Source organism: Colius striatus, chromosome 5, assembly GCF_028858725.1.
Source record: "Colius striatus isolate bColStr4 chromosome 5, bColStr4.1.hap1, whole genome shotgun sequence".
NCBI lineage: Eukaryota > Metazoa > Chordata > Aves > Coliiformes > Coliidae > Colius > Colius striatus.
Window position 1 is genome coordinate 11,563,542 of NC_084763.1, and position 547,278 is coordinate 12,110,819.

The 547,278-nt window shown below is 39.6% G+C and overlaps 6 protein-coding genes across 20 annotated transcripts; 4 read left to right on the forward strand and 2 right to left on the reverse strand.

Annotated features, from left to right (window-relative positions):
* The first annotated feature begins 18,093 nt into the window (after positions 1 to 18,093).
* POU6F2 (POU class 6 homeobox 2) lies at positions 18,094 to 340,390 on the forward strand. Of its 3 annotated transcripts, none has more exons than XM_061997033.1 (10): positions 18,094 to 18,198; positions 77,522 to 77,693; positions 150,231 to 150,322; positions 151,254 to 151,482; positions 235,945 to 236,276; positions 281,680 to 281,826; positions 313,062 to 313,268; positions 327,244 to 327,412; positions 336,438 to 336,606; positions 339,886 to 340,390. In XM_061997033.1, exons 1-10 carry the CDS (start codon positions 18,094 to 18,096, stop codon positions 340,388 to 340,390), a joined length of 2,127 nt encoding a protein of 708 aa, XP_061853017.1. The 3 variants fall into 3 exon arrangements, with proteins under 3 accessions (XP_061853017.1, XP_061853019.1, XP_061853020.1); XM_061997035.1 differs by lacking the exon at positions 18,094 to 18,198 and adding an exon at positions 74,384 to 74,401; XM_061997036.1 differs by lacking the exon at positions 18,094 to 18,198 and adding an exon at positions 74,384 to 74,401 and having other exon boundaries at positions 339,994 to 340,390.
* Positions 340,391 to 400,523: 60,133 nt separating this feature from the next.
* YAE1 (YAE1 maturation factor of ABCE1) lies at positions 400,524 to 407,160 on the forward strand. Of its 4 annotated transcripts, none has more exons than XM_061997195.1 (5): positions 400,524 to 400,702; positions 401,543 to 401,589; positions 401,776 to 401,870; positions 403,430 to 403,551; positions 403,778 to 407,160. In XM_061997195.1, exons 2-5 carry the CDS (start codon positions 401,553 to 401,555, stop codon positions 404,202 to 404,204), a joined length of 681 nt encoding a protein of 226 aa, XP_061853179.1. In that variant the 5' UTR covers positions 400,524 to 400,702; positions 401,543 to 401,552; the 3' UTR covers positions 404,205 to 407,160. The 4 variants fall into 4 exon arrangements, with proteins under 4 accessions (XP_061853179.1, XP_061853180.1, XP_061853178.1 ...); XM_061997196.1 differs by lacking the exon at positions 400,524 to 400,702 and adding an exon at positions 400,719 to 401,005; XM_061997194.1 differs by lacking the exon at positions 400,524 to 400,702 and adding an exon at positions 401,029 to 401,106.
* Positions 407,161 to 407,445: 285 nt separating this feature from the next.
* LOC133625506 (mediator of RNA polymerase II transcription subunit 1-like) lies at positions 407,446 to 430,614 on the reverse strand. Its single transcript, XM_061996905.1, is given in 16 exon segments — positions 407,446 to 407,492; positions 407,966 to 408,061; positions 408,360 to 408,555; positions 410,221 to 410,333; positions 410,701 to 410,825; positions 411,529 to 411,637; positions 412,114 to 412,179; positions 413,011 to 413,081; positions 414,227 to 414,301; positions 414,396 to 414,467; positions 416,675 to 416,703; positions 417,694 to 417,826; positions 418,288 to 418,342; positions 418,711 to 418,789; positions 419,845 to 419,948; positions 430,230 to 430,614. Coding segments are annotated over 16 exon segments (1,755 nt in total).
* On the forward strand, positions 430,422 to 459,296 carry RALA (RAS like proto-oncogene A). Of its 3 annotated transcripts, XM_061996604.1 has the most exons (6): positions 430,422 to 430,596; positions 439,371 to 439,457; positions 450,023 to 450,177; positions 451,432 to 451,640; positions 455,153 to 455,327; positions 457,376 to 459,296. In XM_061996604.1, the coding sequence occupies exons 3-6, from the start codon at positions 450,064 to 450,066 to the stop codon at positions 457,496 to 457,498; spliced, it is 621 nt and encodes a 206-aa protein (XP_061852588.1). In that variant the 5' UTR covers positions 430,422 to 430,596; positions 439,371 to 439,457; positions 450,023 to 450,063; the 3' UTR covers positions 457,499 to 459,296. The 3 variants fall into 3 exon arrangements, with proteins under 3 accessions (XP_061852588.1, XP_061852586.1, XP_061852587.1); XM_061996602.1 differs by lacking the exon at positions 439,371 to 439,457 and having other exon boundaries at positions 430,424 to 430,596; XM_061996603.1 differs by lacking the exons at positions 430,422 to 430,596; positions 439,371 to 439,457 and adding an exon at positions 430,606 to 430,739.
* Positions 459,297 to 475,728: 16,432 nt separating this feature from the next.
* Positions 475,729 to 524,582, forward strand: CDK13 (cyclin dependent kinase 13). Of its 8 annotated transcripts, none has more exons than XR_009818835.1 (15): positions 475,729 to 477,123; positions 487,268 to 487,873; positions 491,476 to 491,643; positions 491,918 to 492,057; positions 493,574 to 493,744; positions 504,695 to 504,884; positions 507,331 to 507,387; positions 510,031 to 510,132; positions 510,251 to 510,328; positions 512,392 to 512,508; positions 513,423 to 513,554; positions 515,187 to 515,392; positions 518,162 to 518,728; positions 519,720 to 521,983; positions 522,216 to 524,582. XR_009818835.1 is itself a non-coding variant. In XM_061997437.1 (14 exons), the coding sequence occupies exons 1-14, from the start codon at positions 475,925 to 475,927 to the stop codon at positions 520,559 to 520,561; spliced, it is 4,575 nt and encodes a 1,524-aa protein (XP_061853421.1). In that variant the 5' UTR covers positions 475,729 to 475,924; the 3' UTR covers positions 520,562 to 524,582. The 8 variants fall into 8 exon arrangements, 6 of the variants coding, with proteins under 6 accessions (XP_061853421.1, XP_061853424.1, XP_061853425.1 ...); XR_009818836.1 differs by having other exon boundaries at positions 519,720 to 521,259; positions 521,832 to 524,582; XM_061997437.1 differs by having other exon boundaries at positions 519,720 to 524,582.
* Positions 524,583 to 539,463: 14,881 nt separating this feature from the next.
* On the reverse strand, positions 539,464 to 545,656 carry MPLKIP (M-phase specific PLK1 interacting protein). The gene is made up of 2 exons (XM_061997122.1): positions 545,068 to 545,656; positions 539,464 to 541,974 (listed from the first exon to the last, which is right to left on the reverse strand). Exons 1-2 carry the CDS (start codon positions 545,425 to 545,427, stop codon positions 541,771 to 541,773), a joined length of 564 nt encoding a protein of 187 aa, XP_061853106.1. The 5' UTR covers positions 545,428 to 545,656; the 3' UTR covers positions 539,464 to 541,770.
* Positions 545,657 to 547,278: the final 1,622 nt, after the last annotated feature.

Below are 547,278 nucleotides of genomic sequence, written 5' to 3' on the forward strand. Positions count from 1 at the left end.
TGTGCAGTCTCTTTCTTTATTTGCTACAATATCAAATGTTGGGCTTTTTTTTTGTTTTAATGATCTGTACAATAGTTAGAAGACAGGCCACAGCTTGTTGTTGCTTAAGTGATGCCAATGCTGTCTTCTGCTTTGTCTTCCAAAACATTAAATTACCCAAACAAAGAATGCCCACAGCTTACCTCCTTCAGCATTTTTTCTGAACCAAGCAGAGTTCGTTTCTACTCCAGGAGACTTACAAAGCTGCAGTGTTTGAAAATCAGTCATTAGCAGCCTGTCTTTCAGATGACTAATATTAGCAGTGCTGTCAACACATGTTACAGATCCTGTTAAGGAAACAAGGGCTGAGTTCCTCTCCCCGCCCCTCGGCCTGGCCATAAGTCCACCAGACCATTGCAGGTTCTAAATGAACAGTTCTGTGCTTCTGCCCAAACCCTGAATATCTATGTGTTTTTTGGCTTGTTAGAAGATTGTTGGTATTCAAGGTACACAGTAAAACTGAGGATGATTACACACAAGGCTCTTCATGAACGTATTCTAGAATAGACTTTCATAGAAGCTATGAGTGCTCAGTAAATTCAACAGTGCTTACTTGAAGTTCTGAAAGAAAAATATGCAGTTATTTTATATAACCAAATGTTGGAAATAAGTTTATTTTGTTGTTTTTTTGGTTTTTTTTCTGATAGTGTTCTGCCTGATAGAATATATTGACTGTACTGGTAAGCCTGAAGCATGAACAAAACTACAAGTCCCCAAAGTGTTCTGAAATCTCTAGTAAGTTACTTCAGACTGGGTAAGACTGTCTTGAATTTCAGAAATGAAATGTGTGTATGGTGGTTTTCTCTCGTTTTTTTTCCAGGCCATATAGCACAGTGAGGGAATATTTTCAAGCTTCGGCTACACACGCCAGTACTAGAAGTTTAAGATTTTAAATGTAATCTGAGATTCCCATGTAATGAAGACTCCTGGAACTGGAATCTTAAGGAAAACCAATGATTGCAAGACTTAACAATTACATTTTTCTGTGTTCTTTCTGCCATCCTGGAGAACATAAGAAGTGCTATATTAGTTTATACCACAGTTTTGAACAGTGATTGCTCCTCGGTGTTTAGCAAAATACTATAACAATAGGACACATATAAAGTGATCTACCTGACTTCCTACAATGAAGGCCTTGGTTAGGCTTTGCAACCAGACCACCTATTATCTTGTACCTTTGGCTTTCAAAAGGGTCCAGTGGTCGTGAGATCCATAATTTCGTTGCATGTTCTTTTTTAAAGCAGCTCTGTGTGTTTGAACTATGTTGTTTCACCATGACACTTGCTTTTCTTTTACTTTTGTATTGTAAGCAACAGTGACTAATTATTTTGTTTCCCAGTTGTCCCCCTTATGCATGGTTTTGATCTTCCTTTTTATTCTATTGCTTCTTAGTCTTGTCTGGCTTGTCACCTGCTTCAACTCATACCTCTGGAGTCTGGTCCTTAAGGGACCTTACTCCATGCAAACATTCATGTTTATTGGTACTCAGTTGTATCCACCATAATTCCTCAAAAATAATTAATCCCAAAGGCACAGGCATTGCCACTTCAGTCCCTTGTAAAGAATGGAATGCGTTGTGAAAGTATGATAGCCAGGAAACTACATTTGTGGACCACAGTATTTTTGGGCGGGGCTGGAAAGTGGCTGCAATTGACTGCAGATAGATTCTGAAGTGACCCTATTCTGTTATTTTTACACTGTCTCTTTTCCTCCTCCTCCAAAAATAGTTGGGAATACTGTCAGCTACCAAGGCAGTAGAAAACATCAATAACTACTTTACCTATCTCGTTGTTTCAGTGACTTGTGACAGAGGACTTGGAAGCCGCTTAGTCAATACTCTAATGGAAATGCCTGTTAAAAATACACTGTTATCTGGTTGGTAGATAAAGAAGATAAAAGAGGAATGTACAATGGAAAATGTTACAACAAATCAAAATGATGGCATTATACAATGTCTTAGAGTAAATGAATATGTATGAACTGAGGCGGTAGAGAGCGAACCTCAAAATTTTCAGTTAGACCTGAACAGCCAGAGACTTGGATGTTAGGTGGCAGTGCTGCTGCCTCAGTACTTGCATTTTTCTCATTCAGTGTACAAGTGAACTTATGATGGGGTTCTTCCTCTCATTTACCTTCTTTGTTAGACTGAGAAAAGCATATCAAGATAGAGGAAAGAAGAAGTTAATTCTGCTAGATTTTAACATGCATTTTTTATGGTGATCTGCATTATGGAGGCAGGGATAGGAGGGAGGTGATGTTTCTTTTGTACTAATAAGGGTCACCAAAGTTTAAACAACTCTATTTTCTCCTCATCAGTCCCCAAAAACTTGGAGTATTATTTGGAGGAACAAATATAAGGGAAATTAACTGCATTCCTGTCCCAAATATCTACTATTCAGCTTTCAAGAGTCAGGCCCTTTTGTCCTTTGTTGATCTTCTCGTCCAAGCTGGACCTACACAGTCATAAGACTTAGTGGACTTGTTACCCTCTACATAGCAGCTCTGGAAAAAATGAGAAAATCTTCTTGAGATGATCATCATAATATTAGTTCTTAATATTAGCTCTTAATATTAGCTCATCATAATATTAGCTCTGAAACTTGGACTTTCCCTTTCATCCTCCAGTCTTTCACCTTCTGTTGTCAGTGACTGTGTTGCCTCTTCCTGTCCAACTCTGATTCCCTCAATCGTTCAGTAGCTCAGGTTCCACTTCTTTGCATTCTTGCTTCTTACTCTCCATTCTGTTTCTATTGAGCTTTACTTCTCCTCAGCTTCCTATTCTTCACTTGCCTTTCTTTCCAAACTCCTTCATTGGAACATCCTTTAAAGAAAGTTTAAATGAGATATGATATAAACTAAATGAAATTTCAGAAGATAGGTCCACCTAATAGGATATTCTCACAGCTGCCTCAGTCAGTTTAATTTGGGTGAATGTCTTTCCTTTGTTCCACTGTTTCTTTAAATAGGGAGCAATTTAGACCAGAAGTTGTGTCTCAGAAGTTGTGTCTCATAATGAAGTGAGTGATATAATGAGGCCAAAGTTCAAAACATTGTGCAGTCCTGATATAAAATGACCATAAAATTCGAAATTCGTATTTGAATGAGTGATGGCAGATGTGGGTACTGTATAGTTTTATTGTGTCAAAAGTACTGTCCTTCTGCAGCTCTGCATAGGGCTTCTTGCACAAGTAGGGGTTTGGCTGGATCCAGTGTAATGTCTGCTATGTAGCAATGCAATTACACGTCTGTGGCTACTGCCTTTACATTTGGGTACCTCATTTTTAGTAGATGTGGTTGAAAAATGAAACCTTTTCTCAAGGTTTTTATTTTATTATTGTATTCTTTATTTTTTAGATGTGAAACTTCTAGAAGTAAAAAATTGAGAGGAAAAAAAAAAGAGAAAGTTGAGCCAGTGTTTGAGAATTTGAGGGAAGGATTAATGGTATGGCTTTTCAGAACTTGTCACATCAGAAAAAATCGAGATTCTTGCCTATTTTTAGAGTAGCTGCAAGAGTGGTCAGCGACAACAAGTGCACAAGAAATTAAGGATCTGACCTTGGCTTAGTAGGAAAAATCCATTCAAGTGCATTGCAGTATAACAATGCAACTTGGTTCAGACATGGTACAATAATATTAGCATAACATTTAAAAATCATTTTTATTTGTATTTCACTTTTTTCTAAATGTGGGCAGTCCTTTCACTAATGAGCAAATGAAGCTGCACAGTGATAATCTGCAAAATTCCCCCATTCTAGTTTTACTGTTGTTATACACTTTTTACAGCTGTATTTCTTGACTCCAGCAAAACTGATAAATGTATTGTAGGAGTCTCTATTTGATTATCAAATCCCAGTCAGGTAGAGTCAGGTCACAAACCTCCAATGGACAGATATGTGTGAGTTTTTCAATCAAATCTGACAGAAATTAATTTGAAGCTAACATTTCCCTTTGAGATGCCTTCTGCATGTGCTTGTGCACACAATACAAGCCTTTTCCTGCTGGAAGCTCTTAAAGAGGACCTTGATTTTAAGGGAATAGCTTTTCCCTTGCTGGATAGTAATAGTATTTGATATTATATAGGACAAGATCTCTGAAACTTTGATTATCCCACCAGAGAAAATATTTTCATGTAAACAGGTTAAGCCCATGACATTCTTTTTTTCTGACTCTGTAGACATTTATCTTGTGGCTTTATTCTGCTTCAGATATTTTATTTCTATAACATCAAATGCTAACATTATTCAGCTGCTATTGTTTTCTTTGATGTCTCAATAGCAGGTACTTATTGAACTGAGACAAAACAGAAATAAAGGTGCATGTAGGTGGGTGGGTGGGACTTTAGGAATAAACAAAAGATTTGACAAGGGTGATATCCCAATACCAAAGAAGTATCTAGATTCAAATATATGCTAGATCAAAGGGACATGATCTACACTTACTTTGGGGTTCAGGTCTTTTTCTGTGCTTCCCATGAGAGATGTGGCCTTTGTCTTGGTCCAGGCTACCTCCTTCTGCTCTCTAAAACGGAGATGACACTAACAGAAGGAGTTTTCCAATTTAGTGAGAGGAAAGGAGAGGACCTAGAGGGAGACCACGATCAACTTCCTACCACCTGCTTCTTTTCCATTATGCTAAAAACCCTAACAACTTGGAGCATAGGAGAGTTGCTGTGTATGTGAGAGCAAAGAAGATCCCTGAGTCCCAGAAGAAGCTTTGAGGAATAGAGGAGTCCTTTAGCTTCCGTGAGTAAAGGTAGGGAGAGACAGTTTCCTTCACGAAGTGGAATACCTTGGGAGAGCAGTTGAAAGATAATGACTATACTGGGCCAAAGAAGCTGTACCGTTAAACAGATGGAGTGGACAGAATAAAGGCCTTTAATGCCACCCTATCATAGGCTCCTTCATGCAGTGCTATCCCAAAAGGAAAAGTTATTATCCTCTGACAAGGGGAGATTGGCTGGAGGCAGGAGACTGTGAGGGAAAACAGAGAAGTCCCATCACAGTCTCCCAGCTCCCATCAGCCTGTTGCTCATCACAACACCTGATGGCTCTGTGCTTACTGATTATTGTGAAACAGGGTAGTGATACTGATGATTGCTAGCTGGATATGGGTAGATGCAGAATAATAGCCCAAAGGCTAGCACAATGATGGCACTGAGGCAAGTAGTGATGAATCCTAATAGATCCTATAGTTCTAAATTCTTTCCATCTGCTTTTTACTTCTTGTACAATGCATAAAACAGAATAACAACAGCCCAGCAGATCAATAAATGAGCAATGTATTTTACTTTTAATGATAGGACTTGATTTTTCCAGATCTTATTCTAAACAAGCAGACTGTCCTTTGTAGTGGCTCACTGCAGGAGCTGGAAAAGTATCAATATAAATATCTCTTTTTTTTTTTTTTTTTCTCCTCTAGCAGGCTTTATGGTGCTTGGGCCATATGAGCTGAACAGAAAAGAGCTGAGGGAATTCAGACACTGTCAGAGAGCAAGGCTCTGGGTCCTTAGCATGAGGTCCTGCTAAGGGATCAGTCCTGTAAGTGAGGGAAATGACAGCCTCATTATGCAAAAGTGTGGCACAGGAGATAGCTCTGTGAAACCTGAGAGCAGAGCACTTTATCTCCTCTACAGAGATTACTGCAGGTTGCAGTTTGTGGCTTCTCTTTCCAGCTCTTCAGAGTCCTCCAGCAGAAACTAGGGAAGCTAAAATGCTATGTTGGATATTTCTAATGTGAAGAGGAAAAGGAGAATGGGGAAAAGATGTCCAAGAAACAATCTACAAGGAATTAAAATAAATCCTTTGTTCAGTTTTACCTGTGAGGGTGTAAAAACTAGTCTTAGACTCAAGTTGTTGTATATGCAATAAATACTTACTTAATATGTATTCAGTCAGTGTCTGCAACTGTCCCAAATGGCCTTCTCTCTGAAGGCTTATAATGTTTTTACCATGGCCCAGAGAAGCATGTCTAACAATCAGGAAGGTCTTCCTGAAATAAACACAGAGGGCTATTAACCTTAGCTCAGAGAATCTATGCTCTTAAACTGATCTGCTGCCCTTGAGGGAACTTGTACTGATATTATGGGCCATTAGGAAAATTGCAATTTTTAAAGGGACTGCTGAGAGGTAGTTTAGGTCCTAAACTTTTGGAGAGGGAATGGGCGTATTTTTTACAGTGATTATAAAACCTAATGATTTTATGTAATGGTAATTACATGTTGTGAATTCTTATCATTTCCCTTTCATTATTTTCAGTCCAAATGCTGAAGTATTGTACATTAAAATTGGCACCAAAAACTGATTGAAAATACAAGTGAGTAGTCTATTTTTTTGTGCAATATGAAAAATCGTAGTCTATAAACTGAAAACAAAAAGAATAAGAACTACTCTGAATTTTAGGATTCACTCCATTTTATTATTGATGTGGCTGGCAGCATCAAGTGCTTATACATTTTTATCTCCACCCAAATATATCCATGGAGATCTTAGTACTCCATTTCTTAGAAATAGTTCTATTTTGTGTATAAAACTGCTTGAGGGAATAAGTTTACAGAGGAAGGCCATAAAGGTCTTCCAGGAGTAAGAACATTTGAAGATAGAACTCATTAAAATCACAGCATGATATGACTTCTGTGAGTCACACAAAGAAATAATCTAGAAGTGTATGGACCTATGCATGTTTTACTTTACCTTGAAAACCAATATAGTTTAAATACCCAAGGAGATACCATAAGTATTTGCTCCACTAAAGATACTGAAAGAAGAAGAAAGGACTGGCCTGAACAAAATCATGTACATTTGATTACATGTTGATAGAGCCCATGACATGCAATATTAATAATAGTTCTAATTTTTACACTCCAACTTAATCCAGATAATTTTAAACTAAAAAAGTTGAGCCACAACACTTTGCACATGAACATGGAACTCAGTCTGTTCTTTGTGTTTTAAGGACATCTAAGTCAAGAGCGCTTCATATACTGTATAGAATCATTACAGCTGGAAAAGACCCCTAAGATCATTGAGTCCAACCACTAACTTAACACTGCCAACTGTAAGAATGCTTCTCTGATTTACCCTTGCTCAGGTTTCAATTGGAAATTACTTCCATTTACTCAATACTCAGTTTTAAATGATTTTTATAACTTCACAGAGCATATGTTGATACAATGCACCCAATTTTCTTCAGATGTGGCTGTTTTTGTCATCACTTCTCTCTTCTTAAATGATTTTACCCATTCACTGACTAAATTCATTCATCCTTGAAAAATAACGGAGTGTTCTGCCCTAGCCAGGAGCCTAGAGTCTTCACCTCTTCATTACTGGACTGCATTGTGCCATTATTTCAGCTTGATCTCTTCATGGCTGCTGGCACCTATTTATTTGATGCAGCAAATCTCTCATTGTATGCTTATTAGCATCCATGTCAAGACAGTGTGTAAAGTTCTCCTCTTTCAAGACTGATGAATGCAAACAAGTAGAGAACAGAACCCATGAGCAATCTGTGTCATTTCACTGCCACATTAATACCTCTAACTCTAATTGACAGAGTAATTAAAACCCAAAGATATCCCAGAAAGCAGCCTGGGTAGCTATAGTCATGCCGTGTAAGTGACACAGAACACGTTCTGTGAAATTGGATCAAAATGGTTTATCTGCATTTTGTGTCACCAAAGCAGCTGTCCTGATTATTAACATCCTATTAAATGTGCTTTGAGCATGTCATAATCAATTAAAAATAGTTGTCATTTCAGATAATTATTTGGAATTTCAAAAGTAGCAAGAGCTTCCTTGGGACAAAGACTCCCAAAGAGTCTCCTCTGCAGCAGCCCTATCATATCGTTTTTCCTCAGTTGCTAGCAACACTGTTCCCAGTCTTTACTCTCTTCCTAGCTCCTGTTTTTTTTTTTTATTTGCCATCTCTTAAATCACTTGGACTGCCCATTCCTCCGAGTTGAAAGTCCACAACTGTGGGAACAGTAGTTTTCCATTCTTGGACCCTGAACTTGTAAGGGGGCAGTTATATCAGCTGAATGTTTGGAACAGAATAGTATTGCATAGAGGAGAATAGTTCATCAGGAAGGGACTGTCCCTGCCAGCATCCTGCTGGAGAACCTGTACAGCTGTATCATAAGCAGGTACACGGTGTGCTGGGCAAGGAACCAGCTGAAGGGCAGGACCCAAAGGATTACAATGACTGGGGCTACACCTGACTGACAATCAGTCACCGGCACTGCTCCTGAGGGCTCTATTCCAGGACTGTTCCGTTCACTCTTTTTATCAATGACCTAGAGGCAGGACTTGAATGCATGGTTTGCTGGTGACACCAAACTGGGAGATGTTGTTGACTCTTGAGGGACAAGAAGCCTTGCAGAGGGAACTGAGAAGATTGGAGCAGTGGGCAATCACCAATGACATGAAGTTTAATAGGAATAAATGCCATATTTTCACCTGAGATGGAGCGACACCAGACACCAGCCTAAACTGGGAGAGGAGTGGCTGGAGAGCAGCCCTGCAAAAAGATCTGGAGGTGCTGGTTGCCAGGAGCCTCAGAAGCAGTCAGCAGTGTGTACCCTGACAGAATGTTGATGCCCATTTTCTGACACAGAAAGCAACAAGGAAGGGTGTTCTGCTGGACATTGTACTAATAGATAAAGAAGGTCTGGTTGGGGATGTGAAGGTTAGGGGCAACCATGGCTTCAGTGACCATGGGATAGTGGAGTTTAGGTCTTTGCCTTCATTCCGGATAGAATTTCTTGAACCCAAGGAATGACAAATGTCATTCATGTCAATACAGGTGTGTTCTCACCAGGGCTTTATACAATACTCACCTTCCTTTCTTGACACACAAGAATGTATTTGCCTGTATCACATTCGTGTCTCATAGTCAACCTGTAGTCTACTTGTACCTCCAGGAATGTTTTCCTACTCTGATATTTCCAAACTGGAGCATAAACTCACAGTGCTTCACCTGATGCTGTGTTACCTATTTCTACCCTACAGTTCTTCATACAGGGTTTGTTGATGTAGAGGATGTCTCTTCTGTAACAACTTCAGCTAGTAGGGAGGATAGGGCTGTAGTACTTCCTTATCAGAGATTTTTCTGCTTCATGGATGCCGTGAAAGCCAGAATCAGATGTGGCCACAGCAATCTACTTTCTTAAATAATGTTTTTCTACAATCTAAATTCAAAAGATCTGACCATGAACTTCACTGTTTCATACATTTAATGACAGCAAAGCATGAAGAATGAGGTCTGAGAAATGCATTAAGGGGGCTTTCACCCATCAGTAGCCTGCTGGAGTCCATCTCCATGCAGTCACAACCAGCAGATCCAGCCCTTCACCAGCTGGGTGGATATGGGACAAGCTGTGTGGGTGGACTGTGGACATGAAGCTCATGATGTCCATCCAGTCACTTTCAAAACATATATCTGCCTCCTGGAGAAGAAAATATCCACAGCTGGCAGTAACTGAGCTTCCATATTGGAAGTTTCATAGGAAGAAATGCCAAATCAGACCACACACTGAAAAAGCCACAGGAGACAAAACACTGGTGGATCAGAACAATGCCATTTGTTGCACTGCTGTCTGTGGGCCAGAAGTGTGAGTAAAGGTTGCTGATGTTTTTTTAAATTAATTCTGCAGGCATGTAGTGAAGAGGAAGGTTGTTGCTGGTACAGCTGATATGGGTTAAGGAGATAGCTGGCCAGGTGGCCATCCAACACTGAAGGGCAACTGCCCCTTTTCAAGTGGCCCTACATCTCTTTAAGACAGTTGCCAAAAATGACTGAAGATTTTGCTTTTTGTATGCCCACCTGTTGTGGTTTGGCCCAGCTAGCACAGCAGCACCACGACAGTCTCTGGCTCGGTGCCCTCATTCACCCCCACCCTCGTTAGGATGGCAGAGGCCCCAGCGAAATGGGAGTAAAAAGATAAGCAAGGTGGTTGTGGATGGAGACAAGGGCAGGGAGGGCTCACTGCCAGTTACGGTTCTGGGCAAAACAGACTCTAGTACTCGACTTAGAGAGAAAAGTAGGAAAGTTTATTCTACAAGAAACAGAATGGAATAAAAGCAAAAAGGGAGTAGGATGATGAGAAAATTACAACCAGCACTTTAAGATCTCCCTCCCTCATCCCTCCTTTCTTCCTGGGCCCAGCTCACTGCTCCCGATATCTCTACCTCCTCCCCCCAAAACGGCTCAAGGGGGCAGGGAATGGGGAATGTGGTCAGTCTCTCACAGATGGGCTCTGCCCCTTCTGGCTTCTCAGATGAGGACGACTCCTGGCATTCTTCCCCTGCTCCAACACGGGGTTCCTCCCCTGGGACACAGTCCTTAACAAACTTCTCTGGTGTGGGCTGTTTCTAACAGCTGCGGCTTCTGCCGATACAGGTTCCCTCACACGGGACACAGTCCTTGGTGAATATCTCCGGTGTGGGTTCTTCACCACGGTTGCAGCTTCTGCAGTTACACGGTCCCTCTCTCGGGACAAGGCCTCTTCTGGGCATAAGTTTAATGAGATGCTTTGTTGCAGCTTCCTCCCCACAGTTACAGCTGTGGATTTTGGGTACCTTCCACGGGACACGGCCTCTTCCAGCCATAGTCACTGTCCGTGGCTCGGGGCCTTTAATGAAGTGAATCACTGCCCCTGGTCCGGGGTCAGCTTTAGCAAAATGAGTCTCTGCCCCTGATGTGGGCTCATTATCAAAATGAGTCTGTACCGCTGATGCGGGGTCTTTAAAGAAATGAAAATAAATCTCAGCTTCACCAGCTCTCCATAGAATGCAGGGGAGCCTCTGCTCCAGCACACCTCCTCCTCTCCTTCCTCACGGACCTTGGAGTCCGCATGGTTGTTTCTCTCACTGTTCCTACTTCTTGCACCACCACCAGCCAGAAGAAGAAGAAGGGGCAGAAGAAGGAAAGAAGATGGAGGAAGAAACCTCCCCTTCCGGCTTCTTCTTAAAAAGTGATCATGGAGACGTCTAATTGGCTCAGCCCCAGCAGTGGGTCTGGCTCAGAGCTGGGGAGAGTTGCTTCATACAGGAGCCATCTTTACAGCCCCTTCCCCCTCACCAGAAAAGGCTATCACGTCAAACCATGACACCACCTGAAACCACCTGAGAATGTTGGTGTGATGACATTACTGATCATGTCATTCAGATACAAAGGAACTTCTTTTTTCCTTTTTTTTTTCTTTTAATAACAAAAGAAGCTGTGAAAAACAATCTTCTATGACACATATGGTAATCAGTGCAAAACGGATGCAATGGGTGCAGAAAGCTGTCAGACTATGTTAGTCCATTTAACAAAACTCAAAATCTTGATAGATTGCTGCAGAGAGCTGCTCTCCTGGATGGACCCCTCAGACCTACGTCATAGCTTATCTCCAGCCCTGCCTTCTGGATGGATCTAGGACCCATGATGCACTCCTGTCTCCAAGCCTGTTTCCAACTGCAGCTCTTGCTACTCAGAGCCTGTCCCCATAGCTGGATCCTGGACCTGGCTCATCACCTCGTTATGTCAGGGGCTGTTGATGGAATGGGTTACCACACACTGGCTAGAGCCTGGGGGACTAGTGCCCCATGGATGAGGGCATGGCCTGTGCCAGGGTCACCAGCAGCTCCTGGCTTGCCTGCCTTCAGTAAGCAGCCAGCCCTTGCTGCTCCCAGGCAACCTCCTTGCATAGCCTCACCCTCCAACATTTTGCAGCTCAGGCCTAAGCCAGAGCATGTCAAAGTATTCAGTAACCCATCAATGGGTTTTCTTCCATGAACTCCTCCTGCCTCACCTTAGTTTACATATGACCAAACTCTAGACAGAAATTGATCCTCAGCAGATGTCTGAGCATTAAAGGCTGGTTAAGAATCATAGATATCTTGAAGCAAGAAAATATTAGGCAAACTTAAAGATAGCTTTTCTATTAACTGCATTTATCATATTTGTCATTACTTAATGACTTTCCCATACACATAGGCAATTAACACAGTTTACTAATAGATGAAACGAACCCAGGAACAATTAGATCACAGCAGCTCTTTCAGTAACTCAAACCTATCATGCTTTCACTCCTGATCCTGTGCAATACACAGCGGGATATAAAGTGTGTAACCAAACGATGTGAACTGACTATCAGAAGATCAAACATTTCTCACTGCAAGATGTCCTAATGTAATGCCAGGAAGTACTTCTCTGTATATAGCATACCTTTGTTTGACACATGAAATATTCAAACATCATCTAAAGAGCTTGGAGCAAGAGAACCACAGGTGTATGGGTATATCATTTTATTTGGGGTTTTTTTTGGTGTTTTTCTTCATGGGAGGGACGCATCTCCCTACGAGCTGGAGATCTAAGGGATATGTAGTGTGCAGGAAATGTGTACTTTCACTGGCACTACCCACCCCTCCTGCCACATCCACATTCACTCTTGCTTTTTTGTCTCTGATGACGCTGTCACTCCGTTGCATTGCATTGAAGTGGGAGTAGCAGCTATGCAAGATGAGCCATTTACAACTGAAAGAAATGAAAGCAAATACATCAGTGAATAAGAAGGTAATCATCATCACACACACAGTGAAACTACCTGCTTTTTCCTGTTGGTGTGTAAAGAGCATTACCGCTCTGAAGGGTTATACAGTTAATGCTGCAAGCCACTGATTAATTCCTGTTATTCAATGAACAGAAAAATGCCCCTCGTATTTTGATGTTTCTGCTGCCCTTGTCAATGCCATATTCCAAATCCTGCCAAAGATTTTGCAAAAATTCTGGAAAAAGACAATTCCCCTCACTGTAAGAATCACCTTTTTGTTCATTCATATTTCTTGTCTGCCTTGCATGAATGATGTTAATTCACCCAAATATAGTCTGTAAATGGTGTAAATCTCCATTATTGTCTATGTTCTATCCAATAAGAAGATGGCTTAAAAAGCCTATTGTGTCAGATACTGCAGAAGAATCCATGAGACATAAGGAATTAGACTGCTGTAGTTAGTAACTCACCTGGGAAGTATATTCTGAAACCTTATCCAGTTGATACCACCTTTTCTTGCTAATCCACCTTGCCTTGTGGCATGTGTTTTGTCCACAGGTATGTTTTTGCTGTGACATTAGCTTGTCCGAGTAGCTAGGTTTCAGCATCATTGATGTAATCACCTCCCATCAACTGACATTAGAGGAGGAAAAGTGCTGTCTCTTCACTATGTCAATAGGAGGAACCTCTGTCCCATTTCCTAGATATTTATTTTAGAGAGTGCTTCTCCATTTTTCATAAATCCTAGTTTAATCAGGAACCTGGAAGACCTATCAAGGAATTGTCCTCCCTGAGACACAAAATTAAGTTTTCAGCCAAACAAGCTTTGTTAAATCTATCAGGAAAGAGGGACAATTTATTCCCACCTTCTCAAAGATACAAAGCATAACAGCAAGCATCTTTTCTCTAAAACAATGAAGAGAATGAAAGTTCTTTTGCAGAAATTTTCTTTAGGCAGTGCTGGAGAGTGCTGTGGGAAAGGCAGCCATGCACAGGAATGAGTAAACTATAGATCATGCCTAGGCCTTTTTCCAGCAACTTAGGCACAGAATCATCTTTTCCTGATTTTCCATGATGTAGCCAAGTCCTTCTGAAGTTCCCTTAAGGGAAGTGCAGTTCTGAAAGTGAGTGAGAATGTCCTAGTAGTTCAGTGCTCCTCAGAGCTCCAGGGACCCAGAAATTATGCATTAATAAAGTCTGGAGGAGCACAAATTAGAAGCAGCTTTTTTTTTTTTTTTTTTTTTTTGTGGGTTGTTTTGGGTTTTTTTTTAAGCGCAAAATTCCATTTGAAAAGCAAAAATGATTGACTGGAATGGACTTGCACTGAGAGAGACTGTAATCCATTAGTGCCTCTTAATACAAAATGATTCTTTTGGAATTAGCATAAATGAGAGCAGATTTTGCTCATTCGGGAAAACCCACTCACATATCCATGAAAATCAAGATGCAAAATGCAATATAGTGTCTGGCTGGCAGAGATGGATAGAGAGAGGGAGAGAGGGAGGAAGATCCATTGACAGCTTAGAATTAGGCTTGTTTATCTTCGAAGAGTGCAAGACCGAGCCTTGCGTGTTTAACCTGTTCAGCACCAGTGAGTAAAGGGCCTGTAGTGGGAGGTACCACAGCTCCCTCTGACAGTGCCGTGCATCCATCACTCCAGAAAAGAGGAAAAATAGTCCCCCTAGTGTAGAATGCTGTGAGAAGCAGGAGGATCTCTCACTCGATTCACTGCATCTGCTGCAAGTTCTGCTATGGCATGTGAGCAACTGCATAAAGGTGTAGCAAAAGCCTGCACTCTGTTGATCACAAGCTTTGTTGTTTTTGAAGCAAAGAACCATAAATGATCACAAATAATGAGTATTAAAAAAACATCAACGTGTATTTTGACATGTTTTAACCAAGAATTAATTGGGGTTTGCATTGCTGTATAATTCTAAATCTTGCTTTTCTCACTCAGGAAATATATATTCTCCTGGAAGAAAGAAGTGAAAGTGTTATATTTAATAATATTATTTTCACAAGTTCTTAGCTTTGTAGCTGAGGGGTAAATTAAAGCACATTATTCAAAAATACCATTTACATTTTTTATCATTTCAATTAAAAGGGGAAAGTATACTGCAAATAACTAGTCAGAGAAAAAAAGTAGAGTTTGAAAGGGAGAAAGTATTCAGTGTCACTAGTATCTACCCCCTTTCCTGGCTGCCAGAGAAACAGTGTGCTGCTCAAAAACACAGGCTTTATAAACCGCTTTGAATTTGTGCTCTCACAGATTGAATGATGACAGAGCCCCATCTTTGTATCAACCTTGATCACAGACCCCCTCTCAATAATTTTAGGTATAACAATGCAAACTTGGCTTATTCTGTCAGGTGCTGTAGTGACATAGACAAAGGCATAGCTGCTGTATATTGCTGTGGCTCCATAACCATTTTCGTTCAGGTGTGCTGAGGAAGAGCCATGGATGAAGTTTCAAAGGAGACTGGAAGGTCTCTGCTAGGGATATAGCACAGCTGGTTGGGAAACAATATTTGTCCTTCTGTCCTTCAACAATTTTCCTCAAGTCGGCAGTGTTAGAGAGAACCTGGCCTGCCGCGTTGCTCTTTGCACCTTGCTCTCCACCTGTGTCTGCCCTGTTGCAGATTAGGAGTTACCTTGCTCCCTCACCTTTTTGACTGCTGACGGGAGAGCTAAATCACCTTTCAAGCAGCAAAGCAAGGAGGTGTTTGGGAGGGGCAGAGAGACAATTCCTCATCGTAAGTAAAAAGACAATATTGGACTGACAGCTCTTGGGGGAATACTGGTAGAAGGCCCAGAGGATGAGCAGTGAAGCTGGGACAGTGCCCAGGAACCAGTTGGTTTTTAACTGAGGGAAAAGGTCTCCAGCTCCACAGAGGTAAACGCAGCTCCAGGGGTAGCAGGAGAGGCTCTTTCAGGTTAACAGAAATGCCATAATTTATGCACAGGCATTAGCTTCAGGGATGTTGTTTTACATTTTTCATAGTAGATTGTAATTTCCTGGAAGTGTAGGCTAATTGAGGTAAAAAGAGAGGCAGCATACGTCTCACTTTGGGAGGAAAGAGCCCTTGCAGCTCTGCCTGAGTGAGCCCTAACATCTGGTTGGTTTGTTGGTGTGTAAGGGTGCAGCAGATTTGTGTGTGTAGAGCACTGGATTTATTTGTGTGCTGCAATGTATGTTTAGGCCAGTGTCTTTGCTAACAAAAGTGGTAATTGTCAGGTTTAGTTGCTTAGAGAAGTTAAGGGAATTTGAAAGGTATTTGGGCATATCCACTGGAAAAAGACTCCTCCTAAAGAGAAAGTATTGAAAGAAACTATAAAATAAACATCCTCAACTTTCCTTTCAAATCCATACAGAGTATTTGCCTTCAGCATGTCTGCTTTCCTGGAGACAGTTGAGGCAAACTCCTCACTCACTCCCTCATTTGCCAGTTATATTTTGGATTGCATGTGATGATACAGATGTTGATTGTGGCCTTCCCAACACCACCTGGCTTTCCCATAGAATCATCCTGAGAGATGAGATGACCAAAAGGCAGTCCAGACTATTAGTTCAGTGTATTTTCTTTCATGAGTAAGAAACAGATAAGATTCCAGGACAAATGGTGCATTTTAATTATGTTTATATGTGAAATGTAGAGCAGATGTTGGAAGGACCATTTCCAGTACTCCTTCCTCATCCCAGAGGCAATGTTTCAGTGTTAATATTGTATATCTCTCTAAAACCACTTGATTTGTAAAACTTTTTTAAGCTAAAATATCTTGTTGGCCTAGGAGCACCTCTGGGTCCCTGTACATCTGCGTGTGAAGCATTTTCTTTCTAATTTTTGAGATGTGTACCAAAAATCCCCTTCTTAGGTTTTTCCTTAGCACTTAAAAAAAAAATTATTGTATTATATCAACTTGAAAAACACAAAGTAAACTTTATATTCCCTGTCTACCTCACTCCCCTCAACATAAATTCTCTATCTTCTATATATGCAGGCATATACACATGGACATATACCTACATATACAGATGTGCTCCATCACGTTCCAAACACACCTGGATGTTGGATCTTAAAATTATATCATAGGAAATATTATACTGGAAAGTGTTGTGCCTACAATTGGAATATAGTTGATATTCTCACATTTCTTTGGCTATCACATGCTAAGATCAATATTGTCAATATCTTTAAAAATGAGATAATAACTTCAAAATATTGCCAGAAACTCACTTAAAATGGGAAGGGTGCATTATACTAAGCCTAGAGACTACACTGTTTTTTTTTTTCCCCTGCATCTTTGCTTCTGACAGCCTTTGAAAAGCAAGTTGTTTGTTCTAGTAACAGCAATGCAATTTTAAGAGGGCATAAAGATGCACTAATATTTATATGAAGCTGCAATACAGCAAAAATGCTATGGGCTGTTATACCACTGTATTGCCAGAGAACTGTATTGATCTTCGAAGGGTTAAAGTGCTACCGGGTTAAATTAATGTCACCCTTCAGCAATCACTGGCCAATAACGTATCAGCAATCAATGCTGCAGCGTGTTGTTCACGACACTCAGTTTTTGGAGACAAGTGGCTGATCTATTTTGACAAGAAGAAAAAATAGTCTTGGAAATTCTTGCAAATCTTAACTCAGAGGGGAAGATGTATGAAACAAACTGCTTCCATTAGGAAAAAATGGTAATGTTTGCCTTCATAAGTAACAACATTTTATGTCAGTTCAGTGGAGCAGTGAATGAACCAAAACTCTGCTAACCTTCAAAATGGAAAGGATTCTGTAAGTAGGATTTACATAGTCTGAATATTTTATATTTCGAGTGCTCATCACAGCTGGCATAAACTAATACTTAAATATATATTTCCAATAAAGAAAACATTTGTCTTCTGGTGGAGTAAAGCAGCGAGACACGTTTTGGCTTGTGAGTACAGACACAGGTTTCTCAGCGCTTGCTCTTTCCCCCCCCCCCCCCCCCCCCCATTAGCAATTTTCTTCTATCAAGTTCTCATAATTTGTGCACGTCCAAAGAAGGCAATGCAAGCCTCTTTACTTTGACACAAAAGAAACTTAAAGAAAAAAAAAAATCAGGAACTCAAACAGCCCTGAAGTGGAAGTACAAAGGGGGGAATAAAAAAAGAGGCTGTGAGAGCAGGCAAGGGGTTAAAGTTCTGACCACTGTCCGCATATATAAAATTATATCACCTTATCTGAAAAGTTTAGGCTCAAAAGAAAAGCCTCAGTTTAAAACACCTTTTAGGTTTATTAAATCTTTAGGCTGAAGATTACAGCAAGTGTTTTGTCTTTGGTGAGTAGCTGTTTGTCTCACTTTATTTACTTGGTATTGGGTATTTGTCAATGTCATTTCATATCTGCAGAAAATTCATACGTTCCATGGAAGTATGTATGTGTGTGAGTGTGCTGAAGGTCACATGACTGCTTCATCCTATTTGGTGGAGCAGCTTGACTTTTTTTCCCTTGCTTTTGGTGATGGTTGTGAGTGCAGAAGTTGATTGACAGATGCATGCCAGAAACCCCCATTCTCCTTTTCAAAGACTACATATGATGGATTGCGATCTTTCAGCTCAGCAGGACACAGGGACCATGCAAGCTGTAATTGGTCAGGTATGGAGTCAGCCATTTCTCAACTCCCCTTTTATTTTTTTTTTTTCCACAAGGGTCTAACCATATGATTCACATAATTCATATTTACAGTACCATCTTTCTATCTGTATCTTCAGCTACCAGCGAGTGCAGTACTGAAAGTGAGAAAGGCAAAAGAACCACAGTAATCTGGCCAGGGAATCACTAGTTAAACCTAAAATACCATGCTTTTCTTCTAATAAACCCGGTTTATAATTTAGTCTGAGCTTTGTCAAATCAATGTATTTATTAATTTGCTGTTGTATTTTGTTTAAATGTGCTGAAGTAGGAGAACTGAGGAGTGAAAGTGTTACGTTTGCTGGGGAGTTGCTTTCTATTTCTAATGCTGTTCATTATTTCTATATTGACTGTATTCCTCTACTACAGACTGGGGATTTTTTTTTTCTTTTTCTTTTTCTTTTTTCTTCTTTTACTCCTAACCCAGATAATGTGTGATTGAGCTTGGTAAATGTAGTAGTCTTTGCTGCTGCAGAGGGGCAGCCTGCAAATTAAACACTGCCACAATCTGAAAGGTCCAGGTGGTCTGCTCGTGCTTCCTAATGCAATCCAGCACAACAGCTTTAATAAACAGCTCTATTTAGTTCTCCCTCCCTGTATCCAGGGAAGTGAACTGGTCTGGGGCTGCTGTGATGAAATGCCAGAAGAATATCTCTCAAAGGCCTCACAAGCTGATTTTTAGAGCTTTTCCGTTTTGTCGTCTTTGTCTTCCAAATGGGTCAGTGAGTCCTTCTCTTTCTGTTTTGTGATTTCTGATAAGTCTGTAGTTTTTATGTGTGTGTTTTAACCGTGCTGTTTTGAGCTTTAGCCAGAAGAGAGAAGAATTATTGTCTTTTCATTTGTTTCAAATAATAACCTGAAGTGGGGAAAGAAATTAAATTATTTTGTCCTGATGTACAGGGAGGGCTGTTTTCCTATGAATGCAGCCAGAGTCAGATGAGGGTGTCTGTTTTTCTTTTCCTAACAAAATTTTAAGTGCTCAACACTTTCTCATTAAGCACTGACTTGTAAATCAGTTTCTGGCAAAGGGTATTTTTTGAACTCTCAAAAGTTTGTGGGGTTTTTTGCATATGTTTCCAGTGTAGTGAACGAATGCTGCTGAGGTGATGGCATAGTGTTTGTGTTTCCTATATGTTGATACAATGGTGGAAAAATACGCATCCTACACACTGTTTTCAACTAAATTATGGCAAAGCACAGAAGTCCCTCAAAGCACATGGTTTATTAATACCATCGTACACAGTAATGCATTTCTGGGCGGAAAATGTCAAATATGTAATACCATGTTTACCACAGACTTTTATTGCTTTAAATATTTCAAAAATAGAAGATACATTTTTTATTAAAAATCCCCCAAACATTAACAGCTTTCTATTAGGCTGGCTTGTACCTAGAAAGTGGGGCATGTTTGCTAGTATTACATTATGTGTAAATGTGTGTTTTAGAGCGGGTTAATTACCTTTTTGTATAAACTTGTTCAGTCTTAAAGAAATATATTTAATGATTCTAAGGCAGATAAAATAGCAAGGTTTTGAGCAAGCATACTTGACAGAAAATGTACACTGAAACCTTGATAAATCTCAATGTTTGTGCTATCTCTTTAATGCAACTTTTGCTTTAGCATGTGAAAAAGTGTAAGTTAGCTATTTTATGTTTAAAGCTTGCTGGCTCTCGGAAAGTGCTTTTGAGGCTGGAAATGGTAGGAGCATTTTTGTTTCCAGTGTCTTAACATTCCATATTTCATCAATTAAAAAAAAGTTCAGTGAATGTCTGGAAAGATGTTTATATGGTGTGTTAGTGTATTTCATTTCTTAAAAATCAATAACAAGGGCATGGACTTCAAAGAAAAATACATTTAGCTATTTGAGGTGACTAACTTCCTTGTTTTTTTTATGTCAGAATTTATGGATGTTATTATTGTGCAACTAAATGTGTTAGGTATTGAAAACATTTTATTTTTTTTAGATCTGTATGTCTGCATGTTTACATGTCTTATGTGTAAATTTGCACATTCAAATGTGTTCATAAATCCACAAAATTTTTAGGTATGTTTTTGTTTTGATTAATTGTCTGGTGTTTAATTGTTATTAGCTACATGTGAAGATGGAACAAAAAGGTTTTTTTTGCCTGATAAAAATGATGTATTTTATAGTTGTATAATAAAACAGTTGGTTAAAACTTGGGAAGCACAGAGCAATCAGTATAATTACCACACACTGCTGAAAACAGAAATAGACTTTCCTTATGAACTCTATTGCTCAGGTGACAAGAGAGAATAACTATCAAAAGGCAAATCTTATGCCATAAAATTTTTCCACCCTCTATTTGTATGCTTACTATTGATAAATATTAAAGATTTGCATATTTGCTATGTATATATTTTTAGAAGAGACATTCACTTCCTGACACTATTGTTTTAGAAAAAGTTCTTAAGAGTCTTTATTAACTTTCAAACCTTCAAAAGCAAAAACTTAAATAAATATTTATCGTTTGGCCTTTTTATTTCAGAATTGTATTTTTCTCCAGCTGTGAGAACTAAATTTTGTTTTGACTAATCCTGCAGATGCAGCTTTAAATTCAGTCTTGTCTGCTGCTAATGGAGTGTGAACTTGCCTAATTAAAAACTCAAACTCTACATGTAGATCCCTGCTTCAATGGAGATCAGAAACACTCGCTGTTATTTGTAGTTCAAACACTAGCCTGTGTATGACACGAAAGTAATAGCAAGAGCATGCTGATTTAAAGACATTTCCAACACCAAGTACTTGTTCATCATTAAATGCATTTTTTCACTTTTTCTTTAATATATTCTTCGTCTATCTCCAACCACCAGTGTCCACAGTGGCTCCCATTGGTGATGGCAATGGTAGGCAGAGTGCTACCATCTGCCCATTACCTAGCGCCTGGCTGTGCTGGCTCCAAGGTGCAGAATTGCTTGTATACCTTCCCCCTGGATTTTTCCTCCCCCAAGCAAGCAATAAAACAGCCAAGTACTCTGAAGAACAACCTCCTTGCCTAGCGTGTCAAGATCTAGAAGCTCATTGCTCATTGTGATTTTGATTCATAACTGGAGTGTTTGGAATGAAACCCCGATCCCTGTCAGCAATAGTCTGTAGCATCCTTCCTTCCACGCTGAACCATAATACCTGTTATTTCTTCAAATGTGTTTTGCTCTTGTAGAAATTATTAGCTGGTTTTTTATGCTATGTTCCTTATATATCCTGAGCCCATCTAAATAACAGGTAATTAAATGCATCATCTGATTATTCCAATTATGCTGTATGTTCTCTACCTTGTATGATTTCTAAAATATGTATTGTACCTTTCTCTTTTTTTTTTCCTTTTTTCCCCATCCTTTTTTTTTTCCTTCTCTTTTTTTTTGCCCCCCCTTTCCTTTCTCCCCAGACCTGAGCTTGTGAGTGACAGGTTAGTTCATCAGCATTACAGCCCTCCTGTTTTTGTCTCATCTCATGCAGACAGGTCACTGTGTCCAATCACCCTTCTGGCTCTGCTATCCCCAGGGGAGCCCAGGCCAGCCTACCATCTTGATCCACCGGCCTGAGGGCCCAGGCTGGCTGCACATTTCTGTGTTCACTGGTTCTTGCAAATATAGTAAAATGGGAAGAGGAGGGGGGCAGCTTAAATTAGATCTCCATAAACTGAGAGGAAGTAAATTAGGTAACATTCTTCAAATAAGGAGGCTTTTGCAGTTATTATTGGTATATTTGAGTTCTCTTTCTACATCATAACCATGTTTATATTCTGTGTTTAAATGGTACCCTCCATGTGATCCCCTCATCTAGTAAAAGCTATTTATGTGAGGGCAAACGTACATTTTTCCCATAGAGGTTCTGCTCTGAAGCCAAATTTATGAGGTTGATACATTGCTGCAGCCAAGATGGGTCTTCTCGTCCTGTGCTTCAGTTTGTTGCTTTTAAAATGTTGTTCTGTTTTGCCCTGTGATTATCAGGGGGATAAATGCTTTGGAGAACCACTCATTTCCATAACTCATGGACCACTTCTCAGAAGTTTGATCTGTTTTCAGTGTTGTTTTGTAACACAGATCAACACATATCCAGCAGTTTAATTATTACCAAATGAAGATCAGATCTATACTGTTAGTTTGTCTTGAGCAATCCTTAAGTGATGCTTCTTGTAGTAGCAGGGAAGGTATTTTTCTATTGGAATACCCATTTCCATCTCTAATCTAATATACAGAAGTGCCTATAACATATACAAACAGAAAGGAACCATCTTACACATAAATTTAAGACCCACTTTCATAATACAGCAAGGAATTGTGCTCTTTTGTCTACAGTTTGGGACAAATCCTGTTCTCTCTAGCAAGAATTAGTCCCATCAGTATAAGCATGACTACTTGCAGAAGTGAGGTCAGACTACTTGTCCCCTTGTCTGCTTAGTGTATATCCAGCATAGACATTGTTATCCTTTACAGTCACCAGCAGTTGTTTTCTGCAGTTCAAGACTGTGAGAGAGAGACTTATGGACAGGTACACACTGACTGTAGTTTTCAATAATAGAGAGACATTGTAAACAATAAGAATCATGTTTGAAAAACTTCAAAAACATATTTTTTAATATTTATGAACAAGTTGGTACTATGATAATGAAGCATTCCATCTCCACAGAAACCCACTGCTTTATACGCTCTCTACTATACTGTGTCCCTGAGAATTATTATTGTAAGGAGATGCAGGAATGTGGCTGTAATATTTTACAATATAAATATTTGTTGTAGAGGAGCTTGGATCTTGTTAAATTAATATATGTAAATTCTTTGGTCCTAGGCCTGAATTCCAGCAAAAGAATGCATTTCTCTGTTGACTTTTGTTTTTATAGCAGTAAAGATGGATTCTTATAATTTTCATTCATGTGTAAAAAAAATTTCTTGTTTTTACACTGAAATCATATTTTAATTGAAATCAGCCCTCTAAAACCATCTTTAGCATTTTTTTCTTTTTGAATTTCTTTATTCTTTTCTGTGCTGTGCCACTCTGCTGTCTCACGTGGAAGTTTGCGGGTCAGGCCAATTAAGAGGTCAAATATTTCAAAAGCTGAGATTTACACTCTGTGTATATTCACAATTATTCTAATTGTAAGGGAAAAATAAAGTATGTCAGATGACCTTTAAATTGCTGGGCAAGTGACACTTGTCCAGTGATGTAGATTTTTATCTTCTGGCAATACATTTACATTCAAGGACCTCCACTCTGTTTCCTAGATTCTAGACTGATAAACTAAACACCAATCTGGGCAGCTTTTGTATGTACAGTACATGGAAGCGACTGTGCTGAGCCTCTTATCTTACAGTGACCTGTAGCTGTAACAAGACTTTTATTTTTCTTCTCTGATCTGAACTGCAACTCAAATGGAAGAAAATAAAAGGACAATTGAAGACAAATTGTATATAACATTAACAACACTAGATGAGGACTGCAATTTACATCTTGGTGGCATTTGCTTGTAATGCTGCTTCTCACTCTGAATTTGTAAAAATGGCAGGAAGAACCACAGATCAGTCAGTTCTGAATATACGCGTGGTTATGGCTCATTAAAGTTAATAGGACTTAAATGTGTACTTAAAAGTTGGTCAGCAAATTGCTTAAGCCCACATAAGAAGTCTGCTAAATCTTCAGGTGCACAATACAAATCTGAACTTAACAGGATTCTCCATGTAAATAACGCTTTGCAGAATCTCATCCAACTTACCTATTGAGTAACTGTCATTGCCAATAAATATAACAAAGTCTGGTTTAAATACTAGCTAAATAATTGCTATGCGAACTCTTTTATAATTAAAACTGACTATTAAGATTAAAGATAGCTACTTAAGGCTCTTGAACACTTTTATTTTTTCAAGGATGTTGGGGCTACAGGTAAATGGACTATAGCTTCAGGGTTTTTGTTTTATCGTTGTCTTTGAAACCTCTGTGATATGTAGGACTGTTCCTTCAAAGAAGAGAGATTAGTTGTTGATATTTGCTGCTGATTCTGTTGACTGGTAGTGCTGTTCCATAGGAGAGCTTTATCTAACTGTTAGATCAAAAGAATATTTTGAAGATCAAGAGACTGCTCTAAATTTCTAACCATTTTAAAAAGTGATAGTGGGAGAAAGTTAAGAAAAAAAGAGGGCAAGGGACATAACGACACACATGACAAGGGACTCAAAAAATCTTTTTTCCAAGCCATCCTTACATGGTGAATGATATAAATGATTTTTTAAATTTTTTGTAAGCTCATTAGAATGGATTTTGTAGTTACTAGTAAGCCTAGGGTTTTTTTTCCCAAGTAGTACAAATTGTATGTGCCATACTATATTATGGCAAAACTAGGTCCAATGCATAGTCTTCCTTTTACTCACATCACTAGTAGTAACTGATGTCATTAATACCGGTTGCATACACTTCAAGTTGAGGAAATGTGTTTCAGAGATGAAAGCTTTGGGAACAGATCTTGCTCTCCAGTGTAGCTGCACAGCTGCTCTGTACTCTCAGCTCATGTGAATGAGGATTTACAGGGTAGGACACTGATAGCTGTTCTTGTCAAAACAGATGGGTCTTGTCTTGATGGGCTTTCTTGTACCACCTTACTGTAACAGAAAGACAGTAATTTGGTAAGCAGTGCTGCAAAATCTTACTTGTGAGAGTAATTTTTTGGTCATGTGATATTTCCAGTGAGTGTTACCTCAGCTACTTGCTAAATACGATCTGTTCCTATATGGAACTCTTTCCAGGCTCTGAACCCACAGATGGAGATGGGTATTAAAAAACAGATCCTTAAGCCCAAGGGAAAAAAAATGTTAGAAAGGAACTTCATGCTACTTCAATCACTGACTCCATCAAGTAAATTTTATTTTACAAGTTTCTAGCATTTTCAAGGATCTCAGACTTGCTTGTGTTTAAAAGACACAATCCAGCTGTGTAATGGCACTTCCAAAAAGGAAATATTATAAGGGCAACAGTAAAAGACAAAAGTGTTTTTTTAGTCACCTCCTGCTATGGAAACAAGAGTTTCCAGCAATAGAAAATAACAGAGCATGAGGTTTTTACAAGCAGATTAGTGATAGTCATGTTCATAGTATTACACAACAGCTGCTGCTAGACAAATTATAAGAGATAATTCTGTATCAGAATGTTGCCCTTTTCACTAAACTGTTTACATGTCTAACTGCTTTTCCAATTACTGAGCCAACTTGTGAAGCTCTAATGCAGGTTTTACTTGAGCTTTGCTCATGTTTCATGTGCAATGAAGTATGGAGGAGTTTTACTGGGATAGGAAGTCTGATTTTTTTTCAGGCTGTTTTTTTAAAGCTGGAAGTTTTAGCCCATTTCTGGAAGTCATCTTTTGGGGAAAAAAAAAGAAAAAAGAGAAATAAATTTAAAAGTATAAATTTGCAGCATAGACTAAGACTGAAGTGAACTAAGACTAAATAACAATGTTAATTACTATAATATTTCATATATCACTCGAAAACCTATTGTATCCTGTCAATGGCAAGCTAGCATCAGCTTCTGTTTATTCGTAGTATAAAAAAACTAAAGACTGGGATTATTATTGGTTTTTTTAATGTATAACAACAGAGGACGGTGCCTAATTGTCACTTAAGCAGCTTTAAAAAGAAAAAAGGAGCTAAAACTACAAATAGCTCTTATAATGTTTAAGTCTGACAGTTCTGAGATGCTGTCATGATGGCTACAGCTGTTGGTACTGGGACCAAATGCTGCCAAGCACTGAATGCTTCCAGAGTCCTGAACTTCCCACTGGCTTTGTGAGGCAGGAGTCTGTTCCAGCAAAGCCTGAGTTTTTACTAGTTTTCTTTGAAGGCAGGATTAGGCCCTGAAGAACACAAGGGGAAACTTTCAATTTACTTTGTTTTTTTATGCTCAGACGTTCTTAATGAAGGAAAAATTTAATGGTTTCCCGTGAAAATTGTTCAGCTTAAAGTGAAATAAAATACTCTGGAATAAAGGAGAATTGTGCTGCTCTAGGAAACAAACAGCTATCACAGGATTCCTGGCCGTTAGTCTTCCCTTCCCTGCACTGTGCCTATCCCTTTCTGTGTACAAAACGTGCTTCACATTCTTCAAGTGGATTATACAAAGCAGAAATAGTATCTGCAAACAAGAAGCTCCCAGTCTTTTGGAGGAAAGGTTGAAAGTTGTGGCCAATGTAAAAGTGGCTTCTAATGTGGAAGAATAAAGCAGAGAACGTCAAACTCATTTCACTTAGTGTCATTCATGATGATTTATCATTATAGTCAGGGCAAACTGTGATTTCGGAGCTGAAACAATTTTGTCTGTTAAGAGGAAAAAAACAACCCCAAAAAACAGAATGTTCCAGCTTGGTTCTTATATCCTTAGGGTTGCAATATTGAATTCAGAATTGGGGAAGCTTAATCTTGCAGCCAGATTTGACAAGATGCTGGTTGAACAGTAGGGAGAAGTGATGGTTTGTGCGTTGTAATGCCCATGGTGGGAAATAAAGATAAGAATTTTCCAGAATTCACCACCTGCTCCAGCTTCTCACCAAAGTAGGTAAGAAAATCTGTGTGTGCAGGTTGGTGAGCAACGGTCACAATTTCAAAGCCTGATGGAAAGCAAACTGGAGTTCTCCAAAACATCATGTGAGGGTTTGCAATGGCACAGTTTTCTTTTTGTTCATTTGTTTTAGTGCTGCTGCTTATTTGAAGGGTGATGATGAAGCCATTTAGGCACATCCACAAGTGTCCATACAGAATTACCAGGAAACCTCATATGAGCTATTATGCATCAGACTATGTGATGCTAAAGGCCTGGGCTTCACTTTGCCTCAACATGATATGACACATGCAGCTGAAAAAAGCTTAAGTCAGTTTCCAACTCTAAACAGTTAATCCTGGAGAGCAGGAGTCTGGGAGGTTGTGGGGCCAAGGTTGTGGGCAAAAACCTAAAGGTTGCATTTGAAGTCTTGGAGGGGTGAGCAATGGACTAATTGACAAGTTTTTGGAAAGTAAGACCTAGATTTTGAATAGTCAAACAAGAGCAAAAAAGGGCTGATGACTGGAATTCCTTCCCCTGAATATATTGGTTTATTTTTTTATGTTCATGCTGTATTCTTAGCAAGAGGAGAAATTGAGGATTGCCCCTTAACTAGGGATTTAGACTGACTCTATAATGAATTTTAACCCAATAGGAATGTGGACATTCAGGAAACCTTTGTTCTATTCTGCTTGTGTCCTTATGCTAGACCCGTCACTGTAGTTATTAGATCTCAAAGATTACATTCTTTGATCTAGTGCTTTCTAAATCCTTAAACCACAGTTTATTTATTTAAAAGGTTATATCCTGCATTGGATTGGATTGTAAAGTACCCTTTGACTCTTTCATGAAGGACACAGTAGAAACACGCGCTGCTGAAGGAGTGTTTGCTTCTGACCATGAAGTACCAGAGCATTTTATTCAATTAAGAGCTGAACAAGAATCTGTGCTTTCAATCTGGCCAGTATGTTGAAAAATTTGGTTTTGATTCATTGGTATCGTGATGTCATTCATTTCTGATACAACAGATATTTATTAGGATATGTAGGTGAATTTTGATTACTTTCTAAATAAAATACTTCAAAGTAGCCTCATATTTCTCTAAGGAAACCTCAAACAGATGTTAGAAATGAATATGTTCAGGGTGTGTTCTTGGGGTCACTTTTTGATCTGATGTTTACCAGGGTTCATCACAAGTAACTATGGAGCTAAACAGAGTTATGTTTGGATAAACATCATCACTAGCAGCTTTTAAACATGTTCCACTAGATTTTGAAGCCCTTACATGAGCAAACTTTCCAGTGTAGTCTACAATGCTTGATTAATTATGAAGTGTGTGATAGGACTCCCAGGCTACCCAGCAGGAAGGCACAGAGAGCAAAAGAGAAGGACACTAAAATTTAGCCCAATATGCACTATCCAGACTGATATTAATTATACAGTACCCAAATTGGTCTCCTCCCCAGTCAGTCCTGGAAGCCAAACTGTAAAACTTTTCATTTAATTTCTCTTAATTCTGGAGTAACCAAGACTGAAATTGGCATCTAGAAAGAGAAATCTTATCTAAAAGAGCTGTTATTGTTTCATTTTTTAATGCTTATGTTTGGTTATTTTTCTTTTTTGAAAAGCTCAGCCCCTGGAGAAGGTAGCCTGATTCTGCTTTATACCATCCAGTAGTAAAAACCAGCTGTAAAGTGAGTGTGAGTGTAATTTATTTATGTGTACGTCAAAGGTCTTCTATATTTCCAGAATGGTAGAAAACCACCGTAGCATAAATGAGAATTCAACCCAAAGAGATGAACTGGAATTGCCTTTTTTTTTTAGAAGAAAAAGGGATAGGCAGATACCAGACTGGGGAAAGAGAGGAGGGACTAAGCCTTATTTAGTTACAAATAAGTATTCATTAACATCCCTTCATCCCTAACATCCCTAACATCCCTTCATCCCTTGTAAAACAGACAAGGTGATAGAGTCAAAATATCATCAGCCACCACCATATGCCTTTGCTGGCAGTAATGAAAATACGAAAGGGAGTGAAGGGAGCACCAGTCAAACCATAGTAGTCAGGATTTGACAACACAACCGAAACCAAACAAAGGCTGATTTCTCAATCAATCAAGTACATTATGGTTTTACAATGAATTTACTTAAAACAAAAGCTTTGATCTATTTTTATTTCTTTTTTTCCTTTTTTTTTTAACCCCATGGGCTACAGTGTTGCTTGCTACCACGTTTGACAAAGATCTGTGTTTCCAGAACGTTATTCAGTTAGTACACCTGGATTAGTGAAAAAGAAAACAAATGAAATTCATAGGATTTAATGTCAGTTAAATTCCCTCTTTCTATAATTTAGGTTGTCTGATTAATTCCTTAACTCCAAGTCCAAGGGTGAATAAAAACAGCAAAGAGATAAGCAGCAAACCAAAGAATGACAATTATGTTAATGGGAAACATCTTAAAATGCAGTCAGATATGGGAAAAAATATAAAAATTGCTATTTTAGGATTGGCTGAAGAATTTTCTAGAACTTTGAGAAACTTCCTACTCCTTTTTATTTCATAATCACTTTTAAATAGGCATATTGGAGGTTTAAAGGATTCTGGGGATGTTGTGAAATATTCCTCTCTTTGCCTACCCATTTTGTGAGAACCCAAGGGAAAAATATTTGCAGGGCTTGTAGAACCTTCTATAATTGAAGGAGCCCAGTATTTTCTATCTTAAAGCCTTTGCTGCTGCTGCTGTTAGCATTTCCACCTGGTTGGCTACCTCTTTCTGAATATTTTTAAAGACAATTTTAGCTAAAACACTTCAGCAGATCCCAAGGAGGATAGGGAAATATGGAATAGTTCTACCCATTTTAAAGACACAACTGTGAATTTAGTGAGGAATGGAAGCATTGTGTCTGAGATGCCTCTTCTGGTATCTTGTGACAATCCACCCATGTTTGATTATGTTCCAAGCCTTTGAGAAATGCAGTTGACACATGTTTACTTGACAACTCTAAACAGCTACATCCCCTAAAGATTCACAGAAGATAAAGGTGTGAAAGGAACCTCAGAAAGTCATCTGCACATAGAAAGGATCAGCTTATCTGAGTCACATCTGACAGGTATTTGTCTAAATGTTTCCTGAAAAACTCCAGCAGTGCCAATTCCACAGTATCCTCCTGCTATTCATTCAGTTTAACTACCCCTTCCTTAGCATGACCTGTTAGAAAGTTTTCCTTGCAGCAAAAAGAATCTTTCTTGCTCCAAGTTAAGCCCTTATCTTCTTTCCCCTTTTAGGGATATCACATTATTTCCATCTCCCATTGCAAATCTAGCTTCTAACTTGACCTGTCTTGGGAAAATGTCAGAGGTACTCAGTGACTACCTTCTGACAGAGATGGAAGAGGAGTCATTCGAATGAAGGCAGGACAAGAGCCAGGGAAAATATACGTATAGACTGAAAAAAAGAGTGCAGAAGTAGTTAGCATGGACTAGAGAGTGGCAGGGTTAGAGAGGAAAAGCAAGAGCTTGAGGGAAGACTGGGTCCAAGAGAGTATGGGAACGGTGAGGGACAGTAAGGAAGAATACTTGTCCCATCTGTGGGCAGGCTGAGGTGAGAGGAGCAATGGAGAACGGATTGGACCTGGGTAGGGATAAAGAGACACAGAAAACCTGTGGGGCAGGTTCCCTTGCTGCTTAGAAATTTTTGCTAGGAAATCCCACAGACAAAGTATCCCTCTTTTCCTTTAAAAAATATGGAGCTACACATGCAAAATGTGAAAAAAAAATTGTGTTAAGACACATAATTCGAGTGAAATATTTGCAGAGTCTTAATTTGTTTTCCTTGTAAATATGTATAATAATAGACCCTTTAATTATATAAACAACTACAGATATCACACAGATTAGGTTCCTTTTAAGTGTGACCTCTCTAATTCCACACCCCTACTGACTTACATTTCCATATTAGTATTTGACAGTATAGATACTGTTATTATACTTGTTTCTGAATATTATACTTGACAGATAATATTTTTTTGCTTCCCAGAAATATGTACATATATGTGTATACACACATGTGTAAGATAATTGTAAAAGAAAAAGTAACTTGGAATTAAGCACTCAAACTGTTCTACTTTACAGAACATATAAACCGAAACATGCAGACTTTTTTTCTCTTTCTTTCTTATGAATGGTAAGATTAAGAGTTCTAACATAGCTGAATTTTCATTTTGAATGAAAAATTGCCCAGAGATCTTGCTGCTACTATTTCCAACAGACAAAACCTACCAGCTTAACCAGTAGTTTTGCTATAACAGGAACTGACATCCATTTTTTATATATATATATATATATATATATGCACACAGTGTTCCTTGTACAAAGTAGACACATTAAATGTCTATAATGAGTGATATTTGGTTCTTAATTCTTCACAAACTCAATTAGTTATTTTTAATGTTAAAAATGGAAGTATTACAAAGCCAAGTGCTTTTTCACTTCAAATGTCTAACATAGTTCCTTTACTGCAAAGTAAAAGTTCCAGGTTACTAAGGAGAAACAACATTGGATTATCATTTGAACAGATATAATTGCTACTTTCAGCAGTTTGAAGTCACTTTAATTCCTATCCTACGCCAATTTTATCTCTGATAGGAGAGGATAATTTTCTTGAAACTTATTTAGCTTTTCTTCAGCATTATTTACAATTGCGACTATAATCTAATGTATGATTTAGTAAGAGCATGCCATCATCCTGAAGGAGAACAGGGAACAAGTAGCTAGTACAAACCACTTATGTGGGGCAGAATGACAGTGCAAAGGGAAAGGAGTAATTACCAACATGGGAGTGTGAAAAAGGCAGGATTAGAAGGGGGGAGGTGCAGGATGGAAGGAGAGCATGGCAGCTAGAAAAAAGGTGTTTCAGTAAGGCTGAAAATTTCAGTTATTTTTTAATACACTTGTTACAGTTTTATATATTGAGCTAGTGATAATAAGGACTCACAAAGGTTGAAAGATTAGGACCAGTAACCAGGATTAAACTGTGGCAGAGAGCTGGGTGAAATGGTAATGTGCAGGAAGACTAACAAAAATACATCTACATTACATCCCTTCCCTCTACTTTTATCCATTCAGTGTCTGTTCAGATGCAAATTCAGAGACCCATTTTACCAAGCATCAGCAAAACATGTGTGTGGTAGTGCTACCTAACAACTAATACAAGTGTAAATCCAGGGCTCAATCCCATCATGTTTCTCTTCTCTATTGATGCTTTGCAAAGCTTTTAGCTGTTATCATCATTAATGTTAATCTCTTAAATTCCATTTTTATGCCTTAACTGAAGGTAGATTGGCACAGAGGTTGTCTGTTGGCAAATTACAGTCTGCAGTGTTTCAGATAAAGGTTACAAAACCAAGAACAAGTTTACGAACCTGTCCTTCAATGTGACTTACATCCAGAGCTGTTCTGTTAGCAGAGGTGTTGCTGGCTGTGGTATCAATGCCCCCCACAATGTGATTTAATGGTTCTTTGAAAATTGGTTTTCTAAAAGACACTTTGTTTTTTGGTCAGTATCCTTCTGCTTTGGATCAGCTCCCGTTTAGTAAATACCACTTTGGATGCTCACTGCATCTGCAGCTTAGTTGAGCTTTTGATCAAGGCTAGGATCACAGAATCACTGAATCTTAAGGATGGGAAGAGATTCCGAAAGATCATCCAGTGAGTTCTCATCCTGGTGAGATCAAAACTCACCAGGAACTTGTCCTGGTGAGTTTTGAATGTCTCCAGAGAAAAAGACTCCACAACCCATCCCTTTCATACTTTCATCTGGTAAATTTCTCCTTTTCAGGCTATAGAAAGAGAAGAACCATTATTTGATTAAGTTTTACTAAAATAATACTTTCTTTTTATTCTCTGCATGAAAGACAACAAAAAAATAGGTTTTATATGCAAGCCCACATTGGTGTCAGGTGCATATATTTGTATCACTGAATCACTTCATGCCATAGTGCTCCATCAGTGCCCCTGGGCTCCAGGACAACTGCTATTGGCATCAGATGCAGTAAAACTCTGAAAAACTTTTGAATATCATCAGGGGCTGTAAAACTTTGCAAAAGTAAAACTTTTGTCTGAGGATGCAGAGAAGGCCGAAGTTCTGAATGTCTTCTTTGCTTCAGTCTTTAAGGCCAAGGCTGATCCTAGGGAAGTCCAGTCTGGCAAGGATAATAGGATGGCCAGGACAGCAGAGGACTTGCCCTGGGTGGAAGAGGAAGAGGTTAAAGACTTGTTGGCCAAGCTTAAGGCTCATAAGTCAATGGGTCCTGATGGGATGCATCCTAGAGTGCTGAGGGAGCTGCCTGATGTGATTACTAAGCCTCTCTCCATAATTTTTGAACAATCATGGAGGACAGTTGAGGTGCCTGAGGACTGGAGAAAGGCCAATGTCACGCCAGTCTTCAAAAAGGGCAGGAAGGACGACCCAGGAAACTACAGGCTGGTCAGCCTCACCTCCATCCCTGGAAAAGTGATGGAACAACTCATCCTGAATGTTATCACTGAACGTATGAAGGATAAGATGGTTATCAAGGGGAGTCAACATGGCTTCACCAAGGGGAAATCCTGTTTGACCAACCTGATATCCTTCTATGAGTGCATAATCGACTGGCTAAATGAGGGGAGAGCAGCGGATGTCATCTACATCGACTTCAAGGCTTCTGACACTGTCTCCCATAACATCCCTCATCAGAAAGCTCAGGCAGTGTGGCTTGGGTGAGTGGACAATGAGTTGGATCAAGAGCTGTCTGAATGACAGAGCCCAGAGGGTGGTGATCAAGGGCACAGAATCGAGTTGGAGGCCTGTGGCCAGTGGAGTTCCACAGGGATGGGTTCTGGGACCAGTCTTGTTCAACATCTTCATCAACCACCTGGATGAGGGGACAGTGTACCCTCAGCAAGCTCTCTGATGACACCAAACTGGGAGGACTGGCCGATTCCCCAGAGGCTGTGCTGCCATTCATTGGGATCTCGATCGACTTTAGAGTTGGGCAGAGAGGAACCTCATGAGGTTCAACAAGGACAAGAGCAGAGTCCTGCATCTGGGGAGGAACAATCACATGCACCAGGACAGGCTGGAGGTCGAACTGTTGAAGAGCAACTCTGCATAGACAGACCTGGGAGTCCTGATTGATAATAAGCTAAATGTGAGCCAGCAATGTGCCCTCATGGCCAAGAAGGCCAATGGCATCCTGGGATGCATCAAGACGAGTGTGGCCAGCAGGTCAAGGGAGATTCTTCTCCCCCTTTACTCTGCCCTGGTGAGGCCTCATCTGGAGTCCTGTGTCCAGTTCTGGGATCCTCAGCTCAAGGGGTACAGGGAAGTGCTGGAGACAGTCCAGCACAGGGCCACCAAAATGATCAGAGGACTGGAACATCTTTCCTGTGAGGAAAGGCTGCGGGAACTGGGACTGTTTAGTCTGAAGAAGAGGAGACTGAGGGGAGATCTTATTAACATTTATAAATATCTAAAGGGTGGGTGTCAGGAGGTTGAGACATCCCTTTTTTCTATAGTAGCCAGCAACAGGACAAGGGGTAATGGGATGAAACTGGAACACAAAAAGTTCCACTTAAACATAAGAAAAAACTATTTCATTGTTGAGGTGATGGAGCCCTGGCACAGGCTGCCCAGAGGGGTTGTGGAGGCTCCTTCCTTGGAGGTCTTCAAGACCCGCGTGGACACGTTCCTACTTGACCTTATCTAGGTGAACCTGCTTCTGCAGTGGGGTTGGACTAGATGATCTCTAAAGGTCCCTTCCAAACCCTACCATTCTATGAAATGCCAGGTAGAGAGACTCAAAATTTAGTTATTTACCTCAAGGATGGCACATATAACTCTTGTAATTGCAATAATACTGTTCAACACAACAGGGAAAGAAACATGAAATATACAACAACTTTTCTAGTGAAGATTATTTTTTCCATAACTTTCAGTTTTACCTGTCCGTGCAGTGACATTAGCTCCTTTAATTCATACACTGTAAAGTTTTAGGCCCAGGGTTTTAACTATAGCATTTCCCTTACAGCTTCTTGGTCATGAGTGAGCTGCCATATGTGCAATCCCTTTAAATTTATATAGACCATACAAAAGGTATAGAGGACAGCAGCTTAATCTTAACTATATGAGGCTATTTATTTACATCAGCTGTGGTAGAAATCAGGCAGCACCTTTAGAGAGGGAGGTGAGAGGGCTCTGCTGGCCTTCAGGTTTGCAGTGCAAGGCCAGGCCTCTCCAGCCTCTGAATGGGGCATGTCTAAGATCACAGCTGGAGGTGGGCAAGTCCAAACTACTCTGCAAGGCAGCAATTGAGCAAGAGGTTATGCCAGGACCAGGAGGCCCATGACAGAGTGGTAGGGAGCCAGAGGCCAGGAGAACTGTGGCGTCGCTGCACTTAATAGGGCTCTGGAGAAGCCCCAGGTGTGGCTTCTCAGGGCAGTTAAGGCCCAGCAGTTAGATATTGGGACAGCTTTGGGGCTATGGTCTTGTTCTATGAAGACCAAAATCTTGAAACACATAGAGCATAGATTTCAGACAAGTCTCCGTGGAATGGACATAGATTTCGGACAAGAAAGTCTCCATGGAGTGAAAGAAGACAGGCTAAGGTAATTTTTTTATGTGCTATAGTTTGTTTGGTGTATTTACTAGCTGCAAGGGTAACCAATGTACCCTTTCATTGGTCTCGAAAGTAAAGTGAAATTATTGGAATTCTTTGCAATTTTCTTCAAAGTCAAAAGACAGTAAAAGTGGATTAAGTATGATCACAGCATTACTGAGTTTTAATTTTGCAGGTGAGGTTCCCTGTACTAGATGCATTGGGCATCCTGGTGAAAATGTGGTAGTTGAATTTATCTGTGTTATGCTGGAGGGAAACTAATGACATATGGAGTGTAGGCAATCTAGGAGTAGTTGCAAACTAATGTTGTTCAGAAAATGTTTGTTCAACTATTGTTAAAAGGTTATAAGTTCTTGAGTTGCTTCCTAAATCAGAATTCTGAAATGCAGGTTAGAGATCCATGATAAAGCTGTAGCCTGTTCTGCAGAATGCAGTTCAAGGTTGGAAAAAGAGTTTGGTTGATTTTTCTTTGCTTTGGATGTGTCTCACTTTCCCATGGATTATTGTTGAAAGGGTGAAAAAAATCCCAAGCAAAGTTTCAAGTATGATTTTTTTTTTGGTAGGTGGAAATCTTTTCTTCAAAGAAGAAAGACATACCACAGATGAAAAAGTAGAACATTAATAGAGAGCTTTGAAAACTGGTTTTAAAAGGAGGAACAAAGAAATAATTATTCTGCCAGTGCATATAAGGGTATGGGTTTAATCTTTTTTACATTGGGCTCTTTTTCCCAACAGCCTGATGAAGGTTTTGACATTTAAGCAGCAAAGATGAGAAAGCCAAGGCTTACAAATGTGTTCTCATACCTCATCTCTCACACTACCAACTTGCAAAACTCCTGTTAGGATAAACAGAATCACAGTCGAGTAAAAATTGAATTATTTTGAGAATCTGTCCTTTGCTGTGCTGCATCAAGCATTGCATTACAATATTGTTAACAAGCTTTCTTCTCAACAGAAAGTATGTTGGATTTACTACAATTAGCATTCACTAGGACTGCTTTCTTGCCCTCTACTTGTAGAAGACCTCTACATCAAAGTGTTTTATTCTTGGATAATGTTATGTCAGTGTGTTGGCATCTTTCTTAAGGAATCTCTCTTTGGTGTACTTATATATTCCAAAGTGTTTTACAAAGGCAACGTTCTCCTGCTTCTGAGTCCTTCAGCTACCTGTAACAGAAATAGAAAATGGCACTGTGTAAATGGAAGTAGAGAATGTGTTACCAGGGTGGGGTGGTTTAAGGAGTGTGCCAGTTCCACTGTGGAGCTTGACTAGGATATCAACGGTGCTCTGGGGGAGCTTTCCATTGCTCTCTGATAGACCGAAAAGGAAGAAAAAATGTAGCTCTGCAGCTGCACTTGTGCAGTCTGCTTTTTCACCCTGTTTTTCATTTGGAGAAGAGTTCATAGATATTAACGTGTGCTTAGAAACACAGGCTAGCATTTGGTTTCTGAAACACTTTTTCTACCAGGTGCTCTTTCCAATTCAGGAGATTGTCCTCCCTCAGTTGCTTTCCCAGTATTGCAGCTCTGCTGCACGACAAAATGGATCTCAGGTGTACTGGGCTCCTATGGTTCACAACTTTGTATTTGCAGGTTTCTAGCAAATCCTGGTAAAACAGTGCTCTCAATTCCTGTAGCGAAGGAGAAAGAGCTAGATTATAAAATAGCATACAAATTTGTTTCCACTGACTTTAATACACAACCTTATTTAAAACACAGGCTGTGTACGCTTGGATATGGTTCTGATACTGTTGCTAAACATGCCATTATCAATAGTGCTAAACAGGCCTTTATCATGAGCACAGTCAGACCAAGTGTAAATACTAATTAGAGCCTAATCCAAAAATCTATCGAAGTCTGTGGCAAGCTTCAATGTGCTTTGGACATGTCCCAAGGTAAAGAATTAATCACTATTTTTAGCAGGGTTCTGTCTCTGCAGTTGAGAAAATTGCCTTTCTAAGGAGGGACTACTTTGTTTACCTGAGACCTCACATACTCTAAAGCTTTCCTCCTCTTACCTTGGTGGACATGTTGGGTAAACTCTCAACAAGTACAAACTGACTGCAGAGAAGCAAAAGAAAACACTACCCTGCTGCATAAAGAACACCATAATGGAAACTTCCTGCTATAAATAAAACACAGAGCATTTATCCAACTTTATTTTATTGTTAAGCTACAATCTCTATTAAGTTTGTTTACAAAAGTCTGTGGAAAAAGGGTGAAAATCCCAGCTTTACTGAAGTCAACAGGGATTTGTTCATTAACGGATATCACCTGGAGAATGTGGTAGTTAAGGGTACAGAAAGTCTGTGCTGGGAATAGAAAAATTTCAAATCTATTCTGAAGGATCTTGATGAACTGAGATTATGGAGACATTTCTACCTTCCAAAGGCTGTGTATTGACTAATAGCCATTGTACTTTGAAGGAAGTTAAAAAATAACTGCTCCAAAATGTGAAGGGTATGTTCATTCTCAGTGGTCTTAAGAAACCACTCTTCCAAGGATGAATTTTTGTTTCAGTGTTTTGTTTTATTTGAACCATTTGTGCTTTAGTACCAACAGGAACACTGAAGACAAGGTCACCAATAATTAAATATCCAATTTATGACAATACTCAAACCAGAATTTTTATGGTTTATGTAAAATGTTAGTGTTAATGCATAGATTCTCGTACCATGTGTACATTAGGAGCCTGTGACACTTAAAAGTTACTATGGAAGCAAACTTGCAGTGATGTATGATATTTTTTGAGTCCTGCTCGTATGGGAGAAGCTCTGATGAAGTCATTGAGACTTCTCGAGCCCTTAAAGTTCTGGATGTGCTGTAGTTCTTTTACTGGAGCGCAGCCTAACTGGGCTGCGCTCCAGTAAAGGGCAAATGAGGTCAGTGTGGAAATTGCCACAGCAATAGTCTCCTCTTCCTTCTCCCTGGGCTATAATTATGTAATTATCCTTATTAATTTGATATGAGTTTGGGATCAACGTTGAGTTGTCCAAATGTTATCCAAGTAATTAAAATAGAAACATCGTATGCCCAAGGAGTATGCACAAGAGTTGCATTTGTTTCTACAGAACATCTCAGAGATTTACTTCTGTTTTTCTTTTTATACAACCTATGCAGGATAAAAGACATGTATTCACCTAAAATGCTGGCTGTATACAAGCCTCCAGACATGCACTTATAGATGCTTAAGTCCTTTCCTAAATATAACATAATTGTCCCTTAATATGTTGATTCTGTTCCTCTGAAGAGAAAGATACTACTTTTCAAGATCAGATTTAAACATAATTTGGTATTTTCTTCAGAAGTTTGTCATTTTCATCTGATAAAAAGACTATTGCTGCACAAAGGGAAATTAGCATTTATCCCTTTTTTTTAGGAATTAATGTAGAGTTAATGTTACCTGAAAGGATTTTAAATTGTTACACGTATTTCCTAAATTTAAATCATTTCAAGTATCTCATAAATGAGAGACTTAATTCATTAAAAAATTCTTAGATTTGGAGACCAACATAAAACTGCAGCATGTTTCTGATAACTGGAGGGATGTTATACTTTGTGCAATTACATATTTTAATGGAAGAATTGCTTGGCACAGCTCCATCTATATAATTTAGGGAAACTTTTAAAGAATGTTCAGTTTTCCAGGTGTACTTGCATGGTTTATGAATCTTGTAATTGTCAGACAGTAAGTTTTCTCCTCCAGCCTATAATTATGGTTAGACTTAATGTGTGTCTGTATGTCTTCTGATGCTTAATTTCTTAGATAGTAGTCATCTGCTCTTAGGCATCTTAAAATTTATGCCTTAAAGTCTGAGCCAGGCACTCTAAACCATATTTTCACTGTAAGTACTCTAAAGGAAGGCAATGACTGGGAGCTACTCTGGAAAGTCTTACTAAACTCTGAAAAATAGCTCTTAAGTTAGGAGACATGAACTGTGTCTTTCATTATATAGCGGTTAGAAACAAATAATTGTTTAAAAAGATATCTTTGAAATTCTAGCTGTAATTCTCACAAATTAATTTCTAAACCCCTCAATTCTGGCTTGGTAAAAGGAGCATGTACCAGAGCAATATACCAAAGATGAAGTGCTCCAAATCTACTCCATTGGAGGAAAAATGTTTCATAGTGCAGTTCTTTTACAATAAATAGCCAAAACAGTCTTTTTCTCATATAAAGTAGGTTTTTTTTCTGGCTTATAGGGTATGTGAGGATATATGTTTCCCTTCAAAAATTTTTAAAAAATACCATGAAGTTAGAATATTTTCAGAGAAAATACTGGCACAATTCTTACACAAGTTGAATAGTTGGGAAGAGAAAACCACCTTGCAAAAAAAGTTCTTTATAAAGAGCTTTATACTCCTCAGATATTGCTTCATAATAATACCATAATAATCCACAGTGATTAGTGCTGAACAATGTAAAGAAACTATTAGTGAATGGAGGCCTCTGGTTTGATCCTGTCATCTGAACTGCCTTTTGACCATTATTTTCAGAAGTTGCCAAGTGCCCAATGTCCAAAAATCATGTTCCTTTTTAGACCTTGGAACTGGGCTGTCATGACTTGAGACTCGTCAGCCTTGAACTGGTTGAATTGAACTGGTCTGGCTTAAGTTCTGGGTGTGTAGTTCTTCACAGCAAGAAGTTCTTTAGTTTGTATCTATAGTGATATCTGGAGTAGGCTTGTTGGATATTTTTTTTTATCATCTATCACCAATGGCTGTTGTAACAGGTTTTATTGTTCTCTTATGTAGAGTGTGAAATTAAAGGTTTTGATTTTGATGTTTGGATTGTTAGGATGTGTAACAATGTGGTAATAACTAGTACCAAATGACAAAAAAAATCGTCAAAGGTACAAATGAGCAACTTTAAACAGCTTTCTGTAGGAAACAATTTTTGTTAAATTTCTTCATGGTAAAAGGTTTTAGTTCTCCATTTGTTCTTTACCTTTCCAGATGTTATCCAGGCAATATTTACTTGAGGAAGAACACCTGGAACTGCTAATATGATTGTAGGCAGCCCTGTTGCTTAAAGGTAGCGTCAGTGCTCTTCTCTGGCTGTACAGTGCCACACACAAAATCTCTGGAGAATCTGTGAATTTCAAAGGGAGCTGATGTGATGTTGGTGCTATGTCAGAGTAGATGGAAATGAAAGCTCTTGAGAAAGCTAAGGTGTCTCCAGCTGAGGCTCTGAGCAGTAGTCTCACTGTCACTATGAGATCCATGTCAAAGTTCTGCCTGTATAAGTGACCCCATATGGAAACACACTTGTAACCCCATTCCCACAAGAGCAGATGGTGTTTCTACTGTGTGGAGCAAGACACTTTACCAACTTCCTCCTTCTTTCATTGCCTCCCTTCGGTGCTACTCCTGTAGGGTATCTGCCATCTGTCTCCTCAGGATGTAAAGGGAGTTTTCAGCAAACAACAAAAAATGTGGCTGTTGCAGATCTGCTGTTTTGCCATATTGTTTCTGACTGTGTAGCTGCAAGTAAAAGTTGGTTTCCAGCTTGCAATTGATGGGAATCAGCTGAATTGTAACTGAAAATTGGTTGTTTTCATTTTTTAGGTTAATTTCTGTGCAGAACAGGCTTTTCATTAATTAACTATCTGTACGTGTCACTTTGAGGAGCTAAGTAGAAGACCCCAATCCATGTAGATTTTGTATTTATCTTTCCCATGAGACTGAGTTAAATTCTACACCTTTTAGTGGAGGATGTGTTTCAAGTCTCATACTTAGCTGGATAAAGCTGAAGTAAATATGCTTATGTTTAATTGTTAAATGACAATGATTACAAATTTTGTGTTATTTTTTACTATATTATCTCTGTATATTGATTCTTAAAGACCCTTAGCAAAAATTCACCCAGCCAAGAGATCTCTAAGTCTATCGCCTACATGTTACATTATACATTTAGAGGATGGTTCCTGTAAAGATGAACACAAAAACCAAGAGAGACCCCTCTGCCTCAAGCAATGCAGTGCAAGGTGAGAGAGGGAATACTCTGATGTGTGAGACTTTTTATTTTTTTTTCTTGCTCTGAGGTGGGATTAGTTGAAACCTCAGATGTCAGTGACACAATTACCAAACATATTGCCTGATCGTGAATGGTACTGTCAAGTGACAGACACATCTGTAGGCCTTCTTCAGGGTGGTTGGACTAGATGATCTCTAAAGGTCCCTTCCAACCCTTACCATTCTGTGATTCTATGAACTCTGTCCCCAGGAGAAAAGCCCTCAAGTTCACAAGGCTGAATAAACATGGTTTTTTGTCTCCTGTCTCATGTCAGGAACTTCCTGAAGTGTGGACGGGAGCTTGATAATGAACCTCTTGCAGCCACATGATGCTTTGTGTCTCATCTAGAAAAAAACAAAGCAAACTTGGGGGAAAACATAAGTAATTTTGTGAACTGACAACCTGCATAGCACCATCTAGTGAGGCCCTGGGGTGATGCCCTGATTCAGCCCTATAGGGTAGGGTAGTTGAGGCCCAAGTGTTTGGGAGCAGATTTAAGGATGGTGGTCAATTGTGGAAAAGGAGTCTCTTGGTGCACTTTGTAAAGCAAAGCTATTGGGAGGTGGATCCAAGAGGTACTTCTGCAGGAAGGTGAAATAATGTTTGGGTTATTGCAGAAAAGGTTGGAGTGGGATGGAGATATTACTACAGAAAGATTTTATCTTTCTGTAACAATTCATGCTACTATCCATTCTAATTAATAGTTTATAGCAAAACGAATCTCAAGCATTTTCCTTTAACTATTTCACCTCACCAGCCCATATTATCTGCAGGCATCTCTGCTCCAGACCATCTGAAGGGACGAGCATATTTCAGACATCCTTCCATTTACACTGGTGCACAATGACAGAAACATTATTTCACCTCCCCCAGCAGCACCTCTTGGATCCACCTCCCAATATCTTTGCTTGCAAAAATGCACTAAGTGACCCCCTTCCCACACTTGACTACCGTCTGACTAGGTTGATGCTTCATGCTGATATGTTGAAAATATTTAAAAGAGGATGAGAGGTAGGGAGGTCTGCTGGCCTGTGCTGTAGTTACGTGGGAGGCCCTGCATTTGCTTTTGTAGTGCCAGACTGGCAAGTGGTCACCCTTGATGCCTGGCCCAGCCAGCTCTGGTACTGGCAGGGTGCTTGCTGGACACACCTTGGGGCTGGTGGGCTTCTTGCTGCAGTCCCTTACTGTTCCACCTGTCATCTCACCTGCTGTCACTTTGTTAGAAGGCTTTAAACAAAAAATAAAAACCTTCCTTAGCTTATTCTGCAGTTTGCTTCCACTGTGCTGCTCTATAGGAGACAAAGTGACCAACTTCAGTAGCTCCTTCCAATGTGTTTGAGATGATGGAGCTGGACTAAAGCCCACTGGTGCATATTGGAGGGCTCATCCTTTATTGACTGCTAGATTATGTTTTCCTCTGCATTTGGACTGAGAGAGTTTTCTATCTATCTGGGCATAAAGAATTACACAAAGTCATACTTGTAGGCACAGCACAAATAATGGTGCTGTAACCATTTCCAAACAAAAGGTCTGCAGTGGGGTTAATTCCATTATTATTATGGAGTGGTGTGTACACAAGCCCATATTGTGGTTCTAGGGAGCCTTATCATGATTGCTGTACTGAACTTGAGCCTACATAACCTACAGTAAATAATTTGCTTGTACTATAAGGCACTTAAATAACTATTTAAAATTTATGTCACTAAAGGGGAAAAAAAACCCTGGATTTTTCTGTTCTATATTCCATTTCCTATTTTTTATCATATTAAAATATAAATGTGGATTGACTGAATCCCAACAATATTCTAGTTGCTGCATGCTATTAATGTCCAAATATACTTTTCTCCTGGGATTCTTCTATGCTTAACTGAAAAGAACAAACAGTGGCATAAACTGTATCTTCTCTCTCTAATGCAACTCGAACTATTTCTTTCCTTCCTTTCTCAAACTTGCAGTTCCACTGAAGTCACCTGCCTCCATAAGCTGCTGCTGGGACAGAGCAGCAGGACAGAATGATATCCTCAGAAAAGAGCTTGAAATCCCATTTTCCATCCTAAAGTCTAACAGGAGTTTCACTGTATTAAACTTGTTAGTTATTGAAAAAATTCTTTAATGTAGTACCTGAGCACCTGGAGCCACTGAGAGCTTTGTAACATGCCAGGAAACTCATCCTGTGCAGTGGTGTGTTAAGCAGGACTGGTGTCTGAGGCACTCTCCCAGTATGCACCAGTGCAAAGGGAGGGCGATAGGTTGAAAGACTCCAGTCCCTTTGGATGAGCAAAAGCAGAGATGCCTGTAGACAGGACAGGCTGGATTGAGGTGAAATGGTTAAAGGAGAATGCTTGAGTTTTATCTCACCCTTGAACTTTTTCTCACCATTCCTGCTAATTATACTGATTAACAAGATGAAGGCTTTTTTAAATAACGTCCCTATCCCACCTTGACAAAGAAAAAGACATCTACTGGCAGAATCTTCTTTCTTATATCTGCTGAGCAGAATGGTCCTGAGTGCACTGAGTGCTGTTTGCACTCATCAGCATGCAGTGTCCCCACTGACTCTGCCCCTTTTCAGAGAAAGAATTGGGATGGTTCTCCATCTTTGTTTGCAGCAGAAAAGACTCAAGGTGAGAGAGAGAACAAATCCTGTAAGGCAATTCTGCCTCATCTTCATAATCTTTCCTTAGCTTCTCTGCCTTCTAACCCTGTTATTGATCGTGTCATAGGCTACAGTAGACCAAGGCAGGGGGCTGAAAACCTTTCCGAACAGCAGTTGCCAGTCTGCCTGTTGCAGCTTGAAGAAAAGCATGCTGTGAAAACAATCAGTGCATTTGCTTTAGATCTAAGTGATTCCAACTAGGTCGATGCTTCATGCTGATGTGTTGAAAACATTTAAAAAATTTCTCAGAGTTTGATTTCAACTGAAACATTTCAGCATGTGTCTGAGTCTCTGAAGTTGTTGTTTCTCACTAATAGAGCAGACAACTGGGTTTCTTTTCGCCCTAGCACAAAGCAGTAGGGAAACTGGGCCTTTTGTCTAGATAGGTTTGTTTTCAATGTTTTTATGGGAGGGGGAAGATATTTTTCTAAGCTGAGACTCCTGCAAATTGACTTTAGAGGAGGAGTAGTTTATTTCATGAAGGGAAAAAGAGGTAATCACAGTTCTATGGAGTGTGAATGAGAGTATAGCTTTACTTAAACTGCTTTTGTTCCCTGTATTTGACTTTTCATTCAAAGGCAGGCTAGATCATTCATAAATACATGAAGAATATTTTATTTTCTTTAAAGCACATGATGCATCTTTGTAATGTGTTTGCACTCAATATAATTGGCCTGATTCTCTCTCAGCTTGGGATCACAGAGCAAATGAAGCATTGCAAAAGGAAGCTATCCTCACCCAAATTAGTGTTTATTCAGTTTCCAGGAGTGGCAGAAACCCAGGACAATATTTTTCTATGACAGGTGGTAGCACAATTGGTTTCCAAACTGCTTGGAAAAGACCACAGAGAAAGAGAATTTTCTTTAGTTTCTTTTATTCTTTGATTTGGTTTGCACATGCTCTGCAGTCACTAGAGCCTATAGGAAGCAAAAGCCATGTCTATTGTCCTAGTTTGGAGCTGTCTGTTCAGTGGTCTCTGGGGGAGCCCATTGGTAGGACCTCACTTCTGATTCTGCTCTGCTCCACTTTGGTGCACGTGCCTTTTGTTTCAAGTGCCCTTTTCAATAACAAGTGCTTATCAGTGCCTGTTGTTTTCTTTCCACCTTTCTAATTATACAGCATATAAATATATATTAAATGTATGTTGGAATTTCTCTTTCCCCAAGGAAGTGAAGTCACCCATGTGTTGTTGCCATCTTTGCTGCTTGCTTCAAATAACACAAAAAACATTCCTGCACTGTTCCAAGAGGAAATAAGGAACAAATACTTGCCTTGAGGTGTTTCATAGAGTTTCAGGATACCAGCAGATAGAGATGTTCCAAAAAAATAGATATTTTCTTGGAAGAAAATAATAACAATAAACCCCCCATTTAAAATCTGTGTTTATCTGTGGAGAGGAATTTCCCTCCCCTCTGAACTAAGTCTTTGCAAATGCAGTCTATGATGTATTTGGCACTAATGGATTTCGTACTTCAGCATTTATTTCACCAAATATCATGAGATGAACAATAGTTGTCACTTAAGCAGCTGTAGTTTGCAACTGTGTAAGTACTAGGCATTAAAACTGGATAAGCCAGTGTAGGGGGCGGGTGTGAAATTCTAGTCTTAGTGACATTATTTCATTCATTCCTTTTTAAAATTAACTCCATAGGGACGCTGTGAAAGTACAAGTTATAATTTAAATGTACTGTTAGGAATCATGTTTATAAAGAATATATATATTAATTCTTATACTCAAGATGGTGATACTTAGATACTTTTTTTTTTTCCTCTGGAGCAGTGGATAGAGTCTAGAGTATGAGAAACTTCAACATTGCTTGGGAAGATTGTCTGTCAGGAATTTAGCTAGATCAAACCCTTCTGCCATGATCTAGTATGGCTGTTGATCTCTCCCTATGGGAGTTGTCCCATTGGATTCAACAGGACCATGTATATGGAAACAGGGAGTGGGGTTGTTTTTGTAATGAGTCCTCAGTGGTTCAAATTAGTTATCTTCTACTAGTGTGCATTTATATTTTTAAATTGCAGTGGCTGATGTAGCATTGGAACTGGTTGGGAATCCATGACACTATCTGTTTGCAAATATAAGGCCTGCTTCAACAGTGCTCAGTTCCTCCACTGAATTTGGAGGAAATGAATTAGCATGTGCCTGTGTTAATGTCCTTAGAATGTTTTTATACATTCTGTTGTGCCTCTGCCTCTTGCAAAGACTCTTTCAAACCACTTCCAGAGTAACCTTTCCACCCTCCTCGTATTGTAAATGAAAGCTGGTTTTGGAATCACTACCCCAAAAGAAATTCAAACCAAAATCATGGTGCTTCCCATGTACACGCTGACCTTCACCCTGCTTTTCTTAAAGCGTTTTTTTTAAGCCTGGGGTTTACACCACATTAGCCATAATTGGAATCGACACTGGAAAACCACGGAAGGCAATTCACTTAATCTGAGTTTTTTGTGAAACTGAAAACAGAGTTCTGCCTGAATTCTCTGTAGATTTCCTGGCAGGAAGCATCTTGGCATTTTCAGGTGAAATTTGTTCAGAAAGACCTTAAAGAAAGGGTCTTGCTTTTATCTGGCTCTTACAGAAGTCAATGAAAGAGACTCCATTGATTATAATGAACACTTGGAAGCTGCCCCATTCAGAGCTACATGTAACTTCCACTTTTGGACAATTACTTTTCCTCAGTAGCAGTCCAGGGAGAGATTGATGTAACTACACAGGGAAGAAAGACAGTGGTGAGTAAGAGGGAGCTCATCCCAAAGAGCAGCTGAACAAGGAGGGAGTAGAACATGATGACTGCTAGGCTTTGGTACTGCTCATATGCTAAACTGATGGGTGCAAATAAGCCACCTGTATGCTGAATTAGAAGAAAGAAATAAAGGGAGGAGAGGGTTGTTAGATAGTTACAGCCCTATGCTCATCATTCTGTAATATTCTAAACTTTGTCTTCCAATACTGTTTGTACCCAGGTGCTTTTACTACTACAAATAAAATGTATCAATATATCTAGGGGGGAGAGAAAAAGCTTGCATAGCACTGTCCAACAGCTACCTGTACTTCTACACTGTTGCTTTCTTTAAATTGTCTCCTTTGCGTGGTGGTAATACAATTTAAATTGCCTCAATCTTTTATGTACCAAGATCAGACTACTAATGGTATGTGTCCTCTAAGTCTTACACAATATCAACAGGCTTGTCTTGCTAAATTGTTCAGTCAGACCATGTACCATGTGTCAGTTTCTTCACTACAGAAATCCCATAGTGTAGCCAGTGCAGCCCCTAGTGCTAGCTGAGCTGGACAGATACTACATATGGCAAGGAGAATGGCACCTGTGTTTCTGATTTGGCTCTACCATCTTTCAAGTAGCTAGATGGCTTGCAACTATCCTGAAGGCTAGTACCTCGGAGCCAAGGATGCTTCACCCAAAATGGTAGCCACTAAGGCAGCAAACCTACGCTGACAACTGAATGGGACTTCTGTGATTGCTAAACAAAAAAAATTGCAACAGAGACCCAGTGGCCAAGAAACTGTTGCTGTTGGGAATGTGGATGTAGGACAGCAATGAGGGAAGACATTAGCAGAGCTGTCTTATGCTTGCCCCCTGCCCCTGTCTTGCAGATGCCATTTGATAAAGCTCTGTCTTGGGCATCTGATAGTAAAATACTCTTCTTGGGCACAAATTCACTCTTCCCATGGACTTTAGAGTTGAAAGTCTCAGTATATACACCTTGTTACTCCAGGCTATCAGGGGAACTAGCTAGTGCACGGTCAAAAAGTTTGTATGCCCCACATACGCTAAAGTCGATACAAAACTGCCTTAGCAGGATTAGTAGCTACAGGCTACTTCCCGCTCCCCCAACCCCCAAACTTGTCTCAGCTTTTCTTTTTCCACCCAGACTGCCAAGCTCAGGGTTTCTTTTCCAGAATCATATATTTCTTCTCTGGAAGAAGTTGATATAAAGAGGGAAAAATAATTTTCTTTATCCTTTAATCCTTTATTCTCTTTGCTTTTAAAAGTTTATTTACTTCCTAGAGTTGGCCATCTTGAGCTTCTGCTGCTCTGCTGTGTCAAGACTTGCTTAAGCTTGAAGGTTTTTTAGGCTTGACCAAGCATTGACAGCACTATCACAGGAGCTAATGCTAGAGTCTGCCAGTTTGATGGATTAAGTAAACTTATTGAAATCTTTTTTCTTTAATACTAAAAGATGCCAAGGGCTGTTTTCTATTCTTGGGCTTTATGTGAAACACCCACTGACATTAATGGGAGTCCCACGTGTGGAATTAGAGTAGAACATGGCCCTTAATATTTAAAAGAGTTGTCAACCTTGTGCATGAAGTAATCTGGAGGCATGTTGTGATGATGCTTTGCTCCTCAGAGGCCGTTCTCCTTATACATCCCCTGCCTTTTAAAGGTGCTTCTTGCATAAACTGCATAGCTGCCAGCAACAACATTACTTAACTTTTTTTCCCTTTTTAAAAGTATTTAAAAACACATTGTTCCTTTTTTCATGCCATCTTTCTTCTTTGCTTGGTTAAGAAAATATTTGAGCTGTTTATAAACACACTTGTTCTCTGATTTGTTCAAGCTACTACTCTATGGGGAAAGAGGAGAAGAGAGAAAGATTAACAGAAGCCACTTTCACTGACCTTTGCATTCTTTTTAGCATTTGAACAAAATCTCTAATTTTTCACACTCTACCTACTTTGATTCACCTCTTGTTCTCAAATTGTACCTTGCACTAATGCAATAGTGGTGTGCTAGGTAGCTAAGGGAAGTTAAATTATTTATGTTACCAAAAAAAAAAAAAAGTTAAATATTAGTCCCATTCCTATTTCAAATGCTCATCCTGTTTGTTTTGTTAGAACTAAGGCTGCAGCTCTGTAGGGCTACCAAATTGTCATTAAGCATGATCTTAATAGGGCAGAACTTTCTGCTTCCACAGTCAACTGCAAAGCTGGTTTCTTTATCTATCTAGAAAGGCTTTCTCTGTACTGCTTCGCCTACTTCTCCTCAGTCATGGCTCTTGAAATTCTTCATATTTACATGGATTCGTGCCCACAAAGCAGGATTTATGTGGCATTTTGGAAGTGAGGGTAGAGCTAGTGACAACATGGCAAAGACTTCTTGCAGACTTTGATTGTAATGTTTGTTACTCCCTAAGAGCAGGACTTGACACTTCTTGTTGAACTTCAGAAGGTCCCTGTCAGACCATTTCTCTAGCCTTTCAAAGTCCCTCTGGATAATTGTTCTTCTATGGGGCAGATAAATCAGATTAGGATAGGTTCATTTTCAAAACCCCAATCCTCCTTTTATTATGTTCTTAAACTTCTCAGAAAAAGCTTTACTTTGAGGTGAACTATAGTGTACAACATTTAAAGCAGGGTTTCTTTGAGAAATCAGGGGAAATTTTATGGCATTAAGAAGGGAATTAAGTTTCAGTCTTTACTACAAGGTTGCTGCATGATTTAATTTGAAAATTCACATTGTCTAGTTGTATTACTATGAGTGTAACATGCCTTTGAATACAAATACCACTTTTAGCTTTTGAAATAGAAGAAGCTCTTTCTGAAACTTCCTGGCAGTTTATTACAGAATTGTGTTCTGGATTTTTGCATATGTGTATAAGTGCTATCCTATATAAGTTTCACAAAAGGGTTCGGAGAATATAATTCAGTGAATCTACTTAGCATAAATTGTTTGGGGTAATGAATAAAAAAATATTGATTTGAAATGTAGTTGGAAGATCCTTTTTAATGTTCTGGAAAAGACATCTTAAGGTGCCTAGTGTAAGGATAGTTTTGTTGTGTTTCACCACTGGTGTAGTTTATTGAAGGCATTTGCTGACATATAAAGAGCCTGGCCCTCAGGTGCAACATTTCTATGGACCCCCTCCTTGAGGAACACCCATCTGGATTTTCTGGGCAGAGTCTCCTTTCTTTGAAAGCAATGGGAATTTTATATTTTGTTGAGTGCAGGATTTATTCCTTTGTGCAAGTTACAAACATTGTTCTCTGAGGGTGTGTATGTCCTTTGGTGTTGAGGCGTTTTAGCCAGTATCTCTGATCAGAGATCCATACTGTTTAGTATCTGATTTTCTTAGTGCAGATGAGGAGTAGATAAGTAGTCTCTAAGGGGTGAATAAAGACAGCTGTGATTTGTCTTAGTTGTAATCAAGCAAACTCTTCCTGCTAGGCAGTGTCCTACAGTTGAGGTTGACCTCCATTGCATATTATTCCAGGAGCAGATACGGGGATTCTGAACCCACCTCCATTGTATGATTTGTGAAAGAGCTGAGTATCAAAAGCAGATCTGAGTAAATAAACCTGTGTTACACTATTGCACTATTGTTAATTCAAAATTTACATCACGTTTGAATATGAGAAAGATAAAGGAGATGAAAAAATAAGGAAAACAAAAAGTTTTTCATCTCTTTCCTGACCCAAATAGCTATTTTCCAGTAGCAACAGACCCTTCTCAGGTAGACAGACAGGGAACTGTAAGGGTTGTTCCCTCTGCGAGGAGATTGTTACCAAATTTCAGATATAAGAGAAGGTTTTAGTCTTACATTCACTGTTCTCTTCATCTGTGACATTAGTAAAAATGAAGAAAGAATAAAAACTTGCTTTTTTTCTTTCCTAAGCAAATGATAGTACCTGCATTTCAAGAAAATCATGTCATTGAACAAAACAACAAAACCCCAACCTTTATGTGAACAACAGAGGAAACCAAACACCTAGAGGTTCTGAGTGTGCAGGTTAGAGAAGGGTCTGAATAAATGTTTACAGACTAAACCAGGTGATTCATGTTACTCTGTGTCAGTCGGTCACAGCTGGAACCCTGGACATGGGTCTGACCTATGACTTCAGGAGAAGGATATCCTTAGAAGTGTAGTGCAAGAGACATACTGATATAAGAGAAAACAGGATTTATTCAGCATGACGTAGAGTTTGAAAAATAACTTTTATACCCTGCTGGTGTGGTGGATCGTGAACTACTACCTTAGCAAGGTGCATTTTCTTTACCAGATGAGGTCCTAATGTGCTTTGAAAGTACTGTTAGGCCCTTTCCATGTTTTTGTTTCTGATTTGTGATGCTTTAGGAAGATTGAATGCTTCCATGATTTAGTTTCATTGAAGACATCCTTTTCCAAAACCTATAGTAAAAGAAGACAGTCTCAGCTTTCTTTGAAATATCAGAAAAGATATGTATGAGAGCATGTATATTACTGTATCCATATGGGCCAGAGCTCCCTTTTCATGGGTGCTGGCAATGGGCAGCCACTGACTAACTATGTCTTCCTGATTTTCAAGTATATTTCTATGTGTTCAGGATGGGAGGAAAGGACTAGTCTGGCCTTGGTTTCCTATGTGGTTTTCACCTAGTCACCTAGGTCAAAATTTCAGACTATGTAGATTAAGCATGCAGCTTTAAAATGTTGACTCTGACTCTCTGTGGTATCCCTGGGTGTGCACATGTATGTGTGCAGCTATGGGCCTTATTTCTATTCCCTGCCTTTAGTGAAGCCATATCTGAAATGTGTGAAGTGCTTTGAGAAGCTTCACTGAAAGGGTTCAAAACACACAGATGTGAGGAGAAGCTGCATCAGCATCCTGAGGATCCCTTACCATGATGTCCTTGGGTAAAGAGGAGGTTGGTCAGTACACCAGAACTTTATTTTTTTCCTTTTGCTTCTCAAGACAATGATATGAATTATCAGGAACTGATATGCCGTATTTGTTACTCTATATATCTTTGTCCACTGTAAGTCCACTTACTCCAGTCTCACTTCTTCTGGTGGACATGGGGATGGTAAAGATAATAGCAGTGAAAAAAGAGCTATTTTTAGTGATGTGCTTCCTCAAGTATGAAGCAGTGGCCCAACCTATTTGGGTACATTTTGAATACTCTCTGCTGACCTAGGTTCTAGAGCAACATCTGTTCTTGAACATTCTTAGTATTGCCTTGTGTACAAAAACAAGACAAAATAGCCTCCACGAAATAACAAGACTAGTTGAAAGTATTAAGTTGTCCAAATAGATTCCTTGAAATGTGGAAGTATATATTGGATATTCTGAGTATAAATAAGGATGGCTTCCACTGTAATTCCACCAACTGGAAAATGCCAGAGAAACTTATTCAGGTACGCAATTTGTTTTTCAGGACATCATTGGCTCCATTGAAGTTCTGCATCTTAAAATACTCAGAACATCACTGTAGGAGTCAAACCCCATCTCTTGGGGTTTGAGGGGTGCTCAATCAAACGTGAAGCCATTTCAGAGTGACAAACTCAGGCTTTTTTTTCCTGCCTGTGCCTTCCCATAATATTTGGTTTCTCATGTTATTCTGGGCTTCTTTAGACTTGGCTTTCTGTGTTTGTTCCAAAACTTGGTTGCAGTATAGAGCCTGGTCTCCAGACTGTAGATTTTTCTGGGTAGCAGAAGCAGTCTGCTTTCTGCCTTCTTGGCATTAGGGAGAGGGACAAAACTCTTTATTTTTTTCCTTTCCTCAGCATGCATCCCCTCAAAGATTACCACCCAGAATACTTCTGCGCTGGGAGTGTTAGGAATAGAAATGCAACCCAGCATGTTAAGTTTCATACCGACACTGGCATTTAGAATTGGAATGGACATTTAAGTGCCCACACTGTGCGTATTACCACAGCCACAAAAAACAACACTACAGACATTTCTGGCAGGATTCTCTTACTCTCTGCAGCAGGAGAAAGAGATTGTGTAAAAAGGACAAATGAATTCCTCTGCTCACATGCGTGGCCCGCTTCTGACTTGGCAATACATTTGGACTGCTCACTGTAGACCACGTTATCATGCTGTCTTCAGGCAGATGCTGCTCTTGCCTGTATGTAAAAATCACATGTTTAAGTACAATGTGGCTATTTGATTTGAAAGTGTAAATGATAGATGGTGTATGCAACTTCAGTAAGTGGCTGCACACCTTTCACATCCTGAAGCATCTAGTAGAGTTACAGTTGCTATATATGTTATAATTAACTCTCAGTGCCTGAAAATGGAGCTATATGTGTGTACAGACAAAAAATAATACAGATACACACAACGTAGTAAATATTTGTGTGTGTGTGTACAGAGTGTGTATGGAATATTTGTGTAGGTACAGAGAGAGTAATATACTAACAAACATATATGTGTGCATGGGTGTAATGAAATTTCCTCATATCACATCTATCAGGTTACAAGCAGCTAATAATTTTCTTTTTCTACTCTCAGCCAAGCATTATAATGGCATATACTCATAAATCAACATCAACAGGGAACATTGGTTAGCAAATATAAATGTATGTGCATTGCAGAATGATCTGAGATTACAAAAATATATCAGAAGTCAAAAGTAGCTGGTGGAGAAATGCTATGTCTTTAGTTTATTGAGATTGTTTGGAGGATCCTAATGTACTGTCACTGAAAGAATAATTTTTCCTTTACAATCTACTTAGCAAAGATTTATCGATCCTTTTCCCCTTCATAGAGAATTACTGATCCATTTTAGAAAATCAGATTTTCACACCTTTCATGAGAATGTGCACAGCGCAGTTCCCTCGGGATTGCCAAGGAAGTTGACTTTGACATGAAATCCCTAGGTACCGGCGCACAACAGCCTATAGTCTCATCACTGATTTGTTGCACAGGGTGGTAAAATACTTTTATACATTTATAGAGAAATGATTGCACTGCAAGGACTTATTTTTCCATGCTAGTGGATGTATTCAGGGTCTTGTTATTTGTGTAACACAGCATTTTTCGAGGAGTGGGGGGGGTGTGTTCTTCTCAGCTCTGATGTTATGAACAGTAAGGTAAGGTAAAAGTTGTTGAAATTCATGTTTCAAAGCAGTAGGGTACTGTAGAATTTTCCAGTGTGTGTAAATAACTTTCTTCAAGATGTGTCTACTCTCTGTCCTCATTATTGTAGTATCCTAGGTAGCTAAGCATTAGGCATGTTATATTGAAGTATGCATCATAATGAAGGTGATTTATTATAATTAAAACAGCATGGAGAGCAGCTTTTATTAGACATATTGTTTCACAGGAGAGCTTAATAAAGAGCATTATTATTAGTTATAGATCTGCATGAAGGATGTTGTTTACTGAGAGTTATGTGAGTATTAGTCAAAGTCTGAAGTTGCTCATTTGAGCTGTCCACTGTAGGGGGAAAAAAAAGCATTCAGCACAGCAAAGAGAAGAATTTTAAGATTGGAGGGGAGAGAGAGAGAGAGACAGAGAAAAGGAAATGCCGAGTGCATGAAGTGTTCTCTGCAGGAGCAGTTCTAGAATACTTTATTACATATCTACGGAGACAATGGCATGGACTGTAAGTAGCTCCTGTCTCTCAATATAATAATGCACATAAAGTCGGGGTCAGATTGGGTTCGCTCTGGGCTTTGATGCTGCAGAAGGTCACCGGGGGAATCGATGGACAAAAATGAGACCTGAGTTTCATGCAATCAATGAGATTTTTCTATTTAAAGTGGACACTGCTGGGTGCGAGCCTCGGAGCTTCAAATGTGGTTTTGCTCAGCTTTAGCAGATTGAGAGAAAGATACACTGTAAATGTATTGTTTGTTTTAATAACTCTGCCTGCACAAGGAGTGTATATCTAAACAGGTTAGTCTGGCAAACTCTATTATGAAGTTGCATGAGCTGCAAATAAAGGGACAAATTAGCAGTTACTTTGAATGTTAATTACATTGAGTTTTTATTTTGTATCTGTAGAGTTGTAATTGCCTGGCAATCAAATAACCCTTAAAATATGATTAGAGAACTACTGAACCATTTGGTTAAAAATCATGTGGGATTTAGCTGGTCTGGAAAATACACTTTCTACTATTAATTTCTTAGTTCTCTGTCTTCATTATAGGCAATTTCTTAATTTCTCTTTGAAATTATTCAGGTATACACAGATTAAAAGAAATTCTCACGTGCCTTTGGTTAAGAATCCTCATTCTTTTGAGTACAAGTGGATACTTGGGACGGAATGGCTTTGATAATTTTCTCCTTAAAGTTTTCAGACAGCTGAAAGATCGTCTGTTGTTTTGCCTGTATTGTGTACAGTTATCTCTCTAGGATGAGGGAGGCAATCAGGAAGAATGTGATCAGTGAGTCTGACATAACTGTACCACTGGCAATAGCAAATAATTGACTGATATGGAGGAGATTTATCTCTGTTGTGAAATGGTTAAGAAATTAAAGCATGCTATAGGTCAATTTCTAATCACCGATATATATGATTTTTAACTGCTGTACAGTGGATGGAGTTGTTCCAAATTTGCACTGCCCTAACAGACATAGGTCCTGACACCATTTTCAATTTCAAAGCAATTCAGCTATTGGACTGTACTTTGTCAATGTGAAAACCACTTAAATCTGGGATTTAAATGTTCTGATTGGATCTTTTAAAAAGTAAAAAGAAAACAGCTAACATCCCCCTGCAACAATCTTCTTTCCATAGATTGCATCCTGCATTTTCTGAGCTTCCATTTCACAAATTCAAGTATTCAATCTGAAGAACTGTTTATCCTACATCACTGCATAAGCAAAAGTCCACCAGAGGCTATGAGGGAGCAAAAGGGGAAGCAGTGAACCCAGCCCTTTGTATTTTTCAGTCTATTATTAAAAAAGACCTTTTGATGACAGTACATAAAATCAAATTATTCCCTCAACACAGGTGCAAAACAATTCCAAAACAAACAAGCAAGCCAAGGCCTTGAGAGTCTTTTGGAATTAAACATCTTAAAAATAGAGTAATTGAAGGTTTGTGAAAAGAACATTAAAAATCATAGATTTTCTATATCTCAAGTCTAAATTTGTTTGCTAAAATCTGAAAAATGCCTCAAAGAAGAGGAGGTGTACAGAAGAGAACTTAAGCCACTGCCTCAATCTAATTTCTGTTAGCAGGGTCATTTACAATTCAAGCAGAATTTATGCTCACCTGAAATGATTTATTTGTGTTTTCATGTATGCCCTGAGTAAGAATACTTCAGTTTCTATTATTCTCATTAAAGAGAAAAAAGAAAAACATCCTCCACATTCTTTCTTAATGCTCCTTAGGTTGCATTCTTAGGATGCATTAAACATTTCCCAACTAAGTCTTTTTGATAGAGCATAAAAAGATATGTATTTGTTGAGTTTTGTATATAAAGATATTGGCAATAAAATCCCATTGCAGAAACCACATTCTGTTGTAAAACAGGTCTCTCTCAGATAATGGAAAGAGTAAGCTATTGCAGGTAGATTATATAAAACTCAAACAATAGCACTATGAGCCACTAGATTCTCTGCGTAACCCAAAATAAATCAGAGGATGATACAGAAAAGGGGGGAAAGAAAATACGGCAACATCTGTAACACTTTTCTCCCAACACATCTTGTCTGTACCATTTCTCTTTCCTCTCTCTTTGGCTGCAAACACAGGAAGGGGACAAGCCATAGAATATTCAAACTCAATTTTTGTCGATTTGTAGCCCAACTACAAATTTTTGGGTATAGCTTTCCAGCCATGATTCTCACTGGGAGTTAAATGATATGTTCTGCAGTAGATAAAACGTCTATTGCCCTTTAAGGTACTTTCTTTGCATTAAGCATATGCAGCCTTGTTTGACCTCCCCAGAGACATCTGTCATGGCCAATCCCAACAGAGCCAGGTTCCCAGGTCTCCACTCATGAAAAAGTTTTTTGAGATTTATGGTGAAATATCTGAGAGGCAACTGAGTTTCTGTGCAAGGAGTCCTGCAGAATTAGGTGCTGAATTAGTCCCCACTTCCCTGAGCAGACTTTTGCATATGAGGCTAATAAGGTGTTTTTCTGATTCTCTGTTTTAAAAATACTGCATATTTCATTGTACTTCATCTTTCTGAGTGTTTTAGGAAAGGGTGGAAGATGAACTGCGTATACCACAGCAGGAGCATATGGGCCACAGGGAAAAGAAGTACAAATGATCCAAAACTGAGGAAACAAATGAGTTCAGATGAAAAATTTTGCAGACTGGGAAAAAGTTGAATGTCATTTATGAGGACTTCACTCTAATAGTCACATTTAATATATTTTTCATTTCATATTAATTAATGAACCATCCTGAAAAGCAATTTTTAACATTTTCCTCTCCTACTCATTTTAAACTACTGGGGAAATAGACATGTAAATTAAAGCTTCCCATGGCCATTTTTAACTTCTGTAACCAGCTCTTATTCAACATATCACCCTAGGTCTAGCTGATCTTAGCAGCATTACCAGGATCATATTTTCACACAGATGAGCCATTCATGGCAATTTCTCCAATAGATTTGACACAAACATTCTTTTCTTTGATATTGGAGATATAAGCTTTCTATTTTTAACCTATTTTTCCCCCGACCGACATATTTATAGAGGCTATTGCGAGGAAAATCCCACTTTCCATTAATATTTGGCTTCACTGTTTCTTCCTTGTGCAGAATTTCAGGCTGATAGAGCAATAAGAGGATCTTGGTCAATGTCAGCTTACATATGTGCATGCATTAATAAAAACAAACCTCTAAAGTTCATTTAGAACTTGTATTTAAATAAACACAGAGACATGTGCAGTGGTTAATACATATATATGTATCATTCTGAGTAAATGCTTTTGTGATCCAAGTGTTGTAGATCAACAGGTAGCATTTATTGATCTGTTATAACAGCAGTTCTAGTTCCAGAGAAGATTTTGATTGATTGCCCTCATCCAGAGTGAGTCCTTTCTCCATCTCTCCAGAGTCTTCAGTGGCATTGGCTGCGGATAGCATGGAGACAAAAGATTTCTTTCTGAGGAAAGGATGTAATTGCATATGTGTATAATCGTGTTTAGGTTCCAAGTAATTACTTCAATGCCTTTTGCCATATCTATCTGGGCAATTTGATACACCTCTTATACTAAGAGTCTATGAACTATTGTAGTAGTTTAGATATCTTACGTCATTCTACAGAATAAGAAGATTACAACTTAATGCACTCTATGAAGCAGGAATGTCTTTTGTGACTTTTGGTTTGTTTATCAGACAAATCTTCCCCTTTTACCTTTTAAATGAAACCTAAAATCAATGTTCCAGCTTTAAGAATTCCAAGCATGCAAAATTCTATATTAAGAAGGTAGGAAAATATTTAAGTAACTTTGTATTTTTTTCATCTTTGACATTAAACTGTAAGATACATTACTGCATATTTCAACACAAAGTTTATGACAGATTACTCAGTCTAGGTCGAGGTAAGAATGTGATTGTAGTCATTGAAATAAATAAGCTACTTAGCCACCCCTTTACTTACTGATGCCAGGTGCAACCACAATGTATTTTACAGGTCAGGATTTGGGTCACAGTCAACAGCTGATAAGCAACTCACTTTCTTTATCCTGCCTTATTCCTACCTGCTCCTATGGTTGAAATGATATCTCATGTTTTATATCTTCCTTCTACTTGTTAAATTAAGTAAGAAAGAGAGTCTATCCTCCACCTTTTGCCTTCCCTTTATATACTGAAATGTTCACCACAGAAGCTGGGAAGGGAGATATATGAATGACAGTACTGCTTTTTAGGGAGTTCTCCATCAACCAGATCTCTTGGTTAGACTCAGTGAGACTTCAATTTCTCTTCAGATTACTGTCCAAAAAAAAAAATAACCTTAAAATGTTTTTAAAAAGCTTCCTCTTCTCCCTCCCATGCTGTTGGTTGGGATTTTTTTTAGACTAACAATACTTTGCTCACACAAAGCTTTATGTGTATGCATTTAATTGTCCTGAAAAATGAGACTCCTGGTACAGAGTTAATCACCTCTTCTGACAAGCCAAGCTAGGAAAACCTGCTTAGAGGGAATTCTGCAACAGGTCCTTGCTTGGCAATGGTGAGTACAATAGATAAACCTCATGCCCTTGCCACGCTAAAGTGCCCCATCAATTGCATGGCTCCCTGACAACTGGAGTCTGCCTTCTGGGCTGAAAGGACATCATTGCTTCAGGTCAATTCAAGAAGAGTTTGCTTGCTCCTAAGCTTCAGCCTACCTCTGGATGGCAGTACGGTCTCTGTGAACAGGTTAGAGCTCTTCCAACTTTCTCTTAAGAAGTACCTTTCTGTTAATTTTGTCTTGTCTTTGCTCCCACCCTTGGTACAGTTTACCTTTACTTGAAGCTTTCAAAATTTGACACAAGTAAAGCCTCAAGGCTGGAGGCTCCATGCACAGATGAAGGTCTACAGAGAAAACTTTGTCTTCATCTGCTTTGTTTTCAAGGCTTTGTGTCCCTCCACCAGAGTCATGAGTTACAGCTGTTCAGCCTTTTGAGGAGCTTCTTTTTTTAAAAATTAGTATTTCAGTAGCTGATCTGAATGCTCTCCAAAAGTTGTTGAGGAAGTAGGAACCTCTGAGACTAGCTCTACTCAGTAATAACATGATTTACTCACAGTTTATTTGTTTCAGTAGACTTAAGTTATAACATTTTAAATATTTTCACATTATATGAAGGTATTTAGAGTTGTTTTCTTCATCTACAAGGAGGCACATTAGTCACACATGAAAAACTTCAGAGCGTATGATTTCTCCCCTGCCTGTGTGAGTTGTAAACAGGAAGTCTGAAATATTCCTGAAGTTTAGTGCAAGTTTTTCTCTTTGGTCTTCAGAATGTGTCTGGCATTTTAATTTATTTTTTGCAAATAAATGTTGCAAACCAAAGCAATGGGATTTGAAACAGTACAGGGAGCCAAAAATAAGACTGCTGTGAAATTTAGAATTGTGCTTATAATTAAAGGATTATCTTCTAAATAGTAGCCATGTATGTTCATTCTCTGTTAGAAGTATCACATCAGTGTAAACATGTATGCAGAGCAGACATACTTAGCAGAGTCAGATGTAACTACTGTTGTATCTGTGATGCCAGCTGGGAGACTGAAAGGGTCTCTGTGCTGTGCATTGTCATCAGCAATGTTATGAAGAGTGCTCCCCTTCCTTTGCAATCTTGTTGCCTTAAATGAAGTGCTAAATTACACTTGCAAAACCCTAGTGAGGGCAATAGGATTTAGAATAGGTAACACTGAGGTCGTAACTTACTAATGATGTTAATATGGTACATGAGGCAGGAAGGAATCAACTTTGGACATTGTAGACTGAGTCTGTAGAGATAGTATTTAGTTTGAAACCCTGCAAACTTGAAGGCCTTTTGGGGAGAAAATCACAAAGCCATATTTCTCATTTTTACTTTTGTTGTCAGTGCAGTGCTTTACATTTTTTGTCACTGGATAATATTACAAAAAGTATTTCTTGCAGCATGTTGGAGGAGAAACACCTTTGGTCATAGAGCTTAGAAGGGACCATAATCATGTACAATTGTGCACTTCTGTGTTGTGAATTTCTCTGTCCAGCAGAACTTCAAATATCACAAATAGAAGAGCTTTTTCTACTTGTCTTCTCAGAAGAAGGTTGTAGTCTAAGCACTTGATTTTCTGGGGTTTTTTCCCCACTCTTAATGCCTATTATATGTGTTTCAATGTTGTTTTTTCCCTTTTCCTCCTATTTAGCTCTGTGGTTACCTTTGAGCAATTTTGCCTCCACTGCTGTACTCCAGCCTCACAAACTCTGATCATATAAGTGGTCCCATTGATTCCAGTATGTATACTTACTGCAGGGTTACATGCTTGAAGGACCAGTTTATACCCTTCAGACACAGACAAATGACTATCATTTCTTAAAGCCATAATTTAACCACAGCATAAATATAGCTTTGTTTTCATCAGTGCAGTTGAGTTCTGCTGTCACAATAAATTTAACATCTCTGATTGGGGTTCTTGTACTGCTTCAGTATGTTGTCAACTTTCTGTTAAAGACTCCTGAAGATGGGCACAGACACTAGTTTGTCTAGGAGAAGAAATCTTGTAGATGGAGTGATTGAACAGGTGAGTAACATGCTGAAACCTCTAAAACCCAGGGTTTGAAGCCAAGTGTAAGTGTTCACTTGTGCTGTTGCTTCTCAGTGTTACGCGTTTTCTTTGTTGTCTTCCAAATCACTGAGATATCATAGAAGCTACGAGTCTAAGTACTTTGAAAGTGTTACCTTACCTGTGCTAGTTGTTGTGAGGAAGAGAGGCTGAAATTAAGACTTTTTATTTAACTGCTCATCACAGATATGCATTCATTCACTCTTCTTTCTTTCCTGAGCTATATGAACCAAAATAGAACTAGTGGAAGTCTGCAGGAAGAAGTCTTCTTCAGAAAACAAGCCCAGTAATTTATCAGCTGTTTGTACTATTAGATCATTCATCCCTCTACTCCTATTACTACTTAGTTGCTGTGCTGGAATCAGCTTGGAGAGTGATGTAGACTCTTGTACACGTGGCCATGTAAGATTTCTAAGATCTTAAAGGCTTTAAACCTAAGGCAGGTTTTGATGTGATAAAGTCCAGGGAATTGCTACTTAAGCATGCAATTCATGTTAATGCACCCCAAACCCTGGTGAGTTGCTGATTAATCTAAGTGGGTTATAGCCTAGCCCCTCAGTAGCTTTTCTTTAGCTGATACATGGAACAGAATTCACTTTTTCTTTGCATTTAGTATATGGTCCTAAAAAACTGAAAAGCAGTCCAGCTTTTTCTTTTTTTAATCATTGTGGATTTAGATTTTGTCCTTATTTTATTAACTTCTGTTCCATACAACACTTGGCCTTAGAATATAATGAAAGTGATATTCTCTGCTTAATCCTTATATTCCTTTAAAACTGGCATTACTCTTTCTTCTTTCATTTATTTTTCTGTATATCAAAGTATATTCCTTTCAGACTTCAAGGCTTGTGAGTTTCTAGACTTCTCACCTGGAGAGGTAGGTTTTGAGTCCAACAAATTTGGTTTTGTATGTTAGGATTTGAAGCTGAAAGATGAGGGGAAAAGGGAAGTTTGAGAACTGCTGGTAGAAGAGTCCAAATAGTGTTGTTTATGTAGATGTTATAGGTTTGGGTTATTTTCCACTAGAGTTTTGTGCACTTTATAGAATCGTTACAGTTGGAAAAGACCTTTAAGATTATCAAGTCCAACCACTAACCTCACACTGCTAGGCCCATCACTAAACCATATTACTCAGCACCTCATCTATGTGTCCTTTGAATGCCTCTAGGAATGGTGACTCCACCACCTCCCTGGGCAGCCCACTCCAATGCTTGATAGAAGTAGTGTGAAGATCTGTGGTGCAACACAACTCATCCTTTGACCACGCTAAACATCTAATCTGAGAATATTTTGTGTTTTTGCAATATTGACTGCAAATAATTGTTTGTACAAGTGATTTGATTCTGTGTAGGAGTTATTGGTCATATCTTACTAATAATTCTGTGTATAGGCATGCAGGTGGGTTACTTTATATTCTCTTGGAAACAAGCAAATACTTTGTGATAGTCACTTAAGTAGTGTTATTGTGCCCCATATGAATATGCCCTACTTGTGAGCACAAAAATGGTAGTATGTTCTTATTGAAAAAGAGCTTTTCCCAAAACCATTGTGGCTGCTATTGCAATAATGGGATATCAAACAGGCAAAATTGTATGTGTTGTCAATGGCTACAATATAATTTCATTGACTTGCAATGTTTAAAGTGAAGGCCTGATGGTAAGCTTATATAAGATGTCACATTGAAATAATTGCCCACCAACTTGCTTTCCTGGCAAAATAGAACGTTTTAATATCCACTTGAATCGTGAGGACACTCTGGCCTGTGTGGAAACACAGATCAACAAGCGCAATTAAACATTCAGATACCATAGCATTAAGTACTTAAATAACCCAAAAAATAAATGGATGAAGTCAATGTGAGTAAAAGTAAATGAGAAACTTGATTTAAATCTTTTTAATTCAGAAGACAATTTATTGTCCTGTCCCACTTGTTTGGCTAGGGTGAGGTTAACTTTTAGATTCTCTGTGTGGTACCAAGAAGCAATGGCAATTAGTTAAGAGATTTAAGCAGACCACAGATTTAATCAAAACTCAGCAAAACTACAAAAGGTAGTGACTTGGCAAAACTTGTAACAATATTATTTTCTATATGAACTCAATGGAATTTACAAAAAATAGCAGTTTGGCAAAACTTACCCTCATTTATCAAAAATGAAGCCAGAGACGGAGAGAAAATGAAAAAGAAACGTAGAGAAATAGGTGAGGGAGATCCAGTGATGATCTCTGCTGGTATGTGGCAGGAAATATTTGTTCAAATATGGATGCTATGGGATAATCCATTCATAGGTTTAGAATTTGGTCTAAAATGCAAACAGGCAGAAAAAAGAGTGATTTAAGTCACTGGTTTTACTCATCCGGAATGTAGCCAGTTCTACTTATTTGGTGTTTGCCTAAATCTCTTTGCTTATGCTTTCATTACTTCAAGATCTCTGTTCAACACTCCTCAGGCTACTCTGTTAGGTTGGAGTCAAGTGTTAAAGAAAGAAACCCATGTTTGGCTTCAGAGGAAGCACGTGAGCTGAATCTGTCAGGCGTGTGAGTCGAGCAGACCTGCCTGGCAGTGTGAAAAAGGGAGCTCAAGGAATGTCACAGAACTGTGGATGCTCTACTCAGTTTCCTAAATTGAAGTAGATCTGAGTCATTATACTGGGACTGGCTGCTTGCTTCATAGCAGCCTGTATGGTGTTGTGTTTTGGATTTGTAACTGGAGACTGTGCTGGTAACACACCAGTATTTTGGTTATTGTGGAGGAGTGTTTGCACAGTATCTGTGCTAGAGATGGGAAAGAAGTTAGGAGAGGACACAGCCAGGACAGCTGACCTCATCTGACCAAAGCAATATTCTGTATCACGTGATGTAGTGTTCAGCATTAAAAGCCAGTGGAAAGAAAGAGGAGACAGATGTTTATGGTTATGGTATTGGTCTTTCCATGTAGCTGTTATACATATTGAGGCCCTGCTGCCCTGGAATTGGATGGACATCAGTCACCTAATGGGAAGTAGTGAAAAAAAAAACAACAACCCTTATTTTGCTTCCATGTGCATCTTATGCTTCCCCTATAAAGAGGTCTCTATGTTGATCTACAAGTCTTCTCTCCTTCCTTCTGTTTTATCCTTATCCCATGTGAGAGAAGAGCAAGTGAACAACTGTGTGAGTGCTTGGCTATGGCCAGGATCAACTCACCGGAAAAGTGTGAAACTTCAGGAAGGAGAAACTGCTGTAACCACTTAAAAGAGGAATAAACGTGCTGGAAGGAAATCTGAGTAGGTTAAGGACTAAGAAACATCTACTCAGATTTTAAGATGAGTTGTTTTGAATGTCAAGTTAATAACTGCTTGGAGAAGTAGTATTACTGAGGAAACAGCAGTGGAAGAAAATGAACAAGGATAAGACTTGATAGTAGCACAGATGAGCTCTGAGCTACTTCTGTTTTACAGGGCTGTACTTTCCTGTCTTCCTTCTCTGTAATGAAGAGCTGCTTTTCTAATTCTTCTTGAGATCTTCAGACTGAGAGATGGAGGGCACATGATGTACTAGTGAGTAGCAAGACAGCAATGAAAAAGCATCTTTTGCTCCTAGAAGACCCTTTGAAGTTTCCTCAATGTTGAGTTTCCCAGGTAAAACCAAGATCTGCAGCAGCTCTGTTCTTTTTATGCTGCTTGATCCATTCTACTCCATTTCGTTTTTAAGAGCAGTGAAATGGATCAGAAGTGTCACCAGGTTAAGAAATGGGAAGATATTTTTGTTGTTGTAAGGATTCCATTGGTTAAGTATGCATAGCTTATTTGCTCAATACATATCTGGCAGAAAGGGACCTAAGGATGTTAATCAACAGCCATCTGAATGTGGGCCAGCACTGTGCCCAGGTGGCCAAGAAGGCCAATGGCACTCTGGCTTGTATCAAAAATAGGGTGATGAGCAGTCTTGAGGAGGTGATTGTCCCCCTGTTCTCAGCACTAGTGAGGCCACACCTCAAACAATGTGTTCAGTTCTGGACTCCTCACTACAAGAAGGACATTGAGGAGCTGGAGCATCTCCAGAGATGGGCAAGAAAGCTGGTGAAGGGTCTGGAGAACAAGTCTTATGAGAAGCGGCTGAGGGAGCTGGGGATGTTTACCCTAGAGAAGAGGAGGCTGAGAGGAGACATGATCACTCCCTACAACTCCCTGAAAGAGCGTTGTAGTGAGGTAGGGGTCAACCTCTTCTGTACTGTTTAAGTTGAAAACTGGTTATATATACTATAGAGATGAGGTGAGTTGCCCAACAATGCATAGAGGTTCAGTGGCAAAACTGAGCCTTCAAGGTGCCAATCCTTCTGTTCTAACCACCTGCTGGCAAACTTCCTCTCCCACAAAGGAAAAAAGATTTTTCATTAGAAGAGGACTAAAAGAGAGGGCAAAAGTGGTTTGAATGCTATTATACTCTCACCTGTACTGTTACACTCAAGCTGGATGAAGGAAGCCTAAGTGACTCTTTGCATACACAAAATTAACTTGCCAAATACACAAAATCAACTTGCATTCAGAATGATGCATGAAGGTAACTTATAGTGGGCAAATAATCACAGAATTGAGACTAGGATCAAAAATCCTATATTCTGCATTTCAGTGCTTTGTTTTTGTAATTTCGTACCACTCTGAAGTTGGTAATGGTTATTTTTATATTTATTTTTGGTATGCTAGTGTTTCCAGCCACAGATTTTAGTAACAGTATCCACACTGGTGCATGTGCTGTGGACATTTTGTAATCATACATATCGCAGAAAAAAACCTTTAAATTATGCAGTGTCTGTAAATATTAAACATTTGAAAGAAACTAATGTTGAAAAAAATCATAATTCTTTACCTTCTTCAATGTTTTTTTTTAGAAAAGTAATTTAAGACCAATAATATTATGAAATTGTTTATGTTGGCCTACACTTTTTTGAAATAACTATATTTGCAGTTAACTATTGAAGTTTTGTTATTGTTTTCATTGACAAGATCAGGAAACTTGTGCAAATCTCTGATTTTTTCATGAAGAGAATTGAATATGTGTTTGCCTCTGTAGCAGACATCACTGGGGACAGAATGAGGACTGCTAGAAACCTTTTTATGTATGCAATACATGCACACACATATGTATATGCACATATATATGTATGTGATAAATAGCAAGGCCTTTGGACATATTTTTTTCCATTGTTGGAAGTGGAAAGGAATCACCCACACTTGTTGACTATGACGAAGAGAGTGGTGGCAGTTAATTGAGCAGTGCAATGATCTTGTCTAGTTTGCAAATAACAGACATAAGCAACAAAGTGTTGCTATAGTTGGATGTTTTGTTTTACTCTCTGATCAACTTTTCTGCCTTAAAATATTGTTTGTTTAGAAGGAGTTTCCTTAATGAATAATAGGGAACCAATGGCAGACCATTGTATAGCATCTCTTTTTGTTGAAAAAACCCCATCAACAACAAAATACCCCACCAAGACAAAATATACTCCCAAATCAAGCTGTATCTAATAAAGAATAGAATTGTCTGTGGTGGAAAATACTAGCTGATCTGAGAAATGCTGCGTTCATTGTTTATTTGTAATCCAGTTACTGTAATTGCTGCTAAAATGACCAGAAAGTGCTATGCTGTTTTCCTATTGTAAGGCATTAAACAGAAAAGGTGCTGTTCTGTTGCTCTGAATTAAAGTGTTCCTCCCCTATGTCCAACATATAATACTGTTACTGTGTGTGCTGTGTGACATATCCTACCCAAGCATAACAAATGAAATATTGGGAGATTGTAAGCATACCTGCAACTTCCAGAAAAGTAAGACCATTGACAGAAAGGTGAAGCACCCTTTGGGCATCATGTTCTTAAGGAAAATCAAATCCTTAGGAAAATTTAACTAGAAGTGTGACGCTATGTAATAGTTAAAGGCATGCTGAATTTGGAATACATTTAATTAGAAATTAGGATGTTGTGATCTACAATGTGAAAAGGAAGATGTGGTACCTAGGTGGTGATGAAGACCTGGTATGAAGAAAAGTAACCCTGATGATCCTCTGTAATGATTAAAAAACAATTGCACTCATTTATCAATGGGAAAGGCTTGGATAATATAAAAAGCATAACGTTATTGATCTGTAGTATTTGTGGCATTAAGTATGTTTAGCAGTTACAACAGCAGATTTTGCTGTCAGATGAGCTCAGCGTGGGAGAACCATAGGAAAACTGTTTGGGATACTTACTCTTAACCTGGGACCTGCACATTTTATGGCAATGCATTTGTATCTGGCAAAAGAACATTTTGTCTGTGAGACAGTTTAGATGAATCTTTCTGTTTCTTCAATAAATGGACATTATTGCTATTTTGTTCTATGTATAGAGTAGATACAGGGAAATCTGAGAGTTCACCCCTAGAATGTATAGTAAAAGTAGAAATGACATGAAAGAGGTAATTTCCTTTACTTTCCATGAGAATTGAAGCATGCTATATTAAGGCAAGTACCATGAAGAGCACCCATAAGAGCTGACCACTTTGTTAATCACCTAATACACAAAATCAAGGCTGAGCTATCCTAAGTTTGTATGCAGACTTTGGAAGCCTTCAATCTTGTTTAGGAAAAAGAATTCAAGGCAGACCTTCTCACTTGCTTCAAGCTGACAAAAACCAACCTGATATTGAAATAAATATTGTCCAAGCAATTGTGATATTCTAGTGAAATCCTGACTTGTCTGGTTTGTTATACCCCTATTTATAAAGCATTTTCAAAGGTTCACAAAAGTATATATATACACACCTGGTTTCCAAATGGTGTTGTGTTACAGATCACAACTGCTTTAAAAAATTTCATTCAAACCAAGAGTTGGATGAAACTGGAATTAGAACCACTTCAACAATCTGAAGAAAAATTTTCACTAGAAAAGATTGTTTTGTTGCACTAAAACTGATAAGTCCTCATTTCAACTAATTTTCTTTTGAAGGTGTTACTTTGTGTGTCTTTGGAATTTCTGATGAGAGCCGGAGATCACCCATTCAGAAACAGAAAGTGACTTTCCCCATTTGGTTAAGTTCAAGTCTGGTTACAGACAGACCTTGATTTGTATTTTCCTAGATCAAATGCAAGTGATTGAATTAACTGCTGAGCTAAGTTACTGTTTAACTCATGCTCTGCTTTTCAAAAATTCAAGTTAATGGTTTCTTTGGTTTACAACTTACAAATCCTAACACGTTACATAAAATCAAGTTTTTGTTTAACTATGACAAGAAGAGAACCTTTCAATTGCTTTGATTCTCTTGTATTTTGCCTAGACAAGTTTCTCTCCTACATGATCAATACTGAAACAATATTGTAAAGTTTGGTTTTGGTGGGGTTCTAGATGTGCTATTTTCTAAAAAAAAAAAAAAAAGCAATTTGAACTGAATGCTAGCTTTGACATTTCTTTCTACAGAGTATTTTCCAGTGTATACACAGCAGAAAAACACTGATAAATAAAAATATAGAGAAACTGTATATGATGCCATCCAGTAACAGGACAAGGGGTAATGGAAAGAAAATGTAATACAAAAAAATACATTTAAACATAAGGGAAAACTATTTTACTGTGAGGGTGACAGCACTGGAACTGGCTGCCCAGGGAGAGTGTGAAGTCTCCTTCTCTGGAGATTTTCAAAACTCGCCTGGACGTGTTCCTGTGTGACCTGACCTAGGTGGACCTGCTTTGACATAGTGGTTGGACTAGATGTTGTCTAAAGGTCCCTTCCAACCCCTACCATTCTATGATTTTGAAGTTCCAAAGGCCATTTATGACCTGCTAGTCTTCTTCATGTTGAGCAGAAGGATTACTTTGATAAGAGGATGCTGGAAGTTCTAGAAGGAACTTTTAATGTATGTATGAAGATTGTTTGGAAAGAGAAGCCTGTGCCCCTTCAAAATAGGAATTGAGCAGCTTAAAAAAAAAAAAAAAAGGAAAGTTATGGAACTGGTAGGCTTGTGAAAGAGCACTCAGGAAAATAATACAATAATTTGTTAATTAGGACCATGTTTCCTTTGTCAGTGTGGAGACTGAAACAACTCTGTGAAATCATTTTCAGGGTGAAGGAGTTTTTGTTTTGATAGCAAATATCATTTAGACAGCTACCCTATTTGTTTATAACATTAGGGAAAAATGGTATCTTTTTCCCCCTAAGAATTTTAATACCTTTATGGGAATGTTTCATTTTTATTCTTTTTTAATGGAAGACAATATCTTCCTCTTCATAATGGAAAGTTTTTCAAGTGTTCTGATGAATTTGCCCCACTGTATTACAAGTCTTAGAAAATCCTAGTTATTCTTACAGGCTTATAATTTTCTGGATGATTTCTTATGTTTGACATGGCTCCCTGCAGAATAAAATTGACAGAGCAATGGGAGTCATCCACTGCTGCTATGAAGAAAATGTGTCAAAGTCTTAGTCCTGATAGGGACCATCTTCTTATTTCAGATTTAGTCAACCTCCTAAATAATTTTCTTTTGGTCATCTCATTTTGGGAGACCAGATGTCAGAAGAGTAGGAAATATGTTGGTTTGAGTATCTTAAAGGTCTTTTCCAACCTAAATTATTTTATGAAATTAATGGGAAAGACTCTTGAAGAATTTTTCCACCATGTTGGCTCCAGTCAAAAGTGTTCTTGCCTGTTCCTCTTTTGTCCTGTCATGATCTGTAGGACCTGACCTGGTTTCTAAAAAATGGGATTAGCTTTTTTTTTATGGCTATAAGAATCTTTAACTAGAAGGTGGCTTTGAACGTTCTCTTGCCACTTTCAGGACCTTTTCTTTTTCCCTGATGGCTGTGCACCATTACCTGTCATGTGTTTTGAGATGCATGGTAGCTTCCTAGACTATCAGCTTCTCTGGCTCTTGACTTCTGTATGTATCCAAACTTCTGCTACTTGTTCACAGGTGAACAAGTTCCATTTCAGTTAGAATGTCATTTAAATGGCAAACCATTGCAAATGGGCCAAAATTACAACTCTTGTTATCCTAGTTAATAGAGGAAAACTGTATATAGCTTCACCCTGTACATGACAGAGAGCTCTAAAGATGAAAGGGTTTGCAATAAGAAGAGCAGAGTGATTCTTAAATCAGGTTAATATTTGGATCGGGAGCATTGAGGTTAACTCCAAGAGTTGAATGCAATGTTTAGAGTAGTAAAAGTAGTTTTAGCTTTTATGCTCTATATACTCTGGCATTAGTGATTTGAGTCATATAAGTCAGGAAAAACACAATCTGGAACTGGCTAGGAAAGGAAGACTCACATGTATGAATCCAGAGACGGCTTCTCTGGACCAGAGATGCAGCAATCGCCTACAATGGTTTAGTTGTTCCTCACTTCTTTCTATGGTGAAATCAACATCCTTTGCCTTTCTATCCTGTCTGAAGCATGAATGCAGCATGTCTTCTGGGGTACTTTTAGAGCACAAAACCCGAGTTGATTTTCAAATAAGTATTGACCTAGCCTTTTAATACTGTGCAGCTGCAGTGTGCATATTCTCATCCTGCAGCCTCCAGTCAGCATGTTGCAGAACAACATGACTAGAAAATTGGCTAGGACTTCTCTTGTGAACCTTTCAGCTTGCTCTCAGTAGGAGTAAGAAATATGTGAAACATTTTCAGTAGGGGAAAAAAGTTCAACAGGAGGGAAAAATACATTTAGTGAGGTAGATTTTTGTATGATTTCAAAACACGTTGTAGGATCTTAATCTCAAGACAGCAATTAGAGAGACTTTGCCACATAAAACTTAGTCTAAAAAAAAAGTTTAATTCAAGTTTAAGATTTCTAAAGCTACAATAAAAGCCTCCATGAGTTCTGAAACCCTCTTTTTCAGTCAAAAGCTGTAATACTAACCATATCACAGAATCGCAGAATAGTGGGGTTTGGAAGTGACCTCTAGAGATCATCCACTCCAAGCCTCTGCTAAAGCAGGTTTTCCTTGATCACGTCGCACAGGAACATATCCAGTGAGTTTGGAAACCTCCAGAGAAGGAGACTCCACACCCTCCCTGGGCAGTCTGTGCCAAGGCTCCCTCACCTTAACACCAAAGAAACTTTAATTTGTGTTTCAGTGGAACTTTTTATGTTCCAGCTTATGTCCATTACCCCTTGTCCTGTTGCTGGACACTACAGAAAAAAGTGTTGCCCCAGTCTACTGACATCCACCCTTTAAGTACTTGTAAGTGTTAATGAGTTCCCCCCTCAGTCTTCTCTTTTCCAGGCCAAACAAGAAGACCGTGGGACTCAATTTCCGAAGGACTTAAAATTACGTAAATAAATGGAAACCACCCTAACATTACTGTCTAACCTGAGAAGAATGTTTGAAAGAAAGTACCATGGCGAGTGATAGTGTCTCTAACTTTCCAAATTACAATGTTAATTAAAGATCAGTACTATTAAAAACTTGAGTATAATTAGGCACTGTTAGCTATGTTAGTTTTAAACTAGAAAATACTCCTTTTTAACTGCAACCTAGACACAAGCTGTGAAGATGAATATCACTGTAAAAACACAATGTCCAAAGTCACACTAATGTTGAGAAAATGGAGAACTGTCTTTTCAGCTACAGGGGTTTTCATGAGGCAAATGAATACCATTCCAGCTGAAGAAAAGTGTAGACTATTTTGGGTAATAATATTTAAATTGAGTGAGAAGAGCTTCAGATATATCAGCTTTTTGCTGTAACAGGAAAGAGAGGCAATACTGAAGATTTTAGTAAGTTAAATATAAGTAATATACATAAGTAAATATGTACTGCAGTAAATAGAAGTACAAGATCAAAGTTATGAAGGGAGATCAATGATCATATATCAGCACGCTGGTTTGTTTTGCTTAAAGAAACATCCATCTAAGGTTGGTGGTACAGATGGAGAAAATAATAAGGTTTTTCTCTAACTTTTTTTCCAGACAGGTGACAGCCAGTAGGTAGTAATGGTTGAAGATTAGTGGGGGATAAAAGCTTAAATCAAAGTAGTTTGCATAAACCAGACTATGTAACGATTAGGATGCAAATATCAACATATTAGTAACAGCAGATAAAACAATGTTTAAAGAAAAAAGAAGCAAAGAAGGTTGACTGTGAGAAATCATTATTGACTGGGAAAAAAACCTGAATACCTGTAGAAGCCACAAAATGAAGGAAGAAGGACTAGTTCCTAAAATGGATATAATGCTAAATTTCACTGGTACTGGACACAAAATAAATACAATACTTCCCCCCCCCCCCCCAGTAATGTCATTCTAATGTATTCCTCACTTGAAAACTAAAAGCTAAGTTATGTCTTACAATAGCTTTATCCAAGGTTGTGATGGTGTTCTGTCTTCATTGCAAAATTTTACAAAGCTACAATTTGAGTTCTTTTTTTTGGATAGACATTAGAATAATGAATGGATGGTAAAAATTTTATCTTCTTTGGTAGTATAGATGGAGTATTGGCTCAAACACATACACTGCATATGTCCTAAACAGAGGTCTGTGCAGGGTCAGAATCCTGGGGGGAGGCAGGATTTATTTTGCATTTAAACAAAAAAAAATCAGAAAATTAATTTCAAGCACTTCTAAGCCAGAGAAACAAAGTCTGGGCAAAGGAATTTCAAATGAAAGACAAAATAAAAGACAAAACAAAGGATCTCTTTTTTTCCTCCTAATTAGAGTAATTCAATTCAGAACAACAGTGTTTATGCTGTATTAAGTACAAAATTTAGACCAGTGGCTAAACCAGTGCATGAAGCCCTGTCATCACCCAAGTCCTACATTAAGGATAAAAGTAGTTTGTTCTCTCACATTTAGATTTCTGCCTAGGGCAGGTTTCACACAAAAACCGTATAGTTGCCTTTAAAAGCTGTCTTTGGTTACTAAATAGTTCTGCTTAGAAACTGTACCTTTACCCTCAAAGTGCTTTTTACACAGTGCTAAGTGTTCTCCTGTACTTCGTGTGGTGCTGCAGATAAGATGTTAAAGGTTTTGGCTTTTGAAGGAGGGTATGTAACTAGAACTGTAATTTGCATTTGCAAATCCACCTGATTTTTTACTGTTAGATTTATTTCAAACAGCTTGTTTAAGTTGTCAAGGAGTGGTAGAGCTGAACAAAGGTGTAACAGGTATTGCAGCTGAATTACAGGAGCTATAAGCCACCCTTAAGGGAGACACACAGCAGGGAGGACCACTTGCTGCACTAAACTGTCAACAAAATCTCATAGAAAACAGGCAAGTCTGGAAATACTAGTGCTAGTTGGACAAGAAATAGATGACAAGTATATGAGTATCTGCAAGAGATGCATGTAAAATTTGTCACTGCACGTGTGGTATATACAGGGGTTTTTTGAATAAGGGGATTGTAATTCCTTAGTTCTCACATAACTAGAACTTTACTCTTATGGTTATGCCATCTGAAATTCTGAAGCGTTATATCACTTCTATATACTCTTAGCTCTTTTTTAAAGCATATAAACCCTTTTTACAAACTTTATCTTGCTCATTTTTATGCGTTCTTACACTTTTCAATGCTGTATATGAGAAGCTGAAACTTTAGCGTGGTCATTTAATGGTCAATGGGAGATCCTGTGTTACATTGCAGTGTAACCTAACCTTTAACATCTTCCAAAATGCAAATGGTGAGTGTCAAGTCCACAGACTTGCAGGGTAAGGAGGAGAGAAGATCTTGATTACACTATCTTGTTTCGATGCACCCTCTCTAGTGCTGTGGGATTCTCTCTGGGCTGAGCTTTGTAGGTGGGCATAGGATGACGAGAGAAGGCTGCTAAGGCATAAAATCTACTCCAGGTTTGGTTTTATTTTTAGGAAGACCATTGAGAAATATAGGAATAACCCTTCCAGTCCCCAATGCCTTTTGCAGACTTTGGCCACTTGCTGCACATTGGAATTAGAATTTATTATGATATTTCTAAAAAGAAAAGTTTTCAATCATGCATAATCCACTGCAGAACAGAAACCTTCTTAAGTATGGAAAGTAAATGAAGGCCTGGACACAACCTGGAGTTAAAAAAAGCCTATTTTTCAAAAGTGTCTTTTTGAAGGAAACAAACCTTCCCTCAACCCATCATTTAAGTGATTTATTTAGTCTTCATGTAGACTAGAATTTTAGACAGTGCCTAATCTGTCTGCTTATAGAGAAAGTTGTCATTCATTCACCAGCTGACAGAGAGAGCTACCCTGGGGGTTAACTACAGGTTCTGGTACTGTCTGAGGGAGGGGGCAGCAGTTTGTTATTTCAGTTTTTACAGTCCCTGTCTCTGTTCTTGCAAAGCTGGTTTAAATTCACTGTTAGGAGTCTGCCTGGCCATGTGAGCGACTGTGCTGATGTGTGCTGTGGTGCAGGTCTCAGTGAAATCTTGCAGCAATGAGTTCCACAGGATTTCACTGCATACTCTTTGGAAAAGTATATTTTATTATTAGATTTATGATTTTCTCATTTCAGTGGAGGCCTCTTTTCTCCTCAGATGAGGTAGGGTGAGTAGTTCCTGATCTATGTTTCTCCCTGCCATTTATTATTTTGTATACTTTGATCATGCTCATTCTTATTCACTTTTTTCTGTAAACAATTCCAATCCTTTCAGTCTCTTTCTCATTCTTACTGCACATCTCTTTCTGATGTATCTTTCTCAGAAGGGCTAACAAGAAATGAACAAAGTACTCCAGATGAGGCCGAATTATTGATGTACGTAACAGGTAAAACCCTGGCCTCGTTGAAGTTTCTGGGAATTCACTGACATCTAAGGGTTGAGGTTTCTCCCAGTGCTGTCACATTTCCTACATTATTCTTACTCCCATTTTTCATGTATTCAACTTCAGAATTTGGCAGCTGAGACTTTAATCTAGAATCCTACTGATTCAGCATCCTCCACTGTTAGTCCTCAGATTAGCAGTGTAGCCTTGTGGACAGGATTAGTTCCCTCCCCAAAATACTTTAATGCAAATGGTCAAATTTTGTCCTGATCAGCATTTGTTATGGAACCACTCTTGATGTTAGTTTTGAAGACCTGAAACTGAAGACAGCAGCCCAAACTTTGAAACAACATCATTTGTGTTCACAGTGACCTTTAGCTGCAAAATCTGCTAAAATACATTATTTAGTATACAAAAGCAAACAAATACAATTTTATTCCTCGGTAAATGACTGGCCACAATGCAACATGAATGAGGCAAAACAAGTCCGAGGGGTTTCTTTACAGTGTCTGCAAAAGAAATCTGTGAACTTCTGTTTCCTCTCCAGAAACGTCTAAGAAATGTTCAGATTGTGGCTGGCTAATAAATACAGTAAATGAAATGTTAATAAATCACCAGCAATTTAGCCTGACAATAACATGGATTGACCACATTGATTAAATTGATTATGTTTCATATATTTACAATATGTAGACACAAGCCTAATTTATTTTCTGAAGAGTTCAAGGTAGGTATCACTGGTTTTTTTTAAAAAAAAATAAAAAAGGCAAACCAAAACAATGGAGTAATGTTTGTGGTTGCTATCTGCAATAATCTAATGCTGACAGAGAGCAGTATTTTATTTAGTAATTAACAGTGTAAAGGGGAGAGAAGCTGTCATGTTGGTTCTTAAGCTGGGGAATGTGATGAAAGATGATATCTGCGATCTCATCCTTTCCACTTGTTTAGGATTGTCAGGATGAGAAATGTCAGCATTATGAAAGCTCAGCTCTGCTCTTGATATGATAAAACCCTTCAAAAGCCAGTCTTTCTCTCCCTCTCCCCCCTCCTTTCTCCCTCTCCCTCTCGCACTTGCTTTTTTATTTATCCTGTTTTGTTAGATGGCAGAAATATAATTCTTTTCTTTCTTCCTATTATAAGCCACCATTTTTGTTTTATTATATGTTTCACAACCCCTAATGCCCCACTGAAAATTACCTTGTTAAATGACAGTGTTTCAAAGCCATGAATCCTTTCCACCATTCCCTCAGAGGTTTGAAACAGTCAACAGACTGTAAAGAATAAATAATAAAAAAGTATTGATTATTTTGATGACTGTGAGATTCAATTAAGTATTAATTTTGCCCTCCAGTGGACCTATCAAGGTATTCAAAAGGGAGGATTCGGCTCAGCTAAATGCGTGCTGAGTGCTTCAGCCTTAAATAGGGAGAAAATGTGTTTACCTACAGTATTTGAAGAGGAGTGCATTGATGCACAGAGTCCAATATTTAAGTGCTGTGCAAATTAAGCCCTGGTGACAGTGACATTGTTTTCAGCGATATGAGTATTGACTAAAGAAGTGCATTTGATGACAGCTTAAACTATTTGTATTGATTAACATTTTCATAGATTATCATGTGTCATATCAAATTCACTTTTCAGACATGAATACATTAAAAAACCCATAGGCAAACATCGACCAATGTGAGGATGGGACAGAGGGAACATGCTAACCAACCTACTTGCTCGCTGGTCACCTGTTCTCTGCATAAGAATCATTTAGGCATGAACTTTGCAATAAATAGCTGCCAGAGAGCGCAACAAGGTCACTTGTTCCTCTCCTTTTATTTAGGGCTTTTTTGTTGTTGTTGTTATTCTGGTTTCCATGCTGTCATGATATTAGTTTGCAAACGGAATATTAGAGTGTGCTTGGAAATAATACCTGACCCCCAAATGTCCTCAATGAGCAGAAGATAAAACAGATCCAAAACATCAAGAAAAAATTTTAATGTGCATATATATGTGTAATGGTTCATGGGGGATATAATATCCCAAACACAAGAATCATTGCAAACTCCATGTGTAAGTATCTTCCCTAATTTTATCTTTTTTTTTTCCTAAAAATGGTTTCTGTGTTTTTTTATTTTCAAAAGAAAAATGTGTGTTTGTGTGTGTTTCTGGACTTTTGGAGCATAGTATCCCAAAGACAGGAAGAGTTAGAAGAAATCTGTGTCTCTGAATGTCTGTAATAATGAAATGGCTACTTGCTGCTCTGTATTTTCATAGAAATGCTGGAGTGGTAGAAACTGTGTGTTTGATTTTGTTAATGTGGTACAGCTGAGGATGCCTCTTTAAATCACTGTGGAGTGCTCACAGGGCGCTCCTCTTCCGTGGCGCTGGAGCATACAGGAATTTCTTTTCTTACTACGTTAAGGACAGGGTGAGGTGTAAAAACATACACACACAAAAAAGCACATCCCACAATTAAAGCTATGTTGGTTATGTTGCTTTCATAGAAGTTTTTCTCCAAAGCAACCTGAATCTCTCACATGCTAGTTGAGCTTTAATAGGGTGGGGAGTAATGGAAAACTCATTGGATCTGTAATAGCTCTTCACTTGACTGCAGCCAGCAATAACAGCAGGAGCAGCCAGAGATAAGAGAGAGAGAGAGAGAGAGAGAGAGTGTATGTGTGTGTGAGAGAGAGAGGGAGTGGAAGAGAGAGTACACGCACACCAAAGCCTCCACTTTTTTTTTTTTCCCCTCACTCTTTTTTTTTTCACCCCCCATCCTAGGATCCAATGATAGCTGGACAAGTCAGTAAGCCCTTGCTGTCACTGCGGAGTGAAATGAATGCAGAGTTGAGAGGTGAGGACAAGGCAGCTACTTCAGACAACGAGCTGAATGAGCCCCTGCTTGCGCCTGTGGAATCAAATGACAGCGAGGACACTCCCAGCAAGCTCTTCGGTAAGTCTGTCTAGGTATTTCATTTCACTGCTACCATGTTGTCCGGAAGAGCAATCTCCCCTCGTTCCTTTTTTTTTCCTCTTCTTTTATTTTTTTTTCTTATTTTTTTTTTTCCCCCTCTTTTTTTTCTCTGTTTGCTCAGTTTACTTGTAAGTGTGAAGAAGTAGCTTGGAGCATGCAGGCGTACAGCCCTCTGCTCCCATTGCAACTGGTTACCAGAATGACATCGTCAGTCCTGAAAAAACTTTTGTCAACACTGAAGTTATTTTATGCACGTTGCATACATTTTATGGTTTCTTTTGATCCATGGTCTGTAATGTTAAAAAAAATAATAGGAGGAGGAATCATTTTCCTGGAGTAGTTTGTTAACATTTATTGCATTAGATACTGATGTGTCTCACGCTACCAGTTTCTTCTAAGACTAGATTAAACTGAAAAGTTACCATTTAATATGATAAAGATAAAGCTGGCTGAAGAATGCTGAAACATTCCCATAGAAAACCCTCTGTACTGAGTAAACAAAGGCTACCAAGGGTACTGCACATGGAGCTAATGTTTTTGGAATTTGAATTAGAAATTAAATACTTCTAAAGCCTGTGCAAAGAGAATTTGCCTTTTGCATTTTTATTTATTTGTAAATAATCAAAATTGTGCCAGTTTAGTGTAACCTTTCACAATCTAAACAAAAGCAGCGAGAGTGGCACTCCAACACAGACATCTGTCATTCAAACGGATGACACCCTGTAAGCCAACTCAAGCAACTCTGATCTCTAATCAGAAAAGGGAGCAGAGTTGTTGAGGCGCGTGCTTGAGTGATAGATGTTGATAGATGTCTGAGCTGGAGCAGCACTATATGGCACATAGTGACATTTTGGGTTTAGAGAGACTGCTCTCCTGAAGGAGTTCCTTTTAATTATTTCCACTGTGACTTGGGACAAACCTTAATAGAAACAGAGCATTTCCTTATTTTACATGATCCTATAGGTGGAAGTTGAAGGGAAAAAATTTTGTTTGAAGGGAATGCAGATTTAAGGGAGGGAGGGTGAGAGCCCATTTTCTAAGATTCAAGTTTTGATTTCATAATCCGTAAGGAAATCTCTAGCAGTGTTCAGATTTCAGTATTCAAGCTATTGTAAGAGCTGCAAGATTTCTTTAAACAAAAGAATACATCCAGTTTTCTTTTAAAATGCTCTTTACCCCTTACTAAAAGATACAGCACAAAATGTTTTACTAAACTTCACCGGAGCTATAGGAAAATAATAATAATTTAAAAATCCTAAAATTTAATTTCTGGATTACAGTAATGACCATGACTGACTATCACATCCATTTTTAAGCACCCCCTTTAGTAATCTTTGTTTCCATGGAAAGCATAATTTCCATTAGCAGCTTCAATGTTCAAAAAGCATATAATAATTGTTTTAGTCCATTTCATTCAGGAAAGAACTGTAACATCTAAAATTCAGAGGGCTATTGGTTGTCTAGAGTTATATAAATATCTTCAGCTGTGTTTATGTATGTTATTTGATCAAATTTTAGGATGCATCTATTAAATATTGCCAGGCAGATTCAAACCAAAACCAGAGTTTTAATTTGAAGACACAAAATGTCTGTTTGGTTGTTTGTTTTTAGATCAGACAAGTCTTGTAATAAAAGGCAGGATATTTTTTTGAGCCATTGTCATTTGGATGCTCTACAGTGATAGTGAAATATACACAGACACTTTCATTAGAGTTGCCGTGTGGGGTATAGAAATAATGTGCAACAATATCTTGTCTCCTTCTGAACTGCAAATGTAATTTATGTCCCTAAAAAGACTAACAAAAAAGCTACAAATTAATATGTTGTGCTGTTTCCATTGGTGGGTGTAAGATATTTGCTAGCCTAATTCTTACACTGTTAGAAAGATATTCCCAAGTAAACAAAAGTAGGTGAAATAGTTCAACTGCCTCAGTATGAACTTATGTACCATTGATGGTGTTTCTGTTACAATTACGACAGATACAACAGACCTTTTAGCAGCAGCCCCTGTCAATTAATTTTAGCAACTTTGAGAACATAAAAGAAAGGACAGTGAGGCTATCTTAATACATTCAAGGCTCAAACCGAACAGATTTGAAATAAAGATGGTTAGCCTTTATGTTACAGATGCATCCCTTAAGACAGATTTGAAGTAAACATTTTAAAGAATTAAGTGTATTTTTGTTTAAAGCTTTGATACATAAATATCTATATTCTATAACTGTTTGTTTAATGTTGTGAACAGCATGTTAGGAATGCATAGTTCGGGCCTTTCTTTGCAGTCTCTGAATTTTTTTGTGGACTTGCTGACATATGATGTACAGAGATTGACAATTTTCTCCTCCAACTTTCTTTGATGTGATCAAAGATAATAGTTTTCTTTTTCCAGTATAATGTTTAATCTATGCTGTGGGAAAATTTGCCCAAAATCTGTTTAAGTGGGAGAGGGAGGAGCATTGTAAAAAGTCAAGGGGAGGAGACAGGTCCATAGAAAACAAAGTTTTTCTACGCTGCTGCTTTTGTGGGTTTTTTGAGAAATTTGTGAAAAAACATGCACTGATTTAGTTGGAATGAATGACCAGCATTTGAATGTCTTGATGTTGGCAATATTTCTTGAGACTTGTTTTCATATAGATGAACAGAGTAGAATGATTAGATGTGAAGAGCTTTCTTCTTGCTCACTGGACATTCTGCTTAGCTTCATTTGATGGATGGGTTTGTTTCTGCAAGGACCTGCGTTGCTCACCTGTACCTTTTCCTAAAATCCACCTCCTTTTTCTCAGACTTCCTGGTTTTGGTATTTCATTGTATACCATAGAAACAATGGATATTTATTTTTTTGTTGTGGTAGCGGATAGCACAATTAATCATAAAAATGACACTTCTTCAACAGCAGTTCCTGCTGCAGGTGAGAAAAGGGCAGGAGTGCAATTAATTGTACTTATTTTTGACTTAGGAAGATAAAATTAAAACTTCTGTTTCTCTTATGAGTGCTTAGCTAGTGGTGACAAAGCAGGGGAATGCTACAGCTCCTTGGGTTTGAGAAATACCAGTATGAGCTGGGTTAAGTTTCTGATGATCTGAAATAGCTCCCACCTGAAACTGGTGCAGAGGTGTCTGAGAAGATGCACTTGGTCACTGCGGTGTAGTTCCCTGTGAGTGATGACAGGAGCATCTGTGATTAGAGGGGTTATGCTTGCTGCTTGTTTGCCTGCTTGCTTTCTTGTTGTTGGGGGTTTTTTTTGGGTTGGGTTTTTTTGGGGGGTTGTTTTTTATTTTTGAGTTTGTTTTTTTTTGTGAGAGAAAAGACTGTTCTGTCATCTACTGGTTTGTGTCTGTAGCCCTCTGCTTAACTGTTTATACCAGAAGACTTTCTGGAATCTGTGTACCTGCAGGCAAAAGACTTTTGATACTGAAACAATGTGAAACGAGAAAGGAGTAAAAAACATGGTGAAAAAATACTTTCTGAAGTACAAAATGTTGGTAACAGACTCTATTCTGAAACATACCAGCTCAGAAGTACAGTTTTGAAGTGTGGAGTTAGCACAGCTACCCCACAGCTAACTGTTTCTGCAGTTACAGAAATCCCAGTTTTGCAGAGCAGTATGAGGCAAAGTTGCATTGCAAAATATTTTCTGGCGTATTAGTGACTCTAAAATACTTGTGAGGCAGTATCTCCAATCTTAGTGATGTGATGTAGTTAAGAAACAGAGAAACTGAGTCTGGCTGACATTCCTGATTGTGTCATTTTCAGATCAACTTGTCTTACTCTGCAATATGCTTCAAAATAGAAACCCAGGGCAAATGCAACAGCTCTTACTAGAGAAAGGTTTTGCTGATGCTAGATAGCTTCACTTGAATAAACACATTGGGATTTGATCCTAAGTTAATCAGTCCTGGCTGCCATCTTATACGATGTCTTTGAACAAATTTAGAATAAGTTCTGAAGTATCTAAAAATCTTAGGTAAAAAGAAAACTCTCTTCATGTTTAGCTGTGTAATGTTACAGCTGTTGAGATTTGGAAGTTGGTATTGACACCAAGGATATGTCATGCATAAAATTCTCTGTACAGTAAAATTCCCAGGAAAAAAAGGAGCCTAATCCAAGCCTAAAAAGTCCCTGTAGCCTGAGGCTGGCTTTCCTGGAGTGAGATCCAGTCCTTAATTCATCCTTAATTGGAGACAATTTGTGGCATAATTAGACAACGGTAAAATGAAAGCCAGGAATGCACTTGCACATTAAGGTAATTTTACCGTATAACAAAAAGTTGATCCTTGAGCTTGTAGTTCTATGCATCTAACTTATTGAAATAAAGCTCTACATACGTAGTGAGCGTAAGACCAAGCCATTTGTGCTTCATTTGTGGAGTACAAATGTTTCCTATTTAATTTCAGGACAGAAAAAAAACCCCAAACAACTAACTATTTTTGCTGGCAAGGCTTTGTTCCAGTGAAATTAAGTCTTAGGTTTCCTGTGCTGGGTCTGAAGACTGTGGCTTTATTTGGTTCACTACCAAGGGGGTATTTTTGTTTTTCATAGTGCTGTGTATGCTGGAAATACAGAGTGGTGATATGTGAGTTAAATGAATCTGCACGCATTTCCATAAACAAGGGTTTATTTCCAGACCTCTGTGTTGGCTTTGGGGTTTTGTTTTCCTTTCCCTTGTTCTTACAGATGTTTCAGAACTGTGTGCATCTTTCTATAGAGACATAAACATATATGCTGCAGTGGAACAGGGTAGAAGGTTTTTTTCCTAGCTGATTGTATTTTGATAGTAAATCCCATGTATTTCTCTTTAAAGTAACATACATTATCTAATTTTTATTTACTTTTTTTTTTAAAACAGAAGTTGCCTTAATTAGAATTTATGGCACTGGAGTCATTTCTGTTACAAAGGATCAAGGACTAAATTGTCTTTTACCTCTTGAGACAGTGGTCTCTGCAGGTCAGAGCAGAGGTCATTGCCAGGTTGCTGTGAGGAAGCTCCCATTATCATCATTAACAGTGTATCTAGCCTGTGGGGGGAAAAAAAGACCTTCAGACTAAGAGCTTCCCTTTCATCAGTGTATTTAAGGATGATTCTCAGCATTTTGGTTATACTCTCCCATTTTAAAGGCCTAAAAGATCTCTGCCTGTCAGGAACACTTTGATAAGGTTTGATAATTTCAGTGAAAGCAATCAGCATGTGTTTGTTACTCTTGCTGCATTTTCAAGTTCTAGTAGATATTTCTATTCTGATAGGGAAGTTCATGGCCCAAACGGTCTCAGTATTAAAATCAGAGCTACCTTCTACAAGCAGCAAACCTTTGAGACATTTTTAATCTGCATACAAATATTCTTGTCCCTTCACATAATTTTATTCAGTAATTTCCACTTTGTGGATGCTTTGTTCGGAGACACTGTCAGTTATCCATGCAATCTGTAAGGGCCACAGGACAGATCCTGCTGGTGCTTCAGTGTGTGGTGCTTTTATTAAAGCGAGTAACCTGTGGATTAGGAGCACTGTGTCATTACAGAGCCTGTGTAAATGAGGAATGTGAACGGGTGGCATGTTTACAGAACCAGATCATAATACAGGCTTGTAAACCCATTTTTGAAAATGCAGTGGCATCTTGATGAATTAACAATTCAAAGAACCTGAAGATCTGGCTATGTGATTGATTGATTGTTATTTCTGAGGGATATGTTTGACATGAGCATTTTTAAACAACTGTTTACAAACACTTAGGGACATGAGTAACTACTGTGAATAATGTTATTGTCTGATTCTTTGCCAGAGTTCTTCCTGAAGTCAGTGGGGAATGCACTTACGAATAGGGAGTAAATGCCCATTAAAGCCTAAAAAGATGTTATGACTATTTAAACACAAAGCCTGTTCAGTGATAAGACAGAAAATCCATCCTTAGCTCACTGATCCTGCTGTGCCTAGGTACTGCAGGAAGCTCAGGCACTGGTGGCACTGATGCCAGCATGTATATTCCAACTCTGAGGAAGCTGGAGTCCTACTCCTGTAACATTCAATGAAAGTAATATTGGGCTGATAAAGGGTAAATATTGCAACTCCACTTATAAATTCCCTAGCTTACATGGAAATAAGTGTCTGTTACTGCTGCTCTTGAATTGTACAAAGACAGCCTACTTAAAAAAGCCAACAAACAACAAAAGCTATTCTGAGCAGGGAGAAAGTTAATTGTGGGGTTTTTTAAAAGACAATTCTTTTTGTTCTCATGAATTTCTAATTACTTCTTTGCTAATATTTTTTTTTTAGTGAAGTGTATTATGTGTTTCTTAAATGAGGCTTGAAGTCTGATTTTCTGTATTTACACAGAGACTAACTAACATTAGAGACGGGAGGGAAAAAAAAAGGATGAAATCCAGTTCATTTTTAATTAGTTAATCTTTCTTCTCCCTGCCTTTGAAGTTATAAAAATAACAACAAACTTGTTTAAAAGCAACATAAATGGCTGGCTGTTTCAAAAGGGACTTTCTGGCTACTAGACAGTAAACAGGTAATTTGTGAAAGAACTGTTACTTTCTTTGATTGAGATCCTTGCCGGTTTGTGTTTTGAGATTAATAATAGATCAGACACTTGCACATTAAAAAGGAAGCAAACGTAGAAAAGAGAAGGAAAGAGGATTGGATGCTTCTATAGGACTTCACACGATTAAGCAAGTTGTCCATAGAAATGTGCGGGTGAGGCAGATGGAGGCCAAGTGAGATTGCTCAAATGTGCACATGGCACCTCTTAACACCTCTCTTGATTTCCCTATGCTAAACAAAGAGATAGCAAGTGCTTATACCAAGCTGGCACCCTGTCAGGGGGCAATCTGTATAAAGTTTCCTACTGTCAGGTTAATAAATTTTTTAAAAATATCCAAAGGCAGAGGTAGCTGTAGGAAGCTCATAGTAACAGTTGCCATTCTCCTGTGGATCATTTTTCCCTTTAATATCCTATATAGCACTTGGTTTTCCTTATTGTGTTGTCTTCCTAGGTTTGTTTTTCTGACATCTGTGGGTTCTATTTTGTTTTAATTATTTTTTTCCTTCTAAGCTGTTTCTTCTGTGGCATCTGTCACCTCAGGTCCCTTTTTGGGGGGCTGGGACAGAGGATGTGAGGATGGGAAGATCAGCTTTATGACTTCTATACCTTGATTTGTGTATTCAGTATATTTCTCCCATTAAGGGTTTATTTTCTAACTTTTTATGAGACTACCACAATTACTACCAAGATAATACTATTTTGCTAGTTACAAAATCATTTCTGATGAGCTCGATGGTGGAAGTTGCATTAAAATGACAACTAAATGAGGAAATTAATGCTGAACAAGGGCAAGAGCAGAATACAACAAAATGTGTCAATTTCTGGGTTTCAACAGGAATACTATTTTTATCATGGAAACGGTTTGATATTTGTTAAAGTCTCATTTTTCTCTTTTTCCACCATACAAAAATCAAAATCAATATCAGTATGAAACAAAGGAAGATTTGTATTGTGACGTGTCCTGCCTTATGTTGTGATACTGCTTTGATGCTCTTGGACGAAGGAATAAGCCCTTTTACTTTGAAAGCAGAGGTCATCTAGAGAAGAGTAGTACTTCATCCTGTCTGGCTAAATAAAACCTGCTGTTTTCAGAGAGATTGAAATTGAGTTCATTCTCTAGATATTCCAGGGATATCTACATCTACCAAATCAATGCACAACCCAAGCCCTAGATATTCTGAAACTTGTTTAACACTAAACTACTGCCTGTCTATTCCTAAAAGTAGGTTTAGTTTTTAGTTTTCAGTTTAGTTTTTAAGATTTTTGGGTTTTGTTTTAGAACATACAAGAAGAGTGGGGAAAGTGGGAGTTTTGGTTTTCTTATCAGATGTTGGTGTTTTCAGAAAGGCAAACCATCACTTTAATTCCTGAACAGTTTGAAGTTAAGGAAAATGTCACATTTCAGAAAACAAGGCAATCTTGCTATTGTGTTTAATATATGTATAAAAGTTATCGGCCAGTATGAGTGGAATAGGATGTAAATTATTTTAATGCAATAACAAAAAATCAGAGTCCTAAGACAACGTCATGCTATTGTAAACATCTCAATGCTTCACAACTTAGAAACAGAGACTTTTCTATATTAAGAACAGTACTCACTACAGCAATCTATCATGAGATTATTTCTTTGAAAACCAGTGTGGAGAGTGTAGAAGTGCATTAACACTAGCTTTTAAAAACATCTTTGTACTTTTCCGTTCAGATGGTGGTTCTATGGGGTGATGACGATTAGAGATTCTGTGAAGTCATTTTCTAGTTCAGTCTCCTATCTGACATAGTCCTGCTTTTCAAAATCCTGGTTTTAAGTTGTTGGCCAAAGCATTATTAGCAGTCAGTTGCCTTCCAGCAGAAGATAAAGGAAGCCTTCTCCCAGAATGCACTGGCCACACAGCTTAGCCTGTTACTCTTGCTACTAACAGCAAAGCTTGTGAAGTAGAGGTTCAGTAAAAACCCAGTGCCACCTTTCCTTTCTGCCTCTCTCCTTACAGCAGGGCTGGGAGCTGTTCCCATCCATTCTGCTCCTTGGTGTGTGCACACAGCTGGAAGCATTATACAGTTGTGCACAGGCAGCTGTTGCTCAAGTCTACTCAAATGATTTTTGCCTCTGTCTGTCAAGGTCTGCTTTAGGTTTCCATGCTTTGTTTGAAGCTTAGCATTTGGAGAGGGTCTGTTCCTTGAAGAGGGTGCTCTAAAACCTGTATTTAATCAAGAAGCCAGAATTGCTTTTCAGTAAATATACCTTAAGGCATACTTTAGTATATTGTACTATTAAGTATGTGTAATTATTTCTTCAGACAGCACAGTATTAAGTGGAAAGGAAGAAAGATCATTTGAATTAAGTCTAATCTCTTGAGCAAATACAATACGGGGTAGCTTTTGTATTTTCTTTTGCATACAATTAGGATTTATTCACATGGTGTAGAGATGTCTTGTTTGCTCAGTGATCTGAATAAACATGAGGCCAGATGTTGACAGGTCTCCAGTGACCATCTATCATGTATGCAGGAAGACCATAGATTTCAATGAGATATTTGTCCTATAAGTACTTTCGTGCCAGTCCATGGCCTCCACCTCTCTAACAAATAGTCACTGTTCTACAGTTTCCCATGTTCTGGAGCTAAAATCAGCAAAGGAAATGTGCTGACGGGAAGAAGCAGCCACTCTATTAATGACATTGCCCTCATATTTAGCAAAAGGGACTGAACCAGTCCCAGGGTTACTGTAGGCTTCTGTTTTGCAGTGCAGACACGTGTTCATATTGTATGGACTCTCCAACTCCATCTCCACTCTTTTGCCATGGGGCGATGCGCAGTTCCCGTGGCAGGAACTTGCTGTGAGCAGAGACGACGCGTAGGTGTCAGAACCTATGTAAAGCTTCCTGAAAGGTGGAAGGGTTTTGAGGGAATGCTCATGGGACAAATTAGGCATTAAAAATAATTATGGACCGTAAATGTTAGCTATTACTGAAACAAAAACATCACTAGAAAGATCGGCAGTGATTAAAAAGGGGGAAAGAATTTAGATGTATATAAGCTCAAAAGTGACTGTAAATGTACAGGCTTGATATTTCTCCACCTTTCCTATGCTTCCTTGCCTGAAATCATAAATATTTGAGACTGCAAACCACAAATCTCTCTGAAGGAAAAATGAAATTTAAAACTGGAAGAAAGCAGAAAATGAAAATATTTTAGAAATATTATTTTCTACTAATTGAATATCCTTTCCTCTCATCAGCACAGTAAATTTAATGATAATATCCAGCAAGAAAGGCATCTGCATAAGTCATTTGAGTTGTGCTGTTTTCCCCAGTATGAAAAGTACGAAGGAAACTCTTGTGTGGCTCTGTTGCTGGGATTTGATGCATTGCTTTCAGAGTCTCCTTATTTTAACTGCATGGACACAGCACAGTGAACCTTCTCATAACAGTTGCTGACAAGAAAAAAAAAATCTTTCAATCAGCTGGTCCTGCTCACTTTCCCCCAGCCCCACATCCCTTTGCTTTTATGAGGCAATGAATAAAAGAGGGACCAGATGATGCAAAGGTTTACTCAGATGAGATGTCCTAGTCAATGAGCAACTTTGGATTTGTGGGACTCCGGCTTATGACCCTGGACCTCAAAGGGATTGAGTTTGAGGGCTGAGCCTTTCTCACATTGGCATGCCCTCATTTGTGTAAAATGATGGCTGGTGTATTTGAATGGCACTTTACATATTTCAGGCTTGCATGTGGCACAAACCCCCGGCTGGTGTAAAGGCAAGAGTGCTTTTGGCACGTTACAACGCACAGTGCATCCTGCTAGCAGAGGCACTGAGGCTGTCTGAAGCTGTGCTGGAAGGGAGATGGAGGGCTGAAGGGAGGGGTCTGGTTTATACTGTGAAAAGTCAGGAGTAAAACATCCATTCTTATCAGAAAGAGCAGAATCAGGCCCTTTCATGCAATGATTTATAATAATAAATTAAATCTCTGTAAGCTATGGTCAGGTTTTTGGTTATTTTTAATAAACCAGTCCTCTGGGTTTGTATTCTCTTTGCTGTGGGTTCATGTAACTACTGTATTTCAAAGCAGACTGAAATAGTGCCCCCCTGCCCCCTCCCTCCCCCCAAAAAAGGATTCCCTACAAGACAGCTTACTGCTGACTGGTTTATTTTGTTTATATCTGATATTTCTTATGGTATTCAGATGGTTGTAATAGACTAGCACAAGAGCTGCATGTCTTGTCATCTGTACTGTATCAATACGTTTTTATAATGATACAATAACCTGAACCCTGTAACAGTTTATGATCCATTTGAGAATTCTTATGGATTCTCAGAGTGACGGAGACCTGAAAAAAGAACTTGACTGCTTTCGCAAAACTGGTGCTGTGACAGGAAAAAGTAGTGTGCCTGTGATTTAGTTGCTAAGGAATCATATTGATCTGATTCGTCATTAAACTTTTAAGTTTGGGGAAAAAAAAGAAAAAAGTGGAGCTGGTTGAAGGTGGAAAAAGCAGTGATGTGATTGTGAGGGTCTGCAATACAGGTAAACTGTGCCTTACTACTGCTGATATTGATTTGTTATGATTAATAAATATGATTTTATGCATTAGCCACGTACTGTATCTATAATAGTGCTTTTTTTATAAGAGCAGAAGAAAATTGCTTCTTGTTCTTTATTTTTCATTGACTATTTTTAGTCAATGATAAATAAAGAACTTTAACAGCAGTCTGAATACGGGAAAGACAGGACTTGAAAACAGAAACATAGCAGTAATGAATAACCACACAGTGAACTACACACACAGAGCCATCTTAACATTTGTAATGGTGCTAATTTCCTGCTGCTTTTTAAAATATGCTTCCACATGAGCTCTCAAAAACCATAAAAGCTTGGCATGTAGAGTAAATTGTTTGTCACTTGCTGACGACCTGCCATATTTATTGTCAGGAGAAATGGACATTAGTTGGAAAAGCAGTTGTTAAAGGCCAAACAATTTTTAAAGATGGCAAAGATGTGCAAGGGCTTTCCTTTTTCTAACAATGAGCCACCCCTTCAGACATCAAAAGACAAGATAATAAGACACTTCAAGCACAATTCAAGATTATATTCAACATCTAAAGGCTCATCTCTTGTCAGTTTGCATTTACTCTCCCAGGGATGTGATGCTTCTATCATCATTCTGTCAAGAGGAGTCTGGCAGAAGCGATGAGGGCCCCTCATTTCACACACTTAGTGTTTTTTATCAAATAGCCCACACTCATTCTGATTCAGCCAAAATGGAGGGATAATTTGAAGAAGGTCATGCACAAGTACAAAAATCTTGTGCTGATTTGTGTGATTAGAAGGCATTAAAATGGCACATTTATGTTATTTCTGAGATTTTGTCACTTTATTTAGCAGAGGAATTAAAAAATATTTTTTAAAGAAAAACTGAGCTTTGCTTAAAATAACACACACTCTATTATTTAGCAAACATTTGGAACAGTGAGCTATTCTAAATGGCATTGTTTCAATATAATCTTTAAAAGAATTCACCTCTTCTTTCCCTTTTTAGAGTGAGATGCTCAAAAGCTCCGGGGGTGAAATCTTGTCCCACTCGGACTCATTAGGATTTCACTTACTGGTCATTTAATCCTCAAAAGTTTCATTTGGGTTAGGATTTAGGAGGCTGAATTCGGTTTAATATCAGTGTAAAGGGAGCACCAGCGGGGTTACCTAGAGATGATATTTACATTCTATCACAGGAGACCTTTGATTTGGCACATGGATGTTTTGCGCCCTATTTGTATCCCATTCAATTTTGTGTGGGCAGCTGTTCTTCTGGAAACCAGAGTTGTGATAATGTGTGCTGCCTGGGGACATATTTCCAGTCTCTTCCTTCCCCTTTCCATTCTGCAATCTTGTATTTTGACATTATATGTGCCACTCATGATAACTTTTTCAGTGAATTGAAGGGCAGTTGTTCTCTGTTTCAGAGTCATAAAGGAAAGAAGTGGATATGACTACAGAAGCATTTCTTTTGGTTGTTTTCATAGGGCTTAGGTTAATGATGAAAGTACTAATTACTAGAGAAAGCATTTGAAAAGAAATTTTACTAATCCTACTAAAACAACTTGGTATGACAGTGTTCTCAAGTAAACCATAACAACACCTGTAAAGCGGTGTTCACCAAACTTTTGTAATTGTCTATCAGCAACAAGCTTTTGAATGTGCTCCCCCAATATAGGTAAATTTAATTACAAATTATATACTTGGACTACTGTAGTGATACATATAATGTGTAAAATAGATGTTAAAAAAGGATGAGATGAAGATCAAATAAACAGACTTTAAAAAATTCTTTAAATTTTACGAGAGGCTGCAAAATAAATTCCTTCTTGCACCTCAGTGGATTGTTTTGCACAACTACTGCTGGAGAGGACCAAGAACTGAAATGATAATAAGTAAACTGTCTGTCTGCCTAGGCATCCTGTGCTCAAAACCCTCACTGAATCTGCAGCTTTACTGAATTCAATGTGGGTCTCCCAAAGATGAGGGAGATCAGAATTTAGCTCTTTGCAATTTCAGCTGCCTAAGTAAAGCCAAGTCCTGAGAAAGATATTGTATCTCTTTAAAATGTGTAGTTACCTTGCTGTACAGGCTTCTAGCTTTTCAGGAAAGGAAATAAGACTGGTGTTTAGCAAGCTTTTTTTGACATCTCTACTGGATGTTATGAATGAAACTTTTCTGAGGATTTCTTTTGTGGTATGTATTATTTTCATGTCATCCGGATCTTGCCACCTCTTGTCTTGACATTACACAGGTCTTTTTGCTAACGATATGAGCATCTGACAGGGAGAGGTACATTAAAGAGGGATGGAGTAAAACTGTTTTCCTCATTTTTTACTTCTTTGATTTAAGCAACTAAAAGGTCACATGTGCAATTGTCCTGTGCATGAACAGGCTGCTGTAAATAAGCCATACATGGACCATGTCAGCATCTCCCATCGTAAGCAATGGGATGTGAAGCTGTTTAACCCCTCTTAAAAAAGGAGTCTCTGCTGAGGGACTTGGCTGAACCTGCTCTGAATTTTGAATCATGAATTTATCAGCTCTGATAGAAAGGAACTGTGAAGGAATGTGCATTTGGCCTCATGGAAAAAAAATCCCAACCCTCTGCTTCGTGGCTTGCCTTTGCACAACACTGAAGAAAAGGTAACCTGCAATCATGGTGTGTTCCACGGGGTTTCACTGGACAAGAAACCGCAAGGGAATTGGGGAGCTGTGAACAAATTGTCAAAAAGACAGATGGAATCTTTGACTGACCTACTGGTAAGATACACTAACAACTTCCACCTCAGTGGTACGGTATTTATGCTGCGGTGCAGAGCGGCTTCTCAGAGGAATTTGCTCTCCTACACATGTAAATGCCTTTGTGTATATAATACATCAATGTAGTGTGCAGTATTTCTAGGGAACTTAGAAGGAGAAGTGAGTGTGCATTTAAACAGCTGCAGATGTTTAAACTGTCAGACTTTTATGTCCAGAATAAACACCATTTTCTTTTCTCACCTAAAAGGCTTTTCTGCTTTACTCATAAAGCCTATCCATATTCAGAAATTTGCCTCATTTCTGCTGAATTATTCTGAAAGAGAACTTTTGGCTCTTTCCACATTGGCATGATTCTCTGTGCATCCACTTCTGCTCTGCTCCACACTGTCCACTGGAAAACCATCATCCTCTGAGACTGAGTGGGGAGACAGAGAGGTGTTTCCTTGGCAGGATGCTCATTGCTGAAGCATGAAGGAGCAACAAAGACTGAGGGGCAAAAATGACCAAAAGGCAACATTAATCGAATTGTTCAAGATCCATAGTACCACTGGAGAGTGCAAGTGGTCTCTCTGAAAGTCTTCTATCCTGGACAGAATTTGGTTTCTAACAGGACAGGATTTACTTGTCAAGCTTTTACCAGGTCTGTGGGCCAGCTCAGGCCAATTTCATTATCGTCTCTTTCAAGTAGAAGCATGTGGGCTCATCGACTCTGACTGCTATTTGTATATCACTAACTTGCTGAAGTTGCTTTTTATTCATTAAATATTATATCTAAACATGTTGCCGTGCATGGAGAGGGGAGAGAAGAGTGAATGCAAGGTTTGAGAAACCTCAATATAGATTCAAATAAGCTTGAATCTGCTCTAGCTTGCTTGTAAATGTTCCTTATGCAGTCCCTTCCTTGGTGCTCTAGGAGGCTTCTCCCACTGCGCCCGAGCATGTTGTCCTGGCAGCCCTTTTTTCAAACATGAGTGTACAGAAAACAAACACACATAACAAGTACTGTTAAAAGTCTGTGAATTGTTTTTTCTCTGCTCACAGACCCCAAACTGTGGAGTTCACAGGGATACATGCAGGGAAGCTAATGCAGATGCTCAGTGCCAGCGAACAAACCAAGCATCCTCACATTGAGCAACAACTCTCTGTTTATGTAGCTATTGTGCAGTCCATTGGAAGCATTCACAGTAGGATCCAGGAAATTAAAATGAATTCCCATAAATGAAGATAGAGGATCCACTATGTTTAAGGCATTATGGATGTGTTTTATCTTTCTACCTGTCCTCCTACAAGTAACAGGGATGGGTAGTAGCTTCTGCGAAAGTAATTACATTGATTTGCTCTGTGCTGCGCACCCAGCTGCTTTCTGAACCACTCTCTAAGCTGTTCTGGCAGCAATTACCTGGTGTTTTAGAGATAGCATCATGTGATGGGCAGGAAGTTTATGTGTAAAGTTGTGAGAAGAAGACTGTAGTTGGTGTGCATGAATGTAGTGTTTCTAAAGCACAATAAATATTAAAAAACTAATGTTTTGTTAATTAAAAATCAAACTGAAAAATCTGGAGTAGCGAATTGACATTAATTGTGCATTTTCAATGTACAGGAAGACATCTTTCCCCCAAAGCCTGCACTAATATGCAAAGAGGCTGGGAGGAGCATGCACTTAGGTAAAGTAAGTGCCTATTTAAGCTCTTACACAATAACACTTTCAGTAATTCTGTGTGCTTCTGGGTTAGGGTTTACATGAATTGACTATGCATTGTTTTCATGTGTAAGTGGAAGAGAATAAGCATTCATAAATGTGTTCCTGAGGATACAATTCAAACTCTTTTGTGTTACCATTCAACTATTTTTCTTTTTAAACTGTATCTTTCACTGTGGCATCCCCTCTTAAAAAAAATCCTGTCCAACAAATATCTCATTAAATCATTGATAAGACTCTGCTAAACAAACACTGGATAACACAAGATATCAGTCCCTGACAAAGCACATGCATACACACTAAAAGTTGCACTTACCCAGTTTTGCGAATGCTTTTGTGAGTTTTCTTTTGAAGTGGAGCTGTTGTTCAGGCCTGGGAGAATTATTGAAATTAATGAACTAGCTACTAAATAAATAATGAAACCCACAGCTATGAAATAAAATTTCTGCATTTTTATAATCGGTGCCATATTACTGAAGTATATCTCACTCTGCTCTAAAAGCCTTCCACCAGCTCTTCCTGAGAGACAGGAACACAGTAGCAAACTAAAAAAGCCACGGGAGCTAGTTTTGCAAATCCTTCTGTCATTGCATCCTTTAGTCCCTAAAAGCTAGGTTCTAACACCAGAATTTAAACCATACATCCCTGAAAAACACAGGTACAGAATTATCTTTCACTGGGAAAGCTTAACAGCTCTGAACATAGGAAAAACTGATAGTAGTCTGGTAAAACCGCAGGTGCTGCAGGTTGTACTCTCACTTGTACTTTGCAAATTGTGAATAGTTTGAGTGAAAGTTGGAGTCACTTGGCAATATGGTTTTGCTATACATTGTTTATGTGTAGGAAAACACACCATCATTTCTAGATGATGGGAAGGGTGCTTTTTTGAAGGTGGCTAGCCAATACTGAATGTGTTTGGTGTGATAAGAGTCTGCAGGTTTCACATGTGTAATCCAACTCAGAAGTGACTTTAGAAAGCACCTTCCCTCTTATGTGATTCATGATGTTACAATAAAGTCAGTTAAAATTAAATTAATAATAAGTGATCCTGGGTAGAGCTTTAAAAAGCCTGTCTATAGGAAATAAAGGCTTAAAAAATAGCAACTAGAGTTGGTCAGACAAAATGAAGCCTTCTTAATATAGTTACAACTATTTCTTTGATTGATTTTTTATTAGAGGGTCTTGTTGGTTCTGACATGAGTTAGAAGGGAATAACATGAATGCCTAGAGACTGACTGTCTCTCATTTGCAGTGAAGCTCAGGAGCTGGTATAAAATAATGGGATGATGGAATCTGTGGCATTTTGAATGTAGGTATTTCTCAAGTCAACTGTAGGGAAAAGGGTTTTTTAGTACTGTTCTGTTTTATCCCTTTAGTTGTAAAAGACTGTAAGGGCAGAAGCAGCAAAGACTGGAGATTTGTCAGTTTTCCAGGAAGACAACCTGGTTTAACTTCTCAGCATGTCTTAGAATACATGGAATGTGTAGGGAGATGTGTTGCAGTGCTGGGAGCATGCTTGGTGGCCTTTCCTATTCACATGCTGTGATACTGGTTCTGAAATATCCCTCCAATCTTTCTTGTCCAACCTGACTTTTCTTTGAGAGAATTGTCGTGTAAGTGCAGATAAGAGCCAAATCTGCTTGTTTAATGAGAGGTGACAAATGACAGTGGAACATATATAAACGTGTCTTCCAGCTGGAAAATACAACTTACAAATGCAGTGCTTCTAAAGCAATCAATAGTCATTTAGGAATGATTTTTAGATAGGTCATTTTGCTGGATTACTACTGTCCAAAGAGGGGGCTTCTGTGATGCACGTTAGCTGTTGCCAATATTGCATATTTTAGCCTCAAGTAGCGTACTGATTTACATGAACTGTGCTTGTTTACTATGCTTTGTTTTTCTATAATGTAATTTTAATGGAAACCATATTCATGCATTTTGGACAAAGCAGAGGCCAAGAAACACCATCAAAACACCTCAACTTAATTGTCATAGGAGTATCATGCTTAAATGGGATCTTAAGCAATAAAATCAAACTTGGTAAGATCAGATGCTAAAGCACTAACTTTTTAATTTGTTTAGTTGCAATTCATTGAAGGTGAGGCTGATTGGCCTGTAGTCTCCTGGATCATCCTTTTTGCCCTTTTTGAAGACTGGAGTGACCAGCTTCTCCTCCGGGATTTGATTCTTCTTTCCTTGGGGACGACTGAGACTGGGCAGGATTCCAGTGAAAACCTGTGGGGTAGTACTTCTCACATTTACTTAAAAGGATAGAATTGGCTCCTATTAGTAAACATCATGTGTACCTGGCCTGTATTCCTGTGGCATGAGAGCTAATTTCTACCTAACCTCATTAAGGTCATTTACAGTCAAACTCAGTACATGTGAAATGCTTATCCTGGCAGGATGGGAACGTGTTATACCAACTCGACACAGATCTACCCATGGTGCAATGCAGGAAAGAGTTTTCTACTTTGGGATTATGTTTTTATCTCAAATGCAGCACAGCAATATAAAACCCATAAACCCATTTATTTTTTATAATCATGTATTGCTGTAAGTCACAGTTTTAGCTGACATTCCCTACTCTTTATTGACCTGTTTTGTGAGATTTTGTAAACTAGCTAATAAACCTTTGCTCTTGCTACTGTTAAGTTTAATACAGTACATTACATTCGCAGCTGAAATAAAAACTCTGCTTTAGATAATTAAAAATTGTTCAAAATATCCTAAAAATAAAGACTTTGATATTTGTTCACAAGTATGCTTTTATGTTACATCCTGCTCAACAAAGGACATTTTTTCTTATTGATCTTCAATATCTCCTTTTAAAGCATGTATTTCTGAATTTGGACTAACTTGTATGTCTCAGGCAGCGCCAATTACACTTTCCCATAACTAAGATGTAAAAATGCACATGTTGTGACAGTAGCTTGGGCTTTAAGAGCTGCATTGGACTCTAGGGTGGTGAAGACTGCTTAGGGAAGTACTCACCACAGTAGGTGAAGTTATCTTATTTGTTTGTTGTATTGGGAGAGTAAGATGATAATTTAGACCCTTGGGCATTGTGAGTCATTTTGTTAGCCTGGACAATGGTGTGACTCTGATAGTTAGCCCAGTGCAAGCATCAAAGAAAAGTTCTTTCCAACAGTTGTGTATCTGTTGGATGAGAAGAGTGTCTACTGTGGATTAGTGCTCTACTGCTTGGAACTGTGCTGATGAAGGGAAGAGTTTATAAAGGAGTAATGGCATCTGACTTTGACCTGATCTAGGGGCAGGGCATGTAGGGGAAAGCCTCAAGTCACCAGACTGAGCACATCAAGGCCTGTTGTTGCTCTCATGGCCCTGACACTACCATTTTCTTATTGCCAGCTAGAGATGAATTTTGAAGTGTCTTTGTAACTGTGCAATAAGCAGCTTAACAGGAGCCCTGTAACAAAATGTCTCAGCTACAGGCAGGTGAGACACTAGTGGGGTAGATTTTGTTGCTCTGCTCAGACCAGCAGTGCTCAGCAGCTGTGTAGAGGAAATTTATTCCAGAGAGAGGATGATGCAATTTTCACAACCTGCATAGCCCAGATTTAAGGGAAGATACTCTGTGAACTTCTCCGTACTGATTGGTTCTATGAAGTTTAATATATGGAAAGGTTTTTTTGACCCATATCCTCAACCCAGTGGGGAAAGCCATCTTCTCAGATCCTCCATCCTCAGCCATATGAGCCTGTGAAGACCGATTGCAGTCTGCTTTAGGACCTTGTATAACAAATAGATCTTGCATCTCTAAGTGAAGACTTCCTACCTGCTGTAATAACAGGTTTTGAACCCTGGCAAAACTTTATCTTGTTTATTTTCAGTTAAAATAAAATGAACTGTGGATAGGAGAAACATTTCCACTCCCAAAATTTAATGATGACTTTCATACACTTTGAATTCTCCTGGTCTTTGGAGTTTTTGTGTAAGACCCTTCAAGCTTATCTCAGAAGAAGGTTTTCAATGTACAGCTTTCAAATGCAAGAGCAACTCTTCAAGCATCTCTGCTGGCAGTGGCTGTGCAACTCCATGCTGCTACTTTGGATTACCTCTTCTGTGCCTTACAGCCAGGTCATCTTTTACAGCTATTGTCCTTCTAACTAAGGGAGTTAGGAAAATATGTTCTGTTTGTAGCACGTACAGGTTGATACCACTCTGGTGATAACTGGCTATAGTGAGTTAGTGGTGACTGTCAAAGGAATGAATTTTATGGCCAAGGAATATTAATGTGAGGTGCTCATGCATTAAGAAAAGAAGTTAGTTGAAATTTACATAACACTTCTGCACCTGCTTGAATGAACTGTTAGATTATTGTACCAGGCTGCCTCAGTTCAAGCGCTTCAGCTTCTACCATTCTCAATGGATTAGTAAAAATAATTGTGTGGTTTGACAGAGGAATTTATATTGTGTTTGAGAGTCTTTGAGCAAACACTAGAGAGTGAAAAATACATTATAGACCTGGTGAGCTGTGCTGTGGGAAATGTAAACTAAAGCAGTGCTATATCTTTAGGAGCTGTTTCCATTTTACTACTTGTGAAACACCTCCCATTTTAATGAATTGTGAATAAATGAGATCTGTGGTACAAACTGATGTTGAAATTCATGAAACTGTAACTATCAGAAGAATAAGGGAAATCATTACATATTCCAGGGATGAATGTAATTTGATCTCTGAGGACATGCCTAAAACCCATATTCAAACTCAAAAGCTTATGTTTTAAAGAGTGCACTGTTTTTCTTGTGCACATGTTTATATGGCTGCTCGGACTTTGTGTTGAGAGAGAAAAGTTGCCTTTATTTTTTAATATGGAAACAGTTAAGTATTTTGTTACCTCCTTTGGCTTGTTCCTCCTGATTGAGAATGCAGTAGTTACTGATACTGTCGATGTTAGATGTAGATGTGTTAGATTCCCACAGCTGTAGTAACTGTAATCGCAGTTGAAACAGAGTTATTATAACCTATACACTCAAGGGTCATGCGGAATAGACAACAAAATGAGATGGTAAGGGTAAAGCACTTACTGTACTCTGGGTTTACTATGTTTGGGTTTTTTTTTTTTTTTTAAAAAAAAAAAGATGTTACACGTCTTGGAGGTCAAATCTAGGTACTCAAAAGACAATAAGAGGGAAAACAGACTTGTGATTGAATGTGCAGCTGTAAACTTACTGAGGTTATGATATGAAATACAAGTACTTAAAATTTTAAAACAACTTATCCTTGGATTTTGTTTGCATTTACATGGTACTGTGCTCATTCCAAGTCATTCTGGAATGACATCAGCATTTTAGATTTTACTAATGTGATCCTTTTTCCATTTATAGGATATTCTATTTCTAAACTTGTAAGCTTTCTTTAAAAAATAAGCTTGAGAACATCACTGAATATTGTTTTACATTATATATTTAGACATGTAGGCCTTGAAGACTAAGAGAATTAGTAAAAGGTTTTTAACTGTTGCTTGTGTATGTTAACATCAGATTTAATTACTCTTATTACCTGTATCAAACTTTACAGTTTCCTTTGTATTACACGAAAGTGCTCTCTAATTAAACTAGAGTTAAATCACTTTGGGTGACTTTTTGGGGAGATATTGCAAGCACCCCAGAGAGCAGGCAGGACTTGAAGTGTTGTATCTGGGAGTTGTCTGCTCTGACTCAGTAGATTATGACTATTTACTTCTTTATGCTGTTAATAAACTTGCTACTTTAGGGCTATGTACCAGGAGCAGTCATTGGTTTATCAGACAGCTGTGGTTTTCATTCTCGTTCTAGCACTTGTGACCACATACACTCATCACTTAAAGGCAACTCTTTATCTTTGATGTGGTTGATAGTTTTTGTGTACTGCAGTTGAAACATGATTTGGCTTATATTTCTGCTAAGGTACCCACTTGTTATTCTCAGACTTAAGTCCTCTATTTGTATAGTTTAAAATTGTCTGAACACTTAAAAAAAAAAAAGCAAACGAAATCCAAAACAAAATAAAAACCAAAACACTCCCCACCCCCTTCCAAATCAAGACCAACATTGGTTTATTGTTTTCAGGTTTTTTGTTATACAAGATACCTCAGTAGTCAAATATGGTCAGTGGCATCAGGACAGCCTGTTGAAACAATGGATAACAGGTGTTAGAAATTTGGAGTTGTTGACTTCTGAAAGCCACCTAGCATTCGAGGCAGCAAGAGAGATTGGGTTGTAAGAATAGTGTGCTCCACAGTAACTATCCTACTGAAACACCAGAGATCAGCTTCAGGACTAAGAGTAGGTTTTATTTAGATGTACTTTGTGTGGGATACTTCTCCTGTGTCTGAGGAAGATCTTTTGTACCTACTACTATCATCAGTCTGGAGGGCATCTGTAGTTCTCAGCCTTGAAGGCAGAATTCAGTGATGGGCCAGACCAGCAAAACTCATGAGCTGGAACTCACAAACTTGGTGAAAATCCATCAAGTAGTTCTACATTATTCTGAGCTTCTTATAAGGCAACAGCAGTGGTGGGGAGGTGATGAATTTCTTTACAGTTTTAATTTTTTCAGAGAACACTATGAAGAAACGTGGTTCTTGGTTCCAGCCAAATTCAAAAGTAGCATCTGGCCTCTATCTAGAGCTCAGCTGGCAGAGGGAGCCAGAGGCTAACAATTTTGCCCAAGATTCTTGTGCCTCTTAGGAGGCAGTAGCTTTTGGTTTCAAGCTCCCCACCCAGCATGAATGCAGTAGAACTAGATGTTGTGGTTCCTTGTCCTGGTGAGCTCTGTACCCTATACATTGATGATCCCTATGGCAAAGTTATAGTACACTAATGGTTAGTCTCTGAGCTCCTTCAGGTTCAAGTGAAGCTCCAAATGTTTTGAGGACTCTCAGTTTATGGGATTCAAGTCCCCAGGCTGGATCCTGAGACCAAAATTCTCATCAGTCTTCCAAGATACCTACAGGTATGCAGCCACATGCTGCTGGGCCAAGCCCTGACGCCATATGCTACACAACTGTTGCCACTGGCTCAGCTTAAGGAAGCTCATTGTGTTTAGCCTTCAGGTCTTCAAAAAGCCTTATGTTGCAAAGCATGCACTGTTACTGTTTTAATAAATTCTTTCCTGATTTAAGATTAAAGATCTGTCAGTTCATAAATTAATGATTAGCTTATGTTGTTTTATTAAAAAAACAGGTGTTTTAGTAAAAGTCTGCTTTCTAGATGCCTTTGCAAACACCTGAAACTTAGCTTCTCATGAGAGCAGTGTTATAAATACATACAGTGAAAGAGGGAGTGTGAGATACTATAGCAGTTTTATGGCTATGTAAACAAACCTCCTTTGTCAGAATTCAGTCATCTTTAACAGCTGGGAGGTGATGCTTCTAGTGATGGTGATCACCTTCCAGATGATAGTACCTGCTTATCCATCTCACAGTAATTTAAAGAGGAGACACAGCTCATCCATCTTTTTCAAAGAGTTACAATGAATATTTGACTGTAAGAATTTAGCATTTACCCTTCATGGGTCAGTGGATGGGTTAGTCTTAAAGCATCTTTAGGGAGAGATTATTCTAATAAAGCTTCTGTGCACACAACATGCTGTACTAGTATTTCATGTTTCTTTTAAAAAAGAATAAACCAGGTAGCAGCATTTCCTAATAAAAATGTTTCAGAGAAAACATCCTCACGAGTTGGGAACAATGTGGACTTTTGCAGAAAGCAGATTAATGGAAATATCTTATTTAAACCCTTTTTAGGGAAGTAGATATCCATAACAGGAAAGCAGTTTGATTTGTTTTGAGCCAGTGTTCTGGGTGGATTCATCTTAAAGACAACCAGGTTTGTATTTCTTTTGTTGTTGCCTCCTCATTTAATCCTGATTTTTATTAAATTGTGATTTGTGTACAAATGGTTTACCAGGAAATTTGCAAGCCATGCAGGCATGAAGTGAGATCTTAATTTAGCATTTCTTAGGAAAACATGTCAGTTATATTTTACAGATATTGACATTTTCTTACCACAAAGTACAATTGTTATAAATTTTCTTGTAGGCTGTACACTTGTCTTGCCTGATTTGCATCTGCAACAGTCACTATGCTCAGGAGCTCACAATTTTAGAAAGTAGTTCAGGACGGGGACTGAAGAACATCTTACTTAGTTGAAAGTGGAAGAGGATTTCAGTTGACAGTGTAAAGAGGGAGGCAACATTTGCTTATCACATTTTCTTGCTCTGTCATTGGAAAGAAAATTATCTTTTCTTTCCTTTGTTAAGAAACTAATGGAAATGCTACACAGTAAAGTTTGGTGCTCTTACATTTGAAAATACTGTGGTAAGCACTGAGGGAGAGCTTAGGGCTTTTTGTTGCCTGTTAACACTTACTACAACTGCCATGTCTTTAGGAGGATTTTGCTTCCTATTAGGGCTTTTCTCATAGTGAGTACCAGGTCTGAGCTTCTACAAAAAATACTAAAAAGTGAAAGCTGTTAACCTCTCCTAGCCATGAAGCGAACCTCTAATCTGGAGAGAGTGTAAAGCAATGCACTGACCTGAGGTCTGTGAATCTGCTTAGCCTCAGGTAGGGAGTGTGCAACTGCCTCATCTTGCAATGAATCTTTGAATCTTGATGATTATAATGGAAATGACCTTTATTTGTATTTTTTTTTCTCTTGACAATTATTCTAATTGAAGCAGCTAGCAAGTATATTTTTGGGGTGGTTTGTCACACTCTGAAGGCACCTTCTCATTCACCAAACGTATTCCTGTTGCTCTGTGCCCTGTAGTTAAAACCTCAGCACTGTTCTGTCAAAACCTGATCAATGTCAGAGGAAAAGACATTTGTAGCACGCTGCTAAAAATTCGGAGGAAGTTTAAAATGAATTAAATTAGAAGGAAAAAAAGAATTTAACATTTATATTTTTTTTTTTTTATGTTTTTAAAATTCCATGGAACTGCCTGAAGATTTCTGGCACTTCCTTGGGACTATAGCAGAGTTCAAGTTCCTGCTACAGATATTGGACCAGGCAGGCTCATTCAGGGAGGAAGGTGTGTTATCTGGTATAAAACTGGAAGCAATTTATATACACAAACTATAAGCTAGTGATTAGCACATATCCTCTATTTTTTAACGTGTAAAATCACATTATTCCATTTTAACTCAAAGTGAAGTTTCAGAGATGGTCAGGGACAGTCAACTAGCCAGAAATTGGTTCAGAGAAAGGCTTTGGCAGAGGAATGAGTGAGTGAGCTCCCAGATTTGGGCAGTTGTTTTGGTGAATAGAATTAATTTGTGACAGAAGAGAGAAAAGATGATGCCTCAAAGAAGGTGTTCCTGAAGGATTCAAGAATGCAGGGTTCAAGATGCAATTTCTTCACATTTTTCATACTTGTTATAATAGTGGTGGGCACAGCCAAAGTTTTGCAAGTATTAAAACGTTGCCCTTGTAAGCATGGCAGGATCTCAGCTGTTTTGTTGGGTGAGATTTATGTCCAGATTACTCAAGTATTTAAACATCTCTAAAAATCGGGTCCATGAGATTTTAGTTACCTTCTATTGTTTTTCACTGAGTTTTAGGCACTGTCTGTGGTGGTCACTTTTGAAAATGGCTATGGAACAAGGGAACCTCAAAACAATTGAGGAGAATCAAATAAAAGAAGGAAGTGAAGGGACGTAAATACAGTCAGTTTCATGTGTCTATATGGACTTTCTCCTAGGAGTTTTCAAGCACTTTAGCTTAATGCTAGAATCTAAGCACTTAAAAAAGGTGCCTTATCCTTGCTTTACCTGGATTCTCTCTGTATAAAGTAGAAATAATGGCTTGTCCCTGTCTCACAGTGATAAAAACATTAAAAGATTGTGAGATTTTTTTACCAGTACTACACTAATGGGGGCTATATGAACACCTTAGATAGTGGAAAGGTAAGTTGAACTGGCAAAGCAGAGGTCAGGAGCAACTAGAGATGAGATGTAGAAAGGGGCAAAGTTGTGCAAGGCCTGGAAGGCCTGGTAATAACTTTATATACTGTATTATGTCTGGGAGGGAGAATTTCAGCTTTCACTGACCTTTATTTTGAGCTTTTTTCTTCCCTATTTTATTTACAGTTACACATACTGACATTTGTACAGTTTCATGTTTGTCAAAGACAGAAGTCTGGCAATTTTCTCTTTCAGAGTGTTTTAAATTGTGTGTGTATGTCCATGTATGCGATTAGCCTTCTTTTACCTACTATGTCATGCAATTAGAACTTGCAGCAAGACTCACTCTTTTGATAGTAATGTGTGTAGAGGTACACATATGTGTGATCCAAGCAAATTGATCTAATAATGCTTTGGAAACTTTTTTGTGTCATAAGAACTGAGAGAAACTCATATACCAAGGTTTGCCTAATATTTTCTACTGTAAGAGCATGCTTTCAGAGATTTATTACCTTATTAAGCTTCAGCCTTAACTTTTCAAACTTCAAACTAGAGTTTTCTACGTCATATGCCAGCCAGAGGGTAACTTTTGCCTGCAACAATGAAGATTTAATCACTTGCCCACTGAACATCAGGGAAATACATATTACCCAGTATTGTTAATTTGTTTATGGTTTGTTTCACATTTAATGGAACAAAATTTGGCAGGATGATGTCCTCCTAACACCTCCTTTAGCATCTGCCTAAATTTGGCTCTTCTATCATCAATAAGTCATTTTTTTCACTCTCATCCTAGTTAGTCGCTGGCAGCTAAATTAGTGGAGGACTTTGTCTTGCATTCACTGGTTAGATTCGTCTCAGGTGTACAGAAAGTGAGCAGGATGACTGCCACAGCTCAGAATTAATCTTGTGGTGACTCTGGCACAAAGCACTGTGTCTAGAGAACAGATTAGGTGAAGGATAGATTGGGAGAGCTAAAACTAGAGAAAATGAGTGCTTAAGAGGACAGCCAGTAGAAACTGAAGAAAGCGACTTCTTCCTACAGTTCAGAAACTCCTCTGGGGAATAAATAATTTCAAAATCCCTTAGTAAAATGCATCTTTCCCACATGGTAGTGACTGGGCTGCCCAGAAGATCCTCGCTGCCTCTCACTTGACCTGCATGTGAAACCAAGCTGTGCTGTGTGACCCTTTCTCCACTGCCTCAGTTGGCTTTTTTTTCTTTTTTTTTTGTGTTGGGACATGAAAATCCCATTGTTGATCACTTCTAATAGTAATGGATGTTATGAGATGGCACCTCTAAGGCTCAGACAAACTTTATTAGTAGTAATTCTCCATTTTTTCATGCTGGATTACAGTCTCATTTTTCTTTTGACCTAGCGATCTGAGTGAGACTGTGGATCTTCACTTTGCTTGAGCACACGAAACACTAAGCATATTTTCATGAGATGTATGAATGAGGAAAATTGCCTTAGCCCCAGGGTTGCCTGTAAATTTCATCTCCTCTAGTCAGTGGTCGTCTTCAGCAAAGCTTATACTTTGGGTAAACAGATGGCCTGATCCTGCTGGAACAGTGGGATTTTCCATTACAGCAATAGATACACGGGTCAAGCCTAGAAGCTTCTGAACCAAGAGGCTGGAGAAAATTATCTTTCAGACCCTTTCATAATTTTAAAGGTGTTCACTGAGTGATTCACTTCTTCCTTCCCTCATTTTGACACTGAGTTATCTGGCTAAAAACCAATCTTGCAAAAGACCCTTTTGGAGCTGATCCTGCCAGAGGGCGACTGCTTCTTTAGCAGTGCAGAGCCCTCTCACCACGAGGGAAGAAGGGTTGTGTATTGAAGATATTTGCCTCTCAGCACCTTGCAGCGTTATACCTAATATGCCTTGTCTTGCAGGTATGTCAGGTCTGTAACTGTCATACAGCAGGTTTGCAGGATAAGCCCCACCTATTACTCCTTAAAAATGGTTCTCTAACAATGACCAAAAAATTGTGCATGTATGTGTAGGGATGTGTGTGTAGTATGTGCACATATACATACACACCAGGTGTGTGTAGGCTGTCACCTATTAGTACCTTAGATACTGAGACCAGTTACCATTCTCTGCTTGGCATGGAACTCTTAAAGAATATATATGGAATATATATATGCATACAGGTACATGTACACACAAATATTACTGACATCTACAGTGCATTAAAAAACAAGACATTTTAGTTGCTTCTCCTTACGGAACTTATTAAAAATGTGTGTTAGTGTATCAGTTGCTATATTGCAGAGGAGCAGCACAGATATGTGATCCAAAGTTGCTTGGTGTTTTTAAGCTGAAATTAGATTCATTGCTTTGATTATTCCATTGTGGGCCTCAAGTTATATTTTAGTGTCCTTCACCCTTTTCTCCTTTATTATTTATAACCCACACTCTTTGAGCAATGACCAGGACTAATCTGTAACCTTCTGTCCTTCTGCCTGATTCGTTCTCTTTAGAAACACAAAGATTGAAGCAAATATTCTCAGACTCTCTGTTAAAATATAGATAGATAGATATTTCTCCCATATGTCTTACACCAAAATAAGACTTAATGGAGGTTTTGCTTTTCTAATTCAGTCTCAGTGGACCTACTTCAAAGGAAAATAGCAAAGGACTGGAAAGTATATATTTGGTATTCATTGCATTATAATGTATTTACTGCACACATATCCATGTAGGCATTTTATAGCCATTCACCAAATGACTTGTGTGGCCATCTTGATTGTTAGATTAATGCATCCATGTTTTGTGGGCTTTTTTTTCCCTCCCAGTGTTTTTCTTTTTTTGTTTCCATTGCAATGTTAGCTGCACCTAAATAAATAAATTAAATAGTAATTCATTTGTGCTCACTCTGCATCACAAAGAAGTGGGGCATAAAACAGCATTAGCAGTGAATCCCCTGAGGACCAAAGAACCTCACAGGGGGCTGGTCTTCTGAATGGTCTCTGTCACTCCCTAGCAGCTAATGACTGAAACAGGATCCATTGCCACTGGGAGCTTTTAATTTCCTTACATTGTACAGATTGCTCTGATCCAATGCAAAGTGACAGCTACCATTTCAGTACAGCTCATTAACAGCTTTTGCAAAAGCCAGCATGCTCCGTGTCTTTCGCTTATTCTATATTACCGTGATCTCTGTTCACACAAGCTAGAATTCAGCCTTTGGATAAGTTATAAAATAATATAGTTGCAGGCATAATAATGCAATGTCTTAGATACCTGGGGAAAACAGGCAGTATATTTAAACTTATCTTGGGGCAGAACTATTCATGTCCATACTTCAGAAAAAAATTGAGAAAACTCAGGGATTTATTTGCTTGGTGAAAGACCGGTAACAACGTATCAAAAAGGAAGGAGCATATAACACAGAAAGCTTTCCAGGAAATTTAGGAAATGTCAGGATAGTTGGTAGGGCAAGAGCAAGAATAAGACAATTCAAGAAAGTAATTGGAAAATTAGGGAAAAGTTCTCAAATTCTCTAAGGCACATGGAATAACAAGACATAGTTACAGCTGCCAAGCACAAGCAACAAAACTCAAATAACTTGTGTTATGTTGGTTTTGTGTTTGTGTATTTTTCTAAGCACTAGGAAATTGTAGCCAGCTTTCTCCTCAAAATCAGTTCAAAAGTCTTGGTTTAATTTATACAGGAGTGTTTATTTTTTGAGCATCTGTGTATATGTAGGGAAAATTGTATTGGGCGAGTTAGTAGTCCTGAAAGCAACTGTCTCTTGTTTATTTGTTTAAATATTTTTTGTTATTTAAAAAAATCCACTATAAGCAAGGAAAGAAAAGCCTTAATTTTCCACTTCCAGAAGGACCATTTGTTTTGAACAGGAGAATAGTAGAATAGGTCCAGAGCATCCCGGTGTTCCTCATTCTTCAACTCTTCAAGAGGGGTGAGAACGGCATGGCCATGGTAGATAATCCTGACATAATTGATGAACCCTGGAAGGGTGTCCTGAATCAGAAGCAATGTTGATATTTGCCCTACGATAAGTTTGTCAGAGCATATGTGTGGTGCTCACATATCAGCATCTTGGATCTGGGCATATCGGAGTAGTTTCAAATTCTGGAACAAAAGTATACTGTTGCAGTGGTATCAGAGGACATTGCTGAGTAATTTATAATGGAACAGGTTTTTATCAGTCCTTCTTCAGCTCAGTGATACTGAAGGTATTCAACACCTTCAATAGTTATAAAGAAGAGGCAGTCCTAGAACTGAGAGTATGAAATATTCTGTGGATGTTTGCTGGAGGTGGCATTTACAGTTGCAGAATGAGCAGTTTGGAAACTCCTATGGGAAACAGATCACCCTTCTAAGTTTAAAGTCCTGTTTCTGGAAGATTGAAAACCTGAGAGAGGAAGCATGGAGTGTGCCTTGCTCAGAAAAGACAGCCAAGTTGCAAGTTGTTGTTATTTAAGTTCTTTCCCTAGTTTTGCTTCTGACTGTTTGTGAGACTGATTGGAGTCTAATTGCCATGAGAAGTTTAGATTAGTACATGAAATAAATAGCATCAGATGTGGCTAACATAATGAGAAAAAACTGTAGTGTAGTTACATCTATAGTTTGCAGTCTAAATGTGTGAGTTAATGAAAAGCAGTAAGATGTGACACAATTATTTTAAGGCAAAGGAACCTTTTTTCCTTCTCTTTCCCCCTCCTCCTTTTTAATGTGGAAGATGAGAAAAGTGCAAATCCTGGACTGGTAAAGTAGATCAGTTGAAATAACGTCATTGACAGCTTAGCAGTACAGAGCTAGGTGACTTTTAGTGACAAGAAGTGAGGCTCTAATATCTTAGAAGGCTTGTAGTAGGCAGAGACAAATGCAGAACCTCATGGTTTTCGTGCATGGTTACGGAATGGGATCACTGAGGGAGTACTGAAGTGTGGGGAGGTCACCTACTCAAGATGCCAAATATAAGTTTTAGTGTCAATATCAACCACATGTTTTTACAAGTAAAATTACATTTTAAAAGATGTAAGATTTATGTAAAACACTTTGCTACAGCTCACAACCTGTTGTTTCTCTCTGCAGCGTTTCTTTGGTGCCTCACTCATTTTTCTATCAGTGTGAAACACTTCAACATGTAAAAAGAATACACATGTGCCCATTTAATAAATAATGGAAGCACAGCTCAGCTTATGAACCAAAATTAGATATAGGTCCATGATAATATGCTTAGGGAACCAAATATGATTATATGTAATTACAAATATGTTCACATGATGTACACAAAGATGAATGGCTATATATAACCTAGAGTATCAGTAACAGTGAGATTCCTACAACGTACTGTATCAAAAGTGTGCATCATAGTGCATTAAATGTGTGTGTATCAGAAACAGGTTGTGTTAAGATGGAAAAGTAGTAAGTAAATATTGATGCATGCAATGGACAGAAGGTATGGTAGATCCTCAGTAATCCAAACACTTTTGAGAGGCTGTATCTTAGTAAAGGGTTTGTAAAGGTGGCAAGTGTAAGAATATAGACTTGGATTAAGTTTTGCCACAGACAGTGAATATTTTTGCCTTATAAAAATTATTGCAACAAACATAAAGGTGTCTCTGAGAACAGCACCAGAGTAGGAGAGTGGCTCAGCATTAGCTGAGACAGCTGGTTTGCAGAACTCTGTAGCAGCCAGTGTATTGTCTAGATCACGACTTTTGATGGCTTGGCAAGATTCACTGTTTTGAGAAAGTGTCCTTATTGCAGGTTTTAACCTCTTGCCAGGGAGCTGCTGCCTCCAAATCACGGGGTGCCATGGGGATTGTCTGAGTGTGGGATCCTGGATGTGTCTCTTCCAGAAAAGGTTTAAAAAGTCTCTTTAGCTAAAGCAGTGCAAAGGGCCAAATTAACGCTTTGTGCAGAGACAATTCAGCTTCATTCGGCCACGATCACCTATCAGCAAAGAACAATTTAAAGTAAAATTAAATAAGCCAGTTAAGTGAGTTATGATTAAGGAAGTTAGAATTACATTTATATGCAGGCAGACTTTTAAAATACACTTCATATCACACATACTCCCAAACCATCATATGTTGGTTCAATCAGGCACATCTCTAGGAGATGTGCCTGTTTGATGTAGGAGTCCATCACTGTTCCTGGTAATACACCTACAGTTGTATTTGTTCTCTGTTTGGTTGGAAAAAATCAGTTTTACACAGCTGCATGGTGTTTCTCCAATATGTTGTGCTCAAGAGTAAGGCAAGAAAGCATTCAGACACTTGTCTTACATATGTGACTGATGCAGGCTGAGGACTGAAGCTCTAAATGGCATGTTGTGGTGTTTGTGACAAAGCAGATGTCTCAAAATTAATTAAAAATGGATTAATAGCACTTAACAGTGCTTAGAAAATTTTACTTTCACCTCTAACTACTCTGTAAGTTGGAAAAATTAGCTAACTACTAAAGACTTATTGAAGATCACGTCCTGTGGCCTTTTTTTTGCACATGGTTCCCCCAAAGTGCAATGGTAGTTTGTCAAGTGGAAAGGTTACATGTGTGGGTTAAATTGCAGGGTCAGATGCTGATCTTGGATGTGCATGAAGAATCCAGTTGATGATGACAGATGAGTCGGGCCTTAGGTAGTGAAATTGGGGTATTTTACTCTTCAAGTTGAAGGGGAATGTATGGCTACATTTTCAGAAAAATATAGTGACTGTGTACCCTTAAGAAAATGTTCCTAAAATAAGTAGTCTGCATTGGTTCACATGAGCAGGATGCGTTAAACAGCTGAATCGCTTTGGGAACATCAACTCCCAAAATCATGAATAAAAATCATAGGGGTTTGAGTTTTTTTAAACAACAATTTCTTGCTCCTTGGGTTTTGAGACTCCATGGTCCTTCTATTCATGTTTCTCTTCTCTAAAACCACGAAAAGATGAGATTTTTTTTTCCTTTTCTGTTGCTGGGGGGAGAAAACTCATCTGTATTCAGTTGATTCCCCCAATAGGACCTTTACAAAAGCATTCAATACCATAAGTCTCGATGAAGCAAGGTGACTTCAAGGCTACATGTGGTCACTAGACAGAGAACCCTGTGAAAAATTAGCAGATGTGTCAATTCTTTTTTTTTTGTGTGTGTGTTATTGAGTCTATAGCTTCTAGGCTTAATAAAGTAGCAAGAACACTTTGTGACTCTTCAAAAGGTCTAAGCCTTGTGGTGAAAGATGTACCCTGAGATAGGCATAGTGGTGTATATCCATTTAGAGTTCAGTTCTCTGGTGTCCCATGTCATGAGACAGCCACTACAAATGCAAGGTGAGCTTTGGGGAGCTACTTAGGGTGGCATCAGGAACTTGAGGAGGATGGCTGTGGTGAGCCCCTGTAGTGCCCGTGCCACTGTTGCACTAAGCTCACAGAAAATAGTGGGTGGTGATGATTTTTCCCTCTGCAAAGAAAGAAGGTGGGGTCATCCCATTTGCTTTTCCTTTCAGATAGCACATGGGGAAGGGACAGGGGCAGGAATGGAATATGGGGGCAAGTAACCTTTTTGATAAGGAGGAAATGAAACTGTGAAGCTTTTAACTCTGAAAAAAAGATTTTTTTTTTTTCTTTTACTAGGGTGCAGGACTAATGTTTAATCTCTTTTTATGTGTCTGTTCTTCACAGGGTGAACTTGCTCTTACAGGTTTAAAAGTTTATCTTAGCTGGTTCCTCCTCCTCCTCCTATTTGAAAGGCTTCGGGGTAGGCAAAGAAGTGTGTCTGGGACTGGGTTATTCTAGCTGCAAGAAAGAGGAAATGGTATTTAAAAAAACCATTTAATTAAATGACAACACTTGGGATTTCATTTAGTTCACATTACAGGAGGAATTTAGACTTCCACTGCTACCACCTGCTGCCAGGCTGAGCTGCAAGCGTTGTTCCTGTGTCTCACCGATGCAGGTGAACCTACCGCCGAACCACTTTCACAGTCCAGAAAGCATGACATTCCTTGTTACCAGTGGGAGGAAAGGCTAATTGAGAAGTGTGTATAAAAGCTGTAATGAGTAGCATTTACATGTATTGATTAGAAGTAGGGCCACCGTCTCTCATTTATCACCACCAGCAGCTGTGAAATTTTCCCCACGTCGATTGGCACGGCTCATATTCCCGCTCCTCTGGTTCTTTATTGCTTTTTCTTCCCCCCACCCGCTCTGAACCAGAGTGCTGATCCACCAGCTGGAATGGGCTGGTAATTACTCCAGCTTCTCCACCAGCTGCCACAATTGCCAAACCGCTGGAGTGAAAAATTCCATCCCGCATTTCCGATTTTTTACATTACCACTGCATAATCATATTTGACGAATAATTAACCTGGGTTAATACTTTAGGGAGCCATTTGCAAGTAAATTGATAAGCTGAGTGCTGTAAAGGCACACAAGGGCTAAAGGCTTTAGGAAGCTGCACACAACAGCCCACTGACTGAGCTCTTTTAATACGCGCACACCTCCTGACCATCTTAATTAAGAGTGGACTCTGGGTGCTGTTCTCCAGCCTCCTTAAACAGAGCGTGGCTCAGGAGGAGGCAGGGGATGGGAAATACGCTCAAATTAAACTCTCCCCTGTATCTATCTCACAGCAGTGGCACAACAGACGTGAATAAGTGCACTTTTCCTCCCTTTTAGATTTAAAACCAAACACTGGTAGATCAGAAACTTGTTAGATGAGCTTGGAAATTTCCCCCCTCCAACTCAGTGGAGCTGGATGCAGGTCAGGCTGGAGAGCTGCTTTCTCCATCTTTAAATAATGGCATGCAGGTCAGCGAGAGAGCAGTCAAGTCCTTTGGGGGATGTATATATTTGTATATTTTTTTCAATTAAGGCAGCTGCGCTGTGTTTCAAATGCATGCCTTTGCTTTCGAGTTGATCCTGGACTTCTGAGATAAGTAGAAAGCCTCCCTATGAGACTTCTGTGGTTTATAAATCCACTCTTTCTTCAGCTTTTATAGTATTTGGCATGTATCTTATTTGGAGCAGGATTGCACCAAATACTTATTTGTAGCTTTCAGCAGGGTTTCTTGAGGGAGGAGGGGGAAATATTTTCAGTTTGTGCTTTAAGTCAGCTAGTGGCACACACCTCCTTTCCTCTTTTTTTTTTCTTGAGTAAATATTTTATAGCTAAATGATTTAAAGAATGAGCTTCTCACAAGTGAATCACCTCAAAAATGTTATAATGTGCTTGTAAGGATCCTGTAAAAAGTAACTTCTTTGTCAAAAGACAAGACTGTTCAAATAACAGGTCCCACTGAAGCTATCCCTGCTGCGAAGCCTTATACTTAACTTCATCCAGCGTGGGCTCTTTTGACAGATCCTTGCTTGATAACTCAGCAAGAGAAAATAAACAAGCCTCCTTCCTTTAGGAAGACTGGTAAAATTCATTCTATTTCATCATCTTAGTTGATTTCTATAATGTATTTCTGACTCAGGAAGTCAGGAATTGATTGAGGCCACATAAAGGGTGTGGATGAGGGGCCCAGAGAATTTCTGTAGTGTTTTTCTGTCTCAATGTTAATGTTATCTAGGCAAATTCTTCTTCCTCAAGGTGGCCTGGAAATGCTGTAGAAATCTTCTGAAGCATAGCTTTGGGCAAAGCAAGGGGCAAGAATTAGATTTAAATAAGGGTTGTAATGTAAATCTTACCTGGGTTTTTCTATGTAGTAACACTTCTTAGATTCACAGAAAAATCTTGTAAGGAACATTAAAATATTTTTCTATTTTTGGGGAGAAATGCCACACAACAGTGTCTAAATGATCTGAAAAATAAAATAATGGTGCACTTATTATTTCCATAGAAACTGTACAATTTGTTTACCTCTGCAAGGCTTCCAGCCTAACTCCTGATTTTTGGGAACATCTGGTTTGACAGTCTTGGTGGCAGCCCTAATGTGCCATACAACTGCAAAGCTGTAAGTTGGAAAAACAATGAATTGTTTATCCTGTACTTGCCAGTATCCCCCAAGCTGGTGGCGCCATCAAGACAATATTATCAGTGGAGTTCTGTAGCAGCTGCACATCTCACCAGCATGAAACAGCCTCCAGCCCAGGATACTGCCTGGCTGCCTGGAATCCCCTGTGCAAAGCCCTAAGAGCTCCCCAAGGGACCTCGGCACATCCCAGCACTTGTGCCCTGGGAATTCCTTCAGGAGTTGGTGAACAGACACAGGGAAGCCACAAGAGCTGTTTAAGTTATTTTATCTCTGCATGAAAACAAAAACTATCAGAAGATAGTTAAATAAAACTGTACACTGTAGGGTTTAAGGCTGTTTAAGTAGGATCGAGGCAGTTTTATTATTAAGATGGCTCAGGAGAGAGATGCCGATCAGATTTTTGAAAATTAGGCATTCATAGAATCATTGCCACTACAGTCCTGTGAAGAGAGAGAGTTTCTGTGACACAGCTCCCTCTTATAGGTATGCTGACTGTGGGAGCAGATTTGGGTAGGGTGCCATGAAATTATAAGCCAGGTACCTGGAGGCAACATCATTCTTCTTGAAAGATGCAAGATATCTTTGAGAAGAGTAAACCGTAATCATATAGAATATTATCTTTCTATTGTGCTATTTGTTTTAAATATTGGGAGCTTTTCCTTGTCTTATGTGTAGTGATTTACTCTGTTGCCTGTGAAACCCTAAGGATTTCTGGGTTATTTGGTGTTATTTGGAATCTCTGTAGTTTCAGAGGATTCCAGAAGGAAGAATAATGGTATGGAAGAATAATATGATGTTTACATGATTTTCAGTGATTGCTGTTTTTTGTAAATGAACTCAGTTAAAGTGTTTTAGAAAAAAACCTTTTCCTTATATGGGACAAAGCGTAGCCAAACCTTGAATTTCTTCTTTAAGTCTCAGGCTGAGAGCTGTGTGTATTGTGGCAGATGTACGAGCCCTGCATAAATCCCTACTAGGAATTTGGTGCAGAGGTTTTCCATTGCAACTATGGGCCAGTTCTGGTCTCCTCAGCTCAAGAAGGGAGAGATAACTGCTGGAGAGAGTCCAGCGCAGGGCCACCAAGATGATCAGGGGACTGGAACATCTTTCATACAAGGAAAGGCTGCTGGAACTGAGGCTGTTTAGTCTGGAGGAGACTGAGGGGAGATCTTATTAACATTTACAAATATCTAAATGGTAGATGTCAGGAGGCTGGGGCATCCCTTTTTTCTATTGTAGTGAGCAACAGGACAAGGGGTGATGGGATGAAGCTGGAACACAAAAAGTTCCACTTAAACATAAGAAAAAACTATTTCACTGTGAGTTTGAGGGAGCCCTGGCACAGGCTGCCCAGAGGGGCTGTGGAGTCTCCTTCCTTGGAGGTCTTCAAGGGTGACCCTGCTTCTGCAGGGGGGTTGGACTAGCTGATCTCTAAAGGTCCCTTCCAACCCCTACCATTCTGTGATTCTGTGACACTAAAGACTACTACTGTAAAGTCACTGCTGACGAAAACTCCCGTGCACGAGGTGAGTTTGCCTTAGCAAATGGTGCTAGAAACTGAGGCAGATGCCTCAGGATGTGGTCCACCCACAGTAAATATGAAAGAAATTAGCCTTTTCAGTTTTGTTTTCCTCCGCCGTGCAGCTTCCCAGCTCTGCTTTATCATTTTCATGCGGCCAAATCATTGTCTCTCTTATTGTCTACTCAGCTGTTTCTGTGAATATCCTCTTTCAAACCTAAATAGAATTGCATGGGATGGCCTGGCGATTCAGAAAATGAATAAAGAAGAACACAAATATGACTATCATGCTGTATTCCCCCGGCATGTAAGCAGGCTGGCTTTTTCTTCTTTAAAAAAAAAAAAAAGAGCTTCTGTGCATGCCAGCCGGAAAGTCAGCGCTGGGCATTTGTCACCGTGTGTGGTAATGCAGGGGAAAGCAGTTCCTTTCAGAGCTCAACTGTAGCACTAAGTGAAATCAATGGCCAAACAATCTAACACAATTGGTCACATATTGATAGAATTAAACACCGCTGTTAACGTGACTTGTCATTGATCTGACAAAAACAGAGTCCAGGGTAAAAGTCGCCCGAAGCCTTTAGACTGTGTTTATGTAGCAAAGGTTGGGAAATTATTCGCTCCATCTGCTTCTAACATAATTTTTTTGATTTTTGCTGACAATACTCCTCCCTCTAGAAAACACTTGCAGAACTTTAACCTCTTTGTTGTCAGAAACCTGCAAGTGTACAGCCACTCTGTGCAATCTGTCTTAATTCAGAGTGTTGGGTCTCTCCCCACATGTGCACACGGGAATACTTACAAAAGTTACTCCAAGTACAGGAAAGCTTCCTTGAGCTGGGAGCTGAGGAAGGCCAGTCACCACAGGGCCATGATCATTCAGATCAGCTGTAGGCACTTTTGCCAGCAGGCAAACCTAAACAGGGTATTACTGACTTTGAAACATAGAATATGTCAAGAAAGCAGGATTAAGCCCATACCTCTGGTACATAACATATCTGTCTTGTGCAGGGTATAGCCTGTTGTTGTATAGTGGCTATGGTTCAGAGGGTAAAAATACCAATAAAGACAGCAATTAAGAGGTTCTCTGCTAATATCACTTGAAAATAGTCTGCATTTCAGGAATCGTTTTTTATTGAGCTCCAGCTTTGCATCTGTGGTTTAGCTGTTGGCCTCTTGTTGGTGTGTCAGAATCCAAAAGATTTTACATTATGAAATCTTCAGCTAGCTGGAATAATTGCCATGCATGCTGGAAACAAACACCTAATGAGCGCCTGAAATATCTGAGTAAATTGCTCCAGAGTATTTGCAGGGGAGACTTGTTCTTAATGCTGCCTAGTTCTCCAGTCTGACCTACGAGTCACGCTTTGCTTTTAGGCTGATTGCAAACCTGATAATGTTTTCTAAAGTACCGTAAGAAGAAGGAGCCCGGGTTTGTAAAAGCATTTCTTGCTGGTAACTCGTAGTCACAACATGTCAGCCCTGCGTTTCTGCGCCATTCGCAGTGTCAGGAAAGGCATTCGCACCTGCTCCGTGCTCACAATCACTTCCCTCCTCCGCTCCTACAGCTCTTTGCCTCTTAGACGTCTATTTTGTTTGCTGTAATCTTTATGTTGTGTTAGAGGTTATAGATATTTGACACTTTGATAGTGGGTGTTGCTTCTTTGTTTCTCTACTGGCTGCGGAGCATGGGCATGGCTGGCAATGGTGTTCCTGTTCCTGCCAACATGGCACATGCTGCTCCTGGGCAGCCCTGAGGGGCCAGCAGCAAAAAGCTACCACATGCCTCAGTTTTAGGGGAGAGCAAGGAGGAGCTGTGTTTGCAGGTTTTTCATTTACTTTTTTTTTTTTCCTGATGTTACAGTTGTATAATAAAAGCTTTCCACCCAAGTTTGGTGTAGATATTGCTGGTGGATTGTTGTTGCCTGTGGCGGCTGCAATGGCAAGATTTGCTGTGCTGTATGCAGCCTAGGGACTCTGAGGCAAGTTATCACACCTCCATGGCCCCTTCCTTTAATTCACAAGCCAGGTGAAGATGTGGGGAGGGAGAAAAAACTTTCCACAGTAACCTAGTAGCAGAGGGGAGAGAGTCAGAAAAGTCTTATGCTTCTTACTTGCACTTCTGGCAACATTACAGAAGCAGACAGGTTTGTTCTGAGTGGAATATGAGTTTTTCCAAGATTATTAGTAGAAAGACATTCCCCCAGTAGGAACAGAGCACAGTAATTGCATTCTCACTGTCTGAAGCTCTGTGGGACACAGTGATGTTGCTAATCCAACTTCTCCATATCCTCGTCATGAAACACCAGTTCATCGATGGTATGCACATCTGAACTGGAAATGTGAAATGCTTGGAAGATGTTACTCTGTGCTGAAGTCGAAAGCTAATTGCCCATCATGACAATTCCCAGTAGACTCATGTGTCTAAAGTCTCAGTGTGAACACTAAAAGCTCACTCCAGGGGTTAAAGAACCCTACTGACAGATGGGATGTCAGGAGGGAGATGTAATTGCACAACAGAAGTGGTAACCTGTACAGCTTGGGAAAAGAATAGGACACAACTCTCCCGCATCTTCAAAGAAATAGCTATGGCCAGGCCTTTGAACTCTATCAGGAAAGATCACCCCACCAAGAAGGAAGCAACGGCCTTCCTTCATACAAATGCTGCCTTCACCCCTCCTCTCAGTTGTTCCCCTTCTCTTCTCCTAAAGTGATCTAAAAGTCCTACAGCTTGGTGATGGTTTCACAAACTGCTCTGATGAAGAATGTAAATAGCGTGTTAATACCAAACGTTGCACTGCAGTACGATGGCAACACACAGAGAGTGTGCACACAAAGGCTTTATTTTGCTCATTTTTCCATGCAGTGGTTGGAGTAACTTTCATAAAAGGTCTTCAGCAATTGTGCTTGGGTGGTTTGGATGCTCATAGCACCTGCAGAATCTATTGAAGCAAGAGTAAATGACGTGAAATGAATTTCAGATGTTTTAGACTGGATCCACATCTGAATAGTGGCCATAGTTTTAGAGGGTCTGCTTTCACTTGCAGTACGGAATTTAAGGCCTTTTTATAAGACAGGGTTGCATTTTTTTCAGCAAGAGGCCTTATTTGCAATGACATTTTCTCACCAGAAGAAATTAAAAGACAACTCAATTTGAAGTGAGTACATAGGTATGTCTCAGTATCGTTTTCATGCTGTATTATTAGAAAAAAATCAGAAATGCTAATCTTATTTCATCACTCATTGGAAAGAAAATGGGTTAAAAGAACCCACAGGTTAAGGACTTCAGTTACCTTTTAACTTCTGTGTTCCAAAGCACCTGAGATTTTTGACAAAACCCCTAAATCTAGTCTTTAGTGCTGCAAGCCTGTGTTTGCAGAGTTTCCCTTTGGAATTTATCATCAGTCAGTAGAAGTTTTGTCTGACAATTCAAAATTTGTGTCAATTAACATTTTTCTAGACTTCTTAGGATGCAAGAGCAACAGCAAACTCTGCCCTGAATTTGTTTCTATTCACTAAAATAACGGTACTTAATTTTAAATGAGGAGCTAGTTACATAACTACATGTAACCTTCACATTAATGTCACTTTGAGAATTAAAACTAAATATCCTCAATAGACTTGCAGTGATGGATGTATTGTGGTCACTGGAGACATTTTAAACAGTGCAGCCAGCTGAGTGAGGTTTCTGTGCTATCTTTATCTCCTTGTGTCCATGAAGTGTTTAGTTCTTATTACAGCTTACTTATGCAGCCTAGGATTTGAGGACTTTTTTCCCTTAACTTAGACAATTGGCTGATCAAGGACAGCTCTTTAAGCAGAGTTGAGAGATCTGTAATAAATTATCAAAGATCTGTGAAGCCAGCTTCATAATAAATTATCCCAAGTCCCATGCAGTGCCTAGCATTGCAATTGAAATTCACGGGAGCCTGGCCTGACACGTCTCAGGAGAAAGTCTTAATCCTTCAAGTGAAAGCCTGAGAAACTTGGCATGACAGAGCGTATAAGATAAAGCCATGACGATCTGCCAAGACTATTTTAGAAATTTTGTGCTTAATGGCCTCAGCTATATTTCTCACTCTTATTGTTCCTCTTCCAATGCATCTTTAAGTCTATTGACATTGTGAAATACAGATGGGCCAGTAGGATGGGTGAACTTTTAATTATCTGTACGCCACATTTCTCTGCAGTGAACACCGTGGGTTCTTGGTTTCATAAATATTTCTGTGTGTCCATAAGGTTATTGATATAATTCCACCAAAAGGAGCAGGAACCCCACTCTGGTTCATGGCAGTGCAGGAGCGGAGTGGGCAAGGAAGAGAGGATTTCCTGACACTTGAATCATATGAGCTGGGAACAATGTTTAATGGGGGATGCCACCCCCTTACTGCCCCAGAGTATCTCTAGCCACTGTGTCAGTTCCGGGGTAAAAGAAAGCACATGCAAATGTGCCAGCAGAGTCAAAGTTGCTAGCTACTCTGAGTTGGTTTTACTGCAGTTACTTTTTTGATTCTCATGTGTGTTTGGATTGAGCTGAACTGAACTAGGCTCAGAGGGATCCATAAAATCTTTTGAAATAAAAATTATCTTATAATCTCTTTTTTTCTACATAAAATTGTAATGATAGTGAAATGTTTCAAGTGGAGACTTTCTAGCTTAGAAAATGTGTTGCTTCAGGAAGCTGTGACTCTTCCTTTTAGGGAAACATTCTTAATTTTTTCTGTGAGGGTGCTGCAAAAGACTTCCACCTTAAACCTAACATTAGAGCAGATTCCCTGTTCCTATATGCAGGGCTAATTGAACTTTGGATAGAGGTTTCATGGTTTTTGGAGATTGACAAAGGAGATAATATTTCTGTGGCAGAGAGACTGGTACCAAATAATTACCCATTGAATCAGTCAACTAATCACGAGATTAAACGTTAAAAAAAATCCATGCGAGATGTGTTAATGAAATGTTCATATGTGACACAGCAAGATCTGAGTGTATAGGTGTATGTCATGCCTTGCAATATCACATGGATAAAGAAACCACCTCGTTTTTATAGTTCTATATTATTTGTATTGCAATATTTTCTAAACAGCCAAGAAGGACTGCATGTTGTTTTACAGATTATTTGTAACCTTTGGAAAGCTGATCAGGAAAGTGAACAAAATAGGCATCATGACGAATATAATAAATCCAATGAAAGAACAATGGAGAAAGATGTGTCTGTTCTCAGAGGGTATGTTGTGCATTGTATGATGGGACATATGTGACACGTCATGTAGGAGCGTCAGCAGCTACGTCTGCCCATGTGGCATTAAAGAGAGATTTCACGTCCTGCTTTGATGTATGCCTGGAGCCAGTCTGCCTAGTGATTAATATTAGTGCTATTCTTCCCTTTTGATTGAAACTCCTCTGGAGGGGAAGGCAACCAGTAGCTTCAGCATCAGATTATTAATGTTGCTGACATACGAACTGTTGCTAAAGTTGCAAGATTTAACCAAATGAGTAAACACAGTATGCTATTCTTCCAGAAAGATGTTCCCAGTCCCGCAAAACACAGTGTGCCCTGGCTGTGACCCAGGAAGGCATTTATGTCTGGTTTTAAGGATGATGCACTAGACCAACCGAGGAGAGTCTCCAGCATCCCACAACATCAATCGTCCCTGCAGGTACTCTGCACAGTCATCTCTGCATTGCTTGGGAGGCAGCAGACAAAAAATTTGGTTTCCTGCTGCTGAAGGAGTAGAATATGTCTCTTCATTGGAACAAATATTTCACATGGATGGGTAACTGGTGTTGAAAGAAATTTCATCATGTAAATTTTATATTTCTTAAAAATACATATATACCCATTCAGATTTGTTTATTTTGATGCTTAGTGTGAGACTGCTAGTTTGTTAAATACTAGCATGTGGTCTTTTTGACAGTATTATCAGTGTTGAAAACTCAGACACTTCTCAAATTCTTGCAGTTCTGAGTACAATGAACATCAGTTAACTCTCACAACAAATGCTTATCTCTGGTAGACTTGGGTGAGCTTTTTTAAGTAGAAGCAGTATGGGAAAGTGATCCCGGTCCTCACGTCTCTTCCACATATGAACCTCATGTGACACCAGGACTATTACAAGCAGCTTCTTTCCACTGTTACTGGTAGATGGGCCTGAGTTTCTAGAGCTCTGTGGTGTGTGAGTTGTACACTGACACTGTGTTTTTGATGCTGAAGCACAGGTAGCACAGTTCTGTATCCACCAGTGTGGGGCCGACCTAGACACAGGAGTCCCGCTTTGATAAAACACCAGAGGTTTGTGCCCAGCTTTCTTCCTGTGTGGAAAAAAAATGGAGCTGTTTCAATGAAGGAAGACAGAGAGGAACATGCATCTTGGAGAACACAAGGTTATGGTATTGTGAGGTATAAACTTGGGAAATGAGACTCGAGTTTGTGTCCTGAATCAGATCTTAGTGCTCCCAGACTCAGTCAAGGGCAGGAACCACTGAGGCACTGGCTCTTCTTAGGAAGCCCAGTCCATTTCTTTCACTCTTGGTTCTGCTTTCAGTCTGAAATGTCATTCTGGGTGTTAGAAAGGAGTGTTCTGCTATACATTGAGGGTACCCTTCCTCTTCTGAAAATGGAGTTTTGGTGAAATTCAGTTAGTTGTTTTTTTCTGCTTTGTCATTTTCCAATAAAGATTAAATAGCATAAAATCAGAAATTTTCTCCCTGGCTCTGCAGGTCAAATTAATCCCATGTCTGAGATGTAGGCTTTATAGTAGTCCTTATCACCAAGCAGGACTGAACCCTACGATGCTGAAGTAACCATGAAACTGTTGAGCAGGAGTGTTGTTGAAGCCTTTTCTCTATTTTATTTGTTCTTACAGGATGGAAAAGAGCAGAGTTTACAATAGCTAGAAACACAGCATGTAGTTTGCATACACAGAAAAGCACACAAAATAGAAATAGCAAGACATTGATACACATGAGAAAAATTGCATCAATACTTTAGTCATACATCAGCTTATGAACACTGTATTGATCTGTTTTTCTTCCAGCATCAAGATTACTGTTACATGCATGGAGCTTCCTTAGCTATTGAATGCAAGGATTAGTGATTGGAGCATGGGGACCAGTAGTCAAGAAATCCCAAGTCATAAGCTGGACAAAAACACTCCTGACTTTCTTTTCTCGCTTCCCCTACCTGTTATTGTGACCTGAGAGATACTTCATACCTGCCTGTCTTAGGGGTCTGATGTCAAGTATCTACTGGACAATTTCAGCAATTTTAAAATGTTGTATGTGCAGAAAAGCTGCTGCTTTTCATCCTGATCCATGAGTGTCCCTTTCACACTGTTGCATTTCTTTTTCTGGCTTTGTTAGTATTTGTATCGTGGCAGCCAGAGGCTCAAGCTGAGTGTCGTGTCAGACACTATAGAAGCATGTTGCAAGAGAAAGTGCCTATGTTTTTAGAACCAGTGTCTGCTCTGAAGATCAGAGCTAGATGCCACTGTTTGCAGGTGGCTTCCTCCAGTACCCTCAGAGGCCTTATGCCTTCTCCTGGTAGAGGCAGCATTGCATCCTCTCTTGCTCTGGCAAGTAATGTGCCTTCTTCTCCAGAGCTTACTGTGTGTCTGCGTACCTCAGGGATGTCAGAGTATCCTTTGGTGATTTATCTTATTAAAGACAGTAATGGAAATAATAATTAAAGGAATCAATTCCTTAGGAAAATGGACATTTCCCAAGTATCAAGTCCTGGTCTGAGTTTCCTTCCTCCTCCCCTGGGTTTTTTTGTAGGAGAGAGTAAGAAAAACAAGTCACGTAGTGGCACATCATGACAATAGATAGTAGTAAGCAGCTTTAGTGGCCTTTCCTGTCGAAGTGCTGCCACTCTCCCTGACAATTTGGGCATGTTGACTAAGAAGGATAGAAAGGAGAACTGAGCTGGTATAAAGAAAATACAGAGCGTACCATACCGTTAAAGAAATTTAGATCATTGTGCCCTGCTTTTGACTGGGACAGTTAATTTTTTTCCTAGTAGCTGATACAGGGCTGCATTTTGGATTTAGTGTGAGAATAATGTTGATAACACACTGATATTTTAGTTGGTGCTGAAGTAGTGCTTATCCTAACTCAAGGATTTTTTTAATTTCCTGTCCTTTACTAGTGAGGAGGAGCACAAGAAGCTGTGAGGAAGTATAGCCAGGACAGCAGGCCCAAATTAGCCAAAGGCATGGCTAGAACATGGCACAGAACATCATGACCAGTGTATAAACTGGGGGGTATTGTCAGTGGGGGAGGGCAGATCACTGCTTGAGCCTCGGTCAAGGGGTGGTAATTGCAATGAGCATTAGTTGGTTTTCTTTGTTTCTCTGTCTTTTGTTATTTCAATTATTAAACTCTTCTTATCTCAACCCACAAGATTTACGATTTTTTCCCAATTCTCCTCCCCATTGCACTGGGGCAAGAGAAGCGAGTGAGCAGCTGCATGGTGCTGAGTTGCCAGCTGGAGTTAAACCCCAGAACACTGTCTTCTTGGGGAAAACATTGTCATTAGCCACCTTTGCTTTATAACTTTAAAAGCACATGGTTTTCCATGTCATTTCCTGACCACATTTGTGTCAAGAAAGTGCTTCTGAACTATAGTAGGACTTCAGAGTTGATAAGACACGGGGTTTGGTATATGGAGTTACTCTTGACATCTGTTGGAGCTTCTCTCACTGACCTTACTGGAAACAAGTTCAAGCATGGGAGTAATGGGAAGGACCTGTTTGCTTATATATTCTCACTAACTCGGCTTAGGGTCTTATGAGTACTCTGACAACCCGCTTTCCCTCTTAGATACCATTTTAGGCACAAATCCACCACTAAAGACCCAAGGTCTGTGCTAGCATATGGCTCAGCCAAACACTGCTAGAAAGTTACCATATTGCAGTTGAAAGAAATAGCCATTGAAATCTTGCACGTTTTATGAACTTTTATAGTCTGGAAGTATCAGATTTGCCTTCTACCTTCAAATCTACTTTTTGGGGTAATGAAAGAAATATGAAGAAACCAGACAGGTAAACAGGCTTTGCAAAGGCATTTTTAACACACCATCGCTTTTATTTAAAGCATGCTGTTGTTTCCATTTAGCAGTTCTGCTGCCAAGCTCCAAGCCCAATCTAGTTCAATCTTCCCTTGGGAGTTCTCTTTACTGAATTTGTGGTGAGTCAGGAAGTATTTTCACCTGCCTCAGTGTGCTCCTGAGACAAGAAGAGACGAAGAGGAGAAGCACTTTTGCCTTTCCGTATCAGGTACCGATCTGATTTGATCCCATCAGGGGATCAGATACTCCTTCAAGGGGCAGCTTACCCCTGTGGCTGCCTCCATGAAAAGCTGGTAGTCCTGAGTTATCTCACAGTCTGGGCCAATTGCCTGTTGGTTTCATAGCAAATAGCTCAAAGACCTTCCTTTTCATGCTTATGTTTGTGTACTTCCAGTCTGCAGCTGAATACCCAATCTATCATGCCCCTGGGCTAGCTGTCTCTCTGCTGGCCCCTTCTCCCAGCCCACTGAGTCCATGTTCACTGGCACAGTGTATTGCTTATGTGCAGAAATACAGTGCAGATGTTCTTCCGACAACTATGTGTAATACTAAATGCTAATTTCTCAATGACAAAAGTTCATTTGAGATTGCACTGCTCTTTGATAGGAATTTCATTTCTTTACAGGCTTTCTATACCACGGCAAGATTAACCCATGTGCATTTCACCTCTTTATGCTAGTGATAGACATGATCCTCCTGATCCTATATACTCTTTCTCTGCATCTCATCCATCCAGAACACTTATATTGAAGATGCATTGATTTGTGGTGCAATTTGGAGTCTTTTCTCTTCCTAGTCCAGCCACAGAGCCTTTTTTTTGCATTAGATTTTAAGAGTTTGGGTGGAAAATGCTGGCTATACCAGAAAAGGGGAGAATTAGTTACAGCTCAGGCCTTTTCCTTATTTCTCAGATAGCAGAAAAATATTCAAGTCATAAAACTGCAACTCTCCCTTCAATTAGTTTCTAGAATTTGCTTTGACCCTATAAATGCTTCAGGTTCCTGAGGTCAATGATTTACACAAAGTAATTAGCTGTTTAAAAGGAAACTATTGATGTAGTGTGCGGGTACTTTAGCTCACTTTTCTAGCCAGGTACATGTAACTACTACAATCTGCAGCTGCAAAATTTTACTTAAAGATGAGACACTGGAAGGGACTGACTTTTGGAAGAATATTTCTATCGTAATTCATTGTCTTTCCAAATGATACTGAAGCATAAACTAACACTATGGGAGGAAGGAGGGAAATGGTGTCTCTACTTTGTAGGAGTCAGCCTGGTTGCATTTCTATGTATGAGAGAATCTGAGGATGGTTTTGCTCAAAACAGAGAAAGGGAAGGCGGGAGGGAGATATTTATACACACATGTATTATGACAAACTTGTTATTTCCAAAACTTTTTGAATAAATAAAGCTTTTATTGAATAAAATAAAACTTGTTAAAAGCACCCAGCCTACTTTCAATGATTTGTGCCATGTTCAGAAAAGCCAGCATGAGCAACAAAACAAATTGTATCCCTTTTGCATTAAGCTTGCATTAATGTTGTGATATTTTGATTGCTACATCCATTTGGGTTTGCTTCGTCCTTAGATTGTTTTCAGTGGGCTTTTAGTTGGTACAAATGGACGATGCTTCCCCACTGTTTGATGTTTTAACTGAGGATGGACTCATTGAGGAGGAAGTGTAATTAAATCCAATTGACTGCATTTTTCTTTTCTCTTTCTGTTTCTATTGTATTATTTTTAATAAGTTAAAGTTTTAAGGATGTTTTTCTGTCATAAACAAGTATTTCACATATAGCCAAATGGTCCTTGTCCAACAGTCACCTTTCAAATCAATGGGAGTTTTTTCTGATGGCCTTGCCAAGCCTTTCTGTCATTAGGAGGCTCATGTGTTTCAAGTGCTTTGCCAGACTCAGGTTTAACCAATCGAAGTAGCACACTATGGGCAGGACATTGTGCTGTCTCATGCCCTCTGCAGTCATTTACACTCTTGTCAAGTCTGTGGAAGAATGTTTCTTCCTATTCCTCTTGAAATGACAGTGCTATATGTCATGGTTTGTGTGGGCATCAGCAAGTACTGAGCAATATTGAAGTGGACCCTCTGTGTTTAAACTTATCTTCAATTTATTTTCGCATTGCAGCTCTTAGCACACACACCAGCCATCTCCTTTGCCCATGATGTGATATCCAGCCCCGTTGTAGGAGCAAGTCTGTTGTGAGGCTTCACTCAAGCACAGAGCTGGCTCCAAATGCTCTGTTTGGTGTCTTGAACAACTTTGCAAAACTATTTGTTGTGTTCCTAAAAAGTATAAAATCGTGTTGCAAAATGCTATGCTCAACTCTGGAGTCTCCTGTTCAGAAGCAAAGCTTGTAATTTGCTGCCGACTGTGGTTGTGGTTGCCCACACTGACTGTGACCACCTATTATTATGCATCGTGTTAAACTTAAGAGAAGGCCCCAAGAGAACTGAACAGTCCCAAGATCTAAGAGCCTCATCTTAATCTAATTAAAATCTAATCTTAATTACCTTTTCAGTATCTTATAGAACTTGATGAAGATGAGGTGACTGACAGTTTTAAGAGGACCACAAGCCATTGCTGACACATGAAAAGCTATAGAAAAGAAACAGCTCTCTCTCTTCCATTTATGATGATAAAATTTGTTTTAGGAAATTTTATTTCTAGGTTTTTTTAATCACTAGAATTATTAGTGAAACCAACTAGTCTTCTTTAACCAAAGTATTGAACTCTTGCTTGGTAAAGACTTTTCTAACTGCAGTTTGAAGCACCTGAAAAAAAAGTTATTGAACCTCATTGGATTTCCCCGACCTTCCCCCCCTACCCCAAACCCTTTTCCTGACCTTTAAAAGGACAAAAACCTTTGCAATAGAAATAATAGCATGTTTTTAAAATCTCTGCTTTATTTTTTTAAATTTACTCTTGAAAATGAAAGCAGATAAAGGTACAACAGGCTTTGAGAGTTTGAGTTCATGCTGACTTAACGTTGAGTTGAGAATGCGCAGGTGAATGTTTCTTGGTCTTATCGTGATTTGCTACCGTGTTAAATCCTGCAAACTGAAATATGAACCTTTCTTTAGAGCGTTGTTATGTTGGTGTCTGGGTATCTACTCAAGTAAGAATACTTCTGCTTGCATGAATGGAGCTACCCACAAGAGTAAAGTCCCCTCACTAAGTAGAAGTAATTTGGATCTGAACTGTGTAGTATCAGCCTAGTTATTTGCAGGGTAGCAGAAGCAATCTCTTTCATATTGTACGTCAAAATCCATTCAGATTTCCTAGAAGAATCTGCTTTATTTTCACTTTATTAAATGTAGTCTCACTTATCCTCATACTGATTGTGTGTGTGTGCTTTCTGAGTGTATCTTCCTTTATTTATTGTAATATGGGAATATTGTGTTTTGCAGTCTGTAAATTAGATATTTGATTCAATGCAGTGGCAGAACACAAGAGTGTTAAAAATGTCCAATTCCAGCAGGCAAAGCCAAGGGATGTTTAAATCTTGGTGCATATAGTGTTTATATTACATTAAGTACTGTGTTATTGCACAGGATGCTTATTGTTAATGTCTGTAGGGAGAATCAGTTCCAAAGATTTCAATTTCAATAAACTGATTATGCAGTTCTACCACATACAATTAGGATGGTAGTAATGAAATGGTTATGAAGTCCCATGGCATTCTGTAGTTGTTTTTTTTTAATTTTCAAAATAACATCAGGAGCATTCTGGAGGGATGTGTTTATGTATTTATTTATTATTGATTTTTTAAAACACATTTAACATTACTAGTTATTACAAATCCAGTCTCAGCCACAGGAAGGAGGTAAACTGTTTCCACATTATTAAATGCAGAATGTTTAGGGAATTGAGATTTATCCTTAATATAAATATATTAAATATTAATGGGGACTGGTTACAGAAATTAATTTATAGCTGCATTTAATTTTCTAATAATCTTTCATAGCTTTATTCCTTTGTTGCAAACAGCGCATATTTAAATGCAGCCTCTCGACATGTACCTTGGATGACTACAGAATGATTTTGTCCATTGCTCAGAGTGCTGCATGCAATTCATAGGATAAGAGAGAGAAGGGAATGGAATGAGCTTGGATCCAGTCAATGTTCTATAACTCAAGAAGAGAGGCATCTCACATCTGAGAAAAACAGGGCCAAAAAAAGAAGGATTCAGAAACTCAGCAAAGGTTGCTGTATCCTACTACAGGCTACATTTGGCTCTTTTGGGAGACAACATCCATTACCACCTGTTTGGAAAAACCTAAAAATGTCTGGTTTGCTATTTCTTATCAATTTGTGTGCAATGTTTTCAGTTTCTGTGGCAGTTTTCTTTAGGCTTCTTAGGAAGAATGCTTGCATTTATTTCATGGGCAACTTTTTGCTCCCATGAGTCAGTTTTCTACTTTTCCAGCTGCCAATAACATTTAGCATTGTTTTGTGAGGAGTTTTTTGCATTCATTTGAGCTCAGCTTTAGGCACAAAGCAGCTCCAGAAAAAAGGTCAGTTACAAGTCTGACATGGATTTGATGCATTATCTTGGACAAGTCAATCCTGGGCAAGATCTTAGTCAGTATGCTCCCTGTGCCGAAGTTTGTTATCAATTAAACTAGTGGGGGACATCTTATTTCGTCTCTTTTTTTTCACTACTCTAAACAAATAGATACAGGAGAGTTGAACTTTTCTGGTTTTTCAGGTTGATAGATCTAAGCCCCTAGACAGCAGGCTGGATGTGAACTGATCTTCATTGTGACTTACTGCAGAGCTTCTAGACTTCCAAAATTTTTATAAACTCTTTTTTTTTTTTCTTTTTGTGAGTTTGAGGGTTTTTTCTTTGTCGATTACAGATGGCAGAAACCCAGTAAAGAGAGAAAATAGTGCTGCCATACATGCTGATTTTTTCCTGATCAAGCTTTACTTGGCTTCTCTTGGGAATAAGATAAATAAATGATTCTTAATCTGAGGGCCAGCAGAGATCTATGGGTAATTTCCACAGATCTTGAATAGCCAAAGAGAAAGAAGCTTTTGAGTCTTGTTATTTCCTTAAGCACAGTTAGAGCTAGGCTATTACTATCCAAGAGAAAGGATTTTGATATCCAAGACATGGTTGATTACCTGGATTTCCATGATTAATTTTCCCTGAAAGCTTCACAAACAATAAACTCACCTGCTTCATTAACAGTAAATGAAAGACCATCCCCTGTTAATGCCAAATTTCCTTCTGAATCTAAAAGACCAGGATAAGGCTGAGGTGCTTAATGCCTTCTTTGCCTTAGTCCTTAGTAAATGGAGCATTTCCATGGGGAAAAGTCAGTCCTCCAAGCCAAGATACCGGGGCAAAGAGTAAAATGTCCCCCCTACAATTCAGGACAAGATAGTCAGTGACTTGCTGGTCCACATTGATGTGCATAAATCAATGGGACTGGATGGGGTACATCCTAGAGTAAACTGTCAGGGGTGCTCGCCAAGCCACTGTCTATCATTTATCAGCAATCCTGGCTGACTGGGGAGATCTCATCTGATTGGAAATCAGCCAATGTAACACCCATATGTAAGAAAGAATAGAAGGATGATCCAGAAAATTACAGGCCTGTCAGTTTAACCTCAGGAAGCTTGATGGAGCAGATCATCCTAAATTCTATTATGCAGCATATGCAGGACAACCAGGTCATCAGGCCTAGTCAGCATAGGTTTATGAAGGGCAGGTCCTGTTTAACAAACCTGATCTCCTTCTTATGACAGGATGACCTGCTTGTTGGATGAAAGAAAGGCTGTGGATGTTGTCTACATTGACATTGGTAAGGCCTTTGACAGTTGCCCACAGCATTCTCTTAGAGAAATATGCTACTCTTGGCTTGGATGGGCAGACACTTTCCTGGGTGAAAAACTGGTTGGATGGTCGGGTCCAAAGAGTCATTGTCAATAGCGTGAAATGCAGTTGGTGGCCAGACACGAGTGGTGTTCCCCAGGGCTCAGTACTGGGGCCACTGCTGTTTAACATCTTTATTAATGACCTGGATGAGAAGATAGAGTGCACCCTGAGTAAGTCTGCAGATGACACCAAGCTGGGTGGAAGTGTTGATCTGCTTGAGGGTAGGGAAGCTTTACAGAGAGATCTAGATAGGCTGGATGTCTGGGCTAAGACCAATGCCATGAGTTTCAATAAGGCCAGTGCCGGGTCCTGCCCTTGGGCCACAACAACCCCCAGCAGCACTACAGGCTTGGAGAGGAGTGGCTGGAAAGCTGCGAGGCAGAGAGTGACCTGGGAGTGTTGGTTGACAGCAGCTGAACATGAGCCAGCAGTGTGTCCTGGGGGCCAAGAAGGCCAAAGGTATCCTTGCCTGTATCGGAAACAGTGTTGTCAGCAGGAGCAGGGAGGTGATCATTCCGTTGTACTCGGCTTTGATGAGGCTGCACCTTGAATGCTGTGTCTAGTTCTGGGCCCCTCTCTACAGGAAGGACATTGAGATGCTGGAGAGGATCCAGAGGCAGGCTACCAAGCTGGTAAAGGATTTGGAGCACATCTCATATGAGGAACGGCTGAGGGATCTGGGGCTGTTTAGCTTGGAAAAAAGAAGGCTCAGGGGAGACCTTATCACTCTCTAAACTACCTGAAAGGAAGTTGTAGCGAGGTGGGAGTTGGTCTGTTCTCCCTAGCAGCAAGCAATAGAACAAGAGGAAATCACCTCAAGTTGCACCAGGGGAGGTTGAGGCTGGATCTGAGGAGGAATTTCTTTCCTGAGAGGGTTGCCAGGCATTGGAACTGCTGCCCAGGGAGGTGCTGGAGTCACCATCTCCGGAGGTGTTTAAGAGATGGATGGATGTTGCACTTAGAGAAATGGTCTAGTGGTTGATAGGGCTGGGACAAAGGCTGGGATCAATGATCTTAAAGATTTCTTTTAGCTGAAATGATTCTATGATCTATAGTTGAGGGAGACTTGGAGAAGACATAGAGGGGAAAAAGGTAACCATGGATTGTCACCAATTCCCACCAGCTCAGCATGGAAAAGAACTAACAGAATTTCCAAACAGAATGGCACACAACAGCGTCACACATACAACAGGGTGGCAATGGGATCTGTACACTGTTTTGTAATGCCAGTCACATGAGTTCCTTTACTGAGTAATTCTCACTGTGACTAACAGTGATGGGGAAGTATGTGATATTGTACATGTTAGGCTGATTTTAAACAGTGGTGGTTTCTCTGTCTCAGTTGAATTGTCTGCTTCAGATCTGAAAACCAAGGCACTTTTAAGTACATGATAAATTCATTATGAGAGAATTGCCAGATTCCAGAAATGATAAGAGCATGTCTAAAGAATTGTTTAAGTTGTAAGTGCATGGAATGCCTAATTCCTCCTGCAAGGCACAAAAGGAGAAGTTCAGCACTTGCTGAGACCATGGCAAACAGTACTGTTTGCATGTAGTCCTGGTCTTTTTTAGAAGATGGCTTGAGGCTGACATGCTGAATCCAACCTATAGAAGTCAATGAATGTCCCTTGTATTTAAATGTTAGGTTTATGTTGTGCTCTGCAAAAGTAAGTTCTCTTAGAGAGCACAAGTTCCCTTAGAGAAATTGCATCTAATGCAGGATCAAAACCGCAGTTTTGACCAGATGTGTTAAATCATCTAGATCCTCTTGGTTTTTTTGTGATGGATTTGTTTGTTCGTCTGTTGCTGTTTGTTTTTTTTTCTTAAATCAGCAGAGGAGAGCTTGAAAAGTCTAGAAACTATTGAGCAGTCAGAAGCAGGACAAGCTCCCTAGGAACCCACCTGAGAGCAGTGTATGTATTGGCCAACACGGAGCTGAGAAACATGTCAACAAACACAGTGTCAGGGAAGACTGCAGACCCATCGGGAGTCTTTTCATCTGAGCATTGATTCAGACACGTGTATTAGAATACAAAAAGCTACTCTGGATCTTATCTCCTGGCCTGCTGCCAGGTTCATTTACAAGCTCAATGTTTCATGCTGCCAGACTGAGTAATCTATGCCTTTATGTGTCTGGATATACCAGCTCTGCTTGCTATTGCTAAAACCCATGCTGCCCTGTTTGTGAGAAGGCAAACAACTCCTTTGCACTATACTGTAGTGCTATTTGGAGGCAAACAATGTTTCATGAGGACTTTTTGAATAAAATGTACATTGTCAGGCTTTCCTAGTCTCTGGAGTGAACATGTGAGCATCCAAAGCAGATGGAGTATCATACAGAAGTATTTCAACTATATTACAATGTGCCTGGTCAAAAATTTGAAAGCAAGGTCTTCAGTCTCATTTGCTACTTGAAGACATTTCCAGTTCTGTCATCTAGAGCACAATCTCACAGGGCTGGATTTTGTGATCAGGATCATAAAAATGACCAGTCCAATATACTGTCAGTGTAAGTCCCTCTATGTGTTTAAACCATTCACATCAGTAGGTGCCCAAAGATGAATCCTTTCTGCAGAATTAGCTATTAACACCTTTGGTAGTGCTGCTGGTTAAACTTCCTCACTCCACCTTGACCCTGGTCTGCCCTCTGCTCTGAACCCATATGGTGAACAAAGGCAAGGAGCTCATCCTGCTGAAAAGAATGTTTTTCTTGTGTTCTCCCTAGTCCAGCCAATATATCATTTCCCCTAGATGGATTACCACATAGGTGCATGAAAAGGAATGCCAGCACATCACGTAGCAGATGTGTAAACACATGGCTGAGGTGCAGAAATATACATCATTGCACCTTCATGTTCTTTGTAGAAGACATGATGTTTAAGCATAAAAATATACATGAAGGGATGGGTTTATTTAGCTCTCAATTGAGCCCCATACCTGTACATGTTGTTAGGTACTGAAATTAAACAGAAATAGGTAGGCTTAAAATTGAACAGTATGAGATGTTGAAGCGTGCCTGCCTAATCTAACATGTATCAGATCCAGATCTAGAAACTACCGGTCGAGCTGGAGGACAGCCAAGCCTTCACAGTATTCATCTTTTTGAGTGATCCATTGGAGCTCTACTCTATTCAGCTGAACTGTGTCAACATCAGAGAGCATCATTTAGCCAACCAGATGTAAATTTGTGAAGAAGTCTGCCACCCCTGGAGTTGACCATTTTGGGGAAAAATAAGTGTTTTTTGAGAATCTCTATGAGAGAAAAAATAGTTGTTGGGCTTTTTGCCTGTTCTGTAACACTGATTATCTTAGTCTGGTAATAATTATGTACTGTTTACACATGAAACAGCTGTGTGAAGCGCTTGGATGGATTTAAACCATAGTTAGTAAATGACTGGAAAGACTTCATGGAGCACCATGAACTGTTTGACTGATGGCTAAAAATTAATACTTTATTAATCTTCCTAGTTCTAATGGAGGTTGTTGTCATTTTTATTTTTGATTAATTGGGGAGAAAGTAATTCAGACCAATGTCCAGGAAGGCAGCAAGGCAATGTGTTCCACACAGACCGTCTTGGGTCTTTGTGGTAATGGGTCCTAACAGTTTGACAGAGTGATGAGCTTTTGGGTGAAAGTAGAGGGTTACCCAATGGGACAAGCTGATACAGTTATGTGTCTGTATAAATGGTATGGAATGCCAAAGAATTGGACCTAGGGGAAGTTGGATACAAAGCAGTTACAAAAACTTTTGAGCCTAGGGAGAAAATGGTGAGGCTGAAGTCTTTTGCACTCTTGAAGTGTACTTACTATGGTGATGATAGGGTCTGAGAAACTCCAACATCCACCTAGGAGCCTTGATGCCATCCTGATGGATGAGGGATGTCTATGGAAAATCCTTGCTGGAGTGGTTACTTTGGTGCATCTGTGTTTAATGCCATTGTCTGGGCCATAGAGTATGGGAGTTTGACACAAAATTGCTTATGGATTTGGGCTGCTTAAAACAATGTTTGTTGGAAAGATGATGGCTGTTACTGCCAATGTATTCGCAGGTATTTGCCTCCATGGTAGCACATGGCAAGGAAAAGATTGTACAGGTCTGTCTGAGGAGTTCATTTCAAAACTCCTGACTGTGGGTTGTGTTTGAGATGTGAATTTACTCTTCTTGGCCTCTGTTAGCTCTTGAAAATTTTCCTCCTAGGCAAATTGAGCAGAAAAAAAGCCATGCAATTAATGCTGTCAGCTGCTATAACCACATCATTAGCATTTCTTGTTATTTGTTAAATGTGAGTGATAGTTCCTTGATAGTCACTGATGTTACAGTAGGAATGCCCTGTAGTTTTGTGTTGCAAAGTCACTAAAAGCTATCAAAAGAGTTCAGGAAAACAGACCTAGGACCTGTGAATTTCCTGGGGGAGCTAGGAAAGGGTATTTAGCCTCTGGTTTGTACACTTGTGGACCTGTGAAGAGGAAGCTGTTGTATTTAGGCTGAAATTATGTGAATGATTCCAGATCTGCTCTGGAAAAAGTCTGGGGGTTCAGAAAACAAAACCTCATGGTACAGGAGGTACATAAGCTGACAAAGCACAGCTTTGGCTTTTGTCTTGGTATATGGTACTCTTATTGTGACCTTTGGCAACTTTCAAGCATAACTGCAAACTGTCACATATTAAAGAAGCTGAGGGTTATTTAAATTCAAATATTGTTTTGGAATCAAGTTGCCTGTGAAAGGGCAGGATAGAAACACAGTGGAAAACTCTATTTGATTCTTTGTGGACTGCAATTCAGTGATATCTGGCCTCTTAATACAAAAACTCAGTCTTGATTATTTTCTGTTCCATTGAAATGATTTAGAAGTATATTAGGAGAACGACGACAGTGACACTTTTCATTACCTGCATTATTCCTATCAATCGTATAAAATTTAGATGGCGAAAGCATTTTAAACCAAAAAACCTTTATTTTAAAGTACAAATTCTATGTGTCATTTTCTCCCAGAAAGGGTTTTTATCTCCCAAATGCTGTAAACTCACAAAAAATAAAGATTATAGGTGTTGTAATTGGGCTCAGAGCAATGTGTAACAACTGAAAATCGCTAGCCAGTTGAGAATTATTAGTAAAATTCAGAATTTTGGGAATGGGGTCAGAGAGACAAAGCTGTCTTTGGATGTTTTTCAGCATGACTGCCAGCCTTGCTCAGGGAGGATAAAATGAGATGACATTGGGAAGCAAAGTACCTCACCAGAGCTTGTAGTTATTGCTTGTTTTGAATGCTTATGCAGCTGCTCCACTGGAGCCAGATTGATCCATTTCTGGGCAATGGTCATTATACATCGTTCCATACAGAAAATGCAATGCTTTTCTTTTAAGTTGTCCTTTCTGATGGATGTTATTATGCTGAATCTTATTGCATTATATTATAGTTTTGAAATAGTAGGATATTTATGTCTTTAGTAAGTACAGGAGAAGAGTGTGAATATGATACAGTGTCTGAAAATATTTATCTTTGTGGAGGAGGAAAGTACTCTTGGAAGATGAGCTGCCTGTAACAGCAAAACTCTTTCTGCTCCAGCATGAAAAGGTGAAGTGTGTGGTGCCTCCAGCCTGGAGGATGCTCTGATACATTTTAAACCCTCATGTTAGTGGCAGGTCTGTCACCATCTGCTCCGACTTCCTCCATTGTTCTCATTTTAATGCAAAATATTTATTTTATTCCAAGTATAGAGTTATTCTCAGAAAATACAGGGTTTCAAATTTGTCTTATATACTTCATTTGAGGCTTTTTTTTTAAGAGCCACCTTGCCTTTAAAAACATAAGCAATAAGCTCCACATAATTTAAACAATCTTGAAGTCACTGTTTGAGGAATTTCAACCAAGAATCCTCACAAAAGAGGAAAGAAAACAGTACAGAAAAGGGGGAAGCTGAGCAGGAAAGGGAAGCCAAGGAAAGCAGCTGTAGCCTGAGACAAATTCTTTCTTAGAAGAGGTGTGTCAGGCGTCAGACTTTGAGTAAATATATGTTATGAGAGTGCAACCACATTGAAGAGTCCTGGAGAAAAATATGGGGATCACTATAGGAATGCTTTTGTCCCCCAATATCTGCAGGATTTTTCTCAGGGTTATATGGTATCTTTGAGATTAGGTGATTAACACCTATCAAAGCCTCTATGCTTAAGAAGGGATGGTGTGATTTGATCTGTGGTGATTTTTACAGCTCGTCAGAGTCATAGATTACGACTCTGAGTCTTAGATTATTATTATGCCCTTATTTTTATAGTCTTGCGCCCACTTTATTGTAAATAATAAAGGATGTGTATTCTTGTTCCCCCCTTTAGAACCCTGTTCTTCAAAAGGAAATTAATGAAAGTTAAGACAGCACCCATTTTACCTAGATATGAGAGATAAATGTTATCACTATTTTTTGCAGTGACTAAATCACTTTTTTTTGCTCCCTGAGCTGTATCCCCTGTAGCAGGTCAGCCTGAATTTCTGATACGAAATTACTTCAGTGCCCATGCTCAGCATGCAACCAGTGCGGTAGGTAGACTGTGCTGCCATGCCTTTGCTCTCCAAAGGGCAGACCCTACCCCTGATGTTTAGAGTGTATGGGATGCTCAAACAACTGACAGAGTCTTAGCATTGGCTTTGCCTTATTTGATAATACTGGCTGAGTATTTTGGCAAGCTGTCTCTAGCAAGGCTGTCTTAGAGACATCAACTCCTACTAAAAAGAGTGAACACTTCTCCCTTTTACCCTGCTGGTATTTCAGAGCAGCTGGGCTGCCAGGACTTCTGCTGAGGGGTCCTGGCATGGCAGGTAAGGATTGTACTTAGAGGCCTCAGCTGTGATGCGAGCTCCTCTGAGAAAGCACAGCATCCCTGCTTGCAACCTGCTGGGATAATAACACCTTATATGGGTAACCTGATCAAGGTGAACCTGCTTTAGCAGGGGATTGGACTGGATGATCTCTAGAAGTCCCTTCTAATCCCAACCATTCTGGGATTCTGTGATAATCTGTCTCCAGTACATGACACAACACAACGATTGTACTATCCTACAAGTTGGTAAGTCAGGTGCACGCACTGTTGTATAACCCAGTGTTTAAGATCTCAAATTTTGCAAAAGTCAGAAGGACTTTAAAGAAACCTACTGTTTTATAAACCAGACAGCCTGTAGCTTAGTGCTGTGATTTGTCTCAGTGTTATTGTATGACATGGAAGGAAACTTATAGGGAAGAAAGTAACTTCTGTGCAAGTGATTTTTATGCTGTCCACAATAGACCCACTCTCTATAAATGGTGTACTTGTATCTGTGCAGCTGTCAGAGCCTGGTTCTTCAGTGCTAAACAAAGTTGTATAAACTAAAAGAAAACATTTAAATTCTTATGAAGCCTTGCAAAGCCTGGCAACCTCTCCAAGACCTGAGGGTAGTTCCACACACTCACTCTGTGCAGAGAGGTCTTACCCCAGAAGCATAAAGAAACATCACCAGTGTCTCATGGTTGTGTTATTTAGCTAGTCTGCTAACAAGAGCTACGTTGTTTAATGCAATCTTTACTGTATTGAGCTGAATACAGCTTATTGCAACACTTCTGCACCAGGGACAATGGAAGTAGAAGTTTAAGTCTCCAGAATGAATCCTGAACTTTGCAGTCTTATGTTGTTCATCAACTAGATTTTATATTCTGTATCTATTTTAAACGCATTTCCTGTTGTGATTATTTTGGCTTAGGTTAACAAAGTGAAGGAATGTGTTTCTACCCTCTGCAACCCTGTCTGTGGTCAGTTTTTGAAAAGAAAGGATTGAGAGGATGCTGTGGTACAACATGCACCTCCCTTGCTTCTCTGCAAATAACCCATGGACTGCTGGAGCCATGCTCAAGGGGCTTCAATTTGTTCCTCGACCAGTGATCTACAGTAACCGTATCCAAAAGTCAAATGCAGAGTTAGGAGTATTTCAGCAGTGAAGCAAGAGAGCATCATCAGAACAGGAAAATGTTCGATAACAGATCATGTGTTCAACTAGCTAAGGAGGACGAAAGAAAAAGATATTGTATCTATAAGTCTAAGTAAGCCTGTGGGTGTGTATTAAGGACTTAACTCAATTTGAAAAATGTTGCCCAAATTTGTTTCTACCGTGAGTAAGGCATTTCTAAGGCTCAGATGAGCCATTATACTTATCCAGCATGACATCTGTTAAAATATTTTTGAATGAAGAGCGTGTATGGAGCATACATAATAAGATAGCTTCTGTGAGCACGTTTGTATTCCTGATGGACGAGAATGGCTCATTTGGAGCCCTCCCAACTTTACCCTGTTTAGGAGGTGTGCTAAGATCCCAGATGAAAATCCACAAGAAAATGTAATTAGTGGAACAAAATTTAGTGCATATGCCCCACGGCTAGTTTTTACATTGCAGTAGCTTTGCTGCTAATTTTCATTCTTCTTCGAAGTACTGAAAATGAGATTATCAAGTTAGAGACCTAATCACATCACAAAATCAAGTCTTATTTCACAGTGTTTTAGGGTTTTTTTTTTCTTAAAGAATATTTTTAAAGGGATCAAATAATAATTTCATTAAGAAAATACACCAAGCAGGTTCATAAACTTGGACATTGGATTGTAATCTGGCAGGACCTAACCAATGGAAACACTCACACTGAAATAAAATGGCCAATTTTCTTGAGTAAAGAGTTATAGAATCCGGCTTCTGGTTCACCAAGTTTCAGCAAATGTTACAGCCAAGTTATAAATATTTGAAAAACAGGGAGAGTAATGGAAATGCTGACACAACTTTAACCATAGATGCATAAGCAGCACAGTGTTGTAATCTGGTGGTGCTGTTTTGACAGTGGTGATAAGATAATGCAATCCAGGCCTGGAGCACTTTTCCCTAAATGTATCAATATGAACCTAATTTACTTAGACCTTCATATAGTCATTCACATTAAAAATCATTTTGTAGTCTGATGTATAGATCAAGACAGTTCCCTTCTCCCTGAGTTATACCAGACAGGTATATGTTAAAGTACACATAAAATAGGCAGAGTATTAAATTGCTGAGGTGGTGTTTCTTCAGACTTGTCTTCAGACCACCATTTACTAAACAATATCATAAGAGCTATATATCCTTTGGAGTGTTAATGTGTAACCAGAACAAACAGAGGACATAGGAAAGGTGGAGAAAAGTTAGATATATAAGCAAGAAAAAGTGAGTTATTGATTTTATTGACTGGTCTGTTAACTTCTGACATTGCAATAAAGCCTTATTTATTTGTATACAGAAGACTCAATTACATAGATACATATCATTTTAACAACTGGGTTATTTACAGAAGAATTGCAGCTTCATAAATAATATAGACCTGCATTTTTCACACCAATGTTTATCCATTGTTACCATCTAGGGAGTTGTGGTGTCCACAAACGCACTTTGGAGGAAAGTCATTAGAATAACATTAAGTAAAAACAATGCTATTGTAACAAGACACTTGTGAAGTGCATACTTATAAGTGCTGTGCTTCACAATGGCTGAAAAAGAACATATTGCATTCTGTTTTCTATATACAACTGTCCTGTGAATGTCAATCGTACATGTTGTGGTAAAGGACCAGATTTTCCCTCGAAGCTCATTGTTTTAATTGAGAAGATGGTAAGTATGGTGAGAACTGAATTTTGGGGGTTTTAGTGTGATTTCAGTCTAGATTGAGTTATGTACCCAAGCATCTCTTGCTGAGTGAAATCTACTTGGTTTGTTATTATCTATATAATCAGCAGGCCCTACAGAATAACAAGGAGAGTAATCTGAGTGATGGTTCAAGGAAATGACTGATAGAGACCAGAAACTCGCTTGGGACTATATAGTCAGTAGTCAGCAAATATTACATTCTCTAGCAGTCCTTCAGCAGCAGAGAGATGTGAGGATGCAAGGAAGACATGTAGTGGCTTTTTCCCAAAGACAACAAAAAGTTATCCCAGAAACCTGAGAGCAAATTCCTTCAAAGTGGAGGAAAGGCAACTGCAGAGCCCAATTGCACAGACATTGTACCATATCCAACCTTTACATTTCCCCCAAAGATAAAGTAGTGTCAGATGATAAGTTGTCTGTGACTGGAGGAAGCAGCATGCTGGCCATACCTGCCAAAGCAGCCACCCTAATCAACGTGCTTCTTTGATCCAGGACTTCTCTAAGCTCTGACAGCCCAACAACAGTCTTTGCAAGTGAAATGAAAAGAGCTGATGAAGGTCTCACAGGAACTATGTGGCGGTTCAGCACTGAGCCTAAATCGCAATTTTGCCAGATTAGCACCTGATCTTTCTTTTCCTTATGGCAGCTGTAAGGAACAGGCAGTGGGAGTACTGGCTATTTCAAACCAACTCTGGCTGTCTTTTGCATATCCTCAAAGCCAGATACACTAAAAGAAGTTATTAAGAAGGCAACAACAATCCGCTTGCATAAAGTATATCAGGTGTGCTGACCCATTTTTTGTCTGCCAAAGGATCTGACTTGTAGGAAAGGTGGGCCCAGGGTCCTCTTTGCTCCAGGTCCTCTGTGCTCCAGACACAGACACCTTCTGCACTGAAGCCACAGAACTGTGTTAGAGTGGCACATAGTGTGTGTATGTGTGTGTGTGTGTGTGTAGAGGTCCACGTGAGCACAGCTGTCTGGCTTCCACACCAGGGCTGGCTTCTGTCAACTTGGCTGGGAGTACAGACAAAGAAGTTGAAATCTGTTTGACCATATGTACCTCTAGACATTGTTTTATTTTTCCAAATATAGCTAGATTCTTCTAAAGGCTTGCATGGGTCAAAATCAGATTGCAGAAATACAGAAATGTTTAAAAATAATTTCTTTAATACAGGATAGTTTAAAAACATTTTCTTTAAATGCATTTTTAGAAGGAATCAGTCATTACTTTTTGCCCAACTCCAAATTATGTTTAGTAGGCACGTACACATGGTCTGAGATCTGACATAATCCTCAAAATAAATAATATGACAAATGGAAGCTGATGCTGGTTTTGTGTTGTTGTGTAATGGAGTTAGAATAATGACAGGACAATAATATAATAGAATTCTTCAAAGCTTTCACTCTACTTGACTTTAAGTGGAAGTAAAATCTTAGAAATGAGAGGACAATAAAATAATGCTTTGTAAAAAGGATAAAAGAATAATGTTACCTAAGTCTATTAGTGACATAACACACTATGAATGCACTTAAATTAATAGCATCTTTTACCAGTAGATATTTTTCAATTACTGTAATGCTGAAAAAATAAACAGAACGATAATATAAAAATGAAAGGCATGCAGGAAATTAGTTTGCTTGAAAATACATGTCTATATATAGAGAGGCATACATATATATATATATATATATATATGAATACAAGAATTCCAATGGATTAGAAACAGTTTGTATATTCCATGTAATTTAATCCTGTTAGGATGTATCGCAGTGCCCTCTCTCACTCTTTGAAGCAAGTCGCCTGCCGCCTAGTATTTTGGCAAAGCTAAGTCATGAGGCTTCTTTTTGCTTTTTTTTCCCTTCCTGCACAGCATGTTGTTACAAAGAGGTCTTGCCATGACAAGGCGTTACTAACCAGGAGATCATTCTTGCAGGATGACTATCATGGGATATGTCGGGGTTATGTGTAAAGTTTTTTTAACCTGTGCTGTATTCTTAAACCTTTCCTAGAGAACTAATCCAACATGTGTGAAATCCACTTGGAGTTTGACTCACATAAAGGCAAGATCAATGTATTACAGGAACAGTATCCAAATGTTTGTAAATCACTTGGTTATTTCCCTGCAGATCTGTTTTAGGGTATTTTTAATGTGAGAAAGACCATCTTAGTGTTGGCTATGGAGCATTTCACTATCACTGTCTGGTAACTAGCTGCTGAGATTCAGGAGACAGACAGGATGATAATGCTGACTACTAGTTGTTTTAGTCTTTTTCATATTTTTAGCTTTTTAGCTGTTGGACTACAGAGGAAGGTGGGAATGGAGGGAGTTGAGGGGAGCCAAAAGCCCTTGCTGTGCAATTTAAACTTGGTTTAGTGATGGTCAGGCTTGGTATAGCTTGCAAAACCTGGCCAGCAGACTGAATGCTCCTTAAAAACTGATAAATGCAAAGTGTTTGGCAACTCCTGGCAAAAACTCCTTGTAAATAGTCACTACAATGGATTTCAGACAATAATAAAGAGACAGAAGTTAATTCAGTTCAGGATTTACAAGATCTGGAGGTATGCATACCATGAGTTTCTGCAGCTCCCAGCCAACACTTTCATTTGAAATAATGGCTTACCCTGCTGAGCCACATCATGAGAACTTACTGCAGATATCAAGTGGCACAGGCTGCTTTTGAAGGAGGAGGGCTATTGAATTTTTGTAGCTAGGAATTTCTGAAGGTACGTGTGCAGCTAAATAGGTTTATAATGTAGACTTACCAGTTTTGTGATTTAGTCTGATCTAGGAGCGTCATCTCCTGCATACAGAGTTGCTGCTACTGTTAAGATTTCCTCCTGGATCTCGACTGGACTCCTACAGTACATCGCTCTGTGGGATGGCTCTTTCAAGAGTCTCAATAAAGTCTGAACAGCTGAACAACCTGTAATGAGACACTTGATGGAGCTGCCCCACAGGGCTGTGTAAAGACCACAGCAGAGAGTGTGAAATTGTTAAAGACACCACAGGGATGAAACCAGACAGTGAACTCAGTAGCAGCAAGAGTGATAAGTCACTGTTCCTTGACCATACTTGCTGGTCAGGACACTCCAGTAAGGGTTTATGTATATCATGGCGTCCATTTTACTGAATGCTGGCTCTGATGAAGATCTAAGTACTAGGTGCTTTTACTGGGTTTAACTGAACCTTTCCTTCCTTAACTAGACATTCTCCACTCACTGAATCAGATGATCGGAATTTCTAAACAAGGCAGGACCCTGGGTTCATCCCCTTCCCACCTTACTGCTTTTCCGTTCTAGTGCCTTATCCTTTGCAAATACGCCTATCAATGTAGCTTGTGAAAAGCCAAAGATGCCAGACTTGCTAACCTTTTCCTTTATCCAGAAGCCTGAAATTACCAAGAAGCAGAGGCTGTCCGCATGTATTGCCTGGCTTTCAGTAGCCTGCAGTGCCAGCAGCCAAGCCCAGGATGGGTGAATTGTGCAAGGTTCCCCAGGCAAAGAGCAAGGGGTGTTGGAGGCTGCCTTATTTTGGGGAGGCTACAGGAGTCAGATGGAGAGGATGTCAGGAAGTTGGGCTTTTGGTGGAAAACTGTCCTTCTCATTACCAATAAAAACTCATGCATGGATAAATGCTGCAAAAACTGTAACAGAGTTGTAGTTAGCTGTAAAGATGACAAACAGTAGCAGTTGTGCCAAAGTAGATATTCTTTAATGTGCTCACTCTTTGGCATTTAGTAAGCTTCCAGGGATGGAAAGAAAGGAAAGTTTAATTTAGAGAAGCCTCCTGCCCTTCTTAGCTAGGGATCAGCTGCCCAACATGAAATAATAATGCATTCAACTGTCCATCTTCTGGTAAGTAACCTTTATCATCATTGCATTCACCAGCACTAACAGCAAACAGTGAGTATGAAATGTTGTATGAATTCAGGGAAAACTGATAGGGTCTTTGTGACCTTAATGTGATTATATTTGTGCTAATGCATACAATATAAAAGAAACTAGAACTCTCAATATGAAGGGTTCAATTCATAAAAAATGTATGTACCATTAACAAGAGATTTTTATGCACTGTACTTAGGGGGTGAGGAAAAGTAGAAAGAGTCTATTTTGAACAAAGAACATACTTCTGCAACTATATCCTATCTTATCTTTTTTTGCGGTAGTGATGCTTCTCTCATGAGGTACCTGAAGGGGAAGAATATTCATATAGGCACCAATAAGGAAAAAATATCACTTGGAGAAAAGAGAAAGAAGAAAACATAAAACAATGAAAGAGGATCAAAAATAAAGATTGGAAAGAAGGGAGTTTAGGGCAGTTGGGAGAGCTGAGGTTTAGTCTTATCTGTGATTTTTATGCCTTGGTGTGGTGTGTTTTTTTTTGTTTGATGGTAAATATAACTGGTGGTTGCCCAGGAGAAGTTCTGTCTAATATAAATCACTTTAATAACCTCCTTCTCATTATAAATGGTCACAGAGTTTTAATGTTATCAGTCCAAAAAGATGCAGGTATGTAAACGCAAGCCAAGCTCTGTGCCTAGGGGTAACGGCCTCAGTGATTTCGGCTACCTTGAGTCTTGCAGAACATCCTTTAGGAGAAAATATCCCCAGGGACTAGGCAAGGATGAGATTTTGTGCTCTGCTGGCAGAGTGATTTTGAGCTCTGCAGTGATTTTGGTAACTCTGCAGTAGCAACTGCTTGGCAGCTTCTGATAAGTACAAAACCTTGAGGTTTAACTTACTTAAGTACTGAATGATACAGTCAGTAAAGCAAATCTGCTCTATTCATTCTGATGTCTAATTCAATCCATTTTGTATGCAGGATTTTTAGTACAGGTTACTGCATTGACATATATGTCAATATGGTAAATCGATATGGCATTTCCTTATCACACCACAAACATTTTCAAAGGTAAACAAGAAGGTTTTTGCACATAGGTAGGGAAAAATTAAAAGGGTTAAGGTATGTAAGTTGAGACAATCTGACCTCATGGAAGATAAGCACAGTCATTGTTGTGCTAAAATGATCGAACGGTGAAGTGATGATATCAACCATGCAACGTTCTTAGGTTTCAGAGTTAGCAGGTGCTGGTTGTAATTCTGCGTGTCCTTAGATCTCTACTTTTTTGAGTTTTGTTTTTTGGGGGTTTTTTTTTGTGAGGCTGAAATTGTTGCCTAAAATGAAAAGCTTAGAATCTGATGCAAAGGTCAGCAGAGAAAGGTAGATTGCTTGATGATCTGTGGGATGACCTGATACTTAGGGAAGTTTTTTGTGATCCAGATGAGTGAATTGTATTGCCACATCTTGGTCTTGGACTGGAAGGAGAAAACTACCTGACTACTTAATTTAAATACGAGAACTCCAGGCTTAAATTTGTATCTTTCAGTGGGTGATTCATTATTCTCATTTAATTTCTGAGCTTTTCTTTACTGAGGTAACAGGAACACCTCCTCTGGTAACTGTAGGAAAATACTGATGTAAAGTGGATTCAGCATAATATCTCAATTTTCTCTCCTGCAAATATTGTAAAACTTAGATGTTTGTGAAATTCTGTGTAGCAATCTGATGGCTAAGGTATTACAATGAGGTGATTTGGAAAGGCTTCCTGCCTACATCACTCAACCTCTGAGGCAGCAGGAATATCAAAATAGTGGAATTAAGACCCACAGTATGGTTCTTTGTGGCAGAATGAGGATGGTTTGGAGGGAATGTTAAGCTGCATCTTTTTCTTTCAGCTATTAAATTTTGTTTAGCAAGGTTGGTCCTGGATCATTGCTGACAATTAAAGTTTCATTTAATGACAAACTGAGTTACTTTAATCAGAGATTATGAACTTCCACACACCATACCAAATAATTTGAATATTATCAGTCCATTTAATTTCTTTTTTTAAGTTAGCTTTTTTTTTTCCTCCTGATAATATGACTTATGATCTAAATACAGCTATATCACATGCTCAGGCTCTGAGTTTATAAGTTTTAAAATGTAAGACTGTTTTTTTTTCTATGGGCAGTATTTTCACTTTATTTCATTCTTAAAGCAGTATCTGTAATGTGAGTTGGCTCAATGAGTTGGCTCTTGATTTCTTCTTGTTACATTTACTGAGAGACAAATGTGAGTAATTTTATGTCACATCATGGAACTATGTCTAAGGATTTTAATATGAACTGTTGCTTGAGCTGTGTTCTTTTGTTAATGGATCATTTGAAAGATTGGCTTAAATAGGCATCTCAGAAGGATTTATATTTTCTTTTGATTACTGAAAATCGAGTATTGTTAAATTTGATCCTGCTTGTTTTTCAAAGTACTGAGTATTAAAGAGAGATGTCCCAGCATCTCCCTGATGGGAGTGGGATCTGATGCAATACACATTGAATTCATTCTTGAAAACCATGTGGAAGTTATTTATGTCCAGATCATCTGCTGAGGCCAATCCCATGCTGTTGTTTTAGTACTGCCTATGAGCGAGCTTTGAGAGGAGACACCAGTGTGCATCGTGCCTTTGAGCAAGCACAAAGGCATGTCTGCAGGTGAACTGGGATGTCCAGAATGGAGCTGAATGTACGTTTAATGCACTCCATTGTATATCCTGTAATGCTCTTCAGTGTGGTCACTTTTGCTAGTCAGCCACAGATTCACTGCAGGCACACGTGAGACAAGGGCTGCTGGGACAGGCAGCACAGGTTTGCCTTACCAGGGCTGCTGGTTGCTCTGGAGCAGCCAAGGAGTCACAGGGCAGTTTTGTGGATTGACCCATGCTTTCCTGAACAGAATAACTACAGTTGAGGAGATCTAGTTGTCTAAACAGTGCTAGTTGGAGAATCCAGATCTGAGATCCCCTGTGCATTGGCTGTGCATTTGTAAAGTGGGGACTAAAGCATTCCCTCCTTCATCGGTCACTGGGAGATAAAGACATTTAGAACTGAACTACTTGTATTGTATTGCTAAAGATGTGAAAGAAACAAAAAGGAGGTAAACTGTGGAAAACGTGTTTATAACTACTGCATTGTAGTTGTAATTTTTTATGAGGCTCAGAGGCCTTGAGATGTTGAATTTTCTTTTCTTTCTGGTGTTTCCCTATAGTTTTCTCATTTTTAAAGGAGATGTCCAACAAGGGGTTTTTTGCTTGGTTTTGGGTGGATTTGTGTTTGGTTTCTTTTTGGTTTTGATAAGAAGAAGAGAAGGTTGCCTTTGTTTTACTTAGCTTTGTTTTTAAAATTATTTATTTTAAGAGGATTATTTTACAATGTTTACAGTGCACTTCAATTTTTTATTGTGTCATGCCCTTTCAGCCCCTTGGTGGGATGAGAGGTGACTATACATGTTATATAATTTATAATTAATTTATGATGAATCACATATTATGAATACTGCTTATTAAATATTAAAGCCTTGTCTACAGTCATGGCTGACCCATGGCAGTAGCACTTCTATCTGCTTATATGGTACTACAGAGCAAACTCTTTGACTTAAGCTGTGATGGCAGTGCTCGGTTATAAGAGAAATCTTAGCTCCTTGCCTAGGCAAACAGTGTTAAGGAGAATTACTTCTCTTTCCCAAGTAAGTGCACTGTTAACTGACTTCTCCCTGCCCCTTGTGCACCAGCAATTGGAGATGTAGGTAGAGTACAATCTCTCCAAAATGTAGTTGAGAACAGAAGGTGCTGCTGTATGTCCTGGTTCCATGCTGCTGTGTGCCTTGCTGCCAGAAAATTGAGCAGTGTTGGAGGATAGCCTAGCAGGAGGTAATGGCCCAGATCTGGACAAGTGGGGAATCTAGACTAGATTTTGACAGATCATTTTTATAAGTGAGGACTGGAATTTGGACAGGGAAATAATTTACCTGCCAAGGTCATTCCAGCATTTGTAACTAATGAACTCTCAAACAAAGGTGGCAAAACAGAGGGGCAAAACAACACAGGAGATTGTGTGCAACCAGTTTAGGGTGATGGTCTTAATGAAGGTATTTTTCCAAGTTAGTAGCAATGTGTCTGTGATTCAGAAATAACAGCTGTGACACAGAGCTCTCCTGACGCCTCAGATCCTCTGAAATCAGAGAAATCCACCCAGTCAACGTTATAAGGCAGTAAAGGAAAAGTTGCCTTCTTCCAGTGTTTTGTGCTCTGCTTTGCCTTGCCGGGAGCTTTGACCTGTGCGTCTCGCTGAAGATCGCATGCAGCAAGGAACAAATGCTGTCACTGTGTGTGATGCAACAGAACTTAACCCAGGAATCCTTGCTTTGCTGTATTTACTGCCAGCCCAGCAGGCAGGTTTTCTTGCACATTGAAAAAACCTTGGCTCTTAAATGGCTGTTACAGCAGGTAGATTAGAAGGGGCACGAGAGAAAATGTAAGAATTTTGGCCTGGTAATACAACATGCATAGTTTCCTACAGGGTGCCATGTAAGAGCACGTTCATACACGGGAAAGTGTGTGCAGTTTTGCTGAGACACCTTGCATCATATGGAAAGTGAGCTAAAAGCATCAGGCAGAGAATTTGAGCACTGAGATAAAAAGATACATCACTCACTATGCATGACCATGTGAGAGGAATGTAATCCTAAGTGATTCCAATTAGTGCAATGCAAAAGGAGTGTAATTAATTTTGGCTTTATGGGCCTGTATAACCCACTTGGACTACATACAGCTTGTGAGATGAAATATTGCCAAACCCTTAGTCTACAGATACCAGGAAACAGTGATTCTTTGGATAGCTGGACCACAGGAAAAAAATGCTAAAGCAGAAGCATATTTCTCCAGAACTTCTTATTTATTTTTTTGTGAGCTCAAGCTATAATAATTGCAATAAAATCTGATTCTAGTAAATATTTGACTCCATTTTTTTTTGCTCTTCCCAAAGCTTTTATGGGACAGTTTAATGATGTGACAGATTATTGGGAACTTGGTTTAGTATTAATTAAATCACACACAAAGACAAAATTCACAGCCCTTAAAACTTCATAAACAAAATTGACTTGTAAGATTTGATCTTAATGGGGAGTGATATATTCATTGGTATTGAGCCTTTGATCTAATATCATTTTATACATACAGCTGTGATGAGAAGATTAAAAAAAACCCAAATCATAACAGTATATGGAAACTATCAAAGGTAAAATTGTGTTTATTACCACAGCATTTGACTTTGTATAGGAAAAGCCCATACTGAAGAAAATCTATCTTTGGTCTTGGGAATGGCTGCAGCACTAGGATTGTAATGCATTTAAAAGAAACAGTTTTCACTGAATCTCTCATATCTAGTTACATTTCTTTCTTTTCAAGTAACTCAGATGAGTAAATTGTACATAAAACATTTAGTGACAGTGTCTTTTTGTATGTTATTAGACAATCGGTGGAGTCCTTACCAATTAGAGTAGGTCAGCTTATTCTTGTTATTAAATGACAGTTTTCATTAAAATGCCAAACATATATTTATAGAATTCACTTTATAAAATGTCAGCAAGTCTGTATGTTTTTATTAGTTCCAAATCAGATATTTCAATAGACCATTTGTAAGTATTCCCAAAGCAACATCCATTTCTGACTTTTTGAGACCACACAAAGATATTACAAATTAATCAGATTTTCAGATTTGTGCATAAAAACTCTGCACACTTATTGTTTAATCTTATTCTGCAATGCTGTTATGATTGACAACTTGCTGTAGAGATAGAAGTCAATTGAATAATATGTAGCAGTCAATTTTATTTGTACCTTAATGTGCTAAAGTTTTCTCTTTTTTTTCACATTTCCATTATTTATAAGTTGGTCCCCTTGGAGAATATATAGAAGAATTTGTTTTAAATGAGCTGATAATACCCTCTTTAAAATTTATAAGGATGACAGAATCCTTTTTCCTTACCGTGCCAGATTGTGCCAATAAACTGGTTCTGAATTATCTTGCACTCGGTATTCACAGGACAAACATTGGAAAATAGCATCTTATTAAGGTTTACTTAGAACAGAATTTCAACCACTCATTAGAAAAAAACCTGACAGAATGGGAGCTACCATAGCAGCCAAGAAACCTGACGCCATTGCCAGGGTTTTTTTTTTAAGAGACCACAGTACTCTTGCAGCTACTTTTGATGCTCACTGTCACTCTTTCATCTTCAAAGAGAAATTTGGGCCTGATCGTGCCATCAGTGCCAAGAAAACTTTGTGAATCAATGCGAGGCATTCACCTGGAGGCAATGGAGGACTGGGACATAGTTTTGAAAACATCTTGGTACTTTCTTACAACTGATAGGGTGTTCTTCCTTCTCCTTTCCTTCTCAAATCTGTACTGCAGACACAGCAAAATCCAGTAGGGCCGGACTCTGTTCTGTGCTTAGCAAGTCATTAGTGCCCAGCATATAGTTCGATTGTTGGATATTGATCATCTCAATAAATGCTGGAAATCCTTGGTTTCACAGAATTTTGCTCACCTCCCACATGCAATTTAGAAAACAAGCTGTCATTTGGAAGCGTACCTGTTTTCAGTTTTCACAGTGGCTTTTTATTGCGCTTAGCACAGCCCTTGCTGCCTCAGTAACTGACAAAAGAAAATACTTTATTAAGATACAAAGTAGATGTGACTTGATTGTTTTTCAGATAATTTTTGCTTTCAGAAATTAGAATGGCTGATGCTCACCTAAGCGTAAAAAATGCAGTTCCCACACACAGGGAGTGCTCATGTACTGTATGTAAATTGATGTATAATGCAACCCGCATTAGCTGGGTTGATGATAGCTTCAGTTTCACTGCTGTCAGATTTTTGTAGCTCCTTGAATGAGTTGACTGGTCTGAATGAATGTTAGCATAATTTATGCAGCTGATAAGTGATTTGAGTGCTTGAGTTATTGATAAAGCACTTTAACATATCATTTTCAGCTTGATGTTATGTGACATCAGAGTAGAAGGTAATGTGGCAGTCCCCAGGCTTGATATTAAAGTCAGTCTGCTCTTTGGATTTCAGAGGCCAGAGGAAATACAGTGCTGCCTGACACCAGCCCAGCAGACCAGCACCAACACAGTCAGTCCCATCCTGCATTCCCTGTTGGGCCTCAGGTGAGTATCTTTCCTTTTGACTAATCAAGACACACAATTTGAAGATAAGTAAATGACTGTGATTGATCATCTTTGATCTGTGTAATGTCAAAAATGTGATTCTGTTTGGCAGCATTTAGTGTTACCAAAAAGGAGCACGTATGTGTTATGTATGTTTTTAAAGTTATTTGTTTGGAAAGATTAGCTTTTTGTACGTTTTTCTAAAATAAAACCTAAGCAGTTTTACATATTTAAGAGGTTATTTTAATTTGGTTATTTTTGAAATATGTGTCATAATTTAATATTAAAAGAATGAGTAGTTTTAATGAAACCTTATTGGCTGCAGACTGACAGTCTGTCGCACACAGCTCCTGCATTAATAAAGGCATTTCATTATCTATCACACTGTGTATTTATTTCATTTAGAGTAAAATGTAAGCGTAATAGTACAGCACCATACAACATTTTAAAAGATTTCCCATGTCTCTTCACAGTTTTATCCAAGTTCAGCCCTACTCTTGAGAAAATACTCAGTGTTCTTCCCAGGACTGACTTGGTCCATATAGCTTCTGGAAATTGTTACTGTAGTGTTTTCTACTTTTACCAATCAGTTTACAGCTGGGAAAATTCAGGAAGTGTTGCCATTTAATTACTTGTAGACTGGCTTGTGTTGAGTCTTCTTGTATTCATAAATTATCTTTGATGCATGTGCAATGAATTTTCCAGTCTAGATTCGACTGATTGCTACCATGCTATATGACTGTAAGGCTTGCAGCTTCAGCCTGTCAAGTTTGTCAAAACTTTCTGAGTTGGTGAAAATGTTTTTCTAAGATACTGGAAGTAGCACATGTCTATAACGAAACATTAAAAGATCCTGAGCTGGAACAGTTTAAAGTGTGTAATTCTATGCTATGCACAGTAAAATAGGCTTGCTGTCTGTGTTCTGTTACAGCCATTACTGACAGCCCAACAGTTAGCCTCAGCAGTAGCGGGGGTGATGCCAGGAGGCACTCCAGCCCTCAATCAGCCGATCCTTATTCCTTTCAACATGGCTGGGCAGCTAGGGGGCCAACAAGGACTTGTCCTAACTCTACCTACAGCCAATCTCACCAACATCCAAGGGCTGGTAGCAGCAGCTGCAGCAGGAGGCATCATGACTTTGCCATTGCAAAATCTACAAGGTAAGTCATGTTTATCCTTTCTCTAATAGGTTTTTTTTTTGCCTGTTTCACTTTCTCTGTTTTAAACTGAGTTATCTCTCTTTTGAGTGAAATGTTGCTCTTGATGCATATTTAAAGTTAATACTTGGATTGTTTTTTAATACCTGAAAGATACTTAAAGGAATATTTGCATTTTTATAAAAAAAGGTTGGAGGTCAGATTTTGGATTCTATGGGTCAATGAAGTACTTGAATGATTCACCAGACTTTTCTGTCATCAATGATCAATGTTCCCTACCACAGTTCACTTTAAAATGTTAAATGACAGCATGAAGACAAGTGTTCTGTTTCACCACTGCTGATTAGGGTAGCTGAATGGAGGCAACTAAAAACAAAGTACTGCATGAAAAACACTTTCAGAAACCTTTTATTATAAAATCAGAGTTTTCTCAGCTGCCATCAGTGCCTCAGATAATCATTCTTGCTCTTGCTATGAAGAGTCTGCTTTATCAATAAGGTTCTGCCATCCTCATCCAAGCTATTGAAGGAGTTATGTAACTCCAAAGTCAGAAGCAAAAAGTTCATCTCTGTGTGTATCCTCTCCATCATCTGAGCTGTACCATGTTTGCAACAGTTCTGCCCTAAGATACCTGCTACATTCTCCCTGTGGTATAAAAAGAGACTGTAAAGTAGTTCTGTAAGATCCCTGTTCTTCCCTAGTATTCTCTGCCGTAGTAGTCAAACATATATGATGAAAAATACAGATTTAGTTATTTACTACTCCTAATTATGTTGATTATTTCTCAGAAAGCAATTACTGCTGAACAGAACTGAACCAAGTATAGCAAGATAAGTATTAGCCAGTATCTTACAATAGTATTGTATAGTTTTGATAGAAGAGGATGTTAAGCAAGTGACTGTCTAGTCTGAAAGTGATAACATTGTGAGCCAGAAGTGTCAAAATAAAGCTTTAGCTCTTTCAGTTTCTTACTTTGTTTCTATTTCTTGCTGATGTAAATGGGAGGAAAAGTTTTCTTCAAGTGGAATGGTAGTGTTTTTGTATAAATTCTCTGCACTGTACCTCCAGTACTTTTTAGTCATTAAACTCCGGTGGCTGCTGATTACCAGATGAATTGTTTGAAGCACCAAATCCTACAGGTTGTGAAACAGAGAAAAGGAAGAGACAGGTCATGTGTTGAACAAACTCCCTTACAAACTGCATGCATAGTACTCTCACCTGTTGGAGCAGCTACTTGCCTTTACCTTGTGCATGTTTTAAAGTTTAATGTCAACAGACCTCTCTTATCATAGCTGTAAATGGTTTTCACTTTAATGTTTAAAATAATGTCTCTCTCATACCATTAAGCTGCACCGAAGAACCTGTCATTCATAAATCATAGATGAAAAAGACACACTAATGCACAAATTTTACTTGTTTAAAATTTGAGAGTGCATGTAAAGTAGGGAACTGGAGATTAAAAAAATAATGCAAGAACAGGAACGGGTAAAAGCAGATATAACAAAGTGAAGGGGAAGTGGCTTTCTAGCGTAGGTGGATGATGAAATCTTAATGAAGAAACAGGCATTATAAAAATGTATCCTTCCACTCTGGAGTGCTCCAGGTTGTAGTTGCTGGGCATGTAGTATTATAAATAAACATAAGCTCGTGTAGTTCTTACGTCATTTATTCACCCCCTGTTCCACAGCTGGAGGGTAAGGATTAAGCCGGGCAACCTTTGCTCTTTAGTTTAGCCATGGGTGTCTAATTGCTAGCTAAAAGGTGTAACTCTGCTGACAAATAAATTTTGCAAGCAATGACCTTACCAGATGAAAAGGTTTCCTCTCTAATCTTTACTGGTAGATAGAAGCATGGGATCAAATAGGGACTTGCTGGAGTATCAGATGCAATTCTCTCTCTGTGGACGCAATCACAACTTCCACAAACTAGCTGAAAGGAGCAGAACCCACGAATTCACTTAGTTGCATTGCTGTTTGTCATCATCTTTACCCTTCCTTCCCCATCCTCTAAGCAAATGCCACTGCCCTCATTATTTGGAAGTGAAACTGATACATGAGGAGATGGAGTAAGGTGGTCACAATAGCTCTTAACAGCTATCACAGTTTTAAACTCTCTTTCTTCCTATGTAGCTTACTATATGTGTGGGTGGAGGTAGGAGTCAGGTGAGAGTGCTGTGTTTCTAGAGAGCATCTTTAGCTGTGTGTATCATCAGTTCCATTGAACCTGATTAACTTCTGGTCTCTGTTTCTTTGTGATTATTTGAAGGACTGTGTGTTCTGTTTTGTAGCCAGCACTTTTATAGCTATACTTGTAGAAGCCCATACTTACACAGTTCTGATGATTCCTGCCCTCGAGGCAAAAATCAGACCACATTAATCAATTTCCATCTCTTAAAAGTCACTGTGGCACAGTCAGCCTAGACAACTGGGGGACATGTTTTCATCCTGTTCTCTAACCTGTCTTATTACTCCTGTTGTTGTCATGCCTGCTGTCCCTGAATTTCCAGTGCAACAAAGCACAGATGTCCATGTCTTCTTTTTCTTCTCTCACCAGTAAACTTCTAAACTTCTTCATCCCAAACTACCCCAACAAGGTAACTCAAAAGGTACCCTAAAGGCTTTGTGAATACTGTATGAATTCAAAATAGTTCTGATCTAACAGAGCACTTTGAATCACATCAAACACTGATCAAGGGAGTAATCCCACTACCTTTTGTGTGACCCACATATACATACATTTAACTGTTTCTTTTTTCTCGGGGATTTTCAGATCAGGTATAAAGTAATAAGTATGAGACCTCAGGGTGGCTGGATAAAACAACAAAACCCCTTGCTTGTGGAAAGAGAAAGGAACATTCAGTGACAAGTATCCTAGAGGAAATATGTTAAGTATTTAACTTATATTTAAAACAAGAGAAAACAAGAGTGTTTTTAAAAATTCCAGAGTTTGGTAAAATGGAGCGATTAATGATATGGAAATTATGCAGTATAACATTCAGTGAAATTACCTATTCTTCAGTTGTCAGTTACTTATAAATAACTCTTTTTCCCCCCAAATGTTATTTATCTCTTTCTAAACTACTTTTCTTCATATATACCTGATTCTTTTCAGTTCATTACAGTATGCCATTTGCCATACACACTGCTATGCCATATCTGTTTCCTAAGCAAAGTCTGTGTGAACAGAAGGAAGGTATATGTGTCAATTCTTTTTGTGAGACTTAGAAAAATATGTTTTCCCTGGCTGCTATTGAGCGAATTTCATATGCACAAGGAATATGCAAAGAATACAATTTACTGAGATGTTAGAGGATTGGTGGCAGAATAGACCCATCTGCTTTGTAGTAATCAGAAATCCCTGAACATGACACAGATTCACCCATGGAACTTTGGCTTTCCACAAACAGTGCTTTGAAGAAAACAATAAAATCAACAACTGCAATTTTTTACTGTAATCCACTAGTAGCACTAAAGATAAGAGTTTTAAAACCATCCAAGAAAGCTCTTGTCTCGAGAAATTTACATACCTGTTTTCCCTTCACCATTTCTTTGAAATACAGCTGGGACACAGCCATGCTTTTCTAACCACCAAAAATTTTGGAGGCATCACAGTAGCAATAGTGAGGTTGTGAGAAGAGAAAGAGTGAGGCAGGTACCCTGCAAGACAGCATGTTGCCTTTGTGTTGATTTTAGTCTAACTGCTTCTTGTCCTTAAAGACTTAATGCAGAAAACTGTCAGCTTTCCTGTTATCATCCAAACTGGTGTTCATCAGTACTCAACTTTCCATCTTCAAGAAACTTTTCTCTTGGGCTGAGCAATTTCAGTTTCTACATCTCCTTTGCCAGGTCAAACTAGTCTAAGTTTTGGGAGGAATGTGTTCTTGGGGTTTTTTTTTCATTCGAGTTTCCCTTCTCGAGAGTCTCTCCAAAGGACTACATTAATCTCAGCGCACCCAGCAATGCCTGAGAGCTGATATTCATGGAAAGACATTCTCTCCCTAAGCACATCTGTTTTTTTATGTCTGAAAGTAAGATTTCTGTATATCTGAACAGTAAGATACCTCTTGAGGGGACTGAGTTTATTCTTAACATGATTTTTAACCCTGTTATTTCCATGTTGAAATCATTGAGAAATGGGAAGATATTCCAGTGCTGAGAGTTCCTAAACGCTATCCTCTAGTTTTGTTCACTTATTCCATGATATCCTAAGCAGTTTTAGGTAACAAGTTAGTGTATTTTAGCTGTCTTTTCAGTATAGTATATATGTTTGAAATGAGAAGAATCTAACACAGGTCTGCTTACCAGCTCACTGCTGTCCAGTCATGCACCATGGATAACAATACGGGAGCCCCCCTGTAACAGGTTGGCCCAAATACATTACATCCTATAGCAATGGTATCACAGTATTTTGGATGTCTCCACTTGTATGACACTTGAACCTTGAAAGAAATCAACAAGTTGGAGAATCTAGACTCATGGCACTGAACCTTTGTATATTTTGTTTCCACTCCACATTGTACTGTTCATAAAGTAGATGTCAATAATTTATTTCCAAGTCAGAGTTTCTCGATCTTGACTTCTGAAAGAAATGAGAACAAACTATCTCCCCAAATCCGTGTGCCTTCAGTGCTGAAAGGAAACCCTGCATGGCTGAAAATGTGAAATCATTAAATTACGTTATTTAAACGGTGGCAGGTCATATTTTAGCTACAATACAATGGAAGTGGAAATGTATTAAACATCTTGAGAGCTAGGAGACAGCCATTAAAATGCACTGATATGGGTAACAATGACATAGACGATGGTAAAAAAAAAAAATTAAAAGGCTTTTTTTATGTGGAGATCAGTCAAAATGAATGTTGGGTAAAGACAATGGTAACAAAAAGGGGGGAAAGTATTGTTTACATTTATTAGATCTTGTTTCATCTGAACATAGATTTGTATCATTAATTGTGAAACAGACAAAGTAAACATGCTCTGTCTCTATTCCTCCATGTACACACACCTTAAAAATCACAAATCAGAGAGAGATGAAAAACAAAAAAGAGACAGAAAAGTAAACTACAAACCTCAAATGCTTACTGATCTAGAGTCCAAATTCCAGTTTTTTAGAACATTTTCCCCTTTTAACTAAAGTGATGCAGTCCCTATTCATTTGTATTCTCCTTCAAGTAACATGAAATAGCTTTCAGAGTCTACAGAAAGGCAGTGTTTCACTTATGTATTTTAATGAGCACCAATGTCAGTAATAATCAAAATGATGTTTCACTTAGAGGAATAGTGTATTCCCAGGTACTTCTGCAGTGTACTAACATAACCAGAACAAGAATGACAAGAACCAAGAAAAGGAACTGCACTCGCTAGCAATTTGTGTGAAGCCCTCAAACCAAATATACCTCTCCTCTCACTGTACAAATGCTGCACGTAATGCACTCACTGTGAAGGGCTCACCCGAAGAAGGGGTTAGACACTTCCTAAGACTAACCTCCCTACTTTAGCATATGGAAAGAAATAGGAGTAACTTGTGCTTCCTTAAGCACATTGTGACCTGCACAGAGCACCTACAGATTAGTAGCCACCACAGCAGGTTTCCTTGGGCTAACAGCTGTATCCCATCCAAACTGTATTGTAGGGGAACTGAAGTAAAAGTAGAGACCCTAAAGATGGGGTAGACGTTAGGTTTTGTAGGAAATGTACTGTTTGGGAAGCCTAACGTTTGCTTTTGGGAGAACGAGCAAGAACTGCTTTTGTGAAGGTAGTACAGAAAGAACCTTACTAGGCTGGGCTTTTGTTTATTTGTTTTTTTCCCCGCCATACAAGGTTTCTCTTATGGGAATGCTGTGGCCCCATGTTAATTGCTCATCTTGTTCAGTGGCAAATTGCCTTCACAGAGAGAATGCGAAAGGTTCAGGGCTTTATTAGTTACTAGTTGTTTATTGATCACTCCCAGTGTGTTAGCTATTTGTTGTTTGGATTTTCTGCCCCATAAGTTAAAGGCCTACTATCAGAGGCATTAAAATGCAATAATCTCAATGCCTGTGTGCTCTGTTGTTGACCTCCACCGAAAACAAACCTCAGACATGCTTGTTTTTTTGCTTCTGATAGTTATGGAACAACATCAGTGAGGCGTGATGTTGTGGCATAAATGAAATTAATTCTGAAATCAAAGTGTTCACACCTACTTAAACTTTGCGGGTCAAGTCTTGGCAGAGGCTAAGTTTCCAGAGTTGTATGCCAAGATACAGGAAAGACAGAAGTAGTCTGCAGCTCTACAAAGTTTCCACTAAAAATCTGTTGGTTAACTACCCTCTAAGCAGACATGACCGCTAGACTAGGAGTTGTAACTGGTAGGCAAGACTTGGGCATTTCTGGAGTGTACCCCCTTTATTCAGCCCTGACTCAGACTCATACTGCTCCTGGCAGGAATATTCTGTGTGCAGGATTATAAATGAAATTCCTGTCAACCAGAACATGGATGCATTTTAATGCTGCTTTTAAAGTATATCTTTGCACCTGTTTCCAGGAGCCTTTAATCTTCTTCTCGAATTTAGACCGTGACAATTTAAATTAATGTAGAGAAAACTCATTCCAATAATGTGAAGCACTTAACTTACTGTAATCTTACAAAAGCCAAGAAATTTCAAATGCAAGTGAAAATCCTAGCTAGTGTTTGCCACTGTGTTGCTCATTGTAGCATACATGCTACCATGCACTGGTAGATCACATGCAAATAGGTGAGTGCATCTAGATCACATGCAAATAGATAGACATATCTATATGGTATATGCAGATACTAGTCATATGCTGTTCCAAGACTCTTTACTGAAATAGAGTTAGTTGTTGAAGGATTACCAGGATTTGCAGCCTTCACTGTTAATTTCCTTGCTTTACTAGATGTAAGTCAGACATTTATAGTCTTTGCTGGTTTAATTTCCTTTGTTTTTCCATGGTGTTTGTATTAATAAAATCCCTATGATTCATGTTTTAAAAGCTCCCTGGATATAAACTTGTGTTCCTGATAGACCAGTGAGATTCTAATCAAGCACATATATATTTAGGGACTCATAAAAACAACAAAGTCTTTATTGACCATCTGGGTTTATGGGCATTTTTCATAGTGTGAATTTTGAATGCACGGAACATACAAGTTAACTGCCTGGGAGACAATTTTCTAAATGAAATTTCTTTAAAGAGTCTGTGTTGTTCTGTACCACAGTACCATACACCTCCTCTTTTAATGGAGATCTCTTGAGGGTTTTTTTATTTCTTAAATTGTCATGGAATGTTCTGAATGTATCTTATGGCTTTGTTATTAACATTATAAACTTTCTACATCTTGAAACATTTTACAGTATTTGTTTCTCTTTCTTTTTTTTTTTTTTTTTTTGATGTGTGCTTGGGAAAAAAAGTCTGACAGGACCTTTCTGGTGACACCAGAAACAATAATAGTAAAACTTGTTTGAGTTTTCTTGTCCCCAGACCTCTACAGAATTTTGTGTCCTTTGAGTAGAAATCTGCACTCATGGAAATCTTCAGGCCTCAGTCTCATTTTGCTGCTAGTCTCTGAAGCTGCTTTCATTCCTTGAGTGTTTTGACTTTACAAACCTATTGCTCTGACACATGTAGCAGAGAGCACAGATCTGTGCCCTGCTCTGCGCTCCACCCTAGCTGTGCCATGTAACAGGAGATAGTTCATGCATGTTCTCTGCACCTCTCTTCCCACCTGTAAATGAATGTGTGGATAGTTAGCACTGTGTTTTCCTACAAAGTGACCTAAAGTCACTACCATTATATCCTTTGAGCTCCTGAAACACAGTTAGATCTTAGCAAGATGTCGTAAATTCTAAAGTCTTGTTCTGGTGCATAGACCTAAAAGAGGCTAGGCTCTTATTCAATAGCTGCAATAGCAAGGTGAATTTTCCTTATTTGGGACTTATAGTGACCTTAGAAGGATTGGGAGTTTCTACCAAGGTTAATAAGATCCAACACAATATGGGTTCTTGGATTATTGTCTGCTGTAAGGTCTCCTGCTACTTTATTGTTAGATGAATATTGCTTTTAAACTTTACCAGATGTAGATTTGATGAATCTTACAGACTCTTTCACTTTGTTGTGTTTTGTTATGATAAATTAAGCAATGTGAAAAGTAAATTTTCAGCAGAAAGACAAGGTTCTCATCATACTTCTATGATTAGTCTTATTCAAGTCAATGCTGGCACTTTGGATTTACACAATCTGATCCTTGAATATCTTTCCCTTTCTGTTTCTCAGATTCCATTAGAGCCTCTTCTCCTTTTCCTCATACAGTGCTGTTTCTGTCCATCCTTTATATTTCAGCTTGTTTTTTAAAAGTTATTCAAAACACAAGCAGTCCTGAATGTATTTTGTACTGTGTAGCTGATTTCCCATTACATCAGCAGTAATAAATGAAGCAGAGTTAAACATTTGGAGGTGATAAACCCATTGTAATTTTCCCAGTATATTGGACTTCTGTATTTTAGTAGCAGGACATGAATCCTGTCTAAAAAGCAAGGAAATGCGACTAATACATTTTCAGGAAATTTACTTATCAGCCTCCTGGAAGTTGTTTCTTTCATTTTGTTTATTTTTAAAAAGATAAAATCTGTCAAGAACAAATTTTCGATACCTTCTCTGAGAACTCAAAGTCTAGCCATCTGAAAAGAGCAATCACTTTCAGATTCTCTGTTCAAGATTTTGGCTTTTTCCTTCCCTAATCAATGCTCATGAACTGCAGAGAAACATGTTCCCCTCCCAGCACTGTAGCATCTTTAAAAAATATTCAGTCCCATCTTTTTTTTTTTTTTTTTTTCCCTGTTCATTTTACTGGTACCAAAATCAGTTGTTTAAATCTTTGTTTTACTCTGCTGTAGCAGCAGTGGTAGTTCAAAGTTATGTCTTATGAAATTACATTTATCTAATCTGAGCACCTTGGCCAGTGGCAACCAAAATTAAAAACATATACTATTTGTTCCTTTTGTCAGAATATCATTGGTTGTTAAGTGTAAGACTTTTCAAGTGGATCTTCATGCATTTATGTTCCCATGAGTGTCATTATTTTAAAGTTTCTTAGAGGTATTTATACATATTCAACGCCTGACATCAGATAATTTGAGTTTGCTATGTTTGTGAGATAATTCACAAGGGAGAAAGTAGTATTAAATAAATAATAGAGATAAATTTTATACTTCCATATATTTCAAAGCTAATGCAGCTAACTTGCAGTGGAGTGGTAACATGAAGACACAGTGCTATAATATGATTGATTTGTTTTGACAGCAGCCAAATAATTGAGAGTGAAAGGTGTCAGCACAGATGAAATATTGTATAAGCCACATTCAGAAGGCAACCCCAGCAGCAATAGCAACTGGAGTTTTATTTCCTTTGATATCACACTGTTACTCACTTCCAGTTTATTATAAAACCATGAAAGGTACACAACTTTCCATACAATAGAGGCTTTTATGGAGAGGCTAGAAACAGAAGTTTGTCAGGTACTTGAACAATAGATACTGACAATGGGATTTACGAGGGCTACAATATACAAGGGTAAATTATCTTAATCTTTCCCCCTGGTTTTCTCTCTTCTTTTAATCCCTTTTTACAGGCTACTGCTTATCTGGCATCTTACCTCTAGCTTGGAGGGTAAGTGACTCCCTCCAGAGCAACCATCAGTGTCAGTCTATGGATTGCCTGGCAGGGGACTGATGCAAAAGCAGTGCTGCTATTACCCTCCCCAGCAGTGAGACTTGTTTTTAGTTCACCTCTTCTGCACAGCAAGCTATACCCATTCTGGCTGAGACAGGGTAAGCCTTCTATATTTGCATCATGGTATCCTACTGTACTTCCAGAAGTACAAAGAACTATAGCATCTTTTGAGCTTAGGAGAGTGTTAACGTGCAAGTAACCTAGTACAGGAAGTAGCCAAATAGATCGACTGAAATACTGCCTGAGAGCAAAATGACTTGAAAAATCACTATTGGCCTTCCTTAAAAGCACAAGAGACCGGGGTGTGACTGTAAAAACACAAACTGTAAAGCTTCCTTTGTCCTGAAGCCCCATTGACTTCAGTTGGTGCAAGACTCAAAGGTACAGTTTGAATTGAAGTGTATATGTCCTGCCATTCATTTCAGAAATGCTCCATTAAGAAGACACAAGTCGATGTGAATGACAAGGGTTCTCAGTAATGAGCTCTTGCTCATGCAAAACAAAACAAACTATGACAACCATCATGTTAACAAGATCAGGAACCCTTGTGGCTTTGTAATGTAACATCTAATCTATATCTATACTTATACCTATACAAATATAATTATCTTACTTAGAGAAAAGTAAATAACAGAATGGGATGAGATATCCAATACAGACCGATTTTTACACAGTCACATTCTGCTTGTATTCTGTCTCCTGATCTGATCATTTCATAAATAGCATGGTGGGCATTAGAAACTGAGGCAGAGAAAGCTGAACTTACTCGTATTAATAAGGGAAGCATTTTCATAGAATCATAGAATCACAGAATGGTAGGGGTTAGAAGAGACCTTTAGAGATCAGCTAGTCCAACCCCCCTGCAGAAGCAGGGTCACCTAGATCAGGTCGCATAGGAACATGTCCAGGCGGGTCTTGAAGACCTCCAATGAAGAAGCCTCCACAGCCCCTCTGGCAGCCTGTGCCAGGGCTCCCTCACCTCAACAGGGAAATAGTTTTTTCTTATATCTAAATGGAACTTTTTTTGTTCCAGCTTCATCCCATTATCCGTTGTCCTGTTGCTAGCTACTATAGAAAAAAGGGATGTCCCAGCCTCCTGACACTCACTTTTTTTCATTGAAGTGGTGTAGGAAGTCAGGAGGTAAGCTGTTGTTCATAAAACATTCTCACTGAATAGCAGTCTGCACATCTACTGAAGTATTTTAGTTTAGAGTTGTAGAGCAAACTTGAAATGAATCCCTTGGTTTTCACCATTTACCTCATGTTAGTTTAATGTGTGCAGGTCAGATTTCTGTTAAAGGAAACTAAACTAGAAATTCCAACCCAGATGCATCCAACTGCATTCCAGACCCAAGTGGAGATAAAAAGGCTCAAACCAACAGGTAGCCTTTTGGACACCTTCAAGACCCACATATTCAGTGCAGGAATCCAGGGTAAATATAATCCAAAGCAAAAAACCTTGAAATGAAACTAGAGGGAAAGAAAGAGATTCAGAACAAACTGCCTTCAACTAGTGATACCTATTGTACCTTAAATGATCATGTTAACGTAACCTTAAACCTGCATTAGTGCTTCAGGGAGAAGTAATTGGTGCCTGATGTACATGCAATAGAAACGAATACTCCTTGCTGATGATTCAGAGCAGTGTTTTTTGGGTAGAGGCTTCTGTTAGAGCACTGAGTGCCCAGGTTGCAGGGTTACGTATCTTACGTAAAAAATAACTCTCTTCCGTCAGCACCTGTGGAGGGAAATTTTACTTGGCAGCTCTGATTTTAGCCACCAGCAGCTATAATGTTCTGTTTAGTAATTGTAGACAAAATGCTAAAAATGGAACACTTGAATGTTTTGTGTGTATAAATCTATTGATAGGCATTCAAATGGGCACATAGATAATCAAATCTGAAGTCCTCATCTGTGTTTACTAGTGTGTGAGTCACAGTGGAAACATAGACTTCCCCAGCATTACATTTTCTGTAGGGATATTAGTTTCCTCATCAAGTACTCAGAATTATGTGAAAACATGTGTGGTAGAGAAGACTTTCAGGAGAGTGAATCGGTTTTGTGAGAAGCCTTTGCTTTCCTTTTCTTCTAACGTACCTTCAGATATTTTCTTTTTCACATCTCCATTTGTACCTAGGAACATGTGCATGTACTTCTACTTTTAAACTTTAGCTAGCTCCCTCATCCAGGAGCCTCTACCCAGTAGAATAGAAATAGAAATGGAATAGAAAATTCTCCTGAGAAGAACTTCATAAAGCAACATGAAAAAGTAGAAGATCTAGTTAATGGAAAGATGATGAACCTTCTAGCGTGCTTTCTGGCCATCCTAAGTGGGATTCCTCTTTGGTGGCTCACCTCTTGATCATTAGAGGCATTTGCCAATTGCTGGTGGAACAAAAAGCCACTAAAAAAATATGAGTGGAGAAATTAAAAGATAAGTAAGGTAAAACCTGTAAAGCACAGCATTTTAGCCCTTAGCAACTGGAAAAGAGAAAAAAAGCAAGTTAGTCACTCAACTGAACCATCTCGCAAGCATCTCCCGTGTTGAATATTTTTCTGGGCCTTTTTTTCTGATTGGTCAGACAACCCATTCAACTACTTGTTTAATTAGTTAAAGATGAAGTAAATAACTTTAAAAGTCTTATTAGAAGACCCGATAGGTTGTCTTCATGCAAATGAAGAAAGATTCCAGTGACTATCAATAAAGGTGCTTTTTTAGTCTTCTCTGTTGTAAATAGCTTCCTTTTTAGATTATGGGTTTTCTCTAAAGCAGGAAGCAAAGTAAACATTTTTCCCACACCTCTTCATATCTGAAGTGATTCCACATCATTGTAAGTAAGTGGTCAGCTCTTAGTGGTGATTGTGATATTCCAGCACAGAGCCAAATCCGGGGGGCCTCAACCCTTGGTTTTAGTGAGGCAGTTTCACATTAGATGTGATGCTTGAGGCTCCTTTGACATTTGAGAGTTTGGGTTTTAAAAAATCCTATGTGAAGACCCTCAAGGTTTGGCTGACTATAACCTGCAAATGGTTTGGCAAGACCCTATTTACAGAGACTGCTCAAGAGCCTTTCCCTGCCCCCATTTCAGTGGTCAGCACTGACATATTGCATTATGAGAAAGAGCCCCACTTAACATAGAACTACTTTCAATTGTCATGAGCACTCAGCCTTATTTAAACTGACACCCTCTCCATCACCCCCAAGCTAGAAACCCGGTGTCAGAGTGCTTCAAGAACTTGGGCTTCAAAGCTGTACTGTCTTACTGAGAGCTGTGATGGAGTGGTGCAAAACAACACAGAAGTGAACTTCAGAGATGGAAGGACAATCCTAGAGGTGGTGAGACATGGTAAATACAGGTATGCCACTTAAGCAGAGGAAAAGCGAATGAAGGGAAAACATACAGTTGGGTTCAGATGAAGAAAGAGACTTAGAGGACACATGTGTCTCTCTCCCTTTGCACTTAATCAGTTCGTTAGACTTTAGTGATCTGGGGTCACATCATTAGAAAGGGTTACAATTCCCTCATGTTCCAAGAATAAGTACAACCCTTCCTTCTCCCACAACACCAGGTTGCTCCATTGGATTCTTTATCCCTCAAGGTTTGATGCTGAGCTTCTCAAGTACCAGGAACGTGTGAAAACAATCTGAGATTAAACAGCATGTGAATTCCTGGTGTGAGGAAACATTGTATACCTATAAAAAGAGCTCATTGACTACGTGATCATTCCTGCCTCTTACTGTTTCAGCAAACCCGTATTTGTGTGTCAGCTGAGGGATTTCAGTGGTCCTGTTTAATACGAAGAAGGGTCATTTTAGTGATCTCCTATTTACTAACTGGGAAACTAAGGCACAGAGCAGGGAAGTGACTGCCCTGTGTTTCTCAGCAGAACAATTGCAAAGCATTCCATAGAAACCTCATTGCCCAGTCTGCCAAATGTACGCTGACAAATTTGTATGGGGTACAGCACTACATTTAACATAAGAAAAGAACATTTCAGAGAATATGGTTTCAGAATATTTTCCAGGCATTCCTACAAAATATTTCTTAGGATTGTTTAAAGGCTGAATCCTGCTTGTCTCACAGGCATATCCCATTGGTTTTAAGGTGGCTACTTTTGTAAGCAGTTAGCAATATTCAGTCACTTATTTTAGCCCATACAAAGGTTCTGTTAGAATAAGACAAAAAGAATAGTTCAAATACAGCATAGCCAATGGCTGAACTGTAAACAGTTTTCCTCCTTTTCTCCCTTTTCCGTGTTCTTTCCCCAGAGAAGTACATAATTGCAGTAGGGGTTTGGGATTAAGTAATCATGTCTGCTTTCTGCAAATCTAAAGCAGTTTGTATTTTTTGCCTGAATTTTTGGTTTAGAAACAAATGTCACTGTTCTGGAAGACTTTTAGCTCTACGTACACTTACATTTCAAAAATGTACCTGCTTTTTAGAGGTGAGGGGCCAGAGAGGGAGGAATACCACTACTTGGGTTTCATGCCAGACTTTAATGTAAAATTAATTCCTTTAAAAAGATTTTTAAAAAACCACAACATTTTTCTAATGTGCATTAAGAATGTTGGAGAGCTCAGTGAAGCATATGCTTTGAGCTTTCAGGAGCAATCTGTAGTCAGGCATTTTAAATGAAAATTGATTTGTGATTTACATGGTCAGTGGAAAGAAAATTAACTTATGGAAGGTTGTAATGAAATATTAGACAAGTAAAAAAGTAGATGGTGATCTAGTGGAACTAAAAGTCCCATCTGGAAGAATTCTGTGACATTTTTACATTTATCTGTGTTCTGCATGAGTTGTAATGTTAGTGGTAATTTTATGGGACTGAACTGAAATGAAAAGGGTGTTATCACAGATTGCCTACAATATAGGATTGTGTTCAGTGGAGAGTCCTGTATCCTTTTCTCCATTTTCCTATAATATGACTCATTGCACTTTTTTTCAGCTACTGTTGTTGAATTCATTCAGCCTTTTACTTGAGGTTATTAAAGAAGAACATCAAATGCTCACAAACACAATCTAGCAGCACATTTAAAAGCAACACGACTGCTTCTGCTTACTCCTGAATAGTTGAGGCACTGTCCAGGAGACCCTTTAAAATAGAGGCTAAAATAGCATTTTACCACTCTGAAACAGTTTATTTACACGGTTTTAAAGATATGTTCTCTTTTGATTTGTGATTCATCAGCATAGTAAGAGTAAGGAGTTAAAGTTTCCCCAGAAAACATACTGCCATACTTCTGTTCCTCTGTCCCCTTTGAACACTGATGTTCACCGTACAACATCCCTGATTGCTCTTGCTGTCAGCTTCTTGGAGGATGAAGGAAGAAGAACATGTCAGAACAATGTGGTGCCATACTCCCTGCTTTTGTATTAGAAAAACTCCCATTTCAATAATCCTGACTTTGTTGGTGCTGAAAAGAAGAACTCTTGTTCTACCTTCTAACAGATAATCTTCCTCCTTCTGTAGTCTCCATGAATGACAACTTCTGCTTTATCATAGTTTATGCATTTTGAGATGTAGGGCTCTGATTTGGCAGTTTAATTTTCTTTGGAATTGGTAGGCTCTATTAAAGAATTTGGCAAAATTAGTCCCATCATGGACTTAAAGTGCTTTCAAATTTCAAAATCGGGAGAAAGATCTTCCCATCAAAGGCCTACTTCCTTCTGTTATTAAATAAATTAGTTTGATATTCTAACAAAGTCTTGTTTGTTGTGGACATCTTATCTTCCTGTTCACAGGTGAAGCGTGTTAGATTCCCTGAGCAGGTGAAGCTACACTTATGCTATTTCTTTTTCTCTGGTCCTTTAGGAAATACATAGATCTGATTTATGTGCATGTCAAGCATTTTATTTTCTTTGAACTGTACAGGGTTTCAACGTGTACTTAGGGAAATGGTCTAGTGGTTGATAGGGCTAGGACAAAGGCTGGACTCAATGATCTTAAAGATCTCTTTCAGCTGAAACGATTCTATGATTCTATCATTCTATGGCTCAGCACCATGCAAGATTTGGACACTGCTGAACAAACACCGACCATAAGCTTGTACCTCTTCTTGTAGTTATTTCTTGAGCCATGTACATATCACTATTAGTACAACTAAGGTATACAGTGCATTAGCTTGCACGAGTGCCTTATTGAAGAATATAGTTTGAAACACACAGCCTTATTTCTCCAGGAAAATAATTTTGTGAGCACATTTGAAAGAGAAGAAATATCACAAATCTATCATAAACAATATATATGTTTTTCAATATAATGATGTGGCTAATGGTGCAGCCTTTCTAATCACAGGATACTGTAAAGGTCAATATTAGGTATTGGCTTTCCATCCTGTCCATCTGAAACAATATACCATAGTGAATGTAATCAGTAAATGGTGGTAAATGAACCTATTAGAAACATTAGCATTGCAGAAAGACAAGTTTTGAGAATAGATGTTAAGTGGATCCTGCAGCTGGTAATTGTCATCCTGGGAATAATTACACTAATTAATAGTTGCTAACCCTAGACCTTTGTGCCTGTGACTTTGAATGAGTTAATGATTGCTGCTCTGGAGAGTGTATTGCTGGTGGGTTTTCAGTAAGTGTCAGCTGAGTAAAAAGGCCCAAGGGAAGAGACTTAGGCTCTTGATGATCTTCAGGGTCCCCATTTTTACAAACCACAAGTACATCACTGAATGATCAGATAACGTCTCCACAGACCACAAAGTAGTTGGGGATTTTCTAATGAAGAGATCCATTTCATCATAAAGTTCCTGATTTGTAAAGTTAATATTAGGTTTATGTAACCTCAGACTCACAGCACTTGGGAATCAGTATGTTTTACTTTTGAGGCTGTGCTTTAAATGAACCACAAAAGCCAATTTTTTCTAGTGTCTTTGCTCCTGACCCTAGTTAAGTGGACTCTATTTCTACCAGAGTTAATTTTAAGTGCTTCCAACTCCTTATTGACATAATTTAATTTTTCTAGGCTTTTAAATACCGGGAAGTTTATTTTACATGAGAGAGTGCATCTAATTGCTTTGATTATTTTGCTCTCTGTGTCTTTCATCCCTCCCACTCCACTATAAATAAATATATGAATCCTATGATATTCATAAATTTAGGGTGTATATTCTAGTTGCCTTCTAAGGCAGCTTCTGAGGGCAAATATCTGGGGTAATCTTCAATAGCTCAGTAGTTGACTGGTGTCACCAGGTGGCAACTGAAGTATTCTGGTAAAATCAAGACTATGTTCATCAAGCACAAAGGAAAACGTGAGAAGAGTTCTGTTTCTCTTGGTCTTGCAATCTGTGAGGGAAAGGATTATGAATGTACTTTGGAATATCAGTTCATGGTCTTCGATCAGACAGAAGAAAAGACTGAGTGCTGCCCCATGTTGGAGCCTTTAATTTCTCCAAACAGCAAGGTAATATTGTAATACCATAAATCCACGTTACTTACACTACTACAGTGCTAGTTGATGATTCCTCGTGTTGTCTTCAGGGAGTTAGAACTGAGATTGTAAAGACATCTACTCTTTACTGTTTTTGCTGCTTCTGATGGTGTCCCATGGTCCTCCAGTTGTCTTGATCTGAGCTGCAAACCTGCTAGTTGACAAAAGTCTTAGGCATCTTGAGTTAGGTAGGAAAGGGGAATTTCTTGTAGAAAATACATGGAAATTTCAAAGAGTTGGAAAAATCAGTGCTTAAATGTTGCTGTGAACATAGAACCTGGAATATAAACCTAGTATCTCTGCAGCACTTTGAAGAAAGATAAACATGGCATTAGCATGGGCAGCTCATTCATTTTCCAGTCTGTAATAGCCAATTTATTTCACAATATTTTTCCCTCTCTTTTTTTGGTGGTTATTTCTCATAGGGACGTGGTATTTTTAATTTGCTTCATTTTGTTTAATAATTATGCCCATAAAGGCAAATGTACATAGTGCCAAAGTAAGATAAAAATGCAGAATTTTTCAAGGAGGAAAGCAGAGTGAATTTTAGGAGCCACATAGGTACTAAATGGCTTCTTTAGAGACCATAGTGTCGTATAGACTGAGAGGAAAATATCCCCAGGCCTTTGAAACCAGATATAAAAGTTAAATCATTGCTGCCTCCCTTAGTTAAGATCCTGTGATTTCCCACATGACAATTTATGGAATTGTATGTTTTATGATGCTATTATTTGTCTCAGAGGGAACAAACTATTACAAAGTTATTGAAGTAGTAGAGGAAAAAGGTACAACACCATTCCTTTGTCAACTAAAATCATTAGTTCTTATGACCCATCCAAAAGATTTTGTCTCTGACTATGTCAAAAAGACACCCTGAGAAAGGTGTCAAATAAAAAGATGATATCAGAGTTAACTGCAGGTCTGCTCATCCTCTGGGAGAGGACAAAAACAAATGAGATCTGTATTTTGCTGTACTTTTTGCAGAAGGTTTCGGGGATGCTAATGTCAATTTGATACAAGAATTTCGAGAAAACAATTGCAATTAACAGAAAGCTTTTGGAGGAAAAACAGAAACTGAGTAAAAGCTAGTGAAATATAGTGTCCATGGAAGTTACAGCTCATCCAACAAGGCAAAGTCAAACTAATGGCACTGAAAATGTGCTCATTGTCTAAAAAGGTGGATATGATTACAGCAAGAAAGGAATAGAGAAATAGTAGTAAAGAAGCTATTTTGTGAATAAATACGATGGTTTGGCTTTTAGAACTACTAGAGGAGTGTCTGAGTGTTTGAGCTCAGACAGTGGCACAAAGAGCTGGCACAGGAGATCCTGACACTCTGAAAATGGTAACACAGCCCATGGGATCACCTTATGTCAGTGCTGAGAGTGAGGCTGCCCCTGAAAGACACCAGTCAGTGCTCAGTGACAAAGTTAACCAGACAGTGCATAAACCCTCAGTGTCTGATGACAGCCAAACAGATTAGGTCTTTTGTTCCAGAAATATTGAAGATCATGAGACTTGTGTGAGAGAGCAAAGGACACAAATTGGAGGCTTGCAGAGTGGTCTCATTTTCCTCTGAGTTGCAAAATTAATTCCTTTCACTTAGAGAGCTAGTTCAGTAACGGTTGTTGCTGAAACTGGGAACTTGGAGCTAAAATTTCCAGAGGACTATGTCCAGGGTCTAGCCTCTTGTTCTAGGAAGAACATGGATCACTGTCCATTTAAATCCCAAAGAACTCTCATTGCTTTTTTTGTTTTCTTTGTTTTTAGACTTTGATTCACTGTGTTTCAGAAGACAGCAGTCTGTCTGTTGCAGGAAAAGTTTCATTCTGAATTAGTATTATAAGGATAAAATGTTAGAGAATGTCAGAAAATTAAAATTGAATCTGGATTTGATATGGAGAAACAATAAATCTAAATAGATAGTGGGGCACACAAAATTCTAAGCATAAAGCCAAAGAACATAAATCAGGAAAGCCTGGAATTAAGGAAAAATCTGAAGAGTAGTCCTGGTCCCATTGGATGAAATAGCAAAATTTCTTTCGATTTCACTCAGGTCAAGATTTTGCTGTTGTGGGGGGGAAACAGCCTAAACAGATGGGATGGAAAATGAAGCACTTGGGAGAGACAGATTGAGAATGTGAGACAGATTCTCTCTGGAGGCATGGTGCATCAAAGAGTCTTTCTTGCTCTCCAGTCAAAATGCTTAGCTAAATCGCATCAGCACTAATATTAGGAAAGGCTATATAACTTAAAGAGTGAACAGGGCAAGTCAGCATTCAGAAAAGGGGATACTTCTGACTCGTTAAAGAAATATTACTGCTGTGCACACGCCTCTCTGTGACTCTCTGTCACTAACATCTTTGGAATAGGATGGCAATGATTTAGCCCATGGAAACAAGATGTTCATCACAACATATGTTGACAGGGAATAGAACATTTATGAAATAAATATTTGAGTATGGCTGCAAATGTATTTTCTGTTTTGGGTGGGATGTTGGAGAAGGATTGCTAGTTGGAAGTGAGATGGAAATAGATGAGAGAGGGAGACTTTTATAGTATTAAAAAAAATAGAAAGACATTATGGTCCAAAGTATGTTCTGCTGGTTTTAAAATTATTGTGCCCAGTAAAACTAAATCAGCCAAATCTCTCCAGAGTTGTATTTCATCCAGGAAGGATGGAAGAAAAGAGATGGATTTGCTAGTCAGTTTGCAAAAATTGTTCAAGCATTTAAGTACAGTCACTACCATAATACACAGACACAAGCCAATGTCACAATGCTACATTTCTTGCACTGTAGCAATTAAATTTCAAGAAGTTTCAAAAGCTTCTTTCAGATGGAATTCCAGAATTTGACTGGCTTTCCCAACACTTTATTGAGGGAGGTTGGACAGCTGGTAGCCATAAAATCAGACACTCTAAATGTATTTTTAGCCATGATTCCACCTATCATCAGCCTGTGAAGAAATTTCTCTTTGGTATTTGGTACACCTTTTTGCAAGGAAACAGGAGTATTTATAGTGTGTTAGGATTCTATGGTTATATGTCAGAGATTTTTATTATGAAATGTTTTTATAAACAAACGAAATTCCACTGGGAAATATACAGATATCATTTCTTTCTGTTTTCTGTTCTTTTTAAAAAATATATTATTATTTTTAATTAATGCTGTCCACAGAGTGTTGAAAGTTATGATAAACATTTCCTGAAGCAGAATTTCAACCTTTAACTCTGAGGAGGAAATATGCATTTAAAGATGTTGCTTTATATTTTGATTCTGACAGGGATTTTTTTTAAAAAAAAGGTTCTTACTAGATGCTTTATTGTTTCTTTCCTCAAAAGAAGTTATAGGACGTCTAATGGAGGAAGTTTATCCTAGCATTAAAACTGAGATAAATTTGTGTATATGTGTTTATTATTTTCTAAACTACATGACTTCAAACAGTTAAAGCACCAGGCTCAGCCAATATGGAAATACAGCTGAATTTGAAATTTACTGTATGCTGTTTCTGCTTTTCATTTTTTACCATTTCACACCTTGTCCGCATCTCGAGCAAGCTTGTAAGTTTCCAACGCATACATTTCTTGTGATGATATATTGTCCTGGTGGAAAATTTCATTTACTGGCTGTGCCCTTTGCTGAACCTGTTGCTAGTCAGGGAACATGATAAGCGTATAAGTAGCATGCTACTTCATTTATCATACATCGTTTTAGACACTCAAATATCTCATATACAATTCTACATTCTGCAGCAAGGGAAACTACTAAACTAGCAGGAAAAAAAAATCTACAAATAAATTGTCAGTTTATAATGTATAAATGTATCATCCTAATAAAAATTAATCATAGTTTATACTAAAACTGTAAGTGCCCTTTCTTTTTTTCTCATGGACTCGGTAACCACATGCTATCAAACGCTAATAGATAATATCTGGCTTTTGTGATTTGCTGTATAACACAATTGAAAGATATAAAAATACTGGTTTTAATAATTGAATTACATTGCAAATAAATCACAGGCTTGAAATATCCAGCAGTGCTAAGAACATTTTGCTCTCCTGTCATTTTTCTCAGGTTTAAATATTCACCATATCTTGCATAAAACAAAATTAGATTCAAAAAGCAACTGGAACAGCAATGCCAACAAAATCATTTAACATTCAAGGAATTTAGAACTCCTCAGAAGGAAAACAATTATAAGAAATTTAAAGTCAAATAAAACCAAATCTATCTGATATACTTCATAGACCTTCATAGCAGAGTGGGTCAAGCCTCCCTAATTTCAGTAACTTGTCATCTATTGATTTCAAAGCCTCTTCAGACCATCATTACAATATTTTACTACAAGCTACGTTTTATGTTCAGCACAAAATAATCTACATCTTGTCAAGATGTTGCATTTGAAATGTTGAATGCAAAACTCTGATTTATGTTAAGCAGTGCTTACACTAATTACAACCTTTCACTAAGATATTGGACTATGACACATTATATCTTACATTTATATAGCACCTTTCATCCTGCATCCTTTAAAAACTGTACATAAAAGAGTCACTTTAACTACTTCTCATAGATAAACATTTCTAGGGAGGACTGGAAACATTTAACGGCCCACAGTGACATTGCATTATAGCTTTGAACTACAATTAAAGAAGGATTTGTTAAACAAAGTTTAATTACCTGATCGGTAATTAGACTAGGTTATCAGAGCTGATGGATATGTGTCTGGGGAGAATAGAGGAGAGTGGGAGACAAGAGGAATGAAAAAGCAAACCTAGCCCAGATGTCAGACACCTCATCAGGGAAGGAGAAGGAACCTGCATGCAGGTTGATTTGTTTGTACTTGTTGAAAACATTGGCTTTAGCAAAGATGCTAAGTAAGGTGATCTCCAAAGCAGATTTCCCTCAGCTGAGAGTTTTTCCACCTGAAACCTATAAAATACAAAATCTTGATATCTAAGTGATCTGAATATGAAAACTGTTGCTGAAGTCGCAGTCAAAATTTTTCTAGATGAAGAGAATGGAAAGATCTGAAGCCAAGTAACCCTTGTATAACCACCACACCTTGTAAACAATAGATGAGAAAGGAAATAATCTAGAATCACAGAAAAGCTGTTGTTGGAAGAGACCTAAAGCAGCACAGCCTCTGGTGAATCAGCCAGTCCTCCTGGTTTGGTGCCATCAGGGAACTTGCTGAGGGTACACTCTGTCCCCTCATCCAGGTCATTGATGAAGATGTTGAAAAAGATTGGCCCCAGAACCGATCTCTGGAACTCCACTGGCCACAGGCCTCCAACTCAATTCTGTGCCCTTGATCACCACCCTCTGGGCTCTGTCATTCAGCCAGCTCTCAATCCACCTTACTCATCCAAGCCACACTACTTGAGCTTTCTGATGAAGATGATATGGGAGACAGTGTCAAAATCCTTGCTGAAGTCAAGTTAGATGACATCCACTGCTCTCCCCTCATCTTGCCAGTCAGTTATACTCTTGTAGAAGGCTGTCAGGTTGGTTAAATAGGATTTCTCTTTGGTGAATCCATACTGACTCCCCCTAATAATCATCTTTTCCTTCACAAGTATTGAGATGGCATCCAGGATGTTCCATCACCAGTTGTTCCATCACCTTTCCAGGGATGGAGGTGAGGCTGACTGGCCTGTAATTTCTCAGGCCCTCCTTCTTGCCTTTTTTGAAGACTGGAGTAACATTGGCCTTCTGCCAGTCCTCAGGCACCTTGTCAGTCTTCCACTGTCATGTGAAAATGATAGAGCTTAGCAATGACATCAGCCAGCTCCCTCAGCACTTCTGGATGCATCCCATCAGGTCCCGTAGATTTGTGGGTGTCCAGCTTTCTCAACAAGTCTCTAACCTCATCCTTGTCCACCAAAGGAAAGAACTGAAAGTAAAACTGAGGCTCTACAAAATGGCCTATGTAGTATAAAATAGAGATTATACCATCAAAGAGATTGTACCTTCATTCTTCTATATCTTTTCATAGGCACAAAGAGATCTCATTCAGTATGACCTATCAGCTCTAAAGAAACAAGTTGGCAAAATTTATTTAAAAAATAACAATTTTCAATTTAAAACTCAGTGATAGAGAGGTTAAAACTCAAGCCAGGTTCAGGACTGAAAAAGTCTCCTCAAGAATTTTAAATGTAGATTCATTTACAGTTGTCAGGAGACTGCAGGTGAAGACACTAAGAAGTCTGTGGTATAGAGATGGATGATTTGTTGAGCTTCAACAGAATTGCTGAAATCAAGGGCTTCTTTTAGATTTGAGGTGTTTATGCTCACCTCTATAAGCAGGAGATTATATCTACTGTGTTACCTGAGATTTATGACAACTTGTTGTTCCTTCAGCTCATGGATGAAAAAAAATCACTGGACAAATAGGTCATGCTATATTTGATGTAGTTCTCTAGTGTTTTAATTATGGGATTTGGAGGTGAAAATTATTTTATACAAGAATTTTGCACAAGAAGAGATAGTTTCACAATCAAAAAACCCCATGACTTTCCTCTATGAAACAGACAGGAGCTTGGCACAGTGAGGTATCAACGTAGAACGGAAATAATTTCTACTCACATTGTTGTGGTTTAACCCTAGCCGACAACTAAGCACCATGCAACCTCCCTCTCACTTCCTCATGGTGGTATGGGGAATTAGAAGAATAAAAGCGAAAAACTTGTGAGTTGAGATAAACACAGTTTAATAAGTACAGGAAAAGCTTCTCATGCAAGCAAAGCAAAACAAGAAATTAATTCACCACTTCCCATGGGCAGGCAGCTGCTCAACCATCTCCAGGAAAGCAGGGCTTCAGCATATGTAACTGTTACTGGGGAAGACAGACATCATCACTCTTAACATCTCCCTCTTCTTTCTTCCCCCAGCTTTATATGCTGGGCATGATGACACATGGGACATCCTTTCGATCAGTTGGGGCCAATTGTCCCCCACTGTCTCCTCCCAACTTCTTGCACATCCCCAGCCTCACTGATGAGGTGGGGTGAGAGGCAGACAAGGCCTTGACTCTGCAAGCACTGCTCATCAACAACTAAATAATTCCTGTGTTATAAACACTATTTCCAGCAAGAATCCAAAACACAGCCCCTTAACAGCTACTAAGAAGAAAATTAACTCTATCTCAGCCAAAATTAGCACACACATTGAACATGCCTCACATTCCTTGACTTACTAGCTTCTTTCATATGCTATTAAAGTGGTAAAAGATGCTCATTCACTTTGTTATTTTCAAGCTGCTGATAAAACACAGTGCATTTGAACACAGAAGACAGGAAAAATCTCCTCTGTGTTATGGAGTAAAGATTGTCAAGATACTTTAGTCAATGATGTTCTCATTTGTTCTTCTGAAAGATATCCAAGGCTGGTTAGAACAGTTGATTTTGTGGTAGCTTTGTAGATTTAAGATAGCTTTGGAAGAAATCTGTGAATAGCTACATTTTAGAAAAAAGGTAAAGGAAAAAAGCAGACAACTGTGGCTTTATTATGTAGAAATAATGGTTTACATGTCCTTGTTTTGTACCATCTTGCCATCTAAATCGGCTCTAAAACCGTTAAGATTTCACAATATCTCTACTAACCTCGTTGCTGGGAGAATTAAGATGCTGAGAAGTCAGGGAGGAATAGAACCTAAGATGTGTCTGTAAACCTTTTCCTGTGCAGTGATTCCCTTCCTTTTGATGCACTATTTTCTTCCCATCTGCACTCTAAAGTGTAAAACTCTAAAAGCCAAAGAATGCCTACAGAAAGCATCTCTGGAAAGAATGGAGACTCCAGGATCAAGAGTTATTTCTTTTGGAAAAAGAAACCTTCATTAAAGAAGACTTAGACCTTTCATTCCCTCTTATGTGTTCCCCAGCAACACCTTGTTTTTTGTTGCTGTTCCCTTGATTTACGTTTCTGGAGACAGATGTTTTTTGTTGATGCCCTAGATTTGCACTACTTCAAGTTCAGAGAAGAGTTCTGAACAAGTAGAAGGACAGAAAGGGCTGTTAATGCTCTTACTAGAGATCTCTTTGGCAAAAAAGGAGCGATAGGATGCAGTTCTGATAGTATTCAGGGGAAGAATGACCCTCAGTTACAGTTATGCCCCCTTTGTGCTTTCTTGGGATGCTGAGGGTACAGTCAGGAGGTTGGGGCATCCCTTTTTTCTACTGTATCTAGTGACAGGAGGATTAGAGGAAAATGCTTGAGAATGAAAACAAGCAGTTTGTATTTAATGTGATAAAAAAAGGATAAGCTAACTAAAAGACATCTCAAATAGCAGCAAGTGGGTAAAAGGAGAACAAGTTATTTTCATGTGAGTAAAACAAAGGTACTATCATAAGAGTTTGGACAAGAGTTTTGGTTGGTTGTGCAAGTAGACAAGGAGAACCTTAAAATAGGCTAAGAGTAAAGAAACTGTAAGATTTAGGAGTTGACAGGCAGATTTGCTTGCTGTCAGCATATAGACAGAATTGAATTTGTGTCTTTGAGATTACTTGGATAAAGTATTAAGAGGACCAAGAGCAGGATCTGAAGAAACTGTTACAGAAAGCTGGAATGAGGGATTAGAAGGATCTTCTATAAAGCATGCCAATGAAGCAATTAGAGATGTGAGATGTGAAGTGCTCAACGGTGGAGCACTGAATCAAAAAAGATTTAGTTGAGTGCAAATGATAGGAGACATGTTGTAGAGGTACACGGGGAAATCAGTAAATAACTTCAGGCTGTCGATTATGAGTATATGTTTAATTATTAATTAGCCAAAGAAGGTAGATCATAGAATCATAGAATGGTAGGGTTGGAAGGGACTTTTAGAGATCGTCTAGTCGAACTTCCTGCTAAAGAAGGTCCACCTAGATCAGACCACACAGGAACGTGTGCAGGCAGGTTATTAAAACTTCCAGAGAAGGAGCCTCCACGTCCTCCCTGGGAAACCTGTGCCAGGGCTTCCTCATCTCAACAGCAAAATAGAATCATAGAATGGTAGGGGTTGGAAGGGATCTTTAGAGATCATCTAGTCCAACCTCCATGCAGAAGCAGATTCACCTACATCAAGTCATAGTTTCTCTTATGTTTAATGGAACTTTTGGTGTTACAGCTTCTTTCCACTACCCCTTGTCCTGTCACTGGATACAACAGAAAAAAGTGATGTCTCATCCTTCTGACATCCACCATTTAAATATTTGTAAATATTACTAAGATCCCCTCTCAGTCTCCTCCAGACTAAACAGCCCCAGTTCCCGCAGCCTTTCCTCAAAAGGAAGATGCTTCAGTCCCCTGATCATCTTGGTGTCCCTGTGCTGGACTCTCTCCAGCAATTCCCTGTCCCTCTTGAGCTGGGGAGATGGAGTAGTAGATGTAGTGTTGGATGAGGTCAAAGATGAGGTTAAAGCTGGTATGTTTATAATTAAATGTATTTTTCAAGAACTAAAGAAAATTAATATTTCGAAAAGAAAGAGCCAGCAGGGCATGAAAGGTGATGAATGAAAATCAATGAGGGTAGTTCCAGTGAGGAGGAAGGGCCTAGTTAATGATATTAGTGACACATGCAGCAAGAAACTTGTTGGAGAAAGTCGTAATTGCATTGTATTTTGTCACCTTCCTCTTTGAAGACATCGGAGCAACACTATGTGGAAAGAGGAGTAAAGAAAGCAGAATATAAAGCTGCTGATTTCCTCATCACTGTTTGGGTTGGTATAAGACGTAAACAATACAGTAGAAAAGAGAGAAGACTTAGATGTAGGGCTGTTGAAAGGAAAAGCACGAGGAAAAGAATGATGCTGTGATTTGAAGTAGAAACCACAGAACGGGAGAAGCATCTTATTCTACTCACAAGCAGTGCTGGGATGAGAGAAGCTTCCACAGAGGATGGTTCTCAAAGCAGTAGAAGATCAATGGCACCCAAATCAGTGCCAGTAAACTGAGATTTTTTTTTAATCACCTCAGAAATGGATTATATATCACAGAAACAGTTGAAAAGGAGAAGGCAAAGAGAGTAGTATAATCACTTTAATTTTCTCCCTGAAAATTGGTACTTGAAATTCTGCCTCTGAAGTAACATTCAGCATTAAATTAACAATTTTCATGACCATTGAATGCAAATCTGGACCAAAAAAAAATTAATAGCTTCAGTTTTTTGCTGTCTTCATCTCACATGTAAATTATATTTGGGAGCAACCACTTTCAAACTTATTGAAATATATTGATTTGCAGAAGCAAATGGCTTTTCAGAAGTATCACAGCAGCTTATCTCTGCTGTCACTGTCCCTTTCCAACTAAAAGTGCAGTGGAAGTGAAGTGGATAATGACTTTCTACATCTGTTGACTTCTTTAAAATCAAATCAACTAATTATCTGTGTGTTTTATTCTATAGTCAGCTAACCACACAACCTTGTTTCAACTTGTTTTTGCTCAGTCCATTAGATCAAAAAACATACACCCCTGTAATTATGTTCATTAAGTTTTAGAGTTATGTATTTGACATAAAAAATCCTGTCACTTTTGATGAACATCCAGCTATGAATTCAGAAACATGGAAGCATGGTCCAGAAGATGATGACCTAAGGGGTGTAATTGTCATAGAATCATAGAATGGTAGGGGTTGGAAGGGACTTTTAGATATCATCTAGTCCAATCCCTCCTGCAGAAGCAGATTCACAAAGATCAGGTCACATAGGAACGTGTCCAGGCAGATCTTGAAGACCTCCAAGGAAGGAGACTCCACAACCCCTCTGGGCAGCCTGTGCCAGGGCTCCCTCACCTCACAGTGAAATAGTTTTTTCTTATGTTTAAATGGAACTTTTTTTGTTCCAACTTCATCCCATCACCCCTTGTCCTGTTGCTAGATACAACAGTAAAAAGGGATGCCCCAATCTTCTGTCAGCCACCATTTAGACATTTGTAAATATTAATGAGATCCCCCCTCAATCTCCTCCAGACTAAACAGCCCCAGTTCCTGCAGCCATAACTCATAAGGAAGATTCTCCAGTCCCCTGATCATCTTAGTTGTCCTCCAGCTGCAAGATTATTGTTTTTATAACAATTAATCCATTTTATCCTCCAGCTGCAAGATTATTGTTTTTATAACAGCATTTTTTTCCATTCTTCTTGATTATTATTGCAAAAGAATACATTATAAAGTATATAGTAATTTCACAGGTGTTAATGAGGTGGGGGATACTTTTAATGCAACCTCTTGAGTATTCCTGTAGTAGAATACATTGACTTTACTATATTGAGCTGGATAGCTCCTCAGCTCGAGTGATAGAGAACTTGTAGAGAGAGTCCAGCGCAGGGCCACCAAAATGATCAGGGGACTGGAACATCTTTAATACTAGGAAAGGCTGCAGGAACTGGGGCTGTTCAGTCTAGAAAACAGGAGACTGAGAGGAGATCTTATTAACATTTACAAATATCTAAATTGTGGCTGTCAGAAGACTGGGGCATCCCTTTTTACTATAGTATCTAGCAACAGGACAAGGGGTAATGGGATGAAGCTGGAATACAAAAAGTTCCACTCAAATATAAGGAAAAACTATTTCACTGCTCAGGTGAGGGAGCCCTGGCACAGGCTGCCCAGAGGGGTTGTGGAGGCTCATTCCTTGGAGGTCTTCAAGACCTGCCTGGACATGTTCCTATGTGACCTGATCTTTGTGAATCTGCTTCTGCAGGAGGGGTTGGACTAAAGGTCCAACCCTACTATTCTATGATTATTATCCCACTGATTTCCATGTGATACTACTCAGAATAACTAAGTTTGGCAGTTTCAGGTCTTTGTTATTCCAATGTGGACTTCCTTAGTTTGAAAGAGAATACATTTAAATTAAGGTGTTACTATGGAAGATCTGAAAAAGCTAAACAGTCTAATAGGGCTACACACAACAAATGCATCTGAGAGAACCAACCTGGAAGTTTCCCAGCCAAGTACTTTGTCAGTTGTTATTGTCAAGTAAATATTTTTTCCATTAAATTCTTAAGCAGGAGAACAAGACAAAGTAAACCAGTGGTTAAGCTCATGCAGAATAATAAGGTTGTTATATGCACTCATTAAAACCATAATTATAGGACAGGAAGATGATAAGTAACAGAGAAAGAAGAGCTGTCTTTCACATCTGACTGGTCACATCCCCATTTGTAACACTATGAAATATGTTTGTACTAGTGGTGTTATAACCTAGTGAACTCTTTCTCATTGTATTTCCTTCAAATAATGTTTTAAAAGATAAATATACCACATTGTTGAGGTAAAAAAGTCAACAGAAAAGTTATGTTGCTTTGAAGTAGCTAAACTATTGCTCTTACATAGACAACAATTATTAAACTATAATTATTAAACTATAGGGGTTTATAAATATATAGATACGTATATAGAGAGAGAAAGAATTGAAAACTATGCTATTTGTCATCCCTCAGTATATCTTCACTTAGTCTTGACAGTCAGCACTTATGGGTGTATCCATCTGTGCCTGACTTCCCTAAACCTGTTTTGGTTTGTCTCTCTGACACCTTGTTTTACCAGAGATGCCTCAACTTTCACCACTGTCTGTCACTTCTGACAACATCCCCTCCATTAGTCTGTCATTTACCCTGTCTTTAACTTCCCTATGTCTTTCATTGCATATCCAAGCCTTCTGTATAACTTGCCATTCTAATTTTTCAAATCATTCTAATAGTTACTCTCTAACATTAACAAAACTTTCCTGCATTCTCTTACTTATTTTTATCTTTATCCCTCTCCCTTTCGTAATAAAATCTATTTATTAGGAAACTTCATGTCCTTTACAAGGTCAGCTACTAGGATCTAAACTTCTCAATCCCATTTCTTGGGAAGCCTTGCACTGCTAGAAATGTATTGTCAATGTTTGTGCTCCACATTATTAAGGTTCTGTTTATTCTCTATAGTTTTGCTCACATTTCCTCTCTTTTTGGTTAATCTGTCGATGAAGCCTAAAAATGCCTCTGTAAAAAGTACTGAGCATCTTCTGAATTAGCCATCAAATGTGTATAGATGTTCTAGCCTTGCATTACTTCTCAGGACACCTACTTATATCCAATCCAGAGCCATATTAGTAAGGATTATTCTCAGTGGCAGGTATGCAGATTAACCTCAGCTACCTTTAAATTTCACTGTCTGTATATGCATGCATCTAAATATTTTCAAAAAGTTGTCAGGATTTTCATTTAACAAGCTCAACTACACCATGTTTGCAATTTCCTGTTTGCCTTCTATCTTTTCTTCCTGATATAGTTTTGTCCTTTCACAGTTTAAAGGCTCGTGTGTATGTGTGTATTTTTAGAGGTTTTTTTCACATTAGGTAACATCTAGCTGTTTGAGTAGAGCTGATAGAGTTTATTTGTACTCCAGTATCACTTAGAGACACTGATCAAAGACTTCACACTCTAGAAATGTCACAAAAGCACATTAGCCCAATTATTCATGTCTTGAGCAGCTCCCAGTTCCAGCTATGATCAGATACTCTACATTAGAGCAGCACACAATGGAAGAAAAGCAAGCTACTGTGTACTAAGCCAAGTTCTCAATTCATCATCTACCTGGCCAAAATTTACTAGTTAAGTTTTATAAACATGGGGACAAAGGAATAGGTTTGTGAATACTTCAGTACAGTTCCTCCATGTGTATGGGTGAGAAGATGCTTTCTTACTGAACTGCATGAAGCACAACCTTTATCCTGTACCATATTGAATATGTTAGTGGTCAGCAAGTAACCTTCACCTTAATTGCTATTACTTTTCAATTGTTGAATGCTAAAATGTGGCTTTTAGTAAGGCTTTAGGGTGGCATTTTTGTTAATTTGTTTTGGATAGAGATAGACTACGTGAGAGAGAACTTACAGTTTTGGGTGGAGAACACCGTAGTTATTTCTTTCACAGGCATAGTGAATGGGGTTTTTTTCATACGGGACAAAGGAGGAAATAACCACACTGCAGAAACAACCAGCTGTGTCGTCTTCTCAGTTACCTTGGGTCTAGAAATCGGGACTGCCTTCAGGAGACTTTTTGCCAGTTTGGCTTTGTCATCTTTCTTAAGTTAAATCTTGTAAGTTGGTGAGAAATTTACTGCAGCCAGAGGAGCAGTTTCTGTATGAAAGGGTTGAGAACAGAGCCATTAGTCTTCAGCTCAGCATTTGTCTGATGGTGGGACACCTTCAACTTAGAAGGACGTTCTGTTACACAGACATTTTTTATTTAATTTGGCAGGCCTGATGAAGCATGAAAGCTAACAAAGATAAATACATCAGTTTTTAAATAGGATGGTGTGGATTCCTTACAGCAACAGTCATTCATGACTGTGAAATCAGACTTCTTACTCCTCATGTGCCTTCTCTGAGCACCTCTCCTCTCCTCTCCTCTCCTCTCCTCTCCTCTCCTCTCCTCTCCTCTCCTCTCCTCTCCTCTCCTCTCCTCTCCTCTCCTCTCCTCTCCTCTCCTCTCCTTCCCTTCCCTTCCCTTCCTTCCTTTCCCTTCCCTTCCCTTCCCTTCCCTTCCCTTCCCTTCCCTTCCCTTCCCTTCCCTTCCCTTCCCTTCCCTTCCCTTCCCTTCCCTTCCCTTCCCTTCCCTTCCCTTCCCTTCCCTTCCCTTCCCTTCCCTTCCCTTCCCTTCCCTTCCCTTCCCTTCCCTTCCCTTCCCTCTCTTAAGATTCTGTGATTTGAATAGTCAAATGGAGTCATGTGTCACCACACAGGAAAGAATAAATTGAGAAAAGACTTTTAAAACAAAAAAACCTGGTTTACCAGAAGAGACTCCTAACCTCTTTGAGGCCTTTTTCTGTGCTGTTGGTTACAACTTCCATAGATAGAAAAGCACATTGCCTCACATACTCTGTCCTGACAGATGTGTGTATAACCTCTCCCTGTGGTGTTGAAAAAAACAGGCCAACTAGGGATTTCTGTGACAGCACCCATACTCTAAGGCATATTGTCATGTCGATGTTCCTTGTTGGTGGGGTTTTTTTTCCAATTAGAAGGAAAAAAATTGGTTTCAGCTTTTGTTTAGAGACATTGTAGTCAAGGCTTGACAGACACCTCCCATAGAGCTACAATGTGGCTCTACATTGACTGGCATCAGTCTGGTATCAATCAGCTATCTACCCTGAGTCAGCAAGTCCCTTCCCTCTTCCTTCTTCTCACAAGCAGATGAAAATTCAGCCTCTCTCTAAAAACAGTTCACTGAATCTCCTTCTCACTGCCCACATAGATTTCCTGCAGTTACACAATCAGCTCTGTCCCTGTGTCGGTCCCTTCTGTGCCCTGACAGGGCTTGAACCAGTGCAGTTATTCCACAGACAAACTTTCTACTGATTCAAAGGATTAGCATAACAAGAAAACAGAATGGGGGACCTTGGTCTGAGAAAGGTTGGGCACTCCAATATTTTGAATTAAGTCATTGCAAGCAGATGCTCTCATCCCTTGGAAGTGGCAGCTGAATGGGGCTTCAGTAACAGTTTGTAGCTGTGCCAGTCCAACTTCTGTGGCTGGCAGATGCCTCTTGGTGGTTCCAAGCTCAAAAGGATCATACACCCCCACTGCACACCAAAAAATATGGAAACTTGATGGCAAATTTAATCTGAATTCACAAGCCGTATTTGCAGAACTTTTTGGTTTAGAAGAGGGTTAAAACAGTGCAGCTGAGCTTTGTGAATGTGTATTCCAGCTGGCACTATTTGTCTGTTAGAAACAACTCCGTTGTCATATTTTTGGGGGAAATAACTGTACTCATCTGCTTGCAGGTGACTATGGCTCTGCTGCAGCAGCTCCAGAGGCAGTAATTGTTAATTTGTGAGAATTCAGATGTGTTGTGTTCATTATGTTTCTATACCATAGAAACACCAGTGTTCTGTGAGGTAATTTGCGTGGGTTTCTTTTTCTTCCAATTTTATTTGGTTTGTGGCTAGGAAGGGCCATATTTTGTACCTATCTCACATTTGATGATTTGAATTTGAAATAAAGCCTGATCACTTGACCTATCCTAATTAATTCCCATTACTGAATGTTTTAAAAGTGCAAGCCACAGCTAAATAGGTGCACAGATGTCAAAACGCTAAATATGGGAGTGAAGTATATTTTGTAATAATATAATAAGTGTTGCTATAGAATTCATGGATTTCTAAACCAACTAGTAATGCATTTCTTAATCCTTTCTTCTAATATGTGTTAATCATTTTACTCATTACCTATGAGTTAAAACAGATGTAGAAGACATTTCATGAAAAGCTTATAACACCATCTAATAAAATATTACTTTGTATTTACCATGACAAAAATGGAGTGTAAATGCATTCCTGTTCTGACCAGAGGTTGTTTTTTTTTTTGATGCAGGGAATATATGTAATTTTCTTAAAGCAGATTACTAGAGTTTGTTTCTTATTTCAATCATTAATTTCCTTCGTCCATTTTCTGATGCCTTCCTCTATGTCTAACAAAGAAGTATTCAATGACTCTAAAAATTCTTGCAGGATGTTCACCCTATCATTAAACTACATCTTGAAACCTGTTTTCTAAAATACCTTTGAGGAGTTCAGCTTTGCTTAGTTGGTGTTTTATTCTTCTCTCTCCCTCTTTTCTTTTTTAAAAAATCCATCTTTGTGGACCACATCTGCCCATGTTTAATAGGCAGTATTAGCATTTTGAGCTACAACAGCCTGTGCAATCTGTGCAACATCCCTGGCTTGTGTTGTCCTCCCATATAAAAACAGATGCTATGTATGTCTTTTTTAAGACTTACAACATGCACTGCATTTTACTCTTTTTACAATAACATCTGGGAAACTGAGAAGCTTCTTTTGAAGGATTACATTGCAGCTTTGATTTTTATTTATAAAACATAAAGGACTAATATATATCAGTTAGGACATTTTGCTTCCAAAGTGCATTGTAGCAAAATAATTGGAAGGCAGTTGTGGTGTGAAATATATGACAGCTTTACAGGACATAAAAAGCAGCTTTTTCTTTGTAATAGTGTAATTGCCTTAAACCCCACAATCATAATTGTTATCAAAAAATAATCCCAAGGAAAGGCTAATATAAGGTGAGCAGACTATTATAAGAGCTCTAATACACTCAATTCCTTGAACGGCAAATGCAGCCCCTCAATCTCCCAGTGCTTTTAGTGTCAGTCAGAGAGCACTCAGTCATTTCTGTGCATCAAGCCTGCAGTATTGATTTTTCCACTGACTGAAACAGCCATATAAGCATAAATTTTGCATGAGGCTTTCACTTTGTAGACTCTCCTTTGGTCAGATGACACATGATGTGAACATGAAGACTGTATAATAACAATGCATGGTCAACCTGCAGGCATTAAAGCGTGGTCTCTCACAGCTTTGAAGGACAAAAGCTGGAATGGTGCATCTCTGGTGTGATAGAAAACAAATATCATTTCCATCTTGGCAGCCTGCATTCAATTTTAGACTCTCTCTCCCCCCCACCCCCGCTACACTTTCACATTCCCCTTTTAGAGAGGAAATGCACACGCGCACACACACAAACATGTACAGACATAAAGTATACTTATCACTGATATCCAGTCCAGATAAAAATCAGCTCTATGGAAAAGCAAAGCTGTGATAATAACTGTGCATCAAACTTGAACCCTTTGCTGTACTTGCCTTCCACTTTTCTTTGGTGGTGGCGTGTTGTTTTGTTTTATAGTTGATGCCATTTCTTTTAAGTCAGCCCTTGAGACTAAATATTGTACAACAGTGTTTGATAACATCTTGTATCATGCTGAAAAACCCTTATCTAAAGATTCGGCCTTGTGATAGACAGGCAGGAGTGAAAACATTCCTTAATAGCAACGTTGCTTTCATCTCATTGCTGCCCTGTTGAAGTTCCCCTGCTCATTAATATTCCCAGAGTCACACACTCTCTCTCTCTCTCTCTCCTCTTTTATTGTTTAAATGTTTAGTGTAATATATGTTCATCCTGTTATGGGATCATGTCAATGGAATGAGACAGAGGAATAATCCTAACCAGCATGAGTCTGAAATAACAGTATGAGAAGTAATTTCTCACTAAGAACTGCAGCAGTGCATTAACTATTTGTTAAAGTGCATTAAACTGCGGGCAGTTGATGTAATTAATTTATAATATAATGTGATGCAACCTCTTAAAATTAAGTTGAATTGACCCAAAGGAAAATTTATCTGTAAGCAAAAAGCTCACTGATAAGCCAGTTTTAGTTAGTGAAAACGAGAGAGCTATTTCATCTTAAATAACAATCACAGGAGGAGAGTGGGCCCAACTGTAATGAATAATTGCAAATGAATGCTGCTTTCATTTTGTAAAAGGATCCAAACATAATCATTGCTCAGCAACATGATTATTCCAGCAATGACAGATGTTAGAAACACCATTTCTCTTTCTATTTATGCAGAATCCAGATAAATGTTTAATGCTTAAATAGTAAGAGTCAGTCTGTAGTATAGGCAGATTGGTGTTCAGTGCATTAAAAGAGATTCATATGTTTTCATTTGAAAATTCCCTGCAAAGGTAAAAAAGACTCTAACCTTCCTGGTCAGAGAGAGTATTTTAGATTTGTTTTCTTCCTCCTCATCCAACTCTGCTAGTCTCCTCTCTTGCGATTACGATAGTGTAGTGATCTGAACACAGTGACTGTGTAAGTGCTGCCTTTCCTTAATAGGTAGAGTTGTGAAATTACTATTGTTTTATTTCAAGCACATCTCAGAAGATTAGGGCAGGAAGTGCTTTTGTTCTGTTTTGCTTTTTAACCAAAGGAATTACAATATTACAGTGAATTGTTTTCTCTGAGTCTTTTTTTTCCAGAAGGAGCATAATGACACTTGTATACATGAGCTTCACTACAGATGCCTGTTAATGAGACTGGGATGACAAGAAATACAAGTCTAGGACAAGGGTCTGTTTGGGATTTTTTGATAGTCCTAGGAGTCAGAGGCAGGTTCACAAGTGCCCTCAGATAGATATAGATTATATATATATATACACTGTAGTTCACACTGCAAAAATCTGGTTAGATGAGAAAAGCATTAAAAGTTTTACTGAAAAAAACCTGCCAGTTTTAGCTGAGAACTGTAAGATGAGAATAGAGAAACAATTCTCAAATGTGACTCATGCTTAGCTTTTAAATAAATCTTTAGGCATCTCAATTCATAGGCAATTTTTAAAAGTGTAAAAGTATTTCCATAGTGGAAGCCATGGCCCTAAGCATTTTGGAAGGCTGGCTATTAAACACAAATATACTGATTTAGAAAGGGGATGGGCATTTTTAAAAAACCTTGGCTGATTGTCCAAGCAAAAAGCTAAAAAGAGTTAGGTTAGCTCTGTAGATGTGGGATGAGTTTTGTATCTTCTCCCACACAAACTTCCAGCCTAAATCCAGTGTATACAAAGGTCCCATTATTTGAGAAGCACTTGGAGGTACATTCAGAATTCACATTTAGTGGCTGGGAGACTGGCAGAGGCAGAAGCAGAGATGTGTGGGGTAGCTGTTGGTTTTATATCCTGAAGATGTATGACCAGGTGCAGGGCTTGCATGCTATGGCCATGGACAACGACAGTTCAGATGAAAACAATGACAATGTTGTGTTAGCAAACATGAGATTAGATTTGGATCCTCTCTGCATCCAGTTGAAATCCTAGGATTCTTCCTATGATGCTATTTAGATAACCATGTATTTTGCCTTTGGATTTTGTGGCATTTCCCATTTTGTGTACTCGTTTAGATGTGATGTTTCACTTTGTGTGCTCCTGTTTTGTGAGAGCTGAACTTCTTCAAGGTGTTACAGAATAACGGTGATTGACATCAGAGAGGAAATCTTCAATAATTTAAGTGAACTTTGAGTAGTCTAATTATTAAATTGCGTCTTGGTTGACTGAGTGAAAGCTGACTTTCAGGAATCTGGTGCTGTTCTTTTTATCAGTCAAGGTTTCTCTCAGATTTATTGGTGATTGGGAAGCATACGACAGCAATAGTTCAGCTGTTGTAAAATAAAAAACAACTACATACATATTTCTAAGTTTGTGACATTAATCACTAGTTAAAATAAGTGAGTCCCGGAGCTGCATCCTAAGTTCCTTTCACACAAATATTTCATTGATTTAACAATATCTATAGCTATAGCTATACCTATTCCTCTTTGTGTACCTAGAGAGGTATATGTCTTTAGATATACTCAAACACTCTTATTAATCATGCAAACATTTGAATAAATACTTAATAGTAAAGACAGAAGCAGTCTATTGAGTCATTCTGAGAAAACATATTTATAGGATCTCAGATGAAATTGCCAAGTCAGTGGTTTTCTGAATTACCCAAGTAGAGTTAAGTAGTAATGGGGGCAAGGGAGAAGTACATTTTAGTGTTTGACATTAAAATAGTCAACAAAAAGCAAGCCCATTGTTCTTGGATTGTTTAAGAAATAACAGGTCACTATTGAAGCATCATAACTATTTGTTTCTTGTTTTACCCTAGCTGATTTGAAATTAGTAATGGATTTACAGGAACTTTAACTGGGCAGCGTGTTGTTCAGAACTACACATTTTCATAAACTTTTATTTTGGTGTAGTGGAAGTAGAGTGCAGTCATCAAAGAAGATGATTATTTGAAATCAAATGTTGGTCATACTACTTGTAAAATGGAAAATAAAAGAATGCATAAAACTGTTCACTGAAAGGAAAAGACAAGTGGCATGGGTTCTCAGAAAATGTAGGTGATAGAACTTGTGAAAAAATCCAAAGATTTTTAGTAATAAAGTTGCTCAGGGAAGTATTCTATATGAGATTGAAAAGCTGCTTGGAAAATGTAGGAAAAATTTACGGAGTTGAGAAAAGATAGAGCATCACAGAATAGCAGGGGTTGGAAGGGACCTCTAAAGTTCAACTAGTCCAACCTCCATGCTAAAGCAGGTCCACCTAGATCAGGTCACACAGGAATGTGTCCAGACAGGTTTGAAACCTCCAGAGAAGGAGACTTCACACCCTCCCTCGGCAGCTTGTGCCAGGGCTCCCTTACCTGAAGGGAAAAATAGATTGTCCTTAAGTTTAAATGGAACTTTTTGTGTTCCAGCCTCTTTCCATTACTCCTAGACCTATCACAGGACACTACAGAAGAAAGTATTGCCCCATCCTCTTGAGAGACACCTTTCAAATCCTTGTAAGTATTAATACGGTCCTCCTTAAGTCTTCTTCAGGTTGAACATCTCCAATTCCCACAGCCTTTCCTCATAACGAAGATGCTCCAGTCCCCTGATCATGTTGGTGGCCCTGCACTGGACTCTCTCCAGCAGTTCCCTGTCCCTCTTGAGCTGAGGAGCCCAGAACTAGACACAGGGCTCCAGATGAGGCCTCATCAGGGCAGAGGAGAGGGAGAGAAGAACCTCCCTCAACCTGCTGGACACATTCTTCTTGATGCATCCCATTGCATCAAGAATGCTTGCCATTGCCCTTCAAGATTATTGTTACCTGTTCTAGAAACTCAGCATGGAGTAGCTAAAGTCATTTTAAAGTAATCCAAGGGGAAATGCATATAGATACTTTTTTGTTGCTGTTGTTCTGCATTTCTCTCAGGAAAGAAAGGTCTTTCCCAGGTTCCTCTTCAGAGATGCCAGCAGATCTGGCAGAATACTTTGGGATAATTTATGCATATAAATTTGCCTGTGTGAATAATTTATACTTCTGCTCCACTCTTTGTGGTTTATAAACATGAAATTAACTTACTTAACTTACATTCTGTTAGCTTGTCTCTTTTAGCATTTGGCTACTCCTGTTTGTGTAGCTGGTTTGCAGATGATCCTTGACCTAGAATAGTGGTGAATGCAAAAATCAAACAAAGCTTTTGAAGCAAGAGTAAAAGGAACAGGTTTCAGAAAAGGTAGGTTAGAGGAGTATTGTAAGACTGAACCAAAGCCTATTGAAACAAAGAGGAATTAAACTGCATTTGTAATTAGGAGGCCAGAACATCATTTTGTATAAATTGGTAGAGGTTTTTTTGTGACAACTGAGAGTTTGGTGTGTAGTTATAACATCAAGAACAATCTCAGACCTCCAAAGTATAATTATTATAAGATGAAGCTCATAGTTTGATCCAAACTATAACAGTGTTCTCGAGAATATTTAGATAAAGACACTGGAAAGATCGTGTTCACAAGTCAGTGTAAATCCAAAACATCTTCATCGATTTCAGCAGCACTCCTGTGCCTTGGAGCGATGTGAGTGAGGAGAGATTTTAGCCAATATCTGAGCAAATAAGAAGAGAGATCATAGCACTCATCTCCTACCTATAGAAAAATGCTATAAAGTTCAAAAATAGTACGAAATTTATGTCAAAGCTGTAATTTTACTGAAACGGGAATCAGGACATTCCAGGTATACAGGTATAGTTTGTACCTGAGAAGATTGAATTACCAACCACAAAACCCAAATGTACTGTCCAAACAGAATAAACAGCGTTATATTTCTTACTATGTGCTGCAAGATAAGGAGCTCTTAAAAATTATATTTTTATGAAGCTCTATGAAGATAAAGAAGGAGAAAAAAGTAATAAAGAGAGACACAATTAAATTAAAAGTCCAGAATTATAGAATTCCTCATCAAATCTTCTTCAGACTCTAATGAATCATTCAATTCCTTTTCATTCGTCTTTTCTACTTCTCTCCTCCGGGCATTTAAAATTGCTTTGCATCGTTGTAGTCATAAAAAAGAAATTTATGCCCCTCAGAAAGGATACGCAGTTTTGCAGGAAGTAATATAGACATGTCCAATTTAAGATCAGCATAGTCCACCTTCAAAGAAATAAATCTTTTCCTGGAAGCCTGAGTGGCTTTAGCAATATCTAGGTAAGTAGATAGGGCCTCTTTCCCTTGTGCTGGGTTTAAATTTCATCATCCCACCTCTCATTGGAGGGAATACCTAACTGAGGTACAGGAGTGAATTCCCGAGGTGTTCTCCTTCATTAGTAGCACTGAGAAGGACAGGGGAGTGCCAGAACTGAAATTGGAGGCAAGCCTGACATTTAGCCTCTAGTAAAACCTCGACTCAGGATGCCTGGAGGTGGATCCTCCAGAAAGGCCCTTAATCCCAACACCTGGGTCACTGCAGCCATTTCCTGGGTTGAAAAGTCTAGCAGCCTTACACTGTCTGTTGAAAGACAGATGAAATTTTCAAGTCAGTTTACAGGCTACAAATTGCTCTGTTCTTCCCACCTAACTTTACCTGAGGCCTGTATGTTAGGAATGTGATCCCCTTAAGTGCTGTCTGGAGCTAATGCACACAGAGAGGATGCCATAGAAGCTGCATAAGCTGATTGAGGTGTGAGTCACTCACAAAAAGTCCCTGTAATTTTCCATTGACTACCAACAGTGTCTGAGATCAAGTGAAATGCACAGATTTACATGAGTGAATTTGGCCTCAAGTGTCAACAAACATTTCAGAAATATTTTTAAAGAGTACAAAGGTAGCCATTCCTTTTGTGCAAAAGGTTCGCCTCACAAAACTATCAGAGCTCTTTGGATATAGGAAAATAAGGATGGTGAAGTGAAAACCACAAGCTCCAAATACCTCAATTTTTAGGTGGCCAACCAGAGATATGCCTCAATTGGTAAATACATCTAAAATATCGGTGGTCATAGATGTGCTAGTAACACATGTTGAAAATTGAAGTTATTCAGGCCCAAATTCTGTGCTCTAATCTGGAACTACTGGTGCTTTTTCCAATGGGTTATTTTTCTGTTCTAAGCAAGCAGCAGGAAGAAGTATGTATGTTTTTCCAAATATATTATTCTGAGTGCTTGAAAGTCCTATAGAATATGGTGGGGGTGATTTCACCACCATGGTGTGATTTTTCAAAGAACCAGAGGTTATTGTGTTTGGTTCTGCACCACTACATATGCTGAGCCCATGTCTAGTTGGCAAAGTCAGTGAGCTGCCTTCACAGATCTTAACTAAGGCTTGGTTTCCATCAGTGTCTCTTTGGAAGGCAATGAAGAGTTGTTTGTTTGTGCTTTGCTGATGCTGATTTTTGTCTCCTGCTTACCTCATCCACCTTCTGCATCACAGCAGTTCCTGTGAATTAACTTTGTTCAGTGTGTCTTCTTTGAGAAGAACAACTAAGCAGGGAATGAGTGGTAAAGAACTGCTTTAATGTGGTCAGACAGTATGCACAAGAAGGAAATACTAATTTACTTGACTTTTTAATTTCCCAAATTTGATTTAATCACTGGTCAGTCTGTAAATAATATAGAAAATGGCATGGAATCCTAAAGCCTATTGCAACTAGGATTTGTCTCTTCAACAGAGTTGTAGTGTATTGCAGATCTGACCAAACTTATGTTATCTGCTGGTCATGAGTGTTTTGACCTGTTTTCTCTGACTGTGAAGACTCCAACAGTTTCACATCAACATTAACCAGATCTCTGAGATTAAAATCCATCCAGTTACATACACATGAACAAAAGTCCTCAAAAGGCCTCTGAAAATACAGTGTATACTATTCTAATGAAAGATTTATTTGGTTTTCAGGAAAGGGGAAAATGTGATTTTCAACAACATGAAATAATAGTTACTCTTTTTTCAAAAGTATATTTCATCTTTACCATTTATTTTCACTTGAGCAGAATTCTAATGACTGCTCATTTCTTCATAAAAAATGACTCCGCTACATCTTACAGAATCTGTATTTAAAAAGGCATTGATAAATTGAAAGGAGTTCAAGAAAGAGAATAAAAAATGATTAAAGTCCTGCAAGTATTGACTTATGACTGCAGATTAAAATAATTGAATGTGTGTGGGCTTGCTAAACAGTTCTTACAACTTCATTCTCAAAAAAAGTAGGTGTTTGATTCTTTTTAATTCGAGTTTAAAAATTGAGATGATCTAATTGTAACAAATGCACCTTTCAATTTAAAGATTCAAAGTTTGTTTCTGCCATAGCTATCTATCTTGAAAAATTCCTTCTTAAATATTCTCATTGCTATCAATGGAGTATTTGCAGGCTGAAGAACCGCAAAACCCTAATAAGCATGACAGAACTTAATCTGTTAAAAGTAAGCTTTGGAGAAAGTTATTACATCAATATGGCTCTGAATTCCCCACCTTATGTGTGTGACAATAAAGATTCGGCTTATCGGGTTCAGACAGCATTTAGAACTGAATAACGATTTGGTTTTGTTGCTGGATCTGGTATCATGAAGTGATTCACCTTTGCTGGTTAAAAATATAAATATTATGCTGCTATAGGACTAACAGAGAAAAGTAAACAAGAGCAAACCAGCTGCAAATGCAATCCTCAGGTTATTGTTTCTCTAGTTTGCAATTCTAGTACTCTGTCGTGAAGTCACTGTCGTGTGAAGAGCAAGAAGAAATCTTGGACAAGAGATTTATACATTTCAGCCCTGAGTAAGAGCACCGTTTGGCTGACAACATTTGTGGAGCAGATAAATAGGAAAGAGTTATTCAGCATGGGCTGCCCCTTGAAATTATCAGAGAATAGCTTCAAACCAAGCAAAAGGACACAGTTTTTCTCACAGTGCTTAATTTAATTGTGGAACTTGTAACCACAGGGAGCTGTGGAAGCAAAAAGTAGAAATGAGTTCAAAACGGAACTAGATAAATTAATGAAGGATTGACTTGGTGGTTTTTCATGATAATTAAATTCAGTGGTTTAGATGTGACCTCAGGCTGAAGAAGTCCCTTGACTGTTGATTTCTGGATCCTGGGATGATGCACCAAGGGAAAGATCACTGTAACAATGCTTTTAAACATTGTAAAAATCCACCATTGGCCATGACTGGAGACTGCATATCATGTTAAATAAGTCTGACGTCACATGGTAAATCTTTTTTGTGAAAAATCTTTTGCTTTTATGAAACCTGACTCCCATTCACACATACTTTATTCTTTATATGAATATCCAGAGGAACTCGGATGCTGCATCACACCTTAGAGAGGGAAATTTTTATCAGTAATAGTGATATAAATACGTCCTTGCACCTTATGTCCCAAGTGAATTTCTATGGTATAGCTCTGTGGTTTTCCTCTCAGTTGTTATGATTTACTATGGCATCCAGAGGTCTCACATGAGAATGAGAACATTGTGAAAACAGTACGAGAAATTCCTTGCCCTGGCACAAAGTTGCAAAACTATTCAAGTGCAATGTTTTGAAGATTCCCTTTTTTTTTTATGTGTGGTTTTTTGATTCTTTCTTCACATTTAAATTTTGTAGAAAAAAATAGTTTCTGGTTCTGAAATGCTAGTATTTCACCCAAAGTGAATTCTTTCCAAAATGGTTCCATCTGTCTGTAAGAGAATACAAAAAGGCATTCCATGTGCTGCAGTGTTGTCAGTGAGTGATAAAAACTTTCTGTAGACAAGTCATTGTGATTTCCCTCCCTTAACTCTCTTTCCATTGTGATCCAGTTGGCAGGACTTGGCACACAGAACACAAGATGGGAAAGAAAAATTTCCTTGTTGTGTTGGGCCTTAAGAAGTCATATTTTTTCTCCTAACCTTTAAAAAATATTTCCTCTAATTCCTGGCCTTTAGAAGTGTTTGTTTTTATAATCATCTGAAATATAAATCAAAGAACTGAAGAAAACAGACACACTAACACCTATTAAAAATAGGAAGCCACACATATTTTTCTTTCCCTGTTGCAACAATCCACACCTCTTTTTGCTGTTGTCATCTTTTACTGCTTACATCTAATTTAGACTGTAAGCACCTCAGGGCAGGGTCTTGTCGTTATAGTTTTCTGTAAAGCATTAGATTCACTTGTGGTAATGTATAAATAATAATAATTGTTATTATTATTGTTGTTATTATTATTTTAAAATACTGAGTCACATCACTCAAACAGGAAATGTGTTAAAATGGATCCAAGCAAAGACTTTTTGTTTAATAACCCCAACATCTCTTATTTTGCATTCATGGTAACTTTGTGGAAAATAAGATGCACACCTGAGTAAACCAAATTATTGGGTCGGGATTTAGTTTTGTTTGTTTGGATTGATATTATTTGTTAGTATTTTAAGACACAGTTATGTGTTTGGAACAGCTTCAGAGCCTGGGTTTGATTATTGTTCTGTGCTATTTATCTATCAAGATGGAATCATGGGTAAAATAATAGAAAGCTAATACTGTAAACAACTAAAGTGTTGGAATGAAATTATTTCCCAACTGCCATTGTTTTTTGTAAAATATATGTCTCCGGTATTTTGATGAGCTTTATAGTAAATAGAAAGAATTTGTCAATAGGATAGGCATGATTTTAATACCCTGCTGTAAAATCACAGAATCATAGAATGGTAGCGGTTGGAAGGGACCTGTAGAGATCAGCCCCTTGGAGTCCAACCTTTAGAGTCCAATCGCCTGCCAAAGCAGGTTCATCTACATTAGGTCACACAGGAACACATCCAGGCGGGTTTTGAAAACCTCCAGAGAAGGAGACTCCACATCCTCCAGCCTGTGCCAGGGCTCCCTCACCTGAAACAGTTTTTCGGTACGTTTAAATGCAACTTTTTGTGTTCCAGCTTCCTTCCATTATGCCTTCTCCTGTCAATAGATACAACAGAAAATAGTGATGCCCCAACCTCCTCACATCCACCATTTAGATACTTGTAAATATTAATGAGTTTCCCCCCTCAGTCTCCTCTTCTCCAGACTAAACAGTCCCAGTTCCTGCAGCCATTTCTCATAAGGAAGATGGCCCTATGCTGGACTCTCTCCAGAAGTTCTCTGTCCCTCTTGAGCTGGGGATCCCAGAACTGGACACAGTACTCCAGATGAGGCCTCACCAGGGCCGAGGAGATGGGCAGCAGAACCTCCCTCGCCCTGCTGGCTACACTCTTCTTGATACATCCCAGGATGCTTTTGGTCTTCTTGGTCACAAGGGCACTTTGCTGGCTCATGGTTAGTTTATTATCAAGCAGGACTCCCAGGTCTCTCTGCAGAGCTGCTCTCCAGCAGGTCAATCCCCAGCCTGTCCTGGTGCATGGGGTTGTTGCTCCCCAGATGCAGGACTCTGTACCTGTCCTTGTTGAACCTCAAGCTGGTCGAGATCCCACTGAACAGCAGCACGGCCTCTGGGGAATCAACCAGTCCTCCCAGTTTGATGTCATCAGGGAACTTGCTGAGGGTACACTCTGTCCCCTCATCCAGGTCATTGATGAAGATGTTGGACAAGATTGGCCCCAGAACCGATCCCTGTGGAACTCCACTGGCCACAGGCCTCCAACTCAATTCTGTGCCATTGATCACTATCCTCTGGGCTCTGCCATTCAGACAGCTCCTGGTCCACCTTACCATCCATTCATCCACTCCACACTGCCTCAGCTTTGTGATGAGGTTGTTATGGGAGACAGTGTCAAAAGCCTTGCTGAAGTCAAGGTAGATGACATTCACTGCTCTCCCCTGATCTAGCCAGCCAGTTATACTCTCATAGAAGGCTGTCAAGTTGGTCAAACAGGATTTCCCCTTGATGAAGCCATGTTAACTCCCCCTATAACCATCTTTTCCTTCATATGTTTATTAACAACATTGTTGACCAGTTGTTCCATCATCTTTTCAGGGATGGAGGTGAGACTGACTGGCCTGTTGTTTCCTGGTTTATCCTTCCTGCCCTTTTTGAAGCCAGCAGTGACATTGACCTTTCTCCAGTCCTCAGGCACCTCACCTGTCCTCCATGAATGTTCAAAAATGGTGGAGAGTGGCTTAGCAACCACATCAGCCAGCTCCCTCAGGACTTGTGGATGCATCCTATCAGTTCCCCTTGACTTATGAGTGTTAAGCTTGTCCAACACATCTTTAACCTCTTCCTCATCCACCAAAGGAAGAGCCTCTATTGTGCAGACCATCCTACTGTCCTTGCTGGGCTGGGCTTCCCGAGGGCTGGCCTTGGCTGTAAAGACCAAAGCATTCAGTAGTTCAGCTTGCTCTGCATCCTCTGTCACCAGCACATCCTCTATATTCAGCAGCAAGCCCACATTACCCCTAATCTCCCAAAAAGATACATTTTCTTCAGTGAGACTGCAAAGATGCAGTGGCTGCTGCTCTGTAATGTCTCAGTGGACTAGGCCACCTCCCTAAGCCTGGTCATACCTGCTTGGAGAGTACTGGGTTGACTTGCTGTCAGCACAGTAAAGACTGTCATTCCATATCTACACAAAGATGCAATAGCTGATGCATATTTGTACCCTAATAGTAAAACAAACTAACCAGCCCCACACACAGAAAGCAAGAACAAAACCACAGACTCACATCTGCATTTAATTTTACATCGTTCAACATTGTTTAAATGACTAATGCTGCCCAAGATCAAGGCTGAGTTTGTATCATACCACATGGTGAAATGGGAACTAAAAGCTTATTGGGAACCACTAAATCAATGTAAATTATTTTAACTGCCTTAAAATAAGTGAGTGGAGCTATTTCTTTGTACAGACAAGAAGAGGGAGTTTGTACAGCTGTTTACTAGAACCTTCACAAGAACAGTTGCTCATTTTTGATAGACATCAATCAGAAACGGTTGCATTGGCAAAGTTATAGGAAAGCAGTTGAAAAATGTCTGGAGGGCTGGAAAGTTTGCTTTATAACTGGAAACTTGAGAAGTCTGATGTCTCTAGCTGTAAAAAGAGAAAATTAATCGCAGCCCACAAATGTCTAAATGAGGGCAGCTTTTGTGCTTACAGTAAAAGACTAGCAATAAATCAGTCTAACAGACAGAGCTATAGCTTTGGATGACAGGAAGCTGAAGTTACATGGTGAAAAGATGCATTTTGGTAAAAGACATAGTAATTAACCGTTGAATAATCAGCACCCTGATACATTTCCGTGTCCTTGAAGTCTTTAAAACAATACTCTTGACAGTCAAAAGGTTAACTCCTGCATGTGGAAGTTGTGCTTCCCAGATGAGTACCAAAACATGTGTCATATATTTTGGTAGTGACCTTGTGCTCAGAGGGGTTATTTGAGGTCTTTAAATTAAAGACATACTACAGTCTTTGCTGGGTTGATACTAAGAGTTACGTCTCCTTCTCCCTGCCCCAGTTATCTTCTCTGACTCTTTTATAAGTTGAAGCCCCACCTCACACGGCACAAGTTTGATTACCTGAATCTGGCTTCTTCAATGCTCCCTCTTGTCTCCAGCAGAGCTGCATGTCTCTTGTTATTTATTTTATGCATTAAGTGCTTACAGTGTGCTTGGGGCTGTACAAGACATAAATATAAAAGAAGTCCGTGCCCTGTAGGACTTACTGAGTAGAAGGCAGAGAGGAGTAATAGCTTGGGCATACGGTACTGGTTGCTTGTTCAGAAGTGATACATTATTGTTTCAGGAATAGGTTGATGCTTGGGTCCAGGAGCATGGATCTAGAGATAGGCTGGGATGAAGAGGAGGTAAGAGGAGCTTGAATAACACTTGACATGTTGAGGACAGGATGTGGGCAGTTAGGGGGCACAAGTCAGAGGATGTCATGAAGGGAACATAGAGTACCATAGGGTGACAGGCATATGTGGTAAGAATTAGGAAGAGAATTGCAGTTATACAGACCCTGGAAGTGAAGCAGGAGTTGCTTAAACCTGATACAAGCCAGAGAGAAACACAAATTACTAAATCCAGCAGAGAGGACAAGGCAAAAGCAAGAGCAAGTCTTTCTCCTGCTGGACATTTACTGATCTTTAGTCTGTTTTATGGAGGAAGTTGCACCAAAAGGTATGAAATGATCTACATATGGATGGAATCAAGAGGACAGCTGCAGGTGGGATAACCATCGCATGTTTATATTTATAATTTCATTAATGACCTAGAACCTCTGTTGCCTGACTTTATTCCAAGTCCTTCCCATCTTCAGGACAATTATGTTTGTACTAGAGCAATTTTTTTGCCTTCTGTTTATGAATTGTACATAATAAGCACAGCCATCAATTTATTTGATGGTCATTTCAGCTGCTGCAAATATTTCATATCACAGGTCACTCTGATTTCTCATTTAATCTGAATCAATAGCATTCTGACTATTAATTCTTTCATCTCAACCTCAGGATTATATGAGGGCTGTGAGCTCAAATTATGTTTAACAGCTTTTGGCATTTAGTATGTAAAAATCATGAATAGCTGCAAATTGTTTTCTGGATGATATGCCTGTCTGTACTTTGGGTAGAGAAGAGGAAATCTGTAATGTCACAAAATAGCCGAGGTGTACAGAAAGCCACAGTGATGGGTGTAACAATCTTGCCGCAGATTTCACACAGACCGAAACAACATACCAAAGAAATGGGACAGGAAAACAATTCTACTACTTAAAGCAATTGCATTATTCACAGGGAAGTAGTTTGTAGTATTTGTAGCTCCTTAGAAAACGCAAGCTTAATTATTCTTGACCAAATGCTGTTCAAAGTCCATTTTGTTTAACATATTTTTATCACGTGGTTTGCAGGAGAAGCTCATTCCTCACATGAAGTGCCCCAGTACTTCAAAACTCGTGTAACATGCTTAATCAGAATAGTTATTTGATAGCATTATCTAGTAATCACTTTATCAAACTCTGGTTATTACCTAGAAACAGCTTTGGTCAGGATTGTTGAGAACAGTATGTATTGATGAAAACAGAACTGTTTATTATTATGCATTGTGCTCTATGGCTTGTGGGCAGCAAATGACACTGCTTTTCACATTCAAAACTTGAAAGGTATATTCACTTCAGTATAACATTGCATTACATCTTCTGAAAATGGAAACTAACTTGCAGTCCATAACTCCTCTTATTTTTTCTTTGAAATAAGAGATAATTTGTGCTTATTTCAGTGATGTGTTTCCCTCTGGAGCTCGCGTAGTATCACAAACCTGATTTCACTCCTCTTCCACCCTTCATGTAATCATTAACATTTTAACTCTCTCAAGAAATGTTCCTTCAGTTTCCAGTTTTGCCTCATTGAATTGGCTCTTCAGGAAGCAGGTTTGGGAAAGGCTTCTCTTCCATCACTATGAAGCAGGCAAAAGCAAGCTTTTCCTCTTATTCATTGTCCTGGATGTGAGGCCCCAGAGCAAATGTCAGTGGCAGCAGCAGTACATTTGCCAGTGTCAGCACTCCATCTGAGTCTTCACCTTGGTCTTCACCTGTCCTTGTACGGGAAGCATAGTGCAGATATTTACATGCAGGTATGTGAAATGTGTCCCCACCTCCCATGGAACCAGCATGTTACATCTAACGCAGAATATTAGTTTATTACTCCAGCTCACTCACAGAGATGGTGTTCAATGCAAAATAAGGGGACATTTTTTGTACACTAGAGAAAGCTGGTGATTCCTCACAGGAAAGGTACTGCTCCTTCCCAGCATGACAGGTGATGGGTATAGGCACAGCAAGAGAGCAGGGCTAGGGTACAGTCTCAAAAGCCTCCCTAAAAGATATGCAGATGAATTCACTCAAGTCAGCAGTTTATCTGGATCTGAACCACACTGGTTGAGCCTCAAGATGATAGGCAGGGGTTTCACATAGCTAATGTCAAATGCTGCCAGACCAGATGTTCATGGCTCCCCAAATTTAGATGCAAACGTTCAGTATAGATGCAAACTGGATGCACTTGGGTAATGTTAAAGGTGCTACTCTTCTGTGCAGAGAACTAGACTTTTGATCCTTAACATGGATGTTTGTATCTGGAATGCTTCCATTATCGGTCCTTTGAGGGAAGCACGTGTGTGGTATATCAATGTAGCAATGTATTGATTACTAAGGGCCTGAAAGGTTTTGAAAGCCTTTAGTCTCAGACTGTTCTTTGGTGCAGGCCTGCTGGCCAGTGTTCATAACCCTGGGAGCTGATCAAGGCCAGGGGTAGTTCATAAACAGGAGGTGAAGTGATTCCCCAGTGGCCCTGCTGCAAGGTGGGCTAAGGTCCATGTGTCATCTGCTGATCATGTGTTGTGGTTTAGGCTCATCCAGGAACAAAGGACCACAATCAGCTATAAGTACCAAGAGCCTTTGGAATCCCCTAAGGATGCGGAGGGCTCAGTTGACATTGATGGTCCTGGGCAAAACAGACAGAACTGCACAACTTGGGAAAGAAAACATAAATTAATTTAATCCACCAAAAAACAAAAACATAAAACCCAAAAGCATAGCAAACAGAAAACACCACAGAGTGGCACAATGATGAAGACCACAACCAGTCCTTTCAGACCACATTCCCCTCACCTCTCTTCGCAGGCTCAGAGCCCTCATCCCAGTGCCTTCACCTCCTCTCCCCAAATGGCTCAGAGGAGCAGGTCAGTTCTTTCCCAATGGCTGCTGTCGCTTGTCTCTCCTCAAGGCAGATGGGCTCCTTACTAGCCCATAACCCATGACACCTTGAAGGCTTCTTTCTCACAGAGGCTTGGATTTCCCATCAGCTCACACCCTGACCCACATCCCATGCTGTGACTCAGTGAAGGAACCACATTGGTGTCACGCTACAGGGAAGTTGAGTACAGGGAACCAGTACAAAGGAACTGTATCAATCAGTTGCCTGACTGGTGCCTCTTACCATTGAAACTGTCTCTCTTTTTGGAGTGAAAACTGGTTTTGATAATCAAAATATTCTTAAAATGGTTTCATGTCAATAGAAGAGAAGCCTGCTGGTGTTATTAAGGCCCCAATGTAGTACATATGTAGGGAATGCAAGTTGTGTGATTTCCAGCGTTGCCAATAGAGCATAGTAATTACACCAAATTCAACAAAAGCAGAGGAAATGCTTGTTAAGCAACAGTTTAAGCATCTGTTTGACCTTTTGAGGAATTTTCATTTAGAGTCAGTAGGTGAAAAAGGGGGATTGTGATCGAGTCCCTGGTACAAATGTTAGATGTCTGTTTTCTCTTTCCCAGCGTACTGCAGACATACTGTGCAACATTGAGCCAGTCATAGACTCATCCTGTGCACCAGTTTCTTTGGCAGTAAAATGGAATTAAAGTAGTTAAATGCAGAAAAGTGCAAGCCACCTTCTTATATTTTGCAACTTCTTACTTGTGCTTTATTTTTAGATTTTTTTTCCCACCTTGGAGAATCAAACAATGTTGTTGGTTTTTTGTATATTATAAGCTGCAGTGAATAACATATACTTAACAAAATTACCCACTGCATTTGCTGTGAGAAGCACCCCAGTTTCTTTTCAGTTCTGACAAGAAGAACACTATCACCAAGAAAATCACCGACCTCCATTTCCACCTCACTTTTATTTGGCAGAAAACAGTCAAGTTTGCCATTGGCTTTCTCTAGTATTGTTCTGCTCATCTGGTATGAGATCACATTAAAGAAGATTGTTGCAATTTGTCTCATCTTGTTGTGAAAGCACATACTGTCCCTATGCACTCAAGCCCTACTTTAAGTATGAGTGATTGAGTGGACCTGAAGAATGCTGAGTAAATATTTTGCTGCAATTAGGGCTTGAGAAAAGAAGTGTATCCAGTATTTTCCATTCCTTTACCATTCACGTATAAAAGGTATACATGATCTTTCCCCTGTACACACAAAACTTAGCAGATAAAATAGCCTGGAAAAAATTTGTCATATAGAGGGCCATTTTCCATACTGGTTTACCTGCAGAACAACATAAAACCGCTGTCTATGAAACAAAAGAGAACCTGGCCCTGTGAATGTTAAGACTGTCATTACTAAACTAACCTACTAAAACTCTCGTCTTTCTTTGCATTTTGTGCACAAAGTAAGGATGCCTGAAACACATTATTCTTGAAAAGGGTGCTGCAAGATAAGAATCTCTTCTCCATGTCATGCAATGGTTTGATTTTGCATTTAAATAACATCTTTCACCCAAGATCTTGCAAGTTTTTAAAGCTATTAATTTAGCCTCACAACAGCCCTGCAAAGAAGTTACAAATGAATAGTAGATAACAGTAGATGTAATAGTAGATAACTTAATAATAGGTTTATCTTTCTTCGGTGGTCACGGAGACTAACACAAAGCCCTGATTTATTTTCTGGATGAATATTAGTTTGTGATTCTTGTGGGTTTTGGATAGCAAACTAAGAGAGCTTGGGTTTCATTTTCAGAGAAAATGAACACCTGAAATTGTTCTTCATTTCAGCTAAACTTCTGAGTGCTTAGAAAGAAAATCAAGTGTGTGCATTCTCAAATTAGTTTCTCATAAGCAGGGACTCTAGTCAATGACCTACTTCAGAAAGCATTACCTGAGTTATTTTGTCTTGTGCTACACAGTTTATGTGTAGCTACATAGATATAGACCCAATGACTCCTCTGTCTTTGCTTTGAGATGGCCAAGTGTGAGACAGTCCAAGTGTGGAAGCAGAACACATAAAGCTAATGGCCCACAGAGGACTGGTAGAATTTCCAGTCTTTTGCCTGAAAATATAATAAATAGCACTCTTCCTCTTTTATCACTTCAGAGGTGGCTCCAAGCTGTATATTTTTGACCAGATTCTATTTTCACAATTTCTGTCTTAAATGCCATTACTGTAACTATTTGCTGCTTAAGTGGAAAGTGTAAATTAAAGTCAAGCTATTTAGACAGCGATAACCCCTTTATCTGACCCATGCTTAATTGCTGAACAACAACAGCAGAATGCAGTCTTCAGAGTGCTAATGTCCATGTCTTGTTGCACCAGGACTTTGGGAAGAGCTTCTTGCAAGCAGGTTGCTATCTGACAATGAGAAGTACAGCTTTTGTGCTGGCTGCATTGAGATTTTAATGGAAGGTAATGTTGCTCTTTAAGTTCACCCTTGTTGACTTTACATTGAAGCCAACAGAAGCTTTGTTGGCTGGGTTCAGGATCAAGTCTTAATACTGAACAAATGTGTATGTTATTGCACAGTGAAGATCTACTTTAGATTCGTTTCCAAGGTATCAGCAGTCAGGAGGACCAAAAACTATTTTAAAAATGCCAAGACTAGGTTGGTGATTAATGAGGAATTTATTCTATTTTGCAGTGTCTCTTATTTAACTGGATGCCTCTGGAGACATGCTTTAAACAGCAAGGCACTATCTTAGACTAGTATGGTAGATTTTCATCTCACGTTGACTCCATTAAAGTAAGCTTCTGTAAACAGACATCAATTACAACCAGTTTAAAGGGTTTTAAAATGTAATCCAGCAGTGCTGCTTAACTAAATGAATCCTGAGAACTGATCTCCAGTGAATTAATAGAGCAGTGTGTGGAGAGCTCACTATGAATCTGAGTTAATGACTGGAGAAGATCAAATTAATTACAACTGTCTCTGAGGACCTGCAGGGAAGAACTCCCCCACATCAGCTAAGGTTTGATTAACTCTTCAGGTACCAAATAGAGATTTTCAACAAGTCATGTTTAAGTAATTGCTGGTAAGACGATGGAGTGAAGCAGCCTGGCATTTCTCAGGTGGCATGCGCCTCTGTGAGAAAAACAGTGATGAATTTTACTGAAAATTTCAGTTTTCAATCAAAAAACCAAGGCCAAGTAAGTTTTAATTTCTTTTGGCTCTTTGTTTAATTGAGGAATTTATTCCAAATATTAACACTAATATCACTCTGAGATCATAAACAAAGTCACTGTGTGACTGTGTGGCATTTCTCTGCATGCTAGTACAGAAACAATTGGGATGATAGGTTCCCATTTTGGATAAACATAGAAGATTCAGCCACTAAGATCCCTCTGATTCTCTGTAGAAGTTATTATTATCATTATCATCATCATTATTAATTAAACAATTTGATTTGATCTTATTTTGTGATGAAGGTATGATTACTGAATTAGGTGATTAGTAAAATAAGAAGATAAAACCATTGGTTTAAAGCATGGCTGTGCTGATGCACTAATGAAGCCAGAAAGGCATCCTGGTCTGCATGAAATTAACTGATGCAGTTCTGAGAAAATAAATATCCCTGTTACCAAAAAATCCAAGTCATAACTGCTAGTAATTGTGCATCTCGGAAGCAGTGTATATGGTGACCTTGGCCTAAACTTTCATCTTCTCAGAGACAAACTGCTTCTTGAAAGAAGTTATTCCCCCGACCTGGGGCTTGGTACAGCAAGCACTTCATTTTGTAGAGCTGTAAAGTCAGCATTCTTTATGAGGACACCCAGAGTGTCACCAAAGTCAGCCAGGAGACGTTTATATGGGACACTCCTTGGAACCCAACCCCGTGGCAAACTTCACTTAAGTTGTCTCTGCAGAGGCTGAGCAGACAGGTACAACTGGAAAGAGACATCTTTCTTTCCAGAAATACACACATAAATGCACCAGACAGCACAAAGACATACCTTCAGCCTCTGAACCACATTAGCAGCCTGTTATGGCAACTGGCTGTTGCAGATTTAAATTCATTCTCTCTCCATGCTTTTGAATTACTCCAGGCTTTAAGGACTGTGCTGCTTGCTTTTATAGTCAGCAGCTATTCAGTTCTTGTTTTTTTTCCCACAAAACTGTAACAATAAAATCCTGCAATGGATTTGACTTTACAGTACATTAAGAAGGTAATGGGGGGGGGGGGGGGGGGGGGGGCTGTCAAGCAGGAGAGCAAGGCTAAGCAACAGATAATTATCAGGGATCTATAGTGGAGAGGGTACACTCACTAAGAAGGAAAGGTGCTAATCAGCTCCCGAACTATTAGACATCATTTATAGTAGGAATAAGAGGAAGCAATAGAAGCAATTAAGCAGATGATATATCTGCACACTCAGGAACAAGCAAGTCATCCAGTCTTGTTTGCCGTAACTGAAGCTCCAAGAGGAATTTAGAGAAAAAAAGAAGTGATGTGGTAGGTTTCAGCAATTTTAAAAGCACTTTGTAAGTATGGCAAATTATGCATATAATAACATGATGGTTACTCTGAAATCAATGGAATAACCTCTTCCTACGAAGTGAATACAGTGATTCAGCAAGGAGAACTGCAAAACTGCCTCAGCACCCTGATTTCCAAAGACTGACATCAATATTCTTCCCTCTGTATTCAAGTTCTTCTACAAAAATCTATATGGCAAATAGAAAATCCCTAGTGTTAGATTTTGGAGAGACTTGTTTTTCTGCTCTAAAATGTTGCTTGTATTGCAGTTTGTCACTAGGTGTACATAACATAGTATGTTCTTATCCAGAAAATATACTCTACAATCCAGTTTGGTTTATAATTCCAGGTCTTTAGAACTAAGAGAGTTGTTTGCTTGTACAAAATAATTCTTATTTCACCCAACAGACTCTGAAGTTGAGATGATATATTTCTTTCAGAAAGGCGTCAAATCATGAATTTGAGTTCAGAACAATGGAAAAATCTGTTTTCCAGAGATTTTTTTTTTCAGTGACTTTCATTACTTACAAGCTGCTCTATTTCTTATTTGTATATGCCTAGTACACAGCTTCTTATGCCTACCTGAAGGAATCTATTAGTGCAATCAAATGACCTCACTCACTACATGATTTTGTTTCAGGTGAATTAAAGTGAAGCTCGTTCAGCCTGCCACAGTAGTGTACTTTCTCTAACAATTTTAGCAGCTCTTTTCCACACCTTTTCTGCTTTTCAAGAACTTTTTTTCTTTGGTCACTGGAACTTAATACAGTGCTCCAGTATTTCCTCAATAGTGGCTTCAACACAGCAATAACATTACTCTTGTCCTCTTGTGCATGTTTCTGATTCCAGCAGTTCTTTGGGATACAGCTTTCTAACACATTCAAATAAGCGGTTTTAGCTTGCAAGAGGTGGTTCTCCATTTGGAGATATGTCCTCTTACCACAGGTGTCTCATTGTACACTTTGCACTGTGTTAAAATGGATTTGGACCTAGTTTGCCAAGTGTGATAGGTTGCTGTTCATGTCTGCCTTGTTTCTCCCAATATTTGCCATTTTGTGCTGGTGATGATGTATTTACTTGTTGGATAAAAGTATTAAGTGTTATGGTAGAAAATGTAAACCCCTTTGGGCACTGCAGCAGTCGTATCCTTCTGTGTCTACTTTTGATCCATGCAGAGACTGTTAAAAATACCCCTTTCAGAGAATTATGCCCAAGTGTCAAGCTGTCAGTTAGCTAGTTCTTAATCCATTTGACATGTACTATATTGTTATGGTATACGCCTGATTCTTTAAAAAAGAAGTCTAAGGAGTTCATGTCATCACAATTTTTTTGTCCAGCAAACTTATAGCTCTCTTCCAGACTTTACTCAGGCTTGTCCAGCTAAGCCTGTTTTTCATAAAGCCTCATTGATTGGCGCTATTTATATTCCCGTTTCTTAGTTAAGAGAATCCAAAGCCATCTTTTTCATTATTTTTCTTGGGATTGAGGTCAGGTTAGCCTCTTATTTACAGAACAGTTCTGATTTTTCTGATTAAGTTTAACAGTTTTAACTACCTTTGTCAAAAAATGGGCCTAGCACACTATTGGACTTTTTTTCCCCCTAATAGATCTTACATATATCATGTTGCTATTGCTGCTCTTAGGCCTGTCATAATTTTTCCTGGACATTTTCATTTATCACACTCTTTACAAAATAAGCTTTTATTTTAGGCCAATTGTTTCCTTTTATTTTTTGCTATTTGATACATGTTTAGGATTTCTTTTTTTTATTCCTGTCTTTGATTTTCTATGAAACGGTCAAGATTTCAGTCAAAACTGTCCGCTTAATTATGCTTGTTTTCTATAAAATTCTGATCCTCAGCTGATTCTTCTGATATGCTTTTCTCTCTTAGTCAGGTTTTGTTCAGTTTCTTTCAGCTTTCAGTACTTTCTCTTTTGAATCCTCAGCTATAAATGTTAGTAAGAGCTCAGTCCTCTATATGACATCAGGAACTCAATGAACCTAATCTGACTGTGATCTCTGGTCCCTCATCACTCACTACCTTGATGTCCAGATGTTAATTTGTCTTAATCAGTCATCAGGAGGTCCAAATTTGGGTTATTGCTTTTTAGATGCCATATATTTTGTTTTGAAGAATTGTGATTGTTTTTTCATTTGTTGTTTAGGTTTTTTTAACTAAGTAACTATAGAAATTTATCCCATAACTTGTCAGATCTCCCATCCATCCCCTCCTTCCCTTTACATATTAAATGCAAATACATCTGACAAAATCATCCTGCCATGATTGCTTGGTTTATAAAAGACCCTTATAATGAGCAAATCATCCACACTGTATGGAAATTAAAGGTACAAGAGAACTGTAACTCAAGCACTTTTCTGGAGCATTTTACTACTTTTGTGACAAATTCAGCACTTGCTCATGTTTGGTTGTGATTCAGTCTCTAGCATCTATGGTTTTAATTACATATTTCACTAATGACATCACAACAGTTATGAAGACTAATACAAGTTAAATACAAAGCTTCCACAGTGCATTTTGCCCAAGTGCAAGCATGTTCTCTATTGCTTATCTTTTGTGTGTCATTAGTTGTGTTACACTGCATTGTTCTGTAAAGACTTTACAGCTTGCACCAAACAAAGAGCAGGAATTGAGATTCTAAAACTTAAAGGAAGAGACATTCTAATTGTTTTGAAACCATAGCAACTTTAGCAGCTCCAGAGAAAACCCTCCACAAATGTGTACAGTACGGTTCATATGGTAGTTGTAGTAAGTGGTTGACCTTTGTGGAGGATTAAAGAATAAAGGACTCAGAGTAAGATATGGACCATCTCTTTTGTAGCTTCATGGAGTGGGAAGTATTTAGGAGTTTCCAGATTAAGAGCAGGAAACTTGGTGAACAACAGTCACTAGGTAACTGATCCAACACCAGGATAGGTGACTAGAAGGTGAGAAGTCAGAACTAGGAGGAGAAAAAGGCTAAAAAAAAATATTGCTAGGTATAAAGAGTTGAAAAGAGGATGTTGGAGAAAAGCAAGTTTAACATTATAGTCAAAAACAGGGAGAGATTTGAAAATAATGAGAGATATGAACTTGGTGTGAAAGTAGAAAGGTGAAGTAAGATTATTCATGAGAGGGGAGAGTAGCAGAAGCTGATTTTGGAGCATCTTTCTGAAATGCAGGGAAAAGAAGCAGGAAGAAGCAGACCAGGAAATAGTTTATGATAGCAAATAAGCTCTCAAAAAGAGTGCAGATGGGGCAGATTGAATGGAAAGTGTGGGAGGGAACGTGATTCTCTTCAGGAATCACAAGCTTAGAGACTAGAGTTGAAAGAGGAACAATGAAAGCAAGCAATCCAAAAAGGCTGGGTAAAAACTATGAAAAATTGTTAGAATCAAGAGAGAAAACCAATAAGAAGGTATGAAAGGAAGCAAGCAATTTGGATGCTGTCTCTGTGCCACAATGCAAGAACAAAGTCTTCTCCATCTGGGTAATAAACATAGATCCCTGTCCACCAGACCGACTTCTGCCCTGGCAAGGAGACTGGAAACAGAAAGCCAAGGAATGTCATGTGGGAAAAGAGAAAATGATGCAGGTACAGCAGATCAAGATCCCTGAGCTTTTGCTGTAATAGTAGCCCGAGCCACGGTACATCAGCGATCAGGCATCCAGTGTCTGCTGTTACCACACAAAACCATGATTAATGCAGCAAGTGCTACCACAAGTCAGTACTTCATTACTGGGCTGGGTTGTAAGCAAAAGGACAAATAGTTTCAGGCTTTGAAGGGTCAATTCCAACATGCCATGCAAAACAACATGCCATCTTCCACCTGCCAAGCACCTAATGTGTCTCAGCACCAGCTGGGTGATGTATCATTTGTGCTAGTCTGTACAGGCTGATAGGAGGGAATGTGCCCGCTTGGATTGAAGAGCTGGAGATCATTTGCTTTGTGTTCAGCCAGTGCTGTGAATATTTTCCTATATCCAGGGAATAATTTCATAGCCATGAGATAATACGAAAAGCACTAGTTTTTAATATTCTTCCAGCAAAGGGAATGCTGCAGGTGCAGCTCCATAGGTGACTCTGAATTATCACAGCTGCACTATCGCTGTTCTCTTTCTTTATTCTTGCTGGAGAAGCCTCTCACAGCGTTTCTGTGAATATGATATCCATATTCTCAGCGAGAACAGTACTGCACTGGGAAGTATTCACATTGGGAATCATTTTCCCAAGGAATAATTTTCAGTAATAACAAAAGGAAGGGATTCAGGTATTCACTCAGTGTGCGTTACAGGGCTTTCCTTGGAACAGGACTATTTTGTATAGAAATATATTGCTATTTTTAAGCTAAAAAATAACTAGATTGATTACTCCTTAACCTGAAGTTTCCTTTAGCTGAAAAGACCATCTAATGGTTACATAGCTGGCAAGTGGATGTACCATAACAACTGTGCCTACACATGATCTCTGTAATTCCTGTTATTTGGATATTCAGAGGCATGAGGTAAATTCTGTGTGGAAAGAGAAAGAAGGAAAACTGGGAGAGCTCCTTGGCTGTACCCTTTATATCAGAAATCAAGGGCTTATGAGACAGAGACCAGACCTGCTATAGTTCTCCTGTTAAGCGCAAAAAGGGTGTTAGGCATGTAGTATCCTAAAGCATTTTCAGCCACATGCAATAAGAGACAACAACTTCCATAAGTTCAGCCTGGCAGACTGCTGTGGCAGTAAAGCACCATTCTAGCTGAAAAGTGAGTCATTTTGTGAGTCTAAGGATACAGAAATTGCCACACTACATTGAACCAGGAATCCATCTGCCTTGATGTCCAGTCTCTAACATTGACCTCCTTCAGAAAATGATGTCTGACAGTAATCTCACTGATAAATTTTTCATATAAGAATTGACTGCAGGATAAGGCCCTAAACACAAGATGTTGAAATGGATGAAGCTGTGCAGATAGATGCAGCAGTGTGGAGCTGCTCAAGGATGTCTAGTTGCCATGAGTGGTCAGGTTTTACTCAGAGATGTATCTTTATTAGCGATTTATTAGAGTTTCTAACATATATCTACAACCTGAAGCATGCAACAATGGAGGAGCAGTGCAGGGGCAGAGTCAGGGACAGGTTTCATAGTAGATCCAGCTACTCAGAGGAGGGTAGAGAGAAGAGACCAAGAAGGAAAAATCACTGGAAATACTGAGTGCTGTAAACAGGGAGAACAGAAACGAGGCAAAAAATGAACAGCTGATATATGTAAGTCTCTTGCTTCCATGGGAAGACAGCAGTATCAGGTCCTGCAGGTAGGCCCTAGGTTGGTGTTTGAATAGAAACATCAGCTGCTTTGCAGAAATTTGCAACATCTGTTTAAGCTGTTCCATAGACTGTAACCCTCTTCCTGGCACCAACTGCCACAGGACAGTCCTTTTCATTACGTTTAGATATGTCAGCTTTCCATTTAATCTATCCCAGCGGCTGCTCCGAGAAGAACAAAATATTAAAAAGCAATAGGAAACAATTGTTTTATGAAGGCTTGATGCCTGCCATTCTACTTTTGAGTTGCAGGACCAGTGTAAATGAGTTTATGGTTTGGATAGTATGTTAGATATGCAATACAGTGAACAGCATAACAAGTCCAGAAAGCTCATCAATACTAAGTATCCTGTAGCATCCCAGAATAATTATTAACATAGTTCTGTTCCCCCACTTTTTCCCAAATATAGAGGAACTATTGATACTTCTTTTTTAATTACAGAAACATTTTATTCCACTGGCTCTTGCTGTGGCCTATTCATTATTGTTCTGATAACCATCTTGCTGGATACGGATATCGTTCTGATCAACAGGTACACACTGTGCAGAAATCTGTGTGCCAACAATACCCAGTTGGAGAACACTCTTAATTAAAAGTTTTATATTGCATTAGTTCAATTCTGTAAAGAACAGACTGAACTTAAACTTGAATATTAAAAGTTGTGTAGACCATTTTATTTAAACTTGCTATTTTTTTGCAGTGTTTAATCAAGGGCTTTTCTTCTGTCTCTTACAGAATATGCTAAGAAGTTTACATGAATATAATTGTGAAAGTGATAACAACAGTTGCATTTCAGAGCTTTGCATTTGCAGTGCACTCATAGCAGGTCACTCCTCCTTGCTTCATCTGTGCTACCAGAACTGTAAAACTGGGCAGTACATCAGAGGATAAAATTCAATGTAGTTAAATGCAAGATAATAAACTTAAGATATAAACTCTAAACTATATGCAAAGCATAAAACAATCTATATTAAATTTAAGATGAGAATGTTTAGGAATCACTTCAGGTAATCACTTCAGGCTTAAAGAATGTTTGCCTTACACATTGTGCAAGCAAAAACATGGGAATGAAAAATGGCCTTTTAACAAAAGGAATTGGAATTTATACATAACAAGTTGAGAATGAAATTTGGCTGAAATTTTGATAGTTGGAGTCTTTAAGCATCCATCCAGAATGTTACTTAACATGTATATACATTTAGAAATAGTTTGTTTAAACTAAGTGGACATGTACTTTGTTTATATGTTCTTATATACAGGATATGTGCTTAATAACTTTAACAATAACCTTAGTAAAACAAAATTTGTATTTGGCTGTGTGGATGTATCTTTGGTGTCCTTAGCATAAATGACTTTATGTAACTGTCCATGCACATTTAGCTGATTTTCTGCTGTCTATTAGTGGCTCTTTAAGGTTGGATTTGTTTGTGATCTTAAAGGAAAACACAGAAAGGCACTCACCCTGTAACTTTTAAATGCTCATTTTAAATGCTTTACGTGTTGACTGTCTCTTGCAGAGAGTTACTGCGTAGGCAAAGATAAGTTTACCTCATTTTTGTTGAAATGTAACCTTTAGATTGTTAGTATAAGAGGAGATGTTCGTTAGCAGGGGCACTATGGCCCGCTTCTTTGGGCTCCCTTTGGCCACAGTATGAATGCTGCCTTTTGAAACATGCTGCAGACCCACTGTGTGACTGATTTAATCCACTTTGTGAAATGGTCTGAGTAAACTGAGGCAATTCTTACTCTCAAAGTTACACACAAATCTCACACATTAGTCAATACATATGTGTGTATATGAGAGATGTATTCTCTACTAATATCCCAGCAAGTGACATCTCACTGAAGAAATGTTCAAAGCCAAATGCTTTCACACCCATTTTCTGTGTTCCTTAAGCTAGTAAGAGGAAAAGCAAGGTGTTTCCTGGCTCTATTCTAGTGACTGAGCATTGCACTTCAAATTGCTGCTGTCCTTGCTGATGCCATGACCCCCTCGGCAGGGGTGAGTGACACTAGGAATGACTGATCACAACATCTGAGATTTCAGTACTCTGCTAGGTGACTTCATGGGTAGGCACAGGCCTGGAAACCTTCTGCTTGCTGAGATTTAGCAGTGAGAGCACCATGGGGGCTTGATCCTACAGAAAGGAGTTTACTGCAGGGGGAGTGAGAGCAGCTCCGAACAAGGGAAGAGAACATTAGGGCAAATGAATCCTGAGGAAGCTGTAGCTGCAAGGACAAGGCTGTTAGGCTTCAGGTTGCTGAATGCTGCCTCCCAAAGTGAGGGAAATCCTCCCTCTTCCTGCACACTACCCAGTATAGATAATAAATAGTACCTCGTAAGTCAAATGTGGGTAGTTGTTTATTTCTTTAGAGGCAAGATCTAGGGGCAAGAGCAAGCAATTTTCTAGATGATGGCTGTGTGTTAAAAGTGTTGTTTGGTGAATCCTGAGAAGGAATTCTGGAGATTAAAAAAAATAATAATCTTTAAATCCCAGTTAGCACATCAGGTCAAACTGCAGTTATTTTTTGGAGGGCTTGACTGTACCTCGTCATATGAGAAATTGTTCTGCCAGTGCAGAAACGAGCTGCTCAATTTGCAAACATTTTTTTTTTTTGCTTTGAATGTGCCACAGGAAATTTTTACTGACAGGTTATTATGACTACTTTAATGCACATATGACCCACTGTCCCAGGCAGTTAAAATTATAAACTGTTCATAAATTTACTGACACTGTTGGCAATAGTGTGTTGCAGCAGTAAACATTTAATTTGATCCTCATTTCTTAAAATAGTGGTATTGCTATGCCTGCAGAAATGCAAAGCTTCCTGTTGAAGAAATGTATTTCAGGTCTCCGCATATTAGTCCTTTAGCCTTGCTTATGTGTGTTTGTGACAAATGAAAGTAGTCATACTAAATCTCCATTTAATGCTAAAATGAAAGCGAAAAATTCATACAATTCACAGTGTTCTGCATTAAGGTTCTTATAAAGCCTTACACTCCCTTTCTAAGAAATCATTTCTGTCCATGATCTTTCTCTAAATGATTTTTTATGTAGTTGTCTGCCCCAGCTACTCATGATACATGTGAGGCATAAAGAATAATCTTGTAACAAGGGAAGCTTGTAAGTTCTTTGCAGTTCCTACTCAGGCAAATTTTCTTCAGTGAATAGGAATTATGCTCAAGTGACAATTGCATCATCTGCCACACGGTTTGAATATTTAGAGATCTTTCAATTTAATGCCATAAAATGAAGTTAGGATGAGATGAAGTGATATCTAGAGTCCTCTGACCTATTATTCATTTCCCCATATCCTGCAGCTGCAAGAAAGAGCTTCTTTTTCTCTCACACATAGGTAGAAGTCGCTTTCTGACAGGAAAATCTCAGAAGCAGCAATAAGTTGAAGTGAGAAGAAACCTTGTTTGCCTTTTTGATCTTTTAATTTTTGTATACTGGGGTTTTTTGCTATGAGGTTGGGAAAAGACTTCTGAGTTCACCAGCTTTGGGTTATATGCTCAGAGCTTTCACTAAAGCCGAGCTTAGAAGCAGGCTGTTAAACTCCTTCATTTTGAGGGACCATATTACTATTGCAGCTCCTTTTGCTGAGTTTGCGTACTTCTGGGCTCTTTGGATGCCAAACAAATGTCCTGATATTGCTCACTGCTCACACCACAGGTTTATTTTAACGTCTGTCAGCTTTCTGGAGCCGCCTTTCTGTCTTGCAAAGTCCATGCTTGTTGGTTCCTTGATTTTTTAGAAAAATCCAGTTCTGGATTAATTTGTAGAATTCATGATGTAGAATTTTAGGACTGCCTTGAGGACTCCTAAAAGCACAACTGCAGAAGGGAGTGAGGTATTGAAAGAGATAAATCAGTGTTGTCAGAACATATATGTCATTTTATGCTGTTTCGCCATGAACCTCAGGTTCATCATGGGAGATTAGACAGAAGACATAAAGATAGTATCAGGCCCAAGTAATGACTGGAGAAAGGTATAAAAATGCTGGAGTGACAGTTTTACGTAAATTTCACAAAACAAACCTTAAAGAACTGGATAAGGAGTCAGTAAAAAATCACTATACCAATGCATTAAGGTTCAAAACCTAAAAAAATATTGAAAATAGAAAACCACCTCAGATGTGAGTTGGGAAGGAGGGTTGGAGATGACATGAGATAGGATGCCATATGCAAACAGGGTGAAAAGATGCTCCACCCCTTAGGAAACCAGGACCATCATAAGACTCTGATGACAGGGAAAAGGGATGGTATTTTACATTAAGTGAATCTGCAAAATGTGTAGAGCTGACACACAGATAAGAAGAATTAAGTCAGAGAACTGTTGTTCATGTCACAATAACACAGCTGATAGTGACTGATCATAGTACTGCAGAAAACAGCAAAAGAGAGAACATGAAGGTGCAAGGGCAAAGTTCTGTGAGGAAAGATCTACATAGAAATGGTTACCTGAATATCAGTGATAAAAACAGCATGGAAGAAGCAGGCAGGTGGGGTCAGCCTGCAGTAGAAACATCACTAGTGTCTGGTTAAAGCAATGGTGAGACCAAAGTGCTATTAATATACTATTGAAGGATAGAGTAGCTTTCTAAATTTTTCTCCTTCTGTATTAATCATACAATATTTGCAAGGCCAAAAAGCACTGAAGAATCTTCAGGCAGACAGGAGTAAGACTCATTGTCTCCCTGTAAAACTGAAGCCCTCAATAACATGGAAAATAGCAGAGAAATTTCTCAAAAATTCATCTCAGCAGGCAGCTTTCAAACTGTTGTTGCCAAAATTGAGAGAAATTCAACTGCTTTTCACTCATATGGTTCAGTTTCATGCAATGAGAGTAGTAAAGACACTGCCTGATGGTGTACAGCGAATCCATATAGGGAACCCTGAGGAGTCACAGAATGAAAGGAAACAGGGAAAAATATAAACAAAGAGAGAATGAAAAAGATTTGGTTTTTTTCTTTTCAGAAAGGAAGGAGCAAAGAGGTTAGTTCAGAGTAAGAAGAATGAAGCAAGGTGTATTACAGGTGAACCGACTTTCAGCAGGCATGAAAGCTCATGTACCATCTTTGCTCCATCGCTGAAAATTTAGCATTTGTGATTGGGTTCCACATAATCAACAAACATTCCTGAGCTAATTGAGGGCAGCAACACTGAGAGGCACTTCTGGAACTGAAAGTTTGTGTTTCACCACACCTGGAAGCAGTGCTTGACAATCATCATCACTTCTAGACTATTGAAGAAAACAGCTGCCTGTATTATACCCACAGGGGCTTCTCACCTGGTTGACAGGGAAGAACTCACTGCCTCCTCAGCTAATTTCTGTGCTGAATGTGACCAGAAAAAAACAAGCTGTGTAGCTCCTGAGAGCTGTGGGTAGTAGAGCAGGCTGTAGCTTGTCAGGAGAAAGTGTGGCAGTTTGGCAACAGCCAGATGCAGATTAGTATTCATTCAAGGAAGTAAAATGTGTTTATGGTGGCAGTTCTCAGCACAGTATCATGATTCTGTTTTACTGTTTAGCTAAATGTCATCTATTAATATTTCAGTGAACAAGGCCCCATGCAAAACCCAGCTGGGATCTCATAATCAGTCATTTTACATAACGAAAAGAGGCTCTCCCAGACAGTGCTCAACTGCATTTTCCAATTACTTTTATCCATGCACTTGGCCTGATCCCAGAGTGCTGCTTCCCACATTAATGATGTAGAGTTACTCCAGGTTTTAAACTGATACATTGCAGCACACATACGGAAGAATGTCCACATTGTAGCATGGCTAGAAAAGAGTGAACAGTTAAAACACACATTCACACAAGTGCTATAAGCTAAATTATTTTAATGATAAACCCTCCATTCAAATTTTACTTGTTGCTATGCTCACTTCCTCTCAGAGTTGAAAGGGCAGATTTTGTTGGCACTGGAAATATGGAGTAAAGAAAAGCATCCTGAAGGAAAACTTAGTTTTGCAATGAGAACGGTTTTTCCTCTTCACTTGCCTTCTTTTCTCTTATTGAAATTTCGTCTAATTGTATCTTCTTTGAGAGTTAGTCAAAACTGGTTTGTTTTGACTAATGTTTTAGAAGCACATCATATTTTATGCCCTGAAAACCCAGTCAGGTCAAAAAATACCAGTAGTTCCCAGAACTGCTCCATTCTAAACTCCACCATGGCTGAGAGCCAGGTACTCTCAAGTTTTGGATTAACTAATTACTGTCAATTTGTGAACCTTTTGTCTCTGTTTTCAGTAATTCTGTGATCCATCACATTATGAGCTGAATTGTCTTCCACTTGTCGCTGGAAGAAAACAGAGACTTGCTTATTTTTCTGCAGCAGTCAGGCTTGAAATAGCGCTCTCATGTAGCAGGTGGATAGTCCAATAAGTATTTTGAAACCAGAACCCTTTCTTTTTGTTTTGAGTTGTCGTTTATTTTGATCTTCACAGTTAAAACTGGTTTGTTTTTGCAAAGCATTTAGAATTTCCCATCTGAGGTGCCCTTCATGCAGATAGTTTCACTGAAGTCACTACATTTGCTTGTGCAGGGAAATCAGACTGGTGCAAAATGCTATTCCATACAGATTTAACACAGGATTTCAGGGTATTTTTGCCAAAGAGTGATTATAAATATTTTAAAAGGTCATTTTCCTAGCTAAAAGGAGGTATTATGTCAATTAGTCAACATACTTAAATCACCCCGTGCAGCAATGTGTTTAATGAAAATTAATTTAGTAAATCCTCTCATTGTGTCACCGAAGGGTTCCTGATTCTGTTCCACTAAACACAGAGGCAGTCCTCATGTGGATTCACTTTAGGTGAGGTTTAATTATTTGTGTCATTTACCCTGAGATTCCTTTGTGAAAAGCCCTCAATAAACACAAGAGTATTGCCTTTATATAGATGCACAAGAGGATAATTGCACCTAAACTTACCTCTGACACAAAATGGTTTTTATGTGAGGAAGTGTCCTTCGGGTCACCAACTACTGGCTTTAAATGGCATCCCATTTCAGGCCAGATGAAACTTCACCACATAGGTGTAATTTAATTTAAATTAATTTGGATGTGAAGTTGTTTTTTAAGGAAATTATTGGTGATGTTTTTATCTGAATCAGACGTATATAAATCACATTCACAGTAAATCAAGGGATAATTTCAGTATTAGCATTATTCCAGTGGTGCACAGCTTGTAATTATAACAAAAAGTTCTTTTTTTTCTTCATAAAAGATTTCAAAATATTGTATCATGAGGTTTTTTTAAGGATTCTGTATGAGATGCATGGATTTAACCGTGATTCAATTACACCACTGTGTGGGCTTTGGACCTGCTATGATTTAATTACATTTTTGTTCATTCAGACGTTTCTATTGCATGTATGTTTCCAAATCATTCTCACTGTAGCAGCAATTTTCCAACTTCTCTGTGCAAGAAAACAATCTTTAAAATTGTCTTCGCTCTGTAGTACTTAAGAAAGGGAAGAAGTACATGAAGAAGAACCTCAAAGATGAAGGCCAAGCTTGAAGCACAGTTTCATTAATACTGGATGGCAGGAAAGGAGCCAAGTCCCAGATAATGAGGAAGGAGTTGCAATTTTTTTTAAAGCTATCTGGTGACAAGGAAAACAAAAATGACATTCAGCTGACGAATGAGCGGAGTTTGACCTAGCCTTTTGACCCTTGACAATCAATCTTACCTGCTGTTTCATAAAGAATTATAGCTGTGCCACTCACATTTGACTCTGGATTTTTACCTTTTTCTTTCTTTCTTTCTTTCTTTCTTTCTTTCTTTCTTTCTTTCTTTCTTTCTTTCTTTCTTTCTTTCTTTCTTTCCTTTCTTTCCTTTCTTTCTTTCTTTCTTTCTTTCTTTCTTTCTTTCTTTCTTTCTTTCTTTCTTTCTTTCTTTCTTTCTTTCTTTCTTTCTTTCTTTCTTTCTTTCCTCTTTCTCTCTTTCTTCCTTCCTTTCTTTATTTTCTTTCTTTCTCTCTCTCTCTCTCTCTTTCCTTCCTGCCTTCCTTCCTTCCCTCCTTCCTTCCTTGTTGTCCAAGAAGATGTGCATGTTGCATTCACTACCATACAAAACAGCACATTGTCTTGAAAAAGAGAGTGAAAAAGGACAGAGGAAATGGACAATTGGGGCAGGGTGGGGTTAAAAGAAAGACAGCGATAAAACAACTTTTATGTGTGATTCATAAATGCCTGTGATATCTTCAGGGCTTTGGAGAGTGACATAGATAAACAGCAACTTGGCATCCTCCTCCTTAGTGCCCTGGATGCAGTGCAGTGTCCCTGGCACAAAGAGCTGTGCAGAGCAGCTGCTGGTGGTGCCTAAGGCTCCACAGGGACATTTTGGAATGTAATGCCTGGGCTGTGCAAGGCAGAACAGATTGGGTCTGCCTGAAAACACACAGCGGGCTCCTAATGTGGTACTATGTAATGGAGAAAAGAAAATAATGGAATTGTTAAATATAAGCTGCCTTTGCTTAATAAGAGTAATGACACAATAAAGGTGAAAGATTATCCCATGCAGGAGCTTAAAGAAAGCCAGAAAGGAACTGAGATTTTTGGACTTTTTATGGTATTTTGTTTTTATTTTACTGTTTTGTTTCAAGTTTTATTGCTGTGTATGCTACTAAGAGTTTGCATACCCTCATTATTGGAAAGGACAGTAAGTCTAGACAGCAGATGTGGGACGTGTTATCTATTAAGGGTGGCAAAGTGTACCAAGCACAGTGTTAGTGGCACAAATGATGCAAAGAGAAAATCAGATGCACAAGACAAAAAACTCTTAGAACTAAGTAAATAAAGGCTACATTTTGCTCTTGGTTGCAGAAGTGTAAATTCACTGCTCTCATTGCTCTATGAAGAGTTTGTCCTTCTCATCATCTATGCTGATTTGTATATTTTTATTTGCAGTATTTTTACTTTAAGATAAGATTTTTATCATTTAAGAACAAGAGATCTTCTGAGGGAAAAAGATGTGTCTATGAAGGCTGCGTTGGGGTTTTTCCAGTGCCAGTGATTACTGTGAAGGTATTAGTCTCATGAACAAAGGAAATTATGATTGATCATTTTTTTAAGATGCACACTGTAGAATTTTAAAGGTACATCCTTGGCACACACTTACATGAGTGAACACTCAAAACTGTTCCAGTTGATGGACAGCCTTATGTGTTTTGCCCTGTCGTGTGTACGGAAGGGATGACTCTGCCTTGATTCATCTTTTGCCTTTTCAGAAAGTACACAAAACAGGGATAGGCCTGCCTTTCTCTTGAATTTTCATGATCATGAGTGGCCATAGGTAGCTAGGCTGGATTTGGTCTTGTCTGCCTTTGCATATTTTGCTCTTCAGAAGTGCTAAGAGGAGTAACAGAGGTCTCCTACTTTGAGGTGCTCAAGGATAGCTGTTGAGTATACAGCCTGTGTAGGTTTTGTGCTTGGAGAGTACCTCCAAACCATCTCACGTGGCTGCTCTCTCTTAATCTCTCTGACTCTCTCTGTGTGTTCTCAGTGGATAGAATGACAATGTTGCCTGCAGAGGCTTTGTAACATATGAAATATGCATATATAAATGTCACATTTATGTGTGAACATCATATAATAAACTCAGATTTCTTTGTTTATTACAGTTATTACTTGTATTTAGAAACAAAAAACAAGTAATCCTTAGCATCACTGGTCCCAAGAGCCTGAGAATTATTTTGCAGGGGGTTAAGGAAGAGAAAAAGCAGGTGCTGTTGAACAAGGGAAGCAGAGGAGTTTCCATTTCCTATTTGTTCTTGTGTAATTTGGGAGGCAGCAATCATTGGTGTTGGAAGGAAGGAGGGTCACACAATGGTTCAAATTTCTTAAGTCTGTGCACAAAGCAGTCTTCTGAGCAGAGGAAGGGAGGTCAGTGGTCTTCGGCCTCTTAAGAAGACAGCAAAATTTATGAAGCATCTTGTGGCAGGATGTGGTTACTTGCAGTCCATTCATGTAACAAGCCCACCAGGGTCCTATAGTTATTGCCCTCGAATTTGTTTTCCTTTCTTCATTTTCTATCACCCTCCAGTTTCCTTGGCCTAGCTTCCTGCACTGGAAGAATCATGTTTATTACCTGTGATGTCCTGTTGGTGAAATTTTCTCTTGGATTTCTTTCATTACTATTATCATTAACTAGCTTGGTTTAGCTGTCTCCATCAGTGTGTCCCTGATGACAGATGCTCACAGTGGTGTTCAATGAATTCTATGTACTAGTCTTCCAAGAAATCTGGGACTGTTTTTCATTCTGGGTTATCCTTTAAACCTGGTGTGAGACAAGTGCCTAAAATGTGCTCTAGCTGAGTGATCATCTTAAAAGACATCCTTATTTTTAAAGATCTCAGAAAGTTTTATGAGCTGCTGGGAGTAAAAGCATTGCATAGAAATTGCCAAAATATAAGAAAAAAGAAAATAAATGGGTGCTTTTAAACCATCTACCTCTCATTAGCACAATGTAAGAGGTAGCTCTGTAGCAACCTTTTCCATGTGGAAATAAAACTTAGTGTGTCTTTGATCCCCTGCATTTTGAGGATCTTGGTGCACTTCACTGAGTGTACTTCACTAGTGTACTTCACTAACTTAACTTAGAGGGAACTGAAGCTTATTAAGCCTCCTTTTCTTCTAAGGAGCAGGAAAGTGAGGCAGGGAGATTAACTGTCGTGCCCAAGGTGGTGCCGATATGGTAGGTTTAGGAATAGGAAGTGAATTCCCAAGTGCTGACCTTCATAAGACAATCAGTCCTAATTTGCTATTTCTGATCTGACTTATTCTGTCATACAGGAGACTTTTTTCTTTTTTCTTAACTAGGTAAATTGTAGTTTGCATCTTGGAAGCACAGCATCCAGGTGGAATTAGTATACATCCATACAACACATTTAATTATTTATAATTACTTTCTTTGTCTGATGTTCTGATTGTTATTTATTTTATTTCCCCCTAGAAGATTTCATCCCTTAAACAGCCTGAAATCAAATGTTTGGTAGTGTTTACAAATTATGAAAATACTTTTCTGGTTAATGTGTTCCATGGGGAGATTAAACTTTCAGATCAGAACGTAAGCCGAGGGCACTCTTATGAATCTCAGCAGAGAGAGCTGCTCCGTAGCATGTGCTCTATGTTCATATCCATGATGGCACAAGGTGCAGGCAGAGGCTGACACTTTTGCCCCATGGTCTTCTTGGGGCTATTTCTTTAGAATGCTTTTATGGCAGGAGCCAAACAGCCCTCTCAGCCAAGCGAGCTGCAGGTCTGCAAAGCACTCATAGGACTGTACCTGACAAAAAGACCTTCCTCAGTTGCAGCTGAAAGAAGTGAGGGAATCACCCAAGCATCTCTAGCTTATATATTTTGGGGATATCCTATGATCAAATCTGAAAATCAGTCAAATCAATGATTCTTCTAGCACTATGATTGCAAAAACTCAGATAACACTTCGCTGTGTAACATAATTAAGGGCCATTAGAATTCATCTACTTAAGAATACTGCTACTTTAAAAAAAATAAACCAAGGAAGCAATCAATAAAAAAACCAAACTTCATGGAAATTACTTCTGGTTTTGTCTGTACTGGTCCATGGACCAGTGTTGATTCACAGATATCAGAGGTCTAATGTACTTGGCATCCCCTCTTAACAGTGTAAAACATTGAAGCACAAGATCCTTTCCTGCCATTAGTTTCTTTATGAAACCCAATTGATTTATAATCCAAAAATATAACAGGCTCAGCAGTGTATGCTGCAAACCTCCTAATGAAATGTGTAGCACTGGATGATTGCTTATGAACACTGGTTTTCCCCTATGGGTCTAGTATTTGTAGGTGTTCTTCTGATGCTGTTCTAATGCAGTTCTGATTGTGTAGCTATTAGCAGAATATATCCCTAAACATCCTTAAAAAAATAAAGGCGGGACCTTACACAGCTGCTTTTGCCCAAAATTACATGAGTAAGACTTTCTGCCAATAGTTTTTAGCCAAATTTGCATTTGCTTCAGTCCCCTGTTCAAAGGCAAGGACTGATGGAATGCCATCATAGTCCATAAGCTTCTTCTTTAAAAGAAGTAAATGTCTACAGCTGGTAGGAAAAAGAGACTGTTGGGGCCACATCTGCTCAAAATGAAGGCTTTGTATGAAATGAAAAGCAGTTGATTTGTTGGAGATGATGGCCATAGGAATTATTCTCCCCTAGAAAATGCTGGAGGACCCCTGTAGAGCTGATCTCTTCAACTAGTTTTCAAAAAAACATGAATCCAAAAGTTCCATTTTTTGGAAGATTGTGGAAGAGAGGGAAAGGGGTATTGTTGTGGTCACATGATGCTGGACCTGGCTCTGTCTCAAGGATGGAGATGAAAGCATAGTTTGCCCCATGTTCCCCACTGCTTGGATGGAAAATCAAAGGGAACCATATTAATTTTGACTTCACTGAAAACACACAGTACAAAAAGCATCCCTAGTTGGCAAATGGAAAAGTTTTAAATTGATGATGGAAGAAACATTCATTTCCAAGCTTCTGAGCGAGCTATTAAAATCAACAGAGTAAAGACAAAATACCTGGCACTGAAAATGAAAGGAACAGTTTTATGCATCTACTTAGTTAAAACTTGGCAAAACAAATCTAAAGTAGTGGTTTCAGATTTCCGTGTGCATTAACTGTGCCAGCTTTTGTTCTCGGGGTTGCCATGATAGATAGTTCATCCCATTTGAGAAGCAACCTCTAACTTTTTTAATCAGAAGTCAATTTAAGCAAAAAGCTGGATCTTGTATCAGCGCCGACATGTGTTTCTTTATTTTGTACTGTTGAATGGTCCAGGCTTTTCACTTAAATACACTATTTTGGAACAAGCTCATCTCCATTTAATTGATATTGGAGTTACCGTAGTAAATCTAGTAACGGTGTTTGCCCAGTATTTATGTAGCATTTTCACCTGTACCTCTCAGTGGGCTTCCTCAGGAACATGAGAAATCCACTAATTTCACAGGCAAGGAAATTTGTGAACAGTAAATTCTCTCTGCTTTCTCTCCCTCGCAACCAAACAGCACTACCTATGACTACATAGTAGCAATCAGTTTCACACGATGACCAATACTTAAACCATCATCAAAATTTTCTTTGTTTTCTACAGTTAAAATTTTGCTGTTGCATTTTATGAAAAGGTTATATATAACAGAATAAAAATGTAAGAGAATATTTTAATTGTTGGATGGACTAGTTGCATTGATGCCAGTATGTTTCTATAGGATGAATAAAATACATGTATTAAGATACCTTCTCTTGTGAATTTATGTCTTTTTAGAGCTTGTTCTGCAGGATTCTATTATAATTCTCAGAACGACAACATTAACAGCAGGTGCATTTAATATTTATAACAGCCTTAGTGCACTGGTAAACACTTTTTTTCTGATGTGCATTAACATGTTGTTGAATTTATTTAAAAGACTAAGAAATCTGGAGATGGCAAACAATCAGAAGAATGTTTTGTAGCATCATTCAGGTCTCGTATAGCTAAACACATGGAGCTGATGAGACCTAAATCTTTATTTGAAAGATATTTAATTATCCTGAATATTAACAATCAGACAATGTTTCCTTAAGAAAGGCAGAGACTGGCTTCCTGTGAGATTTTTTGGGAATTACTGGTTAGAGACCAAATTCAGCTTTTCTTCCATTATCTGGTCTGAAAAAGCAACTATTTCCATTCATAAGGATTTTAAGGTACTAGTTACTGCACCAAACGCTCAACAACATTCTGTTCTGACTGAACAGATTTTTGGCCAATTGTGAAGTCACACTTTGGCTTTTGTTCCCTTTCTACAGCTGGGGCTACCCACTCCCTGTAATAAATACATTGTTTAAGTTTCTTTTATTAATTGCAATATATCACTTCCAAATTAAAAGTAATGAACCTCAAAGAAGCAGTTTAATAGCTAAAGTAAGATCTAGATGTGGCTTGTTCAAAAGCCCACTATTAACTATTTTGCTGCATACAAAAATGTCAGAAATATCAAAAAGGCATGGGGGTTCCTGATGTGCTTTTGAAAGCCATGAGATGGACAGTGCACTGATTGGGCAGAGCCATTCACCTGCTTTTCCAGACTTCCCAACCCTTCTCTTCAGCTGTGGATGAAGCTTCATCCTAATACAGAAGTATGACTGACTTTACAGCCCATGAATGAGGAGTGCCTATAAAATCTTCTCCCTAAGACTCCCACCCAAATTTTCTACCTATGAGCAATTTATCTATGTGAATAACCAGGTTATTTCAAGAGTGAGCTGAAAATTTAGGTAGGTGGAAGCACACAAGCACTCAAAGAGCATCTAATTTACTGATGCTGTGTGAAGGCAACGCATGCCAAGCGCAGCTGAGCTAGGATTTGCACCTAAAGCAACAACATGTTTGACTGATGAGCTATAGGGGCAGGAGAGAAATCTGATATTCAGCCTCCCTCATTTTACTGCAAATTAAAAATGAGCAGTCAGTCCATCTTCAGCAGATGATCAGCTACAGAGTCCAGAAACGCTGCTCACCTACTGTTTAACTTTGGATTTAATCTCTCTGCAAGTAAAATAAACCAGCTAGGAAAAGAGATATAGGCAGCTCGCCTTCAACTGACCTGTAGTTAGTTTAAAGCTTAGAAAAAGAAAACAGTTATGGATACTCTTGTATGTTTTGAAATGCAGACAACAAATAGAGCTCTTCTTATCTACACACAGCAAATAATAAAAATCATAGAAGATCCTTAAAGACAGCAAAATAGAGGTACCGTGAGACAACGGCAGGCAGACATAATGTACTTTCCTAGTGGTATATGCGTTCAGGAATGGCCTGTGGTGTGACAGATTACAATATTAGAGTTCACTTTTCAGCTCTTCTGCACATTTCTCATGTGGAAAGAGTTGTGTAGTTTCTCTGCACTGATCCCTTATCTAAAGAAAGAATCCTTCCATCTTTTGCTCACGTATTGAGGTAACAGCACCTCGTACAGCATCTCCTCACCAACCTAGTGACCTATGCTCAAGATTGCTCCTGTATCACAGCTATTAAGCAATATTTTGTGTCACTTAGAGAAATTTTTTTTAGTCCATTTTTGTTCTTCAATGACTAATGAAGAGTGCCATGCTCAACATGGTACAGCACGTCTGTCCCAGCTGCTGACAAATGCCCTTCAGCCCCGGGGAGCTGCATAGGGACTGAGACCATTACAGCCCATGTGGGTTCAGGACATACATTTTGTTTTGTTCTCTTCCTCACTTTTTCACACGGTTGCTTCCATTTTTAATTATTTGTGGCTTGGTAAAACCAGGAGAAATTTAAGACTATATTGAGGGGAACGGGACTTGTTGCCAATGTTGAAGCCTAAGTCACTGCTCCAGCAGAGCACTTCCATGTGCAGCCTTGCAGCAAGGTACAGCTCACACTCTTGCACCTGGTTCTCATACTTGTTGTAGTTTTACTGATTGTAAAGGAAAGGACTGGCCTGAGCTGCATATCTTCCTCTTCTCCTTAGAGCATAGAAATTGCTGTTTTCTGAGTCATTCCAAAGCCCGTTCTCCTTGCTACTCAGATAACTTCCCTAGCTGGAATTTGCACCCTGGGAATAGAATTTCTGCTGGAGTTCTTGCTGCTTGGATTTCTTAATAGAAAACAGGATTGTCTCAGGTCTACTAGCTTTCAGAATAGTCTGGAAGTGGAAAATGATGGAAATACAGATATAATAAGTCACCTAGTGGGCACGGTACCCTCTGCTGCTTCCTTCGGTTGATGCTGGGAGAAAGTGACGTTATCCTTTGTCATTCTGAGGATAGTTCTACAAGCTGAGCATCCGAGGCCAGCCTTTTAAACCACAAACACTTTGATCCACTATTCAATTGTATTGCTTAAAAATAACACCCAAAACACACATACACAAAACCCCAGTACATCTCACATATAGTAACTTCACTTTTAGTTAAGGAAACATGACTCACTTCAAAGACCCTTTGAAGAGACTTCTAATAATTCCCAATCTTCAAAGAACCATTGCTGAAGCTATACCTGGATAAATATTTCTTTGTCAGAGGAGCCATTTGCCATAAACAATTATAGAAGACACAACTGCATATTTATCTGAAAGAAAGCAAAATCACTCTTTGAAGCCACTGGGCAGTTCAGCCAGTTCCTCTTGACAAGACTTTGTTCCAGAGCCTCTCATAGTGACCTTATCAGGAGAAATGTCAAGACACTCTCTAGACGGGGGGACCCAAGGCTCTCCGAACTGCAGGACAGGATTCTGCACAACCTCTTCCAAAGCTCCTGGAAGTTACACTGCCTTTGCTACAACAATTGCTACTTCAAGGCATGTTGGACACATAGTTTGCATAAGTGCCATGGAAATTGTGGTTCACATCAATAGTAGAGCATTTGAAAAAGACAAGGAGAGCGAAAAACAAGCTGCGGTTCCTGTTATTAATGGTTGTATGTGTAGAGAGTGCCCAGCCTTTGTTTCATGTCCATTAAGAGTCATGGTCATTGTTCTCTGAGTCAGCAGACTGTTGTTTCAAACTTAATTTCTTGGTGTCATTCATCTGTTCCCTGTCATATCCCTTCGGTTGTGAAATCTTACTTTGGGCTCTGTTGGCCTTCAGATGATCACTTTTTCTCTGTCAATTAGCTTCTTTCAAAGGAGTGCTGTAGAATTTTTGCCAAGAATGGGAGGTTATCTTAAATTCTGGTCCGTAGGAACATTTTTATGAGTTCAATATGGTCCGGAAATCCAATCTGTAGGAAGACCATGCCAGTCAATTTGATTTTCCATTCCAGCACTGTTCTGTTCTTAGACAATCTGGGACCAGTCTTGCTCTCTGTAGCTAGAAAGCTGTTTTTATCTGCTTTAAGATCCTGCCCCTTGATCTCTGACAGAGTAATGTTTTCACAAACAAAAAATCAGGCTGGTAAAATTAAGAGTTTACCAGATCTAGATATGGCTTGTTCAACATCCAGCCTTTGGCATTCAAACACTCACATTGCCCTCAGACTACATTATCGTGGGTTTTTAATTGCCTGTCTTTGCATGAGTCCCAAGACAACTCCCTGATTGATCCCCTGTGTCTTGATGATACCCTGACTCCAGCTAATGTTTCAGCCATCTGTACAATATGAGGCCTAAGGTCCCATTTGAGCTGAGAAAGCAAATGTCTTATTAAAGTCTAATTTCTCCAGCTTGTTCTTGCCTTTGGGCATTTTAAATAGGTTAATGCAATTTTTACAATACACTCAGGGAACTTCAGCTCAGAGTGTTGTCATAAACTAGAGGAAAATAGCCTCAATATCTCAAAATGGGAATTATTCCAAATATACTTGCCCTGATACTTAGTCAAATACTCTATCTAGAACAACTTTTTCTTCCTTTTTTTTTCCCCTCTTAAGATTTTAGTGGATTATTGTACATTTTCAGGTTTGGTAAGGGAAAAAAAAATGTCAGATTTATTTAACACAGTGGATCATTTTTCAGGGAAGTTCCAGTATTCATCAAAATGTGGAGACACCACAGGCACCTCATAAATTATGATGGTTTTCTTCTTAATACTTCCTTTTTATTGCCTATATTCTTTAAAGTGAATTTAGTGCTCATGAAAGATGCTGGATATGACAACAGTAGAAAGTTAAGCCCTCTGTCTATCTGCAGAAATGGTAGAGAGGAGCATCGACAATGCAAGTTTCTCCCCATAACCTCATCTGCATTGTGCAGCTATAACCTGGAGGAATCACCTTTAGGAAGGAGAAGACGACTCGATCTCCTTACTCTTTCTATCCTTAGCTTCTCTACTGAAAGTGCAAATAAAGATGTGAATCGATGCCATCGAAGGCCATACTCTTTATGGTCTTCCTAATAGGTATTGGAAGACCACCAATTTATTACCCTGACTGTGTGGCACACTGCTTCTGACACAGGCTCTCTGTGAGTATCTGTGTGTGAATGCATCTTCAATACATCTAATACATCCTTCGTAAGGTAGAAAATCCTCCAAAGCACCATTAAAGTGCAATGACTTTTCTTCCTTGTACTGACCTAGACTGGATTTGAACCAGTGATTTAGAAATAATATGCTCTGTATCCCATTACTAATCTCTTCACCCACAAGTCCAACCCTTCCTTTTTTTCCTTTTCTTTCTTTTCACAAAGAGAACACTAACGTATTTAAAACAACTCGCATTTTGCTCTCAAAATCCAAGCGTATGCAAAAACAGGCTGGGTATTTGGCTAACCTACCCTCATTACCCAGGAAGGAGTGTAAACACAGACTTGCATTAGGCTCTTCAGCGTGTGTATTCAATCTTTAGAAAGCTGTTTCAAAGAAAAGAAAGGCATTCACCTCATTAGAAGCGAAACAACGAGGTGGAAAAAAAAAAAGCGGGCCACATCAGTTCAAACACAAGCCCAGATGCTTAAGTTAGTTACACTTTTCAGTTTAAGGCAATGCAAATCCATTCTCCATTACTGGGGAAGTGGAAAAGGCATTAGGCCCTTGAAATGGCGAGAGCCAAGTTCTGTGCTCAGTCAAATAGGAAAAGGTTTAATGTATGATTTTCTCCTTTTTAGTCTGTTGTACGTTTTACCAAGGCACTGAAGAACATCTATGCAATTATGTAAATAGGAGGACAGAGAGTAGAGTACCACAACAGTTTTCAGACTAAAAATGTTTCTTATTCCTCCTACCCCTTCTCCCTCTTTACACAGAAACAAACATGTGCAAAACATTAATAAAATAAATCAAACATTATGTGAAGCTTATCCACAAGAGCAGAGTCTAGATACAAATTGAATCCCTGAACATTAATTTGATCTTCTGCCAAGCGCTGCAGCGGTCTTAAGAATCTGAGTTTATATTGTGAATGAGAGGTGAAAAAAGAGTCCTAATTTTTACATTGTTTTCTTTATATAAGCGTTTGTGGGTTTACTTGTATTCCTTGTTTTTTGGGGAAATGGGATTAAACTTTAGAATGTATATTTTTATTTAAACCATAACCAGAGCCATTGCCATACTTATGTAATAATATATTAGCCAGAGGCAGCAGGGACTCAATACTACTTTCAGTGAATATACTCAGGATTGGGATTTGAAGACAACCTTTTCAGTTTTCCCACTAAAAAAAAGATGTGGTCATTCCTCCTGTTATGGATCAGTCTGCTTCTTTCAGCATGATTGCATCAAAGGTGATTTTTTCCCACTACACCACTCTACTTGACAGAGGAGCGTTGTAGTTTCATTTCAGTTTCCTATGTAGGTACCCAGTAGAGGAACATATTATGTAAATGTTGTAAATGCATAGCAGCATTCTGTCCCAGGTATCCTCCAAAGGAAGTCAAGAAGGACTGTGTCCCTTACATCATAAATGTCTCTAAATGCTCAAAGAAGTAGTCTGATATGTGTGACATGTATAGAAGTAGGTGAACTGGGAGATCAGGAAGGTTGCTTTTGTTGCCTCTTGACCATCCATTTTCTTAACTCTGTTTCACTTATTCTAATGTAAATGCTTCGATACTGTGGCTAAGCATAATCCACTTAAAGTAGGATCATAAATGTGGGGTGATGCCTTGGGGAGTCTGCCATGGCACCACAGCACCCATGAAATTACAGTTAAAACTTAAGCTTTAAAACCTCTCATACCATTATGTCTTCATAATTCTCCTTACTGTCTTCTTCAATACCTGTTATATGTTCAACATTCATTTTTCTTAAGGCAAGTTGAAATGTCACACAGCTTTTGTGGATTTTCCTAAGATAGCTTGCATGCATTTTTAGTTAATTATCTCTCTTTTAAAGTGATGCACTTCCTATTGTCTTTTTTAAACATAGAAACAGCTTTCTGCAATTTTTTTGCAAGCCTTTTGAACTCTTGAATGCAGTTCTGCAAGAAAGTAGGCACTTCTCACTTAAATACATCAAAGTTTCACCCAACTGTTAGCCAGTAAGTCATAAAAAGATTCCTGTGAGGTAGGCAGTGCATGTTATCTTTTATACATGCAGACATAGCACTGTTGTACCACCTGAAATTCCATCAGACTCCAGGCTCTGCAGAAAGTGACAAATGCTAGACAGGTATACGATTTATAATGGATGAGCTATGCAAGCAAGCTCTGGGAGTTGGATTGGATTTGATTACAAACAATAATATGACACAACCCCTGCCGTGGATAGTACACACATTGTGAGAGACACTGCAATCAGGCAGCACAAACAGCAGACTGGCAGGCATGATCCAGAGCCCTAAATCCACCTTTGCAGTACACCGGCTGTATGGCTTTGAGAAAGCCTTGTCTGACCTAACAGTTCCTCTTCCAATTCCCTATCTGTTTGTTTAGCAATAACATGTTAAACAACCATACCTCACTAAGCCACTTCAATACTATTTATTGCGTGATAGTATGTTTCAAAGGAGCTTGATAAAGGAATTATATGTAAAGAAGTTGTTTGTATAATTGTGTGCGGTTGCTGGCAATGAATGTACAAACTTGTCATGAACATGGAGTAACTTTTCTCCATCAAGAAAATTTTCCTTGACGGGACTACCACCCTAGCAAGAATGAGTACACTTCCAGTATAAAAGTAAATGGTAGAGATACTGAAATTCCTATATCAGCCAACATACGAGTATTGAGCAGTACTGCATGAAAAGCTTTTCTGCTCCTATATGGGAATGACAAAAATCTCCATGTTGAGCCATTATCTGAGAGTGCTGGGTATGTCAACAGAATTTAGAAACTTGACGTTTTCCAAGTCTACTTTGGACCCTCTTCATTCATTGGAGCAGTCAGCTTGCCTGAGTGATGGCCCCTGCTCACGTTGGCAACACATAGAAGTATGCTAGTGATGGCCATTCAATGGCAGTTACATTAGCACCTCAGTAGGTTCTGAATTGCAAAATTTTAGGGTTAAGAAAACCCTACTCTTGAGACATTTTTTCCTTTCTTTTTTCCCTCTGAATTCCATCCATTGTTTTAAGTATTGGCAGAAGAAATAATGTGCAAATCAAAATGTCCATTAAACAGAGTATTGGCCTTGTGGAGAATGGAAGGTTAATGAAGATTTCATTTCTAAGAATGTAATTCAACATCTGATCAAAAGCATGACTTGTTAATGAAACTGAGGCCTGCACCATTAGGATAACCATTCCATCAAGTAAATCCCAACAAGTGCTACAATATAATCTTTCTTTCCTAAGCAGATTCATATATTTAGTAAAACTGTATTTCAGTAAGTGTGGATTTTTGTCCAATGGTAAACAAACATGTTGATGCTATTTCTGTGTGTCTGTACTTTAGAGCCTTATTTTGCAAGGCTGCTTATATCACTGTTTGGCAACATTTCAATGAAATTACCCTTAAAGAAAATTGTATGGCCTATAGGGAACAGTAATTCTAATAATACATATTAGTCTTCTGATTGCTCTGAGCTACATTCAAACACACAAAGTAAACTTCTGGCAGTATAATGTAAGTGCCCCTTTGTTTTACTTTGTCAAGAAATTTCATTTATTTTACAGTTGGGGTTTCTTTACGATTCTTCTCATGTCTTGTATGTCACCATTTTAAGAAGTTCAGACAGTGATGTTTTTTACTTTAATATCCTGACACCAGATATCTTTTGCATACTGTTAAGTTCAATTATCATAATTGACAAAAATTTGGTGACGATCTGTTTTTACACTTTTATGTTATTCAAACCACAACGATCCTTCTGTTCTGCTACCTTGTGTTATGTCAGATTGATACTTTCAACATTAGTTTAATTATTGGCTATACTTTAAAAGTTTTAGACAAAAGATGTCACTCAAGGAGCCAAATATATTCTATGCTCTAAGAATGTGTCAGTAGATAACTACCTCTCCACTTCACTTGCTTTTGCCTGTCCCTTACTACACGTGCCCTGCCCTACATACAACATAAGGCATTCTGAATAATCTGCTCTTCCAAGCCATGGCCTTTAAGGTTTTGAGTACCAATGCAGTACAAAAAAAAAACTCTCTAATTTGCTACAGAAAAAGTTTTATGCTGTCCCATTGTGCACATAGGATACAAAATGACTCTTTGTTCCTCTCCATGAGCCACATGGATTACAAGTTATGCTTCTGTGGGGCATCATCACATTCATTTTTATGTTGGAGTCTGTGGAAGCAGTAAGGGGCAGTTGTGTTTGAAGTCTTGGTTCTAGAGATCAATGGTTTGTCCAGACTGCTGAGCTATCATTGGATAGGAATGACATGCACAAAGTAAAGAGCTGATCCAGATTAGTTTTCCTCATGGGAATATGAAGAGTCTCTCTACCTCTATGTACCTACCTACAGATAGGATTGGTGAATAGATAGATATTCCTTGCCATCTGACGTGCTTCATAGTATGATTAGTGTTTATCTATGCAATTCCTTTCCTGTATACACACCTTCTCCACTCTTTGTCCTCATATGCCTTAGATTATATTTCCACTTGCTACCCTCTTGGCTTTATAGTGTTTAGATACGAGTTCTGATTGTGGAATTGATGGCAGTGTATTCCTACTTCTGCGGGCTGATTTCTCATGAGATGCCACATGTGGTTTTAACCTCATGGTCACTCTGTTTTATATTGAAACACAAAACTTCCATCAGTAACTTCCCTGATGGAAATATGTTGGTGTTACCAGTCCTCCTTCTCTGCATTATTCAGATTCTTTATTGAAGTCACATACACATGACTGTAATTCTTGTAAAGGCATATTTGCAGTTTGATTGCTGCCTCTAGTGAAATAAAATTTAGAGCAGTTACAAGAATAGGAATGGATGGCCAACAGATCTTTCTGCCAAGCCTTTCACTTCTCCTTCATACAGCCTTTCTGGCCTTAGCATTCTGCCTCATCTTTGCCCATGTTATTTTCTTTTTTTCTTTTGTTTATTCCAGTTTATGGCTCATTGATTTCGTAAGTCGGACCAAGACCTCAGGTTCATCCCCAGGGCATAGAAATCCGAAAGCAGAAACAGGGATGTTAGAAAGAAAGTGGAGATGACTTGCCTTTATCTGCCAATCCACAAATGACTTGGTGAACAGGGTTCTGACCATTAAATCTGATTGCCACTTTAGAAATAACAAATTAGATTCATTCCCAGTTTACTTAGGCTTCTACTGATGGAAATTAGAATACAGAGTGGTGTCGGCAAAGCAGTATACAGACTGCAAAATGGCCTTGTAAGCTGTTCTGCTTGGGATCTTATAGTCATCTAACGCAACCCCTAAGATCTGGGTTAAAGTTAGTAAGGCTGGAGACCTGGGTTACTGTTCAGGTCAAAACATCAGAAAGAATCAGGCTCCTGTGATGTTCCGGCTGCTACTTAAAGCTGTTCTTCCTTAGTGATATTCCTGTGGCACATTTTATGCTTTCCCAAATTTAATGAATGCCATAGTCAATTTGAAAGAGTCTCTGGGAGACAAAGTTTGCTCCTCTGTGCCAGCATGTTGACATGAGCCACCAATTTCAAAGCCTCATGTAGGACATGCTAGCAAAACACAACAGACCTTTACTACTAGGAGAAAGTGAGCAGTGCAAGTGCACAGAACAGCTACTCTATTTCACAAGAGAAACTTTATAGCTTTTAGGTGTGAATGATAAGAAGGAGTTCTAATTTCAGACACACACATTTCATGCGGTATTTTTGCTACCTGTGCACTACACAGGGGTTTTCACAGATCAGTGTTTTATTTCCTGACAACTACTGTATAGAGACATGACAAGGCTCTTTTCAGAGTATCATTCTTTTCACAGTTATGGTTTCCTCTTCCTCTTTATGTAACAGCACCAGTTCATGTTATGAGTTCTTGCTATGCTGTGCACAGTGACATCATTTTTGCCTCTTCCCTGGGCAGGCAAAATTCCCATTGGCTTTACTGGTAATCTTGTCTGAGCAAAGACTGCTGGTCTGCTCTGATGGCCATCCTGTGGGCAGAGCTGCAGCCCTTCCAAAGGTTTGCTTTTGTTGCCTCCAGTGAAGTCTGACTTGCCACAGAACTGCACTGGCAGAACCTCAGGCTATTACTGACGAGAACGTGTTTCCTGCCACATTCTGAAGTCTGAGGCCACCTGACCTCAGTGGGCAGCGTTGCCCCACAACGTAACAGAACCAGAATTTAATCCAGACTATCTTTAACACAATAGGTACTACTGAAACCTACATAACTCCTTTCACTCTCTTCAATTCACAGCTACCTCATCCCTGAACTCCCAGCTTCAACAGCTTCAGCATCTTCAGCAGCTACAGCATCAACAGCAGCAGCAGCAGCAAGGTCAGCAGCAGCAACAGCAGCAGCAAAGCCAGCAGCAGCAGCAAAGTCAGCAGGCACAGACTCCACAGCCACCCCAGCAGACCCAGCAACCACAACCACAGCCGTCAGCACCACCGCAGCAGAACCAAACACAGTCCCAGAGCCAGAGCCAACCGCCTCCAGCCCCACAGTCCTCCAGCTCCCCTCAGAAACCCAGCCAGTCACCAGGGCATGGCCTTCCATCTCCTCTTACTTCACCAAATCCATTGCAGGTAGGATTCTACATACAAATCTCAGCCTAACAACAGAAAGTGCACGCTCTCTAACTGCAAGGGAAAAGAAAGTAAAGGTTACATCTTCCAACTATACAAGCTGAGAAATTCCATCTCATACTAGTTAATCCTTACAGGCATGCAGCTTAAAACAGTTAAAAGGCCTGGTAAGTCAGAAAAGCATAACTAATGATGGTCCTAGTCTGCTTCTTTCTTAACAGTGAGCATCTTTTGCTCTTAAAATACATATTGTAAAACCCATAGAAAACTATCTAATTTTTCCTGTGGATTCAACATGTCAGCTTCACAAATGGTGTTTGCTCAGGACTCACTCTTTATGGTAACTTATGAGGACAGCAAAGTTAGCTGTTCATTAGCACAGGACTCTAAAGAAATTGAGCTTCTGCTGGTGAATGTGTGCAAGAGCTGGATAGGTTGTCCTTCCTCTTGAAATCACAGTCCTAATGTCTATCCTGCTAAGAATAAAATCACAGAATCACAGAACAGTAGGGCTTGGAACTTCTCTTGAGTCTCAGTATAGACTCTAAAGCAAAGAATGCCAGTTAATGCAATTCCTAGATGTTCACTCCAATGACATAGCTGTTTTTTTAATAGACCAACAGCTCTGGCACCCACCTTGATACTTACCTCTGCTCATCTTGGAATTCCTGAACAGAAACAGGAGAGCTCTGATCCTAACTTCTTGCACTTACTTGGATGTTCTCACACTACATTTTTTCATGCTATGTTCACATCCTGCAAAAAACAGGTTTAACTCTGCCCACAAATATGGTTTTCAAAAAACACCAGGGTAGTCTGTGCAGTGAGGAGGCCAACAAAATCTCTATTCACTTTGTTCTATAAGTTTTGAGGCCTCCCTTTAAAGGTTTATCTATGCCGCTGGATTCGGCTCCATTTCTGCAGATATTAAACTGCATTAGCTTAATAATTAAAAATCCCTTTTCAAACAATTAAGGGAATTGGTTTACAAGAAGCTGTGTTTGCCACGTGGCCAGTTAAACCTACATTAATCTGAGCTTCAACTAAATTGCATCAAATCTGATTTTATAATGATTTAGATAATAGACTTAAAAGTCCACTAGAGATGTGTGCTTGCTTCCTGAGCTTTTTCTTGTAGTAGAACATAATGTTTCTGGAGCTTCTTTTGTATATTGTCTTAAGGGCTACTTAGACACCACTTAATGCCCAGGCTATTATGCTGGTGAGGGCTTTGGCACTCTTCACTATTCGGATTATTGACATACAGAGGCAGGAATATTTCCAGAGGAGCTTCTGCTACATCTTACTGTCTTGGTGCAGCTGTAATGTATACAGACTCACTGCATACACTATATGTTGCTAAAACTGCTTGCTAAATATTGTTCAAAATAGAACATTCAAAATAAAATGTTCAAAAATTGCTTCAAAAGACATTCAGTTTTCCAAACAAAGCAAATGCACACATAAATTAGAGTTGTTGTAGAGAGGAAGTAGGCTTATCTTGGTGAAAATATCTCAAGAAGGTTGTACTAACACTCAGTCTGAAGTCTTAGCTCTCATAGCCTCTGGTCTCAGTGTAAATCTCACCTGAAGCTGAGTACTTCCAGTCTTATCCATGACCTACACTCTCTACTGTTAGCTCTCTAGGGTCACATCTCAGTTGGAGAAATACAATAAAAGTGAGTAAACCCTATGATTCCTTGCATGTGAGGTGCCAGTGTCAATGTTTTTATGGAGATACCTCAGCACCTTGATTTCTTTAGCATGCTTATCCTCACAACTGCCCTTCTGAAGGCAGTCTAAATGTGGCAGACTCATTGGAAGGAGGGAATCAAGCACTTTGAGGTGATTATTATTCAAATACTGTCCCCTAAACCTTTTATGAACTGAGATTAGAGTTAACAAAAGACATCAGCATTGCCACTGGGCTGAGTTCAGTGAGCTGCGTGACTGGGACATGCAGTCAGTTCAGAGCAATGGTCAAGGAGTTAGACGTCATTAGCTGTCAGCTCTGGCTCAGCATTAAAGAGTTATTAATAAACTAGGGGCTAAGTATATTTAATGTACTTTCCTCTGTGGTCCTTGCCATGTAAACAGTCATGAATGAAGCCAAAGTTTGTCTACAGATACAAGTATATCATGTGTTGACATCCAGAAGCAAAGCTAGAATTCAGCATGGTACTTCAGGCCCCACCTTGGCGAGGTGTTTGGCCTAGACGTCTCTATAGCAAGTGTAATATCAAGCTTCTCTACAAAATACTTATGAACTTGAAACATGCTCTGTCCTATTGCTGTAAATGGTGAGTCTCTTTAATAAGCAAACAACTGACACTCAGAAATATTTCCAGAAGAACTGCTGTTGCACTTTATATATGGTTGGAGGATCTGTTTGAATACTTTTCAAAGGCAGAGCAGTGGCAGGATTGGTCTTTGCATTCCATTTCTTCAGGGAAAAACAGGATCTAACCTGAGGACTGGATATGAAATTGTTTTCTTCTGCACTAAAGTACAAAAAAAAAACCCACCAAAACCCCTCCAAAAACAGAAGGGAGCACACATTTTGCAGCAATTCATACATCCAGTTCATAATAGCTGCTTAGAATGTGGATATTTTTTGTTATGTCTAATGTTTTAACTTAAAAATGAGCATAGAAAAAAAACACAGAGATGTTATGGCCTCTAAGGTAATGTTCTTTATGAACTAGAATGAAATAGGTTTCTTTTGAAGAATATTAAGGGAATAAAGATCAACTAAGTTAAAGTTTGACAGCTTAAATTTCATTTCTGAATTCTTGATTTTTTTCATGTGGGCTTTATTCTCTTACATTATTCAGGATCTGTCTGAAAGATATTAGTTTAGAACAATGCAACCTCAAAAAATTGTCATGGAAAGTCAGTAATTCAGGAGGATGATTGTGTTTGTTTCAAAAAACTCTGAAGGATAACAGCAATTACATCTCAAAATGTACAGATGCTGTCATGTCCTTCAGAAGGCAAATTAAATGAAAGTGACTTGCTTAGGTGTACCTGGGTGAGGTACTGTTGCTAGCTGATCGGAAATTAATAATACCAGTACAGCATACACCAGCTAAAAGTCTCAGAATGATTCTTTTCAGATATCTTTTGTTATGCTCTGGTCTAATTTTATCACTACTGTGTACTCAGTTTAGTGGACTGGATTGTAGTTACAGAACTATTATTTTTAGGAAGTCTTATATTGATTGAGTAGAAAGATGAAAAAAACTCACTTTAGGTTCTGGATTCTTTGCTGACATCAGTGATGATGCTCCAGATGTACACTGGTAAAATAAAAAGACTGCAAAACCAGGGTCATCACTGATTTGCAAAAGACAACACAACAGAGGAGAATTTTCCAAGACAGAGCTTTTTTTCAAGAGGCAGTGGATGAGGTAGATGATGGTAATTTTCAACTCTTCATTTCAAAATGGTGGAATTCCTCATATAGGTAATCACAATCTGATTTTTACTTTCATTTTATTCATTGACTGAGACAAAGGAATCCACAAGTGAAAGACAACCTATCTCGTGGTGTAAACTGGGGACTTAAAACCTTTACTTCTGCAAAAATACACTTCTCCAAATATGCTTTTCCTGTGAATGTCTGATGTCATTACATGGCAAACTATATGGATTCTTGAATGGTCAGCATGCTGCAACTTCAAAGCATTGTTAGCACCTCTTACAGAGTTTCCATTCAATTAAATTTCTGGAGCCTTAAGATCTTGATTATGTGCTATATAAAATCAGATGAGCCAAGTCCTGAGCAGCCAATTATTCTGCTTGACTACCAGAATATGGTGCTTTGTATCAGCAATTTGTATTTAACTGGCTCCAAATGGACGTTGTCTTCTGGTGCTGACACTCACTGTTATGTTTCAGTGGTATGGATGAGTATACCTACAGCCAGATCTACAAAGGCAGAGCTTCACTATAGGAATAGAAGAATTCCCAATGAAGTCTTCTGTTCTGTTTGTGTGCAAATGGGAACAGACAAATAGGAAAACCCCCAGGGACTGCCTCAATCTAAAATTATTCTGACCATTTCCAGAACTCCTTCCTAAAGCACCTATTTTCATAGAAGCCTGCCTACAGTAACTGCAGCAGATGGAAGATGATGAGTGAGTGAAAAATAATAAGAAAAGGAGAGAAGAAAGGAAGTGAGGAGATGACAACAGCAGGAAAATCTTCCAAGTGATAGCAAAACCTAGGACAGCAAAACCAGAACCTCCTTCAGATTAAATTTTCATACTTATCTTAAATAATGTATTTGGAACCCCAACACTTTTATAACAAAGGAGAGAAGAAAAACAGAAAGGCTGAAACACTCAGCTGTAAATGAGGCAGAATGTGTACACAGATGCCCGAGGCTCCAGCAGTCACAAAAACCAAACCGTCTCTTCCCTTAACCCAACCTCATTTACTGGTTAGCTTCTCATTAAGGAAAAATCTGCTTTAAAGAAATACATTTGCATGCGTTTAAGATACTAAAGAAACAGCTGAGTCTCTGTTGAATTGAAGAAGGCAGTTGGGATAATTTTGCAAGAACTATAGTCATGAGCTGTCTCTATGTCTGTGTTCACATCTAAGACCTGCATATTTTTCTCATGCTTATTAAATCCTGAGGTCAAGAAAACCTGATAAAGATTGACACCAGTAATTCTACTGAGGATTTTTTTTTCTGTTTTGCTAAAATTATCTAGCCTTCTACCTGAATATGACACTGAGCAATGTATGATTGAATCTGTTCCCAAGTTACCTGGTTAACAGTTTGACAAAGAAATATTTTATAAATGTAGTACTTTGAATCCATTTTCCAAAATTACCTATTTTTTTGTATCAGTAGGGAGTGAGATATTGCACAGCACAAGGCAACAAGTGATATAGACATGTATAGCAGCCATTTATTCGGAAAGTTCATGCCCATCACCTGCTTAGAGTGAACCTGCTGAAGTGCTGATCTTAGATGAATTTTCAGAACTTACTGGCAAGACCTAGATCTCAGCTCTAAACTAACAGTGTGGAGACTCCCCAGCTATTGAGTTGAGCTTGGTGAACTACTGAGAATAGTTTGCGTATTTCATTCCCTGCTCTGCTCATTTCAAACAGGTCCAGAAAGATTTAAATATCTTGTTCTATTGTCAGTTTTATATTTCTGAATATTCTTACAATATTCTAATGGTTTTTGTGGGTTGATAAAGATGATTTCATGAGTGTAAGAAACAAATAATTGTGTAAAAATTTCCACTAGCTAGAAAGTCGTGGTCGTACTGATGTACCAAACACACTTATGCTTATATACCCATTGCAAATACTCCTGTGATTCAGATGCCCTGCTTTTGGTTTTATGCTCTTCCTTTTGCCACTGCAGTGATTCTGTGAACTACACATTACTGTTCAAAAACTAAGAGCCTTGTTTGAGAAATTGTTGGCTTTGAGTTTCAGTGCATCCAAGGCCTCCTTTCTTCTTCTCCTCTCACCTGTTTGGGGCACTTCCATGATCATCCTCATCCCTTCTGGGTCTGCCAGTCCAATATGGCAACATGGCAGTTTGTCCTCGCTGGGCACTCAGCTATATTGTGCTCACTAGCCTCGGTGCACAGCACAGAGACATGCAAGCTGGTCTCCTGGCATGGCTAGCGTGACTGAGGGCTGCTACTCTTTGTGTCTAGCTGGAGATGAGTGAGCACCATTTCCACAGAAAGGCTACTTTCAGTTATGTGTAAGACTGGATCCATCCATGGGACTGAGAAGAGTTTCAGATCTCAACTGTCCTCCTTCTTCCTGCTCACTGCTTTTTTGGGTCTTTGAGGCATTGGGACTTCACACTGTAAAGCTGTTGAATACTGCATTTAAACAGCACAAAGAAATGTTTAAAGGTTCTCAAAGAGACTTTATAAGCAAGTCTCTACATTCCCTGAGGAAACCTCTCAGTCAGAGTACTGGCTGCCTGGCCCATCCAAATATAGTCTGCAGGTGTTGCTATTTTCAGAAGCACAAGGAGTTCTGGTGTCTGACTCACATTTAAAGAGAAGGAAATTAATCTTTGAGCAAAACAACTGGCATTATTAGCACCCAAGGGGCAGAAGCTCAGGCTAATATAGGAAACCATTTGCTAGAGAATTCTCTGAAGGAGAGAAAAGTAAAGCTGTTTGCCCAAAAAGCTCTGGCTTCTGAAATGGGAGCATTTAATAAACTCCCTAAAGCCACTGAAGTATTTAATAAATGGGAAAATAAATAAATAAATAATAACCTTCCAGGACATATTCGGGAAAGGATCCATATTCTACAAGGTGTTCTATATCCAAAGCCCCTCTGGGCAGAGAGGAGGACCATTGGGAGGACACATCCCCTCAGATACTCTTTTAAATTCAGTGGATCTGTTTTGCTAGCATTCGTTTCTCTTAATTTCTCCCTTCATTCCTATTTCAAAAACTTTTCAGGAAAACAGAGACCATCCCAATGCATTACCTTTTTTCCCCCCTTTTTTTTAATAACACCTCTTTGTTATAAAGCAACACAAAAATAGAAAGAAGAAAAAAAGTGACAAAAACCTGTCATCACAAGTTTCTACTTCTCTCTAGTTATTCAACTTGGAAGCAAGCAGACCAAGTGAACACAGAAAACCTAGTTGGTTTGTTGAATCTGATTGAGAAGCAATATTCTGCAAGCTGTGTAGCCTCGGTGTTTTACCCTTCAAGACTCCTTGTACTTAAAAAGAACACTTAAAAAGAAGTTGCTCAGTTGCTAGTAACTGCCTTAAAACAAAACTAAACAAAAATCCACTCCAGACTGTGTTTTAACTTTTAAAATTAAGCCTTTTTCAGCATTATTGCTGAGATCTGCACGTCCACTTGTGGATTCTGTTGGTGGTTTTAGCAGATTCGGTTTAGGGCAGATGTTTATAGAAATAATACTACTTTCTCTTTTTTATTGGTAGCCAGAATGTTTTGAAAGAGTGACTAAGCACAGGCCTGGAGATTATGAAATTTGCTTAAGTGTTAATGGGTTGATTGCTGAGTTACAGCCTGCCGTCTTTACTGGAAATTGATTGACTGGTGCTGCAGGTCTTCACACTTGACGCTCGGATTTGACTCGAAAATTCTGCCAAGTCTTTTACTCTGAAATTTATCTTAATTAGATCTGAAAGACCTGCCACAGCAGAATAGTCACACCGATTAAAATGAAAAACAGGAGAAATTACTGATCAAATTAATCATAATGTCGGGTTACAGCTGTAGGTCTGATGTAATTTGCCACTCCAGTGAGTTACATCGGCCCAGGCAGAGGAAAGAGAGCTGGTTTTACGCTGATCCGTAACACCAGGCAGCTTCGGGCAGCCCATCAGGACGTTTATTCCATTCATTCTCTTGGCTTATTCTGACCTTAGTGCTGCAACTAGAAACAAATTAGGCAAAAGGAAAAAAGTATACCCTTTTATCCAAGGGGTTGCACTGGAAACATGAGCTTTCCAAATCTTTCTTATTTCATTTTTCCCCTTTCTCCACCAACCTTCTACTTTTGTTTGAAGTAACCAACAATTAATTACGTGGAAATTGGAAAATTAAAAGGTCAGAGGTTACCACTTCAGGGACAAGTCAGAAAATGTGTCTTTCTGAGAGGTCCTAGAAGGTTAGGATCTGAGGAAATTAGGACCATTTAAGCAAATGGGTGTATAGCAGCATATGAGAAGGCACGTGCTACCAGGTAGCAAAACAACAATCAGACTTGACATCTCATAGATGTGACGATCCTAACATTTATTTCACAATGCTGTACTTGTAATATACTGCACTCTATTGTAACTTTTTTAAAACAAACAAGCAAGCAAAACAACAAAAAACAAAACAACAAACTAACCATGTGCAAACCGCTGGTCAAATCCATGTTAGAAGGAGATAAGTTGTGGATCTTAAGGGGCCCAACCACAGAATTTTCATCTGGAAGAGAAGTCTCCTGCAAGTTCCCCAGTATTCATTCCACCAGCAAGAGCTGAAAGATTTCTAGGACAATCTGTCTTGTAGCACCACTGTATTTTTTACTGCTGATCCAGGACAAAGTCAAGAAATTAAGATATTTGCTACCAGCTGAGAAAGGAAATTAAATGAAAGAAAGAGAACAAGTAAGAAGATGAGCACTGTGAGTCTCAGGAAAAAAAAATACATCTTTCTTTTGAAATGCACTCAATTTTTATTTTGATACTGTAGTACCTTGAACTGACCAGGAATTTTCTAAGTAATTTTTCCTTTCCAAAAATCATGTAATTCCTTGGTTCCTACTCTGCCCAAAGTTTCATTTTTATTTTCTATTTTAGCCCTGGAAAACTTATTACATTGAATTACCTGAAAAATAGTGATTTAACTAAAGAAACTGAAAACATTTTAATTCATGATGATGATTTGAAATCTGCTGAAATACATATTTTTCAAATGCAATTGAAAAATTTCAATATTCCATCTTTCATCTCCATTTTCATCAGCAATTATGCCTTAAATTAGGAGAATTTCCTGCAGGGAAGGAATTTGACTTATTTCTGATAGCTTAGGTATGATCAAATATCCTGTGAGGATTCCAGCTGGAGAACCAAGCTAGGTTATGTTCATGAAAGAGGTTGGAAGACAAAGTTGAGTTTCCAGAAGAGAAAACCTGATGTAAGAGAATAGCACATCATATATTGCTAGGATTATGCTTTTACTAAAAGGATGATGGTGGCATATTTTGGTTCTTAAAGGAGATTAGATTCTTTAAAGCAGCAATCACATCTGCAACACCTTTGTATAACTCTTACATGCTTAAAAAACATCAGGGAAATAGACAGACCTGGGAGGATCTTTGCAAAAGTACAGATTCAGACCTGCAAGGATCCTGGGCTCTTTGCAAAAATACAGATGCTATAAAGAAAATCCTAAAATATGGACCTAGTCACAGCACAAAGTGGTACTCTCTTGTAGTGATGGACAGTAAATTGATATTAGAAGATGATTCTGAGTGAATGTGATAACAAGTGATATAAAAATTTATAGTTGCTAGTGCTCCACTGTGGTAGCCTTATAATCCCATTTTCAACCTGCTGGATAGCCAAACCTAGCTAGAGTGCTGACTCTTTCTCTTCTTGCTCTCCTCCCAGTTTGCACAGTACTATCTTTGTGGATCGGTGACTCCAGCAGGAACAGTACAGGAGGTGGTAGAGGGCTGATCTCCTTTGGGCCTTCCTCCAGTGGTGGGAGACACTTCACAGAGTGCCAAGCAGAGCTGCCAACGTGGGTCCTCCATGGGCTATGGGACAGGGGTCAAACCATGATGACTAGGGCTGTACTGGGATCAAGATCCAGGAAGGAGCAAGTAAGGATAAGTCAATCTCATTCCCAGGATTCATCTGTGGGTGTAGCTTCCATCAGTGTAGAATTTCTCAGAGGCAGGGATTGATTTTAGGGAGGAAGAGGAAAATGTTGAGAGGAGGAGAGGGAAGGAAAACAATGTCTTTGTTATTCAAAGTGCCTTTATTCTTACTGACCTTTTCCAATAGGAGAGAGACACAAAACCCCAGAAGGATTGGCATTGTGAAAAGCTGAAATTGTATCACTGGAATTACTGAATACCACTCTGGAATAAGATGCTATGTGCATTTCCATCTTACCTCTGTCTGCAACTTTTCACTTTATAATGAGACCTAACACCACTACCAGGGAAGTTGGCAGAAGGTTGCTCATAGCTCTCAAATGAGACAGGAGCAAGCTCAAAATGCCATTAGGAAGGTTTCCTCCTCTTCTCCCTCCTCAGCTTTATAGAATTACAGCTTCCTTTTTTCCTTTTGTTTTTTCTTTAACTGTCTTTTGACTATGAAGCATGTTCTCCATGCAATCAAAATGTGTCTGACAGAATTTTCAGTTCATGTAAAACAAATATAAAAATAAACAAAACTTGAGAAAAGCAAGCCTTGATGTTTTCCCCATAGACATTCAAAGAGTATGTCTAGGGGGAAATCACTGGTACTTCAAATGTACAAACAGATATAGAGATAACATATGTCAGTCCTCTAGACCCAAACTTGGCAGTCCATGCTCTCACGAGTGAAAACTGCAAAGAAAGGAAGGGAGGGAGTTCTTTTAGCACCACATACAATCTGCATACTTAGCTCTAATCTCATTATCAAGTTATACCTTTGCTTACTGAATTTTGAAAAATGATTTGCATCAGGAAGCAAAGTGCTCTAGTAAATGTGTTGTTGGAGTCAGGAGCACCAGAATGCAGTCGCAGCCCTGTCACTGTCTGGCACGTCACTTTGTCTTTCTGTTCTTTTGTTGATTCTCCCACCATTGTTTGATCTCTTTAGACTGCAAACTTTTACAGTTTTTTGGTATTATGCAGTGAAGCCTTGATCTTGCATGGGGCTTCTAGGTACTGCTGTAACACCAATACTACAAAAGCAAGGAATATTCAAAAGATAATCACATAGCCCCAGTCACTCTCTTGCTGAGTTTGGAGCAGTATTGCTGTTGACTGCAGAGGAACCAGAATTGTCATCCATTTTGTTTTCTAGTATATTGAATATTTTGAAGTTTCCGTCAGCTGCTCAGTGTGCTGTCAAATACACTAATGAAAGGTTTTCCTAAAGTTAATTTTCCTACTCGTAATACAATAACCAAATTTGCTTTAACACTTGAAAAAATCCATCCATACTAAAGAGAATCAGTTGCTTAATCCTAAAATTAAAGGTTATTGCATGCAAGAAAAAATAATTACATGCTCAAAGTATGGAAAAAAAGAAAACTTTTTTAATATGTAGGTATTTGTATAATTAAAGACTAATCAAGCATGAAGGCTGCTGACTAAACCAGAAAATGAGATTGTTGGCAAGCAATATTGTAATGTAAATGCCATTTTTGTTTAAGTACTAAAGAGCTGGAGGAATGATATCCTGAACAGATTAAAAGCAAACAGCATTGATAATAAATATTTATCAGATTTCAAATGCAACACACAGAGATTTTTATATTTTACATGCAAAATATATTGGCATTCAAATATTCAGTCACTTTTCAAAGGTTTGTTCACATCTTCACTTTAAAATGTTGAAAAGCAAGCACTCACTAGTAAGAGAAACAGCTTTAGAACTCAGTCTTAACCTGTAGCAGTGTCACTAATCTGTAGGCAATGGAAGAGAGCAGAGAGTTGCTAACATCCTTAACTACAAATGTACAAGATCAACTCCTGGGGCTGGAGAGTCAGAATTTTTATGGTCTTTGTGTGTGTTTTCTTTCCTTTTTCTTTTTCCCAAAATGTTCACATTAATTTTTCAAGAAGAGTGGGAAGCTTCTCAAACTTAAATCCATGCCACAAACCAAATGCATAGTAAAGAGTATTTTTGGAAGGCTTATGTATATACAGAAATTATCCCACTGTAACCACTATTTTCTTGTAGAGGACTGATTAAGTTAAAGGTTAAAGGCAACTTCTTGGGGCAGTGCTTTTAGATTTGTGTAAAAGTATTGTGCTGGTTAAATGTGCTCATCATAGACCTTTGTGTTACATTATTGTAGCCTAAATGTTGTTCAGAAATGGATGTGAAGATACTTAGCTATGTCAAGAGTTGAGGAGAATGAGAACATGCTAGAAATTAAGTAGTAAATAAGTTCCCATTCTCATCCATTTTCTGTTCATTACACTGTTCCCAGCACTGGAACTCAGCATGCTGAGGTCCAGGGGAAACCATCTCTTCGTCAAGGCTGCTCATGCAATAGTTGAAGCTAATTTAAAGTGTCCTTTGACGTCTGTGACAAGAGGCTTAAACCCAACGGTTATGAGAGTAAGGCAATGAAGACCTTTGCTTTCGTACGTGTGCTGTGGGCCATTGCATCCTTTGTGTTGATGTGTGCCTCCTGTTGTTCCCTCATACATTTACTTTTCAGAATAATTTTCATCTCACTTGATTATGACTGAGAGATACAATAGTATGTCACTGACAAAGTTATCGGAGGAAAGTGACAATAGGGATTTCTGAATGTAAGGCTGCCTATGACATTATCAAATTTTTCCCAGCCTACTGTAATTATATTCTATTAGCCTTTGGACAAAGGGGGAGCAGACAAGTGAAAATTAAATAATACTGTGCAAAAGTCTAACGTTAGTCTCTTGAATAAGAATTGATCTGATTTTCAGAAGGGTTGAGTCACTCTCATTGATGTGAACTGTAGAAGTTATTACTTAGCCCTTGATGGAGAAAAAAAATACAGATTTCAGCCCCTGGATTTCTTAGAAAAATCTTGCACATGTCTATAGGTTATATCACAGGAAAGTGACAATTTGCAAATGCCAGAATTCAGATCAAGCCGGGTTCACACAGCATACTCAGATTTTTAATGTGTAACTTCATAATAGGCATATTAATATATCACAGAATCACAGAATGGTAGGGGTTGGAAGGGACCTTTCATAGAACGGAATGGTACCTTTAGAGATCATCTAGTCCAACCCCCCTGCAGAAGCAGATTCACCTAGATCAGGTCGCATAGGAACATGTCCAGGTGGGTCTTGAAGACCTCCAATATATCATCATTAAGAACCATTATAAGATATACTTTATAAGTCCTCCAAGTTATTTATATTTACACTGCTTTAATGGTACTAAGCATTACGTTGTCAAAAAAAACACACTAAAGAACATAGTAGGAAAAGTAAAAAACCTTGTGAGTAGATCTTCAGTGGTCCAGCAAGAAGGACACTAGAAGAAGCAGTTAAGCACGTTTAAGATCAAAGCTATGAAACTGATGGTCTGTGAGTCAGGTCTGACACAGAGGAAGTTTCTATCCAGACCCCCAAGTGAGCAAATAGGGCAAAAAGAAAAGGCTTGTGAAGGCAACTGCACATGTGCTTTGACCCTGAGATGTGCTTTTGCTTGTGAGTTCTGAGAGCAGCCCAATTACCTGAGAGGTGGGCAGGTAAGAAGTCTGCCTTTTGATATTTGTTTGTTTTTCACACCTACCTGATATATAGTAATAAGATTAAAGTTGCCTGTTAGCAAAAGACTCTAATTTTTTTATTCCGCAGAGATGACTGTTCCTCTCAAAGGTTCCTGATCTTGTCAAACTGGTGATGATAATTCCTTTTTTGTTGTTGTTTTCTAGTTGTAGTGATGCATAAAGTGTAAGTTACAAGAAGGGTTACCTATTATTTCTAGAAGGGAGATTACCACAGTTTACTGAGGGTAACATGGTAACATGTAAATTATTTAAAGGCTGAAACAGACACTTTCACAAGTCATTAAACTGGGATATTTATGTGAGGGGTCTGCAGGTCAAAAGGGGAATGGAGTCAGCAGAAAAAGAAACAGTCATATAGAGAAAGAGCAATTATTAAAAAAATAAAAATGAGGGCAGCAGTTGGAAGTGTCAGCATATACATCTGAGATGCCTTTGGTGAGGCCATTACTTATGAAAAAAGTCATTACTGCCATTTTGCACTAGATACCTTGTACCTATTTCATGGTAATCATAGCTTGTGTAGCATTCATTTATATGGAAAACCTACAAAGAAACCTCAAACCACCTAATGAAATGTAGAGACATCTCCTACCTCTCTGTCTTTATACTCTTTGACAAGCATCAACCTAAACAGGATCTTAAAATGCTCAACGCTTATATACATCATCTCCATTTACCTTCATGAATCAATAAGGACAGGAAAGCCTCATCTTAAGTGTGCAGCTTTGAAAGTCTTAATCTGATTTTTAGGTTAATAATATTGTTTACTCCAAATCATAAAAAATGAGATCACAGTCCTGATTATAGCCTGAAGTCTGGAAGTCTGAAGGCCAGACTAGTCTGTTTTCCAGGACTGCCCGAAAAAGTTTCCTTATTTTCAGATAAGACTTACCCCTCATCTGAGCAACAATATCAAAATTTCTGGATTTTTTTTCTGGATATGCTGTATTTGATTTTGTAATTTCTTCATGGGAGAAAACCTTACTGATAGGGTTAGGCAAAAATCAGACCCAAGAATGTTCCATGGTCTCAACAAATATTTGACTTGAAAAAGAAAAGAGAGAAAACAGGGCAGCTGACAAATTTTCACATGTATGAAGTAAAACTGTGAAGTCTGATTTCATGCATTTTACTTTACCACAAGGCCCAAGTACCCTTATAGAATTTGAGAAACTCCATACAAAATGAAGAGCTCAAAACTGGGGAATTTCAGTACTGCCGAAACACTTTCTTTAGGAGCTTATGGAGGGAGAGACAACCAAAATGCCCCTCTCTTTTCAGAAAGTTTCAATTCCAGTCAAAATAACAATAGAGAAATGGGTTTTTTTCCTTTAATATCTAAAAAAACTAATTGGAAAAAAAATAATTTTAAATTATCCTAGAAATCATTACTGACTTCAGAAACGCTTGCTGGTGCACAGAAAAGCTGAATCTGCCATTTTTCCAGGAAACTGGAAAGCTGTGGACTGTTGAATACAACCTTCAGATTAGGATGCTGTTTTTAAATTTTCCAGGGCATGAAGCAGCCCATCAAGACAACAGGGGAAATGACCTGAGGAGGAGACTCCTCACCAAGTAGAAAGAAAAGATCACTACACTTCCTACTTCTGACAGCTGACAGACCAGGGTTTGCCCTATGAAATCAAGTCAACCATGCCAGTGAAATGGTCCAGCACTGAGCAAAAGAGATTTACCTCAGGAACTGAAGTTTATAATCATCAGGGCGATAACCATCTTCATTGTCCTACAACTTGTTCTGGAGCAGGCTGCCCAGGGAGGATGTGGAGGCTCCTTCCTTGGAGGTCTTCAAGACCCACCTGGACTCATTCCTATGTGACCTGATCTAGGTGGACCTGCTTCTGCAGAGGGGTTGGACTGGATGGTCTCTAAAAGTCCCTTCCATCCCTTACCATTCTATAATTCTGTGATTCTATGAAAAGGCCTAGCAACCTTCTTTAAAACAGTTGGACAGATTGAGACCTCTTTTTCATTAGTTTTTGTTGAAAACTGAAGATTCACTGAAAAGCAAGTCAGTTCATGGCATCTGGTGAAATCTTCTCACGAAACACTATCTTAGTTCCAGGTTCAAGCCTTTCACTGCACTTGATTCAGATATGAGGCTTCAACCGGGGTCTCCACGTGATGGTGAGGGTCCTGATTTGGCAAAATAATGAATGCTTGAGGGCTTTTACTTTTTTGTCTTGGAAAATGAACAGTTCACTGTTCATCCAGCCAGAGAGAGAACTTATCATCCTACTTGTTTCAATGCACATGGTAACTTTTACAAAGGAAACAATTCCACATAATGAGAAAGGTCATCAGCCTGCAACTTACCAAACATAAACACGTGTCTTCTCTGTTCGAGAATTGTGTGACGGAAATTTCATTGGATAGTTTCTGTATGCACTAAACAAGCCCAGAAGGAGCTCTGTATATATTCCAGATGTAAGCTAGAACTGGTTTGGCTTTGTTTTCTCTGGGGAGAAGAGCTGAGTGTATAGGTTACATGATATTCTATCAGTTGTTTGGATGGGAGAGCTGCCATGGTAGCGTAGTATGAGTACTGCTTTTGCTAAGTGGGTAGATTGCTGTTTGGAGTTTGTCTGGCTGATTTTCATTTTTCATTCATTTGAAATTTAAAAATCTTTCCTAAGCTACTTTAAGGGGGAAATTTAAGAAGACATGATTGATACAGAAAGATGAATATAATATGCATAGGGAATATATGTATAATGAGAGTTGATCAGAGTTAAAAGAAAAAAAATAACTGGTACCTTCCAAGGATAAATAACAATCTTTGATGTAGTTATTGAGTGACTTCCTATCACTCAACACCAATTTTAACACAAGGAAGAGCTGAAATGCTTCTAGAAAATACAGTTAAAATAAATCCCTAAACATCTAAATACTAACTCCAATAGAGTAGAAACATGAGCAAAATTTGGCTTTTAATTTTATTAGGTCAATACAGATTTTTAAAAAAGAGGAATTATAGGTTCTGAAAATAAAGTTTTAGCCTTAGCGCTTTGATAAAGATCCGTGACCCCTGGCCCTTTAAATATTGAACTTGGACTGTAAAAATATCACTTCTTATTGATCACATGGTTATTAAAGTCAGTCAAATGCTCAATTCATATGTCAAACACTTGTAATATTTCCTGTAAATATTAGAACAAAAGAAGAAGGTGATAATACTATTGTGTTCATTTGCATTAGATTTACTCATCTCTTCATCACTGAGAAATAATAAAAGTGTCACTAAGAAACGTATTAAATATGCCAAGCATTTATCAAGCCTAAATTAATTTGTAGCTGCATCGTATATGTCATGTAGTTCATGTATATGAAGGCAGGAACATACCCATCCATGTAACTGGGGTAGGATACCTATACCATATGTTCTCGTTCGCGTCTTTCAGTACACCTTCCCCCTCCCTGTCACATACTTGCAGCCCTAGAAAGGTACAGCTTATTTGTTGACTCTCAAGGTGAATGAGGAAACTTAATAAGTCAACAGATATTAATTAAATGTTAAAGGCAGGTTTTAAAGTACCTTCAATATATATTGCTCCTAATGACATTCAAGTGCGCTTACAAGGAAGGTCAGGGGGGAGATCTTTAGATCCCCCAGGCTCCCCCAAGATGCCTTTCCATAACCAAATGCTTTCATATGAGTAATCGAAAGAAACCTTTAGTCAACCACTGGGGAGTCTTTACAGCCTGGCTTCGATTGGAGTCTGAGTGCAGGCCTGTGAGCAGGAGGTGTTTGTAAGCATTTCTAATGGCATTTTGATGTACATGTACAAAATTGATGTCGGAAGGATCATTGTAAAGTCCCAAACAGTGGAATATTGAGGACATTTTCAGGTGGCAGTCAGATTCTGGCTGGGTGAGCCCAGTATATTTTCTCATGTCACAGTTGATTAGGTTCACAGGGAAGTGGAAAGAGTAAAAAATTCTCTTATTACTGCAACAATGCCATATCAGCCTCTTTTCCCTTTGAATGCAACATTAGTTTTTGTCCAGAACTCTAACTGCTTTCTACAGTTTGGGGAATTGTAAAGCAGAAACAATTTTCCCAGCTAGGCTGACCTTCACAGTAATGAGAAATGACTGGAATTTCTCTCTATTTCTCTAACATTTGGGGAGGGGGAATTGGAGGAATGTGTTTGTTTTACCTGATATTATGTTGTGGGCGTCTATTTGGCACTTTGAGCCTAATTTTTTTCCATTCAGGAGATTACATGGACTATTGCACCATCTGACCCGGTAGCCAGCCCTCAAGTGTATAGAGAAGTGACAGTAATGCACTTTAAACCTTTTGTTATCACAGCAATGATGGCATTTTGTTTCAACCATTAAATGATTTTATTTTTTTTTTCATGGGATAGCTATTTTCATTTACTTTTCAGTACTTGTTCAGGTGATGAGCAACGATCTTGAGAAAATTTAAGGTTCATTACAGGCCAGGCAGATGGGAGATCCTCAGGATGGACATACACCTGCAGAGTGTTCCTTGTGAGGCTTGTGCTATAGTACTACAATACTGGTCATCTCTCTGGGACGGGGTAAGAAAACTCTGCATTTGTGTGCAAAGCAATTAAGTGCTATCTCTGAAAAGTCTTTAACAGCAGCATATCTGGCTAGAAATATGACTTGTTTATTCTTTTCAGGTGTTTCAGAGTAAACCTCTTTCCCTGTGGAAGCTGAGCCTTTAGCAATGCATGGTGGTCCAGGCTAGATCTGCCCTGCAAATGCAGAAGTAACATTTCAGAGGTGTTGACAGAGCCAAGCCAGGTTTTGTGAAGCAAGATTCAGTGCCAGGAAGAGCAAAGGCACTATGGCAGTGCATTAAATGCAATAAGTTTGCTCACGCAAACATACAGGATCCCAGCCACACTTAAACAGCTTATGCTGAAGTCCATCCCGCTGCACCTTTGTTGTGGTATTGGCATGGACAAGATGGGCTTGGGTGGGGCTCCATCTGCTGCAGATTAGAGTGTAGAACTATCTGCCACTTGGCATCTCTGCTAGTAAAATACCAAGAAGTTCCTGGAAATGGGCACAGGTGAGAACATTTCAAATAGAAGAAAAATTGGGTCAAATCCCTGGCTGCAAATCACTCAGATGAACTGAGTTTCAGGGAATTTGTAAGTTTCAAGTGTTTTCCTTTAAATTTTGCTTTGTTATAGCTAGGACAGGCTATGGAAACATCAGGCAGCTTTTCCCTTTTTTTTTTGCCATGGAAGAATAAAAGGTCTCGTGGTATTTCTAAGAGGAGAAGGTTGCATAATACCCTGTAAACTTTTAACACGCTCCTCTATTTTTACAGAATCTGAAAGGCCTGAAGTGTTGAACATGTTCCATCAAGTCGCTGTTACATGTTCCTAGTTAATATTTCCGTGTTATTGCCACGACGTTAGAATCTTGCTTTAATTCCACGTTAATAGACCACAGTATGGGGAGCAAAGTCACGGAATATTAAATTCTATGATCATGCTGTAACACTTAGAGCACGATATTTCATTAACTGAATTAGTGGGCCCAGCGGAGCCACCAATTGAATTGTTTTAAGTCTCCAACGTTAGTGGCATGCTATGATATTAACATGCTCCTTCACTCAGAGATATCTGTATGTCTGCAGCTCATCAATTATGAACAAGGTCAACAGGGGGAAAAAGCATGGAATTGCAGGGAACATTTCCTTCATACTGTTACAGAGCATCACAAAAAGCTTAACTTGGGTGCAATTTTTCTCATTTTATATTAAACTATTTCATACTCATCCCTGTCTTTCACTTCTGGCCTTTTAAGGCAAATGTTTCTTGAAGCTCTCAATAGCCTATTTCTTAGTCAGTGCTGCTTTCTCTCTATGTTCTCTTTACTCCATACATGATTATCTTGAGTAAGAAAGATTGGATTCACATGGCCACTAAAACAACAGCAGTAAACTAAAGCAAAGTGGGAGTGGATCAAGACAGATCCACTGGCTCTTCCTTTCTTAGACAGGAGAACACAGGGGAGGAAGGCACAAAGAAAAGTAAACACTGCCCTCACACTTGGATCTACTGTTTTCCAGGAATCTCTCATTCTCAGTCTTCATATAAGACTGGCCAAATCCATCACAGAATGACAGGATGGTAGGGGTTGGAAGGGGACTCTAGAGATCATCTAGTCCAACCCTTTCACTAAAGCAGGTTCACTTCCATTGGGTCACATAGGAACATGTCCAGGAGGATTTTGAAAACCTCCAGAGAAGGAGACTTCACACTATCTCTGGCCAGTCTGTGCCAGGGCTCCCTCAACTCAACAGCAAAGAAGGTTTTTTTCCTTAAGTGGAACTCTTTTGTGTTCCAGCTTTTGTGCATTACCCCTAGTCCTATCACTGAACACTACAAAAACAAAAAAAGTGTCACCCCATCCTCTTGACATACATCTTTCAAATACTTGCAGTTATTAATGAGATCTCCCCTCAGTCTCCTCTTATCTAGACTAAACAGCCCCAGTTCCCGCAGCCTTTCCTCATAAGGAAGATGCTCCAGTCCCCTGATCATCTTGGTGGCCCTGAGCTGGACTCTCTCCAGCACTTCCCTGTCCCTCTTGAGCTGAGGAGCCCAGAACTGGACACAGGACTCCAGATGAGGCCTCACCAGGGCAGAGTAGAGAGGGAGAAGAACCTCCCTTGACCTGCTGGCCACACACTTCTTGATGCATCCCAGAATGCCATTGGCCTTCTTGGGCACATTGCTGGCTCATGCTCAGTTTATTATCAAGCAGGACTCCCAGGTCTGTCTCTGCAGAGCTGCTCTCCAGCAGGTCAATTCTCAGCCTGTCTTGGTGCATGGGGTTGTTCTTCCCCAGATGCAGGACTCTGCACTTGTCCTTGTTGAACCTCATGAGATTCCTCTCTGCCCAACTCTCAAGCCTTTCGAGATCCCACTGAATGGCAGCACAGCCTGTGGTAAATCAGCCAGTCTTCCCAGTTTGACATCATCTGGGAACTTGCTGAGGGTACACTCTATCCCCTCATGCAGGTGGTTGATGAAGATGTTGAACAAGACTGGCCCCAGAACTGATCCCTGTGGAACTCCACTGGCCACAGGCCTCCAACTCGATTCTGTGCCATTGATCACCACCTTCTGGGTTCTGTCATTCAGCCAGTTCTAAATCCACCTCACCATTCACTCATTCAATTGCCTGAGTTTATCAATGAGGACATTATGGGAGACATTGTCAAAAGCCTTGCTGAAGTTAAGGTAGACAACATCCCCTGCTCTCCCCTCATCTAGATAGCCAGTTATACTCTCATAGAAGGCTGTCAGGTTAGTCAAACATGATTTCCTCTTGGTGAATCTGTGTTGAGTCTTCCTGACAATGACCTTTTCCTCTATGTGCATTGAGATGACATCCAGGATGGATCCATCACGCTTCCAGGGATGGAAGTGAGGCTGATTGGCCTGTAGTTTCCCAGGTTGTCCTTCTTGCCTTTTTTTTTTGAAGACTGGAGTGATGTTGGTATTTCTCCAGTCCTTGGGGACCTCAGCAATCCTCTTCGACCATCCAAAAATGGTGGAGAATGCCTTAGCAATGACATCAGCCATCTCCCTCAGCACTTGTGGATGCATCTCATCAGGTCCCATAGATTTATGTGTGTCCAGCTTGCCCAATAAGAGTCTAACCTCATCCTCATCCACCAAGGGAGAGTCTTCCATTCCCCAGAGTATTCTGCTCTCCTCCAGGGACCGGGCTTCCCAAGGGCTGGCCTTGGCAGTGAAGACTGAGGCAAAGAAGACATTCCTTAGTTTCACCTTCTCTGCATCCTCTTTCACCAGGACACCCTCCTTGTCCATAACGGGGTTCACATTCTCCCTAATCTTCCTTTTGCTGCTGGTGTATTTAAAAAAGCCCTTCTAGATTTCCTTTACTTCCTTCTCCCCGTCTAATTCCAATGAGGTTAGATAGTGTTGTGACAGAGAAAAGCAGCAATTGCAAATAATGTTTGATAAGACAGAGATCAGATAATGTCTTTGCCTGAATTACTTACAGAAGATAGATTGATAACCTGAAACACTTCTTTCTTTTTATTATAATTAGCAATGCTGTGCTTTGTTCACTGTTTACAGCGTCCTGATGTTTGATTCATGCTTCCATCTATAGCTAACTTTTACGAAGACTTCATGAAGGGACAGCACATTAATTCAAAGTGCTCAATTATTGATCAATACTCATTGCAAAGCAATTGCAAACATGTGATCTTCCTTTCTTTATTGGCATCATTAGTCAGATATTTTTTTGATCTAGTTCTGGATCAAATTCTAAGTCTAATATTCATTTCATGCCAGTGTAAATCAAGTCCAACTCCGTAGAAGGTCAAGTGTGATACACCAGTACGAAAGCAATGTAAGCGAGATTGATCTTGGTGAGTGTGAACTTTGGGAAGTTTGTCTTCATAGCACAACTAAACCTTTATGACTGCAACTCGTCTTCATCCTTGAGTTTGTCTTAAAAGCTTTGCACATGAGAGACCTCTGTAGAGCACTCAGCAGAACACCATGTTCAGAGCCTTCTCTGCCTGGTAACATTAAGAAGTCCTTCACACAATAGGGCAGGATCTGATTCTGGAAACACAAAAGCATTACCCTGGTTCCAGGACTGATAAATCAGCATCCGGTTCTGTCAGCCCTTAGTGAGAAAGGCACTCCCTCAAGCATTTCTTATTTGACTGAGAAAGTGTACAATGTATTAAATTTGGCATGCAAGTCGATATACTCCAACTTTCAAAACAATAGCCACATCAAGAGCTTTAGGACTTGGATTATATACTTGGCAGTTTTGTGTTTGTTTTTTTTTTCTCCTAGGTAGCAGTGACAAATCACTGGGTTAAGAACATACCCAAGTAGGAATGAAAGGTATTCCTACCTCCTGATCTCTCTCCCTGGTGTACCCTGTATTACAACGGAACATTATTACTTCTGTATGTAACAGGCGAAATGTGAGAAAACCAATCAGCCGGTCTCAAGGCAGTGGGCTAAGATTTAATTATGCTTATTAAGAAAGGGACAAAAGTGTCTCAGATGTATGGAGAAGTTGCCTGCAGCTGCTAGGGTGCGTTATGTCATGGGCAACTTGGGGCCATCAGATTAAGAAAAGCTTCTGGAATGGGCTGCTGTAATGAGAAGGAGCATGAGATGTATGTACGTAGGGTCTCAAATGCATGAAATTCACCAGGCTGCTAAACTGAGGATGAAGAATATCATATCGTGTGTCTTGTCAGGCTCCAGAGGTTGAGCCCTCTCGCTCCTTGTGACTGTTACAAATTCACTCAGATTCCTGAAGCTCTCAGAGGCTGCAGCAGCGGCCAGGGAAAATAAAACATTATCTAAATATAGGAGAAATAAAAAAATATATAACTATTGGAAACAGTGTTCATTCCTGGCTCTAGCCTGCAGGAAGCAGTTGAGTGCCGCTGAAAACTGTGGAGAGCCAGGACACTACTGCTCTTTGCTCTACATCTCTACAGGAAACCTCAGCATAACCTTTAGTGTGTGATCTCCTAAATGTGAGTGATGTTCATAGTAATTATTTTAAGGTTTTTCTCTCCCTCCTGCTGCCAGCCAGAATTAATGGCACAGCAGCAGAGCAAGCAAGTGCTGCATAGAAGTGTCCAAGAATGTATGCCATAAATGTACAGTGCCAGCTTGCACCTCCTCCTGCCATAATTTCATGAGCAGAGTGCCCTTGGGGAGCTAAACCCTATAACTCATCTTTTTGTTAAGAGAGTCCCGTTCTCAGCCCATATCCTCCACCCCAATGCACACCCTCTGGATTATCATATTGAGCCTTGCTGCCATACCAGAAATTCTCCTTGTTTTTAATTTGCTGAATTTGGCAGCAACAGAGAAGTCTTTCCAGCAAACATCAGCCTACCAGTCAAGTGAAATGGAAGATTATAGGATCCTTAGGTTGGGCAGAAAAATGTAATGTGTGTAGTGTGGGGCAATATTATCTGCTTCTATTCATCAACAGCCAAGCTGCTGTCAGCCCCACTTCTTGTTGCAGCATTCAGAGATTTCTGAAGCTCTAAGGATGCTGTTAGCTCTTACTGGCTTCTAGCTGGCTAGGAGGCATCCTCATTTGCTGGCTTTTACATTCTGTCATCAGTGTTTTTAATATACAGATAATTCCTTTTTACCAGTCAAGATAACACAGAAAGCACAACTACATTAAATCTATTTAGTATGAATTATTGCCCCAGCTCTGCTGAGTATACTTTAAAGTATTACTGGTAAAAAGAGAGAAGAAAAGATTGCTTTAAAAACTCTTTTTTTCAAAGATGTTTCCTTATCCAGACTTCTCTCTTGCCTTAGTCAGTCTGTACTTTAGCACAGTAATTTTACCTACCCTCTATCCCTCTGTGGGTTACTGGAGTGTCAGAACCAAATGACAGTGATCAACAGTCATACGGGCCGTTCATTGTTGCCATTTCAGAGCAGTTCACAGGTCCCTCTGCTTCTGTGAAACAAAGATGAAATTGCTAAAGAAAATGCAAAGTAGGAGTGGGTGTTAGGAAAGGATCTAGAAGCACAGGCTAAGATCACAAGCCACTGGGCTGTATGAAGTGCAAGAACATTGTAACATTTCCCGGTCCCAAAGACATAGCAGACAAGTGAGACAAAGGAATTGCGATTATCTTCACTTTACAGATGGAGAAATGAGTTACTAAGAGATTAATTAGCTTGTCCAAGGTCACTCAGAAAGCCTGACAGGCTCAGAACTAGGACCTAGGTTTTCTGAGTTCCTAAGGAAGAATGAATCTCTAAGAAGTAGTGTCCTAAGCTACGTTTCTTAATAAAAGAATCTTGTATTAAAACGTTACCAAACTAAAAATGCAATTTCTTTACCTTTCAGTTTGATTAATGGTTTCTTCAGAACACAACAATAAAGCAAGTTCCTTTTATAATATAGAGTATTTGAATCATTTTTTTTTCAGAACATAATGATGAGTGGAAAAAAACCCCACTTTGATTAATTCCAGGTAGATTTAGAGGTTTTGGTTTTTTGGTTTGGTTTTGTTGTTTTGGGATTATTTGTCCAATACCTTCTAGATATCAAAAAGATGTATTTTAAAGTGCTAGGATTTGGCACAATAGTGAGCAAACTAGCAAGAGACCACCCTTTATAGATAATATAATTTTAGAACAAATTGAGTTTTCAGACCTTAATCCTCTAAGAAAAGCTGAAACCAGGGGGGAAAACTTCACAGTGTTACTCAGTTGGTTCACCCTATTTGATTGCTGGTCAGTACCTGAACCCTATTTTAGAAGTGATGTGATTTCTATCTAAAATAAGCTGTTTACAATGTTCTATGTGCTATTACTGTTCGAATGCTAGTTTCTAAAGTTCTTGAAAGAAGTCTACATTAAGGCAACATTCAGAAGATTGTAGGATTGGTTTGTATTCTCTCTGAAATAGAATGTGATTTTGTCTGCGTTAGGCTGATTTATACAGAGTAATTTTGTTGTTTTGCTTTTGAGCATTTTATGAACTCCCAGAGAGATTATTGACCCAAGCTTAAAAACTTTGTGATGAGAAGATGTACCACTGGTAGCCCTATTGTTAATAATAATGACCATAATAGGCATAAATTTAGCTGTTCTTTTTAGGAGATGAAATATTTCCTTTACTTTTTCATAGATATAAGTAGAGTTTAAAAACAAAGTTATAGGAAGAGAGTATTGAGATTTTCTGTGAATTCCAGTGTAATATTGCAGTGTACAGCAGCTGCAGAAAACAGGATCACACCCAACCAGGGATACTCAGTGTAGAACAACCACTAAGGAATAATCTAAGGGTTATTTTTTAATTCTTTTGTTGGAGGTTTAGGTACTTATTTGTTAAAAACAAGGGCAAAATTACTAACAATCTCCTTATAACATGAAGTACCTTCAAGGCCATACCTTTGTTGTCCACAGGAAATGAGCATGTGGTTAAAGGGAAACATAATGTAAGCACATCAGATTTTCTGTACCATGGCCTAAGGCTCTTGGTCTTGCCCTGTGCAATGCAGGTCTCTGCGTCAGTAGCAAAGCAGGCGCAGAGGTCTATGTTTGTTAATGCTGTACCTAGGATAACTAGGCTGAATGAAAAGCAGGGAGAAGTGGATTGCCATGTTAGCATAGTCAATGGCTTTTGTGGCCTGGGCAGCAGTTCTGCATTGCTGCTTTTTACAACTTTCATTATAAATAGTCAGTATATATGTTCAGAGACTGGTCAGAGGTTCTGAAGATAAGAGTTGCAAGGACACGAATCTATCATTCTGCTTTAGGTGCAGAGGTAGTCATGCTGTCATTTTACATAGTGATCATTTGACTTAAAAAGATCATTTGAGAACTAATATGGTCCCATATAGCTTGGGCTCAGAGATAGACCCTTAATGCAGGTTCTTACTTCTCTCTGACAAAGTGTAAATTGCTAAGTAATGCATAGACTTGCCTGAAGTCAGCCAGCAGGATGTGGTGTGCAGTGGCCAAAAGCTGGGAAAACTGCAAAACACTGTTTGCAATGAGTCCTGGTACAAGGTACATGACTTTGGTATGGGCTTTTGGTACGTGTTAACCAACTGAGCCACTTAAATATATGCTGTCCCCACAGTCAATAGAAAAGGAATCCTGTCTGGATGGCAGCTCAGAAAAGGGCCTTGTCTTCTAAGTTCTGAATTACCCCCAGAGCACCTGTTTCTCTTTACAAACTATAGAGACAATGAAAGCTGACTGATTTTGTAACTTTGGCTTCTGAAAGTAGGTGTTGAGGACACTCTCCAAACAGGTTGAAAGAAGATAAAAGTGTGAGTGCAGTGTGGGTTAATCATATTGTTCCCCAGGCTATTTTTATAGTGTTGCATTTGAAAGGGGAAAGGGTTAAAACCAGGCTTGATGGAGATAAGCCTGGGAGAAGCATGCAGGCTTCCGAAGGATGATCTGTGCCAAAATCCTTGGTCTGCTGTCTTGGTGGAGGCAGGAGATGGAGATCTTTGTGGCTGCAGGGAGGCAAGGGTTAACTAAAGGCCACAGAAATGCCTGCAAATGGTCATGTGGTGGTCAGGACTTCGTTCCCCCGGAAAGTTTCTGGATCGGTAACCCATCTGAAGTCCATCTACACCAATACACGCAACATGGGCTGCCAATGGTGAGAGCTGGAAGCCATTGTGCAACAAGGGAAGTGTGACATTGTTATGGAAGCACGGTGGGATGAATAACACAACTGGAGTGCTGCAAACTCTTCAGAAGGAATAAGCAAAGGAGGAGAGGTGAAGGGGTACCCCTCTATGTTAGGAAGTGCCTTGACTGTTTTGAGGTCAATTATGGTGAGCATAGGGTCAATATGGGTAAGAATCAAGGGGAAGGACAACAAGGGGGATGTCACGGTAGGAGTCTGCTATAGACCACCCAGACAGAATAAAGAAGAGGTAGACAAAACTCTTTAGGCAGCTGGGAAAAGTCTCAAGATTTCCAGCCATCATTCTCATGGTGACTTCAACCTACTAGATGTCTGCTGGGAATAAAACACAACAAAGAGAAGACAGTTCAGGGGGTTCCTGGAGTGTGTGGAAGATAACTTCCTCATGCAGCTAGCAACAGAGCCAATGAGGGAAGGCACCTGTATTTGTGAATATAGAAGATCTTCTGGGGGATGTGATGGTTGGAGGCCATTTGGGGTGCAGTGATCATGAAATGATTGAGTCCTTGATCCTCAGAGAAACAAGGAAAGAGATCAGCAAAACTGCTACTTTAGATTTCCAGAGGGCAGACTTTGACTTTTTTAGGAAGTTGGTTACCAGAGTAGCTTGGGAGGCTGTCCTGAAGGGCAAAGGAGTCCAGGAAAGCTGAACGTTCTTCAAGAAGGAATTCTTAAATGTGCAGAATCAATCTGTCCCCATGTGCAAGAAGATAAGCTAGCAGAGCAGAAGACTGTCATGACTGAACAGGGAGCTTCTCCTGTAGCTCAGGAGGAAAAAGAGAATTTATGATTTTTGGAAGACAGATCAGGCAGCTCAAGAGGACTACAAGGAGATTCTGAGGCCATGTGGGGAGAAAACTAAAAGAGCCAAGGCACAATTAGAACTTAAGCTGGCCACTGCTGTAAAAGACAAGAAAAGTTTCTATAAATCTGTGAGCAATGAAAGGAGGGCTAAAGGGAATCTTGCTCCTTCTTATGGATGCAGGGAGAACCTGTGATCAAGGATGAGGAAAAGGCTGAGGCACTTAATACCTTCTTTGTTCAGTCTTCAACAGCAAAACCAGCTATTCTCTAGATATCTGGCTCACTGAGACAGAAGACAGAAGCAAGGAACAGAATGACATCCCTTAGTCCAAGGAGAAACGGTGTGTGACCTGCTGCTCCATCTTGACACACATAAGTCCATGGGGCCAGATGGGATCCAACTGAGGGTGCTGAGGGAGCTGGCAGAAGGGCTTGCTGGGCCACTCTCCCTCATCTACCAGCAGTCTTGGTTCACCTGGGAAGTCCCAGAGGACTGGAGGTTGGCAAACGTGACCCCCATCCACAAGAAGGACCAAAAGGAGGCACCTGGGAACTATAGGCCTATCAGCCTACTGGGGAAGGTTATGGAGCAGCTCATCCTGAGTGCCCTTGTGAGGCACATACAGGACAACCAAGGGTTCAGGTCTGTCAGCATGGCTTTATCAAAGGCAGGTCCTGTTTGACCTACCTGATCTCCTTCTGTGACAAGGTGACCTGCTTAGTGAATGAGGGAAAGGCTGTGAATGTGATCTTCCTGGACTTTAGTAAGGCCTTTGAGAGTCTTTCAGAGCATCCTCCTAGAGAAACTGTCTGCCCATGGCTTGGATGGACCTGCTTTGAGAAGGGTGAAAAATTGTCTGTAGAGCTGGGCCCAGAGAGTGATGGCTGGTTACCAGTGGTATTCCCCAGGGCTCAGGGCTGTTTTGTTTATCAGTGATCTGGATGAGGTGATCGAGTAAGTTTTCTGGCCACTAAGCTGGACAGGAGTGTAGATCTCCTTGAGGGCAGGAAGGTTCTTCAGAGACACCTGCACAGGCTGGATTAATGGGCCAAGGCAAATTGCATAAGGTTCAACAAGGCCAAGTGCCAGGTCCGGCACACTACAGGCTACACACCTGGGGATGTGTGGCTGGAAAGCTGTCCAGCAGAAAAGGACCTGGGGCTGATAATTGACAGCCACCTGAACGTGAGCCAGCAGTGTGCCCAGGTGGCCAAAAAGATCAATGGCACCCTGGCTTATATCAGAAATAGTGTGATCAGCAGGACCAGGGCAGTGATTTTCTCCCTTGTACTCAGTGCTGGTGAGGTCACACCTCAGATACTGTGTCCACTTTTGGGCCCTTCACTATAAGAAAGAGATTGAAATGCTGGAATATGTCCAGAGATAGACAACAAAATTGGGGAACGGTCTGATGAGAACCTACTGAGGGAGCTGGGGATGTTTAGTCTGGAGAAGAGGAGGCTGAGAGGAGACATGACCACTCTCTACAGCTACCCTACAGGAGGCTGTAGCAAGGTAGAAATCAATCTTTTCTCCAAGTAATGAATGATTGTACAGGAAGAAAAGGCCTGAAGTTGTGCCAAGGGAGGTTTAGATTGGAGACTAGGAAAATCTTTTTCACTGAGAGGGTTATTAGGCACCGGTATAGGCTTTCCAGGGAGGTGGTGGAGTCACCATCCCTGGAGATATTCAAAAGATGCATAGATGAGGTGCCGAGGAACATGATTTAGTGGTGGGCTTGGTAGTGTGAGATTGGACTCAATGATCTTAAAGGTCTTTTCCAACCAAAATGATTCTTTGCTTCTATATAGGCTTGAGAAGAGCGTTATTGCAAGTATTTTTTTCTCCTGTATTAATGTAAAGTATATCAGAATAATTCTGACACTATTTTGTAAAACTAAAAAGAACACTAGTCAAAAAGACTGCATGTTTCTAAGATCATCACATGAAGATTAAAGACTCATCTCTTATGCAATAACTTATGTATGCCTATCATCTCTTCTACTAGATCTTCTGCACAGCAGGACTGGTGTATAGACTTCATAAGTTGCAGAAAGATGACAGAAATACCTAAGTGTTTTGATTTACCTATAGTCTTCTCTCTTCTATACCTAATCTAGAATTTAGTGGCTTTATGAAGTGTTATATATCGTGTGTCTGATTTAAAATAATTATTTCAATAGTCATTCTGTGATTCCACTTTTTTATGTTTCAGCACTCTGGTGTTGATATGTTAGAATTAGTTATTTCTTTTATTAGCTCAAGAGTGTGTTTCTCTGTAATATAATTCAAGACTGGTAATTTTCTTTATCCTTGGTGAGATTAATCTCTATATACTTTTTTTTTACCTGTGTTCGCTTGGGTACTGGGAACATTCCAAAATGTATATATGACTTATTGTTTTTTCTTTGATATAGCATAGAATCTATATTAGATGAAAGCCTATATTGTGCTGTTACTTGTTCTTTAAAGTTTATGGGGCAATCCTGTCTTTCGTGTATTTTCGCTTTTTCTTTTCTTATACACAAACACACATGCACACACACTCAATCATGGACTTCTAGAGCTCAGTCCTAAAGGCAGACAATTCAACTGTGATTGTTTTGTTGTTTTTTTCTTATATTCCTTTTTCTTAGTTTTCCTTTTATACCTGTTGCCTTTTGTAATTGGGCTTCAAGGACATTTTTGATACAGGTTTGGCAAATATGTTCCTTGTACAAAATTGCTATGGAGTTCCTTTCTTTTTATTGCTGCATGTTTGATCCATAGTCCTGTCAATTGATTATTTATCCATCTATTTTTACTTTCAAGTTTCTGGGTTAGTACTGTTAGGATTTGACTCTTGCCTTCATAGAATCATGGAATCATAGAATGGTAGGGGTTGGAAGGGACCTTTAGATATCATCTAGTCCAGCTCCCCTGCCAAAGGAGGTCCACTTAGATTAGGCCACACAGGAACTCATCCAGGCAGGTTTTGAAAACCTCCAGAGAGGGAGACTCCACACCTTCCCTCGGCAGCCTGTACCAGGGCTCCTTCACCTGAACAGTTTAAATGCAACTTTTTGTGTTCCATCTTCTTCCCATTACCACTTGTCCTGTCACTGGATACAACAGAAAAAAGTGATGCTCCAACCTCCTGACATCCACCATTTAGATATTTGTAAATATTAATGAAATTCCCCTGCAGTCTCGTCTTATCTAGACTAAACAGCCTCAGTTCCTGCAGCCTTTGTTCATAAGGAAGATCTTCCAGACCCCTGATCATCTTGGTGGCCTTGTGCTGGACTCTCTCCAGAAGCTGCCTGCCACTTTTGAGCTGGGGAGCCCAGAACTGGACACAGGACTCCAGATGAGGCCTCACCAGGGCAGAGTAGAGGAGAAGGAGAACCTCCCTTGACCTGCTGGCCACACACTTCTTGATGCATCCCAGGATGCCATTGGTCTTCTTGGCCATGAGGACACATTGCTGGCTTAAGTTAGTTTATTATCAATCTGGACTCCCAGGTCTCTCTCCGTAGAGTTGCTCTCCAGCAGGTCAATCTCCGGCCTGTCCTGGTGCATGGGGTTGTTCCTTCCCAGATGCAGGACTCTGCACTTGTCCTTATGGAACCTAAACATAAATCTCAGCTGTTGGAAAAAATCTTGAGATGCCCTTTCAGCATCATCTGTTGAGTTCCCCCGAGTAAAACACCGTTTCCAGTCTTGGTTCTGGCTAATTAATGTATTTTGAAAACTCAATGACATAATGTCCTCAGACTGGTCTACGAGATAGCATGCAGTAACTTATGGTCTCTACTGACTCTCCAGTTTTTCTCCCCAAGCAAAGAGGTAGTGTCAAGAAAACAAAAGCAGATCTTGGGTAGTAAGAATACCCTGAAGGGAGGTAGGATTGCTAACATTATAGAAAGTATCTGCACAGCAGTCACACCAGAAAAACAAAAAAAAAAGCCATCAACTCCAAACCCAAAAAACACAAATAGTCTAATTCAACTCATCCTTGGGACAGGAGCTGTCCCCGAGACACTGCCGGTGATCTGGGGAGCTGGCTGGCACAGGGGCAGCTCCAACTGGAGACAAAACCATCTGTGTTGCCGCAGTGACCAATGAGAGACAGAACAAGAGCTCCCTAGCACTGCCCATTGTATTATCAACCCTTGTTTTCCACAGCAGCCCCTTGCATGGATGAGGGGATGAGGCCTTGTATCCATGGCTACTTATCTCTGCCCACCAACCTGGTGGCCAGTTAGTGCCAGTCATAAATAAGGGGCCTGTAGTACACTGTAGTACAGTTCTTGTGACTTGACATACAATTTTTTTCCCCTGATTTTATTATCTTTAACAGCTATATGATGAGTGTTGTTTATACAAGTGAGTCTTCTTTTTCTGCATAATAAGATAGAGTGATAGGTGTAGAGCCCAAGTAAGCATATATGAGTTACTGTAATTCATTTTAAAATAGAATTTCATAAAAACAAGGTATCATATATGACATTTACTACAAGGGTGTAGATAAACAGAAAGTCAGAAAGAATGGTAGGATGCATTGGGGATTTCCCCACCACTGCAGTGCCAAGTTGAGTAACTGATTTATCTTACAGAAAGAGTCCAGTGTATTAACGGTAAAATTAGTGTTTTATAAAGAATTTATATGTTATTAGATCACAACTTCAGAGAGAAGACAAGGCTGTCATTAATGCAGAGTGTTCTGATAATGTAAGCCAAGAAAACTGAACCAGATAATTTATAAACAACAGCAGATCCAGACACATATGCTGTGCTCTCCTGGATCTATCATTTCCTTGTGGAAAGCCAGCCTTCACTTTGAAATAGCCCCTTGTAGTTAGTTTTACCATTTATATGCTTCCTAGTTAAAGACCTACGTTTTGTGAGCAGCTTTGCTTGTCACTTAGGTGTTCATTCATTTCTGCACCTCAGAGGAATTATTTGGCCTCCATGAATATTACCTGTGTATAAGGGTAGTGACTTAAGTGCATAACTTACAAAAATACTTAGATAAATACATAAATCACTAGGTAGTGTGCAGCAAACAGGAAGAAATATTCTACATGCAGATTTACCCTGAAATAAGAAAAAGAGTTTTAATTTGGATCTTGCCTTAGTTTGGTGCATGTGCATATGTAATCCAGTCCTAATGGACTTTCAGGTGTATTTTCTAAAGAGAGAACAAACAAATAAACAGAGTGAAAGAAAGGGAGTTTTATTATTCTCATTTTTCAGACAGGAAATTAAAGGAATGAAAATATATGGAAGAATTGGACCCCTAGTTAGATTCTAGATCTCTACCCAGGGACCCTAATCACAAGACTTCCTTCCTCCTCAAACATAATTATTACCATTTCCATTGCATATACTTTGGAAAGTTTTTCATGTTTCCACATGAAATACTAATTTTCTAACCCTGAACTTTCCTTTTAAGCAAAATCAATGAAAAGCTATTGTTGCTTTTACAGATGCCAGAAAGAATTATTACCATCATAGGCAACAATAAAAAAGATATTTTCACTCCCGGTAGATTGAATTACTGAGAAATAACCTTATAATTACTGTATAAAACAACCAATTTTAACACTGTTTTTAATATCCATAAAGTTTCTGATTTATTTTTCACAAGACAGCATCAATGCACTAAATACTGCTTTGCCCTAAGCTGGTGTAATTATACTGACCTCCCTGGGACTCTACCTGTTGCATTGATGGCTCTTAAGAGGCACGTTGTTTTTGGATGAACTTCAATTGTGAACAAAGATAGAGGTCCGATTTCACTGACATTGGTTTAAATGGCAGCATAATTGTCTTGAAAGCAAAGGAAATATTTTGGAGTTCTAAGAGTAGATGGGGAAAATCTGCTTTGAATTCGGTCTTTGTCAGACCAGTGGGCAGAAGAAGCCTTCTGATATGCCCTTGTATGGCATTTCCCAGTGGAAATGTGAGGAAAACCTTGAGTTATAATGAGCTTGCCAAATGGGCCCTTGTTCTTCACTCCCTGAAGATCTTAGTTCAGATGCCTTAGTAACCTGCAATGCTCAATCAGCTCATGGCCTTCAGGAGACCAAAGGGAAATTTGACCTCATCTCACTCCCATTGCTATCCTGCAGTTACAACCAGAAAAAAAATGGCTCTTGGACTCATGCAAAAGTAACACTTTCTGGTTTAGTTTAGGCTGTTGATCCTGGTTGCCTCTTCCAACTGGCTGATATCCAACAAGTCTTCTGCAACTCAGAGTTCTTGTCTGCCTCTCTGAGATGAAACTGAGAAGACTGTTACCTGTCTGCTGATTGTCATTGTTGAAAGAGGAAATAATTCAACACACAGAATGGCTGCACACTGTTTTGTGTTCAGTTAATACATACTTAAAACTAGGCCATCCCTTTTCTGTTCATCTATTCCCTCCTGCCATGGTAAGAAACCATGTGAGAGTCCTCCATGAAATTTCTTTTTTCAAGGGAATATATTCAGCTTTAAGTTTGGAAAGTAAACAGGACATACCTCACATTTTATAGGGAACATTTGTTTCGTTGTGTGTACAAATAATATGAATGAGATAAGTGTAGTGAAAAAGTCCTGCCCTAATTGCAGTTGGGCTGGATTCATCACAATTTCTGCTTTGTTGCAGATGTGTTTAGAACAGCATTGGCTGACTGTTACCTGCAAAACCATTTTGGACCCTTGGCTTACCCTTTTTACTGACAGAATTACTAGTAGCATCTGCCAGTAGTTGTGACTACAGGGAGTTCTGCAGACTATACCCTTTCAAAAAGTGTATTTTGCCAAATACTTAGGAACCCCTCAAAATGAGCGAGGTTAGGAAAAGGTACATGAGAATGATTTCTTTGAAATGAAGTATTTCCACACAATTTATAAAACACTCATCTGTGAGGGTGATCCATTCCACATTTCCTTTCAAGAAATCATTTTGATCTGAACTAAATGTTTCATGTGATTTCAAATTTATTTATTTTCCTTTTTTTTTCCACACCAGGTCCTCCTGAACCACGTTTTGTAATTGTTTTATTGTCTTTTGTTTTGTTTTTAAGGGGGCGAGTAGGATGTTTCGAGGGAATTTTTCAACCTGCAAATAGAAAAATCCATCAGTTTCACAGCTGTAGGTGTAAATGTTTTTACTTCAATGGATAGCCTCTCCAATTTACAGTGGCATAAATAGAAAGGAATAAAGGAAAAAAAATGGAGGTCTTTGGTGAGACTATTTGTTTTAAATAAAATATCAGTGTAATTAGCTAATTCTAGTATTTCAAATTATTCCCCTCTTACTGCAGATTTGAAGACTATTAGAAATCAAAGGGGCTTATTCTGACAGCAGTTACTTCTGTTTCAACCAATTGCAACTCTGCTGACCCCATTAAAAGGACACTACATTTAAATCCTGGTGGGGAAAACTCAGAATCAGACCAAGAACTTGGGATTTATTTTTAGCACAAAAAACCCCCTTGTTTTGTAAAGCACAAGAAATGCTACAGGGCCCATAAATATTTTGTGAATCTGGTCAACAGATAAAAGTAGAAAATACTTAGAACATGAAGAAATTCATCTGTCTGTCTATTGACAGTGCCTTATGGAGGAACAAGAGTCTAGGTACAATAAGGCAATAATGAATTTAATGAAAAAGCTACAGACATCCAGGTTGTAAGCTGAGCTGCTGTTGAAAAAGATAGTACATATTTTTGCCCATATAGCAGAATTCTGTGGCTGAATGTCTGTGAGCAGATTTCTATTGATAATAAATATGGAGGAAATTATTTATTGTAAGTGATAATTAGACTTTCCCCAGGCAATGCATTCAGCCAGTAGCAGATTCTGAATAATAACATAGGCATTATTTCTGCCTTCACACAAAAAAAACCCAGAGGATGATAGGAGCTAAACCTTGCCTTTACTTTTGTTTAAAAAACAGTAATATCAGTATAGAGGTAAATTAATATTTGCATGTGATTTTTTGTAATCACATGTATAAAGCCACACTCCATCTTCATCTGTGCAGTTGCAAGAACACACTAACACAAACCCTCTTGAGTTTACCTAGGACTGCATTAGGGCTTGGATGCAGGCTGACTTCAAGCAGCCTTTGCAGGACCTGAGCCTCAGCTTTTAACCAATTTGGAATTGATCCTTGCAGCAAAAAAAAAATCTTCAGTTTATACTTGCAGTCATCACTCACATTCAGCTAACAGCAGTTCTTCTGTTACCTCAAGCAATATGGGGCTATGCTTCTGATATAAGAGGATCTCAGTTTCATATACCCTCTTGCCATCAATTTATAGTGCCTAGTGCAGTGGCAATTGCAAAGACCTCAGAAACAATACATTCCTAGCCTATATGTTTTTAATTATATTTCCAAGTTTCATTTGCTGTTGGCAACTTGACATTATTTTGATTTTGCTGAGGTGAAATGTATGAGTTTCAAATGCAGCTTTGAAATTGATTAGGAATTAATATGGCAGCATTACAGACACAGTAGATTTACTGCTGCTTTTGCAGCTCTGTGTGAACTCCCATATGGAAAACCTGTTGTGACATGAGTAAAAAGAGGCTGAGACTGGAGATAAGAGATCAGAGAAAAGGAATCCAATAGGTAAAGGCAAAAAAAAGAGAGTTTATCACAGCAAAAAAAAAAAAATCATGCCCACCTCCAAAAAAAACCCCCAAGCAGGGGCCACAGGAAGGGATGAGCATGGCTGGATTCTGAAATATATTTATTTTTAAAAAGAAAAAGCTTTCAAGACAGTCAGAAAATTTAAACCAACCAATGAATGGTCCATACAGCTCTCAGAAATGCATTAAACAATGTTAAAGCTGGAGTCAGCAAGTTGATGCTGAGCACAGCCCCACGCAGCAAGCGGCAGCACGCCCTGGTACTGCTGCTTCTGGGGAAGCACTTGGACTTTGGCTTTGGGAGCAGGTTTCTTGCTGACACTAAATGAGATGGAAGTGCCTGGGAGGAGAGGGGTTCTCCATGGAAGTGTTACATACATGGCTACATTACACTATGAAACCTTCTGCCTTTCCTCTTCTGTAGGAGCTGCATTGAGGACACAATTTTTGGCATGTTTTAAATGTATGGTTGTTGCCAGTTTGTATGCAGCTCTATGCACAGTGTAGGACTACTGGTGAAAAAAAGAATGTTGACTGTATGCATAAACAGTGGCCTGAGAGTGCTCTAGTCTGTCATATGTTAGCTAGTGGCTTCTATATTTACAGTCAGTTAAGCCTTCCAGAGGTGAGTGTGGCAGGAGGTTGATGCTGCCTGAGATCCAGTATGCTCTCATAGCACTGGCACAAGGAGGGGGAGTGCTTGCTCAGAAGTGTTCATTGCTCTGTCTTCAGAAAAGAAGTAGCAACCACTCCACTGACATACAGATAACAATCAGTTGAACCAAATCACATTCCCAGGCCATCACTGAGCACTCAGAATTGTACTGAAGAAGTAAAATAGTGCCCCAAGGGAAATATTAAGAGTTTCCTGCTTAGGGACCCCCAGAATCCTTTTATACAGGCCCTCTTCCCTCACATAGACTTTCATTCAGGTTTCTTGTTTTGGTGGCTATCACACACTCCTTATATTTAATTTATTAGAAATGTGGGTTTGCCTTCAAGGTAATACTTCCTTCAACTTTGTTCATACTTCTTAAATCTCACTTTTTATACTGAGGTTTCAGCAAAACTCAAATGTCTAATTACAAATCAGTGTGTCGACTGATGTTTCATATACTCTCCATGAAACCTGGAAAATAGACAACTTCCCAATCACATGGTATCAATTATGGTGTTTATGTCATTTTTACTTTGGAGTGAACTGCTCTGGAAGGGAGGTTGGACTAGATGATCTTTCGAGGTTCCTTCCAGCTCTTAAGATTCCGTGATTCTGTGACTACAGAGAATTGAACCCCTCTGGCTTTCTAGTTACCTACATTCAGATTAAAATTTGGATTTTGGACTGATCTAGAACTTTGCCAGCAATCTTTGCACTACACTCAGGAGTCATCTGTATCATTCAACTTTGTATCAGATCTGTGCATCCAGTAATGTCAAGTTTGGAGCTGAACTTAGTGAAAAGAAAAATATTCTGCATCGTTCCAGTTTTAAATCTGATCTTGTTCACATTCAAGTCAACAAGACTTCAGTGTAAGCACTTTTAGCTCACATGGAAGCAGATCTATTTGGTAATGCTATTACATCACAAATTAATGAAAGTATCTGGATGTATTTCCAGCTTCAAAAATCAGGATCTTTACAGAGCAGATGACTTAGAATTTTTAAAGAAATCTTATATATGTTCTTAGTCAGCAATGTGTCCCTATATATTAAGTAGCATTTATTCTTCAAAGGGCAAAAGAGAAGGTCTTTTCCTAAAAGTCTAATTTCTAATATGAATAGTCAAATAAGAGTTCCAAGCATGTACCCTAAAATTTCACATTGTACTGTAAAAAACAAGACTGTTTCTGAAATATTTTCTCAAATACCCGTCATGAAGCACTGTATTGTCGTGATGTGACCTCACATTGCATTTTTAACATTTACATATGCAAATGGTCACATTTACATGTCTACATGTGCCAGTCACACATTCAAATTAAAGGCAAATAAATGTTTTAGATTAAGGAGATTAATTTGTGTCTCACAGTTGACACACTTTCTGCAGAGGCTAGATCACCGAGACCCAAGTGCTGGGCTCTTATCCGAGAAGACAGATGGCAATTTCCTTTTGATAAGAGTTCATTTTTTTAACAGCAAGGGAGCCCTGAAGTAACCATTTTTCTTGTGGGGAATGCATCTTTCAGAAGCCAGATAAATCATTCTAAAATAGACAAACAGAGGAACCAAGAAACTAATCAACCTGAAATGAGCTGAGTTGCAGCCCCTTACAGAGAGTTTAGGAGTTACTCTTTGCTTTCATCCTTGCCACACATGGGAACTACTTTAGAAAATCAGAGAATTCAGGTGATTTTTTTTTCAGTAGTCTTTCCTGTTTTATGAGTACCAATGCAGTTTATGATTAGTAGTGGTGCAAAATTTCATCATGTCAGAGGAGGGAGCTTGTTTGCATCATGCATAAACAGTTGTAGGTATTTTAAAGACTGTCTAAACATAAAGGTAACTAACCAGACTAAACCAAGATGGCTCTGTTTAACTAAAATCTGGAAGACTGTGTACCAGGTGTACAAATCTGCAACAGTTCTTACTTGCAAATTAGAAATATGGACAACCAGGACCAGAGTCTGTGAGTTGTCTGTAAGTACTGACCTGCTGCTAAAGGAGTTAGTCAGCTACTCCTTGTATTTATCATAGAATCATAGAAACAAAGAATGGTTTTGGTCAGGAGGGACCTTGAAGGTCATCTACTGTCCCTACCATGGGTAGGGACATATTCCACCAGATTGGGTTGCTCAGGTCTCCATCCAGCCAAGCCTTTAACACTTCCAGGGAGGAAACATACAAAATGTTATGTATATTAACCAATATATTATAAAAATGGTTATTCATATCTAAACAAATAGAAAATGTGTTTAAATATATTTGCTCTTCTGTTTTGGTAAACGTATATAAGACTCAATCTGAGAAATGTTGATACTTTTGATTTAGTTTATCTTGTAGATTAGACCCAAGCAGGATCCCTTTACTCTCTTTTCTCTCTGTCACTAACAGAGCAGAAATGAAAACGGCTAGGGTGGTTTCCACTCACTCCTTGACTGTGCCCTGATGTGTTCTTCACTATTCATGTCTCCAGTAATTTGGTCCTAGAGATCTGGTAATGATATCTGCTGTTTGTTTGCTTTGCCATTACTCTATTAAAAGTAGGACTTTCTTTTTAATTTTGTAAATTATTTTCTGTCATTTTTTAAGTCTGGTTCCAATTTGGCCAGCAGCACCTTGTTTACAAAGATACTGTGAGAAATGTGGTGCTTCCTCCTCTCTCCATGTCATATCAAGGCGTACATGAGCACTGCGTGCTTCCCATCACCTCAGGTCGCGTCGCTTTGCATTGGATCAAGTCACGTCGCATCAGTGATACCACTATCACTACTTATTCCAGACAGAAAATTCCGCATAGATTTAGACAGCAAGTAGCTCAGCCACAATAAATGTATATAATGAGCAGATTAAGTGTCTGTGAGAACCAGATATTTTAAGTGTCCCTGGCAAGTTGGTGCTTTGAGATAGTCCAATATCCTCGTCTCTACACTGTATTCTACGCATAAATTTTGGATATATGTGCATATAAACCATCTGTTTAAGCAGCCTATTGGGAACTCCTACAGCCATCTGCAAATATAGACCTGAGCAGTTTGGAAATAGCCAGGCACTGTTGGCTGGTTCTAAATAGTGTAACTGCATTGTATAGTTTATAGGTCAATCATATCCCAACACTGTATGAAAAACAAATCTTGACAGATACGTTTTTTTCCTTTCATAATTTGGGATTTGCTTCGAACATTTGCCTGCTGGGGCATGTTTTCAAAGAGTTATGCATCATTAGGCTCTATGACAACCATTTTATTAGACATTTTACCCTGTTGTTCATTTATAAAAGCTAAACGTTGTAATTATCCTATTATAGAAACTAACAAGAAGGGAGCAAAGGGTCAAAATAACAATTAAAAAAAAAAAGGGTTCTAATGAATATCTAAAATATACAGGGTTTCCAAAATGTTTGGTCATAACATCTTTTTGGATAAAATTTACTTCATTTGGTTTAAGTTACCTATATATTTTCTTTGGCTTTCTTGGTATCTGCATGTTCACAGGTTTCTTCAAAAGTTAACTTATTTTTGCTTAAGATCCTTAAAGTAAATTAAGCTGACAGAGTTCAGGTGCCCACAGTTGAAAAATTTGGCTGCAAAATTCTATATAAATGCTAAGTGGTCTTCTTATTCTTGATTATTACAAACATTTATTTGGCAGTCATCACTATGGTGTCTAGGTGCTTCTCCGGGATTAAGCTGAAGCAGTCTCTCCAGTGTCTTTTTAAAAATTCCTTCAGGGATTTTGAGATTCAGTGTAGGTCCTAGGAGCTATTAGCTGGTACAAGGTATATATGCATATTGATGACAATTAGGAATGTAAGCATTAATAGTATGTAAAGAACTTGCCAGAAGAGTTACTAGGGGCTTGCAGGCAAACTGTACTTCTGCATCAATTTGTTCATGTTTAGAAAACAAGCATATGGTTATCTAAGTTGGAATGCTCTGCTTCTGTGTCTCCGAGGCACTGAAGACACTTACATATTGTTGTTGTTAGATATAGTCTGCAGTTACTGTCATGGGATGGTGCAGTAGGTTAGCTTTGGCTAACAGCCAAATGCCCACCTGGCCACTAACTGCCTCAGTGGGATAAGGGAGAAAATAGGATGAGAAAGATCATGGGTCAAGATACAGAGACTGATCACCCATCACTGTTGCACGCAAAACAGACTCAACTTGAGGATAATTAACTTTGTTGCCAATTAAAATACATTCAGGTAGTAAGAAATCAAAAGGCAAACAATAAAACCATTTTTCTCCACCCTATTTGAAGTGACTTAACTTCACTCCTTCAGTCCTGATTCCTCTCCCAGGGGCACAGGGAACGTGGGGAGACTATAGTCAGTCTGTAGGTGTTTCTGCTTCTTCTTCCTTTTCACACTTTTCCCCCACTCTTGCACAAGCTATCCATAGATAGCAGATATCCATCTGCTCCAGTATGGGATTCTCCAAGGGCTACCATGGGGATACTTGCTCTGCTGTGAAGCACCTTCTCCTTTCTCTTACCTTAGTATTTCCTTCTGTTGTGTTCACTCTTTTTTTCTCCTCTTTCTCTGCAGCTGCCCCCTACCAAAACCTTGCCACAGACACCCAATAATGCTGGTCACAGTAACAATGGAAGTACCAGAATATCCTCAGAAGCCTCTGCTCCTTTTTAAACAATTTATTTCTTCTAAGGACAAGTGACTGCTACTCAGAAACTCTCTCATGAGCCCCTGTGAAAAAAAATGGGAATAAAGCCCCCTAGAGTTTAACACGTAATTCTCTCATAATCCTAACACAGATAAACTTCATACAGTTTCTGAGGTAAAAATGACCACAAAAGCAAATGCCATGCCAATAAAAATGTCTTTTCTATCATAATTTTTTACATAATCTGGGTAGAAAAAGAATAATGTCCTTTCTTTCTGATTGAGAGACATTGCTGAATTCTTCTCAACTTTTAGAGTTATTTAAATCAAAGGATTTTTCTATTTTCCCCTGAAAAGCATTGTTTTAGGCAAACTCAGTAGCTGGTCTGTTGCTGATCTAGTAATGTGATGCTCCCTACAGAAAGGATTGTGTGACAACATAAGCGACAGAGGATCTATCAGTCCCTAATCAAATATACTGCTTTTCTACATTAGTTTAATTTCTAGGGATATCCAAAAATGTGATTTTTTTTTTTAACAGCCTTCCTGAAAAACATAGATACTATTTTGTAAAATGAAGTTATACCTGCTGTTACTCCACAGTATGTCCTTCCACTTTCCATTGCTGCATTCAGATAATGTATCTTCACTGTTAACCTCTCACAAGTCCTTTAGAAAACACACAGGATCTAACTTTATTCTTACATTGACACTACATAAAGTGACGTTACCTTTCAGGTTGTGGGCCCTTTTTTTCACATGATGCTGTGGCATCCTGAAACTTTTCATGAATCAAACCGTTTCTTTTTTTCTTTATATTTATTGAATGGGTGATATTGTAATGAGTAAAACTTGCTCTTTGATTTCCAGGCCAAGGGAAAGAAAGGATATATCCTTTACAGGGAAAAGTAAAAGTAGCATGTAGTCTACCAAATCCAATCTTATATATAACAATATATGGATGCTTGATCAGCTTCTCACAGGAATTTCACTGAGATACTAAGTTAGCTTAGGGAAGAAAAAAGAAAAAACAAAAGAGAGGAAGAGAGTATTCTTCCAGAAGAAAAAGGTATTTGCAGCTCCCAAGAAAGCTTCTTGCAGCATTGTCTCTACCACACTTTTCTTGAAATTGTTCTTTTTGAAGAATGTTTCTTAACCCTAGAAACTCTCACTTTGCCTGTCACAGTCTGAGGGTCTTTTAGGTAGTGTCTTTTTCATCCTTCCTCACTTTACCGGTTAGATTTGTGTGAGTTCTGCTTGCTGCAGCAGAATTGCTCCAGCTTTACACAGGGTTAGAGCAGAACAACTTTCATATGCTTTTCCTTTAAAAGATCAGCTTTGGGTAGTCACAAAAAATGCACTGAAACTACGTGATTCTTCCTCATAAAGTTTGCTTCCCCATATAATCATGTCATTAATGGAGGCATCCTTGACAGGGCTGGCCTGTCACTTTAAACTAAGATTGTGGCTGGTGTTTTGAGTGAGAGTAGAAATTTGGGCACGGGCATTGACAGTTCTAAATGTCTCAGCCTTCCAAATTAAATCATTGTTTAAATACAGAAGCAAAATGGGAAGAGCCCTTTGTGGGACCTTTCATAAAATATTTCTAATATTTGCAGTAAGTGTTGTCAGGGATCCAACCTGCGCTGAGAAATGGCAAAAACCTCTCAAGTCAGAGGTTTCCTTTTTAAAATAAAAGCAAGATATAATGTGTTAGAAATTACATTGGTATCCAGACATAATCAAATGAGGTGTATTTCTCCATCTCCAATTTGCACATGATATAACAGGGGTCAGTTTACCAGAGTGTAACAGCTTCCCAAAGTGCTCAAAGTAAAATGCATCTTCTGATTTTTAATCAGACTTATGAATAGATAGGGATGTTTTTATATGCACTAGGAAGTCTCTTACTCTATGAGTCGGACCATTCACTCTGATTTTTCCTGGAACATAGTACTACCCAGGGTACCTATGCATATCATAGCCTCTGCCATCATTTTTAATAAGTAGCTTATCTCTGTGATGCAACTAAAAGCAATCCTGAGTGTCTCCAGGGTTTGTTGTAATTAAATTTTATTGTTGTATTTGAAAATGTACGGTTTTTGAAAAGTGAAGAAAAAAATTGGAAAGGAGATTCTAGGAGGTGATAGTCTGATTTTTAGAAGGTTTTAACACTTTGTAGTTTCCAGAGCTTACTTACATTGCCCTAGTAACTGTTCCTATGTGTAACTGAAGCCATAAACTGTAGCAGCTACTGTAGTTTATGAGCTGATGTCAGGTAACCATGCAAAGATTATAATTTATACCTGCAGTCAGATGCTGTAGGATCATCGATGCAAAACTTTGTGGGTTCCTATTAAGATTATAGAAGGCTTTTTTCCGAGTCTTACAATTTTGCTGCTGTCCTTCCTCAGGTACTTAGAGCTACAAGGGAATTACTCCAAGTCTCAATGCTGCCCCTGTAGGGTTGTGGAGAAAGGCAGGGTTTTACCAGCTTCCATTCTGGAAAATAAGAAATGTTACTGTTTTGAGCAGAAAACAGAGAAGTTTATCTATACTGTTATCTCACATTATACTGCTGTGCTAAGACATTCCCAGACAGGTCACTGAGGAGTGCCTCCAACTCTGTTTGGGCTCCCAGCTTGTGCCATCAGTGGAACTGCTTGCAGTCTGCATTCAGGGACCTAGCTTCACCTTGGTCATTGTGCCTCGGCTCTCTTCACAGCTCATCAGGGCTGCTAATCAAGCAGCCATTGCAGTTTCCCCATTATATTTCACTCCTGCTTGATTTTCTTGCCATGCAATACTGTGGTTTGGGAGATTCAAACTCCAAAACAAAATATTTCCTCCAACAACGTCATCTTTTCTGTCCAGCATTGCTACTAATCTTTATTTAGTTATTTACTTTACAATTTCTAGAGGGATTGGATGTGCCCAAGGCATCCCTTTCGGCAACACTTTATATCAAGGTTCCATTTATAAATACTTCATGAAGGGCTAATGAATGATTAATAGCTGTTTTAATGTATGACCAATCAATTGTTGTAGATTTCACAACATCCAACAGACAAGTAGGTTTCCTATAAGCATAGATTATAACCATATCTGACATCTTCTACTGATGGGCTTCTAAACATCTATAACATACACACTACTCATATCTGTAACATGCTTAAAACATCTACTAATCACTGATTAATTTTTTATAACCTATTTTGAAGCTAAGCCTGTCCGTGGAGCACATCCCTTACTGGTGCCTGTAACTATTTCTATAGGATTGATAATTTTCTCATCATCTAAAGACTTAGAACACCTAATTTCAGTTAATTTTCATTAAAGTTTTCTGAGGTAGCTTCAGCATTTTCACTTCAGCCTAGGGAACAAATTGTGTTTGCTGTCCCCAAACATTTTCTTCCTCAAACTTTTGGCTACTTTACCCTGCTAATGTGCATTTTGCAAGCTCTGCTAAAATGCAGTGATGCTTAGAGAGCAATCCCACTGTAAAATACATTTTCATCCTGATGAACTCAACTTGCTTGATTGTTCTTAGGACAGCTGTCCCAGTGATGATGGTTCCCAGCATTTTCCTTATTATTTTTAATGTCATTCCTGTGTGCTTGGTTGAAAGTTTGTGCATTTTCAAAAAAGTGTGAGAAAACACAAACTTCACAGTTATCCAGTGAACATGTCATCTCTCAGAGGACATTTGATTCTGACAGAGAACATACATTTTGTATGTTTGATAAACCCAAGTGTTGATAGTCTTCCTCTGTGCCGTTCCCATAGTCTGCTAAGGTGAAAACTGTGGCTGTGCTCTATGCTTTCTGTGGAGCACCCAGGTAGAACCAACTGAAGAGGGCAGTACAATGCACTTCCTGACAATTTATGAGTCCTGCAATTAATTATTCAGAGTTTAGAAGCAGTAAGTTCCTTAGTATCCTATTTTGCAAATGCATTTCAATTTTTTTCGTTGATTTCTACTGAACCTCATCACAGGGTTGAGTCCTCTGCTGTGATTTATCTAGATGTTGAGACCAATTTTTTAATGACATAAATTAAAAGGATCTGTAGGCTTTTGTCACTTCTGGGGCCATTAGTGAAATAGTCTCTTTTCTCAATATCCCCAAGTAAATATCCCACCCCCATTCAAATCAAATGTTAATGATTCACTAATTGCTTTTTACAGCAGGATTAGCCCATTGAACCTAAAGAAATTCATCAAGCATAACCAAAAAAAAAAAGTTATAATAGAGGGTAAAAAAGAGAATTTTTTTCTTTAATGATAACATTGAATTTTCTCTGGGTTTTTTAAAAACATTTCTTGTCAAAGCCTCAGAAACAAGGACCTCTCAAGGTTTTTACCTATGTTAACACAATCACTCTTAGGTTATCCAGTTAACACTCGTGTTTCTGTGTTCATTGGGGGTTTACCATGATCTATTCTTTCTTTTTTTTCAGCTGGTTAATAATCCTCTAGCAAGTCAAGCAGCAGCGGCTGCAGCAGCAGCAGCCATGGGCTCAATAGCAAGCTCCCAGGCCTTTGGCAATGCCCTCTCCAGTCTTCAGGGGGTCACAGGTCAGCTCGTCACTAATGCACAAGGACAGGTGAGTAGAAGATGGAGCAAACAGTGAATTCTGATGGCAGGCTGATCTTGGGACAAAAATGAGTTCCGCTTGTATGACAGCAATTTAAAAGTGCACATATTGAAGATAAATAAATATTGATTTGCCAGACAAGGTAAGAAATGGAAAGTCTGAGACCTGGGAGGAAGTTGGGAGCTGTTAGAAAGTGTTTTCAAGCCAGAAAAGGCTTAGGGTTTGTTTTATTCTAATTCTGCCTTTTGAAAATATCACAATTGTGCAATAATGTGGTATTTTAAAAGTCCAGCAATCCAGTGATTCTTAACAAACATACCAGCTGTCTTCTTCCAATTATTTATAACAACATACAACTACAGTAAAAATGCTACTGTAATATTGACTACCCTTTTTTGCATTTTATAACATTTCTGTGTTGCCTCATTTCTAAAAAGGTATTAAAAGTTTTAACTAGAGGAAAACATCTTAAATTGTAATTAAGTGTCTGGGATGGATTTAACTGGGTGGCTTACTTGTTTGCTGATTAACTAAGTTAAGCAATTTACAATGAATCTGCCAGTCTGTAATGGAAATTTGGGAGAAATTTTTGCTTTAAAGAAAATTTTTTAAATAGAAACTTGAACAATATTTTTTGTGTGTGTTTATTGGACTAAAATTAACACAGTTACTTGTTTCACATAAAATAACCAGAACAAATCTGTCAGTATAACTTAAGACTGGACCTGTTAACTGAGTAATTTGATTCTCATCATTCTAAATGCTAGAAACTGGGTATGTGGTGATAGCCACAGTATTTAGGTGGATGTTAGGCCCTGGTAAACATTTATTGAAGTGATGCAGCTTGGATGATATGTGAATCTGACGTTTAGTTTCTACTCTTACTATTTAGTATGATGGGGAAAAAACAAGAAGAGCAGGTTTTTCCTGGTGGTTTTCTATCACCATGCTATTTAATTGGAACAGAGATGACCTTTTCTTTTTATTTTGGCCCATTAAAAATAAGTCAAGAGTTTATAGAAGCCTCCCCCCCACACCCCTTTCTTTTTAACATAACACATAAACAAAGATACATCCTGAGCCTCACTATCACCGTCCAAGTCCCAGGAAAAAAAAATGCTGACCTTGTTATATTTACTGGGTGGGTGCAGAATTGTTCCATCACTACCCCGAGGGTTGAACGATGGAGCTTGTCAAAGTGAGGCCTTATCTAATGAATCATCTTATCGCAGGTGCACACCACACATATTAAAGGAGGATTGTATGAACAATGTGCCCTCTACAATAACCTTTCAATGTCTACTTTAACCCTTGTTTCAATCCCTTTTCATCAAAGGATCATTTTATGCAGCCAGCTTTAAATGGAGGCTCTCAAAAGCCTATTAAGATTTCTGGAGGTATGGGGTATTGGTTTGGAAGAAAAGTTGGTTATAATACCTATAACTCATAGTCAGATCAGCTCCAACCTAGAAGCCTGCTTGTTTCTGTCTGTGCTCCAGAAATGGTTCACAACCACCACTCATATGAGGAACTTGACACCAAAGATGTTCACTAAAAGCTGAAAATATAAACCCAGACCAGTTTTCTGATAGTTTTCCCTTTACATGTTCTCCACAGGAAACAAAAGCAAAGTGTGGCCATTCATTGTACCTTTAAAAAATCACTAGTGTGAAGATATCACTGAATGAAACTATAGATTCCCTCAGGCTGAATCTTGTTTATTCCACACATAATGTAAATCCCGATAACTCAACAGGTTGCAGAGAAAGAGAAGAGAATCTTCCCTATTGTTGGATAAAATTACAGAATCTATCTATTTGCCTAGCTCTTTTAAATAAGGACTGTCTTTTTATTGCTTGTTTTTACAAACATTCCTCGGTTTATAATCAGTACTGCAGATCTTACCACAATACAGATAAATATTGATGGTAAGTGTGTAACATAACACCCATTTTTATAATATTCAGCATAAACCCATATTGCTTAGAGCACACTTCTGAAGCTATCCGTCTACAGAACAGAACTATTCAGTGTAATTAAACTGCATTCCCAAAATTAAATTACAGTCCCTGAAAATTAATAAAACCATAGCAACTAAACAAGAATAGCAGCTAGACAAGAGGTATGATTCTTCAAAATGGAGAGCAAAAGTGAATAGTAATTTGGGATGCTCCATTTCTGAATGATCTGCTTGGAATCATTAAGGAGCCAGATTTGCATCATTCGTGAAGCATCTGCCCTTTGAAAATTGCTGCTTTCAAAGAATCACAAGTGTGACATCCAAAATAAACTCCTGCAGATATAAGGCTGGTTGACTTACTAGATTGTTTGCATGTGCAGTCTTTGTAATTACATGCTGCTTCTGCTATAGAAGTCCAGCGCTTGTAAATGTCCATCTGTCTAGCTGAATATATGTTGATCAGTAATCCCTGGAGACATTAAACTGTAGGTCAAATCCAAGACTGGATAGCAAATTTAGGGAAATGATCTTTTAAATTACGTATGGCACGGCCTTAATTCCTAATAAACTAGGAGTTCTTGCAATCACAGTTACAAAATTATATATATTAACAATTCTTTATCTAGCATCTCTGTTATTAATTTCATTATTGAATTCACAATTATGATATGATTTTTTTCCATTGGATGGCAATATGAACTGTAATACCAGAGCTCCCCAGGACCACTGTGGCAAAGAGATCTAATCCATTGGAATAATATGATTAGATCATGTGGTTAATTTGATATAAAACAGGTAGAGGACTCCAAATCAAATTTTCATTTTCAGAGGCATATTATGAAGAGCTATTAGCCCATATAACACTGCTTACAGTCTGTTTGCCCTCAGCACTTTCTAGGAAGCTTTTGCAAGACTGGGCTTTCATATCTTAAAGTCCAGGGTAGCAGAATTGCTAAATTCCACTCTGTAACTCAACACACTGATTTCAAAGAGAAGCTGTCTGCTTGCCCTGCTTCAACCTGTCCTTCCATTCGGCTCCTAGTGCCATTGCTGTACTTGTATTCTTCTTCTCTTTTTACCCTCTTTTGGCAAGAGAAAGAAAATATTAGGAGTTTTGAGTGGGGTTTAAATACATGAAAGATGTCTTTGGGCTTTTTTCTTAATCTCCATAATGAGATGAACCACAGAAATATGAAAGGAAAGTTGATGCTTCTGGCTTCCATAAGTACTACCTGCACATGCTACCTGTTTGTCTTCCTTCTTGGCTAAAACATAGTGATTAATTGTCGTCAGTTGCATTTAAATAAGTTGCTTGACTTTAACACTATCAAATACATTTTAATTACAGGTGCTGAGTAAGTTTAATTTCTGTTTTGGAAAAATGAGGTTTGTTTAATAGGACAAAAACATATCTTAATTCAACAATTGCAAAATAACATTTTACCATAAAGATTAGAAAAGTAGCATAACAAGAGCTGGAATTATGAATTGTCTTGTGGTTAAAGAGGGAAATACATTCTCTTTCCTCATAGGTTAATAGGAAAACCTAACTAAGTATGGGGTAATTATACAGCATATGCTTTAATTGAACAGTGAATTTAATTGCAATGGCATCAGTATAGTCTAAGATTGCCCTTGGAGGAACTCAGACTTCATTGTGCCCATGCCTTGCTCTTTAGATAAGAAAATGAAAACCTTGAGAGTAGCTCCACCCGGGCAATTAACAAAAAATAACTAATTTTTGAGAGTTGTAGCCCACAAGTAGCTCAGGAAACCAGATAGAGAGAGAGATATTGTTGATCCAATTAGATAATAGGAGTACTTTGGTTCTCATTATTCTGATGAGAGGGTACACATTTGCTCTTTGAGCTTCTTGATGGTAAATGGTGCTAATGAGGCCTGATGGATTCCCTGCTCCTAACAAGCCTCTCAGCAGTGCCAGTGATTACAATGGAGATAGATTTGATGGGATGCGCTCCCTTTTGTAGTGTCTCAGCTGCTGACACTCTGCGACATAATCAGGTCACAGAGCCGGTCACAGCCATCAGCAAAAGCCATAGCTCTATCCCTCATTATTAAAGTGCATTATTCAGTTCCAGGCCTTCACAATACTGCCAAAGGCCTTTTTTAGTTCTTCTATTTTTTTGTTGTTGTTAAGCATCAGTTCTCAAATACAAGAGTTAATAAAATCATCAGCTAAAGAAATAGTAAATTAAAGAAATGGAAATAAAGCACTCCCTTTCAAAGTCGTTGAAGGATCACAATTAAATAAGCAGGGGATTCCTCATCACCATACACTGTTCAGTACAATGCAATATGTCATGTGCAATAAAAACAGAGACTAGGGTTTTAAAAAATCGTGTTGTTCTCATTGTGGACTGTCTTGGAAAGTGCTGAAGTGTCTTCCATTCCAAAGGAAATTTCTGCTTTCTCAACTATTACATATGTACATGCAGGTACTATTATTTTCCCTGTTTTCTGTAACTACTTTTACATGAAATAGTAAGAATTACTTCCAAACAGTTTATAATTCTGAGCACAGCTGATGTCTTAGTTAAAGCAGCTGAGGCCACAATCTGGAACATACATGATAGGCCACAGTGCTTAGACCTCTCTATTCCCATAGACAAGGCCACTGTCTTCTAGAGGGAAAGCTAATTACAAAATGATGTAGAAAAAGGTGATTGTAGCATTTTTCTTCTGTTCTAATGAATTTCAGCTAGTTATCTTCCCTCCAAAGGAAAACACACTTTTAAAGCTAAGGTAGATTTTAATGCACTTCGGTTGAACAGGTGAGAAAGTTGAGTGGAGAACCCAATCGTATTATTTATTTATTAACCTTTTGTCTGAGTTTTGTTTAAGCAGATTATGATCAGATTTCAGCTAAATAGAAATAATATAGTCTAATATTGAAATGTATACCTTTACAAGGATTTACACTGTTTCTGTCAAATCACTGAAGTACATATTCTTTGACACTAGTTTAATTTTGTGCATGGAAACAACCAAAGGGACAAATAAGATGTGAGAGGTTTTTTTTTGCTATTGCTCTTGTTCAGCTCCTTTTTCTTGCCGGCAGAGTATGCTATGATGAGCAAATCAGTATGTATATGCAAAGTTGCTTATAGCATTTTTAGCTCTCTTGAAGCATATATGCAAGAATCTCTTGACAGCTACAGGTCAAAGTACAACATTAGCATTTTCAAATTAGCAGTCACCTCCAAGAAAATACACAGAGACTGGTGTGTAACTTAGTTTTGCTTTCACAGTAAATAGTAAAATTGGCAGCTATCAATGGGAATGCAAAGCGGTTCTCCTCATAGGACCTAAAAGGAGGATGTTGGTTGGTAGTTGTGGGGGTTTATTTGTTTTTTTTGTTTTAAACTCTCTCAGAAGTTCTAGGAGGCCCAAAGCCATGTAATGTGTAACACTCCTCAAAGTCCTCCTGAACATACACAATTCATATTGTTCTGAAGGTATGTTATGCCCCTTAGCCTTTTCTCTTCACAATTGTGATCATTGCTACATCTGTTTCAGCTAAGCAGCTCTAATACATGCTAACTGCTAATGCTTTGGCCCTCACAACTAACAATGTTCACAAAAATCTAAATAATTGTTTAAATAGTGGCTGCCAACAGTGTCTTCCCAGGGCTAAGATTGACAGAAATCTGAGATGGTGATATCAGGATGATATATATTAAGGAAGTTTCATGGCAAGTTTGAGACACATTTTGAGGGGGAGGCTAGAGGGAGGGATTGTAACAGTCAAATAATACCAGCTTTTAAGAATATTTTTTGGAAAAGCCATTGCCAGGAGAATCTGCTTTGACAGGTCTTTGTATTAATATGTTAAATTTCTGTTGGGTGGAGTCTAACTCTCCATCTTCATCCTTAAAGTTTCACTGAGCTGAATACATGTAGTTCTGCTGTTTGCAGAAAGAAAAATGCACATGAGGAAAAAAATCAGTTGTAAGGGAAGATTCTTTTTTTCCATTGGTTTCATCTCCTCACAGCTGAACGTTGAGGAGGTTGTTTGTTTAATTACCTCCCACGTGAATTTAAATCAAAAGACAAATAATTCTTTTAACATACTTTTGCTGACTGTGTTTTTTATTTTACCGCACTATTTATCTAACCTCATTTTTAGCCTTGGTATCGTAAATGTAAAAAAGTATGGACCAAATTCTCAGGTCATGCAAATTGGTAGTTTCATTGAAATGGACAGGGGCAGAGAGTGAGGCTAATTGACCAAAGGAAGAGACAGCTAGTCTGTTTTGTCTGTTTTAGGCAATGATCACTGATAAATTTTTGCTATCCGCAATTGTGAAAAATTGTGAAATCCATATACACATTTTTTTAAAAGTGTCAAAATTTAGAACAGTTTTCATCTGCAATATGGTAAAGTGATATTCAATTAGCCCCTCATAACAACAAGTTCAGAATCACTGTGGTGCTACCATATTTAGTGGAAGGAATCTTCACTTTCTGAAAGGATTTGAAAATATAAAAGACAGGGTAAAAAGATTTAGAAATTAATTATCCACAGAATCAACCATTGAAAAAATGTCACAAAAATGCAGTATGACCAACTCACAACCTGCACCATCACTTTCCTCCAAAGCTCCTAGAAAGTGAGCACTAGGAAAATGTAGTTCAGATTAGCTGATGAGTTGAAATCAAATCTCCAGTATTAAAAAAAAAAAATACCAAGACAAAAGCTGGTATGTTAAATAATATTTGTTGCAAAAAGCAACTGCAAGGAGAATACCATTATTTAAGAAAAGTGCAGAACTTTTCCTTACTGGACAACATACTGGTAGACAAATGATCACAACTGAAGTTGCCAAAGAGATTTAGCAATAAAAGGAGAATTGTATTTTGAAGTCATTATCAGCTTGTAAATGATCCATGTCTACCCAGAAAGGCCACTGAAATTTCCCTCATCTAGCTTGCAACAAACTCTTACTTTGAGCACTAAACTTCACACTTCAGATTTTTAGCCTCTTGTCTGAATCTCTACTCATCCTACGGTATCCTGGTCATAAAGTTTTTTCAGAGGCAATCAAGTCTTATTTTCAAAAGCAACTCGTACACCTGCAAGAGCTTGAGTTTCCTTCAATCAGTATTTCAAGTCTTGGTGCTTGAAGGCACATCTATGCACTGTGATGGAGCATTGCAAGCAAACTGCAAGACATAGTACATTCATGTCTCAGTGCCATGCTAGCACCCATCCCAGAAGCTAAAACCCTTCATAGTATGGTGTTATGGCTGGCCTAATTAATTCTGCACTTCAAGAAGGTAATGTAGGATCTAGCTCATTAGTTAATAGCTCTGGCGTCTCGGTAGCACACTGCATTACGTGGAGTGGATTATACTTTGAAGAGAGCCTTAAAAGCCTGAATTGTTTAGGTACTTTTGAAAATGTTATTCACTAATCTGAATTATTTCCAGTCAGAAATACAGCATATACCTGTCCTTTTGCCATTGCCTTCTTAATTACTTTTGTATGAGGAAGAAAACCAAGCTAACTACTCCTTCAGCTTATCTACCATTTTCATTAAAGCTAACTAATAACTAGAAGAAGCACCTACCACTCCTATAATCTGTTCACTTTAGCATCATGAAGCAACTATAAGCATGGCAAATTTTCATTGTTATCACCAGTGACATACATCACAGTCAATGAAATCTTTCTGCTCTTTGGAGGTTCTTACGCTGCTCTCCTTATCATCATATCTTATCACCTTCCAGTAACGCATTAAGAAACATGACTAGTGACTGTCACAAATTGGTCTTCCTCCCAGGAGAGGCTTTTAGAATAGTCTCACATGTTTGATGAGGACATTTGTGTTTGTCTCCACTGGGAATTTCATTATTTGTTTTAATTTCCTTTTAAAGTTTTCTTTTCATTTAGGCTTAAAAATCTTTATGAAGGGGTTTCTTAGAGATACATGCTGCTTATGTTTGCACTAGACAAAGGCAGATAACAGAAATGTACTCAACTTTTGCAGCATAATGTGGTAAAGCCAGAGGTGATAAACACAGCAATATTCCTCAGCTACTGTTGGAATTCATTCCAAGCCCTTGATTATCACCTGAAAACAAAGTCTGCTGTGCATAGTGAAGGTTTGATTGTTATTATCCTGGAAGACTAAATTTGGTAATTATAGATTTCATTCAGGAGTACTAAGTGATACTTTAGATTCCTGAGAACCAGACCACAGAGGAACTTCAAGGCAAAGGCTGAAGTCTCCCGAAGTTGATTGAAAAGTCTTTAAAATGACATAAACAAAGCACCGGAGAGAGTTGATGCATGTGGATGGTGCTGAGAAATGTGCTTTATATATTACTGGCGTTTCCCAAACACTCTTAAGTGTCATGCTCATCACTGTCTGCCTTTAGGAGCTGATGAAGTTGAGAACAATTTGAGGCCAACATATCCAGCCAGAGATGACAGAAATCCTGCTGTATGAGATTCTTATTAGAGTGGAATGGGAGACCATTCATAGTTTGGGATTTTTCCTTTAGACGGTCCAGAGGTTCTTATGATGGAGGATAGAGAGGTTATAGAAAAGCAGGGGAAATAGTGAACCAGATCTGAGAATTTGTTTGAGTTTTCTTTCTAGATATGGAATGTTATTTCTCAAAAAAAAACCCACCCACACCAGATTATAGTTCTTTGTGTAACATGGTACTTAGTTTTATGCAGAATTTATCTAATTTACCCTGTATATATCAAATGTGTTTTTCCAGTGTCAGTATTTTACTTTCTGGTCAACTAGCACTGATATGAGGGAAAAGAAAAGCAAGAAAGGCTATTTGGAGGAAAAAAAAGAGAAAAAAGACAGATCACTGTCAAAAGTGAAAGTTAATGTAAAATGCTAAATATTTAGGTCCTTGACTCCTTGATAGAGTACCCTTCCTGTTTTGGGAAATTTTGGAATACCTTAGAAACTATAGATCTTCATGCATCAATGAAGGTCATTGATTTTCTTGTTGGGCTGATTGATATCTGTACGTCAATGTCCTAGAGATTCGGGTGAGGAGAGGAAATTTAGGGTTCCCATATTTGCAGGGCAGTCAGTATTTGTTTCAAAGTCTGTAAGGATGAGTAGTCCAGATATTTTATCAATATCTTGCAAAGAACTTGAAAATTAAATAGTGTTTCTTCCCCAAACAGTTTTCACATAAATAGGAGGAGAAAATCTCCCAACTATTTGATTCATTCCTTTACTAGCAAGTCTACAACAGAGTGGTGTTCATGCAGTGTTCATAATGATAGCCAGGCAGACACAGGCTTCTGCATGTTGACCCAAAAGCTTCCAAGTAGCACATTGAACAAGAGATGTCCTATAGGAGAAAGGACATTCTGTCTTCTGGTTTGAGTCCAGAGTATTGCAAAGTATTGTATGATACCTTTTCCCTATGCACTGATCTGTGAACAGTGGCGGGAAAAGTCCAAGCAGAAAAAAACCCACAGTCCTAGGCATGAATGGACATTCAATTTATCTTTCTAAAAGTGTATCTCAGTTTGACATTTTTCTTCAGCGACTGACAGTGTTAGGCTTCAGCATGTGTATATGCAAATGGCCCAGATATCAAAAAGAAAAAAAGGACTTTGAAATATCTATGCCAATGTTATTAAATATATATGATTTTTAAAGTACCTTTTTCACTTAAACTTCCTTCTTTGCACATTAATTAAATATTATCTCTAGGATAAGTATCTCTCATAGAAGATTAATGTATTATTGTCACATAATAATGGAGGAGAGTGACAGAATCTCCTTCCTTAAGCACAAAAAAGAATTTATTAATATAAAGAAAACACTCCTAGCCCTTGAGCAATTCTGTCTCTACTTCATAGAGAACCTTCCCTAGTCTCTCCTCGTGTCTACCTTTGTGCTAGAGATTCAAGGAAGCAGTACATATATACTGCCAGTTTAAAAATCAATCCACCTTTCAGAAGATAATTTAATATCAAGACATGATGTACCCAATATCCAAATATACATTCATTTTAATGTTTGAAGCATCAAATACTCTGACATACCCAAGTTTCAAAATAAATGGTTTGTTTTAAAGGTTGGATATGTCATATTAGCATCCACCCAGCAGATAGAGAAATAGATCAGAGAGTGATCAGGACATCAGGGAGACAGTTTAGAGAGAGATGAGAGAGGCCAGGTACATCTTGTAACGTTAAAAAAAAGCGCTAGCTAGTGAGAAAGAAATTGTATAAATAGGTCACTGCAGCCCAACCGAAAAAAAAAAAGTTTAATTTTAACTTGTTAGTTGGTGTCTCCAGAGGCCTAATCCACTCCCTTTGTTGCAGGTTGTGCATTAAGCTGAGATACGTCTTATTTGATAGCATAGATAGACAGACAGCCTCAAAGTGAAAAGCTAGTATCAGGCTCATGCAGTGCACTAGCTTTGAGGAGGAATCAGCACCATTTAATATGTTAAACTTTCCCTTTCTACCATTTCCATTTCCTGCCAACAGCTCTTTACCACACACTGTATCTGTTATCCATTTACTTAAACATAGATCTTTAGTCCCATTTCAGGTGTTGTACAATACAATGACCAAACCAGAAAAATGTCCTTCCCTCTATGTCTTATTGCCATATCCTGTAGGTCTTTTATTCTTGTGACAAATGAAAATAAACTAGACCTTCTCATCTCAGCATGGAATAAGTTGTCTTGCTCTCTTTTACTTCAAATCTGTATCTATTGTAATGTTAAAATTGTGTAATCATGACGGTATAATTGTCTGCAATCTGTTAACTGGCATAAAACTAGTCCTGTACTTTACTAATGGTTAAATTTCTCACCAAGGTGCAAGCATTGGTGAATGCGGAGTGGAATACTGTGTGAAAATACTCTATCCTGTCACTACTAGGAGGTACCATCTAGACTGGTACTACTAGCAGCTCTGCACACGAGGCTGGAGTGAAGTATTTAGAAGGTCAAGAAAACAGGTTTGTTAGCAGAACTATGTGGGAGAGATTTCCCAACGCCTGCCCACAGGATAGCATATGCTGCCTGTTTCTTAACATATCTCTCATATTGACGAATATCACCTCCACAGCCTCCTCCAAAGCATTGTGAGGTGACTTTAACTTTTACATGCTTAAATCACATCTTCTGAGACCTGCACTATAGATCTGTTAATTTTAATTGTACAGACACTGATGTATGAGTTTTAAATGTGCAGTCTCTCACTATTATTATTAACACCTACAGTGCACCTCTCTATATTTCCAATCTATATGTTGTTCTTTTGGATAGTCTTATTTTTATACCCAGAGTTATGTGTCATAACTCTGACACACCGAAATGTCTCAGCCATCACACCAACAGTTCAGGTAAAGACACACATAGGAGACAGTCATCTATCCTTGCTCTTAAGTAGATATTAACAACAGAATTTGTTTAAGAGCATTGTTGAAAGAGATTCTTTTAGCTAAAGTAGAAAGTTTAAGAATCTATGGGCACAGAAGGCAGATAAATCATAAGGTCCTGACCTTTGAATGAGAATAGCATGTGATTGGCATTAACAAAGTGCAACTCATTCTTTACCACATCAGAGAATTTTTGCCACAACAGACAAGACAAAAACCTGCCTGGAGACTGTAATGAAATATTTAATGACTCCTTAAAAAAGTTAATATTTCAAGTTTTCTTCACAAAGGTAGAACGAGAACAAAACTACCTGATGCTCAGTTCACCAGAAGTGAATCTTGTCTATGAAGCCGAAGAGCTGTTTGGAAATGTTCTGAAATTGCAGTCACAAACTATATTTTTATCAGAATATAAATATATATATAAAAATATATATGGAGTGTTGGAGGGAAGTACAGGAGAAAACCTAGGCAAGCTTTTTGCTGCCTTCCCAGTTAGGGTGATTATTTGAAATCTGAATGTTAGACTAGTACCCTAGAAATACTGTTAGTAATATAGAAGCATTTGCCTGTTCATAGACATTCATGCTTCTGTTATATACAACAATAAGTAGTTAGAGCTTTGCCCACATGGAAGTCCTTAAACAGTAACATGTTATATCCTGTATTTTGAGAATAAAATGGCACAGGAAAGTATGCTGTAACAAAAGCCTTTTTTTTTTCTGAATGTAGATAAGATTGTATATGTTAAATATTACTGCATTGAGCTTAAATTCTTATAATCCGATCCATCAGTGGAAAAGGGTCCTCTTAAAAAGCATTTACTGAGACAAGTTCTACCCTTGGCTCCCTCTTGCCTTTTATTTCTCCCTAAAATCATATGCAGTGAGAAAAGGGAACAAACATGAATGATGCATGCCTGATTCACTAAATCACTATGGTCTCTGGCAATGGCACAAATGTAGAAATCTTTAAATCGGCCTCATACTACCCAACAAATGATGCAAAAGGAGCTCTCAAAGAACAGAGAGAGGGGAGATAAATGAGCATCATGTCAAGAAGGCAATTTCTCACTAAGTTTGCACAGAACATGGAAATTTTACTTCCAAGAGATGCTTAGGGAATCTTTCTAATAAATCTTCAGTCCACAGTCATTGCTGTGTCCTTTTTTTAAGCTTACTTTTAAAGAGCTGTGTAAGTTATACCCTCCCCACTGAAATGTGTCAAGATATTACCAGTCAAGTTGAAGTCATTTAAGTGAATCATCTCTGTCTCTGTGTTTATGTTTGTGATAGACAGGGATGGTCAAACAGGTTTCATTTCCTGCATGTGTTGAACAGCTTTTCAACCTCAACCTTTTTTGAGGTCTTCTAAAAGCCTTGTCTTGCTTTAATAGTAACTCACAAAGGGGAAAATAAAAGAAAGGTTGAATCTCTTCCCTGGAAAAGCCTTGTGATCTTTTAACATTTAAAAAATTATTTTATACAGCTGAAATATTCAGATATTCAATAAAAAGGCAATTCTTTTCCATGACTTAGGGGCTGCAGGTCAATATTAGAATCAACTTTAGTTCTCAACAGAGTTCTATGTCGCTTTAGACTCCTGGCTTTGAATTAGTTTTCCCTAAGTTTGACCACATGAAAGTTAGTTTAGGCTGCATCAAATTTAAGCTAGTTGCTTAGTGTTCTCTGTTATCACCAAAATAAATTGGTATTCTTGAAGAATTAAATATCTCACTGATCTCAGGTGTGCATTTTAGGCTGAGTCACCTTACAGAGGTTCCTCCATCTCCATGTTGACTAGAGAAAGCTTGAATAGACTTCTAATGTTAAGTGACTAACATTAAATAAGATGCTGAGGGATATGGTTTAGTTTAGTGATGGGCCTGGCAGTATGAGGTTAGTGGTTGGACTCGATGATCTCAAAGATCTTTTCCAACTGTAATGATTCTCTGTTTGCCAGCTTTACTGAATATTGTTTAAATTTGTACAAATATTACATATACATAATATATTTTATGTATATTATGTAGGGGGGAGGCATACCCTCTCATTTGATTCCAAATATTCTGCTTTCACTCAGAAATAAATCTCGAATGTTGCTTGTGGAATTCTCCTCACTTTTTACCAACAAAGAGCATACTTCAGTCTGTATTGTAGATGGTGTCACAATCAGCCTATAAAATAACCCCACAAGAATCAAATGGCCTTTCCACACAGGACTTGACCCACTGCACTTCAACGCCCTTTGCAGGACTTGCACTTAGCATATGGGACATGAAATAAGCCTTTTATTACCATGTTGCTTTAATAGGAAGGAAAAGTTGTCATCTTCACTTTGCACCTTTCCAGACAGTCTTCTGCATGGGAGCTGTAGCCTTTTGTCAATTAACTCACTTTAATTGGTTTCTGTTTCTTCTCTAACTATGACCCATTGGCCTTGCCTCTGCTGCACAGAGCTGTTTATTCTGAAGCACTGGGTTTATATAAACCTTCTATCAAAATCATCCCTTTGGAAGAGATGTGAAGATAGGTGATAAGGAGTTTCAATACTTGTGCTATCTTTGTTATCTCTTTTGGCTCACAATAGATCCCGAATCGTCATAAAATTGCACCATAAGTTTGTGGTTTATATGAACATCTGTAAAAGGATGAAGAAAAGGGAGCTGACAATCCTCTACCTGACTCTGGATCTTGATTTTTTTCTTTAAAAAAAGCCATGATTTTCATGGATAAGAGTGCAAATTGTTCACTCCTTAAAAAACAGTGATGAAACTTTTTAAGGTATAAACTTATCAACATAATTCTAATGAGTTATGGTCTTTGTTGCGAAAAATGAGAAATCCTGTGGTTTCACCCTAAAGAACATTAAAAAAACATTACTGACAGGAAATTGAAAAAGTAATATATGTCTGAATGAATATGACAACTTTTTTCTGATAGAGCAGATAGATAAATGTCACATACAAGTTTCAAAATACATTTAATTTTGCCACCACAATGGATATTCTCTTCATAAAATATATATGAATCAGGTTTGAATCATAAAACTTGACTGTGATAAACAAATGCATATTTGATAACTTTCTCTTCTTTTTTTTTTTTTTTTTTTTTGAGGTGCTCATTTCTTTTTTGAGGTTATTTGTTGTTTACACATCTTTACATTTTCATTTCTGAGCAAAGCAGCCTTGGTGACAAATCTTATGCACGTTGAGCCTGGATGAACTTTCTTTTTAATCTGAGAAATGAGTTCCTTTTCTTTTGGGGGAGGGTTGAGCAAGAAGGAAAGAGAGGCTGGTAGATTCACAGACTCTCTTCACTCTCATGTTAGACATCACAGACTTTTCTGAGCATCATTCAGGATAGGGTGATGAGATTCAGGGTGAGAAATGCATGCAGATATTTTCTGAGCACGGGGCTGGTGGTGATCGACAGAGCAGTATCTTTTACATTTCCCCCCCATTAAGCAGCAATTCTTAAATTAGGGGCCAGCTTGTCCATGTCCCAGGAGGTTAAAAAAAGTCTCCCTGTTAAAAGCTACAGAAAAATTTGAAGTTTTAGGGTTGCAACAAATGCATATAGCTTTAGGGGAAAGAGGTAAAGAAGGGACTGTCCTCCTGTTGCATTTTTCAGGCATAGATTCACTGAAGTGAAGTTTTATTGGCTTTATTCTGTGCTCTTGAAGCATGCCAGCACACTATGAATGCTTCTTCTCCCTTTTCAAAACATATACTTCAACCCTTTCTTTCTCCAATTCCCAGCAGATTGGGATTCTAGTTCTAGCTGAGCTCTTGGAAACTGCCCTAATACTTGTCCTCCTGAAAACCCTATCAGCAGTACATGCAGTAGGCTCTAGAGAAGAGATTCTATTATGTATCTAGAAGCATCCCTCGGGATTCTAGTGTTGTATTTCAATCTATGTTAAAGAGTAAAGTAAAATTACCTTTTACTACCTCATTTATCAATCTTTTAGTATAAATTCCTTCATATTGTGAGCAGAATTTAATTTTTTTTCCTTGCTGACTTATGATGGAAAAATGGCATTTATTCTAAATATAAAATCTGTCATTTTGACAAATTTTGTTCAGTAAAAAATTAAAGTACAGTGTCTGGATAAGATTTAAGTGTCTCCTTGTTACATGTTCTGTTTGAAATAGTAGTGGGTATTTTTTTCAAGTTTAGAAAAGTTAAAAGGAACATTAAATATTTTTATTTTGATCAGAATCACACAATCTACCCAGGACAGTTTTTTCAGGCTTTCATTTAACTTTGAATTTAGTTTAAGTTCCATTTTGAAGTGATAACAAAAATGAACATAACTTCCCACCTTCTTCCCAGAGCCCCCATGAGTCATGCACTTGGTTTGCATGGGGCTGCTCCATTGGGCAAAACACATTCTGTATGGACAGGGGAAAAGAGAATAATTTCTTTAGCTTCAGCTGAAAACAAAACCTGAGATAACCAGTCAAAATCAGACTTATGAAGGGCAGGATACACATTAGCCTCAGACTATTCATAATTTAAAAAGAACCATGGGCTGCAACTAGACCCAAACATCAGCCTCTGCCATGTCCAAGTCCCAGAGGCCATTGCATTCAGGTCAGTAGATTTACTTTCTGATTTTTATTAGCAGAAGTCAAGTCAGAGAGAAGTCTGATAATACTATGCAAGTATAACACCAAATTGAAATGGAGTCCAGATATAATTGGCATTATTATCAATGAATGAGAAGCCAAGAGATGAAATCTTCCTAGAAAATATTACCTGGCAATTGGCAGCGGAACCACGGCAGGCCATTGAGTTCAGCAGAACCAGCAGACCATTGAGTGAAGCTCAATGGCTCTTGTAAATGACTTCTAGGATTCCAGTTATTCAGTCTGCTCCTCACTCATAAGATCTACATTGTGATATAATCCCAGACAGTTTTCTTTCCTTGATATTGGGGGCTAAAAAGATAGAGCTATTGTGTAAGTCAAGATCAAATATGTTTGCATACGAATGACTTCACCTGAATGAAGAGGGGAAAAAAAGGAATTCATTGTGGCATGCGAGACTCAGTGGGGTAGAACTATGTACAATAAATATTTCTGTACTCTGTAGTCAACTCAGTATCACTATTTGAGGATATTGTGATATCTTGGCAATTAATGATATTTCTTTTTTGTCTAGCTTCTTCCTCAGAAATTATTGGCACTGTTCTGGTATCTTTAAGCATTCAAAAGGATCAAAGAGCTTTCATCTTTTAATGCATTTTACTGTACTGTGCTCTGCAGGAGGAAATATTGATACCGTTTCAAGGGTAGTTAATATATTCAGTTCTGTCTCAGAAATGAGGACAATTTCTTGACTTATAAAATTGAAAATCTGCCATTACCCACAATTAAAATGTTCCATATACGAATTATACTGTGGCATTTCCACTTCACTCATCCTCTTCTGCTGTAATTCACATACACCAGGGACTCTTCTCCACTACTGCTCCAAGATTTAATAAGTGCTTTATGGAGGGTTCATATTACCGAGACTTCGTTGTTTTTTTAAAAATATATTGCAAGGACATTTGTAAGCACAGTATGCATTTTAACAGTACTTAAAACTAAATCTCATTTTGCTGTTGCTGTTTCCCCTTTCACATCAGCTTTGTTCTCCTTGTAGAAAGTGTCGTCATTGTTAGTCTTAGTAACTAATATCTTGCTCCATGAATTGCTATCGGTGAGACTGCTTCAAGTAAGGTAGAGCCTGGATGAAGGATGCAACATCTGATGGTCCTCACTAATGCTTTAAAATGTTCATATACTAAAGATAAGGTGCTCTGACTCTTTCAGGCAATGAGTATAGTACATCACAACATAAGGAGCCATTTTGCCTCATTTGGGTCATTTCTACATCAAAGCATTACCTATGAGGAGAGAAAGAGGTTGAATCTGGTGGGCTTGGCAGTGTTTGGGTTACGGTTGGACTTGGTGATTTAAAAAGTCTTTTCCAGCCTAAAGGACTCTGAAAGTCTAAGTGTAGATTGGCAAAGTCAAGCTGTGGAAGTGCTCTGGATGTTCCTGGGGAGGAATAAGAGACAAAACGGCTGTAGCTGTGAATATTGTTATCTTAACTTGGGAAGGATTTGTTTATTCAGTGCGATCCACTGGAGTCCATTGACACCCCAGCTGTCACAGTTGCAAGAGTAAGTTGCGCAAAACAATAGCACCAGAAACTATTTAAAATATTTCCCTAGGAACATGTGATCCCAGTAAATTATACCAGAAAGCGCAACAGTATTATCCCACTTGCAAGTCTTGGTAGAGTGCACTGTCTTCAGTTAACTAAGAAGAAATATTAGAATATTACATAATATGGCAATATTTTTTTTAAATACAAATGGGATTGTTGCTATTTATTGTCTAGAGCACCTCTACAATCATGACTGAAATATTGTGCTAAATCCTGGTTCTAACACAGAATATAAGTAATGTCCTGCCCCAATAACTTGAAATGCAAGTGTAAAACAAGTGACACAGATGGAGAGGAGATCATGGAAACAGCTGATCTCTGCCCTTATCCTCCTCTAGAGTCAAGAAGATAAAAGAGCCCCTCACCTTTGGTCCTCTGCAGGTCAGAGTTGAAAATGAAATTTTTTTAGGACTGATACAGGGACAACATGCAAGGATAGAAAATGTATAAAGTATCTGTGATCCTCCACCTTCCACAGGACTGGGCTCAAGGATATGGGCTCTGCTGCCAATAGAAGAGAAAGATGAAGTAGCTTGAATTCATACCAAAATACATAAAGGGACCTTTCAGTATGCCTGTCTGTACCCTGAGCACGCGGCTTCAGTACGTTAGCAATGTAGTTGCTGGAGATTGGATTACCTCTATCGCTTTCAATAGGAATATCATAGTTATTATACTCTTCCTTAAGCAAACTTACAGACCAGCCCTGAACAAAACTGGTGATTAAGCTGCACGTTTTCCTTACAGGTTTATAAAGCACAGTGTCTTGCTTCATCTTTCCCAAATTTGAGAATAATTTAGTTAGATTTAACTGTCATTTTTTGAGTACTTATGTAGTTAAGAACATCTTAAATGTACAAAAATCAAGTGATGGCCCTGAGAAGGACTCAAATCTGTACATACAAACAACAACAGGCAAAGGTATTTTGGCAAATGAAAGTGAAGCAGTAACTGAATGCTGTATATTCATCTTGAAATGCATAGACAGCTACCTACTGAGTTAAGTGCCATTGCATCAGGAGAATGTTTTGTCCTGGGAGAGATGCTAGAACCAGTAATTTTCAGTAGATATTATCACACATACTAAGCATCTGTGTTACAGAACTTCTTATTATAACCATTATCTGTACTGAGTTGTGGCTAGGGTGAAAATTTAAGTCAAGCTCTTAAGATGTGAGCAGAACACCTTTCTTTGCTTCCTATCTGTCAGCTCAAGAGAAATGGATTAATGATGCATTTGATAACATTAGATACTTTGGCCATTGAACTTTCAAGCAGTGAAGCATACACACCCACCACTAACAGTCAAGAAAAGAAGCACCTGAGGGTATTTGCAGTGAGAAAGTGTCACCTTTGACATAAAAAACCCCACTTACTTTTATATAGTACCTTTTCCTGATAAGTCTAAGGTATTCTTACAAAAATTACTGAAATCTCATAGGAGTACTATCAGGGAGATAAACAGTATTTATACAAACATATTACAGATGATTGAATGGAAGATTGGAGTTTTAGTGACTTTCCAAAGGTGAACTTGTTGTCAGAGCCGCACACTGAACCAGCAGCCATACCAAATTTCACAAGGTAAGAAAGAGTGAGTCTGTCTTATATTTGGGTGACAAATTTTCAAGGAGGCATTGGTACAGAAACGAAGAATCAAGTCTCTCTCTCTGATGGTTGTGTGACAAAAGGAAGTTGTATTTGATCTCAAGGATTTTTTTTCCCTAGACATTCAGATCTAGAAACTTGGAATCATGATCATTTTGCATCCAAAAACTTGCAGGTGTCCCAACTAAACTTTCCTATCTCTTTTCAGTGAAATGTTTTTTTCCTTTCTTGTCCTGAAGGTCCACAGGGTTGTGCCAAGTTATAACAAAAATCTATTTTATAGGATGGAATAATTGTTTCCATCATGATGACCTACAGTAGGGAGGTAGTCCAGAATGGTTTGTTCCACCATAGTCATACCGGTGATTAGCATTATTGTTCATTCTCAGTAGTCTGAGAATGATCTGTTGAAGAGATATGTGAACTGTAAAATTAGAAAATGTTCCAGTAGTACATTTGTCTGGCCAGGTGCAAAGGTTTGCAGTTATTTACCTCTTTGCCTTGAGATTTGTAGACTATCACATTAAAAGTTACAAGTCTTAACTAATAAGACCAACAGTTTTATTTCACCAATGTCCAGATCATCTAAAACTGTAGAAACATCAGCTGGAGTAAGGTTTGATTTTGTATTTAAAAGAATGTCACGTTGCACAGGTGCAAAGTTGAAGTGATAGGTCGACAGACAGCTAATGTGTCATCTATAGTCATTGCATCTGGACAGCAAGCTCAAGATTGATAAGAGTATTTGGAGGAATATGATTGTATAACAACGATGTTGGGTTTCATAGCTACTGATTGATTGCAATACCTATTAGCCTTTTTGTAGTTAATTTTGGCTAAATCTGATATGATTGAATGAATCAGCTTGCCTAACTAGTTTCACCTTTAAGAGTTACAGACTGGGAAATCTGGTCATCTCTGATAAATATTTTATATAGTGTATGTAATTTGATAGTGAGAAGATGAGAGTAGATTATTCAAGAACATATTGATGGCCTAGAAATTCTTTGACCTGTAATCTAATTAAAGAGCTGTGGTCCTAAAGATTGCATCTGAAGATTATTTGATGGTTAATGATTTCAGTTCAGTTTGTCATGGAGAGGTGTCTAAGAAAACACATTGGTATTCTAAACAGACAAGTCAAGTCTAGAATGAAACACCATTAAGCCTTCAAAGTCATTTGTCCAGAATACAATTCTGTTTCCTCAGGAAATTTCATCAAAGAAAACTGCAAATAAAAGGATTCTTTGAGGATTCCATATTTATCATCTATTTGCAAGACCATAATACTTATGGTGGAATAACATTCTTGGATAAAAAAAGATAAAGCAGCGACAGCAGTGACTGCCTACTGAAGGCAGTTAAGAGCATGCCATATCCTTAAGCTTCTTCTCTGTGCAAAACAACTTGGAAGGAGTAACCAAGAGAAAGAAAGAAAAAAATAGAGCACAAGAAATTCTCTGGCTCATCCAGACACAGACATTGACAGTCACGTGCAATATCCCTGTTTTAAAAGAGTAATATAAAACTTGAAAAAATAAACCAGACCTTTTCCAGTGAGAACTGTTGTGTCAGTAGGGGACATTATCTTGTTCATATCTATGCAAGATTGTATCTGAATAGCAGTGTTTATTTAAAGAAAACAGGAGCAAAGAGCAATCACTAAACCCTGCCTCATTCTGGCTCCTGACCTTTCAATAGCATCTCTGTAGTAGACCAGTACAGTGCAATAAAACCCCATGTAGTGAAGGTAATTCCAAATAAGCCATGGCATGGAAGCAAACTAATCACATTGGCAGACCTTGTGTTTGGCCTAATTAAGCTTGCAGAGAAAGAGTGATACCATACAATCACAGAATCACAGAATGGTAGGGGTTAGAGATCATCCAATCCAACCCCCCTGCAGGTCCCACCTAGATCTAGTCACACAGGAACATGTGCAGGCAGGTCTTGAAAACCTCCAGAGAAGGAGACTCCACACCCTCCCTGGGCAGCCTGTGCCAGGGCTCCCTCACCTCAACAGGGAAATAGTTTTTCCTTATGTTTAAATGGAACTTTATGTGTTCCAGCTTCTTCCTATTACTCCCTGTCCTGTGCTAAATAAAACAGAATAAAGGGATATCCCAATCTCTTAACATCCATCATTTAGATATTTGTAAATATTAATGAGGTCTCCCCTCAGTCTTCTCCAGACTAAACAGCCCCAGTTCCCACAACCTTTCCTCATATGAAAGATGCTCCAGTCCCCTGATCACCTTGGTGGCCCTGTGCTGGACTCTCTCCAGCAGTTCCCTGTCCCTCTTGAGCTGAGGAGCCCAGAACTGGACACAGGACTCCAGATGAGGCCTCACCAGGGCAGAGTAGAGGGGGAGCAGAACCTCCCTTGACCTGCTGGCCACACTCTTCTTGATGCATGCCAGGATGCCATTGGCCTTCTTGGCCATGAGGGCACATTGCTGGCTCATGCTCAGTTTATTATTAATTAGGACTCCTAGGTCTCTCTCTGCAGAGGTGCTCTCCGGTAAGTCACCCCCAGCCTGTACTCGTGCATGGGGTTGTTTGTACCCAGATGCAGGACTCTGCACTTGTCCTTGTTGAACCTCATGAGGTTCCTCTCTGCCCAACTCTCCAGAAGGTCAAGATCCCGCTGAATCCAGTCCTCCCAGTTTGGTGCCATCAGGGAACTTGCTGAGGGTACACTCTGTCCCCTCATCCAGGTCATTGATGAAAATGTTGAACAAGATTAACCCCAGAACCGATCCCTGTGGAACTCCACTGGCCACAGGTCTCCAACTCTATTCTGTGCAATTGATCACCACCCTCTGGGCTCTGTCATTCAGCCAGCTCTCGATCCACCTCACTATCCACTCATGCAAGCCGCATTGCCTGAGCTTTCTGATGAGGATGTTATAGGAGACATTGTCAAAAGCCTTGCTGAAGTCAAGGTAAAAGACATCCACTGCTCTCCCCACATCTAGCCAGCCAGTTATACCATCATAGAAGGCTATCAGGTTGGTCAAGCAGGATTTCCGCTTGGTAAATCGGTGTTGACTCCCCCTGATAACCCTCTTTTTCTTCATATGTTTATTAACAACATTGAGGATGAGTTGATGAGTTGATTTGTTTCCCAGTGTGACCTTGACTGGATCAGTATGGTATGCATTGCAAAGTGTAAGGATGCCTGCATTTTCTTCTGCTGTTATGTGCAGTATGTTTGGTTCTGGTGTGGCTGGAAAGCACATCCACTCTTTATTGTATGGGAGAAGTAGCAGTGAATATTTATATTATTTTAATGCCCAAAAGAGACAATCCTTGTTCTAAATGGTTTATCATCTAAAGACATAAAGCAATGCAGATGCAGCACATATACAAAGCTTGCAAAGGTTGATTAATTTTGTTTCTTAGCAGGGATTTCTTGTCTCTGAGACACTTAATACTTAATTGAGATTGAAATCTTCAGAGAAAACAAAGTAGCAAAAATCCTTCTGTAGGAAACTGAAAATCTCAGCCTGCATGAAAAGAAGGCAGAGGCAAATTAATATTTACTAATTTTTTTCATATTAATTAAATCTAGAAATTCATACTGGTGGCTCAGTTACTTTCTGTTTACTTCCTGAGAAAAGTAATATCATTACTTTTTGTTCTCAAGGGTATTTACAAAAAACATATATCAAAACCAGACATACAAAAGCTTATTTGCTTGTGTACACTCTACAAGTATCTGTTCAGCAATCAGCAAAGCTGCTTGGCGTTTGGAAGAGAAGAAGTCAAAAGCTACAAACAGTAAGTTGTGACTTTTGTGATTGATAGGGATGAGACAAAGACTGAACTCGATGATCTTAAAGGCCTCTTCCAGCTCAAACGATTCTTTGATTCTGTGATTATTTTGTCATAACAATTCTGTTATGACAGTGTTGGCTGTTTTGGCATAGCACAGCATCATGGATCTGTTGTCATAAAAAATAAAAATATTACAAAAATATTTTATTCAAGTCATCCATCAAACAATTTTAAGTAATTAACACTTTCATCAAAATCTAGCTGGCTGATTTTCACAAATGCTCAGGACCTGTATATCTCATTACAATCACCAGTTGCTTTGGTCAACTCAGACATCTGTGACCTCTAAGGGACCTTATCATAGAATTATAGTGTTGGAAGGGACCTTTAGAGATCATCTAGTCCAATCTCCCTGCAGAAGCAGGTTCACCTAGATCAGGTCGCATAGGAATGTGACCAGGCGGGTCTTGAAGACCTCCAAGGAAGGAGCCTCCACAAGCCCTCTGCTTCGTTTAACTCCTGATTTTTAAACAGAAGCTAAATCTGATAGGTAGGCTGCTTAGGAAGAAAAATCCATCAGATATTCAACATAATTTTTAATCTTTACTTTAGTAATTAGATATTGTTAGATTTTTTTTTAAAAGACAATGTTGTGTTATTTGGGATGTTTGATAAAAGAGACTGCACACATGCGTCTGCTAACAGAACATAACAGTATTTGCTTGAGAAAAATTTCACCATACAGTTCCTACAATGATGACAAATAAAGTCCTGTATAGTTTGATGCTAGTATACAAACATTATTTTCTAAAAAATAAAGCACTGAGAAAGTCAGGCAGAACACCAGACCTAATGTCTCTTTATGATGCTTACAAACAACATATCACCTAATGTATCATATATGAACAATACTTAACATTGAGAATTATAATTCCTTACATGAAAATTATAAAACCTTACATGAAATAGTGACTCACAAGTGCAGTTTCATAGGTGCCTGTTTCTAGTATCATTATTTGATGCTTTGCTCTCATAACAGCATTTTGTTGTGCCATTTTTTTGAATTTTCATCAGGAAACATAATGCAGCACAGGAAATTTGCAAGCTTTGCATAACTTAATATGCCTTTTACTTCAAAAGGCACAGGCAGCCTCATCCTGTTTTGAGGCTCAAGATTCATATTGTCATTACTCCAAAGAACGAGATGGAGTGGCATTTCTGTCAGAAGTAGTCTGTGAATGAAGATTACATTCCTGCTTCCAGTTTTTCAGCATGTAGATTGGTAGTATGTATAGAAAACACTATGTGTTTATAACTTACATAGGTAGTATATAGACATAAGTGTGTTTAAAGAGTGAGCAGCTCCATAGAGGCTAAAGAATCCTATGCAGATTCTCATTGTTCTGTCCTTTACTCAGCAATTTTCTCCTTAGATTATCTCCTTAAAGTAACTCATGCTGATACAGTGACCATAGAAGAAGGAATATATCTGGGAATAGGAGCAGCTTCTGAAGGAAATTTGCAAAACTGAACCAAACCATAAACACTGTCCTGAGTACTGCAGGTGGTATGGCTCCTGGGGTTGAATTAGCTTTTGGCCCTATGAAACTGGAAAAAATGATACAGCAGAAGCCAAAATGATACAACAGAAGCCAAAGTGAGCTTTCATTTCAGATTATATTCCAAGGACTAGAAAATGAAGAGGAGTGAAACATATTCATATCAGGAAACATTCACTCAGTGGGTTTTTTTTTTTTTGGTTCACTATATATATGACTTTCATGCATTCTGCTCACAGTTTGAGATGTTAAACTAGCTTACATGTATATGTTGGTGTGTTTCATTCTGCTGGACATTTTTTCTGTTGCTCCTTTTACTTTTTCTTCATTTTTCTATTTTAGTTTTGTTCTTCTGTTGTTCAAAACTTTCAATATTTAAAGGGCTGTAATGCTGATAAAATCAGAAAAATGTTCATTTTAATGATACTGCTGAAAAAAATTTCACATTTCCTTTTATAGTTAAAGATAGTTTTTCAGATGAAATGGTAATATTTGCTTTATGTCAGCCCTGGCTGACAGTAGAAGCAACCTATTGTAGTCAGTCTTTGATTTTACTTAGCCTTTTCATAGCAGAAACAAAGGTAGTTATTGAAACATCCATTTGGCGACAGTTTGTTTGTTCCTTTGGTTGTATTAGGAAAACAAAGAAGCCATTTAGTTATTGATATGGCTATGAGAAATCTGGTTTTGTATCTGCAGCACAAATGGGGCTGCAATTAGACATTTATCCCCAGAAGTTCTGAGCAGTTGCTCAGTTTCTGCCTGTAGTTTCAGCCTGGGAGTTATAGAAGATGTATTGATGGTCAAGAAAGGATAAGAAAAGATCTGTTGTGTAAGAAATCATTTTTAAGAGATCAGATGTTTTGTTTCATTTCCTTTACATTACTGAGCAAGGAGAGGCACGAAAATCTGTTTAACAGTACAGTAGTGACTGGGACTAGTTTATCTGTGCAAGGATATTACCCTGCCATTGGAGGTAACACAGTTGTTGATATGCTGAGGATTTGGGTCGTTTTCCTTTCATAGTCAGCTTCATTCTTTGGTATTTTGCCTTCTTTATTATTGTGTGTTTATTCTTTCATTGCAGATGAATTTCAAGTTTGCAGGGCTATGTAGGCAAAGGCCCACAGATGGTACACAGGAGCAGGTCAACAAATTAACTTCATGTGCAAGCCAAATCTTACAACTTTATTTCACATACATAACACTTAATAGTGGAAGTTGTCTTGGCAATGGCAGATTCAAGTTGTAATATCTGAGAGGCTTGATCTCAGATACCTTGATATCCTAAGATGCTAAAGCAACACTAACAGATTAATCAATGGAAAATACTGAGATACTCTCAAAAAACATCCCGAATATCCTTTGAAGTTAGAAGTATACCATTGATTTTAAAAATTGAGTTAACATTGGGAAGCATAGAAAAACTAAATAACATTTGTGAAAACTGCTCTCTTAAGCCCCTCAAGATGCAACTGATGCATCTGTTAATCCATAAAAAAAATGAAAGTATCCAACTGAATTCTTGAAGTGAAAATTTGACTCCACCAAGGCTTCTGGCAACACAGGCACTTGAACAAGGCCAGAATTACAGTCTTTGTGTTTTAATTAGAGGTGGACCAAAGCCCTGACTGTAAAAATGCTGAGATCTACATTAAATACACTTCATTCTCAGTTTTACTTGTTTGAAGTATAAAAGGAATTGTGAAAGTCGTGCATAGTGAGAAGAAAAACCCAAAACTTTTACAATTATATTTTTGTAGCATGAGAACTTTAAGGATGTGTTTGTTTTCTAAGGAATGCATTTGACAGGTGATATTGTTTATGACTTTGAGTCCAAAGTTTGGCAGAGTAAGAAGAGAAGTTGTGGATGCCCCATCCCTGGAAATGTTCAAGGCCAGTTTGGATGAGGTTTTGAGCAACTTGATCTAGTGGAATTTGTTCCTGTTCATGGCAGGGTGTTGGACTATATGATCTTTAAAGTCCCTTGCAACCCAAATCATTCTGTAATTATGTGATTCTAGAGGTATCTTATGGGATAAGTCTCTGTCACGTGCTGTTCCTGAAGTATCTTTGAACATAATCTGAAATAGTAGCATTTGCTAGAAAGGACCAATGCTTCCCCACAAATAAAACACTGGCAATTAAATAGTCTGTAATGTGGTCTAAAGCCTGTGGCATGGTCATGTTTTATTTCTTCACAAAATTTAAATGTAGCAAGCCTCATAAAGTGCCGGGTTCTATGATACTTTAACAGGACAGATTAGCAAGGTTCAGGGTGAAATTTTGTACCAAAAGTAGAGGAGTGACCTGGCCCAGGACAATCACACAAGGTTTGAGGAGGGGAATCCAGTTCCAACATTCCTCCCTACATATGAATCAGGTTGCTGATAAGGTACTAAGGAGAGAGTACTTGGAGAAGGGGGAACTTGAGTCTGGGTTTAGGCGTATCAAAGATGCATGCCACAAACGGTAACCCCCATGGTTAACTACAAACAAGAGGATATCTTTTTTTAAACCAGATAAGACTTTACTTTGGTATAAAATGGAAGAAAAACTCTTGAAAGCTCAGGAAGTTTCAGAAAGTGGGAAAGCTGTTTCCCATTCAGACTTGCCCTTGGCTCCTACAGTTACACCCCTGAGGGTGTTTCTGCATTTGTCCTTCTGGAACACCTCTCTCAGCTGCATTTTCTCTCTCCGTTCCTGGCTGTGTGCATGTACAGCACGCCATGTACACAATGGTGTGTGATACACATTAATACATATAGATAGCCTTCTGCTTCTGACCTTACAAACTGTCCACTTCAGCACTGTCATTCTATAAAATGTCCAACTGCAGTCCAAGAAATGCATTTTAAATGTGAATGCAAACATTTCTATTACTGATAACACCAGCGCAGCATTTTTTTTGCCTTGCTGGGATTAGGACCTTGATAGTTAAAGTTACATTGGAGTAATGACACTCCAAGGTCATGTCCTTCACTGGCATGACAAAAGAAGGAGAGGTCTTTGCTATGTTTTTACTGATGAAATTAAGGATTATTCCTTATGTTAAGTGAGATATATTAAAAGTGAAAGATTTTATGACCCCTACATTTAGGTCACCAAAAATAGGAGAAATATACTGCCTTCATTCATGCTGGAAGTCAGATTTTTAAAAACATTCAGAAATCTGATAATGATGTACCTCAATGCCTCCCTCCTCTTTTCACATGAACAGTCAAGCAGCTGCAGTTCAGCTAGGGACACCTTAGGAAAAAAAAAAAGTACTATCATCTGCAGAGAGAGACTCAGGAAATTCCAGTTTAGAAGACTAACTCACAACCTCTGTCTGAATACGCCTCATCGTGCTTCACTTTCATACGTTGTAAAAAGGGGCTAATATTCTTTATTGATTTGTCTACCTTTTAGGAATGCATTAGGAGAACTGGAATGATATCTTTACAGTGTTTTGAACAGTTTTGATATATTCAGCTCTTATGATATAGCTTACTAGGTGGGCCAAATCCACAGGAGAGCTGTCTTGCTGTCCATTACAGTTCTCTGGTCTTCCCATCCAAAATTCTTCTAGCTGGGCAAGTTTTGTCAATTTATGATGATTTCAGCACTTACCACTTCTTAGCTGAGCTGCTGTAGCTAACCAAGAGCACTCTTTTCAAACAAGGAGTTGGTTTAAGCTGTCACATTGTACTTTACCTTGAGCCTACCTAGAGGCACACCATCAGGCTGTGACTGCTAAAGGAGTAGTCACTCATTAAGATGCTGGCACTTGATTGAATCGTATTTAACCTAATAAGGGAAGGAAGAGAGTGATCCTCTGATGAGAGACACAAGCCCCTCCAGCCATCCCTCAGTTAGTTGGACTTCACTGCATGATGCTTTCTTGAGAATGGATTTTCTGGGGTTGTCACATATCACTTCTGATGATTTATATATGCAGAGGTCTTCACAGATCAACACAATTCATACATGTATCCTTTTTATATCTTTAGCAAGAGATTCAGAGTTGTTTCTCTAGTTTTACACGCTCAAAAAGTCACTTAATGGTCTGTGCACAAAGACCTTAATGTTTTCCCTAAACATTTTTGGAGCTTATTTTACACTGTTGTACTGTTCCAACTGATATAAATTAATTATTGAAATCAATAGGAATTTTGTATGTTTGTTTTGGAGACAAATTTTCCTTGGAGTTTCATTATAAACACTAAACACTTTAGCCTGTTTTCATGAGGAAACTAGTCTTGTGACTAGTGCTGTCTACCCTTCTCTCCCTCTTTCCACCCATCTATCTCTCCATACCTACCTAATGGAAAAAAAGAGCTGATCCATTTCAACAAAATTTGTCAGAAATAAAGAGATGTAAGAACATTACTAAGTTCCTAATTGAAAAGAAAATAGGCAGATAGACTGAGGAAAGCTGCCCTGTTACTACCTCCACTGAGGTGAAAGGAGGAGAACTCGGACAGAATTCAGTTCTCAGCAACTAAGTAGATCTACACTTCTCAATGTGATATGGGACACAGGGGAACCAGGATCATACCAGTGTGGGATGAAAGGGATGTGCAGTGTGATACATGTTGAAGGTAGAGAGGAGGAAGAAAGACTTAGAGAGAGGAAAGATTGGAAGCCTTACAATGGGATAGATAGATTTCAGTGAAGGAGGGCTATGATAAAGTCAGAAGAAGTGTGAATATATCATAAAGGAAATAAACATGTATTTTCTTGGGGATTTTTAAACTTTTCGTATTGCAACAATTACATGGCTCTAACTTCATTTGCTGATACTTGCAAAAATAAGAAAAAAAGACTTTATTCCTGAGTTTCATCAGAAGTTTCAGATGTTCTAATACTTGTAAAAAAGTCTTTCAACAGCATGACTTTATTCAGCCTAGAGGTTTATTGACTGACAAGCTTTCTTACGACATCTGTTTGACATCTCATCATAATATTAGTTTTACAAGCACATTCACATTTTAGTAAATCACCGTATTCTCAAGTCTGAGATGTCACAAGTGTCTCTTTCTTCAAATACTTGCCCCAGAAATGTTAGCTAAAATGTTTTATCTAACACCAGCCGTCTCGTTATGTTGTACTACTTAGTTGTCATCCAAAAACAGATGCATTTTTATGAACATATCTTAATAAGCCATGTCCTGAAAGGCATCAATTATCTCTTTGTTCCTCCCTGAGGTCACATAGGAGTAATAGGTGGTCCTCTAGAGTACCAGGTGTCAGTAAATCACAGAAAATTACATAAGCAGCTCAGTTCACAGGTAATAACCTTGTCCAGGTGAATTGTAGAAAGCAAAACAGATTGATATTTGCATCTCTCTCTATGTTCAAATGAGAGGTAGGAACAAACCATCATCCAGGGGCCATGGAGTTGCCCAGTATTTGTCTCATACACTCTCAGGTGCAGCAGATTTGTTGGGGATGACAGTGGATGGTGGTAAAATTAACATGTGATATGTGACACAACAAATGAGTTCAAAAGTCCTTTTCACTCCAGCAAAAAAAAACTTTCAACAGTCTTTAACAGCATCCTCCTGGAGAAACTGGCTGCCCATGGACAAACTCTGTGTTGGGTGAAAACCATCTTGGTGGATGGGCCCAGAGAATGGGGGGAAAGGAGTTAAAACCAGTTGGTGACCAGTCACCAGTGCTCCCCAGGGTTCAGTGTTGGGGACTACTCTTTTTAACATCTTTTATTAATGATCTGGATGAGGGCATTGAGTGCACCCTCAGTAAGTTTGCCGACAACACCAAGCTGGGAGGGTGAGTGCTTGAGGGCAGGAAGACAGTTCAGAGGGACCTGGACAGGCTGGATCAATGGGCCGAGGCCAACTGTATGAGATTTAAGAAGACCAAGTGCCAGGTCCTGCACTTTGACCACAACAACCCCAGGCAATACTACAGGCTTGGGGCAGAGTGACTGGAAAGCTGTCCTGCAGAAAAGGACCTGGGGGTGTTAATCAGCAGCCACCTGAACATGAGCCAGCAGTGTGCCCAGGTGGCCGAGAAGGCCAGTGGCATCTTGGCCTGTATCAAAAATAGTGTGACCAGCAGAGCCAAGGACATGATTGTCCCCCTGTTCTCAGCACTGAGAGGCCTCACCTCAAGATCTGTGTTCAGTTTTGGACCCTTCCCTACAAGAAGGACACTTGGGAGCATGTCCAGAGGCAGGGAACAAAGCTGGTGAAGGGTCTGGAGCACAAGTCTGATGAGGAGCAGTTGAGCAAACTGACATTGTTTAGCTTGGAGAAGAGGAGACTGAGGGGGAGACATGATCACTCTCTGCAACTACCTGAGAGGAAGTTGTAGTGAGGTGACAGTTCATCTCTTCTCCAAAGTAACAAGTTATAGGGCAAGAGGAAAAGACCTCAAGTTGCACATGGGGAGATTTAGATTGGAGATCAGGAAGAACTTCTTCTCTGAAGGAGTTGTTAGACACTGACATAGGCTGCCCAGGGAGGTGGTGGAGTCACCATCCCTGGAGATATTTAAAAGATGTGTGGATGAGGTACTGAGGGACATGGTTTAGTGCTGAGCTTGGCAGTGTGAGGTTAGTGGTTGGACTTGATGATCTTAAAGGTCTTTTCCAACTGAAATGATTCTATGATTCTGTGAACATGCATAAAACAAGCAATTATGCATGGAAAATATATGCAGCATGTATGCATTTTCCTATTCTATGTCATTTTTTTTCCAGATTATTGGAACAATCCCACTGATGCCTAATCCAGTCCCCTCCAGCCAGGCAGCAGGTGGAGCTCAGGGACTTCAGGTGCAGCCAATAACTCCACAGCTGTTGACCAATGCCCAGGGTCAGATCATCGCTACAGTCATCGGCAACCAGATACTCCCAGTGATCAATACCCAGGGAATAACACTATCGCCGCTCAAGCCAGGACAGCAGGTACTGTGTCTCTAGCCTGAATGGTTATCAAAACAGATGTGCAGAAATCTGCTCTTCACAGACCCTCTCGTGCCTTCTCCAAAAAAATCCTTATCATTTTTAATAAGAAAGGATTAATTCTATCAGGCATAGTATATTAGTGTATAGGTAGTTTATATAATGTCAGGGTACATAATCCATACATTCAGGAATTATCCTGTTATCCATTTTTTAACTTTCAAAGGTCAATATAGGGTCAAGTGAGAAATTTTCTGTAGTGAAAGTGGAGTAGGAACATGAGGCAGGGAAGGCCCATCTGGCCTCTAAAGTTCAGTTCCTTGGCTAGTGGTCACCTAGTAGACAAGGGCTTAAAATATCTTGACACGTGCAGAGAAAACAACAGAAAACATACAAAAAGTATTCATTTTCTTCACTGGTAAATCAGATATGATTGTACATAGTTGCATAGACAGAGAGAATTTTTAGGGAAATTATTATTCAGTGTAAGGTGCTAGGTTGTTCACAGACTTCAGGATGGATGCAGCAACTTCACTGAGGTCCAAAAAAATTTATCTAGTTCTTTTCATAGTACTCTAAAGACAAATTCATTCATTTTGCCTACACCTGTAGAGCAAAGAATTTAGTACCAGCTTTTTTTATTTGAAAGAGAGGAAATGAAGGATGCAAAAAGTATCAAATATGATTACCAAAAAGGTACTTATGAGTGTCACTCACTTGAATATTCAGCTTAGCATTCTTATTTTGGGTAGTGTTTGTTTGCTAGTCCTGCTGACAACATCAGTCGCAGGTAGCAGCCTTTTGTATGTCTCTGAGAATCCCAGGCCCTCTGAACTCCAAAACAATGATTTTTACTTTTCTTTTTTCAAATTTAGAAGTAGAGAGCCAATGGATCACTAAGGTGACTTTTTTGTTTGTTTTGAAAACGTTTCACATCCAAGTGGTTACATACTCTTTTTCCTATCCTGTCCTCTGTGATGATCTAGCAGAGGTATTTTCCAAAGCACTTGTCATTTATCTAACTCTATTTTCTTTAATGGGATCAGACTTATACCACTGGCAAGTGCTTTTGCAATTGTTGCGTGTACATGGTTTCAAACAAAGCAGACAAGATGAGAGGGTGGGTAGTGTGTTCTCCAGCATGGGAAAACTTGACAATGAAATAAGAAAGTCAGCAGTTCACATTTAGTTTCCTTGGGGTTTGTGGGATAGGATATTTCTCTATGGGTTACTCTCCTGAAGAGATTAAATATTTTCTTCCTTAATGGGTGAAGCTTTCAGAAAGCATAGAAATCCTGAGATCCCATTTGAAACTCATGACATTTTGAAGTAGAGAGAAGGATAGAGGTGCTGGGACCTTCTCACCTGCAGAGCAACATATCTTTTGAGTCCTGCAGCAAAGCAACCTCTTCCAGGCAACGTCTCCTAGTAGTGTCATAGGGCAGAGAGGGGACAGAGCTGTGAGCTAGTGGCACTGGGCTCACCTAAAGGGACAAACTGCTTCTGAAGGCTGCAGCTTGCCGAGTGAGCAGGAGGCTCCAATGTAAAAAGTCACTTTTTAGCCATGTCATGCCATATTTTACTGGTTCACCCAAACCGTGTGCTCCTGTGCAACCATCAGCTGGCAGAGATCATCAACCAGCAGAGCTTTGGTTATCTCCAGGAGCCAAAGATGTGTCCCATATCATGCTGATGCACCCAGCAGTGCTGTGTAGGTAGAAAACCCTTATTTTGCCAAGATCATCTTCTAAGGGTCCAGCTTGTGCCTCTCACACAGAATCCTGAGGTCCTAGGGCTTGCAGGGTCACCAAACAGTACAGAGCCTCCTTACCTACAACTGTTGGAGCCTGATCAAGACAGTATTTTTGATGGAGGGAGAAGTAGTGCAAATATGAAAAAATACGTATGAAAATATTTTTTGAAAAAGAAAAATAGTACACATCATTTTTACAGGAACCACAGAAAATTATTTCTATGTATTTGTGCTCCCTCTACTGGCTCTTCTGCTTTTACTGAAGGAAGTGGAAAAGATATGTTTCTGTTGGCTTCAGTGAGAGCAATAAAGAGATATGAGAGCCAGATTCCCATAAGAATAACACTGATTGACAGTGAAGAGCAATTGAACTAGTACTATAGAAACTACTGTGTCATTTGAAAAGCAAGCAGAATTACTCAAAGTGTAAGGAATTTCTGAATTTATCTTATTGCCTGGGTAAAGACTTAGCCAATAGTGTTTGGCTAATGATAGTGTATTTGGTCATAAGTTTAAAGCCATGTTTTCAGAACTGGTTGCTCAAACTCAGAGGGCTCAGCAGGATTTCAAAATATTTTTGAAACCAGTGTCACATAGCATTTGCTGTCTTGTAACTTGATGGAAGAAGCTTCAGAAAGGTGAAAGAACAGTACAAGTTTGGGAAAAGTTTTGAGAGTGTCACAGAGAAAGAAATGAGGAAATAAATAATGTAGCAAAATGTTCCACTTGCAGATGATCCTAGTTTAACTTTCCACTTGTCACTTCCTTAGAAGCTAAGTACTGCAGGAGAAAGAGAAGTGATTGCAAGTGATGATAGTAAGCTGCTGCTGTTAGCTGAGTCACAATAATTGAACCTGTGTAGCGTGTTTCAGTTGTGAAGTAATGTGTGCTAGTGCTTGCTACTTGTCTGAAGACTTAAATGCCTCAGATATTGTTTTTAGTCAGCTCTACTTAGGTTGACTGCCTGTGTTATTTATTCATACAACTTTTTCAAACTTGACAGACTAAAACCTCAATGTCTCCTCATGGAAATGAGTTCATAGATTACTTGTCTGTAGTATAAAGTAGTGCTGTTTTTTCAGTGTTGTAAATAGATTGGTTTTTAATGTACACAAGCAATTCCCCTGTAATCCTATTCCTCTTGTTTTTAAGAATAAATAGATATTTCTGATTTACATTGTTTAAACCACACACAGCAGAGATTTTTCCTCTTTAAATTACACTGAGCAGTTAAAGGCTCAGGTTTCTCACTGCTTTTCAAGATTTTGCTAATCTAAGCAGCAGCATCCATGAACACACTGAGAATTTTCCTAGAAATTGTAATGACTTTCTAAAGTGAGCAGCTGTTTGCACTCCTGTTGTAGTCTTTGTCCTTTTTATCTCTGTTCATAACAAGTTTTTTTCTTTGCCTTTAATAATTTTTACTGCCCATCTCCCATCCATTTCAATTTCCACACTAATCTCTTCAAGATTTTGTGATCAGAACTGAATGGCATGACCACAGTGAGGATGCATCACTGTTTTGCATAACATATTTTCATCATTATTTACAATCTTTATCTCAACTCAGCCTAGCATCCTGCTTTTTTCTCTCTCTGCTTATTGACCAGGTTTTTCAATAAGTAGATGTATCCACCATGATACATTTCTGTTTCCCTGATTGTTACCTTGTCAGTCACTAAAATGGTTCTTTTTAATGTGAATGATTTTTCACCTATCTACTCTCTGTTTCATCTGTCATAGTGCTCCCCTGGCATGTTGTAAACAGGAACTGTTAGCTGTTCATAGTATTCCATACTAACTTAAGAAGTTCACATGTTCCTCCTACTGATTCAACTCCACCATTGTTCATCATCTTTTTTTGCTGCCTGATAAAACCCTTCCAAATATTTGGTATAAATCCTTTGAACTCCTTTCCTGGAAAAAAGGATTTTTATTCCCTAACTCTACACCTCTTGCATTTTTAAGCTGTTTATAACTCATAATAAAGAGGCATCTCGTAACCTGAACTTCTGCATTTCTTCCATGCCTCTCTCAGGAGGGATCTCGTCAAAATCTAGGTAGTATGGCCAAATGCACAGTTTTTTCAAGAACAGATGAGCTTGTTGTAACAGCATGCTAGTATCATCATTTGCTATCAGATTTGAAAAACCTCTTTGAAGGTGTCTATCCATATCTTTACCAGCACATGTTGACACCAACACAGCTGGCAGAAGAACTTGAACCGTGAATAGGAGTCTTACAAAATTTAGGAAAGGATTCACCTTACTTAAGTTGGTCATAGAGAAGTTAGGTATCTGGTAAAAGCTAGTTAACTAGATTTCTCATAGAGACAAAGAGACATAGTCAGGGAGACATATGCATGTCCAATGGACAGCTCAAGCTGTCAAAATAGAATATTTGTTAGGTAAGTTGAATCTTTTAATAAGTATCTTAAGGTATCTACAGTAAGCATTGATGTGAGGGGACTACAGTAGCTATTTTAGGATGGACAATGCTTAGATGAATTAAATTGTAAAATAATCTGGCTGCCAGTAACCACTGAGGCTCAGAACACATTCTTGTTTATGAATTCCTTAAGCAGCTTTCCCAATAATTGGTGTTCCTTGCCTACATAGGAAGAACGTCTATTGTTTTCCAGTGTGCCTCATCAGGCAGGTTCCCATCTTGCTGTTGTCTAGCTCTTTCCTTCTACAGACTAGATTCATTAAATTCATAGTCCTAGCTGTCTTCAGTCTTATCTACACTGCCTGCCAGAGCTTTTCATATTTCATCATCGTCTTATAGCACTACCAGCTTTGGGCTTCTGCCAACTCTAACACAATAAACCAAGCTACTAGGTAGCATTTTCTTAGGCAGTCAGTTCCCCATCTTCATTGTCATTGGCTATCATGCTCTAGATTAACTGTTGAAAAGACATAGATAGCTGGCATAGATAGATGAGTTTATGGTCATTCTTGTACATCTACTTTCCAGTTTACATGCTGGAAGTTTTCTTCTCAACCTACCACACACACTCTACCCTCTCATTATGACAACTCCCTGCAATCCCTCGTTATCCTCTCCCATTAAGATCTGACCAGCTCTCAGCCATTTTCTCTCTGCAATGTTCTTATTGCTTTGATGATCTCTTTTTTAGTGAGAAGCTCACTCTTCTTTCTTTATATTTGAATATAGCATCCAAACTGTGTTGTCATTTGTTTTCTTTTGGTTTTTATATGACTTTTAGTGATGAGGGTGACAATTTTTTCTCACTTCTTTCTCTTTTCCTTTACCATCAGCATTACAAAATTCCATTTCATCAATGGATAAAATGAGTAAATTTTTGAAAGTCAAGATTACCAGATTATTTACTGGTCTAAGGGACAACATCAGAATTTCTGTGCCACATCATGAACAATTGTAACTCACATCTCTTCCTAACCTTTTTTCTTTATGACATCTGCACTTACAGGAATAGAGTAACTCAAAAAAGACAATATAACTGCACCCCACCATAGGAAATAGGAAGATATCACTCCACTACCTCTGTCATTCTAAGGAACTGAGGCATAGAGAGAGTGAAACACTAATCACTGTAGGAACATTACTCTTGCCTTTGAATTATACACACATTAAAGTCTGTTACTGTAATATTCACATTATATCATTCCTGATGGGATCGAAAAGATGACTGATGCACCTGGTTGGCATCTAAAATTGTATCTCCTACAGAAGCCCAGCTGTGTCCTCCACCTCATTCAGCAAGCCAAGAGATCTTCAGTTACAGTGTGTACTTTGAACATAGTTCTAATCCCACTAAAAGACTTTGAGAGAACTGCTGTCAAAGGCTTACCCCTTTACATTCACAGCACTCCAGCACTTCTTTGCTGTAGTCTTAATTTTAAGCTATGTGCACAGCCCACGTGAACCTAAAGAGCTTTTTCATGCTACTTCCCAAACGTACTTACTCTGTCAGTCTTATAAGCAGTGTCTATAGAAGTCCTCTATACTATATATACACGATATATTATATAATACAGAGAGAGAAGATATTTATTAGGTATCAAACAACTTTCACATTCAGATTCATATATTCACTTACTTGAATTTAGTTGAGTAACCTAAATCCAGGTGATAGAGTACAGTAGTTGGGCAACATTCAGGGCAGGGTTGACTGTGAAAGTGATCTGGCATGAAGCAAGTAGATATGCATAATAACTCTTCTCTCCATTTGTTAGATCATAGAATGATAGAATGGTAGGATTGGAAGGAACCTTTAGAGATCATCCAGTCCAACCCCCCTGCAGAAGCAGGTCCACCTAGATAAGGTCGCATAGGAACGCATCCAGGTGGGTCTTGAAGACCTCCAAGGAAGGAGACTCCACACCCTCCCTGGGAAGCCTGTGCCAGGGCTCCTTCACCTGAACAGTTAAAAAATGATGATTTAGGAAAACATTTTTGGAGCCCATGCCTGGTCATGTAGTATAGTAAGTCTGAAGACAGGCTTGGTCTGCCACGATGCTCTCAAATCGTACAATGGCCACAGCAGACCACCACTCTCTCAAAAACAAATGTATGGTACATTTTAGGAAATGTAGACAGTGTCAAGAACTCTGTTTTCAGGAGAAGTGGAAGCATGAAACACTTAAACTAGTACTCTGTGAGGCATTTCAAAGTGTTTGGGAATGTCATTTTATATTAATGTGTTTATTTTTCAGCATCTTCCATGGACTTTAATCTTTACTCGAGCTAATGTCCATATTTCCCAGGAAGAACTAGCTGACATCAGAAAAAGTTGAAAATCTTTATTTGCATCGTAAAGGTTATTGTTTAAAATGTATTTTTTGCTCTTTTTACCACTTCTCTTAGTTTCATCTCTTCCGCCCTTTTTGTTTTACTCGTCTTTTTCACCTCTGTCTTCTCTAATTTGTTGTGTTTCCTCATCTCTCAGATTTTCTTTTCACTGAATCGTAGAAAAATAAGACTGGAAAGGGCCTGAAGAGGTTATGCAGTCCATCCCCTACCCTTAGGCAGGATCAACTGTCCCTATATCATTCTTGACAGATGTTTGTCTAACCTGTTCTTAAAAATCTTCAGTGATGGAGGTTCCCTGACATCCTTAGGCAACCTAGGCCACTCTTCTTAGCATTAGAAAGGTCTTCCTGATGCCTGACACTAGCCTCCCTTACTGCAATTTAAACTCATTACATTCTTCTCCCTTCCATTAGAGCTGCATTTTGCCCTTGCTGTTTGTCCAGACTCTGTAAAACCAGCAGAAGTTCTGTTATGATATTGGCAATATTCTCTCAAAGTGTGTTCTTTATTTCCACTTAGTTTCTTTCTCTTTCCTTATGTCATGTAAAATACCTTGTTACTCTGTCACTGTCATGTAACCTTCTGGATGCAGGGAACATCCTTGATGTCATAAGAAGACCTTAATAGAAGACTCCAGTCAACCATCACAGGTTTAGGAGTATCCCACATACATAATTTAAGAACAAAATATAGTCTTACAGACCTAATTCATTCTTTGCTTCTGCAATTAACAGAAGACTGATCACCCCAGTGGAGTGTCTAACTGTGGAGAATCCTCTTGAACCTATCCAGGGAAGCTACACACTCGAGTGAGCTTCTGCCATGCCTGTACACCACTGCACACAGCACAGGAAACAAGCAGGAGGAACTAGAGATGTGAATCTCCACATCTCACAGGCCCACAATCTCATTGCAGTTACTGAGACGTGGTGGGACAGCTCCCATGACTGGAGCTGGAGCACAGACATGAATGCCTATGTGCTATTTAGGAAAGACAGGCCAAAAAGGCAAGCGAGTGGAGTTGCTCTCTATGTGAGAGAGGAATTAGAATGCATTGAGCTCTGTCTGGGTGGGAATGAGGGGTGGCTTGAGTGTTTATGGGTGACAAATACGGGGCAAGGTAGTGTGAGTGACATTGTTGTGAGAGTTTACCTTAGACCACCTCATCAGGAAGAGGTCTTCTACAAACAGCTGAGAGCTGCCTCACAGTCACAATCTCTGGTTCTCATGGGCTACTTCACCACCCTGGTATTTGCTGGCAAAGCCACTCAGCCAAGCACACACAGTCCAGGAGGTTCCTACAGAATGTTGATGACAACTTCCTGTCACATGTGATTGAGGAGCCAGCAAGGAAGGTTATGTTGCTGGACATTGTACTAACAGATAAGGTCTGATTGGAGAGTGAAGTTTGGGGGCAACCTTGGCTTCAGTAAGTATAAGAATTTAAGAGCACTGTCAGAATATATAGGGATGAAACAAGGAAAGCTAAAGCCCTCCTTGAGTTAAATCTGGCAAAGGATGTAAAGGACAAGAAGAGAGGCTTCTTCAAATATATCAGCAGCAAAAGGAAGGCCAGGGAGAATGTGAGATCACTGCTAAATGAGATTGGTGCACTGCTGATGGAGGATACAGAGAAGGCAGAGCTACTGAATGCCTTCTTTGCTTCACTCTTTACTGTTTGAATCCAGCCCTCAGAAATCCCAATCCCTGGAAGACAGAAAGTCTGAAGAAAGGAAGACCCTCCCTTAGTTGAGGCGAATTGAGTTAGGGATCTACTAGGCACTTGAACACCCACACATCCATGGACCCTGAGGGCTTGCACCTGTGACTGCTGAGGGAGCTGGCTGACATTATTGCTAAGGCCTTCTACGTCATTTTGGAACGATTATAGTGAGGTGCCTCAAGACTAGAGGAATTCCAATGTCACTCCAGTCTTCAAAAAGGGCAAGAAGAAGGACCTGGGAAACTACAGGCTAGTCAGCCTCATCTCCATCCCTGGAGAGGTGATGGAACAACTTACCCTTGATGTCAATTGTAAACACATGAAGGAAAAGATGGTTATCAGGGGGAGTCAACACAGATTCACCAAGAGGAAATCCTGCTTGACCAACCTGACATCTTTGTTATGATGGTATAACTGGCTGGCTAGATGTGGGGAGAGCAGTGGATGTCATCTACCTTGACTTCAGCAATGCTTTTTGATGCTATCTCCCATAACATCCTCATCAGAAAACTCAGGCAGTGTGGCTTGCATGAGTGGACTGTGAGGTGTATCGAGAGCTGTCTGAATGACAGAGACCAGAGGGTGGTGATCAATGGCACAGAATCAAGTTGGAGGCCTGTGGCCAGTGGAGTTCCACAGGGATCGGTTCTGAGGCCAGTCTTGTCCAACATCTTCATCAATGACCTGGATGAGGGGACAGAATGTACCTTCAGCAAGTTCCCTGGTGGCACCAAACTGGGAGGACTGGCTGATTCACCAGAGGCCGTGCTGCCATTCAGCAGGATCTTGACCTTCTTGAGAGTTGGGCAGAGAGGAACCTCATGAGGTTCAACAAGGACAAGTGCAGAGTCCTGCATCTGGGGAAGAACAACCCCATGCACCAGTACAGGCTGGGGATTGACCTGCTGGAGAGCAGCTCTGCAGAGAGGAGCATGAAAGTTCTGATGGAAAACAAATTTTACATGAGCCAGCAATGTGCCCTCATGGCCAAGAAGGCCAATGGCATCCTGGCATGCATCAAGAAGAGTGTGGCCAGCAGGTCAAGGGAGGTTCTTCTCCCTCTCTACTCTGCCCTGGTGAGGCCTCATCTGGAGTCCTGTGTCCAGTTCTGGGCTCCTCAGCTCAAGGGGGAGAGAGAACTGCTGGAGAGAGTCCAGTGCAGGGCCACCAAGATGATCAAGGGACTGGAACATCTTCCTTTTGAGGAAAAGCTGTGGGAACTGGGGCTCTTTAACCTGGAGATACTTAAAGGGTGGGTTTCAAGAGCACTGGGTCAATCTGTTTTCTCTGGTGCTCTGTGACAGGACAAGGAGTAACAGGCACAAGCTGGAATACAGGAAGTTCCACTTGAACATGAGGAGAAACTTCTTTCCTGTGAGGGTGAGGGAGCCCTGGCACAGGCTGCCCAGGGAGGGTGTTGAGTCTTGTTCTGAAGAGGTTTTTCAAACCCATCTGGGCATGTTTCTGTGCCTCCTGATGGAGGGGAACCCTCTTTATCAGGGGTTTGACTGGATAATCTCTAGAGGTCTCTTCCAACCCCCAGCATTCTATGGTTCTGTGATACTAGCTTCGCTGTTGACAGGAGCATGTAAAACTGATGTAAAAGAAGTAAAAATCAGGTTTTGTAGTTTTCAGTTTATTCTTATAAAGTATTATGCAACATTTTATACTTCTCATATTCATCTTATTCCTCTAGCTGTAGCTTGCATGCATATATTCCTGCCAGATACTGATCAGTGTTGCATACAGTCATCATTCTCAGCATGTCTACTATATCCACCTACACAGAATGGCACTTACAGCAACCACTTCTGTAATTTCTATGCCTCCTCTGTCTTTAGATGGAAAATGCACAACAGTCATAAATATAATTCATGTCATATGTACGTGTCCAAAATTGGGAAAAGTCAGCTATTGCAAGTTCAAATTGATTCTGTCATCCAGAATCTAATTCATAATCTAATCGTCGCTTCTCCTTAAGGCTATTTCTGGAGTGGAAATTACAGTGGATGAAACGAGAGAGAGTATTTTAATGCAATTTCATGACATAGATAACTATCATTGTTCTTTAAGCAGGACATTTACAGCTTAACCGTCACGTCTGTAAAACAGGAGGTGTGCTGGAAATTATGTAGGGAGCTAAAGATGGAATCTCCCTCAGTCCCTGATCAGGCCTTAAAGTGACTCTTCAGCCTCTCTGACCTCATTGCTCCCTTTTGCCTCACAAGCAGTGAGTTAGAAGCCAACTGTCTGTAAAGATGCCTTGTATGCTGCTGTTTCACCTAAAGTCACTGTTCATCCAGACTCCACAGGCCATATCCTGAGATTTTTCCCCAGCTAAATTCTGAGAATTTCTTACATTTGTCCAAGGATTTCTGGACATCTGATGAGAAAACTGCCAGGCTTCTGGGTAGCCCAGTTACTTCAAAAATACATTTGGAAATGCATTTTGCATTACAAGTGCAGAGAATCAGACATTTCCTAGACATAACTACTATACTGTGTATGTGGTACATTGAGGCTGTGTGAACTCTTTGCCTGCACAACTGGAGAATGCAGAATGCAAAATTTATGCCAGTTCTTCATTGCCACATGAGGCACCTTTTCCCAGCCTCTAATTTCAATCACCTGGGTCGTTCATCCTCTTCACTATAAAACGCAAGGCATACTCATTCTCTTCTTTTTTCATTAGCTCTGCCTATATTTGAGACAGATATCATAGAATCATAGAATGGTAGGGGTTGGAAGGGACCTTTAGAGATCATCTAGTCCAACCCCCTGCAGAAGCAGATTCACCCAGATCATATCCCACTTAGTCTTCCCTTCTTTAAATTAAACATGACCAGTTCAATCCAGGTGTCTTCATAAGTCTCAGGTAACTCCCAGACCTTCAGACACTCTATTCTCCTGTAGTTGGTCTAGACTTTTTCTGAAGATACAGCATCAAGTTCTGGACATGATGTCACCCCTCCAGAGGTCTTTCTAGTGCTTAGTAAGAAAGATTCTTCACACACACTGCAGACATCACTCCCACTGCATGGTATGGGAGTTGCCTCCACTCCACTTTTGCAACACTCAAGGATTGCTGGTAGCATGTTCAAACAGACCAGAATCATTTTGAATCCTAATCCTGTATTCCAACCTATCAAAAGTCCCTCCTACAACATCATCAGTATGTAAATTTAGTAAGCATATTCTCTTCTCCATCATCCAGGTCATTAGGAAAATGGAGTGGTGCAGAATGAGGGCAGACATCTATGAAGTACCATACACGCACACATCCACGGGTAGATATCCTCCCTCTTGGCTGTGTTTTCCAACTACTTTTGCATTCATTCCACAGCAATTTCATCTAAACGATGTTTCCCTAGGTTATAAAGAATGTCACACGAGGGAGTGTTGAGAGACTTGTAAAGTCAAACCACCTACTGCTTTTTCCCTGTCCGCAAGGCCAATTACCCTGTCTTAGAGGGAGATCAGATTGGTTTGACACAGTTTGTTCCTAACAATCCATGTTGTCTGTCGCTACCTTGTTTTCTTGCGGGTGCTTACAAATTGTTTGATTATTTTCTTCAGTGCTTTTTCATGGGTTGAAGTTTACTTGACTGGACTATAATTTTGCAGATCTTTCTTTTTAAAAATACCTACTACAGTTGCTCCTCCACCCTCGCAGATAAGCACTCACACCTTTAAGACTGTTCCAGATAATGTGAAAGCATCTAACTCATCTAAATACAGTACTTTTCTTCCTTCTTGCCTAGGCTGAATTATTTAGTTTTGTCAGAGATTTCCCTTGGACAACAGACCCAGGGCCCAACACCTGCCTGTTTCTGAAAGCTACAGTCTGGAGTGATGCAGCCGTAACAGATGGGCACTCTGTTTCTGCAGTATTCCTCACAGCCAGCCATCCTTCCTAGTGTACTGCTTCCCTCAAGGAGAATACTATAAAAGTAGACATTCTGGGTTGGGAGCACTCTGTTAATCTGGCCCCTAGTGAAAATGTTTTTAAAGGTGCCCAATGCTTGCATGAGTCTGAAATCTGGAAGACTTTTAGTCAGCTTCTCCATTATTTTCCCTTTAATAAAGTGCCAGTTTTATTTTTAAAAATATGTTTGATCCAAGAAATCTCCCTGAGATAAAATGTTTTTGTTTATTGATCCCTAGGGAAGTCAGAATAGGCTAACACTGGTCAGATAAATAATTTTCATTATTATTAAACGGTAACTCAAAGTTTCTTGCTTCATTTTGAGTTATATCATTCCATGTGAGAGGTGGAAAAGGGAGCTGTATTTTTTTCCATTCTTAAACAGACCCATAATAGTAATAATGTCATTAAAATTGTTAATCTATATTCCACAGAAAAGTGTCATCTTGAATGTGATCAGATACCTTTACCTACCATGCCATACAATTTGTTGTTTGCTTAGCACCAGTCACTTCTATGTGTTCTGGGAACATATTGTATATAATTTGAGTATTATTAATGAATTCAACTCCTTTTCTGAAGTCATTTTCTCAGTTAAATATCAAAAGAGAAAATTCACACTCCTGAGAACTCAAGAAGTAGATTTAAATTACTGATCTAAAGTAAGGACAAATAGGCCTTTACCTTTCCCCCTCCCTGAGAAAGCAGACAACAGCTGTTACTTAAAAGCAAAGCCTTTTAGTACATTTTTGCAATCTTTTTTGATCAGTATCAAGAATCAACATTAAATAAAGGTATAATAAGTAACAGTTAGCTGAATGTATCAGGACTATATTAGTGTATTATTAGACTCTGAAAGGGCCTTACTGTACTACCAGAAGCCACTTTGAAACTGAAAGGTCTGACAGGGTATACCTTACTTCTGTAGGGAGACTGCTCTTTGAATTTGCCTGGAGTTTTATGCGAAAATCAGTACCAGAGAATGGTCCTAGTTTTCAATTCCATGTGAAAGCTAATTTCATTATTATAATGGGATGACAGGTGCTCTCCTTTCCCCTAGCAAACAACCAAAGACTACACTGTTGTAAAGTTAGTTAGAAAAAAAAATTGTAAAGCCAGATTCGTGTGTCACAAAGTATACTTTGCATCTACCATACTCAGTAGGCTTTTTAGGTGTGTCTTACTTGACACAGTCCTGAGGTGAATGGGGCTCAAAAGTTTCACTGTGTGTTTTAGGCAAGGACCATTTATCAATTGAGGAAAAATATTTCAACATTTTCTTTTGTTCGCTGGATTTAATGTCATAAAATAAATCATTCCTTTCTGTAGGAAAGGGATTTTCCCCCAATTTGTCTTCTCCTCCCCATTGCCACTCCTCTTGGCTCTGGTCCTACAGTACACAAGGACAATGCTAATTAACACGAGAATCCATGTAGGGAATAAAAATCTGACTTCATGAGTCAGAAAACAGGTAAGGATATACATTTATTAAATCAAAATGCTGCTGTGAATGTCATAGGTCTCTTAGCACTCATTTCAAACAAGTAATTAAGTTCTATTTAGATCAAATATCTTGTTAAACTGAGGAAGAGTGGAAAGTCAGAATTCAAAAGAGCTCAGACTGCTCCTGCTATAACACTGTGTCACCTGCACTAAGTCCATGGTATTTAATGCTCCTGAGGGATTTGTTCCACAGAAGTAGACGGCTGAGATACTGCATTGAAAGTTTCCTGTTACTGCTTCATTTTCTAAATACCTATTTTTACATTTTAACATATAGCTCCATCAGCCCTCCCAGACGCAAGTGGGACAAGCAGCCTCACAACCCAATCTCCTGCATTTGGCTCACAGTCAAGCATCTATGTCTCAAAGCCCAGTGCGTCAGGCTTCCTCTTCTTCCTCCTCATCCTCCTCCTCTTCAGCTTTGAGTGTTGGCCAGTTAGTCAGCAGTAAGTATTGCTCCCTGGCTCTCCTTAATTCTCCCCTCTGTTTGTCCTCCTCACTGCTGAGTTTCCTGACTTGCTTTCCCTCCTGATTTGTTTTGGTTTTTTTTTTTCTTTCTCATATAGAAGATTGTATAATATTAAGTAGAACGACTTTTACCAGTGAGAACTGTTAAGTGCTGTCACAGATGAGGCTTAAGATGAACATTTCTTGAGAAACTGTAATCAATGCTAAAAACAGTCATAAAATATGTGGTAGCAGCTGTTAATTTATTTATGAGGGCAGTTATGAGGACAATTGAAATGTAGTTGATGTTCTTTGGAAATTAGAAGTTTTTGAGATAGTTGATATAATGAATTGTATTGCTCAGAATTTGGTGGGCAGACAGATCCTCCTGCTTTTGGTCAGGCTGCTTGTCATTACTATTTGTTTGCTTAGTGTAGCAAACCGTGTTACAAATCCCAACACCACACCAACTCAAAGTGAGAGACCTTTCTTGCCAGTAGAACTTTGCACAATTTAAACAAGAATGAACTGTAATATGTGAGAGGAAAGAGAAGCACACTGCAATGAAATAAATGGATTTCAGCATTAGGTTTCTATCAGCTGACCTCCTGGACAGTTCAAAGCCTTTTCTGTTACTTTATCATCATTAGCTGTGGCCTTTACATAACAAAAACAAGTTAAAAGTATACATAAGAAGCATTTGCACATCTGCAGAAATATGAGTGTATTTGGGTGACCTTGTTCAAAGATACTCTATGTACATATTTCAAGGAAACAAACACTATAGCTCACGCCATACTGGTAACATAAAATATGTGACTGATACAAGCTTGTGTAGTGCTTGGAGAAGCTATCATACAAGGGAAGATATGAAAAAAATCTTGGTTAGATTATTTCAGAGATTGTTTACATGGGGAAATTACTAGCAGAGCTTTAGTGGTAAAATTATGCTGGTGTAAATCCCAGTGGGAATACTTTTATTCTGGAATAAAAATATCTGTGTTGGTTGCTTGTAAGTACATAAAATATATAGATACAGATATAATTATAGAGATAATAAATATATAGCTATTGCACTCTCAGTAAATTTTCTCATGTAGACAAGCTTGTAGGAAGAAGACAAATAAGAGGCTTCATGTTAAAAATACACAGTTACCCTTTGTCCATGCAGGAAAAGTGACTAAAAGAGCTAGTGCAGAATAAGTCAGTTTTCAATGGTTAGTCTAGAATAGTCTCCCTTGTGGACATTATTCTGAAAAAAATAGTCTAGAATAATTACTGAGGGATACTGTACTCCACTATAGCTATTCCAGTTAATTTCCCCACGTGGATATGCACACTACACAATAAAAGCACCACCGAAGAAGCCCTTTGAAGTGTACAGGACAAATCCATCAAAAGTTAGGAGATAACTAGAAAAAGTTGTTTGTTCAACAGCATGCAATTCCATATCTTATGATAACAATGTACGTTGTGATTAAAATCGCTCAGTCATGATTTTTTTGCTTCAGTGTATTCCCAAAGGAATTGTTTTAAGGATGCATCAGAATTACTAATGCAGCAGGCAGGCTGTTGTCCCAGGGTTTGTGCCTTATCTGTTTCACTAAAACGTTCCCTGGTTTGCATAGCGTTTGAGGCAGGGAGCTGTAGAAGGGTCAAGGATGGTCTTCAGGACATTGAAGGCTGAGGAGCTGAACCCTTCTATCTGACATGTAATTCCAGTGCAATGGTGGTCAAGTCACTTAAAAGAGATTTTTCACAAGGGCTTCCTCAATATCCAGCTTGAAACTCTGGACTTTAATTTATAGAAGAACCTGGTACTCAACAGTTAACAATTTTAAGTGTACTTTCACTGTAGAATTGTGTAAAGAACCACTTAAAGACACAGTCTAAAAAATCATCTCCTACTTGACCTAGACTGAATGCCCAAATAAGCTTTTTCTCTTAATATCTGTCCACTTCTCTGTGAATGAGAAGGGGAAGACCCTCATCTTGTAGAAACATAAGAAAATAAATTAAGATTGAAAAAACCAGAAGAGCCCAAGAGGAAATGTCCTTGGTGAAGAGCTTTAAATAGAGGTCTGGGGCCACACACTGAAGAAGTTAAAAGGCAATGTATCAATCAGTTCTTCCATAATGAAGCACAATTTGTCCTGTGCACTGGACAAGGCAGCGGTCAGTGGAAAAATAACTGGCAATCTGAGGCTCAAAGACTATGCCCCAGTGCCTTGTGGGCTGCTGCAACTGCAGCGTTTTGTAGCTTCTGACTGTTTATTTGTGCAAATCTAAGCATATTCTTTGAGCTTCATTTTTTACTTGGATAAATTTCAAGGCTGTTACAAAAGCAAAATAGTACTGTAAGCCAGTTTTGTGGTGAGATAATGCTGATATTCATAGTTGGAAATATGAGAATTTCTGTCAGTTGCATGATGGAAAAGCTGATGGGTTCTGTTACCATCTTCCTGGTCCTGCTTTAAGAAGAGTAAGACATGTGCTGTGTTCATGGATTTGGCTGAAAGCAGAGGAGTATGAGGTGCAGGAATATCAAGGAGATGCTCAAATGAACATAGACTTTTGTATTGTTCCTCTCAGGCTCAACTCCTTCCACCACTTGTGGTATTCCAGTCCCACTACTTCCTCACATTGTTCTCCACACTATCTGCATTCCCTTTGCCTCCCTCATTTTGTTCCTCCTGCCTTCTTCCTGCAGTCCTTTCCCCATAGTTCATGAAAGGTGTTTAGCTTTCTCCATTTCAGTTACCCCTAAGCTCCCAGTCAGTCTCTGTCACCAGATCATTTGTTGTATCATTAGTGTCACCTCTTTTTCTACTTTTTTTACTCTTCCACAGTGATTACTATTTTCTGCACAGTCAGACCTCCTCTCTTTCCACTCAAAACCAAATCCAAACTCCTCAGTAGTATTCAGGGATTTGGGGTTATTTTCCTTCCATCATTCCTTTTTCTTCAGACTTAAGGTCAATTTTTGCTCTTTCTGCATCTAAATCATCCACTCTCCCTGGAAGCCATCGGAGAAGTGAGGGAAATGATCACCAAGAAGAGAGGCGAGTCAGTCTGTCTTTACCACTGTTGTGGCCCAAAGCAGGCCAGAGCCACAACTGTAGGAGGGAGGATTCTTTTCCAGCTACTTCACTTTAGGCTCAAGCATCCTCAGTACAGAGAAAATATTAAAAAAAACTCCACACAGAGGTCTAGAAAATTTCCATTGAGTAGATATGAGCTTTGGAGGCTCACTTTCTTGGACTTGCTGGAGACAGATTCTTGGGATGACAAGAAGTCCATTACTGACACAGCTCCCTGATACCTATCAAGGCCATGCTCCAAGCTGTAGGGAAACTGAAATTTCTTAAAGAAAAGAAGTTGCTACCATTTTTTAACCTAGACAGAACATGTTTTATTGGCCTCTTTCTCAGAAGTAGCTGACCTGAAATTTGCCTTATAACGGCAAATACCAGGCAAATTTAGCCATAGTCAATACCCTATTTGAGATAAGGAATGGCACAGAGATAGTTGAGGTGCTCTCCCTTGCTCAAAATAAATTTAAAAAAAAAAAAAAAGAAGAAAGATCAATTAAATCAAGTGGGTAACTCAGAGGAAAGAAAATTTCTTTCATACAATAGAACTGAGACAGACTTTGTGCTTGAAATTAGTTCACTGGGACCCAGATCAAAGAAAGATGCTGTTGACAGGGATCTCCTCCAAAAAAGCATGATGATAATTATACATTACTAAGAAGTCTGGAATTGTTTTAATTTTATGTTTCCAACTTCATCCAATCTCTAGATATGCCAACAGACTGAGTAGTGTGAGAGACAGATCAACTAATTTCTGCTGTTTGCGTAACAATAGAAGTAAAACAGTCATCTTGGTGATCCTTAAAGACTGTCCAGCATGTTCTTGAGAGCATGTAGTCAGCCAAAAACTGGAGCTAACACTGAGTGCATAAGCCTGCTTGAGCTGGCACATAAGTGACATCGTTCCAGGACACAAGAGAGCTAACTGTTGGTTTCTAGTAATGTGGAAAGAGCCAACAAGAGAAGAAAATGTGGTCAGTTCAATAGGGAAATATCAAACCACCTGTGTAATGAAACGTGAAAAGGCAGACAGGATCCTTTACAGCATTTCACTGTTGTTAATACCATCTTTTTAGACAATTGATCATCCTGAATTTTAAAATTATTTCATGTGACTAAAAACACATTTGCATACAGCTGTGACTGCACACAGGGAAATAAATAGAAGGCCATCCGTGTTTTGCTTCCTTACAGAATCCATTCAGCTTCTGGGTGCGGACCCCTGAAGGGCAGGAGCATTACTTTGGCAAACCTATGTCCCATGATTGAACAAAGCCTTTTCAGTGTCCCAAAGCTTTATATAACAGGCCTACAATTGAAATCTAGTGCCTACCAAAGTCCATTCAAAGTCCTCTAGTGGGATGAGGCATGCAATGGGTCAGTGGTTCTGAAAGAAATCCGTAGGCATGAGGGCAGCAAGATACAACTGGCGGCCTTCTAAACATCTCTTCAATTGCTTTACATCTCCTGAGGCAAGAATATTGTTTTTTCCTGTCTCTCATTCGTTCCAAAGCTGCAGTCCAGTCCTCCAGCCCTAGAGTCAAGAACTTTCATAGAGGCTACCCTATTCCACAAATTGTTGCCAAATATACTAAAGTTCATGAAAAATCAAGTATATTCAGTTACTTTATTTTGTTAATTTAATTGCTTAGGGCAACCTAATGTCCATAAATGATTATTTTGTGCAAGTTTCTGCATGGTTACTGTAGAGAGAGCAACTCTCTTTACAAGGGGCCACCTCATATCAGTTAAATTACTGAAATAGTCTAAGAAAGGGATCAAAATTCGGCTTTGATAACTTTCATGTTCACATTCCTTGGTTTTATTCCTTTTACTTTTCGTTCTAGTCATATTGTCTTTATGATTTTACATTTTTTTTTCTTTAACATGTTTCTTAATTTTAAAAAATGTGCATTTCCTTCCATTTCTGGGGTTTTATTTATTTTCCTTTTTCTTTATTTTCCTATCCTTTTTTTTCCTCAGGATCATTGTGTTTGTTTTAGCTTCTTCCTTTATCTCATCCTCACTCCTTCATCCCTCACCAGCAACAAGTGCTAGGTATTTTAAAGACAAACATGTATGGTTGCTTCTAAAGGAAGGACATTTAAAAAGAAGCTCTGCTTAAAGAAGAACTGCAATATTCATCTCTACTCTTCCTATGCCTTCTATATGATTTCTTCATGTTGTCCCATCCTGTCTCAGTTCGTTTTTGTCTTGTTTTCTCTTTGTTCAGTTATATGTCATTATTTCTCCTTTTTTCCATTTTGTTTTCCTGTTCTCAAATGCATCCCTCTGCTCATTTCTTTAACCTTTCCTCCATATGTTCTCTTTGTAGGTGTTACTGGTTTCCTTCATGCTGAGACTTGTGTCTCCACAAAGTTCCTTTCTTCCAAACTCATTTTACCATCATCTTGTTACTATATCATTAAAATGCCTCTCACAAATGAATTTCTCTTCCTTCTTTCCCCTGAGCTCCAGTCCATTTTCCATTAACAGTGTTTCTTCCTGCCTTTCTTATCCGATTTACTTTCCATTGGACCTCCTCTGCCAGCTATTCCTCCTCCTGTCTAACTGGGGAAATCATTCCCTGTAATCCCTCCCGTGGTAGAACACTGGAACAGAAATTTGCTCTCCTTCTGGGAACACTGATTTTTCTCTAGCAACTCTCTTCTCTAACTATTAAAATCACGACGTATTTGCACTCACTGACATATTCACACGGGATTTTCAGAAGAATTCAAAAGTAGGAGCAATATTCCCTTCAGTAGGAAAAATGGAGTTTTAATGCAGGAGGATGGCCTGTGGATTGTATTTCTTCCACTGCTTGTCCACCTTCACTATCCACCAGGACATCTGCAGAATTTTACCCGGTATCCTTTTTGTTAGGAGATATGTACACATATGTGTACATATATATGTATATACATATCCCCTAAAATGATCCCAGACAACTCTCTCATCTTTCTCAAGCACCCAGTAGTTTCACAGACACAACAGCTATGTTGTATCAAGCCCTAACATACACTGATAGTCTTTAAATGTTCTTGCTATAGATCCCAAGCACTCAGTGAGATTGATATTAGTTGTTTTTCTATTGTCACTGCGCTTTCTTCTCTAGGATGTCCACTTAACTTAAAAAGCATGAGTTAGTTTACAGTCTTCAGTGAGCCACTCCTCCTAAAATGTGAAGTGCACTACACTCATACCTGTTCTGACTTCTCAGAACTTTGTTAAAATAAAGTCCATTAAGTATTTGTATATGTATGTGCATATGTTAGTCCACCGAGTCCGAGATTAGGTGTCAATGGCATTTCAAAGGCAACAGGGTAAAACAGACTGGAGCTGTTACACGATGATGTCAATAGAGTGGTCTTCATAGTACTATTTGAGTTTTATGGAGCTGGTAGAAATCAAGGAACTACTTCTACAGATTTCAAAGGGCTTTGAATCACACCTGAAGTAGAAGTTGTTCTGATTTGATACAAAAACTATTTTTCCAAGAGTTCAGGGATACAAGGCTTGAGCGTTTCAGTCCACCTCTGTTGGTACTTTCCTCCTCCCAAAGACGCTGTGTAAGAACAAATCCTCTTTCTCAACAGATACTCTATCACATATTACAGTCTATCCCTGTATTCGTGAAGCACATCACAGAGGTTTTTTTCTCATCTCAAGAAGAGCTCAGCCTAATTGTTCCCTTGTCCAACCCTCCCCACCCCCAAGCTGGAAAGGACTTTCCATGATACTCACTGTTGCAACAGTGCCATACCAGAAGGATCCATCAGAACTTGTCAGAATTTCCCTATAATCGTGTGGGAGCAAATAACCCCTTAGCTTTCTTACCTCCCTTTTTGTTCCTAATGGCAGTAGAGGAGTTTACAGGTGCCAGTTGCCATAGTGTTTGCTACTTTGAAAGTTCTCTAGGAACACCTGGATTGTCCTGTGTCACACCCCTAATAGCCTTAGTCAGAGGCCTTAAAGTGAAGGAAGGAAAGAGGTGAGGAAAGTCACATCTTAGTGCACTTTGCTCAAGGGAATCTTTGAGGCCATTATCATTTATGATATTTTGTACATTATCAGTTGCTCTTCAGAGACTCGAAGGATAGGTAAGCATCCAGCTCCATTCTGTGTCTCTGAAAGTCAGAACTGGTATGCCAGACAGACCGTGTATAGGATAAGTAGGAAAATTTCACACCTCCAAATGCAATTTCTCCACAAACTTGAGTGTCTCCTGTCATAGAGCCCACTATTTAAAAGCAAACATTGTGCACCCCAGCTTTATCCTGGATGCGTGCGTGCACATGTTCACGGGTGAGCTAGAGGACAGCACTGACAACAGGAGGGGCAATTCTGAGTGTGGGAGTGTTGTCAGAACCAGGTTCAGCCTATGTGTGTGTTTACCTGTGTGTGTAGTTCTTATGGTCCCTGGCTGCACACATGAGTGTTTTAAAAATACTATTGCTACGTGTCTACGTGTGCTGCTTACACTCAAGATACGAATCGATATATGCTAAATTTGTATATCAGAAAAGCCTCTTCCCTCTGTCTGTTATTGGACTAAAATATTTTTTATAGACACTTCCATCACAAGGGAATTTTACATCAGGTTTATAAACCCCTCAAAATAAAAGCTTTGTTACCGTAATGCTGACAAGCCTTTAGCTATATCAGTACTAGCAGGAGCCGCTCTCATATAGGGTTCAGCATAGTAATGTAGTCTAGCACTGTCCTTGGACAACTGCTTGCATTTACAGAAATTGATGGGTTATTGTGCTGCAAACTTTTCACCTAAGAAGTCTGAGGAATGAGGTGAAGAACAATAGAGATGTCTCGCTGGGAGAATGGCTTCACTACACGGAGGATTGCACAACACTTTGAAATCTTCCACCATCCCAGTCCCATGCTGTCTCTGACTTGGCAAGCGCTTTCATTTAGCCAGGGATCAGTAGCTTGGGGGGAAAAAAGTTCCATTCTCCAGCTGTTGTGTCATTTCCCTTGATAAGTCCTAAATTGACCGAGTTATCCAGCACCAAAGGAGCTTTCCTGTGGTAGACACGCTTTATTATGTGCCCTTTCAGGGACAAAGGCTTCTGTGTCAGTAAACTGCTATGGAGAAGAAGGACAGATTTATTCTCACAGCATTATAAGCATTATCTTCTGAGGGGCTAATGTAAAAGTAAAAAATTGTGCAGCATTACCATCTGAAACCTAGTGGCTGATGTTGCTGCTCCTTGATTATCAACCTGATGGGAGGCAGAATGAAAAACTTGAAAGGCTGCTTCTCAGAAGGGTGTATTGTAAAAGATGATTTTTAAATTAAGGAGTTTTTAAAGGCAGCATTTTGTATGGGCTTGTTCATTTGCTGGGTTATTATGGACATTTGGCTGCCAGTTTGGGATGGGTATTGTAGAAAAGGAAGGTTTGTGAATCTCCTTATTTGGCATTCATTTTAGATAAAGCAGAAAGTCTTGGTTTCAAATTGAAAATCCAAGCAGATTGTGCATATATTTAGCCATCCTCACAGATTGCAAATAAATATACTAACACCAGCCTACCTTCTGTGTGTGATAAGAAGGGGTAAGCGGGGAACGTGCTTGTCAACCTGGGGAAGATTTTGCAAGGCACAAATGTCAGCGAGGAGCCCAGGCACACCCCCACTCTGAGGCGAGTTGGCCATTTTCGGTTCAGCAACAATGTATTAGGAAACATTTCACCAGCACCTGGAAGCACTGCCAGACTAGTTAATGTTTTAGCCATCTGAACCTGCTTCATGACACATCTGACAGGGCAAGCCTGTTTTGGGTTGTGGGAGAAGAGAAAGGGATGAGTATTAAAAACAGTTAGCATGAATGTCTTGACAATGGAAGCTGGTGTAAGCCTCGCCCACTCGTTTGTGATGCAAAGAACTGATATGATTAAAAAAATATCTCAACAGATCCTCAGACAGCCACGGGAGAGGTGGATGGGGTGAATCTGGAAGAAATCCGAGAATTTGCCAAAGCTTTTAAAATCCGGCGCCTGTCCCTTGGCCTGACACAGACTCAAGTTGGCCAAGCCCTAAGCGCCACCGAAGGCCCGGCCTATAGCCAGTCTGCCATCTGCAGGTAACGAGTTACATCATAAACTCTCCTCTCCTCTCCTCTTTGCTCTTAATAATTATTCAGTGTATCACGAGGAGCATGCTTATGTTTGAGTCACGCGTCTTGAGAATGTATTATTTAATCTGGGTCTTAAATTAGCCAATGATGATGCTATCTGGCAGATAAAACGTTCTCACTGTGTCCCCCTAAACTTAACTTTAGTCTTTCTTTTTTCTTCTTCTTCCTTCTTTTTTAAACAAGTGAGAAACAATGTTCCTGGCATTGAGACTTAATTCAGGAGACGAGCTGGAGACCCTGCTGATGCTGGATAAGCACCAGCTGACCCTCTTCATACTGTGCCATTTTCTACAGATAGGGTTACTGAACAAATATTTCATGGCTGCATCCCTGCTAAGTTAAAACCTGTATTACTGTGGTTAGCACTTCACATATACGATGTTAATGATGATTTACCTAGGCAACACAGAAGGGAAAAAAATATCCTTCCTGCTATCTTGCAAACCAGCAGCTATTCATCTTTTATCATCCAAATGTTTGCTAAAAAAAACACCAGACAACTCATGTATGTGAAGCAGAAGCAGAAATCTGCCCTAATAATAAGAAATGATAATACAGTCTTGACAGAATTAAAGTAGTTAGGAGCAAACACCATATATGCACGTATGTGTGTTACAGTAATCCCATGTTTATGCATGAGGTAACAAACACACTTAGATAACAGCTTTTTCCTCTTGGGCAATGCCTTACAGTCCTCCTCCATCAGTGAAAGCCAAGAAACCAACTCTAAGCTCATTTAAGTGGATTTTGTTCTTGGTGATCCATGAAATGCTCTGTCTTTTTATCTGCTCTTTATACTTTTAATGTATTCCCCATAGAACGGAAGTGTACTTTTCCTGCAGTTTAAGACTAAGGTTATAAATAACATCAGTATGGGGTAGTGAGCTTGCAGCTCACATTTTGCTCAATGATTTTCCATAAAACCCATTGATTGTTGTTAAATACAAAAAGCTCCATAGGATCCTCTCACTTCTATGGCCTCCCCTACTGTTTTTTCTTATAAGATACCTCCCTGTAGAAAATAACCTTTATTCAGTCTATACAAGGATACTACTACTGGGAAATTTGTTTCAAGACTTGTATATCGTTATACCACACAACACGTACTGCAGCATCAACACTAACAAGTGAGGCCAATGATATGAATGCTATTGCTCCCTGTCACTAAGGATTAATTTTTATCTTTTTTTTTTGCCTTCTCTTTGCTCAATTGGTACCAAACACCTAAAATGGGTGGAGTTTTTATCAATTGCCAACTTGCTGTAGCCTTAAGTTGCCGTTTAACACGTACTTTAAAGTGATAAATTGCAGCTTCCTTCGGATTTATCTAGTTTGCTGTCTTCTCAGTTCCTCCATCTGCTTCACACCTGAGAAAGCCACTGTGGATGGTTTGAATTTTACTGAGAGAAAAGGTCTCCCCCCAACCAATTATCATGAAAATTCCAATAGCAATAAAGTCAAAGCACAGACAAAAGCCCAAAATGTGGAGACCTTTTACATAAGGCTCCTTAGAGAGGCACATTGCTCAGAAAATGAGGACTGGGTGCAGGAACTGGTCTCAAGTACTGGCAAGGTTGTATGTTTTTTATTTCCTTTGATCATCCCAGTTGGATATCACTTGGGGCTGTAGTGACCTGCTATGACCATGCATTTCTTGTTGAGCACCAAGACAAGCTGCTTCAGTGGCAGTATGCACAAACAGTAGGTTTATTTTTTTCTTTTGATGGTACCAAAAGAGTTTCAGCACAAACTCCAGGGTAAGGGAAAGGGTAGTAAGGTAAGCAAGCTTAACGACCAACTGGGAGGCAGAAATAGAGTCTGTTGGTGGCCTGTGCAGGTCACATCAGCAATATACCACCCTGCTGACACATGCTGCATGCAAATACAGCATGTACTTAACTGGAGACAACACATTCTGAAACATACACTTCAGCCTGAAATAACACTGGATGCCAAGGAAAGACATCTTACAGTCAATGCCACACTAGTGTCCCAGTTACAAATTCTTTGGAGCGTCACTACCTGAAATTATTCCATGCCTTATGCTTTGTTTGTCAGAAATGCTTTGTTTCTTGCTTAAATGCTTTCTGCAGCTGCCAAATGCTGGATAGAGGCACTAAAAAATTGCCAAATCCAGTCAGCGAGTTGCTTTGCATTGATTCGGTGGGTCTCATCTCCAGAGCAGGTGGTGCTGAGCGGGGGTGCCTCGGCGCTGGGCGGGCTGGAGGCTGCAGCAGCTTGAATTGCTGGCTTTCCACAACGTGCGGGGTGGACACAGTGGGCAAATACAAATGGGTGGCATCAGAAGACTTGGGTTAAGACATTTTAACGCATAGCAAGAGAGGATGAACTGGGTAAATGAAGGAAACGAGTACTTACAAGACTTGAAATGTGCAACTCAGCTCTTCTGCTTGTTTTCGTAAAGGTTTAAAGCTTTGTGTGGCTGCTTTTCCAGATGTTTTATAATACTTGTAAAATCTGGTTTGGCAAAAGACTTTTGATGGCAAAATGATATATAGAAGACCTCATTTACAGGAAATGATATCATTCCGGTACTGTTTGCAGAAATCCCACAATAAACCCAGCTTGGTGCCACAGTGTATTAGGAGACTATTATGCTGGGTTTCATCTGGAAAACATGAGTCTGTCTTTGCACATTGTGGGGGCAGTCAAGATAATTGCAAAGTGTCCAGCTGTTTGAGCTGAACACCACTGCAGCTATGGGAATCTTTTTCCGACCCAGAAAAGGGATATAGCGTTAACTTGCAAACAGTGAAAATTGCTGAAAAATGAAAGGAAAGGAAACCTGATATTCAGAGGCCAGTAACTGCCATTGGCTTGCGATATTAAAGCTGTGGTGTTTTGGGCAAGATGGGATAGGAGGGGAAACAAAAGGATTAATCACAAAGATGACAAAGAGCAATTGCCTTTGATGTCATTTCCTGTAATTAGACTTTAGCCTTAAGGGTTTTTAAGATGGTCAGAAGTATGAAAACGCGGCTTATAACCTGTATTATTTGGTGCACTCAGAATTTCAGTGTAGTGCTTGTTTTGTGTTAGCTTAAATATTTAGCTCGCTCTATATATATATTTATAGATATACCTATCTGCTAGTTTTCGTAATCCATTGTAAATTACCTCTGCCAGTCAATTAGTTAGGCAGGCAGGAAGTCCCACCCTGGCAGAGCATCAGTGTAAGACTCTTCTTTCTCAATTTTCCCTCAGACACACCATCCTGAGAAGCCACTTTTTCCTACCACAGGAAGCCCAAGAGAACACTATAGCTAGCAGTCTGACAGCCAAACTGAACCCTGGCCTTTTGTATCCTGCCAGGTTTGAAAAGCTGGACATCACCCCTAAAAGTGCCCAGAAGATAAAGCCGGTGCTTGAGCGGTGGATGGCTGAGGCTGAGGCCCGCCATCGAGCAGGTATGCAGAACCTTACCGAGTTTATTGGAAGCGAGCCATCCAAAAAGCGCAAGAGGCGTACCTCATTCACGCCACAAGCCCTTGAAATCTTGAATGCCCACTTTGAGAAGAACACACACCCCTCTGGGCAAGAAATGACAGAGATTGCAGAGAAACTGAACTATGACCGGGAAGTAGTTAGAGTTTGGTTCTGCAATAAGAGGCAAGCACTGAAGAACACAATTAAACGTTTGAAACAACACGAGCCCGCGACGGCAGTTCCTATGGAGCCTTTAACGGACTCTCTGGAAGAAAACTCCTAAAAACAAAACTAAACTAAACCACACACACACCAAAAACAAAACAACAAAAACCAAACCAACAAACCCTGCACCAACAGGAACGTAACCATTCGAACTCTGTGAAAAGAATACCTGTTCATCACCCTTGTAAGTAAAAGACTGAGAAAACTACAAGAAGGACAGAACAGTTTATAAATGTCCGTGGGTTTTCCTATTTAAAAAAAAAAACAAAAAACAAAACAAAAAAAATACACAACACTTACTGTGTGTGTGTCGTAGAATTAGCTCCCAAAAAGAAAGAAAAAAAGCCAGTTTTTTTTCTAAAAATGGACTTAAAGTAAACCAAATAACTGCTTACTTTTTTTCTGTATATTATGAAAATGTGAACACATTTTAAGGAAAAACAAAACAACAAAACAACAACAACAACAAAAACAAACAAACAATAACCACAAGAAAAGGAAAAAGAAAACCAAACCCAAACCCTTTTATCTGTTTAAAAGCGAATACGAGCCTGCCACCTGGAGGAGTGATTGTAGCCTTTCAGGTATCAAGTGCTGATTCACTATGAAAACTATTAACCAAAGTCAGAAACACGGCATTGCAAACTAGAATTGTTAGCCTGCTACTTTTATGAGCGTAAAATTGTGTTAACGAGTTTTTAACATTTGTATTTTGCAAAGAGGCAAAGCGACAGGATTCATTTCGCTCACCTTCGCTCGTGCTCCTGTGCAGGGGTGCACAGGCAGGTGTCAAAGCCATTCCATAGCAGTCAGTTCCTTTTCTTTTCCTTTAGTCAACAGCTTTACAATCTCCAAGCATTTGGGTGCCAAAAGTCATCTATTTTTGTGGGGTTTGGTATTTCTCTTCTAAGGGTGTATGTCTTGGTTTGCATATTTAATTATGATTTTCCTTTTTCTGATTCTTTTTGCTGTCTCTCCCCCACCGCCCCCTTCCAGCTCATTCTCCACCCCTTCCCCAAACTCACATAACCCAGTACCGTTTGAAGACTTTGAAAAAGAAAAGTGAAATCTGAACATTTTCATATTGATATACTGAAATGCAATAGAGGACAAAGAAGGATTAGGATTATGTCTGATCAACTGTCAGCCCACGCCGAAGGCTATGCTTATTGCCGAACGTGTAGCCTGGGATTTCTCTGTCCTTTGGCCATGAACCGGGAGAGGTTACCAAAACTCATTTTGTAGTATAAATACAAACTGCACACTTGGTTCGGTACTGCATCTCTATTATGGTTCTGTTTGAAGCAATTCCTCTGCGGAGTCTGCTAGCCAAAGAAATTTCTGGAGATTCTGAGGAAAAGAAACAGACAGGCGGAGAAGTGATGGGGATGTTCCGATCGTTACATCACTATGGACTGTCTGAATGGCAATGCTTTGCTCCTTCTGCTCCTTTTTCTGTCACCCCAATACTGATTCTTGCCCCATTGATATCTTCAGTAGGAGAATGTGTGTTTCTGCAGGGGTTTGCCGTGACTGCTGGCTAACCACAAGCAGGATATAGGGAAATCCGTTGAATTTCCTTTGGCAATAGTAAAGTGGGTCACCTGAGATATGTTTTGGGTGAATTAATTTTCTTTTAAAGACAACTTATCTCTCTGGCTTCCTTTTTGATTGGACAAACATCTTCTAAATTACTGTGGCCATTGGGCTATTGGGAAGCTCAGAGGGAGAGAAAGGTGTTGCAGGTTCTCAGTGGGGTATGGGCTGGTCCATGAAGGTCACGTCTGATTTTCATCTTCTGCTGAATTCTGCTCCAGCCTTTGAGGTTCAGCCCACTCTTAGGGTAGAAGCTACATCTTGAGCAAAACTTTCTGAAGGGTAACATCAGGGATTTGGTTCAGTAAACTGTAGAAGAGGTAAAGTTGTGCTGGTATCACTCCTGATTATATTCACTCACCTCAGGATACTTGCACTGGGTCTTTGCTGGCCTACCCACAACGTTGAAGGAGGGTCCTGAAGTGATGGGATCTTCAAATAACACCTCTCCCACAGAGTTTTCAAGAACTCAAGCCTATATCCGAAAGTTGGATATAGAGAGGGATTTCCATTAATTTCACTAGGCTTTGAGTCTGGCCCTTGCTCTTTTATTAATGGCATTTGCCTTGTAGAATGGTGCATTTGCTGCACGGTTGGTGGAGTTTTAAGGCTTCAGAAACCATCATCTGTGCCAGAAACTGCCTCTAAATGTGAGCACTCTCAAAGGTCAGGGCTGGAGAGCACTAAGGATCCAGTACTCCGGTCTGGGCTCAGGTCCAGCAAATCCATTTTAGGCTTTAAGTTTCAACAGGGTATGTTTAAGGATCTTTTCGGTATTGCTTTTATGAGGAGGAGAGTGAGAATTGTTATTGACTCTTTTCTGACTGTTGATATATAAATATCTGCCGGGGAAGGGAAAAAACACCTCGGTAACCACAGGCAGATTGTGAGGGACAAAAGAGATGCTTTACCCAAGACAAGCTTGTGAAGAGAGCAACATCTGCCCCTCTGTGTTCTCCTTTTCCTGCTCTATCCATAGGAACCTATATCCACAGATGTATCCACGTTGCCTATACCAAATAGCCCTAAACTTGTGGTCGTAATTCAATTTATGTAACGATCCAGGAGACCACCCCAGAGCCAGGTGGGAGGCAGGGAAGAACAACTGGTGTTTGGAAGAGTTCGATCCTGAAGTCCTCCCCACATCTCCAGCTCACTGCTAATTGTCTGGTCATTAATGCCATATACATGATTAACTGTGCAGCCGCCCTCGAGACCATACACTCCTCTTTCCCTCCACCCCCATCATCAACAGCCTGGGAACAAAAACATCAACCATTCTTTGCCTGAAAACTATATTTCCAATTCTCCCAGGGACTGCTCTAAATTTTGTGAAGAGAAAATCCCCCACGAAGGAAAAAATTAACTAAACAGTGTATGAAAGATACTAAATGTTTAAAAAATATGCTGGCAGCAGTTACATAAGCCCTTTTCTGTTCCAAAGTACATATCGGAAGGATGTAACTAGGACAGTGAAAATGTAAAATAAATACAAATCGCCAGCTCGGAAGAAAAAATGATGTTCATCCCACAGTCTTAAGACCATTCATGTGCAGTGATTTTTTTTACAGTTTTCTAATTTTGTATTATGTTTTGTAAATTATTTATAAAGTGTTGTAATGCTTCTTATATTAATTCTTTTATAAACAAATTTTTGCTATGAGGCATAAATGGTGCCTGAACAGATTCTTAGGAAGATAAATTACGTGTGAGTCATACATCTTTGGGAGGGGCCATGAGTATTTCGGTTTGTTTTGTTATTGTCAACATTTCTGGTTTCCCATTTGTAAACAATTTTCATGGATTGATTACATTTGAATACCTTTTAATTTTGCATGTGACTAAAAGATAGATTGCTACCAGCAAATGAAACAAAAGTCTCTTCAGTCATATGTGAAGGTTTAATGGTTTTCCAATTTATTGATAATTGAATTTTTTTAAATACATATATATATATATATATATATAAAATTATTTGAATAATGAACAAAGGGTTCACTTGCTGTTCTGATTTCATCTTTTTATGTTTTTCACTAAAAAGCTATTTTGGACAGTTGAAGAAATCAAATGCATTCAAGTGGTTCCGGTTTCTTTACGTTGTTACCGCCAAAAAAAACCCACAAAAGAAACAAAAAAAAGAAAGAAAAAAAAAAGAAAAAAAAAAGAAAAAAGAACAAGAAAGCAAAAAGGAGCTAGGAAGGAACAAGTAGAGGCGTATCAAAGAACTCAAGCTATAACCAAAAAGAAATATGTAAAATGCCTTTGCTCGTCTTCTCAATGCTGGACCAAAGCTCAATGTATGTAGGTATATGCACATTGTATAGATATGGCTAAATGTTGCTGACAATCTCGCAATACTAAACTGTTACTATTTAAATAAAAAAGAAAAGAAAAAAAAAAAGAAATACAAAAGACAAAACTGTTCATCAGTGTTTTACCTCAGCACTCTACTTGTACCCAGTTATTGACCAACATTCAAATAAGGAGATAAGAGAGGAAATTGATTTCCATGTCAATGTTTGACTGTAAAATCTGTTTGGAAAACATTTTGTAATGAGCTTTTTGTCATGTGGTTTGCTTGTTTCCAACTTGAGATTATGTGGGGCACATTTGTTTATTTATTGTTAAAAAGTGATATTATTATTATGATTAATTATTATTATTACTATTATTATTATTATTTTTGTCCTATGTGCTATAATCTACAGAATGGTCACCAGGGTCACTTATGAAGCACTGCAAAGAGATCTGTTTTTTCCATGCATGGAGCATACAGCGGGAAAGACGGTAGTACAAAATGGACTGTACTGTCTTGTTAACAAACACAAACAACTACAGAAGGAGTTGATGTGGTGGACTTGTGACCAAGAAACCAAACTGGATATTTAAAAGCTCCTTACTACTCTGACTTTGAAACCAAAGCTGATTTATCTGCACAGGTTGCTTATCATGAAAAAAAAATTAAAATTAAAAAAAACTGACAAAAACTGTACTTAATCTAGAGCAATATCTGTATGGTCAGTAAAGCTGCACTTTGTGTATTTCTTAACAGCTTCAGATCTGTCACTTTTAATTTGTACCATAAAAAATAAAGAATTGTTTGACATGAAAAATAAGCTCCTTTCATGTGTTTGTCTTAAATCTCATGCATTATTCACATGATCAGAGCTCATGTAATTTCACATTCGTTCAATACAAAAATAGTTAGATGCTTGAAAGAAAGGAAGAAAGAAACTCCTTTTGCACTGTGGAGCATCACTCTTTCTGCAAAACTGAGGGCTGTTTCTGTACCCAGAGCGGGCATGTATATTGGTGATGTCTTATTTTCTCTACAGATATGCAGAGCAGAGGATCTGCCTCAGGAATGTCGTGGAACCCCTCAGGTGAGTGCATGTTATCCCGCAGGCCACGTGGAGTGAAGCACAGATGGACATGAGGGCCAGAAATGGTGAATCTCCCAGCTCCCAGGACAAAGCCCTGGTAAGTGCTGGAAGGGGACTGTAGCAGTGACGTCAGCTCAGCCCTTCAAATGGTTTCTCTTGCATTTTTGCAGAGCTCTTGAGGTTCATTCCTCATTCCTTTCCATGATTAGGAAACTCTGCCTATTTTTCAGGCCAGTTGCATTGAGTCATATTGAGTTCTGTCTGACACTATCCTGAAAAATCAAGACCTTTTTGAGAAATGAATTAGTTGCATTTCAAAGTAAGTTCAGAAAACTACAGCCTAGAGGAAAAGATCTGACACTATTAGAACATTGTGTTTGAGACTTGGGAGCAAAAAGCCTTGCAAATCCTTTTTCCTTTGATTCTGTTAAATATTGCTTTACATTTTCAATATCGTGTGTCACATAATCAAGAACAAACCCAAAATATTTATTTGCACAGAAAATATGGGGAGTACCTGGGATATTTATTTATCCTGATTTTTTTCCAGATTGGAATTTCCCTTTTCCATGCATCTTTTACTGCAGTTTTATAGGGTACATAAGAATGATAGAGGAAAAAGGTAACTTTCTTGTAGACAAGATGATCTAGGCACCATAAGCAGGGCAAAGATGACAGAAGTTTAGCCTTTTGCTAGACCAGCTGGTATATGGGAGAAAAGCAGATAAGCTTTTAAGTGTCCAAATCTTCCTTTGGTCTAAAATAAAAGCAGATGAATCCAAAGGTAAACAGAAGCTGAGAACAAAGAGAAAGAAGGCACTGGGGAACCATGATGATTTGAAGTCGTTATCTTAGTACTACCTTCGATTTCTTTGTCTCCTGGGATAAACCACCATGTCCCTGCTTGATTTCAAAAGTATAGGTTTCTGTACAGGTTTCCACACGCCACCTACACACAGGGGGTGCCAACACTGTTAATCCCCAAGAGGGATGCTTTGGGACTGAGTAGTCTTGACATCTACCCACTGGTAAACACCTGTCCCACAGCATACCTCTTGTGTTTTGGATAAGGACAGTTTAGGATACTACAGACTATGAGGCTATCAAAATTACATCAGCTCCTCGAGGCATTGACTCCACACCAAGGTCAACAGCCATAATTCAAACCCACATAAGTCATCCTCTCCACAAGCATATGGAGAATGACCTTTTGTGTTGTTGTATCAGCTACAAAAATCTGAACACGTACCTTTCATTCGATGGTGATAAAGCAACAAGCAAACACTGATTAGAGTCTTTTTCCCCCTAGCCTATTTAAAAATGCAAAACTTTCTCTCTGGATCATACAATAGGTACTTCAGCTGCCTCAGAGGTACAGGACTCTACCAAGCCATTACTTACATAACCCAGATCTATTTTGTTGCAAGAAGCAATGACTTTGCAAATGAATCAATTATGTTTCCACTGATCACTGAAAGCTCAAAATAGATCCTACCTTTGAGCCACTGAAAGCCAGCTATAAGACTCCATGCTGCTTACTGCTTGCTTTTAAAGAATCAAATTTGGCTATGACAGCACTTCAAAGTGCAACATTAAGGACCAAGAGCTTTAGAAGCATAATGCTTTCCACGGCCTCTCTTTTGTACTTCTTGGGGCGAAAAAATGAGACATATTTGCCATATCTTTGATAAACAACAAGCTCTGTCTGTGCCCTGCCCTTCCTTTAAGATGGATGTGATGAGAGGAAAGCTGGCACTGGGATCACAGTACTACATGAAAGCTGTAGAAGGCAAATTTTTATATGGCCTGTTCCCCTGTCCAGCTGCCTTGCAACTGGTCACAGTCTAAATCTATATCTGGAGTAAAACTTGGAGTATTAGCAGGGCTTTGGTAAGCAAAGATTCTCTGCTGCTGACTTAAACTTCAATTAAACCAGCACTCAGGAAGCAAAACAGACATCAAGAGAGAAGGTTCTCTTGGGGTTTGTTTTTTAATCTGAGAATTCAGATTTAATATGAATGACTCCCACATGAGATCATGGTGTTCTTGAAAATAATTGAGAAATGAAGAGTTGGAAGGTTTTTTCCTTCTCTCTCCCCCTGCTCTACAGACCCAGAGGAATGTTTCATTTTGCCATATTATGGACAACAGTGGTCAGGACTGAGCAGAGAGTCACCAGGTAGCTCACCAGCAGTGACCATGTTTTTTACTCCAGACCCCAATTGCCCTGGTTTCTTCTGAAACGTCAGCAGCAGCCTTGTATAACCCATCAAAGCAACGGCAGGGAGGGCAAGTAGCAGCTCATGTAATAACAAGTCTATCATTTTATTGTGCTTATAAGCATGCTGAACTTCTTGTATCATTGCACTATCGCTGGCTGCATGTCAAAACGCTTCTCAGCCCAAGAGCTGTGTGTGAGATCACATGCGCTCTCAGGTCTTGGTTCAGGCTACAAATACACATATGAGCTCAAGGGGCAGCAAAATATGGCTTTGGCAGTACTAAAACTGTGCTGAGGACTACATGAGGGTGTCAATCCTAAAAGAACACAAGATTCTGTTTTTGTGGAGCATAGCCCTCACTAAGACAGCATCAATAAGCTTGTTGGGTCTGGACTCGCTTCCTTTCAGACACCACACATAGCTGGTGTTCAGTTAATGAGCTTTAAGTTAACAAAAATCCCTGCTCCATACAGTCTGTCCATCAGTACCATCAGCAGGAAGATCTCCCACCTTATATATTCTTTCTCGGTCACAGAATAGCCCCTTGAACAGTCCCAGGATGCTGAAGGTCACCAAGTGAGTTGGGGACACTGCACATGTGTGAATTGTGTGGCAGTTTGGAATTGATCCCAGAGGAGCCAGGATTACTTCAGCAGCCATGTGCTCCCTGACTGCAGTGTGTAATTTCAGTATGCTCACACTTTCTTTCAGGCTCATTAAAGAATTTGTGCTGACATTCAGTCATTTGTGCTAGTTTTTAATGCTATTAATTTTTAACATGTCATGCTCTCTTGAACTGTTGATACCTTTCTTCTAAAACATACAAACTTTTCTTTTTAACTACCAATTGAAATGAAAACAAAGCTATGAAGATTCTTTAATTTCTTTTTGCAAAGGCAGTGCTCTGGGGTGTTTTTTACCATCTTGCCTCTATCCTATCGATATTTTCATTTCAGTTATGTGTTCATAGAATCATAGAATGGTAGGAGTTGGAAGGGACCTTTAGAGATCATCTAGTCTAACCCCTCAGCAGAAGCAGGTTCACCTAGATCAGGTCGCCTGTGTTCTTAAGAGCATGAAACTCCCCAAAATTATCCTTCAGTTCATCCAGGTTAAGCAGTCTAAAGAGAAGCACTTATTTATTGAGTAGCTACAGTTATTTCCAGTTACTAGTTGTGGAAACTAGAGGGACTGATCTTGCAAGTGGATAATGCAGATAACTTTATTTACCTAACTTGTGTTATTGATGTTCTGATGCTACCTTCATAGATACATTTAGTGACACGTGTAAATCTTCCCAGGATTGGACCTACCCTGGCCATTTGTGAATCGATACTCATATTTATCACTTTTTCTAACCCATCCATCAGTAAATCTTGGTATGCCCTTCATTATTTTTGAAACAACTCAGAGGGGACTTCTCAACAAGGAAGGCATATGCCTATCCCTTCTAAGTTCAGTTTAGCTATTGTGTTTTTCAGATGAGCTGCTACTGAGATATTCTGGAGGGGAACATTGAGGGAAACAGGTTAAAGACAAGAGCATGAGCTGTTAAATAATTTTAAAGTGTACTCTATTGTTTCATGGCATTTAAGATCCTTCTTTCTGAAGGTGCCCTAACAAATTCACATACGAACTATTAATAAAAACTTAAAGCAACACCATTTTGTGCTGCAGTATACCTAATCCCAAGCATGTGTATCAGCAACCTGACTCTAAGTCTTATCAGTTAGCCTGGGAATCAAAATTCACTAGGTGGTCTATACATCCAGAGTGAGGAACACAAAGAGCAGGGATCAAAAATACACACTGGCGTATGCACTTTACAGGTCATGACATCTTCAAAGAAATTACTCAACAGGTAATATGTAATAAAGACCACATCTGAGAAAGGAAAAGACAAAACTCACAGTCATTTGTTCCAAAAAAAAGGCACAACTGACAGAATGTCTCTTCCTAAGATGTGTTAGAACAGCCATACACAGTAATAAAAGCCTATCAATCACTTGGTATCAGCTGAGCATACACTCACTGTACATCAAGCTTGTGAGGAGTCTGTATTATTTATAACATACTTTCTTCTGCCGTGGTTAAAGGTGTGATATCAAAAGCAGGACCTGTGGCCCCAGACATCAAATTAAGATGAGAATACGACAAGTTACATTTATGTCTGGAAATGGCTTGAATTTCACACTAAAATTGAAACCTGATTGTTCTAAACAAATTAACACTTTTTTAAAGGATAAATGTTGAGCCTAAGACTGTTTTGCTGGAGTAATAGAAACAATTTTCCTAAAACAAATATAAATCCTCTTTAGTGCATAATCATTTGTGATTTGTAGAGGGCAGGAAGATAATGTCTGTTTTCAAAGAATCCCACAGCAGAGTTATTTTTGACTGTGTGCAGCTTGGTTTTTTTTCCTATTTTAATGATATGTAATTGTGTAATATGTAAAAGTGAATGTGCCCACATGAAAAGCCAGCACCTCCAGCCTAGTTGATAATGTCTCAGGTAAGCAATTAGTAAGCAATCTGTTCTGCCTGTATTTAAATATTTACATAGCCATGCTAGCTTGTTATCATAAAGAAACCACCCATTGCTTGCTTGCTTTATCTCCTTAGATTTCATACAACTCGAACCTAAACACTTTAAAACAATGGCCAGTTTCAGACTAACCTGACAGAAGGGGAGAAATCTCAGAAAACTACAGGTTTAATGAAAATAGCCTAGAGAAGAAAGAGGCAGATTACAGTCTCAGATGAGAAAAAGGCCGCAGTAAGCTCAACCTTTGCTCAACACCAGAGAATCAACATGGGACAAGGAGAAAGAAAGTCCTTCTAAAATCTCCAGTTGTATGAAAAAATATCACACTGAATTCCCAAGCTGCCATGAGATGCACATCCTATGACTCCAGATTTCATTAGTCTGGGTGCTCACAGTTCTTCACATTTTTCCTATGATTTAGAAGCCCAGGCACCAATGCCTCAGAAAAGATGTACCAGCAAGGACCAGTGGGCTGCCTGGTCTCACATCCTTCCTTTCACAATGATAGCTTCTTCAGAGAAGTAAATCTTGCAGGGTTGCATTTAAATTACAATAAATGGGTGCAGCTCTTTTCCCAGCACAACAGATAGGCAAGCCTTGGCTTCCTTTAAATCTGTGTCTTACTGTGGAGGGACATTGTCTTTAAAAAGAGCATTTCCAATACAGCAGTTATATTATAATTTAGGATAAAAAAATCCCTAGCTGGAAAAGCATTCCATTCCTCTTGCAGTGGGAAGGTGATTAAATGGGAGAGTGAAGGAAAATAGCCTCCTGGTAGAAACTGTTTATGAAGTATAGTATTAGAAAGTATGTTTTTCTGGCTTAGAGTTTAAATCAGAACTATTGGCTTCTTGTGAACACAGGAGAGAAATAAACACAAATTTTCATCCCTTAATTTAACAAAATCTGCAGCAGCTTTGAGGATGTTTGTGTTTGCTGCTGTCAGTAAGACTTTGCACGCTGGAAGCAGCCTATTGAAACTAGGGGTAGATGTTCAAGTGTACAGAATTGTAGGTTTACCTCAAGTAGCTTTGTTCCTTAGTTGTTTGACTGTTTGTTCCAGAACTGGACAGGATTTCAACATTTCTTTTCAAATCTTTCCTATTCTTCTAACGCACATCTGCTTTCCAAGGAGCTCTGAAGCTCTCTGCCTTCAGCACCTGAGCAGTAAAATGAGTCGGAGGAAGCCAAGAAAGTCTATATCCAGTTCGGTTTGTCATAGAATCTCAAAATGGTAGGGATTGGAAAGGATCTCTAGAGACCATCCAGTCCAACCCCCTGCTAAAGCAGGTTCACCTTGATCAGGGAGTACAGGAACACATTCAGGCAGGTTTGAAAAACTTCAGATGTTACTGGTCATCTTGATGGCCCTACGCTGGACTCTGTCCAGCAGTTCCCTATCTCTCTTGAGCTGGAGAACCCAGAACTGGACACAGTACTCAGCAGGGCAATATCAGCATGAAGGTTGATCATCCTTGGCAGCAAGGCTTATTGCTGTCTCCCAAACCCACCCACCCAAAGAGGAAACGCATGCCCTGCCATGGACCCAAGCTAAATGAAGCCAGACCAACCTTACGGGCAGCTCTCTGAATGGGAAGTGCATCTTCACAAGCTGTCTGGTGAGAAACTCTGTGGCTGGAGCAGGAATCTCCTCATCACAGGCACCCACGGCATATGGCACTGAGCTCTTGAAGTGTGAGGATACCTCAGTCTGTCAGGGTGAGAGATAGGGATAAGGAAGCAGAGTCTTTGGTCATTCACAGACACTGGAGCTAGAAAGCACTGTGGAGCTGAACTTCCAGTCTCCAAAACCAAAAATCTGATGAAGCAGCAGGGTTAGGTAAGGAACACAGCTAGCTGGGCTAAAATACAGTCCTGGAGACCTTTTCTTTCATGAGCTGGTGAGGTAGTTTTTAAATGCAGTCCAGATTAACCAACATGCTGCTTTTTCCCACTTTGCTTGGTCAGTCATAGTGATTTTCTTTCAGACTTTTCAGTGTTTCAGCCACTGCTTTCCTTTGCCTTTGACGTTTATAGTGAACCTGAACAAAGACTGCAAATATAGCTGGCAGATGCAATTCAGAGTTTTCCCCAACACCTTGATATCTAGATGGACTAGGCAACAAGTTTTGGAAGATGATGAATTTCTCTTGGTGCAGACAGATGTGTTCTGCAAATAGCTGCAACAATACAATTGGCTGCTACACCCCTTTCCCATCCCTATCCCCAGTTGCCAAAGGTGACTGCCTCTTTAGATTTTCCAGCAGATACTCTCTTCTTCTCATTCATGAACTCATTTCAGATGGGACAACCTCAACACTTACTATTCCAAATTTTTAAGCTAACCTACCTTTCTGTAACTGAAATAGGTTGAAGAGCAATCACAGAAGCCACTCCAATGACAAAGCTGGAAAATGAAAGAAATGAAGAAAAGGCTGAGCACAAATGTCATCCATGAACACAGCTAGATCTAAAACCTCACCCCATCTAACCCCCACAAAAGCAGACAATTATTCCCTGCCTCAGAGTTTCACCATGTCCTTTAGGGAAATTTACACCACCTGATTGTGCTTTGAATTTTCTGCTCTCTTACAGCCTCTCAGTAACATTTAATCTTTTTTTTTCCTTTCCTTTGGCAACATGAAGCATAGGCCGTATTTGTGCTGAAGAAGGAGAATTACTTTTTTTGAGGACTGACTTGCCAAAAATACTTGTATTTTTGTTAATAAATCTCAGAGACTGTTTCCTTTAAACAAGGAATTCTGTGAGGAAATAAAACAACTGAAATATGCTTTTGTTTTTCATATCAATATTGAAGCAGTTTGCCCTTTTCCTTTATCAATTTTTTACCATCATGATGTGACCAAATCCCTTCTTTGCTGCTCAGTCTCGTAAATTCTAATTTAAGCTGCCATTCTGGCAAAGAAGAAAAGTTGAAATTCATTGTTTTTACTTCATAAGGTAAGGTGGCCCTAGACACGCGTGTGTCTGAGTGGAAAGGCAACTGTTGGCGACCTAGTACGATGCTTGGAAAAAAAGAAAGCTTACTGCACAAATATCAGACTGGTAGAAAAATCCAGGCCTATCTTTCTCACTGATGCAGTATAGCACATATTACAAGAGAGAATAAAAACCCTAATCAGGCTCTGCACCCCTACACAGGCCTCAGCCTTCCACTTGAGACCCCTAACAGAGGGCAAGTTACTGCCCATGTGAGAACACTTTTTCTATTACAGGCACCACTCTGTTTTGAGCCTGATTTGTCATCAACAATTCACCTCACACAGGACACCAAATGGTGTCCCTCATGTGAAAACAACTTGTAAACTAATAAATAAGTGGAAGAGATATTTAATAATTGATAATGAAACGGAGTAAAACCAGTGACCTTGGCAGGAAACATTCTGCGTCTTATTAGCAATTGTCGGAGCCACTCATCCATCCTCCTTAAATCCATTTCCTGAATGTGTTTCATCTCTTGAATTTATACTGCTCTGGCATCAAACCACTAGCATCACATTTCTGATGTTCACTGCCTTGTGGTCTAAATCCAGCAGACTTTGCTCCTCCTACCAGCAACGGCCTCTTTGTCTGTTTTTCCTATGTACAGATATATATGCTTCTCTAAATTTTTCACAAAAGTCTAGCTGTAGAAATATTTGTGGGTTCAATAATTTTATTGATCTTAGTAGCCTCAGGTTTCATAGTGGCTGAGCAGAACTGGAGTTTATGGACTACTGGCATGAGGTATATATTTTAGAGTTCTCCTTAGAAGCTAGAGGAAAAATGAGGGCCCTATTATTCCTTCTGTAGGTTTTATGATAGTGAAAAAAAAGTGCATTGTAGACAATGATTACTCAGTACGTTGTGCAAAAATCATTGCCAGGGACCAAAAAAATCACTTCCTATACGGTGTTGTTGGCAGTACAACAAACATTCTACACCAGGAATTTTATAAGGAATATGAATCTTTCTTGCTGGAGTTGGCCTCCGTTGATGCACTGTCATGGTAAGGCTGTATGTTTAGGCCATACTGAAGTCCTCCCATCTTAAATAAACTATTTTTCACATGTCTTTCAACCATACCAATTGCATCTACATTTCCTTTCTGCTCTGTCTTAGAGACTTCACAGGAGCGTTTGGCCTTTTGGAAAGGATGCAGGATTCATCACATTTGCCATGTGTGTATACGTGGGTAATACATTTGCACAAAGGCAAACGTTTACATGATTCTATGTGTTTGTGTGGTTTTATTTTTACGTATACACACAGAAACGTGCCAAAATGCAGATATAGATGCATGCAACTTTTCAATTGGAGTTGTTGAGACCACATTCAAATCCTAAGAAATGGCTTGCTGTGTTATTTTTTGGCTTCAGTTTTAAAGCACTCACTCCTAAATTAGAACTGAGGAGGTTCCATGCTTCAGAAAAAGGCTAGCATTCACTAGTCTCCAGAACATGAGCAACCTATTCCCTGAAATAAGCCTTCCTAACAAACTTTCCTAATGTGTTTGTGTATTGTAAGGGCTCAGCAGCAGCTGCAACAGGGGAATAGGTCAAGTATTTTTGATGATTTCATTCCTTACACCACAGAGCTAATTATTTCGGAAGGGGTTTTGTTTCTTTTCATCTTTTCATTCCACAAAAATATGGATTGATTTTTTTTTCCTTCTGCCATTGCCTGCAGCAAAGTGAAATGCACACGTAAAATAACCACATAAAAGTCTAACAACTTTTTTCAAAGATGGTTTTTTTTTTTTACACGTGCTCCTGGAAGAAAGTTCACAGAGGCTTGTCATTGGAGGTGTGGTAGATGTTATGAGAGGAGGTGGGGATAGGATATTTATACACCTGCCCAGATTCAAAACAGTTTTAAAATCATAAATTTTCTTACAAGCAGGTGCAAATAAGGGAATGAGCAGGAGAGAATTTGGGTTCTGTGAGATTAGACTGTAAGTGGTGTCAATGATAGTAAACAATAAATGAGAGAAATGAAAATTGGGAAGAAAAATTTACATGTGTGCATGGAAACTCATTGGTGACTCTTGAGTGGCCTCTCTGTGTTTGCTTTCTGAAGACATTTGTGGGTTTGAGTTGCAGTGCCATCTTTATTATCTAAGCCTAAAACTCAGCCACTCGCACTGTTTCAAGGAGCAGATGCACTGCCTTCGCTAGCCACTTTGAAGGATGTTACACAAAGCACAAATAATTAGCAGAAGTATCTCTCTCTGGAGAGTAAAAGATACCAGCTGCACACCCAGGCTTCCAATTCAGGAGGGGTTCTGGTTTCCTCTCAGAGGTGGCGGAAGAGCCCAGTGCCGTGGTGAACAGCAAGTTATGCTGCGGAATGGATGAAATTCAAACATGAATTATCCTGTCAAGATGGGCTGTCACTACTGGAAATTACTGGCAGCAATCTGCACTGGTATTGAATGATACAGGTTGTTGGTTATTTTCCACTACCCAATGCAATCTAAAGTAATATAGATATTTTTACATGAAAATACATAAATTACTTTATTTAGCTCTGCGAACACTGACATCTTCTATCCAAACAGCCAATTGGAAGGTCATACCAATGTACCCACTGCCTCTGAAGTGTTACAACTCTTCGTGTTTGCATTGTGGCAGGGCCCTATGGGCTCTGCTCCCCCTTTGCTTCCCAGAAGGGCAGGTTGTTACCTTTCTGCAAAAGCCTTTACAGCAGCTTCCTTGGCACCTCTCCACAGAGGTGAGTCTGAGGCACCCAGCTGCAGCACACATGCAGCCACCACCACCATCCAGAGCACCAGCCCCCTCACACCACCTGGAGGCATTTACAGTTTCCCCTCTCTCTTTCCCAAGGGCAGAAGTCACTATCATCTCGGGCCAGGCTGCTCCTCGTGGCACCGCGAACGCGAAGTCCGGGCGAACACAGAGTGCTCTGGAACAGGTCTTCAGGGGCCAAACGTCTGACAAACTAAAGCATGCATCTGCTGATTGGCTTTGTCAGCTCTTAGTAGACAATGTTTTAACATTTACAGGTAACTGAACGCTGCCATTTCCAGTACATTTACAGTAAGAATCTCCCCCGTCATTAATTCTACAGACCTCCATAGATGTTAAAATGGTGTTGACATTTAAAGCATGCCAACTCCAGTACTTGCAACCAACAGCCTGTATGTTTGAAAATCAGGTTCCACGGTGCTGACAATTATTCTGGTTTCTAGCATTCAGCATTTGTCTCGGGAGGGATCTGTGGATTAGCAAATGCCTAGAAAACTAAAGAGGCAGTTTTAAAGGCACTTCCCTCCAATTTCTGAATAGCAAAAGAGGGAAATTTGTCTCAGAAGGCAGAGGTGGAACAAGGATGGACTATCCTATAGAAGATCTGTAGAACTGGCAAGATGGCAAATGGATTCTGGGGGTCACTGGCCCTTTTCTCTTCAAGAATCAAAAATTCTGCCTTCATTTTTAGACTTCCTCAGTTTGATTTAGGGTTTATTTTCTCAACAATGTGAACTTGTGCAACATCTGGTATTGTCAGGGCACTGATCGTAGAATCATAGAATGGTAGGGTTGGAAGGGGCTAGGCTCCTCACACTCCTGCTCATGGCCCAGGGACCCTGTTTCATCCCAGGACCATCGATCCCTGCCACAGAAGTTCTGACCTCCATCTTTCCACCACCCTGTCCTGACACTTTCCCCCACCAAGTCAGCCTGACTGCTAGATAATGTCCTGGTGTGGCCTGAGATCATCTTACAATCATAGAATGGTAGGGTTGGAAGGGACCTTTAGAGATCATCTAGTCCAACCCCCCTGCAGAAGCAGGTTCACCTAGATCAGGTCACATAGGAACATGTCCAGGTGGGTCTTGAAGACCTCCAAGGAAGGAGCCTCCACACGCTCCCTGGGCAGCCTGTGCCAGGGCTCCCTCACCTCAACAGGGAAATAGTTTTTTCTTATATTTAAATCGACCTTTTTAAGTTCCAGCTTCATCCTATTACCCCTCATCAGCCTCCTCATCACAAACTAGCCTTACAACGTGGGCTGAGCACAGCTTCCCACTCTCCCTAAGTCTGCCCTGAGCCACCTCTCTCAGGGATGGTGAGACCAGATCCTGGTGAGCACGTCCCACTGACTGGGTCATCCCCTTTCTAATCCTTTAAGGAACTGTTCCTCTGACTGACTCCAGACAGGTACTACACAGTCAGCTTTGCTTTGGAAGAAAGGCTCTCTTGGAGAAGAGCAGCTTGCAAATGTTTCACCTGGAACATCTTGGAGCCACCTGAGTGCTCAGAGGTGCCTGTTCTACAGTTAAGCCAAGAAACTTTCATTTCCCCAGGTCTATCCTGACTGTCTACATGAAGAACACAAGTATCATTAGACCCAAAGACAGGACTGAGCGAGAAGGCTTAATGAGGCACTGCACATTGTCAGAACAGTTGTCTTAGACAGCACATTCCCAGTGTATTGCAAATATGAAGTCAAACTGGTTAGCAGAGCCCTCTGCTGCTGAGGTCCTGGGCAGACCCGTGGCAGAAACAGCTGCAGGATCTTCAGATCTTGATCACCTAGGAGCTAATTGATACCACCTTTTTCCTTGCTTTCTCTTTTGAGTTTTATTTGAGTCATTTGAAATAGCCAATAACAAGGGGGATTAAATGTGGTGAGGCAACACAGCTGAGTACCTCTGAGAGCTTACAAAAGGGGTTCACTCCTGCTTCTACTGTCTCTAGTGCTTTTTTCCTGGCTGCTTAGTCTCTCCTACCAGTTCTGACACTCATCTCGCTGCAATGTAAGCTCCCTCAGCTCAATAAACCAGGAAAAAAGAAAGGTAAGCTCACCCAAGTCATTAATCTAGGAAAAAATACAAGTAGTTGTGGGCTACCTGAGGTAGCTTTCCACTAAACCAGTAAATTGAATTTGGTTTACCATTCTATCAAAGAAGCAGTCAAGACAAATAACAAGGGGAATGGGACTACTCTCCTTTTGTAGTAGCAAGCTGCTAGATAAGCTTCTGAACATTGCCTACCCACACATAAAGGTGCCAGATCTACTACTGATATGACTGAGGCGTAAGTTCCTATTGTAGACTTGTAAAAGCACCCAACATATGAGGGAGAAAACAGGCAGCTCAGGGCCAACAACTATTAAAATGTCACAATCAGTTTCATCAAATTTTGGGGTGCTCTGAACATGTTAGGATGAAGCTTGTGCATTTTATTCCACCTTTGCTACTAACTAAATGCTAGCAACAGGTCAGCAGTGCTGATGGCATACAAAGACTTGGCACCTGCATTCCTGAGCACACTGCTGTGGTGTACTGAGTCATCAGAAAGATAGTTTTTGCTGTGCAGACAGGAGTCCTCAAAACAAAGGGATGAGAATAGACTAAGTAAAAGAATGAAAAGTGAAATAAAGAATAGCTGAGGCAGAGCAGGGAGTTGGGGGGGTAAATATTTACAGCTATTTGGCAGAAACTTTTTATAAACTTTTCATTTTCCTTACACTGTGAGGATTTAATTAGCAGCCAGAGTTACTGAGAAGATACCTTGAATTACTGACATCTGTATGAGTTGGGATAAATTGTAATGTAATTGTAGCCTTTTGTCAGACCACACCTTTACCTGACTGGCCATGGTCATCTCACCTTTCCACACATATTTGCTTTGCGTTCATTAAATCATCACTTATTCCCTTGAGGCTATTTCTTTCTAGGTGTGTCCCCCTGTTAGGATTACTCAGCAATGTTAGAACACCACATAGCAATTCAGATTGCCTCTTAGTCGTAAGCAGCTAGTCCTTAGCTAAATTGATTAAACAGATAGTCTTCTAATAAAACAATTTCTCTTTGGTATGATACAAAGAAAGAAAAAAATATTTGAAAGGATATGTACAAAAATATATACACTATCTTTTTGATGTTTTCTTTTCTCTGACTGCACATCATAAGGTATATGCTACATGGCATATCTTATGCTATGTGCATCCTTATGTAGGGGTGATTGATAATAAATTAATAATGTCTTTACCAAAGAGAGCATCTGAAGTCAAAATGCAGACCTCCTAACTGTGGTTCCTGTCTGAAAGCAGAAAATACTTGCTCCTTTGCTGTTCACTTCAAAAGGAGCTGGTGAGGACTCAACGGTCTTTTAAAAGGACTTGAAAGTTGATTTGTTTAATGGTATCTTTTTCCCCTTACCATAAAGACTGATGCCAGCTGAATGTTCTGTGTGCTGTGGGCAACACCTTCAGCTAACATGTGCCTGCTTGAAGTAATGAGAAATTTGACTACTGGCCCTGGGGTGTCAGAATTTTACCCAAAATACTCCCGTGTGGATACATTTCTACTTTTAGACCTGAAAAATGTGTAAGAAATCTTTACGTAATACCTCTGCCTGCCCACGCTGCCAAGTGCAGCAGCAGGTGGCTGAGGAATTTACGGAGCTAGTGAGGCTGTGGAAAAACAAATGTGTTTTTCTTGCTAAGCTTCTCTTTAAAGAGTGAGAGAAAATTGTGTTATGGCTCTCTAAGCTATTGATGGTACAGAGGACAGGGAATTATTATCAGTGTACTCCTGGGAATCGGGAAACTTTGATTCTCATATTGGCTCTGCCTGTAGTTGCAGTATCCCTTCTCTTTCAGGAAGCTATACTCTTATACAGTAGCTTTCAGAGATTGATGAAGCCCCTGACTGCATGTGAAAGAGGTTTCATCCACATGGAAGCATCATAGTACAGCTCCAGCATGGAAGTTACGTCAGGGTCTGGCGCAAAACATGTTACTCTGTGGAGACTCCAAGCACCAGTGCCACCTTTGAGAAAAGACAACTACTTGTGTATGCTGGTACCACGTGGCTGGAGTCCTGACACAAGCCTTTAGGCAAATGGTAACACAAATAAATTATAGTGGACAGGCCGCTTCTCAAAAAGAAGGTTCACCCTTTAAGGGACAAGAAGCCTGTAGAAATTGGGAAGTCAAGTTCTGTACAAAGGCTTAAAATGCTATTAGTATTTTGATGGTTGGGGATATGATTGATTTGTGATTTTATTTGTTCCCTTTCCATTAGCTTTTTAATCAAAATTAAATCTAATCACAGTCAGTTACTAGAGCTCTGCTGACAGATGGTAACTTGTTAAGCCATGGGTGTATGATTGTGTTCATCACTTGCCCATACTCTCTGCCAGAGCCAGTACCCCTCATCTGGTCTCAAAAGCTTTATTAATGTAACTCAATTTGGCTCAGAAATCACTCTGGCCACTTCTTTACCCTACTGTGAGACATTATCTTATTTCACGTTAAGTTAATAACTAACCAACTAAATATAAGACACTCTTTAAGCCATTTAAGTTTTGTCTTGAAGGCTGGAAGATAAATGAGTTTAGAAGTAGTTTTGTTACACTGACACTAAGTAAATCACTACACTTTTCTGTGCGTATAAAGTTTAAGTACACTTGAAGAAATGTCAAGCTACAGTGGTTCAAAATCATATTGTTTTTCAATCAAGCCACAGCAACAGGCTGGATGCATGGTCCTGTAAAGTAAAACACAACAGCTTAAATCTCCCTTTGCTAGTTAACCTACAGATTAACCTGTTTCATTAAAATGTAAGCCACGATGTGTTATCTTGGAGTAAGAGTGACCTAAAACATCGCCTGTGGTCAGCTGGCACATCTTGGCTGATGGGGATCATTGGTTAAACCACTCAGTGTTTCAAAGTGGTTTCACATGCTAAGTGCATTAACCATTTCCATATTTTAACCACTTGAAGGTTGAAAGGCATTTCAATTTGAAAATTTCTCATAGCTCTAATAAGCTTGATTCTTCTTCAGTCTGCCTAAAAGCAGTGGAATTCACCTTTTGGAACAGATGCACAAATGGATGTGTCTTTGATGTGTTTAGAGCTACAAAAGTTTGATGTTTTCAATTAAAACAAGTGCTATTTACTTCTATACTTACAGGTAATAGAGCACTTTTGACTTTTACAAAGTGCGTGTTATTAAAGCACTTTGCTAATGTACAAAGGCACTTTCATAAAACAAGGAAGAAAAGAAGCAGTCCTCGTTCAAACTGTCTCTGGAAAATGAGATGAAAGTAAGATAAAAAAACCCCAAACCTACGAGAAAAGAGTTCTTTAACAATAAGAGAGCTGTCTTCAACTGTTCCCATGTATGATTTCAGTCATCATCTTTATGCCTAGAAGCACTTTTATAAACATTCGTAACAATTTAAACATATTCTATCACTCAAAACTTTTCACACAAGGGCTCTTCACCCTAACCTTTTTGATGAGGCCAGAAAACACTTATCTCATGGTTTCCAAGGTGTTCCTAAAATAGTACAATGGAAAAATAATGTCGTATTGTTAGTGTTCTGGAGTAACTATTACTGATTTATTACTTAATATCATTACTGGAACTGTGTGTGGACATCTTCCATGCATCTCAGCTTTTTTTCTTTTCAGCAAATTTTTCTCCTGTTATGCTCTGGAATTTCAGTTTTCAGAAATTTAGGTCCTGATTCATCCAGGCACAGAATGAGTTCTTTTCCAATGCCATTCTCCTCTTCCACCCTTGTTCTTGTCCTCTCTTTGTCCCTTGTCCTGAATTTAGGACTGACAAGGATGGAGTTTCATCACTCAGAAATCACACATCACAGTAAGATCTACAACTCAACACTATCTGGTATGATACACCTAAAAATGTAACTATTATGTTAGATTTGTGGTGGCCCAGCTGAAGGAAGGATTGGTGTGTTTTTCCCCAAACCTTTTCTTGTCAGGCTGAGAAAGGCTTTTGTATCTCTTCTATTCCAAGGAAAGCTGAAAAGCTGACTTATAGAGGGGGGGAAAAATATTTCCCACAAAATACCTCTCAAATTGTCTCTAAAATGGCAGAGGAAAAAAAAAGTAGTATTCTTCAGATCATATAGCAATGTTTCCAGTAATGTAGCGTTTCTAATGGAGAAATCATCAGCAGAGATGTTGTTATTTTTTTTCTGCAAAGACCTTTGTGCAAGATGCTTAAAACCACTTCTATTTCAGTTTCAGAATAAGGCAAAAGGATGTGCACCTTACCCACTATCTCTTAAATATATGTATTGCTTCTCATCTCTAAGGAAGGAGTTTTTAACCTGGGAATGACAATTGCACTGCATTATTTTGCTTTTGCAGTGGTACCTTCAAGAACAGAAATGCCCCATCTTAGTTTTCTATTAAAAAACTGATTCTGATGGTTTCATCTTCACATCTTCCCCCATCAGTCTTCCTGTCTCTAAATGATTCCTTGCTTTTCATTCAGTTCTGTTTTATTGTTTCATAACGAGAGGGGTTTTTTTATCTCTTCTTATTGTTGTAAGTAGTCAAAATAGATAGAGGAAACAGCTAGAACAAGAGCATACAGGAATGAATACAAAGGAGTTTGTCTTGTAGGAAAATCCATGAGCAAAGGGTAGCTTTTAGTAGCTGGATTTCAGAGGCCAGTCAAAAAAACCCACTTTTTGGGGAAAGGGTGCATTTTTACATTTCTATGTGTCTAAGCATTTATTTATTTACTTACTTGTGTATTTATTGTAGAGTAAAATGTCATCTCATAAAAGCATCAGCCACAACCAGAGATGCTATTACAGGTTTTGTATTATTAGCATCCAAGAGTTCTAGGGGTGAGGAAAAGGTGCAGGAGCAGCAGGGGATTGTTGCCATAAACAGGATTTCACAGTGTCACGGGCCTTTCAGAGACATCTCCGGTTTGCATTACTTCTAAAGTTAGCATTATTTCTCCATTCCAAATAATCAGAAATAAAACATCAGACAGTAAACACTCCCCCAGCGACTAACTGTGTTGTTTGGGTCTTTTCTTCCCCCCACCTCCCATTCCCCACCCCAACCCCCTGCTACTTTGAGGAAAGAAAAGACACTAAAAGTTCCTTCTGTGAGTTGCCAAGGTGCTCCCAGCCCATTGTGCAGAATCATTGTCAGGTTAAATTAGGGAGTACAGACTCCATGAGTGTAAAAAAATCAATACTTGATGGAAGATTGCTCCCCGGAAAATCTGTTTTGATTCCAGGATTAATTCGCGACCAAAGGCTTCTGCAAAATGACATGCCATTAGTCAGAAAATGAACACATTCTACCCTTGAAATTGGATGGAAATATGTCAGGTGATTGACCTATTCATTCTCTTCGCTCTCTGGGCAGAGAGAGTAGGTGTGGTAGCTGTGAATTAGGCCCGAGAACCAGGTCCATTTTCCAAGCAGTAAGAAAAAAAAAGAGAGAAAAAAAGCAGCCCAATGTGAATTGCAAGTATTCTCTAGGCCATTGTTGTAAAGCTATTGCAAATGCATTCCGTCAAGGTAAATGCATTTGTCTGGAAGGCTTGACTCTCCTGTGTTTTCTAAATCTCAGAATAAACCATACTAAAATCTTAAAATAAAGCAGAGTTGGTCTTTTTTTTTTTCCCCTTCTGCAAAAAACAGAGGCTTGCAATATTAATGACAACGTAATTTGTTTGCCATATATATAAAGTAACATTCCATCCCCCTCCCTTTGCTCACCGCTTTCTTCCACAAAAAACTTTCAAAAGACAAGCCTGTCCTCTATGAGTAGTCCCTGTAGTAATCATAGTGGCCAGCCACGAGCTGTGCAGGCAGCCTGTGGGCTGGCTTCCCAGGGCTTCTACAGCCGGGGTGCTTCTCTACCTTGCAAGGTGCCAAACTCTAGGACAAAAGGGCACTTTAATCTTTGTGTTTATATATTCTGAGCCTGAACTATGTCTGCTTATGCTGTTGAAACATGCTGAATATGTGGAACGGAAAGGTCGTGACATGAGATATTTGTATTTATTTATCTGGTGTGGAATTGCCAAGGTGAATCTAACCTCTTGGTAGATAGACTTTTCCAGTAGAGAGAGGAGTTACGGGTGGCAGTGATAGACCCTGTGTCTGGAGAGTGGGGAGGAGGCTCTGTGTCATTCAGTGAGTGCAGTGAGAGGAGAGAGGTTGCTTCCAAATATGTTAACAAATACAAAATTGCTATGTAGGCTCAGCTCTTTCAGAAAGAAGTCACCACCAGAGTTTGCTTTCTGTAACCTCTCTGAAGAACACTTGCCAGAGAGTACAACACAGAAGGATTCAAGCAGTCTGGAGCTTTGCCTAAAAATTTCCTGGAAAATCATTTACAGAGAAAAAAAGTGTGCACCAGTAGAATGGAAGCAATGAACAAAATCACCAAAAGGTGTGTTGACACTGACTGAATACTCAACAGTAGCATAATCCATCAAACTGCTAAGCACTGACATACCAAGGGGACTCAGTCTCTAAAAACTGGACCATTCTTTGGCTGTAATCACCCTCAAAAATGGCTCAAAAGTAATTTTGGAGAACTTTGGATTTGAAATTCTGCAATTATCTTCCATTTCAATTGTGATACAGTATCTCTTGGCTTTCTCACAAAGATACCAAAATGAACATGGAAAAATTCTGTAATTTTTGTGTAATTTTTCTCTTTATTCAAATTTTGAAAGTAACATATTGTGTAAGTCAGTTAAGTTGATGATCCATATGTGATTACTCAGGCTGGAGTGTTAGTATTTTGGCAGATTAGTTCTTCAGTGTGAGGTCAAGCTAAGTTTTTAAATATGAACATCAGTATCTATGGGGGGAAAAGAGCTGTTTCCAAGCAGTACCACAGGAGTGGCTTGTGGTATTGATGCTGGAATGCCCAACTAATCTTTGTTTCTCTAATGATTTCATGGACTAAACACCTTCCAAGATAAACCATTTAGAATTATAACACTGAGCTTAAAATCAGCAGAAAATATTTCTCTCCCTGCATTACAGTGATCCTCTCTGACAACCCACCGCAACTTTGCTATTACAATAGTGCACCAGACTAATATTTGTAACCTCCTGGTCAAGCATAGAGGATCCTGTCAGGCATATTACATAGAATTGTTATTTCTACTTGGTGGGAACCCTGGAGGTGTAAAACTATAATATTAACATATGACATTATTCTTTTGCTCTTTTGATAGAGTAGGATCATTTGTTCTCCCCAGAGTCCACACCCCAGCCACACTAGTGGAGTCTTACCTTTAATACAAAAGTCAGTGCAGACACCACAGTATTTGAAGAAATAATCACTTTTAATAGAATTTGCCTCTTTTCTCATCTAAAAGCAGGATGTCAAGTTTCCTTTTCCGGAAGTGATAGTGACCTAACAGAGAGTCACTCCATAGTGGGGAAAGAAGGGTGAACTGTCCTCCTAAGTCCCCTTCCTCTTCCTAGCACCTTAAAGAGGAATCTTGCAAAATTAACTTCAACTGGATGCCAAAGGGCTGACATTAGATAGAATTAATTCCGTTCTTCATGCCCATATCCACACATCTGCAGAAGAAATGTAAAAACAACCATCTCTAAGACACACCAAGAGGGTTCCCAAATTCAAGCCAGTGTGCTTTTCTCAGTGACAAAACTCTCCCTGCTTTCAATGGAGCAATCCATGAAGTGGTTTCAGCCAGCTGGACGCTAAATGTGATGCAGGTTAAAAATGCCTTGGAGGCAATTTGGTCCCAGATGGTTGTGCTGAAGAGCCTACCTAGGGAACTGGGAATGCATACGATTCTGTGTCCAGACAAGAACTTAATCTTTATAATTCTGTAGCAGTTTTGATACTATTAGTCATCTTTGGGAGTATTAATGTAGACATTTATCATTGCAGAAGATGTGCAGGCATAGAAATTGTGTGAGAGATTCCCAAGTTTCAGTAGCACAAGCTATCAGATGTTATGAAGGCATAAATTTTTGAGCTGCAGCTACTTTGTGGGTTCACATTTCCAGACATTTGCTTATCACCGACATTATACTCCAGGCTCTGAATTATTGTGCTTTCCTTTGCCCTAAAGCCATTTCTTCTTCTTACTCATTTAAATTTTTCCATTCTCTCGCTATTTTACCTGAGCTTCTCTCCTATTTTGTATTTGAGACCCTTTGATTATCTAGTCTCAACACTAAAGATCACTGCTACCAAGTAGGCTGATACCCAACTAGCCTTTATGAGCTATTATGTGAATAAAAGGTAGTGTAGGACTGAGGGAGTTGCCTAAACATTTTCAAGTTCTATTGAAAGATTTCTCCATGGAAAAACCTTAATTTTAGAGTAACGAGCTAAGATTTATTTTCATCTTTCCTTATGAGACGCCATCAAGACCAGGTTGTTTAGGAAAATAAAAGGTTTAAAAAAGACTGGCATATGCACTTCTGTGTGTGTATTTCTTCTAGTAACCTCTCAGTAGACCAGCTCCTATTTTCAGTACCTATTAGCCAAGCTTCTCTGTTAATTGATCTACAACTTGAAATAAGCTGGCAAATTATGGTAAGAGTGTTGGTGGAACTTCCTCATAAGAGGATGGAAAAATATATTCAAATGAGGAATCTAAAATGTCATTGATTGGTTATTTAATTATTATTGCACAATTTGTAAGCAATATCCTTGATCACAGAGGTTTCCTCTAGCTATGATATTGAAGTACACACTTTAAAGAACTTCACACTACCTCATTTTCCTGTATACCCTAAATATTCGTAATGGTTCCTAGACCATCTTTCAATCATACCAATATGTGGCCACAGCTATATACTTGCAGGTATAGTCATCAACCCAAATTTTGTAATGTACAAATTCAAAGAAACACTCCAGTGGTTCTATTCTGAACGCCTTTTCTTCCAGTTCTCATCATGTACTTGAGCTCTCTGGACATCTGCGTTTGAATATGTGACACAGTGATCTGCCAGACAACTGAAATGTAACAAAACAAAACTTTTCTAATGAATATGCCAAAAAAAAACCCGACGAAAAGAAGGTAAAGTTGGAGTGAGACTGAAATCTAGGTATTGTTTTATTACAATGTTATTAAATATGCAGACATTTCTTTCAAAGGACTGAGAATAGACCTTGACAATGATTACAAGAAGAGCAAAAATCCTGTAAAGCCACAAAATCGACTGGATGGCACAACCAAGTTTCTTTATGAAGTTCTAAATGCTTTCTTAGAAAAATCCCTATAAATTAGTGACTGTATAAGAAAATCTAAAGCAAGGTGAACTCTTGGCATAGCTTGCAATCACAGTTTGCACATATAGTTCATGATAGTTAATGACATTTTTCTTCTCTTCAATTTCACATAAAAAGATAAAAAGGAAAACTGCAAGAATTTGTCTATAGCATGATGACTGTGGTCAATATCTTGCTATTTGCTCTGTCAATGCCATCAAAATATTGTTTAATAATTTAGAAGCAACCATGTAATTTTCTTCCTCAGTAGTAGCAAATTAGGCACTTACTAGATAATTGACAAAAATACTTAATTCTAGGGATGCTTTGAAGAACATACTATTAGCTGACAGTTTTTAAAACTTTTCCTTGCATTAGTGATTATATTTTAAAATAATTTTCATGCCAATTCTTACCAGCACAGGAAACTGAACACCTTGATATATCAACCTTCTCGTTTTTAATAACTAACCACCTTCTCTCACAAAACCAGAGAGTGAATCACGCAGAAGAATCGTGAAAAAGTAAATCTATGGGGGGAAGAATTCACATGGGCAGGTTATACACTTTCAGGCTCCACATCATAATGTATGATGTTTACATGTCTGTTTCTATGAAGATAAAAAAATCAGAAGTTCAAGGCAAATGTCAACAACTTAAAAGAACTACAAATACGGTTTTACAAGCAGCTTGAAAAAAAAGGACGGTTTAAATAATTCAGCAAGCTACATCCTTAAAAATCTTTATAAGAAAAACATACCCATGGTTTCGTGCAGTTGCCTTCTTCAGACAAAGAAGCTGAAATATTGATATCAAAATGCATTAAAACCACCTGTAACTTGGAAACTTAAGTTTCACATTATCATAACACCAAAGGGGACATTCCATTGTGAATGTATGTCTGATGGTGAAGTCATAGTTGCACGTGTGGAATTCTTCTTTTGGGAGGAAAGAATTTAACATTGAGCTGAATTCAGCTGTGGCTCACCTGTAATATCAAGGGATAACCACTTTCGATGTTTGAGGATTATTTTTGCATTCTGCTCTGAGAGAAGGGAATTGCGTGCTATTGTCTGCTTGCACCAAAGGTGTTTATAGGCATTTCAGTGGCAAGACTTGTGTAGATGAGCCAGGCAGACTTGTTCAGCAGTAGAAGACTCAGTAGTTATGTTGGCAGAACTTTTGATATTTTGCCCTCATTTATTTTTGGAAAAACCTCTAGGAATAGAACTGGAATAGGTCCTATGAGCACTTTAACCAAGATCTCTATAATTTAATTGATGATTTCCAGTAAGTCAACATTTTTTTTCTCCAGGGAAACAAGGTGTTGCTGAAGTATTTATTATATGAGCTCCAAGAACCGACAAGAGTAGCAGCTCCAGTGCCAATACCATAGGGTTTCCCAAAATGGGAGAACCTCAGGAGGAGCTGAGGAAGCCTTCAGGAGCCCACAGCCTGCATGACAGTGGCTGATGATACCTGATGGGGGTTGCTCTCAATCCAATCATCACCCAGTCTGTATTTGACTTTGCCCCATCCCACATGCAGGACCTTGCACACCTTTGATATTATTTCTGAGCATTCTCTTGGAGAGTTTGGCTGCTCAAGGCTTGAATGGATTTGCTTTTCACTGGGTAAAAAGCTGCATGGATTTCTGGGCACAGAGAGTGATATGGAATGGAGTTAAATCCAGTTGGCAGCTGGTAACTAGTGGTGTTCCCCAGGGCTCAGTGCTGAGGCCTCTTCTATTTAATGTCTTTATCAACGATCTGGATAAGGGGCTCAAGTGCACCCTCAGTAAGCTTGCAGATGACACCAAGCTGGGAGGGGGCATAGATCTGCTTGAGGGCAGGAAGGCTGTTCAGAGGGATTTGGACAGGCTGGAGCAAAGGGCCAGGGCCAGTGAGATGAAGTTCAACAAGGCTAAGGGCCAGGTCCTGCATTTGGGCCACAACAACCTCATGCAGTGCTACAGGCTTGGGGCAGAGTGATTGGAAAGTTGTCTGGAAGTAAAGGACCTGAGGATGTTAACAGCCACCACTGAAACTATCCTTGAAGTCTTTAGCTGTAACATTATCCTGTTATCTATCAACCAGCAATGAGTCAGCAGTATGCCCAGGTGGCCAAGATGGCCAATGGTATCCTGGCTTGTATCAGAAACGGGCCACCCAGGGACACAGTTGAATCACCAACCCTGGAAGTATTCAGACAATGTGTAGATGTAGTGCTAAAGGGTTATGGTTTGTTTTTCTACTCTGCAGAGACACTAACAGGGAATTCAGAGAATTAGTACTTCCTCAGAGGGTGGGAGAGAAAGGAACAGAGCAAGAACACAGCTCCCTCCTGCTCTTGGTTTCAACAGACTTTTTGGGGTTTTTTCCAGTGTAATGCAATTGATTTTAAACCCACAGTAATTAAATTACTTTTCTACCTGTGTCACAGAGCTCACTGTCCTGCCCTATGTACTATTTTGAAGACCATGTAACCTAAGAGGCTCTGTTGTTGCAAGCTCTGATATTTGTATTTCTTTTGTTCATGGCGTTAGCTGTTCTGACCAACTGTCACAAAAGGTGTATGTCAGATGTTACTTTGGTTTTTTAAAAAAGAAAGAAATTCCCTATGCTTAAAAATGTTAGTATCTAAGTGGTACAAATTACAAACCTTGCCATTCACACCTTAGTGAGGTAATGAAGTGGAATGGGGGTGAGTTGCCATCTGCTGCTGTTTGGCTATAGACAGTTTTCTGCAAGACTAAGTTAACTGGTCAGCAAGCACATCTGTTTTTCCTGTGATCTGTGATGCCTGTAATTGCCCATTGCAAAAATATAAAAGCATTATTTTTTGATGAAAAATGAGAATTTGCAGCAGATTGTTGGAGGCAGCTAAAGCTGGCAGGGTGTCTCTGAGACAGCAATTTCCAGAGCTTTCTTAGGTTCCACCCCTGGCAGGTTATCTTGGAGCAACTGAGCATCCATGTTTCAGTAAGGCATTGTGGTCTCTGCCTTGTAGATTGGAGAAAGAAAATACCACAGAATCACAGAATCTTAAGGGTTGGAAGGGACTTTGAAATATCATCCAGTCCAACCTCCCTGCAAGAGCAGGATCACCTAGAGTAGGTCACACAGGAACTCGTCTAGATGGATTTTGAATGTCCCTAGAGAAGGAGACTCAATATGTAGTGATTCAATGGGTTGACAGTGGTAGGCCAGAGTCAATGTTTCTTGCATTGCTGTTTTTCAAATAGGCTAATTGCAATGCTAACATTTGTCAGAGCGGAGTTCAGCTTCAGAAAATCGCTAACAGCAAGTCATTATCACAAAACACTTTCAGAAAGCACGCAGAAGTATGACAAGATATAGAAATCTAAGCAGCGTCAGAAATAATTTTTCATCTGCTTTTAATGTTTTTTTTAAGAAAAGGCTCTACCTTATTAATACCAATTTCACATAACAGTTCCAAAGCCATCCTTGTTGTAGATCTGTCAAAAAAAAAAAGTGGTTATGATAAAGAATCCAATTTGATTTCAGATTGGGTTTGGGGGCAAGTGTTTGGGGGTTTTCTGTCTGTTTTGCCAATATGTGTCCTGGAGGGAGTGGGTGGGGGGAAAGATAGAAAAGTAGTTTTAAAGCAGTGAATTTGCAGGGTTTTATGAGATCCCCCTGGAGGGGAGGTATTACCTTTCACATTTTGTTCCAAAGATAAGGAATGAGCTTTCTTTTTAAAGACAAAATATATTTTTCAGGTAATGGCTTGATTTGAGCAGGTAAATCTGAACCCATGAGAAAACTAATCCACATTAACAACTTTGCCCTTGTCATCTACATACATTATGCATCCACCTTGAGTAACAAAAAAGATGGGCAAAAGCTGAGAATGAGTGATTCCAGTGCGACTGTCTTCTTAAAGAGAACATCATATGATAGATAAAATACTTGGTCTTAGTCACTGCAAAAAGTATCTGCTATATTATTCAGCTGCCTGTGATTAACTTACCTCTCTCAGACAAAGCTATAGACAATCTTTGTCTTTATTTACTATAACTGAGAACCAAGTAAGCTTGAAAACAGAAATAACTATGACCATTCCCTTAGTTGTGTTCCTTCTAGGAGAGAAAACGTGGTTAGCATATAGATTTTACTTTTATGTGTATGCATGAAAATTGCTAAGGGAAGTTAAACTGAAGAGATTAAAACCATAGTAATTTTTACGTCTGCTTTAGAGCAGTTTTCACAGGACCCATCCAGTCAAGGTGTAAATTTCATCTCTCATACTTGTAACTGGTGGAAATCACAAATGACAGCTCTTTGTCAAGTCTGGGAAGCAGTGGATGTGCAAGGAGGCCTTGCTCAGGACACTGGGTTGAAGAAGGAAGCAAAGCATGCGCTAAATAACAATAGTCTCAATCAAATAAATCATTTAAGAAGCTAGTAGAACTCTTTAAAAGGCTTCAAATGAAAATGCCAGTGAAAAGGCAATCTTCTAAAAATAGGTTTCTGTTGGCTTTTTAGAACAATAATATAACATTGGTTCAGCCACCCTGCACACCCTCAGAGCAGTGACAGCTTCCAAATTTAAGAAGAAATGTATACAGTTGGTTGGCAACATTTTTTAAAGTATCTACATTTGTGGGAATTGGTTTTATCTGTAATTTATTCTTACACTGTCTCGTACTCTTTTTGTCTCCATCTTCCCAAATTCCACACTTAAAAAATAAATAAAGCAGAAAAGTGGAAAGGGGAAATCTGAAGCCCTTCTCATTACAATAACTGTGAAATGACACTTTTATGATTCTAGCACATATCTTCTATGTTGTAACTTTGTCCAGTTTTGTTTGTCTTTCTCTGACTTTTTCCTCTCCCAAGGTTTCCTGGATAACTGAGCTAGTGGTGGTTTCAGCTGCTACAATGCATGGGCTGTGGGCCCAATTATTTTGACTATATCATCACCCCATGTTTCCCTCATTCCATCTATTCTTTTGCCCCACAAATGCAAACAAACATGTCAGAAAAATTAAGTCTCTAACCTTTTGGGGATATGAGCATGTAGTCTGTTAATTGCAGTGAAATTACTTTAGAACAGAAGGCTAGAAGCTCTCCTAAGTTCTTGTGTGTATATTGAGGGAGAGATTCAGTGGCAAAGCTTCCAGGGACACTTGTGACAGATAAGAGAGGGATGCAGCAGTGAGCGAGACCTTACAAATACGGTGGAAAAATAATAGAGGAAAATCAGGAGAGGCTATAAAGGAAACAAATTATGAGAGAGGAGACCAGTGGTGCCAAAAGCAGATTGAAGATCAAAGTAGAAAAAATAGACAAGAAATTGTGGGATTTGCCCAGGAGGAAGACTTAGGTGACCTTTAGCAAGAGCAAGTTCCTATTGAATGTTGGGTTCACAACTAAAAAGACATAGATCAGATGGAAAGCAGGAAAAGTGTCAAGGAGTTAAGTGACTGGCTAAATAGGAAGGATTTTCTGTACAAGGCTCCCAAAAGCATTGTATGTACTTAGGAAGGTATAAACATGCATTTGTGAGATTTTTGCTAGCCCAGAGTTGCTAGCTGTCTTATTTTTCAGCTCCAGTGGCTCAGTGAAAGTGCAACTAGCAAGATAGGAATTGAAGAGGAACCACTAGTTAAGGCAGATGCCAAATGACAAGGAAACAAAACATTTCTGAGGATCATTTAAAACACGTATGTAAAACACATACTGTATCATATATTATGCAAATGAATGTGTATGAATAACACAGAAGAGTCTGTGTGTGGCCATGAAAAGGAGTAATAGCACACCTAACTTCTGAGCAGATACTGGTAGCATTAGAACCACATAGAGTACATCACGTCACTACAATATAAATCTTTGCCCCCTCCCCATCGATGTTCCTTGTTACAGTAAGCATTTTTAATGGAATTCCAGGGAGAATAACTAATAGAGTCACAGCAGCATACCTGCATTATAACAGGAGGAGACTGTGATTACCAGAAGAGAATTTAAACAACTCAGGATTAAGTGATGCCCTAGCTGTTCCAGTCCACCCAAAAACCTCAATGGAATTCTGAGTTCAAAATCACCCACTGCCCATAGAATTTTTGCAGGTCTCTGTGTAGAATAGTGTGTTGTTGGGTCATGAAAAAGAAAGGAAAATGACTGGTACTGTCACAATTAAGAGAATCTCACTGTCAGTTGTGCCATCCAGTGGTATCTGTTATGACAAGAACATCAACATGACCTCAGTTGAACTGTCTTGGTGTATATCTGTGCAGATTATGCAGTAACAGGCAAAATACTAAAGAGCATGAGGTTGGGTTTGTTCTGTGCTTTAGTATTGGAAGGTGGCACCTGTTCAGTCAACACTTGTTATTTGCAGAACCTGTTAATGGGGAAAGTTGCAAAGGTCATTTTTATAGACGTAATGTGTAGGGGTAGAAGAATCTATGCTTCTACTCTCAATGCCCTGTTACCTATAGTTAAAGTAGGACAACTCTCATTGCACATAAGTGGTTGTTTCCACCTCTTTTCATGAATGGAAACATAGATTATCCCAGTAGGCTACAACTAAAAATCCCCCTTTTCACTTCCCTCAAAAAAAAGACCTCACTAATGTGAGGCTAATGTACCTGATGTGAACCTAGATATTCATGAGGAACATTCTTAGTAAAGTTCCCACAACTGTAGTCAAGTTTTTTGTGTGAAAAACAGTACACTAAAACTGTATCACAGATATCTTTTTGAACTAAAACATTACCACTGCTCACACACACGCAGAATCTCAAGGGCTGGAAGGGACCTCAAAAGATCATCCAGTTCAACCCCCCTGCCAGAGCAGGACTGCCTAGAGTAGCTCATGAGAGGTAAAAATGTCATATTTATACTCTTGGCTGACTCTATGCTTCAACCTTATCATTGAGTTCTTGAGTGTGTATTCATGGGAAGATCATGACCTAATTCTGATCAATAGATATTAAAAAATGATTAATGTCTAACATAACTGCAGTTCAATTGATGGGCTACCTCCATTACGGTGTAACTACAATGACATCGGTACAGATAATTCCAGGATAAGTCTCACTTTGTTTCAGTACAAACTCTGGGAAAACCTGGAAGAGGATTATTAGAAGAATGCATCACTTACCAATGTTTCACAGAAACGTTTCACAGAAGTTTTTAATTTCTACAGACAATCAGCATGTTCAGCTACCGTGTAAAACTCAAAGCTAGAGAGCCAAGAAGTTTGTTTAAGGGGCAGCATGAAGAAGTTTAAATTCGTCATAGATGAGGCAGAGCTGTTTGAAAACGCATCAGTAAACAATGTGGGCAGAGCAATGGCAATCAGAGGTAGACTTCAACACAGTAAGACAATACAAGCATACTTTTGTCTTTTAAATTTGATATTGAAATGAATTTACAGAATAATACCTAAATGTTTGTCATGTCTAATATACAGCTGTGTCACGCAAATTTTCCTGCCAAGCCCTCAGCGTGAGCGAGGCAGAGCTGGATTTCTGATTGCTCATTTGATAGACATGAAAGGCCTTGGCAGGTTCCAGTTCCTTCCAATACACTTTTCCATCAGTACAAAGAAAACTTACAAAGAAAGCAAAAGCCAACTTATTTTTGGTCATGCTTGATAATTTCTCCATATACATAAGACTTTCCAACCCAATGACTTTACAGTTTCTACCATATCAAAAGAAAAAACACAGGAGAAGGCTGTCTATATCCTGGCAATTTCTCCTTCCTCAGTAGCCTATCAAGAGCTGCTGAAAGACGACGACACATTTCTGTATTGAGCTAGGAATGAAACACGTATAGAGGTGCCATGGCTTTCCAAACCCTCCAGTCTCTCTGTCAGGCTGTCAAATGGAAAGAAATTTGAAAGCATGCTCATTTAAATCCTTTTTAAAAAAAATGTACCATTATTCTTGAGCTCCTTGAGATTTTCTGCCATTCTCACAGTTAAATATTGTATTTCCTTAAGCAATATTGACTGTCTTCAGCAGAAGCTTGGACGCAAAGACTAAAATAACCAAAATAATACCAATGTTTTTTCCAGGCCAGTTTCCTCCCAGCTGATCAAAGTATATTATGTGGTAAACGTAGCAGGGAAGGCACCATGCAAGCAGAGACACTTTTGCAGCTCAGGACTGAACTATGTGTTTGTGGTTTAAAATAGAGGTTGACAAAAACCATCCTGAAGCTGGTCTCTGGCCATTTTTCTACCCTTTCTCCTTTACTGTTTCTGTTTATAAAGTTACATGATAGCAATCAAGGACATCTTAAATGTGCTTTAGTCAGCCTCCAACACAATGACAACTCCTCTCTGACTAGCAAGCTGGGTTGGGAGTGCACTTACATGCCTACTCTGTGCTGAAAGTCATAATCTCATCTTTCAAGATCGATTTCTGAGCTGCTGCTGACTTCATTTTTCCAACCCCTTATTCGGGCTCTCTGTGTTTCTTGCAAATTAGAGGCAATTCTCTCTTCATATTTCAGCATTTCATGTAATCTTTGTACCTTCTTATTCATCTATCAATCAGAGCTATGTTAGTGATACCTTCAGCTGCATCGTGATGTACGTGTGTATCTCTTCCAGGTATACAGGATTTAAGTTTTCTTTAGTTTACTTCTGGTTCTCTCCATAGTTGCTCTGTGCCTCCAGCCATGCTCAGCTAGTGGTTTTTTTCCAGATCAAAACATCATTCCATTAAACCTTCATGCCTTCTATCCCATCAAAATATTGATGAATTTCCCCATAAAACACCCTGGGAGTTGAATACATGCTAGTTCCACTTGCTGTTTTTGCCGGACTGAAACTTTGAGCTCTGCATGACTTTCTGCCTCAGGTGGCTCATAGTGGTTTGGATTTTCTTATGTCTTTGAGTTCAGAGCACTGACCATCCTCCATAGTATTACTGTGGACTGGTTGATTTTCTTTGCCTGGTGAACTCAAAATGTTTCATGAAGGTTTAATTCTGATTTTTTTTATTGCAGTAGCCCCTAGAATTTTTTCATTCTGCTCACAGACTCATCTCCTGCTGGGAACACATCTAGCCCTTAAAAATTGCTCTTCAGCCTCAGTTCTGTCATAGACTGTTCTCTGGTTTCACCTTCAGTTAGTATTTTTCACTGTTTGCAGTTGTGTGGTGGCCGTAGTCTTCAAATTTCCTTCTAACAATTGTAGCATTATGCTCCTTTTGTCTGAATTACATGGAAATTATTAGGCATATAAAGCCTTTTAAAGATATCCATTCTAGAAATAGGGCAACCTTCTAACTGATTTCCTTTGTTGCTGCCATCCTGATACAGATGCTTGCAAGCACAGCGTGATGTGCTATTTTAAACTTCCTGTGAGTTTTCCAGATCTCCAGAGAGTTTTGGCTCCAATGGAGCTTTTAGTTGCTCCATTCTTTCACTCCAGCTCTTTTCTTGTTCCATGTGACAAAGACCAGGAGGTGATTAGCAATCATTCAGAGCTCACCATTCCCACTGGAGTTCTGCTTTATGTGATTGTTTTTGCCAGCTGCTTTGTGCGCAGTCAGAGGGAGCAAAGCAGCAAGGACTCTTGCCATATGCCAGCAAAGAATGCACGACTGCTGGCATGAAGGAAGAGGTGACAAAAGTCACTGGGAGCTCTGAAGGGAAGAAGGTAGGGAATGGCAGCTCCCACAGAGTGATGGAGAGTGTAGGAGATCAGCCCTTGGCTCTGACATATGTCCTCAAATCAGTAAACCGTGCAGCCCTTGGTGCCTGGTGTTTCATGCACATCAGCTCATTTCTTAGCTGAAGAGCACATGCATTGCAGCTCATGCTCTTGTCAAACACAAAAGATCCAGCTCTTCAGCTGCTACCATTACAGCCCTGTGGCTTCTAATAGCCCTGACCAGCCTCATCTGGAGCTTTCCCACACCCTCTGCCCATTGGCCTCAGAGCCCTATTTAGCTCAGCCCAGCACACTTAGTGTAAGGTGCTGGAGTGTTTATCTCTGCTCTTAAATCTGGCTTTATTTCCCAGATAGAGCTGTGATGTGCCTTGTAAGTCTCCAGCTCTGTCTCCTGGACCTACAGTGCATCCTTGTTTCCAACTTTCGCTATGGCTATGTTCTGGATTTGGCTTGTTTCCTCAGTATGTCAGAAGCTGATGGACCCTGTTTCAAACCTCCAGCTCTGCTCCCCCAGCTTGGGTTCTGAGGGATGGTACGTTGCCTGTGCTGGTGTTACCTGTGGCTCCTGGCTGGGCCTTTGCCATAGTGTATCCCTGCTCACACTGCTCCCTGATATCTACAACCTTTTCTCTCACTGCAGAGAAGAGCAATGTGGCAGCTCCATTGAGAAAAGACAGAAGTTGTACAGGTAAGTTGATGCACTGATATGTGACCTTTACTTACCCTGGATCTATGCAGGTGCCACAAAACCAAATTGTGCCTTTTCAATGAAAATACTTAAATTTGCCATGTTAGATGACCCAGTGTCAGATCAGCTGGTCTTTATTTTCCCAGCCTTATATCAGAGGGAAATATGGCCTAAACATGCTCAGCTCAAACATTTCCCAGCTGACATGTGTTGAGCTGAGATAGAACAAGATTAAAACTAGCAGAGGATATAACTGAGGGAATCAGGAAGGCAGGAGAAGTTCTGTGACAACTTTCTCAAACGTAAAACTTTAGTCTGAAGTCCCTAGGGAAGACTGCCAAACTCACTCCTCAAGCACAGAAAGGAAGGGAATAAAGCAAGCTGCTGTCCTTAATGTAACAGCACCTTGAGAAGTCATACCAGCAACTGAGCACAGTTGAGAGGAGAAGCACATAATATGCAACAGGGGTTTCTAAATGCAGTTGGGAATTATGTTGCAGTGCACACACTTCATATGTCCTGAATGAGGCTCCTGCTGGGATGGGTGTTTGCTCAGCAGGGAGAAGTCACAAGCAGTTAAACAGACATGCAAAAAAGGAGAAAAATAAAGCACTTTTTGTTGCAAATATTATATCAGAGCATTCCAATAGAGCTACCAGAAATCACAGCATGTGTAATAGCAGTGGCATCCTGCATTTAAACACATATCCTTCTGCTAATAGGGGTCAACAAGTAAGTTTCTTCTGACATGTAATTAAAGGCAGTCAGCCAGATAGGCTGCTCTTCCAGTTAACAAATTTTACATGAGGTTTGCTCTGAAGCCAGGTGAAAAATTTCTATGAATGCCGAAGGAATTCATAATGATTTTCCAGTTTGTTTCTAGTGTAGGAATGTGTTTGACTGATTACCTATCATATTGTTGCATCAAAATAGGACACAGGAATTTCCATTTGACAATAAAACTTGTTAATATTTCTCCAAAGCATTTTCAATTCAGTCTTTCATCACAAGCAGTAAAACTTGTGATGAAAGAGCGATGCTGGTAGTTTTCATTGGTGAGATCTCCCTGTGTGTTTGTTCTCAAATTGTAGTATATGAAATTCAAACTTTTCTATTTCCTCTCTAATTATCATCAGGAAGAAAACTTTAATTCTAAGTTTCTGCAACAGGCATTTCAATTTCTGCAAGTGATTTTGTTTAACAACAGAATTATAAACAGTTCTATCCTTGAGTAAAAACTGTGAAAATGTTCCTGTACCTCTGTTGAAAAAAATGATAAAAGGAAAAAAAACTCACTCAAACACAAAACAACACAAACCAATAAAACTACAACAGTACTTAAATTCCTTGAGAATTTCTGAATTACTAAACTTAAACCCAAGTTTTCATGCCTTTCCTTATCACTTCCTATGTCAAGTTTGCCATAGGATATACTAGGTACTAAGAACAAACTAAACTGACTCTTATTATAAATGGCATTAGCAGTTTGGGTGAGTATTCTCCACCCTTTCTTTTCTTTGTAAAGAATCTCATCCTATTACTTTTGTTGTAGATACAGGAAGTTTGGGTAAATAAAGCTGTTTTTATGCATGTCTACGTGGTATTAGATATTTGATAGCGGTTACTGAAGAGTCTATTTCTTCTTACTGGAGTTTTTCTACATTTTAATCCATAGAAACCATCTGTGGAAAAGGCACAAGCCTCCTAAAATGTAACATGACATTATTCCACCCCACTTAAAGGCTGAGGGCTGTATTCACTCCCTGGGTACTTAGTGAAGAGTTTGATACAGGCTTCTCTGAGCAGCTAGTTTAAATTTGATTTTATTTTTTCTTAAATGTGGCAGAAATTAAAAATAGAACTTTTGTTTTGTGAAACTGAGTGAAGTGTAAAACTACATTTTGTGTTACACTGGGGATCAGGTGCCTGAAGAGACAGCAAATAAGCGCTGTGCTAATAGCAGTGAAACTGAGAGTTTTGATGGGTTTGTTATTCTCCTGTCTGCCATGGATACAAACAGAATGTTCAGAGTTAGGGCAGGGGACATGGAAATCAAAATTTCCACTTGTTTTCTACTGGTATTCAAGGCAGGAATCTTACACTTCTTGTCTACTTCTTAAACTTTCATTGAACTTAACTTTGAAATAGATTTTTGTTTATTCAGGAAAAAAAACCCCCTTTGAGGCCGAGGTTCCTACCAGCCTTAGAATATCTCCCAGATAACGTTTTAATAGAAGCCCAAAAACAAGGAATCACAGAATGTTAATGGAAGGGACTTTAAAGGATCATCCAGTCCAACCTCCCTGCCAGAGGAGGACCTCCTAGAGTAGGTCACACAGGAACTCATCCAGGTGGGTTTGGAATGTGAATTGGGCCGACTCTGTTACCATGTTATTCCAGGATATTAAGTGGCCATATAAATTACTGGTAGAAAACAGCTTAATATTTCTTTCTGTTTCTAAGTGTGACCATTTTAGCCATGGTATCTGCCCAATCCCTAATTACAGAGCTCTCTCAGACAGGTAAGAGGAAAGCCTGGTTTCCTCACTCTTGGGTGTCTATTGTGGAGAGCTGGAGTCAGAACAGGGCATAATCCCAAGTCTTTCAGCACCACCTGCTGTTCACTGGTGTGGCTATCTTTCATTTTTAATTCTATCTGTACAGGACCTAGTCAAAGATATGTACATTTTAAAAATTAGTTCTATTTAGGTGGTGGGGGGAGGTGAATCCAAACCTAAGACCTGTATGAACAGGAGCTTGCATTATGGAGGCTAGGGTATGGAGTTACACCTGTGATAGCTTTTGTTCTCTAGGCTGTCCTTCCAGCCATGGCTTTTGGGCAGGATAAAGCACTGTGTAAACAGAAATTCTTCTCCTCCGAGCTGAAGGAACTGTAGCATCTGCACAGCTCTTTGCCTCCTCCATCGTGCTATTGCAAGGTAAGTTCAGTCTGGGATCTCTCTGGCTGTAAAGAAGGCTGCTGCTTGTTCCCCTGAACACTAAGTCTAGAAGAAGAGGGGGATTCCACTTGTGTCTGGCTGTCTTCACAACCTAGATTAAAAAAAACACCAACTTTGTTTCACTGTCTGGACTCTCCTCTGTAAAACAGAGCAGTGCCCAATGGATGTCATACTAGGTTAGGGCTTGGAAGGTCTGAGGTTCCTAGTTCTGCCTTTCACCAGCTGGTTAATTTTGGGGCACTAACTGGTTCCTCAGTTTCCCTACCTCTAAGATGTGACCAGCAGTTCCTAGTTTGGTAAGAATAATAAAGTTGTGTATTGGTCATTGGCTAACTCTCTGGACAACACATGATATGTCAAAAAGACTGGGACGCTCAGGTAGACAGGTTTTGGAGAAATCTACCTGTATTTGATAGGTTATATAGAGTTGGACACATCTCAGGTTTCTCACTGCAGAGAGCCCTCCCAAAACTCAGGATACGTGCAAGGCCTCAGACCTCATAATGTTCAGTGGCAGTCAGAGACAATAAACCCATGAGACGAGTGAGAAAGGTCTGACCTAATGAACACAGCTCTATCTCGCTATAGAGAGTCTGTGAAAAATGTTAAATGCAATGTAGTGGATTCATGTATGCACTTCAGTGAATTTTCTGGTTTTGAAAGAGAAATGCAGGAGAGATTTACACAAATGTTCTTTTTCTGCTTAAAAATGCTTTCTTTGCACCATGTTATATGAATAGTTCTGTTTAGTTAGTTTTCATTTCTTTGTGGCATAGAATCAATGAGATCTTGCCATTAATCTCCCCTGCTCAGTGTTATATGTAAAGAAAATAAGAGTCTTTGCATTTTCTTCTGCTGTTATGCCAGCAAGTGGTGGTTAAACTATAAAATGAAATATAATTGCTCAATCCTGCAAGTTAATATCAAAATACCTTAATGTTTTCAGTCTGTAGATGCTACCTGGTGTGAGTACTCTATAGTCAGTGCCTTTGAACACTAAATATTTTATACAGAATCAAAGTGATGTGATCTATTTCCTTATGATGTCAGCAGTCTCTCTATTAACTGCAGTAAAAGCTGCTGGAAGAATATTTATTTAAGAAAGTGAGGTCACCATCCATATAGTGCATACTTTCCTGCAATTACCATTATGGAGTTCAGGGAAATGGTGGCAAGTAAATGGTGGCAGAACAATATGCTGCATTGATGATTTGAGGAGGTGCGACCAAGACACAGCTGACCTAAGCCACCAAATATCAGGCTTTGGAGGGTGTTTGTAGAAAGATAAACCCATGATGGAATCAAGCCTCTTGGTTATCTTGGCAGTCCTCTGCATTTCTGAAGCAGCGAAGCTTAACACTGAAGGAATCAAACACATCTATTTCTTCATTCATGGGTACTTTAGTGAAAGAAGATTCATCTGAAAAGGGGTTTTTTTAGGGCCTGCTTACGAGGTATCATTGCTGGTGTTTTTTTGCTGACCTTAATAGTGCAGCTGCAGTCACTCAAGTACACTTTGCAAATATTTTCTTGGATCTCTGTCCTATACAGTACACTCAGATTGTCAAGGAGCTTAGCCTGTCCTTGTCCTGAATCCCTGTTGTTTATCCTTAGTGCACTTGCATTATATTGTTACAACACTGTGCTGGCATTACTTCAGATATTTTTGCAAGGGGTATGGAGGAAAAAAGGAAAACCTTTTTTAAAATCATGTTATGGCCCCTGTTTGATGCCGAGGTCAAATACTATGTATTGTGGCTGTTCTGCTGCAAAAAGGTACTAGCCCCTTGTGCCATGTGGATTCAGGCCACTCGCATCTACACAGCTGATGGGCCAGAAGATAGCCCCCTGAGGCCAATGCCCTGGGCAATGTGAAGCTGCCACACAGATGAGCCCCATTTAGATCCTGTGGAGTCGTAGAACTCCTGGCATTTTGGTGACCTGCAACCAGAGGGCAGCCATTGCCTCAATATTAATCCAGTGTCCATTTTAGTGAGACTAAACCTGAACCATAAAAGCATGCTTCATCTCTCGCAGCTTCACGAGTTCCTTGGCATGTGTCCATGCACCCTTTAGTATTTTGTAAGTCCTTAAGATGATCTTTGTTTCCTGAAAGACAGCAGAAAACTTTTTATTATCTCCTTCCCCCTCCACACACAAGAGGACACAAAAGAGACACAATTCCTCCACTGAAAATAATTCTCTGCAGAGAATCACTCTTCAGTCATTTCCCCACTCTTAATACAGCACTTGTCTTTATACAATCCGGCACCTGATCCCCAGCAGTACAGGATGCAATTTCATATTCCACACGACTCTCTTCACTCTGTGAGTACATATGCAGCACATAGGCAGAGCTCACGGATGTTTTCACATCAGGAATCTTCTCTCCTTTCAGTAGTAACAGGTCCAACCAAATTCCCAGGCCCAAATAACATAAGATACTCCTTTCCTCTTCACCTAATGTTTTGCTGCTTTGAACTCGAATAAACCAATATGAAAAACAGAGCCCTACACCACCGGACTAAAAACAGGCGTGTCCTTTTGCACCTGAAGCAATGAACTTTATTAGGAAGCTGTCAGATACAGACAGAGGGATTCAGGCAATTACAGCCACACAGGTCAGCGGGAGGGAGCAGTAGCAATAAAGAAGACGAATGATCTGCGGTACTCCCAATCGTGGCTGCTATACCAACAGAGGTGCAAGTGCCTCTACCACATCTGGAGAGGTTAATACCTTTGTCCTCGAGGTACTGCCTGAATGTGGAGTTACACCACCCTGGATGATGCACAGTGGGGTGTAGGTGGGGACAACGGTGCCTCCTAAAGTCTCTCTAACACATCGTGCTTCCTCATCCTTTGTGGTGCAGTAGGGGCCTTTTTGCTGCTACAGCCCGACAGTTAAAAGAAGTGTTATAGCAAACATTATGCAGTCGCTTACTGCTAAGATCAACCTTTTTTATGCTCAGGTAGAACACTTTTGCTGTCTCAAGAGTTCTGAGATATGCACTGTAATCAAAGACCAAAGGAAACTTCTCCTTTAATAATGATCTTCCTTTTTTTTTCTGTTCTCTTAACATGAGAGAAGTGACATTTTTCCTAAAGAAGGGCTGGAAGGGCTAAACCAAAACAGTCCCCAGCACCATAGCATGCTGCTGTTTCAGTGGAAGCTTTGTCTCATTGACAGTTGCTGTCACCAGCATCAATAATTTAAAGCCACAGACACTGTGAAGTTGTAAATAATTTAAAAAATATAATTCATGTCCATGCAGCTCAGTCAGGATCCAAACTTTTTTAGACCCATATCTGTACTAAGGGGTGCACACACAATAGCCAGCCTGCAGCAGTTCCTTCAAAACAACTCATTATTTTTATTTAGTTAACATTTCAACATTATGTTCTAGAGAGCAGAGGCTCTGGCATACTGCAGCATGTTGAAACAGCTGGTTCTGAAATCCTTTCTGTTAAAAGGTTCCCTAGAATAATGGGAGCATCATTAAGACATAGAAAACTCTTAAATAAATAATAATTTGACAAAAAAAAAATATCTCAGTGCTTGCCAGAATGTTACATAAAAACATATTGAGTCAATGTATGATTGAGATGTGCTGCACCTAACAGTTCTTCCTCCGAGAAATGTTAAAACAAACAATAACTGAAAAAAAACCCACCAACAAAAACAAACCAGAAAAATAAAACTCACCTTATTCTAAAGTTACCTGGGACTTAAAAGATTGCTATGGGATTTTTTTTCCTGTCTATAGAATTGGAAATAATGCTGGTTGCAAAGAAATCATGTCACATCTTCTCTAAGGACAACTTTCTGACAAGGACCCTTTCCAATAACTTCTAGGTTTCTTTCCCAATATGAAGCTCATAAAACAGATGCTAATTAGTTGAGTTTAAAAGCCATGGAGCTAGTTAAGTCTCCCAAGTGTCGAGTGCCTTTGAACCACAGGCATTCCAGTGTTACTGAGATATATTGAGGGATTATTACTTGTTTTGCAAAAGGAAACATCAAGAATCAGTGTAGTGGTTGCTCTTGAGAATATCCCTGTCACTAATGTAATTTACATGCATTGACACTTTTTGCCTGTATGGATGAGGTTGCTTTATCGAGTAAGACTGTTGAACTCAGTTACTAATATGCTGGGTTTTGTGCTGGAGGTAATGAAAGTCGTCTGGTATGGGCCTCATATAGGTTACGGGCCTCATAGGGAAAGGATTTCTTTGCTGTTTGTAGGAGTTTTTGTTTATTATTTTTCTTTTCTTTGATAAAAGGAAGAAAAAGTTGAGAATTTTTCTAAATATTCCTGCTATTGCTTTAACAGACTATCCTGTGTGGAGGAAAAAAAAACCCAAAGTTGTTTCTGGTGGGAAGTCTTTGTTGCATCTCTTTTCAGATGCAGAAGTAAGTTTCAGAGCCTGCAAAAGAAAAAGTGGCTTGTGTGCTGACTAGCTGTATAAAAGGTAAACTAAAATAGTTGCAAGGGCACAAGAAATCCCTAGATACAGAAAGGAATTAAAAAAACCCCAGTGTTCAAGATATCTGAAGAAGAGTCAGTCTTTTTTTTTTTCTATAAACTTTTTCCAAACTCTTTTCCTTCCACTTGTTCTCCCAGCAGCCTATGTTCTATGTTATCCCTTTTCACCAGAAACACAGCCCTAAAGAAGGGTTTCCCTAGACCCCACCTGACAGTGGATGACACCTGTCTTGATTTCAGCAAGGCTTTTGACAGTGTCCCACAACATCCTCATCAGAAAGCTCAGTGTAGGTTGTATGAGTGGACGGTGAGGTGGATGGAGAGCTGGCTGAATGACAGAGCCCAGAGGGTGGTGATCAGTGGCACAGAATCGAGTTGGAGACCTGTGGCCAGTGGAGTTCCACAGGGATCGGTTCCAGGGCCAGTCTGATTCAACATCTTCAACAGCCACCTGGACAGAGTGGGACAGAGAGTATCCTCCGCAAGTTCCCTGATGACACCAAACTGGGAGGACTGGCTGATTCCCCAGAGGCTGTGCTGCCATTCAGCGGATCTCGACCGGCTTGAGAGTTGGGCAGAGAGGAACCTCATGAGGTTCAACAAGGACAAGTGCAGAGTCCGGAATCTGGAGAGGAACAACCCCATGCACCAGGACAGGCTAGGGGTGACCTGCTGGAGAGCAGCTCTGCAGAGAGAGACTTGGGAGTGCTGATTGATAATAAACTGACCGTGAGCCAGCAAGGTGCCCTCGTGGCCAAGAAGGCCAATGGCATCCTGGGATTCATCAAGAAGAGTGTGGCCAGCAGGCAGACACAATGACATCAAAGAACTGTTTACCATTTCTCATCGCCTTTGAGAAGAAAAGGCTCAAGACAGAAAGTTACCAATTCTAATCACATGGTTACATCTTCTTTAAATTGTATTTCTTGCATTGCATATTTGCATATAGGATACAGAACCTTCTTTTTCTAGTCCCATTTTTCAGGTGGTTACTAAAGAGAAAACTTTAAACTGACATTCCCAAAATTGTTCCTAAGTATTCACTCTTTAACATATTTTATAAATGTCCAAGACTCCAATACCTCTGTGCATGGTGAACTAGAGTTCCCTCTGAAACTTCCACTGGAGGAAGTAATATTCTTTCTACAAATTGTAGTAGCTGAGCACTCACCAAGCAGAATAGCTGTTTTACTCTTGTTTATGGAGTTGTTTGCACAGTAATGGTAGATCAAATAACATGTAAGCAGCCTTTAATGTGCTGTCGAATCCTGCTGTAGCTTATTGTTTATGTGAAACCAGCCTAGTTTTACATGATGGGACTTTACATTTACCTTGGATGCTATGTTAGGAGTTTGTTGTTGACTTCCACTGCAGCTAGACAGAACTTGACATTTTGGGTAGTCCAGTGTTCTCCTGGTGACGCTTGAATATTGCATCAATTGTAAAGTGTAGAAAAGGTTATTAAATCAGGTGTTCAGACAAGGGCTTGCAGTTAGCCTGGGTAAATCTAAGCTTTGGTGTTCAAAACTGCATAGTAAGCAACAGAGTATGAGAATTGGTATTTGATACTACTAGGTTCCTTAGATGTTTCCCTAGAATTCACTGCAGCTTTACCCTGTAGCCTTTTATTACACCTATAGCCCACCACACCACTCTACTCCCTCAAGGGCTGGTAGAACATGGTGCTCTTCCAGTCTTTCCAGTCACTTATCTGAGTCTTACTTGGGTTAGATATTAAGAAGAAGCAAGAACGAGAGGCAGAATGGACAACAAGTGGAATCAAGACAGGCCAGTTCATATTTGGGATAAGACTTTTGAGCAAAATGGGGTTTTAGCTGAGACATTTGAACAACTTCAACTTTGAAGGTAGAAAATGTGCAGTGAAATCCTTTATACTGTATGCTTGCCCATACACTAGAGTACTTTCTCTACATCCAAAGCTTTAATAAATAACAATACTTACTCACCAAGAGGCTTGCCTTTCAGAAAGTTATTTCATGTAAGATTATTTATCTATTTCATCTATATTCAGACAATGACACCTACAGGCCAGAGGAGAGCTTTGCAAAAGAGTGAGGATTTTTTTTAAGGAGGGGACAAATCTATATATATATATTTATGATGAGGCATATGCTACTTGCATTACTTAGCTAATAACAGTACTGAATCCACATGCTTTTCTTTTTTTTTCTTTTAATTTAAAGTGGAGCAAACAACTGCTTTCTTAAATCTCTCCAAGGATATCTTTAACAGCATAGCTGTAGATTAGTGAAAAAGAAAGATTACACAAAAGGATTATGTAATTCCCAAATAGTCTATTCACTCTGAATAGCTATGTTCTTGCGTGTAAGAATACATGGAAGACATGCACAGGTATTAAAATGTGACACTTTTCACTAATGACTATTGAAAGATTACTGGCTGAGAGCTTTTTCTCTTCTTCAAACGGAAAGAGATCATTAAAAATGAGTGTTTGCAACAGGGAAGGGATGCTGTAATTTCTGTTTGTCACTGGGTCCCATGAAAACAATGAATTTGAGTTGCCTTAGGCTACTGAGACATGGTGCCCAATCCAGCTGTGATTATAGCTACAGGAGTGATTCCATGAAATGAAAACTTGTTCAGGAGAACTTGAACACATGGGGAGAGAGGAGAGGCATCTACACAGATCAAGAAACAGAAAAGGCATGGTAAAATTTTTAGCTGCTGAAGGCCAGAAGGCCATTTATTTTTAGAAATGTCACCAGTCTTTTCCCTGTGAGCTCCTTAAACGTGTTGCATTACTGGGGAAACTACTTGGATAATACAGACCCTGTAAAAGCTAGAATAAAAAAAGATCAACATGAATTAACACCAACGACTATATGTTTTTCAGTCCTTAATAATTTACAGTATAGACACATAACAGTCATCCGAGCAGCTGCCCATCCTTCAGATACACCAACACTTTTGCTCTTTCTCTTGTGTGGATCAGTTTCCAAATCTCCCAGTCTTTGCTCACTTTGTTCCCCCTTCTTCCTTTCATGGAATGAATTCTGATTCTTCCTAGGTATCTCTATAGGAAGAACCATATCCTGGGGGAGAAAATAGGAAGTTTATTTTAACCTGCTCTGTGACAGAAGTGGAGGCTCCAGCCAAAGCTCTGTTTTGGTGAAAGACTTCTAACTGCGATAGCTGTTAATATTGCCATTACCAAGTGGCTTAAGGAGACAAATTTAGAGGCTATTGAATGTCTTTCACTACTAACTCCATCTACAATCTTCTCTGGTCACTCTGGATTTAATTCAGTTTGCCAGAAAACAATTTTCCTCTTGTAGTCTATCCCAAGTAATTGATACCACTGCCTTCTACTCTTCACTGTTAAACTTTAACAAAGTGCTGCGATGTAACTAATTGTTGTTGGCATTGCTTCCTTTTGTGACATTGGCCTACAGTCCCAAATTCAGTTTCTTTTAACTTTCCTTCAGCATCACATCTCAAGACTTATGGGTTTACAGGTGAAGGAAAATAATTTGGTCAGCTTCGTGATAGCAACAGAAGGACTTCTGGAGTTAGTATCTTTGCCTCCTTGGTTTATCTAAGGCTACTATTTGTTTATATTCTCTCATATATATATATTTGAGCTGTATTGGTTACATTTTTTTGAGTTTGCATGAAGAACCTATCTGATTACTTTTAAATTTAGCATGATGAACTGACACAGGAGATTTTCACACCCGTTTCTACATCTGTACAGGGAATCCTTATCAGAGCATCCTATAACAAGCTGTCTTTTTGCTAGAAATTTGTCAAAAGCTGGTATCTACTGTGGGAAAACTCCTCCTTGAAGATGTATGACCCAACTCCTGCTCATAAAGCTCCAGCTCTTCAAGACTAAAAAGACTCTTCCATTATGTGAAATGATGAAAGATATCTTATGGGTTCCACAATCTTTTCATCAGCATTCTTTCCTGGAAACCAGGGGTGAAGATTTCTTTCTCATACAAGGAGACAACTTGTAACACTGATTTTGGCAAGATTCAACAGTGAAGACTGAATCTCAGCCCAGTGGGTCTAACACAAACCAGTTCACTGTTCTGAGGAGGAGGGATTGAAAGGGTTAGGCAGATACTAATTCTTACACTGCTCCTTATAATACAATGTTAGGCACTCTGGGCTTCTCTGCATGAATGTCTCAGACAATGAGATTTTAATGGCTTATTTAGAAGAAAAGTTGTCTTGCTACTAAAAGAGTTTTCTTAGAAAATGACCAACTTTAGCTTTTTTTGCCTAACTTTAAATGAAAATCTCAAGACTGGGAACACAGCATGAAATGCATTTCAGTTGAAGATCTCCCTAGAACTAAACACAAGATCGGTTCAGGCTTTTCTCTTAAATTATTGTTTGAAACCATAATCTGCTTGCTTTACCCTTAGCAGTCACTTCTGTGATGTTTAATATTGTTCAATTTCTCCTTTCATTTATAGAGCATCTTCATCATGCACACACTCAAATTTGAGATTAAAAAAAAAAATAAATCCTAAGAAATGCTATGACAAAGACAGACCATCTGGTAGGCATAAACATAAATGAGATGCAAACCAAAAATCTCAATAAACACTGAATCACCATCAATCTAGTGTACATGCAAAGCCCCCAAACAACAGAATTATTTTGCAGTGAGTAATGTCTCGCTAGTGAGGTACTATACACAGTGTGATTAATTTTCGCAGTCTAATGAGTTCCTCCCCACCAAAAAAAAGCCACTCTGAATTTATTTTGCAGTATTGGTCTTAAATTTCATTCATTTAGTCTAAAGTACATTTGTTGTGATTTTTATCTATGGCAATGCACTGGGAAATGTATTTCACATGCATACACAGATTCTCATTATTTCAGCTTCAGAATCTGTAAAGCTCCCTGTTTTGTTACAGAGTAGGGAAATGAATACAGTAGGAAGACAGTGACATGGTTAAGGTCAGGCCACCATTCTGATCCAACAAAGGAGTAGCAACACAGCAATTACTCACAAAGATTTTACTGAAGGTGCTGTTTGTTGCAGACACAAAATGTTGCTGAACAACCTCCACCTTGTAATTAAACATTGAGGGCCAGCCTGTGCCCTGCACTTGGCTGGGGTACACAGGTTGAAATCCTGACCGCTGAGTCAACAAATTGTTGAAATGATGCCAGCAAAGCTGAAGTTTCACCCAAGGCCTGCGCCTCACTATGACACCCTGTTGCCCAAAAACAGGGCACAAGAGCTACTGAAGGGATGACCTGGACATCTTGCAAATCTGCCAATATCTCACTGAAGGGAAAGGCATTATATCCCGTTACCTCCTGTGTACTCTCAGGGGGAAGATTTAGAAGCCAGCAGCTCATCTGCCAAATAAAGTGTTTATTCTCACTTAAAGGAATCTTTCTTTTTTTCTATTCCTGATAGTTATCTCAATTAAATAATGATTTATCCACTGTTCTTCTGGTTTCTCTCAGTGCTAATGACTGCAAAGAAAAAATTTGAAATCAAGAGTTTAAACTTAAAAATGCCATGAAACTCCCTTTAAAAGTACACGCAGAACAAACAGACAATTTTAAATGATTCATTGCTATTTAATGAACAACTGCCATGCTTTTAGATGGTTTAGTAGCAGAGGGCTCTTTTGAAGGGCTTTAGATTCTGTAGATATTTTTATGCAGTACCTCTTTTTTCTAATTAAAAAAAAAGACTAAATATTTAGGAAATGTTCACTGAACTGAGTAGAAACAGAGCATCTACCATTTACCTCATTTTTTTTTACTGGGTTCAGTTACTTTGAACCTACTGACTCTTAATCAGCTACCAACGCAGAATCTAAGCCCATGGTAGAAGTGGAGACTGTCCTTCCACTTAGCCAGAGGTAATGTGAAGAGTTAGGGCTTTTTCTAAGTTCTCAGCTATAGAAGGCACAATAAACTTGCTCCACCTTACAAATGGCTCTGCTCTGCCCAGAAGTCAGTCCCCATGCCGGTAAACCATGTAGCATTAGTGCTGTGAAATGCCACTGGAGGATGCCCCTAACTTTTACCATGGTTTGACACATCTTAAAAATATGGTGAGCTGTGTGTGAAGAATAAATTAACATTTTCTTAGTGGTTATCCTGGAGTTCACAACCATCTTATTCCACAGTACTCTCCCTACTACAGCTGACCTCTAAAGCCACATAGTCCCCACAGGTAATGACCATCATATGAATGTCAGAGAGAACTCCAGAGTGCTATTTGTCCCAAGAACAGAAGAGAGCTGCTGGAGAGACAGGTTTGAGAGAACTTTTTCTTCACATGGTCTGCACTATGCTAAAAAGAGCATTAAGATTGTTGAGTGGTCCTTGTTACTGTATCCTTTGCCCAACACTTTTCTCCAATAAATGGCACTAACACTCCATGTACTGAGCTCCACCTCCCATATCATTCTTTCTATCCTCTGCAGGTTATTGTTTTTATTTCCCCAAGTGAGGCAAGAATTTACCAAATCTGCCTCCTTGCTCTATTTTACACCACACTAATTCTCCTACCCTAATTTCAAACACTTTTTGACTGCCATTCTTGCCAGGCTGGTGGGTACCAGTGACTCTTCACTATTCTGAGTGTAACTTGGTTTTCCTCTCATTATTGCCTACATAATTACATATTGCACTCTACAGATGCACATGCTCCCTGGTCTGTGATTAGAGATGCCTGGATCATTCTTACAAATTATGCCTTACAGGAATTCTCATACTTTAGTATTTAAGTAAAGTACCCATGTTCCTTACAGAATGAGCAGTTTTATTGCTGCTGATTAAATAATATGCCTAAAATACATTGTTTGCAATATTTTTCGCCCATCACTTGTTTCATGAATTATTCAGAAACATGTATTACACTGTCTCTGGCACTGGTTGTTTGATGTCAAGAAGAAAGATAAATATCCTCTTAACATATTCTCCCTCAACAGAGACTTGTACTGGGAGATGGCAGAGGTGCTATGGGTTGCTTGCTGTGGGTGTTGTGAGAAATCACAGAATCACAGAATGGTGTGGGTTGTAAGGGACTTCTAAAGATCATCTAGTCCAACCCCTCTGCTCAAGTAGGTCCACCTGCCTAAAAGTAAGGGGGGGAAAAAGCAGATAAAAGAAAGATACTGATTAGATGCTTGTGATTCTAACCACAGTGTGACCTTTTTTTTCCCCCTTCCTTTCAGAGAGGGTTCAGTAATGAATTTGCTGTGCACTAAATCCAGGAGAGGGAGACAATGAATAGACCAGTAGGAAGGATTGAACACTGATGTCAATTAAACTGAAACCATGAAATAAATGAAGGGTTTCAGCAGTTGTTCTTCACAGCCACTTCAGTTTGGTATGCAAGGGAATGCTTCCATTTCATTGCAACAGTAAATTTCAGAGCAGAGAGAGGGAGAGAATATTGGCATTTCAATCAGGGCAGCTTCACACACGCGCGCGCGGGGCCCACTCAACTCCGTGTCGAACACTTTATGAAAGAAAGCCTGTAGGATATCCAAGAGATTACTTACAAGATTCTAAAGGATGGATTTTTACGAAACCCTTATAACACAGCCTGGTGTCCCTGTTGAAATGAATTTGAAATATGCCCCTGAGCTCCTCCAAGTCTGCAGACGATGCTCACAGGTATCAGGGTATACATGCATGCCTACATTTATTGCAACAAACAGACATATGCTCGTTTCAAACACAAAGATAAGGTGTCAATCTTTGAGATTTTCAAAAATCAATGATGTTTATAGGGCCTACTATTAATTTTCATTACCCCATCAGTCATTCTGGAAACAAGGCTTGTCTATTGCCATAGTTTCTCAAGAGAGAAAACAGCCATTGCACAAGAATATGGAGTAGGACTGACAGACCAAACAAGGGTTTACATCACAGACTACATCATCTTATGCCTTCATATATTCCGAGAATTTTCTTGAGAAGTTAGTATTGCATGAAGAGCAAATGTAGCCCTCAGCACATTAGTACGACATTTATACACTACTTTCTTACCCGAAAAGAAGGCACTTATTCCACTTGTGCCAAGATGATTCCCAGAGGAGCTGGAGATTTTTTCAGCCAAATCACAGTTTCTTTAATAAACTGGAAATGCCTTTGACAAACATTGTAATAAAGAGTGTATCTCAGCAGAAAAAGAGAGTTACATTATTCATAAAAATACTCAAAAACGTGGCTTTTCTAGGAAAATTAAGTTCCAGGAACAGAACTGACAATTCACTTCAGTTTAGGTCATAGTTATAAATAACAGGAATAGACACTGATACTAATATTCCACACAGGGGTGCTACTCCAAAACCTTACAATATGCAATGTTATCAGTTTGCAATTGCTACATAACTACATTTATCATATAGTTCCTGTTTTGAGATGTATTTTTCACCCCAGTCAAGCTACCCAAACAATGTCCTTCCAGTGAGATAGGTTTTTCAGAGGAACTGATATCTATACAGGAGTTAGAAAGAGAAATTACTGGAGTGTGGGTTTAGGAAGAAAGAAAATGAAGTAGCTCGTTGTTATAGAGAGCTTTTTGCTGTCTCTGTGCACAAATTGCCTCGAATCAGCTTCCCTCACCTTTCAGCTTTTTTAACTTAGAGTGCCTGTCACACGGCCGTGGAATTTGATTCCCAGCCTTCAGGTGGTGCTGAATTCATTCTGATTTTGCTACGTAATTGCTGCATTACTTGTAAAATTGTTTAGTCACAATTAGCCAGTTGATATGTTGAGTCAGCGGCAAAATACCGAAGGTATTGCTGAAGGTGTGACCTCATTTGTTTTACAAAACCTAAGAATGGTTCCTAGCTCTCATTTTTTCTAGTCCTTTGAAGTTCTTGCCTGCTGTTTAAAATAGGAGCCAAGCCTGCCTGACCTATGCCACTGAGCCACTCACGGCGGCTTTCTGATGAGCCAAAACAAGTGGCTTTAGACTTTGAATGCATCATATGACGCAAAAGTCAGGGCCTGAGCTTGTAACGTGACCATTGCTATTTCAGTTTTCTTAAAGAGCTAGCAAGCCTTCTACTGTTGAAAATGTGATGAGAAAGCTCCCCTCCTCTGTGATCCTGCATGCTGAGAACTGCGTTACTCTGAGTGCAAACCCCCAAAAATCAATAGCTAACTGAATACCAACATGCTTCTCAGCATAAGTCAGGGTGACACATACTGATCACAATATTCCATTTGTAAAAGTGCCTAACATTACTTGTTCAGATAGTGGTTTTTCACGGGGCCAGATGAATTGCATTTGTTGCTCCTAAGCAAAATACAGTGGCAAAATACAGGCAGGTAGCTGCACATCAGTGTAGATAGACAAGTCCTGTGAAATAAATTTGGAGTAACTAGGAGTAATCGTGCTCAATCTTTTCCAGACTAGTGAGTAATATTCAATACATGACACATGCAATAGTTCCTCTTATTTAAATATCAAATACCAAGTTCTGGTAGCTGTGTGGCACCAATGGTTGCTATTGATGATATCACCTTCAAAGTGCTTCAAAGTGAAAGGTGAGTGTATCTGCACTCGTAGGTTTGAGAAAGTAGCCCAGGAAAGTGGAAAGATCACATTCAACGGAAGGCAGGAAAATAAATTGCTGCCATCATGGCGACATGCCATCACCTCCAGGTGGCTGAGCATAACTCAGAGTCAGAGCTGTAAATGAAGTAGTACTTGCTCTTCCAGCATTAGTTAAGAGGACTAAGAATGTGAGAGAGAGAGAAGCTAGAAGTCACTGCCCAAATGCCCTGCCAGGGCTATTTCAGTGACATCGAATATCCCACCCAGATGCAGCAGCAGGCATGAGAAAGAATGGGCAAAAGAATCACAGAATGGTCGGGGTTGGAAGGGACCTCAAGAGATCATCCAGCTCAGCCCCCTGCTAAAGCAGGTCCACCTCCATCAGGTCACACAGGAACATGTTCAGGTGGGTTTAGAAACCTCCTGAGGAACTAGATGATCTTTCAAGGTCCCTTCCAACCCTTGAGATTCTGTGAAACTCCACACCCCCTCTGGACAGCTTGTGCAAGAGCTTCACCACCCTTACAGTAAAGAAGTTTCTCATATTCAAGTGGAACTTTCTGTGTTCCAGTTTGTGGCTGTTAACTCCTTGTCCTGTCACTGGGCACTACAGAAAAAGAAAAACCAAAACAGCCCTCTGAGGTTTCCCATCCACTCCTCTTCAAGCTAAACAGCCCCAGGTCTTGTGGGCTTTCCTCATAAGAGAGATGCTCCAGTACCCTAATGATCTCTGTAGCTCTAAGGGGCAAAACTATTTTGCTGAGCCCAGCAATATGGTGTCCTGGGCAATTTTTTTGTCTCACCTAGCAGGGCTCTCCTTGGAGAGCTCAGGTAGCAGTGTAGAGGTGACAATGGCTTTGCAGGGGGCTGTAGCTCCCTGTGGGAGGGAGCCAGGCCCAGTGTATAGCTTGGTCTCAAGAGGCCCAGCGATGCCAGCTCACTTTCTTTCACAGCTGAGGATATGAATTGCCCAGTAGCCTTTGTGCAAGCACAGCCAAACAACCAATTATACGCTGCAGGTATGGCATACATGCTGTACTGGAATTGTTCACAATCCACATGCAATTCAAAAGCCACCATTTAACCACCCTTGTCATAACCTCAACCTTTCAGAAACTGTGCATTGTCAGTGAAACAATTGTTTTCTCATGGTTTCAGGTGCCAAAGAAATCAGTTCACTCCACAAGTTTTATGCCTTCTAGCAGTTCTGTTCACTTCAGACAATTGGATCAGCATTGTACAGCTACTCTTCCTGCAGTTTTTCATCATTTGCCTGAGTTTATACAAGGGATAAAACAGAGAAGGCAATTCGTCTCTTAGCCGAAGGAAAAGAGCTGGAGTTTCTCTCTTGTTCAAGCAATGTCAGGTGTGATAAAAAGTCTGTGTGATTTGAATAGAGATGCAATTCACTGGGGAAATTCATAAGTAGAATACAGCATTTTCCTTGGACCAATTACATTTACAGTAGATATTTGCATATTATGATCAATTATTATACAAACAAAAGAGGCAGCTGAGCATAAAAAAAAAAATGTAACCAATAAGGCAGAAAACTCTTATTGAAGGATATCTGAGTCACACAGCTACAGGGTCTTGATTTATTGATGATTCAAAACCAGTTGGACTCATCACTGATATCACAATTTCAGTAGGCACAAAATGTAGAATTTATTACATTTTCTTGTCCTTATTGATATAACCTTTTCCTGCCCGTGTGGAATTTCACATGGTAAAAAGCTCACTGTGAACAGGTCAAAGACAATTAGGCATATTCCTTCCTTGCTTCTGTGTATTCTGAAAAGGATAGTGTAGTCCTGTATTATACTCTGTTCTGTTGGCATTAGCCTGAAGCTGGAATGGCTCTTTGCAATGTTAAAATTGTTACTGAACTTTCAGAATGAAAATATGGACTACATTTGGGAACAATAAATTTCACTTATTTGGGGAGCAAACCAAAGAAAATGACAGATGGAAGGGAACTGTGTCAATAATCAATGAACTGTACCTGCTGCTCTGTTTAGTACCCAACAGTTTAGAGTATAGTTGTTTCAGACTGCAAGCTTGGCTTCCCTGGGGATGTTCAAAGTGAGCCTGGGGAAAGCAGAAGTGGACAAACTGCTCCTTTGCTTAACCACTTATAATTCAGTACAGACTGCTGGCAGTCCATGGAATATTAAGGAAAGATTTATCTTTTTTTGCCAGAATATAAAATGGTTATGACTCTGCAAGGAGAAAAACAGCGCTTTTGTAATATTTAACTATCAAAGGTCTATGTTTTGGTAATACAGAGGAAGAAAAAGGCAGAAAACTATCCTCTCCCTTGAAAATGCCCGTGTGAGAAGTAATGGCAAAATGGTTATTAGGATTCCTGCGGTGCTTTGAAGTGAATGTTAGACATTTACTCTTGATATATTCATAAATTTCCAGCTCTTTTCCATATTCCATTTTTTTCTGACATTAAATGAGACATTTTGACCCAAAGTGTTGTGTAATGTCGCACATTATTAAAGAAGAGAGAAGCGATTTCAGAAAAACAGGGAAGTGATTCCTATGTATTATTTTCCTTCATCACAAGAAGGTGATGGGGCTTTACTAGTAAATTGCCTTAATATCCTGAATGAGAGATGTTATAGGGAAACACAAAAATGTATGTTTATTACCATGCCCTGGTAATAATCATTGATCCTTGAGGTTTATTTTAAATCTCTTCTTTAATTTAGCTTCACTATAGTCTTCTGTGCTGTGAGCTGCAATATTTAAAACCTCATTAAGCCTACGACCTTGCAGTTAACCTATTAGCTCACTGCTTCCTTCTCTGTGGTAGATCTGGAAGCAAAGGATTTAAGCACTGGAGGTCACTGTATTATTGTTGCAATGTTCAGCCAGCAGTACATAACCGCACCGTCCCTTACATCAAGGAAAAATGCACATATAGTCAAGATCAGGACAGAGACATAAGCTGCACGTGAGTATGTTTGTCTTGTTGCTGTTGCAGAGAGCCTTACCAATGTCTTGTTTATTCATCATATTCGAGAAAAACTGTCTGGAATCTGACCAGGCAATGGAGGCACGTTACCTGGAAGACTACAGGTTTAAGGCTCTTCAGAAACTTTGTGCAACATTTGGTAACAATGCATATATCACCTTTATTACCTATTGATGGTTTTCATCCTCAGATTTCAATAGCTTACTCTTTACCATTACGTTTGAGTCTTGTTTACTACAGAGAACAAGTGAGAAGTGATTTAACTGTTTTTGAAGTACATCCAAATACCATATAAGAGTTGTGATTAGGATGATATTAGTTCCAAAATTAGAGCCAATTAAAAAAACTGGTTCTGTACAATAATAAAGGTATAAAGGAGGAGCCCCTGACACTGTGTTCACTCGTGGCTGGTGACTTAATGTCAAACCTTACCACTAAGATGAAGCTGACAGAAATCCTTTGTAATTATCTCACACAACCTCACAGTCAGCCTAAGTTGTGTGACTGTGTACTGGCCTCTCTGCAACCTCTCCTCAGTGCTCTGTGTGTGCAATGAGTAACTGCTGAGCCAAGTATATTCATGGCCCAGAGATATCTTTGGTATAACAGATATCATGAGCCTAAAATTAGCTAGTTTTCGTCTTAGATATGGCAGTGACAAACTTCACAATAGGTCACAAATCAACTACTGCTTTGTTTTTCACATTTTCAGGTGACTTTTTCTTCATTCTGCAAAAATGCCAGAATCCTTTTGTAGCCTGTGAAATGTTTTTCTCATGGTTTGATCCTTTGGCATGCCTCATTACAAAGTGTCACCATAATTCACAGAGGCTGCTTTATCTAGAAAATACATAGGTGTGGAGATCATCCATATCCTGAGGCACTACATCTCACCCTCAAGCCCCCCCAGCAGCTCTGTCAAAGCCATCAGCAGACAATCAACCTGTCTTCAAGTAGACACTGCACTTCATAGCCCAACAATGCTGCTCTACATGATTCACCAAATTATCCACCCACAACTACTAAGAGAAAGGGGTGGGAATACAAGCTTTCTTGATTGTGGCTGTAAGGACTTATCTTAAACAAACATCTGTGGAATGATCAGCTTTGGTAAATGTAAGACATTTAAACTGAAATAGTATGAATTTGGGAAATTTGCAGTGACTTTCAACCATGAGATTTGTATCTTGTCTAGAACAGCAAGAGGCTGAGGGGATAGAGTGAAAGACGATAAGCAGAGGGTTAACCCAAGGTTTAGTAGTGTCATTATGACCGGTCATGAGGGGTCACGAGTTTCTGTGACCGTACATTTGTGCATGCAGGCTATATTCTGCATTGTTGCCTGTCAAAAAAAAAAAAATGGCAGAACTTGCTAAATAAGCTTCTGCCAGACAGGACGCAGAAGTGGCAGAACTGGACTAGGGAATTAGCCGTCATGGACGTGTATAGTAACTGCTGAGGAACAGATACACACAGTTCTGGCCATCCAGAGGCCCAAGTGTCATTTCATCCCCTGACACACCAGTTTCTAGACAGATTTGGGTTGCTTGGCAACTCATACCTCAGCATACAACCAGCAGAGAGCATCCAAGAAGGGCCATGAGCAGGACAAAACAAAAGGGACAAAGGGAATGAGAGTGCTGGGGCTGTGTGAGTTCCAACATGCAATCGTTCATCTCTCCAGCCCTGTGGTGTGAGGACAGGTCCTGCTGTCACTCACAGTGATGTCCCTGGCCCTGCAGTGATGAATCCCACCAAGTCATTGTGGCACAGGCGCTGTGAGGTGAGTGTGGCCCCATAGCCAACCAAGTAGATGGGGAATCATCCTCTCCAGAGATGGGGCAAATGTGCTCCCTTTGTTAGCAGGACAGAGAAAACCTATGGCTTATTCTCCTTTGCTTAGATGATACTAGACTCCCGAGATTTAAAACTCCTATAGCTCCCTCCTCATTTACAAGCATGACTCGGACTTTGAGTGATGAATGGTGAGAGAATGGCAAGCAAAGGGTTTAAAGTTTCAAAAGTGCCAGTGCCGCTTATCTGTTGTGCAGACACCCTCGAGTGGGAGGCTGCAAGGTCAGCATGAGAAGCAGCCTTACAGGGAGGGAGCCTTACGGCAGCCTTATAGTTAGGTTTTGGCTATAAATCATGGGACAGAGCAGATAAACAACTTCAAAACAATTTCAGCAAGGCCACAGTGTCCAAAGTGAAACTTTTGCTTCATTAACTGAGAAATTAATGTTTCAGTTAACACCGCTTTGACACCCCCAAGTATGATACCGAGCTGGAAGCAGTACATGCTACACATCTATGACTGCATTTCTCAGCTCTCCACTCAAAACATGCTGAACATCACTCTGTATTGACTATGTGTGAGACAGGCGGTAATAGGCAGGTAGTTTATTTTCTGAAATGTATGTAGTGTGTGTGCTTTTGTCTGGGTGTGAACACATTAGGAGGAGAAATCCCACATGCACCTACTGCTGTAATAAAGGAGGGCAGCTTCCTAATCCTATATTGAGTGGGATAGGAGGCTGTACCCTCCAGCAAGTGGAGAGACCCCACAGGGGAATGCCCCAGTGGATCCTCCCATTATTACAATGAAGTTTACAGGTCTAGTCTGTCTCTGTTGTGAACACCGGCCTCTAGGCATGAGATTTTTATTTTTCTGAACACAAGCAATGAAACGCTTGACTTCTGCTGACACCCTTGACAGTAAAAAGGTTTATTCTAATGCTCGACCTTACAGAGGTCAGCTCAAGGGCACATCTGACACACGGGGTCGCTGAGGACTCAGAAGCCAACACAGCAGATTTAGAAAACAAATAAAGAATCCATAGTTTATGACTGAAAGGAGAATGAAACCTCCATGCCCTGAGAAGAATGCGTCCCCCAGGCTTGGCCTGAGGGCACGTAGTACACCAAGGGCTGCCACGGGGCCTCGCTCAGGAGAGGCGAGAGACGGACTGCCGGCAGCAGGTCGCTCCCCGCCAGCTGCCAGCCCCACTGCAGCCAGGGAGGGAGGGAAGTGCCACCGATCCTGTCCCGCCTCCCGGAGGAGGAGGCGAGCCTGCGCCCGCACCCAAGATGGCCGCCCTCCCCCCGTGTCTCAGGCGGGCTTTGAAGCCACAGGGCTCCTGGTTAAGATGGCGGCTGCTTACTCGCCACTTCCGCGGAGCTTGCCCTCGGCCAACATGGCTACCGTTTCCCTATTACTTCCGACGGCTTGCCCTCAGTCAAAATGGCGTCCCCCAGCGAGCAGTGGTGCATGTGGTGAGGGGCCGGGGCGCAGCGCGGGGCTGGGCTGGCGGCGGGCTGCGAGCGAGCAGCTGGGACGAGCTTGGCGAGGGGAGGCTGCGCCTGTCTCCGAGTCGGCGGGAAGGAGGGCTGCCTGCAGCGCGGCAGCCGCGGGGAGCCGCCGGCCCTGAAGCGGCGGGTCCCGGCCCGGCCGGTGCCGCGGCGGGGGCCGGCTCTGGGCTCAGCCGAGGCGTGGGGACGGGGCGACGCACCGCTGTCCGCCGCAGTGCTGCGAGGCTCCAGCCGCTGTGGCCCTGGAAGGCAGCGTGGCTGAGCGCGGTATGGCTGCAGGCACCCCGGTTCCCTAAGAGCTGCTCGTGCGTTTGCAAGAGACGGTGTTGGCGGTTTCTGAGCCTTTCCACCGGTGCGCAGAATTAGTTGTGAGTGACCTCTAAAGGTTTTCTTCAGTGGAAAAGGCGAAATCATCCAATTCCGTCTTCTTCTCTAATTCTATATTCAAAATATTAAGGCGTATTTCTACTGAAGATATATTGTAAGACAGATATTTGGTATAGCTGGGAAGCTGAAAACCAGAGGTGAAAGTCCTTGCTGGTATTAACTCCGGTAATTACCCACGTGTGAACTTTGTGCACTTCATGCGGGTGATATGGGGCTGTTTGTCAGCTATTATCAGAATCGAGTGATAAGAGTTGTTACTGCCCACTGTTCCTTTACCAGCAATGTATAGAAATGCTGGTGTGACGTTCTTGTGCATGTCATTGCCATAGGAAGGGGAAAGAAACCCACTGTCTCAGGTTGTCCTCATAAACCTCAGAAGCTGCTCTGAGTGATGATCTGACTGTCTTTTTTTGACAGATGCACACTGATGGTAAACAGCATCCGTTTTCCACGTGGAAACAAAGGTACAGGTTGACTAATCAGCTCCTAACATGACTTCTCTTCAGAACTCCTATTTTTTTGCCTGTGCTGCCAACCTGACACTTAGCCAGAGCGACTTTTGAGAGTTTCTCAGTATTATTTTTTGGTTTTGCCACATAAACAGAGGGTTTTAGTCATAACTGCTGTTATGTCCTGGGTAAAACTTGCAGTCAACCGATCCAATGAGGATGTGTTTGATGAAGATGCAGATGAGATGTTTCTGCTACAGAAAGAATGGAACATCGCCATGAAAAAAAGATTGAAGGTATTTCTGTAACAGTGGTTTATTAGTCTTTTAAATTATTTTACATTTACTGATACTTACCTTGATATACATATGACTGATTTAAGGAAGGCTAAGGGTGAGTCATTGTGGCATGGTTTCTTCTGATTGTCAGGAAAATGTAACAGGGGTTTGCAGAAACTCTATCCTAGTAGTTTTCAGGTCAAGATACTATTTTACCAAGACATGTTACAACCATGTGGTTTTGTAAAAGGCAGTAGTAAGTTCTGATGCAAACTCTTGGCTTCATACTCGTAGGTATACTGCTAGTAGATATAGGGCAACATAGCTAAACAGGGCTAATAAAGAAATATGTGTGGGGGTTTTAAATAGAGTTCTCATTAATCAGATATAAACCATGTGACTCCATGTGGGACCATAATTGGATGTTGCTGTGTGGGTAGCTCTTTGGCATGTTTATTCTTCTAGTGAGAAATAGGTTTTATGAAACCTGATTTCTGCAGCCTTTCCCTCCCTGGAATTCTGTGGGCGAGAAATATGCCCAGGTTCAATAGATACATTATCAGAGTGGGGCTAGTAGAGCTCCTCTGCTCATGAGTGAGCAGCATTTGGCTGAGGAATGTGAATGGAAGCTGTTGTATGGGCTGTTGATGAGGATGGGTATTACAACAGAGCTGTTGTATTGTCCTCCAAGGAAAAGTGTCCTGTGTCTGAGTCTCTTGAAAATACTGGTTTTCTTAAGGGGCTGTTCAGTACTTTTACACAAATCCCTTTGGTGTTTTTTGAGTAGATACTACAAAATCATAAAATGTCACTGAGGTTAGAGCTGTATGTTGGGCAAAATTAAGAAACATTTTTGTTTCTGGCTCTTTCTCTAGCTAGGCCCCCAGCCTTCTTCTCTTGTAAGCAAACAGAAGTCTTCATTCTTAGAACTTGCAATTCTAGTGTGAAAAAAAATTAAGAATTATTGTATGTTATGTGATTAGAATATGGAGAAGTGAATTTACATTACAGACTTCATCTGTTTGTAACTGAAAACAGTCACAATGTGTATGTGACTCACTCCATCACAGTCTTTTCTTCTGGTATAACTCTTGAATTGAGTCAGATCCAGCAAATAGAGAAGCAAGGCTCAAGAATTAGTTTTCTGAAAACATGTAGCTGGATTACAGCCAGGGGGAGTACCTCTGCTAAAGGGAAGGTTTTGCAGTGTCTAGAAACTTGTATGTGGGATTCTTTAAGGAATTTTTCCTGCAGGAGTTGGTCATCATGAAAGCAAGCATGCCTTCCTGCAGATTTGTATTTATTTTTTGGTGTTTCTAAAAACACTCTCCTTATTTTCTAACCTTCTGGAGTTGTTTTTGGAAAAGAACTGAATCTCACGTGTCAGTAAATCATAACACACAGCAAAAAGCATGTATTGATTTGGCAGAGGGGGCATAACTGGGAGAGGTATTCAAATCTAGAAGCTGTAATTTGAGAGGATTAACACTTTGTTTCAACTTTTTTTTTGTTGTTACGAAATTGTCATAGGTCTAATTTTCATCTTGTGAACAACTTGTTTTGCTGTTCTATTATAGGAAGGCTACAGGGATGGAGTTGAGGCTGGGAAAGAACTTGCACTCCAGGAAGGCTTTAATCAAGGTTACAGAGAGGGTGCTGAGCTGATGGTTAGATGTGGCCAGTTCAGAGGAACCCTGAAGTAAGTTACAAACTCTTTAAGGTTATTGCATGTGGAGGGTGTGTACAGAGGGCACGTGTATGCAGGTTTTTTGATTGTTTTAAAGTGCATTGTAAATCTTTCTCATGTGAGCAACCTGAGAATTCTTAGGTCTTAAATACAGGGAATGGCCTGTCTCCCTTCAACAACTGGAAGTCTGTGTAGGCATGTGTAATCACTTTTGTTGTTGTTTTTCTTCATTTTTCAGTGCTCTCTTATCCTGGTGTCATTTTAATGGACATGATTCTGCTTTAAGTAAGATAAATAATCTTCTTGATGTGGTTGGAAAGCATGAAGATGATGTGCTTAAGTATCTGAATTCTGTTGAACAGCAGCCACATCTTGGACACCTTTTAGATTCTGTTGAGGACATGGACCTCAGTCACACAGCTCCAGCAGGGACAGAGTGCAATGAAACTGAAACTGGAAAACATGAAGATGTTGGCAGCTCCAGTGAAAACATTTGTAGAAATAATGGTGCAGTTGGTTCCTTGCTGTCTGAGTGCAAGGCAAAACTCTGCACAGATCCTGAAAGGTCAACCCTTGCTTGGGTTAAGGAGCAGACTGTTTGGCTAGTAGAGCAGCTGGGCTTATCACTGGATATACTCCATCATGTCAAGCAACTAGAACATTAGTTTTTCTGTCTCAAGGTATTTCAAGTTATCTTAAATGGAATCTCAGTTTGTGGACCATGTACTGGCTGATGCATTGTTTTGGGGAAATCTGATTTTTGATACTTCCCAGTAGAAGTAATTTCTTTAAGTCTTCACCGTGCTTTAGCTCCTGACAGAACAAAAAAGAGCCCTTGCTTTCAATCTTTTCTCCTTTCTGTGAAAGTTATATTTATGACTTTTAAAGCTCTACAAAGATTTACTCAACATGTTTCTGTTCCATGTAAGAAACCATCATTTCACTCTCACTTTCTCTTTTGGCAGTAGTCTTGAAGTGGAGCAGATCTCTTAAATAACCCCTCTAATACTTAAGAATAAATGCCTATTGCTATGGAGAAGCTATTCTTGCAGAATAAGCTGCTGTTGATGATATGCTAACTCTGTGCAAAATATAACAGGATTTGCTGCTGAGTTTGAGTGCTGAGACTCCAGTCACTATATAAAATAGAGGGGTTTTCACCTTGTCAAATTCTTCCTCTTATCTTTTGTAACCACTATGCGATGCACTTTTGCAGTTAAACTACTTTTTCCTCCTCATACAGTTCTATTTCTCTAATGCTGAAAGCACACCATTCCCTTCAAATGCAGAATTACTGACAATTCCATTGCTTCACTGTTAGACCATCTTCTCTTGCCCTGTTAAACCTCACTGAATACATTTCCAGTCTAGTTAACTTCCTTGTGGTGTTTTTGTATTTATTTTGCCAGTCCTTCTAGTCTGAACTCTTTCCCTCATTCCCGTAGTGTTTTTTTTCCAGACTTGAAGGAATCAGGCTTGTTCACCTTCTTTCAGAAACATGTTGTCATCCACACATGCATATTTCTGACAACTTTGTATTTCTGTGCCAGTGTTCTATATTTGACTCCTTTTCCTGTTGTTTGCCTTTACTGCAAATTGCTCTGGTCGGGAAGTGTGTTCTTTGTGAATACCTGTCTCTGTTTTACACCGATTAAACTGATTTGCAGTAAGTTAGGACTTGTTTTGAGTTGCTTGTAACTTTCCTTCGTGCCTAAGACAAAGCAGATCTAGACAAACTGATATTTTAAACATACACTTACAAAACTTCAATTTAGGCTTGGTTTGTTTGTTTTTTTTTTTTACTTTGAAGCCAGAGAAAAGGTAAAGTAAAAATTACTTGATTTTCCAGACAGGGAGTTTATAACTTTCTTACTAAAGACTCCATTATCCTGCCACAGAGTTGGTTGGCTGTTGGTTTAGCTGCCATTCAGTACCACTTCTGTATTAGAGGGAAACAGAAATGCAATTGGGAGTCTGATTGAACCTGTTTCTGAAATACTGCACAAATAGGGCTGTCTGCATTAATTGTGTGTATATAAAATGGTTCAGACAATTACTTTTTCTCATTTTATTTAGCATAACAGTGACGTGGATTACTTTTCTACAAGTGCACATGTATCACATATATATTAGAAACTTCTTCCATACTGTGGTAGAATATGGTGTAGACAAAAATAAAGGCTACTCGAACAGTGTTAGACTGTCCAAATTTGGAAGTTTAGGATTGCAAATTCAAGAGTATTACTTCTATGTATTGAAAAATGTGCAAAGAAGAAACTACATTCACAAATTACTAAATAGATAGTGGACTCTCCAAGTTCTCTCCAACTACTGCAAAAGCACTCTGCAACAGGGAAAACATTTTTTTTGTTTGATTATCAAATAATTGATTGTTTTACTTAATCGTAACAGCTTTGTACTAGCTGTGGAATTACTTTCCTTCACTCTGCACAAAGTTACTGTGCTTACTTTGGCATTACTTTCTCCGTGCTGTTACTTTGAGCTTCCAGTTTGGCTGTGAAGAGATTTTCTTTTAGGCTGTCTGTAATACTTGGCTCACCCGTCACTACCAAATCTTGCTGACTAGCCACAGAATGACGCTCAGGACAGTTAGAATCCGTCATTTGCTCACGTGGTGGCTCGGGTTTTTGTTTCATGTCTACTTCTACATCTTGTGTTTCACTCTCAGCTTTCACCTTGGCAGCATTCCTGAAGATAGCTCTCATGACAACTGGGACTGACATGCAACTGAAGGAGGAAAGGAAACATTAGTCACTACTACAGACTTTCTCCATTTTTTCAGTGTACTTTTGGTTTTAAATGGTGGCTGACACCCGAATGATATGAGCGGTGAAAACCAGAACTGCCTCCTTCCATCTTTTTGCCTTGTACAACCCTATCAGGCATTACGCTGTAATTACAGTATAACTATATGTGCTGTACCAGAAACATACATTGACATTATGAAATCAAGTGCTGTATCTTTGAGCTTGGCAGTGCAAAGAAGCTTTGATGCAAAGAGAGGAAAGTTTTGGTCAAAAAAAAAAAGTCATAAAGATGCTTTTAATGAAAACCTGAACTAACAGTATTGAAATGTGTTCATTTGTGATGAGTTTTGTAATAGTAACTTTCATGTTTTGTACAGCAGGTAGAGAGCATACCTTCTCTAAAATACTTTCTACACTAGAGGATTTTTTTTTCCACTCTAACAATAGTTACCTGGTTCCAGGAATAGTGTCTAGTATCCTGTGACTTTGGGCAGAGCAGCCTAATTAAATAGGTTCTAAAATCCAGCCTCCATTGAGCTTGCTGTTATCAAATAGATCATAGTTGTATCCTAGTTTATGCCAAATGAGTTAGTGCTCTCAGTTCTTGTTCTAGTCTATGTTCATGTATCACAGCAATCTACCTTTAATGGGATTGGTTTCAGACAAGAAGCCTGGGGTTGTTTAGACATGCCATACAGACCTCACTTTCTGAAAAGAAGCATTGGTTTGTATTAGCTAGATGTGGAAAGAGTCATTGCCATGATACTCTAAGCTGTACACATCATGAGATGGTCATCAGCCGAGGTCTTTAGAAAGCCTATTTACAAAATAAATATCTTTAGAAGAGCTAAAATTGTCTTCATTCTAAAGTGTTTCTCTGCCCCAAGTTTTCCACTAGGAAGAAACACTTTCCATCATTGTTAATGTTAAGTTTTGAAAGAGATGGTTGAGACGCCAAAGTAACTTAATCTCACTATTACAACTTTTTACTAGAGTGAAGTTTTCTGGTTGCTGTGTTCATGGTATCATGAACACGCATAGTATTTCTGTTAAAGGGACATCTGAGGTTCATTCCAACTGTTACAAAGTAAAACTACTTGCCGCTTCATAGCTCGTGTTATGAAGTCATCACTAGAATTTAGACTTGGATCTTGAGGATTTAAATGAAGGTGACATTGGACTTCTCTGGAGGTTGTAACATCAATTATCACTAAGGAAGAGCAGAATACAAGTATTTCAAAATAAACATTTTTGTAAAAATTGAAAACCATCTTTTTGTTCTGACACTTCAAGAGAGATAAGACATAAAGTCAAGGGGGAGGGGTGTGCAGTCTTATATTAAAGTCTTCTATAAGACTTTAATTTCCCTAACACACTTAAATAAGAAATAGTAGCAGTTACGATTTCTTAATGAATTGCAAGCCAAGACAGAATAGGACTTGAATATTTGCATTTACTTTCTGTTTCATGCTGGATATAGAACACTTTCTAGTTAGCTACTTATACACAAGTGCTACTTTGTGTTTTTCATGGGTTGCAAACCATTGAGCGTAGCCCTTAGAATGTATTTATAACTGAGAAGCATAATGCAAGTCTAGATAGAACCGAGCCCCTTGTCAGCCCAATAAAGAGGACAGTATCAATTATTCCACACATACCAGAGGCCAAATTTTCTTTCACAGGATGAGGGAAGAAGACAGAAAAGCTGGTGTTCTTGTGTGGTACCACTTCAAAGTAAAGCAGTTCTGAATCATCTAGAAATAAAATTACTGTTTAGTGATATCCACCCATTGAACCTGGACTCTTTTTGGCTGAATCACATGCCAGAGTTTTAAAATACTGATTCAGTAAAATCTAACTGTTTGCTACTCTGACAACTAAAAGACTGACAACAGAGTGGAATACTAAACTTAAGGAATTTTTTTTTTAATCATTTAAAATACTCCACAAGTAATGACAGCTTTGGCAAAGGAGCAATAAATCTGTTAACACCCAGCTTAGAAGCTATTTTCTCTCTAATGCTCTGCCATTCCTTCCAACCAGACAATTTACCTTCATTTATATGCTTCTCAGAGACACAGCTGCTAATAAGAGTGTTAAATGCCACTTGATGTCGAAGAATCTCTATTACACCAGGCACACACTTTGGATGGCTAAAAGGGATCTTATTGACCAAAGCTCCTGTTACATCTGATTTTTCTGAGCCCTTGTTTATGAAGTAACAGTGCTTAGGGCAATCTGGAAGAGACTGAACAACAAATATGGTGATATTGCAAGCACTGAAAACAAGAAAGGAAAGATTGATGTTATCTGGCAACTGCACAAAAATAATTTTGGAAGACAAGCTTATAGCATGACCATCATGTGTCTCAGCATTTCAGTAGATATCTGCTCCTTAGAGGAAGCTAAATGAGATCCCTCCCAAATGCATTCAAATTAGGCAAATATACTCAGAGCTATGTTGTCAGGGTTCAAGTGCTACCAATTCTTCCATCTGCCCTTAAGAGTCCTGTAGGCTATAGAAACATTAACCATCAAGATCTTCTCTCAGAAGAATATCTTAGTAGTGCTGCCTGACAGTTGTACAGCTAGGACAACACTTTTGCCTGAAATCTCTTTGGAGCATCATATGTTCTCCCCCCATCACTACTGCTTGCTTGAGAGAAGCATGTTTGGCTAAAATATCTCCTGATGATTCATTTGAAGAGGAGGAGAAGAGGAAGTAGTAAGAAATATTTGCCACCTATCTATGTTGACAATGGTTCTATACCAAAATTAGAAGTGCAGTATTGTGATACCTACTTTAGGATGCCAACTAGTAACTGTCAACAAACAGCCGTTGATTAGCAGGGTCTACATTAAGAAAAACTGAGGAGAAAAATAAAAGAGCTTTTCCTCTTGTGTTCTTGGAGCAGAAGAGCTTCCTCTATATTCCTTTCAAGGTTATTATTAAATTTAGTAATTTATTTCTGGAAATAAAATCTTTAAACTCAGAAGCAGAACAATCTGTCAAATACTAATATTTTAGGAAGCCACTGAAGAGTGACAGAGGCTTTCATGTATATCTAATGGAAATGAAAATTCATCCCATCTTATGGGTTTTATAGAGAAGAGCTTCGCTAAGCCTTATTTTAGCATAGTGTAGACATATTACTGCCTTCTGTATCATCACCTTAAAGTCCCAGAACTGTGTAGGCAATGGTCTCTGCTAACCTTGCTAGAAGAGAAAGAAGTTCCCTCTGCTTTTGTTGCCATCACTTGCAAAATTAATGTTTCTTAGCAAAAGAAAAAAGATTTTTGATGCTTGGCTGGTAGTTGCTCTCTACATGAGTCTGGTAGAAAGCATTTTCTAGTCTAAAACTTTTCCTTTACATTTAAGGCAGCCTAAGTTCAATATTTTTTCATAAAACAGTTACTAAAAGGTAAGCCATCTACAGTTAACAACCATAGCTCTGGATAGTAATTGGCATCACTGCTGTAACACTTCTTCCTGCCAGCCCCTTTAAAAGGAATCAATATTCTCGGTGTTACCTAACCAAGAAACTGTTGTTAGAACAGCATGACATGCAGCATGATAAAGACTTCCAAAAATCTAGCTAAGTGCCATCTTGAGATGATTTCTTTTTAAGACATTAATGATAATGTTCTGAAAAATATTTAGAAGATTAAATATTGGGGTTAAACACAGACAAATTATGACTTCAGCTGCCAAACACACTGTGTTTCATTAATGAGGATGAGAAACTCTTACTGGAAAGCGTCTAATATTGTTTAGTAAATAAACTTTAACTGTTTCCTAAAGAGCATTTAAATATTTTTGGGATTCTGGGCCATATGCATTGCCTGCTTATGGGAAATAGGATTCAGTATATATCTTGCACAAGGGCAGAATGCAAATGCGTACTATACTCACCACAAAGAAACAGGGCATGGGTGTAGACGAGTCTTCACCGCATTTCTCTTTAAGGGCACAGTGAATAATCAGCTCATACAGAGGTGCCAGTTTCAAGGCAGTAACCTGAATTCCTGAAACCAGATGATTTTTTTTTTTTTTACTAGCATTTAGATTATGACTGTAAATGAAAGTTAATATTAAAAGCAAAACCAATTCTTTGAAAAGACAAAAATATTAATCTCCTTTCTTACTGCCTTTTTTGCTAATGGGAATTTGAGGTGGAGTGTTTAACAGCTTTGCCTGTAATTGTCATACCTTTCTTAGAACTTTTGTGGTTTGCACTGGTTGCTAAAATGTTACATTTGGGCTGACAGAACAGAACACGTTCTGCCCCTGAAACCAGTTTTTCCTCTCACAACATTAACACAGGGAAATAAAAAGCAAATAAACAATGGATAATCACAGAAGTACTTTGTCTTACAAATAATTATTACATGCCTGTGAGCCTCTGTATCTCTTCAATACTGGATGAGGACATAGGAATAGGCTGGTAAAACTTCAGCACAAAAAAAGCTAGCAAATCCACACTGAGTCCATCAGTCAGTGGCAAAAAAGCAGGGTTACTGTGGGGGAAAACAAAAAAAAAGAGAATGAAATCTTGTAAAGAAACTGTTGGTGCAAGGGCACTCTCAGGTCCCAAGGAGTTTGCTGCATTCCATACTTTTTCTATCTTGAGAAAGAAATTTTGCCTTATGAATGCAACTACAGCCTTTAACATTTTAAAACAAGGTTAACGTGAAGACTGGCTGAAAGGAAAAGTGAGCCACCAGTGCACAAGGATGCTTGCTATAAGTCATTCTGTAGTGATTTATTTTGGAGAATGACTTAAAACTTTTCCTCCAGTCCAGTGCTGAAGTGGAGAGATTAGGTGTCTGTATCCATGGTGAGATGACAAACTATTTTGTATAGTAAAGGTGTAATATCCCTCAATATGTCATTTATTTATTCTGAAACTATGTGGGAGTTGCCTTTTGAATACTAGGAAGTGAAGTAGTGTTGTTCCAGTGGCTCCTTCTGTCTTCAAGTCTATGAATGAATCCATAGTTCAGTACAACTGACACAGTCAAATATGAACAGAGTCACTTTAAAGTCCATTTGGGAAAACTGTAAAAGCTGTAGGTTATAGAGAGTGTAGCTATGGAGCATAATGCCACCAATAAAACTGAGCTTCCTTTTTATAGCAGAGCTAAAAAAGTAAGTTAGGCTGAGGTTAGTGCCAATGATTTGTAAATCTATTTTTGTGTTGAAAAGGGTCCAGAACCTTACCTGTCCTCTCCAGCTTGAGAATCTACAAGCAGTGGAGAAAGAGGAAGTTTGTGGAGCGTGTCTGTGCCTTCAACAGTTACAATTGCTTTTGTTCCACATACCTGGGCACCTGAGGGAGAGAGAGGATTGCATTATTTTCCTCATATCAGTGTAGGTTAATCCTGTGCATACAAAACACACAATGGTAAGATCTTCTAAAGGTCAGGTCCAACTGACAGCCACAATGCCTTGGACAGCAAGAAGCCTGCCCAGACCAGACCCAGAACACCAGAGCTGCCCAATAGTGAGAGCAGCAATAGTTGCCTTTGGGACATGCCACAGAACAGATCAAGCAACCACCCATTATTTTCATGCTGGCTAGGCAATTATTTTGTCTGATATTGCTCTCTCTTCAATTTGAGTCAACAGCCAAGAGATGAGAAAGTAGTTCTCCGACTTACATTATAATTGTGCTGAAGTGCATCACAAATAATTCTGCTGAACTAGAGTTTTAAACCTTTTTTTCTGAGTTTTATTAATGCACTTGGCTTAAGGAAATAGTGCTAAAAGAGTTCACTTCAGTTATTTCTGCTTTTCTAGCTTTACCAGGATTTAATTCTTCTTCCAAAACTTGGTAGGGAGAAATGTAAAATTCAATGTTCATAGGCATTCCTGAGGAATAAAAAAATTGGTTACTTCACATTTCAGTAGAGGCAATATGTTAGGCATCTTGGCACAAAAGGGAAAAACCCAAGAGCAGTGTAGATGAGCAGAAGGGGATTCCTCCTAAGCGTGTATCTCTACTTACAGTAGGTGTTCAAACTACAGCATTTTCTTAGTCAGCATTTAACAGCTAAACCCTCAGTGCATAAAAAGTCATCAGACATTGTTGAAAAGATTACATTAAGTTTCTCTCTTGCACAGTAACCCATTGTTCAGCTTTAAAAATACTATCTGAACTGCTGGCTTTCATTCAGTGGCTAGTCTGAAATAGCAGGGAGAGTTGTAATACTTGTATAAGGGACACTCACATCTAGCTGTGCAACAGGATAGCAGCAGCATGCATTAGAATTACTTTTATGAACTGTAACACAGTGGTTAAAGCTCACTTCTGACAATGCAGATGAGCCAAAAGTCTTATCAACTGATTAGATGTGCCTTTTAGGCAACAGGAACATTATTTCAGCTGCTACTGCTGAGATCTCAGGGTTACTCCCAAACTGTGGTTTCCCATATAACCTCAAAATATCACCAGCTTTGCTTTGAGGCTGCTGCAAAGCCAATGTTGCAATAGCTGATAAACCACCTGGCCTCTTTGTATTTTCTCCTTCTTCATGTCTGTACACTGAGAATACAGACACAGTATGTCCCTACTGCATGTTTTATTTATAATAGAGGATCTTTACTGTAAAGAAAGATCAGCCCAGTAGGGTTTTTTATTACAAGTCTTTCAATCTGTGAAGAAAGAAAAGGAACAAATAAATAATTAAATAAATAAATCACCTCCGATTCTTGGCACCAGGTGTCCTACTTTTCCATGAAGTACTTCAGTAATTCTGTTTACATCCTGTGTTCTAGTTCAAAACACATCTTGATTAGCGTTTCCTGAGTTGCATGGCTAGCTAGGCTAATGTAAAGGGTAATTTGCACCCTTAATCAAAGGGAGACGATGCTTTCTTGGCAGTAGATTGTGTCTCCATTTGTTATGACAGCTTTCAAAATATCCATCATTCCAGTCACACATCACTCTTAGGACTTGGGCTTCCAGTTTCACCCTTTATCTGAGGTGTTTCATGTTCCAATTTGAAGTATTATTTACCAGAAATGAAAGGGGACAAAAATATTGGAGTGGCAGGTTGAGCAGAGTGAGGCAATAACTTGGATAAACTAACACAAACAGAAATAATCTCTAACCTCAACCATGACCATAGAGCTGAATATGTACAGACATACAATTACATAGCTGTTTATTAAAACTCTGCAGTGCATTAGCTTACGTCATAGAGGGGATGGATGATCTGTTTAACTCATAAATTATGTTTACTGATATATCAGCAATCAGCAGGCATGTATTTGTTCCTAGAGTTATCATGCTTCATAAGGGAACATTGTATAAAAATAAACCAAGAGCTGTTCTTGCCCAGAGTACTTAATTGGCAAGTTATCAGAAAAGGTGCTTCAAAAATCCAGAAAGAAAGCACTGCCCTTAACTCTGATGTTCTGAAAAGAATGAAAATCATTGTACAATTACCAGAGGGTTTAGGAAAATCTGTTCCCCATCTATCTGTAATCCTACTCTCTGAAAGGAGAAATTAAGGATAAAGAATAAGAGGAAAACTATCATCCACTACTCACAGTCTAACACCTGAGCACAAAATGAGATTACCCAACAACAGGACCCTGCAAAGGTATATTTTACTTCTGCCACGGGAAGATTTAAGCATGAGTGCTGCTGTTCAGATGCCCTGTTTGCTCTGACAAATGCACATAGACCCAAGCTTTGCAACCAGGCAGTTTCACAGCAGATAAAGCACTAGAATTCAGTAGATCATCTTGTTGAGTGTGGTTGGGGTTCTGCAGAAAGGCTCCAAGCTTTCCAGTGGGAGAAAACTCATGAGCTTTCCACATCCTGCTCTATAATTAGATCAGCTAGCTTGTTTTTTAGTGAAATGGAGGCATGGGGGTGGAAGGAAAAGAAGAAAGGTAAACTTCAAATTACCTGTCTAGAAGAGACATTGAATAGAGATCTTTTTCAAGGGCCTGCAAAGCCAAGTATCCCTTAGCTTTCATTTCACTGGGAAAGAAAGAAAACAAATTATTAGTTCTGTAAGTAAACAAGAGCTAGGTTAGGGGTTTTAAAAGTTTTTAAAGTAAAAACTAACTGCAACCTGTTTCCTGGAGTCTTATAAAGATTTGACAGGTCTTCTAGAATCTTTCCAAAGGCATCATAATTCTTCATCCTGACAAAATGAAACAATTGCTGTTACACTACTGAGATGGATAACAAGTCTTTTCTATCTAATTTGATAGAAAAAGTACCATTTCAGAGTGACATAGGCCCCTTCCTTATCAGATCTGGCAAGTAGCAGTATTGCTTTTAAATTTTCTTAGAAGATACCAGGAAATGTGAATCCTTGGCTCTGTTGCAAAAAGCAATGTAATTATAGCTGACACTGGCTAAATATGCACTATTGAAAGCAAGATGTGCACAGTACACAAATCTGACAGCTCATCAGCTGCAAAGCACTTTTCCTGATGTCCCAACAATACAGCTAGTCACGTAGTAACCCTTCCCTAATACACTTGTACATTGTTCTTTTCATAAAATTACTAAAGATTGCATTAATGTTGCATTTCACAGCACCCTTTGAAAGAGACAGGTCTTAAATACTATTGATAGATATAGCCATTAAAAAGAAAAGAGAGAACATGGGACAAGTGGCTTGCATAAGTTTGCAAAAGGATAGTTCAGACTGCTCAAAGCATTATTCCTGCAGACTCTGACTAGCTGTGCTGATAGCCTGGAACTCTGCTCAGACTAACCCACCAGGTAGTTACTCACATGCTTAAGTGGTTTTTACAAACCTTACTAAGCTCTAGTGCTGCAGTCAGAGCCCTGCACTCACTTTCCCTTTCTGTAGCCATGTGGCTGCAGCGTGAGTCAGCAGAGACGCCAAAGAAGCCTGCCTGGACTTTCACATTGGGACAAACCCTTTCTAAACAGAAGCCTGAACAAGTCACTTAGCTCTTCCAGAGCTCTTTTCAACTGGATGAGTGGGAAGCAAGCATGCAGGTACAGGCACAAACACAGCACCAGACTATGCATTAGCTGGCTGGTTCATCATGGTTTTTTTTTAAGACTTACAGGAAACATTACATGTAACAACCTGCCTTACAATCAAATAAAATACTACCCCAAGAGACATGGAAGGGATACTTTCACTTTGTGCCAAATCCTAACACACACAGGACGGCAGACAAATAGTACCCACAAGTGCCAGTGGTAACTATATACCATTTCTCAGAGCCAAACTGCTGGAAGTTAACATCACTGGGAGTCAAAAACCTAGGAAAATGCAAGTTAAAAGCATTAAGACATGGCTGTTTACACTCATGAAGCTAATATACCTTCACTTCTGAGGAAAGAGAGGGCTGGAAAAACTGATGGTGCATTACAGATCCCATAGAAGAGAAATTAAATACTCAAGGTCGATGATTATTCTTTCTCTCTTTACCTCCCCTTCCATTGTTCTGCCAGGGTATTTAAATAAGAATCCAATTTCTTAAATATACTCATTATTATTATTAAAACCTGGAACTTTGATCATACTGGGTGAAGAACTTCTAAATGGACTTTTAAAGCGTGGCCTGACCAGAAACAGTGACTACTCAGACAGAACAAAATATGGCAATTAAAAAAACCCACTTATATGTGTAGTGCCTTACTGCTGCTTGAGAAAATTAAAGTAACAACTCCTACACATTTGCAAAAGAAAACAGGCCATGTGATACCGCCTTACTTTCCTTGCTGTGACAAACACCTGAAGGATATATACAGTTAAGATATTTGCATAAGGACAATTCAAAGACTATTTGTTATTTGATGGAAGAAGGGCAAAGGTAATATCTGGTCTAGATTTGTAATTCTGAATTGTAGTTCTGCATTATCATCAGTCCACTTCCAAGATTATGGGTTTAAGTAATTGTATAATTGTTGCAATCAATACAAATGCCACTATTCAAAGACTGCTCTCAGCTGGCAGATAGAACCAATGTATTGGGGATTACTCTTTCCACTCACTCCATTGAAGCTGAAGCATTTTAAATATTTTCAGTAGAATAAATTGGGAAATAAGTAATTCCTGGAATATCTTTTCACAATTATATTTTCTGCAGTTTTGGCCTTGAATTTACAAATTGGAGGCAGGTAGTAACAGTTGCAGCAAATACTAATCTCCAATATGGAGCACTGGAACCAACATAAATATAGGACCAAAATAAATGTCTCCAACATAAAATATATCCAAAAAGGTGTTAGTTCTTCTGTTGCTTTCTGGTTTCAGTTCTTACACTGAAACCATTCTAGCTTTGACTTCTCCAGGACATTCAGAGAAACACAAGACTTGGGAATTCTGTTCCATTCAACAAGACACTGCAATTTCTTTACCTTAGATACTGCACCAAGTCATCACAAACCTATAAGAACAAAAGAGAGGAGTTTCATGTTTCTTACCATCCTTTGTGAGACATCTCTTCAAAGCATTTCATAGGTAACAGTAAGATTGCTCCCAATTACTTTTGTATTAGCTGAATGGTTAGCTTAAAAAAACCAACCAATCGACAAAAACAGACTACCATGACAAAAGTTAAAATGTACTACTTCCAGAAAAAAAAAAAAGTGTCTTATGCAAGTTTTGTTTTATTGGCATTCTCTGGATATGCATTTCCATCCTAATAATGTCCAGCACACACTGATCAGCAGCTGTGTGCTGGTTAAACAGAACAACTTGAAATTCCTGGGCTGACTTCCACTGAAAAAAAAAAAACAAACTAAATGGACTCTAAATTAATGTAACACTTTGGATGCTTACTGATAAAAATCAGAGTTCATACTCCCTGTCCCCACAGAACAGCTTGTTGTTATATCTTTGATGTGAAGGATTGTCTGAGACACTGAACAACTGCAGAATGCAGCATGTGAACTATAGAGTGATGTTTTCCAATACTTCTAATGAAAATGTTGTGAGAAAAACATTCCCATTAGTAGGAATGAACATATTCCTAAAGAAAGCAGAAGGGAAAAATAATCTCTGGTAACAGCTCTAAGACATAGATTCAGAATATGTATTGCACTACACCTTTTCAGGAAAACATTGTAAGACCCAGGTGGTGTATTAATAACATTGAATTATAAGAATACAAATATTTATGCATGATACTACAAAATGCTTGGAAGATGAGCATGTCAGATGAGTTTTATTTTACTATTTAGTGCCACAGTAGCTAATATCTGTAACCAAAGTTGTAAGCTTAGGTGGGAGATTCAGATACCTAAACATGTAGCTTGTCATACACAGGCTGGCAGGTGTGACAAGACCAAAAGGAAGCCAAAGACTTCCTGACACAGCAGCTGGAGTCCAGGTGGGAAACTACAGGGAGGTGAGAGACAGGGAAAATTAACTTTACCACAGGACTTTCTCCAAGGTGAGCCAACTGTACATCCATCACCTTTCCATCCTTCTCCAGCTGAACTTCTATATAAAACATGTTTGATGTTATGTAGCAGGCAGTCCCACTGGGGCTAATATGAGCATTAAGCCTGAGGAGAGGGGAAAGAGAAAAAGATATTAAAAAAAAAAAAAAAGTCTTGTATATCTAGAAATTCTGTCACATTGAGAAAGGAAATGAGTACAGTTCACTTGGTCGTGGGAAGGGACACCAGGGATGCTTCAAAAATAACTCTTTCTTGGCTCAGCTTCTGAAAACTATCCAGCCAGGCAATATATTTGTACTCTGCTTTTTACACTATCATGTTGGTTTGTTGAAAACTATTTACCTCAGTCTGTAGTTTTAGGACCTGGGCATGCATGCCCTCACTTCACCCAACAACCTGCTCCACATAGGATTAATCAAAAGTGGCAGTTATGCCCATTCCAAGTAAAGCACTCCATTAGAACACTGAGCTAAAACATAATAAAGTTGACAAGTCATCCAGATGGTATTCCTCGCTGGACTCAGGGCCACGCTTGCTTATTTGCATTTATTCATAAATAAACTTACCCTTTTTGTTTGGATAAAGATTCCAATCTGTTCATCACAGAAAACAAAGATTTAACTGCAAAAAAAAAAAAAAAAAAGATAAATGTGACTTAATCGGGCTGCAATGATGAAGAAAAGTAGAGCCAGTATTATCCTGCTTTAAAGGTAATGATTTAGATAATGAGAAAAAAGTATCTTTTGCATGACAACTTGTTATTAATGACAACTATTATCCTATGATTAATGAGTGCTGGGCAGATCTTCTCAGGCTTTGAGAATAGCTATAGCCCAAAGATGAGTTTACAAGTCTCTTGTGTCATATCCACCTCTGTGTATCTACATTTGACCTCTTTGTGCAGAACATCACCAATAAAGATGGGTATTTTCGACAGAAAATTAAAGAAAATTTTAAAATACACTTTGAGTTATCTGACAGCTTATTACCATTTAATGCCTTCTGTATCTTCTCCATGCAGGAGGGCAATGGACCATCTGGAGCATTATTGACAGGCCGTGGCTTATCCTAGCATAGTTTTGAAAAATAAGAGATAGACTCCTTAAATTCCTAGTCAAAGAGGAATATCACTGCATGCAAAACACAGAACACTGGTGCTCAGTACAACAAAACATGACTGACTTCTTTTTGTCAGACGTAGAGGTGACTTCAGATTGTAGCTATCTCTGAAGTGGCAGCCCTGCATGGATCTGTGAAGACCTTCTTGTGCAGTAATTATATATCAGAGGTCTTTGGAACAGGGAGTGGCTTTCCATTGCCCTTTCTTTTGAGCTGAACACAAGCTAAATCAGCTAATTTGATTGTGATATTAGAGGTCAACTAAGAATATATTTAACTTTTTGTGTTAGGAGGAATTTGCCTGAGTGAAAAGGAGAGATCATTAAGTGCCACAGGTGTGCTTGGTTAAACTCAGGGCATAAGTTCCAGATGAAGACGCTAACTTAAGCAGCAAGCAAGCTCTGCAAGCTTCTCTTCCTAGCTTTATTAAAAGGAAATGCAGAATCAAATGGCAAATTATTTAATACTAAGCTCACAACAGTTGTGCTAATCTGCTTTTTACAATGATAATTTTCAAATGTAATGAGCTACTGGAAGAGTGGGAAGCATGGAACAATTTAAGGTATGTCATGGCAGGAGAGAGTCTAGATAGCAGGTTTCTGGCCAGTTTCTGAAAAAGTCTTTTCTCCCAGTACTGTGAGCAAGAAATTGGCTTTACATGCTGTGAATGAGCTAACAATAATGAATGGAAAGCAACCTGAAGTATCAGACAATCAGCACTAACTACTGAAGAGTTAATGCAAGAAACAACCTCGAAGGTTTTAAAATAATGCAGAAAATATTTTTTTTACCCAATGCTGTAAGAAAAAAAAAAATCAAAAGCCAGGCTATAATAAGCACCAGGTTTGGAGGTTTTTTTGGTGTTTTGGTTTTGGTGATTTGGGGGTAGGTTTGGTTTGAGGTTTGGTTTGGGTTTTTTTTTTTTTGAAGTCAAGCAGTTTTTGAACCATCTCAACAACCTGCTCTTCTACATATCCTTCTCTCCCTTAATCTGCAATTCTTACTATGCAAAAATGGACGAGTTTCAGAGTTTCAGTCCATGGTTTTTGTTGGTATTTTAAACGCAATCGTTCTATTAAAGCATTTGTAGAAGTATCTGCCACGGCACCTGAAAAACATGTCAAAATGTTCTACATATAATGGCATGTATTTACACTGGCAACCAGAAAAGTTGGAGGAGGAAATAGATAAGAACTTGCTAAAGCCATAGGTGTTATGCTTCAAAAGAGGAGGCAGGAAAAAAAAATATGGTTTAGTGAAATTTCGCACACAAATGCCCAACTTTTGTAAGACTTCTGACAGAAAAAGAGCAGGGGGAGATTTTGTATAGGCAAATATTCTCATTATTAAATACAGACATGAAGCCTGATTTTCAGCTTGTTCAACAATTCAATTTTACCTATGCACAATCTCGTGTGTGTACTCTTAATAGAAAAGTATAGGATATGTGCCAAACCCCACAGTTTGTTTCCAACTGACACGTGTCAGGCATATTACTTCAGGAAGTAGATGCAGCTGAAAGTGTCAAATAAGTTTGCATTTCAACTTTACAAAAGAGGTGAAATGTGGTCAAGTAAATTGATAATTTAATTCCACGCTTGTGGTAGATCATACCTCCTTAACATCATTAGCATGGTTTACATCATTGAAATACTTATTTCTTTTTAAAACTGACATTAGGAGTGAATATAGGTATAATCATGAGTTTTACCTATGCCTTGGTGCATCCTTTTGAAAACATTTTCAGCATTTCTAGAGAAGCATTTTAGTTTAGGTTTGCTGGAACAATGTGTTGAAAAGTTTTCTGCTGGGTGAGAGCAGGTACTATGGCTCATGTAAAGTAAGTAGGTTGCCTCAGTCCAGATCATGTGAATGAAATTGTGTGCAAATGATATGCCATAACTTGGTAGTCTTTAATATTTTTGTAGTAATTTCCATAATTGCTTGCCCTGATCCAGAGCATATTTGAGTCTTTGTGATCTGGATACTGACTCCAGTGGTTTGAATGTGCCCTGAATAAGCAGAAAGGTAAATTATTTCCTGACCCTCTTGAAAAGAAGATTTCCAAAATAATGGGAGAAATCATGCCACTGCTTACTTTGTCTGCATAATAGCTGTCGAGGTTTAAGTTTAGGCTGATAAGCCTAAAGTTCACTTTAATTTTTAAACACAAAATGACCTTTTCCAGTGTGCTCAAATATATGTATTTTGGTAGATGAATTTGCATCATTTCTCTAGGAGAGGGGATAGTGCCAGATTTTTCTAACAAGACTAATATTCCAAGACAAGGAGTAGCAACTTCATGTGGACATCAAATTGTAACATTGGCTAAGATTATATGTGAGAAACTGCAGATTAAGCATTGTCAGAAAGCTCCTGGGATCAAGGTGGTGTTCCAGCATTCAGAACTGTTGTATCAAATTACTACACTCAAGAGTTAAGAGTGTTTAATTAAAAATCTTCTAATTATAGCATCTCAGGCATATGAGATACACAAGAGTTTGACAGGGATCAGTTCATGGAAAAAAAAAATAAAACAACAACCAACCAACTGCCCAAGCATTGTCATCAGTATAAAAGATAATAGAATTACTGCATGAATCCTGCACGCCCACCTGCTCCAGATTACTCTGCATGTTCAGCAAAAACTACTGCTGAAAGAAACTTTCATGTATGCAGTTACAAAACAAGTTATCCCCAGAGAAAATCTTCTCTTACACTCAAAGAATTGGAGGTGATCTAAAGGGTTAAAACATGCTGCTTTTAGGGGCCTTTTGAGGAATTCATTATTGTCATTACTTTGTTTATCTTTGTCATGGTTTTCTGCACCTTGCTAAGTTCCCAACTCTAATATTCTTCCCCACGCATGCCCTGGGAAGACTGTCTTTCATAGGAAAATAACATTCTGTAATTTTATCATTCTTTGATTTTTGATGATTTTTCCATTTCGTTGAGTGGTACTTTGTTTTTCTGGGGTAGTATAAACCTATTTTCCATTCATATTCCTGTATGAATTCAAGTGAACTATTTGTTTCACTGAAGATGCTCCAGACAATACAGAACAAGGGAAAACTTTGGATACTGTTGATTCATTCTAGTGACAGAGTTTGGAAACGATTCCAAGAACTCCATATTCGCCATTGGTGCATTGTTTTGGTTTCTGATTTCTTTTGTGGGCCGGAGTTGCTTTTTTTTCTATTAATTTTACATCCAGTCCTGGTTATTTTTTCATCTAAAGAATAAAAATAAATTACCAGCAGTATCTTCACTGGTTTGCTTCCAGCACTTTCTTGGAATTGCATCTTTCCAGAAGTCCTCAGCTGAAGGGTTGATCAGAGGAAAACAGCAGCCACCTAACAGCCCACAGTAAGTCTAAATATGGAACTGGGGCCTCGTGCAGTCAATGAAAACCATTGGTTCCAGTTAAAACTGCAGGATGTGTATGTGTTGTCGCTGTGATATCTGGTCAGGAGAACAGATGTAATGTTGTGTTCTTTCACAAAGTGCCACAGGATTTTATAGTGATCATCAGCCATAGAGTTGTAAAATCAGCATGTAACTGGAATGTGAATCAGCATTATCAAATATGGTGACCATTCAAACAATTCCTTTATCTATCTTAGGTGCTCTTCCAAAAGACAAGCACTAGGCTAAACGCAGTGCTGCGTAGGCTTTTATGAACCATGGCTTAGTCCAATACGATCTATACTTTATGACTTTACAACCCATAAGTACTGCAATTATGCTTTATCAGTCTTCCTTCACTCACTACGTCATGTCCATAGTTAAAGAGTGTAAATACTTTGTTCCTGAGAGTAACATCAGAACGTTGATATCTGCATTTTATTTTACTACAGCTACATAGGCTGAAACAGTTTTACTTCACAACTTATTGAATAAAACTTCTGGCACTGTAAGTCTGAGGCACTTATTTAACACTGGCAGGGTTTGACTGTTTCCTACTCCTTCACTGAAAGTGACTAAAATCCTTTAAAGCCAAAGGCTGTATAGACAGACTTCAGAAAAAGAACTTTGTAACAAATAGCCGTGGATGCAGAAATGCATTGATGCTGACAGAGCATCTCTTTTCCTCAGAGCATAGACAAGATATGGTTAATATTTGATTTCTCCTTGACATCTGCATTATAATCCCCAAGTAGTTCTTGTCTAAGTCTTTTCCCGAAGGTACTAGAGACATGCAACCATGAATTAAATAACCTCGGAAATGAACCTGGAAGGGCTGCCTTAACATAAATACATTTTCCCATTATGAGGTTTCCTAGGACACCATAAGTGATAATCCTAACTGAACATTTGTTGCTTATCCCACATCTCTCATCTTCCTAAGACTCCTCCGATCATTTTATAACTAAAATCAGGTGTTTCACCATAGTCCATGTTCCTACTGACATCAGTCAGCTGAAGTCAATGGAACCCATCACTGCAGAGCTGCAACAGCTCTCCTTCAACATAGAGATAAAGCATATGTAGCTGGCACATAGTCTGCAGAATATGGTAGAATTAGCACTAATGGTAATGTGTTGAAAACATTGCTATTAGAAGGGAGGGAGGAGGAAGAATGGCAGCTAAGAGTTACTTGGGAAGATGAAAATCATGATGAATGTTGTGGACATAACCGAGGTAGAGATGAAATAGAGTACTTGTGCTTACATGAGACCAGCTTCATTATCTTGTTTTTCCAAATGCACAGAGAGATGTGGACAGGAAGGGACTCTTGAAGCTAGCTACAGCCACAGAACTAGGAACCAAACTGCAGTTTACCTGACACATACTATAGCACATCCCCATCAGAAGTAGGAAGGAAACTTTCAAAGAAAGAAAGAAAGAAAGAGATGGAGAAAAAGTCTAGAGAAACAGAAGAGGAAGGGCTGTATAAAGACATGTAAAAACTACAAAGTCAGTATGAAACCATGTAAAGTATGAAAAACAGGAGCAATAGAGAAGGAAAGATATGGAAAGCAGAAGAGATAAAAAAAAGGAAAAGCTTAGAGAAATAATTACCTAGACAACTCTAAGATTAGAAAAGAGATATTTACAATATTTTTTGTGTTATTTTTAAAACAGAAAAGTGAAATGACTTTAGGTATGCTTTGAGCTATTTTGAACCAATATTGGTTTCAAGATGATTGATAGGCTTAAGTGTTCTAATTGAATATAAATCAGGATATAGATTATATAATGTAGAGACTTAAAAAAAGAAACAGCACTTGGTGGCAAATACTGATTTCAGTAAAATATTATATGAGAAGGGCAGATTTTTCAGGAAAGATAATACCATAAAGGAGCTCAATCCCAACAAATGCCAGTTGAAGATGCTACACCAACACCCTGTAATAGACGATCCATCTAAACTACATATTTTACAACATTCTATATTGGTTAAAGCAAATTGATACTGCTTGTCATATCTTATGTTTTAAAACCAAAAGTAGTTAAACTGTAAAGACTTTCTACAAATACATACAATAAACATTGTGTCATACATTTTAGTGCCGGTATATTTTTAAGACATTCAGTAATTCATTAACTATGTTCGTAATAATGTTTTTTTTCTGTTCTAATACCTCAGAAACCAACTGTGCTGTAACCTTCCAATCTCAAATTTCCAGATATCTAGTCACTTACTAGAATTATGTAATTTCTCCTAGTTTTGTTGAATGACAAGATGAATGACTGCAAATTCATTGTTGCTCTTAGGTTCATTGTCACTTAAGTTACTCTGCTGCGCTTCCTCTGTAGGCACAAGCATTTGGGGATGGATTATCTTTTCAAAATGGTAAGAAAGTTTTGAGTGCTAAGCACTACAGCTAGCTCAGAAAGAGTATGGAGAATGATGTCATTTGGCCAGCTAGTAGAGCTAAGCAAATGCAAGGATCTCACTACCCAACAGTTTATTAGAGTGATCCCACTGGCTTGTCTTTAGGGAGTATGTATCTGTTTGCAAGTCTAGGGGGGCATATGTGACAGCTTTGGAGGCAGTTACAGATGATGGGAAGCTCCTCTGTCAGCTGACAGATTAAGATATCCTTGTATTGATCAAGAGTAGTGGGAGCAACTGCCCACACAACCTCTGTGTGTGTTTGTGTGTGTTGATTTGTAGTGTTCAGCATCAGAACCAGAGAGCTTCATTTTAAGAAAAGCTGATGTTTGTGCACATCACAAAAATATTGCCTGGGTTATATGTGCTGAAAATGCATAGAGAAAGGGAGAATATTCCTACCTTCTAGAACTTATCCTCAAAATAGAAAAGGCAGATGAAAATTGGGATGGAAAATGGATAGATAGGGGATGGGCCAAGATCAGAGCACATTAGTGATGCTGTGAGAGTATGTCATGGTTTAATGCCAGCCAGCAACGTAGCCCCACACAGCTGCTTAGCTTCCTGCCCCCTGAGGGGATAGTGGAGAGAATCAGGAAGGTAAATGTGAGAAAATTCATGGGTTGAGATAAAGACAGTTTCACATGTTAATATAAAGACAGTTTCACAGGAAAAGCAAAAGCCACGAATGAAAGCAAAGCAAACAAGGAATTCATTCACCACTTCCCATGGGCAGGCAGGTGCTCAGCCATCTCGAGACCAGCAGGGCTCCAGCATGTGTAACGATCACTGAGGGAGACAAATTCCAGCACTCTAAACATTCCTCCCTTCCTTCTTCTTTCCCCAGCTTTATATGCTGAGCATTACACTGGCTGGTATGCAATATCCCTTTGGTCAGTTGGGGCCAGCTGTCCCCACTGTGTCACCTCCCAACTTCTTGTGCTCTCCCCCCTCCAGCCCCCTTGCTGGCAGGACGGTGTGAGAAGCAGTAATGGCCTTGATGCTGTGCAAGCACTGCTCAGCAATAGCCAAAACATCCCTGTGTTATCAAGTGTTTCCAGCACAAATCCAAAACACAGGCCTACAATAGCTACTAGAAAGAAAATTAGCTCTACTCATCCAAAGCTAGCACAGAGTAGAATTAAGATTGTCTGAATACCTATCTAGTAGGCTGTCTCCTAAGATCTAGAGGCAGGCACCTAACAGCAGGCACCAAACTAAGCTTGGTCACATCAGATTCTCCTGCAAGTTTTTGGAGAGAAACAGGCATGCTCAGAGCCCTGCCAATACATGTACCACCCTCTCAAGGCAGCCATCGCTTTCTGTTGCATGAAGTGGGAGCAACATACCAAATCTGCCCCTGGCCATGTCAGTTATATACCTCAAGCATAGTATGTTTCTAAAACCTGACCTGTCCCTTACACACACACACACACACAAAAGAACGCAGAGTTGCAACCTTGAGAAGTATGAGTATGTTGATAATTAGGCATAGTTATGCAATAGTTTATCATTTTCTTTACTCATGCATCTTTATGCGTTGGTAATAAAATGTTGTCTCATAAATTCAGATCAGTTGTGCTGCCAGCATAAGTGAGAAGAAATTACCTGTAATACTAGAAAATCCATCCTCTCTTCATTTATTTCAGTTCAGCAGTACTTGATAACAGAGACCCACAGACCCAGCAGGATGCCAAGCTAATCGATTCTGGGCTGAAATAGGAGAGTGTCCTCAAGAAACAGTAAGTGGTTTTGTTCACCTTCTATTTTTTCCCTTAGAAAAATGAAGTCTCTCTCACTCTGGAAGATTAATTGAGGTCTTGAAGAAAGAATAGATGTTTTATGTGTGATCAGGTGGTTTTCCAAAGAACATGACTCATTCATTCATGTCAACAGAAATCGAAGATGAAATTACAGTTTTAAATCATGCATACTTTGGGTATATATCGTGTGCTAAAAAATGTGTGCTAAAGTAAAGGTAACAAGTTGGGGGTTTTTGTTAACCCTGGGAAAGGAAGTTGCACATCAATGTTTTTCCCACAGATTCTAACATGTTTTGTCTGACGTGTCCACCCTATCTTTAACTTTTTAAAATAAGTGAAATTCTTGCCAGCATCAGTTGTTTGCTTAGTTGTATTATGGTACACAATGTAAATATTACCAGCATGTAATTAATTACATCTCTGCTTAATTACACTTTGTAATTGTTCTCTGCAAGTATTTGATGTGCAGAGCTGTTCTGGCACATATGCTAATGCATAACAAAGGACTATCACCATGTACATCCTTAGGGCTACATTGCAAATGTCTGCTATGCTGTTTGTGTAGTTTTAGGTTCCTTTAAACACCACAGAGCATCAGCAATTCAAACCTGCTGCTCCCTTGGGCTGCTTGGTCATAAGTTCCTGTGTAATCCATGGAGGGGAAAAGTTGCAGTTCCTACTCTCTTCTGACCAGTTGCTCCTTTACGCTGAGAAGCAGTGTACAATGTCAAAGAGGCCACACAGATGGACACTTGTAAGCAACTGAACAGGAATTATTGTCACACCTAAAGGGGCCAACAAGACAGATAGGGACTTTTTACAAAGGCATGTAGGATAGGATGAGTGGTAATGGTTTCAAATCGAAAGAGGGGAGATTTAGGTTAGATATAAGGAAGTTCTTCTGTGTGAGGGTGGTGAGGCACTGGCACAGGTTGCCCGGACATACTGTGGCTGCCCCATCCCTGGCAGTGTGCAAAGCCAAGCTGGATGGGGCTTGGAGCAACGTGGTCTGGTGGAAGGTGTGCCTGCCTATGACAGGAGAGTTGGAACCAGGTGAACTTGAAGGTCCCTTAAAACCCAAATCATTCTCTGATGTTCATGGAATAAATTCTGTTACTTTTAGGTTAAAGAGATCACTTTTTTTAATTTGGTTTAGGAAAGGTGCCAGGGGACACTTCACAAATAGAGGATGAGGGGTATACTTATATCTAAATGGTGGATGTCAGGAGGCTGGGGCATCTCTTTTTTTCTGTTGTATCCAGTGACAGGAAAGGGGTAATGGAAAGATGCTGGAACATAAGAAGTTCCATTTAAACATAAGGAAAAGCTATTTCACTGTTGAGGTGAGGGAGCCCTGGCACAGGCTGCCCAGGGAGTATGTGGAGTCTCCCTCTCTAGAGGTTTACAAAACCTGCCTGGACATATTCCTGTGACCTGATCTAGGTGGGACCTGCTTCTGCAGGGGGTTTGGACTGGATGATCTCTAAAGGTCCCTTCCAACCCCTACAATTCTGTGATTATCATATGCAGCCTGGGCCTCAGGACAAGAATGCAAAATAAAATATTTGTTGTCTTAGAAAAGATATCTGTAAAGGAAGATCCAAAGGCCATGTCCATTAACAAGCAGCATGATGCCAAGGGGGCATTTCCATAGAGTGAGACAGTTTGTATCAAGGTCCTGGCAACCACCCTGTACAAATAAATGGGGGGAGGTTATTTTACACTTATTCTAGTCTGGTCCCTGACAAAATGCCCATTAGCAGTGGGAGCTCCTGAGGAGCACTCCTGCAGTGCATCTGTGTCCCATCCTACACAAGCCCAGTTTGCCCACTCCAGGACCGCTCTAAAATGAAAATCAATCAGAACAATCAAGAGCTTAGTTGCAGGCGTGCACTCCTGATCTGAACCACACACAGCACTAGTGACCAAAGGAATGTCTGTGATACTTTTTAGGCATGATCGAAATTGCTATTAAAAATCAATGCAACGACTTGATTGACTTCACCAACAGAGCTTCCCCACAATGTGAAGCGAAGGAGTATTGATTACTGGTCAACAAAGACATAGGGAACAAGAGAAGGAGAAGTGGTAGCATGTGTATTTTGTCAACCAGCAGTGACACCTTTTCTAAAACAGATGATTTTTTAAACCATGTGATTTCAGGGCATGATTGAGTGCAGGCATTGAAGACTGGGAATCAATCATTCTTGGCTTCTCCGTGCTCTAGGAAGTACAGAATGGCTGCAGACCACTCTATTAATGATATCTTTAACCGTAACCCAGCCACTCTTCCACAGAAGGGTTCTGGAATACACATTAAGAAGTAAAACAGTAAAAAAGGGCTGCAGGAGTTGGCTCAGGATTTCTTGAAGACCCCTGAATCCATGACCATAAAGGGCCATGCTAAGACTCTTCCAGCATTTTCATGATCTCATGAGAAAGCTTCTTCAAGCTAGCATGCAATATTTTTCCCCGTCATGAAATATCCAAAATGTTTTGTGTGTTGTCTGTTCTCTTGACACAGTATTTTGAGCTTTCTTTCCCCTCCATTTAACAGAATCCAACATTTCTTTGAGTAAATGAATGTATTTTGGTATTTTAATCAGAATAAACTGTATCTGGATTACTCATTGCTGTCAGTTTCTCGGTTTAGCTCATACTGAAATGTGAGGCCAACAAAACTAAATCTTAGAGGGAGATGGGCTGAACACTGGCTAAATGTCTAAGATGTCAAAAAGTGCAGAAAACTGAGCACAGAGAACAACAAAGAAGATCATAAAGTGGACCTACTTTGCAAATAGGGTACAACAGCTGTATAATGCAAACATTGAGGTTGAAGATTTCTACCTGAGGTGATAAAAACTGGAATTTATGAACTTAGAGACTGGTTACAGCATGATAAAATCACATCCTTAGCAGTCAGTTTCTATATTATGTTTTGGTTCCATTACATCACTTTCATGATGAGTTTGAATTGTGCCATGTTTACACAAAGCTCCCATTTAAGTCAATGATTTAACAGTGAAAGACAGTTATTAAGGCATTGTTGTTGCTATTTGAATTACTAATACAGTAGCTCTCCTCTAGCTCTCTTCTCTCCTCATTTCTCTCTCCCTTTAGTTTGGCATCTATAAAAACACCTCATGCGTGGAGTGGTCCATGGCTATAAACCACTCCCTTAACAATCTGTTTTTCATATTCCCTTCTGTCAGTGGTAATTCTTTCTAAACGCAGTCTATTAAATGTTTCCTCATCTCGTACTTGTCCCTTGAGGAACACTCATATTCTGCTTTCACCACTAAAAATAATTGTTTATAAATCTAGCAACAGATGTCACGAATTTATCTCCTTACCATGGCAGAACATGCCTCATCTATTTCCCAGATCAGGGATTAGCTGGGGGAAAGCAGACAGGAAGTTACTCTATTTGTCTGTCTAATTTAAAAGATTCGTCTGAAATGAAGGTGGAGAAGCAGACGCTCAGACACCATTAGGCTCCCGCGTTAACGTGCCACGGGGATGAGTGGGACACAGACCCCAAGCCGCGTTGACCTTGGGCAGGGAGCTCGTAACCGGTTTGGGAGGGCGACAGCTACCAGGAACAGGCCCTGTGCTGGTCTCGGAGGTTGTCTCTGCTGAGGAGAGGCGGCTCCTGCCGCTGCCCAGCGGCGCCCTCGGCTCGGCCGCCCTCGGGCAACTCCCGCCCGGCGGCGCCCTCAGCTCAACCGCCCTCAGCGCCAGCCCCGCCCCGCGGCCCCTCCTGGGCGGGGCCGCGCCACGGCCCGACCGGAAGCAGCTGCCGGCCGCTTGCCCCGCACCGCCCTCTGCCGGAAGCGGGTGCCGCCCGCGCGCCCCGGGCCCTGCCGCCCCCCGTGCCCGTTCCCCGTCTCCGCCGCGCGCCCCGAGCCCTCTGTCCCTCCGTCGCTCCCTCTCGCGCGCGCGGGGACGGGGGCGGCGGCGGCGGCGGCGTCGCGCCCGGTGCCGCTCCCGCCTCTGCAGCGGACACGGGCTGAGCGCGGCCCGCCCGGCCCCGCCTTCCCCCCCCCCCCCCCGGCGGCGGCCCTCTGCGCGGGGGCGGCTCCAGGGCTCCCCTCGCCCGCCCCGCCTCCACACTCGCGCTCCAGCGGGCAGCGGAGCTCGCGCCGCCGCCGCAGGTGAGTGGGGGGCGGCATGAGAGGACCGAGGGGAACCGCCCGACGCCGCGCCTCGCGAGTGGGGCTGGGGGAGCGCGGAGATTCCCTCTCGCCGCCGGAGGAGCACTCTGCTGTGTGGAGGGAGCCGCCGAACGAGCGAGCGGGTGGGTGGGTAGGCGGGCGGGCGGGCGGGGGCTGCCGGCGGCTTCGCACCCTCAGTTCGGGGGTCGGCGCTGGGGTGCGGCGGCCGCCCCGCCGCCCCTGCCCGGCGCTCCGTGCCCGCCGGCCTCACCCCGGTGCCTGGGGAGAGGCGGGCGCGGCTGCGGGCGGGGCCCAGAGCCTCCCGTGAGGTTCTGGTGGCCGGTACCCAGCCGCTCCCTGAAGGTTACGGGCGTCGACCTTGGGGGGCCTCCCGCCTTAGGCCTGCTGCTGCCCACCGGGGAGCGGGGAAGGAGGCGGCGGGGCCCGGCCGCCTCCTGTTGCGGCGGCGGCGAGCGAGGCAGGTGCGGCGTCCTCGGTGCGGCCGCGGGGCGCGGGGTGACCGCGGCCAACGCCCGCACCTGCGGAGGGCGGAGCGCGGCACGGCGTCGCCTCCGCCCCGAAGCGCCTGGGGGACAGAGCCGTGCCTCAGTCCCGGCCGAGCCCGGACGGAGCGGTGGGTCAGCAGCCGGTGTTGGAGTCTCCGTGCGCGTTGCAGTTCGGGAATGAGCGAGAGCAGCGTTTCTGTATCGTTTAATTGCTGCTCGCTTTCGCCTGTTGTCCTCTCCTGTAGAGTTGTGTGTGTTAAAAGGCGTTGCTGGTAACTACAGCTTGTGCTTGCCTGCAACAAAAAGAATCAGCGTGAAATATACTCGTTAAGTTCCTTAAATAAAGAACCTTTGAAGGCACAGGTACTTGAATAGGTAACTAATTCGTTATTTACGGTTGGGTTTCTCTTATATGGAAGCTAATAACTTCAGCTCCTTCCCCTTAATTGAGTGTCTTTCAAAATGCATATTTTAAGTGGGCCATATGTATCCCAAGAGTCACCTGGAGAGAGAGTTTTATGTATAATCTGCATATCTGCTTTGTAGCATCACTGAACCATCCTGGCAGAAAGACTGCCGAAATGTTTATGTTCAGACTCAAAACGACCCTGCTGTTTTGTTTCCAACTTGTGTTTTCAAGTCTCACTGGCAAGAGACCCTGTATTTTTCAGTGCAAACCATCACACCTCTGATTTGAAAGTGGTAGACATCTCTGATGGCATTTCAGTATCTGGAGACAGTTTACTGACAGGTCTGCTCAAAAAGCAGTTGATATTTCTTTGATTTTTCCAGTGGAAGTTAAAGTGAAAAGAGGAGCTTTTGGGAGAGGGGCCCGCATGGACTGGGATAAGATACTGCTATTAGTTATAATGATAATTAATAGTTAATTGTGTCTAGATTATTCATTAAAAGTAGTTTCCTTTACAGCTGATTTATTCATCTAATAGCATGTACCTCAACGTATAAATCCTGGGAAGCTGTGAGCATTCTTAATAAGATGAGCAACTATATGATACGTAAATCTCTGATTCAAAGACCTCAGTCTTTGCTGGTGAGACATCTTGGCAAACACTTGTGGCATAATTACCTGTCACGTTAAATACCTTTTTTGAAGCCTCAAAATTGTAGAAATTATGGGGATTATCAGTTTCTGTAAAAATAGGAGAATGTGTGGTTCAATAGGCTGGGATAGTAAATAGTAATGTGCTCCTTCACTATTGCAAATTCCTTCATCTCATTCTTCACTTTGTCATGTGCTTCTGAATTTGGAGAAGGGGAAAAAATATTTGGAGGTGAAGTATTTTGAGTTCCATGTACTTTGGCAATGTTGAAGTAATGTTGGTTTGAGGGTTTTTTAGACCTTAAGGAAAGGATCTTTAGCCATGAAAGAGAAGGCCAGAAGTGCCCAGCTGTGCACTTGTAATCCGTGTCACCTGTGGGCATGTATGCTTTACATCAGTAGTGTCTAGAAAGAGTAGGCTATTTGAGTGGGTGGGAGAGGGGAGCAAGGAGAGATGTGGCTGCAAGGATAAGGCAGTACTGGCTAAAAGCAACCAAGGAGGAGCAGAAGAGTATTAAATAAGTGTTGTTGTAGTGGTCCATGTGTCTGCAGTGTTCAGACTGTCTTCCACAAGAACAGTTGTGTTCTTATCCTCAGTTAAATTGTGCACTGACATCCTTGCATATACTTTTTTTTTAAGGTCTTAGCCTGAAACAGAGGTGTTTTGTCTAAGGTGAGCTTTAACTGTTGTAAAATTGCAAGTGCACCTGACTTGGAAGAAAATAATTGCTGAGGCAAGGCATGTTGCCAATTGATGTATGACAGTGTCTGATATGAAAGAATAATGTAGCTATGATCTTGTGTAGAAAGTTGTGTAAGCCACTGCATTTCAGCTGATTGATAACAGTATTATTGTCCCTGCAGTTTCACACTTGGAAAAGGAAGTAATTATATGAGAAACGTCTTTTAACTTTGTGATGAGTTCTGTTTGTTTTGCCACCCTAGCAAGTGCTGTAAGATACGGTGGTCCTGGGAATAAGTTGCTGATCAGATATTTTCTAGCCCGGGAATTCCCCACCCCCTTGAGAGTGCTTACAGCCAGCTTCCCATAAGCGCTTCTAATGTCTCCAAGGTATTGAGATCACTTTGCATCTAAATTGAAATCTGTTTTAAGTGAACAAGGAAGATAGTTTGATAGGCTAGTGACAGCATTCTTGTGAACATATTATAGCCTGCCCACATCACACACAAAATTATGAGACAACTGTTTTAAGTCTCCTTCCTGCCTTATGAAGAATTGCTGTGAGGAACCAAGAAAATAAAACAGTTGGTATAATTGCTGTACATCAGCTGAATATTCTGCAAAATGTTTTACATTGTATAAACCACTAAGTAGGGAAGAAATGGTTATATCTTATAAGTCTGTTGTGGTACTTAAAATCATCTCTCAGGGTAGTTCTATATTGTTATTGGTAGATCTTCCTGACTGCAGAGTTGAAAATTATTTGGAATCTTTGTGGATGTAAAGGACTTGGAATGTCCTTGCAGACAGGCCAGTGAGTTTTTAAATCTTGTTTTGCTTCTCAGCATGTTTTCTTAAGAATTATGAGTCAGAGTGAGCACGTACCAACCAAGGGATTTGTCAGTGGGCACAGCTGCTTGTTGAATCTGTGGTAGGTGTGCAACCTACAACCATCATGTTGGGCTTGCACTCTGAGTTGCTTTAGACAGTAGCAAAAAACTTGTGAAATTCCTACAGAAAAACAACTGGGAGGGGGGTGACTTTGGGAGAAATGTAGTACAGGCTAAGTAATGCTGCATTAGGATGACCCTATGAAAGAACTGATTGCCTTTGCTGGAGGGTTACTTAGTCTTTACTAATAGTATTTTGTTTAGGATTAGGTTTGTGTCTATCAAAATTCCCAGCACCTTTCAGACAATAGATTGGTAACACTAAAGCATCCAGGCTGTGCATAGAAGGGAGAAATGGAGAAAGAGGTGTGTAGGAGAGGTTAGACAACAAAAAGAGAAGAGATATAATGAGGAAGTGAGTTACTATAGAGAATTCAAAATAAGCTATGCTGTAATCAGCTTATAATGCTAATATGGACAGGAGCCAAGAATGCAAAGAAGGTAGCACAAACAAGAGATCTAAAGAGGTGGTTGCATAGTAGCTCCTACAATCATTACTTTAGTGGAATTGATGATACTTATTTCGTGATATTGGCTCCTTAGTTCAAGCAATTGCAATACACATCGAATTCTTACCAGTACAGTTCATGTAATGTATTGTTATTTTTCTTTATAACAATGTTTGCCATGTCCTTTGATGCAAGACTGTGGGAATATCTGGTGCCCTGGCCCACGAGACTTAATTTGAAAGTGTCATGTAAATACATTGTATGAACAAACAAGTATTTCTGCAAATTATGGAAAGGGTGATTTTATGAAGGAGCTTGGCACCTGTGCTCAGTAGGTAGGTAGCAGAGATCAGCCTTGCACTCAGGCCTTGGTACCTGTTTCATTTTGGTCTCTGGAGTGCATACCCTTCTGTGCCAGCTACTAGACTTGATCTGCTAACTCTGGTCCTTGTATCTAGCAGTCTGAGAATGCTTTTATGTAACACCCACATATAGGCAGGCAGAAGTGTTTCCGTCAACATTAAACAGAGTGCAGTAAACATGGAAATCTTCCAGACGTGAAACTTCTGTGAAGATCATTGAAAGCCAGCTATGTGTGGTATATAAGCCTTCTCTTTGCTAGTATTCTAGTTCAGGCCTGTTGGTGCAGAGTAAAGCTCATCTGTCACTTCAGGACGGTACCAGTGGAGTCCTGTTAGTATGGCTGTGCTATTTCCCCAGTCAGGTTTATTTCAGACCTCAAAATAAAAGAAACTACACACAGGAAAACAATGTTACTGTGATGGACTTCTGCTGGCATACTGTTCCGATGACAAAACTCATCCTTGACTGGTGAAGTCGCAGTATGGAACACGTTTGATTGACTCAAAGGCCCTACTCAAAGCAAGGCTAGTAGAAAGTCATTGTTAACCATCTGTTGCTGTTACCTGCAGAGAAAAAAGTCAGCAAAATCAGTTACTGAATGAAAGTGATGATTGTATGGAGGAGACATCAATGAATGATAAAGTTTACACACCTATATTACTAAAATAATTCTACCTTCATAATATAACATGCAAATAAAGCTTTACTTCAATCCTCAGATCTCTTGTATTTTAAGAAATAATGCTTTAAATCATACAGTCTTGGTAACTGGTTTCTATGAGGACAAATGTTGCTTAATAGTATCCAAATTAAGATTTCCTTGCAATGCTTCAGTGGCTGGTCCAGAAAGGTCATGACAATAGCTCAGTACACCTTATTGCAACTTGAATTCTTTGACCTTTTTTACAGTTACTTTTTTGAAGTTGTCACTGTTTTGAAAATGAGTGTAAACTTTGGTTTACATTGATATGGTTCACATTATGAAGCCAGTGATGCTGCACTGATCTGTATGAGTATGATTTGTGATGTCATCTGGCCTTTGTGCTCCAGGCTGTGTGATGTTTGTCTGCTGCTGAGCAAGCATATGGCTTTGAGTTTCCAAGTCACTCGTGCACTGGATATAAGGTATATGTAATAAACCAGGCAGACTTCAACTAGAAAGAAAACACAGCACTCTGGACTCCTTCTCTAGATATCTAGAATTATCCTTCAGAATTTAAAGAGCAGATGCATTAGGCTAGATATCAAACTTTGTTAAGCAAGTTCACTCTCTAAAATGTTGTTGAATGGTTAATGTAAGGAAGAAAAGATGGCTACGTGCAACTTTCATAATGAAATACAACCTGGTTTGCAACATGTTGGAGTACCTCAGTAGTAAGATACCCACTAACTTGCAGTGCATAAAATGCTAATACTTGATTATTTTCCCCTGTTTAATAAAGACTCTGATAAGAACAATAATGAAAAATTAAAAGACTGTGATAAAGAAAAGCTCATCTGAATTATTAATTCGATTTGCGTCAGTACTTGTTTTGGTTTAGTGTGTAGTGTAACATAAAGGACTGTCTTTAAAACAACTAATTAAAAAATACAGATGCACTTGTTCTGAAATATTAAAAAGGATGAAGCTAAGTGGTTTTTCCAGGTGCAGTGTTCTTCGAGTGTCTCAGGTGTGATTGTAACAACAGCAGAAAAAGAGCTGTTGCTGCCTTTTGGACTTAGAGGGGTTAAATTCTAAATCTTAATCCAAGCTATGTCTCAGTCCTCTTTCTCGTGTCTTGTTTTAGGATCAGAATTTTTCAGATTGGAAAAACACCTTTAAGATCAAGTCCAATCGTTAACCCAGCACTGCTGCAGCCACTACCCTCAGTACCTGATCTATAGGTCTTGAAATATGTCAAGAGATGGGGACTTCACCACCTCCCTGGGCAGACCGTGCCAGTGTTTTAATAGTAACTAGGATCTTTAGGCAGTGATCTCAACATTATACCCTTCTGCTGCTGCTGTGAGGGGAAAATACTCAAACAATGTGTGTTGCATATCTTTAATGTCTCTGTGCTTTGGTAAGGAATCCAGTTGCAGGCATTGCCAACTCATGTTTTTGGTGTTCAGAGCTAGGGGGATTCTAATTTGTAGATTGATGATGCTCTTCAAGAGGCCAGTAGCTGATCCACAAAATATTTTAGGAAAGCTGGTATGTGTACTCCTGCAACTGGCTCCCTGTCACTCAATAACTTTGGGCGTGTAGCTGTTAGTTTTGCTGACATGCCTACAGTTACAATATTACAGTAAAGGATTTTTATACTGTAGCTGCTGACCAAAATGTTAGAATGTATCAACTTCTTTTTCCCCCAAGAAACAAAGAGATATTAAATGTTTGGGTTTGAAATTATGCAAAAACCTTAGAGGGCCCTGATTTTTACCTTGACAAACTTCTGTGTTGTCCTGTCTCTTTAAACTTTTTAACTGGATCTTATTGGGAAAGTTGATCTTTTTAGGTAACTTGCAAGAGTTGACTTCTAAAATTCTTGAATCAAAACAGATAGAGGAATGAAACAATCTAACAAAAGCATACTTGCTCTGAAAGATGTACGAGTTAGAGCTGTGACTGTGTATATAATATGAATAGTTTAAGTTTCTTCAGGCTGGAATATTTTGAAGAGTATTGCAAAAGCAAATTAGTTGTAGGGATCTAAAGTGTGGTCTGGAAAAGTTTAAAAATTAAAAACTATCCATTGCTTGAGCAGCAAATTTTGTATTGTAATCTTTCTAGTAGATTTTATTACAATTTTAGGAGGCAAGACTTTTTTTATAGATACGGGAAAAAAAAGGAATTCTGAGAGGAGAAACTGAAGCAGAAACAATCTTATCGCTAAAAACTAGTATGTCTTTAAAAAAAAAGAATAGTGAAATACAGTCTGACTGAAATGGTCATACATAACCTAGTCAGCATGGCATAGTTAGTCTTGAATTGTTGGTAATTTGAAGGAGAGATTTTCAGGAACATAATCTCTGTTTCTCAACAAGTGAGGATCTGTCATACTGGCCATTATCTGTGAACAACAGCGATAGGTTTTAACAACACTAACTTTTCTAGACTTTACGCAAGACTTGGATGGTGTGCGTATTAAGGTAAAAGAAAGACACCCCTCAAGAAAAATTACCTTCTGACTTTGTGGAGAAATGATGCTATTGGAAGTTGTACAGCTGAATTGAGAGCATGCAAGTGACCAGCTGGAAATAAAATGTTTTCAGAAGTTAGCAGGAGTGAAGGTTTCTTTGGCCAGAAGAAATCCTATATTACACCATACAATATTGGAAAGGGATTAGGTCGCATACTTCTCACTGGAATTCAAGACTTATGTGCACAAAAAGGAGTACAGCTCACAGTACTGCTTAGTGTTGCAAAGTATAGAATTAAATCAAATGTTGATAAAGATTTCAGCATAGACAGACTTCTATAGTAGTTCTTTCCTGGGTAGATTGACCTTTAAAATAAACTGGACTTGGTCTGTGCCCAGCTCCGGAATGCCATTAGGTTTTGAGTTGTTTGTCTGGCCATAGGAAGAGATACACACTTGAGACCCATCTAGGGATGTGCAGTAGTATAGCATCTTTAATGGTGCCTTCCCTTGGCATTGTGATTGCAAACCTAATTTTTAGGGTTTTTATCAGAAGGTTTTGATAGCTGCTTTGCCTGGTTACCCAGATAGTCTGGAGTGAATGTTATGTTTCCTTCTGTGTTCAGAAATTGATCCATGATTTTTACATGCGCTGCTGCAAAAAGAACATTTTTAGATAGCTTTTAGATAGTTAAAACTTACATTCTTGTAGATCATCTGACAGTTCTGCAATGTTCTGAATTACCTGCATGATAAAAGCTATAAGAATTCAAATGGGAACAAAATGCAATTTAAAAAAGTTACTATTTTACAATTTGAGAAAACTTAACTTGGAAATGTCTTCTGTGATACTGTAAGAAAAATGATCACAATTTTAATCAGGGTGAGAGCAAAACCATCTTGCACTATCACTTAACATGGAAATTGATAAATTGACCTGAATACTAATAATTTCATACCATGTTTTTGAGCTGAATGCCATCTATTTCTAGCCACTCTATGTTTTATGCCCATAATATGTGAAATAGCCATGAAACTCTAATGTGTCATATATATGCAAGCGTATATTGAAGAAAAAGGCAATTTTTATATGGTTTTCTTCTACTAGATTGACTAGCAATTTTTCAAATAATAGTTTTAGGGGGAAAAGAAGTATCTAAAACTGGGGAGGGACCAGACTTAACAGTGTTTCAACTTCATGAATGCTATATTACCATGCAACATTGAGTCTATAACCACTTGTGTCCTTGAATCACCTACTCAAAAGGTTCATTACAAGCCTTTGTGTATTTGCAAACCAGTCTAATTCAGTGAGTCATGGATATAAAATCCTCACCCCCTGAATAAAACAGATTAGGATTTTAGGAGGAGCAATTTGTACTGCATTGAGTATAAACAGGAGGAGAAGTTACTGGAACAAAATACAGCTATGAAAGTAATGTTCTTTCAATAATGCTACAAAAGAGTACTTACACATTTGTAATTGGGTGGTGAAACAGATGATGAAGTCATGAAATGAATGAAGTTACTTTGCCAAGTCAGATTTCACTAATGAAATTTATTTGCTACAGCTGGATGATTCCTTAGAGGAATAAACAGAATTTTTTTAAATGCAAAATCCAACATGCTCCTATTTTATTAGGTTCCATTTGGCTGGTGTATTGATGCAGTCTGCCTATGGGGAGAGAGAATCCTTGTCTGTATTTGTGAAGAGGAGATGGAGAATTTGGTGGTATCTTGATGTGTTGCTAATGACCTGTGTCCAGTCCTGTATGTTTGCACCATTTCTGCCTGTGACCTTTGACATAAATGTGCTTGCAAATGCAGAAGCATCCGTCATTGCCAGAAACCAGTTAATAAAATAAAAGGACAGTGTATTTGGGTATTCCTACCTTGCTTTTGTTGAAGCTTGATGCAACTGACCACACAGAAGGCAGCAGTGCCTGTCTCAAATGCGCTATTTGAAAGCTTGAATTTTTTTCTATGTCAAGAATTTCATAGACATGTTACTCAAGGCTTCTGTGTTCATTCTATCTGTGCTAATAGCTTAAAAGAATTTAACGGTGTTCATGTGAGTTTTCACCATAATCTTATATGACTGACTAACCAGGCAAAATAAGTCATTGTGAGCAGGATAAACTCCCTGAACTATCAGTATCAGAACTTGTGTTGCTGTGTAGTGAGATGCCTGTAACATGACAAGGCTGCTTCTCCCAGCTAGAGGCCTAACCTATAGAATTCTATAAGAACCTATAGTTTCATAAGTGTTGAGTGTAGCCTGCTGTGAGCACAGTGGAACCTTGTTTTTGCTTTGCGAGTACCTTTTGTTTCTAGAGTTCTCTGTCACAAGTTAATTGCCTGCCTATACAGCAGTAAAACTATTTAGGTAGAGTTTTTGGTTTAGTGAAAGTGGATCTTAAGCCATCTTTCTGACTGAAAAAATGACCATATGGATATTGTTTGTTCTAGCAAATACACACCTGACATTCTGAACTTCTAACTGAAGGAAGAGTAGAGTATAGGATTGTCAACAGTTAATGGGATACTCGTGTTAGAGGAAAACATGATTTACAGACTTGTTCTGGAAAACCTCTATTTTTCAAGTATATCTTTTTGAAGCCTTCTTCAGACTTTGCTTAAAGAGTTTTCTTTATTAAGCCAAGTAAAAATGCATACATTTAAAACTTCCTTAAATTTCTTGAGTGAACGTTGAAGTGTAACTGTACAGGAGCAAAAAGGACAATATAGTGGTTGAGATTTCTTTTAAAGTATGGTTGACAAAACCCACTGGGTTTATGATACTGAATATGCTGTGAGCAGCTTTTTGAATGCAGAGTTCTTGAATGGTTCTTAAAAGTGAACTCTTGAGGCTTGTGCTACAAGCTCTGACACAGTGCCTCTTGGGGAACTCCATTTTTGTTGCTTTCCAGAATAGCTAGAAGCAGCAGCTCGGTGCAAGTGTGAGTGATGCCTGACTTACCAGTCCAAAGTTAGCTTCCAAAAGTGCTGTCTTGCACTTGAAACATGGGGTGAAAATGGCTGTAGCTACTATGTCTTAGGTGACGATGGCTTAAATGTGTCACTGCAAGTGCTTCCCTCAGTCTTAGCTGAGTAGCACTAGCTGAAACCCCCAAGCTGTTGATCCCATGTTACTAAAATTCATCCTTGTAGGCTGTGTGTTGTTTCTTACATTTGGAGGGGAGTACAGGGGGAACAAGTGTCTTTGTTCTAGATAAAATGCTGAATTAATTTCAGTAGTAGCAGTTGCTTTCCATAACATCTCCCACATAAATAATGTGACTTCTGTCAGGAGACTTCATTTATGGGTATTTATGGTTAAACCACAACGGGTATGGGAGCCTCTTCCACAGATGTCCCACTCTTTTTTTCCTCCTTACTTTTATTTGTGCTAGAAAATCATATGCAGTACCATAGTACCTGTTTGTCTGTCTTGCCTTTGAATCCATGCAAGTCTGTAGCGTGAATAGCTTTGACAGGCTAGTGATGTGTGATTGTTCATTCTTTTGCTGTGACTGCTGTTACTGTTCATTCTCTCCTCGTGGTTTATAATGTTAAATCAATACAAAAGGAATGCCTTCTGTTAATATTTTAGATTGCAGGCCTCCCTGCTTAGAAATTGATGAGAAGACCTGACTCTTACACTTTGAAGCAACACTTCACTGTCAGCCTCAGAAAGCCAAGTTCCCTCAGTCATTTGAATAGACTGAGATAGGGCACCACCAAGTAGAAGCAGAAGACTTGAAGAAGCAGAAACAGTATTGTAGACTGATACGTAAATTCTGACAATATGTACGCTTATTTTGCAGTGTAACTTTAGACAATTTAACTATGAAGGCAAGCTTGCTGCTGGCGTTAACCTAGGTGCTGTGCTTGAGTTTGCTGCTTTTCCCATTGACATCTGGATTAGTCCAGGTAAATTGTTGCAAGTATCTAGAATCCTTCCAAATGTCCTGTAATAGCCATCACATGACTTAGTGAGGAATCTTCAACAGCTGCTAAATTACAGTTGAGAAACCTTACAACACTTGCATTATTTTTCCACAATATTAATAGGCTGGAGGTGCTACAGTTCAGCTCTCTTTACACTCAACTATGTTTTTCTGTATTTTGTGCTTTCAAGCTTGTTTAGGAAACTAATCTGTCAAAAAATATAGGTTATTTTTTGCCAAGATGAACTTCTGAACTTCTTTGCCAGCTAGTTGTTGCAAACACCAGTGGAAGGAAGGGTATGAGAATATCAGACTGTGGCAAATTCAGTTTACATCAGCCTTACCAACATACATGTTTCAGCTCAAATGTTGTGTTTTGTCAGCTCTTTAAGTGGCCAATGATGTAGCTGCTTCATTTTCTTTTCAGTACACTGTAAGGTTTAAATCTTAAGACATTGATTTTGTTCCACACTATTTTTGTGGTTCCGTTTTTCAGGGCTTTCTTGTGCTATTCCATGTGAGTTTCAAGACATTTCTTTATGGAAGTGCCTCCCCATAAGTCATCTTGCAGGATGCAAAAGAGACTTTTTGATAGCAAAATGCTGAAGCCGTTACTTAAAACATATGGAATATATATCTATTCTCGGTTCGGAAGCTGCATTCATGGCTATGCTCAGAAGCCAGCCCTAAGGCCTTGTGGAGACTCGGGGAGACTAGCAGAAGACTGTGAACTTGTTTAGTGTCTGCTAGTGGTTTAGTGACTTCTCAAAGGGATCTCAATTCTTAAGAGTACAAAACTGTGGGCATGTGAGGCCCACTGTTGGTGAAGAGTTCCCTGGTTGACTCTTCCTGGTTGACAGGATCACAGTTGGAAGGGACCTCAAAAGATCATCCAGTCCAACCTCCCTGCCAGAGCAGGACTTTTATATGGTTACAGTTAGAAGGACCTGTCACAAGAAGCTGGGAAGTGTGGGTTGTTTGCCTGAGGAGATCTGCTGCTGCTGAGAGGTAGAACATGTCAGTTTTCTACCCTTTACTCTTCCTGATAGATGAGTAATCACCTTAGTGAGTTTGTTTTGTGGGTGCGGGAGAGTCAAGCACCTTTTATGGCGTGCACTAGAAAGCTTTGGAAAGAAGGGTTCTTACCAAACGTTGAATGTGGTTTAACTACTTGTTGAAGTCATGGGATGCCATGAATCCTAATTCCCAGTTAAACAGGTTTATGTCAGAGGATTATTTTCAGGAGAAAGGAAAGGACTTATTGTGAAAATGTTTCTAACTTGTTCTGAGGTTGAGGTTCAGGCAGCCTGTTTCATTATCTCATGGGACTAGTCATTTCCTAGCTACGTTTGAATATTTGGGTTCAGTTTCTTCTTTCTTTAGGCTACTACTAAGACTTTATAGTGATTATTTAATATTTGAAAGATTTATTTTTCCTTATACCAATGTTATTTTGTGCAGAGCTTGATAGGTGTTGAATGTTTGAACTGTAATTGAAACAGTGGTCAATTTCAAGGCATGGAATGACACTTATTACAACAATGCTGATCTAACCTAAAAAACTTCCTTACTCTCCAGTTCTTAAAACAGCTGGCACCATGTATCCTGTCCTATGTCCTCATGTATCCTATCTATTTCTGGGTCATGGTGTGTTTCTGCTGAACTGGTTTGAATATTGTAATTGGAAGCAGCTGTTGGGAGGGTTAGGCTTTGCTTGCCTGGAGTTGCCTCCCTCCATTTCCAGGAACATTTTTGTTGCAGGAATATCTGAGTCATTCCTGAGGTGTTTTCCAGATATTTTGCATCTAGTATGTTAGTCTGTACTGATCATTTCCAAATAATATATTCTTAAGTACAATTTTGCTTTTAACCAAACTGAAATTACTGGATTCAGTAAACAATGAAGTGGGTGAAACTGTGATCTTTTACTAACAGAAAAGATTATATTGCCTGATGGTCCATGGGGATGTGAAATACGTTGGCACTTTTAAAAATTCTAGATCTGATACTTTTTGTCAGAAAGCGGAACTTGTAATTTGCAGGTCATCCAAGGCAACAGAGTTGTGATTCACTTTGTGAGAACTAAGAAACTTTGGAGAGTATTCAAACTCACTTTAGAAGACGGAATTACTGTCAAGTAATTACCTAAATTCTTACCTGGGAATGAGATAAAAGTTACAGCTAATGTTTCTGGAGGCGATGGATTATACTAAGTGCAAAGTACAAATTAGTGTGAATAGTTTCTTCAGTTAAAGAATCTAATTATTTGTTTAGAGGAACATGAGTCTCTGTTACTGAACTTTCTTGAATTGTTAGTAAATGATTGATACAGCATTTTTGCGTTTCTGGAAGTATTTTGGTCAAAGCATGCTAACTGTAGTTCTTAATATTTTGCAAGTAGCTCACATGTCAATTAAATTATTCCTGTTCCTTCCAATGTATCAATAACTCAGTTACATCACAGCACCTGCTTTTACTCTGGATTTTATCAGCTACCAGTTGTAACTGATGCTTATTATATAAAACAGTCTTCATGGAAGAAAGTTACTCATAAAAGTGAGTGGGTAATGAGGTTAATATGACAGTCTCGCTAATCTTTATGTAATCTTCTCTTACAGGAAAGGAAACAAAGCAACTGCAATTCAGTTTTGTTGTCATAGTTTTATGAAAGATATAAAAATAATACAAGAAATTGTTTTGTAATTTAAGAAATGCACTACTATCTCTACTTATTAACTAGAATCTACTGTACTAACTCTGCCAACTATCTTTAAACACAAAGCTGTGTTTAACTAGTCCCCTTCAAATAAATGCCTGCAGCAAACCAAAGTCCTCCTGTTAAGGACAACCGCATTTTCACAAAGCCTGCATTCAGCTTTATGTATAGCACTGCAGAAGATGCCAGCTGAATTTGTGCCTGTAATGATGCGACTTTCGGTATAATGCTTCTCCTTCCCTGGCCTGTTCTCATTGACATTGTATTTACGAGGCTCCAGGGGATCAAACCAGGCAGAATAGCTTCTTGACCTCCTTGAGTCACATTCTCTAAGAAAATTAGTCTCATCACGTGCTCTGTTCTTGGTTAATTCCTGGCTCATTGGTCAGTTTTGGGTACATTTTGACAGAGGTTTAGATGTCTTGGAAATGATTGTTGCTGTTAACTTCCTGAATATGGGCTGCTGGCTTAAGAGGTAGATATGTGTACCAATGTTCCCTGGAATGGAAAGGAAGCAATTTGAGCTTGGATGTCTGTTGCCCTGTTTGGGCTGATACACAGCTATACTCTTGGCCACTTTCTTTGCACTCTTTTAATATATGGACGTTGATGTTATTGTGTTGAGGAGGGATGCAGAGGATGTGTCATGGAAATGTAAAGAAGCATGCTTTAATTGTTTTGAAGCAAATTATTCAATAAGAAAAAGCCATCTGAGAAACAGGACACAAGGAGTCATCTGTATTTGATCAGATGAGCAAGATGAGTGAAGGAGTAAAAACCATGAGGTGTTTTTTTTCTCCTTTAAGCATATTTTTAGATCTCAGTTTATTGGGATGAAAAGTAGATAGCAGGACAAAATAAAGACTAATGTAAGAGGGATTAAGAATTTCTTCTTTGATGTTTTTTTTCTTCCCTGCCATATATCTGCAAAGATAACTTCCTTAAAAATATTGTTGGAGACAGATTTTATTGTTATTATTATTATTATCATTATTATTGTTATTATTGTGCTGACACCTGCTGATCTTCCTTACTCTTGTGAATCTGGATAAACCACTCTGTGCTCACAGATGTAATGCAGAAGTTGACATGATGCTTACAGTGTCCAAGTCCCATTATAGGAATGCTTTCCAGCCAGCTCCTCTGGTGGGTGTAGCTGGATGTTGTGATTAAATCCATGGGGGGTTAGAGATAACATTGTATTGCTTGCACAGAGGATCTTCAATGTAAGGTGTGGAGCTCTGGAGAAGTTGGTAGTGATGAGGTAGACTCTAGTTGCTCAAGACAGGCAACAGTTTTACAACCCCAGCCACAAGTTCCTGTTGCTTGCTATGTGATCGTAATCATGTAGGGTGATGTTAAAAGTTACTTAGCTACCTACTCTGCTTTCCCTTGACCCGATTTCTGGACTGTTGGATGAGGTACCGTTGATGATGCTAATGTGACTTATAATTCCTCCTCTTATTTAATTCTTAAGTTCTTATTTAATCTAATTGCTCCCTAACCTGGCTCTACAGAAAATGATGCTGGCTCCAACTGGAAGCTTGCCATTAAATGGGGCGCTGAATTGTGGGGCTGTTTATCTGCAGGCAGGCAATAGGCAGCTGTAGGAGCTTTGAGAACTGCTTACTTTAGCTGAGCAGCCGCTGAGATTCATTTGCTTGTGCTCTTATCTACTCAAGCATGTTGGAAAAGGGCAGTGTCCTAAGAGTTTTATCTGCAGTGGAGGTGAGAACTGATACATAGCGTGGTGGTTAGACAAGGCTCTCACCCTTCTAAGAGGTATGGCAGTATGTTGTTGAGCCAGTTAAGCTTTCACTTCCCTTCCAGCTTGTTGAACTATACAACAAACTGTTTAACATTACCATTTCATATATGTCATCAGCTGTATTGCTATGATGGGGATTACCCATGGGTGTGGTAAAGAGCCAGCTTCTACAAATGCATAATACAGCTATTGACAACACCCTGCTTGGTGCTCTGTCATAGAGTGACATGGGATTCTACTGCAGGATAAGCCTGTGTGTATCTTCTGACCCCCAAACAATTTTGCACTGTGAAGATTTAATAAAAGTAAAATAATCACAGTACATGTAATACGATATGATTTTTTTTGAGCATCATACAACAGGGATTTTGCCACAATCGGTCAGTTTTAATATGAAGTAGGACAATTCAGAAACCAGTTATGACTCAAATTAATAGGGCTTACAAAATAAGTCAAGCTACATAAATTAAGGGTAGAAAAACTTACTTTGCTTGAAACTGCGTCTCAGATGCTTTACTAATAAAATTAGAATCTGGATTTCTGTACTTCTTAAAGCAAACTGAAACAAGTAGAAGTATGTGGCAATAGTTTAAAACTTATCACTTTCAAGGTCTTTCTCCTCTCTGACAGAATAGCTGGTCTGAAGGAGTCTCTCTGGACTGAGTGTTGTTTCCACAACATCAGACTGTACTTGCTTTGTTTATAACTTTTTTCTCTCTTTTCACATTGTCTGCCATTCAGCAGGCCTGAAGTTTGCCATTGTTCTATGTTTCTGGATTGTGAAGAACCTGAGAGCAAACTGACCTCCTTGAGCCTCCTCTCACTGTAAAATGTGTCAGAGTATTTATGGCAAGCTTATCTTTAAGATTGGAAGTCTGTGTTAGCCTGAAGTTTTACTGTCTTCTGTATCTTACTGGAATGTTGTTCACCGACAGATATTGATGACTTGATGTCTCAGGATACTACTTTAACTGGTTGGGACAGGCTTTTCTTTCTTTCCCTTTTTCTTTCCCTTTTTCTTTCCCTTTTTCTTTCCCTTTTTCTTTCCCTTTTTCTTTCCCTTTTTCTTTCCCTTTTTCTTTCCCTTTTTCTTTCCCTTTTTCTTTCCCTTTTTCTTTCCCTTTTTCTTTCCCTTTTTCTTTCCCTTTTTCTTTCCCTTTTTCTTTCCCTTTTTCTTTCCCTTTTTCTTTCCCTTTTTCTTTCCCTTTTTCTTTCCCTTTTTCTTTCCCTTTTTCTTTCCCTTTTTCTTTCCCTTTTTCCTTCCCTTTTTCCTTCCCTTTTTCCTTCCCTTTTTCCTTCCCTTTTTCCTTCCCTTTTTCCTTCCCTTTTTCCTTCCCTTTTTCCTTCCCTTTTTCCTTCCCTTTTTCCTTCCCTTTTTCCTTCCCTTTTTCCTTCCCTTTTTCCTTCCCTTTTTCCTTCCCTTTTTCCTTCCCTTTTTCCTTCCCCACTTGATTATTTCTAAGGATTTTATTGGCTGAATGTTGTTTCAGCTTTTCAAGTGTGTGCCAGCTCTTGCACAAAGTACAAAAAGTAGCACCTTCTCTCTGTCACATTGGGACACTGCTTGCTGCATTGCAACTTCTAGTAAAGTATGATTTTTCACATTTCTCAACCTACTTAAAGTCTGAATGTTAACTTACAAAAAATATTACAGTAAAACATACTATTGTGTGTTTGAGTTTTTCCACAGAGGTCCTGGTGAATTAAATTGGTTTTGTTCCAGTATTTAAGTGTGTGTAGAATAGTCTGCTTAGTAAGGTTACTATAGGCCATACCCAGGTATACTAGCGAGACAGTTTCTGTGCTCTGAGAGTATGTATTGTAATCTAACCTTGGCAAACTGAGCTGTGGTCAGTTGATGACATGAATTCTGAGGAATTTTTATTACTTGTCTAAAATACGTACTGAAACCAAATAAGTATGACTTTAATTATAAGTTTTTCCTTTTAAGAGAAAAGTGCAAACACAAAGTAATGTGGAATAGTTCAAAACTAAGTATAGTAGGCTGAAAATGTATGCGTGGCTTGGAGCTATTTTCATGTCTTTTACTTCCTTTTGTGTAAAAAGAAAGCAATGGCTCTTTTTAAGCCATGATGACCAGAACAGAAGTGTTTTTATTTTCATCCATCTCCTTCTTAAAAAAACCTTGTAAGTTGTTGTATTTCTCTGCTATATAATTAGTACAGCAGCTTACTCATGCTTATTTCACTTAGATGATTTTTCTGGGGGAAGCAATTTAAGCAACTTAATTTTCAATTGCATTTTCAGAATTCCTTGATAGTAGAATGAACAGTAGTATGGATGTGATCTGGAGAGCTTTTCACATAGGTTGTGGGTTAACCTGGGTATGCTGCTAAGCACCACACAGCTGCTTCCTCCCTTCTCCCCTGCCAGGGGGATGGGGAAGAGAATTGGAAGGGTAGGAGAGAACTCAGAGGTTGAGGTAATGACAATTTCATACTTAAAAAAACCAAAACTCCCCAAAACAAAACAAAAAACACCAGGAAAAATAAGTGATGGGGGAAAAAAATTACCACTAGCCAACTAATGCCAGTCGTCAACTAGGGATTTTGATGTAAGTTTTAAGAAAACTGTCATGCTTCACATTTTGATGGTTTGAGGGGTACACAAAGGTGATTTGTTATACAGGAGAACATAATTGTAGTGTGACATTGTCAAGTGATCATGAGGGGTAATGAGGTAATGGTGTCTTGTTACTGTACTGTATCCAATAGTGCTGCATAAACTAAACTGTGCTACCATGTGCCATGTACTCTTCTTGAGCTTTCTAATTAACTAAATCTAAGTTATATTTAGTCCTTAGTTGCTACTATGGTTGTCTCTTGTATTTGAGTCTTCTGAAATGTAGATATTGTGGATTTTGGTCATCAAAGCTTCTTTTAACCTCATACCTCTGGAGGAGGGTACATTCTGTCACTCTGCAGGGACTTTTCCATGTCTTAAGAACTGTGCAAACAGACAAAATAGTCTGTCCTCTTTTAACAGAAATACCATTATGTTATTGTTGGGACAGGGAATGAAAGGAAGGTGTGGGAAGATAGTAGTTGGAAATCTGCTACAACTATAACATTTTTTTAAAAAGGTAATGAATTTGTTATTTTTTTGTATGTGTTCATGTGCACATACAATTATATGTGAATTAACTGTCACAGAGCCCTTTGGTGTGAGGCAGAGATTTGTGTTTGGGCAAGCTGTTGTGGGATAAACAACTATTCCAGATACACTGAGTAACTGCATTTGTAGCCTAGGAAGGCAAATTGAATGATCCCACTCCATGTTAACTATTCTTTCAGTGTCTGACTTATTGAAGTGGGGTATTTTTAGGTTTTTAGTGACACGTTTTCTTTGTCTGAAAAGGTACTCTAGCTAATCCTTGACACTGCTACTGTGTTTTTGTGCTTGCTATTTAAGCTGCAAATTCCTTCAAATGTCTGTTTTCTTTCCCTTGCAGCTGTCGTATTTCATGTTTTCTTGCATGATATTGGCTCACTGTGGCTTCCCTTTCAATTCTTGCTTAGTAAACTAACATGAATTCTTGACAAATACTGTCTCTGTAAAACAGTATTACATACAAAAATATAGATCTTTTCCCTTAATTGCTCTTGGATGCTGTGAACTCACTCGTACCCTTTCCAAATGGGGAAGGCTTTATTTCCTCATGCTACAAAAAAAAGATGAGCTCAGTATAATTAGTGGAATGGCTTCTAGATAGCTTTCACTGCAGATAGCAGGGCTGAAATTAAGTCCTTAGATGTGTAGAGATTGAAAACAAATCCACTTTAAACAGTGCATGTGGGAGAAGGAAAGGAAAACTAACAAAGCAATATCTTTTCTTCTAGATTTTTTCGTCTTACACCTGTGAATTTTCTGCAGTCCAAAGATGGCAGCAAATAAGCCTAAAGGACAGAATTCATTGGCTTTACACAAGGTTATCATGGTGGGAAGCGGTGGTGTGGGAAAATCCGCTTTAACGCTACAGTTTATGTATGATGAGGTAAGAATCTGCATTAGAAATTTATCTCAGGTGTCTGCTACGTAGTGTTATTTAAGCATTTGTGAGTACAGTTATTTTCTGTAAGGATCTAAGTGTATCTGACGTGTTATGAAAGTCAGTGATTAAATTGAACAAAAGTAGTTTTTGAGATAAGTGATTTGCCTTCTAGATGTACCTGTGAAGGTATAATTTGGCATTTTTCAGACTTGTGAACAATTAAATGCTCTGTCATACTGTTAGTATATTTTGTCATTGTTCATTAGACCATTTAGAACTTACTGAGGTCTTACAACTCAGAGCTTCTTCACTTAGGTGAATTGCATGATGCCTGAAATGATGACCAATTTGTTTCATGTTTTTTATACTACTGTTGAAAAGATAAAAGAGAGTCTATATCTTGTTCCTTTCTTTTTTTCCAATGACAGTCATTCTTTTTTATTAAAAAGCAGAAGTTACAGCTTCAGTGTCCTTTAAAAATTGATCCTAAATATATTCAAAGTCAGGACTGCCTGATAGCATAATGGAATGCAGCCAGATGTTGTGCTTGACCAGCAGCAGAGGCTTGGGTAGTGCACAGATGCTGATGTTTTGCAACTACCTCTAAAATTTCCTTGTCATTGCTGAAGAAAGCAAAAACTTATAAACTTTGAGCTGAGAGAAAGCCTGCTGTAACTGTGAATCGTTTGAGCATTTCACATAGCCTAAATACATAGGCTTGCTTAGTTACTGAAACCACTGAGATGATCAGGGGACTGGAACATCTTTTGTATGAGGAAAGGCTGCAGGAACTGGGGATGTTCAGTCTGGAAAAGAGGAGACTAAGGGGATATTAATATTTACAAATATCTAAAGGGTGGATGTCAGGAGGTTGGGACATCCCTTTTTTCTATAGTAGCTAGCAACAGGACAAGGGGTAATGGGATGAAGTTGGACACAAAAAGTTCCACTTAAATATAAGAAAAAACTATTTTACTGTTGAGATGAGGGAGCCCTGGCACAGGCTGCCCAGAGGGGTTGTGGAGGCTCATTCTTTGGAGGTCTTCAAGACCCACCTGGACATGTTCCTGTGTGACCTGATCTAGGTGACCCTGCTTCTGCAGGGGAGTTGGACTAGATGATCTCTAAAGGTCCCTTCCAACCCCTGCCATTCTATAAAGGTTCTTATTATGTCATGATATGCAAATAGAAGCATTTATCCTTGTTAGAGGTGCAATTTTTGTATCATGAAGGTTTGTGGGTTTTTTTTTTTTCTAGTTTGTTGAAGATTATGAGCCAACTAAAGCAGACAGCTACAGGAAAAAGGTGGTTCTGGATGGGGAAGAAGTCCAAATTGATATATTGGACACAGCAGGGCAGGAGGACTATGCTGCAATTCGAGACAACTATTTCCGAAGTGGAGAAGGTTTTCTTTGTGTTTTCTCTATCACAGAGCTGGAATCCTTTGCAGCAACTGCAGACTTCAGGTAAGTTTCAAGGCAAGATAATTATTCCAATTACACTGAGGTAGTTAGAAGTGGGTTTTCTGTTTATTTTCTACTATCCTTATGATAGTCCAGATTGGATCACAGTTCTTACTGTAGTCACATAGTGTTTTGAACAGATGTCTAGTCATGCCTTTGATATCTGTACCACTTCACTTATCTTCTCTGCTGTGTTTTTGAATACCAAAAAAGCTGTTGCCACAATGCAGATAGCACAGCAATGTTCAGAAGGCTTTTGCCCTTTGTCAGCCAGTGTTAAGAAGGAGTATTGGTGAGTAAGCATACTGCTATCCAAAGTACCAGATCTGAGAAAAAATACTTATAGTATGTGTGGTTGCATGTAATGTATGTACAAGATTGTATGCTCCTCAGAGTTATCTCTTTTTAGGTCTTACTTCCTATTAAGAATTAGATTGTATTTCTCTTAACCTGTGAAACACCACCTGGAACAAAAGAGCAGCTGTAGCATGTCCAACTCTTTTACGCTCAAATACTTCACAGTTCCAAAGACCACGTGACCAGATTCCAATTGAGAACTGCACAGAAGAGCCGTGTCTGGTGATGTCTGTCTGCATAGTCTTAGGTGATGTGAAGTATATGCATTGTGTACTGGAAAAGGGATACGCATGGCATCAACAACACAAGCCTTTCTGCCTCTTAATGTTGATTTTTTTGAGCAACAGTGATGAGAAGTTTCTTTGAATAGTCTGTAATAGTCAAGTGCTTTGTGTAAAGGCCTGATGTAAATGTGTCCAGTTTTGCCTGAGTGGAATTTTTCACTGTAAAAGACACTAATGTAAGTTTTAGCATTTGCAAGATAAAAGTTCTGCATAGCATTTGTCCTCATCAAAGCCAGTGTTTTACTTAATGGGAAGCAACACGGTAAAAGTGAAATTTGGAACTAGGATCTTTCTTGTATAACATAAGATTTAACAGGATAGGGTTTTAAGATGCTTTTCAGACATGAAGCATGTTTAAATCCCTGTAATGGTAAGAAACTTAGGCAACAGCATATTACAGGTGTTTAATTTTCATTGAGAGAAAAAGCCACTTATAAATCACTCATCAGTACATTAAAAAAGATAAAAACTAACAGATTTTTAGCTGTTTGTGGTGAAATAGGAGAGGAGATAACTTTTGAGAGAAAAGTAAGGAAACAAATATAAAAAAAATTATCTGCATCCCAGTGAAATCAGGTTTCTCAGATGCTGTCACAGTTCAACTGAGTTAGCACTAAGTATCAGAATATGTTTAATACCCTCTCTAAGGGAGAAGGAAGGTGTATGGAGAGGGATAGAAAGCGTGTTTTTCCTCTTCTGTTATTTGTGTATAAATATGTGTATGTTTATAAATTTTGGGAGGAAGGGGCAGGCCTTGATTGGTCTGCAGGCTTGTGCTGGGTATTGTCAGTTGTGCAGGAATACTTGGTATAGTTGAGCTCATCTCAAGTGCTAAGCAACATATTCAAATCTGTCTAAAATCCTATTAATTCTTCAAAGTACATGATCTTATATGGCTCTAGAAAAGTCCTACTTTTCCAGCTGACAATATACATGCTAATACAGCAAAAATGGAAAAAAAAACCCTTTAGTGAAGTGAAAACTCTTCCTAATCTAAATCTGAAAGTGCCTTTCAAGTTACCTTTGAAACCATAGAAGTTGAAATGCTGAAATGTAGCTCAAAAAAAATTACTTTTTTTTCTGCTATGTGTAGCAGTAACCCATATCTCTTGAATGTACAGTTAAAATACTCTTGGCATTGCTGAGCAGCCTGAGGAAATACTTCTTAACAGACAGATATGAAAGAAAGTAATGAGAAGAATTTGGACATTTGATTGTTTCCATGGAATTTTGTTTGGCTGCATTGTCAGAACTCCCAACAGGACAGCTGTTGACTGCTTTTCAACATTTTGGATGGAGATCCTGGTGTGCTCTGAAATGCCAGTGCTCCAGGTCATTCTTTTCCAAGGAATGTAGATCTGCAATGGCTAAACTTCGAAATACTTGAAAGGCAGTCTGATAAAATATAGTCTTACTCTGAGTAGAATTGGTCTGGCTCTAATGATTCTTGATTTCAAGGTGGTATATGATTAGTATTCCTTGATATTATTGATATTTCTTGTTTAGGAAATAACAGTCTTCAGGGAGGGCTCAAAGGAGAATATTGTCACCTGGATTGCTCTTAGGTTAATGGCAAAATTCTTTGGCATTGACTGAACAATTAGTGTTGAAAGCTACTAGTTTTTAGCAGAAACCTTGTTTACACAGATACTGCAGCAAAGCACTGACTTCCCTTCTGGCCACCTTTCCTAATCCACTGGCTATTCAAACTTCTTGTGGATAGCTGCAGACACTGTTAAAACATTTGCATTGATATTTGATGGGAGAGGAGGAATGTTGCTTTTAGTTACATCACAGAGATGAATGTGGTGTCACAAGCTGCCTCAAATACATGTTTATTGGTTTAAAAAAAACCCAACTTGTAGGCTATCTGCAGTTTCTCTGCCCAATAAGTAGCCTTCCTCTACAACACTGCATGCTATTCAGAGCTTTTTATAACAGCAGGAGCATCCTGCTGTACACCAAATCAAGGCCCTTTAGAAGGTCAATTATTTGAGTCTCGTCAGCTTGTCTCCATTCAGCTTTAAATCTAGCAATAGATTTCACCTCAGCCAGCAAAAGGAATTTGTGTCTGCTTTTTTTTTTGATCTTTCAGAAATTGATAAATGGCTACATTTCCCTACTAACTTTATACTCATTTCTGAGACAATATAGAGAATATTCCTTTTCTGAAAAACTGTTCTTCCTATTACTTCTAATGCCTTTCCAAATAGATTTTAAATGTTAAAGACTTATGAACCAAGCCATTTGTAGTACTGAGCTTTATTTACAACTTTAAACCTTTCATCCTAGCAGTTCAAGCAGTAAGGAGCTCTGTCCTTAAAAATCTGTTTCATGTACAAATTGTATTCTGTACAGTGGCTTATGATTGAGTAAGATCTCTACAGAGACTGAGTATAATTGGCTTGAGGAGGAGTCCTGAAAGGAAGAGATTTTCCCCTTGGTATGCTATAGACCATTTTACCAGCTTTTGAAATGGCACGTGTATTTTATTAGGAAAAAGTCAAGTGTAAAACTGAAGTTTGGGTAACTTAAAAATGGCAATCACAAATAGCAATATAAGTAACACCTTTATTAAAAGGAATGACTTTTGACTATGATTTCACACCTAAACCAATTCTGTTTGACTCTCTTAATTTCTTAGTGACTCACTTTCCTTCCTTCCTGGAAGGCCAATTGTCTGTCTCTGCCTTCCTTCTGTATAATGTCATAATGAGGTTTAAGATTTTACTGTTACGTAAGTGTCATGAAGGGAATAAGTGGGTTTTCACTGTAAAATGGAAGAGTATTTAGTCTGAGTTCTTCTTTTTGTGTTCTAAGAACAGTACTCTATGCAAAGCTTAATTTTCTTTTCCCTTTCTTTTTTCCCTCCAGGGAGCAGATCTTAAGAGTAAAAGAAGATGAGAATGTTCCTTTTTTGCTAGTTGGTAATAAATCAGATTTGGAAGATAAAAGGCAAGTTTCTGTAGAGGAAGCGAAAAACAGAGCTGATCAGTGGAATGTTAACTATGTGGAAACTTCTGCAAAAACACGAGCTAATGTTGACAAGGTAATAACTGGCCTCTTAATACAAAGAATCTCTCCATCGGTTTTCACTTCACACCTCTTTTCTGAGAGTCATACTGTATATGTTTAATATTTTAGTGACATTTGAATCAAATGCTTTTCTCCCTTAGCTCACAAGGAGTCACTAGGTGACTTCATGTAGTACAGTGAGAAAGTTTAGTGTAACAAGTTTATCGCATCCTGAACTGCAAGGACTCATTATACAAGACCTTATTTCATTAAAAATGTCTTGAGGCAGCTATTTTGGTCCAGACGTCTTACTGTGTTTTCAACAACTAGAAGATAATCTGCCTCTCAACAGTGAGCAATGCTGTCTGATCCTCAACCAGAATAAAGCAGTTTACAGAGGCAGGTAAGGGAAGAATGTGAGCCCTTTCTACCCTAATTTGACCAAATGCCTGGTTGTGTATTGCTTTGATGAAGAATGGATGAATCCTTTTAGGCTTTGAACAGCCTAGAATTGCCTCATGAGTTTTCAGGGATAAAATCTGATTCAGAAGATCATGAGGCAAGAGACGGAATCTTTGTCTCCAAGAATCTAAATTATTGATTACTTGTAAGTATTTCAGCTATTTCTGTAAAAGACAGAACTTCTTGAAATACAGAATAACACAGCCTTGTAGACTGCAAGAGTAACGCATTTGTGGCAAAAGAAATAACTTCAGTGTGCCAACCTTTCCTTTCAAAGCTATCGGCAGACCTGATCACACATTGAAAAATTCTCTAATGTAATTCTTTACGTAGGTGCTGTCAATTGCAGCATGACAGCTGCAGTGTTGACTTCACTTTTGCAATAACTTAAAATTGACTCTTGTCTCTTGTCAGTTGTCTTCCTGAAGAAACTGAGTGCTCCACTTCATGCTGTTCTATAGAGAAAATTAAGTCAATTAAATGCAGCAGAACACAGTCTCATTGTTGAATACAGCTCTGATCTCTTTTTTTGTCATTGTTATTAGATTAGTTAGTACATCTTTCAGTTTCAGTGCATAGTTGCAGTTAACATCCTTCCGTATCAGTTGTGTAGAAATTCCCAGCTCTTCAGAATCCACTATCATTTAGCATCTGGAAAAAAAGTGTGTGTATATGGGGTTTTTTTTACTAAGTAAATAGCTTTTGCACACACATCATAGGCTGCTGCAGTGTTCCAAATTTCTTTCTGGAGCATGTGGCATTATGGATCCAGATTAGCACATGTCATATAGAATTAAGGTTTGACAGGCCACAGATTGAAACTTTCTTGGCACTAGTGAATACCTGGCAGTTCTTTGGAGCATCTCAAGTTACGAGGTTTGTTATGTGAAGGAAGTTACTGTTCTATAGAAAATGTGGCTTCTCTGAATTCCAGAATAGTGGGTTTGCTCAGCTGGGGAGAACACAGCTTTTGGTAAAGGTGGCTCATGAACCGTCTTCTCAGATTGCACACCCCAGACAGCTAAATAGTGTAGTAGAGTATCTGTGCTTAAGGCAGGTTACAGTTGCACAGATTTAAGTACAAGCAAGTAACTCTAAAGGCTATCTAATTTCTTGGTGGAAATGTTTAGTTACATTGATATTCTTCAGATGCTGTGTGTTAAAGGGTGGTGCTTTTGCTGCAGTCTATATGGGATCAGCATCATTGCAAATTAAAACCTACTGAACTCTGTAAAGGAGCTGTTCAGTCCCTGCGCTGTCCATGTTTCATGGAAGTGGATCAAGTGCCCTAACATAGATCTACAGAAAGTCTCTTGAGAGAGAAGAGTCTTAGAACTGCTCAGCTGATTTCCTACAGTAAAATCACAGAAAATGAAGTGATTTTTGGTTGTAGTCTCCTGTCAGTCAAGTCAAAATTTGCTTTTCAAACAAGTAGCTTTAAGCAGTCTAGTCATAAAAGCCTTAACTGACCGTAAACCAAATTGTTGGTGTATCTCCAATTTTGTCCTTTTGTTTCCTACCACTTGATGAAAATGAAGTTCATGTGTATTTTGAGATAACCTTTTCTAAAAGAATCTGTCTGTGACTGTTTTTGCATTCATGTTCTTACATCTCTTTTAGGTCTTCTTTGATTTAATGAGAGAAATTAGAGCCAGAAAAATGGAAGACAGCAAAGAAAAGAATGGGAAGAAGAAAAGAAAAAGCCTAGCTAAGAGGATCAGAGAAAGATGTTGCATTTTATAATCAAAGCCCTCAATTCCTTTCCTATCCCGACCATACTAATAAAAACCATAATTTATAAGCATGCTATGGAAGGCTCAAGTGACTGAAATTACTCTTAACATGTTGGAAATTGTAATGTACCACTAAAAGCATGAATTGGAGCTGCACTGAAAGTCAAATTCACTGAAGAAAAATGATGTTGGCTTCAAGAGAAGCAAAGTTCAGTCCATTTCATAATTGCCTACCTTCTCACATTTCTTCTGAATGTAGTGTTTCATGGGCGGTCTTTTCTTTAATAGTGAATGGGGTGGGGGGAAGTAATACTTGGTGGGTTCTTGTAAAGCATACTTTTTTTATCACTGGTTATTGTCAATTCATCTTGTCTTTTGTTGCCTTGAAAATGACAGTTGTGAACGTGCTACCTAATGACGCGGTCTGCAGTTCTTTTGCCAGGCAGTTACGCAAATTAGAAGAGTAACGTATACGTGAACAGTTACAGTGGGGAAAATTAGATGTGGTTCTGCATTACTTGATTAACCTAGAAGAGTGATGTAATCTTTTACATTGAAATATTTGAATATGCCTTAATTTTAAAACCTAAACATAGCAGGTCGCTTGATCAAAGGTATTATCTGGATTTTGCTGCGTGGAGACTGTCCGTACGCGTCACTGTGTGGCTGCCCTCGCCGCGGAGGGCAGGTAGGTCAGTGCTCTCACTAGCTGTCTGCTAGCAGCAGATGTGTGCCATGCTGTGGTATTGTGGGTGGTGCAGAGCATATTCTGTCATCTGTAACTTGGTAAACAATACGCTATCTTGAAACTAAAAAGGCAGAATACATGTAAGACTAGAGTCGTAAGCCTATGGCACATACAAGCGTAGAGTGATCCTTTAAAACTCGACATGCTGGTACCTTCAACCTTCCCTTTGGAGAGTAGATTTTTGTGTAGATGTTCCTTGGGTTTGAACTCCCTGGGGCTGGTGGGACTGGAGCTGAGTCAGTAGTGCTAATGTGTTTTGAGTTATGTCTGGGAAATTCTGGTGTGATAAGTTCACTTCTTTTGTGTTCCTGATACTCAGCTATGGGAACCTGGTGTGTTATGCTGAAGTTCTTTGCAGATTTTGTACCCTTTAGTTTATGTTTTCAAACGAGGAACACTGTAACTACTTTTTCTAGTTAATGTTGATATTAAACAATCAAATATGCTTTGCAATACAGAAAGGTTGACCATGTGCATCCAAAGTCCCCAAACAAAACGTACTGCCTCAGTTGCTTCAGAACAAGAGTGGTGGCACACGATTAGTATGCTGCATCATAACTGAAAATACGGAGGGACGTTTGGACTCTTCTGGGGTAAGACAGGCTAGATCAGTTCCACAAACTGTTACACTTTTTATACCTGTGTAAACCTATAACTGACAGTTTAAAACGTGCTCAAGCGCAGTAGGTAACAAATATTTAACTTTCATGCTAACAGACATTTTAGGGACTCTAAGTCTTTAGAAGTTATATTTGTCACGTTAAATATTTATCAATAGGGATTTTGTATGTGCGTTTAGTAGACTGCCAAGTGCAGAATTAAAGTTACTTATGTAACTATGGCAAATAAGCCAGTCTTCATCTTACTGTGTACTCATTTGGGTCTATTTAGCCAGGGAGTCTAACCACTATTGTTGTGACTTTGCTTTGGAACCTGTATACTGGGAACTGAGGTGTTATGAAGCCACTGGACACAAACTTGTCTTGGCTGATGCCTTATCCTGTCCTTTTATTTGCTATTTGAGCCATTGAAAGATGAATAAACTTCCATTTTTTTTAAATACTTGTGCGGTGTTAATTGAATACTGTATTATTGATACACTTTGCTATAACTGATGCCACTTGTCAAGCAGTTAAATATTCCAGAAACCTTTTTCATGGGCTGTGAACCAAATTGTAGATTAAACCTATTTAGTCTGACAAAAATCCACTTTGTAAAAGCTGCAACTATGCACGTGCTGCTTTTTTATCCCTACTTGATATAACAAAGAATATTGGAAAGCAAGCAAGCAAACTGAGGTCTGCTTGCTCTAGGAGTGCTTTTCCATAAGAATGGAAAGTGAGATTAAAACAAACAAACAAAAACCCCAAAACAATACAAAACCCACCCAAACAAGCAAACAAACCCCAACCTATGTAATCTTTAATAATAAAAATGCATTTTAGGACACTTTCTCCTTTCCACTAGGGGAGGAGAAGGTAACTGTGTGCTTCCTCAACCTGTAGGGAATGTAGCTGAAATTCTGTATCCAGCATTTGGGTACATCTTTGAGAGAGGCATCAGACAATGATAAATTTGCACCACTGAGGAGCATTTGGTTTTGCCTAGTTCTAAGGCTATCTGTTCAGAGTGCACTGTGCCTGGGAGTATTTCCCCTGCTGCTCTTCCAGGAAGCTGAAGATACTTTCTTACTTGGTCAGAACCAAAGCCTCCCATCATGTTTGCCTCAGAGTTAGCCTGATGCCAGCAGTAGTGTGACATGCATTGCAGAGAGAGACACCTTGATTTGTAACAAGCTATAAAGTCTAACCTGCCATTATAGTGAATTCTTATACCATCTCCATTTTTCTGGTAGCTTTTTAGAGCTTTACAAATCTAAATGACTTTCAGAACTTGTGGCTGAGAAGTCTGTGGCCTGTTTGGTAGTTTCTGTAGCTGCCTGATGAGCATTCAGTAGATTAATGATAGCGGCGTCCAGCAGTTCTTTGGCTATACTATAACACGTCATGGTGTGCAGGAGGTGATTCCCCATCCCTAGAGACCTTGCTAACTTCAGCATGGTGGGCAGAATGACCCCTCTGACAATTCCAATGGCAATCATAATGCATTGAAATATACACTCCATATCTGAGCCTTATGCTTACTACAGTCATCTGCAGGAGCAAAATATATGTGAAATACTGACTGAAAATCTCGGGTTCCTTTTTGAGATACCAAGCTTTGATTCTCTTGTTCCAGAGTCAGAGAAGGTAGATGATTGTAGTCCAGTGCAGAGCAAGGGCTGGTATTACCTGAGTACATATAGTACACTAACCTCTAACAAAACTGGATGAGAAGGTAAGAGCCTACAACAACTGAGAAATGAATAGAGAAAGCTTACAAAACACCTTCATTTCTGAACTTTCTTCCCTTAGTGTCAGATGTGTTGGTGTTTCAACCCATGTGGACACACAATCAGTCGTGTGTAAGCAATTTCCAGCCTTGCTCCTGCCAATTTTTAGCTGTGATTTTGTCTTAAGTATCTGGGTATGTTTTAAAGAGATGGCTCGTGAGAGAAACCTCTCTGTGCATACTTTTGTGGGAGCTTCATCTTCTTACCAAGACTGAATGGTAGGAAAGATGCCAACATTGCTGATACTGGAGCGTAAGCTAATCTCTGATCTAAATACAGTGATAAGATTGGATTATTTTTGGTTGAATATTCATTGTCAAAGAAGTGCTGAAATGCATCCCACATGAGATCTGCCCAGGATCTCACAGATACCAGGACGCTTCTCATTTTCAAAAGGATCCAGTCTGGATCTAACCAGCCAGCTAACTGGTACAATCCCTGATGGGAAAATATTCAGAAGATACAATTTGATTTGTGTGTGCTACTGTCTTTTTTTCCCCTCACTTCTTTTTTTCCTTTGTGCAGAAAGGAAAAACACTGAAGTTTAAGTTGTTGGAAACACTGATGTACCTCCGGTGTCCTCTCAGTTAATATCTCACTCGGTAATCATTAACACTCCCACAGCACTTACTGTGTGATACCTGTTTATGAGTTTCAGTGGGGCAGTTCCAGTTTTACAGAAGACTGTTCCATCTTAGGGGTGCAAAGGAGAGCATCAGAATTTATCCAGTGACAGCATTAGCAGGGTTAGCACTCCCATCTGATGCCCCGTGCGAGGCAACGGCCCACTTTATTCACTCTTCTGTTAAGACTGTGTAGGAAACTGTATGTGTAAAGATATTTGAAAGACATATAGATGAGGTGCTGAGGGATGTGGTTTAGTTTAGTGATGGGCTTTGCAGTGTGAGGTTAGTGGTTGGACTTAAAGGTCTTTTATAACTGTAATGATTCTATGATACCATACTGCTTTTATTTCAAAGCAGTCAAGGGGGGTTATCTAAAAAGCTGAACATCAATGCCAATGTTAAAAACTGAGGTCCTAGTAGCATGGGAACACAGGACTCTGGCAAAGGGGATAACTGTGTTACACTGTATGTGTCAACAGAATTCCTGCATGTAAAACAAAGATTGTTTCTGGCACAATTTACACCTGTGAGGGATTGTGAATGCCCCTGGCAGCTGAATACTGTAAAACAGATCTGAGAAGGAAGGACATTGCTGGTATCTCAAACCTGTCACACTGAACTGTACTTCAGTAGTAGTGCCTCTCAGTGTGGGCTTTACTTTGTGTAACATCCTCCCACAGTATTCTGGAGAGTATTCTGGTGTTTGTACATTCTCTGCTTTATTAATATGACATGGTGTTGCCAAATAATGGGGAGAAGGATAGTTTTCAACCTAAACCTGTTTAGTCTAGAAAAGAGGAGACTAAGGGGAGATCTTATTAACATTTATAAATATTTAAATGGTGGGTGTCAGGAGGTTGGGACATCCCTTTTTTCTATAGTAGCCAGCAACAGGACAAGGGGTAATGGGATGAAGCTGGAACACAAAAGGTTCCACTTAAATATAAGAAAAAACTCTTTCCCTGTTGAGGTGAGGGAGCCCTGGCACAGGCTGCCCAGGGAGGGTGTGGAGGCTCCTTCCTTGGGGGTCTTCAAGACCTGCCTGGACATGTTCCTATGTGACCTGATCTAGGTGAACCTGCTTCTGCAGGGAGGGTGGACCAGATGATCTCTAAAGGTCCCTTCCAATCCCTACCATTCTATGATTACCAATGGAGGGAGGTGAGCTGAGGGAAGGGCAAGGGGTTTGCCAGGTCTGGGAATAAAATCTGTCATTTGCTAATGATGTGAAGCAGGCTTTGCCCTCACCAGGTGTTAGGAGGGTAGCTGCAGCTGCACCAGGGTGGGCAGAATGACATCCATCATGGATGACATCCCTGGTGCCTGTGGAGACATGACTTTGAGCACTGTTTGGAGGTTAATTTCAGATGGTTTAGGAACCAGTTTGTTATGCTGGGAATGGACAGGAAAAAGACACACTATAACATTGATTTAGAAAGACATACCTATTCACTTATTGAGCTTGGTAGTGATCTGTTCCTTTCAAATAGGTATTACAGCCCCACCGATTCTCTTACACCTTTCTGACGATCACAAGTTAAACATTCAACTCTAATATTTTACAAAAAGGAAATCACTCCACTCCGCTCCTCAGTCAAAATGTCACTTTTTACGCAGCTTAAGCTTCAGTTCTCCTGGGACCTCTGCAGCTTCCCACTGATCCTGGGAAATTGGTCCTTCAAGAAGACAAGAAAAGGACCCTCCCATCGGGGAGGGGTGGGGGTGGGGGGGTTAAAGATGATTCTTTCCAGGTTTTTTCTCCTTGTCCATCTCTATTTGGATTTGACTGTACTTGTTGCAGGAAGGCAAGAAGATGAGGAGGAGGATCTTATTCCCACCACCTGATGGGAAGCAGCTGTCATCCATGGCAGCTGAGGAAGCACATGGTGGGCAAAGAGAGCTGCAAACCAGATACATCCACTCTCTTTCTTTTCCTGGCAACATCGGTACTGATTTTTCAGGCATTTAAGTCACAGGTGAGGTAGCACCTGCAGTAGTATCAGACCTATGTTTTCCCCACTTCTCTGCCTTCCTCTTCACAGAGTTCACTCTCCTTTCTCCCTGCAACAGGGTAGGCAGTAAATGATTACAGCCTAGGAGCCACTGATGTTTTTAATCCTCTCTCCTGTGCGTGTGCTGTGAGCAGAGTAAGAGGAGGTTGGAGGCAGCTTGGGAGGAGCCTCATTCCCAGACCCCAGCAGCTGTGAGAGCAGTCACACACTCTTTTTCTGCCAAAGTTCTGGAGAAGGATCTGGGATTTGAAGGTAACACAGTTATTCTTCTTCCCTTTGCTTCTTTTGAGTGGAGAAGGCTGGAAGCTGTCCACTTTCCACCTTGTTGTTCTTAACTGATGCTGTGACAGCTTGTTGGTTGTCACTGTCCCAAGCACGAAGGAGGAGGATGTCTTTGTAAGATGGAGCTTGTGCCTCGTGGATGCCCTGGCTGAGAATGGAGGCATGACTATAAACAGCAGTTTAGGTGCTATATTTTAGATACTAACCGTTATCCTGAAAGTAATGAATTGATGTTCGTCTTCAACTGAGCTCGGCACGCCTAGTGTGCTTCTGTTGTAGTTATTTTTTACTTTTCACTGGTTTTATGAAGAAAACTGATGAGCTAGGGTTTGCTTTTTTTCAGTGCAAGAAAACAAGAGACCTGTTGGCTGAAACACTGAAAGACTGATGTGTTAAATATTAGTCATCCCTAAAGAATGAGCCTAAGAGAGTAATCCCTCTGTTTTATCTGATAACTGACAAAATGCCTACTGAAATAGCCTGGGGAAGTGTCAAAAGAGCAGTTAAAATAATGCACCATGTCTATGGATAGCAGTTTGCTGTGGGTGGTTGTAGCTCCTGAGAGTGTCAGAGCTGACTTGAGGAGGCAGGTGCTAGGTGCCTTTATCTGCTGCTTGTGGCAGACTTACACTGCATCCAACATGAAGGAAGCTCAGAGAATTTGGCTGCCCCTGTGCTGTTAGATGAGTAGTTTTTTTCATTCACAAGGCAAAGTAGATGACAATAAGGTTGTGCCACTGCTTCTGGTTTTGCAGCGTTCTTTAAATCTGCAATGCAACCTCGATACTTTTCATGAACTTCCTACAAACTTTGTAAATGATAAATTTGCATAGATAAGGTGCCTAAAGTGTGAGTGTTAATGTGCAAGGGCAGCAGTCCAGAGAGGCCATTGCTTTAGTTCTCTTCTAAAAAGAGATTGAGGCAGATTGCACCCTATTTCAGGAATGGCTGTGATGGTCACTGGGGCAGTACACAAGTCCAGATGGACAATGCAATTGATCCATGAAATGCTTCTGTTTGCAGGCAGAATCATAGGATCATAGAATTGTTTGGTTGAAAAAGACCTTTCAGATCATCAGGTCCAACCACTAACCTCACACTGCCAAGCTCACCACTAAACCATGTCCCTCAGCACCTCATCCACTCAGTTTTTAAAAATCTCCAGGGTTGGTGACTCCACCATCTCACTGAGCAGCCTGTGTCTGATAACCCTCTCACAGAAAAAGTTCTTCCTAATCTCCAATTTAAATCTCCTCTGGTGCAACCTCAGCCCATTTCCTCTGGCCCTGCTGGTCACTGTTTCTGAAACAAGCCAGGATGCCATTGGCCTTCTTGGCCACCTGGGCACAGTGCTGGCTCATGTTCAGGTGACTGTCACTCCAGAAGAAACCACAACTTAGAGCAAGCTCCTTACTATAAGGTTTGTTTTCTACTTTATAATCCTCTAGTCACATGAGTACCGTTACGACTATGGAGTGCAGAACAAAATGGTGGAAAGCTTTTCATTTACCTTCTATTTCATTTTGATATAAAGAACTTCATCCTTTTGTGAGGAAAAAGGAGATTAAAACTGCAAGTGTTTAAACCTTTCACAATAAAATTAGATTGTCTACATTACACTTAGAAAAGCTTGTCATGGTTGGTCATTATTTTTAAGTACAATCAGGAAAGAAGTGTCAAGAAGAAATCACAAAGTCAGTTGTTTCCACCAATTGCCTTTGTTACTCATTTCTTTGGCTATTTGCACAGCTTTGTAAAGAGCAGGTATGAAGTGTAGTTTGTGGAAGCTTTCTGTGTCCATCCAGTTGAGCTGGGTTTCCACAGGATGGCAGGACACCACTGACCCTGATAGGGGTCAAAGAGCAAGCCCTCAGTCTGAAGTGGGATGTGCTCCTCAACTAAATGATTGGTGTGCAATACCTGTCCATTTGCCCATGGATGGGGTTTTGGGCTTTTTTTCCCCTTGTACTCACTTTTAGAAACACCTGAGGTATTTCCTTGGAAAAACATGCCTGAGAGAGCCTGAGAACAACGGCACCCCCTCAGAGAAGGGGTCCATCTGGCCCAATATTTGGTCTCCAAATTTGCCATCCATCAATGGAATGAAGATTTTGCTTTTTATATGCACTCTTGAAACTTGATAATGCTGATGTGATCAAATTACTGACACCAGTCAGACACAAAGGAAGGTTTTTAATTCGTAAACTACAAAAAGCCAACCTTCCAGCACACACATGGTAATGAGTTTGCAAAACTTGTGCAATTAGTGTAGAAAGTTGCCAGACTATGCCTGCTCAGTTACAGAATCCAAACATTTTTATATCATCTCAGTGTGAGGAGACAAGCCCTTCCTTGTGTCCAGAAGTGGATCTGAGGGATCAGCAGGCAGAGAGAGACTAGAGACCAATTCTCTTATCAGGAGCATCTCCTGTCCAGAGGGCTTCAAGGCCAAAGACAGTCTTGAAGGAACAAGGATTTCAAACAACATGGGATTTATTAGATAAAACCCATGCTTGAACTGGTAGCCAGTACATGTAAAAACCAGCTCTTCTCTGTAACTCTAGGAAAATTTAAAGTCACAAATGAGCTCTGAATGTTTCACCTAGTGGCTGATGCACAGATTGGTGTCAGTGGGACAGGGCCAGAGCAGCCAAGGGCTGTGTTTCGGTTAGAATGAGTTGTTGTTTGCCAGACTGTGCTTTGGGCAGGAGCTGAATGTTCCAGGTCTGAAAGGCTTTTCCACCACAGCAGTGTCAGCTCCACTCACTGGTTTTTCAAAGGCTGCCACATTTCTGTGGCAATCTGTTGGCAACATCCATCCCAGCCGGTGGCTCTGGTTACACTTTGGTCTCCTCTGGGCTGTGGCTGCCCTAACCATCCCTGAGATGACTCCAGGCTGAGAGAGAACAGGGCTTGGGCATGTGCTGGGAGATGTGAGCAGCCCATGGGAGCAGGAGGCAGGTCTTGCTCCCATGCTCAGAAGCCAGTACTAGGGTCAGGAAGGAATTTTCCCGCGGGGCAGATTGGCACTGGGCCTCAGGGATTTTTTGCCTTCCTCTGCAGCATTGAACATGACCCCTTGTCCCAGAGCTGCTCCTTGGGGCTGTTCTGGTGAGATATCTTCTGCTCTGTGCTGCATACCCAAGGTCAGGAAGCTTTCTAGACTCCTGGGTGAGCCCCATAAGAGACCCTCGGAGTAGCTTCTTGTCCTCTGTACATTGAGCATGGCCTTTTGCCCCAGGACTCCTTTGGGCTCATCTCTCACCTGCAGCTCTTGCCCCTCCAAGGCACCACTTGTGCCCCAGCTCTCTCTGGTTCTCGCACAGCACATGTTTGTAGCAGGAACAATCTCTGCTCTTCCCTTGGCTCCACTTCCACAGGTGTTCATGCTTGTGCCACACAGCCTGTGTACTGTTCCAGACACTGCCTGGTCTAGGACACAGTTATGGGTCTTCAATCCCTCTGCTAGTGCAGGGCTGGGAAGAAATATCATCAGAGATTTCCCGTGCCTGTGCTGGTAGGGAAAGGAGGAAGTAGGAAGGAAAAAAGAAGGGAATGGAAACAGGGTTGTTTTAAAAATAATGGGTTTTGCTGACACTAAAAGGTCACCACTACCCACATTCAGTATTGGGAAAACAAAGCAGTCAGCCTGTTGCTCATAGTACAGGACGTCTGCTGCAAATGTCTGACACATCCAAAAAGTTAGCCCTTATAACTTCTGATGCAGAATTCTCTACTTAAGGTGTAGGATCATTGTGTCACCTTCCTGGGCAGTGTCAGTTTGTTAAAAAGGTTAGTTCTCACCCCAAAGTTTGAATAGGCAACAGCAACAACGGGTTTAGTTTACTTTTAGGAGCTGTCCCAAATGCAGAGGCAACCCCTAAGAGGGAAGGCACTTACTTGAAGGATGACACATTTCTTGTAGCAGTACTTATGCAAGTTGAATCTTTGATTTCACGTCCTTTCCTATGCTGACCTCTAGGGAAACTTTGCTGAAAAACGGTTTGCCAAAGCATTTGTGCAGGGAGCTACTGTGGCTTCAAACCAGGCACTGCCCTTCTTATTAGAGACCAGGTATTTGGTGTCAAATCCAAAGCAGGGCTTCACATGAAGCTGCAAGTTCTTGGCTGCTCCTTCAGCTGGTTCCAGCACCCTTGAATGAATCAAGGTCTTGGTACATCTGAGCAGGGCTCAGTCAGTAGAAGAAATGCACCCTGAGTTAAGTGATTGTTCTGAATATTTGTGAACTGGGAAGTTAAAAATTTGAGAAGAACTCTGTGCTCTGAGTTTGTGGAGAGCAGCATATACCTTCTCATCCCTTTCTAAGACTGCTTTAGCAAGGGATGAAGTTGCTACCAGCCACTTAAGTTCTAGCTCAGCATTTTTGGGAAGAATGAATGAGTGAATGAATGGATGAATGAAAAGCTCCTTTCCCAAAGGAGCTGGAATGAGTTGTGACTGCACAAGTGTCTCCCATCAGCAGGCAGTGAGCCTGTTTCAGAAGGGAAGTTTCAAGGGCTGAAAAGCCACACAGCTCTGTTTGGTTTGATTCTGGTTAGCAACAAAGCCCAAAGAAAGGAAATGAAAGGCTAAAAGCACAGAAGACATTTTTTTCTGTTTGTTTTGAAAAGACTGTTTAAAGGAGGAGATGTTAAGAGAGACACGCATATTCCACAGGAGATCTTGGGAGATTCCTTGAGACATCTTGCTTCCTTTCCTCCTGATATTCAGATGGTGAAAATTTATTAACAGTGGCAAACTAGGAACATTTTTCTTCTGGATATCAGAAGAGTGAAGGTGAGTTCTATTGGCTGATGAGCAGTGATGTTTTTCTCTCTGAAATAGCCTGCTTCAGGCTGCTTCCTTAAGCAGAACAGCTGAAACAGTGTGGAAAGTAAAAGTAAAATCAAATAAAGGAAGTAAGAGTACTTCATGGATGAACAAGGAGGTTCTGGAAATGCTCAAATGGAAGAAGGAAGTCTATGCAATGCAGAAAAAGAACTTGCTCACTTGGGAAGAGTGGCAGAGTCTCACTTGGGAACGCTGTTGGAGTATGCAGAGATGAAACAAAGAAAGCTAAAGCCCTCTTGGAATTAAATCTGGCAAGGGATGTAAAGGACAAGAAGAAAGGCCAGGGAGGATGTGAGCCCACTGCTGAATAAGGTGAGTGCCCTGGTGACAGATGACACAGAGAAGGCAGAGCTACTGGATGCCGTCTTTGCTTCAATCTTTACTGCTAAGGTCAGCCTTTGAGAAGCTCAATCTCTGGAAGATAGAAAGTCTGGAGAATGGAAGACTTTCCCTTGGTTGAGGAGGATTGGGTTAGGGATCTTCTAGGCAAGTTGGAAACCCAAAAATCCATGAGTCTTGATGGGATGCACCCAAAAGTGCTGAGGGAGCTGACTGATGTTACTGCTAAGCCACTCTCCATCCTTTTTGAATGATTATGGAGCATGGGTGAAGTGCCTGAGGACTGGAGGAAGGCCAATGTCAGTCCAGTCTTCAAACAATAATTCATTTTCTAGAGCTGGCATCCAAATAATTTTGGAGTTGATGGTATTTTGGCTGCCTCTTTCCAAATGTGTTTTCCTCCAGTGTTTACCACTGTTTTCATGTGCTGACCATGTGATAATACCTTGCAAAGGATACCTGCAAACACTATTCCTATGGCATAAGGATTTGGCTTGTTGTGGAACACCCAAGGCACTGAGAGCATTGGTTCCCATGTCCCAGCAGGTGCCAATGTTGAAGTGTATCTTTGTCATGGTATAGCAAAGAGCTGCTTTTTCTTGGTAACAGGGGGAGGGGGCTGCAGTGCAGGCCTGGGAGTTCTTGGACTTTCTGGCTTGGCTGGGCCAATCTGGCGCTTCTGCCAGCACTAGTTAATGATGGGAATTGGAAATGCGTGGAGAGATAGGGAAGACAAGGGCAAGATGGAGGTGACCACACAGACCTTGCAGCCAGGAAAAGACAGAAGGAATGATTCCTAACCAGAGACATTCATGTAGCTCATGATGAAAAGTAGAGACCTCGTGATAGAGAGGGTGAGAGCTGGAGACTCCAGGTCAGAGGGAGCGAGCAGTTTAGGCCCCAACCCAGAGAAGATGAACTGGGGTTGCAGAGCCCCATGGAACAGCCCGTGCAGGGCTGCACGGTGTGTGGGAGACCCCAGGCTGGAGCCAGGGAGGGCTGGTGAGGAGCACTTCTCCTCAGGAGTGTGATAAGCAGCAAGAGACATCAGGAAAGGACTGACTGCACCCTCCATTCCCTGCCCCAGACACTGCTTATGGGGAGAGGAGGTACTGACACTGGGCTCAGGGGTCTGAGACTGGGGAGAGAGAAGGGGTGGGGGAAAGGTGATCTTAAAGTGTTGGTGGCACTTCCATGTTCGCCCTACTCTGTATTATTTTTCCATTGGATATTCCTGTTTGTTTGTTATGTTTTAGTTGGAGGTGGATTAAATTAAGTTTCATTTTGTTCCCCAAGCTGAGTAGCCTGGTCTGTTTTGTTTGGGACCATAAATGGCAATTAAGCCCTCCCTGTCCTTCAGGAGCTCTGAAGTCTGGGGTACTTAAGTCTGATCGTGGTCTTTTGTCCCTGGATGGGCCTAAACTATGACAATCTTTGAACCTAACCTGCTGCTTCTCTCCCTTCTATTTACTCATCCCCACTAAGCCTTGTGGAAACAAACTGTAGTACATCTTACACTTTGTGGCTCTTTAGGAAGCCAATGATCAGCACCATGACATCAATGTGTTCAGTGCTTCTGAAGGATTTCATTCTCTGAAAGAAAATCTGTTTCAGGTCTGCTTTGTTATACCAAGAACCCATGGATTTCTATAGGTCTTCACTGTCAAATGCTACGCTGCCATCACCTGATGGCTGAGAGCTGCCGACACTGACATGACTGCTCATGGCAAATCTTGCTACAGTCTGGTGTAGCCAATTTCCAGGCAGAGTAAACTCACTGTCATCAGCAGCTTAGCTTCTAGTTAAGAAGCTTCTCTGACAAGTCATGAGGCTCATTCCACATGTGAAAGCCACCAGCACTCTATTGCTAATCACACAACTCTTTTAAATGATACATTCTTGTTCCAGAAATGCTAGTGAGGGAGTAAAGGGGAAATTGCAGCCTGTGGTGAGTTGTCCAGGTCTGTCCTGTGTAATTACCCACAGACTCTATAACTACCTCTATGATGTAGAGTTGTTTGCCTTCTGAGGTTTGTTTTTGTTTTTTTGTTAATGTCCCAGAAGCCTGATAGTGGTCTTGTTTTCCTGGAGAACCTCTTCATCGTCACTGAACATTCACATAGACACTGAGCAGCAAAGGGTATGAGACAAGCTGAGAACAGTGGCCTTCAGGCCACTGTGGAAAGGTGAGCTATTCGACACTAGATTCATGAAGTCTGGAAGAGTAACACTTATGCAGTGGGGAAGACAGTGACCCCTCAGTTGCACCGAGTTTTCATGATGAACAGCGTGTTCACAAACAAACACGGTTTGACAAAGAATTAATGCATTGCTGTCTAGGTCACAGCAATCCTTCTGGGACAGTGATCTTCCCTACCAAACTGGCAGGTGCTCTGGGAGACCAGGGTCCTTCACCATTCTCTAGGACATTGTTAAAGAAAAAAAACAAATGCCAAATCATTCAGAAGGCTAAGGGCATTTTAAGGGGCATTAAGAATAGTGTGGCCAGCAGGTTGAGGGAGGCTCTCCTCCTCCTCTCCACTACACGAGACACGCATAAACATGAGCCAGCAATGTGCCCTTGTGGCCAAGAAGGCCAATGGCATCCTGGGATGCATCAAAAAGTGTGTGGCCAGCACGTTGAGGGAGGTTCTGCTCCCCCTCTACTCTGCCCTAGTGAGGCCTCATCTGGAGTCCTGTGTCCAGTCCTGGGCTCCTCAGCTCAAGAGGGACAGGGAACTTCTGGAGAGAGTCCAGCACAGGGCCACCGAGATGATCAGGGGACTGGAGAATCTTCCTAATGAGGAAAGGCTGCGGGAACTGGGGCTATTCATTCTGGAGGAGACTGAGGGGAGACTTTGTTAACAATTAAAAGTACCTAAAAGGTGGGTGTCAGGAGGATGGGGTGACATTTTTTTCTGTAGTGTCCAGTAAGAAGACAGGGGTAATAGAGATGGAACACAAGTGTTCCACTACTGTTGAGGTGAGGGAGCCCTGGCACAGGCTACTCAGGAAGGATGTGGAGTCTCCTCCTCTGGAGGTTTCCAAACCCACCTGGATGAGTCCCTGTGTGACCTGCTCTAGGTGAACCTACTTTAGCAGGGGGTTGTACTGGATGGTCTCCTGAGGTCCTTTCCAACCCCTACCATTCTGTGATTCTAATGCAGTGGTTCTCCATGTGGCACACCTCTGAAGACACAACCTGAAGGAGAGTGAGTGAGTGTCTGTGTGTGCACGTAACTAGAGAAATATGTAATGAATGCTTTGATGACAATGCTTGTGAGAAACGTGAGTTGGAACAGAGGGGTGAAGGGTGGAGTAAAATAACACATCTGTAGAAGGAGGTTTACTGGAAGATGTGCAGGACCTGGACAAGAGGGATACTTTTGCTTGGGTTTAGAAAAAGAGAAGAAACCATTGGAGGGATTCAAGGAATTGAAATACAACACAGAAAAGAGGTGGGGTTTATTAGTTTTATTTTTAAATCATGCTTTGCACTGAAACATAACTAGTACACAAGTAAGCTGGCTAATAATGAGCTAGAAAGCTAGGTGGCCAGAAGACTAAGAAACCCCTAAGGAAAGACAACAAATTTTGCTTTTAAGGCACTTAGGATGATGTTCAAGATGAGATATATGATCTACCTAGTGAATGATCTACCTAAGGAAACCAAATCAGCTTAAGAAACTGAGTGGCAGCAGAGTGGCAGCTTCAATTGTGACATTTGATAAAATCATGAAAAAGCAAAAGGCAGAAGTGGCTTTGGAATCAACTGTAACTGAACAAAGAGCATAACTCCCATGATCTTGCTAAAGCAAAAAGCCCCTTATACTATATATAGGGCACTGTTTGGTTTTACCCGATTTGAAGTTATGCAGCTTCTTAATATTGTGAAGAAATTGCTGGTGTTGCTCTGTGGAATAAAGCAGCATGGAGAGAAACCTGCTCACACGAGGATCTCTGCAGTATATTGACTTTTAAAGTAAAACAAAGGACACAGAGATGTTGATCCTGAATCTGCCTCATGGCTCTTGCTGTTAACAGCGATCAGACTGAGGATACTCCAGTGCTTTAGTGCCACCATGGGCCCGTACTTCAATTCACTTTGACTTAAAGCAGGATTGTGAGACAGTAGCTCACTGGTTTCTGTGGGGAAAAGTAAAAGTGGTTCATCACAGGCCTGGTCAGCAGCTTCCCCGGGACCGAACATTCACCCATCCTGCTCACAACCTCAGACAGTCATAGAATCATAGAATGGTAGGGGTTGGAAGGGACCTTTAGAGATCATCTGGTCCAACCCCCTGCAGAAGCAGGTTCACTTAGATCAGGTCACATGGGAACATGGCCAGGCGGGTCTTCAAGACCTCCAAGGAAGGAGACTCCACAACCTCCTTGGGCAGCCTGTTCCACTGCTCCCTCACCTCAACAGTGAAATAGTTTTTTCTTATATCTAAATGGAACTTTTTGTGTTCCAGCTTCATCCCATTACCCCTTGTCCTGTTGCTAGATACTATAGAAAAAAGGGATGTCCCAACCTCCCCACACCCACCCTTTAGATATTTGTAAATGTTAATAAGATCCCCCCAATATATTTTATGATCCTTCTGCAGGAAGGATGAGAACTACACAGATCTTTTTTTTCCTCTCCTAGCCCTGTACTCCTGCAATCCCTTGATACAGATCTTCAGACTGACTTTAAGCACGTTTGGGCTTTTTTTTTCTTTCTGCTCTGGGAACAAAAGGAGAGGTGTTGGGAGAGCTCCAGCAGAGAGGATCTCTTGGAGTCAACCCCAGTCCTGTGCCCATGGCCCCAAAATGCTGTTGGGTGGCTGAGACATCTCACACCAACACAGACTTTGGAACAGTGGACTTGTCCTGCAAAAAAGCTGGACATAAGGCAACTTTAGCCAATGTGGTATCTCACCAGCAATTAGTCCTGTTCTTATTGTTGCTTTGAATCACCGAGCAGACACCAACACGTTTGCTTTTTGATGTATCTTCAGCAACTCTGCTGCTGCTGAACAATAGCACTAACAAAGCAGTTTGTTGGCAGGAAGGAAACCTCTTTGCAGCCTGGTTACATCTTCTTCCATGCACCACTAACCCACTGCCTTTACTGAAGAGAAAAATTAATTTTGTCTTTCACCTGTGAGTTTGTGGGTTTTTTTTCACTTCCTTTTAAGACTCCCAAACACTCAGAGAGGGGCCTGAAAACCTATAAACAACATGTCTTTCTTCTCTCGCTTCACTCAACTATGCTATAAATTCTGGTGAGCTGATGGCCTGTATGTGCATTGGCTCCACTGGAATTCGGAAATGTATTGCCTACTCTTCTTTATTAGAATATTGTAAAGATGAAATTTTCAGTCAGTTTCACACAGGGGGAAATCTGTAACTGACATTTTAGTAGTTTCACCATGCCTAGACAAGCCAGCAGATAAGTATTTTGGCTCAGCATATTTTTGATTTGCTGTGGTAGTTGTACCTGTCGGGTACTTGTAGAGAATGATCATGTCTTCCCTCAAACTCCTCTTCTCCAGGCTAAACACCCCCAGCTCCCTCAGCTGCTCCCCTTCAGACTTGTTCTCCAGATACTTCACCATCTCTGTTGTCCATCTCTGGACATATTCCAGCACTCCAATGTCTTTGTAGAGAGTGACAACACTCAACACAGCTCTTGAGGTGTGGCCTCACGAGTGCTGGGTACAGGGGGACAGTCACTTCCTTGGTCCTGCTGGTCACACTATTTCTGATACAAGCCAGGATGCCATTTGCCTTTTTGGCCACCTGGGCACACTGCTGGCTCATGTTCAGCTGGCTGTTGATTAACATCCCCAAGTTCTTTCCCTTTGGGCAGCTCTCCGGCCACGTTGTTGTGTCCCAAGTGCAGTACCCAGCACTTGGCCTTGCAGCCAGCCTGGTCCCATCGTTCCAGCCTGTTCAGGCCCCTCTGAAGAGCCTCCCTGCCCTCAAGCAGGTCTACGCACCCACCCAGCTTGGTGTCCTTACTGAGGATGCACTCGATTCCCTTCCATCCTGATCATTGATAAAGATGTTAAACAGAACGGGACCCAGCACTGAGCCCCGGCGAACACCGCTGGTGGCCGGCCAACGTCTGCATTTAACTCCACTCTCTGGGCCGGGCCATACAGGCAGTTTTTCACCCAACGCAGAGTACGTCCATCCAAGCCACGGGCAAACAGCACAGCAGTGCCGCCGCCTGCCCCGCTCCCCGGCGAGGTGCTGGCCGGGCGCCCACGGGCCGCGCTGAGGACGCGCCGCCGCCCGCCAGCCGCAGGTCCTGCGAGAGGCACGAGAGCCGCCCGGGACGCGGAGCCGCGCGGGCCAGCGGGACGAGGAGGCCGAGATCTCGCGAGAGCGGAGATGCCGTCCCGGCCCCGGGCATGCGGACGAGGGTGGCAGCCCCGCGCGCGATTGGCGGGGCGCGGCTTCCCCCCCCCCGCCGCCGGCGGCTCCACGCATGCGCCGCGCTCCGCCGGGCCGTGTCCCCGGTGCGTGTGTATGCGTGTGTCACCCGCGCCCCACGCACAGGCCGCGCCAGGGCTCTCGGCCGCCGGCGACTCGAGACCTGGGCAGTTGAGACTCTCCGGGCAGCTGGGACCCGCCGGGCAGGGTAAGCGGGCTCGAGGCCAGCGCAGTGCCGGGCGCCCGCCTCGGACGCTCTGCCCAGAGGCGGCCCGGCACGGCCTGACCCCGCCGCCCGGCCGGGGAGCGGGTGAGGGAGGCGGCGGCCCCGCGTCCGCCACCCCTGCGCAGCGCCGCCCGACGCCAGACGAGGCGGCCGCGGCGCGGGATGGAGTGAGGAGGCCGCCGCTGCCAGGAGTCACTTCCGCGTTGCGGGAGGCCGCGCCGGGCCCGCGGGAGGCTCCCACCGCGCCGCCGCCACCGCGCCGGACAGCGCCCGCCCCCAGCTCCAGCGGCGGCCCCGACCCCGGCCCCAGCGCGGGCGGCGCGAGCCCTCCATGTGAGGCGGTGCGGCCGGGCGGGCTGCGAGGCGGGCCGGGCCCCGGCGGCCGGCCGGGAAGCGAGGGAAGGCGCGAGGCCCCGGTACCCGCCGGCGGGTGTCCCCGTGTTGTCTCCATGGCGCCGGCAGCGCCCTGAGGGCAGCGGCAGCGGCGGCGGATTCTCTAGGCCGCGTCCTCGCCCTCGGCCGTGAGTGAGCTCGATGCCGAGCACCTCGGACGCGGCGGCCGGCGGGAGCGGGGGAAGCCGGGGCTGGGGGAGCGGCAGCGGCGGCAGCTCGGCAGTGGAGGCGGCGGCCGATAAGAAGCGGCTGCATCACCGGAGACGGAAGCGCTTCGCGGCCCAGACGCAGCCTCCCCCCCCGCCGCCGGCCCCTCACCCGCTGCTCTTCCCGCTCCTGCAGCCTCCCCTTCTGCAGCCCCCGCTCCTGCAGCCGCCGCTGCCGCCGCAGTCCCTGCTCTTCCTGGCGGCCACCGGCGCCTCCTCCTGCTGCGGGGACGGGGGAGAGCGGAAGCGGCCGCGGGGCAAGCGGCGCTCGGGCTCCCGGCACAAGCGGCGGCGGGGCCGCGGCGGCGGCGGCGGCGGGACCCAGGAGGCGGAGAAGCGGCGCGGTAGCGGGGGACTGAGCACGCTGGTGGAGGAGTACGACGACGTGAGCTCCCAGTCCGAAGGGCTGGTGGGCGGCGGGACGACCGGCGGCGGCCCGGGCAGCGGCGGGGGCAGCCCGGCGTCCTCCTCGGGCGGTGGCGGCGGGACCCAGCGCCAGAGGAGCGAGGCGGAGCGGAGCAGCCGGTCCCGCCGGGAGCACCGCGGCAGTAGCCGCCGTTCCAAGGAGCGGCACCGGGAGCACCGGCGGCGAGGAGAGGAGAAGGCGCAGCAAGAGGGGGCGGCAGGGGGCCGCGGAGGTCCCGAGGCCTCCTCATCCTCCTCCAAGTCCCGCAGCCGCCACAATCTCGGCCAGGACCGAGAGGGACTCAAGAGCAGCAGCGGTGGCAGCGACGGCCGCAGGAAGGGCTCCCTCTCCTCGCCCGGCAGCGGCAGGAAAGAACGGGAGAGCAAAGCGCACCGGAGCCGGACTAAATCGGCCAAGGAGCCGCCGTCAGCTTACAAGGACCCGCCGAAGGCCTATCGAGATGACAAACCCGAGCCCAAGGCGTATCGGCGGCAGCGCTCGTCGCCCAGCCCTGGCCGGGATGACAGCCCACCGTTGCACCGCTCCTCACAGAGCCAGCGGAGCCGCAAGTCGCTCAGCCCGGTGGGCCGCTCGCCACTCAGCCCCTACAGCCGCCGCCGCTCCCCCAGCTACAGCCGGCACAGCTCCTACGAGCGCGGCGGGGATGTGTCGCCCAGCCCCTACAGCAGCTGGCGCCGGTCACGAAGCCCCTACAGCCCCGTTATCCGGTGAGTCTGGGCCCAGGGCGGGAGGAGGGTGGGAACGGTGGGAGCAAGCTTGGCATTGGGAGGAGGGGACCTACAGCTGGGGCTGGGATGGAGGGAAGAGGCTTGTGTCTAGCAACAAAAGGCTTTTTGCTGCCAGAAACCTGTGGGGGGATGGAGTGGGAAGGGGAGTGGGGAGACACTCATACAAACATCTTGCTGTTCCTTCTCACAGAGAGACAGGGAGACATGGGTGTCCGTAGCACTGCTGCAGCAAGTTTCTCGCCACGGGAAACCACTTTGCTTGAAAAAAGGATTTTTAAATATTAAAGGCTATGAGAATGTTTTCAGATGAGAGTGGTTGAATGAAGATGCTTCTCAGAGGGCAGTTTTTCCAAAGGATCAATTTTGATTTTTTAAATCTTTGCTTACAAAAGTATAGAGGTTTTCAGGTACAACTATACATATCCTATTCCCTCTTGTAAAAGGATACATGTTCAATATATTTGTGTTTGGTTTAATTCTTGCTAATCTAAAGGGCAGACAAGCTGACAGGCAATTTGTAATACAAACTTTTCTTGTTCTTTTTAGAGATCTACAGAAAGACTGAGACTTTCTGTTTTGCTAGGAAAGGAGCTGATGTCAAGCTTTGTTAAATTGTCTTTTGTGCTTTAACCAACCCCTGAGAATGTCTGTAAGGTTTTTTCCTAGTGAGGTTATATGCGTGTATGCATTTGACTTGTGCTTCTAAGTCATTTTCTTACTGTTAGTAGGAAACCAGAATGTAAAGGTCAGTGTTGCTGTGACTTTCAGAATTTTATATGAAGTGGAAGCGTGGGCTTTATCTCTCTAATCAGATAGAAAACGTTGTGGAATTAAAGCTCTTAAAAATATTCGAACTTGCAGCAAAGCTACTGGGAATTTAAAGTATTTGTTCAGTATGTATTTATGAGTGAAGATTTTTCTTTCCCCAACTGGGATCTTGCTCTTGCCTAGTTAACTTCAGTTTTAAATGTGTGAGGTGATTGGCTCTTCCACTGGTAAGAGTTTTGTTTCTGAGGCATTACCTGGTGGGTTGTCTGAGAACTGTTTCCTGGCATTTCTCATGAGCACTTGGCATTTGGGGTAGCCCACAGTGTATCCAGGGAGGATGCTGAAGCTCTTCCCGTGTCTCACTGGCTGTTGCTTCAACCTGCTGTCCTGGGCGTGCATCAAATGCCATTTAAAGAGCCAAGTAACAAAACTGTCCTAATTTGTTCACAGGGGTAGAGCAAAGGTGACTTCAGGAAAAAAAAATAGAAGTTGTTTTAAGGTATGATTATGTGAATAATTTTGTAACCAATAAGGTGTTTCTGGCAGAAAAAGCTGTGAGTGCCCTGAAAAACAGCTCAATTGTTGTTGTTGTTCTGTGAGAGCCTGTTGCAAGTGGTTGAGGATATGCTTTCAAGATTATTTGAGTACTGGAATGGCCAGAATATTATTTGCATCATTTGACTTAAATACTCTAGGAATCAAGTTGTTTTCTATAGATGCTTATATCCTGGAATAAGAAAGCTAATAGTGATGAGCAAAATTATGTACGCTAGGTTTGTACTTACGAGAAGCTGTGTTAGATTGATAGTCCAGTTAGAGACTGTCTTAAACACTGCCTGATGGGACTGCAGCAGAAGCTACTGGAGACTTTGTCTGGGGAACAGTTACAGAACTAAGTTCTGTAGGAGGGTGGTGTTTTCTTCTGTTGAGACTGGGCCTCCGATTTGAAGTATGAGTGTTTAAATCCTGATTTTTGTACTGTATGTGTGATGTGTAAATTTTCTTGAAGCTGCAGATCTGTTCCTAGGAGTTAGCTTTGTGACTTCACACCTTCCTTCCTCCCTCCACTTAAAAAGTAATTTGCATCCCGTCTTGAACTGCATGCAGATAAATTACTTTGTTAACAAATGCAGATTGTCAGGTTTACTGCAGAGGGATTGGAATAGCCTAGTGAAACTAAGAGGTTGCTATATGCAGAGAGCAACGTTGGCCTGTCCTAATTCATTGTAAAAATGTTATTTCACAGGGAAGGAAAGAAGTGAGAAGTGTGATAATGAGCTCCGTTGATCCTAATATTTGCCTGATATGGAGAAATGCAAGCTAGTATTTCTTTGCTCCCATGCAGCTATTATGCATTATGGGTACTGTGACACGGAAGTAAAGATGAAAAAGTATTCATACAATTGTTGTAGCCATTCAAAACTCTGTCATAGTTGCTTTTTAGTTCAACTTTGTGATACTATGCCCAGAATGCTGATTTTTTTTGCTGTACTGTGTCGATAATGGTATAGTGGCCTTAGACTTGATAGAATATTACAGTTTCATGAAGGCAACAGCTTCTTACAACACCTGTCTTCGTCTGGGTGATTTAAAGACTTAATTCTGGGCTTGTGTCCAACTGTAATGGTGTCAAGACAGTAAGAACTTTGTATGTGACTGAGCATTCCAGGCTGCAAGACTTTTTGCTCTTTGTTCTGTATCTCATAGATGTGTCTTCTGTAACATTATACAAATTACCTACTTGTTTTGGTATGTAGGAAAAGAATATTAAGTGGTCCTGTTAGGCTTGAGAAGCTTGTGCATCTACAGTGCTTTTTTATTATTATTATTTGGGTCTCTGAGCTGCTTAGGGAGAAACTTCTAGTAAACAGTTGAAGAGAAACAAGTGAAATCAGCTTCTCTCCTTTGAATCCCTGATTTTCTCAAGCAGTGGTGCAGCTGCTGTGAGTTAGAGTTTTGAAATGCAACAGAGACTCTGACTACTGTCTTTCCATGATGGTGCCTGGGTGTGGGTTCTGAAGAGAAGCAAAGAGATACGAGTTCCATGCTTGGAAAATTCTCTTTGAATGGTAGACTAATTGCTTTTTCTGTTACAATAGCAGCAAACGTCAGTGTTTTGGGCAAACTGATCGTTTGAGCCCTTTCCACTTGTTGGACAAAACTTCTTTATTTGCTGCTGATGGATTTATATTACCATATTTTCTTGTGGATGGTAACATAGCTGTTCTAAAGTCACACACAAACATTTTCCAAATGGAAATTATTCCATGAAAGTATGAGGTATTTGTTTCTCTACTGATAAGCTGACTTGATTTGCAAAAAAAAAAAAAAAAAACCAAACCAAGAAGAAAGAGAACGGGGGGGGGGGGGGGGGGAGGGAAGAAAACCCCAAAATAAGCAGACACAGTCTGGAAACTAGTTTAAGATGAAATTGTAGGAGAGAAGAACTGTTTTTCATAACTTCAGTCAGGTCATATGCTATGTGATCACACATTTGATTCAGTTAGCTGTATAGATGAGTAATCACATCTTCTCAAATTTGGATACACCTACCCATCTGCCTAGATAAAAGTAAGTGGGTGAGGCACTACTAGCATAGTACTACTGTTCGTGTGCATGTCACTTAAGAGAAAAGACAAGGTTTCTTTTCTCCTGGGTACTACTGAGCTGTCTCATTCTCCAGCTGCAGCTAATCTGAGGTTCTGCAAAATATGGATCATATATGTTCAAAACAGATACAAACATAGGGAAAATGCCTTTTACTACCTGAATGTTTTACCTTTTTCATGGAGAAGATGTGGTTTCATACACTGATTTAAAAATAACTTCAAACCAGTAATTCTGCTACTTTTGGGCTTAAGGAGTAGGGAAGTTTAGGCTTTTTTTCCCCCTTGTTTGGTGAAAATTGGTTTTTTTTTACATTAAGCTCTGATTTTGTTTAGTAAATCTGTTTTGTAGAATTTAAAATGTGAAACTGTAGATTTTCACTCTCCAGAGCAAGTGATTTTTTTCAATAGAGTGTATTGAGGCTCTCTAATACATATTCTGAGTTAATTAAGATTTACTTTGTCACTTGTCAGTGGACTTTACCTTTTGCTCATCTGTGCCGATGTGCCTTTCCTTCGTTGCACTGCTTGTTTCCTTATTGTGAGAAGGGACTTCATTTGGAAAAAAAATAACTTTTTATATGTTTAGAACACAGCATTTGAATTGGCTTTTGACTGGTTAATTTCTTTGTAGGCAGAGTTCTCATCTGAAAATAGAAGGTTATAAAGCAGATTTCAGAATCAAATTAAATGTTTGGAATGTTTCAGTATTCCTAAGCTGTGCGTATTGGACATCCTTTTAAAGATTTACAGTTTGAGTCAGCAAGGTATAGTCTTCATTCACAAAGCAGCTGAGTAGGTGGTTGGTTGCAGATCTGCTTAGAATATAACCTTTAACTAGGAGCTAAAGAAGTTAATTGGTGATCTCTCACTTGATACCTTGTTGTTACTGTTACCACTTTAAGAAATGAAGTCTGTGTTTGCCTACCAGTGCAAAATGGAAAAGCCATGCTGTGAACTAGAATGTTTTTGTCAAGGTGGTTTGTGTTACTGAGTGTTATTATAAATGCCTTGAAAGATCTGCAGTGAAGCCAATCGATTACATTTAGGTGTCCTTTTTCAAATACACTCTGACCTTCCCGGGCAGGGGAAGATGGCAGCGCTCAGTCAGGAGTGCAGCATTCACTGGCAGTTAATGAAAGAGCTGGACTGCACTGGTTGTTTTTGCCTCCTTTGGTCTGTTCAGTTTCTTGTTTTTCCAGTCTTAGTCTCATGAATTGCTTTGTGTTACATCTTGTCAAAAAGTTATTGACAAAATCAGTTCCCATCTTCATCTCTGTAGAGTCCAATACATTCTGAGTACAATATCATTTGCACTTAGGTAACATGCCACTGACATCTTGGATTTGGCTTTCTCTTAAAGTGATTAAGAAGAAAAGAGGTTCTCAAGTTTACAGACATGAGAAGATAACAAGATTACTGTTCTGATTTGTCAGTAAAATATAATGCTTTTTACTTTTTTTTTTAAATTAAAATAAAGGGGGAATTGAAATGAGAGAGAAAGAAACTAGAGAAGTAGCGTGGCAAGGAAAAACATGTCAGCTGAGTGAGACCTGTGCTCTTGGAAATCTGACATATGTAATGCTTTCCTCTGTACTATCAAATATCCAAGTAGTAAAATGTAGCACTTTAGTTCTTTAAGTTATTATTTGGAATTCTTTCATTCTATGATTGAAAATGTAAGTGATATTTACAAAAATAAGTCTACTGATGTAAATTCACTAATAAATCTTCCATTTGGTAACGATGTGTTAATCAGTGAGGTGCAATAGAATGTTGCCTTGCAAGAAGGAGGAGTATTGTAACAGTTTAGAAACTTATAATTAATAACACTTTGATTGAAGTATTGCTTTTATAAAGTGAATAAGTACATTGTGTTAATTAAGCAGAGAAAAAATCTGGTTTATTTTTGTGAAATCTAGGGTGCTAGGCAAAAAATACTGAAAAAAACCTGTGATACCTAACCAGCTTTTAAAAAAAATATGTATATATTGGGGGGGGATGGGAAAAAGGCATTGTTTTTGTTATTCTGGAAAATGGAGGAAAGCAGTGCTGAGATTTGGTTTCAGAGTGACTGCCTTACTAGTGCTTTCTTCCTCTATCAGTTTCTTTAAATCCACCTCTTCTCATATGTGTTTTGTAGATAATGTCTTTGACACTTTTCTCTCTTTTTGTTTTTTAACTACCCAAAAAATTATGTAATTACTTCCACTTCTCTTTGCAGCTAATCTGTTTGTGCTCCTCCTCTCCTTTGTTGCTGTCTCTGGGGAAGAAAAAAAGGCAGCTTTAGAAATTCTTGGTTCTGATGCAGGCTAGTCCTACTAACGATTTTTAGGCAAATCAGGGTTTGAATTTTTTTTTCCCTTTAATAAAAATACTTTGAAATATGTTTATAGTTCAGAAGTAATTTTAAGAATGTCATGAAGCCTGGCAGTTATCCTCTCTGTTGGCATATAGACCCGTGTGAAGTGAATTCAAGATGCTGGTAGAAGAGTTTTAGTGGCTAAGCACAGCAAATGTACCTGTAAATGCAGCTTTTGGTTTGGGAGGCTGGGATGTGGCCCTTAGGTGTAGCACACTTCCTCCACACTTTCCTTGGGGAAAAAAAAGTTTGGATTGTTTTGTTGAATTTGTTAGCAATGTGCAGTTGTAGCCCTTGTTCTTTTGTTCCTGTTTACTGGGTTAAAAATGGACTCTTAACTAGAGATGAAATAGTTGGTGACAAATGATAAGGTGGTTTAGATATGTGTATATTCAAGCAGGCACACACACGTTTAGTGGAAATCTGTTGGAAAACAGTATATGTCACATGTCTTTCATGATGTTTCTTCAGGGCTCCAGTAAAATGTCAGTGCCTGTTAAATGGCAGACAGTGGCTATTGTGTGAGCCCATGTCAGTACTGCTGTGACTTCATCTTTTTCTGTCAAAAGAGTATTAGCTCTGAAGGGAGTGTGTTGACTGGTTTTATTATGTATAAGGCAAGATTTCTTCAGTCTGAGCTCTATATGCTTCTGAGGGAAAGATTGTAAACATCCATAGTTTTGGTTTTGAGCCATTTTGGAGGTGGAAAATAGTGCATGAGTTTTGTCTAGCCTATAAGACTCTCTTGGGACTTTTGAACTAATGGTAATGAAAGAAAGTAATAGTTGAACATTTGAAAAGATCACTAGGCTTAAGAAAACAGCAGATTTTTCTCTTTGACTTGAATAACTAGCAATTTGACAAAGCTAACTTTTAGCTAAGATTCATCATTTATCTGTTTAGTTTAAAGTGTTAATATTTTTGCCCTAATTGTCTTTGAGTCTAGCCCAGCGGACAAGGTACAGCAAGGAGTGTTCTTGTAAAGGTCTTTGGGATGCCCAAGGAAGTTCTAGTTTATTATTCGCACAGACATGCACCGTGTAATGCAACTATTTTTTTTTTTCTGATATGAAATTCAATAATGAAAAACTTTTGGAAAAACTAGAACAGTACAGAGATGATAGTCAAGATATTTCATAACTAGACTGCCATCCTTTTGGTCTGCCCTTAAAGGTTGTAGTATACATACGAGAAACAAAACATATATTTGTGTGCATGTGTATTTGCTGTCTCCCGCATGGATGCAGTTCTGACATGAGAAAGTGATGCCATTATCATTTTGGGTGTGAAACCCAGGATGGAGCATGTTTGTTGGTTTGGGGTTTTATTTCTGAATTTGCATAAATCCTTATTTGTATCCCAGACTCTCTTAACGTTGATAAAATATATATGTCCACTGTCAATGCTTGGCTTCCTTAAATGTGACTTTTTGAAGGATGTATAAAGTTTTAGATTATTTTTGCCCCATCTTTTCAAAACTTCCTCTTCCCCTCCATGTTGTGGTACCTGGTCCAATGTGCATTAGTAGTCACTAGTCTGAATATGTTTTCTGATTTTGTCCTTAGTGGTGATCTGCTTTATTTTAAAACAAAGTGTAAAAGAAACAGTCTAATGATTAGACATGATCTCTCAGCACCTGTAGTGTTTTAAACTGCCACTTTTCAAGTGCATGTGGGATTAAGTTAATATTTCTGTTTGTGATGTAGATTACTTTATATTATGCAGCTTTCAAAACAAGCAAACAAAACAATCCCCAAACAAACTAGAACTTTGCACTTAGGAAAGAAGTAAAACTGATTTTGAGGCCTTTAGGCCATATTTTGAGTTTAGTTCAGGTTGCAGTGAGATCCTTGGGATTGAGGATGTGTGATCTACAGGTAACTGGAGCGAGTGTCAGTTTAAAATGGCTGCTCTAAGAATGAGACGAGCAAGCATATATTTTCCGAGACAGGTCAGTGACATCCTTGCAAATGATGTGCCATTTATAGAGGTCAGTTTAGGACTAATGGGGCTTATTAACTTGTACTTGATGCTGGAGAAATAGAATTACACTGATTCTGCAGCTGGTGCCGCTCTGTAGGAGCATACCTCTGCTTGAGATGATAATTCCTCTTGGAAAGTGAGGTAACAGTATGAGAAGAGCTCTGACCTAGCAGTTCTAGTTTATGCATTGCCTGGATAGTCTCAGCTCGCCTTTTTCTTTTACTGCCCCCGTCTTAATTCTGTATTATGGAACTTGGTACATTTTTACTTTTACTCCATTTTGGCCAAGCTTCTAAATTTTATGTCAGATGTAGTGCTTAAATTTCCAAAGTGGTAGTAATAAAAAAAAACTTCAGCAACATGGTTCGTAATAGAACACAAATGAGTTTTCAAGGGAAGTTTCCTGATCAATTTTCTGGTTTTATTTGGTTTTGTAAAGGACATGGATGTTGATATCTCTTTATTGAAGTGAACCAAAACTTTACATTTAAGTTGAAAGTTCAGATAACAGAATTGTGCAGCTTTTTTAAGTGTAAAAACCATCTATTATTGTTGTTGTTATAATTAGTATTATTACAGTGTGTCATTATTCTGATGCACCAGAAGATTCTATGAAATCTACTTACTGATGTAGAATTGAACTGTGTTAGTTTCTAAGAGCTGGATTTGATTGATCTATGATTTGATTTTTCTAAATTTTAATGGTTTTTTTCTTTCAAAGGTTTCTAGGCATTTGCTTCAGTTTCAGTTTTACCTATAGAGTTTTGAAAGTTCTGTAGTAGTATATACAGTGTGCACACCTAGACATTGTTTACAGTCACTTTTACATAATGTTGATTTATCTCCATGACTCACTCTGTTGCTTTAGGAAGGTGACTGAAAAGAGTCCTTTTCATAATGCAGGAAAAAAGTGTAAATTTGGAAATTAGTAAATGTTGCACACAAAATGGCAACATTATTGTACTATGTAAAATATTTGTTCAGTTGAAGCACTGAAATGTAATTTCTTGTGTTGATAATTAAAATGGAATTAATTTAATTGTTACTAAAATCAAATTTGACAGAGAAGTGTATACTCCTGACCATAATGACTCAAGTTGGTTGTTTTTTTGTTTTGTTTTGACAGCCTCTATACACTGGTACTGTCTTTTGACATTCTCGTATCTCTGCATTTTTGCTATTACTTAATACTTTTTTTTTTGCCAAGTGATGAATACTTTTTAATCCTGATTATACTTTTTCTTCCCCTTCAAGTGATATACTCAAGCAAAATAGATTTCCATTGATTTTAATTAAGAAAATACTTGTAAATCTGATGAATACCCATGCTGTTCTAAGTATGGTAAAACGGATTAACACACCCTCCCCCTATTTTTTTAATTTCATAATATTGCTGTGTGGTAGCAGTGAATTAGACTCCTAGTTGCAAGTCTTTCATCTCTCTTTTTTTTTTCCCTTTTACTTTTTAATAAATAACTAAATCAAGTCTACTACTAGGCAGATGAGAGTAGGTCCTTGAAAGATTTAATGAAAAATATTTCATATGCAATTGTGTTTTTACAGAGTAGAAGTTTATTTTTTTTTAACTGCTATGATTTCCTCCCCTGCCCCATTCTAGGTTGTTTTCTTGCTAAGATTTTATAGATGGATTGGGTATTTTTTTTCCTCCTTAGTCTCTGTATTCTGATAGAGATCTGCTTATGGGTTATAACTACTGACAAGCAAACATAAGAAGTATTGGGTGGTTTTGGATTTGATGTTAGCTGATTTTGGTTTTTTCAATGTATACACTTAAGAAAATCTGAGATTTATTGTTGTCTGTTGATTGGTTGCATTGCTTTTAGTGTTCACTATCTTTTTTTCGACTGACTTACTTGAGTGGCAGTTGTCATAGGGAAACTTAAGTTACTAACTCCAGAATTTCTGCTTCAGTGTCACATTTAGATTTTTCTTGTTACATTGTAACATTATTTAAATTCTGCTGAATTCTGGTTATGTAGCCAGCTGTATTTCTCTCAAAAACTGAATTTACTATAGGTGTTTGTGCAAGTTGTGTAGGATCAGATTTTCTTAAAGGAGACAGATATCAGTGATAAGTAGGAAGGAAAAAGGAACATAGCTGTCCTATATGTATGCTTGCATTTTGCAGTTCTTTAATGGGAGAAACTACGTCTAAGAAATCTTTAACATTTTCTAAGAACCTGTTTAGGTTTAGAATCTTTCTTGATGTACTCTGTAGGTTTTTTTTTTTTTAATGCATGCTCTTTCCTGTTTCTTAGTCTTTTACTTATTCTATAAGCATGGTGATAATGGTTGCTTCAAAAAAAGTTGTCAGAAAAGCCGATACACAGGGAAAGCAACTGGACTAAATGTAACTGGGTAAATCTACATGTTTTTCAAACAGGAGGTCAGCAAAATCTCGAAGTAGAAGTCCATATTCATCAAGGCACTCGAGGTCTCGTAGCAGACACAGGTTGTCTCGATCCAGAAGTCGCCATTCAAGTATTTCTCCTAGTACATTGACTCTGAAGAGCAGCCTAGCTGCTGAGCTGAACAAAAACAAGAAAGCAAGGGCTGCTGAGGCAGCCAAAGCCAGTGCAAAAGCTTCCAATACTTCAACACCTACTAAGGGAAACACCGACACTGCTGTAAGTGCACCTCAAGTGAACAATGTAAAGGACCTGAAGAAAATAAAAACTGAGCATACACCTTCTCCTACAAGCAGTGCAAACTTAAAAAATGACAAGGCAAAAGCGAAAGTTTCACTTCTTGAAACAAAAGGGGAAAATAATTTAATTACAGACAAAATTACTAAACAGAAACCTACAGCAGTAAAAGAGAATAAACCAACTGCTGTAAAACAGCCACCAGTCACTGTAAAAGAGAAAAGCAAACCGACTACACCAAGTGTAGTAACAAAGGAGAAGGATCGAGTTGTTGCACTACCAACCTCCACACTGCCGCCTTTGCCTTTGCCTCCCACGCTGCCTGAAGATAAGGAAACTGATAGGTGAGTTGTGACACACGTTTGCTTTTTGATACTGTCTGTTCCTTTTTATTGTTGTTGCTGTTGCTGTCTGGTTTTATTATGGTTATCATAGTTATTTTCAAAAGGAAAGAGTAACAGACTTACTTGCTGGATCAAGCTGATGTAGTTCTTGCTGCTCTTGTTTAACGTGGCTTTTTAGTGAATGGAAGGAATTTGATCTTAATAATAATTTAACTGGTCCGTGAAGGGTTTAGTCTAGGAGGATTCTTTCAATAAAAAGTATACAAAAGAGATATTGTAAAATTACTGGTACATAATAACTTTGGGAGTTACACAAGGATGCATTCAGGATTTCAAGTTTGGTCTGAACAAGTACATACTTCCAGGGAAAAGTTGAATTCGCTAACAGTATGTAAAAATTCTTTAGTTAGCTGGGGTTTGAAGTGAAGTTTCCTTTCCCTTTGGAAGACAATTGTTTTTATAGCTGCGTGTTACTTTAGTGTAATTCATTTCAGAGATCAATATTATTTTGAGTATGGATAACAGAAGTCAGGGGCCTGACCTGTCATTTATGTTAACTTTTGAAGCGTTAAAATTGGTCTGTAGTGAAGAAATTCATCTCTGGATTCCAAGTGTCACCTGAGTTTAGACTACATTAAGTCTCTTCACAGTCCTAACAGATAATACCTGCTGTGATTGGTATTGGAAAACTATGCTGTCAAGATGTAATTGAATATTTTTCTTCTGGTTTAGTCATGAAGTTAGGGAAAGTTACATTTGCTTTTACTTATGGTGTTACATGCCTCTCACATGTATGCAGGAAATCACCTTCTCACCACACATAAACAAAAAATTATTAGGGCTGAAGTAAGAACTCATTTAAGTGAGATATCTTTGTAAAAAATATCAAGCTGTAGAAGAAAAATTCGAAACCTTATTAAATACTTTATTGTACTCCATATCTGTGAAAGTAGACTGTTTTCTTTTGTTCTTCATGAAACGTGTGGTGTTTCTTTGAGTAAAAATAGTTGTAATTAAGGTTGAAATGTTTCTCTTGAGTTTGCTAGAAATTTAATGCTATGTTAAACAGGATAGCCAGGAGGCCTTGACAAATGAATGCAGCCTAAGATGTTAGAGAGATATATATATATAAAATTTTGTTAAGAGTAAAAGAAAAATCTTATTTCTTGCCCTTCAGGACTAGCAAATGTCATTCCAGTTGTTCAGAATCACATCTGTGGTGTGAATGTATGGTTTCATTTAAATTTATGAGAAAACCATCCTCTCTAGGTAAATAGGATTTCTGATGCTGTTGAGGGCAATGTTTACAGTTTTAACTAAAAAAACCTGCAGACTAATTAGTGTAAGGAAATATATAACTGGTGTTGCAGTGTTAATTGCAGTAATATGAAATTAGATTTCATTTTGAAGTTGGCTATTTGCTTCTCATTATCAGTATTTTTTTAATGTAATAACTGTTTTGAGTACAACTGAAATTACACAGAGGAGTTAAGCTATGATTCTGTTGGTGCTGTGCTCATTCTTCTTTCATAAAACCCCACTATAATGGTTACAAACAGCTGCATTAGAAAGATTAATGACAAATAGTAGAATGTCATTTATGCCTTGCTTATTTTTGTCTATAGTATGTTATAAACTTCAGACCAGAATGGTTGTAATTACAAGCCATGATAAAGCTTAAGTCATTGAAGAAAAGTGATCAATGTTTTTTTTAGGGGGCAAAAGGGCAAAGATATTTACCTTGGGCTCAGAGTTACCATGGGGAAATTGTGCCAACAAAGCAAGTTTGCTATGTAGAATTGACTGATTTCTAGTGTTGTATCAATTGTGAAGTTTAGTAAGAAACTGATAAACTCACGAATGAACTACTTAAAATAACAGCAATGTTTCAAAGCTACTATGTAGGTTAGCTGAAAGGGAAAACTGTTCTGGTGGTCAGTGATGTGTGATTTTACAGACCTGAAAAAAATGCTACTTGGCTGCCTCTCATTAATGTACTGTGTTTAAAATATCTTTATATATTTAACTAATATTGAAAGTCTAGGGGCAAAATCCCAAGAAAAATATAAAGATATGAACTTCAACATTAAGCATTTTTCTTTGCCATGATAATTACATGTGCTGTCCAAAGGTAGTTTATTCTTTATAACACATTAACCATTATATCTGGGATGAGAGCAATATGTGCTTCCTTGAGGTACTTTTCTAAACTCAGACAGTGATAGCTTGAGAAGTAACTGTTCTGTTGAGAAAACTGTTCTGTTTTCAAGAGGGAACATAGATATAGGTAAACGACTGAAATGCTTTGATGTAAAGATTGCTAATTACAATGAATATAAGAAAGAATATATGCATTCTCTATGATGGAAGATAGCAAGATCTTTCTATTTACAGAAGTTACTGCTCTAGCTATGAAACTAAGTAGGTAAGAAGTTGCAAAAAATCCTTCTGAAAAGGTTCCCAGAGAAGGATACTGACAGTAGAATAGTGTGATTTGGAAAACACAACTGTCCTGGAAAATGTCCCTTCAAAACATGACAGAAAATTTTTTTGATGCAGTGACAAAATTTGAAGTTTAGAGAGAGAATACTATGTGAGAGTCCTTGGGGTGGGGGGAGAAACATATAAAGTTGAGATGGTACTGACTTAAAACTGCTGGGTATGCAGCAGCTGGACGAACCTAGCTAAAGTAAAAGCAGTTCTGATAAAATGGAACCATGAGTTTGAATAAAAGAAACCCTTCAGCAAGTATGATGTTTTCAGAATTTCCCCATTAGAATGAGAAGACATCTCTAGTTTGCGTACAGTAATTGGAAAAGGAATACATTGCTGTACATGTGTTTGGGGGATTTTTCTCAACACAGAGATTGGCTATCTGTATCTGTTATCTTGTTATGGTTGATGATTGAAAAATGGTCAGATATGGGTCAGTAACCCATGGCAGAAAAACATTTACCCTTTCTTTATCTGATTCTTTTTTTTTCTACTTGAATTGCACGTTGATCACTAGGAACACCTTTAATCTGGAACATTTCAACAAATGTATGAGACTGGAATTTGTAAAAGAGTGATGTGGAGTGCCTTGTAATGCCCTGCAGTGTTATCGTAAACTACTTAATATCTCTGGAGACCAATTTTAGAGAGAACTGGATTTGAATATTCTTCTCTTTTATAAGAGAAGTCAGTTGGAGTACAGATGTTACCACTACACTTCTGATCTGATGTCTGACAGCACCTGAGCTCTAAATATTTTTAGTAGTCTTGGCTGTAAGCTTGGGAAGAAGTTTATATGGCAGAAGAAGTCTGGCCTGGTAAGGTGTACTGTGTCATGTAACCTCAGCTTTCACCAGAAAGATGTGATTTCATAGTTTCTGTAGAATTTTTGTAGTTAGCTGTTCATCTTCCAGAGACCTATCTGTAAGCCATTTGTAAAGCATGAATCCAAATCCTGCAAATTCTAAGAGCAGGAAGTTCAAATGTTGATGCATTGCCAGTCTAGACTGTATTTTAAAAAAAGTAATTCCAATTGGGTTTCCTTTATGTATGTTAATATCATGTTACTGTGTTAAACTTATTAGCAAAATTGGGTCTTTTTTTAATAGCTTGAGAGAGAATCTTTCAGTGAAGTCAGTTAAAGAAGCAGAGAAGAAACTTCGCCACCTGCTTGCAGACTTGCCACTTCCACCCGAGTTGCCTGGAGGAGCTGACTTATCTAAAAGTCCTGAAGAAAAGAAACCAACAGTTCAGTTACATAGCAAAAGAAGACCAAAGTATGTTTATTGAATTTTTTTTAACAGCCTATCAAACAAGTAAAAGTGATAACAATTGATTTGAAATAGGTTATTTTAAAAAGAATTTGGCTTTTTATTGACCTTTTTAATATTAATGAGGCTGCTTGAATCAAACTGCGTGGTTTATTGCCACTTAATGGTAATAAGTCAGTTATTTAATATTGCCTCATAAATATTTAGTGTTGAGAGTTTTTCAAAGTTAAGACAGCCCTTAATTGTAGCTGTATTCTTAGAAGTGCTTATTGTTTTCTAGAATATGTGGACCACGACATGGTGAGACAAAAGAAAAAGAAATAGACTGGGGAAAGCGTTGTGTGGATAAATTTGATATCATTGGTATTATTGGCGAAGGCACTTATGGGCAAGTTTACAAAGCCAGAGATAAAGACACAGGTAAGTTCAAAAAAGTAAATGTAATCCTGCAATTCTAATATTAACAGGATATTTTTTTGTTTTATATTGACTAAAGTTTGTGCTATTCTGCCTTTGTCTGAATTGGAAATTACCTTTTGCTGCCTTGGAAATTCATTTCTCAGTAAAACTGTTGTCTAAAACAAGCTGAGTAGTCTTAATGTCTAATTCTTATTTCTTGAGTTTTGGTGTTCTGTACACAGTTGAGCTGGTGGAGAGGGCAAACTAGGGAAACAAAGTGGCAGTCTGGTCAAGTTGACAAATTATAATTAAGTCTGTAAAGGAATGTAAGAGTTAAAGGAGTTATGCATGAGATTTAGCCATTTTTCTTCTTTGTACTCCAATAGCCACTCTGACATTAGGAAGAGGATCTGTCTCTGTGCAACACAGCCCTGAATTGTGGCACCTTGGCTATCTTTCTTGCAGTATAACTGACTTTGCAACAGTGAGACATAATGTTTAAATTTCATGTTAAACTATTTTTACCCCTACTTTGGGAACTGTTGCAACTGATTGTTAGAAGTTTCTTTCTGCTCCCTGGGATTCTGTTCTTTACACATTTAACTATTTATTCCTATCATAACCATATTGGGTCTTTGGCAAGCTTCAGGTTATTTGTGTATCTGCCTCCAGTAGAAGTTGTTGTTTTCTGTGTTGAACGAGTCCATATTCATTGTTATAGCAAACATTGAATTAATTTTTGGATTCAAATCCTGTACAAAGAGTGGCATTCTGGCCATGGAGATACCTTATAATAAGTTAAATGGGCTTTGAAAGCAAGTGGATGTTGTGTCATCCTGCAATGTGATCTACTGTGTGTATGCCTTATACACTGGTGTGGTATGAGTCCTTTCTGGGGCTAACGGATATCTGTGCTGTTAATAAACTTCCCAGACACCCAAGAACAAAATGGTTGAGCTGGAGTAGAATCTTTAGATATCCATCATGCTTCTGCTGTTTTGCAGAGTCTAGCTCAGCCTGCAGTAAAATAATAAGGAAAAATTCTCCTCACTGTAAATGTGTCAGTGACAGTTCTGCTTGTAGAAAGCATACTGATGAATTTTAGTACTCTTTAATCATCTGCCTCATTTCTTAAAGCTGCGTAGCATTTCTAGCTGGGTAAATGTGTCCTGACCTGTGGTCACATAGTAATAAGAAAACTAGAGCAGTTGTAGGCCTCTGTCTGTAAAGCTGCTGTTAATAGTCCCTCTTATATGGGATCTACTGATAGACCCAGTGTGTTGGAATGTCAGGATGTGGGTGAGTGAGGTAAGCAGGAAGAGGCAGTACAGTGGGTATCTGAAAATTCTCTTTGACAGTTCTACTTCTCCATGTGATAGTTTTCCAACAATGGTTAATTCTGTTTGCGTTCAGCATACTGTTTGGTGCAAGGATCAGAATGTTAAAACCATTCAGAAATAGGAAGGGGTTTTAGTCAATACTAAATCTTGTAGTATGGTTGTTAATCTTAGTGGTTTTTATTTAAATTCTCTCTTAGGGGAAATGGTGGCACTAAAGAAAGTACGTCTGGATAATGAAAAGGAAGGGTTTCCAATTACAGCTATTCGGGAGATTAAGATTCTTCGACAACTTAACCACCAAAGCATTATCAACATGAAGGAAATAGTGACAGATAAGGAAGATGCTTTGGACTTCAAGAAGGACAAAGGTATGTTTTCTAACACAGGGGGAGCTCTCTCTGCTCCTTTTCTAAACATGGTAGCCTGCTATCCTGGATTTGAAATTAAGCTTAATTAAAAAATATATTTGCAGATGGTGATGCTTGCTAAGGACTTTTAAGTTTTATTTAATTACTAATAGAAGTTCCTTGTTTATTTCAGCTGTACCTTTTGTTTATAGATTATAAACATTTTTGCGAATATTTGGTGGGATAACAAAAATGTATCACTTGATTCCAGTTTTGCTGGAGAGGAACAGATGTTTGACTGATGCTCAGGGATTAGGGAGGCCAGCAACAATAGGAAGCTCTTAATTGGAACCTTTTTGTAGCCTTTTATTTTCCTCATAGTGTGTCCTTGTATCATTTAGAGTATTGTAGACTCAATGCTAAAGAGATATTTTTCATTGTAGGCCTTAGTTTTATTTGAATTGCGCTGCATTTTTTTCATAATTTAGCATATGTATATTGAAGGCTAGAAGGAGGATGAAGGAAAAGAATTAAAAACAAAATTTGAAGGGTAGTGGTGTTCTTCCCCAAATAGAAGACATGCAGACTTTTCCTCTTCTGGTTCCTTCAGTGTTTAGTCTGGCTTAAGCGTTCCTGCAACCTTGTTAGCCTAGAGAATCAAGCAGAGTGGAAGGCACGCAGTGGTGTTGCTCAATATTTTTGATATTGGAGTGGTCATTTTGTTTGGAGGCCATTTTGGTTTAGGTCCAAGTTTTACAAACCTGTAGACAATTGAATACAAAGCTTGTCTGAGGGAGAATGTTTGGAATGTGGTACTTGTGCTGCTTCCCTGCTCTCCCTCCCTGAGTTTCTCTACAGCATACCCAGCAGCACCGGTGAGGGCAGAAGATGCAGTATGTACTGCATAGCCAGCAGAAACACCAGGTGACCTTGTGATGAGTCAGAAAATGACTCTCAAAATTAAAGCAGTTTTTTTGTTTACTTTTTTTCCCTAGAATGTTATACCTTGAGAGTTATACAGCACTGATGCACTTTTTCTGTAAACCATGTTTAAATGTAAGAAGCATCTAGCAAAAGAATTTCTCTGGATATGTGCAGGTTCAATGGTCAGCACCCATTCTGAATTCTGACAGTCTGCAACAGCCAGTTTAGGTTTTTCATGTGAGTCTTATACTGAGTTTTAATTAGGTCTAACCTACTTGGCTAATGAGACCACACTGAGCCTTGACTTAATGCTTAATGACTCATTAATTAATTTTCTCCCTTTCTGTTTGATGCCATGACTAGGTTCGAACTGTAAATTTTTTTATATGCTTCAAACTGTATCTCTTATGAAAAGGTTTTTTTTTTGTCCATGTCTGTATTTGTGCTTTTGATAGTGCTTTAAATGTTGATTTCTCATTCTTATTTAACAGCTTGTTAAAACAACCACGTTTTCAGAAAATTTGCAAGGGAAGGGGCTTCTCTGGAGATGCCGAAATAAAATTAGTTTCTGATAGTCTCTTGAAAGTATTAGCATGATAAGGAGACTGTTACTACAATTTGTCTCTGAAAAGATGGAAGCTGTTGTTTTTTTCAGGCACTGCATTCTGTCTCTCTAATGAGTAGTTTGTTGTGAAATGGGGATTTATAGCTGAACTCTTGTAGCCGAACTGTAGTCTACACAGGGAACTAGTGTAGGTAGGAGGAAGTTTTTCACAGTAAACCATTGCAAACACAAAAGTAGGCTCCTTGGCTTAAGGAACCATTAGAAAAGTAGTGGTGATGTCTTAGGCAGAGCTTACAGTAGAGACAAAGTGTTTTGCCCTCTGGTGAATGTGCATATTTAAAAGCAGAGAATGAGAATATTTCTTCCTCTAATTAATATGAGTAAAGTTAATTTTGTGTCTAAGGATGGCTATCACACCCTGACTTATTGCTTGTCTGTTTATTCACTTAAGGTGGTTTCTTTTTGGTTGAATCTCTGTAGTTTAAAATGCAGCAAGTTTAGTTTCCTAACAATTATGTAAAAGTTGGGCAGACTTTTACAGTACTTAAGGGTGCTTTTTAAGATAGTAACATTGGCCTGCAAACCAGCAATGGTTTCTTACCTTCTACAACTCTGTCCTGATGCTTTGAGCTGTGTCACGTGCTTTTAAGTGACATCATCCTGTGTCTTCCTAACTTTGAGTATCTGACTTGTCGCAGTATTTTTAACAGCATTTTACTTCTCAAAAAAAAATGTAAGAAAATTATATCTGTGTTTTATCTGGCCAACTTGGGGTACAAATCTAGCAATAAGAACAGCTTTAATAGATAGCATTAGTTTGCTTCTTTTTAGATCAGCCATTAGAACACACTGCTTCATTGTGTTACATTTCCAGCAGTGGATATACAGCACATCAGACAGCATAACTGTATAGGTTGGGGACATACACAGCTGAGTAGATGATATATGGTTCTGAAGTTTTAACTTTGCAGTGCTCATTATGTGTGAGTCACGCTTGATGATAAAGCTGGAGAATGACATTACCGGTTACAAATTGATGATGTAACATCTTGACTTTGAAGCACCATTCCTGATAGGTAAAGCATATATATTGTGTGAGTTGAGAAAGGAGTATCCGTTTTGTGTGTTTCTCATGCAGACTTTACTTCCTTACTGCACATGCTTAGTGATGGGAACACATTACTCAGTTTATATTCTATCTTTATATTTGCATAACAGCTAATTTAACAGCATAGACAGCAGATTTTGGTTTCTAAAACCTCCTCTGCTTCTCTTGGGACATGAAGCTTCATTTAACTTGATAGTAATGGTGAGCTATAGCTTCCATTCAATGTTTTCCTAAAATTTCAGATCTCTGGTTACTTTTGTTGAAAGTGTTTTCTCCCAGTGAGCTAGTGCAGGAGCAAGTGTGTCAGACTTCAACAGTAGCAGAAGCAGCCTGACATTGTTGGTGCTTAAGACCAAGTCTGCTCACAACTAAACCTTCCTTCACTTTTCCTCTTTGTATACTTGACGGTAGCTGAAGCTAATTGGAGTTCACGTTCATGAACTTCAGTCCGTGTGCTTTTGGAGCAAAGCTTGAAGGAGGATCATTGTACTTTTGCAGAAGCTCTTCATTGTTTTTTTTGTTTTGGTGTGTTTTTCTGACTGAGAAGGTTTGCGTGCTGTTCCCTGTGCAACAGTAGCTGAAGAAAACAAGATTTAAAACAGAAATCAAAATCAAAGAGCTATTCCTAGGTATATTCAAATCCCTATACCTCATAAGCTAAGACAGTTGAGGCACTTCATCAGCTGTAAGTGAATCACTGGTAAAAAAAGGCCTTTTTTCTTTGAGCTTTTGTCAGCTCTGGTTTGGTTTGTTGGTGAGTCTGTCATATAAATGACTTAAAATGTCTCTCCTTTTTTTTTTTTTATTTCAGCATCTGAAATGGTCTTTTAGTTCCCAGTTCCCATCTAGAAGCTGTTTGCAGTTCTCAACAGTCTCACTGTGGGACTGCTGTGATCTCTTCTCACTAAATGTGTGGAGAATGCCTGACTTAGCTTTTGTTGCTGTGGTGTTTTAGCCCTGATTGGGTGCCAGGGGCCCACCAAGTTGTTCTATCATTCCCCTCCTAAACTGGACAGGGGAGAGAGAAATATAACAAAGGGCTCTCAACTGGAGATCAGGACAGGGAGATCACTCAGCAATTCTGTAGTGGGCAAAACAGACTCAACTTGGGGGAGAAATGGTTTGATTTATTAGCAAACAAAACAGAGTAGAGAAATGAGAAATAAAACCCAAATCTTAAAACACTTCCCCCCACCTCCCCTTCTTCCTGGATCTCTCTTTTCTCCCCCTGCAGCAGCACAGGAAATATGGATGGGGGGTTACGGTCAGTTCATTACAGATGGACTTTGCCGCTGCTTCCTCTCAGGAGGAGGCCTCCTCACACTTCCCACTGGTACAGTGTGGAGTCCCTCCCATGGGCTGCAGTTCTTCACAAACTGCCCCACCGTGGGTCTCATCCACAAGGGAAGCAGTTCTCTAGGAATCAACTGTTCCAATGTGGGTTCACCATGGGGTCACAAGTCCTGACAGCAAACCTGCATCTGTGTGGGTTTCTCTCTCTATGGGATGCCAGGTCCTGATTGGAACTTGCTCCAGTGTGGGTTTCCCACAGGGTCACAGCCTCCTTTGGGCATCCATCTGCTCTGATGTGGGCTCCTCCACGGACTGCGAGTGTATCTCTGCTCTCCCATGGCCTCCATGGGCTGCAGGGGCACAGCTGCCTCACCATGGGCTGCACCACACGTCACAGGGGAATGTCTCTTCCAGTGCCTGGGCACCTCCTCCCTCTCCTTCTCTGGCCTTGATGCCTGCAGAGATACTGGTCTCACATTCTCACTCTCTTCTGCTGCTGCTGCAGTTCAGCATCTGCCCAACAACTTGTTCCCCTTCTCCAGTACGTTAATTGCAGAGGTGTTACCTCCATCGCTAATTGGCTTGGCCTTGGTCAGCAATGTGCTCTTCTCAGAGTTGACTGGCACTGGCCCTGCCAGATGCAGAAGAAGCTGCTGGCAGCTCTTTGTTTAAAGAAGCCACTGCTGTAGGCCCCGCTACCAAAACCTGCCAACATAAACCCACTACAGTTGCTGTGAATGTAGACTCTGTAGATGTACTGACTCACATCTCCTCGTTTTGACTGGAAGAGACATTTTTAACTGCTGTAAGTTTTTTTTTTTTACAAGGATGTAAAACTTACAATGGGAGACACTAACAAAAAACATCTGATCGGCATTGCAGCTTGGGATTTCTTCTGTGCATGGATTGTTTGGGTTGTATGTGTGTTTCTGTAATTCATTTTAAGACCTAAGTTTACTTTAGATAGATTAAATTTGTAATTGATTTGCAATACAAATTAAGAAACCTTTTTGAGCATGAGCTCGGTATTTATCTCACCGGCATACTGTAATACACATGTCAAAAGGGCACCGACTTTGTGGTACGTTTTCATATGACTGGCAGATTCCTTTCTCACAGCCATCAAGGAGTACTGAGTGTCTGAAAGCTTGTGGTTTGGAAGGAGTCAGTGACAGCCATCATGTACTCATCAGAGTACTTCACTACAGGATTCTTTCTCTACTTATGTTGTAGCTCACATTACCCAAGTTTCCAGGGAAACTGAGTAAAACCAAACTGATATGAATTTTAGAAACCTTTAATGATCTACAGCTTGCCTTGCTGCTCACAAAATAGCCAATTAAAACCTAACCCAAACAGTTTTTATGCTATAACTGAGTTGTCAGAAGTTGCGCAACTGCTTGAGTGGGGCTTCCCATGTGCGTGTGCAGTACTGGACTCTGGTCTGGAATGAGTGCAGACCTAACTGTGTGGCTTTTCAACTTGAGCCACGTTGTGGCAAAATGAGAAAAATCCTTGATGAATAATCAGAGATTTCTGATGTGTTTGATTTACTTCTCTGCTTAAAGTGTTTTTTTCTGTTTCTTACTTTGCTGCGATCTGTGATGAAACAAAGACAGTATTTACTCCTCAGTACACCCTTAGCTGGTACACCTCTTTCAGAACGTTTCCATGTACATGGAGTTTGAGTTGGATTTGTTTCAAGAGGCAAGACTTGAACTTGCAATGGGACAATAAAAACTTAATATTTGGTGAAAATGTAAAAAAGGAAAAGTTCTGGTTTAATTAGACTAATTTTGTCTTAAACAGTTTTGTGATATCTAAATGGAAAAATGAGTATAGCAGGGTCTTTAGTCTTAGGGTGATTAAATCAGAGGCTATACTTTTATTTGACATTTCACAAATTAGAAAATAGGTTTGTAAAATGTGAGTAGAATGAAAAGATGACTATCTGTTTAAGAGACTTCAAGGAACTTCAAGGACTTGCCAAACAGCTTCTGCTTTAGTTTTCAAGCTCTATTGATAAAATTATGTTGAAATTGCCTTGGAATGTAGTGTATCATAAGTACTGGAAAAGAAATGTTAAGGAAATGGATGAAAAGATGAAATCCAATTACCTTTAATCAATCAAGGAACAACAAAAAAAGCCTAATGCATAGAAGAAGCTGAGGAGGCGTATTAGCAAAATGAATGTCTGATGGAGTCTCATTCTGAACAGCAAGCACAGAACAAAATGTTGAAAACCTGTTCAGCAACTCAGCATTGTACATACCATGCACTGAATGAGGCAGGGATTCTTTTAAGCATTTTTGTGTTTCAAGATAACATTGTAATGCATTTATACAAGGACTTAATTAAAATGTACACATAACAAGGTACTTCAAGGCTCATGGTTCCTCTGATCTATATCTAATCAGATATTTTGAGAAACTCTGAAGACCTTCCCTGTGAAATTAAGTTTGGGAAATATTTGCTCGAAAACTGTCACCTGTGCAGGCTTTTGGATCATGCAAATGATCAGTGCCATGATCAGTTACCCGTTTTATATCCATAGCTTTACAATGTTATTCTCCAGCTCGGTTTGTGTTTTGGATAAGAACACTGGCACTCTTAGAGATCCATGACAGGATGAGACAATGTGTTAATCCTTTAATTATTCTAAACTGCTGCCTCACTTTCTGACCCTTATCAATCTTAACTGACAAAATGGTCAAAAAGATGAATTTTTCCAAGTGCAAACAAAAGGATTAAGGCGAGGAGAATTGTTTCCATCCATGTGAGTCTCCTTTTTTTATTATGTCTCCCTAATAGATTCAGCTCCTATCCCATATTCAGAAGTAGGCAATATTACTCCTGTTCAGCTGTTCCAGCTGCTGCTCTGTCAACATGCAGTGACATTAAGGTTTCTTATTATCCGAGTAGATGAAGGAATGGAGATGAGCTGTATGATATTAGCAAAGGAAAGCCAAGACGTAAAGCCCCTCTTAGTGCTTTGTTATGGCATGTGGAAATGGAATGGACTGTAGGCTGCCACCCACCCTGCAGGTACTTACGGGGAAGTGCAGGTCTTAAACATGCATGTGCTTTACTGTAACAGAGCTTTAGGTGTTCTTCTGACACTTTTTCCAGAAATGTAGATATTGGGCAAAGCTAGCATGAAGCAAAGGGTCATTTTACAATTTAACTTCCAAGTTAGTCTTGGCCTCATGAAGGAAATGACAATTATTTTCTCAGTTTTATTTTCCTTTTTGAGAAGTGGATGTTTGCATAGCATTTGTTTTTATTGAACTAAAGGACACTGTAAATTAAAAATAGGACTATGCTGTAGTTAGTAAGCAGAATTCTGCCTGTGCATGGCTCACTTCTGAAGTTTTCCGTGACTGCTTTCTTCCTGAGTATAAAGCTTCTTTCCCCATTTTGGAAGATCGGATTCCCTGATCTGTTGGAAAGCAATGGAGATGAGAAATGATCAAGTGAAATAAGGTGTTTTGTTAGCCAAACCTGTAGATCTCTGTCAGGAAAGGGCTTGAAAACTGTTTGTCTAGAAATAAACTAACAGAAATTTCACTTCAGTTTGCTTCATAGCTTTTCTGCGACTACAATCACTTCTGAGTATAGTTAGAGTAATGCTGAAAATCAGGTTTTAATGGTCAGACTGACAAGGCTAGTCAGACTAGTTTTAGGTTTTTCATAAGCAATGAGGAAGATTCATCTTTGACAGTTTTTATTTTTTAAAATAAATTCTGCCACCCTATAATGTGTAGGTAATAGACAGTAATGTACAGGTGTTTGCCCTAACATGGAAGGAAGATTTAGTGTTTATACTGTTATAGTGTATGTTTCTTAATGAGAATTGCAGAGAATATAAATTGTTCGCTGTTATCACCCAGGTGCTGCTCTTTTATTTATGAATTGTCTTCATTGTTGTTAGCTTTTCTTCTTGCATGAGCGTACCAATCGTGATGGCTGCTTATAAATAGTGGTGAAAAATCCCGGGAGTTAGTGGCAGAGCAGGGAATTGCTCAAGGCAGGGAGCCTGCTTTGCATATAAACAAGACTGTGATCAGCAGCTTTCACTCAAAAGGTCTGCAGTCCCACTGACCTTTCCAAGTCTTTCTCCTCATCATGAACATAGAGAGTGTAGCCTGCTACCATGAGAGAGTTAACTTTCCTTTGAATTCCAGAGCAAGGAGATACTAAAATCATTGATATTCAACTTTGTTGAGCTGACATCCTCTGAAGGGCATATCTGGAATATTCTTCTGCTTCTTTATGGCTCTTAATATTCCATCCTGGTTACAACTGGGGTAGAGTTAATTTTCTCCCTAGAAGGTGGTAGGGGACTATGTTTTGGATTTATTGTGAGAGTATTGTCGATAGCACGCTGATGTCTTGGTTGTCACTAGAAAGTGCTTGAATTAATGATTTTTTCAATTTCCCAAACACTGCTGGCAAGTAGGTGCCCAAGAAGCTATGAGGGAGAATGGCCAGAACAGCTGACCTCAATAGCCAAAGGGCTATTTCATACCACAAAACATCGTGCCCAGGATATAAGCTAGGGGGAAGTTGGCAAGGAGAGGCTTGAGCATCAGTTGGCAGGTGCTGAACAACTGCATTGTGCGTCACTTGGGTTTTGTCATGGTATTTCTCTTTTGTTGTATTCATTTTCATTACAATTATATTATTTTAATAACGTATTTAATTTCATTGTAGTTAATAAACCATTCTTATGTCAACTCATGAGTTTTAGTGCTTTTTTTTTTTCCCTGATTCTCCTTCCCATCCTACTAGAAGGGGAAGGAGGGAGTGAATGTCTGTGCGGTGTTTAGAAGCTGGCTGAGGTTAAACCACCACAACTTCCTTTCCTTTTTGAAGTGGTGGAATCAGGTTGTACCTGCTTAATCTAGGCATGCTCAGTAAGTTTGCAAAGCTACAAAACTGGATGGATGTGTAGATATGCTTGAGGGCAGGAAATCTCTTCAGAGGGACCTGGACAGGCTAAGTGATGGGCCAAGGCCAATTGTATGAGGTTCAACAAGGCTAAGTGCCCATGGCTACACGAGCCACAACAACTTCAGACAATACCACAGGCCTGAGACAGTGTGGCTGGAAAGCTGTCCTGCGGAAAAGGACCAGGGGGTGTTAATCAGCAGGAGGCTGAATGTGAGCCAGCAGTGTGCCCAGGTGGCCAAGAAGGCCTATGGCATCCTGGCTTTTATCAGAAATAGTGACCAGCAGGGCCAGGGTAGTGAATGTCCTGCTGTACTTGACACTGGTGAGGTCGCAACATGAATGCTGTGTCCAGTTCTGGGCTCCTCACTACCAGAAGGACACTGAGGTGCTGGATGTATCCAGAGATGGGCAACAGAGCTAATAAAGGGTCTGGAGCACAAGTCTTATGAGGAGCAGCCAAAGGAGCTCAGACTGTTTAGTCTGGAATAAAGGAGAGTGAGAGGAGACATGATCACTCTACAGCTACCCTACAGGAGGTTGTAGCAAGGTGGAGGTTGGTCTGTTCTCCCAAGTGATGAGTGATAGGACAAGAAGAAATGGGCTCAAGTTGTACCAGGGGAGGTTTAGATTGGATGTTAGGAGGAACTTTTTCCACAAGAAAGAAGTTCACAGGCTGCCCAGGGAGGTGGTTGAGTCCTTTTCCCTGGAAGCATTTGAAAGATGTGGATGTGGTCCTGAGGGACATGGTTTAGTGGTGGCCGTGGCAGTGCTGAGTTAATGGTTGGACTTGATCTTAAAAGTCTTTTCCAACCTAAATGATTCTGTAATCCTATGTTTTACCCCCCGTCCACCCCCTCTGTACTCACCAGTGAGGGTGTTTTATGATCAGTGTTTTGCTTCCTCTGTTTAACATCCAGCAGGACAAAAGGATCTAAATTAAAAACAGTAAACTCTTGAATATGGTATGAAGTGGCCTGTGGTTTATCTGCTCTACGCTGATCTTTGTTACAAGTTTTAACAGTGTATGAGTAATCTTTTTTTGTTTGTTTGTTAAATAACAGATGGATTTAGCACTCTTCCCTTTACAGCTACTGTGTAAGAAAAACAAGTCAGTTCATTAGAATTTGGCTGTGTCTGTACATACTGGCAATCTGACTTGTCATTATTGCTCCAAAACTTCCACTAGCTTCTGAATGGAAACTTCTTATTTAGGAACTAGCGCCTGTAATGACTTCCTGTCGGCCAGAAGCTATTTGTACTTCAGAGTGGTGGCTTTGAAATCTCTTTGCCAGGAGGCTTTTGAAAGACAGACCCACTTGAATGGTGCCATCAGTGCTCTGCAGGGACTGAACTGTCTCTTCTGCCCCAGAGTTCATAAGAATGGGAAGAACTGAGTACAAAAAAGTAGATTGTGTTGGGAGTGGTTGTGCTGGAGATTAGTTATTGCAGCTTCTGAAGCACTTGGCACTTTTCCTCTCTGAGAATACTCATGTGTCAAAGAGCCTAGGCTTTAATAGCTTTATTTGTGGAATTGGACTGATGTGAGATAAGACCAGATTCTGTTATGCTTTATGTATGTGGCAACTTGGAGTATGAACTCTGACTCTGCAAAGCTGCAGTTGCTAGAAGGTTAGTTCTGCTTTCTCATTTTGACTTGTCTTTCAGGTATTTTTTAGTCTGAGAAGGGCAAACTAATTTCTGACCAAGGTCAGAAAGCTTAAAAAAAAATTGGTCACCGAGTCACGACAGATGTTTTGTCTCAAGATTTCTATCCAAACCTTCCATAGGGAGTATTAATATAGTATGGTTTTCTTTAAGTAAAAGAGATGGAGGTTGAGAGCCATAGGGAGAAGAGTACTTGTTCACCTAGATTCAAGTGCCCTGTTGTAATATTGTATTTGTTTTCATAAGCATTTCAATAGTGTAATTATGTATGTGGAAAAGCAGTTTTGTGAAAGTTTTACTGCACTGTATTTTTTTGCTGTTGTTGGACATCAGGTACAGATGTAAATACAGCAGAAAATGTAAACAGTTGCATGAAATATACTTTCAAAAGCATGACACAGCTATACTTTGGACTGCTGTTAAATCAATTTATTTTTGTTTCACTTTCCCTTTCTTTTCCTAGGTGCATTTTACCTGGTATTTGAATATATGGACCATGATTTGATGGGACTGCTGGAGTCTGGTTTGGTTCATTTTAATGAAAATCATATTAAATCTTTTATGAGACAGCTGATGGAAGGCTTGGCCTATTGCCATAAGAAGAATTTTTTGCACAGAGATATCAAATGTTCAAATATTCTACTAAATAATAGGTATGGCTATTACTTGAAGTACGTAAAAAAATTTGTATGTTACCAATGTCTTTTAATCTGCATAGTTCCCCTGCTCTAAGTCATGAGCAAAACCTTCTTTTAAATTACCTGTGTTTTCTTGAAATCAGTTGTGAAATAGAAGTCTGGTAATGTTACTGCTTACCACTAGATCCTGCACTTATCTGTTAAACTTACTTGTGTTACTTCAGGATTAAAACTTGAACCTTTTAGGTCAGAGTATGGGGGAAAGCTATGAGTTCAAGTACATTAAATTGGAATTTTAGGATATAGGCATTTGATGTGTATTCTTTTTGCCATCTCATTTCAAGATAAAGTGTGACTAGGCTGGTTCTTGATGACATAATTCCCAAGTCATTGTCTTCATCAGTCAGGATAATGCTTTAAAAGAATGTTTGATTAGGTGTGTTCAAACATGCTGTGGCTTGCAGTTACAGCCATATTCTAATAGGGAGAAGAACTTGTTTCTTACTACTTGAACCACTTGTAATTACAAATCCTCCTAGTGAGCATGCTTTTGTTCAGTGTGCAACAGCACCAAATAGAAAGCTTGTGTGAAGATAGTGGGTAACTTCAGTACAGAATTGTTGCTTATCAAATCCAGCAGTCCTAAAACTAGGGAGCAACTGTAAGAGTGACAGCAAAAAAGTCTGTCTTTACAGAGCAGGTGGTCAGCTTCTGGGATTCTTTGTCACAGGAGATTTTCAGGATGTTGTCAGGAGATGACAACAAAAGATGAGTCACATTTATGGACAAGATCATTAACATTTGCTAAAAGGAGTAGACAGGAATATCTATTTTAACATCCTTAACACGATAATTGTGGGTCGTAGTGAAGTACAAGGAAGATGAGCCCCATACTGAGCAGGTTCACATGTTTTGCCTGAACATCTCCTGCTGCTGTTGGAGACAAAATACTGGGCAAAAAATCAAGGGTTTCTTTTGGTAGAGCTGTAGTTTTGTCCCAACTTTCTCCAAATTAAATTTTCCATTCCCCCCCCCCCCCCTTTTTTTTTACAATGAACTAACAATAGACTATTTTCAGCTCTGTATCCCACCACAGTCTTGATAGATTGATACAGACTCTTACACAGATGAACATGTGCCTTCACGGCCTTCACTGTGCCTTCATGCCTAATCTTGCTTGCCTGCCTATTTTCAGTGGTAGTGGGACGTAGAAGCTGAGGTTTAACCTGACAGTGGAGAGGAGTACATTATGGTAGAGATGGAGCTTTCTGTTGTACTGTGTTCTCTCCAGTCCAGGCTACAGAGGGGTTTTTTCCCCCCCAGGATATTTTTTGAGCATCCTTAAACATTTCTACTGGAAGAAGAAAAAGTTGATAGTTGATCTGAATAGTTTCAAGGCAGTGTTTCTAAAGTCTCATTACCAGTTACAGCCTGAAGCAAAACACATGGATTATATGTCTTTTAGATAGGCAAGTTAAATGTCTTTGCTTAAAAATCTATTGATATTCCACAAATAACCCTCTCTGAGGAATAAGCATTTAAACTTGAGGGGAATATTTCTTACAGAAATTCCAAGCACATGCCTGAGGGGAAAAATGGAATGGAAACTGTAACTTGTATATTTTGTTATGACAAAATTATTATTCTTACACACATCAGCAAGTCTTGCCCTAATTTGATAACAGAATTTATTTGAAAGTGACATTTGCATATATTTGACAGTAACGGGAGTTTTAAAAGCTTACAAGTACAGAAAACCACAAAAAACCCCATGTAACATTCCAACGTTAATTTCCTGTATTAGAGAGGCTTGCAGATACCTTTCTGTTTAAATCATCTGGACTTTACAGATGGTGGAGGCACTGGGTAGTGCCTTTTTTAACTGTGGCAACTGCCAGGAAAGAGCTCTATATCTTCTACTCTTCTCCTCATGTATGGGAAAACTAAAGAAGGGGTTAGGGGTTGTGTCATTTAGCCATCTGTCTGCTTGCAAAAATAGAAGCCCTTATCTGGTCGGTCACCCTGATTTAGAGACTGTATTTAAACTTTGCTAGAGCAGAACAGGAATGTGACAGCTTCCTAGAGGGAAGTATGGTTGCTGATAGTTGTTGTACAAATGTTTATGCCAGCAGTGAGGCATGAAAAAGAGTAGTTTCCTCTCTAAATCTTTTTTTCCTGCAGTTACTAATTTGGATACTTCACACCCAAATTTTGACTGTCCTCAAGTGATATAAACGCCATTTGATGAGTGTACTTAATTTTGCTTGCTTGTCTTTCACTATTCAGTAAGTTAGTCTATTTGTTTACTGAAGAGGTGCACAGATTGTAAGGCATTGCCTCCTCATTGATGTGATTTGGTGAAGATCAGTTGCAGCTGTCTCAGCCTCAGGCTTCACCTGAGTTTTCTGGAGGGAAGCTTGACAGGATTAACCACTGAATAATTCTTTGCTTTTCCCACCAGAGGGCAGATAAAGCTTGCAGATTTTGGGCTTGCTCGGCTGTACAACTCTGAAGAAAGGTAAGCTATCACTCTACTGTCAAAAAGCATTCAGAAGTTTAATCTTGCATAACTAAGTATTGAGGGACAGAAGACTGCTTTGTTTACAGGAAATGTTATTGTACTGTCATACAAGGAACTGCTCAGGACATGGAAAGAAGTGCATGTTGTCTTGCACTGCATAAACCCACAAAACTCTTTGTGCAAGTGTATTGTTTTTCCAGATGTTCTGGATAAATAACTGTAGAGAGTGGCCACACATTGATTAGTAATGAGTTGCAGGCCTAAGTAGGCTGCATCAATATGTAGGGTCTTACTATTAGTTTCTCGTCCTGTAAACCTGAAGTATATTGTTTCTGTTGATATACCTAGGAAAAGTTTGTTTAGGGAAAGCGAAGGTTTTCTGCTGACACAATTAGCTTAATTTCTTTTCAAAAGGCAGTTTTTCTCTGTAAGATTTAACCTTACTTTTGAAGAGGTTCATTGTATCCTTTAGGCAGTCAGTGTTGTCAAATCTGCTGGAAACAGAGATAAAAGTTTAAATAAAAATTATTTTTAAACTTCTTGCGACTTGTGCTTCTGTTGTTCTTGGCTTCCTTATACTTCTGCTCCAGGAAACAGGTGCACAGTTTTTGTGAATATTAAGAACTTCAGTTTTTATATTGTCATGTCATGTGTTTGTCATGTGGAACTGGATTTTCAAAATTCAGGCTGAATGTTCATTACACTCGTGTGTACGTTGGGTGTTTGGATACAGAGAATAATAACTCCCTGAGTTTACCTTGATTTCTGCATGCCTAATTTGGGAAATAACATTCATAATGTTAGCTTCATGAGTTTATTACTTTCTCTCAGACCTCTGAGCCTGTTTTTGAATTCGATAGCATTAGTTTCACTATTTTCTGAGCTGTTATATCAGGAACATATGCTTAAGTACAGTTATTAAAACCATTGAGTATAGTAACAGGGTTAGATAAGCTTGAGCAGCTGCTGGGTAATTAATTTTTGGTTTGGATGTACTTACAATAAAAAGAATTGATGCCATTCTACCTTCTTATTTTAATGTGCATAGAAATGGCCTTTTTTTCCTCTCTGGTTTCTCATGGTTTTGTTTAATGCCTGTTTTTAAATTTAAATTTCACTTGTAAAACTAACTGTTCACTAAGAATTGAACAATTGAAAGTTCAGTGTCTTTATAGTGCAAATGACAGATTTTTATTGTACCTCAGGAACATTATTGTGCCATTATATATACATAAACCCAAGATTAAAATGTAATTATGCTAGCTAATAGAATTGCAGTTGAACTTGGGACAATAATTAGAGTCTTATTAGTAGATTTTTGACAAGTCCTTTGTCATTCATTTTCCTTCTGAGTAGATTCTGACCTGCAGTAACAGACATAATTAATGTATGCCAACAAGTGTATAATAGCTGCTGCTTTAAATTAATGTATTTTACATTTGTTTTACTGTTGTTTAGAATTACATCCTATTCAAAAGGGTATAGAATATAGTAGGAGCACAATGGGGAGTAAATAAAACAAATATTTCTAAGCAAATTCCCTTTGGTTTTTGTAATTGTGCTCCTTTAAGCGTTCTTGTGGTGGATTGAATGTTTGGAGTAAGAGATAAAACAGATTGTGTAAGAAAACATCTGTTCAAATAAAAAGCACCATATTCTAATATGTATGAGTGGTTTATCTGTAGAGAAGTTCCATACTGTGTAAACACTTCATGGAGGAATGCTTGCTTCAGAGATGAATAAGATAAAGGATGGGATTGTTTCCAAAAACATACTACATTTAAAAGATGAATTGAGGAGTTTCTTAATGAAAAAAGAGACTTGGGTGATTTTGCCGTAACGATACTGGTGCCACTGACTATAAGAGCTGGTTAGATTTTATGCTACAATTGTTCAAACTCCACATTTAATGTTGCTCTGCTTTCTGTTTGGAGTTACCTGGTGTTGGTAATAAAGCTAAGAGAATTTGGGGATCACTTCTAAGACACCCTCTTTGAAACAAAACCAAAACCTGACATCTGTTTTCTGCCTTCCATTCTAAACTGTTGATGCTGCATCTTTGCCTGTCCAGAAAAAAAAAATATGTTTGAGACAGTGGAAAACTGTGCCTTAGTGTGAGGATTGAAAGGATTGTTCCCAGGGACCAAAACTTGTGGTTAGAGATGTAGAGAATTAAAAGTGTTGTTAAATATAGGAAGTTATGGGAAGTATTCTAAACTTTGAAATCAAAGTTGTTGAAAGATGTAGTTCAAAAAATGCTTGTAGAGGTCCTATATTCAGTATTCTAATAATCAACAGTGCTGAGAAATTACTAGTTTTATCCAAGCCTCTCCTCCTCCTGAGTTGATTAGCAATGTAATAGACAGTATTGCTATCTGTATAATAGAGATGCAGGATTCTAACAGCATCAAGGTGGCTATGCGGTCATTATTTATATCTTTGATCTGTCCTTTGACACAGCCTTGGTCAGATGGTTGTGTTTGCTTTTCTGTAGTTGCAGCTTTGCAAGACTAAAACTAGGAAAAGGAAGATTGTGCTGTTCTTAAACAGTACTGCAGAAGCCAAGTCCTCAAAGTATCACTTTGTCAGAAATAAGATCGTAGTAAAATGATAGTCCTCTCTTTTTCCTCCCCCCAACAGCCGACCATATACCAACAAAGTTATTACATTATGGTATCGTCCTCCTGAACTTCTGCTTGGAGAAGAAAGATACACGCCAGCTATCGATGTCTGGAGCTGTGGGTAAGAGTTTGGTACAGATGTATAGCAAGCATAAAAATGGGCCAAAAATATATCTTAAATGTTCTATCCAGTTATTTTGAAAGCCATAATGATGGACTTGTGCAAAACTGTTTTACAGCTGCATCCTGGGTGAACTTTTTACAAAAAAGCCAATATTTCAAGCAAATCAAGAACTTGCTCAGCTGGAACTTATAAGGTAACTTGCAAGTGCTGCCACATAGTAGGTACCTCATGAACTGTCAGGTTTCTTCTGGTAACATAGGAGATAATGCACTGTGAACATTTATGAGCATTCAGTTATGCCCTGAGTAAAATGTTAGAAGTTTTGAGGGGCAAGTAAAGCAAGAGACTTTGCTCTGATACAGCGAAGGGGTCTTTGTGCATCTTCTGCACAGTTCAACAGAGAGGCAGCTGGAGTGGCCTATTACTGAAGTTGTAAAGAGAGAGTAGTCAAAATACCCATTATTTTTTTTAAGCTGATGTTGCTGCAAATGAAAGTGAAAACATAGACAATAATAAGGACAAGTGGGATTTGGGAAGAGTAGGCACTTCGCATGCTACTGGCTTTCAGTTCTTGTTGCAAGCCTTCCAAGTACACACCTGGGCTTTGTTATTTTTGTAGGAATGTTTCTGTTCCCTCACAAACTGCCGACACTTTACGGACCTAGAAATTCTGTTTCTTTCCTTAACTCAGTAACTCATAGAATGATATGTATGTAACTCAGTGGAACCAGAGCATCTTTTTTTTCCCCCTTTATTCAGCAAGCAAAAATTGCTCTTGATTCTGATATCATAATTGACCTCATAAGTGTGGAGAGGTCCTCTTCCTAGAAACAAGGGGAAAAGAAGGTGAGTCCTGCAGAACTTACAGAACCTGCACAGTAAATGGTCAACATTATTTTTAAAATAAAATGCATTTCTGAAAAAAAGTTAACATATTAGCATGTTTCTCAAAACTGATTAAGCAGTACCATGTGTCTGTGTAATGTGTTATTAGCTGGCCTGGAAAAGTAAAAGTTTCTAGGAAGTGCAAAGTGTATCAGTGGTCACTAGGAGAAATAAACTCATGAGTTGGGAAGGTTTTGCTTTTGAGCACTAGATGGCATTGAAGCCATTTGAAGTTTTTTCCCTGTGCTGTAACTCTGGTACTGCAAACTAAAAATTTCCTTCTCCTGGTGGAAGCTCCTATTCATAGCTCATTTTTTCTCTTCACTGATGCTATACCTTTTTGACTGTTTAAATGCAATACGTCAATGTAATAGACATCTTACCACCATCATCTTGCAGTCAACAGTTCTACATTTTTTTTTTCTTTCTAACTTTAATGTTCAAAAGCAGAGCTGAAGAAAATTCTGAGAGGAAAAGACAGGTTTTTTTACTTTTCATTCCCCTCTGAATGTTGCACACTCCAACCAGCTTCAATTCAGGTTGGTTTGCAAGACATTTGGGGCATAGGTCATTAGGTCTCTACACTAACCACTGGAATCTAATAAATGGGAGTGGTGAACTAGGGCAATGTCATTGCAAAATGTTCTCTTACAACTGCTTGCACTGGAATTTGTAACCTTGCACATAGAGTAAAATGTCTCTTTGGGTCTGCTTAGAAGTGTGGGGCTGGTCAACCTGTGCTTGGCTATCTTCCATGATGAGTGGAAAAATTAGTGGGGATGGAGGGGGAAGAATAAGACTATGGACAACTCCTTGTGTGGAAATAGATGAGGTTAGAGACACAACTCATAACTGACGTAAAAAATACAGATTTTCTAGTGATCAGACCTTGCTTCTTCCCCTAGGCCTTATAAGAGATTTTATTTTTCCTGTTACATCTTCAGTGTCAACTAAATTTGTAGTGAAAAGTGCTTTTTCAGCCATTTGATATATTTTTTTCTTCAGTAGATAAAAGCTAATTAGCACTCTAAACCTGGGCTACCCAGTTCTCCAAGTCAGATATCTGAAGTATTGTCCAGGCAGTGTTGGTTGTTTTTTCAAAACATTAGTGTGTGGGATGCCTGGGCTGGGGTGAGGTGGAAACAGTGGACTTAATAGAGGAAGTTTAGTGTGTGCAGGGTGATTACTTTTTGGAGACCCTTCACCATTATTTAATGGTGTTGAGCATTGGACAGTAGAGAAACTTTAAAAGAACCTGAAAGTTCAACTGAAAAAATACTTTTGTATTCATTGTACATGTAAGAATAACAACAGCTGTGCTTCCTTGTGGTTTTGGATCTCACACCCTTTCTCCCCTTCTTTTTGGTACAGCCGAATTTGCGGGAGTCCTTGTCCAGCAGTGTGGCCTGATGTTATCAAATTAGCTTATTTCAACACAATGAAACCAAAGAAACAGTATCGTCGAAAACTGAGAGAAGAGTTTGCTTTGTAAGGATGAAGAATTGCTTTCCTCAACTGTAATAGCATTAAGTTTTCTTGGAGACTTTGTGAATGTCACTCTTCTCTAACAGATGAAGTGTAAAGAAAAATGGCTTTAGCTTCTTATCCTTACCATGATACCCACATAGCTTGTATTAATCCTTATTTAATAGAAGCTTCAAGAAGAGGGAAGAAGGCCCTAAAATTTCAACAGCTTGTGAGCTTTCACCTAAAGAAACATTTGTTTTCTGTGATTGGTACACGTGCTTGTTGTCCTTGTCTAAAAACCAGCTCAGAGTACTTAGCTGTCATAATAAAAACCAATTGATGCAGCTAGATATGTAGTCTGGTTAACATTACAGTCTTTTGGGTCATAAATACATTGAGCACAGAAGAGTTACCTGAACTATGTCTTCTGGAGTAGTACCAGTGGACTAGTTCTGTGATCACATGTGAAAGTTACAGAAAACACCTGTAAGCTTATTTGAAAGGTTTTGTTCCACTGCTTCAATTACGATGCATTTTGGGAGAAATGTCTCATCCTGTTTGACTGATGAGATTTAGATCTTTAAAGCAATAGAATTACTGTCCACAGACCAGTTCCCTGACTAAGTTCCAAAGTGTAAAGCAACAGTATAGTCTTGGCTTAAAAAAGTGAGGATGTTTTTTTTGTAAGGATAAGGTTTGAAGCAATTAAACCACACAAAGCAAAGAAGACTTGGGTTATATGCTTGCCCAGGTAATGAAAGGTGAAGTTTCTCTGCCTCTTTACTACCAAGCCTAAGTTGTGAGCGAGTTTAGTTAGGATGCAGTTTATCTGCCAACATAATAATCAGTTAATTTAGAAAGGGTGTGTTGATAAACATTTTGCACAGACATGTGTGAATCGAAGTAAAAATGTGTTGCTTCTCTCTCTTTTGTAGCATCCCACCAGCTGCATTAGATCTGTTTGATTACATGCTTGCTCTGGATCCTAGCAAGCGCTGCACAGCTGAACAGGCTCTTCAGTGCGAGTTTCTGCGAGACGTGGAACCTTCTAAAATGCCTCCTCCGGAGTAAGTAATTTCCTTTGGTGATGGCCCTTACCTCTGCAAAATGTGTATGTCCACTGATTCACTAAGCTCACTCTGTTTCAATTGAAGTACATGGCAACAGAACAAAAATGCTGGTACATGCATTTGTGTAATGGTGATTCTGCACTAAAATAGCGTGCAGCTGAATGAATCATAGAATGGTAGGGGTTGTAAGGGACCCTTAGAGATCATCTGCAGAAGCAGGTTCACCTAGATCAGGTTGCATAGGAATGTGTCCAGGCAGGTCTTGAAGACCTCCAAGGAAGGAGCCTCCACAAGCCCTCTGGGCAGCCTGTGTCAGGGCTCCCTTACCTCAACAATTAAATAGTTTTTTCTTAGGTTTAAATGGAACTTTTTGTGTTCCAGCTTCATCCCATTATCCTTTGCCCTGTTGCTCGATACAATAGAAAAAAGGGATGTCCCAACCTCCTGACACCCACCATTTAGATATTGAATGACTCTTACAATGTGATGGCAGTGATTGTGAGGACCTGAGAACTGTTTCATTTTTTAGTCCTAGAAGTAGTTGGTGAGTTATTTTTTTTTTGTAATGGGTACTCTTACATGAGTACTTTCAATGTTGAAAAACCGTCACGTCTTTAATCTCTGTTATCGGTGTTTACTTTTCCCAAGGGTTTGGAGGTCCTCCATGGATCTGAATTGCCTTCTTTGATGGTAGAATAACACTGGGTATAGAATTCTGCAAAGGTACCAGAGAGTTAAAGTGAAACGCCAGAAATTACTCGTTACATACAGGAGAAGTGAAATATGTTGTGCAGGGTTTTTCCTGTTTTATCTGAGAGGAAATGTATTGTAGTGTCCAGTAGGGTTATTGCAGTGATTTAGTTGTCATTTTAATCAGTACAAATAATACTGGAATAGGCCCTGAGGAGGACAAAGAAAAGGTATTACAGAATCTGCAGGTTTCATTCTTCCCTCAAGATGGCTGTCAGAATGTAAAACGTATAATATAGTTTGATTAAATTATCCCTTCATGGAAGCCTGTACTGATCTCTTTAATTAGTTACCAACTGGGAAAAATGTTTAAATTTTATCTAAGAATTTTATTAAGAATCTTCTGAGACATTTACATGGTTGTTAGTGATGCTCCTCATACATGAGCCTACGAGTTTTATTGCCTGAATATGCCTGTGTGATATCACTGTCAATATCAGTAATCAGCAATCTCAGGCTATTCACTGAAACCTCAGAGCCACTTGTGCAGCACACTGCTTATATGTACTTTAAGGTAAATGAATGGGAAGAAAATTGGTTTTATTCAGGGGCTCAATAGTGCATCCATTCTAGAAGTGGATTTATAGACATTCAAAACAAACTAGTCATTGAGGTCCTTCTAAAAATTACGAGGAACCCCACTAACCTCTGACACAGCATGCACAGGAAAGTGTTGACTGTGTTCTTGAAAGATTAAAAATCTTCTTTGGGTGTTTCCTGATGTGTTTCCAAGTTCCAGTAGGTTCATCTTTTGAAAGTTATGCTGTGTCCAATTTGAGCATTTATTTTACCGATTTGGTTAAAGAACAAACAAAACACAAAACAACAAAAAACCACCATTCTGGGATAAAACTGATTCTCTCTACTCATTCTTTGCAGCCTTCCTTTGTGGCAGGATTGCCATGAGCTGTGGAGTAAGAAACGTAGAAGACAGAAGCAGATGGGCATGACCGATGACTCGACGGCATCAAAAGTCGCTAGGAAGGATCTGTCTCTAGGCATGGATGAGAGCAGAACCAACACCCCACAAGGCATGCAAACTTCTTCCCAACTCAAAACTCAGGGCAACTCTAGTGTAGCACTTGGTCAGTAATATTTTCAGTTCTTACAATTACCTTCTACTTGGATTGCACCTCTAGGAATTTTAGATGTTCTTTTCAGAGTACTGGAATCTCCTGGATTCTTGAGGGAGGAACAGTATTGTAAGTTAAGTCTTTGTTATCAAAGCTTTACATTTGCTTTTGGAAAACAGGTATTCCTTTTAAGTTTTACTTAATTTTTCAGTCTGGTCAGAGCAACTACCTTGTTCTGTGTTTCGAGAGGATTTTATCTTGCTCACTTAAAATTCTTCTATAATCCCACATGCCAACTGCTGCTTTAAGTTCCAGTCTCCATAGCTTGGTGGAGCTTTATTGGTATTTCCAAACTGATCAGAAGGCAGATTTTAGAACAGTGGTAATTTCAACTGAAAGAGGTTCCCTCTGCATGTTGCGTTACTCTTAACTTTCCGAGTTGTTGGGCCTGAGTCGTAAAAAAAACGAACACTAAAAAAACAAACCCTCCCAAAACTTGGTAAAATAAGAAGGAGCTACCTCTGTAGATTACACAGCCATTAATTCTCATTCTCAACTGAGGTATCTTGTCTGGAGACCAAGTTTATGAATGTCCTATAAAGAGTGAAGTAATGGTTTGCTATGTGGACACCACTTGATATACTCATCAGCTTGGTGATATTTCCCCTGTGATGTGTAGAAATATACAGAATAGCAATACCAAATGGGTACCTGAGAATTTTAATTAACCATCGTGAATCAACTCTTCATTTAACAATAGAGCAGAGCTCCAAATACTCTGTACAAAGACATGTAGAAAACAGTTGTTTTCCTGATATTTTATGGCTTCTTGCTCCTGTTCATCCTATTTCTCACTGTAAGCCGGTTGTGAGCTTCTGCTGCTCCGTATGTTTAGACTAAAGTTTTGGCAACATTCTCACGCATGACTTTGTGTAGCCCTCCAAATTTTGTTCCCTGCAAATGAAAACTGTATAGAGGTTTAAAAAGTCCAACAGATACCAGCTCTTTAGTTTGTGCTTTTGTAAGAGGTAGCCCAATGAGAGACTAGGATGTTTATTAGTCATTAGTACTAACCATGCAAAAGAAACAAAACAAATAGGGAAGGAGTCTCTCAGACCTATATTGCTGCTTGTCCATATCTATGTAGAAAAGTATATTTAGGTAGAAGATAATTTAATTTTCAGCGGACCTTAGTTTCAGCATAGAGGTGTTTTCTGTATTAAGCAAAACACTTCTGGAAGCCGTAATGTTAGATAATGCCATTAATAAGGCACACTAAAGAATCCTGTGTACAAGTGCATACCTTAAAACTCTTGCATTTGTTTCTGAGCTTCCCAAAAGACGAAGTTAAAAACACTTTGGATCAATTGCTAATGTTACGATTCATGAATGAGACGCCTGGTTATTTCATCTTACAATTAATGGGGCCTATGTAGAACTCAAAAATCCTGTTCTTGTAGAAACTGCCAGATTTTCCAGAATAGTTTGTTCATGGAACAGACTTGAAACTAACCAAGGAGTGTGGGATAGGTAGATTAGTTTCCTTCTGCATTTTTCTACTGAATTTTCACAGAGAGTCTGAGAGAAGTTTGATTGCTGAGCGTACCATCCTCAGATGTTACAAAATCCACTAAGCATGACATCTGAGGGAGAGTCAGCAGTACAAGGCATTAGAAACAGTGCTTTTCTGTATTGCCAAATAAAAGATGGCTTTATTTTTTATATAAATATATAAAGTCATTGAAGTCCTGGATCCTGCCTGAGTTGGCTCCAAGTGTTTGTATCCTGGTGCACATGCACAAGTAGAGATTTGCAGCACTTCACAGCTGTGCTACTTTTAGTCTTTAGAGGTAAATACTTTGTGGTTTGTTGCTTGTGATTGGTTTCTCAGACGTGGCTTTGAATCTGCTACAAATGAATATGCATTAGTGAATTAGCAGAAGGGCAGAGATAGAAGAGGATGGAATGTATTCTTGTTGCTCTGGGTTAAAAAAAATGAGGACTCTGCCAGCAGTCATACATGCTTCTCTTTAGCTACTTTCTTCCTTCAAGTCATCTACACTTAGGGCATGTTGAAATCCAAGCTGCTTCACTTCTTTCAAAATAAACTACGACAATGGGTGTTTGAAACTAAGAAATACTTTGATATTCTGACTCCCTTATTCATACTCCCCTGCATCATCATCATCTCCTCTTACTTGTGGCAAACTCCATTTCATTGACGAAATTGTGTATCATTGTCAACCTGCAACTCAGTAATTGACTTTTCGTCTTTATAACTCAGCACTTGCTTTTTGCATTTATATTGCTGGCTTCTGGGTCACAGAGAGCCTGGTCACTTGAGCAGGTGTTGGAATCCAGATGCTGAATTAAAATGGGCCAGAATATGGCTGAAATGCATTTTGCAGATGGCCACTTTTTAACAGAGGGATGAGATATGTCAAAGAGAGGAAATTTTGTGGGGATTGGAAATCTTACAGCTGCCTAAAGCAGGTGGCCTTAAGCCTCAGCTTAGTTGTATTGTGGAAAAAATGAACCCTGGCTTCATGTTTCTCATCTGTCCGAGTGTGCACACGCCTCTTGGAAGTCTCTTTATATTGGATCCTACTATTCTGTTTCCTATAGATACTCCTCCAAAGGCAGTTAATGTGTAAAAGCATTCCATTTCTGTGTTGTCCAAACCCATGCTTTGCCAGTTGTCAGCCATGCTAGACTAGTCTTGTGAGTTTCTGAAGTATGCCAGTTCTAAATAATACTTAAAACCACCTTTTTTGTCTTTAGCAAAAACAAGCACTGGACAGCAGTTAAACCAGAATGAAGTGGCAATCCTGCTAAACCTTCTACAGTCTAAAACAAGTGTTAGTTTGGCACAGTTTGCCCAAGTGTTGAATATTAAGGTAAACCCAGAGACTCAGCAGCAACTAAATAAAATAAATCTTCCTGCTGGAATTTTGTCAGCAGGTGAAAAACAGTCAGAACAGCAGCAGCAGCAGCAGCCGCCGCCGCCTCCGCCACCACCGCTGGAGCAGGACCCTCTCAAACAGCCAACGGTCGCACAGCCTCCTGTACCACCTGCTCAGCTGAACCAGCCCAAAGTTGAGACTGACGCTGCCCAGGCAGCTGTACAGAGTGCATTTGCTGTTCTGTTGTCTCAGTTAATAAAGGCTCAGCAAACAAAACAAAAAGATTTTGCGTTGGAGGAGAAGGAAAACGGATCAGGAAATGAAATGTCATTACAACTCAGGCAGCCTCCAGAGCCCACTACTCCTGTGTCTGCCAGCCGGGATGATGTGGAGTCTCCAGCGCCCGGCTACCCACATCTGATCAAGTCATTGTACACCTCTGCAGGTACCCAAGGTCTTTTGTTGCTAACTGGCAGATAGAGGGGAGACATGATAGTTTGGGGATAAAGAGTTAACATGGTAGCCACATGCATCTGTGTGAGTATGGAGGAGAGGATGAAATTGATTTTCCCATGTCTTATGTCTGGATCATAGAATTTGTGTCTTACTGTAACAGGTGCTGTGCAGATAGAGCAAAAGGTGATCCCCAATCTGAGGTGCACGAGTGCTGGTAGTGTTTCTGATGAAACAGTTACATTGATTATTATTCTGTGACTTTGGGGTTTTGTGATGTGGAAGACGGTCTTCTCAAGCAAATTCATAGATGGAATTTGCCAATTTTGACCGTGTGTTTAGATAAAGCCTATTTTGAGAAGAGGGTATGTGGATTATTATTGTTTTTATGCTGACTAGAGCAACTTCTTGGTGTCCTATTCCACAAAGGGTTTCCTGTAACTGTCACTAGCACATGGTTGAAGGTTTCCATCAGGGTGTAGTAGTGGCTTCTTGAAGTTTAGAGCTCTATTTGTTGATCTGTTAGGACTGCTATTTCAGTTTTATTATGTGGTGGTTTATGTAATGTTCTGTGGTGTTTGCAGCTGGGGAAGGAAAATTTCTGAAGTGATCTGGGGGTGTTTTTTTACCCTTGACTTTTGCTGTTTCTTGTTAGGGTGAGGTTTTATCCTGCCAGACTTTTGTCCTTATTTGCCAAATCTTTTCTGGTCCCTCTTTGAATTTTCTCCTGTTCGTGTTATGTGAATTTTATTTTGGTGGTGTGTTGTGATTTAAAGGAACTCGTACTGGTTTTCTGTAACTGCTTGCTTGGTTATCTTGCTGTGAGGAGAAATCTGCATCGCTCTCCTGAGACAAATGAGGTGTTGCCTTCTCTAAAATAATCTGTCCAACTGCTCTGTATTGTTCCCGGAAAGAGTTCTTTCCTGTCTGGTGCTGGTGGTGTATATTTTCATGCCAAAGTCTTTCTTTTTTTATCTGCTTAGGCCAAGAGGATTTGGTTAGGCAGTCTGAGAGGAGGCTTCTGAACCGAACGCCGGAACCGGAGCGCCCTCGGATCCTGCCTCCCGACCAGCGTCCTCCAGAGCCCCCGGAGCCACCGCCTCTCACCGATGAAGACCTTGATTATCGGACAGAGAACCAGCATTTGCCTGTAACTAACTCTTCTGGGACAGATCCTCACGCTGGAGTGAAAGCAGCCCTTCTGCAGCTGCTCGCTCAGCATCAAGCTCAGGCGACAACGGAGGAGCCAGTACAAACAAGCGTGGATTATCAGGCGAGAGACTCCTACGTGACAGGCCCAGACTACAAGGATAACTTTGGATCATCTTCCTTCTCATCTGCCCATTATGGCAGTAGCGATGGCATAGGAAGTGGGTCGTCGGGAGCCTTGGAAAGGAGGAGCTTCCTTGGAAACTCGGATATTCAGTCTTTGGATAACTACAGTACTGCTTCATCTCACTCTGGTGCTGCTCCTCCTCCGTCGGCCTTTTCGGAATCCTTTCCCAGCTCAGTAACTGGTTACGGAGACATTTACCTCAACGCTGGCCCCATGCTATTTAGTGGAGACAAAGACCACAGGTTTGAGTACAGCCACGGCCCGATCCCGGTGCTGGGGAGCAGCGGCGAGGCGTCGGCGGGGCCGGAAAGCGCGCGCGCCCTGCCCGCCAAGCTGCATGGCTACGGCTACGGCAGCGCCCTGCCCGACAGCCACCTCCACGGCCACACCTGGACTTCTCCTGCACAGGGACCTGCCTACTCGCAAGGATACAGGGGACACATCAGCACGTCTGCGGTGAGAGGGCGAGGCAGAGGATTACCATTTTGAGTATCTGTTTTTCCTCAGGCACATCATTTTTATCTGGAAAAACTTCTCTTTTTTTGTTGTTGTTGTTTGTTTGAGGATTTTTTTTTCCTAGCTGCAGTTTAAAGCAGCAGTTCCACAGACTTGAATAATGTTAATTCAACAGCTTTATTTTTATGTGGAAAAGGGTCTTGCATACGGTAGGAAAAAATTAAAAATGCTTAAAACTCATGCTGTCTGGAAACTAGATAAATTGATTGTACATGTTCACAAACTCTAGCTCTGAATTTTATTTTGTATTTTGGCAGTTTTAAGTGGATGCTAAATTTAGGGACATCAGCTTTTTATGGCACTCTTTCAGATCTTCTGAACTATGCACATTTGTGCTTTTTTTGTAAGTTTGGACCAACTTTTATGTAAAAAGAATCTTTTACAACAATCAAAGCAGGGCACTGATTTATTTGGTATTTTTCTTTTTACAGAACTACCTTTAGTCAAAGGTCACTGTCAGTCTTTGCACTGCTTTCAGTGTTATTGTGGAAGGTGTACTTTGTGCTCATTTCAGATAATAAAACACAACCTTTCTCTTGATGCAAAATTTTATAACTATTTGGTCAATGTTGGGGTTTTTTTTTCTTTCAAGAAAAAAAAGAATCGATGTCCTGGTAAAATGTTCTCTCCATCTCCCAGGCTTGTTTATATGAAACTATTTTACTTGAATGGTAAGTGCCTTAACACGTAAGCTTAAGGTCTGCAAAAATTTGGAAGTACTTTATAGATTGATGTGAAAATAATACCTAAACCTAGGTAGTTAACATGAAAAATCCAGATAATAGTAGGCAACTCAAATAGGTCATAACCTTGTGCTGTTTACTTTGGGTGGGCCAATTATTTAGAGACCTAATCTTATCTTGATGAAATCATGAGTTCCAAATTGAACTTCAGGAGGAACGTTGGAAGTGAGAAGAACGGAGAGTGTAGTTTTTCCTCAGCGCCCTCTTGGAGTTGTAGTAAGTGTTAGTTCTTCTGTCAAGTAAACTCTACTTTGTGTCCATACCAAGTGAGGAAATAGTTTTGTTTTTTTCTCTTAAACATCGACAGCAGTAATTGACTTTGTGTGAAAAGCTGGCACTGTTGTCTCTTTGTCACAAATACTGCATTATAGGAAGTAACCAAAGGAAAAATGACCAGTATTTAAAGCAACAGCAAATTATTTGATGCTAGTTCTAATTCTCTGTAAACTTGTGATTGTGCCAATTAATCAATTTCTTTTTTTATATCTGCTATTCCACAGAGCATCTTAATATTGGAATCGAGTCTCTCTGAACAACTGATAAAATGACTGTAGTTAAAACTCTTACAAGAACTACTCCTCATATTAATTACAACTTGCAGCATGTTTTTTTTTCCTTTGACAACAAGTGGTCTCTCTCCTGCAGAGAGGAGGTATGGTGATTATTTTGCATGTACGTAAAAGAATGTTTTAAAGCCCATATTGGAAACAATTTTCCAACTGATTATCCAGTTGACAAATCGGTACCTTATGTAACTGAGTGTTTAATTATTACTTTTTAAAAAGTAAAATTTCTACTTACACTATTACAAATGTAGTCTTGTCAGTGACTTTTTGGATTTTCAGAACAGAAGCCAAAGTTGTTGGTGTTTTGTTTTGTTTTAGTTGAAAATCCTGGTTCGTATATGGCAAACTACCACACTGTAGAGCATGGAGGAACTACCTAGTGTTTGAGGATCTGGCAGGTGAGAAGTGGAGAGAGAGAGAGAGAGAGAGAGTCATGCTGCTTACCATGTCCCTGTAAGTCTGGTATTTACCTTCACTAGACACAGTGAGAAATCTTGCCTTCTGAAAATAAGAGCGGCCAGGGCAGAAACAAATACTTACGACCTGAATAACCTGTGCTTCAAGAAAAAAAAACCTTTGTGTATGAATGACAGGACACTGGGTAGCTTCCCTTGAGTAAGGAAACACCCCGTGGCATTTTCCTGACAGTAAAATTTTCAAGGCAAAAATCACATCAGCGTTATTTAGATACGGAGAGTGTCAGCCAAGGCTTTTTGTTTACCTGTCTTAAACCCCACGATGGTACACACAGATTGCTTTTCTTAAGAATCAAACATAAGATTCTCAAAGCTTTTAAGTGTCTGCTTTCACTAAAAATGTGCAGTCTGATGTTAACTTTCCTGCACTTCAGATGTAACTGCAAGTGAGAGTTGGCTAAAACAGCAGGTAAGTTCAAACAGAAGGTTGATCTCAGAGGACTAGCTTATTTGACTTCCAATAGAAAAATGCACGGATGACATTGTGTCTCCTGCTGCTTCCCTTTGGGGAGGTGAATTTTCAAGTCATTTAGTTCATCTCATTTCATGCAGAGAAGTCAGTCCCCTCTGCACATGTAAAGGACCGTGCAGTTTCCTTATGGGCTGGCAGTATTCTGATGTCGTGTCCTCCTGCCGAAATGGGTTTCAGTCTTCAGCCATGATAAAAACCCAACCAAACCAGCACGAGTAATCTTGGCTATGAGGAGAGAGACAAGGAGATGCAATAGACAGCTGACTTCCAGATGAATCTGAAACAGAACCCTGTCACACTGTGGCAGACACAAACTGCACAGTGACTTCTCCCCGAATTCAGTGTAAGGATCACTGTCCCTGAGGCTGAGCACTGTGTCTGCCTGGGACAACAGCTCTGGGATAATTTGGAGGGAATGTTAACATACTGCCATATATGATAACTCTGAAGAGATGACCTGGGGGAGTTTAACCCTTTTGACCAAATTTCACTCGGCAGAGTGAGTCTGTACTAGTTTGGCATTCTACACCCCGTGGCTCTTGCGTTTTTGATGCAGTAACAGACATTCTAAAAACCGCAGTAGTTTTCTGTGGAGCTGTGGCTTTAGTTAGTTCCCTCCCCCACCTCATTCATTCGGGTTTACGTTTGCTGTGCTGCAATTCCAAAGTGTGCTACAGAGACCTGGACACTACATCAAGAACAGTAAGTGTTGTGTGTTTGTGTTCCTGAATAAACATAGCAAAATACTGTAATCACAGACTATCAAGTAGCAAGTACTTAATTATTTATATTAAGCAGTCTTTGGCCATACCAAGAGGAAGGAAGTGAGCACGACGACTGCTATGACCATGACTGAAACCACTTTGACTATTACAATACTTAAAAATCAGCCAAAGGAAAAGGAAACAGCTTTGATCACGGATCGCCAAGTTGTTGTTATCTTGAACAGAAGGAGCAGTGTTAGGGAAGAAGTGTAAAAAATAACGTGTCCTTAAATATTAATATCATTTCTTGGGGAAATATCATTTCTGAGTGGCAAAATTCTATATTTTCCTATGTTTCCATAAAACATGGCCTATGTTACATTTTCTCTCTACCACAGTGGCAAAAGATGCTTTCTAGAAGCAGAGGCGATAACTCGGTTCTGAGTGCTTTTCTCCTTTCACTTGATGCAGGAGGCACTTTTAGTTTTGGTGAAGTTTACAGTTGGATGAGTTTAATAGATAGCTGGGTGGTGAAAACTGAAGTACTGAAGTAAAATAGGATACCTGTTGTCTGTGGGCAAAACAGATCTCACGCCCTGAATTCTGTTTCCAGGAGAGAAAAATGTCAGATGTGTTTCTTGCGTCCTTCTTTTTGTTAATAAAACACACAGATGTGTTACAACATTTCTCCAGTCTGTTCTGTTCCGCTGTTTTTCACGTGGGGAAACTTTGGTTGTTTCCCTCCTAGATACTTTTGGGATGTTCTGTTATGCGGAAGCGTGTGATGAAATTCAGGAGTCAGCAGCAAACTGATTCTGTATTGAAAAATGAAATGACCTTGGGTTGACTTCAAGTTGAACTAACTTTTGCTTATCAGGGTGAAGAATACTTTATTGCAGGAGTTACTTCAAGACAACCTAATTGAAAATAATCAAACTGTTACGCTTTCAGCTTGCTTACTCCTTGTTATTTTAAGCCATTTGTATATAAAATGTATTGTGCCGCCTGTAAATAAAAATACATGAAAACTTGACGTCTTTCATTGTTTTGCCTCTCTGGTTGTCAGACAGCAGTTCAGCCTTGGGTTAATCTGAGGTGGTGTGGTTTGATTTGTTTAGTTTCCAAAGGAATACAATTGGCATGTTATGGTTGTTGAAATTCTGCAGGTTATTAAAAAAGGGAAAGGCTCTTCCTCAAAGGAGAGCAGCAGCGATGGGAGTGCTGAGAAGGTTGGCAGCTTGTCAGGATGGTGGGCTGTGGGGAACGTGGCTTCTTTCTTCATGCTGTCCAAGCAGAGGTGCAGTCAATATTCCCATCCACGATCTCTTTATGTAAAGGGGACAGTGTTTGTGTTGGAAGCACTGGGGAGTCAGGCCCCAGGCACCACATACATTCAATGTCTGGCTGTGAGTGCGCTGCTGGTGAAGCTGTGAATGGCGTATGGCTTCAGCAGCTGCACCCTGCGTGCCCGATGCTTTGCTGCTTCTTTTCATACTGTACAGGCTGATCTAATGAACATGTTTGCATCTTTCAGTGAATGATCTAAAAGCAAGGCACTTGCTATGCCTTGTCGCTGGTGTGGGCAGGGAAGGTGCAGCAGGAGATTTTGAGGACCAGCAGCAGTTACGTCGGCATTGTTCAACATTGGGCTGGAAAAATGTGCAGGTGTAGCCCAAAGTGCTATCTCACTTTGGGGATGGGACTTCAGTGGCAGCCACAGTTAAAGCCTGAATTTTGCTTCTGATGGCCAGTTCAGGCTGTGTCAGTGTGTTGACTTGAATGTCGCAGATTAGGCAGTTGCCTAAAAATTCCTAGCTGTCTGCTCTGTTTTTCTCGTGAAAGCTGCTGCTGCAACTAGGAATGTGATGAAGTTGGCTCTGTTTTTTTGTTGGAGTAGGAACCTGTGGTGGTTTGAGAGTGGTGCTGTGTCCTGTTCCTTCAGCTGTTTAGTGCTGTATGGCTACCAAGCTGTGCAAAAAGGTACCAGTAACAATCCCAGTGGGACCTGCATGTGAAACGACATCCTCAGCTGCAAATAAAATCATACGCAGAGAAGGAGGAGAGATGCAAATAACTGCAGAGCAACAGCCTGTATCAACACACAGCAAGGATTGTGTCCATGAAGTCAGTGCATGAGAGGAAGAAAGAAACCATCTCATTTCATAGCCATGAATTGCTGCCTGAGAGCTTTGAAAGAGCCATGCAGTTTTGCAGAAGCTTCTGTTAAATTAGCTGAAGCAGGATTAGGATGCTTCTATTTTTAAGGAAGGCCCTGTAAGACCTGACAGGATGAAGAACATTACAGCTACCACATTCCCCCATCACGTGGAAGAAAAAGAAAGTCAGAGCTCTTAGCAGTGACCAGAGGGAGAGAGAGCTTCCTTTGACAAATGAGGGCAACTGTTTCTTTTCCCAGTCAACTGTGTCTGCATCCATGGAGCTCCAGGGGTTTTCTTTTGAGCCTGCTTGCTCATTATGGCAGCTTCTGTTGGGCTTTATTTTAGTCAGTGTGATTTAACTCAGGAGGAACTTGTGAGGCTGAGTTGAAGGTTTTGTTTTCCGTTCAGGTATAGCAGCCTGTGCTAAAAAGGTCACTTTTCACAGCAGGGCTTCCATTGTGCTTCAGCAATGGCTCAAGTTGGGTGCTTTGGATGTCCTGTTGGTATGGTAAATTCTCATGAGGGGATGAATGGATCTTTAACAGGCTTCTTGTAAAGAGCCTTTGTGGAGACTTTTTTCAATATTATAAAATACAGTATGGAAAAGACATAACTGGGTAGAAAAGGGAACACTGGAGTGTTAAGCTTTCGAGGAACTGGCCCTCAAAATTGTATCTGACAGTTATATGCTGCCCTTAAGGTAACTGAGGAGAGGGTTAATTGGTTTCAGTGGTCAGTATTGGAGCTGTGCAGCTCTGTGTCTCTGCATCGCTCCCTCCTGTGTGCAAGGGTATGGTCATAGGTGCTAGGGGATGCCTTTGGAAGCGAGTGTGTCATAGCCAGGTCTAGTACAGATAGGTGCCTTTTTGAATCTCCTCCTGTGAGTTCTTTTCAGACCTGTTTTACAAACGTGTCAAACGTTAGCAGGTTCTGATGTGGAGGAAAAACAGGATTTCTCCTGCTTTTTCCAGTGGTTTCTGAGGATCTTGGCTTTGCCTGAGTGGCAGTGATAGGGAAGGGCTGATGCTGGTTTTCCTTTCTGCTCTGTGGCCAGGTCACCCTGAGCAAGGAATGGGCTGTAGAGAGAGCTGAACAGAAGGAAGGAGTTTCCCTGGACAGAGAGCAAGAGAGAAACTTATGTGTCCAGCAAAGGTGCTTTACTTTCATTTTCCTCCATCCTCACCAATTGCAAAAAGGATTGATGGGAGTGGTTTCAAAGCAGGAGCTGGTTTTGGTTTAGGGTTGTTTTTTTTCTATTTTTCTTTACCAGGATTACCCTTCAGGGAGCTTTTGGATGTTAGAAACCACCATGAGACTTCCCCAGATCTGCTGAAGTATGAAGTGTTGCTCCTCCTGGACTCCATGGCACAGCCCATCTGCTTTCTTCACTGTCAGCTCTCTCTTGTGTGCAACAGGTAGATCAGCTTTCCAGGGCTGGGACAGGACATTGTCCTCCTCTGTTCTGTCAGAATTCGACTCCAGGAGCTCTTCTTACAGTCTTCAACCTCAAAGATGCTACTGGCAGGAAAATGTCTCTGACACAGGTCAGAGTGGTGTTTGTTTAAGGAGACAAGAACTCCCACACTGCAGACTTCACTGACACAGCTGTCTCCTGGGCTGCTTCTCCAGATTAGGAAGAATGCCTCAGACAAAACAAAATCTCATCCATTTCCATAAATGGCCAGAATTTGAATCACCAGAATGGCCGAGCCCTGTGGTAAGGTCTCCTGCTGTATCACATCTGCTTCTTCAATCCTAATTCCCTTCTGTTTCACCAAGGCAAGTGAATAGCTGTGTTGACACTCCAGAAAGAATTCAAAGCTTTTTTTTCCCCCTCTAGTTACTGTTTCAAATGCTTTGATGTACCAGGATATGAGGAAGAAAGCATATACAGCAGGCCCTAGAGCTGTACACAGGCTTTCTCCTTTGGCCTGTTCCCTGATGAAGATCTGATGGAATGAGAATGGAGGGAGGAGCCAACCTCCTCTGGCTGGCTGAGCCCAGCTTTGCTGGGCAACGCAAGTGCTTGCTGCTGGGATCCGCGTTTACTCCTGGCTGGGGAATGTCTGTTGCACTGAACATTCAGTAGCTCAGAGTACCTTTCAGGAAATGTGTGAGGGAAGCATCTTCCTCCCATGCTTGTGAAGCCAAAGATTCCCCAGGCTCTTCCCTGAAGAAGGCCAGAATTGTTTAACAGCATTTTTTTTCTACACATTTTTCACTGTGACCCACTTCAACCTCTACAGAAGACAAAGTACTACGTCTGGGACTTCATCCAGCAGACTCCCCATCTTGCCAAACTGAGCCAAAGGTACAGAAGCCCTCTGTCCTCCCTACCTTCCCCAATAACTCACTCTATCCAGGCAGTGCCTGCTGCAGGCTGTCACCTAGCAGTGCACCTTCTGGGGCACAAAAATGCTGGGTTGGTTTTTGGAGGGGCAGACACCTGAAGGTAAAATGACAAAACCTTGAGAGCACAGTGGTATTGTGGTATATGTATGTATCTTTGAGCCCATCCTGCTGTGGCAGGATGATGCTGTGGCAGCTGCCTCCTCCATGCCCTTTTGGCTCACAATTGGTGCAGGGCTGGTGTCATCAGAGGGACTGTTTGTGGTGAGGAGGCAATGCTCTGCTACGGTGGGGCTTGGAAATGCCTGGAGATGTGCTGGTGCTGCAGCATCCTCCTGCCTTGCAAAGAAGTTGGTTTGGATCCGAACTTCCTTCGTGGAACATTTTGGATCCAAGCCCTGAGTGTTTTATCTGTTTGTTCCCAGTCAGAAGCATTATTTGAAATAGCTGAAATATCCTGAAATTGTTGAGATAGTGTCACTGAGTCAATGCTGGTCATCAGGGGTGTGTAACCACAGAGCATCCACTGGTGTAGATCATTTGTCACCCTCTCTGTAAGAAGGGAATACTGCCTCTCATCAGCACAGCTGGAAAACACCCTTCTTTTCACATTACCTGGGAGGGGAAGGGATTTAGAAGTTGATTTTGTATAGTAATCTGGGAGAAAGGTGCTCGTCTGGGGTCACACAGGATGTCCACAGTGAGGTAAGGAGCTGAATTCAGAATCACAGAATGGTGGGGCTTGGAATGGGCCTCTAGAGATCATCCAGTCTATCCCTCCTGCTTAAAGCAGGTTCCCATCAATTAGAGGGAATGGGAATGTGTCCAGGCAGGTTTGGAAACCTCCAGAGGAGGAGACTCCATAGCCTCCCAGGGCAGCCTGTGCCAGGGCTCACTCACCCTCATAGCAAAGAGGTTTCTCCTCATGGTCCATTGGAACTTCCTGTGTTCCAGCTTGTGCCAGCTACCCCATGTCCTGGTGATGGATGCTACAGAACACAGCCTGGCTCCATCTTCTCAACATCCATCCTTTAGGTATTTATAAATGTTGAGAAGGTCCCCTCTCAATCTTCTCCAGCCTGAACAGCCCCAGTTCTTGCAGCCTTTCCTCGTAAGGAAGATGCTCCAGTCCCCTGATCATGGTGGCCCTGCACTGGACTCTCTCCAGCAGTTCCCTGTCCCTCTTGAGCTGAGGAGCCCAAAACTGAACACAGGACTCCAGATGAGGCCTCACCAGGGCAGAGTAGAGGGGGAGCAGAACCTCCCTTGACCTGCTGGCCACACTCTTCTTCATGCATCCCAGGATGTCATTGGCCTTCACCACAAGGGCACATTGCTGGCTCATGTTTACGTGTGTCTCTTGTTTATTTTGCCTGGCTTACAGCAGTGAGTGCAGAAATGACCACATCAATCCAGGTTTTGTAATGCCACACCAGTACTTCTCTTTAAATTGTAAAGCTCCAAAAAAAAGTAAGCTGGAAGTCTTCTGCTCTGAAAAATCAAAGGAAGCTCCAAAGTGCTTTTGCAATGATATTGCAATTGTCAGGGAACAATTATAGTGTAGAAAACTCAACTATTGCTCCGTAACACCTTTGAATCCAATGTTACCTTTTATATGTGCCTTTCATTATTCCTTCTGGAAAAATGAGTTTCTGGATGGTCCAGCAAATGCAGTTCCCTCCACTAGGCCAATGGATGTTGATCGTTTCCAGAATACAAGATAGAGCACTAAGGCTGAGGTGAGATGAGGTTGCTTCTTGTTCTGTCCTGGATGAGCTGCTTAAGCTGTCCACGCATTGTTGCTTGGCTATAAAATAAATAGCTGTACCCTATCTCTTGGTACCAACATCAGAACAAAAGCACTGCCTGAGCTTCCCAAAAGTGCTGGTCAGTGCTGAATATCACTAGAAAAATGATGAATTTCTTCCTTGACTTCACAACTTTCTGTTTTAGAGCCCTGCAACACAGGGTATGAGGGAGAGACCAGGACTTTGTGTTGCAACTGACCTGATGACAGGAAATCTGCCAAAGTTACAGAAGAGGAGCAGGTCATCCCCTGCCTCCCTGCACTAGAGTTTAAAAGGAAAACACACCCCTGAACTGGGGCACAATGAATGTTACATGCACTGCGCAAAACCAACAGCCCAAGTTGCCTATGTGCAGTCCTGTAACCTCCCCTGCCCTGCAAATACCCTCAGAAACTCCTCTCCAGCCTGGAGTCCTGGCCCACCAGCCTCCTGACTGCACAGGCACCTTCCTGCTTTCTACTCTGCTAAAACAAAGAGCAATCATGATAATCTGTTTTTGTATCTTTTTAGTGCAAATCATTCATTGTGAAGGGAAAAAAACAGATTAAGAACTACAGAAGACATGGGAAATGACCACAAATCTGTTAATGGTGTATTTAAGAAGGAGGTGGTAGGTAACAGCTTATCTGCAGATGGTCTGGTGATTCCACAGGAGGCAAGAATAACTCTGAACCTGGCAGACTTTATTAGAAGCTATGTACATTTTTTTCTCCCCAGATTGTTTCTCATTAGGGCTTGCAGATCCTGCTCTGAGACTTCCAAGCAAGCACATGCAACGATGCCAGGCAGCAAAAGAAGACACACAGGTAGCAGTAATACTTTTTATTTGCAAACTGTGCTTGCAATGACAATATCATCTTTTGGGAACAATGACCCAAGAAAACCCCAACCTAAACAAATATCACAGAATTTTGCAGGCCTGTTAGATCATAAATTCAACCTTGTTTCAGCTTCTACCATCAGATAAATGGGAGATTGGAGGATCCCATTTGGTTTGGATGAGAGTTTTAGGGAAGGTGGTTTTGTTGTTTTGTTTTTTTTTTTCTTGAAATGTAACTTTTAAGTCTTAACTGTAAGAATGCAAATTCTTTAGTGACTTCTAGGGAAACCACCTGTGTGCTTTAGTGAAATGCCCATCATTTGTTGCTGCCTTGTAGCCTCTCGGCTCCTCTTCTCCATTTCTCAACCCTTTGTATTAAGGTTTCAGCATTTTGAAGCTTTGGTATTCTAAAAGCAATTATGTTATTGCCCTTCATTATGGGAAGCAATAAATCCAGGCATCCCTTTGCATCTGAAATCCAGCATTTTCTGGGTTTATTTAAAAGGTAACTATGTGGCTAGATACAGTGTGATGAAAATAAGGAGCAGAAAGGATATGCTGTTACGCAGTCTGTGACAGGAAATGAATCTATCTCCTGTTATTTCAGTACACTCAGAGTGTGGGCACACAGGTATGCCATCTGTATGTAATCATAATTTCATACAACTCATCTATGGATTCATATGCATGAAATTTGTGTATTTATACATATAAAAAGGAGCCATACTTTGTCACAGTATGTAATTCACAGGCTGGCAAGCAAAGAAATGATTTGTTTCAATTACTTTTTTGAACAGCATTTGATTGAAAGTTTGGTAGTTTCTGTAAGTGATGAATGAAAACAAAGATTGAGAAAATGTCAACATTTTAAAGAAAAGAGGGTTTCATTGAAATCTTCTGGTGAAACTGGCATGGCTACATAAACAGCCTTTTTTCCCCTTCAAATATGCATTTCCATCAAGTTCTAAAAATACCCAGTTGCTTGAGACACTGTCACAATATGAGGCATCCTCCTGCTTGGTTAAAATATGTTTCTGTCTAAATGTTTTATCCACATGGCATGTTTGTGGTGGCAAGAGCAGAAGGGGAGTAACCAGCATCCAGCAGAATTAAATACAGTCACTGCAGCCCATACCAAAATAAGAAAGTTGGTAGCTTAAATGTGAGGTGTGATTATCAATTGCCTCTTTCTCTGGGGACATTCCAAACTCATGTGGACAAGTTCCCGTGTGACCTACTCTAGGTGGCCCTGCTCTGGCAGGGGGGTTGGACTGGATGATCTTTCCAGGTCCCTTCCAACCCTTAAGATTCTGTGATTCTGTGAACTGGGAAGAAAAATTGAAATGAGAATGAGACAAATGGTGACTAATTAAAATGAAACTTTCTAAAGCCTTCTCGTAACAGCAACAGAGGCTGTAGATAACGGGAAAAGGTCGAGGTTTCATACATGGAATAGAAAGAACATCAGATGCAGATGGTTCCATGACAATTTTCAAGGAACCTGTTTCAGCCTCAAGTTGCACAAGGGGAGGTTGAGGCTGGATATGAGAAGGAATTTCTTTCCTGAGAGGGTTGTCAGGCACTGGAACAGCTGCCCAGGGAGATGCTGGAGTCACGGTCCCTGGAGAGGTTTAAGAGATGGGTGGATGTTGCACTTAGGGAAATGGTCTAGTGGTTGATAGGGCTGGGACAGAGGCTGGACTCAATGGTCCTTAAGGTCTCTTCTAGCTGAAATGATTCTATGATTCTAGAGCAGGTGCTTCACCAGATTAGGAATCTATTAGCTATGAAAATACTGGTCATTAAAAAAACCTCTGTCTCATATAATTTAATGGCTAGGAGAGCTAAAGATTGGTTTACTCCCTGATAACTGCTTGAGAATCTTCTTGCACTTGATTACAGCATAAACCATTTCCATTTGCAGTGAAATTCCATAGTACAAGTATCTCTCACCATTTCTTGTCAGTCTGTGGCTATAACGCTGTGCATGAAAACTCAAGGTTGTTGTCTTAGTGCACAGTTGTTCCTGCTGTTGTTGCAGATTTCAAGACAGATAAAGGATAAAACCCCCTGTTAACTTTAGCAGGGATTTCCATTCAATTCTCCAGTGACAGCATTTCTCTTTCAAACAGAATTTTGCTTTTGAAAGAAACAAAACTACCTTCCATTACAAAAAATTGTATCTAATTTGGCATACTTATTTGGGCCAGAGAAGGCTCAAAATGCAGCTCTCCTTGAGTGCTGTGAACCACAGAAATGTGTGGATTACCAAAGTGATCACAGAATCGCTCCAAGGCCTTGCATGCTAATGACATAAGAAGTGGATTTCTTTTAAGAGCAGTATTTCTGAGTCTATTTGTATTCTCTACAGCAAAGCTGAAAGGTGCTCAGGAAAATGAACAGGGTTTTGCACTTGTGTCAATCTGGGACATTTAATGAATAGTCAGAGCAGAGAGAGAGAAGCTTATGGAATTAAACAGCTGCCACTTATTGTCAGCATGTGTTGGAAAGCACAACTGCCTTTCTGCTGGCATGTATCACCTCCTCCCAGGAAGGTGATGCACTTGAAACTTGCTCTGGAAATTTTATTAATTAAGCAGCTTTAGAGAATGCAGGAGGGAGAACAGAAAACACTGTGTTCTCTTCTGCCACCAGATGGTAATAAGGCTTAACCAGGGCACCTTCACAGAATGGTCAGTGTTGGAAGGGTTCTCTGGAGATTATACAGTCCAACCTTTTCTCACTATTCTTTCCTTCTCCCACTTGTAAAATTGTGAGATAATAATGATGTCCTCTCAAAAGGCTGCTGTGATGCTTAATGAAGTGTTGGCTGAGCTTCATATTAAGAGCAATGTTTACATCTGTATGGGGAATGTCTGTTTAGAGGGGTGTACGGATTAAAGCTATTTCTAGAACCATGCCCTATTGTTCTGTTGGCTCACATCTCTCACACTAGCCTGTCTGAAGTAACAGGGAGGCAAAATAAGTGGATTTCAGCCTTTTTTTTCCTTTTTCCTTTTTTTTTTTCTCCAAGTCTTCATGCCATAGAAGTTTATTGTGCCTCACAATCTCCCTTACTCACTTTGCTCACGTAGCTATACAAAAGTTGGGTAATTTTGCTCATATTTTTATAAAAGAAGCAAGCTGGGCTTGGTACTATTTTCTGAAAGAATGAGTTGTATCATTAAATTCAGAGGATTATGCAAACTCATAGTCAACAGGTCTCTAAGAGAGCATTGACCAAGAGCAGACAGACCCATGTTCCCTGGTACCCCTTGACTGATGCGAGAGCTCTGCAGGTGTGTTGACATGTTTCCAGGACAGTCCTCTGTGGAGAGGGAAATTCCAATAAAAAGCTGTGAATCAGTTTAACTCCTCCTGGCAGAGACAACAAATGCAAAAGAGGCTTTTCAAAGCCTAAATGTAACACAAGACCAAAGGTGTGAGAGCTAATTATTAGAATTTAGTACATGAAGCATTGTCATAGAATGACAGAATGGTAGGGTTGGAAAGGACCTCTAGAGATCATCCAGTCCAACCCCCTGCCAAAGCAGATTCACCTCCATCAGGTCACGCAAGAACATGTCCAGGTGGGTTTGAAAACCTCCAGAGAAGGAGCCTCCACACTCTCCCTGGGCAGCCTATGCCAGAGCTCCCTCACCTCAACAGCAAAGTTTTTCCTTGTGTTAAGTAGAACTTGTGTTCCAGCTTTTGTCCATTACCCCTTGTCCTGTCACTAGACACTAGAGAATAAAAGGTGTGCCCCAACCTCCTGACATCCACCCTTTAGGTAAGTGTTGAGGTCCTCTCTCAGTTTCCTCTTCTCCACACTAAATAGCCCCAGCTCCCGCAGCCTTTCCTCATAAGGAAGATGCTCCAGTCCCCTGATCATCTTGGTGGCCCTGTGCTGGACTCTCTCCAGCACTTCCCTGTCCCTCTTGAGCTGGGGAGCCCAGAACTGGACACAGGACTCCAGATGAGGCCTCACCAGGGCAGAGTAGAGGGGGAGCAGAACCTCCCTTGACCTGCTGGCCACCCTCTTCTTGATGCATCCCAGGATGCCATTGGCCTTCTTGGCCACGAGGGCACATTGCTGGCTCATGATTAGTTTATTATCAACCAGGAGTCCCAGGTCCTCCTACACAGAGCTCTGCTGTTATGATGACTGTGTTTGGGGTTCTTCCAGCTGTTTTAATTTTAGGTGCTATTCTAACTTGCAGTAAGAATTGAGGGAACAGAGAGAACATTGAGCATATATCTTGATATTTTGATGCAGTGAAATGTAAGATGGCACATAAAAAATCACTGATAAGATACAAGAAGTTGGAATGAGGTGACGTGGAAAGGACTGCAACCTTCCAGGGTGATGCTGAACATAAGGGTTAATATGATACATAAGCAGGGGAAAATGAATCACTAGAGCTTTAATATATAATTTTAATGATTTTGAAGTAAACAATTACTTCAACATTTATTATAAAAGAGTAATTCCCAACGTGTGAAGGGAGTACAGCTCAAAGCCTTATTTTACAAGAACCTCAAAGTCTTCATTAAGCCACAGGAAGTACTGGTTTGATTTTAAAAATGCTGTGCAACTACTGCTTACAATCTAATTACTGTAGATAGTACACCCCTAGCTGGCAGTCGGTGTCTTTTAAAGCTTGTATTTGCTCTGTTATTTGTGGTTTATGCTGTATAGTCATCCACGGAACCTGTCCGTTACTTTTGATTCCTCTTCCCTTGTTTCAGCATTAGCTTGTGAGATGCCTGAGAAGGGAAGGATTTGTATCAGTGCAAATGAGGTTTTGTTCCACCATTTATTTAGTATTTGTACTAATAGTTGCGTCAACACTACATTGAGCAGTTGGAAATCTTAGGAATTCCCTCATGCGAACTAAACCTAAAGCAAACACTTGTTAAGTCTACACTAACAGCTTTTAACTGTCTTGACTACACAGCAATTGGATTAATGGCAAAATGCATCTGGATACCAGGTTTCCATGTGTTTCCATACAGCAGCAAGCAGTACGACTACTGCTGCCCATAAAAGCGGGATAATACACACAGATTTTTGGTGCAGCCCACTGAAAAATGATTGCCTTAAAAACTTCAGCTTGATGTGATGTCAAATTCTTCACCTCCTGAGATGCTATCACTAATGAATAAATGAAATAGCAGTCAATGGCAGGGGATGGCTCTGGGAAACGTTAAGTGCTGTCAAGAAACGGAGACACAGATGCTTTTGAACTATAATTTGCAACTGCCACCACTATTGGAATTAAGACCATCATTTGCATGAAATTAAGTTATTGTCTGTCTTTTGTCAGAACAAAAAAAAAAGTATAAATTCATTATGTCCTCCACAGCCCTGTTGCTGTTACCTGGAAAAAAATGAATACTCAGAATTAAGCTGTTCTGAGGATTAATTTTAATGTAGAACATACCACATTTTAACTGCCAAAAAATACTGACATTTGAAATCAAAATGCAAGAATACTTCAAAAATTTAAGAAATACACACTAATCCACTGTTAAATGCTTTGCACATCCAGTGAGCCAGAGTGTAGTTTTGTGAAATGGAGTTTGTCTGTTATTCTGTGTAAAACAGACTTTTCACTTTGTTGGGTAACAGATCAAATGGTAGTATCCCTTCCAACTCCTACCATTCTATGATTCTATCTAAAGGGTGGGTGTCAGGAGGTTGGGACATCCCTTTTTTCTATAGTAGCTAGCAACAGGACAAGGGGTAATGGGATGAAGCTGGAACACAAAAAGTTCCATTAAACATAAGAAAAAACTATTTCACTGTTGAGGTGAGGGAGCCCTGGCACAGGCTGCCCAGAGGGGTTGTGGAGTCTCCTTCCTTGGAGGTCTTCAAGACCTGCCTGGACATGTTCCTATGTGACCTGATCTAGGTGACCCTGCTTCTGCAGGGGGGTTGGACTAGATGATCTCTAAACGTCTCTTCCAACCCCTACCATTCTATGATTCTACGAACTTTGGTCAAAGCCATCATAGAATGGTAGCCCTAAAGTAGCCTTCACAGGAAGCCTTAAAGTAACAACTCAGTGCTTCACCAGAAGAAAAATAAGATGATTGGTTGCATAGTTTGTGAGGCTGCATAGGAATTCTTTTGTGTGTAAGGTAACTTTTGAAAAGTACCTCTTTTCAAAGAGAGGGAAGTGGTATTTTTTCATCTTTTTGTTAAAAACTCATTCTATCTGCAATCTGGAAAAGGCTTGATACAGTTTATGCTGAATTTTAATGATGTCCCTGCTGAGGGAGTCCATCTCACACTGTTCAGACCACAGTTTTCAGCTCAGCAACTCACACGCTTCATCTTTTGCTTCTTTTTGTCCTGTTAAAGGGGCACAGAGACCCTCTTCTAATAGCAGTAGTATCAGCAGTCTTAAGACTTTCACTCTAAAACTGCACTGGTATGACCCGTTTTAGCCACAGAAGTTACTTTGTTTGTAATGTATAGTTCAGAAATGTGCAACAGTCACAGGTCATGAACCAAGGGCTGTGGAAGTCACCTGAGATTTTACTGCAGGAGAGACAACAGGTTGAAACAACAGTTTCAACTAGAAAGTGGAACTTGCAATGCTGGTAAAATTGAAAATCCAGGATGTGCACTAAGCCAAACTACTGATGTAGTTTAAAATGCTGCAACCCATGTAGAGCTGGTAAAGGAAAATGGATGACTGACAGGTTCAAAACACCTCCTGGGCCTCACCGCGCTGGAAGGGCAAGAAACTAGGGGTAACCTCTAGGAGAGGATGGGTAGTGTAATGACCCTGTTCTGGCACCAAGCATCTGCCCAACTGCTTCTATCCCCAAGGTTTCCTAGTGTCATCAGGGGAGTAACACGGATGAGACGAAGCTCTTTTAGCAAGATCTAAAGTGTTTTCAAGGGAAGTTTTAGATTTGAGGTCTAACACTCAAGAGCTGATAATTTTATAAAGGTAAACGTGGAAGTGAAGGTTGAGAAAGTGTTTTTAAACTCCAAGTCAGCAAAGCACATAGTTTAGTGAAAATGGCAGAAAATGGAACAAATTCTATCTGTGCCTAGTGAGACACTCAGATGAAAGGTCACTGTAAGCAAAAAAAATTGATTGTGAACTAATTCCTGAATGCTGGAGCTGTGCTCCTGTTAAGTATTAACATAACTTGGTGATTTTTTTTTTTCCTTTCTTGTGGTGTAGGAAGTTGATTGAGCCATCTCAAACGTTAAAAAAATTATCTAGTTACCTATGTCACTTGTTACACAAGCTCCTCAAAGCCTCAGACAGGAAAATCGTTCTGTGACTCTTCACCACTCTGTCTAGGCAATCCTCCCCTTTCTCCCCTAGTTAAGGAAGATGGCACAGAGGCAAATGCCAAGTTCTGGAGAAAGAACAAAGTCTTTACGCCTCAAAATTTGGGAAATTGTTGTAAAAACCAAGTTGAATTCACTGCAAGACAGTCTTGGCTCATGGATAAAAGCATGTGTATGAATTTGAATTCAGAGCGGTTGTAAAACACCAGTTTATTGCAGAGTTGGTAAAATGCAACGGTAGACAAAGAGATGATACAATTTTCAAAATGGTAACTTTAGATACTTACACGTCTTAGTTGTCAGAGGATTTACTCAGGCATCAGTGACATTACTCAGAAGCACAACTTGAAACCCAAACAAGGCTACAAAACCCCTTGCTTTAGAAGGGAGATAACAGCTACTTGTAGACTTTCCGTATAACGCACATTCCAAACGCCCCCCTTCAGATGTCTAATTAACACATCTCTATAAAGTGAAGGGCACATGAAGATATCCTTATAGCAGGAAAAGAAAAAACAGGCTGCAAAAGTAGTTACCCGTGCTGCTGAGCAGAAGCATTTCCCTGGCAAAGTGTGCCCACGTTTTGACATTAGAGAAATGCTACACCTCAATGCCTTACTGCTAAGACAAGTTGCTTGCCATGACTTTTTAAAGTCATGGTTTATAAGAACTTTGACGTTGTAAACTGTTTGCCAATTGCACTGTGAAACAGTCTGTAAAAAGTGCCAGAGAAGAACGAATACTCCCCATTACGAAGCTGCAGTGAGTGCCCAAATCTGAGCTATCTCTGGAGTACTGCAGTACACAACTTGGGGCAACTCCCCAGCCCGTGTGTTGTCACGTCACACAGGATTGTTTTCTGCTGATTTCAGGTACCTTACTGTGACACTGGCACCCTGCAGTTGCAAGGCAGTTCACTGTTAAACCCAGCAGCAAACAGCAAGAAATTAAATACAGTATTTGGTAGAAAAGAGTTAGTCATGAGTTACACAACTCCTTTACAACGACTGAACGGAAAGTCAGATGCACTCAGCAGACAAACAGATGCAAACAAAACAGAACGGACAAGTAGTACACCAGTGCAAACCTCTGAAAAAGGAGCTCAAGGACTTACCTTCAAAATCTAAGAAGTTTGTTGAAGAAAGACCAATGCTCACACTCTTAGTGCATTCATTACAGAAGAATCTCTTTGTTAACAAGACCCAGGCACTATTTTGATTCATGGGCTCGTGAAGAAAGGATGTATTTGTGCTGTACTTTTAGTCATCAAATGCTATTTCCAGAGCCATACTATTACTATGAAGTGGTTTTGTTAACGTATGAGGAAGTGATATATCCTATCTCCATTAGAAACGTGGGGGAAAAGAAATGTTTGCCATATGGGAAAAAGGAGAAAAAAATAATCAGTAAATGTGTGCTTAAGCTTCCTGGATATCGCAGAAAAAAAGGCAAAGCTTAAATTGGCTTTAAGTACATTATATTTATAGTTCTGAACACACGTTCATGCATTTTACAGCTATTCAACAATGACAGTTTTAAAAATTACTGTAATTGCAGAACCTCTAGAAGCTGGAGAGGTGAATAACTGTGAAGTTTTTGGTGCAGTACGGTGAGGTTAGTACATTTATAACTTCTACATTTTAATTCCTTGCTTATTCTTGACCAAATCACTTGAGTCTTTAGCACTATAACATACTTATACTTGTTGGGTCATATCCTGAAGTATACTGGGTCATATCCTGAAGTATACTGGAGCAGCAGCTTAAGAGATAGCATTGTGGAAGACCGCTACTGGTAAAACAGAATGCTTCAAGATTACTTCCTCAATCCTCTTTCTGCACCATTTACCTTTGTGGATATTTGACACCTGGTTCCAGAAGTTAACAGATATTACCAGAGGTGGCTGGCTTTGATTCCTGGGTCAACTGCAAATCCAAAGTGAAAAAAATGCATCTCTGCAATGTGCAAGGGCAGATGATATTGGCTACAAGCAGTCCCACCTCTAAAGGTCTCACTTCTGACATCAATCCTCTTCCTTTATTTTCTCCTTTCCAAACCCAGTTTCTTCTCATGTCTAACTGGGAAAATATTGTAGCTTTAGTCTCTTAAATAAAATCATCTGTTTCCCCAAGGTCACCAAACATTGCAGAAAGTAAACTGCATTGAAATACAAAGAAACCAGTAAAGAAGTGACTTGGTTAAGCACCCTGTACGTTTTTTTGGTGAGCTTTGCAGCATCTGACAAAGTTTTCAAAAAAGGAAGAAAAACATCCTATTTCCAGTTTGAAGTTGTTCCTGAAGGCAGCATGAACCAAAACCAAAGACATTTGATGCTGAAATAGATCAAGTAGTACATAGCACTATTCTAGCTCAGCAACAGACACGTTATCGAGAACAGTCTAATGTGATTCCCTGTGCTTTCTACCTAACCGTGCCTCAGGACTACAAATAGATGTTTTCTGTGAAGTATGTAAGAAGATCATAGGAAAATGTATGTGTTGAAACCTGAACTAATGCTTTTACTTATTTTTAAGTAAGTTTTCAGCCTCTGCCTACTGCTTAAAAGCCAAGATCAACAAACAAATAATGCTACCATCAACAAAAACGTACATATCTACTGCAGGCTTACATAGCACGTTAAGAGCACGCCTGGAACTATTTCTTATTTATTCTAGATTACAGTATTTGCTAGTGGATTTAAGAATAGATCGTCTATGTACAGACAAGCTCTAAAAAAACCCCCCTCATTGTTTTCCTCTTCAGTATAAAAATATAGCATGCATGCACCCGAAGCAAGACTACTGTAGGCAAAGATACCTCTCACAGGTAAAAATGAAAATAAGTCTAAGAAGAAAAATCTTCCACAGGTAAGAAAAAAAGCTGCTATGCATGTACTCATGTCAACTGTGTACCAAACTGCTGTTCACTCTGTGCTATCCTAAACAAGCGGATCCAGAAGTACATTTGCATTTCTTTGATCTTCACCTTTTACTTGCTCCTTAGACTTAAACTGCCACTGAACAGGCTTGTTACTATAATTCAGAAACGTCTAATTGTTTCAAATAAGGTTTTCTTTTTAAATACAAAAAGCAAATGATTACAGAATTACGTTAATCAACTCAGGAGCCAGTTCAACAAATGAAACGTTCCGAAGACAACACATTTGTTTCCTGAGATGGCTCAAAGTCACGTTTCAACTTCACGTTGCACTACAATGAACAAAAAATACTACAGCATACAAGCACATTTACAGCAGTCACCTGATTTCACTAGTACTATTTGTGTTAACGCATACACCTTAACAAAAGTCCTAAAATAATCTTTATACATTACAAAACAAGGGTTTACAAAACTTTATTTCATTTCCAAGTGATTTCATTCTAAAAATATTGAAACATAAAAAAATACCATTTCCTAAACAAGTTTACAATAAAAGGCTAACAATCTGGCATGGAAGAGGTAAAGATACGGAAACGTCTTTTAACAGTCACAAATCAGTCGCTGGTGATTAAAGAACACTTTGTTCTTCAAAGCTGGTAGGCACTTCCACGGAGCCAGAAATGTAAGTTTGTTTTCCTACAACTCCTTTTCCCTCTCACACATAAAAATATCCAATGCAATTCAAAAAAAAGTAGGATAAAAGGGTGGATGTGTGACCAAATAAAAGCATTATCTAAAGTCTTGGTTATTGTTCATCTTGTGTTAAGTGTAAAGATTTTGTCCCAAAGTTTTCCTGACAAGATGGAGTTATTTGGCCTTTAAAAGTGTTAGCTGAAATACCTCCCTTTTTTACCAGTATATGTTGTTTGCTCACTGCTGTATTGTTGGTTTATGTCTGTAACAGAAACTGGCTCTAGGCCAGCCCAGGGGTCCTCAAGCATTGAAGGTCTGTAATAGTTTTCCACATCATTAGACACTCTTTTCTCTCTGCCATGCGCTGTACCAAATGGAGTAGATGTCCTGGGTGATCCCTTTGGAAGAAAACCATCAGGTAAAGAAACATTTAATAGACTAATTAAAACTAAAAAGAACCCAAAACCAAAAATAGCTTCCTTGAATGTAGCAGAGCTTTGAAGCTCATTATTAATAATTACTACTCCTCACTTGCATCTTCCTCAGAAAATTTTAACTGTGTTATACTTTTAGTTATGAGTGATTATTTACCAGGTTAAGAAAAAAACCCAGTCCAAAGTACTTGTTTATGTCACTCTGGCACATAACTACAGAAAAGCTCCTTTGAAACACCGTGTTTAACTGTTAGAGTACCTGTAATTTGGACATTGTAAAAGAGTTCAAGAGTGGAGTTTATTTCACATTATGTCTAATCTAAAGAACTCCAAAAGGAAGCTGAACTGACATAACAATCTGTAGTATTCAGTGAGAGAAAAAGATAACTCTTGGGAAGTAATTAATAATTAATGGCAAGGCTCTTTTGGATACATTTATATTGAATTTCACTACTGTATAATGCTGGCTATCAGTAACACTGACAACTCAGCAAGTCTGAAATCTAGGAAACGTGTTATTATGTAATACAAGATGGACAGCCATCAATAAGTGCTAAATTTAAGTATGTAGAAGTAAAAACAATAAATTAGGACACCAGACATTATATGCTTTTTCCCTCCTGTGTATTTTTTAAAGGAAGAAAAATATCAAATGTGGTTATTTGTATCATATGCTTATGGAAAGGAAAATAACCCTACCTGTAAAAGTGAAACTGTTCTGTGCAAGAGAAATTGCTTGGTGCCCAAGATGCCTTGAAAACTCTTTATATTTTACTGTCACTAGTGCCAACAGCCTTTTCTTACTGAACTTTCCTAAAAGAAAGTCAATGTGTTCTCAGTACTTTTGTTTCCAAATCACAAATCTTGCTCTACCATAGAAAAAAACTGAATGGAGTGCCTTGCAAATGGGACAGTTGTTCTCTTCATCAGCTTCCTTCACCTGATGTAATTTTAGCTGCTGGCAGATGCACAGAGATGCAAAAGTCATGACTAAAGAAAAAAATAAATCGCAACTTGAAAACACAAAAATCACAACTTGAAAGGATTTTTTTTTTCCACTTCCTGGTCATAATTTTCAACTCAACACCACGAACTAGCTAGTTCACTAACTGCTGCTGAGTGCAGAAACACTGCTTTCTAAGAGGAGTCATTCAAGAAATACAACAAACAAGTTTTCAGAAAATGTAAAGCAGATACATCTCTGTGGGGAAAAAAACCAGAAAGCTCTGAAAAATATTGGGCACGTAAAGGTTAACTCAGTCATTTCAGAAAAAAATCAAGCTCACTGTGTTTTTCTTGAAATTTTCTGCTCATTTCAAAAAAATGAAAGTCTGCAAGCACAAAGTCATAGAATCATAGGGTACTAATCATGGGACATCAACAGAACTCTGAAGCAAATACAAATTGCCTTTTGTATTTTCTGATAAGATTTTAAAGGGTCACTCAAGACTTTCATCTCAAAGGCAACAGTGGCATCATACATTTCAAAATCATTGTAGTCCTCTTGAGGGGAAGAATCCACATACTTCAGAAAAGCCCCCTGATGCTTAGAAAATGTACAAAATATCTCTACCTGAATCTGTTCATGGCCTCATGGACCAAAATTCTTGTTACCCACATGGAAGAAAATGAGGACTCATGGTTTATGAGACTTCCTCTCTCCTTGATCACCTCTATTCCACTTCCAAGCAAAACAAAGCCCGTGTATACACACAGAAGTACTCATATACACATTAATTTAGTCCTAGGATCAAGGATGGAACCTATGAGACTGTTCCTGGCTGACATGAAACAGTTCTGACCAAAACTAGAGACAAACAGATTCCTGCATGTTCTTCTGCTTAATTAAGGCAGGCTTTTAAAAAACACTTGATTGAATATCCAAAGAGCGACATTCTCAAGGGAAGTCAGACATCAGTGAGATAAACCAACCCTCCAGAACCTGAAGACACCTCACATCCTTTGCCTTTTCAAAAGGTACAGAGGTTAAACAATCTGCAGGCTTCCACACCAAGAGAGCCTTTGCTGCTGTACTGAAGGAAAAGTTCATAATGATCCCCTTCCAGCAGCTGCAAGATTCCTGTATGATAGCTACCTGCACCAGAAAAAAGTGACCACAGACTAGTTTTTAATAGAAATGCCACTATGCAGTGCAGGCACAGTAAGATTTTACTAATCTCTACTAAAGTTTGACTTCATTATTGCACATAGCATCAGTAAGAGCACCTGAAAATCTTGTTGTTTGTATTACATATGTCATTTGTTAGACTGAAGGTTTCTCTAATATTGCATAGAGCCAGCTATGTACAGAAAGCGAGTATCATCTCAAGAACTGCCATCCCTGCCTGCATTGCCAGTCACATGCCCCAACTAAGCCATGTGAAAGAAGCATAACTCGCGGAACCTGTTGCTGATAGCTTTCAAGAAAACTACTTTATATAAACTGTAGCCTTCTGTGCTACGCAAAGACTTTAAAATGAGACTCCATTATGTGCACTGATACTCTTGTTTCAGAGCCTCAGCTTAACTGTCATTAGCAGGGCACTCCTTTCCTCTCATGTACCAGAAGGCTCTGTGGGTGGACACGGTAGCTTCCATCGATGTAAGACAACACAGGTGGTGTAAAAGCACGTAGCACCCCACCACTGTGTTAAACTGATCAAAGGCGGGATATGTATTAGGGAAAGTGGTGTTTGATGAAGTTTTGGGTAGTGCTTACTTTTCTCCCTACTGGAGAGTTTGTCACGCACTGGACTACAAAAAGGTAGAAAGCTACACTCTTGTGAGCCCTCTCTGCCAGGCTTAGGGACCCTCTTCTTTCCTGATCATACTGCTGCTTAAGATGGGGTCTCTCCATTCTCTTTTATTTGGGGGGGGGGAATGTGTGAAGATAGACGTTGCCAGTGCGGTGGAAGCCTCCCTTTCCCGACAACCGTGGTGGCCATCACAAGCTTTAGGGCTGCTCTCCCTTGTGGGCTGCTTTCCCCGCTCGGCAGCAGCTCCCGTACCCGCTCCTCCCTCCCTCCGGCCCGTCTCCCTCACCGCCCTGCCCCATACCTGATAGTGCTTCTGGAAGCCCCCGGGCGAGCGCCTGAGCTGCTGCGGGTGCAGGGGAGCCCCGGCTGGGGATTTGCCGCCGTAAGGAGCCAGGTACCGGGGGCTGACGCTCTCCGGCCTGCGCGGGGTCTGCCCCCCGGGTGACGGGCTCCCGAACCGCCCGCCGCCGCCGGGGAATCCGAGGCCTCGAGGCGAGTGGCCGCCGCCGTAAGGCCCAGGCCGGTGGCCGTAGGGCGGCGTGTGGTAGGGGCTCCCGTAGGCCCGCGGGGACGGCGGCACAGGGCCTCCGCCGGACGGAGGGCTCCGGAAGCCGCTGCCCACGTACGGAGGCGTCGGAGGACGGAAGCTCTGCCGGTACATGGTCCAAGCCGGGCCGGGCCGGGCCGGGCGATGGCGGAGAGGAACGGAACCTGCGCAATACCGTCGCCACACGGCCGCCTCGGCGGGGCGCCGCCGCTTCTGCCTTTTTCTCTTTCCCCCTTTTCCCCGCCGGCCAGCCACAAGGTTCCGGGCTCAAAGCGTTCCGGGGCGGGGAAGGCGATACCCGCGCGGCGCCGCGGCGCTCAGCCCAGCCTCCGGCGCGGCGGACAGCGCGCAGGTCCCGGCAGCCGCTCGTCACGGCCGGGGCGGCCTCGGCCTCAGCCTCCACTGGGCCCGGCTCCACCGCCGGCAGCCCCGAGCTTCGCGGACGCGGTTCCCGGCGGTGTCCGGAGGGCAGGTCCCCTCGGCGGCCGGCCGGCCCGCTCGGGAGCGGCAGAGCGGCTCGTCGGCACCGAACAGCCGTCCGTCGCGCCGACCCCGAGCAGTTCTGGGCGTTTGCAGGCCAAGAGGAATCATCTGAAGTGAGAGAGTCTTAGAAGTCGAGTAGCACCTATGCCTTTAAGTCCCGTTAAAGGTGCAGTGGTAAAACCCGGTGTTTCTGAGTACCCAGGGTGTTACAGGTCATAAAAATCAAGCACTATAAAGCAAAGCAAGTCTTTGCCTCGTGGCACTTGATGGCGCTTCAAGGCACTTCACATACTCGTACGCCTTTCTTGTATAGCCTTTTAATATTTGAGCCTGCGTATACATATGCTATAGCAGTCCCAGTTAAAATCACAGATAACATTTAACAAGCACTTCAATGAAAAGTTTGGCTTTTAAACAAATTGCTTGAACAGTTCTCCCCTAGACAGGGTGGTTGGGGCAGTGACACCTACACATAGAAACTGACCAGAAAACGATACTGGAGGAGAACCTCACACTTAGCAACATAAACAGAACAACGTTATTTATTAACATTGCTGCTCCGTCCTCTCCCAAGTTGATGCAAATCCTCGACAGCTCAGTAAAATGGAGTAATGATTTTGTTGTGGTTTTGGAATTGCCATCAGTGCAACAAAGCCCCACTTCATTTGGGGGCATTGCAACGCATGGAACTTCTGAAGGGCTTTCAGTGCAGCAATGAACAAAAGTTTACCAGTAAAAGTTAAAACAGTTGTTTGCTTTTTGTTTAGTTGGTTTTTTTTTCTTTGTTTGGTTGTGTTTTTTTGTTTTTTTTCAATGGCAATAACTCTATATCCTCAGTGAATTCTGCTCTCCACAACCTCCTTGTGAAAAAATGGCAATATCTTTGCAATTCTAAGGGGTTTTGTTGCTAATCCTTCACTGTTTTATCTTCTCTAGAAGACTGATTTTCTATATTATTATGCACACAGGAAACTCCGTGTCCACATAAGACAGTTTAGCCACACAAGGATGAATATCTGATCTTATTCCAGAAAATGACCATTTCATTACTTTTAAACCCCTTTTCACACCAAACTAAGTAGAAATATATATCACAGCATCATTTTTATGGTGGGAGTAGGAAGGGACTTCTAGATGTCATCCAGTCTCACTTCCTGCCAAAGCAGGTTCCCCTCAATTAGGTCACATAGAAACATGTCCAGGTGGGTTTTGATACCTCCAGAGGAGACTCCACACCCTCCCTAGGTAGCCTGAACCAGGGCTCCTTCATCCTCACAGCGAAGAAGTTTTTCCTCGTGTTCAAGTGGAATTTCCCGCGTTCCAGCTCCCGTTCACACACCGAGTTATAGTGACACAGTTTTGCTGGTGACTTTCTTCTTGCCTTATAGGTATTTCGCATAAATAAATGTTGAAGCTCTCCGCAAGCTTTTTAAAATCCCGTTACAGCGCAAAAAGATGCATGGCCCGGGATACTCCCATACA

Coding starts and splice junctions, on each gene's coding strand:
- POU6F2 (XM_061997033.1), top strand. CDS start 18,094: ATGCATGCCAGAAACCCCCATTCTCCTTTTCAAAGACTACATATGATG. Junction 236,277..281,679: donor CTTCACCAAATCCATTGCAG/GTAGGATTCTAC, acceptor CTTTTTTTTCAG/CTGGTTAATAATCCTCTAGC. Junction 336,607..339,885: donor AGCCAGTCTGCCATCTGCAG/GTAACGAGTTAC, acceptor ATTTTCCCTCAG/ACACACCATCCTGAGAAGCC.
- YAE1 (XM_061997195.1), top strand. CDS start 401,553: ATGGTAAACAGCATCCGTTTTCCACGTGGAAACAAAG. Junction 401,590..401,775: donor TTTTCCACGTGGAAACAAAG/GTACAGGTTGAC, acceptor TAAAACTTGCAG/TCAACCGATCCAATGAGGAT. Junction 403,552..403,777: donor CAGTTCAGAGGAACCCTGAA/GTAAGTTACAAA, acceptor TTCATTTTTCAG/TGCTCTCTTATCCTGGTGTC.
- RALA (XM_061996604.1), top strand. CDS start 450,064: ATGGCAGCAAATAAGCCTAAAGGACAGAATTCATTGGCTTTACACAAG. Junction 450,178..451,431: donor TACAGTTTATGTATGATGAG/GTAAGAATCTGC, acceptor TTTTTTTTCTAG/TTTGTTGAAGATTATGAGCC. Junction 455,328..457,375: donor CACGAGCTAATGTTGACAAG/GTAATAACTGGC, acceptor CATCTCTTTTAG/GTCTTCTTTGATTTAATGAG.
- CDK13 (XM_061997437.1), top strand. CDS start 475,925: ATGCCGAGCACCTCGGACGCGGCGGCCGGCGGGAGCGGGGGAAGCCGG. Junction 510,133..510,250: donor ATCGATGTCTGGAGCTGTGG/GTAAGAGTTTGG, acceptor ACTGTTTTACAG/CTGCATCCTGGGTGAACTTT. Junction 518,729..519,719: donor GTCATTGTACACCTCTGCAG/GTACCCAAGGTC, acceptor TTATCTGCTTAG/GCCAAGAGGATTTGGTTAGG.
- MPLKIP (XM_061997122.1), bottom strand. CDS start 545,427: ATGTACCGGCAGAGCTTCCGTCCTCCGACGCCTCCGTACGTGGGCAGC. Junction 541,975..545,067: donor GCTTCCAGAAGCACTATCAG/GTATGGGGCAGG, acceptor TTTCTTCCAAAG/GGATCACCCAGGACATCTAC.